Genomic DNA, 576716 nt, shown 5'->3' with positions numbered 1-576716 from the left:
ACATGACAAAATGCAAACAGTACAAAGGAAAAACCATTCTTTTTAGAAAAAAAAAAAAGAGAAGCACAGCTCTATCAACCATACTTAGAGCTTAGATCTGAAGGACTTAGGAAGAGACACTGCATGAAAGCATCCATCAGCCACAAAGGTGGCAAGTGGGGAATGGTAAGGCCCTGCACATGCTCTGTGCTGCAGCTTAAGAAAACCACCGTGCCCCTCTGCTGTTTAACCTGCCCCACGTTTCTGTAAGAGACTGGTAACATTATTATCCAGACATCATTAGATGAAGACAGACATTTACAAAGTCATAACCTTAGCTCTGTTCTCATGGTTCCCTCTTTGGCCAGGATTTTGTCTTTATGTTCTCTGGGGACAGCAGGCTTACTCCTGTGCCAAAAGGCAGCACTCTTTCAGATCCCTGCAAGGGGGGTGGTTGGTGCTGATAGATCCTGCTGTGAAAGCAGGTGTAGCCACACAGAGCAGCTGTAAAGTCAAGATGCACCATCCTGCCTGGAGGAGATGTAACCAGGCAGAAGGCAAGGCTGCCTGTGTACAAGGGGAGCTCTATCACCATACCAGCACCTCTGAGAGCAGAGGGAGTTTGAGTTTTTAATGACAGAGATTTTGCCTGTTGTCACCCAGTTTTGGATCCATCAAGAGAATGGTTAAGCTAACAGAGAGATGAAGTTGGTAATTGATTACTTGGTAATCACTATTGTTTATGACCCTAGAAAGGCAGAAAATGGGACAGGCATGACAGACATTTTCATGGAAGAAGGAGGTGGGACAGACAATAAGTAAGTCAGGATAAGAAAAGCACCTGTGACACATTTTTCTATTCCAACAGTCAGCAACCACCTTCCTGTACCTGACAGTCTCAGAAACAGAGAGAAGGGCCCAATTAAGCTCATGTAGCTATAGGCCCCTGCATTTCAGATCAGATTAGATCTTTTGGGTTAAGACTGACCCATCCAATCTCAGCCCTTACTTGTGAAGAAAGAAGAACAGAGATCAGTGTAGCGCTCTCAAGATCTGATCCAGCACTGTGAGTGTGATTATGCCACCTGTGCAGGGGGTCCCTTCCTTTGGAGCTGATGTGCATATGTGTTTGCTCCCTCTCAGGCATATACACCTTGCTCAACAGAACAAAAATTAAAAACTCAGACCGAGTTTTTATGGAATGGAATGGAATGGAATGGAATGGAATGGAATGGAATGGAATGGAATGGAATGGAATGGAATGGAATGGAATGGAATGGAATGGAATGGAATGGAATGGAATATCCCTTTACCCAGTAGAATAGAAATACAAAATCCCTTCTACCCAGTGGTTTCAAATTCCTCGACAGCCCTGAATTTGCCCTTGTTCTGTGGATAAACTATCCATGGTGAATGGTTTCTTACTATTGTCTTCACTAAAAAAGATAGCAAACTGACACTTGCAGTTAATGCTTTAGTGCTGAAAGGGGAGGATTTTCTTTTAAAGCACCAAAGCAGAACAGGTACCTAGAGAGTGCTGTTTGCCTCATACACACATATCTACCAACACCTCAGTGTGTAAAGGCTTGCTCACCTCACATCCAGAGCAGAATTGAGCATACCCTGGAGCTGTTTTGACCTAGATGATCAGTTCTAAAAGCCTGTCAAAAAGGACTCAGGTTGTAGGATGTCCTGCATGAACTAAATTCAAAGTAATTTTGTGCTCAGTTTAACCTATTAATTTCAATGAAGGTTTAATCTACCTTTAAATAGCAGGTGGGACCCCATAACTCAGATGTGGGCAGCCAAAGGGCAAAAGAAGGCTCCTGGATGCTGGCAGTGTTCCTGTGGTGTTGCCAGCAGCTACAGATCTTCCATCATTTGTTTTCCTCACAAAATGAAGCTGTTAACTGCAGAACCAAGCTGGGACCAAAGTAATTTTACCAAAAGAAGCAATACAAGAAAGAACACCTTAAGAATCCAAGTAGGATCAGAATCCAGAGAGGAAAGGTGTGAAGGCATTGGGATCTGTGTTAACATTATCTCAGGGTGTTCCTGCCCAGATGATGGACACCCATATCATCACTTCTTATCCCTCATCATCACAAAAGTTTCAAGCTGCTTTAAGCATTTTGCCTTTTCTTCTTCACTCTTGATGCCTTGTCATTCTCCTCCATGTTGCCACTATGAAATGAATCTTGGTTCTTAGGGACAAATGTATTGCCAGCCTGGGAGGCAGATTCTGGATGTTGGGGGCCCATGTTACAAAATTCAGTATTTAGTAATGAGTAGTGTGAACATAGCATTCATAAGACAGGTGGAAAAAGAGCCAAAGTTGCCTGAAGGGCTGGCTAGTTATTCATTCTCCATCAGGCCAAAACAGAGTTTAGAGGAAGCAGCATAAGAAACAGGACAGTTGTGCATCTTCCAGCTTTTGGCTTTCAACAGATTGGCTACTTCTTCAACCTGATATTTTAGTTACTACAGACTGAACAGAAGAACTGGTCCTAGCACAAAAGTCCCTAATTGCCCTCATACCCCCAACAAGCACTTTGCCTCCATCAGTTCCAAAGAGGTTAGCACAGGCTGTGGGAGAAAAAAAAAAAAAGAAAAGGAAGGCTGGGTGAGAAAGAAAGGTGAATGGATAGCTGAGGAGGAAGGCTGGATGGGTGAGGAGGAAGGCTGGTGCTGGTGAAGGCTCTGAAGAGGCCACTGCCATGACAATGAGCTTTGTCCCCTCACCAGATGAACTGCAATGGCTTCTGATGAATGTCCTGGAAGAGTCAGGGAAGGCCAGGCCAGGAGATCAGGCAGCAGGGACACCGACTTGACCCCACTGCCCAGCCCAGCAACCCAGTGCAACCCTGCTAGCACCCAGGCATGCCCTCCTGCCCTGCTGTCCCCTGGGTCTCCCACTGCTCCCAAAAGCCAGAGGAGTGTCCTCTAGCTTGGCTCTTTTTCTGCTATTGTTGGAGGAATAGGGAATGGGAAGTGAATCATATTTGGAAGAAGACAAGTATAAAAGACTAAAATAATCACCTTTTTACTTTAGTTGAGTGCATTATGTCTTGGACTGGTGTGTATAACAGATTTTGCCAGCGGAACAAAACCAGGCCAAACTGCACAGCGTACAGGAAAAATGAGCACTGCCACAGGCTTTTCTTATATGGGAAACTTGCACGGGAAAGGATATGGTGTAGATATTTTGATGTATACACCCAGGTCAATACTAATCTAAATAATTTCATACTTTTCACATTTTTCTTCCATCCAACGTGCAGAGTTTCTTGTAAGTTCTCCCTTTAAATGCCGGTCAGGAGTGTATCCCGTCCTGTGGTGCCCATCGCTTCGTACTTTTAAATCCCCAACATTGTTTTTTCCTGCCATCTTGTGGCAGCAGGAAAAATCACGGCGTTTTCCTAGCAGCAGCGCGGCCCGCTGGCCTAAAACAAGGGTTGTTAGTAAAACGGTCTAATCTATAGATTAGTTGGCATAATTGCAGAAAACTACAGCCCCTCTTGCATATGTAAAAGCTTGACTAATTCTTCCAGCTCTATTAATTGATCTTGTAGTGGGAGTTCTTTGGTTATCCCAGAGCAAAATGCCTGTTTTTCAGACCTTGTGTTTTCTGCCTTCTATAAAGAGCAAAAGGAGAGTTGCATAACAGCTGAGTCTTTATGATGTTATGATGACTTCATCAAATGAACCCTAAATATTTTGAAAAGGTTCCTTTTTGCCAGTGTTGCCATCTTTGTTTCGTATCAAACCATAGGAAGATCTTATCTGATAGGCATGTGAAGCTTTTCCTTTTACTGCAACCACTATTGCTGGCTGGTCTCTCAATGTAAACACCACAAAACCTGTCCAAACATCCTGCATTGTTTGCTTAATTCTAAACCAAAATATTTTCATTATTTTGTTAAAAATGCATATGATTTATATAAGACTGAATCTAGGTTCCTGGGTTTTTTCCCCCTTTCCTGCAACTGTACAAGGGATTTCTGAAAATGAATATTTGTGATCCCAACTCTCCTGCCACAATAGCTCTTCCCCACATATTTGAGGTAAAAATATGAAAATTATATATGATCATTTAAAAAAATTCAAAAAGAAAAAAAGTCAGTATTTTCCCTTAAAATGAGTGTAAAATTCAGAGCCAGTAAGAAAAAACTAGTCACTGCTTACTAAGAAAATTTCCAACCTGCAAAGAGAGTGTAAATAAAAGCTCTTCAAAGCTTTGCTCATTTTCAGAAGCATCCGCAAAAATGACTGCTTGGGATGCCAGGCACTGGAGAAAAAGGATGTTAGTGCTATTTATAGCTCACAGGTGGCTCCCATTGCCATTGTACCTGAGAATGTCGAAGTCCTTAATGCATTCCTGCTCGAAGCAACTTTCTCAAGCAGAGGACAGCCTTCTCAAGGCTGTGCTGGAGGCACAGAGGTTTGCTTTGGGAAAATGGACCATTAAGTTTGCGGTGTGTTCCCAAACTGTCTGCTGTAAATCACCTACAGCAGGCACAACCTGCAGCAAGGACACGCTCCTTCCTTCTACCTGTGCTCAATTCTCCCTCTTGGGAGCCCTGAGGCTGCTGCTTTGCTGGAGGCTCATCTGCCCTCCCTCACCTTACTTACCAGCCTTGCCATCCCTCTACAGTCCACACCAAGTCACAGCATGAGAAACACAATCAGGAAAACAACATAAAAACCAGCAAGACAAAATAAAGAAAATATTCTCCAAAAACTTGCTGGCACGAAACAACCCTTGCTTCTGCCCTGCCTGACCAACTGCAAGGCTCACATAGCCTCAGTCTCAGGAGTGGGGCAGGCAGGCAAACTCCTTCCCAGTGACCCTGGGACTGGGTGTTCCATGGACCAGCAGCATGTCCCCACTGCCCTTGACCCCCAATCCCTCACAGTCTGGAGAGGCAGCTGCACACCCTGCTTTCCCACAGCCCCTAATGAGGCAGTTCCTACTTCACTCTGATTTACCTGGCACCCTGATACCAGGGAGGTACAACAGGAAAACCCCTCAGAGTTTTATTTCTTCAAATTTATGGTAAGAAATTAGGAGCAAATTTCACTCATCAGACACATAATCAAAAGTTTGTAAGAGACAGGAAAGCCCAGTTTTATGTCTTAATAGCTCCTTTTAGTTATTCTCATGTGCTCATCAGAGGTCAATTCCTTTGTGACACACAATCACTCTTCTTAAAAGATGACTTAATCAAAATCAAATAATGATTTTAAAGCCAGCAGTTGAAAAAAAAAAATCTAAAGCAAAAGCATTCCACTCTGCCCCAACAGAGCTGAGAATGTCGCTGGAAAGCTCTGTGATATGCCTGAAAAACTCAAGTGCCAAAATAGATCTTCTACTGTAGAGTTTTGAAGTTTTCTCTTGATTCCATAGCAAAGAATTTGTACAGCTTTGTCAACCTTAGAAAAAGGTGCCGTTTATATGTACCCTTTCAAGAAAGGCAAAGCAAGGAGAGCACTTCACTGCTTATGTTAAAACTGCAGGGAGAGACAGCTCAAAGCTACCCCTGCCAAACGACTAAGGAATATCAAAACCCCTTTCTCATGCCTTCAAATATTCTGAAATCTTGCAAACTTGACAGCATTGTCAATTTTGTATTGACAGCAGCAGTCAGATAAAAATCATTTGAAGAGTAAATCAAGGAGATGAAAAGAACCCCTTTAATCCACAGTCACACAAATCCATACTGCCTGCAGAAGTGTGAGTGCTTTGGAGCCCTTTTTAATAGCAATATATTAACATCCTTGTTTGTCTTTCCTGAAGCTTGCAAGACATTATTTCCCCACATCCCTCTCTCAGTCTGGCCTCTTTGACACCATTTTTGTCAGAACTGCCCATAACTTACCCCCATCGACAGCCTGTGACACCAATGAAGTCTTGGCACGGCACTGGCTGTGACAGCACTCACTGAACTGTTATCAATATCAAGGTCATTTTGTTTTTCTTGCTCTCACTGCAGCTGCAGCTTTTCTGCCCTCAGGGCATGTGCTGTCCAAGAAAGCTTTCTGTCTAAGCTCCTCCACAGCCTCTCTGCTCCATTACTGGTGTTATATAAGATTAGAGTGAAGTTTCTACTATTAGAAGCAGTTAGCTGCATGGTGATTGTGTGCTTCCCTGATTACAGCATACAGCACAGTTATGGCTGCTGGCAGCAGGACTTAAGACTAGACAAATTTAATTCAGGGAGAATCATGAGCGCAGTTGAGATGCATCAAAAGAATCAGTAGTGTTGGGGGGGCTTGAATTCCTAGCTGTAGTACCCCAGACAGGAATGCCCCAGAGGAGAAATAAAGGGGAACGCATCACCCTGGGCTCGACAGATATCCACAGACAGTTGGAAATTGTGCTAGGAGCCTGTGGAGGGCAGCGCTGTCTTGCTGGGGATGGTTCATTCCATAGCTCAGAGATGCCAGCTGCTAAGGTAATACTTCTTTTTTTTTATCTCTTTTGAATCTGAAAGCTGCAGATGTAAAAGCTGGCGTCATGCCACAGCCATGACCTGTCACTGCCAGCAGGACTCCCCATTTTTCCTACCAGTGCCTCCATTTTTAAGCCATCCTTTCCTGCAGCCTTAGCTGCGTGCGTGGGCGAGTGCTTCTTCCTAGGCGGGGTGACTCACATAGGAGGGTTGGGGGAGGCGGGAGGGGGGCAACACAAAGGTTCTCTCCCTTTGGAATGACAAGAGTTTTGGGAAAATATGTGCATATCGATTACATTGCAAAGAAGAGGAAATTCTCTCCAGGAGAGCTTCTGTAAGGTAGCACCCTCTCCCCAAAAACTAGCAAGGCACAGGTGAGGATCACCCCACTGAGCTCAGCAAGCTGTGCCCCTCCCAGGGGGACAGCAGTGGCTGTGTGACCTGGGATGGGGATGCTGGGAGGCCTGGCTGGGGCTCCCTGCCTCACTCCTCTGAGCTGAGATGCTCGGTCTCCACTTCCACCTGCATGCCCGTGGCTGGCCAGGCACCCCCCTGTCTTCCCACTTCACCTGGGACCTGTGTCACCACCAGGAGCTCTCCTGGCTATCCAAACCCTGCCTGAGTGCCCTGTGATCGCTCCCTCTACTGAAATGGCCTTGTGCATTCCTGCCATCCCCAGCTCCTGTGGAGCAGCAGCCCCTCCAGCCCCATGGGCAGCACTGTGCAGGGACAGGAGGGCTCACGAAGGAAGGAGCCTTTAGCTTTCCAGACCAGCTCAGGCTCCTTGCAAGCAGAAGTTGGTACCTTCCAGCTCAGTCTGGAGAAGTGCAGAAGGCCCCATCATAAATGTATGAGGCCGGATGCAAATGGAGATGTCAGGAGGGAGACCAAGTGGTGAAGAGGTGTGAAGACTCAGATTTTCTCCCACCCTGTAAAATACAGTTGCCAGTGTAGGGCGAGGGGCAATCTGAGCTGGGCTGGGCTGAAGGGGAAGCCTTGGAGGAGGCTTGGACAGCTGCTCCTGCTCTTTCCTGACACTGTGGTTAAAGGGTGGGCTGTGTTTTCCAGAGCCCTCGATCTGGCATCTTTCCCAGGTAGTAAATTCTCTTAAAAACTGAACCAAACAGAGCTTTAATTGTACATTCTGCTTTTCTCTTCACTCCAAAATAATGGCAATAGCATTTATACAGTGCTGCATTGAACACGTACCCGCACTGAGGCAGAGAGACCGATTCTGCTTTTCATTCTTCAGGGGCACTGCCTCTGGTGAGGCAGATTAGAGTTTGAACAGTGAGCTGGAGCAATGAACTTCTACTATTCCCTGCTGTTTGACTGTGGGCAAAATAAAAGGCCATAATATATGATGCAGTCAGCCAAGAAAGCAATATTGCTCTGCCATGTGCACAGTCTACACCAAGACAAGTCCAGGATCTCATTTCTAAATTCCCATAGGTACCTCATTTAAACCATCAGCCATAACCTGCTTCTCATTTTCAATACCACTTTGTATTAGAGCTGCAGTGGAACACTGGTGAGAGATTCTAATTCCTGCAAACAAGCCCCTGTAGGCTTGCAAGGAAAACAGAGAGTTCCCCTCTTGGTTGCCTGCTAGGTTCCCATCTGGCTGTTTTAACTTTGCTATTGCTTTTAAATGTGCCTGTTTCTGCACACAAAGCTTTCAGCTCTATATCAAGAGACTCCTGGGTTCTCTTAGTGTCAGATTCTGACCAAAGACCAAGATTGGGTCTTCTTAACAAAAAGGAAGATCCTATTTCACGTTAGAGTATCTAGAAGATTAATTCCACTAACATGATCATTTCCTTGTGAAACATACTTCTTTCCATGTGGAATTTTCCATCAGGAGAAAAAAAGAGCCATAGTGTTAGACACTACCTGAGAGAAAAGAGCAAGGAGTGTAAAAGATGAGTGCAGAGATGCTTGCTAAGAGAAAAGAGAAGAAAAATCAGAGTAGACAGCATTTTCAAATGCATCAAGATGCTGCTTTTTAATTTTTTCCCTTCCACATGAATTATATTCCGACCCCATGCTTTGGAATTTTGAACCATTTAGCTTTTCAGGTTTTTGATACAGGGAATTTAGGATATTTGGCTGTAGGAGCTTTCTGTATCATGTTATTGTTGGGTAGTGTTTGTGCCATTGTAGTAACCACAGGCCCTGCTGTGCCTGAGGCTCTCCATAATCTAATGTAAGAATTTGTTACTGAAAGACACCTGTCCCCATCCAGGCTATCAGCACAACCACAGCAGAGCTCTTCCAGCCAGGAAGGTGCTAGCAAAAAGGAAAGAGAAAAGATGACTGGAGTCCAACTAAAGCCCTGTCAGACTCCTCTTGGGACTCCAGACATTCATTCAATCTCTCTACAGCTCAGTTCCATCTTGAGCAGAAAAGGGAACAACCATAGCAAAATGGCAGGAGGCCCTGTTACAGAAGTGAAAACTTGGGCTAGGCAAATAGGTGGCTACTCAGTCTGAGTTCATTTTTAGTTAAATAAAACATGTTTTTCTCAATCAGAAACAAGCCATTTCATCTTGTTTTAATGCTTTAAAATATTTTATGCAATGCAGGAGAATAAATTCAAAAACAAAGTAACTAAATAGGAAAATGAAAATGGATTTTTTTTAAATTACAAAATTAACTATTTCATATCTTCAATATTGAAGTATTTGTGGTTTTACCCCCAAAACTTTGCTGAGTTTTTTTTCCATTGGAATCTGCAAATGCAACACAAATCTGTTAAATGTTGTAGCCAATTCAAGCCAATTCACTGGGGGTTTGTGTGGGTTCTTTTCTCTTTTCTTTTCTTTTCTTTTCTTTTCTTTTCTTTTCTTTTCTTTTCTTTTCTTTTCTTTTTTCTTTTCTTTTCTTTTCCTTTTCCTTTTCTTGTCAGAGATATTCAATAGAAAATGGCAATTGTTTCCACCATAGAGAAAAAAAGGGAAAAATCCCAACCATAACAAACCAAAAAGCTTTGCAGACTGTAGTATTCAAGTTGCTGGACAATAGTGGGGTGATACAAAGCTCCACTAGGTTGTTGTAGACAAGATTCTGGCATGAGTGGTTCCCTCAGGAGCTGCACCCAGCTGCATGCAAACAGCAAGAAGTCACCCACAGCCCCTCCTGGGTGCTCCCTGCAGCCAGGCAATGTCATCCATGGACACCGCCAGCCTGGACCTCCAGGGCAACTCCTGGACCACTGGGGAAACCCAGGCTCCACAGCCCAGACAGGGATCCAAGCTGGCCCTGGCCATTTGGGGTGTACCCCAGTGTTCCAGGTGTTTGAGAAATGATGCAGAATGACAAGACAATTTTAAAGCTTGTATGCTACCTTGTATTTTGTGGATTGCCATAAAAATCTCTGTCCAGCCTCAGAAGTCTCCCATAGGCTGTTTTTTTTTTTTTGTTTCTGTTGCTTTATTTTTAAGCAGAAAAAAAATAGAGAAAGAAGGAAAGGAAAGGAAAGGAAAGGAAAGGAAAGGAAAGGAAAGGAAAGGAAAGGAAAGGAAAGGAAAGGAAAGGAAAGGAAAGGAAAGGAAAGGAAAGGAAAGGAAAGGAAAGGAAAGGAAAGGAAAGGAAAGGAAAGGAAAGGAAAGGAAAGGAAAGGAAAGGAAAGGAAAGGAAAGGAAAGGAAAGGAAAGGAAAGGAAAGGAAAGGAAAGGAAAGGAAAGGAAAGGAAAGGAAAGGAAAGGAAAGGAAAGGAACTAATGAATGAAATGACTACAGTTTAAAAGAAAGTAATCCTATCCAACTTGCATGGTCTAGATCTCTGCAGAAAATGTTAGTAACCTTGTAAGACAGAAATTTTTCCCTCAGGTACAGGGATTCCTACCCTCCTGCTGCCACTGACTGCTTCCAACTAGAGTAGCTTCTGGGAGCCATCCAGAGGGAGAAGCTTAGAGAAATCTAAGCAGTGGCAGCACTTTCGCTACCTCTGCAGTATCTTAAAGTAAAATAAGATACTACTGGGAGGAAACTTTCACCAAAGTCCCTGGCCTTTGATTAAAAAATTCATATTGCTTTCCGCATTAGTCAAATCATCTGCTATAGCTCTTTCCAAGCCTACCCTGATGGCCCTGCAGAGCAATCCAATTTCAAGGCCAGTGCAGCACAGGCAGGAGCAGTGTTCTTGGGAGGAGCCATTCTTGTGTTGACACAAGGAGCTCACTGGTCTGACATTAGGCATGTGAATAAAACAATGTTGGCACACTTTTTGGAAAGAGGGCTGCTCTGTGAAAGGGAGCTCTGTTGCCAAGTGTTTCCCTGGTTGCAAAGGCCAGAGTCACCTGTGAAGTGTCACTGGCACCAAAATTACTCAGTTCTGGGTGAACTTCCTTAAAGTCAGGTCTTGAACAATAGGCCACACAATCTAATTCTCTTTGCTCATCATCTCCCTTACTGTAATTATCTGAGAGGCTACAATAGAAGTTTGGTATCTATCTGCTCCACAATTTCAGTCTTTAAGCATTTGCAGCAACTCAGAGTCAGCCACACGCCTCGAAAATGAGCCTGTGGTCTTATGAATCTCCTGATGCAGAAGCTGTATTATCTTATTCTTGATTTTCTTTTACTGCTTCAGCTTAACGTTCTGTGTCAGTGAAAGTACAAACAGGTCATCATGAAGATGCTGGCAGTAGCTCTTGAGCACAGTGCATGACTTTCACAAGGCAGTAAAAGTTGTAGGGCAATGCACAGTATCTGTTTCTGTGCTATTCTTCATGTTAATCTGGGCTAGGATTACACAACATACTCCTTTACCAAAGCTCTTGATCTTATATTACCTGACCTGAAAAATTCATAGGCTTTTATCTCTATATTTCTCTCTACTTCCCTGCAGTTCTTTTCCTCCATCATTAAAGCAAAACCAGTCTTTTTTTCCCCTGTGTCTCCACCATTTTTATTGTGCTTTTCATATCTTGCTTATTAAGTAGTTACCTTAGGGAGACCTCTTTCTTATTGGAACATACAAAAAGCTATAACTGCACTTAACATTTGTGGGGAGGAGGAGGGAGGAAGGGGCAAAAGAAGCAAATTTAGACTGAGGTCACAGAAATGTATGTGTATGTTCAGTAATATGCCTCACATCAACTCCACTTCTTTTTCTGCAAGCAAAAATATATTCTCCCTTGTTTTCTGCTTATTCCCCAAATCAGCTTACACTGTTAAAAATAACATATGTGGACAAAATTGTTGTTTTAGGAGCAACATCCATATGGCTGCTGCTGCTGTGGGGTAGGGGACAGACCAGATGACTTCTGAAGGTCCCATCTGCACTTGTGTTCTAAAATTGCTGAGAAAATAAACCCAAACTTCAGATTTAGGAATTCAGGCATTAGAGTGAAAGCTGATGCCATATCAGAATAAAGAACATTTACCCTACTTTGGGAAGAGTTCCAGTGTGCCTTCCACACTGATTATGACTCTAGTAAGAACAAGCAACCAAACAAAGCTCATTAATATTTTCAGGGGGCAAGAACAGTAACTCAGGATAATGAGATCCAGGCAGGAGAGATGTTCCTGAAGTCTCAGACAAGGGACTGCTTGGAAGTCTTGCTCTTGACTGAGCTTTGCTTCCAGCTGAACCATCTGCCCTGGGCTTGTTGGGTCTAAGCCAGCAAACAGCATTGCAAAAGGGCTGCCCATATTCCATGGCATGATTTGTGAGGGTTCACAGGTCTGTGATCTCACAGACTTGTGAGGGAGCCCCAGATGGGATTCTCAACAGGACAACAATGCCAGAACTTTTAGCTCTACAATTTCAAAACCACTCTTTTTCTCACATCCCGGGTAAGTACCCTGCCCCTCAGACAAAAGAAATGGCCCCTCTCTGGAGGGAAGTAGCTATCACATTATTTATACAAAGTGGAACAGCTCCCAGAGGAGAGATTGACACAAGCACAAGAATACCAGTACAGCTAAGCGCCCAGGGATATTCAACTGAAAGAGAACAAGCTAGTTTAAATCCTCTCTATTTCTCTTTCTATATATACAGACACACATATATATATGTTTATATACGCACGTGAAAAACCTTTCCTATGTACACAAGTATGTATACAGGTAGCTGTGTTTAAACACATCACTATAAATGAAATAAAACTGTATGTACACAGTGTTTATATGTGAGTACATATACACCATACAGATGGCTCTCACATACACATCCTAAGACTTTCACCTTGGCCCTAGAAGCTTTGTAAGTATAAGTCAGTTTAATCATGCATTCAGAAACTTCTGGTTTTAACTAATCAGAATTAAGCATACACAAATACCCTAGTAGCTCTTCAACAAAAAGAGAAATTATACCTCTGCCTACAGGAGTCATCCAGTCTGCATTCAGGTGGTGCAGATGTTCTTTACCAATAGCGTTGCTTAACAAGAAATTAAATCACATTATCTTACAGTGCTTTCTCAGGGGAGAAATTACATGCCTGTAGAGTCCTACCCCTGAGTCAGTCCTGCTCTCTGGATGCTTTTAGCAACACCTGGAGGCCCTGCTGCACAGACTAGTTCTAATAATGTAATCCTATTTGAAGGGTAATGAACAGGTCTTCTTTCTAGGGAATTGTATTTCTGTACAAAAATTTCCTTTCAATTCATTTCAGAAAAGCTGTCTCTGATACAGCCTGAGTGCATGCAAGGGAGCAGCAAGATGCCTCACACCCGAAACTCTTCATCTCTGACTAGCAGCACTTCCTATGAAGCACCAGCACTATCAGATCTCCAGCAGCTGCTGTGGCTCAGAGGAGGCTCTGATAATCATGTGGACCAAGTCTGGCCAAATATCTACCTGGGAGATGCGTAAGAACATATGGTCCTATTGTTAAGATGTTATCAGTGCCTGGGAGGAGGAGGAAAGGGTGTGGTACACTGGGGAGCAGCTTTTGGGTCTTCAGGAATGTTTTTGTGATACAGGCCTCCAAAACTGATGATGTAAAGAGCTTGGATGTCAAGAAATACATGTAATGCAAAATGGCGACTTACTCATAGTGTGTCTGACTTGGCTTTTTATATTCTTTGAGCCACCATGGATTTCACAGGGTAAAAATTATTTGTATTCTAGACTAAAGTCCTCAAAGAACCTATGTCAAACTGATGTCAATTCTGAGATATATTATGTGGCCTGGAAACTGCTCTAAGGCAGCAGACAAGAGGCCAGTAGCCCTGACACTCGAATAGGGGTAGCAAGATTAAGACTCAGAAGGAGGAAGACCCAAATGAATTGTCTAATAGTGATCTTGACATTCCAAATCCAACAAGGTATTACTATATCTGTGCGAGTTCTCACTCTTGAGACCAGGCACACTATCAACAAGAGATTAGCTCTAAAAGGTCCTAAACAAATATTTAAGGAAAATCTCAACCACTTCATACAGTAAGCCATGTTCCCAGAGATTAACGGCTGGGAGGCATTTGCTTAACTGACAGTATCCTACTGGCAGAAGTGTGTGCTCCCGCTGCTCTCCACACCTCCATATCACATTTTTCATGCACAAAGCACTATGTGCTTCTTGAAATTTGCTCCTCTGTAAGCAGGATGCAGTTCCTGCATCCTTCCATAGTGGGAGCATGCACTAACTTTAAACCATGCTATTTTTGCAGAATGTTAGGAGCATTGCCAATGTGCCCTTCATGTCTTTCAACAGGTGGGCTGCTAGGAGCAAAACTACACTTCAAAGCCTCAACATTACTCATATCCTTAATGCAGCAGATGGACCATATAGCATCAACACAGGAGCCAAATATTACACAGATCTGCAAATAGAGTACTATGGAGTAGAAGCATTTGATGATCCTTCCTTCGATTTAAGTACCTTCTTCTATGACGCTGCCAATTTCATAGGCAAGGCCTTAAACTCACCAGGAGGTAAGAGAGAAGCAAAAATAAGCTTTGGGTGGAAATTTCAACACAAGCCAAATGACTTTTCATTGCAGTAACAGGCACCAACAGAGCTCAGAATCAGCATATGGTTCAAGGCAGCACATGCAGAACCACTGAATAGAGGATGGAGAAGGGTGCCTATACCATGTGCTGCAGAGAAGGTGACTGTGCCAGGCCCCCAGGAATTGCAGAAGACTGGCTGCCCCCAGCCCAGCATGGTGGAAAGAAGGGCAAGCTCTGGGACCAGAGTGTAAAGGGAAGGACAGAGGTTATGGCACTGCAGATGCTGCCCTGTGGGACCATCCTGTAGGAATCAGCAGGATGTGTGTGCTTCCACATGTCCCTCTAAGCCCTCACACACTAACAGGGGCTCCAGATGGGGATCCTGCCCTTCAGGCTGCTCCTGCTCCCTGTGGGAGAAGTGGCACTTCAGTGCTGGCTCGAATGCTTCACACACTCAAGTACTTCACAGAATTGGAGCTTTATTCAGCCTGTCTATTAAGCTAGAGAAGCAGCAGAAGTTAATGAACTGAGTCAAAAACTACGAGCCTGACCTGCAGCCTGCTGAATTTTTGTCAGCAGAGTTTGGATTATGGCCTAGTTATCATAATTTCCATTTGTTCCAGAGTTTGCTCTGACTCTGACTGGCTGCAGAATCTGCTGCTTTCACTGGAGTGCTTTATTAAATCCTCAGTTATAGCTCACACTGGGCTGCTGAGATACAGTAAATTACAACTCCATTTTTACAGGCAGACTATCCCACAGAGTTTGTGGGACTTGCCAGTGATCACAGTCAGGGCTGGGCCAAATTCTTCTGCCAAAACTTGGGGTTTTTTCCACAGAAAATTATACTGACAAGTTTAGTCACAGGAAGCTTCTCCTTCCATAGAAAATTTCAACTATTTCAATCTTAGGCCTAAATTAGATGCAGGAGGTCAGTATGAAATGCCACCATGCCTGAGAGGTGATCTTCCTGAAAGCATGAAGATCCACTAATTGTCACCATGGCTTTCTTAACTTGCTTCTACTATTTTTTTCCTCCTCCCTTTGTCTTTCCCACTATAGAAATGCTAAAGCACACTCACCTTGCTGTGCCTTTTTGTTTGTGCAGGTAAGGTGTTCGTTCATTGTGCCATGGGAGTGAGCCGCTCAGCAACTTTAGTGCTTGCCTTTTTAATGATCCATGAAAACATGACACTTGTGGATGCTCTGAAGACAGTGAGTGCTCACAGAAACATCTGCCCAAATTCGGGGTTCCTCAGCCAGCTCCGGGACTTGGACATTAAATTGAATGAAGAGAGGAAAGGAACCAGAGCATCTGCTACCAAAGGCCTGTAAGAGAGTATTGCTGAAAGAAAGAGGACAAAATCTTGTTTGAGTTGCCTGTATCTCTTACAGATGAACTGCATTTATAAATTTAGGACACAAGTTTATGAGACACCAGGATGCATGTTATTAATAAAAGTAGATTTTGCTTAATCTTTCCATTTTGCAAAGCTTTCATAGATTTATATTTATGGTTAGTTGTATACTCTATCCTTCACTCTCCACCTTAAAACACTGCTGTCTGCAAGTTTGAAAGGGAAAAAAAAAAAGAAAGAAAAAAAAGAGAGAGATCGGGTTCCACTTCAGAAATAGCTGTGTTTCAGCAACTAGTGAAGCTCATATCACTTTATGAAGTGTTAGGCTATTTGAGGTGAAAGATGCCATATTATTTATGACAGTAATGCTTAGAAGTTTTCTTATGAACCCACCCCCCACCCCTTCATTCCCTGTATCTCAGAGGGTTTGTATTTTGAGACTTGAATCTGGTACTGGTTAGTTCTTGGTTTTACAATTGGTGGAGCTCCTGAGTTGGGGCAAGAGGCTGTTTAAAGGCAGAGCAGCTGGGAAGCAACATAAGCCACTCTAAGAATTTATTCCAGGTATCTCTACAGGCTTTTCATTTTGGCTGTTCATCAGAGCTTTCTTCCTCCATGAAAAAACATTTCCTTGAGAGGGCATTCAAATATTGTTCATCTTCCATAGTAAAAATCATCCAAGAAGTGCTGCTAGAAAATGCTTCTAAAGAAGGTGGGTTCCCAGCTAAGGCTGGTGCAGGAAAATATTTGACCAAGTTCAATGTATCCCAATTTTTTCTGGCAGTTCAAAATTACACAAAAATTGGGATTTTCTTTCTCAAAAATAAAAGGTTATTAACTTTGCAACATCATATTCTGTGGCATTTGCTTTTGTGAGGTGGACTGAAGTGAAAACTGAAGACACACAGGAATGGCAAGGGAGGTGTTGACAGGCATCAGGCTTTCATCTTTGTGTCTCTGGGCCACCATAAGAGCACTCAATAGCTACTGTCATCTGATGGATCAGTGCTGCCTGGAAACTATGTGAAGCACATCTGGCTTTTGGTTCCCAGCGGACGAGCATTTGCAGCACAAAGCCAGCTCCAAAGCCAGCTGGGGATGGCCGTTTGTATTCCTAGTACCAAACTCAGGAATGCAGAGGCATGAATACTCCCCACTATGTGAGCTGGCTACTCAAAAAACAGCACAGCAACAAGGGAAAACATTCCTTGCAGTCTCCAGTATTGTCTATAAGGTTAATTTCTGCCTTTGGGACAGGCAACTCAGCACCTTTAATAATGCTCTTAGGTGGTACCTACATCTGCTCTGTGGGCCAGACTATAGGAGTCTGAGCACAAAGCAGAATATTTGGCACTGAGGACCTGACCATCATACCAAGGATGTCTCAGGGAGTTTTACTTTGGACTAACCCTAGAGACTGGACACCCCTGAGCAGCAGTAGAGCAGTACCAGAACACTTGTTTGCTTTAGTTCCCTGCATAAGGAAACCCCCTCCTGAGCTCCAGGGCTGCTCTGCAAATACAACCAAACTTCAGCAGGTAGGAATAACCAAATTAAAAGTATGCTTCAAACCCAAATCAAAATTTAATATGCATGTTTCCATTAACAGCTGAATCTAACAAAATTATTAAAACTTTCAGAATGAGTCAGGTAAAAAACCCCAGTGAATTTGTCTACAGAGAAGCCCCAAGCCTCAAGCACAACCACATTTTCTTACCCTTCCACCTCTAGGAAGCAGGAACGACGCCAACCAGCCATTTTCGGGCTGGAGCAAAGGGCAGAGCTGAGGAGTCGGTAGGGGTACTAGAACGCGCGCACATTAATGCACTTCACAGGATACAAACTTACCGCGCTTTTAAAACACTGATTAACACAGCTGGAAATCTGCGGCTTACACTGATGGTAAAAATACTGTAAATACAGCGAAGTAACAGAATACAACTTCTCAGGCCGCGATGTCCCGCGCGCGGTTTTTCTCCCAAAGGCGCATCCCACTCCATCCCGCATCCCAGCCCGGGCGCTGCCCTCCGCCCGCGGCTCCGGCTGCCGCCGCCAGGTGGCGCGGTCGGCCCGGCGCGGGCGGCGCCCCCGGCCGGTCGGGAGAGTCCCGGGATAGCGCCGGGAGGGTCCCTGGAGGGAGCCAGCGGGGCCGCGCCGAGAGGCGGCCGCTGCCAGCCGGCCCCGAGCCCGCCTTGGCCGCTGTGTTCCGAACTCGAGTCAAACCCCGGGAGAAACCGAGGCAGACGATGGGGGGGGGGGCTGTGCTCGAGAACGCTCTCGCCCCGTCTCGCCGCGGCCGGTCCCCACCGCCTGGCAGGTCTGGGCACAGCGGGGACGGACCTGGCTGCCCTCCGCACGGGCTAAGGCCAGCCATGCCCTCACGGCTCCCAGCTGGGCTGAGCCACAGCTCCCCGCAGGAGCAGCCGTGGCACCCGCGGCTGGCGGGGCAGCACTCAGCCCCCGTGTCCCGGCCCCCCCCTCAGCCCCCGTGTCCCGGCCCCCCCCTCAGCCCCCGTGTCCCGGCCCCCCTCAGGCTCCCTGTCCCCGCACCGCGGGCGCCCCCGGGCGGTCGCGGCCGCTGGCACCGTCTGGGTCCCGGCTCCTGCCCAGCTCACCCCCCGCGGCCGCCTCACCCCGGCTGCCGCTGCTGCAGGTCCAAACAGGGTAGGGGAGTACGGGTTGTGACTAACAGAATTAAAAATAGGCTTTGAAAAAACTGGACACCCGGAGAGGCTAGAAATTTGTTGTGCAGTTGGCACGTTAGGAGGAAAGTGAGTGGCATTATTCAAACAAAGGTAATCCAAGACACCGCAGCGCGGGAGCTTCGACTACCAGGCAAGTACCTTTAAGCCTTGTTTACAGAGCAGCCCCCAGTGAGGTCAGCACCTGCACCGAGCAGTGTCACCCCCGCACAGCCAGCTCCGCCAGCAGCGAGCCCCCGGCAGGGCCCGGCCAGAGCAGCGGCTGCGCCCTTCTGCTCAGGAACTCCCCTATTTGTGAAATTCGGGTTTGCTTTCCAGCTGGACTTACAGGCTGAGCATCTCTCGCTGTAAAAGATGCTTTAAAAAACAAACCCATTTTATTTAAATACCAATCTGGCTTGTATTTAAATTTCTTACAGATCTATCTTTAAGGTAATAGCCATGAAACACTGGATGTGGGTTTCCTTCCTCTCAGCTGATGTTCACAAGTCGATCCTAGGAAGGGAGAGACTGTCCAGCCACTTATACTGGAGAAAATGTGAAACAGACTATGAAAAAAAAATGCTGTGCAGTTCAAAAACAAAACCTGGTAGAAACAAAATCAAAGAGTAAAAAGTTGGATAGGAGGGGGATGGGGAGAGGAGGTTTTTGTTTGTTTGGGGTTTTTTTGAGTTTTTTTTTTTTGTTGTTTTTTTGTTTGTTTTTTTTTTTTTTTTTTTTTAGTACTAACTCTATAGTTTGGGGCATTTATGATTACTTATAACTAGGTTAGAATTTTCAGACAGAATTTGAATTTTTAATACCAGCAGTCTTCCTCAGAACATTTTTATCAAGGAAATATGCTTGTATGGCTGTGGAATCCATCGTGATGATAGGAGCAAAAGAGTACAGAAGGAGAAGACTGGGTTAAATTAATTCCTGCTAAATACCTACCAGCAGACTTGCTATCTGTATGGGGAGCTGGAGACAGAATTGTACCAGGGTAAAAAGGATAGTGTGTCTATTTATAGTGCTGCCTTCAACACCATAGGAATTCAAAGGAATACTCCAACTCAGCACACAGTCTTCTCATCATCTTCTTCTGTCAAGATTAAATGGGGCCTGAGATAATTTCCCCTACAAATCCTTTCTAGGAAGGATCTGTTCATTTGTGCAACAAGGAACTACCATGGTACAAATCACTCCAGAGGCTAAGTCCTCTTCACCCAGCCAAATGTCACCACTTTCCTTCTGGTAGTCTGAGGAAGAGAAAGAGACCTTTGCAAGCCTCAGCACTTAAGTAGGAAGGACCAAGAAACGTTTCACCTGCCATGGATTCTTGTTCCCCATACTGTCCCCTGCCCTTCTTACACCAGGTGCTCTGGGACACTTACAAGAAAAGCCTTTTGTTTGCAAGTGTAGCTCCCGCATAACCCCAGTGCCAGGCAGCAAAGAGAGGAATAGGAACATGGTACTGGCACACAGTCGTGGTCATTCGTGGTGTCACTTGAGACAAGGCCCCTTACCCTGCGTGCCCCTCCTGCCACTACAAAACCATCAATCACTGGGAAGGAGTGGGCTCCAATAGGTATGTGGGACACCAATTTCTATCAGTAGAAATTATCTCTAATGTTGAGAGTACAAATGAAAGCACCTTTAGAAAGGGTATTAGCAAAAACCTGACTGTCACTCTAAAAGAAAGGTACACTTCTGGAGGTCCTTAGCTCCACTCTTAGCATCATGGTACCTCAGATTTTTCTTTCTCATCTTCCACCTTCCAGTTCCTTTTTAATATGAACTGCTTTTTCATTCTTCTTAAAGCACTACCTATTCTGTCTCAATGCTCCTCTTTTGTAATTTGTTATCAAGCTGTCTGCTAGGTGGGGAGCAGAAGGTACAGGGCTTGGTGCTGCCTTTGAGGTACAGGTAATTATTATGTGCATCTGTTATTGTGGTTGCTGCCTCAACAGGTGGAAAACATGCTGTTCTCTGATAGATTTGCAGCACTCCATGCTCCTGCCTTGTCTTTTCTCTAAAGCCAGTCGTGTGGTGTTACTGAAATAATAAACACAGCCTCACTGCTGCCACAAAAACCCCTGGTAAATATATTTTTATGGGAATGAAGAATTAAAGGATTTGAACACTTACTCACTGAAAGCAAAATATGAGCAGTAAGGTTGGGTAAAGATTCAAAGGCTGGTTTGCTTCCTTTCCCTGGGGCACATCAAGGCTGTACTGTTTGCACTTTAGAGATGGATAGTGGGGAATTACTTAACCCAAAATGATGGAAACAATTCAGACTATAATAATATAGAATGAGAGTTTCTCATATTACATCTATTCCCCATACTGCTGGCTGTACTCTGCCTTCAGATTCACGTGCACAACTCTCATTGGAATTTGGAGGAGCTATATTTGAAGCCAAAATGCATTTCATTGTCTTTCTGAAGTCTCTCTGCAGCTTAGTGGCTAAATTCTGAGCTCAAGAACTGGGAACAAAGCTTGTCTAAACATTTCCCAGTGTCTGTCTCTGTGAGATTCCCATCTGTTGTTTTTTTTGTTTTTTTTTTTTAATTTCATCTTCCTACTTTCCTAAAAGTACAAAGCAGAAACACACATTTCCTCTGCCCTGTAGTGTAGGAGCCACCTATTTTCCCAGCAGGTTCCAGGTTCTCTCAACAACATACAGTGGATCCGAGTTTGTCTAAAAATGCTACAAGCCCTTTGTGGAGAAGAAAGGGAGGAGACCAGAAATGTGGGCCAAGTTTCTGAGTGTTGTGAAAACTCCCTACCCCACAAAGGGACTCCATTTCCTGTTTCCTCTCTCCCAAAAATGTCACCTGGGTTTGGGTTTCATTAAGAGAAATATACATTGCTCAAGTCCAGGCTCTAAGCCTTTGGTCTGTGCCTCCTGCTGACACTGCACAGACTACAAGAGCCATGAAAGCTGAGTCTGACTTTGGGGCTTCACATTTGCAGCGGCAGAGCAAATTAAATGGAGAGCATGTTAAGTCAGTTGGGAGATTGTTGTTGACCAACAAATCTTCATTAAGTTCCAGCACCAAGCTGTGCTGCACCTCTAATGAACCTGATCATCGTTTCTCATATGTTTCAACTATTTCACCACCAGGTTTGAGAAAAATTCAGACTTGCGTGAGGTTTAATGAGAAATAAACCTAATATTAATCCATCTTGCTCCATATGTGTACCCTGTTTGGAGCTGTTGGTGCATCTTTCAAATAGGCCAAGTTTCACTCTCTTCCCCACCTGTTACTTACTGCCTTGGTTTATGCTAGTTTTTTATTTACTGCCAGTGACTCATGGAAACCTTGTTCACCACTTTATGATGACTTTCTCAATCAGTGGTTTGCATCACCAGATGTTTCAGCTCAAGAGCTGCCAGCATGAACCCCAAGAGTTCATATGACTTGCACCTCCCAAAAGCTAAGCGTATGCCCAGAATAACAAGCTTTAGGATTAGAGCAAAGTCCTGTTCTGATGTTTGTGACTGAAAGGAGGCTTCCACAGCTGGGGCCTCTGAGAGCCTTCCCTGCAGACCATTGGAGAAATATGGCTTCTTAGGTATAACTCATATGCCAAGTTACTCTGCTGTATGGGCTTTAAAGTTTAGGACAGAGAGGTTTAAGGGAAAAGAACAAAGTAAACATGAGGAAGTACTCAGCGGTACCAAGAATAACAGCCTGAGCAGAGCAGGCTCTGCTCCAGACTGTCTTTGCCATGAGGAAAGAAACAATTATTGGCTCTCTTAAGGATAACATAAGAAGCAAAATGTACATGCAAATACAGCATAAATGGGGAAGTTAGCCTTCACTATTATTCTTGACAGATACCATTTATGGTGGTCAAACTATGTGTTGGCCATGGAGCTTGACCATACCCCAGACCATGTTGCCCTCAGAGTCAGATAACACTCAAAAAATTTAGATGGCCCTCAGCCTTTCCCATATAGGAAAGAAAGCATTGATTATTTGGGTTTATGCAGTAGCACCCCAACACTCAAACTTACGGGTTTCCAGTACTTGGGCCTGCAGCCTCCCCTTCACAAAGGTTCCTGTTGTGCCCCAGGTTGCACTGAAGAATGCAACAACAGCTGCCTTCTAAAGGGATTTGATTGATATTTTCTATTTTTTTAAAAATTTTTACTTTTTCATTATTAGAAGTTACCTGTTTTCTACGCTATAGAAGAAAATATGTTCTGTTTTTGTAGTGGGTGATCTATGACATTTGGGGGCACATATTTTTAACTACTAGTTTCTTTTAGAAAAATGATGAGCGTTAACCTGGAGAACAAATGACCAGAAATATCACACATAATCCCAAGAGGTAACACAATTGCTGGGAAATTCTAGACCTCAAATCAGCTCTGATACAGAATATGATGAATTCCTGTTTTTTCCCCCTCCACAGACCTAGTAGCAAGATTTCACAATGAGAAGAAAGCAATTTGCTTAGCCGACTTAGGATTTCATGTCCTTCCCTTGCATCTTTTAGACTACACACATATCAGCAAGCAAGCCTCAGCTGTGTTCAGTCTCACTCTGACCTCTGTGCTAACTTGATTTACTGGTTTTAGTTCTCAAATAGTGTATTACGTTATAACTCAAAGGATCTGATTAGAACTAGCTGGTATTTTAATGATTTATGAGGGGCATCTGGGACTGCATGGGTAGTGTACACATTGTATCACTGCTGTAGGAGTAATCTCTATTGATCATACCAGCGTGCTCCAAGACAAGAGTGTGTCAAATTCCTATAAGCCTGAGTCCACAAACTTGATCTGACAGGTGGCCAAGCTTGCACTGGGACTGACCATAGTTCTCATGGTGGGAATAAAACAAACCAGCTGGATTGCTTCTAGCCATTGCATTATGAGAGGATTTCCATTCCTTTCTGTTGTTCTGCTTCTATCTTGCAGTGCTTAAGAAAGTGTTTATCCTTCCCAGTTTTGTAGCCAGAAACCTGGGCCACAGGAACTTGCAGTCAGCTCTGTCTGTGGTTTATCCTTCTGCCAGAAGACACTGGTGTGAAATACAGGCTACTGGAACTAACCTTCCAGAGAGAGGTCTTGCCATGGCTATCAAATTCCTAGCAAGTCTCAGATCAGAGAGGCTGGGGTGTGAGAAAGATAAAGGAACAATTAGACAGGACAGCTGGTTTAAAGTCACTGTCACTGCATTTAATAAGAGATCATACTATTATTTTTTAAATAACTGTAAAAAATGGACTTTGCAAGCACAGAAAGAAGAGTAACAGGATCACAGAGATAAAAGGGGTTCTTGTCCTTGGTTTGATTTTATGTGTTCTGAATTTTCTCTTGAGCACTGAAACCAAGATCTGCCAAAGCATTCCTAAAATCCTTATCCCCAAGAGCATGGAAGTCCAACCTTGATGGTTACTCACCTCCTATTTTAAGCTGCCTTTTGCTCGTTAGTGGTGAGTAAAAGCTTTTGACCCACATTAAACCCAAGAGCAACTCTTCACTCAGGTCCAGCTATCACGACCAGTGTTTGGCAGCACTCTGCCCCGGGGCTGCCTCCCAGCTCATATTTGTGGAGAGATGTAGGAAAATCATCGAGCTTAACTTTACTATCTCTACGTATTGCAGTGGGAACAGCACTGTTCCCCACAGGATCACTGTAATAATATGTATGAAAGGCATTCCAGTGCCCGAGAAACACCAGAGAATCTTGGCTGTCTACCTCCTGCTGTTTCCCATTTTATTTCCTAGAGGTTACTCAACCCTCCTGCTATGCCAGTGTAGGGGATAAGTGTCTGCTGTCTCCTCTAAGATGGGTAGCATTGAGCTGGCTTTGTGGTGCTGGTAGAGACCACATGACAAGAACAAAGAGCAGTGAAACTTCTAATGCCCTCAAACAGAAGAGACACAAGGAAAAAAACCCAAAGAACAACAATATATTGTTTTTACGATAGAAGAACATACCAGAGCTAGTCACAGGGGAGAAGGGCTTTGCATTGTGCCATCCTTTTGGTTAGATCCTTGGGGCACAAACCATTCATTTGTAATGGGATTCTTTGAATTCTGAAGCCTGATGTTTTCAGTTCTGGGCTGGAGGATACTGCTGTATTAGTTATTGTTAACAGCAGCCTCATTCACCTTCAGATGTGGGTTGCTAACTCTCTTGGGCCCAGGATGCTGACCTAAGGGACTGCATTCCAACTGGAGTTTTGTGCAAGGCACAGCACAGGAAATCCTTGGCCTCTAAACCTTGCCAAAGCAAGAAATAAACATGACTTCAGTTCATTTAGAAGGTGACCTGGAAAAATTAGATGAGGCTAGATTAAGAATATGCAACATGGAGTAAATCTGAAGAATAAAACCATGGCTGAGAGACTGGAAACAACACGCAAGTGACACTTTGTCATTCCTTGAGCAAGCTCAATGCAGCACACCCAGCAACCCACCTGGCTTTCTTATGTTGTGTTCAGTTGGACACAGTTGATTGTGCTGTCCAAATCAACACCCCTTATATAGCAGACTGTATATAAAAGAGTGTAGGACTTGGGATGTGTGGTAGTCGCAGTTTCAGCTCAAACAGCCATGGAGATGAGCAGAGAATGTGCTTGTGCTACAGCATGAACAGGCTCTGTCTTCTCCCAGTGTGAGGCTGAAGTGCATCACAAAGGTGAGCCTCCAGGCCACCAAGTCTTGTCAGAGAACAGTCTCAGCACATTTCAGGCCATCTGTGAATAAATCCAAGCTTGTACCTCTCCCCAGGGTCATGCTGTACTAACATCATCCAGTAATCAGAGCAACACACGCTCCCTGCAACTGCAGGCTGCAAATATTGCTACAAGCCATGAAAAAGCAACTAGGATTTGTGTTGTTCAAGGAGGGTGAGGGCTTTGGAGTAGTTGTACCAAAAAACCAGTGTCAGCCAGACAGCCCAGCTGGTTCTGACTGGCAGCTCCAAGAGAAAAATCAAAGTGGCGCATGTTGCTCCTGATTTAGAGCAACCTGCCTCAACTTGCCAGCCTGTCTTTCAGAAATGTTTCATCCTTCAACTTTTCAGTAAGCTTCTGAGGGTGCTTCTAGTAGGAAAAAACAGAGCTCACCAATTCAGAGAATACCAGTTTTCACCCCAAACGTGTTATTGCTGGAGGCAAGTGAGATGCAGTGATGGAACAATTCTTGAGCCCAGAAGAGCCAGCCTTAACACAGAACAACTAAATTTTAGGTAAGCTTGTCTTCAAGTGCAAGCATAGTGATATCAAGAGTGTTTCATAGGATATCTGAGAACTGCTTAGTGCTATAATGTTATAGATAGGGATTTTTGTTTTCTCAAGAAGTACTGAAAAATGTCAGTACTGAATGGAGGAAGGAGTTAGACTGTCAGAACTGACAGTGAAGTCTGATGGCTGGAGTCCATTGCAGGAGAGGACACCAGCAATAACACTTGATGTAGGAGTAGTAGCCTGGCCGGGAGCTAGAGAGACTGTCAAATGCGGGCATGTGCTGCAGTCATAAATAGCACAGAGATGTGGTAGATGCATTTTGGACCAGCTACTGTCTTTGGGTCATGTGAAGTGTGTCTGCTGGTCTACCAGATCAGGTTGGGTTAATGCATGTGAGGATGCACTTGGCAGCTGAGAATAGATGTACCAATGGGTTCCAGAGGGCTTAGTTTTGCAGCTGAACTGTGCTTACAGCCAAAAGCCACATCTTTGCTGGGCCTAGGGCTGGAAGGGAACAGACTTTGCTTTACTTGCTTGCCAAGGGCGAAGTTCAGGTCCTTAGAGCTCTATAGTGCTCTTGCTCCAGCTGATGACCTCATGAACACCTAGTGCTGGGAGGAACACAGCTCCCTGTACAACCTTAAACTCTCTGTTTCCCTGCATATGCAATGACATAATTGCCGCCTAAGGGCCCAAACTCTAGTCTTGGCAAGTAAAAGCCTTTTGGGTCACCTTACATTGGGGTTCTTACTCTCAATGCGTATTTATGTAATGATTGCTGGATGACTGTAATTAAATGACTGTAATAAATTCTTAATAGCTGATGCTATAACAAGCAGTTACACAAAAAATATGTATTGTAACATGCAGATTGTTAACAGTGTCTGGGCTTGTGTAATGCTCAGCTTTAAATAGTTACAATGGACACTATTAAAAGGGCACATAAAATTTGTAACTAGCAAATAAAAAGTCCAATTCAGAAATAAAAATTACCCAAGCTTCAGTGGTGAAGAAGCCACAGAAGAGCTTAGGGTCGATAAACTACCTCTTATCTCTGCAGTCCTTGTGGTGGTGCTACCTATCAGCCATGGTTTCTGTAAAACATACTCCATGTACATTCCTCTGCCTGGCACAGATTCTGTCCATGCCTTTGTCCTGACTAATACACATGGTTAGGATCCCAGTTATATTGCAAATATGTGACTAGGTACAGCAACCCATGTTTCTGCGTTTTGTGAGGAAAGGATGGGTCAGGGAAAATTAATTTTGCTGCTCATATTTTTCACTTATCCACTCGAAGCTGCTGTGTGGGCAATAACTCTACAGAGTTGGTTTCCCATTGCTGAAGAATAAAATAAACATACATTCAAAACCCAGAGGAGTCAGCAAAATCAGCAGGTGGCCAGGTTTTGCACACTTGGTACAACATTGCTGCACATCAAAGGATGGCTGAGTCTGTCTAGCCACTGTAAGGAACTGCACACATGGTTGGTAAATACAAATGTACTAACCAGCTGATGACAAGAGAATATTTTATACTACGGTCGCAGAAGAAAACTCCCAGGCCACCCTGCCTTGGAGCCTGCATGCTAATGTGCATCCTGAAACAGTCAAGACCATTAGGTTTGAGAACTGCAGCCCGGCCCACAGACTTGCTATGAAAAAATTAGACATTTTTGAGGCTTCTGAGGCCTGGAAAGCCATAACATCAGTGGAAACTGTGGTAAATTCTGCATATTTTAGAACCAGGGTGGGTTGATTAATTTCTTCCTTACATTTGAGTAGTACTTTGTATCAAAAATTTAGCTGCTGATTTCCCTGGATGGCACACAGAGAAAACTTCACTTGGACAGCAGGGAAACATCACAGATCCTCTGAAGTTAGGACAGAAAATGTTCACCAATGCAATACTGAGAGGAAAAAAATACCAAATGTTTTTGCCTTGTGCTGCTCAAAGCTGTCCACTACAGAGAATTAGTCTGTTACTCAACATAGGCCTTGTGTGATCTGTGGAGAGCAAGTCCACCTAATGGATTTTGCCAAGTCCCACCAAGTGGGTGCCTTGCCCTAAATGCATAGTTGGGTTACACTTGTGGATCTGGAAGCCTCCACTAAATTTGGAAGTGCTGTTCAGATTACATCCTCCAGCTGCTGAAGAGATTTTCTTACAAACAGTTGGCTGCTCAAATGCCTTGTGCCTCCCCAGACACTGCCTCTGTCTCAGCTTTCAAGTCCAGCCAGCTCTACCTCAGTCATTGCTGTGTTTGATTCATACCATCTATATCTCGTAGTGCTCCTAGCAATTGATAAATTATGACTCCAGTGAGACTATTGGGTTAAACGCTAAGGAAGAAAGAATGATGACAGTAATACTTGTCATTTGTGTGGCAATGCAGCAACACAAAACTCTAAAACATATGTTATCTTGGAGCAACCTTTCCAGAGGATAGGTTTTCTGAGAAATGTTTATGGCTTTTGAATACATGATAGGCATGAACTTGACACGACCTACTTGGCCAAGCCCTGAGCTTCAGCATAGTCTTTTACCACCACAAATCAGTCTATTCGAAGTATAGCCAGACTGATATCTTCACTGGGATGGCAAGGTTATAGCACATAGCAGCTTGAGAAAACACAGGATGGAGGCTACTTTGTTCTCAGGATTTAAAGACTCGGACATATCTTTACTAACGCCACAAGAAAATGGCTAAGTTCTACACATAAAGAAAAGTCAACACAGCTCCTGGGATGATTAAAATATTTGGCACTTGGTTGAAATGAGTATATTGACATCCCTCTACCATACGCAGATCCCTCCTTGTTCTTGGCATTGGAAAATGCAAGTTAAAGCAGAGGTTGTAAAGGCTTTCTACTAAATATCCAAGACACTAGATTTGTTTTTTCCTCCTGACTTATCCCTGCAAGATTTTCTGCTGCTTCATCTCAGCCTTCATACCATCCTCTCAACTTGATCTCATATCAATGTTATATCAAATTGCCAAATTACACTGACTTGTCATTTTGTTGTTTAATTAAATATTGTGGAATTGGAGAAATTGGTTAAAAGGTGGCATATGCTTCTAAGGACTGAGACACCTGTAAAGGAACTTAAAAGTCACTCTGCATCATCAGAATGACCTGCTTGCAACAGTCCTCTGACTGCAATCCTCCTGCTAATTGTAATTAAGGAAATTATATTGCACAGTACAAATACAATTACAGTTGCAGAACCAGCCAATTAAAAACTAATATAAATATAATGGCAAAATTTCTCCTATGTGATTGAATAAGTACCCTAATACAACTCCAGTAGAGCAAAGATCAGGAATGTTTCATATCATCATTCAGAAACCAGCATTTTAAAATTATATTGCTCATTCATACAACACACATCTCAGAAACAGATCCACTACAAAAAGTCAGTAGAGAGGAATTGAGCTGAGAATCATTAAAAACATATATTTTAAATGGACAGCTATCACATTATTATATATAATTATTTTCCTTTCACACTAACTTTTTTTAATCTATCCATGTTCCTTATAAAACACTATGCAAAATTTTCATCATAGCATTGTTTTCCTTAAATATGTGCATTTCAGTAATGACACTTGCATGTATAAATTTAGTGAGACTGATGCCAGAACCGAGTAGTCATTTATTCAGAAAAAAACCAAAAAAACTTGTTTTTCTGTCTGTAAGTTTTCTATGAAAAGCTATTCTTTTTTTCAGTGCATTCATTATTCAACTTATTAGTTGAATAATCCTACTGAGGCTTGTCTGCTTTTGAATCATTTGCAGCCTGTTTAGTTGCAGTTATTTCACATTTGAAATTTGAACTCTACTCCTTCATTTTTGTTGGATGTAGAGTTTACACAAACTGATGCTATTCTCCAGTTTAAAAAAATGTGACCAGAATGAAGATGAAATAAGTTTTGTACACACCACCAGCAGTTCACATCTGTGTTTCAACAGGAGTAAATTCCTTATCTATAATACAATATCCATACAAGCACAAGCTGAAAGGCATCTTAGGATAATTCTGAAGAAGCAGTCACATCTTATAAAGACTGTTAATCCATAGCTTTAAATATCCACGTACCTCCCAGCCTATGCAGTTATTTTCCCTTCTAGAAACAATTCTAACAAAACAAAACAATCTTTGATGGAGCACTTTTCCTTAGGTGCACTATATGTCACAGTTACCTGCCCAGCTCCTGGGCTTAGGAAAGCAAGGCTACCAGCAGCCTTCAGTCCTCTGAGGTGATAGGAAAATCAAAGTATTTATACAGTGGAAAGGGCAAGAGAAAAGGGTAACAGGCAGCAGTGAGTAAGAAAAAACCAAAACAGTTTAAAGCAACTTTACAGGGAGTGAGAAGTGCCCTAGAGTGGTCATTAGCCACACTGCGAGGAATTAGGGTACATCAGAAAAGGGAAATATTTGCTGCAGATATTATGAGGTGGGAAGGATTGGAGGAGGTTGTTATTCTTGAAAGCACTTAATGAACTGGCAGATGGCCCTGTGGTCAGGGCACAGGAAATCCAAGTCCCATTTCTGCTGCAGACCTCCTATGTGGGATCAGAGGAGTGTCCAAGATCAGCAGGAGCCAGGCAGATCTGGCACAGGGGACACTGGGGTGGCCAGTGTCAAAGCAGCGATCAAAATCAATGGGAAATGCCTGTTCCAGTAGGGAATTCCTCCATGGCTCCTCTTGCATAAAGCTATCCAAAATGGGCAAGAACATCTGCTTTTGTTTTCACAGTAAAAGCTGACACTGGAGGAGACATGCACATTTGGGAGTGGAGCACATTCCAAAGTGGAGCTCTTTGTAATGCTTTTGTAACAATACAAAACCATTCTGGGTACATCACTTGGTGAAAATTTGCTGTATCCAAGAGGCCAGAGCTGCCATGGAGGTGGCAGGAGAGAAGGTGTACAAAGGGCTCCTCTTGGCAACTGGGTGGCAAGGCAGATCACCCCACATGCATGGCAGAAGGGTGACTTGTAGAGACCATTCTGTGGCCTGACACTTCCCTCCTTCTTTTCTATTTATATTTCAGGGAATTAATTGCTCCATTTGTCCTTCAGCTAAGAAATGTATTAATATGAAGGTGCAATGAGCTCTCAGGGCAGGCTAGCCTTCAGATCCCTCTTGCTCTGTCTTTGTGCATGCAAAATAAGGTTACACCAAAATATGAACTTAGGGCTAGAGAAAATACCTGTGTGGGAAACGAGGAGAACATGTCACCACAGTTGGTGTTTGAAAAGAGATGGTCAATGAAGGTGCTTGAACTTATATACAACCTATTTGTTCACAATAGATATATTCAACAGAAAGATGGGAGATTTCAGGTTTGCTGTCCTGGACTGTTCTACCCCAAACCACCCCTCAAGTCATTTCTGTAAAAGACATGGTTCAAGCAGTGCCCGAGCAAGACATTGACTCACTGACTACCATTTCACCCACGTCCTAGACAGATGCTTCTGTTTTAAGGCTCATGAGTTGACAGACTTCCTACTATCTCTGCAATGCAGATGTTTGGCTCATTTTTTGAACATACAAAAATTAAAATTTTAATATTTTCTTAGAACAGAATTTTGGGAAAAATGTAATTTCTATTCCTCTCTTTAAAAATCCTCCCAGCAGTTCAAATCTACAGCTAACACTGTAGAGGAACCACTATTTCAAAAGAAATGTACCATACAGAAACAGTAATTCCAGAGATAAAGTGATGCCTAAAATAAGTGTTTATCCTTGTAACTGAAGTACTTGCTTCAAGATTAGAAATGGGATGGTTCTTGGAGGGAACAGAGAGGAGAGGAATGCAAATTAAAAGAACTTACTAAAAAAAATAGTCAATACTCATATAAATGACAGCTGGAATCACTGTAACTCATTCAGTATTTTTCTAACATGAACATTTGTCAAGAGGAAAACCAGTATGGCCAGTATATACCATTGGAAAGAACCAAACCTTTCTTACAGAGTTTTCTCCATTGAAGTTGACAATTAATAGCTAACCAGTGTTGAAGATTTTGCATGACTGCTTCTACTCAGTCCAGATCAGTGTGTTGAGCAAATTAGAAGACAAATCAGAATTAAGTGTGTATAAGGAAACCCTAGTTACCTGGTTAAAGGAAAACCTCAGCATACTGTGTGAATACTTTGTTTCTACACCCTTTGAGGAAATATATTGACACAATACTTTTTCCATGGCATTACCTCTTTTCATGTGAAAGCAGAAGTCTTGTGCTGGCATATCAAGGGCTGAGCTTTTTCACTGTGCTAATAATTGTATCTAGAATTCCAGACAGTAGTGCAAACTTCCCAATTCCTATGAAGAAAATGATCTTTAAAAACATAATGAAGTTTTAATCAACTTTTCAGCAAGGTGAGAGGAAGAAAGGGGGCCATCAGAAATACCTCTGGCTGGTGGTGAATGTCTGCTCTCCTCTTTCAGGATGGCCTGGGACTCCTTGTGCAGCCAGGACTTGCGGCGGCCTAGGATAAGAAGTGCCTCAAGCTGGATGCCCGGCAGTGGGAGCAGCACTGGGACACCATCCCTGGAGGAGCTGCGGCGCCTGCTCTGCACACGCGCACACCCCACAGGGCATGTGGATGAAGTCTGGCCAAACCTTTATGTGGGAGACCTGTAAGAGACAGGAAGGGCTGAAGGTTATTGCAACTCTTCCCCCAAATCTTCCACTCTATTTAAAAACAGAGAGCTAGGCACTAATTTGGGGACATCTCACAAAAGATCTAAAGCGTTGAACAAGACTGAACTGTGCATATGATGCTGTAGCATAGAGAAAAAGCATCCTAACTGACTAAAAAGAATATCCCCAACCTCCTGGTTTCTCCTCCTGCATTAGTGCAGAAGTCACACACTGCAAGAGCCCACTGGAGCTGTGGCATTGCTACTTCAGGCAGTCATGCCAGAGCTGGGTAAAACATGATCAAGCTCATTTGCCAGATGGCATCAGTCCTCTGAACTGATGAATACTCAGCAGAGGTGACTTGGTGAGAGTCCTTGAAATCAGAAAACCCTTAGCTTGTGCAGAAATATGTCCACCACCACCTTTCATCAGTTGAGAACCATCTAAACATATGTTTGGGAAAAAAACTGAGGGAGATCTAAGAGCTAGTTTCTTAACAAATCACTTCTGTCTCAAAGTATTTTGATGGACACTTTGAACCCAATCAACCTGTCAAAAAAATAGCCACTATCACTTCCTGCAGTTGTAACAAACTCACCACCAGCAGCAGGTTCTTCCCTGCATTGCAATGCAGCAGGCGAATACAATTCCCCATCTTTTTCCAGGTACGTCGCTCGTGACAAGGCGCAGCTGAGCCGCATGGGCATCTCCCATGTTGTGAATGCCGCTGCCGGGAGATTCCGCATCAACACTGGGCCCGAGTTCTACAACGACTTGCCTGTGGATTACTATGGAGTAGAAGCAGAGGACAACCCAAATTTTGATCTCAGCGTTCACTTCTATCCAGTTGCTCAGTACATCAGAGCAGCACTGAATTCCCCAAGAGGTAACTAGATCATCTGTGCATGTTGCATATCTTCTGCATAGTAGACAAGCAGGGCAAGTTATCAAATATTTGACATAAACCAGCTCACCTGCATGTGGATAAGAATGCAGAAACCCAAACCAAGTGGCATCCTACCTACCTCCTGAACTCCTCGAGGTAGTGCTCCTGTTTCACTGAAACAGGGAACGATGCGCTAAGCATGCTTTAAAGGGGTTCTCCCTGTGCCTAGTGTTATTCATCAGTAAAAGACAAAATAGCAAGTGTCCTTTATTACCTACAGGGACACACTGACCTGGCAAGAGGCACATTATTTGATCTTTTCAAATTAGTGATGGGATTTAAAATAAAAGACAAGGGCAAGTATCATATTTGAGTAAGAATATTCAACTATAATGCTACAACCCGTGCAAGTACTACAAACACAGAATAGGGAAGAACTTGCTAGAAAGCAACTCTGTAGAAGGGAGACAAAGCAACACCACCAGCCAGGAATAATGTTATGCTGTTGCTAGAAAAAGTATAACTTTCAAATAGGAAGACAACCCACAATATCCTCAGATTCACTAAATACATGCCAGGTACAACACCAGACGCTTGGGGCCAATGGTAGATGATTACAACTAAGGGCAAGCCTTCACAAAAGCAAGGCATCACTGTACCACAAAACTGCACAGATACTTCTCGAAAGCATGTGATTTAATAAGAGAACAGTTGTACACTCAGCAAACCATTTTGCTTGCATCATGGTGAGCTTTAATTGCAATCAGTGTCCTCAACTACTAACTAGCCATCTTAATTGTATGCACTAGTAGATCTGATCCACAACATACCAGCCAGGAAGGGGAGGCACAGTAACTAACTGCAAACAGTGTAGCTTCATGCTAGGTACGCTGAGAGTTTCCTGCTCTTTGGAGGGGTTCTTCTGTTACAAAATATTTGCCTTTGGGCAACTTAGGGCTGCATTTGGGGAATTTGGATTTTTACCCATTTTTATTACAGCACATGCTATTTGCAATTGAAGTCATTATTGGCAATGCTCCAGAGAAAGGTAAGATCCAAAATCTATTCGTGTGTGTAAAAGCAAAGTTCCAAATCACTTGACAAGAGACAGAAAACAGCAGATGAATTGTAGAAGCCACAACAGCAAACAAAATTAGTGCTTTGCAAAATGCATGGCAAAATACTAAGTTATGAATGCAGAACAAGTTACTGCTCAAGGCATACTTATCCCTACCCCCATGCTTTTAAATACTGCTTTACTGAAGTCCATATGGAAGTAGAGTTCTGGGAATGGAGACAAGGTGAAATTTAATCATACGCTGTCCAGCTGTTGCTGACATTCATCATTTTGAGGAAAGTGCAACAGTTTAGAAAAAATATAAACAAGATGTTCTGGAAGCATAATTTCCTGAGGTACAGAAATTTAGCAGCTAAATACCCGTGACCTGTGCAGGGATGAGACAGGGAGGGGAATGTTATATCATTTAGAAGAAAAAAAGAGAAGTGTTTATTATAAGCAGTGAAATTGAACAACAACAAAAAAAATACACCAGGTGACAAGAGGCCTGTCCATATTAAATACAGAACGTAATGAGGTACTACTGTTTGGTTGAGAAGTCATTTAAGACTACTGCTTAACTATTACAAGCAAATTCTACACTTTTTTTTTTCTTTAATGGAAACATATTATCCTTTTTACCCAAGAGGACAAGTCAAAGTTAAGACTATATGAGACAAACATATATAAAACTAGGAATCAAGTACTCATTAGAATTGTTATTTCCATCATGCTTGAAAAAAAAAACAAACAATCTGATGCTTTACACCACAAGTCCAGGCAACAGCATTCCAGATTTCTACCTTAGCTGAACAGAATATTATCTTTGGTGATGTAAAGAGTTTGATTTTAATGCAGTTTCTTGAAACTCACGTGCCAGAGTGTGAGCAAAAGGAAGCAGAAGGGTGTGCACTTAGGAGCTGTTCCTGTCACAGTGGTCAATGGCTGCATCACATCCTGACTTCCTTTTTCATCTTTGCTGCAGAAATTAGAAAATACATGCACTACTATTGCAGCCATGCTGCATTAGCATTATTTTATCATCCCTACTTCCTTGACTACCTTTCCTTCAGCACAGCCTGGCAGTTTCTTTGTCCATATAACAGAGTTGTTTGGGAAGGCTCAGACAAGAGTGAGCAGATGCACAATCTGTCCCCTTCCCTACAAGGGAAAACATGGAGTTGGGAAAGTACTGGCCTTCTCCCTCATGCTCAAACTCAAAGGACAACACCTTGAATATCAGTCTTGACCCTCTGCATGGCCACCTGTGCAATTTGCATTTCTCTGGAGTGCAGCTAAACCTAAAGTAAATCAGCAGGGTTTTGTGAAGTCTAACAGGAGGAAGAGGCAAAGAGAACTTGATGAAAGCATGCCATGAAAACCATTAAACTAACACTGCTGACAGAAAGATTCCCAAATAGAGAGCTTTGCATTTTATTGAACTCCGAGCATGTTTAAAACAGGCAGGTTAAAATCACCCATTAAAATCTTGAAATGGCAGACTCTCTCACAGTCATTTCCCTTCCTCCACTTCAGTGGAGCAAGTGAAAAGCTAAGCTCCCTCTTCTGTCACCTTTGTGTTGGTGAGAGTTATGAAAGCTGCTTAACTTTGGAGAAAAGGGTCCTCTTGCTTGACTCCACTGTAGGTGCATTACATACATCAGTCTGACCTCCCACTCTGCAGCAGATGACAGCCCTTACCTGCTCTGACTTGCCACTATTTAAAGCTCTTCGTAGGCTTCTTGCTATTTTCAGCTGTGACAAAACAGATACTGGATTAATCAAGAAATAGGCAGTGGATTCTGCACCTGGCTAAAACCTAACAGGAGATGAGAAAATCTTGGAACCCTAGGGCACATTAGCCCAGCTGAGCTCTCCTGCTGAGCAGAATACTTCTGCTGGATCCAATGGAATGAGGGCAGCTGGGACAGTGACTGTGGGTGACAGATCTGGAGCCTCATTTTAAGCCAAATTGAATCCATCCTGCCAGAAAACAAGGGCTAGTTTAGGACATTTTGCTCATTTAATGATGATTAGCAAAAGGACAATAAGTTATTATGTGTTTTAATGACTCATCTTGTTCAACAACATTGAATTTCCCAACTTGAATTTGGCAACAAAGTTGAATGTGCAAACTTTATCCCTAGTGCAAACCCTTTGATGTTAGTAGAGTTACAGCAGGCATGAGCTGGATAGAATATCCATAATCCGTTGTTAAAAACCAAGTGTTATTGTTCTGCACAAATTCCAGACAGATGACAGTTATTGTCAGCCTCTGCAAAAAGTAGCTCGAGATGTGTGGTGCAAAATTTCAAATAAGGATTGCAAGATTTAATAATGCCAGAAGCTAAATGCCCCTACTCCTTCTCAGTTAATCCCATTATTCCTAAGGGATCCTATTTCATGCTCAGAGAGAAGGTTTCAACATGGTCCTCTAATGTGGGACCAGTCCAGCTTCTCTTTGCACTGTATGTTAAACCAAATGGGGGTGGGGAAGGCAGAGTTGGAAGATGGCAGCTCACGGCACGCGTTCTGTGGTGCAGGAGATGGGGTTATAACCTCCTTGCCTGCCCCATGACAGGGGAGCACACAACTGCCCCTGTGAACGCTGCTCTCTGTGGCTGTGCTCCAGCAGCCACCCAGGAATCTGAGCCTGAGTGCTGGGACATCTCTGCTGCATCCCGCGAGGGGCTGATGGAATGGCTGGAATCGCCCACCGCAGGCAGCCCACGGAGCAGACGTGCTTCAGGCACTGGTCACATGCAGGATGGCACCAGAGTGTCACTTCACCCATTTGCAGCCACTGCTAAGAGACGAGGGTCTGACCCTGTAAACAGAACCAAATAGCAACACAGCTTTTGTTTCCTTACTCAAGTTTAACATTCAATTTGTTTACTAAAAATAATCACACAGTAAATTCAAATCTACTTTCATTAGAGCAATTTTACATTTATTAAATCATTTCACATGACTGATTTATCTGCAACAAACAAGTCATTTTATTGTCAGTGTACCAGCATTTATCATAGCCTTTGTTTTACTATGCAGAGAGGTTAACACCGTAGGAATAGATATTGCACTTGTAAAAGAGATAATATACCTACATCCTCATGGGAACAAGTGATTAGAGAACCATGCAGATTAGGACCAAGGTCAATACTTGGGGCTTGTCCAGGTTTTTGCTGAGACACCTTCTAAAGCTCTTTGCTGATACAGGAGGACTCTTCTGAAGTACAGATAAGCCAGAGAAACAGGGAAGAAAATGCAGTGTATTCTTTCTGGACATAGTTTTCTCTCAGACACGGATGCAAAACAATAGAGAGCCAGCCTGCTCAAGCAGGAGCTTGGCATTTATTCTGCTTTCTGTGCCTCCAACAAAAACAGAACAGGCAATATTTAACAGCATCATTTATGCCTGTGCTCAGCTTGGTCTTCAGTTAAAGACTGCTGGTGGGGCAGAGCATTTTCAAAGGCAGAAGTCTTCATATAGGTGGGGTGGGGGTAGGAAAATGATCAAACTGTTTTACTAGAAAACTAGATTCAGAACATCAAGCCTCCTGTCCCCAGTCTAGTTTATGCACAAATTTAGATTCAATTTCAAAATATACAGTGTAACAAAATCTAATCAAACATCAAGGCCATTTCTTTCTAGTTTTTTCTTGTTCGCTTTTCTCCCTTATGATGCAGTTCAAACCATAAATTCTTTAGTTGTAGAGTGCTGGTATCAGACAAATAAACAAACAAACAAACAAACAACAACAAAAAAAAGAGTGGTTCTGATTCCAAGAAAAGTTTTCAGAACATTTTGTTCCTTGGCTTCTGTTATTTGGGGTGCACGTTTGGGTGAATGTCTGGATTTCCCATTCCTGTCGCCACATTGTCGTTCAAACTCCTGCAAACTACTAAAGCAAAGATTTTTTCAAAAATCTTTTGGCCTAGCCCTATTTGCAGTACTTTTCAAAGTGAAATTGTACTCCTGATTCCTTTATGCTCCTCTGAAAATCTCAGATCAGGGTTATTTGGATCCCAAGTGCCTCCTCTGGGGAAAATAATACAGCGTACATACCCTACAAGGTTGGTGGGAAGGCTAACGGAAGTGCAGAACATTGAAAAAGAAGTCTGATGGAAATTCAAATTAGCATTATCTTTTAGCAAGAGTTCAAAACATTTCTCCATATGCCCATAAAAAGCAGGACTTCACTTCCAAGAATTTTCATGAAGTTAATGGAATTGACAGATAGATGTAATTGAGCTTGAATAAGGGCATCAATAGCTCAGTAAATTCTGTGAAATTGTATCTGAATGAGAAAACAGAAATTCTGCAAAAGTGGCCTTACATTGGAAAACCTCTTCCTTCCCCCAAAGGTTTTGATGTGTGACCTAAGTCTGCTGTCACCAGAGCTGTTTTTGCCACTTCCTTGGAGACTATATTTGTCCCTTTATTTCTGCTGAAGACATGTCTATCTTTAGGGCTGCGCTCGGATTTCTCATGCCGGGATAATGAGAGGTGGCTGTGTCACATACATTGTGGAATTCAACACTTCTCTCAACCTGCTGGCCAGAGCAGGTTTTCACAACACATGCTTACCCTCTCAGAGCATGTGGCTATGCCATCATCATTAGTCAGAACTAGAATGGTTGCTAAATAAATACTTTGTCATAAACAAAATGGGATTTAAGATTAAAAGCTGTGCACAAAGTACCCAGAATTAACACCTGGGGGGGATGGGGGCAATCAGCCTGAGGTTTTTGTCTGGATCTAGACTCATCATCCAACAAGGATACTTTTGTCTTGCTCCCTAGTAATAGAGATGTTAAGATGCTGTAAGCACGAACAAAACAATGAACTTGCCCTGAAAAGCTGTCTGTTCTTTCTACCCCTCTTTACATTTTGCAGAGAAGCAGCATCTGAGATAGTCTATTCCATCTCCAATGAAAAAAAGCAATATGGGATTGTTGTCACTGATTTTTCATCTTTTCTGGATATAAATTGTACTGCACTAAATTGCATATTGTCCAGCTATACAGTGAATGAACAAGAGACCACATATGTGACAGTCTTAAAAAAAAACCTGAAAAAAAGGTAGAAAGTACTTTGTTTCAAACTTGTGAAGAGTTCCAGTGAAGAACTGTGCAGAAATTTCCATGCTAAAATGACATTTTCTTCAGCTGCCTTAATTGGAGGCTGTCCATTAAGTGGTCAGAAATTCATATCTGCTTCTAATCACTCGTTACTCTAATAATGCTGAGTTGCTGGGCCACAGTCTCTGTGAGAAAAATAGATCTGACTGCAGCAAAGGATGAGAGAGCTTGAAAATGCTCAGGCATGGTCATAAATGAGTAGAACAGTTATATAACAATTAAGTTTCACACTCAAATAAAATTTTCTCATTGATCTTACAATTTTTGTGAAAGTTGAAGCATTTTACAGTATTTACAACATGCAAAGTTTCAGGTTCCAGAATGAGCTCTTTGTTTACATCTAGAGGGAAAGGACCACAAACCTGAACCCTTCCATCTGAGAGCAAAATTTTCTTTTAATTAAAAAACTTCCTTCAATTTCAAATAAGACTACTTGAAAAAATATTCATCTCCTTCCAATAGGTCAAAATCACACATTGGAAACCTAGGAGGCAGTTGTAATACAGAATTTAGCTTCTTAGGCTGCTTTCATTCATGATCACAGCAGGAAAACTAAAAGCAGAACAGAGGGAAGGAGGGAGTTACCCTGCTGGATCCCTGAAGGTGTTCCCCGAGGCTCACTTACAGCAACAGGGGAAGGATTCATTATGCTACTCTTAATGAACTTCTAACAAAGATGCACACCTTGCATTGAAATCTCTGGAAAACTAAAAGCATTTAATAAATTGTCTTCCTACTGGTTACATAATAAACCAAGGAGAAAGAGAGGCATTAAAGAAGGACAATGATTAGTATGGGGTAGGCTATAGAGATAAAAATGTCTAAGTGACCCAGTGCAAATGCCATATACAAAGAGCTGTTCTTAATGATAATGCCCATTTTCTTAACACACTTCCAAAAAAAGCCTGGGCAGCAGTCAGCACCCTCAGAAAGCATTACTGCCCTAAGCAAAGAAAAAAAAAAGAGCTTGTGGAAAACCAGGAGTGTTGCTGTGACAGCAGTGAGCAATCCTGAGCATTGGACTTCTGAAATCCCAAGTTTCTAAGCCCTCTGGTAGTAAGTAACCTGCCAAGGCTGCTTCCCACAGTACGGCCTTCAAGCACGACCTCTTGGAACTTTGCCAGCAAATAAATCACTCCCAAAATCACACATGAGCAAGCATGGACACAACGGATGGCAGGCTGGGCATGGGGGATAAGGGCTAAAGCTGGCAGCTAACCTCAATCCAAGTGACCATGGATCCTGGAACACAATTATGAATTTTCTGTCCCCAGTCAGTAAAAACTCCACGTTCCCCAACCAGGGGAACCGCACCAGGGCTGCTCTGCAGGGCTGTACACACCTGCTTGCCCATCCCCAGTACCAGCTTCTATCTCTGCTCCAACACAATAAACCCCATCATGAGGCCTGCTGGCATAACTGCAAATCTCTCTCCTTTTTCCAGGCAAAGTACTGGTTCACTGTGCAATGGGAATCAGTCGGTCTGCAACTCTTGTCCTGGCTTTCTTAATGATCTGTGAGGGGCTGTCCCTCACCGCTGCCATACAGACTGTGCGCTTCCACAGAGGGATCTGCCCCAACTCCGGCTTCCTCCAGCAGCTTCGGGAGTTGGACCTCCAGTTAGGAAGGGGCACGGGCAGAGGAGCAGAGGCCTGCTAGTGCCAAGAAGCTCTGTCTCCTGGCACCAGCCCAAGAGATGCTGCCCTCACTGAAGAGTGCAAGGGTGCTGTCAGGACTGCTCTGTAGCTGCATGGAGAAACTCTGGGGAAAGACTGAGCATGAGCAAACTGTTAGGAACAGTTAGGCATGTATTTTTTGCATAAGCCCACTAATTGGAAAGAAAATGAAATAAAGGATTCAAACTGGCACTTTTGCTCACCTGGGCCTGTTTATTTAAGCACCTGTTGGGCAGGGCATAGGGAGCAGTTGGGTTTTCATGTAGAACTAAAAGGCAGCACAGTCAACTTGAAAAAAATATTTTTTACTTGCTTATAATTGCATTTATTTGGCAAGAGGGAAAATGACTAAACTAGTAAAATAAAAAGAAAGCATAAAGCTTTGAAGCAAATCTTTAAAATTTCACGTCCAGCTGGCTTAGGGTGAGACTGCAGGTTTTGCAAGCTGATGTGGTCCTTTCGTCTGCCGTGGTGACACAAGTCAGGATTCAATTCAGACCATAGACTCCCTATGTTACAAGTCATGGAGGCTCTTGTTGGACCTTCACAAGTCCTTTTTGCTTCAAATCTATGGCAAATACTCGGAACTTAAGTACCATGAAATCCTCAGGAGCCAACTCTGGAGCTCTCAAGCTGCACCCTGGGGCCCAGTTGTTGACAGAGTCTCTGCTGGTCAGAGAGAGGAAGGTGTCCCATTGCACACATGGATCAAGGAGCACACCTAGGGCACACTGCCTGCTGGCACACTGCAGGGCAGTGCAGTGCCAGACAGAAATGTCCTCCTCTTAGCTTGCAACCCAACATTTGAAATCACATTCCCCAAATTTCCCTGTTTTAATGGTAAGTCAGAACCTAGTGTTGTCATGTCAGAGCAAAAATGAGCAATGCCTCTAAGAAATCCAAAGCAGCAGCTCTGCATTTCAATTACTCTTTTACGCCCAATTGGCCACATTTAATCTTGTGAAGAACTTGAAGCAGATATTTGCTTCAGTGCAATTACAGCCACATACAGAACATTGGCAAATGCAAACAATATAGAATTTCCACTTGACGGCAGATTAATTTGGTGTGATGTTTTCCCTCGAGAAGTCTTAAAGGCTCTCAGTTCTGAAAGTACCCTGCAGTTTGTATTTATAGCACTATGGATGTTGAATAGAAAGAGGGAAGCATAAACTTCTTCTGAACTGAAGTTTCTTTCACCTCCATACATTAAAAATACTAACTGAGCATAGCACACCTTTGCTGCATTTCTCATAATGCAATATGGAAACATTATTTCCCTGCAGAGTCTATAGAGGAATTCAGGTGGTGTTTCTACTTTCATAAACATATTAAGTAAAGCATAGCAATGCTACAGACTAATTTCCTCTCAGGGAACAGAGGCACAGGTCTTCCCTCCAGAAAAGGTCCCATCCTTTGAGACTGGAGTGAGCAGTCAGAAGCGAGGCCATAGCTAATGATGGAAAAAAATCAGTGAGGTTATAGTTTTCACAGGCCTCTTATTGCCTGCCACAGCAAGGAGATTAGATTTCAGTAAGCATGGTGACTGAACCACTCCTGGCACTTGGGTCTCTTCCACCTTGGTCTGTCTGGGGATTCTTTTTTATTGCAGACCATGCTGAAGCTGTTTTGTGAGTGTTATTTTTAGTTGCCTTACGAACCACTCCCTTCAAGCCTCTGTAACTCAGCCCATGCCAATCCCTGTATTAAAGCATGTATGAAACACAACAGTCCAAAATCTCCATGCATTGAGCCCATCAGGACAGGTCATAATTTCCAGTGAGTTGCACATCTGGAAACATATGTGGTTGCAGGGAAGAACTTAAAGGGAACAACTTGTGAGACTGACTGAGCCTAAAGTTACCCCAGCTGAGGCCTGTTGGTCATTGCGTGACTACTTTAGCTAGCCAGGGCAGACCATAGATTTCCCTGCCATCCATGACTTGGAGCTGGGATCAATACATCTGTGTGGAACTGCAGCATGCCAGCTAAGCTAGGGCACTGGTAGAGCAGGCCTTCTGGCTCTTGTTGCCATTTACAGGTGTACAGTAGAAACTTCCTCTTCAACATGGGTTAAAACCCAACTAAATAAAAACAAGAGGTCAAAAACATGCAAAAAGGCCCAAAGAGAACAATCCAATCCCCAGGCCAAAAAAAAAAATCCTTTTCTGAGAAGTTCCTATTTTGAGTGCTTTGCATTGCTGTGAAGTACAGAGAGTGAGAGGTAGGGCCCCCATCTCCTTCCAGGTTCCCTACCCTTCAGGAGACATTATTGCTAAACCCACCATTAGCTCCCCTCTCTGTGAAGGCTGCAGCACCATGGAGTGGCCTGGCAGGGGCACAGGGGCAGGCTCCATATTGATGACACTTAAGTCCTAACCTCTGACCCACATGTCCTACACACTGAGGCTTATTGCCTCTGTGATTAGTTAAACAAAAACCTCTTAAAATTGCAGCTGAAATCAAGGCAGAATGAAAACAATATTGAGGGTGGTTCCAGATATATCTTGTGGTATGATTTCAAGATCCAGAGCTGTAAACCACCAGCTCAGCCAGAGAAATGAGGAGTAACTTCCTTCCCCCACAGCCACCCTTGCTAACACGAGGTGTTTAGTCAAGGCTGTAACTGTCCATTTCAGCACTGCCAAGGCAGCTGAAAGGAGCCCCATGCAGCCCTGCAGGTTTGGTGCCTCTGTGGCACTTGCCCTGTGCCCTGGTTAAATATTTCCTGCCCAAGCCATATCAGTTGAGGCCACAAGTAGGGTGGAAGCAATTGGAACAGCAGAGATGTTAATGGGCAGAGCAACAGTGACACCACTATGATTTCCAAGAGCACTCTTACCTGGTGCAGAGTAAATGTTCAGGTTTATTTATGAACACCTGTTCATTCTATCCTTATGAAGGAGAAACCTTGACCACTGTGATGGAGCTGGTATACCTCCCTCACAAAAACCCTGCCAGGAAGGATGGGTGCCTTGGCCCCTTTTCCAGACAAGACACGTGAAGTTTGCCTGAGCTGCAGCAGGATGTTTGGGGAAAAGCACAAGAAGTTTGCTCTCCAACCTCCAGAACTGGCACAAAAACATGAGAGGAGTTTTTTCACATGAGATATCTTGCCTTCACTAGCTTTTTCTCTCAGACTTTCAGTAGTGATACAGAGAATATTGCCATGGGCACGTCTGCACTGTGTTATTTATCCTTTGGATTTGCGCTCAGGGTTTTATTTGTAAAAGGAAAATGAGACCATAAATCTGCCGTGCAAGGAGCCAAGGGAAGAGAGGACAGAAATTTTCAGTAAGTTGCATGCAAAGGGATGGTGCCAAGGACAGGTTTCCCATGGAAAGAAATACCAGCCAAGATACTGTCCAGGTACTCACTGTGTGTAGTGACAACAGCTGAGAGTGTCAGCCTTTTTCTCGCAGGTGCATTGATTCATTCCTCCTTACACAGGTAGCTTTGGAGTTGCTGCAGCAAGGATGCTGCTCTCCCTATGGGAGCATCTTCATCCATAGCTTTTGCTTCCAGCACACACAGGACCACTCTTTGGATACAGCACCCTAGGTAACCCTCATGCCTGTAAACAAGGGTGAAGGGAAGCAGTCTCGGGTAGAGCCCGGTTCTTCATTATGCTGCCCTGTTCCAAGTTAGCCCATGGCTCCGATTTTGCTTTAACCTTGGCACTGGCCAAGCCCAAGCAGCATTCTCCTGCATAGCCCTGATGCCTAGATCAGATCTGCCCAGCTCCTGCCAGCCCCACCAGAATTGCAAACCACTGTCAGGACCACTTGCCAGACTTGATCCTCCTCCCATTGTTTTCCGTCCTGTATTTTTCTGATAACAAGGCTATGAGTTAGTGTGGAAAGGGGCTTCAAATCAGCTTGTGCTTTGCAAATTTACTTCACAGTCTAAGGTTCAAATAGTATGTGCAGCTCCTGAAGCCAAGTCAAACAGGAATCTAGGGCCTATGGGACTTTCAACATTTAAGTTTTCTTTAGGTTACAATTATTTTGCTTAGAAACTAGACCCTTGATCTGTTGCAGGAGGCTGCAGTTTAATAAAGTCAAACAGTTTGCTCTTTGCAATGTACTATTTGCAGTAAAAGTATCATGAAGTTACACTGCTCCCCCTCACCACTGCCTCCTGGAACCTTGACTGTTTATATACAGAAAGCACTCTCAGGAAGCACTCCTAAAAATACCCAGCAATGTTAGCTGAGGATCTGGCTCTGCGTCTCCTCCGCCTGCTTCTGCCTCCATAACATCCTTCCATCATCTTGATGTTCAACAACCCCAGATGTTCAAGCAAACTTTTCCCTGCTTCATTCTCTAAAAAATTGTCCTTTTTCTTCCTCCTATCAGTAGCTATTTTCCACCCTGCCACAGACCAGCTTCTGTGATATTGCCATATCATGTCTTATCTAGTGTTTCCTCATTTAATTACGAAAGTAAAGTTCATGACAGCTTCCCCAAATCTTTGAGCTCTGCCCATGTTTCAGACAAAAAGGTAGCAGCAAGTAAGGGTGATAATAGTATCCAAAAAAGAGCAACATCTTTTACTTTACTTTGTAAAAGTGCATCTGAATACTGTAAAACAAGATGCAGTATTCTCCAGAGATTAACTTTTGAAACCACTCTCAGGGAAGTTAACTCTGAAGACAAAGGCAATTTCCAAATGGAAACACTATTGCAAATAAAAAGATTTTCACAAGAGTGCAAATAAAAAATCTGCACAAGCAAGTCCAGTCAGCTGATAAAAATATCAAATTCAAAAGGAAGACTGGGATTCAGCTCACACTTCTAATCTGGCTGTTGCTCAAGGTGTGGGCAGAGCCTCCCCTCACAAAAAATGTTACTTATCAAGGAATAGGGTCCCTCAATTGCTGCAGACTGGTCCTTCTTGTTGCCAGTCATATTCATGACCACGAAGATCTTCCAGCACAGATCAAGTTCATTGCTGCACAAAGGATCTTGGATGCTTCTGTCTGTCCACACATCAGCCATTGAGTTGAATGTTTCTGTTCTGTAGGTGTTCAGCAGGCAGACACTAAAAATGAAAGCTCAACAATTCTGCTGTTGTAGTAGGTAAGATCTAGTGTGGTTATTCCCAGGGTAAAAGTCTTCTGGCAGTTGCTGTTCTACAAACCCCTTTTTATGAAACAAAGTATCTAATCCCTCCCAATCCAATAACAATTATAATTCATCAATTCATCTAATATTAAATATAAAAAATGAAATATTCACAAGCATTTACAACCAAAATGATCCATCAAAGCCCTTAATATTGCTTTTGGAAGACCAACAGCTCTTCAACAAAAATTCCCAAGAAGCACAGAACTGTAAGAAGTGAGACACTGAAAATTTTTGCATCAACATAATTTTGGTTGCTTACAATGAATAAATAAATAAATGAGTTCTTTACAAAAACCCCACCCACCACTGGAAAACCATCAGCCAGTGAAGCGTAAGCAAGGAATTATTTGCTCAGCTCTGGCAACAGTTGGCTGTTACTAGAGTTATTCTGACACATTGTTTTCAAGAACATCTGTTTCCACTCCGACTCCTTTAACTTTCAGATGTGAAAAACAAAAGCTCATTTTCAAGCCATGTCTCCCATCTTCAGTTGGCAACAGTTGCATGATTATGAAGTTATTGTTGTGTTGGATGATCTGTTTGTCAGTTTATATTTTCCTATCATATCTATTTTTAGCTATTCATCAGTATTACTTGGAGCCTCTCCTATAAATCTTAAACATTTATAGCACATCTCGACAATTCATCAAATGGAGCCACCCTCCAAGGAAAGGAAACCCAAACCACTTCCCCTGCTCAGCTGAATGAGATTCAGATCCTTGTCTTTTAAACTTGAAACTCAACATTTTCCCATCTGCTCTTTATACACAACAGCCCTTTTGCTCTGCATCAGTGTTTTATTCTCCATTCATAACTTTTTACTTCCCTCCAGAGGTTTCCTGATGCTTTTAGTCTGCTGGACTCATAGAAGACTTGGATTTTGGAGGTTTTCTCCCCCCACAATCCATTGAAGGGGAAAAATAATCATTCAGCAATGAATGGCCACTTTTCATTGCTCATTCACAAGAGAGACTCAGCAGGATCCCAGGGCTGGACTCAAAGACAATTTTCTTAGCTGTTCTCACTAGCAGGAAAAACATTTTATCAGAGACTATTCAAACTAAGAATATTTGGAAAATTAAATTTACTTTTTGTTCTATTCACTGACTTGCATTTCCAATCTTCTATGTGTGTATGTGTAACTATCAAAAAACTGCACAGTCTCTGGGGCTGTGGCCATGCTTGGAGGTACCAGTACATGTGACTTGCCTAGGTCTCCCATGCAGAGAACATTTTTAAGGGGTTCAATCTATAATGGCCAACAAGAAGATGATTTAAAGAAATAATAACCAGAAGATGTTCCCTAGCCAAGGGTTTCGCAGAAGGAAAAATTTACACTGGTGAAGACCCAGCCTCTTCAGCCAGGCAGCACTTGGCTGCAGGGAGAGGCTGCACCCCAGCTCCTGGATCCCGAGACCAAATACTGTCACAGGCCAGGGGAGACTGCTCTCCTCCTCATCAGTTGTCCCAAGGAAGTCCCAGCCTTGCACACTCTGCACAGGTGAAGGCTAAGCAACACATTTCTCAGATGCAACTGCTAATTCTCTGCATGTAATTAGCTGATACCTGACTAGAATACATAACTGATTAAAAATCAGTGACCAACTTTTTAATTTCCTACATATTTGAATTAATCAAAGGAGACATAATATAACAAGAAATGAAAACTGTACCAAGGAAAACAGTTCTGGCATGCATGTTAGTCTCAGAGTGCTTTCAATTTAAACAGCTCATCTGATCAGGCAGAATAGCAGGATGTGGCTCTTCAGGGAGGTAGGGAGTGCTTGGGAGAAGTCAGTAACACAAAGGAGTTTTTCGATTTTTTCAACCAAAATTGTTTTCTAGCAATTCACACCATTCTTCAGTTCACCTGATGTCTTCTCCTACTGTCTTTTTTTTGAAGAAAAGAAAATTAGTTTATACTCCATTATAGCTCCATGTGGTTACATTATGATTTTACCATCACTATGAACCTCCAGCAAGTCTTCCAGTTTCTAATCTAGCCTGCTTCACACCAGACATATGTCAACTTCACAACATTTCTGCTATCCCACTTCCTTTTGGGTCAGATGTCAAGTACCAATGTCATAGCAGAATGATTGGCCAGCCATCCAAAAGCATTTTAACAGACAAATACTAAGACATTTTTCTCAGCCTGATCATCCAGTCATCCCAATGCTCAGAAATGCCTGCCTGCCAATAAAGCTACTGGTCTGCTGAAAACTAAAGAAATTAATTGTGGGCTGCTTGGGAAAAAATCCTAAAAAAATCTACATATTCTAGTAGGTTTCCCATGCAATGTATCACAGGAGCACTTCTGGAGCTCTGTGATTATACCGGCAGAACATTGCACCACAGAATATCAACTTACAATGCAGAACTTACATTCTGAAAAGAAAAAGCAAACGGTACAGGCACAGTGATTCAGAGATGAGAGATTACAGCAGCAAACCCAAGGAAGTCAAAGAAAGCACCACCATATCAGCATCCCCTCCCCACTCAAACCACTCTTCCCATGAAAAGAAATACGCAAAATCCTTCAAAATTCTTTCAAATTAAAACAACAAGATTAAACTGAAGACTGACACAAACTACAAGGTTCAAGTCCTATCAAATCCTGTCCAGATTTCCCTTAGCACTAGACATTTACAGGTCTGGGTTCTTAAAAATTTATTATGGTAATAGCAGTCTTGGATCCAGAATCACAGCTGGACTCAGACACATGCAAATGACCCCTGTATCTACCTAAGCAAGAACTGCATTTCTGCCAGCCCCAGATGTTTAGAACTCTTGTATCACACACATATACACCCTTTCCTATTGTGAGAATGTCTTTTTAAAGCATGGGATTTTATTATTTGTCTTAAAGTTCCTTGTTTTCATTATTTTCTTGACAAGGGCAATAAACTTAGATTCCTCCTCCTCTTCCCTGTCAAGGAAAGCTGAGATTCTCTGGTAGATTTAAGAATATGTACCATGTCACAAGACATGGAAAAAAAGCAGTACAAGAGTAGAGTCCTGGCACACTGTGTCCTAGGACTAAAGCAGCTGGGAGCATATGCTGTTTCATTGACTCAGCTATGCCTTTTAATGAGCAGTGCCAGGGAAGGATGTATATATACATATATATTACAGCATCATCAACATCCATGATGTTGGGACATTTAAGAAATATTTTCATTTACCAGCGCCTTCAGTATCTACTCTGTCAGCTCTGGGAAGGAGCTCTTCTGGGAGCTGTTGGTCACACTAAGTTCCCTACTCAAACCAAGATGATTCCCACCAGAAAGTGGAAATTTGACCAGGCCCTATGTTATCACATACAAACTGATGGAACAAATCTGTGTTTCAGTTTGGAGGGGATTGTTTTCTAACAGAGCCATAACCAATCAATTTTTTTTTAAACATATGGAAAGACTGTACAATAATACGATTTATTCAAGGCTTTAGTCTTCCAAAGGCAGATTTAGCTACATTAGCCCATAAGATGCATGAATTGCCCAATTTTGGAGCTATCCTTTAGCAGTGTTGTTTATATACACTTGCATGAGTGTTCAGCTGCAAAAGCAGAGAGAAAGTTTCATGCCATTAAAAAAGAAAGGTTTAAGATGAACCACTGCATAGTTCAAAGGAACTCATCTGTAACAATAAAAACATGGCTATTTGGTTTAGTAACTAATGGTTTAAATATTCCATAGCATCAGGAAACATAACTCAGAAACAGAAAACACTTGCAGTCACAGTTTGCACACTAGCAGGCTGCAAGAGCTTGGCCCCCAACACCACTGAGACCACGAGCTCGCAGCAGGGGCAGGCATCCAGTGTGTGCTGAGCCACCCCTCTGTGCCTGCCTCCAGAGCCTCCCCAGGGGCTCCTGCTCACCCCCATGACCCTCAGCACAGAAATGACAGTTACACAAATGCAGCAGGGGCAAGAGAGACAGGAGAAGGGGGCAGGGCATCGTGGGGACCAAGGGAGGACAGAACCCCTGAGTCACTCCCATGAGTTGCAGCTCATCTTTTCCAATGCCCTGAACCCCTACCACAGCACAGAGATGCTTTGCCCGGGTTGTTTCTTACAAACATTAATACAGACTTGATGTTTTCACTGTCCTGTCATGGCTGCCCAAAGGATTTAGAGTTCAGGCTGAAGACTTTTAGTAATTTCTGCCACAGCAGCATAGCAGGGCTCTGGAGACACTGATGGTATTTATAGCAGCCTGAAAATTGTACCTCTTCTCACCAGCTGAACCAGTTCCCTGAGCTGACTGCTACAGCTAATTGAGAGAAGACTGTCATGTACCATCATCTAAATTTACTGCTGGTCCTCACGATGGGGTTGTGCTGACTGCATTGTGACAGCAGTGTCTAAAGGGAGGTCATCTTCATTTCTACATTTTTCTCTCTAGGAACACGAGTTTATTCTGTATCTGCACTGGTGGGTTTCTATTTATAGGCTTGAACCCTGTGATGTAATCTTCCTTTTTGTTTCCAAGGTAACAATATTTGATGTATTCTACTTACAAGATTTTCTTCCTTTAGGTTTTCCCCCTGCTACCAGCTCTCTTCCTCTCTCTTTAAAGAGACAAGTCAATAGGTAAAACCTGTATTTATCTCTGGCATGCCATGTAGTTCTTTTCTCTAAAACCAGGCTTATTCATAGCACTGAACATTTCAAGACATTTCAAAAATATGCTTTACAATAATTTTATGTACTGTTTGTACGTATTGCTCTTCTGATAGCAAATGAGCTATAATTGCATTAGGCAGCAACTCCAGTTGATAGCTCAGATTTTTCAAAAAACTAAGGTCTGCATCTCAGCCCCAAGTCCTCTTCTCCTGCAAAGATTGTTATTTTTTTTTTTTTTATCATCTCACTGGCCATCCAGCAGTTTTCCCACAGTTTCATTCTTTAAGTAAGTGTTCCTGATGGCCAGTCCTGTCCCCTGGCACTGCCTTCCTGGCAGCAAAGCACCTCCTGACACTCCTTTCCATACTCCTTTCTGCCACTGGGCTGTGTTCTCAGGTCTGTGGTGGCTTGGAGGTCATTTTCATTCACATGAAAATTCTCTGCATTAATGCTGGTGTAAAATTATTGGTTGTCACTTGACTGTCTGTAAGTCAGGCAAATGCAGAGGACTGAATCCATAATTTAGAGTGAAATCAGCATTTGTAACAGCTGGAATGTGTTGAATGGATATTTGCACAAGTGCAGGTGCTTTGGTGTCTTACTGGAAAAGTAGTGGGTGGAGCTAATAGCTTCAAATAGTCTCAAAATTTTCAGCGTGTGTTTATGGGTTGAAAAACGTAGGAGAGACTGGCTGTTTTAACAAGACACTATTTTAACACTGCAGAAAAATTAAGAGGAGCAATGCTCATAAATGTGGTTGATTAATTCTGACTGGGAAAACTACTCTCATTTTTCTCATTTTTATTACTACTGCCTTGTGCCTCCATGATCTAAAAACAATAAATGAGCTGGACCGGTGATATTCTGCTCAAGGGACAACAAAGTAACACACAAGATTTTTTTAAGGCCTACCCACTTCAGAACATTGAAGAGCTGTTAAAATTCCAACCTAAAGAAGATGATATGGACCAAGAACACTCAATAAGAATTTGTGTGGTGAAGGGGAGAAAAGGTGTTAAAGCACGATAGATATAAAGTCAACAAACCAAAGAAATTTTATGCTGTCAAGGAAATTATCAAAGTAAGCACAGAAATTATTTGTAGTCAGCATCTTGCATTTTGGGTCATTTATAGACTAATATCCACCACTTCCTGTATCAGTTCCAAAGAAGGCCAGGCTCTGTTTGAAGGTATGTGATCTTGATTCAGAGGCAGCAAGTCCTTCCACAACATCTCTGACTCAGCCACAGAAAAGGATGTGCAATGGGAAGACTTGCATGATCTAGACCTCTGCCAATATCCCTGGATTCTTTTCAAAAATTCATCACAGTCTTTCCTCAAATCCCAAAAATACAGATTTCCCACACTCTGCAAGCCTACTGGAAACTGTTCCAGCAAAGCTTTCATAGTTTTTTCCCCGAAGACCATGGTTGTTATCAAGCTTCCATATCTCCTAATCTGGCCATGATGCACTAACTTGTCAATGCTCCCTCCTTCCTAATGGTTACTCAGACTCAAGAACCTCGGTAAAAATCACATTTGACAGGCATGGGAAAAGTAGCAAGCTTCAGGTGTTCGTCACTAGGTTTTGTTAGTTTATTTCTGAAATAGAACATTTCTGGTAGCTGAAATGCAGAGCACATTTCATGGTCTGGCCATGCGTTACTTTAGAGATTGTGGCTCTTTAAAAAAGGAGCTTTATGAAGTTTGTTTGCTTCTCAAAGGCAATCTTTGGCACTGGACAGGTCCAGTTGGGTCTCAGTAAATCAAAAGCTTATTTGATGTCAGTGAAACTAAGATGCAACTGCTGTTTTGCTCCAGGTTGTCAGAAAGCTTTTCAATAATCACTTTCAGTCAGAATAGATGCTCAATTGTTCTTTCCTGCTGCAAGGGGGAAAAAGCAGCAGCTTGCTCTTCCTCAATAATTCCCTCATATTTCATTTTTAATCTCTTAAGCAAATTACAAGTGAAGACCTTTGATGTATGCGCCAAACTCATTCATTTCTCAGTACTTGCTGGACTAGAGAGGATCTCCTGTTCTTATGCATGTGGATGATAATAACAACTTCAAAGCCCCCAGGCATGTGTTAGCTCTCCCCAATTTCCTTTCTAAGTATGCATTTTGTGGGCCAACACCAGTTAAGAACCATAAGCAGCTGTACTTGAATGCCATCTATTAAGGCAGCCTTGCTATCTCTGTCATAATGTAACAACCCTGTTTCTGCTTTGCAGATCTACTCAGTCTGGATTCTGCATTTTTTCCTGAAATGAAGTACCTAATTTCCAGCATTTATGGTGTTCTCAGCTTAAAATAGTCTGGAACCTGATCAAACTCAGAGCAAAAAGTCATTAAAAGACACTTGCCCTGAGGTGGTTTGGAGCATTCCTGGTGGATTATGAGGCATTGCTTTGCTGTTGTGGGGTTTTATGACATGAAGTGCAGCTGATTACTTCTAGAGGGACAGTAGGTCATAGCCATATGATACCACAGGACCAGATGTTCCAAGTACAGCAGAACAGCTGCACCTGAGCAGTGGCTGGGTCAACTTCCCCCACATTTGCTAAGGAAGAATGAAAAGGGGACATATTTCAAATGAGTTAGTGTTATAGTTGTCATTATTATTTAGTCTGTCCAACTCATTATCAGAACACTTGAAGGCAAAGATCACAGAAGAGTTAAAGAGAATATAATGTAGTCACATAAATAAGAAAAACCACAATCAGAGACAATTTACATTGGAAGAAAAGAAATAGTTTTGGAAAAGATTTAAAACTTCAGGCTTTCAGCCAAGCTTTATCTAAGGAGGTGGAGTGGGAAGAGTAAACAGATTTTCTCTAGGACAGAAAGTTTATCACATAAGTGGGGAGCACAGATTTAATGTAGTTTCCTTTAACGGGTTTGTTACTGACCACAGTGGAACATACACCAGACCAGTGGCACCAGCACGACAACCCTGGTGTCTTCCCATTTGCCCTGCCAGCAAGTCAGAAGCCTGTACCAAGTGGACAGCAAACATCAGTGCAATTTCTGTCTCCCAGATCTATTTAAATCTAGATTTGGCGCTCCATATACCATAAGATTACTCTGACCTGAAACCTGCTCTCAGCATGTCTGGACAATTTTTCTGATCAGTTACATACCAAGTACCTACAATTTTTGTTCATTTTTTTTAAGTGTGCTATGCTTAGGAAATAGGTTGGACCACACATTTCTGGAACTTCTGCAACAATATGTTATTAGTGATACAGACAAGTAAAAGAAAAAAGAGTTTCTTATCCCCACAAATAGCAAGAAGAGAAACAGACTGTGGCAGTTTCCCAATTCTCTTGTCAAGAGAATTAGGTGCAATTCTGTGTGTATTACTGTGGTAAATGAGGGACAAAATCCCCTTGATTTTTGGCAATGCCATTTTCTTCAGAGGTCAGTTTAAACACTGACCAATTGGAGATGTCCCATTTTCAGGCCTGAGGAGCACATCAGGCCCTGCACAGCACAGAATGAGGCACTCACTGGCTACTCTCTCTGCAGAGGATTCCTCTGGTAGGTGCTCTCCTTGCAGGGCTTCCTCTTAAAACTGACTGAGCAACAAAGGAGTCAGCAGTTTGGGGCCCCAGGTTCTCCCTCTTCCCAGCATTCTTTAGTAAGGGGAGGTTACAAGAAAGACTTCATCCTTATTTTCTACATTACTATGCCTTGGGATCTATACTCCATTTCAACACAAATCTCCCAGAACTTTTTTTTTTTTTTTTTTTTTTTTTTTTTGCTAACAGTGAGAGAAAAAGCAGAACAGTGAACAAAATGCCTTTCAGAGCCCTGGCCCCAACCTCACCCCACAAACTCAGGGAGCCTTTTTCAGGACTGGGGTCTTTCCTTCCTAATCCCCAGGGAACTTACTTTGTCTCTGTCTCACATACTCTCTTACAAACACAGCCACTCTACTGGGCTATTAGCCCTGTCACAGACATAGCAAGAGATGCACTGGTCAGTAAATTTGACTCCTATCAGGTTAAATCCAAATTACCCTCTAGACAATACTGCCTAAGAAGCTCATAAAACAGTGTGTCAGCTTGTTATACGACTTGGACAAACAACATCAACCTTTATCTACAAGAACGTCTGCGTATTAAGTAAAAAAAACCCCACAAAACATAAAAAAGTAACATACCACAAGTCCATAACTTCTGATGGACCTTTCAGTTCCTCCTATTTTCAGACTTTTAGAAAAGCTCCTTAATGTGTCAACTTAAAACATTCAGCCGCTGAAGTCCTTGCTCTGTGAAGCAAAGCTGCCCCTTTGATTTGATTTGCAGAATGGCCTCACAAGTCAACATAATTCTGATTCCCCTGCTGATAGCAGCAACACAGCTGACGTCTGGCTGAAATGAAGTAATGAACACAACAGACAGCGCTTATTAAAGAATCAAATAAAACTCTGAATACATCAATCAAAAATAAGCATACAACCAATATTTTCTGGCAATCTGTAGCTGGGAGATGAAGAGGGAAGCACAAACCCAGGCTCAAACAGTAGGTTCTTAGGGCAGCAATTGTCATTTTTGTTTTATGGGTCTGCAGTGCCTGTCTCAGCAGAGCCCCAGCCCTGATGGGGGCCGCTAAGCAATACTTCAGTATGAAGAGAAATAAAACTAGTAACACCCAGAGATACTCCTGCACGCAAGGTTTTGTCAGACAAGTTTTATGTAGTGCTGTATAAACACCAGTTGACTTCAGCAAGAATCAAGGGCATGCATTTTGTGAGGAGGGTGCAGTCATTTAAAACATTTCTCTCTATCTGCAGTAATCAAAACAAGTTATAGCCAGGCTACAACTATATGTCTAGTTTGAAGACTGCTTGTCTGTGTGAGACAGAACCATCTGGATTTACTTTACAGTTAACTTTAAAATATATATATAAGGTTTCTTAACTTTTGCCAAACAACTGGAAACATAATGGTTTCTGCATGCTGTTAGCATCTCAGTACAGCTGCAAATGTCCATTAGGACAATCTTATATAATTATATACTTATTCTTCCCATGAAATTGTTAAAAACCCAGCTTTTCCAAATAAGAACGCATTTTGTGGCAAAGAGGAAATCTTCCAGTTCACCAGGTTGGAATGGGGGAGGGAAGTCTTGTAAAGCAGAACTTTACTCAAAGCTTTTTCTTTAAACCAACATAAAAATTTCAAGCCTTAGTGTGTCAGATTTTTCCAGCTCTAGTGTGCTCTGGCCAGAAATCTACAATTGCTTTCCCTTTTCCTTTCCTTTGTGGAAGAAGCTCATTCCTTCTAAGATTTTTCTAGGGGGGAAAAAGAAAACCAAAACAGCTTCCCCCCCTTCCAACTCTTCCCTCTGGATGTGACTTCAGTTCTCATTCTTCCCACAGTTCCGTACTCTTGTTCAACAGAAAGTGTCTAGTACCCAGTGCCACTGTGTGACTGCCCTTGGGAGATGATCCCTTACAGCAGGAATCTGCACATGGAACATGAGCAGGCTGGATGCAGGCAAGGCTCCAGGAACGAGGCGTGATCTGTGTGTTCAAAGCACCATCATCAGTTTGGCCAAGATTTTCAGAAATTACTAGTAACACAGCACACATCAGCTTTTAGGAGTCCGAGGTAACAATTCAACTTTCCAGAAGGCAGGTGTTACCTCTTCCAAAATGAGAGCCTTCCTGCTGTGCTTTCTATGTGCCCAGGTTCAAAGCACTCCAAGTCATTGGCCACTCTCAAACCATCTCAGCAGCTAGGATTTTTTACTTAACAAAAAACAAAACTAATGGAAACACAGACAAATAGTCCCAAAAATTGGACACAATCCTGTGTAATGTGCTCTGGGGTGCCTCTGCCTGAGCAGGGAGGTTGGACCAGATGGCCCACTCTGGTTCTTCCAATCTTACCTATTCTGTAAGGTGAGTGACCTTCTGCACATATTCTACAGAGAAAAGAGAATGAGGGCTCATATTGTTTAGACAGCCATTCAGACAGAAAAATACTTATTTTTCAGATGCCTGCCTGAAAATGGCAATACCACAAGATGTTGTAATGCTATGAATCTCATCAGAATTACAACCTTGGTCAGAGACAATCAGCAGACCACCGCCCATCCTTGGGGCACACAGACCTCACACAGCAGCCTCCTCTCACCAGCACTGCTGCTCTACTGGATCATCTTACCCATATTACCCATACTGGGTCACCTGCAGGGATAAAAGATAAAGCAACTGATGCTAGTTTCTGTTATATGGGGTCTGTGTCTCCTCCTCCACAAAGTTTCTCTGTTATCAGTATAGAATTAATTTGCACAACAATCTTACAAGATGTCTTAGAAGGCACAGCAGGTTTCTAGCATCCAAGCTCTTTCTCATTTTAAGAGTGACTGTCTGAATAACTGGCAGGGAGGAGCTTGGCTGCTCTGTAATGCAGAAACTTGGCTAGAGTGATGCTGTTAGCATGAAACAGCAGCAGATCCAATGCCCAGGACTTGAACTGAAATTCTTTGTTATTACTTTACATCTGTACTGCAGTATTAGCCACAGGCCATGGCCAAGTCTGGCCCTGGTCCTTTTGGGATGAACTTTTATCTTTTAAACAGACAGGGGATGACAAAGGTGATTTAAAGGATTTAATGCAACATTAAAAATAACTGACATAGTCAGGAATTTGTGTCCCACTGAAAATTAATGGCAGCTACTGTAGGACTTGGGTACTTTATTGAAAAATGGTCAGACAACCTGAATCTTTGGTAGGGCACAGGCATTTGCAGTCACAGAAGACGGTTTCTATTCTTGCAAGAAATGTAACAAGTTCCACAAGAGGTTTCCATCAACAGCTGGCTGCTTTTTGCAGGCACTGGTGTGACAGTAGAGAGCACTGTGAGGCAGAAAGATAGGCAAGCAGTGCGTGCAGGTCTGCTCAGAGAGGTCATTCCCAGAACGATCAACTCAACAGAAAAAAAGGGTTCAGAGACCAAAGGGATACTTCCAGTATCACACACTTGCCCTGACTGGTCTCTTTGCCTCTTTTTCCCACTCTCAGGCAGAAGACAAAAGATGTGAAGAATTTCTCTTAAGAAATATCAATACTTAGATGACAGCTGCAGCTTAGGTCATCACAAACCAACAGCACCAAAATCTCCTACTAATGCTGTGGTGTGAGTTGCAGCTCTAAGGCAGGCTTGCTGCAGAACGAATACCCAGGCAGAGGATGTGTACCAGAGCTGCTCGTGTGTGATCCCCAAGCCCTTCATCCCTGTGGCCATGGAGGTCACCACTCACAGCAGCGAAGTACTGGAGTGAAAGAGGCGTGGCTGTGACACCAGGGAGCCCAGCTTTGGTTTTGATGAACCTGGCTGTGACTTAACAGAGAAAGTTTTAGGCTTTCTTCAGCAGGAAGCCATGGAGCTCATTAGGGAAGTAGAGAATTTTTCAAAGGTTGGAGGTTGCACCTCTTCCTCTTTTTGGCAAGCTGTGCTCATGTCACCATATCTGAGCAGGGCTGAGCACCATGTTGCACTCTCAGCAAAGAAAGGCATTTCATAAGTTAGATGAGTACTGAAAGTGTTGGCACTGGAGAAAACCAAAACAAGAAGCAGGGGAAGATGGTTTTCTGGTGGTGCACGTGCAAGAGAAAAGGATCTTGTCAGAATGCCACCTCTCCCGTTGCCCATAGTGCCAGTGCCAAGTCACTTGTGCACAGCATGACAGAAAACAGCAGTGCAATGCTCCTCACCCACATGCAGCAGTAAACATAGCATCGGCCTTGACAAGGGGACAACATCAAAGATGATGCTTGCTTTATTATAGTCAACATGTAGGCATCATGTTATCTTAGTCATACCAAGACTAGATAACTAAACTGCCAGGTTTAATGTTTCAGGTCACATCAGGGAATAGTTTTACCAACAGATGTAAAGATCGTCATTTGGAGTGGGTAGCACTCAAGGTCAGAGTCAGCAAAACCTCCTCTAAAAATAGACTAGTTGCAAAGTTAGTAAGGTTTCTTTTGTCGTTCTGCTGCACTTCACAGGACCCAGTTACCTACAGCAACCACCTAAGCTTACAGGTAAGGCTAAGCTATAAACATTTTCTTCTGTACTTTTGCTCCTTTTTCCTGCCTTTTCTAACCTGGTTTAGTAAAGCAGGGAGAAGAGTGAGAACTGGAAAACTTGCTGAGGTAGCTATTAATTTCATTAGCTTGTTGCAGAGAAAAAAAAAAAAAGTATTACAGACTGAAAAAGGTTTTGAAAGTACAATGTATAATTTGAGAAAACCAAATTTGTTGTGTTACAGAAATCATTTTATAAAATAGGAAATTAGGTGCCAAAACTGTAATTATCCTGGAGATAATTTAAATGTAAAAGTTAGGGAATTAGACTGCAATTTTTAGACTTGTAACATCTGTCCCAGAATATTTTGCCTATTCTTCAATAATTGTTCCACCCTCCAGTCAAATCTAGCTTTTCCAATTGAATTAAAATTCTCTCAAATGATGCTGTGTTTTAAATTTCTTTGGGCACTCTAATAATATTTAATAAAATCTCAGCTTAATCTGTTTTCAGTTAACCAGTCCAGTCAACAATAAAGAATGAGGGCAAAAATAAGTTTTTAAAAAGACATATGTGGCTTAGAAATTCGTTGAAATAACTGGTTAATTTTGAATATTCACAGCAGGAGGGTCTGGGAAATAATTGCACAGAGGCTACAATTATTCTGGTTCTAAGCTGTTTATAAAGATGACTGCAATAGATGAACTATTTTATAGTCCGTGAATGCTTTAACCATAAGAATGCAGGGTTAAAATAAAGTAAGTACTACTGAAGTAAATTAATTTTGGTGAAGACTTGGACAGGAATAGGGAACAGAGGACTGTATTTTTTGCTTAAGTATCCCGCAAATCCAGTTTTGGAATTTGGTACATTCTTTTAGGGGTCTTTTAGAAAAATATATTTCGAAAGACATCTCCATCACAAGAAGTATTTGTAAAAAAAATAACCTTTTTGGCCTAGTGTTAGGGGGGAAAAAGCCCAACTAAGCAAAACAAGACACAACCCACCCAAGGAACCTTTGAAGCAGCACAGCTCATTGCAGTGCACTGGAGTACAAGTGTGAGGTTACAGGGGAAGCACACAGCTCTTCATGGCTGCTGCCAGCCTTCCAAATCTGAGCAAAACAGCAAGGGGAGGGGGAGGGGTATATCTGGGAGCACCATTTTAGATTAATTTCATTAAATCATCTGACAGAGCAAGCTTTTGTCACTGCAGTTGACCAGCTCTTAGCTCAACTGATGTACTTTGAGTTACAAAAAGTTTAGAAACCAAAGAGCTGTTTATCCTCCTCCCAAGTGCAAACACTGTGCTCCAGACATGTGCACTGGCTTCTGCAAGAACTTTTCAGTTTATAAAACAGCCCTCTGCTTAGTCATACTCAAAAAGGGCAAGCACTTTTTCACCCTGAAGGGAGGTATGTGTCTGGCATGTGGGCTGGAAATGGAAGAACAGAACATTTCTTAAAAATTCAAAGACTTGCTGAGTAGATCCTCCCTCACTATTTCTGAAGGTTCTCAGTCATTAGATCTGATTTTTGTCTCCCTTCAGCACTGAGAAAGTGCTTACTTGAAGACTGGTTACTAAACTAGATTCAAGTTTTCTGCACAGTTTTTCAAAGTACAGAACTGGTATTTTCCATCCTTACCTTTTCTTGAGTCCTTCCCTCTTGTACACACTTGTTACAAACCTTGCTTCTCTGTGAAGCTCTTATCTAAGGTGGTTATTAAACTGACAGAAGGAAGTAAATAAAAACAAAACCATTAGTTTTGCAGTAATTTGTAAGGCAAGAAGGTCTCAGGTTTTACTCCCTGGAAGACAGAAGTCCAACAACCTCAGTTGTGTTGAATTCTCCTGATAAATAAAAACATTCAAGTAAGTCTGCCCTCTATCCAAGATCAGAAAAGAAAATGGGAGTAATTTCTTAGCAACAAGCTCTTCATGCACAAAAATTATTTCTTAATAGAAATGCAGGGTTTTTTTTTTTCTCTTTTTTGTTCTTTTGCTGGATTTAGTGTTCATGGCAGTAGATTAACTACTTTAGTCCCCAGTTTTGAGGGTCAAACCACCAATTAATTTCAAGGGAACAGTCTTTATCTCTACTGCACTAAAATGGGTATAAGGTCCAGCAGATGTGTCATTACTTTTATAGACACCTCAAGAAACGCTCAGTGCTGATAGATGGCTATCTTTCCTTCCCCTGGCATCTTGGAAAAAAGTTTACAATGTTATCACAGTTCCACTCTTTTTCAGAGCTGACAACAGGTAGGAAGCAAAATCTGAAAGCATCAGAACAGGAATAAGATTTAAATCTGCCTCCACATTTACAAACAGTTTCTATATTTAGGTGTTTGCCAAATGCTAAATACTTTCACTTTGAGCTAAACTGGGTAAATTTGTGACTGCCTGGTATTTTCAGGGAGAAGTAGCTTTTGGCCAGCTCTGAGTACAAAACCAAGGCTTGTGCACATGTGCACACCAAATTAAATTTAATAAAGCTAGCATCAAAAGCACCACTAGCAGAAGTGATCGGTGTTATAGGAGCTGGGAGAACTTCCAAGAGCAGGACACATGGGTGGCAAAGAATTTAAAACTATTCCACTGTATAAATATGGACTGAAGTGGGCATTGAGGCAAGGAAGCCCTGTGCCCAGTATGACAGGACAACAAATACTTTTACAGAAAAGAGCAAGGAAAATTGTCTTCTCTCCATTTTGCTTCCCACTTGTTACTTGGTTAGCCTCTCTCATTGCATATTTATACCACTGCCACTGGGCTCTGACTTTACTGAAGATCTGAAGCTTCAGGCACACAAATACAGCTACAAGTTGGCAGACAGAGTACATATGGTGGGGACAACAGCAGTGATGAAGGAACCCCCGGTGCCAGGGAGGAGTGCAGAAAAGGAAAGGATATATGGGCCTTTGCACAGGACAAAGGCAAATGCAGTCCTTGTCTGTGCATGCCTGATGTTTTTCTTTTTAAGTCTCTACGGCTGACTTGGATCTTAACTCCCAGGCATAAATCTTGCCAAATTGTTTGGCATCTTTATACACACCACTAGGGCTTGCACTGCACATTGAGCCAAAAATATTAAGAAACACAATATTTTGTTATGTAGCTAATGACTTATAGCTTTCAGTCTCAAAGTACTCAAAAACTTCCACTACATGTGGAAAACTACCATTAGAAATGTACACAGCACCACTGAGGCTCTGATATTCACCTCTAGAAAAAAAAGCTCAGTTTTCTCCCCCATCTGTGGGATTCCAAACTGTAGAGCTCATGACTGACATTTCCAAAATCATTAACTCACCCTTACAAATTTTGTGGTAGGATTAGACATCCCTTCAATTGAACAGATTTAAAAATGGGCCACTCCACTCTGTGACTTTACAGGGTCTTACTGGAAATTTTGGGTTAATTTGAGTAGTTCAAGGGATGCCAAACATGGTGCAAAAGACAAATCTTTCACTGCCACATTAGTGCTTCAGCCACAAGACTGTGTTCATGCTCTGAATTAAACAGCAGATAAGAAAGAAAAATCTGCCAGTCTTTTTTTTTTTTCCCTTGCACTTTCTTTCTTCCTTCTTCGCTTTGTTAAAAATAAAATTAAAAAAAAACAACCTAAAGAGCTGTATAAGAAATTACATCTGGCAGCTGTAGAGTAGATAGTGAACATAAAGAAGAGATTCCTTTGCTGTGCCTAATGCATGCTGCTTATCCAAATTAGCCACACAATTGCTTCTATCAATGCAAAACTAGTTTAATGTTTTTTTTTTCTAGTGCACAGCACTTGAGAATGACTTAAAATGCAGTATAATTTGCCACAGTGTATGTCCTGAAGTGGCTCACTAATGAAAAGAGGATTAACTCTCCATTATTCTGAATTACCATTTTGTGAAATCACTAACAATATTTTCATTTATATACATATAACCCAAGGGGGACAAATATTCCAGTCATCCAAGCGATTAACAAATAAAATTTATTAGATAACATGCACTTTGGTCTTATTTATGAAGAGAAAGATTAGGGTATAAAAATGCAGATGACTGGATTTTTATCATCCTTGTTCAGATAATACCCTTAAGCCCACGACAGCAGAACTGGGGAGCACCAGCAGTTCAGTGCTGTGTGCACACACTGGATCGAGCAGCAGAACCCGTGGGGTGCTGGGCTCAGCAGGTAGAATCTCACAGGCTTGAGCACCTGTGAGCCCCACTGAGGTGTGCCCCACACCCAGGTCTGACCAGCCCCCACAGCTGGCACAGTCAGGGAACACGAAGGTCTCACCAGCTCACACAGCCTGGCCTTGGCACAGGCTGGTAGAACGAGTGGGAAGCTGTGCTTTAGGCACAGGGAAGGGGTGGGATGAGCTGCAGACTGCCTGGCCTCACTGGGACAGAACTCTTGGCCCCAGATACAGGGCTCTGTTCCTCACTATGTCCTGAACCTGGGCTCAAACCTTCCTTCGGGGGAGAACCCTCTGGGACAAGGGCAGTTCCACAGCCAGCTGACTTCTCATCCCTCCCCCATGAAATAAAAAGGCTGTCCTGGAGCAGCATTTCCAGGAGCAGGCAGAGTGCAGAGTTCTTTACACAAAGGACATAAGGATGGTCCCTACTCTAGAGGACTTGGACATGACCCTGGGATTAGCTCAGTTGGTCAGAGCAAGGTGCTGATAATGCCAGTCTTGCATTCTCCATGTGGGGCATTCATTTACCACGATCCTTGTGGGAACCTTCCACCTCAGACTATCCTGTAATCTAAGGTTGTGTGTCCCCAACACAGTGCAGTGCCATGAAGTGACTGCTGAGCTGGTACAGCACTGGTACATCATTCAGCCTGCACTAACTCACTTATAGTGCACATGAAACACCACAAGGAGTGGGAGTCTACTCCAACAAGCCTGTGCAGAGGTAACCCTGCAATCTGGCTGCCGTCTTGACTGCACTGGGTGAACGCTCTGCAAGAGATGGTCTCCTCTCCACACAAGTCTGCCAGAGAAATCTGAGCTTTCCCTGCCTGGGCTTGTGCTAAACATTCAGCCCATATACCCACAACAGCATTAAGAACTGTTAAGAACTCAAAAAAAAAAAAAAAAATCCCATCTCCTTTGAATGTTTTATTCCAAAGGGGCTGGCATAGGGAAAAGTCATCCTGATGCTCTGTTTGGTGTATGTAGAACAACTAATATGAGGTGAGGTTAGACATCTTTGATTCCAGGAAAGATGCAAGCCCTTCCTCCCCCAACCAAAAGCATAATGGCAATTATTTCCAGAGTTGAAGTAGCAAACCAGTCCTTTTGCCCCCTTTTCCCTCCTCCTGCTAGTTAAACTCTGTTACTTCGTATATAGTCAAGAGTCAAATCTGAAATACATGTTTTATTAGAAGAATTTCAGCTGATGCTTTCCTGTGCTCTAATTCAATTTAAAAATCCCTGCAGCAGATAACATTGGCAAGGCATAAAAGAACACAGCGTACTTGAAAGTTCAGGGAGCATATGGCTTCCTGGGACAGACAGAAACAAGGATTTCTCAGCAGTGGTCGAGCTTTCAGAGTGTTAACCAAGCTTCAAACTGCGCCGGTGTTCCAGTACCACAAACCAGCATTTGCAGATGTAATTGCCCTGTTCTGAGGTGTAACAAATCAATCCTCTGTGGCCACCAACTGTGATTACTGATTACATTGCTTTCTCTTCTTCCTTTCCTCTCCTCCATCCCATGTAATGGAGTGAATAAAAGTAGTCAGTCCTTCAGCATCAAGGCAACAGGCTCTCAGTTAAGATAACTCCTTACTAGACAAACAGCAGTTCTTATCAATTTCTAGATAACAGCCTAATCACTCCCAAAGTCAGATGTCTTAGATTTGTATCTCTGACAGACAAACATTATCTGTCTACACTGCTGAGTCTGCATGTAGAATTAGCATAATTTGGCATGGGAAGGAAAAAGGCTCTCCCAGGGCATGGCTACTGGGGCAGAGAGATGGGACTTGGTACTACACATAGGCACGCAAGACAAGCCCAAGATAAATTTGTTACAAGCTGGAATTCTCAGAACCCTTTAAAAATCTCAAGAGAGGACTGCTTAGCTAAACATCATCATCATGTTTAATGGCTGAAAGATAGATCCCCTTGCCAGTGAAAGCAAGCCAGTTTTTGAACAAAGGTGTATACTTGCCAAACAAAAAGTGACTCCACAATCTTACACAGCTTTAGAGTAGGAAAACAGGAATCATTTGACTTTTTCAAGCTTTATAGAAAAACAGAACATGACAGGCACAAAAGAGCCCAAAGTGAGCAAACAAGCCCCATGGGTACATGGGATGTTAGTGAAAAATGGACATCCTGCTTTCAGGATAGCTCTACAATAGCTGCATGAAGGCATTAGCCAGACTTTTGGAATTAAAAGGACACAAACATTCAGCAACCAACCCAAAAAAAAAAAAAAAAACAAAACCAAAATTGGAGCAACTATGGGATTCATTGCCTGCAAGAAAAATGGATTTTTGGTAGGCTCTACTTGCACATTTCGTAAGACCAAGCCCAACACTACATCTTGTTAAAAGTCTCTTACAGAACCACAAGGTTCAATTTCTCCCTTTAAGGGAATAAGAGACATGAGCAACTGCTACCCTGAGACACCAGAGAGTCCAGCAGGAGAAATAAAAGCAGAGCCCACAGGGAGATGCAGCAGACAGGGAAATCTGCAGCTGGCAACACTGAAGAAAGAAGAGTCGAAGAGAGTACAACAGTACATGCAACATTCACCTGAATAGACACATTTACTCTCCCCACATTGCTGAAAATCACAAAGGACAAGCCTTTAGGAGGATCTTAGTTAATGACAAAAAAAAACCCAACAACTTAAATTTGTACTCAGTTCCCCTAGGTACTTTAGATCCCTAGGCTGTTAGACCTACCAAATTCTTGCCCAACAAGAAACAAATTCCTGGCAGAGACTGAACTTCAATAACAGCAAACCTTTGAGTTTTGTTTCCTTTGCTGGTGAGCTCATCCCACAACATATTCCTCACCTTACTCTGGGGAGGCAGAAATCTGGGTGCAAGTCTATGTTTGCCACAGAACATGTTCATCTGTCTCAAGCAATGCTCAATCACACCTGGTCAGTGCTGCTCTCACAATCCCACAGCTGAAGCAGGAGTCACTTGCTTTGTGTTTCCTTGGGTTAATGGTCTGTTTTGATTGCATTCCAGTTTCTTGCACATCCTGAGAGTGCTACTCCATGGACAAGATGTCATCAGGAAGCTGGAATGCTGGGAAGAAAAATGCATATACAACAGTCAAAGTAGATCCTGATGAGGACTATTGTACCCCAGGAGCATTTGAACTGGAGAGGCTCTTGTGGAAGGGATGCCCAAAGTACACTCACGTCAATGAAGTCTGGCCCAGCCTCTACATAGGAGACGAGTAAGTGAACACAGTACCCCCTTCATGGCAGATAAGGACACTTTGTACATCTCCTCTACACAGGGGATGACCAAGCTCTTCTTAACACAGCTCAGTGACAGAGCAAAGTGTTTGAAACCCATGACAGATGTCAGGGTTCCACAGAGCAGTCAGTGCCTGGGGTGGTGGCCCTGACTGTTACTGCTGCTTCAGAAAAGCGCCAAGTGCAGCCGGGCTGCTGTTAAAGACAGAGCGACAGCACTGGTTGTGGAACCAGTGTAGGCTGCAGAGGTTAAAGCTCTATTTCTATGATCTTTTTTTAAATGGTTCATTTCAAGGAGCAATTTGTTATTTATCTCTGAGTGAAAGTCGTTCCACAGTTACAGAGCATGGCTTGGATGTGTTTGCCACACCTTAGATTGGCTTAGGCCTAAAATGTAATTCTTGAGAAGTGACTGAAGAGACAGCTCACCCTGGACTTGTATTTCTGCATTTCCAAGCCTGTGCTTGTGTACATAGAACACTCTGCATTTCCAAATTGCTCAAGAGATTAAAGCAAAGAGAACCCTGAGGAAAGCAAATCTGCAGAGATATGTCTCACTGATCAGACCAAGTGTGATCTGGAAAAAAACCAAACCCACAAAACAGACTTAATTCTGCTGAGCACAGGACTAAACTAGAAACAGCCTATTCCAAGAAGCAGAGAAGATTGCTGCAGCAGGAGACATGCCACCAAAAAATCCCCCAGCCCAAGCCCTGAGCAGAGCAAGAGAGCTTTTCTTACCCCTTTGGCATTATTGGTCCAATTCCCATTTTCCTCTACACCCTGCACTAACGTGACATTTATTTTTACATCAGCACTGAAAGACACAAGTAGGAGCCCCAGTGGCTCCAAAGTTCTCAATAATTTTTTAAAAGGTCCTAAAATTCATCTGTTGCCAGCTTATAAAATAGGAAAGATATACAGCTTTGAAAGTTACAAGACTCCTAATATCATCCACCAATTACTTCTGTGGCACCAGAGGCAACAGAAAGACACAAGAGCTCTGGTCCTGAACCAAGCCAGGACTCCCACTTTTAGAGACGGGGTGGGGGGGAGAGAGAGTGTATGTGTGGTATGGGATAAAAAACATGAAGCCATGGGAACAGCCTGCCCAAATGATTCAGGAACAAAAGAAAAGGGGGTTGAATTTTTCTCTCCACATCCTGCCCTGCCCCTTCTGCTAGATATTTCTAACTCAAGATTCACCATAAAAAACAGCCTCTTCTGGCATTTATTTCCTACTTCCTTGTTTAAAATCACCAGCAGAATTATTTGGAATGAAGCTGTTAGAATAATTTTCCTCTAATGTCTGTGATGATGCTATAGCTGTGCCTGCTGAGCAAAGGGATGTAACCATAAGTCAGTCAGTCTCTCAGCAGCCTCGGACAGTAGTCATTGACTCTTTCCTGTGATCTTCCTGTAGCAGTGGCTTCTTACACTTTGCAATTTAGTAGAAGTTGGAAGGCATGACTCTGAATACACCACACACCTGGCACTTCATACAAACTAACCAGAGGAACAGAAACACAAGCTTCTTGAGAGGCACACAGAGCTACACCCCATCACGCTGGGCAGTGTGGTTCTGCTGGGGGCTGGTCTTAAGTCAGGAGGAAAACCAGTGGTGCTTCAAGAGAAAACAAGTCCCCTACCATGACAAGAGACAAAAATGAGAAAACCAATGGAGAAGGAAAAACAAGTGAGGAGCAGGTGGGGGGAACAGAAATAAAACTTCATCAGAAAATGGGACTCCCTAAAAGAGAACTACTACTGTCAGCCAGGCAAGGGCAAACTTGACACGGCAGAAAATCTGAGAGGAGAACTGGTCTGCAGGCAAGATACAGGCTTTCAGTACCCTAACTAAAATTTGCTTTGAAATAGGCAAAATCCACAGACCTTTATATTCTTCCTAGAGCCACTTCCATATCTTACCCTGACCAACAGCTTACTCCCTTAGTATAGCAAGGTTTTGTACTGTTTTAAGATCTTGCTTTAGAACTGGTGGCCAAAGAGATGCCACAAGCCATGAACAGATGTTGGGTGAATTTGCATCTCAGCCATGCTAAATTAAGGTAGATCTTGAAAGAATTTGGTGGAATTCATCAACAAAATCAAATGAACACACACGTGCAGAGTTTATCGTCAGAGCCTCCACATCTGTGCTTCATTCCTGCCTCCTGCATTTACAAGGCTAACAGGACTTGTCACTGCTTATGGAAATGCTAATTAATTACCCTGACTACAGTTACCACATCTTCCTTCTAATGCAATACAGGCTTATCAAGAAGCCCTGTGAGGCCACTCCATCCTTTTGTTAGGAGGCTTCACTGCAGATGTTGCCCAGAGGCAATGAAATCTCTATGAGCCTGTCAGACCCAGAATAATCAAAGCCTCAAAATATAACATGCTGTGTTCAGCTCCAATTGAAATTTTCCTCCAGCAAGTTCCAAGGGCTTTTAAAGACCAGATACTGGAATTTGTATGACACAGCCCAGTGATAGGAATAAATCACTCTTGGCTAAGATTTTGATTAAATTGCTACCAGGATTATTATTTGCATGTATCCTCATATTTAGAAGTCTTCTAAAGGGATGGAAAGCAGCCTTGTCTTTCTCCTTTTTTTTTTTCCACTGGCCACCTGGTTGCTCACACAGTCAATTTTACTGGCAAATCCCAAACCTGTTTGGTTCACTGGGATTACATGGAAAATCTCTGCCAGCTACTCCTCTTGTAGTTTCTTCTTACAGCTCTTCAGTGATGGCCTTACTACCTGAGATGATGTTTAGGCTTCCACTTTTAGCTGAAGACTAAGGTCTCCCAATTTGTTTTCTTAAACATTCACTAGATCTCCTTAGGATTTAAGGCCTGATCACAATTTCAGGTCTTCCCATGTTCTCAAACTATTCCCAGAAAAAAAAAAAAAAAAAAAGAAGTCTTCTGAAATGTAATTCTTTACAAGTATGTAAAATGGTTTTCTGGGTATGCAGCTGAACTGAGATTGTAATTCACAAAAGCTATGGTCTGTGTCTGTGCTGTGGTATGGCTCATGGTCTTCAGAACTAACACAGGTAAGGAAGACAAGTAACATAAAACCCACAATTTGGAGTGCATGATAATTAAAACAAATAGCTAAACACTAAATATATGCATAACTAAAACTAATTTCTTCCTCCTCTTACCTTTGTGCAGAGAAGCAATACAGTATGTTTTTTTCCCCAAATGACTAAGTAAAAAAACAATTTACACTAACCTAGAAGAAAACAGATGGGACTCAGGCCAGAAAACAGCTTCCTCCCACCTTTTAGCATTACAAATCCCTACCATCTACACCAGTATTAATAATATAAAAATAGAAGCAAATGTAGATTTAGATTAAAACAACACTCTTGAGGACATAGTTTTAACTTGGGTAGAATGAGAACCTGCCAATTGTAACAGCAGTTTAGCAACCCAGAAAATCAGATCTTTAACACTGGACAGTAAGCCTTAATGCTGCAATGGTTTCTAAGACAAGTGGAACTTCTCCAAAGAACATCTGTCTATCAGTGATTTCTAACATTTGACAAGTAATTGAAGTCAAGACCAGGACTTGACTTCACTGACCAAAGCACATGTGCTTAGTGCTTTTGCTGTATAGAAAGCAGAGTGCTATTTCCTCTGTCTAGGTTGTGTCACAAACACTACATCCACCATTTCAGGCTAAAAGAAAATGAACTACTAAATCTTTTCTATTCCATATTCTGACAATCCTGTTCACTATTTTCAGTGGTACCTAAAAATTCTTATAATTCACACTTAACAGGAGGTACCCAGAGAAACAGAACAACACCTCAGAAGGAAAAGGGGATACAATGCTCCACTTCTCTAGACTCCTTCAGTGCTGAAATTACCGAGGAAAATTGGGTCAGTATTATTGGAAATTCTGAACATCTCTCCTCAGGAGGGAGAACAGCCAGATTTTCTTAAGAAAGTGTCAATATTGCCTATATTCAGCAAGCTTCTTTCTGACACTGACCATCTGGTAAATTATCATCCTGCATTGAGCTTTCCTTCAGCGCTTAAGTAAATGGAAAAGTTTGAGAGAGACGATTCCCCTCCTAGTAACATGTTGCCTCAGATTTCCTGGTGTGTTGTCAATCTGGGTCATGTCAATCTTTGGCTTGAACAGTCTATGCTGAAACATGTTTGCATTGCACAACCTTTGCATGAAGTTTAAGAGACTTGGCTCTACCTAAAGTTGATAAGCACACCACTCATGGTTGAGCAGTACCAGCTGTAAGGTGCTGACTTACCTGGGAAGGGAGTTGCTCTGCCCACATGCTCTTGAGATATTTTGGAGTAGTACATCCCTTCCTTTAAGTGTACTTATGTTTTCCTCACGAGCCATCATATCTTCCCTTTGTTAGCTGCTTTTGATATACTTAATACTGTGTGTGAAGGTGCAGGCTGCAATGCCTGCAAATTCCTTTCCCCTCTCTTTCAATTCCATTGATTTGGGTAACTTTCTAACAAAAGCAGCTGGGACTACAGCTTCTTATGACAGCATTTTTGAAGAGAGGGGATTTGGTAAGCTGGAGACAGCAACCTGAAAGAAAGCATTCTTTTTCATTTTAAAACTACTAATGCTGTTTCTTCCAGACAAATGCAGAGTTTGCTGCTGAGTTGCTATTTATCTTATGAAACTTAGCCTTAAAACTGGCAGCAAGCATGGTTAAAGTCTCAGACAAGCCCTCTATTTGCCCTTGTACAATCCAACAGGTAAACAGTCTTTTGGGAACCATCTGAAAATGGATGACACCTTTGTCTGGGTCAGCTTCCCCTTTTGGTGAGTCTATTAGTATCAATATATCCATATGTGAAAGTCATTTTTATCTCCGGTTTTCACCACTGAGGTGGCATTCCCACATCAAAGTACTCCCCCTTGCCTCAGAACTTTAAAAACATGTTTATGAGTCCATCTGCCCTACATTAAATGCAGGGTCAGATTCAGCAAAGCAGTGAGCTTTTGCTTAATATAGAGAAAAGGACTTTTGGGTATACTTAACTTTTAGCATAAGTTTATGTGCTCTGAACTGAAGAGTTGATGAGCTTTTACATGGGACTAATCAGCCCAGGTCATCTCTTACTAAACTGAATTACACTGAAATTTTCACCGTTATCTCCCAGTGCCACACTTCACCTTCCTTGCATAGGAACGCATTCAAGGCAGACACTGGAGACTACAGCTGCACCATGGAAAAGGAAATCAAGTTCTAATAGCACAGATGGTGGAGATATACAAAATGAAAACAATTGCAAGAGTAGCCAAATGCTTGCAGCTTCACCTACACTGGCATTTGTAGCAAATTCCTCTTTACAATGGCTACTTAAAATTCAACAATAATCACAAAAATGGAAGTAATAATCACAATTTGAGAGGAAACAGCAGCACCCAAAGAAGGGAAAAGAAGAATCTTGTTAGCTTGACTATTACACTCTGGTGGTGAGCCAACTGCAAGGGAAAAAAACCTATGCCTTTTCTAATCAAAAGTGAATTATAGAGAGAGTCATAAATTCTCCAGAAAAAGGTAATGATTCATATACCCCTGAACAATCCTATGCTATTAGTAACCTCAACCAATCAGATATTCATGCCTGATTTATTTCTCTCTTTGCTCTACAATTCTGATACCTCAGGCATCGTAAAAATGGCAAGGAAGGCCAAGAGCATTCCCTTCTCCTTGGGGTGTAATCAGACATATCATGCATGATGAAACAGCCAACGCCACAGGCTCTGGTTACAGTGTACTGAGGGATGCTTTCACAACAGCACTGACACTGCACACTCAGCTGAGGGTGGAAAGCAAACCCGTCCTTCTCCCAAAGCCAGAGCTCACTGCTGGCTATGGGCAGACAAGCACGCATGCTGAGGGGCACAGTAACATTTCCATTTGCAGTCACACACAAGTCACACAAGTCCCCCATGTGAGACCTTACCAGGCTGTTTCTTGCTCTGTTAACTGGCAACCAAGCTACTGCAAGCCCAGTGTGACCCCAAGTTTAATTGCCTACACTATGACAGTGTCAGTCTCAGCACAGGCCATCTCTGCCTGGCAACGTTTATGATCAAAGTACAAAGTATTGGCTGACAGGAGGTAAAAAGCAAGCAAACCTGAGCCAGCATGACAAGTGGTGGTCCAGCTGGGCTCTTGACCTCGATTTTGAGGAAAGATTTTACACGGGAAAAAAAAAAAAGAGAAATTTTTTTCAAAGAACTGTAGCAAAATCTCTTCTGAAAATATAATTATCAAGTGTAAGACTGGGAGGGATAGAGAAAAAGACAAAAGAGCTAAAGTACTTTCTAATCACCATATTAGGTTTGAAACCAAGCAATCTCTCGTGAAAAAGACTAAGTGTCACTTCAGCTTTCTTCAAAAGATGCAGATTCTAAAGCCCAAGGCAAGCACCTCTTGCAGTCCAGTGAACCCTATTTTCTATTACACAACAACTGTTTCTTCATATCTGCACAAAACTTTATATATTAGAAACCTTAGGAAAAGCTTTCCATAGATAAAAGTGTCCAGGGTATCTGCTGTAATAAAAGTGCCTGGCATCCTCTTGACAGACTGTGCGCACTAGCTCGGCCTGAAGATGCAAAAGTCACGTAGCCACAGGACCTGTACTGACCCTGCTCCACTTAGGGCAAGTATTTTAGGTCTTGCTTCCACGAACAGGTTCTACAACACCCACACACAGTTTGAGTGATAGCTATTCCAGTGCAAATGTGGAGAACATAACAGATTTGAGTGCTCGGCACTGAGCATTCATTTTCTGGAAGTTTTTCAGATTAGCAATGTCAGTAGAAAAAAGAAAATATGTATCTGTATTATAAAGACAACAATTCCATTGGGTAAGGTTCCATTCAGTCCAAAGGGTACTGCCAAATCAGTTTGCATATCAAGCACAATTAAGAAAGCATGTAACATTTTAAAGTTAGCCTACCCCAAGCATTAAGGAAAACAGAGCGTAAATTCATTGGTATACTTGTAATTTGCTGGTAAAAAAAAAAAAAAGTTATTTCACAGATGATGATTTAGTTACATCTGAGCATTTATAATGAATTTTTGCAACACCATTCAAGGTTGATACATTGCTGCTTCTGACTCCATTTCCAGCCCAAGTCAGGAACCAAAGGGAGCAAACAGTAATAATGTACATATTCCCAACCTCCGACAGGTCAAAGGCAAAACAACAGCTAATGCATTTGCCATGCAAAATAATTTAACTGATTAAATGAAATTCCGTCCTGTGCCTCAAATTCACAGAATGCAGCTACAGGCAAGACTGGGAGATGGAAGGGGAAGTTCACAGAAGCTTGGCCCAGCTGAGTTAACTGCTTAGGCAAGTTACTGAAAGACAGTATCCCTTCTTTCTGAATACCTTCTGGAAAACTGAGGCTACCCAATACAGCAAAATCAGATCCTAGGAAATAGAACAAGACTGTATGACTGTCATAAAAATACATTCCTTGCACCCATTGTGTCAAAAGGCAGTCTCCAATCAAGGAAACAGGAAAATTTGATTTCATATAAAAACAAGTGTCAAATGTTCATGACTGTAACCTATTGCTTGACATTGTTCTTCCTCAGAACAACTTCATAATTTAGTTCTAATGCTGTTTATTAGCCTGAGAAGTGCTTGCAGAAGCTAAAGTGGGATAGTACCTACAGTCCATCAAAACCTTTGGTTTTCTGCTATCCTGGTACTCTGCAGTCCTACTTCCTACTCAGCACGTAGATCTCCACTGGCAAGGGTTCTCCTTATGCACGGGTCTCTCAGTCCCTCAGTCTCACATGGTTTGTAGAACACATACTTTGGGCCAAGTCTGAAGAATGAAAACCAACACTTTCTCTATTCCAGCACCGGGCAGGTAAAAAAAAAAACCAGGCTTAATTTGAAAGCAGGAACTGTAACTCACCTCAAGGACATCAAAATGAAGAGCAGCAGTTATTCACTGCACCCTTACACTTCAGCCAGGACATTTAACCTGTTTTAAGTACTCTCCATCCTTTCTGTATAGAACTGAAGTGTCTCTGCTGGCAATGCATACATACAGAGCATTCACAGCTAAAAAGAATCCTAAGGCACAAGCCTCCTTAAGGGAGGGAGAAGAAGGAAAGTCTTCCTCAGTCAATCACTGCTATAGGAATAAAAAGGGAAGGAGTAAGCATTATTTAACATGCGGTGAAGGTGGTAACTTGGAGCATTAGTAGCATGATGCTGCTGCTTCTTTGTCCTCCAGAGTCTACTGAACTTATTTAGATAGGTATCACCACACTAAGAAGTTTTTATTTACTTTTTACATGATCATACAGGGGATGTGTGACATTATTTCATGGCAAAAATACCAGTACTGTCAAGACAACATTCCTGACCAGAAAGGAATTTCTGCAGGGCATGATCATGGGCTTAATTTAAGTAAGAGCAAGCATAGGTAAAACCTTCAGTATCCATATCCTAGTTAAATGTTCTAATTATTAGGTTGTTGACTGCTCAGAGGGGGTTTTGACTTAGAGGCTGGGAAGGCAGTCAACTTCAAGCTATTGTGGGCTGTCACTAAAATTATGAAACACAGCAGGTAGCTCACCACAGTGGCCTGTGTGACAGCAGCTACATTTACACACAGAACTGTTCAGGAAACGTTCATGGAGAGAAGTAAAAAAGCTTTTTCCAAACAAACGTACATCATGCAGTAGTTATATGAAAACATATTAACAGAAAAAAGGCTATGCCATTTTTTTCTATTTGTAAAAAGCTTTGTAGTTTTCCTAGGCACTAATGAAACTTGACAGCTTTTTCAGAACAAAACTTTCCCAAACTGTAAGTTTTCTGTAATGGAAGAAATGAAGTTTTTACATGCCTGGCCACGAGCTCTGCTTTTTTTAAGGAATTTCATACTAAACCAAGCACCTACAGTGGGTATTGAACATACAAATCTAACTTTTCCTCTCTTCTCTGAGTTCCCTTCTCCAGGGGAAGTGAGGACAAGAACAAATGTGAACATTTGGCTAAATATATGACTTCCAGCTTCCTCTGAAGGCTAATATCCAATTTCCTTATCTGGTTATTTTTGCTTTAGACCTCTGGTTTGACCAAACAAGACAGTAAAATGGAGTTGTGATAGGGAGTTATAGTCACACAAGGGCAGGATTTTAAAATTTTATTTATTTTTTATAGAAATGGAGAAAAACTCAGTAACTTCTTTTGGGGAACAAGAGCTTCTTTTTGAATCTCAGATGATTTTACTACACATATATTACTGACTCCTATTACATCTGCAATATCATTTGATGGGACAGAAGGGGAAAACGGCATTCATGGGTCCTATTTCAATTTCTGCCACTGATTTCCTCTTCTGACTTGAGATAATTCCTTCTATTTCTTTCTGTATCTCAAGTTTCTTCCTGGACAAGATGGATTGAAGCCAGTATTTCCTATGTACAAAGATAACAGGAAAATAAATTCATACTAAACATGCTCTAAGGACCTGGGGGAGATAATTAGGAACACCAAAAAGAATGACAATATCTTAAGATCCTTAAAGTGGTAAATGATGCATTGTTAAAGCATTATCAGTTTTATTATCATTTAGAACATACCAAGTTAGAGGTTTTTTAAACTCTTTTTCTAGTCTTGAAGAAGCTTCTTGACTTACATGACAGTTTTTGTTTTACCAGAAAAACTGCACTGGATCGCTACAGTCTGGAGAAGGAGGGATTCACCCACATCCTCAACGCGGCCCACGGGCAGCGCAACGTGGACACGGGACCAGAATATTACAGCAGCATGAGTGTGGAGTACCATGGGGTGGAAGCAGATGATCTCCCCACTTTTGACCTCAGCCAGTTCTTCTATTCAGCTTCCAAATTCATTGATAGTGCACTTCAGGATGAAAGAAGTAAGGAAGGTGCTGAAAATGGTTCAAACCAGTATAGTATTTACCATTTATTTATCTAATTAAAAACATAATTCCACTGTTTCCTTCTTGTAGGAATGAAACAAGGCAAATATAGTTTAGACAATAAAACTAGTAGTAGGGAACCAGTTTAATAAAAGGCAGTGATATAATCAGGGCCCTTCTCACTAATACCCCCTCCCCCCCCAAGAGACCCTTATTTTTGTCAAAGTTCAAGCATCACAGCTTGTATCAAGGGGTCCTGTCTGACAGATTTTTTTGTTGTTGTTTTGACTCCTTCAAAAACCTGTCAAAGACAATTGGACATCACATAGGTGACATTAATACGCTGTGTTTTCCTCCTCTTTCTAATTAGTCCCTATCAAGACAGGTCAAATGACTATTAGTTGCACAGTGGTGGGAGTAGAACATGAATGATCTCAGACATTCCATGCTGTCATTCCACAGCTTCATGCTTTGCACCATTAGATTCTCTCTTAAAAATACAGAACCCACTCTTCGTACCTGACCATCAGATCTACCCCAACTTACAACGTTTATCTCTGCCATCTTCCAAGCAGCAGGGAACTGATACAGCTTTGACAGCAGTAATCTACAAACATTTCAAAGTGTTTGTAATTTCTCAGCTTGATTACTGCAATTCATTATTTGCCGAGCTCCAGCAGTGTTCTATCAGAAAGCTTTACACTGATGTGAAGTGCTTACAGTCTAGGCCTCACACTGACTTTCAATATTACTCCTACTCCTTCCCCCTATATACTTTTAAAAAAAAAAAATCTCAGCAGGATATTTTACCAGAAACCAGTTGAGAAACTTAGAACTTTCCTGCTGACCTACAGAGTCCTTAATATCAGAGGGTCAGATATCAAGTTTCTGGCCTTGTGTCAGCTTCTCTTGGCTGTCTAGTTCAGCTGCAGGTACTTACTACCTGACTCGCTTCCAATAGCCAGCCAGGTCCTTACAATTTTACCTTTCAATAAGTACATTCCATGCAACAGTCCCTTCCCTTGCTCAGGAGAAAACCTTGAAAGCAGATCAGTTCTAAAAATCAAAGTCCTAATAGCAGGAGAAACTGCTTCAGGAGATTACTTGCTTATGAAGAAAGATACCCAGCATTTCACACAAGTGTGTCTGAAGCACTGCCTTTGGAAAGGAGAGGATAACTAACACATACCTGTGTCTAGCCATGGCTGCAGGCCAGAGGTCAGTGTCAGACTGGAGTAGCTAGAATAAGAAATGCAGACTTCCTCATTCCCACCACCCTCCTGTGCCCGTAAGACTTTAGTCTGCTGTACTGAGGTAAAGAAACAAGCACAAGGGAAGCAGAAGGGCAAGAAAAAAAGCCTTGCTTCCCAACAAATACTGTAGGAGAGAAGGATGACATGGGGGGGGAAGGGAGAGATATTAACCTTTTTGTTTCAAAACCACATCAAAAGTCCAGGAAGTCCTGAGACAGTAGTAAGCACCAGCCCAGCACTGGAACACCACAAAACCAAACTGAAGAGTGACTGGGTGAACAAACAAACAAACAAATTTGCACTCACGTAGATACTACAAATTGCGGTGATTTATGTAGCTGTAGTAATTTCTGCCACATTCTCATGGCTGTTAAGCAAGTCTGCTAGGATCTTTTCCTGATGAAGACCAATAAAATAACTACTGTAATACTCAAAGAGAAAAAGAGCAAGCTCTTAATATTCTCTTAACATTTCCCTCATTCTCATGAGGGAAAACTAAAATGTATATATGTATACCTCTTATCCCAGCCACAGATATGCATAAAGACACTATGCATGGCCCAGCAAGACAAAGAGGTTTAAAGCATGACAATAACTTTCCAATACATATTTACAGAATAGAATGACTCCAGAAGCTAGACTAAAGTGTGGACTGATGTCTCATATGGAAGAAAAGACTAGAGGTACCTAGTGCTGTCCTCCAACAACACAAATGTATTATTTGTGAGTGCGTATTTAGTGCAGAGAGGTGTTCTGCATTTCAAGTGCCAAATGAACAGGCTATTTTATGTGCACCTTCATGACTGACAACACCCAGACTCCTAAACAGGATGTTGTATGAAGAAACCAAGCATCTATCTCCAGTGGTAATGACATGGGACTTCAGTGTGTGGTGCTAAATACTTCTGATCTGTAACACCTTTGCATTGCTTAGCTGCTTTGTATCAGATGTAAGCAAATGCAGAAGGAAAGGGGGGAAGGTAAAAAGCTTCAGCCTGTGTGACCAGAATGTATGTGGTAATGAATTTACTGTGGTTGTTTCACATTCTGGCTGTATCAGGGGTATGACCTTCAGTCAAATGATCAAATTAATTGAACAGATGTCTTCAGATAATGATTTTTGCTGGGAAGATGCTCAATAGTCAATACTGTCGAAACAAGTTGTCCTTCTAATGAAGAAGGCCCTCTCTGAAACAAACCAGAAAGCTTGGCAATTTGCATGCTGTCAAAAGAGTCCTAATTCTGACTTAACATTCAAAGTCTTCATGATGGTGAAGAAATTCCCTGATAAGAACAGTATATGCAGGGCTTAAGCATGGGCTGATGGACAGAATAACAGTTATAAGAGTAAGACTTAAAGGCAAACTCTACTGGGTCACAATTATGCATGCTCTCATTCTGCTGCGCATAAAGCTTTCCCAAAACATGCAATTCAGACCATAGAACAGCTTAAAATTTTTATCAGTGAGGCCTGTAAAACATGAAAGGAAGACATTATTTTAAGAAGTTTTTAGATTCCCTGCTAAGCTACAGATTTAATACTCACTCCCTTGGAATTTTGGTTCCTCAGAATGTAGAACAGAGGGGAATAGCATTTTCACTTCATGTTAAAACGTCAGGGGAAAATTCACTAAAGACAGTGATTTTAAAAGAAAAAGTGGGAAGAAACATATGAGACAGAAAAAAATGACCTGAGGGTTTTGACCGAAGACACCTCAACATTCATGGCTCCAACTAACTCTGTAAAAGGAGTGCTGCATATAGACAAATTTTCAAGAAACACAAACCCAAGTCAAGCGAATGAAGTATTTCAGAGACCTGTCACCACTCATCAGACCTGTCTCTGTGCACTGATACTGCATATTCTGGCACGCCTTGAAGATGTAAGTGGTCAGAATCCAAGACTTCAAGTGCAAACTCCATTCTGGGGAATGAGTCTTATTAGAATGGAAGAGACTACAAAATAGTACAGAAGGGACGTGGCTCTGCAGAAAAGCATCAGTGTTCTGCTGTAACAGGCACTTGGTTCTTGACTATTCACACACAGCAAAGGACAGACTTCCTTTTCTGCAAACCAGTAGACATTTCAGAAGACTGTACAGCCATATTTTGCTTTTGTTAACACAATATGAAACTGTACTTCCTCCTAGATCTCCTGCATTTGCCACCCACACAAAGCAAAGCATTCCTTATCCCATCGTATTTTTATCACCTCAACAGCAACAGATTTACAAGGTGGGAAACTCTAAAGAGAAGCACTGAAGGGCTAAACAAATGAGTGTTTTCATCCACTTCAAATATTTGCAGTAATAATAGAATGGATTATCGTTTTCCAGGAGAGGAAGAGGCACTTTTAGTTATCAGAAGGACTGGAATTTTGCCAAGATGCCTCAAAGACTATCTGCTGGGATTAGGATACAGGCTGTAACCATTAATCCTTTAGTGTTGGCAGTTCTTGATGCATCCATTACACAGCAATGGTACTTGTGCCAAGGCATCCTCTTGTGCCTGGAAGCAAAGGAGTTAATCAGCAGGAGTCATGGCTTTGCACCCAGCACTTCTCACTAGGCATAACTGACAGAGATAAACTATTATTGGCCCTGATAGCACAGTTTTTATTTTTTTCTCCTGTGGCAATTCTGCTTAGCAGGGTGTCAGAGAGTGTTCTCCAAATCTACTTCCTTCAGCAGTTCAACCTTTTGCAAGACCCCCTCGAGAGCTTTAAATCATTTTTGGAAGTCTTTTGAAGTGTTTCAAAATCTGCCAATCAGACCTGAACCCACTTACTGTTCTCTTCTTCCACCTCCCCCAGATACTGCTAACACGGAAGGCTCCACTTTGACTTACAGCCTTGTTACTATCCAGAGCCAAGGACTTCCTGCCTCTGGAAGCCCCAAGTTAAGCCAGGCAGTGTCACAGAGTTAAACTGTGGCATGTTTACAGGGAGATGAAAACTCTTGGCAAAGACTGCACTCACAGGTTACGAGACAGGCTCCTACTGCAAGGAGATGATCATATTAGAACACTCATGATGGTGGTGGTGAAGCACTACTTGCATTCAACACAACGGGGTGCTAGCCAGAAATTTCTACAGAAGCTTTCTATAGTGTAAGAGGTGGTTTCTTTCCACCCCTTGGTTATATACCTGTGGCCTTTCTTATCCTGTGCCCTCAAAAATGGGCATAAAGTGATACAGTCTAGATCTCAAAGGACATTACTGTCAGAATGAAAAAAAAACCAAAATAAAATTTGGTGACTTTCTGTGTCTAGTTAATAGAACTGAGAAAGGCACCCCCCATGCATTCCATTTATTCCCATGGAAGGACACTCTGAGAGCACAACAAACCCTCCCACACCCTTGTGCTTTGGTCATTATTCCCAAACACAGAGTTACATACACACTGTTTGTGAGGCATGTAAAACAAGGCTGAAGCAGGGCTTGCTATGATACTTAATGCAGCCCCCAGGCCTTCTCTGCAAGCTTTGTTCACAAATACAAAGAAATTTGGTGTAGGATTAAATGGATCATCCCCACTGTGGATGATATTCAGTTGTAAGATTTACAGCCTCAGTTTTCCCTCATGTGAAAAGAGAGGCTTATTGAGTGCTGGTAGGGGTATTCAAAACACCAAATAGAGCAAGGGCATTACAGAAACCATCACTGTCCAAAGGCAAGGATCACTCCGTGTCACCTCTGATGTGTCCCTCTGTTTCCACAGGCAAGGTGCTGGTTCACTGTGCCATGGGCCGCAGCCGCTCAGCCACGCTGGTCTTGGCTTACCTGATGATTTACAAGAACATGACAGTGGTGGATGCCATTGAGCAAGTGTCAAAGCACCGCTGCATCATGCCAAACCGGGGCTTCCTGAAGCAGCTGAGAGAACTGGACATAGCACTGGCACTGCAGAGGAGGAACAGCAAGAACAGCCTAGCACCTGCTGAGCAGAACAGCACCACCATCTAGCACGTCCTGGCATGGCTGTGCTACTGGAAAAGAAACTCCTAACAGGAGGGGAGGAGAAGGCGTAGTTAATTATACAGTCACAAGGAATTATTTGCTAGGAAAGAAGAGCAAAGTCATTTCAAATATAATGTCAAGAGGAGAAAGGAGGGAAACCAAATTTAAAACTCATCATCTTACAAAGTTCCACCCTTAGGAGAATTCTGTGTTACACCAGAAGATTAGGTTTTCTCTCTGCAAAAAACTCACAAACATTTACAACATAAAAGCAAGCACAACTTAAAACTGTCTCATAGTTGAGTAGCCCCAGAATCCTGATTCTAACTCAAGCCCACAGCCTTTAAAGGAGTTGCAGACAGGCACTCCTGAAGAAATCTTGCAGGAAAAACACTGAATTCTCTAGTCCAGTGTCCTGAAGAGTTTCACAGCCTTTTTGTGCTGTTTCCTGGCAATTCTATGTCTTTTTTCAGTGATAATCCAGGACAACACAGCAGTTAGAGAGCCTCTAAATGAGGATCAACTACACCAGGACAAATAGAAACAAAGCAACACCCTTGTGGAGATCAGATGCATGAGCAGCTACAAGGGACAATTCAAGGAGATACATGCACATAACATTTTAGGACTTCCAGTTCTAATTGCTTAACTTGTCCTAAATCCTTCAACTGCCTCAGTCACATCCTTTACATTGTTATGATGAAGTTCTACGCTGAACTTCTAGAGATCCAACAGCCCCCTAACTTGTAGTGGATTATAACCAGTTCTAATGAGATTTTAGAAGAGGCAAGGGGCACTAATGAAGTCTTAAAAAAAATGCCTCTCAGTAACCTAACAGCCGAAGAAAGCTGCAGCAGTGCTTCCAGACACTGTTCATATCTATCACTTCTAAATGTTTATCTCAGCTTTAGCCATCTTTATAGGTCATGGTGAGCCCACATAAGTTACATTTGCTAATAACTGCATCTGCTGACAGAAGTGCTGCTAATACACTAATGGGGACACCATACAGATTTTCTGCCTTAACATATTCCATTTACCCTGTTCAATATAAATTATCACCAACTGTATTTTGAAACAATGAATTTTGCCTGCATTTGATATTCTTAAAATGAGGATGATCCCAATTAAGCCACATTTACCTGTGCTGCATCTGCAAAAGGTGAGGTCCTCACCCTCCCTATCAGAATTTTACCTAATATATCAGATAGGAGGTATTTGCTCAGTGCTGAGAGGAATGCCTTGGCCATCAAGCACACAGGAGAGTTCTCTTGGTCTTTACCAGCTGACAAGGGACTTTGCAACTTTGGTACAGTATGAACTGTGTAAGTCTGGATACTCAAAAAAAAAATACAGGGCAGAAATGTGCCATTGAGAAGTGCAAGGATATGCTACTAACTGAAGTTGAGCACAACTTTATATATTTTTGCAGATATTAACAGTGCTTCACAGGCTTGGCATCTCTAGCGTGAAGGCTGTTCTATTCCTTCACTTCCTTTTGGGGCTCAAAACCCAGTAAATCTTTCATCTCCAAACATTAACTGTAGCCAAGGCTGCAAATTACCACAAGCAATGCTTTTGATTTATCATTTGAAATTGTCTGCATAATAAACACCTTATCTTTAAATTCTTAGAAAAGCAGACCACATTTAACGTAACTAAACTACTGCTAAAACTGAGTACACATTAGACATCACAACGTGAACAGTATTCATGATAGAGATATACAAACTCTGGGACTTCAAGCAAATTAAGTGTCCCTATACCTGTATTAGGAGGGGGAAAAAAACCCACTGAAAAAACCCCCCAGAAATAATAGGGAACTCAAAGGAAGTAACTGGACATTACAAAAATAAATAAGCACTTACAATGTGGGTTTAGAGTAAAAATATTTTTGGTAGGGTCCCTCAACTCTTTTCACCTACTTCCACAGACCTTCAAATTCACCTTTCCACACTACCTTATTGTCTACTGCAGTTTAATTCTCACAGACACAGAAGAGCTCTCCCAGCCTCATGTCAGAGAAACCTGCCTTGCATGGCCCTGCTTTTCCCTGCTTTTACACTGGCAGAGAAAGCTGAATGTTTCTTAGCATTTGCTTTACAAACAGGAATTCTGTATCAAACGATAAACTAAAAGATAAATATCTGTAAGGATTTCCCTTTGTCAAGCTACAAGTTGTCTTCTTTCTTGTATCCTGCATGAGAGCTTGATGACTGCTGTAACTGAAAGAGGATTTGTCATTTATTTACATGATTTTACATTGATTTACATACATAATTGATCACCCTCAGCACTACAGAAAATTGCCAGGGCCATTCTTTCTATTTACCATGCTTTTATAAATGGAGTTTGTTTCCATCAACCACCCTTCCAGATGGACAAATTAAACGGCTATAAAACAGAGACAAAGACAGTGATCTAACAGAAGATTAGTACCTTTAGCAGTTCTTCATCTCTGCTCATGTCAGAGATTCTTATAGTATTATTAAAGATTGGTTCCATTTTTCCCACTGCTAGAGGATCAGGCAGCCTGAGCAGAACAACACTTACCATTCCCGTCTTTGCTAAAGGGCTGAGTGCACCTTCCACAAGTACTGGCATTTGGCAGCTTCCAGATGAAATATGTCCTGCTCCAAAGACAAGTATTTTTCCTAGAACCAGGTCTTGCCTGAAGGACTCTGCTGGCATAGCTGTACCAGTTAAGCAGTTCTGAAGTAAACATACTTTTAATTTGCTTCCCAGCTTTTAAACAGAAAAGCAGAAGTTCTGGAACACATGACTTCCACGAAGCAAAGCAACTCTTGCAAGCTGCTAATCAGCTGATTCACAAGTGTCAGCAGCACAGACTCCAGCTACAAGCCAGGTCTGCAGGAAACACACTGAACAAGGCAAGTGGATTTCCTTCTTGCCAACCACCTGTGGCATGAAACATTCTGTAAGAGTGCATGGCCAAGGAAACCTCCTGCCTTTCACAAGAATCATTTATTGCAATTCAGTAAAGAATTTTTTGAAGACAGTAAAAGCAAGAGCTCATTCCCCACTGGGATGGTGCTAGAGCACACAGTCAAAACTGACACTGCAAGGTGCCTAAGAGAGAACAAGTACAACTGTCAAGGAAAAGACAACCTTCTTATTTGTCAGGAATCTTAGTGCTGCAGTGCAATTCACAGCTCAACAGTTGTTACGGGAAAAGATGTAGGATAGTCCCTTGTCCTCTTGAAAGGAATTAAATTCTGAAATAACAAAATTATATTGGAAATTTGTCTGTTGTGCACACACTCTGCATCATTTCCCAACCAACTCTTAACCCATATATTGCCAATACAGATTCCAGCAATATGCTGGAGTCAGGATGCTCTGTTTCAGGTTAGCAAATACTTGAAATGGTAAGAAGGTTTGACTTGCCTGTATGTTACAGGCCTCAAAACTCAAAACTAAACAGCAGCAGATAAAGACCCAGGTACCTTTTACACTCACTGTAAAAACACAGCAATGAAAAAATCACAAAATATAAAGCTAAACACACCTGAAGGCTGCACAGAACTGTGTTGAGTTCCACTTTCCTTTTCCTAAGCATAAAAAAGGTGAAGGTGAAAACAAAGTTTAAGTACTGTGAATACTCTCTGCCTGCAATCAACAAATTTGACAATATAAGGTATGAACCAAGATCTTTGTTGTATTGTGGTCTCCTTATTAGGTGTTCTGAACCCCTAAAACACAAGTTACTCCAGCTTACCATTTGACCAGCAATTTTAGCTCTCATTTAGATTCACTATTTTAGATTCACTGCTGCCCCACTGTATCAAAACTGAACAGGTCGTGCACATGAATCTGTAGTATCAGTTTCTTGATTTGGCACCACCACACAGTAATGGTTTTATTTAAAGAAATACACATTTCTTTGACTTTTAGATATATGAAATATTACCTTTAAAGCTGTTTTATATACCGGAATGGGGACAGTTTTCAATCAAGATGGCCACTCCTTTCACCTTAGCTAGCAACCCTACTTCAGTGACAGTGGGCAACATCCACACTCGAAGCATTCTGAAAAATTATTACAAAGACTTTTATCAGTGTAGGGTCACACACCCCACTTTGAATTATTCCACTCATGAGATCCACATATAGACAGCCTTCTTGTCTTTGACAGATCTTCTGCTGCTAGATGAGAAGTGCTCATCTCTGTGTATGTTTCTGTGCGTCCACATACATACATATCCACAGAACCCATAGATTCAATGCAGAATTTGCATCATCCTGTCACCCAGCAACAACAACAAAGGAAGTGATTACAATTCTATCATTAAAATACAGTTCAAACACCACATCTGTTACTATCATATATCCTTTTATATATATATTCACACTTTCTGTAGGAAAAAAGTTTCGTACATTAAATATTGACAATCTTGCAAGCTATTAAATACATATTTATTCAATATTTTATTAAGATTATTAAAAAAATAATCTTAGGTATTCTTTATTTTCACAAGGTGTATGCAATTATGATGAAAAACCTACACTTAAGCTCAAAATAGCCTAATCCAAACCCCACCAACTTTAATGGGCTTTAGATCAAGCCTGAGAGAGCACCACACCAAACACTGTTTCAGGAGGTAATTCCCATGCAACATCAAACTATGACAAGACACAAGAGGCTAAAAATGGCTCATCATAATTTATTTTATGTTAAAATGTACAGCTTGGGGGGGGGGGGGGTGTAGTTTTTCGCAGTTTTTATTTTTGTTGCTTGGGTGGGTCTTTTGTGGGTATTTTTTTAAGTGACTGACTAAAAAGATAACAGATAAATACAAGAGTGTCACTGGGTCCTATTTTTACATGTATCAAGCCTCTTCTCTTCGGCCCTTTCAGTCACTCTGTACAGGTACAAAGGCTACAAAAAAGGAAGCAATATAAACAGACACAAATAACTTTTGCCTTTTTACATGCGATCTGTAAGCTTAGTTTGAGCTATTCACACGCTACTGCTCTATTTTTTCCCTTAAAAAATAACTCCAATATTTTATAAAGATAGAAAAATCTACAGATGGAATGAAAATGTAAAGTTAGAGGCATTTCCATAAAATAGCAACTTTACACCAAATTCACTACTTTTTTTTAAATCCTGCCAAGTATTTGGACATATACGAAAATGTTTCAAAACTTGACAAATAAACACTGAGATGTTTCAATCAACAAAAAAATGTATGTTTTTATAAAACAGAAAGCTGCCTTTTTTCCTACCCAGCCCCAAAGAAACTGGTCACAAAAATGGAAAAGAGTCTCAACTTTACACTAAACATACAGCAATAAAACCCTTTGAACTAACCAAAATGTGAATAGCGTTTGCAGCTTTTTTTATTATTTTTACAAGTTTTATAATTAACAAAAATATAGTTCTGGTTTTTTTACCCCTCAAACTAGGGTAACCTAATCAAGGCAAAAAAATTAAGAAATGGCTTACTGTTAAGCACAACACTTGTACAGTACTACAAAATGCACTGTCACTAACAAAGACATTAGCGGCATGCAGAAGTGTCACCTTCAGAAACAAAATAATACAATAAAAGAACTGCTAAAAGGCATTTACATGTGGGGAAAGGAGAGAGAAAAAGCTCATGATCCAGTACTGTGTGATAGTTTTGGAGTCTATTTATCCACATATTTAATGGGAGCAGGCACATAAAATGGCTCTGAACCATCAGCTGCTGTGTAATTGCAGTTCATAGAAAGAGTTCTTCCTTTCCAGAGAACTTCAAGCTCAATGAAATAAACAAAAAATGGAAAACCACCTAATTCCCCCCAAAGAGAAGTTAAACCTCACAATGTTGAAAAAATAAACAGAAAACCCCAAAACAGAACAAAACAAAACAAAAAAACAAACAAACAAAAAACCCAACAAAGCAAGAAATAAAGAAAAACTTGTATAAGGCTTTCTGCTGCATACAGCTTTTAAATGGTGCCAACAAATGTTTTTGCATTCACACCAATTGCTGGTTTTGAAATCGTACTCTCCAAAGGTATTTGTGCAGATCAATCCCATACGCCAGTTTGGTAGCGTGTCTCTCCCAGGGGCCTACCTTCTCATGTAGGATCCATTGAGAGACTGTTTGGACATGCCTGTGTTCATGTAGCCATGGTGGCCCGGAGGAGTGTACATCATGTTACTGTGGGGTGCTGTCTGCATTGGCTGCTGTGCATATGGCTGAGTTCCCATCATTCCCATCTGCATCTGCATAGGGTACTGGGGGGTTTGATTCATATACCCATGATTACTGTGATAGCCACTATTCATCATTGGCTGGGACATACTGTAACCATTCATAGCATTAAGGGTGTTCATATTCATGTTCACTGAATTGACATTATAAGCAGGGGCTGGCATCAAATTTACGCTCATGTTCATGCCACGCTGCATTGTTAAGGTCCGTGCAGGCCCTTGCATGGCCACAGTCTGTGAAGCTCGCCCATAAATTTGTGGCTGATGGGCTGCAGCAGCAGGTGGCAGAGGCGTGGATTTGGTTCTTACAGACACGTGACCTTTGCTGGCCATCTGAGTCTGCAGCCTTTGGGTGTGAGATATTCCAATATTCGATGAAGTCATATTACGCTGCAAAAGGGGAGGTGGCAAGTTCATGGGAGGAGGAGTAAGGTTAGGGGGAGGGGTCATGGTAGCCTGTGCTTGGGGTCCTCCAGGAACAGCATGTGGAGACTGAGAAAGCTGAACGAGCCCTGTGTTACTTAAGGGGGCAGACAAAGAGGCACTGTTTGCATAGGAAGTTACAGCAGCTGAATGGCTGTAAGGCAAAGAATGATCCATAAGCGTATTAGTTAACTGTTGCAGTTTAGCAAGGCTGAAGGTGGCAGATGGCTGTGAGTAATGCCCTGCTCCAAATTCACCCTGCCCCATTCTTTCATATAATCCGATGTTGGCATTGCTAGTCTCGGGGATTTCAGTCAACTGCATAGGTGGTGTGAAATTAGCAGCCATGCTGCACTGTGATAACTGTTGGTTGCTGCTTGGAGGCCTTTCAACCACACAGCCTTGGGGAGATTTCACATTACAAGTGGGAGGAGAATTGATGTTTGCTTGTTGCATCATACTGCAGCTTCCATTAATGTTAGACATCTGCTGGGTGACTGCACAGCTACTCTGTGTTAGGTTGCTAGATGTAAGGCTGCTGTATGAGCAACTGTTTTGAGAAGAGTTGTTTCCACAGATACTACTACCCATTGTAGAATCATAACTGCTTGGGTTTTCATAGTTCTCTGTTGTGCTCTCAATACTTCCTAAGTCACTAAACCCACTATCCACAACTTGCTGCGAATGATCAGAAACGGAGGGAACATCCATCATTGGGCTGGTCTCCATGTTCTGTAGAGACGGCACAGAAATGGCACTTTGATCTGGGCTGATCTGAGCATAGCTGTTCTCTAAAGGAGTGACATTTGGACTATTAACAGAGCGAACTGACTGGCTGGGATGAGAGTGCACAGATGAAACTGGGCTGCTGTGGTCAGACTGCTGACAGTCATCCAGTGTGGTCATCTGGGGACTTTGGTCATTGTGGGCATAGTTCTGCAAACTTCTACAGGCCTCTTGAGTCTCTGCACAGTCCTGAAATGTATCTTCATGTTCACTTGTTTCTTGGGTTAGAGACTGTACTGCCTGAACTGTCTCTGAGTCAATCTCCATGGTCTCAGTACTCTCTCCCTTGAAATCGGAATGTAAATCTTCACCAGCTTTTTGGTCCTGGTTGCTGTCTGCATGATCATCATCAGATTCAGGCACGGGGTCTGAATCTGCAGCAAGTTCTTTCTGGTCACTTTCACACTCATCGGCTGCAAGGTCAACCCCACAATCCATTAACTCCTCCTGATCTGAATTACCAGTCTGAACATTTACGTCTAAAAAAGATTGCTGAGTTTCCAGCATTTCTTTGAAAGCTTCACCAGGCAATTCCTCTTTCTCCACTTCTGTTGAACCCATGTGACTATCATCTTCATCATCTGCATCATGATCCTCATTGTGAGAAGGTTCTTCATCCTCCTCCTCCTCTTCCTCCTGATCATCCAAATGCACTGACTCCTCTTTGTGCACAAAAATTTCTTCTGCTTTGTCTTTTTCTTCATCCTTTGAATTGATTTCATCTTGTTCTATGTTCCTTTCTTCTTCCCCAGCTTTCACAGTATTGTTTTCTTGTTTTTCAAAGGTTTCACTGGGTGGATGCAGAGGTTCAGGTTCTACTTCTTTCACCTCATCATCTGGTGGTGGTAATGCTTCAACAGGTTCTTTAATAGCTTCCTCCGTAACAGCAGGAACTGAACAGGGCTTGTCTTCAGCTACTTCCTTTTGTTCTTCCACCATCACCTGATAGTCAGGCTCCATGGGAGTCTCAGGTGGAGTGTATAAATTAAGCTTAAAGCCAGGTTTTCTTTCTTTGCTTTGCCTCCATTTAGATGGACCACGTTTAACTCCTTTGGGCCAACCCTGCTTACTCTTTAAAGGTTCAAGATTGTCTTTAGTGCTTTCTTCCAACACAGCTACATCCTCTGTATTATCTTTGGGAGGTAATAGAGACAAAAAAAGAAAAAAGTCTTAGCTTGCAGACTAATCAGTATTTTCCAATATAAACCTGAAAATAATTTATAAACTCAAAATGTATTAAGTATGAAACAAGAGTTATAAACAGGTCTCAAAACACAGTAGAACAATGTAATATCTGCAGCTCAAAGACACTACACAGATGTGTTATCGTTTGGTGGCCTTTTAACAGACGCTATCAGAACCACCATTTACACATTAGAAGAATCCCAGTGATTTAAAATGATAAGACATGTAAACTAAAGCAAATACTGTCCAAATATTTGATTTTCTACCTTTGGTTTTAGAATAGATGTATGCCTCCACTTTATATAGACATTGATCTAACACACATTCATCTTTTTTGACAGTAATGACGTGAAAGTCTGGAGTTCCCTCTGTTACCATTCTGGAGGACAAGCCATAACAAATACATAATCATGCTTTAATACCAATACTGAAAAAAGGTGGCTCATTGTAGTACTTTCTCATGGGCAACATGTCATGACATGGCTCACAAGAGATGATAGAAGGCAAAAGATAATTAAAATTACATACAGAGTGCATCAGAACACTAAACTAATACACTGACTACAAAAAAAGGACCCAAACACATTAATCTCTTCCATTTCTCCCCAGATATCACTTACATAAACCCCAGAAAAAAAAGGAGAACCATCAAAATAAAACATGCTGCACTTGGGAATGTAATGGCTTCAGTGATATTTCTATATTGTGGTGATGTGGTCCATGGGCAAATGCAAAACATCAGTCTAGTTAAAACAGGTCAAACCTGACCACTGGGACATAGCTGGAATATGCTACTATCACTTTAAATAATTTCTTTTGGAAAGCTGGAAAAAAGTGATCATGTTCTAATCTACCCCATAACACAAGAGCTGTTGGAAACAGAAATCAGCCCATGATCTCTCAATTGAGGATCACAAGGATGAAACTTCCAATGCAATTACAAGAACACTGAAGTAGTACTTACCAGCTTCTTACAGAAAATACACAGACCTGAGAGTCTAGTCATTTCATTCTGTAATTAAAACTCATATGCATAATTTGAGGGCCAGGAGGTCAAGGGAAGAGTGTACTTTTAGAGTAGCTCATTAGTAGTTTCACTGTCCATTCATTAACTTTTCTGACAGGAAATATCCTTGAAATCAAACTGGAAAAGCAGCTTTGAAAGGACACAGTTAAAACTCTCTCATGGGGAAAACAACCAAGATCCTGGTGCTGAGCATATATTATGCCACAGAAGCACCAAACATTTCACTGAATTGCCAACCATGCTGAATAGAAAAATATTTGTGTAAATCAAGTCTTACTTTTTGCTTGTATCCTTTACCACTGATACAAAAACTATATTGGAAAATATTCCAGTGATGCCCTATGCACTGTTGAGTACAAAATGCCCCATGTCCCTAGGCTGTAGGGACATAGAAGTTGTTTTTGACAATATGACAAGAACTTCAATCCCTCAGACTGGAGAATATTGTTTCCTGAACACAAAAAGCAAATTATTATAATAACAGCTAAATAAGTTTCATTTAAAATTTCCAGATTTATGACAAAAATAAACACTTCTTTCGAAGGTAACCCAACAATTTTTTTTTGGTGAAGATATAAAAACATTTCAAGTTTACCTGTACAATTTTCATCACTCCTGTAACAATGAATATCTTTCTCCTCCTTGTTCTGCTCTTCCTCCTGTTTCTGCTGCCCAGTTTGATACTCAAAAGCTTGTCTAATCACGGGCTTCAAGTCATCATCTTCTCCATCCATCTCACAGGTGGGTTCCAGCTGTGGCATGGGACGCTCTTCATCTGAGTTATCAAATGGCTCATTCAACACCTCTGTTGTTTCAGAAATTGTCTCTGTTGTAACACTGCTATTTATCCTTCTGCGTTTACGGCCCCTTTTCTTTTTCAGTATGAAAGGTCTCTGAAAAATAATTCCACAAATCAAATTCTTCCTACACTCCCATTCATTAATTGATTCTAGACATAAAATTTTGTAGAGCGAGTTTACAGCAACCCATTAACTCATTCAAAAAAACACCTTATGTGGCATCAAATTCAAATGTAGACAATCTAAAAGTAAAATGTCTAAACTGTTAAAATAGGTATGTATACATTATACAAACCTTTCTGTAAGTGAAAATGAAGACTAGAATTTTCTTTATATTGTAGTGGCCTTCACCTTCTTCTGTCAAATAATATTCATAGCACTATTACATAAATTGTACTCACACATTTTTCCTCTGCAGATTTATAATTCCCCAACAACATTCACAATTATCCAAGCTTATTCTTCTACATTTTGGGTTTCTGCTATTTTTAGAAATAAGTATGTACACAGAAAAATAGATAATATCAAAGAAGTGCACCTCAAGAATCCTATAGTTGGCTGCTCTAGAAAAATCTGGTTAAGATTTTTTTTTTCTATTATTATACATTCTCAGAGATTTATGGTTCCTTTAAAGTAAGATCACTTAAAGTATAATCAAAGGGACAATCCGATTTCCTAGATGATTCCAAAACACCAAGGCTAAAGTGAGTGCTTTAAAATTTTGGGATTCTTAAGTTCACTAATTTAAGCAACTCAAAGAGTTGATTTTTCAAAGAAATTAAGAATTATGCAAACATTGCAGTAACCAGAATTTAACATTCAAATTAGAAGAATATGGGTAAAAAAAAACCCTTTTGTTTTAACGACATTTCCTTTGAAAAACAGTATTCCCCTTTTAGGAGTTCCTATATTGAAAAAAAAAAAAAGAAAAAAGAAAACAAAACCAACCAACCAAACAAACAAAAGAAAGACAACCCCTACAAAAGCTGGACTCCATTTTAATTAAAAAAAAAAAAAAAAAAAAAAGAAAAAAACCATTAAGACATTGAACCAATACCAATGCCAAACAGCAGAGGGCAATCTCTAGTTTAAAAAATTAACAGAAAAATCTGATTTTTTTTTTGTCACTAGTATTTTACAGTTCTGTGAAAAATCCAAAAGACAAAAAATTGGATGGAGTGCAGAAAAGGGAAGAGAAGAGTAGTTAAGTGTCCAAATAACATAAAGGCTTAAAACAGTCTAAGAAACGCCTGCAAAAAAGCAGGTTGTTATTGTGATGATAACAATTTGATTGAAATCAGAGACAAATGACTTGGAACACAGCACTGAAGTAACACACCTTTCTTTTTATGGCCAGCGACTGGGGCTTCGTCAGCCGGGGAGGCGAACTCCGTTGATTCTCATCCCCTCCATCCTCCTCACTGCTTTCTTTAGATTGTTCTGTGGATTGCCCTCGCTCCCCCACCACTGCCACACTTTCTGGAGATCTCAAATATTTATTTTTAGATTGTACTTTTGCAGGTGATTGCCTACTATTAGTTCTTGTGGAGAATATTTCTTGCTCTTCCTTCTCCCAGCAGCTAGCTTGTTCCATAAGACGCTCAGCCTGAAGGGTTGAGGTTAAAATAACAGGTCACTGAAACAGCATTTACTTAGCCATACCCTTTACATTCAGCTAAATAGTTAAAATAAGACAACCCTGATTAGCACTTCTGGCTAACCTAGCAACAACATTTCAGCTGAATCATCTAGTTGCTCCTTTACAACAGTTAACAGATAACAAACCAAAGAAGATTGCATTTCATGGGATATTTAGCACTATTAATGATGCAGCGAATTGATTTAAGTCCTTTAGCACTACATTACATGCCCACTGACTGGATCACTTTGAGCAAGTTGAGAACACAAAGAATCGATTGACAGTGCAGCCCCTGAGCTCTGCACCAAATTTGATCTGATTACATGCTCTTTGACTACCTCAGGAGTGATAAATACAGCTCCATGACAAGTGATTCACATTTTAAGTTTTCATATGCATCCTCCAAAAATTCTGCATTACAATAGCAGTATGTAGTGGTCAAAGCTAAATTTGCTCTATTTAAGATAGTCAGTGTTGAATATTCAGAGTTATGAAAGCCAAAGCAAGAGAAATTCAGAAGACATCTGATATTACCTCCTTTTCAGCTTCCCTCTCTTCTTCAGAAACTGCAGCATTAGATACCAACAAAGGAGTCCATCTCAAGCTTTCAGGATCTACTTCATTGATACGTGGATTCGCTTTCAGTTTCTCCATATGACTTGAAATCAGCTTTTCCCTTCTAATAATTACAAATCTACAATCAAATAAACAGTAATTTAATTTAGAAAGTGATCACCTAGAATAGCCTTTCTATAGTTGTCATCCTTTGACAAAACAACCTGTGAAAAAAGATGGGTAAATGAAAGGATCCATCAAACTAAAAATACCAGCTGACACACAGTGACAACATCCTTACACTACTGACTGTTTACTGAGAGGAAGTGAGGAAAAATAGTTTATGAAGTGAAAGCTCAATATTAACCATCACTAGAGCAACAGAGAAGAAAGTAAAGGTTTTTTAGTTAACTACTTCAAACCTAATTCAAGAGGTTTTGTGTTGGCACTTGAATCACTGCCAGAGCAATTCCTAAAGTTAGTATTACACACAAACATAGAAAGAAAACACTGTGGATCATCAAGTCAAGAGTGAGAAAGTCCTAACGTTACAGCTGACGACGTAAGTTAACAGGACAAGAAAGCAAGTCAGAAGCACAGGTTTTCTAACGAAGCATACAAATGTACTTTAGTCCTATGCTAATGAAGTACAAAACAACTTTCCAATTACTATGAAGTGGCATACCAAAAGCAGGTAAAGACTAATGAAATTGTACAATATGCTAATATATTAGCACTTATCCCATCAAACTCCCCTGTTACAAAGAACTATACAATTCTAAACAGCAAGGATTAACAAGAATTTCAAGTGCTGTAAAAATCAGATTGGTGAAGCATCAACAGCCTCTCACTAGCAAACAAAGTTTTAAAAAAAAAAAAAAAATCAGATCCAGAACCCTTTTCCCAGAATTGTGACAAACTTATACCCACCTAGAACATGAAGAGAGAAGATACTCACAAAACAGGAACTCACCTTCTCAGTGCACAGATTTTCAACACTGGCCATAACATTAAACAGAAACTTGCATTACAAGTACCTTGAGCAGGAACACTTCATGTAGAGCTGCTCTCCCATGGCTTATGTGAACTCAGCAATGCTTGAAAGAGGTGGTGTGGAAAGAGAGCCTGCCACCCACAAACACAATTTTTTCTCTCACTGGTATTCAAGGCAGTGAGAATATCAAAAAATATTTGCACAGCCAGAGCTGGGAACACTTGGGGAAGATTATACTGAATGAAACAAAATTCTTAACTGAAAATGTTCTGAGCTGGCCACATACTTCTAATAACCATTAACATGAAAGAGCATCCAAAAATTCCCCAGGAAAGTTCTTTATGTAATACCCATGTGAACTAACTTCTACAGTAAGATGGTTATCACTCATTTTAAGGTCAAACTTTTACACAGACATTTTTCATATCAACGGTTTTGTCAGTAGAGAATGTTTTGTCTCAGTATTAAAAATAATTTTTTACAAGATTCACTGACCTGTCTTCTCTTTTATCTATCATACTGTGTTGCTGCAGGGTTGTGGCAATATCATGTGGACACATTCCAGTAGCTCGGCTCATTCCTTTGATGCTGATTTGCTTTTCGTGGTGGCAGTTCAGGTATTCCAATATGACACTTTTCCAATAAGCCAAGTAGGAGAGACGACCCAGATCAGACAATGGCTTTTCAGGGGATCCTGCTTGACCCTCTTTTCTAGAAAGTAAATAACCTAGAATAAAAATAAACAGGATGCCTTATGGAGATAACAAAAGCAAGGAATTTTAAGCAGCCTGTAAGAAAGTTGGAATTAATACAAAGATCATCAGTGTGACTGATTGAACTACTGGAATGTCTGTTAACTAAAGAAATTCTCTCTATAAAAGAGATCAGTCTTCATCATTACAGTGACATAGGAAAGATCACATTCTTGTGAGTGACTCAGATGTTATGAGAATCAAACATTAACCAAAAACTCTTCTCTAATTGTAAGGCAAGGATGAGAAGAAAAAGCCAAGATGTTATGGAACAGGCCCCATCATACACGTTCTCCTTTAGAGCTGCTCTCTTGCTCTCTGCTCTCTTGAGAAACGTTTACACCCGCGTTACATCACTGAAGCCAGGAACTTTCAGAAGACTCTCAAGAGGAAGTATCATGGGTAATATCAGTTAAGTCATTTTTCTTCAAGAAACCCCAGGTGGCCTAAGTTTTTGATTAAACAGCTAGAAGTTGTATTTTGGAGGTAACATAATTCACAAGATGAATTACTCAGAGAATTAGTTAAGAGAAATAATTAAAAAATCATCTCCCTTAATTCACATTTAAGAACATACACATAATTCCTGCTTGCAGTCTTCAAGACAGTAACTGATCCACTATTACATAATACACCACCTTCATTTTATACTCTATGTATGGTGCAAGTCCCTTTTGACTCTTCAGCTTTAAGTGAATTTTACAATTTAGAGTAGAACACACCTGCTTGGAGATACCAGAAGATGCCACCTGTAAAACTAATTCCGTATAGAGAAAAAAAAATAACGCAATTAGTAACAGATATCCTTTCACGGCATCATCTCTCCATATTCTACATTGTGCCTTTCCAAAAACTGCCAACACACAGGCCTTTAACAACCAGGCTTACGAAACTCTTCCTCTACCACAAGCATAGACATTATGTTTATGGAATTACATTATTCAAAGTAATTTGGAATCCAAAAAAATACACAGTTCTTGCGCCTTCCAATATTCTTAAAAGTATTTTTTTCCCCTCAAATTTTTCACTTTTATTCTTCAAAGGCTGATATAAAACATATCTAGTACAGCCATGTCATATTTGATAAACAAATCCTACTAACCTCTTCACAAAGTTTCTCCTAACCAAATTAACTATAAATTAAAAGTATATTATTAACATCCAGGTTTAAGAGAAGCAGCGGCTGTTTCCTTATTTTGCTGTATAGTCTACCATACACAAACCACACATACAGGTATTTTTCTTAAATAAAAACATGAAATACATACAAATATATGTCTATTTACTCTGCCTGAAACATTGGTCCTCCCTTTCTTGGACACAATATCAAAGGTCCACAACAGAATTTAGAAAAAACATACACAAATATGCATCATAGTCTAATCTCCAGTTTACCTAAAGAAATTCATGTAGAAAAGGAGACATCCTAGCATTTCAAGTGATCACAGCATAGATACTGAAATAGGCAGTGTGCCTTTCATTTCTCTTAGCATGATTTGTGATAAAATGCCAGAGCTTCAGGAATACCATCCCACATCTGCCTGTTCCTACAGAGCTACATCAAGTCTGCCTACATCTGCACGATACCACTGGAAACTCAGCAAGTAAATTTAGTTTGTTTTACCGAAGAAACACTACTATAAAAATTAAGAAAATGAAGGTATTTTAGCATTTAAAGTTGCAGCATATTAAACTTTTTTTATAACTAGATGATACATTTTAGTACATCCTGGCAGTACATGCAACTACTGTTGACAGGAAACATCAAATTCCACATTCAACACCACAGTGCATCCTGAATAGTTTGAAGGTAAAGAATTGTTGCTTTAATCCCAATTGCACAAAAGCAGATCTATAGTGTACAGCCTATTCTACCTAATTTTAAACAAAGAATCACTTGTATCAAGAAAATTCTGGATAACTTTGTGTACAACATACAACCCTAAGTTTTATACTAAGATGTCACTGTCCCTAAAAAAACATGGAAAACTGAGGTAGGTAAAGAACCAGTGATAGAAGCCTCAACATAGGAAAAAAGAGGGAGAATAACCTAGATTTTAAAAATAAATCCATGAAGAGAACTTGAGTTGCTTGAAATAACTTTACAGTTTACCCTACCAACTTCACATTCAAGAAGTCTTTGGCAGTAATAGAAAGTGTTTGTAGGACATTTGCAAGACCTACATTCATTAGTTTCATTCTAGCATTTCACTACACTTTAAAGTCTGATAAAAATTCTTCCTCTACTTTCATTTTCTTCTTAGATAAGGGGGCCGCACCTATAATTACTTGGTAAATATATTATGAAACTGAATTAAAAAAAACCCAAAACATTATCCAAACAAGAGTTTTGAAATATTACTTAGCCAACCACAAGTACCTTTAGAGTTTTACTAAACTGGCTCACTGTATCTTTGCTGTGTCTGGGGATTTAGAGACTAGTTTTTAGTGGTCATTTTCACTCTAGGTTGAAGCAGTGAAACATGACCTGTGTGGCAGCAACATCTGTCAGTATTCTTCCCCTGCCTTTCTAAAATATGACCTACTCTTTTCCAAGATACTCACATTCCAGAGGACCAGATGTAACAGTCTTGGTTACACGTACCAAGCACTGAATAGAAAGTCTCTCAACAAATTCTGTGATTTGAATAACACCTGTTAAATTAAATTAAGTTTACCAAAGTGACGCCAAGTAACTGATCTAAGTTGCAGGTAAATAAAATCACTGATCTCGGTAGCTCACGTATCTATCCAGAAGCGTTTGAAGTGAGCACAATATATGCCCCTGTTAGACACCTACAGCCTCACTGTGTCTACCTAGTCTTAATAATGAATTGCCTCCAAGTGGCAACCTGAAAGAACTTTCTTAAAGGCATAGTCCTTGATATCAGGTTATGAACAATAGTGACACTCACAGGACAAAATAGAGCTCACCCACCCCCAAGAGTAAATAAGCCAGACTGTATGCTACACAAAAAAATTAAAACAACAACAAAATGTAAGACTTAATCAAGAAAAAAGAGTCATCTATCTTAATCTTCTGGCATATGAGTGATAGTATCACAAAATTCAACAACCAAAATATTAGTAAAGATTTTTATTTCTTGCCTTATCTCTACCCTCCACAGCAAAGCAATGTGTCAAATGAGATTTACAGCCTTGGATTTCTGTCACAGAAACCTCCCCAAAATCACTAAGGTTACATCTTACCCAAGATTTGAAACAATTGGAAAAAATGCAATCTGAGAGAGGGAAAGTTCGTATAACGTACATAAATTTTATGCCTTCAACACAAATTAAGGAGATAATTAGGCATTAAAACATACATTTAAACAAACTGACTTGTAATTATCTAGTAATTTCAATCCACAGCATTCCTAGTAACACCCCTGAAATAGCTACCAAATCCATAACACACTTATGTGAAAACAGTAGCTTTAATACATCTGTGCCAGTCTCCAGAAACTTTCAGTTAGTTAGCTACTTAATTTTTTTTAATGCTTGGTTTTGTATCTTCAAACAAGTTAAATAGCATGGGATCAGTGGTCCAAGCTTGATAGCAGGACAGTGGCCAACAGAGAAAAACCAAGGGACAAACTGAAACTGGCAACCATCACCTGGAACACATGCCAACAGAATTAGTCTGGCTTCATCCAAACAATTGGAACCAACCAGATGAGCTTAATGTCCACACTTTTTTGGCATTTTTTAAAGAGCTTGGTAAGATCTTCTAGGAGAAATTTATTGTCATGTCTGCTGTGAGGTGAACAGACTTGCATCTCACCAGCTCTCTCCTGAAAATCTTCTAAAAATCAGGATCAGATCAGCCCCCTTTCACTCCTATGGCATGAAAGCAGTTTTATGCATACTTCAAGTTACAAACTGCCAAGAGCGGCTATTTCATTAAGTCTTACATCTCCAAATGCCCACGACGCATCCTTCTTTCCCTATCACACACACTCCTGATCATCACTACCTCAGCTTTAGAGTTGCAATTCACTTGCAATTCAGCTTGAGACAGCGGAATTGAATTTTTTTGTGTTGAAGGAATACACTTGCTCTTATGCTTTTAACATGGTAGCAAATGCAGGCTAGCCTTCAAAGGTGTAAAATGATAGAGATGTAGACTGCACAGAGGCAAGTGAAATACAAAGCAGCAGCAAAGACATTAAACAACTAGTACACTGGGAAAGATCAAAAGAACAAACTAAAACTGACAGAAGGAACTCAAATTAAGTTGGATGATTTTTTAAAGACTCCTGCAATCTGAGTGCTCTCAACACATGCTTTAGGTTCTATAGCAATGAACAAATCAATTTACCATTTCATTTCAGAATAGTTAAGGTTGGAAGGGACCACTAGAGCTCATCTTGGCAACCTCCCTGCTCAGGCAGGGTCCCCCCTAGAGCACATTGCTCAGGATTGCATCCTGACAGCTTCTGAACATCTCCAGGACAGCAGACTCCACCACCTCTCCAGGCAACCTTTTCCAGTGGTCAGCCCCCCTCACACACATAATTTCTGATGAATTGTCAAAGAACAGACATCTAGACTGAGAAGTTCAGTTTCCTTGAGTGCAATTAACACTGACCACAATCAAAGCCATCAGGCTTTCAATAAGATAAGGAATTAATCTTGATGCAAGCAAACCAAAAAACCCAACTTGTGAACTGGATGCAGATGTTTGACTTGCACTTGTTTGTGTTCACACAGGACTGCAGGGTCACACCGTGGCTCGGTTACACACAGCAACAGCCAAACCATGGTATGCATATTGCACAGGAGTGAATGAAGACTCTGTGGTTTCCTATTCACCTGAGAAGCCAGAGATCTCAGCCAATATGAAAGTTTGAACAAGCATTATTGATGCAACTATATTTACTATTTCTACTTTAAAACCACCTGGAACAGGCCTAGAGAAGCTGTATTTTATTATTAAATACAAAGATTACTTTGTTTAGCTTAAGAGCAAACAACAGTCAGTCAGTCAGTTAGAATACATACTTAGGAAAATAAATAATTGTAGCTGAGTAGCCCCTAAGAAGGTGAAATGGAGGGTTATAGTTGGCTTGTGAGTATATCACTCATCCTTTTATGAATGGATCACAGCATTTCTTGCTTTCCCCAACAGGCAATACAGTTGTACATTTTACTCAAAATGCCACATAGCCAGAATACAATCCATCTAGAGCATCCTGAGTCAGCCTCAAAGCAATATTCTCCAGAAGATGCCACTAGCTGAAACTTCAGTACCATCGCCTGTGTTCTGTGAACTGTGTGCTCCCCAAAGGGAGTATGTGACATAGCAACCTCACCACAAACAACAGTGACATATGCCATGGACATTGTGCTGATCTAACACAATTCCTCCATTCCTTGAGCTTCATTGCTTACAGACAGGCAGGTTCTTTGACAACAGTGCCACAAAGAGAGGCACTTGACTCTTTTGAGGGCATCATGTACGATGTTCAACTATTGTTTTGAAACATCAGTACATTGCATTGCAATGCAGCACATTGTCATCAGCAGAAAAGAAAGAGCAAAAATGTACCTGAATGGAAAACAGAGTACTGAATCTCATTCTATGCCTGGACAAGCACTGAGAAATTTCAGCTCCTTTCTCCTATTTTACTAGCAACAAATCCATGTATTTGCTTTTCACTTATGGAGGCTAAAACCCAGAACAAACAGTCTTCAAAGGGGATCACACGGGTAAGGATTAATGAGCCCTACTTTTTAGCTAGAACAGATTTTTTTGTCTGTTACAAAAACTCTGGAAATAATATTTTACACTGAAAATTTAAAAAGTATTTTATCTGAGAGTCTGTGATCAAAGAAACAGTTTTATGTGTCTTATGTATCAATCACATCATGCACTGGAGACAAACATAGTACTGATCTTATTTAAGAAGTCATGTTCAGTATCACTTTCTAGGAAATTCATCATATCAATCTCTCTGAAAAAGAAAGTTACAAATACTAGTAAAGAAAGTCTGTTATATTCTTGAAATTGAGACAGAGCTCACTTTAGAAAAGAAAACAGCAAAAAGACAGCTATCTTTAATGTGTCCTACCAGAGTATCCCAGCCCTTATCTTGGATTAGCCTAGTTCTTCTAAAGAATAGAATTTCCCACTCAAATTTTCTAATTCAAACTTGTGTCTTCACTTTTCTTAAAGTATCTACAGATTAGACTGGCATTCACCTTAAAGAAAAACTGCAACCAAACAGTCTTTCTTTCAAAAACAGAACTATACCAATGGTAGCTCAACACAGGAAAATGAGAGCTTTGCTTCTTTGCAAAAACTGATTACAGAGAAGTGTTTACATCTTGTTTCATACATCCACATTCACAGAATTATCAGACTTTACACACTCAGCTCTTCGATAGGAGCAACTCTTACAGGAGAAGAACCACACAGAAAATACAATATAGCAAAGGTCCCTGGGCCAGAATAACTCCTGAACCTTACACCCTTGCCAGTGGCTATTAACTGACTACTAGCCTCTGAACAGGAGAGGACTCAGTCTTAAAAGCACAAGAAGAAGCTGTCTCAATGAAACCCTGCTGAACATAATAAAGATTTTCTTTTTGCTATCATCTTCCATATGTCCTAGTAAAACTACATGAGCATCATCATTACACCTTTAAAGAGAAAAATTTCCCTTTTTCTGTATCAGGAATCTTTACTTCATTTATATGAAAGAAATCGAGCCTCCACCTCCTAAAGTACAAAGGATCAACATTTAAGAGAATTGTCATTGCAAAACTCTTAATTTATTGCTTATGTATCAAAATACCCACAAAACAAAGACTTTATTATCATATCTGAATAATCTTCCCATAATTTTTAAACCCAGAAAATCAGACTGTATGCTTGTAATACGTAATGGCAGAGAATCAGGGTGAGCAACACATCATATGAAAAAGCAAATTTGAGTCTGTAATCTAGCTTCCAATATAGAGTTTCTTTTGCCACTGTAATTTGTCTCACAGCAAAACAAAAGAACAAACTTAAATGGTTCCAAACTTGCTCAAGCCTAGCCTGCATAGAAAGGCCATCTTCAAATCAGGTTTCAACTCACAAACAGGAAGGAATAGCTTACAAAGAGTGTCAGGTTGTCAGTCATAACACAGCTACTGAGCTGCTACAACATACAGCAAGCCATAGTAAAGTGCAGTGTCAGCAGCTTCCCTTTGCCTACAAGGCATCATGGGCATGTGCTGGGCTACAGCAGCAAGCTGTAAATGGCTGAACTGAATCAAGGACAGCACAGAAAGAGACACAGTGTGCCTTTCTAAAGGACAGCCTTGCACTCCAGACATGCACTAAGGCCAGTACAACCAAATTCATTGGAACAGCTACATAGAATTGCAGTCAATACATAACTCCATTTCATCTTCCTGGACCTGTTCAGCTATACTAACAATAGGAAAACAACACTGATCCTATAAATAGGCTTGAGGAAAGCTGTCAGTGTTAAGTACCACATTATCAAGTCCACTTCAAAATGCACCTATGCAACACAATGCCTAAATGACAGCACTTTACTTCCAAACTTCCTGAAGCTTACTTCCACAGTTCTCCTATCATGAGGCAATGTAATGCCAACAACCAAGTTTCAGAAGATAGTACATACGGAAATACCTGTGACAGAATTTATACACACCTATGTTACATGACTTACACCAAGTCATATGCTCCATAGCTCTATAATGTTTGTGATACACAACCATTTATTTCACTCATTCATCTTCCTTGAGTTTCTTGAAGATGCATGAAACATTTGTCATCCTTCAGTTACTGAGGATGTTCCCAATTGCCCTGACTTCTCAAAGACAATGGGGAGAGGTGTTGGAGTCATGTCAGCCAGTTCCCTAGGGTGAATCTCACCATTTAACCTGAAACTCCATCTTTCTCTAGCAAAGATGGTGTCTCTGCTGCTTAATTCTGTCACACCTGAGAACAGGTCCTCCCAAGAAAGTCTCAGATCCTTTCTGAGATCCACACCAAGCCCCTTTATTGTCACACCATGCTTATTCCATTCATCAGCAGGGCCATGTTCTGCTTACTCTTTGTCTAACATTGTTACAAATGTCTAACATTTTGTTACTTTCCACCTCCCTCAGCTTCAACTCCAACCAAGCTTAAGCTTAATATTGTGGCACATGTAAGCATTACCAGTGCCTTTTGTAGACTGGTTTTGCTAAAGACAGTAACTCTCCCTGCAGCCTAGAAGGCTGTCATGCCTGCTATTGTCATGAACATTAGAATAAATAATTTTTGCACTCTAAGGAAACTGTCTCCAGAGATCAACATATCCTTTGCTCTTCATAGCAAACTTCTTGGAGGACACCACGTAACAGTTCTTTAAACAAGATAAAATTCTGGACCTTAGTCTCATAGTTACCCTCCTAATTTCTCTAAGGATCTGAAATCCTACCATCTCCCAGCCACTACAGCCTGGGCTACGAAATGCAAAGCATTTTCCCTAGGAGATCGTTTCAAAATCTGTGTCTCAATAGTGCCCCAAGTATCCTGCTGTCCTTGCAGAACAGTTTCAAATAACCCTTGGGGAAAAAAGGCCTTTCACTAGCAAGTATCACCCAGCTGCTTGGAAGGTTCATCCTCTTGCCTTTTTTTTGATCTGGCTGTGTGTTAACAAATGCCCAGCACAACATTAATGGCTGCTGCCCTGTCCTCTGATTCTGAAGCATACAGGCTTGACAGACCTATGACCCATTCCACAGCAGAGAATCATGCTTCCAAGTAATTCCTTTGTGTAGAGCACAACCTCCTCTCCTTGGCTTCCCGGCCGGTCCCTGCAGAGACCGTGACACATCTGTTGCAGCAGTTCAGTCTTATGAGCTACCCACTGCACCTCTGTAACCCCAAGGACAGCTCAAGTCTTCTAACTCCACCTTTTTGTCTACAGGATGTGAGAAACTGGAAAAATGGGATCTCAAATGTAAGGTAAGAGGGCCCCCTTCAATCACATTATCTCTTGAAAATCCCATTCTCCACCAAGCCCAAGACCAGGATGGCTATTTATTCCCTGAGAAGAGCTGTCCAAATTGATTTCTGAGTGCTAGTGTGATCATTCCAACTGATGACTGTGACACATCACCCTCTTAGTTACATTAACTCTTAACATCTCTCTGACCTTCAGGACAACTGATTCTTGGCCAACTGTTCCATTAATTGTAAGGTTTGCATGTGTTAGTCATTGGTGCTATCCACCTATTTGTTATAAAGCTCAATCACCTTCTGAACTCAGGATCCATGAATATGCTTGCCCCTTCTATGCTACACGCCAAAATGCTCAAAATGCATTAAGAAACGTGTTGTATTTCTCTTTAACCACTATCCCACATCTCTAAAATGCAGTATCTCATTCCATTTTCTGCTATTTAGTCTAAATATTGCTTAGTACAAGAAACTAATACCAATATTCTACTGTATTTTACACTGTGTTGAGTTTACAGCAAGGGACATTGCATTTACATCTTTTTCTACTGCTACAAAAAAGTGAAAAAAGGCACTTAAAACAAGTATCGATCTCTCTATGAAATGTTAAGATAGACAATTTTAATAAACTTCACCAAGAAGTAATCATATACTCCTATTAGGAAGGATTCATGTTTGGAGCACACTTTCCATGAATTTATATCCAGACAAAAGCTGGGAAGGGTTCAAGACATCTGTGCTTTTATGTTACTATTCTAGATTCATTTCTGCTAACTTTAAACACTATTTTTCTATCAGACAGTATTATATCTAGCATGAATATGCCCTGTAAATGAATTAGAGCAACAATACCTGTAATTAAGAATTCAGATCATTTTGGTTAATGTCATCATGTTGTTAAGCAGTCAAGTCTACTGACGTGGCCTAGCTGCCAGTGAAGTTAGACCAAAAACATCACCCCTTTGGCAAGAGCTGCTGAAGAGCAACAAAGGGGTAGGAACCATGTACTAATGTCATGCAAATGGAGTCATATAGGAGCAGGTTTGTTGGATCAAAAGAGTTTTTAGTCTACTGATCTTTCCACAATTTTAGACTGAATGTAGCTTTCACAGCAGAAGTCTTCTAAGAACTACATCCACCCTAAATCTGCAAAATAAAGTAACACCATGTAACTGAGTAACACCAGCATTTTGGACCTCAGATCCATCTAATTTATAAGGATAACATTTAGGCATGCACTGCGTAACTTAAACCTGTGAATCTCAGGCTCACATTTATGTACGCACATCACGATCACACATCCCAGCATTTACATACAATTTCACACCACCAAAGGGAACTCAACACCACTGAACTAACTCTTCTACAGAAAACATAATCAAGGCACTTAAGAAAAGCTTCGAGATACGCAATCGAGAGATGCCAATACACAGCTGAAACCCATAAGCATATAGGAATGTCACAGCAAAATTCAACTACTGGTGGGAGCAGGAAACAGCTTAAAAATCTGCTTCTCAGAGACCCCTACTCTCAAATCAGAGCTGTGAGGAAGGTCCTATGCAATAGCTTGTACTCAGAATGCAACCCTTACATAATCAGCACTATCCAACTCCTTTTTATATTTTGTTAATATTTGTGTCAAAAAAAAACACATACTCATGAGACTATCCAGCACAAAAGAAGCAACCAGTGAGCTGTTACCCTTGTATGTTTGGAGTTCTTCTCCGTCTCTTTCAAGACCATCCTCCACAGATTAATTACCAGACTCAGGCAGATAGAATCATGCACTTTTCCATTAAAGTTTGTTTTGTTTGAAACAAAACCAAGTAAAATAAGTCCTTTAGTATGGAAGGGAAGAACTTATGAGTTTTCATACAATGTCCTGTATCAAGCCAAAGATCTGAAAGAACAGCAAGTACTAGCAACAGTTTTAATAATATACCAGTGTCTAAAGTGAAGATTTACCTCAAACCAACATTTCAAGCTATCCTAAGAGCTAATGTTTTTTATTGTACAAAACATCACTCTTTTTTTTTTTGGTATTATATGAACAAGTTGAGAAGACACAGGTTCAAAAGGGTAGTGAGAAATATCAAACCAGCTGAGTATTCAGACAGGACAACTCAATAGAGATAGGTCAGCTCAATGCTGCAAGTTCAGAGGTATGACCGTGAGTGGAAGGCAGAAATGGGTAAGGTGAAAGTGTGAGCTTATTAAGACTTAGAATTCCTAAAACTGTAAATCATGTTACCATTTCTTCCATAACTATTCTCTGTGCTTCTGAACTGTTTTTATCTATGTCAGTGGGAGGAAGGTCAAAAATAGAGGACCTTAAATAGGTGTTAGTACCCTCTTTGAAAGCACTTTTGAAACAGCTTCAAAGGACCCCAATCCCAAGATCCACACAAACACTATTTAAAAAAAAAAAAGACTAGCTGTAACTTGAGATGCTCAGATCAGTGAACAACCTGCTACATTCTCTTTTCTTTGTCAGAGTAAAGAAAAGCTTCCTTCATGATGAACAGAGTAAGCCAAAGATTCTCTCATTATTGTTACAAGAAATAATGCCAGCTCTCATTCCTCTCCACATCCTCAAGTAAACCCAACACAGGAGGCCCAAAACCTTTAACTCCTTTATAAAAAGCTTCGAAGAAGAGGTTAGGGCTAAACAAATGCCCTTCATGAATAAAAGGAAAGGTAAAGATGACTGCATTACAGTCAGACCTACAAAAGGCACCCTTTCAGTGAATTAATTCGCTAACACTTATTTTACCTGTGCCAGTTGCCAGTAAACCCGTTGAGTGGAGGTTCTGCGTATGAAGTGGACTACTTATAAGCAGAGTGAAAGCATAAGCAAGAGAAAGAGAACTGAAGTACCCTTAAAAGCAAGACTTGTATGTGCAGAGGGCATCAGTCTTGAATACCAATTGGATGAATAAATTTGTCAGTAGGTTAAGTGGCTTAGAAGATCCTTAACAACTCTGCATTGTTCTTGGTTTTACAAGCAGCATTTTGAGTTATTTAAATTTACATTTTAAAAACTATTCAATAAATTACACTGAGAAATGAATTGTTTATACAACTGTAACTGCTGAATGAAATCCCTTCAGGAACTGCCTTTACTTTTTGGTGTTTAATGCTGGCAGCACTTGAATACTGGGGTTGTAAATACATCTCCATGCTCATTAGACATTATCTGCTTGCCTTCTTACAGGCTCTAGGTACCTCTACAAAACCAAACTGACCAGACAGGAAGATGGACCTAGGAGGCTTTGCCTAACATAAAGAGTACACCGAATATCCTCAGAATCTTTACAGGGCACTGAGGCCAACCAGCACCGACAGATGGCATCCATACCATTAAGCTCTGCCTCAGCTGGAGCGTTAACCTGGCTGTTAACATAATCCCTCCCAGATTTATGGCTCGGGAAGATTGTTATCACACTTGGAAAGTGACAGATGCCCCGGACCAAAACTGTATCAGGGATGGTTTTAACAGTTTTAGAGCAGATAAAGTTCCAGAGCCCAAGAGCTTTTCCTATTATTATTTTATTCATACCTACAAAAGACAGTCTAGCAGTACTCAACAACATGAACCAAAGTGAAACGGGGAGTTGAATACTGAGAAACCAAAAGGCACATCTAAGAAATCACTGCAAGTACTGAGTTTGCTCAGGTCATTACACACATACTCCATAAGATACAAAAAATGCAAGCTGTATTTGTGTGATGGGAGCAGCAAAACGTCACTGCTGTTCATTCGCTCTGCTGAAGCATGCTGTAGAGAACAGGGAATTAACCAAGTAAGATTTAGAAGATAAAAAACACCCCAACAGATGAGGAAGGTTATTATTAAATTTGATAGTATTACCTGGTTAGTCAGCACATGCAGAAATTGCCTAAGAAACTGCACATGATCTACCAAGCATCAAACACAAATGTACCTATTACAGCACACTTCAAAAAGCCCAGGATAAAGTAACCTGCTAAACATCTACTGTGATTCAAACCAGCAGCACACAGGGGAAAAATAAAGAAGGTAGAACTGAGTGATAAAAATGCTGGTGCTGTAAACAAGACATCTGTTAAGGAAGCCACAAGGCTCTTCTCTCTGTGCCTTAACAACAGTGTGACAGGCCTTTGCCTTCTACTGACTGCCCGGGCCATGTGCTTGGAGCTCTCACTGCTGAAGACCAGAGCAAGGATGCCATGGAGTACCTCAGCCTTCTTCATGTCCTGGGTAACCAGGTCCCCCATTTCCTTCCAGACAGGGCTCACATTGTCCCTATTCTTCCTCCAATCACCAACGCATCTGTAGAATTTCTTGTTGCCCTCGATGTCACCAGGCAGATTTAACTTTATCAGGGCTTTGGTTTTCCTAACCTGAGCCCTTCCAACTCAGACAAGAGCTGTTTTCCTCCCAGGGTACCTTACCCTCTGTAAAAATTTTAATCATTCAAGATACATTATTTAATTAAAATCTGTTTTCCACCACCAGTCTTAGACAGATGGCTTTCCATGTTCACTAATGCCCTATAAATATAGCTTTGTCCAACAAATACTTACTATCATTGTTACCATGTTTAACTTTGTCTTTTCACTGTTTTCAATGCAATCTGGAATAAAGACACTCTTCAGTTGAAACAGCCATAGCTTCTGTATCTGAAGTGACATGTCTGCTTTCTTTTGCAATTCTGATAAATGTACAGTGTCTTAAAGCTATACAAAAGTGATGCCAAGAAATCCCAAGAGGCTGATTTTCTTGGAATAATCTTAAGTCAACTAAGCTTGATTCAAAATCCATCTTCATTCCCCCCTCATCTCTATCTCAGCCTGACAGAATGCTCCTTATTAGTTATTTAGGAGAGGCCAAACTCAAGCCTTGGGGTCAGCAACATAATCAATCATCAAGGAAAGAACAGAAAATAAGCAGCAGCAGTCAGGCTCCCTCACATACTTACAGCTACCACAGACACTTTAAATTCATTACTAAAGGAAAAAGAAAAGAAAAAGCAGGTAACCTTTTCTCATTCTGACACAGTGCATCTGTAAACACCACCACAAAACAATGAGGAGACTGTACTGGTGTACACAAGTCAGTCAAGAGTAGAAAACCCCACAGCACAGAAGGATTCAGCATGTGCCACCCCATTTAACAAATGAAACAGGGCTGTTTTACACAGATACTTAAATCTTCTTAGGTGTCAGTTTGAGAACAGTTTTCCAATAAAGCCTGTTAAAAAACCCAAACTGTTCCCCTCCACCCTTGGTCTCGCATTTTCACCTTCCACTGTTTGCCACAGCCCCAGCAGTAACAAAACAGTACTTTCAGGAATGCAATGTGAGAAAGGAAATGCTGAAATGCTCTTGGTTAAAGTAAATTTTATCTTAAAAAACACCCCATCATCCCATTTCATCCCCACCTCAATTCTGTTTACAGACCAAAGCAAACCATGACTGTGAACAACTCTTTAAAAAAGTGTCTTTATTCCTAGATTTTATTCCTGTTATATTTCAATATTTGTTAGGGCAAACTGTAAAACACGTTAACAGCAGATTTTGGAAAAGAACAGCACAAGAGGTGCTTACTGAATGTGTTCATAATTCCAAAGACAACCTAATTTCCCAAATGCTATTTCTACTTCATATTAAATTTTGATTAAAGTACTTAGACATTAAAAAAAAAAATCCATATGATTTTCTTTAAAGCAGGTTTTCCCACAATATCACTTTCTCGTCAACAAATTATTTCTCCTAAAGAGACCAAGACTATCACTGTTACATAAACACATATCACACAAGTAGATCCAACCACTTGCAGCCTCCTGCAGCTCAGGCCTAGCTCCAAACTGCAGGCAGGTATCAGACACTGGTTCCCAGCACTTCCACAAGTGTACCAGAACCTAAATGCCACATGTGAACACACTTTCTCGGATCTTTCCTAACACATTTGCTTCATTATATCATCCACCTTTACATTTCTTTTAAAACTGTTTTTTTTTCTAGAAGTCAATTAATGAATTATTAAAAGAACTTAAGTTTTCTCAGTTCAGCTATGTCTTGCTTCTATCTGAATAGTCTGAAATCAGTTACCCCCTCTTTATCATCTACTTTAAGAGAAGTCTACAGAGGTACTTACCACCAAGTAAGGCTACACAAAGCAAATAAACTCTGTGAATTCATCATAATGAAGAAGAAGAAGAATACAATTTCACTACTGCTCTCTTTTGCCCTCGCAGCACTTCTCTGTTAATAGTTTGCCATTGTTTCCATTTTCAAGTATGCTTTAAAGAAATAACACTTCCGTACTGTAATGGCTTTTGCTCATTTACCTCATTCTAGCTTCCTACCAAAAAATGAAAACACTTCAATCAAGAAAGCCTTTCACCTTTTCTGAGGCTCTTCTTTTACTGATACACTACTTCTCCAGAGGCTCTGTAAAAACCCAAGGCAGCATTTTTATTCTATTCCACCACTTATTATCAACGCATTTATTGTATTTTAAAAGTTATTCACCTTCCAAACAGGGCTGCCATTTTCCCAAATGCTAGTATCTTAGCAGCAATATGTTGCCCTAAATGAGAAGCCACATGTTAGTCAATTAATAGTTTCCAGTTTTGCTCAATTAGATTTTTTTTGGCTGGCTGCACAAACATGGTGCTTCACAAAAAAAAAAAATAAAAAAATCACTGCTTTTCAGGTTTCCACAAAGGAGTAGCCAAATTCACTGTTAAAGCAGAAAGCCTGGAAACACTACAGCGAGAACCACAGATAAGTGAGTTAGAAAATAGATCTTTTGGCACAGCAACATTTTCAAACCTTCTTGATACATTAAAGCACCACAAAGCCACTTTGGAAGATGAAACTAGAAGAAGAGATCATTGTCCAAACTTCAACCAGCCATGGAAAGCTCAACCCTGACTCCTCCTGAAAATACTGCAAAACCCTGAGGCATAGTAATGCATACAAGTCAGAAAACTAAGCCCAAAATTGTCTAAAAGGAATTGTTACTTTCAATCAAAAATAACCTTTTGTCTGTATCACAAGACAGAACTTTTCAAGTACAGGAGCCACAAGGAAGTTGGAAAAAACGAGTTGATCTTAGAAGAGTAAATGCAGTTTGAATTGAGCGTATTAAAAAATAAGGTTTTTGAACTGTATGCTCATCTTGAAGCTTAGCAGAAACCCAAATTCTTTCCTTTGACAGAAACATTGATTTTTACAGGCTAGACCAGCTCTTTAACAAACTTGATGGAAGAACAAAATTGCACTACCCACCAGAAGAAAAATCTCATCCTTTTCAGTCTCCTTAAACTGTGCCTGAGGACTAACCTGGGTTTCATGGAATACAGTATTTTTCAGCTTGTTTCAAAAGTACCTCAAAACTGCTGGCCTTAAGAAATAAACACACTGTCACCACTCTCATCAGTACAGGTTTGTGCTACCTATTGATACTTGTGGCACAGAAAGCTTCTCTGCCTACAGCAGTTCTCTGGGCTCAATACACAATGCTTAGCACTTCTGCATCACTGGGCACTAAGCAGTGAACATCTTCCATATTTCCATAGAGAGATGCAGATCTTCTGAAACAAGTGCAAACTGGAAGGGATTCAAGCATGCACTTTACAAAGCTATGCATTCTTGTTTTTTTTGGCCTATTCAGTGCCCCACCACCATCCCGCACTTCTATTCAGTGCCCCATCACCATCCCTCACTTCTCAAGCAAAGTGCATACAGGATGATGTGTAACAAACACTTCTGAGGACATCTGTACTTACTCCCCACACACTTTCAGCTCAGAATATTTCACTGATTGAGCTTTTGTGCTCAAAAGCCCCTAAATGGTTCTATGTGAACATGAGATTGTAGCTATTTGCAGTCAAAAGGACAGGATTAGAACTGAGAGCAAAGAAACAAGCTTTAGTTCCAGATCTTCCGGCCAGTTCTTCAAAGCTGTAAACACAAATAAACACTATTAAGAAGCAATGTAGGCTAATGAATGTTGCCACAAACTGACCAAAAGAGTGGATCTCTCTCTGTTACCAATTTAAAAATATCACTAATGGTACTGTCCTCCTTCATCAACGGCTCTGATACTTACTCATGAAAAGCATTTAGGAGGAAAGAAACAACTTTTCATTAACAGTTTTCCCTTACTTGTAGAGCAAGTTCCTGCAATCCTTCGGAAACCTGCCCTCCCTGGTGCTATGCCTTAGCTGTTGCACAAGTGCTGTTACTGCTGTTGCCCTGCTGCTTCTGCAAATCAGGACTTGAGGATTTACTCACCTGTTTGAATGGAACAAGAAACAAAAACCAGCACTTGACCAAGAAACAGATACCAGATTTGGGGAAATGAGCAAATATGGACATTGAACAGAGCCTATTTTCCCACACCATAATAAAAATTCTCAGGTAATAGAAATTCTATTTCTTTCTTCCACTGTCAGATTTGAATCACCTTTTCCCTATTATGGTTTTCTCACAAAAAATCTGAGCTACGCATCCTAAATCCTAAAAGAAAATCAGTCAAGTTAAGGAAAAAGAAAATCCAGCCTTTTCAAGTTGCATGCAAGAAGCAATAGGAAAGTTAAAAAAGTTAGCACTGACTTTCCCACAGAGACAAATGAACCAAAAACCCCCAAAACCCCACAAAACAAAGAATGCATTTAGCCCAAACAGAATCCCGGCATCCTTAGAACATGTTTCATCTCTTGAGCAAGAAAAATAATTTTGCAATCAACAGATAAACCAAATAAAAACAAGGAATTCTGAAGGGGAGGAAGAAACTGCTACAATCAGCTGGACCAGAAACAGCCTCAAGATAAATAACAAAAGGCTACCAAGGATTTTGCTCCTCAGCATTAAGCCCAGTTGTTACTGTAATGCAAATGAACTGTCAACATCCTAGCCAGCACAGTTGGAAAGGTTTATCCCAACAGTCACATGCATTTCTTCTCTTCCAGCTGCTGGCTGGGCCTCCAGCATGGAATCTGCAATCCAGTACAAAGAAACGCGAGACACTGACAAGATGAGCTTTGGGAAGAAATATGAATCAAGAGGACTTTAAACTTCCAGAAAACAAATACAAAATACTGCTGTATTTCATTCTAGTAATAATGAACTCTGTGTTAGATACGCCAAATAAAGAAATAATATGTTCTGACACTGCAGTCTAGTGAATAGAAATAGAAAACATATGAAGATACCAGGCTTTCAAGAGCTCAAATCAGGAAAGCAAAGAAAAATGTCTTGTCTAGAGAAGCTGCTCAAGTTTATATAAGAAATGGGTTTGCACAGAGAGAAGCAACAACACTGCAGCTTCAGTGCTAGCACTGTCCATACCACAGCAGCAGTACAGGCTGAGCTGACAGGGCTTCCAAAGGCTCACCCAAACACAGGCACACGTAATCCTTGGGACAGGAATGGTAGCTGTGTATCACCACAAAAGGACTTGAAATGAAACAATCCCACAATGGGCTCTTAGGCAATAAAGCCTGCTTTCTGGGTGTTTCTGGAGCAACTTCAGCTGGAGTCTACTTGTCCAAAAACTGCATTTACAGCAAATGCAAAAGATGGATGCAGAAGTCAATTATTCTCCCTCAGATAAAACCCTGTAATCACAATCCAGTAAATCCCACAGAATACAAGAACAACAAGGAAATTAAAACAAAAACAGCCCAAACCCAAAAAGTTTGGCAGGAGCTTTCAGTCCTGTAAAACACAGGAAAGTATAAACATAGCAAGTAAATTAAGACCCTTATTCATTTTCAGGAAATGCTTTTAAAGTTAGCAATACTCCAAGTGAAAATTAGGTTCCCTATCCCTATGTGAAAAATCAACCAACTGTTATAAAACAGCATTTAATAAAGCATACTTAGTGTAAACAAAGTGCAGACTTCATGCAAACCATTTTGTCTTGAGTATAACATGCTTCAAGAAAATAAAACAGGTTAAATGGATTGTGTTAGAGTGAATTAAGCAAAATGAAGCAGAATCAAGTCTTCAATTTTACAAGTCAATAATTTAACCATGTAATAAAATATTTCTAACAAAACATTTTTCAATTTCTAAACACCCCAACAAGTTTCTGTCACAGTCAAAAACTCTAACTTCTCCACAATGAAAAAAAAAAATTCTTACCAAGCTTTAAAAACAGATACAAGCATTTTTTTATTTTAACAACATTTCTATTTAAATTATGAATGACATACAGAAAACTAGAAATGAAATTACTGCTGAAGGCAGAGTAGTGAACTCGGGCATTTTACAGCACACCTGCTTCTCACATGAGACAACCTCCTCTTTTAAAAACCCCTTTAGGTGAGATTATAGATTCCTGAAGAAAAGGACTAATAGACCTTTATATTGGTGTCTACAGGGAAAAAAATACTGCTATTACCAGTTTGGATATGAAATACAGGTACGTTGGAAAGGTAGTTAGGAAAATGCTGAAGTGAAAAAAAAAAAATAAAAAATCAGTGACCAGAAGAAAAAGATCTATTTTTCTTCAGCAAAATGAAAGAATTTATTTTCCCTTGCTAGTTACAGCATGACCATATAAGACTCATCTGTGAAGATTAAATTAGTTCAAGACAAAAGAATCCATCACTATCTGAACAAACAAATGCATTTCACTTACCAAAAAAAGAAGCAAATTTTTACCACAAACTACATTTTCAGCAGACTGCTGACAAAGCAGAAGTCGTGTAGTGGCTTAAAGGCTGAGTTCTTTCCAGCCTATCAAGTGTCTAGATATATAGAAAATACTGTGAGCAGTCAACTGCTTGCACACAGTTCTTAAAATCTTCCCTTCTGTGGTTTGCAACTATCATTTCCTGAAAATTACTTGCTCAGTTACATTTTTATTATTATAGTCTAAACACTGTTCTGGTTACTGTTATAAAAAAAAGACAAGTACCAGTGACTGCTTCACAGATTTAAAAATAGAGCAGTTTACAAGCATTACCCACATAAGAAATGAAGACTTAACATTCAGAGCATAAAATTTATCTTGCTATGACTTTATGAGAACATGACAGTCTAGATAATGTCAGTGGCAAAGAATGCTTTAAACTATGATAAACTTGGTCTGTTCAAGTTTAGAATAATAACGGGGTGGCGGGAGGGGGGGACTGGTTTATATCGTATCTTCTCATACCATTTAGAGCAATTTATACTCAGGAGACCACAAGAGAACAGAAAGAGTAAAGCACAAAGATGATGGGAGTTAGTCACAAGGCAGAAACACATCAAATTCCAAGAAAAACAATAAACAATTAATTTAGATGGGTTTTTCCTGTACAAAGACTGATTCTGGGGTCACTAATTCAGATGAAGCTATGCCCCATTTCACAGTATTCAGCCTCCCTCCTGAAAAAGATACAAATATAATGTAGGAAAACTAGCCTTGAAAGTTTCCCCTTCCTTTCTACATCTAGGGAGAAACAGCCACAAGCAGTTCCCTCACTACCTTTCAGGTAGTTTGCACCTTACTCACAGTACAGAGCCAGACTTTCTCAGTCTGTTGGCAAATGAAACAGTCTAATTCCCAGTAAATTAAGGGAACCTCTGACCAGAAAACAACGGGAAAGCACTGTGGAAAAGTACTGAAGGACTGCCTGTGTGCTCATGAAGAGGTCAGTCTGGTAGTCACAGCAAAAGCTAAAGGTGTCTCTGGTCTGTGCCCAGTTTGTACAGCTGCAGCACATACCTGTGATCTGAACATGTCTGCAAAGAGGGAAGGTCTAAGAATAGCACCAGATAAGATCCAAGCAAGTTATGACATAAAACCTAATAATTCAGACATTTCCATGTGCTTCCAGATTTTTCCAGAAGGGCAAGAAGGCCAGAACACTGTTGATTTTCCCAGATTGAGAAGCACAAGGCACAGTAGTAGAGCACCACATCCAGAGGGACACAGCATACTCATACCCAAACCTTCTGTGGACTCCACAGGTTTCATGGCTGTGCCACCAGTTTTGCATTTATAACCATTGCAAACTCAACCAGAATAACATTTGTTGAGAATGCTTTTGAGAGAGAGACACCACAGAGTAACAAACAAAGGAAAAGCCTGGAAACACTAGTGCCCACCTAAGAGTTTCTCATCTCCTTTTGCAAAAAAAAAAAAAAAAAAAAGAAAAAGGATTCTAATCCTAAAACAAGGCAAATTTCCACCTAGGTAAGCTTGAAGTTCTCTCCACAAATCCAGAAATATGTGATACTTCTCATAGCCTTGGCTAGAAGGTTGCAAAAGGCACACAGTGGAACAGCTGCTCTGTTCCACTCCAGTGACAGCTACATTTCAGAGGTGGATTAAGTGGTCCAGAACCATTTTTACCTAATTCACAGGGGTACAGTGAAGGCTGTTTATTAAGCCATGCAATGATGGGACATACTGAGTATTCTTTATACACTCTAGCACAGTCATGCTGGGTACAACACTGCAAGACACAGAACTTGAAAACTCTACAGTTACAAATGATTGTCTTTGTCCTGCTGTTATACTGCAATGCATTATTATTTGCATTTTAATGTTCTTGCATACACCTTCAGGGCAGGAATCCTATTATCTGAACTATCTCTACCATCATGTAATTCTACAGTGCTTTATAAAACGTAATAGTGAAAAGCAACCACATACAATATACAATAACTCCTTATTATCCTCCCTCTAAATTACAGTAGAAAGATGGATTCAGTAGTAATGAGGACACTCAACTGGGAAGTTTCCTTAGATAATTTTGATTGGAGTACCATTGTACATTAAAGATTTGGGGAATAACAAATCTATACTGAAGTAAGTGTGCCTGAAGCTTTCTAAGAGGTCAGACAGCTCAGCAAAATAAAGCAGCATGTACAGCCACTAACACCTATACCCTTTCTGGTAACAATTTTCACTACGAAAGTGATGAACACAAACCAGAATACTTTTCTTCCATGGGGCAATTCTTCAGTTAAAGCATTCTTTTTTTGGCTAAAAGAAGATACAAGTTAGAAATTAAAGTGGAGAGAATGCCTCAGACTAACACCTTCTTAGCTACAATCACAAATAATTGCTGCCTCTTATACTAATGAGCAAAGCAAAATGGAAAGTAATTTAGACAATTCATTCAGGGTAATAGCTTTGTGAGCTAATATTACTGCCAAGAGATCCATTCTCAATTTCCTTGAGTACAATAACAGCAGCACTAAGTTTTTCACTTCAGGGTGCTTTTCTATCCTACGTAAATATAAACAGAAATCCCATTATCTATTGATAAAAATAACGAAGTGAGTTAAATAAAGTTTCATATGTTACACTTGCATATTACAGCCATCAGCTCCTTGGATCACAAGTGTAAATAAAACATTTCACTTACTGAAATCAATGAGAAACCTTCCAAATCCTTGCCTTTGGTATTGGGGCATGATCATTATGCAGGAGACATTGTACTTCTGCTGGCAAAGCTTTTCCTGTGGGAAGGAGAAACAGATCAAGTATGTCAAAGCACTGCTGAAGTGGGCAATTGCCTGCACCTGCTACTATCCTTGTAAAATATCCCAATAAGGTGAACAGATGCATGGGTTCAGTACCAAAGTCAAAGAATTCCATGTTAATGTCTAATTTTAAGAAAGAAGTATCAAACATACCCTTCAGAATATATTTTTTAATTAGTTAACCACTTGGCATCTAAAAAATTGAATACATTATTGGAACACCATAATAAAGTTTAAATGCGGTAAAGGAGAAAGACAGTAAGAGGAAAATATTTACATGCTTCAGTGACCATTCTCTCAAGGATATGAAAGTGGAATTCAATATCCATACACATGGTCAAATTGCATTTTCTATAATTGCTTCACTAAGTGCCTGCAGATTTTCACCCTTGTTTTGTCTTCTCTCTGAATATGTGGTCTGGGTGCCGGGGAGGAACCCCACATGTGCTGAACTAGCAAGTTATACTTGAACCATATTAAGTTTTTCCAAGCTAGATGCTTATCACCAGAGCACAAATCAAGGAAGAATGCTCAGAAACAAAAGCTTTCAGACAGAATGAACTCTCATACAGGCAATGGAGAGAAATACTACACTGATTGCTTAAGACAACAGAAGCTAAGATTAGGAAGCTGTTCTAACAATAGAAGTTTATAGGTGCTTTCCAGCTTATTGATAACAAGCAAGAGCTTTGCTACCTTTAAAAGATTGCACCCTATCAGCAATAGGCAGTTTTGAGGGAGACTGAAGCAACCAGAAATATCCAGGTCAGTGTAAGTGACAATGAGCTGTAGTAAGCACACGTACAGTTTAAGACACCAGCTATCATTTCAGCCTCCACACTAGATGACACTAGACCAGTGATGACATGACAGGACCACATGCCACTATACTCATCCTCAAATACTCCATCACATACCCAAGCCCTATTTCACAGAGTTTCTTAGTTTCTACTGCATAGTTAAATATTCTCATTGTACATGCTTCCCAAGATGACTGCTAGTAAGAAATACACATCCAAGAGCGCGCGCACACACACACACACACGTGTTCTTGAGAAAAAAAAGACTGATGACATTTGAGAGTAAGATTTTTCCCAAAGTTTTGGTGGTGATAATATTGATCACATTGTGATCAACACAGACTGGCCAAAAGCAACTGGGGTGAAGTGGAAGAGGGAAATGTATCCAAACATATCCATGTTGTTTGAGGGAAGGTGTGCTAACGACATCCTTCACTCTGCCACCTCAGTAAAGGTAGGACATGGAGACACATGTGGCAGCAAGGATACAAGTGTTACTGATGTGTTAGAAACCATGGAAACACCTCAGAATGGCCACACAGGAATTAAAGCTGCTCCCCCAAAAAAGGCAGCAGGACTGAATCATCCAATTCAAGTGCACCTGCACCAATGCACACAGCATGGTCAACAAACGGGAGTAAATGCAAGCCATTGTGCAGCAGGAAAACTAGGACATAGCTGCCACCATGGAGCCATGGTGGGATCACACACAGCTGGAGTGCTGAATGGACTGGATGGCTATAAACCCTTCAGCATGGATAGGTGAGGAGGAAGAGGCAGTGGGGTAGCTTTGCATGTTAAAGCCTGTCTTAAGCTTAACCACAGTGATGAAAGAGTTGAGTGTTTCTGAGCAAGAATCAGAAGAAAGGGCAACAGGGCAGATATCCAGGTGGGAGTCTGTTATAGACCACTCAACCATGATGAAGAGGCAGATGAATTATTCTGTAAGCAGCTGGGGTTAGTCTCATGATCCCTAGCCCTTGCTCTTGAGGGGGACTCCAATTTACCAGATGTCTGATGGAAATACAGCAGAGCAGAGAGAAAGTAGACTAGGAGGTTCCTGGAGTGTGTGGAATATAACTTCCTGATACAGCTGGTGAGTGAGCCAAGAAGGGAAGGTACACAGCTGGACCCGCTGCTTGTAAACAGAAGACTGGGGGGTGATGTGATGACTGGAGGTCATCTTGGGCACAGGGATCATGAAATGATAGCTTCTGTTTCTTGCAGAAATAACGAGGAGGGGTCAGCAGAACTGCTACCTTGGATACCCCACAGGGCAGACTTTGGCCTCTTTAGAATGCTGGTTGACAAAGTCCCTTAGGGCGCAGTTCTGCAAGGCAAAGGAGTCCACAAAGGCTAGACATGCTTAAAGAATGAAATTCAAAAGATACAGGAGCAGGCCATCCCCATGTGCTTCCAGATGAGCATGCATAGACAACCTGACTAGTTGAACAGAGAGCTCTGTCTCAAACTCGGGGAAAATTAGTCTATCATCCTTGGAAGAAAAGGCAGGCAACAGGAGAACTTCAAGGCTGTCATGAGTTTTTGCAGGGACAGTATTAAAAGGGCCAAAGCACAACTAGAATGCAAACTGGCCACTGGCATACAAGACAAGAAGAAATGGTTGCTAGTCTATACCACCTGCATAATAACTGGGGATTTTTGTCCTTTTCCAGAGGAGTGGATGGCAAGCAATGCAGGACAGTGCTGCTGGTCCTTACTGGAGGGATGTCCTCCATTGACTTCCACTATCTCAGGCTTGGGGTGGAAGAAAAATGTGAGAGGAGCAGTAGGCCACCTCTGAGCATTTTGTATGTAATCACCCTCCTTTATACACTGTTGTTATTAGTACTGGTGCTGTTACTGTTCATTTTCTTATCTCATTGCTATTTCCACAAAATTGTTATCACAACCCCTAACCTTCATTTTGCCCCTCTCTATCATCAGAGGGAGTGGGGAGAGGGGAGTGGCCGCATGGGGCTGAAATTCCAGCTGGGCTTAAACCACAACAGTGAGAAAATGGTTGAGTAACTTCACACCTTCTTGGACTCAGTCTTTAACAGTAAGAACAACTGTACTTAGGGTACCCAACCCCTTGAGCAGAAAGACAAACATGGAGCAGGATGAAGTCCCTGTGATCCACAAGAAAATGCTTAGTGACCTGTCATGCCATTTAAAACATCTACAAGTCCATGGAGTCCAAGGGAACTGTTGGAGGAGCTCACTGAGCCACTCTCCACCATTTACCAGCAGTCCTGGTTAACCATAAAGGTCCCAGTTGACTGGAGATTAGCAGCTGTAAAACAAAAAAAGGAAGTGGCAGAAAGTGGATTTGGGGAACTACAGGTCTATCAGCCTGACCTCTTGTGCCAGGGGAAGGTGACAGAACAGAACATTTTGAATGTCATCAAATGGCACATGTAGGACAACCAGGGAATCAGGTCCAGCCACCTTGGTTTTATGAAAGGCAGGTGCTGCCTGAATAACTTGATCTCCCATGACAAGGTGACCCACTTGGAGGATGAGAGAAAGGCTGTGTATATGTTCTACTTGGGCTTTTCTCTTATTTCCAGTAAGTAGTGACAGGTCGAGAGGAAATGGCCTCAAGTTGCACCAAGGGAGGTTGAGACTGGATGCTAGGAAAACCTCCTTCACTGAGAGGGTTATGAAGTATTGGAACAGCCTGCTCATGGAAGTGGGAGAATCACCATCTCTGGAAATGTTCAAAATACTTGTAAATGTGGCACCTGGGAACACAGTTTAGTAGCAACTATGGCAATGAACAAAAAAACCAAGTGACTCACCTTAAGCTGCAACACCTTAAATAAATTGAGAAAGTACTTGTCTAAACACAAGTTGACATGTTTGTCACAAGAAGTTCTGACTGACAGTAAAGATAGTGTAAGCTGTGCCTACATGGCTCACCTGAATTCTAGCAAGGCCCATCTCTCAGAAGGATCTGGCCAGACATCCAAGAAATTACTGTATAATATCCAGGGACTCTGACTCTGGCTTTTGGGCTTCTCCTAACAACTACATTTTCCCACAAATCACTTATTCAAGGAAGAAAATATATAGTCAATAGGAGGTAGTAATACTAGGATCAGGAAGTAGTGGATTTCTGAGTAACTGTACCTATTCAACACATCCCTTTAGGGGCAAATTACGAACAATAATGGAAGCTTTCCCTGTTGCAGGCATATCTAACTATATTTCACCATTTTTCTTGGTCATCTTTGTCATGATAGTCCACTTAAGTATTATTTTTGTCAACAGCAGCCATCTATTACTTGAAAAATCAGCCACAACTGAGACATCCACTCTAAACAAGACAACCACCATGAAGTTAGGCAATGCATTCTTACTTGGGAACAGCAAGTAACTGCATTAGATCAGACTGCACACAAGAGAGCAACATCACTGCCCATTTACATCTAAATAGCCAGCTGCAACTGCCAGCAGTCAAGCCAGGAAAACACATCAACATTCCAAGTACCTGCAACTTGTAAAAGTCAGACTTGGCATACTAATGCAAAAATGTTGGGGAAGGAAAAATATTTAAATATTCAACTGAAACCACAAACAAATTCTGGAAACAAAACAAATGAAGAAAGAAATCCCCAAACAAGAAAAAACCTACCCCATTCATGTGGCTGAACAAATTCTCAATTTGCATCAGTCAGAGGCAAGAAAGTACAATGTATTTGAGACAATGCACATAATAGTCAAGATTTACAGAGAGGCTTTCAAGCTTATGGGTTTTTTTTCCCAACTTCTGATTTTTTTTTGCAGAAGTATTAAGGAGAGCAGGACATTACAAACATTAAATACACCCACTTTTAAAATTTTTACCTTAGAGAAATATCCAACTAAATGGCAGCCTTTCTCATCATTTTTTGTAAGGACATAGAAGAGGAATGGTTCAACATCATAGTACAAGGTTTTGTGGTCCAGAAAGAGCTTAGCTAACAAACAAAGATTCTGACAATAAATTTTGCTCACATTTCCATCAACCTAGAAAAGCAAGACAGATGCAGTTATTTCCATGACACCAACAAGTTAGGACAAAACAACTTACTGAATCAATCATATTCTAGAAGGAAACATGAACAGTATGGCGTTACAAGAAACAAACAAACCAACAAACCACATCAAGATTCTGAAGAGAAATGCCCCAGTTCTTTCTTAAATAATAAATCTCGAGCAGGTGCTAATTACTTCGCATTTTTAAGTAACCTCTGAGTATTTGGATTTATTAAACAAAGTGATTTCACCTTTTAATTGTTGAAGACAGACTTACCTCTTCTACTTTATTCCTGGAATGAAAATTAATAGAGTGTCAGATAAAATGCACTAGTTTTAAACTGCCTTAAATTGTGGTTTGCTAGAAGGCAGTGGAGTACAACAACTTTCAAAGAAACGCCAAACAAAGGAGTGTATTATATTGAACCCTTAAGATGTAATGCCAATAAATGAGTGGCAAATTACATATCAATCACATCAATGGTTTGGATAAATTAGACAAGACAAAATTTCCATGCCAGGCTAAAACCCTATTGAGCAAGAGAGGTAAATTTCCTGGCTAAATACTACAATTAGTCTAGGTATATTATGAGTGCAAAGAGTCAAGCTGTGATTCAGACAGCTACAGAAAAGCCAGACACAACTGCAGATTTCCTAGATCAATTAGGTACTTCCTGAAAGGCTCAGTCAAAGGCAACACATTTTTTAAATAATCTTAATAGAAAGTTTTGCTTGTACTGATTTTTTTTTATAACAACAGTAATTCTATTTCATTCAGACAGAGACAAATGATAGGAACTGTGAAGAAAAAGAAGCCATCTTCTACTTTGTTTTGAGTAAGAATCCTAGTTATAAATCTAAGCAAAACCAATCCTCCTTTTAGATATATTTAGGGATTTTAAGGGAACATCAGTAGTATAGCTGCATTAAGTGGTTTTTTAAGAAAAAACATGGAATTAATAGCTACTGCTCCTAAAGGCATCAGGATAAACTTGCATACAGCTCCTAAGAGCCTATCAAATTCATCAAGCTCTCTTACAGCACGCTCCATTGTCCAGCAGCTTTTCATTACTTTTCACACTCCTTAGCAAGTGTGCAAATTAAATGTGAATATTAAGTAAGCAGAAATCACCACTGGGTAAGCCATAAGCCTGAAAACACAAATTATGTGAGCTGTCTTTTTCAGTAAGAACATTTGTACAGAAATGTAAAACCCTTCTTAATTTTCAGGCAAACGCAGCTTGTTCATCAGTTTTAAATGTGAGAAGTGGGGAAAAAAGAGAGACAGCAAGCTCTAAAGGAAGCATCTGTCAAAAATTGCTTGGCTATGGCATAGTAGCAAGATATATCAAAGTCTGCTGTTGAATCTGTCAAAGTCATGCTCTGGACAGAGGTACATAAATCACAAAATGCCAAACTTATTTCCACTTCTCTCAAAAATATAAAGCATGCAGGAAACCACAAACTCTACATTCTGCGTAAAAGAAAATGTTTGCACATAATTCCTGAAAGGATCTATGAAGAAGGACATCAACTAATGACTAAGTTTCTACAGCAGTCAGTGACAACTGATATTAACCTTTGAAATAAAAAGGCCCAAACCAACTACATTTATTTCAGAAGGCTTAACACAAGTGCTTACTGAAGCACCCAAAATAAACAAAGGGAATAAAAGCAGTGGACAAGGAGTTGGGACATGGCTTTCACAATATTTTCTTTTCCATGTGTTTTTTGCAGCAATCCCCCACCTCCCCATCCCCTCTCTGTATTTCACTTTTCTTAAGAATTTTTCATTTACATGCTAGCAGTAGTTAATAAAAATAAATGAGAAAGCACAATTTGCCAATTGTATGCTCCACAGTTCTTAACACCCGCTAACGGAGAAAATCAAGTTATTTAAAACATACTAGGGCAATTTAATTGTTGATAGGAAAAGAGGTAAGTCTATTTACAACAAGTCTTTTGCTGGCAGATCTTCAATATTTATAAAAACTGCTCAAGTCAGGAAGGAAGCAATCTTGATGCAAATAATTATGTTTTTAATAGCACAAACACAGCCGCACACAAGATCTTGTTCTAACTTAAAAAAGGACTTCAAAACAGAATCTACCATTGTTTGAACAGGTAATGGGAATGACCAAGCACAAAAGACACTAATACAATTTGAACTTATACAAGTTTGAAGAAGAATCTGACACCTGCTATAAAGAGAAATTAGCAATACATGCATATCAATAACACTGTTGAGAAAAGAAGCCCTAGGAACTTGACCAGTCTTTTCTGTTATTACTACCTGTAAGAATGCTTGAGAAACTGGAATGTTAAAATTAAGGCATAGTTTTAATAACTGCAGGTATGCTATTAGAAACACAACTCTCTTGTCCAGCATATCCATGAAACCTCACATGTAAAAGAAGTCATCTCCCTAAAGAATAATGTAGATTAATAAATTCAAAGTTGAGATTGTGGGATTTCTTAAATTTCAGGGCAGGTTTCTCAAACAGCCAAAATTAAGGCAAAAGCACTCAAGAGCAATATTTGTGATTTTAGAACACACAGTGAAGCTGCTTTACTTGCTTTTACTTTGGCAGCACGTGCATTATGATTAGCCTTCTCCCTACACCCAAGACACTCAAGCAGTCAGAAATGAATGGGTGTCATGGGGTACTTTTGCTGAGAAGGGAAAGGCAAACCAACCCAAGATAAGAACTGCAAAGGAAGTCCTAAGATCCATGCTAGTCAAGTATATTAAAGAGCTAGGCTAAGGCAAGGAAGTACAAGTAAAGTACAAATCATGAAAGAACATGGCAGAGTAGAACAGAACTGGGAAGATGGATTTGTTTTTGCAGTATAAGCAGAATCTCAAGTTTTGCAGTACAAAAACAAATCTCCAATAAAGTATTTAAGCATGTTAAAGTTTTCACTAGTTCTACAGCTGGTCTGTAACATCTGCAGACTGGTTATTTTCCAAAAGTTTATACTTTTGATACACCTACCTCAAATACTGAGAGATCATTTCTTCTGTAGATTTCATTGGCTGGAGGATGAAACCAGCCACATTTCTCTGAATGCCTTAACAAAATGTTTTTACTTTTCATGTATTTAAGACAGAATTCACACAGGTAAAGCTTTGGTAATCTGTAGGAAAATTAAGAAGATATTTTACACAAAAAGTTTGTTACACTCCGTAAACAAAGTTATCACAAATGAAAATCCCTTTGCATTCAAATATAAGGTACCATACATAAATGCTACTAAAGCATAACTAAATAAGAAAATACAACATTACAGTGAAAGATTAAACGTTCACACACTAGTCATCAGAAAAGGAAAATAAAGTATCAATCAGCTCCAATCAATCAATCACTCACTCAGTCATAGTGAACCTAATTCAACAGAGTTGTGCTGTGGTCAGTTTGTGGCCTGGCCTCCGGCAGACCTCAGTTACTTCCCCCTTCCCACACTCCACCTTAGCTTTTGCTGTGGTTTCCATCAAAGTAAGTACACTGGAGTAATACTTCAAATTTCATATTTATTGCTCCTAATAAATATAAAGGAAGCACAAAGCAGGTTACAGGGATCTCGTTCCCTTTAATTTTCATTATTTTGCATCTGGGGAAGGCTCAGAGATGATTTTCATACCCACTGTCTTCCAAACACTTGGGCAAGACAGCAAACTCTACTAGGAGTTACCTGAGCTACCACTTTACTACAGAAGCCAACCCAGAGTTACTACAGGCAAAACATCTCCACAGCACAGGCAACAGAGACAAGTGCACTTCCCTGGGGAGGCTCCAGTTCAGACTACATACAAGTAATCCACATGCCCTGTGTTCTACATGCCACCATAAACCACTGCCTTGGGTAATTTTTACAGCTACTTACCTTCATTCTTAAATTACTGAAGCAGTGGAAGACTGCTCTAGAAATTAATTAGCCTGCAAAGTTTTAGAGCATAGGACAGTCTTTATCTGCTCTGAAGTTACTAGCACATCCTGGGATTATAGCCACAGTTTGTATTATTCCAGTACCCTAAGGAAGTTCATCAATATAAAAAGTAGTTTGAACTGTTTGTTTAATTATGTAATCCCATTGCACTCAGCTGAGAGCCACAGTGCCGCCTACAGAGTCATCCCACTCTGGCCTCATACTAATAATTAGCCATCATTATGCTTCTATCTGGGATTAATTTTTAATTGATGGAATAGGTAACTCTTCCACAATATGATATAAATTAAGGGGATAAAAAGCAAAACTGAAATAAAAAATTAACACTACAAAAGCAGCGCTAATAATAGGAAATGCCAATGCCCTCCACAAAATGGAAATGCCCTCCACACTTCTTTAGCCCTTGATTTATATATGATGGATACATGACATGTCCCTCACTTCCACCCCAAAAACAAAAGGCAGTTTAGAGTGACACTACACAACAGCATTTTGAAACAGATCACATTGCATGCTATAGTAGTAGAGCTCGATAAACATACAGTTCTGAATATCTTCCAGTGAGCCATAATGACAATGGATTAATGAAACAGTTATTCTCAGCACACACAAAACTGAGCACAGATCTGCTGAGCACTTGTACCAGTCCATGCTCTCTCCCAAGGTGCACCCTTGCAAAGATGGCCAGAAATGAGATGCTGTTGCCACAACTTGCCCACTCTGACTTTATTTATTTAGCATGACATCTCCCCTGATCCTTAGGAAAAAAGTTAACAAATGTTGGACCACAACCAAGACTAATCTGCCTAAAGGGCCGTAAGTCAGACATATCTCATGGCAATGGTGTAAGAAATAAAACAACAAACTAAAATCCCCCATAGATAAAACCAAGCAAATAAATGAAAACAAAACCACACCAATATACACTGCATGTTGACATTTATACAGGACTAGGAAAAAGACTTTTTATTGAAACTTTGATTTAGAGCTAGCTAAAAAGAATGACAAATCCTTGTTCTCAGTTATAATTACAAAAGCCTATTTACTTTTAAAGGCTTTAAATTATAAACAATTAGAAAAGAGTAAAAAGTAAGCTGTAATGTTCACATCAGAAAAAAATGCCAACCACGCATGGCAATCTTGACAACTTGCTACCTTGCATATTCCTGTGGGTAAGGTGAAGAGTACCAGGTCTGGATCTCATATTTTCCAAACTCAATCACTGAAGGGTATCGCCCACTTGTTTCACCAGTGTTTTTACACCCAATTTTCTGTCAGGTGCAAAAAAAAAAAAAAAAAAAAAAGAAAAAAAAAGAAAAAAAAAATAAAAAAAAAGTATTAGTTATAGAAAAGCACAAGAAACTTTAGCTTTATATAACCAATTTCACCCACTGAAAGCACAAGAAACCTGAAGTACCCAAATCAGCTGCTTAAGCTCTTTAAACCCTGACAGAGGACAGAATTTGCAAACACAGAATACAAACAGCAAGAGCCCAGCCAGAAAAGAAGCTCAACAGCCACAAATTCTATTCTCCCACAGCACCTAGTGTGATGATGTCCCTATATCTCTGATGCAAACTCAAAGCTGTCCTCCTGTCAAAGCAATGAGAGAAGAGGTATCAGTACAACCCTTCAAGAGTAACTGAAATTTACCTCAAAGTCAATAAGATGCTATCACATGGATTTCAGCTATAATACTGCATTTAGCTGATTAGAAAATGACTGCTAAGCTCTAAAAGGCTGGCAAAACATAAAAGAGTAAGAAAGGTGGGGAAAACCAAGCAATTTCAATGTCAACTTTCGAAACCTGACCACCTAACATTTTTAGGGATTGCATATGGAAGATGAAGAAAGCAAGTAGTGGGACCTATTTCCACGAGGAAACAGAAGTACAAGCTAATAATGAAACAGAATCTTTAAACTCGATTTCAATTTGTTGGTTAACACACTCTGAATGAAGACTGTCAAAAAGTCACTCTGTAATGTTAGTTCTTGTACACTAAACCTGAAAAAAACCTAAGCGACTTCCTAGCTGAAAAAAGTACAACACAGCCATTTATGATGCCATTTTAAGAAAGCAGCAACTGAAACATTACATTCACCCATCTTCTGACCCAGGTTCTCAAAGACACTGGTTGCTCATTTCAGGGACACAGACAAGTAAAAGTCTGATTCAGCTCAAATATTACCACTGCTAGATAAAATATACAGTATTTAAATTCAAAGTGTGGCAATTAATCAGGTATAATGAACTTATGGACTCACTAAACCCTGGTTTCTACCAAGCAGTATTTTCTGGGACCAACTTAGCTTTTCAGAATATCTGCTTTATTTGCAGAGGAAAATCATTAGGCACATCCTTACCAGCCAATATCCTCTCAGTCCTGACCAGGATGCCAGCTACTTTTAAACTCTATGCTTGATCCTGTAGTCCTGTGTCCAAAATGCTCAAGTATATCTTGCAAAATCTACCTCAAATGTAATTTATTATCTGATCCATTCCAGCACGAGGCCTTGTCTCCTATCTGTAAATACAGTGTCTCCCAAATAAAATTCACAGCAAGCATGATGTATTAGATTAAAAGGAATACATCAGAAATTAAGATGAAGAGACTGAAAATTAACTCATGTTTTATTAATAACTATATTTTGTGCAACATGATTCTTACCTCCAGGGAAAGTTCTCGGGCCTGCTTAAACACTTCCAAATCCTCCTGTGTAACAGTGTCCTTGGTTCCCAACAGAAATACATCCGCGTTTTCTTGTTTGATGCTTAGTTTGATTTCAGTATCTGTTATTTAAAACCAGCAAAAAGTTTATTCACAGACATGAAGGTTACACGTGCTTAGCAAAGTGATACTACTAAACAGGATTGCAACTATGGCTGTTATGAACTCCCCATTTTAAGCAAATTTAGGATTGCTATGTAACAGAAGTGATCCCTTCACCCCCTTTCTTGTTTTGTAGCTTGCTGCTGCATGAGCTATTTTTTCGTACTTGCTTATCTGTCTGTATAAGCCCTTACAGTCCAGTTCTACTAAATTAGTTTGAATCTCATGAAATGGAGCATATTTTATTGCTAGAACTATGCCACCTGATAAATTCCACTATACTCCGGAAGGTGAAAATGAACATAAGAGCAAAAAGTTGCCCTTAAAACTTGAAGATTAGTGCTAAGCTAAGTCTGTATTCAAACATTTTAAATTAAAAACATTTTTTCTTAAATAAAAGTAATAAAAAGGTAGTTCACAGCAGTACAGATCAAGTGTTGTGGAGACTGGAGTATGATGGAACTGTTCATGAAAAAGCAATGGAGCAGAGGGAAATGAATTGAAATGCCCACCGTTATAAGCACTGACAGCACACAATCATGATGACAGCACCACTGCCACAGGAACGGCAGGGGAAGAACAAGGAAGTAGCATGGACAAGTGGCTACTCATGCGGTACTACACAGCCATAAGCAACATGAAGGCATTTGGGGCTCCTAGTGTCACTACAGATGCAAAAAATAAAAAAAGTGGTGTGGTATTAGTCAGGGGAAAAAAAAAAAAACAAAAAAAAACCAACAAAACCAAAAATGTTTTGGAGATTTAGTCAGCATTAGATTAAAAGTCAAAGTTTTCTTGTTTTTGTATGAAAGTGAAGTAAGAACAAGAGAAATAGCTAAGACCTATGTGATAAAAACTTTGGTTTTGGACGGGAACACAGGTTTGGTTGGCGCTTCGACCTTTGCTTACCATCATCCTGATCAGGTTTAATCCTTCCGTCTGTCAAGCTCCCCTTCCCTGGTGAGGGGGTCCCCATCTGAGGGGTCATTTTATACTTTAATCTGCCTAGAATCCTGTGCTTTTTAAAGAAAGCTGTTCTCTTGAAGTGAGCAATTGCTTTAAAAGCATGTCCTCTAGACACACCCCATCCAGAGGCACAGGCATGAGACATAAACCTATTCCTAACCTCCTTCTTTCCATAGAAATGACCATTAGATATTGATGTGGAAGATAACTCTGGTTTACTACACAAATGCTTGTGGGGTGCATAGCTTGGGTGACCCTTTTTCCGAGACTGTTCCTGAATGGTATAGATATGAGAGAGTCCATCAAAGAGTCCCTTTAGCTGACTACTACTAGGTATACTTGACTGACTGGAAGAATTTGGGGCACAGTTAGAAGTCAAAGTGCTGAACTTTTGAGAGCTGGGGCTCTGACCAGAGATGGGGATTGGGGGTAGAAGTGAAGAAGGTGGAGGTTTTAGCTTTTGTGTGGTACCTGTAGCCAACACAAGAGAAGTGCATGACTGTTTCTGAGAGACCTTTTTCCTTGGACGATAGTGCTTTGAAAAGTCTATTATTTCACCTCGTGATCTGCGACCATCAGGTGATGGTGTAAAGAACTTAGTAAGGCCATCAATGAGACCTTTGGTTTTCTTGTTAACTTTAAGTGTAGAGGCAGATATGTAGGTGGAGGTGGTGGTGATTTTGGTGGTGGCACCAGGCCGAGTGGGGTCTGTAACAGGCAATCTGCTGCTTGAATCCTTCACAGATGCAGCATGACCAGATGAAGGTGTGGTACAGACTTTAGTCTTTTGACCCCTACCAGGTGACCCCCTTCCTGTGAATGCATTCACGGATCCTTCATCACTGGTTACAGACCTATGCAAAAATTTGAAAAATAAAAATCAGTGTTCAAAATCTTAACTCTCAAATATCACTATAGTTTATACAAGTTACCTAGGCCACTGTACTTAAAAATCTTTAAAGATATATATGCTTCAGAAATACATTTCACACTATGACATAACACCCATCTTTTTAAACTCTTCTCCTTTTTGTTCCCTCTGCCCTCTTATATTTAAAAGGTAGTCCACAAGTATATTTAAGTGCAGGCATAACAAGATCTCCCAAGTATACAGCCTTCTCACATACTCCTAGGCACAGCCAAAGTGTGCTTCTTTAGAAAAATATCATTACACTGTGTTTGTACAACAACTGCTCAATCACCACAGAGTTTATTGTACACACAGAGGAGATGGATGTTTTCATTGTTAATATGATATCAAAACAGCTAACTTCACACTACATTTGCTTGAACTGTAGAGAAAGCCTATTAATCCTTTAAAGCAATACAGTCAATCTTCAAGAAGCTGCTATTTTTCCCACACTCTTGCTGAATTACATAAAATGCGGCAGTAAAAGTTACCACCAAAGATCTAAAAGCCACATGAGGTAGTTTATTAAGTGCCTTACAAAAAACCCCAAAGAAATAGACTCTTTAGAAATTCTAAAGATAGCAAAGGAAAGGAAAGAGCAAGACTACAACCAAGGTGCATTTGCAGAAAAGCCATGAACTACTTAGGCCTAACATGGAAGGTATTAGGAAAAAAACAGAGTGGTGAATCTTATTTAAATACTAGGAAGGAAAAGGGCATACTGAAAGCCAACATTCGTGAGAGCAGAATTACAGGCTTAACTAGTTGCTAATAACTGATGAGAGGTACTACACTGCAGAGCAGTATGTTCTAGCACACAGAAACAGAACTTTCAAAAGTATCTGCAGTAAAAGACATAGCTATCAGGACACACAGTCAAATTACAAAGCCAAAAAAAACTACACAGTTGTATCTCATGCTTATTTTTCATTCCCTTTTCCATCCTGCTCTTTGAAGTTAGCTTATTTACTTTGCAGAAGAAAGTCGTCTTCCACAGATTTTCTGCCCTCTTAATTGAGAGACTGAAGTGATTAATTGCAACAGGTTACTTCTAATTAGGGATTCAACAGCCTAGGGCTACCATCTGGTTTACTGACCTCCAAGGGTCCCCCAGTTTAAGAACTAGCCCCTTGTCCACCCACACATCTTTAAATTTGGTTAGTTCCTAAGAGGCAACAAAACAAAAAACTTGCAAGTCTTTTGAATCCTTTGGCATCATACACACAAGACTGTCACAAGACCTATTCTCAGCACCAGATGTGGCCATCACCAGCAGTGCCAGAGGCCAGTATACACCTGGTTTCAGTTAATCTTACACAGTCATTTGCCTGTGAAGGCCTTCCTATAGATGGTCAACAGGCAAAAAACTATTCCAGTACTACTGGACAGATTTTCTTTGTACTATACAAGGACTAAATGGCATTGGCTAACCTTCCTGTATTTTGTATGACCACCCACTTTTTGTGTTTGACAATATTGTCTTCCATCACTCTTAAATAGGATTTCATGCAGATTTTATTCTATCTCCAACCACTATTTTTTCATAAAAAGATTACTTTGTTTTTATGCATGAGACACTGAAGTAATAGAAATGTGCTGGCAGTATTGCAAATATTTATTTTACAAAGAGCTTCCCAAGCACTCCTGTAACATGCTCATGCAGCTCACGTATTACAAAGAAAACCTTCCTGAAAATATTAATAATGTTCATAAAATACCAAAGACTTCTGCATCCTTTAACATCATGTTCACTTTAAAAAGTTACAGCTCAGAATCTCAATAGCAAAACATACCAGGAAAACCCTCATAACACTTCCAACCTTTCTATTACATGTATGAGGAAGGAGGAGAAGCAGAATTAGTGTCAGGGAGGGACACTGCTGCTAAATCCATCCTGTGGGAACCCAAACCAGAGGCATGTCTGTAGACAAGTAAGGTGGCAGGACTGTATTAGAACCAGTCCTGGTTCTGGTCAGGGCAGGGTTAATTTTTGAAGTAGCTAGGGGGAACATGCCCAGGACCCAGAGGTTATTCTGTACCACGTCATGGGCAGGGAAAGGGACTCTTCCAGGGAGAAGGGGCTCTTTCCTGCCAGGTAAGTGGGGAGCAGCTGGGTAACACCATTCCAAATAATCACGTCAATTGTTTTGCCTATCTTGTACACTTTGTTATTGGTACTGTAGCTGTTACTCTTTGCTTTCTCATCACACTGCTGTTTCCAGTAAATTGTTCTTATCTCAACCTGGATCTTTACTTTTTTGTGTCTTCAGTTCTCCTCTCCAGCCACTGGCAAGGGGAGGGGGAAGCAAGCAAGCAGCCTGTGGTTTGGAGAGTCTCAGCAGCAGCACTAAGCTGGGGAGTACCACTCCTAAGCCACCACAGTCCTAACCTCCAGCTAAAGGTTTATGTGTTTTCAAAGGGTAAAACCAGAGGTACAACTAAATCCCAACGCATAGCTAGAGATCTAGGGAATATTTTTATTATGCACACACAATGATATACAGAAATCTCAATGACCTTCAAATTTCTAAGCTATTTATTCAGAAGGAGACTGGAGAAGTACAATGTTTCACCCAGTCTAACCGTATGGTCTCGTCAGCCAATACAACTACATCTTTTACTCTAATGTAGTGTCACACTTTATTTCCGGTCCTGAACTACTTTCCTAGAGCAACATAAATTGAATTTTAAGACAAAAACCAAAAAGGCAAGATGAAAAGATCCTGGCAGACAGAAAGGCAAAAGAGAATATAGCAAGATGCACAGCATCATGTACATCAACTTGACTAGTGCACTATACGGTAAGTACTTTTCCTTCTATTTTCACATATGGGCTCCACTGGCTTCAAAAATCCTTGTTTTGCAAAACAAAAGGTTTTACAGAAGCTCCTGTGCAACTCTGAATAATTCAAGATGGGTTATTAGACTGTAGAGAAGACTGTCACAATGTACAGAACGAGTAGTTGGTAGAGTCAAAAAGCTTTTCAATTGCTTACTTGACATAGCCGAACAGTTAAACAATATTTAGATGGGGGGAAAAAAGGTGTCTGTGGGTAGGAACATGTGATGGAGGGCAAGATACTACTGTAGGTGACACAGAATCTGTTCCTGTTTAACACTCAGTGTAATGTCAACTCTGTATTTGAACGCTACTTAAACAATCCTCTAACCAAGACTTACAATGTCCAACTACAGTGTTTCGTGGGAGGACAGATGCTAAGAAAAATTACAGCACACTCTTATTTTAGATAAACACACTCCTGGAGAAGCAAGAGGAATTGCAATCTCTTTTCCTAGTAACCAGTGGCGGCTTAACAGCAGAATTCAAGTAATAATTTTTTACAGAGGAGCACTGAAACCAGAACTTCCCTATTACTTGTATCATTTGCTTTTGAAACAGGTTTTGTGAGCTGATATTAACTAATAAAGTATTTTTTATACAGTTTTCAAACAGCTCTTTGAGCAGAACAGTCTCCAGAAGCTGTATATAACTGGCTTGATATTATCCTCTTTGTATTCTGTAGGTACTTAAATTATTTAAAGTTACACTTAGAAGACAGCTCTGGCATAAGTTATTATGAAGTTTATTTGCATCTGCTATAGGTATAATTTTTGATAAAAACTTATAGGATCTGAAAAATTAAGTTACATTAATTTTTTTATCACCTTCTGACATGACACCAAAAGCACCTACTACTAATTTAGAAGTTATTGAACACTGGGCTGAAAGGCACGTACTAAATCACTCATTTTTTATTTTTACAATATTGAAGTAGAGTTAAAAACTGCTTAGATATGCATCAAATTTTTATCTGACTACATTCTCAGAAATATCTAAAGAAATAAAAACAGGAGAAACTTACAACATTCGTTGCTTTAATTTATTTTTCGGTCGTCCAATAGGTTTTGCATATCGTCTCCTTATTTGCGCAGCTTTCTCGTGAAGCAGCTTTCTCCCTTTCTTCTTTGGTCTACAGACCTGGCAAATCCACATCCCTATATAAAGGAAAATTAGTTTAGTTGTACATAACTTATCTAATCTGTACTGCAGGTGCATACCAAGATACATACCAAGTATACACAAGGTTAGCAAATTATCTCGTGAATGGAACAGAGGGAAGGGAAAGTGGACCAGAAAAGTCATCCACCTCTATCTAGCCATACCCTGAAAGTTTTAAAAGCAAAGTGCTCATGAAAGTGGGAAAAAAGAGGCAACAAGGATTACAGAAAAGATCATGAGAAATTAGGTTCCTAGAAGAATTTCTGTTCTAGCTTGTCCCTCCCTATACTGCCTAGATCTTTCTCCAGACACAATTAAGACAGGGTAAAACATCTACATGTGTGTTACAAAGCCACTAGGGTAGAGCATGCTAAAGAATATACTATACCACATATTTGTTTTAATATACAACTTGAATTTAGCATCCTTTGTACATTACACAGCCATGTCTAAACCTTTATTGTAGATAAGGATGGGGACTGGGAGGGGAAGAATTGAAGAAAGTCTTTAATGTAACTTTAAGATTAAATATGGAAAGCCATAAAGATGTAAGAGCAAAAGTGAGAGGTAGCATAGGTCAAATCTAGAAATTAGAGAAACTGAAGACACATGCATTTTGTTTCGTTTGCCCGTTTTTCCAATTACTTCTACAAAAGGCAGGAAGAGTCTCTTCCACATATTCCAAGGACTTCTTCATCAGTGTATATACTCCAAGCATTTCAACAGCCTTTCTAAAATTTCACCTTCAATAAACTGGGCAACGAGAACTACACAGCGAGTTCATCTTCTCAGCTAAATGCAGACCTTTATTCTCTTCCTAAGGAGAAAACCCCTCATATAACAACAAATAAAATTGCCTTTGATATGAATGAAATCGTACTATTCATCATTGAAAAGAAAAACTAAAACAGCATTCTTGAGAGGTTTTGGTCACTTAATACAAGACTGAAAAAGAAAGCCTTTTCATGGAAAGGATTTTTAAGATCACCTTTTGGCATTCGGGACAGTGGCGGGTCACAGCACTCCATGTGGAACCCTCTATCACAGGAGTCGCAAAAAAGCATGTTATCCTGGGGGGAGGGAGGGCAGGGATGAGGGGTTGGAGAAAAGGAAAAAGGAAGAAAAGACTTAATACAGTGTTGCTTCAAGTTGTACATCAATTATTTGCATTTGGACATGTGCTAATTATAAAGCTTCCATAAACAAAGAAGAGCCAAATAACACTGAACAAGTCGAACTTACTGCATTTTTGCCTTGGATCCTACACGCACTGCACGTCTTGCATTCAATACACTGCCACCTCAAGGCCTTCACATTTGTTGTCAACTCAGGACAGAATTTCAAACATGACGGATGTCCTAAAAAACACCAAAATGTTACTGAGAGCTTGAGATCCAAGATTGGGTAGATTGATTTTGAAGTTCAGCAGGATGTAGCCAGCACGACCAGAACCCTGCAAGCACCAGCTGCTTTCAGAATTTTGCAACACATTATTTAACTCATCTACTTCATACAAATACACAGAGTAATTGTCATGCAGACAGGCAGAAAATTGACTTCTACTGTAACTGACACCAGTGAATCATCTATGTAAGCACCTAAAACTCAACATTTCATTTTCACTAGATTATTTCCATAGCATATTAAACTGTCACTGCTTCTGAAAAAAGTATATTTATAAACTTGATCACACTCCCTTTCCCAGCAGTGCAAAATAAACAGAGGAAACCTTTAGATGAAACTGCATTAGTTATTTTACTAACTATATTAAATATCTACCAGAGAAACTGAATAGCTAAACTATATGTGTTTTTTTTAAATTTCAAAATTATTACTTAATTATACACAAAGAACAATTTCAGAGTAATAAAAAGGGGAAAAATTAATCTGGAAATTTACATAAAGAAAACAATAGAAGGTTTAAAATGGAGGGAGTGGGTGTGGAGTAGTTGAACTACCACTCTCACAAAACACAAATTCCTCGGCAGGACTATCCTCTTTTCACAGTAGCCTTGAAGGCCTACATGACTTATTCCAATTAACAGAAGACACCAGACAACTGAACACATCCAACACCTTAGGCAATACTGGCAGTGATTTTTTTCATGTCTTCAACAACCTCGGAATGTACCCTTAATGCAGAAAAGATAAAGGCACTACTATATAGGAAGGGATAAGCATTCCCAGGGAAACACTTTATGATAGTGTTATGTTCAGAGATTATCTACCAAGAACATAAACACAGAAGTTGTCACAGGCATAAGAATCCCTGATGCCATGCTGCATTTATAGATGGCTGCAGTGATGTGGCATGCATCAAAGGTGCTTTCTTCTCACTGTCAGAGTTGGGAAGAGTGCTTTCTTCTAGGTAATGGTGTAGTCACAGTGATTCAGACTTTCTCCAATGACTGTTTCTCAGTCCAGGACTGAGCTAAAACACCATAAATAAAAATAAAATCTAATCCATGAGCATTCGCTATTTTTGTCTTCTAAGGGACTGAGGCATGAATGGAAAAGACTGATGGAATGCAAAAGCCACATAAATAAGGGACAATTTCAGATTTTACTTCCTTTTATTCTATTTGTCCAAGGCTCAAACCACTTCCTTGTTAAATTTTGAAAGACAATTTGAATTGTGCATTTTCTTAAAATGTAGGGATATAATCTATTAGTAAGGAGCAATCAATAATAAATTCAAAGAATAGTTTCAGAAAGATATTGAAAAAGCATAACCATTTGATTCTTAGCACACAGTTTAAGATATACCAACATTCTTTGTGCTTCAAATTGCATATGCACTTTCAAGAGCATGACAAATATACTACAACTGCCGAGATGAGTTCAGTGAGATACTGTTCCCTTCAATGAAACCCCCTGGAGAGGCTGATATTAGTAATCAATATCACATAAAGACTTATTTATCAACTATGACATAGCAACTCGATTAACACATTAAAGCATAGTCATAAATCAATCACTTCCATGTAAGTATATTTAATTCCAGTTATCTACCCTGCACACAAGTGATTTATTTCAAGGAGCAAATAAGTTGCAGCTAAAATTGTTGATTTTAATTTTAAGTAAATAACTGCAATGTAGAAACATATGAAACATCCATTCTCACTGGTTGGTAACTACTGGTTGAACAAATGAAGCATAACTATGTTACTTTATATCTCTTATCTACCAGTGGAATATTTCTCATTCAAGCAATTACACAGCTTAATATGTTTCTTTAAGCACTACATTTTATTATTAGACAAAAATTCAAGAAAAATATTCCACTGGTATTAAACATGAAGATTCTGTCTGCAATTGCAAATCCTTGAGCCACAAGTAACTAGAACTGGAAGGGTGCAAATGGGAACCACCACCATGTATTTGCCATGTTTTTTCACTAGGTATGCAGAGGCAGAGACAGCCCAGAAACTTTTGGATTTCAAAATACCATATGGTATTGTTCTTTAATAGCTGATAATACTTAAATTATTCATTGCAGACACAAATTAACAGTGCAAATCTAACAATAAAACGTATAGGGTGATGCCTACCAGACATTAAATGGTAATCCATCTTCAATTTTAAAAGGAACTCTGTTTAACTACAATCATAGCAGTTACACAGATTTTGTAGTTTAACAAATTTCCATAGTCAGTTGAAGTTGCTGTGCCCTTCACTGATTTTACAGCTCTTTTTTTTTAAAAATTTGAGAGTTGAAGGAAAACATGTTTTAGTCTTCCAAATTTGCAGTATTTCAGCTCCAACTAATCTAAACTGAAATTAAAAACATACCATCTTCTCCATATCCAGAAGCTGATAAAACTTCAAGATGTTTCCAACACTAGTTTGAAGTGTTTAAACTGGTAATTTCTTCTGGTTCCACCATGTTGACTTTCTTTTAAAACTCAACAGCATCAATATTTTTATGTCTCAAACAAGTTAACCAGATTACTGGAAATTTAGACCTCTGCAACCTCAAAAATTTCACCAGGAATACATACAGGCCTATTTTAAAATGTAACACTTCAAAATTAATTCATCTGTGTTAGAAATGGTTAAATTTTGTGATACACTGACATGGCAGAAATAGGTGAGATCAGGAAGCCAAAAGTGAGGGTCTCATTCCTTTGTGATTGAACGCAATTTCTTTAACCTGCCCACTTTTGTGTCTTCCTCACAAAGCTGAGCCTTTTTTACTCACTAAAGGATTTGAGGAAAAAGCTAGTCTTTTAAAAGAACAAGCATTAGATCAGCGACTACAATTAAACACAGTGCTAAATTAGTTATGCTAGTATCTTCAGATATTTTTTTACTTTACCACAAATACTGGGAACTACTGTATAAGATAATTCACAAAAAAAAAAAAAAGAAAATAAAAAAAAACACAAAAAAACCCCCAACCAAACAAAAACCCCTTCAACTTGTATCTGATAATGTTTCAGGTAGAAAGTGTTATTATTCCTTAGGGAGACTAGCTATGAGCAGAGATGGCCAGTGGCACCTGTCTTGGGGATATACCAGTTTTTTCTACCAGCAGGTTTCTCAGCAGTTCCTTTTATCCAACTAGTCTAATATCCTTATATAGACAGCAATAGCTAAGACAATTTCATTATTCCATTATTACCCCAGCATACCTTAAATCTCATCTAGAAACCAATCTCTGCCCAGTTCTTTCCAAACATTTTCTGTCCCTATTCCTCTTGACCTGAGTCCAGAGTCTCTGTTGCTCTGCTCTCCAGCCTCCCCTACCCATCTTTGATGAGTAACCCACCCAGCCTCCTCAGGATAGCATCCAATTTGAAAGGAGTGTACCCATAGGTATTCTACTTTTTGCTATTTCCTGCCTTTTAAAAGTATTTATTGTAATTCTCCAGTCACTCATCTTTTTCCCCCCTCATTCTACAACTTCAATCCTTCATGAAAATCTGTCAGCAGCGGCTCTTTAACTGCTTCTGCACATCTTGTTTGGAAAAATAGAAGCAGAGTTTGATTCTTGTTCTCAAGTGTATTGATTTTTCAAAATCAGGAGATAGGGAAAAAGCAGGAGAGTGGTAAAAAAAACAAAACACCAACACAAAAGCCAACCAAAACCAAGAGGAACTATGTCTGCTTTTGTAATGGGATTTGTTTTCTCACATCTGACATCCCTCATCTTACTTCCTGAGAAAATCCTCTGTGCCAACTGACAAAGCAGTGCATTTCATTTCTACTACCCAAATACTTTTCCCTCCTAAATAGCACAAAAATGTGCAGCCATCCAGCTTGTGTCTGCTTTCAGGATACAGAAGCACTACCTGAAAAGACAAAAGCGACTTGACACAAAAACAAAAAGGGAAAACAGACATACCAGTAGTGGGCACTGCAATTTAATCTCTGATCAACTGAACAATTTGCTTGCTGTGCACAACATGCAATTTCTTTTCTATTTGTTAGACAGCAAGACCAGCTTTGAGATACACTGCAATGTGCAAAATTACAAATCCAATTACAATAAAACTCCACTTGAGTGAAGTTTTGTTATTTATAAATTGCAGTGAAATTGGTTTTTATTTTAGTTAGGCATCAGTAGCTAAAGTTTAACCACCCAGCAAACTGATTGGCAGTCTCAACATTTCATTCCTTATATCTAATACATCTGAGGAACTAATTAAAGATAATTTAGTCTTAATGAGGCAGAGAGAATGTATCGGTGTTAATTCAAATAGAAGCAGATCCATGAAAGTCAAGACTTCCAGTTCTAAAGTGTCTTAAGACCCACTGGGGAATTACTGCACAACAGAGGAGTAGCTGATACCTAAGCTCACCTGTTTAAGTAAACACTGTGCACCAGAATCCAACCAAGTATTAATTTTGCAAATATCAGAAAACAGATTTGAAAACAGAGGAGACCTGTAAACCACTAAAGGAAGACAATTTAAAATTTATGAGGTTTGCTGTTGCATACTGGGTTGAAGAAGTTATTTTCTTATTTCAGAATGTTATAATTGGCTAAAATATTCTAAAAAATACACTGGCTAAAATGCAAAGCAACTATCAGGGTGACAGATTGAGAAGCAGACAATCAATAACATATCCTGATTAACTGAAAACATGTTTTTTATCCATACTTTTTTGTTTTTACTCAAGTACTGATGTAGTCTGTCCTGGGTACTGCCACAGCTGCTGTCAGCATAACTACAAAATGATGATACTCATGGACTCCACATTCACAGAATCACAGAATATCCAGAGCTGGAAGGGACCTGCAAGGATCATTAAGTTCAACTCCTGGCCCTTCACAAGGCATTCCCAAGAGTCACAACTCAGTGCCTTGAGAGCATTGTCCAAACACCTTTTGAGCTTTGTCAGCCTTGGTGCAGTGAGCAGTGCCCTGGGGAGCCTGTTCTAGTGCATAACTGGGGACAGCTAGTCCCAGTTCTAGCGGGGAGGGAGGTTGTTCCAGCACACAGCCACACTCTGGATGAAGAAGCTTCTTCTCAACCTCCCCTGACACAAGTTCAGGCTGCTCCCTCGTGCCCCACACTGAGTCACCACAAAGAAGAGAAGCACCTGCAGTAGGAACAGCCACAGAGCCTGCAAGAGCTGCTACAACACACAGAGGTAAGGTACATGCAATCAGTAGTGTCATTATCTGGTGCCATATCAGACTGCCCACCTGATATGGTATGTTACCTGAAATAGTATTCAAATTCCCTCTTCAGTAACACAATTTTATTAAAAAATGAACTGATGTACAGCAAGATATACAGCAGCAAAAACTGCTACATAGTCTTTATTACTGTGATTATTATATTCCTCAGCTTCTGAAATGTTGCAAATCTGTGCAAGCAAAATTCTTGATCATTTGATGTCACAATGCAAAAACGAGTTTGCAGAGCCAACATATATCCCAAACAATAAGTGAATTCTTCTACTGTAAAAGTGCATTTTCTCTCTCTTAATTTACACAGCAGATCTATACTTAGACATAAAGATGAATTTGTACTTCTCACTTGTAATTATCCTAATTGTACATATGACAAAATTCTATTTTAAGACATGACAAACAAACAAAAACCAAACCAGCAAACAAAACCAAGAAAAACAACAACAACAACCACCACCACCACCTCTTCCACCCTCCTGGGTTCAGTTCCCAGTTTATGTTTGTTCAAAGACAGGATAAGGTTCACAAGTTTAAAACATTTTTAGAAGACATATTAAACCAAACATTTCTACTATTTGTAAATTCAGCCAACTTACCACTGCTGCCACAATCTGCACAAGACAAGAGCTCTTCTGGTTTTTTTTCACGATTTGATTCTTTTGTTCCCAAGCAAAAGCTACATATCGGGATGGGATCAGCCCGTGGCTAGATTTAAAAATAAACAGACAGTTAGTTAAGAAAAAAAATCCCCAAACTAAAACACACCTGCCGCCATGGCTTTTACTTGCTATTTTGTTGTACCACGTATTAATTGCAAAGTCAAGTGTCCACTTTACTAACTTTGTTACAAAGTTTTTACCTTAACTTATTTCATAGACTTTACATTGGGCCAGAATAACCCACCCTGTGTATTAATCCATGTAACTGTCTCTAATACAAGAGTAGTGTTAACAAAAACAAGGAAAAATTAGAACTTGGGACACTATCCTTGCACAAGCAACTGCAACTCCAGAATACAATCACTTGCTCTTCACATTTAACAGCGCTCAAAGATCAAGACGCAAACTACTCTTTATTACAGATGAATATAGTTCCTTTACACCAGAAAACAAACTTAGTAAAAATTCTCAAATTCAAGACATATTTTATTACTTGCAAATCCAATACAATTCATAACCCCCTCTGAAACTACTATTTTAGGGTAAAAGCACGGGCTTTTACCGATCAGGAGTTATCAATTGCAGTCTGATGAGTCCCATCAGCTTTGATACACATCCATAATAAAAAACATGCAAACCTTTCAATGTCTGGAAGCAATACACAGAACTCTTCAGAGAATTGCTTCAGAATTGGATACAATTTTACCACCTATCTTCCTTATCAATTACATGGCAAACTATCAGAGAATAAGTATTATATAGTTTCTGCACTGCATTTTAGAGCTTTAATGAAAACACTAACATGCAACATCCAAAATATGAATGTCTGAATGACTACATGGAACTATCTGTAAACAGGTCTGTAACAAATAAAATTATATGCAACTACTTCTCCCAAATGGGATAGATAGCTAGACAGACAGATAGTCAAACAATAGAGTCCCTTCTAGCAGAGAGTATCACCGTAACTCAGATTAAAATGGTTCCTTTTGTAAATTCACCATTTCCAGATTCAGGTAGGCAATGCTGTTTAACATATCAAAGCAATCATGTATTTGCTTTACCTTCATTTTCCATTTCCTCTTTATGCTACAATACTTGGAAGCTATCTTCACTTGACCTATAAACCTGTATTCCATTACAGATCCGGGAAGTGGGGAATCCTTGTTTTTAAGGGTATTCTTGTAGAAAAAAATTAGTCCATGGTGATGTGCCTTTAAATCTCAACACAGCAGAACACAAATATTGAAACTACTATTATTAAGCTTTAAGTTATTAAGCTTTATGAACATTTTAAGTCAAGCAGCAGGAAGAATACTGACACCAGGAAGGTAAGTTTGTCCTAGCCATAGAGGGGGAGCACACATAAACACAGTTCCATATAAACATATCCTGAGGCATCCTAGTTTTTCTGAAAACTTAGTCCTCAGAAGGTCTGCTCACTGTTCAACTCTTCCAAAGTCAATTACTGAAATACTGACATACTTGTATACCCCAAAGAACATACATAAAAGATAAACAGAGCTGAACTTCTTGCAAGTATGGAGATGTGTGTTCTCTTCCATCATCTACAAAAGGGAACTCCTGTAACCTTCTTACAAGCAATAGGAACAAACATCATCTGCAGTCTTTTGTCTTACTAAGGTGTCCATTATGAATTATATGGTTAGCTGAAATATGAAATTGCTACTTGGATAAAAATAACCGTTTAAGTTATAAAACAGACAGCTTTCAGAAATGGTCGTGCTTCCAAAAAAATAAAAAGCATTATTGGTGTTGTAGGTTTTAGAAGGATGACATTGAATCAGATCAGTAGTTCTATAGGTGGGAAGGGTTATACCAATTACTTGCAGGACTTTTCACTTGTTAAAAACATAAATATACATATATATAAGTATATATAAACAAGAACAAATAGAATTATTTAGTTACTATTCTTGCCAGTCAAATAGAATTCAACAGATCTTTCCCATCATTTTGATTTTATCAGATATGTCACTGAAGCAAAATTATACTAACAAAAAACCCAAAATATATAAACTAGGCTAATAATCAGCAGTAGAAAAGGGGTCCAGAGGTATTCAAACACATTTTGCAGCATTTTGTGGCCATTTCTTAATTGCTACTTACAGTTTAATACAGATAACTTAAAAAGACAGATTATGCTTTTAGTGGAATCCAGTAAAAATATCTTCTTGGCAACCATACCATTCTCCTTCCCTTCAATGTAACAGTGCTTTACCCATTTCAAAAAGGCTTGTGCTGATAAATAATTTACTAAGCTTCACACATCATTCAAATCCAGGTCCACAATCTCATCTATCTTCCCAAGACTTCTTTTTTTTGCTCTAGGAAAAGACATGGCCATTAGCCAACATTCATTTACTTCCCTATTTCAAACATGCCCCCGCCCTCCCCCCCCCCCCCCCCCTTTTTTTTTCCTGAAGGTAAAATAAAGGACAAAGGTTGTTGGCAGTTCAGGGCTACAAAGACTGATGTTCCCATACCAAAACAAATGACAAAGAGCTTGCAAATCCTATCACTTCATATACAAGTTTCCAAGAAACTTACAGGCTCTAGCATATTCTTGGAAGCCATTTACATTCAAAACTGTACCACAGGCTCTGTTCTCTCAACTACTGAAAGAATACACACACACACATACACACACACTCGTGTCAGCACAGTAAACAAGACATCAGCCCAATTTGCTTTAGCTTGCACAGTCGAAGCAAACCTGAATTCACATTGATAGTATTAGTTCTGGCTCACAACCATCTCAATTATCATAAACTAAGGGATTTGGGGGGTTAAGTTTGGGGGTCTGGTGCATTTTCTTAGCTATTTATTAAGAGCAGCAGAATGTGGTCCAAACAGCAAAGCACCTCCCTCCTACCTTAATCAAAGGGAGCTCTAAGAGAAATTAATCTATTTTTCTGATCAGTAGTTTATCTTCTAAAATATAGCAACCGCATATCTTTTGAAAAACAATGATTAGTCTTCAGGAAGGCTAATGCCATTTCATCTCCTACAGGAAGCAGTTCTATTCAAGTCTGTTATTCAACACTGCAGTATTTTGAACCAGATGAAGGATGAACCAGCAATACTTTTTGTCTTAATATTTTATATTAATATTTGTGTTACAAAAGCTTTAGGAGTATGGCGTCTGCTCTGCCACACAAGGGAGGTCTGAATAACTCTTACCCAGACAAATACTATTACTTCAACAGAACTAATAAGCTGAGAAGAATTTTTCATCCCTTTAATTTTGCAAACAAGGCAAATGACAACTTGCAAAACAATTTAGTTTGCTAAGTTACTAGAAACTGAACATTCAAATTTAAAAGACTGCCTTGTTCTAATAACTGTATTCCCAATTGCAGTAAGAGCAAATTACAGAAAATTCATCCCTTATGCCAAAATACATTCAGAAATTGAAGTTTCACAAAGAGCAGTCAAGAACATGGATTTAAAAAAAAAAAAAAAGATGTACCATGGTGTAAAGAGACACCATGGAGCAACAGCAGACCACCAACTCAGCACCTGTAAACAGACTGGGATTTTATTTTACTTTCCAAGTAGAAATTGAACTGCACTTGTTTAAGCATCACACATTCAACTGCCATAGTCAATCAATCCCTTAAAACATCATACATAGAACAACTGTATTCCATCAATCCTCTAAATAGTGTTAAAATCACAGATGAGATTGTATCACCAAAAACCACCAAAATCCAACTTCACAACACCTATAATTTCAAAATTATTCTAAACAATACTTGATTGTGATTATTCTAACACTTGAAACAGTTTTCACTAAAATATATGAATGTGTGTACACTAAATTTTGTTCATGGCTTCATTACTTCAGTCACTAAAGAACACAAGAATAAAAATATGTTTAATACAAGTTTGTGCTACAGATAAAGATTAAAAATAAAAAATATTGGTTTAATGCCTTCAGTAAGTGTTCTGTAATTGATCCAATTGAAAAAACCACCCCAAAGTCACCAAAAAAACCACAAAGCATTTTAACTATTTGACATAGTTTACACATTGTGAAACATTAAGGACCCACTATCCTTACTGCTCACAGTCTTCACATATTCTGCATTCTGACTGGTCCACAAAAAATAAAGATTCATAAAATGGTTTAGATCAGAAAGGACAAAAATCTCATTCCAACTGCCCTGCCATGGGCAAGGACACCTTTCATATCATCATTAATTTAGAAATAACAACATAGTGTTGGCATTAGTTAAACTAGTGCAGTGTCCATGTTTAAGGAAAGACTTAGAAGCCATTTATGCAACCAGTAAATTATTTTGTTTATTTTAATGACTCACAGCTATCTATTCTGTGAAACTAACAGGCTTTGCCCTCAGTAAAAATTCAGCTGGACTTCTGTTACCTTATGCCAGAACTTGTCTCAGAACTACAGCCCAAAGTAACAATTATTTTCCTTTTTAGTTTCTGTGCTTGGGGAATTTATATGCTTATTTGATTGTATTTATAGTTACCATGAAATTTTTAAAGCATGTAGCACGTTCTAACATCCCACCCCGTAAGAAGTCACATTAGGTCCTGAAAAGTTTTATTTTACTTTATTTCTGAGTAAGTAAAGTTACCCAAAACTATAAATCTCATTCAAAGCAAGAAGATTCCTATTCGCATTGCTATAGCACTCTGAGGTTTTATACAGATTGTCTGAAAACTGTTAGGCATTAGCTGTTTATACACAATTACAGTCTTAAGTGCTATACACATATTAAAAGAAATTAAAAGTTTAACACACACTCCCAAGATATTCAACAAGTAAACCCAAAAACCTCAACTACTTGCTGGAAAACACATCCTTATGCATGATACCCAAACATTAGATCTGTTTTCCTCTGAACAGAAACAGCATCTAAGTAATTGCAGGGTTACCAGGACAGAGGGGTACTGAAAAAGTGAAGCTGCCATGACCTTCAATACAGATGCACTGTCCCAGTCCAAGCCTATTTACAGAAGGACAAAAGCAGCAAGCTGGCTTTCTCAGAATACCTACATTTTCACAAAATACTTTTGAGGGCTCTCTGCACTCCTTTTACTATTCTTCGTTTTTATCATGGTTTGAAAAAAAAGAAGTCTTTGAACAATAAATACTGCCAGAAGCATTGCTAAATACTGTTTTTAAAATATTAATATTGAAAAGCAAAAGCTTCATCAGAAACAGGTACTGATTTCTGTCTCAGCTACCGAAGCAGCCACTCTTGGTCCCAGGCAAGATAAGGTTCTGTGAGTACTTTCAGCTGCAATCCCTTTTCTGCATCTATTCCATTTGTGGAAAAAAAACAATTTACTTTCCATATCTGAAAGAACAAAATGATTGTTTCAGGAACAGTAAGTTAAAATAAACTCCAAACTATAAAGCCAACTTACTAACTATCCAGTAGCTCCCATGTTAGTCCTACAGGCCCACAAAGCATGGCAAACAGTACACACTAACTCAAATCATGGCAAATACATCCTGACAGGCAGAAGTGTGGAAACATTACACCTGCTACCAACCTTAATGTAGCAGCTATGCATTCAAAGAGCACAAAGCAAAGGCTAGTACAAGGGCAGCTCCAAACAGAGAGAACTGACCAGGCTGTGAACTTTCTTTATTACACTTTTAAATCAACTACTGCATAAATGGTGTGTATTGAGAAAGACTAGAGTCTGAAACTTCTCCTCTCCCCTTGCCTCCAAGATTATCATAACTGCCAGAATGCAGGTTCGTGTGTGCTTTTTTTTTTTTTTTTTTTTGCTATAGAACTCACTTCCTTACTACACAGTGGCTCTGTGCCTCTCTGCTTGCATTGCCCTCCTGTCCTTTGAAAAGGTATCTCTCTAATGGCATTGTGATATACAAGGTAACCATCAGAGATACCTAGAATTATGCCAAAAGAGTAAATTTAAAACCCTTCACATCCTCCTGGATTCACACACCCCAAAGCCATCTAACTGCAAGAATAATACTAAATTAGCTTAGACTTAATTAGCTGCACAGAAGCCAACCTGCATTCATGATTCATTTGTAGTTTATATCCACTTAAAATGTTAAAAATGCCACTTTCTGGTGAAAAACCACCACCCAAAGCAAGCACAGAGAAAGGTGCAAAGCAGCAGCTCAAAAATACAGGTAATACAGCTGCAGCTGTATTAATACAGCTCTGGAGCCTCAGCTTCATTTTTAATAGAATGAACACGAAGCCTCTACACTTACAGAAGAGAGGCTTTCCAACTATAGCCTGAATTCAAAAGACACACAGAATTACCAAAGTCCATCTAAAAACAGCCCTTGGATGTGTGTATGCCCTGCTACTGTTTCTGTCAACAATCTCTGATACTTTACTTATTTAAACTGTATCCCTTCAAATCCCTGATTGATCTTGCCTTAATTTCTACAGGCCAGGCTTTAACCCCAGCTGGCAACTAAGATCCACACAGCTGCTCTACTCATTACCCCCACATGGGGACAGGGGACAGAATCAGAAGAGTAAAAGTGGAACACTCATGGGCTAAGATAAAGACAGTTTAATAGCCAAAGCAAAGCCACATAGATAGCCAAAGCACACCAGTGCCCATGGCAGGCGTTCAGCCATCACCAGGAGAGCAGGGCCCCTTGGCATGGCACAGTTACAAACACCATCCCCCTGTGTTGGTGTACCCCACTGCCACCTTCTTGCTCCCACTTGAGACACTGTGAATAACATTTGATGGTATGGAACATCCCTTTGGTCAGCTGGGACCAGCTGCCCTGCCTAGGTAACTTCCAGGATTCTTGAGCACCTCCAGCTTCCTCACTGGCAGGAATGTGTGAGAAGCAGAAGATGCCTTGACTCTGTGTAAGCCCAGCTCAGAAATAACCAGAAGTATCCCTTTGTCAACACCATTTCCAGCACAAACCCAAGATATCATCTTATAATAGCTACTATAAATAAAATAAAACTCTGCCCTAGTCAATAACAGCACACTGTGGTAGCACTACAGAAGAAAGCAAGCTTTTCCCTCCTGAATGGGAATGGATTTGTTCTTTAATTTGTAGGTTTCCTGCTTTGGTCCTGCACCTGGGACTAAACAACTGAAAAATGTATTCACCTTTCCACTGTAATAGTAAGAAGGTTTTTAAACAATAATAAGTTCCGTAGCCAAGACTTATTAATGTAACTGGGTTATGAAGAAGGTAATCTTCAAATTCCCTCTTATGCATTCTCCAATCTGAGATCAGAGTCCAGCTACAGAACCTGCCACTACAAGGTACTTCTGCTTACCAGGTTATCAACAGCTCAAGCTGTAAATACATCCTATATACACTGCAATTTTCTGTTTGCATCTTCCTAATATTCTGATGACTGTTACCTACATTGTGTAAACATAACCTTTGGCCAAGCAGTCTTCAGCCCTCCTGAAAGTCTACCTTCAATGGTCTTGAAGTGAAAAGACTAAGGGAAAAATGTTATTTTAACACTTTTCAGCTATGTTATTAATATCTGTGGCAATATAGCTCCTTCAGGAATACACATCTAAGTTGTCTCTATCAAACAGATGAAACTGAACAAACCACGCAACATTGGAACTGCATGTAGGCAATTCCACATTCAACTACAATTGGGTTTGACCCCTTCTTTCACCTTCTGCAAGGTACCCTTGGGAAATTAATTCGAAACACATTTCTAAATTAGACTTTATATAACGATAACTCAGTTCCATTTTCTTGACACATAAGACATAGATAACTTCTGTCTTCAGACTCATCTGAAAAGATATTGAAATAATACTTAGAATTTAAGGAGTTCCAACATTGTTTAATTCCTAACTTTATCCCTTCTGCTCCCTTACTTGTCTACTATAAGAACAGTAACTGATTCAAAACCTAAACATCTTAATGTCCGGTTTCTGGCTAAAAGACTTCTGTTTTTTATGCCTGTGTTTGTTAAATTACACTCTTCAGTCTGGCACACAAAGCAACCTCAAGCATACCAACAACAGGCTTGCTTTTTTTCATTCCCTCTCCAAGCTGTCCATTGACTTCCACAAGCAAAGTGAAATCACTACTGCAGATCATTCATAAGCTGTGTTACTCTTCACCTACCTACCACTAGTCAAAGAAGGCCACATCTTCCAAGTGACACCTATTCGATACCTAGAACTATTTGCCATGCACTCTTTATAATAAAAATTATGTCCTTCAGGTCTCACCTTCAAGCACACTTCTAGATATTCATTCAGATGTAAAGTGCATTAAAGTGCTAGCTTTCGACAATCCTGCTCATCATGTGCTAATTTCCACAATGTCTTCTTTATCTCAGTTTCTTCATACGATTAGGAGACTTCCAAACATGGTATCTACTGGGGTTTGCCACATGTATATACAGCTGTTCAAATGCGATTGCATTTTCCAACTCCAAATTTTATCTTTTACTGCACTGCAACTAGAATGAAGCAGGTAATGCATGTAAGCACAAGGTAAGCAGCGGTGCAATTCAAAGATCACGATCCCATGAGCACATCAACTTGTGCATTCTTTGGGGAAACGTATTGTTTTTACAGAGATTAAATCAACTCCAGTATGAAAAGCACATGCTTCATTGCTATGATATTATGTTTACTCAGATGTTTGTATATATGCATATTTTTTATCCATAACTTATTACCGAAGTCATCCTACATAAATGTGTATAATGTTTGCAGCGTGGCACAGGATAATTATTAGTTGTCTTGATGCTAATTGCTCAGGGAAAATGTTTAATTGCATATTAAATTGATCATATGCATATTTTATCTAGTTTACTCTTTGGGGCAAATTTACTGTCAGCACAATCTAGATTTGAATAGCAGTATACTAAATACAGAAACGGCTTTTTGAAACTGGGCTAGTGTTTGAAATGCAATTCTAAATAAAACAAGCAAAGCCCAGTTCTGCTCCAAGAGGAAATAGGTGAATTTCTGCACAGTCAAGATATACCCTGCATAGTTGCCTCATATAAGGTAAAATATTAGGGAAGGGAAAAATATTAGGACCAAAGCAAAATGATTAAGGCCACAAATTCCAGAACCTGATACAGGATTACAAGAGAATTATTTCTTTAGATTTCTTCCACTGATATGATTGGGAAATAAAAGCTTTAAATAGAGAACACATACATTTTGGTTTTGTTGTATATATTTTGGGTTTTTAAATAAAAAAGTATTTCATTTTAACTCATGCATATAACTTGGCATCCTTTCCCCTCAATTACAGAGCAAATGCAGTATAAATTACATCACTGTACACAGCCACTTCTCTTACCAAGGCCCAAGTAGTAGGAAAATGGCATGGTTAAGCTCATATTCTTACAGGCAACAAGCAGCAGCAAGCAGCTTGGCCATTGACCATTTGGTTTTTAGTCACTAGTTTCTATCTAGTAAAAAACATCAGTACTAAGATACTTCTCTTAACAGGTGAACTACAGAGTATTACAGGCAATTAAAACCTACTTATTTATCTATTTATTCTTTTAAAAATGCAGTAATCCTGGTCTCCTTTCTGAAGCAAGAAGATGTGGACAAACAGTTGATTAAATGCTAACAACTTTATTTTTTTTTTCCTCTGACAGGAACTGAACTTTATTCTTGAGAGAAGAAAAGCAGTTTATTCAACAGCCAAGACACTGAAATCACTTGCAGGCATTTACCTTTACAAGCCATTGCCCAAGACACAAAGCCATTGAAAATCTGCCAGCTCTGTAAAGTACATGCAGTGCATTTTATACAAGACTTGGGAGAGCAGGAGATTTTTCCTTGATCATGTGCTAAAATCCATGGCAGAGGATAATAACAGTGAACAGGCACAGTAGCCCTGTACCCCAAGGAGTTACCTAAGAGGCTGGCACTTCCAACACATGACAGATTGCTTTGTCAGTCTCTGCTTCTTTATATGTATAGATCATGTTCAATAGCGACATACTATCAAGAAATCACAACCTCCCCAAATCAAATAGCTATTTCATAATTAAAAACCCAGAACACTGTAGGTCATTTTCCAAATAGAGTAAAATAATCTCTCTTAGAATATAATAAAACACTGCTAACTAGCCATGTGATGCAAACCAGAGCTCGAACAGCTCAGAACAAAGCCAGTAAACATTTCACAGAAGACCAGTTTTTCTTAGAAAGGCTTTCAAGTAGGCCTATTATATAAAATTAAATGAAAGTCTCTTGAAGGAAAGAGGCTTAAAATTTGCCTTAACTATTACATTTAAGCTGGGGGACTGAAGGGGAGGAGGATGAATTAAAAAAAAATATTGCAGCAACTTGTATTGTGTGGCTTGTAGAAACAAATCCTGTGAGGCTCTCAAGCATTGGTTTCAATTTATCTTCTACACTATTTCCAAGTATTAAAGTCTATGAAGCCCATGAGGCTATTCTTTGTCCTACCAGTAATGTTAAATTGCCATGCTACTCAAGGAAAACACACGAATTCTAGCATCAGCACTTGTACAGAAGGACAGGAGAAAGGTCATAAAGTTCATCCAGTGAGCAGCTTGTTGACTGTAGTTCAGTGAGGGATTTTTAAATAGTACTTCAAAGGCACAGTCTGTTTCAAAAACAGCAATAGGACTGCTGATAGCCTACAGAAGGTGATAAGCAATTTCAAGAAAAAGGCAAAACCAAAGGAAAGAATTAATTAAGAAATCGTCACTTAGCAAATCCATCTAACAGTACCCTTGGACCATACCCAAGTTTGAAATTCAAGTCTTCTAGAATCAACCTCCTTTCAACTCTGACAGGAAGCAGTTCCTGTTTGCCTCTATCCAGTAAAAGAATGAACCAAGGAAATAACCTGTACCTACAGCATCATCCACAGTTCAGGGCCCTGGCCACTAAAGTACAACTCTCACTAGTAATACCCAAACTCCTTCCACTGCAAATTTTCTTGTGTAGTGGAACTGCAAAAAACACTTTGATCTAATTCCAAATGAGTGCAGAGCATAGCTGGGACAAGACACAATTATATACTCATTAAAACACTACAGGAATCCACTTCATGACATATTTTTCTGCGTAAAGATGTTTCCCTTGCCTCTTCCTTCACACACAGGAGAAAATACAGTATCTTAACAGAAATGGACAAGCAGCATCACAAGAGCTGCCCTGTATAACTCACTGAAAAGTCTTCAGGACTGGATTAGCCTCTAAGACCAAGAGACAAATAAACAACTCGCTTTTATATTTCCCTTTTTCAGTTTGCGCATGCACTATTCATCTGTTTTAGCACCAAGAGATAAATACAACAAAAATCTGATCATTGCAATGAAGCCTGCAATTCTGATCCCTACAGAGTACTGATTTCAGGCTCCCATAGAGGCCAGTATGAGAAAAGTACCTCCCCCCTTAACTACTCTGAAGTACCAACTAGATAGAGATCCTGAGATACAACCAGAAGATTGACAATACCACTGCTTCTTAACAGTTATAATAAAATTACTATTTACAGCTCGTCTGTTTGTGCCTTAACTTTCCAATATTTAAAATACTCACAACTAAGCATTTACACTTACAGTGTAAGAAAGAATGTCATCAACTTAGTGAAAACAAAAAATTATATATGGTGGTTTTTAACTGCAAAGCTGGTTTAAATGAGCAATTACATTTAGGATGGGCACAGTATCTACACCAAATTTCCAAAAAGCAAGGATTTGTAAAACAACACGTCAGTGATGCAAATCAGAAGTTTTATTAAAGAGGAAAGAAAAAGTTATGGAAACTACTTGTCTAAAACACGATCACTTTGATAACAGGCTATTAAGACCTCACTATAGTCCAGCCCACAGAAGATGCCTTTTCTCTCTCTCTACTTTGATGCTTACAATAAAACCTAGAGGTCTTCATTACTAGCAAGAAGTCTTAATAAATTAACAACTGAAAGGTTCAGTATTTAAACCTTTGATTTTTCAGATTATGAACTAACTCCACTGGGATACCTTTTTTTTTTTTTGGTGGAGGGGAAGCAAAGACAGAGCCCTGCAGCATAAATAATAGATAAAGCTCCCTCCAAACTTCAAATTCTGGTTGAGATCTTGACTCCACTGCCATGAGAGCTGTGCCATTCATATCCATACAGCTCAGAAATAACACATCATTATCCCATTTTTTAAGTTCTGGCAAATTTTTCTTTGAGTATGCCATTTAAAGGGCGCTCAGCTTTAAGCAAACAACTATAAATTTTAATTTGGGAAAAAAGGAATACCTGCAGCCCAAGCTCGTTTCCTTAAAAAAAAATAATAAAAATACGATGTTCACATTAAGTGACCAATAAAAAAGACATACATTTCATGTTCTAAATGTAAACAGGTCATGTATAGAACAGTTAATACAAAGCACGCTGAAGTTCCTTGATCTAACCAGAACACCTACTCCTGCCAAATAAATAAAAAATATGATCTAGTTATTCCACACACACTAAAATACTTTCATGATAGGCTAATTAATCATGAACGTAACTTTTCAGACATTACATAATTTCACAGACTTGCTTGTAGCTCCTGCCAACAAAAACAACAGTTTGAATGAGAAATAAATCTACACTTGAAGAGAGATGACAGTGACAAAACATGACGAGAGTAGGAAAAAGAGGGGAAGAAGGAAGGGGAAAGCATTAATATCGCACAACCTCCCTGTATACCTTTATTACTCAAAACACAGCAAAGCTTAAAAACCAAAATACATGAACCAAGTAACTGAAACTACCTTTTCACGCTAATCTTTCTTACTTCTTGAAAGTTACAGCATATTTCTGGAAATTATGTTTCATAGAACTTGAGAAGCAAACCTAAATCACACAACTTATTCTGTGGCACTTGTTTGGGATCAAGAATTTCCTCATAACAGCCGTGGGTTTATTTCTTGTTTGGGAGACATCTAGTAGCACTCAGACCAAGCACAGATCACTTTCATATTGCAGAACAGACTCAGATCTACATTTTCAACTTGCCAATAAATTAATACTTGATTAATTAGACTATGTAATAAAGAAAGTGAGATATAAAGAAAGGCAAAAATCAATTTTCCTTGGTAACGTACTTTTAATCTCTCTTGTAGGCCTCTCTGATAACAAATTCAAACCCCAAATGGCCAAGGCACTCTAAATGATACAGTACGACTATGCAGGCAGACAGATGTGTTGATTTAAGAAATCAGGAATTTCTACTGTTAGGAAAAAGGCTCTCAAAAGATCCCTTCAAATCCTGTATCAGTAACAGCCCACACAATCTGTAGATTTATATGCCTTTTAATTGCATCACAGCAATTCAATGAATTAGTATTCATATGAGAACAATTATACTCCAGTTATTTACTGGAGTAAAGTTTGTTGTTCAAAGAGTGCTGAAAAAGACTGATGAGAGCTAACAACTTGGTTACCGATCATGCCCCTTGCCACACTAAAAGCAAGGTGAAGAACATCTCTGTATCATAAACCACCAGCAGACAAAACAGCAGCTGTAAGCAAAAGTTACTGTTAATATTGTGATTCTGTGTTTCCTAAAATCATCTCTCTCCCAAAAGCTCAGGAGAAAGAAGTAGCCCTGTAACATCCCCAAAACATCAACTTCAATTATATCTTCAATGCACTGACACCTTTCTCCTTCACACTAACTACAGATAATACCCACAGGTAAATAATGAACTAAAGTATTTTCTACTTTTTTTTGCATCTTATTTTCTTACAGAGGAAGGACATTACAAGAATAATTCTACAAATTGAGACCTATGTTTCCTGGGAGAAAAGATGTTCCCCTGCCCGTAATCACAGTTAATCATGCAATACAGTCACTACTCCAGCACTGCTTTCCAGGAAAAATCAACATTTCAGTATACTCATGTGAACTTACAGAATTATAGAATGGTTTAGATTAGAAGGGACCTTAAAGACCGTCTAGTGCCAAGCCCCTATCACCAGGGTGTGTGTGTGTATGTGCACGTGTGTGTGTATTTCACTGGACCACTTTGCTCAAAGCCCCATCCAACCTGGTCTTGAAAACTCACACTGATAGGACATCCCCAGCTTCTGAGCAACCTGTTCCAATTCTTCACTACCCTCACAGTAAAGAATTTCTTCCCAGTACCTAATCTACACCTACTCTAACCATCTCAGTTGAACCTGCTCATAACTCATTCAATTCAAAATCATTATCCCTAGTCCTATCACTACACATACTTGTAAAAAGTCCTTCCTGTAGGCCCTTTCAGATACTGGAAGGTGCTATACATTCTCCCCAGAGCCTTCTCTTCTGCAGGTGCAACAAGCTCAACTCTCTCATCCTGTATTTATAGGAGAGATGCTCCAGCCTGCTGAGCATCTTCATGGTCTGCTTATCAGCACAGTCTAGAGGATCTGCACAGCTTGGAGAGGAAAGGTGGAATGAAAGTATAATGGAATATTGAAGTCATCAGCCGAGGGAAAAAGTATTCCCCATACAAACCCATACACACTCCTGGAAACCAGTATCTCTTAAGATGAATGACTCTTTGCCAAAACACCTCTGGTAAATCTTCTCTGGATACACCATAAAAGGAAACAAATTCAGTGTAAAAACATAAATTGATGTCAAGTCAGACAACAGGGAAACGCAGCAAATCAATATCAGAGTCCTGAACGCTGACAAGGACAGAGGTTCAATGATCTCTGGGCAGCCTCTTAATTTTCTCAAGAGCAAACCCTTGTATCAACCATCACAAGCACATTCTCTAAAAGCTTAAAATCTCTGAAGCCAAACAGAAGTCACAACCTACCAGCAGACAAGTCACAATGGTACCACCTGACAAAGTTGCATAAGATGTCAGAGCCATGTTGCAACTTTTGTTTATACAGGGACATAAATCTCTTACTGCACTAGTTACATCCACTTGAAATTTATTTCCACTACAATTCTGAACAACGTACTGGGGTGTTTTTACAGTTTTTTAAGCCACATTTAATTGAAAGTATCTACATAAAGCTACAAACAGCTGCTAGAATAATAATTCAATGAAGAGCTTCAGTTTCTGGTTTGGAGCTGTAATTTTCCTCCTTTCACACTGTCTTTGGATAGCTGATTAAAGCATTTTTGAAAAAAAACCTCAAAATTTATGGACTGTTCTGTGCTCTTCCCACAACACTTAAATACCACTGAGGAGATCACAGCACTTGGCAGCTCTGGCCCTACCCTCCAGAACTGAAGCTGAATATGTAGCTGGGTTCAGTTCTGCACAGAGTCACTGTGTCACGGTCAGCATAGACACATCTCCCAGATGATACGAGGAAAAAAAAGGAGAGAAGCTTACAGCACACTCGTCATTGAAAGGTGTCAGCTCAGACAAAGTAACATCTTAAACTAATACTAATTCATTCTCATCAGTGGCTACATCAAGAGCTTTTCAGCTTAAAATCTAAATTTACAGAGACAAGGAATCTTCTTCCCACCCCAAACTCCCAAGTACACCGAAGATAAAAATGAGAGGACTGTGCAGCAATTGTTGAAGTGAAGAGTTTGTGGGACACCTGCAATATAAAGCCATTTAAAAGTGATTGTCAGTCTTCCTTCCATGATCTGATTTAGCAGAGTTAAGCAATATGCACTCACTTGATCTGCTCAGAAATTACATCAAGTATCATCTCTCTGAAAGAACTTCACTATTTGCCCTAGATATCAGGTTAGTATGGTAAAGTAATTCTAGAGTAATTCTACTGCTAAGACAACACACCCACCAGTTAATATACTATTCACTTTTAGACTATACCACCTTGCTTCACCCCCCAAAAAAATCAACAACTTTTCAAACTGACCCTTCTACTCATTCAGTTTTATGAGGAAGAATTTAAGGAGATGCCTTCATATTTTTTCAGTTTGACAAGTGACCACCTGGCAACCAAACCCTTTAACTTATTTTTAATGCCTATTGGATATGCTTAAAAATTGCATAGACTGTGTAGTACAAAGAAAAAACAATAAATATTTGGTCATGTGATTGAGGGCCAAGGAAGACACCAGAAATACCAAATTTCTATTTTGACCATAGCAGGGAAAAAGGGAATTCTCCAGTGTCCTGAAAATATGGTCCCAGGCCCAAAAACCATCCAGCATTTGTCTCCTACAGCAACAAATCCCTGTATACCTAGTTTATGTGGACAAAAGTACTCAAGTTCATCTTATGCTATTTGAGCAAATTAAGTAACTAATGCTAGCAAGAACATTTCTGCATACCAATAAATGTGTACAAGTATAAAGCCCATTAAACATGTTTTTGAAAACACATTTGTCCTTGAAAATATCTTTTTAAAACAGTATGCAGCTCTAATGTACACGTCCCCATTGCATGAAAGGACCTTCTGAAAATACTGGGTTATAAAAAAGGGTTTGTCTGTACATTTACATTACTGTCTATGTGCAATTTATGTTGAAAGTTAAAGTGCATCTCTACTTCATTCTAAATACTCCACCCATCTCCCCTTAAGGAAGGAAAACCATAAGAAAGAATTTAAAGAACTGAAGCCCTTTGCGTAGTTTTCTGCCTTCTGAACAGCTTTTAAGCCTAATTCCCAGTAGTTCTTCAGTTGTAGCTCTGCAAAAGGAACAGCATGGCAGAGCTGCAAACTCTTACCACTGCCATCTAAGCACCAGCAATCTAACCACAAATCAAAAGTTACAATATTTAATGATGCTAGAAATAAAGCAGCTGAATAACTTCTGTGAATGTCCAGGCTTAACTTATACCCAAATTGATCTAACGTAATGGTCCCTGAAACTCCTCAACTACATACAACAAATTGTGCTGGAGCAACAAAATATTACAACTTGAGCAAAAGAACAGGTTTCTATCCAAATTAGCATGGAGTCAGGAGAAAGGGAAAATGTGTATTTCACACAGGTGCATACACTTGAATTCTGCGTGCAAGGCAAAGGAGGCAACTGCTGTAACCAGGTTCTGTTGCAATACCATCACAGTTTTGATACTGAGGACAACTACAGCCAAGCACTTAAACTGATTTGCCACTTCTAGTTTCTCAATTAAGTACATAATCATCTGATCACAAGATTCATAAAGCAAGACTGAAGGGTAAACATAAGATCATTCATGCTTTAGTAGCAAATTTAAGGGTAATGGCAGGGGGGCAGGAGAAGTTTTCTGTCAACATTAACCTTCCTGAAAGGCTATTACATCTCACAGCTAAGATAAAAGAGCAGTAAAGAAATACACCAAGAGGAAACAGTGAAATAGTGTTTTGCAGAATGAGAGTAATACTGAAACCAATACTGAAACCACTTTTTCCTCCATAAGCTTAGTATCATCATCTCTAATTGATGACCTGCCCAAAGTAAGTTATAATGCTGAAAATACAAGACTGCAATGTTCTTGTAGGGCAAAGTCTGGACTTGTTATATTCTGAAGCAACCCCTATTCCCAAATCAACAACAGTCTACAGACAAGGAGGATGAATTTTGGTATTTCTTAAAATCTGACCTTCAGACTGCTCTGCCAACATGATTTCTCAAGCTAAGTTACACTTCCTGCACATATCTGAAGAAGGCTCTGTGGACCAAACCCAACAAATAAATTGAGATCTCAACACATGATCTTTGCATGATGTCTTCCCTGAAGTATGTGCCACTGTATCTTCACAGAGTAGAAAATAAGTACACACTGCAAGAAAAACAGTGCACCCCTTAACCCTAGTACCACAACCCGAAAAACTGATGAGACATAGTGTCAAGGATTCGAGAGCTCAGTGTTGCAAACACAACCTTTTGAGATGCTGTCACCCCTTAAATCTAAGTCATACTGGATCCCAGGTTGAGCAGGCACCAGAACACTCGTAGCCAGGAACACAGAGGTGCTCCACTACTGATGCCAAACCACTGACTAAGCAATACACAGTGGCATTTAGAATAATGACTGGGGAAGAGGACCCTTCCACCTATATTCAAGATGCCTTCCTCATTCCTTAAGGAAGCTGCATAAGAAGAACCATAGCAAAGTAAAATATTTGAATGTAAAAGTCAAAGCAGACTCAAATCCCAGAAAATGTTAACACCAACAGTGCCATCTGATTCATTCATGTTAGCCTGATAGCATCTTCTAATTACAAGTGTTCGGAGATTCAGCTCAAAGCTAATATTCCACCCCAAAATCACCCAAGAGTCCTCATTTCAGGAAGGAAAAGGAAAAGTGAAGAAATAAGTTAGCTTCCCAACGAAAAAGTATCACAATACAAATAAGCTTTGGATGTAACAAGAGGTTGAGATGGGACTTTAACATTAAACTTAAACACTGACTTTGGCTCCAAAACCTAAGTATGCTATTTCAGAACAGCTCAGTGCCAAACATAACCACCCATCACACACCAAAACAGTGCAAGAGCAATGCTCCAACCCTCCACCAGTGAAAATACCAGCATTACTTCTAGTGCCCAGATTAGAGAGCAGTAGTGAACCGGGATGTGGGAAATCAGAGAGGAGACTTCTGTCATTTTACAGCTGTTTACATCTCGTTTCCATTTATTAGCTGTATTTAATTTACTGTAGATCTAAATAATAAAACATCTATTTTTTTAGTGTCATTAGCCTATTATTAGTTACACAAGAAAACCAGTATTGGATTCCCCCCATGCCACCTCCCCCCAGCAATACTCCACTTGATACTCATTCATCTCCAGGATTATCATATAACTACCAGTTTAAAGCTGGATCAATGTTTTTTCACTTCACTGAACAATCTAATCAATAGCAACAAGGACATTCTGCTGTCAAAAGCAAGCTGCTGCTCGTGCTGCTAGTCCCCCCTGGGCTTGGTGTTACAGAACTATGTTAGATAGTTCCTAGCACGCAGCACTCAATGTGACACTGATCACTCTGCAGGCACAGAGCGAGGTATTGATACCAAATATACAGCTAAATCAACACAGCTAATTGCTGGCACCTTTAGAAAATAAAGCTGTAGTCATGACAAACAGGTCGTAAAATTATTTGCACCTCCTACTGAGGAAGCTAACCTATTCTGATTTCTGGTTTAATCACCTATGTATGCATTGATTTTTTAGGAAGGCAAAATAAATGGAGAACCTTGCAACAAAACAGTTCAAAGGCATTTCTCTAATCAGTACTACATATGCAAATTTTTAAAATTTTCATCCCAACCTCTGGGAAGCATACCACACTTATTACAAGTCTACAACTTCTGGTGAGCCTGCACATCAAAAATATCACTGTACACTTCTTATGCAAGAATAGTGTTTTGTATTTACATTACACAAGCTCTAAGAGGATGGGAGCAGTTGTATATACAAGAGATTCCAGTTTAATCTCTTACAAATACATGTCAAACAGTGCAACCAAAGCAAAACCCACTCACTGGACTGTCTATTTTGTATTCAGTCTGTCTGTAGCAACAGCAACAAAATCCCACACAAAAATACAAGGGTAAAAGTCCTTAAATTTGACTCCATGATCACCTTATTAAATAAAAATTAAGCAATTCCTAGCTGTATTTAATCTTTCATTAAGGTACACAAACAGGAAAAATACAGAGTTTGTAACCAGTTTTGTGTAATGGGAACAAGATGGGAGAGAAGAGGTCAGAAAAGCCAGAAACATCACACCAAAGAAATGAAAGCATTTTTCCTCATTACATCTGGCTATATTGGCAAGCTAATTGCACAGAACATGCAGATCTTTGCTTTGAAACAAGATGGTGAAATCTGCTTCTGCTGCTATAAAAGCAGAAAAAAAACACTCAAGATTTCTCTCGATGAAACATCCCTTAAACCCATGAGATTTTGAAAGTACTTAGTTTCACACTAAGAAACATTAGCTTAACCTAGCATCTTGGACATTTATTAATAGTTCATTCCCCAGCACAACACATCCAGTGAAATCGGCTTCTGACTGGATTATCTATCTTTACTACCTCCTCAGCTCAAAATTCTCAAAATATATCCCTCATGCTTACACTTAGAATCCCAAAATTCTTCCTCCTTGCTGTTTACCCTGGATCTTCATCTTACAGAAGGAACATGTGCCACATATAATCCAGTATCATACATTACTTCTTTATCTGACTACTACTGCTTCAACCATTATGTGAAATATCAAACACGAAGATGAAGACAGAGCTGTCCTCCCTCCTCTTTCAGCAGTAATGCTTCCCAAGACATCTACTTGCTACTCTCAATTTCCATAAAACCTACCTGTCATTTTTGCTTGAGTAGAACTTAACTGTGTGATCTGGCCATTAAGTTCAACTTTACTGAGGGAAGATGGGCAAAGTACATCTGACTGACACTGACTGTAGCTGCAAATTAACTGCAATTTTTTTTTTTTTTTTTAATGTAGGGAAGTGGAAAGTAAATCAGCAAGCAGATACCCTTAACAAACATACCAAATGTACTATTTTCCCCCTCAGTGAAATTGCCACTCCCATACCACTACTACTGCTGTATATTGGACCAGACTCAGCTTAAGCACCTCTACCCATTCAGCAGTGTGTATCCAAGATGGATGTATTTCAGAATAAACTAGCACTGCTAAAAGCAGCATAGAAACTAGATACTTTCCATCCATACAAAACCTGTCAATCTGCCACAACACTGAAGTTGCCTTTTTTTTTTTCTCCTCCTGCTTCGGGTAAAAATGGGGTGGTAGTTCAATCACATCCAAATCAAATAAGCCTGAGTTGAAGTCTCTGTCCTATCAGCAAAATTAGTTGCTACCTCTTGGGTCTAAGAAGCAGCAACATCTGTCCCCATGACTCAAGGAGCAATTAACAGACAGTTACCTGCAAGGTCCCAGCTCCTACCAAGAAAATGAGACAACAGAAAAAACCTGACAGCTTGCTATGGTATCACTGCAATAGGACTGGGAAATGTATTTTTAGCACCTACACTAAGTACAGCACTTTGAGTTTCCTCAAGTGTGTTTATCAGGTGGCTTTGGATACATTCTAAGAAATCAAACCAGGAATAACTATGTTAAAGGGCATTACCTTCACCTAGGTCCTTTGCCACAGGGAATCAATAGGCTGACTGTTGCAACTTGCAAGATCATCCAAGTACCCTGATTAAGCCTAAAATGGACACCTGTTCTTAAAGAACTGGACTGAGACTCCCTGTCATTTACATAAGCCTGCAAGCAGCCAAGATAACCTCCCACAGGAAAGGGCCTGAACCACATTTCCAAGAGTCCTCTGGAGGTGAAAGGCACATCAGTGTTCCAGTGTAAAACCGTGCAACAATAAAGTGCCAAAATGCTGCTAGCTAACTTTTCAACAGCCAAGCAGAATCTGTAGAAGATCCACAAAAGCACAGAATGAAGCTGAGGTCTTGCCAGAGAATCCTAATACTAACACACTGCTGACAGCCACTGTCACTGATGTCTGTACTTGAGCTACAGTTTTAGTAGAAACACAAGCTTCAGAAGAAACAGACTACTGCACAAAACAGTGATGACAGATCAGAGAAGCAAACTCAACATTCCTTGAGCTTGACAAACCATGATCAAGCTCTCAAACTATAGAAACAATTAAAATCCCTAAAGATAAGGTGTCAATAAAATGAGTAACTCCTAGGTGAAAGAACACTTATTTCAGATTTTGTTTACATTTCTACACCCACATAAGTCAAAGACCAGCAACAACTACCTTCAGCAAGGTTTAAGACTCTGAGTAGTTATTTCCTTTTAATACCCTCGGAAAAAAAAAGAAAAAAAAATACTGAAGACGTGACTGTGTGCTGGATCCACTCTGGGGCATCCGTCAGTACTACTGTAATTCTTTATAATTCTTTCAAGCTTACCCTGATCCGCTGCTTGATTCTAGAACAGAAGTGTTGAATGCATGCATCCATACGTATCATGTTTATCAACTGCATCCTAGGAATATGAAGAAAGCTGTAATATAATAACCTACACCAATAGAAATTCTATTACATTAAAGCTATAATTACCTTACTGAATTTGAGAATTACACTTTGATATAGAGAGAGGAAAATGGATTTTAATGAATTATTGTTTTGTTTGGCATAGTGAGGCACATTTGTTACAGCATGTGGAAGCTTTCTTGTAAGCAGATCCAGTCCTTGTTTAATATGCACTTTGAAGCTATACTAATACTCTTTAGCAACAAACAGACAGTATTTTACAACACTGTAGCTGTAAGTGTTGCTACATTTCAGAGTAAATTTCAAACTAATTCTGATTTTAGTATTGTCATTTAAAATACATAGTTTCTGGGATTACTAAAACACCAACTCATCCTTGGTAAACCAGACAGTCAAATCATCAAATCTGATGGCAAATTTTAACAGCAGTGCAGTTCTGCCCAGTCAATCTTTAGGAAACCTAACAATTTCATTAAGTCTTTGAACATACACATAGAATTAGGGAGATATGGATCCTGATGTGATATTTTTCTCTCATTTCATTCCCAGCTTTGTGATTATATTTAATGAATAAGAACTGCTCCTCTGTCTCAATACTACACAGCCTACTTCATTTGGACCCCAGATACCATGCTGACACCTACGTTGATGCTCACAGTTTACCATCTTTGTTCTACTCCATTGCCACATCCTTCCACAGAATTTTAGCTGATACAGTGACACTTTTTCACATTGAAGCCTTTGTTTCCTCCCCACCTCTCCCTGGCCCATTGTTTTTGAAAACTGTACCAAAAAAATACTGTTGCAAGCCAAGCAGGGGAAGAGGGAAAACAAAAAAATCCACACAAACACCAACAAAAACCAAATGAAAACTTTAAAAAGCATTCCATTTGCCTTAAACTGATGCAAACTTCACTGAGTCCAAACCAATATACACCACTCCAGAAGCAGAGCTTCCTAACCCTAAGAAAAGTTCTGGCAAGAGATGAGCTTATAGTGCAATTGCCAGAAACCTGTAACAAAAGAATGCTGAAGACATTCAAATAAAGCAGGTATTTTCTTGAATTCATTTCTGAACTATAATCTAGGACTAGCAACTCTCATACAAAACTTCTTTTGCTCTTTAATTTTTATTACTTCAGCTGATAAACATCTTTTTAAGAGCAGATACCAAGTTTTTCCACTGCAATAAAAAGCAATCCTGGCCAAGAAAAGATTTGCCCATTAGCTGCACTATCTCCACAAAGACAGCAGCCTTATTAAATTACAACTGTTTGAACAAGGTCAAGCACTCAGGGTTTAATTCAAAGTGTTTCCAGGTATAATGTTGTCAGGTCAACTTAAACAAGCCAACAGAGGCTTTGAGCTTGATTAAATATTAAAACAGAATCTTTCACATCTGTTTTTACCCAAGGATGAAATTACTGTACATCACTTCAACCAGCTCATTAATACACTAAGCACATATCTTGCCTCAAAAGGTTACAGGAATATCAATGCTTTCAGTGTGCCCGCAGTGAAACCTACACAACTCAGCTAGAAGTGAGGTTACTGCATACTTTAGCAGGATGTCAATAATTTTTATATATGTGAGAGGTAATCAGTTAGTCATAGATACATTTTAAATTAAAAGTTGGGAGCCTCCAGTGTAGCTAAATCAGTTGCCTTTGATCTGAACCTTTTAAATGCTCATCTTCTTTTCTTTGATAGATAACTTGATAACAGACACAAAACAGAAAATTTGATCCAACAGTAATTATTTTTTTTCAAATTGGAGGGCTGTCATGCCCAACTAGAAATCTGCTTGCTTTAAGAAAAGTGCACAGCACAATTTTTAATTGAAATATAAAAAGGTCTATCAGGATCATCTATTTCAACACCTATCATTTCTAATAATACTTTGATGGCATGTTTGGTTATGGGAGAAGAGAATGTACTTGAGGATACAAGTTCTTTGACAATGATAAACACACAGTATTAACTACTCCACATGGCATCTGCAGCCCTTTAAAACACAACAAAAAAAAAATAGATACTCCCCTAGCATTATCTTTGTACGAGACAGGGGACATTAGTCAAATCATGTTTCCTGACTGCAATCCATAAAAAGCAGAGACAAATGAAAGTCATCTATTTAGAGCAACAGATGTACAAGACAGGACTCGGTAGGGAAGCTGTGGGAAGTGTTTCATATCTAGACCAGGCTTAACCCAGGTAGAAAATGGTCTCTGAATTTGTATATGCTGAAACTGAACTTCAACATCGTTGTAAAATAAAATTAAAAAAAAACATAGCAAATGTGACACAAAACATTCAAATTTACTACAGTCTTAATAGCATGCTCTTAGGGCAGAGCAGGAGGAAAACTGCTTGAATATATAAGGGCTTACCTAATGAACAGGAGAAACCCTAACACCTCTGAAAGCCCCAGCATCTCCTTGATAAGTCAGAACTATATATTTTAAGCACTGCTAATAAGGCATGAGATAATTTGCTTAAGACAAAATAAAATTCCAATACAACACAGCCTTCTACCACCCACTAATTTACACTTGAACAATATAATCAACTAGACCAAACTACGCTTAATGCAGTCAATAAATTCTGTTTTGGCTGTTGACACAAAAATCTACTGGGAATTAAACACTTGAGGAAATTAATCATTATAACACTCTGGTTCAATGCACATCTGTATTGAAATAATTTGGTCTTTAATTCACTTTATTTGTAGTTGGGTTTAAAGCAGTAAATTTGATAGAAGCAGGCCTCATTAAACTGATCTAGTTCAAACTGCTTTTCGTTAAGCTTGGTGTGTTTGAACAAAGTCAAAAAAGACTCATTTCCTTTAAAACAATTGTGCCTTATAAAGCAACCCAAACCAACCAAGACCATTAATACATAATATAATAAAGGCATTTGCATTTGATCTGAGCAAAAGCCAACACTAATGATCTGTTTGCTTTCCATACATTTTCTTGAGGCACAGACACTCCTTTCTCACTGCCCACAGAACCTCACAAGGACAAATAGCTGGAAGACCACCAAAATAAAGCACCTAGAAGCTCAGGCTATTCTGACAACCTCACAGCTTCCTGCTTTAAGAGTTATGTTTAATACTTTTAACACAGATGTAGTTTAGCATTGTGGCTCCCAGATGTATTAGCTTGGAAATCAGCAGCAGTAATAGGTGGCTGGTACAAAGATAACTTGGGAGACAACACATCCATGCGCTGAGGAAACCTGTGCCGAGTTACCTGACTGCACAAATGTGTCAGATCCAGCTAAGAGAATTATACCAACACTCTTCTCTACATGAATTCAAATCCAGCAACTCTGCAAAAGGTAGCAGCAATCACAGCTCCATATGTAGCTGCTAAGACACTCTGAGCAGTTCAGCAGCCTGAGCATATCTCCAGCTTAAAGTCTTCACCCCAATCTCTTTCAGGACAGAGCTTGGTGTCACTGCATATTACCACAGGAGCCCTAATGTCAGCATATCTCACTACAGGAACATCTGGCAAGACAGGGACACTTACACCAAAAATATGCTCAAAAGACGTGTGAAGAAACTCAAGAGCATAATGTTAATCATTTCCACACATTTAGCTCTCTATTCTGTTCCAGTGACATGACAAAGAGCACATTCTATGCCAAGGGACTGCTTACTCTCAGGTAGGCACATAAGCAAAATCCTAGATGGCATGAATAAGCTAATCTCTCCAGAGATTTTTATTTTCTTGAACAATAGTATCATCGTACACACACATATTTCAGATAGAACAGAGCATTTTTGTGATTTCATGCAGTGAACTTTTCCAATTAAATTTTGACCTTCTCAAGATAGCACTGGGCCCTGTCCCATCCCCCTGCTATCACCACATGTATAGCTTATGCCTCTGGGTCCACTCCATCAGCAACAGAAACATGTACCTGTGTAATTTTAGCCTTACTATGCCATACAGTATAATACCTATGCTACAACTGAGTTTTAAGTAGCAGTCACATGTTAAACTGGGGTGGGAATGAAGAAGGTGATAATCTAGCCTGAAATAAAAAAAAAAAGTATTCCTAGCAATTAAAAAAAGACACAAAACCTCCCACTCAACCTGAGCCCTTATGAAAGTTCTCCAATTCTTCAAAACAAAGAAGTACCACCTTCCAAGGCTATTTAGTTACACTACTTTCTAGTCAATCCCAGTTATTACTACAGTAGTAAACCAAAAGAAAGAGAGGACATAAACGGTTTGCACTCCTCATAGCCTTTAATTTTCTATAAGGCTTAGTCTGATATACTTGTGGTGGTTCCAGGATCTGAATTGGTATTTAAGTACCTAGAAATCCTTCCCACCTCCAAAACCAAACATCAAAGTGTTATTCAAGTGATGTTCAGGTGACTACCACTTATTCCATGAACAAGCACTGAACAAGCATAGATAGTAGTGCAAAGATCACTTCTTAAGTTCCTACAACTAAAAGAAGAACCCACAACAACCAGAATGGCTCTACTACTGAGTTTCTCCCATTCCTCATATAAACTGGTAATGAAATTACCCCATGGGTGAGGAACACACTAAGACTGCATTTTGCTAGTGATTTCAGAAGGCTCTGGTTTACTGCAGTTGGACATGGTGCCACGACATTTGTTACAGCACCCCACACCTTCCGGCCCAAGTACCTGAAGCTGGCTGCAGCTAGTAGCAAGTTACTCAACTAACTTGAAAAGACAACTCGAAACCTCAACACTGCTAAGTGGCTGACAGTATCTGCAGAAAGGAAGCTGCTCTCAGTAACAAACATTATCATTACAAAGTTTACAGCAGACAGTATTTTCTTCTTTCACCTTTCTTTAATTTCCTGTAGTCTTCTAGATTTCTCTTCTATGCTTACTCAACCTTGCACCTCATTTTTCTATTTTTTAAATCAAAATCTTTCAGTCTTCAAAAAACAATGAGGCTGGTAAATCATTGTATAAATGAGGGTAGTGCAAATAAACCATATTGTGTATATATATATATATCTGTGAATGAATACATTTAAAAGTTACGTACCTTAAGGCATGTAAAAAAAAAAAATCACTTCTGAGAAAAAAAGAAAATTCTCTTCCCTGGAAGCTGTTTAAAACTGTTATTTGCATCAGTTCCTGAATTGCTACTGCTAAGCGTCATTAGAATGTAAAATCAAACTCTACAGTTTTCTCCTCTTGAGATTTACAGTTAAATGATAAGAAAAATACTTCCTGGTTAAATTGTACAGATAATGCAATACAGCTTTTATCAAACCAATAAATATGTTATAATACTCAAGTCTTTGGTCCTAAGAGACTTCCTTCTTCAGGTGCTGGCAGTCTATAAATTAGCTCATTTGTAGCACAGAAAAGCTCCATAATTAGTACCTAGTTTATCATTAAAACCTTGCATTCACTGTATGATGTCACAGACTACTGAGTCTGGCTCTCATTTACACACTCAATTATTTTCTGGCATCCCAGTGCAGTTGCTCCCATTATTTCCTATATAATTGACCAACTTCAACAGCTGCAATTCTTCTCTTGTAAATACAGAACATATTGTAGATGACAGGATCACAGTTATCACTTTTTAAAAAAATTCCACATAACATACAGTTTAAATTTGACAAAGCTTCAGATGCTTTGCCCTGCAGCCAGCAAAAGTTTGATTTAAAAAGCACCGTACAGTAATTAAATTTAAACCACAGAATTACTTAAAGTACCACACTCACTGACGGGTAGAGCTTTTATTGCAATAGATTAGACTCATTACTTAAGAGTCTGAAAAGCAGTTGAAGATCATTTACCTCTCATACTAGAAATTAATACACTTACTTTTGATTACAGCTGTGAATGAGACAGAGATAGCAGCTCTGCAGATCCAGGCATGCCAGATACTCCCCTGGACCAATGGAGGGCAGGAAGTGTGCCAGCTGACTCAAATCTTACTAGTGACCAACACACTAGATCCTCCAAAATCCTTCTGGCCAAACCCGGAATGCATGCTCTTAGAACTTCTTCTACCCAAACAGCTTGAAATGGCAACTCCATGTAATGCAGACACGTAAGATAAAGGATAACTCAGTAAAGTACCTAATTTCACATAGCCATGAGAAACCCTGAGATGACTTCTGCAAAATCATTATATCCAAGAACAAGAAGATCTGAGAAAATACCTTACTTAGCATAAAAACATCTCCAAGTCTGAAAGCCAACAAATCTTTTCTTACTGGCCCTCAAATGTATCAAGAATGGTCTTAATGCCCATTAACGAATCTAATGATTCATTAATCAAAGGAGAACACAACAATAGAAAAGACAGGACTCAACAGCCTGCAACTGTACTGTGCAGGAGTGTTGAGCCCTACAGATCAAAGGACAAAGAGAAAAAAGCAAATTTTTGGAAACCTAGCATGTTGTGCTGCTGTACATACACATGGAAGACAACTTCCACAGGAAGGCAGTATTTTTCCCCCCTTTCCATCTATCCTTAATTCTATATCATAAAAACAGAACTCCTTTTATGTTTTTTTCACACCTTTCTTGTAATGTAATGGACAATACCTGATAATTACATTATACACCTTAGTACTGTGGATTTAGGGTTTTATTAATACCATTTGCACATCAGGTATATTCACGATGGCTTGGAATTTCAGACAATTTCAAGTGGTTTTCTTTCTATTACTAGGAATAACAAAAAATCCAACCTCAAAACACAAGAAAAAGCAACAAAGCATCTTCCTGTTAGCAGAAAAAATTCAGCCTTTCAGCTGTTGCACTTCTAATGTGTCACTTGGAAACCATGACAGCCAGGACAGAAAAACCTGTTGGCACTCAGGCCATTTCCCTCCAGATTGAATGTATTTCATCAAGAATAACACACTAGCCAAATGTCTCCAGGTGCTTCACAGGTAGATGCCCACCAGTACTGATGACATTTGGAAAGCTGTCTTGGGCATCTGCTGCTGTGGCTGCACTATCTGAAGCATTTTCTCCAATGGAGACATATGCTCCATGGGGAAAGGGAAAAGAGAGAAATAGGGAAGATTCCAACACAAAACCTGTACACTATTTAAGTCTTGATTCGACATTCCTGTTTTACATCATTAGATACTTCAGGTTTTCAACCCACAAAAGAACACAGATAATTTAGGATACTATGAATCTTGCACATGAAAATCTATACTGACCAAATTCAGGAAAACAAAATCAAGGCAAACACCTCAACCCCTTTCTACAGGATGGCTGCAATACACAACAGCATAGCAGTACAACTGAGCTACACAGCACATCATTTCCTTTAAGCCAAATACTTTTTCACTTCAACTGTTTTATCATTTATCAGTGTACCAATGATGACATATTTGCATTAATCTGCTACAAATACAAAAGCAAACCTGCAGCAAAGCCTTACAGTGAAAGAACAATACTTTTATGATATGGAATTACAAGTTATAGCTGTAACTAACGAGGAAGAAAGTGACCTCCACGGTGTAATGTTGGACAAAAAGTAGGAAGTTTGTAGCACTTCATTAAAAAATATTTGAATATTTGTGTTCAAAGACAAAAATACAAACAAAACAACCTCAAGAGAAATGTATGCTTTAGACATGGATGGGGCAGCTAGTGAGGCTAGTCTTTGGAGCCCTGTAATCAGTGACCACAAAATTAATTCCAACTTAGTTATGAACATACATTAGCTAAGTTCACATATTGATAAAGCTGAGGATAACAGTGCGGTCTTCTATATAGCAAAGTTACTTTTCAACTTGTTTTATCATGGAGGAGAGTCTTGTTAAATCACATACATTTTAGACACTAAACAGAAGAAAATTACAGTACTACAGAAGTGCTTCTGCAGCATGAGGCTACTCAATTCCAAATAATGTGCTATTAACAAAATACCATCATTCTTTACTTGTTTGCAGAACAGCTCTTGCCTGTAATCTAGGTAAGATCCTTTCCATCTTCAAACAGAGCATCTGCATCATACCTTTCAAGACAGAATCTTCTCCCAAGTCAGAATAATTAAGCATTAAATTAAGCTCTTGAGAAACTGCCTTCACTGCATTCACTTGGTCTTTTGATTTTACTCTAATGGATTATCTATTTAATTTAGTCAGAATTTAATCCAGTGTTACAAGTCATGACCAAAGAAAGATTATTTTAATCCAGCTATAAAAGCTTGAGCTCTTGAGCTAACACCCTAGATAGACCTATTCTCAAGTTTCACCTGTGCTACTATACTAGTAATGCAGATCCTGAAGCACAAACCATGGCAAGGGACTGATGAACCCTGATTTTAGACTTTGGAAACAAACAGCACGTTAAACCTGCATTTTCTACTCAATTTTACATGAAGTCAAAACATATATACGTGTAGTAAGGGCCTCAAACCAGCTGTGTTTTTAAGATGCGTGAACTGATGGTGGAATGCAGATAGGTGGGTAGGAAAAGGTAGAGCCAGAGAAACAGATGAAAAAGAAAGCATTTTTTTACTCCTTCGGCAGATGAACAGTCCAACGCTTCCCATACATGGGTCTAATTTCCCAAATTATTGTAGGCTAAATAAAAAAATATTAAACTACGCAGAAGAACCTAACAGAGATTATTACATGATGGGAAACAGCATAAACTATACTGCGTCCTATACCACAATAGCAAAATCAAATCATAGTTGGCTTTTTCCTTCCCCTAATTATGAGCAGTCAAACCACAAAACCTATGTTAAGATCTTATTCAGTTAAGGTTCCCTCATAGGAAAAGCTCAGAAACAGCTGTACAAAGAATCACTGCTCCACTCAAGTCTCTGAAGCAGTCACAGGTTTAGAAGATTGAAATCTGTCCATTTTGACACAACATTTGGGCCTCTTCCATCACTTGAGATATTTGTATCAGTGACTTCCTAATTAGCACTCTTGAGAAGCACTCAAAGAAAAACAAAAGCAACAAAAATCCCACAGTATACTGTTTTTACTGATACTGGTATCATCTAGGAAGTACAGTCTGAATACAAACTGGTAATTTGGAAGAACTAACCCAGGGAATGTAGCTAAATTGTATGTCATGTGAACACGTTTTATACAGACTATACGTTACTGCTTCTTACTTTCATAACAGGACACTTGTCAGTACCCTCCATGGAACCTGCTAAGGAAGTACTGACTACAGCTTTTCACTCAAGCTGTACACTGATGAAGCTAAATAACCAACATCATTCACAAAAACTCCTTCAGTGTACTTCTGCTAAATAGGCATAAAATACATTTTTTAAAAATTACTTTTGAAAAACCAAAAAAAACCCCCTCTGCGTTTTGCTATTGTTTTCACTAAGTGAGTTATCTGTTCTAGATTATACTACTCTTGGACAAGCCTGCAAACACACACCTAAGAAACAAAAAAACAAGTACAGAGCATAAATACCAAACTCCTCTTCTGTGGTACTAACCACAGCAGGAATAAGATGGCTTAAGCTGTATCAAATAGAGTTGTGATGGAATTTAATAGATCTAAGAAAAAAACTTCGTAGACTAATTATTTACTGGTTTGTGAACCCAAATGCATTAAAATTTCAACTGAAATATAAACATTACTTTCTTGTAGAACTACATTAAAAACCCTTAGGAAAAGTGGTGTTTTTACTTGTATATAAAAGTCAGCATATCAACAGAGTATAGGAGAACAAATATAACTTCACAGAGCTCTTAACAAGCAAGAGCTGCTGTCTTAGTTTTAAAGGCAGCTTTAAGTCATGCTTCCCTGTTGCTGTTTTGTTTGTATCAAAACACTTGTCATTGTACCTCTGCTAATATCAACCCCAATTAAGAATTTAATTACTCCCTTACTGGCTTTATAGTCTAACAGCTCATTTCCAATGAAGAGTGATATATGGTAACATGCAATATTCCCTGTGGTACCTCCTCCCAGTGAAACTCCTTCCAAGAAACCTGTTTAAATTAAAAATTACAAACTCAAGGGGCTTTTGTCCAACTGCAGCATTTTGCAATATTTTACTGAAAAGCTATCCAAAAGCAAGCACCCTTTATCGCAGGCCTTAAAAAGATCAGAGGTGGAGGGGATGCTAGATCACATAACTGAGTAATTTTCCAAGCTGCTACAAGCGTGCCCAAAGCTTATCTGTGCCATTTTGGGCAGATTGTAACAGCAGCAAGGAACAGCAGTGCTGTAACCCAGGCTGTGTCAGAAGGTGCCATTTCCAACTCTGATACTGGAAGCTGCACTTCTGAAGCCATCATGCAACCTGCCTTATCTTCATCCTTATCTCCAGTGAGACCACAGTCCCTCACAAGTGAGAGATACCACTGCAGGAGCTATTACATCTTGATCTGCTTTGCCTGAAGAAAGAATTAATACCAGTTTACCTCAGTCATACAATATATTCTAGGGAAGGTTGCTAAGAGATGAAACACTTAATTTTCATATATATAATTATATATATATATATGTATATATATATACATATTTATATACATATTATATATATAATATATATATTATGTAATAGTTTTAACATGAGGCAATCTTAGAGATGCTAAGCAGACCATTCGTCAAAGCTATGACAATATCTCAGATTTTTATATAATTAACTTTCAAAACACAAACCAGGTCACAAAAGAAAACTGTATGATAAAAGCAGAGGTAGAGAGGAATTATTTGAAATGTACTAGAGTTAGATGTCAACATTTCAGTAAACTAAAAGGCAAAGGAAGAAAAAGCCATAAAAATTCCACTAGGCACAAGAGAACAGCAATTTCTTCAGTTAGAGAAGCTATTTTGAACGTTTATGATGGAATGCATTTCACTAAGTGCTTTAGCACTGACTTCAGAAATGGAAATCAATTTGCTTATTAGGGCAAAAATATATTGGGGGTAATGAAACAAATACGAAGTTGCTTCCTTTTTACATCATCTCCAAGATGTACCATTTGACTGTGGTATTTCTACAGCAGAAAAAACACTTCAGCTTCTTGGTTTATGAATATCATATCCCATTATGTTACAGCTTTATGTCACAAAATTCATTTAACAAAGATTAATTTCTAAATCCTATACCCCAAATACTGATTTTAAAACAGCTTTTTCAATATAATCCTGGCATTAAAATAGAATTTCTAGTTTTTGAACAATATAGTTTCTACATAAACATCCCAACAACATTTCCTGAAACTGCATGGAAGATGTTAAACTGTTTATTGGTAGAAGTCAAGTCATTGTAAGACGAGGGCTGAAAGGAAACTTAAGAATCCTGTAAAACATTATATACTTGATAAAATAAATGAACCCTAAAGCTTTCAGGAATGAAGTCAAAGTTACACTTAGGGCAGGGAAGATGAACCTAAACTGGATCTGAAAAACATTTTTCTGTAACATTCATTAGAGACCAACCCTTAAACACAGGGTCTATATAGCAAGGTAGACAAACACACCCCTTTATATCTAGCTGATGGAACAATACCTTATCCAATTTATATTTTACCCACTGAATTTCTGAAGCAATTGAAATATTCTCAGAACAACTTCATTTCGGATCCTTACAAAACAGAATTTTCTTGGACAAAGCTATACTGATCTGAAGACCTTAACTGGTTTATGAAAAAAAGTGTGTAAACACTAAGAATCCAGAAATGTCTTCTGCAAGCCAAATACTTTAAGCTTGGTCGGGGGGATGCCACAATTCCTTCCCCAAGCCCTTTCCAAAATCATTCTAGAAACTAAATAATTTAAATCTTCAAAAGAGTCCTTAATAAAATTCTGTGTACTAATTTGTTTTCTAAAGGATGGGGAAAACAAGTCCACACAGCTTCAACACAACAGCAAAGTATGACCTTTAAATATACTCCCCATAGATCATATGTACACTAGAAAACGTAATCCAACATAAATGTAGTTATGAACTTGCTTAAACTGTATTTGAGGCAAGTCTAATCAGGCAGAAACAAGAGTCTCCCCTTGGCACCACTTGAAGTAAAGTGGTTCAAAAGTTGGCCTTCAAGGTTTCAAAAAGATCAATAAGCATGTGGTGACAACAAAGTTGAAAAATTCAGTTTAGTTAAAATGCTGAACACAGTTACCAATCCAGTAAGATTGGTAACACTTTAAGGGTAGTATGAAATAAATTCTTACAGCAGTCCAATGCTCACTACCTGGAACAGGACTAAACACCCTTTAGCATAATCTTTGCATTCACTAAACCCAGATTCAACAGTAGAGCAGCTGCTCAGTGCCTGCTCTGCAGAATTCAATGAACGACAAAAGGTTACCTTAATTGAATGAGATAATCAGCACACATTTACCCTCTACCAAGAGTTTTCCAACCATCTGCAAGGCGGCCGAGCTGACTGCCTGTAGAACAACTGGTAGCATGCTGACATGTCCTCACATCACTCATGTCAATGAACATTTGTCTCTTAGCAACAGCTAAAAGAAGCTGAACTTCCAGAAATATTTTAGATGCATCACGAGCCAACAATTTCTTCATAAGTGATTTTGATTGCTGCTGATCTCCAAACAGATGTCTATACTCTAATTGGTAAAATATATTAAATACATAGCTTAAATAAGAAAATGTCAAGTTGCCATGCCCTAAGAAAGCAATAACAATGGGAGTCATTCTAGCTGTGCACATAAAAGACAAAATCTAACCTTATTTAAAGCTGCTGGTCTCACAGTATCAGCAAAAGTGAAGTAAACATGCATGCATTGTGGGGAAAGGAAGGAATTTGCTATTAAAACTTGCTGTCAGAAACCTAAAGCTAAAACAAGTCCACCAAAACAAAGATAAATATTTTTTACAGGAAAAGCAAAATAAAGAGATTCAATGCTAATACCACTTAGCTACTAAAATTATGTTATGATTCTCTTCCCTGCTACATGGGAGCAAATACAAAATTGTAAGACATTAATCTTTACAAGTAAACTCCATACAAAACCTCTGATAAAATTAGAAATACACTTGTTTTAGCAAGACTCATTTGCATTAGCAAAACACCAAGCAAATTAAAATTTTAGCACCAGAAAGATCAGGAAATGGAAAAAGCTTATTCTCAGATATATTACAAGCTCTTCTCCCGAAAACAAGTCACACAGAGGTCTTTTCAATATACATCCAAAGACAATACTGAGAAAGAAACAATGTAAATCATTCAGATTCTGGTTCATGTTAGCAGAGAAGAAAGCAAAACTGCTTATTATATCACTAACATCTTCCAGAAGACATAAAACAAAATCTGTCAATCCTAGGCTTAATACAGCCACACTTATTTACTTGAATTCACAGTCAGAATTGAGGTATTATACTGAATTCAGAGCAGTATAGGAAACTGAGAACACAGAGGAAGATTCCTGAGGTAGTTTATTATTCCAAATAAAAAAGACCCCTACCACCCATCTCATGCTCAGATCAGAAGACTCTTGCAACTCTCCACCGAAAGACTGAAAACATGCCTGCAAGAAGAGCCTTCTAAACACCGTGCACAGACTCGTAAAGCAAAAACTGCCCCTTGTCACAAAGACTCCAAATGGCAAAGCACAGAACTTATTGAACACAAGTCCCAACAATTTCCTTAAGTGTATGGCAGACAAGCATGTGAAGTGACTCAACAAGAGCAAGTCTTTGAATAAGGCACAGAGAAAGTCACTGGCTTCCAGGAGAGAATGAGCTCCAGTACTTTTGAATGTAGCTAAAACATACAGGTACAAGCACAGTTACAGACCATCCTGCAGGCACTTAGCACGTGCTGCTACCTTGAGAATTCACCCTGCATGCAGCTTGAGTCATCTCTTGACTAATTTATCTATAAATTTCAGACCCTCAGAAAACATCTGTAACACCCAAAAGCCTGCTTTGCTAGATCAGTGGAATGCATGAGAAACGTATAAAAATAAATACACTGGGTTTACTAAACAGTTTTTCAATATTAAAGTAGATTAATATTTGCAAAATAGCATTAGTAAGGTTTTTGTGACATCCAGTTGATGAAGAGGAAAGAGAAGAGAGCTAGACAGTTCAAGGCAGAGCAAAAATATTCAGATCAGAAAATACCATGCTTATGTACAACCCCATTGTTTATTACACTAACTTCCATGTTAATATTTATAAACTGATTGATAACCAAATACTTATTTGCAGGAGTCAATGCACTGTCCTCTTCCTCTACCATTAACAGATTCCTGTTAAACCAACTCCTACAGCATGCATACTAGTATTCAGAAATCAAGAGAGAAAATGGAAAATAGGAAATGAAAGCTGAGTATCTTTACATTTGGACTAGAAGGGAGTGATACAGAAGCCTTCATAAGCATAGAACTTGTTAACTAGCTACTATTAAGTTCAGTGATCATAACAGAGCTTACTTTGGTCTTAATCTTTTCAGGCTCAAAAAAGGAATTTTTCATCAGCCATTTAACTGTCTGTTTGTATAATGTCTTTTCTAACTACTGCTCATTATCCACTAATGCTAAGCATTTAAAAAAATTCCATGCTACTTGTAGGTTAGGTATTAGTCACATTTTTACCAATCAGGTTGCTCAGGACATTACCTAGTCCAGCTCTGAGGATGGAGATTCCGTAGCCACTCTGAGGCCCTCCCTGTTCCATGTCTCTCCACCCTCATTTTAAAGGATTTTCTCCTTCATCTATCTGCAATTTCCCTTGATGCAACTTATACCAGTTACCTCTCATTATTTTGCCATCTGAAAAAATAGCAGTCTCCATCTTCACTATAATCACCCAATATGTAGTTTTGAAAGAGGTGCTTTAACACAACAGTCCCACACATCCACGGCAATTTTATCTTGCCTGTATTCCTTTCAGCTGCCCCATGTAAGTAGTTCCTGCTGCCTAGGGAAGTGTTGGAATCACTATCCCTGAAAGCATTCACGAACCATGCAGATCCAGCCCTTAGGAACGTCGTTTAATAGTGAACATGGCAGTGCTAGGTTAACAGCTGGACTCACCGATCTTTGAGTGATCTTTTCCACCCTAAATAATTCTGTGATTCTACTTATTCATCAGTTAAGAACTGCCTGTACTCTGTGTCTGAAACCCAGGTGCCACTGACATTTGTTTTGTATTGAGCCAAATGCAAACACTGCTAGTTAGTGTTGCTACGGATACATGGACGTTACATAAAAATTAGCCCTTAAAAGTACAGTCACTCATCTGCATCATTTGGAAAAAAAACAGATGTGAAATTAAAGCCAACTTCAAAATACCACCAGTGATGAAATTAACTCCTGGAGAGCATGTGGAAAACGTGTGGCAAATTCACCACAGCTTGAGCTGACTCCACTTCCATTCCAAGATGAGGAAACATCAGCCATGCCTACCAGACACCTCTGCTGAGATCATACACGGCTTTTTTCCTGTGCCAGAGTCCTGCTTGTAATTAAAGCCAGAAGTCTCAAGCCTACACCACCTAGAACTGCATTAATTGGTAACTGCTGGCCTGTACCACCACAACCATGAGGAGAGAAAAATGGGACTCCGCCCCTCTAGACCCAAAAAACCCAACAAAGCAGAAATTCCTGCACTTATGTAGCTAGCACTTCAGTGACAAGGCACAAGAGCAGACAATTTACAAGTCGCAGCTTCCCTCACCACATGGGATTTTTCCTTACATAACATCTTATCCACAGCACAACCTGAAGTCACAATAACCCACACAAATCTGGAATCTAAGCGCAGCTGCCCTGGAGTTGCCTGTAACAGGTCACACCCATTCATTTAAAGCAGGCTGGCTGTGCCTGCAAATTCAGAACTTGAAACTCTTCACAAAGTACTGAGGGAAAAAAAAAAAACAACAAACCCACAGAAAATTCCATGTGACACCAGTAATAATAATCCTCAATGAAGGATACAAGCAGATGGAGAAAAACAATAAACACAAGTAATTTTGCAAATGAAGGAAATCACACTAGTTTAAAAGTTGATTTGTCACTTATCAGGTAACCACAAAGGACAGCAGTGATCTGTCAGCTAAGTGGTGCCTGATCTGACATGCCATCATCTTCAAAATTTACAGCCATTATCTGAGCCCTAATGCTGTTGTTCCAGTACACAACAGCACTCCATTCACTTGCTTCCATAAAGCCCTAGTGGTCTGCCTGAAATAGGCCCTCAAATCATGGGTCTGTCCTTACACCCAGGCAAGTATAGTCCTGAACACAGAGAACCGAGCCATGAACAGGACCATAAATGGATTCAAAGTTGTAAAGAAAACTCCGGAGTTTTTACCAGTTGAGTCTTTTCTTAATGCTAGCTTGAAATTCTTTTAAAAGTGAGTCTCCTACCATTTCCAGCTACCAAATTGGAAAACTGCAGTCAATTAGCAGTTAATCTATACCTATTATCTTTCTTGACAAAAAACTAACATGTCAAAAATAGCAGACAACTTAAACTGCAAGTTATCAAGATTTTTCATCACATTTTTCCAAATAAAGTCCCTGCAACAATAAGAAACAATATGGAACTGGTATCACATTTCAACTGACACAGAAAAAACACCCAAGAGTCAAGACCATTGCTATTATTGAACACTGACGAGCAAAAACACTTTGAACAGATGATAAAACAGAACTGAGAAAATATGCTAGGTAGCTCTCCTAATATCTAAGGCAGCCTTCTGGTATTTCTGTTTTAGAAGAAATCTTGATGAAGCAGATATCTGTGCATTAACTAGTTGAAGAAAAATTAGTCTGTGAGGAAAAACGCAAAGAGTAAAACCTCTAACCATAGTTTAGAAATCCAGTGTCGCTCCCAGTTAAGACAGAGGAGTTCACAGAAAATAGCATAGATGAATAAACACCAAGAGAACTGCTGGAACTACATAGGATTTCTTTAACTCACTGCTGTCAGTTTCAATAAAGGACTCATCACAGAACACCACACCAATTAATTTTGAAGGGAAACAACCAAAAGAATCAAATTTTAGCAAGTCTTAGGATTAAAGAGCTTGCAGCATAAGGTTTGGAATCACTCCTTGCAGTAAACAAGAACCATGTGCACATCATGCAGAACTATGCTCAGAATATCTAGCTTGGGGGAAAAAAAGGATGAGTAGGGTCTTCCCGCACAGATCCATAGGCTACTGAAAATATGGCCTTATTTGCAGAAACTAATTCACATCAGAAACTGAAAACTAACCTCTACCCCGCCTTACGAAGGAATAGGCCAATCTAACTCAGGAAAAAAGTATTCAACTTATTTCCCACCATACAATTCAAGAAAACTTTTACAAATGCACTTCTTGAGTTGGTCCAAATGTGCTGAATTGTTAAACACAAAAAACTAAGCCTCCAAAGCCAGATATATCCATCTTTGCAATGATAAGAGCTGCTTCTCCACTATATGGGACGGTGAAAATTTTCCACTTCAATTTCTGGTAAGCTCCAGTAACTCAGGTGTTAATAGGATCAATTTCTAAGTGTTGTCTTGGCTTATGCACAGAGTTGGTACTTGTAGCATTTCAGAAGCTACAGGGACAGAAAAAAAAAAAAAAACAACAAACAAAAACCCCCCCCAAAAAACAAAAGCCACCACACAAACAAAACAAAACCCCCAAAAATAAAACAAACAACAACAAAACCCACAAAAAAAATAATCAAAACCCAAAACCTAAACACCCCCAAACACAAGAGCAGCAGAACCTAGCAATCATCCCAGAGATTCCAAGACCAGATCTACATACAGTTAGGGTGTAGGCCACCCTTCCAAGAAATAAAGATAACTTGTGAATTGAAATAATGAGAAGCACAAACATGAGACTTCGTGTTTGCCAAGTAATGCCAACATTCCTCAGTACTTTGTCACCATGAAGATGTAATGAGGAGAGAAATAAAGGCTGCATCTGAAAACAACAGTACGTTATAAACTGACAAAGTTCAAACCTAGATTTGTCTTTGATTTCCCTGTGTACAGGCTCTTCAATTATAGCACTGCAGACACTCTACATACAAACTTCCCCATCACTGTATTTTGGTGCTGAGACTCACCCCCAGAAGCCCAGACACCACATAAAGGCAGCTCCCAAAGTTCAGCATCATGAATATCCCCTTATGTGTAAATTGGCAAGACACATTCTGTGCATTCCTTTCTGCTTCCCTTTTCTGTTTCTACACAGTGGAAAGTCTAGAGGAGAGAGGCAACAAGAAATCTCAACCAACGCTGTCTTGCTGCCTACCCACAGGAAGGCAGGAAGCTTAAAAACTGAGCAAGGAGGAGCCTGAATGCCAAAAAAGCAATTCGCTATAGATTGGCCCTTTGCCTGAAAGACAGAAGGAGGAACACCCAGTGTCTGCACTGGCACAAGCTACATACCAGAAAACTGAAATTCAACCCATGCCAAGTTACATTTTGAAAAGCTAAATGTACGTAGGCCAGTGAAAACAAAATTAGATAGGAGTTCAGGGTAAGAAAAATTAATAAAACAAGCTTGATTTTGCATGAAAGTTAGCTTAGAAAGACAAACTGAAAGCGAAAGAGGGATTAATAAATTTTTTCATGCCAAGAATCAGATGAAAACCACAGTTGCTGAGCTGTTCAAGAGAGCATTGAGGAGAAGCAATATCAAGCCCATCTCCATTTGAATGACTTTAAGGTTTAAGTACTAATTATTCTGAACATAGCAAAGATGAAACTGCTGAGATACACTATGCATTCCCACTGCCCTCTGGTAGTCTTACAATGGCCACTTCACCCTTAAAAGTTGGATTTATCCTTTTAAATTATGTCTAAAAAAAAGCAAATAAAGAGCTGCCAGCAGCCTACAATATATCTGTTTCTTTGAGTTTATAGTCACCCAGCACTTGTGCTCAGGAGATGGCTAACTCCCAAGACTTACTAGGTTTCATGCAGCTCCCAAACTGCAGAACCTTCCTAGTGCTTGTCCAAGTCACAAGGAAAAGAGAGAAAACATCAGCAATATTGCCATTCTACAACTGACACCATAAAAGATAAATTAAACAACCTTCTTAAAACTAACCATAAGTTTTAAATACCACTTTGCTGCATTTCCAGAAGCGCATTTTAATGCTTCAAAAGTTTATTGAAAAGCTAAGTATCACTCAATTTTCTTCTCTTCACACCCTTCCCTTCTATGTAACCAGTTTTTACACTGCATTTTCTGGTTAACATATTCATACAGCCCTTTTCAGAAAATGCTTGGTGAGAAAAGGTGTGAAGCAAAAGGGAGGGTAACTATGCAAGATGCTCTTGAGCATAAGGAAGAGCACATAAGAGCAGTTAAATTGTTTAAATATGCACTGCAACGTAGTGAAGTGCACGAGATCAAACTGCTGCACAACAAAATGAATTATTTTTCTGCTATTGTGTGTGCATGGGATTTTTTTTTGCTTTTTTGTTTCTTTATTTAAGGAAGATTTTTTTCTGGGGACTTTTTTTCAGGACATAAAACAGACACTAAGTCTTCATCCTGAAAGATACCACGGCTTTCAGTTTTCCTTCACTCCTAAGGCAGCTCCACCTCTGGCTAGATACTGTCCTTCACATACCCACTTAACACTAAACCAGGCATCTTTTGAAGTGCATTCATTCAAGTTACCTGTCCAGACACATCAAGTGAGCATTTACCTCAATGTAACCTGCAAAATACTTCAGGTAACTGAGGTCCTTTATATAACATACACTACTCATTACACTTACAATAATACCACCCAGACACCATATAGATGCCAAAAGCTACTGACGTTCCAACAAGATCTGTCTTTCCATGAACCTTGTACTTTTGTCTCTCTCTTCATTCAGAGATGGGAAAGCAACCCTCCACACACACTAGGGAATGGAAATAGATTGAGTGGTGGAAGAGTTAAACAGCTGCGCTGCATGCTTTCTCTTTTGGCAACTCAAGAGTTGATACAACTTTGCCCAAATCCAGAAGAGTCGGGATAACATTTCAAACACCATTTTTATAGAAATCCTTTCTTCCAGGCCTATGGGTAACAGGAAGAAACATGGCCATTGTATTGCTGTAACTAACTGCACCTATTTCTAAATCTAATTAAACAAGAGAACTATATCTAGTTGAATTGGATCACCCAGTTAATAGGGATGAGAAAAGCAGCTCTGTATCCTCACCACTAAGACAAATGTTTAGCACTTCCAGCTCCCTGCTCCAAGTATTTCATAGAATGCAAACCACTCGACACTCCTGTCACATAGTCAAGGCTCCAAGTCTGCACAGTAAATTCACTGACACTGCATTTCACCAGTATTTATCTTCTCAGTGCACTACAAACTCAGATGCTTTGGGTGGGTGATTGAAGCAAGCAAACAAAAACAGAAATCCCCAAATCAAACAACCAGAAAAACCCCAAACAAGCCAACAACAGCCCACACACAAAGCAATCAGCTCGCCCCCCACAGGCCATACTGTATCTCTTCTGATCACCTTTCACTCACTCAGGAAGAAAGGTTCAGAGTCTGCATTTGGTACTCTGAATGTAAATGTTCAGAGTAACAAAAACACCTTTAAAGCACTTATAATGGATCAAATCTTCTGTCTCATCCTAATGAGATGTTAATTATGCATTAAAGAAAGAAAAAGTATCAAAATTACTCAAACTTCCACAGTCATCAAAATAGATTTACATGCATGCCTACATTTGTCCTGTTCCTCCAGAAATGTCAACAAAAGACATACTAGAACATCACCTCTAGTATTTGAAAATAAAAAATACAAAACAAACCAAATACAAAATTAGCCACCCCAACAAAATTAATCTCTTACTTGTGCTAGCTACAGAAAGAGCCAAAGAAACTTTAAAATACACCAATTTCACCAAATCTCACTCATTAGCCATTCCCAAGAGATGCCAGTTGGACACATTGATTGTATTAATTTCAATAAATTATCTTGACATGCCCCATACTGTCACTTAAATGCTTCCAATAAAGATAGCCTAACAGTTTTCCTGCAGTGTCATCCATCTTATACACAAATTTAACATCAATTTCAAATGAAGATGCAGTCCTCTCAGGAACAATTTATGTACACTTACTTTCAGAACCTTTCCTGAAGTATTGAAAGCCACACATAGTGAAGAACAGTAAAAATCCCTTATTTAAAACAAGTCTCTATATATTTGCTCAGTAACCTCAGTAACTTCACATAACTAAGTGGTAAACTACACTAACATGGAACTACTGATTCACCAACTTCACATCAAAACTATTTTTGTCAGGAAAAACCGTATGCCAGTTTTTAAACACGCAAGTCACACTGCTAATTTTGAGGCACCCAAATGAAAGCTCATTTCTTGCCAAAGCACTTGCTAGAGAACAGATTTGTTTGGCTAACTTCTAGAAGACAGATTTATCCTTATACCAGTATTTTAGTATGGCAGTAATGGCTTTTTCAGCACCATGACCCAACTAACATTCCTTGCAAAGGCTGCCAGTCCCAGTAGGTAGACTAACATGGGAGACTTTTGTTCTTACAAAATTCAAGTTGCTTGGATTGCTCAGTACTCCAGCCCTCAAATTTTTCGTGTCATTACAGTATTAGAATTACAGTAGAAACTCAAAGTACTTAAACAGACCGCTTTATCACTACAAGTAATTAAATGTTTATAGTGTATGACTACAGCAGTAATTGCACAGTATGCAGCACTTTTGAATTTCCATTCTGATTACAGAGCATGAAGCTCCATGTGTCCCTCAAATACCTGAGAAGTCCAATTTGACAGAAAGAGATTTCCATATATAAATACAATCATATTTAACAGACATTTAGAGAAGCTCACAAAAATAAAGCTACAGCTACTCACCTCTGACAGTTCCCCAAACAACTGCTCCTGAAGACCCCACTAAAAAACTCCAACACAAGCGTTTTCTACTCTTCACCCTCCAGCATCTCACCATCAAAGGAAAAAGACCACTGAAAACCATCACACAGCTCCTAGGAGACACTGGTGGCACCTCCACAACAGTAAGGCTGTCTGGACTATTCCATGTCTAAAACAACTGCCATCAAACTGGACCAGCCAGAAGAGTAAAACAAAAACAAAAAATAAAAACAAACTAAGAACCTCAAACCATGAACTTACAAATATTTTAAGTAAACCTATTCCACTATGACAGGCAACTTTCTTTCTCCCAAGTACACTGAAAATTCCAAACACACTTCACCATACCAAATGGGAAATTATCAAAGAATGCCTGCAGACATGTCTTTGACACTATCCTTTCATAAACAAAAAACTAACTGATAGCCCTTTCTCCCTCAAGGCTGAAACCCTGTGAACAATTACTTTAAAACAACACTCAAATAATAGCAAAAATAAACACAACAAAAGGGAGCACAACAAAAGTATAACAGAGGATCCTGCAGTTTAGCTCAAATTGTCACTAACACCTTCACTTCTGTTCCTAGAATATTTACATTAATTCTGGTTTCTATTAACTGACATTTTAAAGCTCACTATCTACATATAATTTAAAAATAATAATGCTCATTGTCAAACATCACAAGTCCTACCAAGGGCATCTCAGGCTGTCAAGCTACAAGAAAATCAGTACATCCTGGCAGAAAATAAGGACAAAAGGCCACAATCAAATCACACTGCAGATTTCAGCTACACCAGTCTGTTAGGCAAGACAGTCTCGGATCTCACACCTACAACAGAGCATACAGCTGTACTCTTCCCTGCTGCTCTGTTCATCTACTGAAAATCCACAAAGCAAACTACCCAGTGCAGAACGGCAGGACATGGGGAGCCAAGTAAAACTCATTTACCAGAACTGATTCTGCATAAATCTTGGACATGCATCCCCACTCAAATACTTTTAAATGGACAAATAAAGCACGAGAAGAATCATTACTTTTGTATTAGGTAAATAAACAAAGGATAACAAGAATAGTCTTTCATTACTACATTAGCTCTCATTTTTCAGACTTACCTGGTCTTTTTCATGGGGTAATAGGCTGACAGGTGGAAGGGAAGCTGGGAAGGTGCTGGAGTATTTTGGAGCTCCTTTGCTTTCCAAACTGCCATAATTCACTCTATACTGAGGACCATCCTTCAGTAACCTGCCATTGTTCACAGCCCGTTTGGCCCCCAGCCGCAACCTCTGCTGAAAGGCAGGATTGTTGAAAATACTTGCTAGGTCATTTTGACTTCTCAAATACTTCTCTATGTTTTTCAGGGAGGAGCCGTTAGGTTCTTGAAGCCCTTCAATTGCTCGCCTCAAGAGTTTATTCCAATCCACATTACGAAGCTCATTACAAGCTCCTCTAGATCCCTTAACAGATTTAGGAATAGTGCCGGGTTTAACACACGAAAACCGTCCAGGATTATCTGGGTCCTTGTAGGATGCAAGACCTTTGTTAGTGACTTTAAGAATAGAACCATCTTGAACACTAAGTTCCAACTGTTCTGAAACAGTCTTCTTATCTAATCCATGGGAAGCACAAACAGCGTGACATATTCTCTCTTCAGAAGGCCTTTGCTTTTGCTTTTTAACTTTTTGTATAGCTTCCAGAATCCACTCAGTATAAAGAGGGTTGGCAAGTTTTACCATGGTTGACCAGTAATTGTTTCCAGCCAAGAGTTACCCATAGAGGTTCCTCCTTATCCTTTTAGCAGATCTTTCAGAGGTTGTTCACACCTCAAACACAAATGGAAGAATTCCACACGCTGCTTGGACACATGTCAAGAATATCCAACCTGAGGAGTCAGAAAAAGCAAATACCTGCTGACTGAAACTTTCCAAATATGTTACTGTTACCGAAACGTAGAAGGGTTCATTGGTGATGGCACGGGTAAGTCCTTAAAAGAAAGTTTGTTGCAACCTTTAAAAAGAAAAGAAAAAAAAAAAAAAAGAGGCAAGGAGAGAACACAGTTAATGCTGAAGCATTAAAAATTAAAAACACATTCAGACATGCACTCAGTATAGATGTTGCAGTACAGAAAAATCTTCGCGATATTATATGAAACATTTGTCAGTTCCCACCCCACACCGAACAAGTCACCATAAAAGCCTTCTGCTTTTCATAACAGTCAGTGGATTTAGTTTTCCTAAATTCCGCCACCCCAACACTTAACCTACTACTGACCTGTTGGACAATTTCCATTCAGTCAGGGATCTGAAAACACTCTCTAAAACAAACTGCCTACAAATCATTTCTGCATGGATTATACATGCAACAGAAAACCCAAACCCCAACCAATGAAAGATAAATTATTAACCACTGCCAATTCTTACAGTATCCTGTCTCTAAAGTCCTGCCAAATGTTGATTACACAACTCGGAAACCAAAACCAAAAATATCTGAACCAAATTACAAGTATTACATCCTTCATTAATATTTAGGTTCCCTACAAAACCAAAAGGCATCACAAAAGCATTTCTCATTTTAAGGCATGCAGCACAGAGGAATTTTTGATACAAACCTTTAGGAACGGAAATGAAAACAAAATAACAGGAGGCATTTTCACATAAATAGGCTGTCAGAACAAAGACGCATAAAGAGGTCACATTTAAAAATATTTTATTGACTCAGTTGAACAGTTTTGGTTTTTTTTTTTTTTTACTTATTATGGAATACATCACTCCAATAGAAAATTCAGTGGCTACAAAAACTCATTTAAGAAACCTGAAAGAACATCTTAATGAGAAGTTTACACAATCTGGAAACATAGATGAAAAAAATAAAACAATTTAAAAGTCTCACAAATTAAACTTACATGGGAGTTGCATAATGAATAAGCAAATATATTTGAAGTACTATTTTTTCTGCCATGAAGTGTGAGAACTTTTGAAGGCATTAACAGAATTGCATAATTACTTCAAATCAAAGGAAAAACAAAAAACAGAAGAGGAAAAAAAAAAATCATTCTCGATATATGGGTTATCTAGTAAAGTAGAAGATTCATCAGTTTCATGGCAAAAGTTGAAAATTAGTTAATATGCAAGTACATTTATAAAGCTAGGGCAAGCAGCCTACAAATAACAAAATCATCTATGATTACACAAGTCCTGGATCTCATTTTTTATTCATTTATTCTAACCATCCTGCACGTAAATCATGTTTAAAAACTTGAGTAAATTATAACTAGGAAAAAACCCTGACCTGATACAGTAATTGAAATTATTTTCAACTTGTTAAAAAGATTCCTCTGCAAATATGAAGACATAGAGCGTAACAACACATACTTTTAGTCCTTCTTCTACCCCTTAAAAATGTCATGTTTCACACATTATAATACTTACACAACCAGATCAGTAACAAAAGAGCAGCTGGTAACTGGTGAGTATAAAATTTTTCCATACCCAAATAGTCAATATTAATAAATTCATTTTTTAAATCTGTCCTTCTTAAATCTGATCAAAGCATAAACAACTTCAGATTTAAAAATACTAAAATTCAAGAGACTGCCAGACTGGAAAAGACTCATTCCTGATGCAAACGCAGGGCCTGAATGCTTAACTGGCTCACATACTGAACCCTATTGATCTACGTGGATTGGATCCTCTTTCTGGCTTCCAGACCGTACCCATGGAAGCTGTTTGATAACAGTTCTGTGCATTTCAAGTATCTGTAAGCAAACAATAACTTGTTCTGTACACAGACCTTTTTTATTTACTCCAGCTAGCAAAAGCCATTCTTTCCCTGACAGAATTGTTTATACTCACTGTTTTCAGATAATTCCAAAATAACACTGTAGCTACAAAATGCAGACAAATATAGGGAAGGAAAGAGTTTCCATGGTATTATAAATCCTACAAATTCTCTCACAAATCTGTCACTGAAAATACAATAACACACCAAAGCAGAACCCTATATATAGTGGAGGCTCACTCACATTCAGATTATTTCTTACACTCTTCCTATAGACTTGGAAGTACAAAGCCCCAGTTTCCTAGAAAGCTACTTTTATTTAGTTAGGCTGTTTCACTGCAAATCTTCATTAAGATAGTCACGACTTAATTAAATGCTGAACACTGCATTTGCTGAGTCAGACATACTTGTCTCAGTTTTACATCTACTGCAGTACTGTTATATTAAATTTCATACAAGCAACCACATCACTTCCATTAAATTCCAGAACACACAGTACAGGGTCTGTTCCAAGCTCCTGGACACCTATGAACATTTCAGTACAAATGCTATGACATGTGGGTTACAGGAATTTTTATTGGCCAATGACTGTGGCAAAAGGTTAGCATAAACCTATATCTTCGTATAGAGTCTACTGCTTGGTGCAGGAATTTCACAGCCATATACATTCAGAACTACATTTTTATTTATTTACTTAAAACTCCCTACGTGTAATATAACCCCCTGCATGCTAGCACCTACTAAATCAACACCAGCAGAGTGGATCAGCAGGAACAGAGTTTCCAATGCACCGGACAGGATATTTCAAGAGGAAAAATCAAGACATCTTAAATACACACCTCCCAACATTACCCAAATTCATTCTGCCTTCGTGAACCATGCCAAGTGCATCCAACCCAAGTTTTTAATTGTTTTGTCACAACTTAGAGCCTCTCTTACTCTGGCACTTGGAGCGCACGTGAACTTGAAGTGCAGCCCCTGACCTCCATGACTGCTATGACAAGTTCTACCACACGCTAGAGTCAGAATCACTTATTACTAATAAACATCTTCCCCAGCAAAACAACTTGGGTGAGTGATCCTGGAGCCACACACTGAGGAGATCTTTTCAAAATCAAAACAGATTGATGCAAGACTGGCAATACAGAAATATACACATTTACACACAAAATGACTAGATAAAGACAAAACAAATTGTTTTAGAAACAATGTTTCAAGACTCAGCATAAAAGGATACTCACAAATATAGAGCTACATTCAGGTTTCTAAGTTTAGAATGCAATTATACCAAATGTACAAATAGGAGGTCATACCTAATTTAATACAAAAAGGTGTGATGATTAGCCAAGCAGCTTTTGAGGCAATACCATTTTAAAGAAGTGATTAGAAATTAGTCTACTTAGGCATTCATGTCTATTTATTAATCTTCCCCCCCCTTACAACTAACTAGCTTTTAATCAAGCCCACAGCAGCACTCATTCAATCACAAGATAGATTTTTCCATACTGTTAAATGCACAGGACAACTTCCAAGTTTTATAGCAACAGCCACAAAGTTCTATGTAATTGGTCATATTTCAGCTTCTGTGCTGTATGGTATCACATAGTGAAAATAAAAGCATTTGACAATGGCTGACTGTATTATATTACTGACCAAGTCTGTCAACAAGTCTGCCACTGAAGAGCAGCAGAACAGAAGCACCCATTACCTCTAAAACATGAAAAACCATCTCTAGTCAAGGCTTGTCCCTTCACTAGGTCATAAATTATCACACGAAAACAAAGAAGTTGCAAAATTTCAGCTTGGGATTTAGAATGAATGCAAATATGCCCTTCATAAGGCACACACCTATTGCACAGCTGATTATAATTAAAGACGGCAGTGACTGAACACTTCAACCTCAGGTGTCATCAGTAATCCTATAATCCTCTAATAAGGTGGTTTTTAGAGTTAACTAGTACCTGGAATTGCTTCCAGGTGATCCAGATTGTGAAAACAAGCTGTGCAGTCCAAAAAAAGCAACAAAAAAAAAGCTACAGTTCTCTCCAGAACCAAAACTAAGTTACTACACAAATATCACAACATACAATCTAAAGGTTTGTTTTGTGGGCTTTTTTTTATTAATAGAAAGTTTGATTTGGCTTCCGTAAATGTAAATGCAGTTAAACTTTTAAAAACTGAGGTTAACACAGCTATAAAAAACAAAAACGAAAAGAAAGAGGGGAGAAGAGGACGCAGCTCGAGGACATGACAGCAACTTGTGCAACCTGCCGGTGACCTGTGAAGCACAATCTCATTCTGCTCCCTCCTACCTGCTCTGCACACACTCAGGAGAAGCAGCAGGCCAGCTCTCTGCTGCAGCATCAGGGTCAGATAAGGATTGCAGCAGAGGAGGAAGAAGAGAAGACTGCCATTGCATTCCATTTTTACCATTTTTCTTTGCTCCAAGCTGTTATGTAGAATTCTGTAGCTAATCAACTAATTACACCCCCATCTCAATTAATGATGCAAAACAGAAAAGACAGTTGTTTTGCTATTGCAAAATACACAGCCCTACAAAGGGACGGGGAGAAAGCAGATCCTGGTAAGGACTCCCATCATGCATATCCCTCTTAAAATTACTCAGGTCATGAAGGCAGCTATTGTATTATTCTTTACACGACACACGGTTTCCAATAATAACAAGAAAGAGCAACGACACATTTACATGCTTTAAAAAGGCAGATGGGTAGACACTACAGAACTTCAAAACGACACTAAAGACTTGGGGGGGTGTGGAGAGAAGAGTGGCACATGTGAACCGAACTGATGGAAGTGTTTGCGCTCTGAGATACCCCGCAAGCTTCTCTGAGATCATATGCTTAAAATCATTTCACAACATGACAGCAGCAAGCCGTCAGAGGAAACAGCATCAGCACAACATGACACCAGCAAAATCACCCAAATTCACCTTTCCCACCTTCTCCTACGGAAGTTCTGAGCACTTTAAATTACAGTGCTAGAGAACAGCAAGAAATATGGGAAGGTAATGTTCACTGCCAAGAGTTAACCTGGAAAAAGGGTTCCACTGAAAACATTTCTTCTTGGGATACTGGTTTTCAGGAGCAGGGGTGGGTATCCGTCAGCTCTTGCCAGAGGGGGTTATTTTCAATGCTCAGTGACACAGTACGAGAGGCGAGGTCCGGGCAAAGAACACACAATGTGAACATCACTTCCAAAACGTGGCACTGCCAGGCTGGACTAGTCCCCTCCCCAACTTACTTAAGGTTCTTGCAGCATTATCCCAGCCGCGGAGATGTGCAACGCCTAGAGCCTGGGGCCAAAGCATTGTTGGATTTGACAGGGGCCGAGCCGGGGCTGGCTCCGCGCCCTGCCCGCCCCGCTCCGGGATTTGCCATTGCCGAGGCAGGAACCCCCATCCCGCGGGCTGCGCGCCCAGGGGCACGGCGACCCGCGGGCAGGGCAGCCCCGGGGCCGGGGCCGTGAGCGCACCCGCAGCGCGGGGCGCCGGGCGGGGCCGGCGGCCGCGCGTCCCCCGCGGGAGGCAGGTGAGACCCCCCCCCCCGGTACCACTCACCTCCGCGGGGGGAGGAGCCTCCTCCGGGCGCCGCAGCGGCTCCCCCTGCTGCCGGCTCTTCCGCCGCTCCCGCCGCCGGGCCGCGCCGGGCCGCCTGCCCCGCTCCGCGCTGCCCGCGGACGCCGCGACCGCCCCGCTGCCGCCGCGCGCGGCTCGGCGCACCTACGCCGCCATTTTGTCTCGCCCTGTTGTACTTAACGTGAATCCGACATGACACTGATTACAGCCCAATGGAGGCTCATTAAAACCTTACCTACCCCGCGCCCCGCCCACCTCTGCCCGCCATTGGCCCGCGCCGCGCACGCCGCTGCGCGCTCACGGGCCGGGGGTCGCTGTCCGTCACCGGCCCACACCGGCCCCGGCCCGCCCGGCAACCGCTCCGGCGCTCCGATTGGCGGGCGGCGCCCGTCAATCAAGCGGCGCGCCCCTTCCCCTGTGCGTTCAGCAACGCCCACCCGCGGGAGAGGGCGGGGCCGGCGGCTCGCACTGGCCGCCGCCGCCGCCAGACACTCGCGCGCCCCGCCCACCCGCCCGCCTCGCCGCTCGGTCTGGGGCGCTCGCGATTGGCCGTCCGCCGCGAGCGGGGGCGGGACTTCTCTCAATCCCGCCCTCCCGTTGGCTGCCGCTGCCGCCCGTCCGGCACCCCCCGGCCTCCCCACCCCCCGCCGCCGCCCCACCCGCTCCCTCCCGAAGTTTGTTCGGGAGAGCGAGCGCTGCCGAGACACCGGCGGCGGCCGCCTGAACCAGCTCGGCAGGGCGGGCGGGCGCGCGACACACACTAATGAGCAGCCTTAAATACTGAGTGTCACGCGCGTGCCTCAGAGCCTGGCACTGGCCCGGGCGGGCGAGATGGAACAGCATGCTCCCAGCATTACCCTCCCAAGGTGCCTGGCACTGGCAGCCGCTTATCGCGCACACACACACCCCGCACCGCCGAGGGAGGGAGGGAGGGAGGGAGAGACGGAGGAGGGGGTGGGAACGGGGACGACGACAATGACTCCCAGCTCCGCAGCCACATGCGGGTCCCTGCAAGTTTCGCCATGCGAAGCACAGGGACTTCTCTGTCACCCCGTCTGCGAAGGAACAATTGCCGCCTCAGAAAGACAGGGTGGGAACATGCAACACAAAAACCTCAGCCATCCCCTGCTTCCCTCCGCCGCTCCATTCCCCCTCTCCCCACCCCATCCAACCCAGCCATCACCTCCTGCTGCTGCTCCCCCTCCCCTGCAAAACGCAGAGCGTTGCAATGCATTTACCCAGCGCAAGTGTCTGCAAACACGTGCATCAGCGCCGATGCTAAAGGAAAAAAAGTACCCAGCCTAGTGACAAGCCCCCTGCGCTGGAAGAGGGGAGGGAAAGGGGGTTATTATGGCAAATTGCAGCCTGTCACCCAGTGCCAAACAAACCCCATCGCATGCTCCCTATCATCCCCCGCATAAACTCCTGGGAATCTAACCTCCGATGCAGGTTCCCCCCTTTGCTTGCAATGACCTCCTTTCTCTGCCCGTGTGTGTTTCTGCAGCAGCGGTTCCTGCGGAATGTGCTGCCCCTGAAACGCGATCGCGGCTCCTCTCTCTCTCTCGCTCTCTCTCCCCGCTCTGTCTCTCGCTCGCCCGCTCGCTCTCTCTCCTGGCTGCAAGCAGAGCCAGGAACACAACAACAACACAGCCTCCCCCCACCCCCTTCCCCAAACACATACACACTGAAGAGACCCAGCCAGGAGAGCCAGACGAGCCGGGGAGGGGGTGGAGGGAATCCCCAGCCAGCGGATTGATTGCACCAGTTACCTTCCCTAAGCCCCTCCGCGAGAGGGGAAAAAAGAAGATGAATACAGAGAGAATACCTTGTCTCCCCTCCTCCTCCTCCGCGGGGCTCCTCTTCTCACTCCAAAATACTAAAAGGTGGACGGGCAGGTCGGACACACGCGTTTGGATCTCGGCGGGGGAGGGGAGCCACGCGAGCAATTATCATTAATTTAGAAATTAAAACAGAAACCCACCCCAGACCTCCAGCCTCCCCGGTGCGGGCGGACGCAGATTGCGAGGACTGGTGCTAAGACACAGGACCTGATAACAGCTAATTGAAAGGTTAATCTACATAGGCTGTGACAGAAGAGGTCCCTCCCCACTTTTTTATCTGCTGTTGGCAAGTGGGAAATTGAGCTCCCCCCACCTTCTCTCCCTCAAAAAAGAAAAAAAAAAAAAAAAGAGAAAAAAAAGGGGGTGAAAGGCGATAAAGTTTGGGGGGCGGCGCGTCCCCTGGGCGGGAAGGCGGCTGCGGGAAGTGGCCACCGGCGCCTCCCGGGGGCCCTGGCCCGCCCTCGGGGGTCGCGCTGGGCTTTCCGTCCTGCTCGGGATCTGAGCTGTCCCGGTGGGAGCCGGCGGCCCCGCGGGCAGCCTGCGGGCTAGAACGCTCCCCGGGGCCGGGGGAGGAGGGCTGTGCTTCCTGGGCCCACCAGAAACTAGCCCGAGGGATGGAAGCAGCGTGAACAAATCACAGATGTCCTCCCGTTGCGTCTGTACATGTAACAAGATGTTAGGAGGAATGTGTTTTAAAGGACAAGGTGATAACGCGCACGGGCTTAAAGCTCGGTTTTCTCCACGCTGTCTTGACCGGTGCTGCCAAAGGCCTCTCGCCATGCCAAAGTTTTCAGTAATGACAGAATATGCCGAGTTGGAAGGGACCCACCAGAACCATCGAGTCCTACTCCTGGGTTTTAATACTACTTGTGATGGTTTTCTCACCTACAGCCAGCAAACAGCACTTTTCACCCAAGCATGGCATGGCAAAATACCATGGGATACATCCCATAGGATACCACCCAAGGGAGGGAAAGGCAGTCTACTTACTTGAGCATCTACTCAAGCAGGCACAATAGACATTCCCCATCTTCCCCAGCTTGAAACATGACTGCTCCAGAGGTCTCCTCAACATCCTCTTTTCCACATATTGTGGATGACATGTTGTGTTGTCTGTCTGCAAAGTTTTCTAAAAATATCTGGTCCTGAAGATTAAAATGTAAAATTATAAAAAAATCTCCAAAAAATCTCCTTAAGAGTGGGTGGAAAATGACCTCCTACTATAAATTGTGAAGGTCTTCCCTGCATGATGTACTGCATGTAAACTAGTAAGGAAACAAAGTTTCAATAATAATAATAAGCATTAAGGTTTAGTGCAACTTCTTTCAGAGTCAGTTGCTGGAGATACTCTGTAAGGAAGCTCTTTGGTGATGTTACAGAGCACTGTAAAATTGTATGACCTACTTACAGAAAGCTACCGGGTGAAAATAATATTCCAGCATGTATCTATCACACCATAACCATTGACTGAGGTTTTAGTCTTTTAACTGCCAGATGCAGCCTTTTAAACATAAAGAGGGAAATTGAAATGTGTAGTGACCTAATACTTGTTGGAGAATCCGTCAAGGTTCATGTATTATGCAGGACCTGGCTGTGATTTAAAATAGTTTTTAAATTATTGGAAATGTTATAAATCATTTCAGCACAATTTGTAGCACAGCGTCACATTTGCAACACTATTCTCACTATTCTGAATGTTGTGTCAACATTTCCATCAGAAACTTTTTTTTTCCTCCTTTCTGGGAAATTTACAACTTGGTTAGTGGTAAAAACATAAAAATAATTTCTTGAAACTGAAACTTGGCGTGGCCACATCCCAGTTCAGGAAACAAAACACTGGAGAAAACTTGATAATCTGTTTGGCCATTTTGAAATTAAGAGTGTGTCATGAAGGCATAAGTAATAGCACAGAGAAAAATCATAAAAGTCTCTGGTTTAAATAATTCCATTCTTTCTTCTCAATTTAACTCAAATAATTTAAATGACTCAATTTAACCAAAAAAAATAAGTTTTATAGGATGATATGTCATTGGATGTTGTGTTCAAGTTTTTAACATATTCAAGAACCTTTTTTTTTTTGTAGAGAGGCTCCTATGGATCTTGACATTTACAGGTGTACCTGATATTATGTAAACTGTGACATTAAGCACATGAACCTCTTTATACATGAATCATCATCCAGCAAACTCAGATCCACTATCACTGTAAATTATACTATTTTCCAAAATTATAACTTCAAAAGAGCTACATCATGGCAATTTAGTGCAGTTCAGTTTGAGATAGTGCATGTTACACAGAGAAAGCCAAGTACCTGGAATGCTTTGGATCTAACTGAGAATGTCTAATATGTTGTGTGTATTCTGTTCTGTCATCTAGATAAGAAATGTTTTTGGTTTGTGGTATGAAAATGTCCTCAAGCCTATATTAAAAATACCTATGGAAAAGTAATAAGCCCATCAAGGTAGTTAGTGCCAGCAATAAAATTTACACCTTAGTATGTCTTTTATGAGCAGACTTTGTGGGATTTCTCTCCCATAACTCCTACAAACTGATGAAGCACAACTAATTCCTCCAAGGAGTAACAGGTGTCTAAACACTCATACATTGAATACACCCATTCCACCAGCTAAAAACATGTCCTTAATATTCCAAAGAGTATCTAAAATCAAAATAACTTTCCCATGTATTCTTATAGCAAGAACTACTTTGGCCCATTTCACTTTATTTAAAATACAATAAAAGCGAAGATAGTAATAGAATAATCTTATTTAAAGGATTTTCCCCCCATACATTCCCCCCATGGAAAAATATATATGATTGCACATCTACATTGTAGAGTATGTAGTAAGCACATGCTTCTCCTCAAAAGTCCTTAGAATTATTCTAAAAATGCACTAACACAACTGGCTTTGGATCACAAGTGAGAGAAACCAAGAAGTTAAGGGCTCTGCATGGTCTGAGTTAAATTCAGTTCTCAAAAATCAAAATCTGAAAATTGATGTATGTATGGCTGTGGTGTAAGACAGGCCGGAGACTGCTGCTTAAATGAAGCCCAGACATGTGCAGAACAAATTCATCAGTGTACAAAAAAAAGCCCCACCAAATGAAAGTTTGAATACTTGCTTGAAATCAGTAAAAAAGTTCTTGTGCATGAAATTACTGCCACATTAAGAATTTCCCTGTGAGGGCTTTAATCACTGATGCAGTTCCATTAGAACTAGTGGGGCTGTTACATATTTAGAAACAATTATGTAGTTGTCCATGTTGGTATGGTGACAGATCCTTATTTATCTTTGGAGCTGCTGGAGGGTAAAATCTTGGCCCTCATCAAAGTCTGGCAAAACATCCTATGACTTCAAGCCAGGATATTCCTTCTATTATTATCACACATAACCACATACTTGACTACAGTCACCTGGAAATTGCATCCCCTGGCATATACTGTTGAAAGAAGTGACCCTGGAGAGAAAAGTCATCCTAAGAGTGCAGCAAGTTTCGTCCCAGCCTCTACACTCATCCCAAGCATGTTCCTGCCCATGAGCTGAATGCATAAATTCTTTACCTCCTCTGCTAAGCTCACCTGCCAGCAGCTTCTCTGCAACCCTAACTTCAACCTCATATTCCTTCTGGACTAAAACAGCATTTTCTTATTTTATTTTCTACTTGTGATAATTTTCCCCCAGCCTTTTATATTTTAATTTAATCTAAAACATTAATCCATGAAATTAAGTCTACTTCTCTGACCACAAGCAGAATTCTTCTTGGTTTATGTATGAGGATATGCATTGCTGCACACAGCAGAGCATCACAGCCCAACTTAGGCACTGTAGATCATCATAATATATACACTCATATATTTATATACACACAAAGTGAGTTACCTGTGGGCATATTTTCTGATCATTTGCTGTCTCATCTATTACATTTAATAAAATTGAATAATAGAGTAAGATAGTCTCCTGTTGCAATATTACTGATTCGGGTGCTTTTTAATTCCTGAAACTAGCAGATTATAAGGTAAATGCTATTGCAGTTTCAGCTCAGGAGTTGTAATTGGCATAATACCGTAATTTGGAAATAAGTGTTTGTGGTAGATCAGCTGTCATCCCACAGGGATGACACAGGGATGTTTATAATAAATCCCACATGTTCCTTTCTACTCTGGCAAATATACCACACTGCTATATCAAAGTACCTTACAATCCTTAATGAATTAGTTCCTGTAAGACCTTTGTTAGGTGAGTATTATTTTTCTTGTTCTCCAACCAGAGATATACAAAGCGTAAAGCAAAGTGGTTAGAAGAGGATGCTGGCCTCAAGAAAAATCTGGGCACCTGAGTATTAAGGGCTCTACTCCAGCCACAAGAGATGGAGTTTCAGAGGTCTTGTGCTAGTCATGGAGAAGAAACAGTTGGCCTGTAAATGCACATTTGAGACCTTGGCAGGAACATGTCTTTTTTCTCCATCAACTATGCTACATGTTAAAGAAGCAATGGGATGAATAGAATTTGGGAGTGCAAAGGAAAAAGCTAAAAGCAAAGAATGATAAAAACAGGTGGCTCTCATGAGAATGATGGTGCCTTTCATGTACCCAGTATCTCACAGTACTTGATGTGGAGGTTCTATTTATGCATGATAAAGGATTAGTAAGTGATTAATACATGTTTTAATAAATGGCAATCAGTTGTTTTGGGTCCAATGGGTCAGTGGGGTTTTTTACAACAATAGCTCATCATCGTCTTAAACACCCTTCCAATGTATTTAACCTCTATATGCTTTACATTGAAACACCTGCTAATCTTGTGTTAAACCTCACAAATGGAATCTTAATATAAAGTGTGACTCAAAACAAATTTGCTGGAGAAAAAAGGATTAGCACCTAGGCTCCACAGTAAATTGTTAGTTATAGCTGTACTGGATTTAAGTTTCTCCTTTTGCCATGTAAAAGGCACTGATGTGACAGGAAGCATTTTGCTGCTGAGTGCAAGAGTGGTGTTTTCAAGGCTAATCCCAAGAGGAGGGCTGGAATATTGCTGGACTGTACCAACCAGCATCACTGAACTTGATGCAGCCTTGTGTTTTTATACACATTTATGGTAATACTTTGTGAGGGCAGCTGACGAGATAAAGGACTAAATTGAAAATTAATAAAGATCAGTCTGCTCAGATGCAGTGAAAACTGCCATAATCAGGAGCTACTCGGGTCCTCCTTGCTACTGTCCTGCTGTTTTTAGTTAGTCTGGTGAGAGGGGAGGATGCTGATGTTTGCAGGGGCCATTTTAACACCTCAGCTTGTCTTCGTGAGCTTTAAAGTAATTAACTCTCCAATCATTACCGGTTGACTTTGTCGACAGGTTTAGGTTTCCCTCCCGCTGTTCCCTTTGGGGATATTGGGTTGTCACTTTATGAGAGGGGGGATTCATTTTAAGGTTCACACGAATCCCTTTCACAGTTTCCCAACAGCTCATTGTGCTCTCCATACTGCTGGAATACTCTCTTGGTCTCTGTTTTAATGAACATGACTTATAAAACTTTTTTGCAGATCCAACTGGCCAAGCAAGGGGGAGGGAGAAGGGGGGAAGCTTCTCCAAAAAGGCAGGTAGCACACTTGCTAAACCGTTCAGATGATCAGTACTTAGAAGTCAATAAAAAAACTGCAAAGGCAGTTTTGTTAAATAAAGTTACTTTGAGCTGTGAAAGGATTCTGACAGTCCTAAATGTAACTGAACGAATCCTCACAACTTCCAGCTGTGATATGGGTGTACTATATTATAGTTCAGTTTTAGCCAGGGGAAAATTTCCAGATCTGTAGTTGTTGCAATTTTTTATTGATCAAAGATTGCCAAGAAACGTGGAGAGAAAAAGGTAGGAGAAAGCTTGACCATATTCTTGTTAATCCTATTCTCATCCAGTTTCCACTATATATTTTTAAAAATCCTATTAATAAGATGAAGAAATAGTAATGACCAGAGAGGCTGCTACCAGCCACATAATTTGGAGACTTTTGATGATACCCAACTCCTGGTGTACAACAGCACCAGAGCTCTAAGACATGTGACTGATAGGCACAACAACCACTTTTCAAACTCAGTGGACAGCGAAACCCCTCACCTACTGCAAAGCTGGATGGACTACTTACTTCCCCTTTGAACTTCTACTCAGCATCTCCTGGCACACCAACATTCTCACTAAGGGTGGGAGTTTGGGAAATAATCCACGTGGCAAACCAGCTCTGAAATTGCTGAGCCCAGGATTAGAAAAACCTTAGGTCTGCTCTGCAATGCTTGGAAATTGAGCAACATCCACTCTAGTCTTTTCTTTTTGCAGCTTGAATCAAGAGGAGTTTGACTGGTGTCAAGGACCACACCGCTATCTCCAGCTAGATTTTTAGTGGTGTCTGTATGCTGTTTTCTTTACTTTCTTTGTTGGCAGCTTTAGTTGTGAGGTTCCTTTGCTAAATAAAGCTCTGAGTGCACCAACAATTTATTTCAGTCACTTCCCATAGCTGCTGGTACTGCAGCAACTCAAGCTCAGTTAGCTAGACTAGAAGGCCTGTCAGAGTCAGGTGGCAATACACCACATCATTTCAAATACCCTTTCAGGAACCTTTAGATCTGCTCAGTGCTCCTTTAAAAATCACCACTTGCTTGCTTGTGTTAGGGCTCCCAACCTGACTAGCTCTGGTTGTTAAATTATTGTCATGCACAAAAGGATTTTGTATTAAATGTCCTTTGGGAAGGAAAATCTGAGTGAAAAGGGATTTGGAGGGCAGGAGAGACTTGTTTTTCTGTGTCAGGTAATATGAAAATGTGAAGTGGAAGCTAGGAAGAGCTGAGGTAATAACATACCAGTGTAGGAAACATGAAGTGTCTTCTTCATATGCATAGAACTACACAAACTGTCCTCTCAGGGGTACACAGGAGAGGTAGCTGATGATTTATCAAGGTGCCAGTTGCATTGTCCAGCATCATGAAGCCCTTTGTTTATTTAATTAAAAAAGTAAAATTAAAAAAAAAAGGGAAGTTCTACTTCTCAGCTGATGGCAGGACCTGGGCAAGTGGTGAGTTTGTTTCCTTAGTGCTGGCCAGATCCCCTCTGTTACCCTGATATTATTTCCCTTTGTTATTCGATATCCCACAGTGCCAGCTAAGTCAGGAGTTGTCACACTCCTCACTGGTGCAGCGGGATACAGAAAAGCTGGGGGTGGGGAGGAAGACTGGAATGGTTAGGAGGTGCAAGGGAAAAGGCCTTTTTTTTTGTGAAAACAGTAGCACCAGCTGCATCCTGCAAGTCGCTAAATTAGCCAGTCAGTTGTTTTCTTTTAATTTTTGTGTGAATTCAAGAATAGGTTGTGGATGTCTTGGCAACTCATGAATGAGGTTCTTTATGAAAGAATTCACCTTGCAGAGGGGCTGCTGTCAGATGCACAAGCCTCTTTCCATTAATTAAGCTGCAGAACATCCCCTCTTTTTTTTTCCCCCATCCCTCTCAACGCCTGGATAATCAGGCCCTGTGTCTTTCCATAACATCCACCACTGCCTCTCTCACTCCTCACAGCATTTCACCCACTCTGTTAATTCTGGGCTGCCAGATTTTTTATTTTTTATTTTTTTAACACAGCTTATTGCTGCTAAGTGAGATATCATGGTGCCTGAGCTAATAACTAAGATGAATATTCTGCTCCACTGCAACTAGTACCATTCTCTATGCATTATCTTCAGCTGAAGGGTGGCCTAAGAGCAAAGTTGGATATTTTCAAAAGCTCAGCTGGGAATTAATCAACTCTTATTGTTTTTTGACAGGAGCTGCATGCTTAACTTGCATCCAGTGACTCATCCCCTGGATTGTCACCCACACACAAACAGCCCCACAGAAGGTGCAAAGAACTTTTCAGACATGCTAGAAATGACCTGCCATTAAAAGTGTAGAAGTTAAATTGTATCGGGTTAGGAAGTGATTACAGATGTAATTATGCCTGAACAGACAGTCTGGGGAGAGAAGGGGGTGCCAGGAACCTCAATCGACTCTCAGCTTTGCTGTGGTCTGAACAAGATGTGTGACTGCAACTGAATAATCTTGAAGTTTTTAGTGAGGGTGTTTAGATACTCATGTGGATACATTTATGAATTTACACACCTGCTTAAGGGAATGATCCCAAATCTTATAAAAAATGAAGAGCTGACTACCATACCTTAAGTGTTTGCATGTTTGGGCTTAATTTTGTATGGCTGATTCAAAATCCCAGCCATTAGGAATAGAAAAATATGTGTATGGTATTAATGACAGGCTGTTATAAATGATCTGCTCATTTTCCTTCACTTCCAAGTAATGCTGAGCATTAATTTCCTGCAAATGAAGCAATCTGAAGTAGAGCACACCAAATAATTAATCTTTGGAAACTCTGGACTAAATTAAAATAATTTGAAGTTAAATAAAGAGCTCATCTGTGCCCCAGTGCTCTTTCTGGGAAGCAAGGGGTACATAAAAAAATCAAAAAGAAAGCAAATGCTGAGTTACCTAGCAGAAAAAGAATCTACAAATACATGTAATAAATTTCCACATTACATCATAAAACTAACTTTCTCACAAATGCTATCATTGCAAATGCCAAGATGCATAGGAGACCTTTCAATTAATAGTAAAAGTGAATAAGCAAGTGGGAAATTATTTGCATTGGACATATGCATTTTCTATTTTGGGGCTTGCTGGCCTGTTTGGATCTTTTAAAGGATATTACCAAATTATCTATTATACTAGAGGTCTCCTTATACTGAGAATTTGGTGTGGTAGAATTTTAAATACCGTTAAAATGGTAAACTAGAAATTCTCTTTATTAATTCAGGCAGCATATTAAAGAATAAGCACTCATGACAAACTTTATGCTTTTATTAGCAAAAGATGACTTTTTAATTCAATGCTGTAATTTGGTTAAAGTTAAAACATAAGTAGAGTTGAAGAGTTATCTGTAAATTGAGAATATTCAGGAATATAAGAAAAATAATTCCATCTTTACTAGATTCAGGAAAAAATGAATGTCTATATTTCAGAAAGGACAGTAAATAAGCCTACTAGTCCTTTGTTTCAGAGTTTCACTGGTCTTATTTTTTTTCAGTCTTTCCTTGGCTGCAAATCTACAGCTATCCCAAACTATTAGAGACAAATAGTCTAATGGGAAATAATATGGGTGAAGAGATGAAACAGAATAGTGGGCAGCGGGATCTATCAAGTTTTAAAGGCACAGCATTGTTTCTAGACATGCTGAAAGCTCCTTGCTACAGCTTTCTTGTTTGTAAAATAGGAAAGATATTAGCCTGCCTCTTGGCAAAGCTCAGAAATGCTCCTGTCTGTATAAATGCTGAGAATTATTAGAGAGATGTTCAGCTTGGGAGTGGGGTTCTGAATATAGTGATGAACCCACTCCATCTCAATTGCTGCATATGAGCTTCTTTCTTATAACAATTAACCTCTTAGAAAAGAATTAACACTGAGTTTACATGTTGACTCTATAGACATTGGATAATTGCTTTTAAAAAAATCATCTATAAGTCCAGGAAATTACATTTCTCCTTTTGCTTCTAAAATTACAAACTTCTGACTTCCCAGCTGGTAACGCAAGCAATCAAAATCAGGTCTCTTGAGTGCAGTTGCATGACACACATGAACAACAATCTCATTTCATAAAGAATTAACCCACAGCCAGCTACGTTAACTGGCTCCAATTCATGCCACAAAGCCTGCCTGATCCAAGCACTGTAGTTCCTGCTTTACACAGGCAGAAATGTACTGCTGAAATAACAGCAAACCTTTTTGGAGTCCTACCCTAACCAAGCTCCCTGGCAGAGGGAAAGAGTTTGGAATCAAACACCAAACTGAAACCCAGAAGCTTTGGCTTCGTTTTCTGTCTTTGTTACAGGCAGGCTGCCTATCAGGAAGGCAGTCACTTAACCTCCCTGAGTTTCATCTTCTATCATACAGAGACAGTAATACCTCCTTTGTCTGTCTTTTTGATCTAGAGTATAAAGAAAGTGACATTATCTCTCCCCCCCCCCCAATCTCAGCTAAGACATCTAGGCACTACTGTGATTCTAATCAGTAACAGCATTAACTACTGTTTAAACAGAAGGACCTACTTCAGTTTGAAATTTCCTTGATTTTATCTAGTTAAAAATCTGTTCATAATTTCTCTGATTTTTCCTTCCTTTTTGAGAGAAGGTAGGAAGAAATAAGTGACTTGGTTTGGGTTGATGATTTAGTTCTGTAAGTGCTCCAAGTATAGGGTCATAGAGAAGAATCAGGTAGATCCAAATGAGGAAAGCTTGGTAAATTTAATTTCTTTCATCAGGACCTCTCCCTAAAATATGTTCTTCAGAGCTTAAAGATGATATGCAAATGAAAGTCCAGAACAAATATGTAACTCAGTTGTGACCTTTTCTCAGTGAGCTACCTTAAAGTGACATGGGTGGAGGTTCCCTCAATACATTCCCAACTTTTCATAGAATACACACCTTTCTGGTATTTTTTTCTCGATGCTCAGTCTAAATCTTTCTCTAATGTGTTTCAAGCCATTGCAATCTTAATGATAGTCCTAAATCAGTTCTTCTTAGTGTTTACTGCAAATGGTTATTTGGGTAAGCAATTGCCAAATTCCTCACCAGTAACCAATTAAGCAACCTGTAGCCACTTTCCTTTCAGTTTTGAAACAGTTTTTAACTGAAAGATTTGTACAAACTATACCACATTCAGTAGTGCCAAAGACTGCCATTCAGAGGGTTTTATGCTACACTATCCTGTCTAGAGAAAGGTTGTACCTACATCCAGAAGACTGACTTTGCAGGCACATGTACATGTTTGTGTTTGAAACTTCTAGACTGACAACCCTTCAAATCCAGTTGCCTTCTCTTGGGACAAAAACATGAATTTTATTTCTTTGATTTGAGAGCTGACACCACTGCGATCTCCATTATGAGTCTAACAATATTAAAGTGTGTTGTTATTTACAGGCAGGACTGACTGCTTGAGTTGAATGACTACATGTTGACCTTGGGGGAGCTGCTATAGGGTTTGTGTTTGTTTGGTTTTTAAATTCATCTTTTCCAGGTCGTGGGGAAAGAAGCCTTTACACATTGCAAAATACATGTGGATTTTAGCAAGTTGATTTCAGGAGCATCTTATATTTTTCAACACTGCTTTATGAACTGATGAGGCTTAGTAGAGCATTTTTTTTTAAGATCAAAAGACGTGACAGTTCACAAAGTATGCAGTGAAGAAATAAAATCATTCCCCACACACACACACCAAGAAGCACCACTGCCTACCAGAATCCCCCTGATAAAGGTTTCTTTAGCACAGGTCCAGCAAATTTGCACATACTCCATACTATGCACAGACTTCAAGACAGACAGGTGTCTGCCAGTGACAAAAGTCTGTCTTCTCTTCTGAAGAATTGCAGTGGAGCAGAGCAGTTGTTGCTAGTTCAGCAAAAAGAGAGGCTGTGTGTGATGTGCAGCTCAACGGAGGGGCATGGGAAGGACTCAGAAAGAGCTGGAGCTGGCAGGTTCCTCAGGCCTCCAACCTGTGCTCCTGCTGCTGCCCAGCCTGGTGCCCTGGTGCACTGCTGGGAACAGCAACCTGGCACAGTTCTAGGTACAAGGGCAGCCCTTCGGCTGGGTATAAGAAGGCAGGATTATTATTTCCTATGGCTAGACAGAGTTAAGCCTCCCTAGAGACAAATATGAGCACTTGTGACACAGACAGATGAGTTACATCCATTCATGGAAAGAAAAACAATCTTATGATCATGCAACTGAATTGTTTCTAATTAATTAATGATCTATATTTCATACTGCTGAAGCAGAATCTGAGGCACACTAGAAAAGATCCTTCATGTGGACCATCCTAGTGGTGACAAGGGTGTTGAGACACAGATTCCCTTATTAACAAGCTTTTTTCAGCTTTTGAACATCCCTCAGTTTCATTCTCTTGTTGCTGAGCGCACACAATGAGAGGTTGGTATCGCAACAGGGACCAGCAAGGGTCACTGCTCCCTGCACCCCAAGAGCCAAAGGGTATCCCAGGGCTGCAGCAAGGGAGCAGGGAAGGGCAGAGCCCAATATTTTAACCAAAAGTCAAACTCACCAGGCAAGTCTGTGGTGATGAGGCAGGTCCAAGGTCAGGTCTGGCAGGATCTGTGTTGGGTCCAGTGATCCTTGGCAGGGCCATGGTGATGAGGCAGGACCAAAGTCAAGGCCAAGCTGCAGAGCTGGGTGGAAAAACAGATCCTATGGGCAGGCACAGTTCTGGCTGCAGCTGAGCTCCAGAGTCCAGGGCTGAGCTGGAATGGAGCCCTGGGGACGGGCTGGGGTGGTGGGGATGCTCCAGCTGAGACTGCTCAGGGCTGTTAGTGCTCTCCCAGACAGATGCACTACATCTTCAAGTCTTGTTGGTAACTAAATGTCATGAGGAGTGCCATATATTGGCCTGCCAGATGGAGCAGGACTTTAATGTAACACAACTAATAATCTGATCCTACAAACCCATGTATATGTCATTGAGATCTTATTACAGCCTGGGTAAGAGGATGCTGGGTGTTTGCACTGATGAGGCTATTTCAGTATGATAAGCTGCACTAAGTGGGCTCAGTTTTGCATCAGTGGAGTGTATTTGCATATTGCACTGCCAGGGAAAAGAAAACCTTACATTTTGCAAGAGTTCGCCACGCACAAAAATGCCACCGCAAATATCTGAGTATGTGAGCAGCTCCCATGAAGGCAGTACTCCATGGAAGGTGCTAGCACGAGTGAATTAAAGGGTATGTGACATTTCCAAGATTTGGGATGCTCAGTGGAAAACTCATCTATATACTTTCAGGACTTTTTACAATATCCATTGCGTTTTGATTTATAACATTTCACATGGAAAAAGACTGGCAAATATTTTTGGCTATAAGAATTCAAATAGTCTTTTGAAAGAATCATTATTACAACCAGCCTGAACTCCAGCCAAATATTCTTGTTCTCTTTCACTTCAGCCCTTGATATATGCTTTTCTGCAGAAAGGAAGCCTGGAAGAAATTTTTTTTCCCTACCAGCTGCTGATTTCCAAGTTTGGTGTTTATTCATTTGTTGTTGGGTTTCAATTTTTTTCCTAATTTTATAAGTTTTAAATAGACAGAAAATGGCAAAATATATCTAATATTTTCATTTCTATGTTGTATTTTGCATTTTTCTCTTAAAATTCTCCTGTAATTCTAATGCAATCTCATTCCTAAATTAATACAATTATTTTAAGCCAGGACCTTGAATAGCTGGCACTACGTGTAAAAATCTAAGAAGACAACTTTTGTATTAGAAGCCAAATGAACTTCATATCTCTATAAAATTGCAGCGACATGCTCATACATGCAGATGCACACATATTTTTGCTGCAATGATACATGGTTTATATATAGGCTACTAAAATAATGTAAACAATCTAAACAAAGCAGATTACCAGCAAAACGTGCAGTAACAAGTTTAAGATCCCAGTTGTATTCTCTACGTAAGTTGAGAAGAGTCACAACATGAATAATTTCTCTCTGCTCCTACAACATTTGTGTTCAACACTTTATCTACAAAAGTGATTTGGGGGATGGGGGAGAGATCCTAAGGCTCCAAGATTGTTTCTCCAGCCACATCTGGGCTGGGTCTTGTTTGGCTGTGGTGTACGAGCACCTTCTGCCAAGGCTGAACGAGACTCCCACATCCCTTCAAAGAGCAGCTCTGACAGAGACACCAGTGGGGGAGAGTGCCCTGGAGTTTAAGCAGAACCTCTGATACAAACCAAGAGCCCAGTTGAAGCATTCATCCCTCCCTGGGCCATCCTGGGAATGGAGCAGACAGAAGGGACCCTCAGCTCAGTGCAGGCTGGCAGGACTCTGCCAGTGCAGAACAAAGTGATACCTCCAGGCACCTCGGGGGGAAGGAATTAATAAAAAACAACCTCACCCATGAGATGAGAGTGCCACAGTAACGAAAATGAAAGTGATTGTAAACTGTGTTAATGCATGGATAATTCTAGCAAATAGCACAGAAAGGACACAAAACATTGCTTGGTAAGTGGTGTAGGAAAAGCCTGTCAGCTATAGGTGTCAAACATACCCTTTGTAGTTTCACTGAGGTATTTTGCAGCAAAACAATCAAGACAAATATGCAGATCCCAATTATGGGGCAAGAATCTTCTTGCATTGTGGTGCTAGGAGTTCCCTGCCAAATTGTTATGCAACATTCAGGTTTTTTATACTGTGCTGGGACTGTCTGAGAGATCAGATCCCAAGTAAGACCCCAGTCCAGCTGTCACATGTGTTTGTGTAGCCTTGAGGGCACAGGGGCTGCATGGGTGAAGTGGAATCACTTTCCCCACTTAAACTGTGCACATCCAGAAAGCGCTTGGTGTTTAGTTTGGGTTGGTTTTCTTTTTTCTTTGTTGTCCTATTTTTAGTTTTTATTTTTGTTTGGCTGTAACAATGTGGTTCATTTCTGGCTGATCAGCTTCCATGCTTTACTATTGATGACTCTGCGGCTGGACTCCTCAGGTGGTTATCCATCTCACATTGTGCCCAAACACAGGGTCCTCTCTATCCCATATCCATCAGAAGGTTCACAAGCAGGTGCTGAGTAGCCTTGTGATTTTGTCAGACCCCAAAGGTTTGGAAAAATCATTTGGCAGACCACCAGGCAATAAGCAGCAGTTACATCTGGCAAGCTGAAATCCAAAAGGGGAAATTATGGGATTCAAAGCCATCAGGGACCATTCCACACCACATAGCAACTTTCTGACTTATTCCATGCTTCAGCAAGGGCAAACAGAGAGACAAGGGCCCTATGGGAGGGCCCTGAGAGCCCTGAGTCCCCTCCTGGCTGTTGGGCTGTCCAGGCTCAGGGCCAGCTTGGAGCTTGCAAAGCTGAGAGCTGCCCCCCTCCTTTGCTGGCCTTGGACACAGCCAGGGCTGATACCCCTTCCTGTGGGACCTGCTTCTAAGCTAAGCCCCTTCCATCAGGCCCCATCCGAGCTAAAGCTCCTGCCGTGTTGCAGCCATGCCTGTCCCTGCCTTTGGACCATTGCTCTGGACCTAGACCCTGACCTGGGGCTGACTTCCAGCCTGGTCTCAGACCTGCCTTTTCACCAGGAACCTGCCTGGTGTTCACAGGGCAGTGCCTGATCCTTGCTCCCTGCACTGGGCTTGCCTTACTTGGCTCACCTGGGGGGCTGTGGGACAGGTGAGACTCCTGCCCTGCTGGCTGTGCTGGTGTGCTCAGCTTCCAGCTCACCTTTCCTTGCAGAGGGCCAGATCCTGCTGCTTCCTGACAGGCTCTTCCTCTCAAAATCTCCACAGCTTTTAAAGACTGATGATCTCAGCAAAAATGTTAACCCATTTTCCTTTACTGAAGAGCAGAAATGGTGGATTTATGCAGGAATCAAACCTACCAGTAATGATACTGAAACGTGGAAGGAGAAAATGAATAGTCTTACATTGTTTCCACTCTCCCAGGGATAAGAACACTGATCTGGACACATGGGGAACTCTTTTTCTTAGATCTCCAGCCTTCCTATACACTAAATATAGAGTTGTCCTGGAAATAATGCCATGAATTGACAAGCAAAAGAAAATAACTTGTGTGAGCAGTGGCACTTAGAACTCTCTGAGTCCAGTGGGTCTTTCAGTTTTGTGCCCTTCAGCCTGACATTGCTACCTGTTTCACACAGGTGCCAAGAGGAGCATCACTGCAACAGCAAGTGGCATGAAACTGAAAAAAAATGTCAAAAAATTGCTCTTTGAATTGTAAGTAAGACAGAGGGGGTCTGCGGAAGCTGTGGTCAGCTGTGGTCCCATCAGGATCTTCTTTTCTTCTTCCCCTTCTTTCCTCTCATGCCTTCCTCCCTCTGCCCCTGCTGATTTTTTGCTGGAGACTCAGCCCCATTCCTGGAAGAAATCTATTTGTGCTTACTGCTAAACTCTGCAGCAGCTGCTCAGACCTTTTCCTACCACTGTGTTGTGATGCAGTCATGATTTTACCAGAAAAGTGGTGTTCGCCTGCCATGAACCCGAAAGAGTTCAACACTGATTAGGAAGGAAGGCTGGCTGGCAGGCAGGCAGCATGACTGACTAAGCCTGGTTTCCTTAGGAACCCAGACTGAAAAAGTGAGAAAGTAAGAGCATGTGTGTTCTGGTAGGCAGTGAATAATCCATTAAAACTCTTAATTAAAAATTTAAACATGTGTCTGCTAATTACATCACCCTTCTCCTGCCCTCAAAAAGCAGCAAATGAGCATGGCTGCACACCTGCCTGTGTGTTTATTTCCTTAGGATGCTGCTCACTTGCTCAGCAACACAAATACAAGCTCAGGTAGCAGCTGCCATTGCAAAAACATTCTGGGGAAAAGTGATGACAAATATTTTCTTTTTGTTAATGAATGGCCAAACTGTTCACAGAAATCCTGCTCACTGTTGCTACATGTCCTGAATTTGTTGTTGATTTTCACATATCAATCCTGATGCTATGAGTTCTCGTATCAGGCAGGGCTATTTAATGCCAGCAATACACACTTGGCTGAACAGCTACCTGAAGACCTGTGAAAAGAGATAGAGATGGGGTAAATGTTTTAAAAAGCAGGCTGCAAGGATATGGAAATGAACATGGGCATTGTCTGTAAACTCCAAACCTGCAGAGAATGGTCTGCCAAGGCTCTGGACCCTCTGGAGATTGTCAGTCCTGCAAGAATAGTGTGATGCTCCACATTTGAAGCACACATGAGGTGAGAAGCCCTAGCATGGTAAAGGGACAGCTCAGATTAAGAGTTATCCACACAAATGGGCACCCCTAGCAAATGAAACCTGCTTCCCCCTCTGTTAGCCACCCTGCACTGAATTTCCTCTGGTGTATGTAGCCTCTTCAGCTGCTCTGAGTTGGCTGGGTTGCAGCCACTTGACATCAGGCCACAGTCTCTGATTTGGGAAGGCTGTTTTATTCACTGCCTAGAGGAGTAGGATCATGTTCAACATTGCTGTTGTTATTTATTACAGTCATGAATTTGGCAGGAATTAGCCAGATTCTGGCAGGTAGCGTATGTCTTTGTGTATCAGCATGACTGTGCTGTGCTATAGTGGGGACACTGGGTGAAAAATCAATTCCCTGGTTTTGGGTGCCAGTCCAAACAGGCAGAGGCCAGAGCATGAGGGCATGTGTGTCCACTGGCATACGTATGGACACTCTCACCAGATGCTCACCCAATATGCTCTCCTTGAGACCTGCCTTCATACCATGGTCCTGCTGTGGCACAGACTGCTGAACTCTTAGGAAAGGGTCCAGCTGGGATGTGGGTTTGTTTCCTTGGGGTACTGTGAACCTTACTGGTACTTCTCAAGGTCTTCTTTGACTTGACCTAAAAAGGACTCAACAGACATCAAGAAACTCTGAACTCCTGCATCCTGACACTGCATCACTGACAAAGCACTGCCTCAAGACTGAATGACCTTATGAGGTTATCTTTAAAGTGATATTTTAATGCATTCACTGACTGTTTAAAAGCTTCACAGATGATGTCTGGGGATGACGTACTGGAGAAGGCTTCATTTTCCTCAGGGGTACGGACAAGGAGGTGGCTGCTCCACTGCAGAGTTTACCATGTTGAGCTCACATTCATCCAAGATGGCTGGAGTCAGGCAACTCAATTTAGGGGCTACCAGAATCACTGAATGATTTTTCACTGAAGTGAAGAATCTGTTATTTCAGGGTAAAGATATTAACTGGCCCTTCCTTTTTGAAAAACGGGGGGTTGTTAAAATCTGAGGCATATGTAGAGTTTAGGATGCCATAGGGCAAATCTAGGAGCATATGAAGTCCCCAAGCAAGGCCGTAAGTGAATCGGCTCTAGTCAGAAATTTTGGGGCTGGCAGGATTGGGCTCTCATCACAAGGGAGGGAGCCCAGAGGTGCAATTCAAAATAAAGGCCTGTGTTTACAGGGTGTCAGCTCCCAGTCCCAGGCTGAAATTCCCTGAAAACTCATCTCTGCTCCTTTTGCCTTTCCCAGCTTGACAGGAGTGTGATGTGAGTATCTGTGGGGTTTGCTGGGTGCAACCCTGCTGGACAGCACTGCCCTGCTCCCGGGGGTCAGGCTAGGGGAGCTGGGGTGAGGGAGAGCTCAGCAAGCCAGGGATTTGACACAGGCTCATCCTCTGCTAAAAATGCCCTCAGGTCACTGTGCTGGGCAATGCTCACTCTGCTGACCAGGCTGAGCTTTCTACATTGCTTTTGCCCAGCTGGAAGCCGGTGGTGGCAGAGCCCTTGAGGACAGCCTGAGGCACTTGACTTGTTTGTCCTCTCCAGCCCAGACTGGACAGAGCGGAGCAGTGTGGTGGGGGGAGCCAAGGCACAGGGACTGGGTTTCTGCAGGTGAGCATCACCACCCTGTGTGCTGCAGTGGAGGAGAAGCACCCAAAGCTTACACCAAAACCTCTTCTGGGAGTGGGAGGATGTGCCCACAGCTGTGCTCCCCAGACAAAGCTCAATTACGTTCCCTTTGTGTAAAGAATGAGTGTGTTAAATCCAAAAACAGTAACAACCAGAAACTAATTTCATTGAGTAGCAAGATCATCCACCACTTGGGAGCATCCAGAACTATTTACAAAATGTTTTCATACTTCAACAAGGAAGAGGCTGCATATTTCTGACTGTGGAGCAGAAGGCAATCCTATAATAATGCCTCATCTTTACCAATCATTCCAAATTATTCACATGAAATATCCTGCTTTCTCTTTTGGACTGTAATGAAGCTCCTGTTGAACCAATTATTCACTAGCTATTCATGTATTGTCAAAAAGGAAATCACAGAAGCTTTGTCATTAGGAATAAGATTTGATTGGCAAGGCACATGGCTTTGGGGTGGGTTTGCTTATTCCACCTTTTTGCTCTCAAGCCATAGCTTTCAGCTGGCAATTTCCACTGCTATAATCTGAAGGAAAGTGATAAAATGCATCAGACTGCAGTACTCAAATGAGAAAACACTCCAGATTAGTAGGAATATAATTATGTTTTCCATGACATTGATTTTTTATTTTCTAACTGATAAAAGTAAACAACTAAGGGGAGGGGGGGGGAGTGCCAAAAACCAACATTTAGACTTTAGTGGGATAATTAACTCGGCAATTAAGCATATTTTGTATGCAGCATTTGTCCTCCAGAGCACACAGCATATGTGACGTTTGTCCTTCATTCAAATTCTTGCTTCTTGCAATCTTTTTATTTCAGGAGTGGCAGCCAGTGGGAGTCCTGCACGAAGGCCCCTTCCATAACACTTTCCTTTTAAAGTTGAGTATTCACAGCTAGGATTTGGAAGGAAAGGGGCAGCCAAACAAAATTGTGAAATGAGCAGAATTGAGAGGCAAGAGGTTTGTGCAACAGGCATTTGTATCTGTTTTCTTTTTGCCAGTGATGTTTGGAGGGGAAGTAAACCAAGCCCCTTGTGATGCTTTCTGCCTTGTGTGCTTCCCACCAGCAGCATAAACCTGCTGTGACTGGGGCTGCAAAGGCAAATGCCCTGTGCTCTGCCCCCACTTGATATAACAGCATTGGGATGGGCAGGTTACATACATGGAAAATTAAAGAGCAAGAATTAAAGCAAATTAAATCAAAGAGGCCAGTCCTAGGGCTCCCTGTTGGTGTAACAGAGTTGATTTCTGACTACTGTGTGAGATATAGGAAGACACATAAGCAACATTGGATTGTTAGAAATCTCACTGGCCTTTTTAGCACAGGATAGTTCTTCTGTCCTCAGTTCACCAAAGAGTGAGTGTCTTCAGGGAAGCTGATTTCCTCAGATTTTCTCTCCTGATACAGAGGAGATATCCTCCCCACTGCCCCATCTTTATCTCTTTTAGAAAAATGAGGCCATTAGGAAAACAGGATAAATAAAACGTACTCCTTGTGACTCTGTAGGTAGGATGAAGAGGGACAAGAAAACACTGTGTCAGGCAGAGGTGAGCAGATCTGCCATGCTCAGGACAACACAGTACTTCTGCATGTCAACAAAAACTGCAAAGCTGTAGCTGATACTGTGCAAGTTAATACCCAAGCACACTACAATTATCTTTTCTCTTTGAGACAACAATATGTGAGGCTTTCTTCAGGGTAGAACTCTGAGCCTCAGGGAAACTCAAATAACTTCCTACTCTGTGAGACTCCCATGGCCCAATTTAAGCTGTGCTGCTGCTGCAGGGTAGAAGGGCTAACTTCTGAGCTCGCATAAATTTCTATAGTAAACACACTATGACAAGTCATTCCAAATTAATTTCTTCCTTTCCCAAGCTGAATTTGCTGGGTTATGTGCTAAAATCTCGTTTCTTGCTTTGTCCTGAAATGTTGTGGTGCATAATAAACATCAAGTCTCAAAAGGCTGTCTTACTGCTAATTTCAGGCAATGAAATGTATTACATATGTATTCCTGTTACATGCAAAACACCCTGTATCTGGAGCACAGCCTTCCCCAAATCCAGAATGTTCATCTGGCGAAATCTGTCACCATTTACAGAACGCAAAAGTTGCACTGACAAATGCTCTTTACTATCAGACATAAAATGTGTTTGTTATTGTACTGACCTTGGGAGACAAATAGGGAAGCTTTGTCCTTACCCTGCAAGACAGCCACAGCAGCTGACTATGCTTTAGGACGGGCCAGACTAAAATAGGTCTGTCCATGTGAGAGGCTGATAGAAGAACCCTGGAAATTCTGTAAGCTGAGTGCCATTAATAGACCCCAAAATTAGTAATATCTCTGAAAATGAATCCCCAAGTTAGATCAATGATTTAATTTATAATTCACTGATCCACATATATTACAAGCTAATTTTTGAAAAAAGCTACTGTGATTGGTAACTGCCTCACCCCTTAAAAAACCCCAAACCTACTCTTTTTTACCCTTTTTATAAAGCTAACTGGGGCAGGAGGATTGCTGAACTCTGCCTCTTCCTCTGGAGGGCTACTGTGTAGCCAGGGCAGCATGACCTTCTAATCACTTACATTTGGTAATTACCACCACAGAAGAACAGCCAGCAAATATAGAGGGGATGAGGGAATGTAACTATTCCCAGGGACCCAAAAAATAGGTATGGTCCAAGTAGAGAAATTTTTAAGTACAGTGAAGTGTTACTTCTAGCATGGATAAGAAAAATAATAGGTAGAGTGAGAGGTGATTTTCAAGCGGAACCTTTCTTGAAATATTCTCTCATATACTGTTATTATTCCACTGTAATGCTTCTTTTAGGGCAATATTTTACACCAATGTTACCATCTCCATGGCACCACAGACAGGGAGGCTTTCTAAGCACGCAATTTCTCTCACACTCAGTTTAGGAGCTCTTCCATTTCTTTATGCATTTACACTGCACCACTGACTGGAGATATTTGATCCAGAATAATGATAATGCTTTGCTTTCCTTCATTCCAGCCCTAACTCAACCTCCTTTACACTCGGGAGTGCCAGGGCCTTGGGAGGCAGAAAGCCCAGCCAAAACTTGCCTGCGAGTACCTGGCAAAGTGAGGACCTGGAGACAGATGCACTCGATCCTTCTCTCACTTGAGAGGCAGCTCAGGTCGACATGACTCTAAACTTTGGAGATGATCTGCCTGCTAAGCTACAGCACATTTATGATTTGAGGGTTTCAAGTTTGACTTGGCTTCATTTTTTAACTTTTGCATTTGGCAGCTGACGGCTATTAACTGTCACACTCCAATAACCAGGGGGTACTTAGAACAGCATTAAGTATTTGCACTGTGCAGCAAAGCTATACTTCATCTCAGCACACATGAATCCTGTGCTCTTTTCACACTGGAAGAAAACCCACCTTATTGCTATTCAAATCTATCCGTCTCTCTTCCCATGCTGCCATTAAACATGCAAGGCTCGTCAGTGTCACTGACACAAAAAAACCCTCATGCTTTATGCCAACACCAGTGACACCTGAAAAAAAAAAAAAACAGACACAAAAGAATTACTGTCTTTAAGCATTTTGTTTATTTGGTCTTCATTTTCTAATAAGGTCACTTATTCCATGTCTTCATCAAAGTATTCCTCCTGCCCTGCAAGGCTGCATGTTTTCTTTCACAGGAGCAACTTATAGATAGTTCTGTATGAAAAGTGGGTTTTGGTAACTGAGGTTTGTCCATTTTGTATGTCCCTGGTTAAATCATGAAGCTTTGTTTTGAAGACAATTTTTTCCCCTCCTCATCTAAACTGCCATTTTGAGTCTAATCTTTTAGGAAATATCCTACATAGGCACTCCTTGTGGTCTGCTTTTAAAAAAGCAAAATTTATTTTGGCCTCTGCAGGAAACATTTAAAGCACATAATGAATAATGTTTGACACAGGAGTCAGTTAGCAGTCGTTTTAGATTAATAACACTGCCCAGAAAAAAACCTTGCAGGGGATTAGACCTAGGGAAAGATGCTTAGGCAATAACCTCTGAGCCAGCTGGTTGCTGAACTATTCACAATAGACATAACTATCTCTGAAGGTCTTAAGTGTGAGAATTATCTCTGGGAAGAGAACAATGACTTAGTGAGATATAAAACAATAGCCTCATGCTCTAACACAAGCAGTTAGCACTGCATATGTTCTCTTCTCAGTTAATCTGCAAGACTTTTAGACAGTAGCAGTTGGTGCCCAAATTAAGACTTCCTTTCACTTTGATCTTATGTAAAAACTAATGAATTGTATAATCTCCAACACCTCTGATATCCTGCTGGTTAAAGGGAAACTCTCCCTACCTTTCCCATGCCTGTCTCAATTCGCTAAATGGGAGCTATATTTAACAGCAGGCCAATCACATGATCACTGAAAAGGAACAGCACAAGGATCTGTAATCCTAATGCTCTGGAGCTGTGATTGCTATAAATCCTTTGCAGAATGATTTCCTTTAAATCCCAAACATGTCATCACACTTTTAATTAACATTTCTTTATGAAAACTGTGGATAAGACCCTTTAAATTAAAGATTGTTCTCAGACTTGTCATCTTTAAACAGTGTGCATTTCTATTGTCATTTTCATGTAGCATATTTCATTTCACTTTCATATAAGTAAAGCTTTTCCCCCTTTCTCCTCCTTTCCCTCTATCTTAACCCTCACAAAAGTAGTAACAGCTAGCCCTATGTCTTAGGTTGCAATACAGGCTGTAACCAAAAGTATGTATTCTATCAGCATCTGTTGAAAACAGGTGGGGCAGTGATCTTTATCTCTGTAGGAGATATTCTCTGCTAATGGGCCATCTGTTAAATCCAGGTGGGGCACTCATCTTCATCTTTTTCATGACCCTTCTTCCTCCAGGAAGATATCTTCTGTTAATGGGCTATTGAGTTCCACTGCATGACTGATAAAATTACATCATCCCATTGGGAGATGCTCCAGGCAGGGGGAGGAGCCAGCATTTCCTACCTAGATAAAAACTGAGATTTGGAACACCAAGGGAGCCTTTTTCCACAGGATTCCAGAGGAAAGCTGGACCTTTCCACATCATCACTGGACCTTCAGAGGAAAACTGCAGTCTTCTACAGGAGCATTGCTTTAACGGAACCACATCTGTCACTGCAGGAGGACTGCAGCCACCATTTAATGGGACTGCTCCCAACACCCTGGTATCAGGTTGGATTCTGACTCTGCCAGTGTTTTGGTTTTTTTCTTTGTTATACTGTATTTCTATTTTAAATTTCCTGGTAAAGAACTCTTATTCATATTCCCACATCTTTGCCTGAGAGCCCCTTAATTTCACAATTATAATGACTTGGAGGAAGAGCGTTTACATTCTCCATTTCAAAGAGAGGCCCCTGCCTTTCTTAGCAGACACCTGTCTTTCAAACCAAGACACCCTACTTTTCAAGGGTAAACAAATAGCTCTACATTAGCTCACACACAAAAAAGAGTATTCAAATAGTCAAAAATCCAGCAATGAGCACAGGCAGAGATGTGGCTGATACTGCCCTACTTGAATTATTATTACCACTTTCACTTCTCAAGTTTACCATCTAATTGAGCTTATCATCTTTACAGACAGAAAGAGATTGAGAGAGGAAAGAGATTTGCCCAAAGTTACACAGTGGACCACCTGCAGAAACAGAAGCACAACTTTTATTTCCTGATTCCCAGCTCATCATTCTGTTCAGCTATTTAGCACGTGGCTTTCGGCATACTGGGCCTGTTTCCTTGCCTCTGAATCTGAGCAGCATTTCTACACACTTGGCATTAAAACAATCCTAAAATGCTCAAAGCTGGGCGCAGGAGATGCAGTTTTATTTCCAGCAAAGCCAAAGTTTTGTACAACTGAGGGATGCTTTCACTGTTGGCTATTGGGAAATAGATTTCCAATATTTGTTTTCCTGATAGTAACCCAGGTAAAAACGCTGTGTTTGAATAATAGCTCAAGTTCAGTGACAGAGTCACTTCAGTCATCCCATCTGGGATTTGAGACAGTGGCATTTAACACTGGCAGACAACTCTTTCAATGATGTTTTACAGAAAGCCCAGTTTTCTAACACACCTCTATGTGGAATAACCTGGAAGACAGAGGAAGATTTTGTGAGAGAGAATATTAAGGGTGGCAACGTTATCCATTGTATAGATAAACCTCCACTTCAGCATTAAGGAGGAGGAAAGGAATACAGAGCCTGCAAAAAATCCAGAATGAAATTGTCAGGCAATCTGACAGCACAATCTGAAACTATTTAGCATGATTTAGCAATATGTTTCTAAGTATCTATATAGCATCCAAAAATATCCATTGACAGATATTGGAGAAATAATGAATGGCTAAATAGAGCAGGTCAGACCCTGATGCCCTTCTATGAATTGGGTAGTAGTTTATTCCTTAGCTGCTCCCACTGGCTTCAAATTATGCTTTGTAGGTCATACTCAAAGCCAGATGTCAGGAGCCCAAGCTCATTGAACAGATCAGTGGAAAAGCTCAGAACAGAACCTCTGACTTGACTCTTGCATCCTGAACTGAAAATAAGGACTAGAGGAAGGCAGGCAAGAAGGCAGGAGAAAGAGTCTCCACAATGTTATGACAACTTGCCTTTACATATCCTACAAGTGTCTCATAGTTTAATTGGTAAGATAAACAATGTTTACATACTTATATTCATTTTAAATGACCCATAATTATTAGGCAAGGACATTGGTAAAGTTGTTTCAAAAGGAATGGAAAGTGTCATGGGTGTAGAGCAAGAGGAACAGCAAATTTAACCACCAAACCACTGGGGTTTTCCTTACTGATGGCAAATTCGTGTAGTAAGAGTGGTGTGGCATATGTGACCATGTACTATAAGCAGGGACTGCAACACATCCATCTTCAGCCTGTCACTTTTTCTTGATTAAAACACATCACATGGATACATCAAGTGAAGAAAGTAGAAATTAACTATGAGATGTAAAAAATCACATTCTTCTGATCAACACATAAAGCCTGAAGACCATGCACATTGCAGGCTCTTAGTTTGGTTTGCCACTCAATTTTCATTCCAACATATTAATTTTTCTTCCTCTCACCTATGCTAGAATGTGGGAAATGTACAGCCTAAAGCTCTTTTGAGAGTAGCACTATGATGAAAGCAGAGCAGTCTTACTTGCCCAGAGCTGTTCAGGAGCAGGTTGGCAGAGAGACAAGGTCTGTACATGAAGCCCTTCTCAGGTAGCCTTTCTCAGGTGTGAGCCACGGGCCGTGCAGAACGGGGGACTCACTGTGCAGTGCCCAAGTCACTGGTGGATGCACTTGCAGGAATCCCACACCAGGTGATCTCTAAGATGAGAGAGCCTGTTGTCCAGTGTGTCAGACTGGACAGCAGACCAAACAAGGGAATTGGGATCTCAGCCTTGATTCCTCCCCACGCTCTTTCCAATAGACAAACTGCAATAACAGCATCCGATTTCTGTGTGTCCTTTGCTCCATCATGGGCAGTGAAGTGGGAACCCTGTGCTGACTTAACATTCTTTGGTGAACCCTAGCCTTTAATTTTTCATCTTTTCTGTGGTACAAACACCAATTTGATGACCCCTCTCTTCCTTACTGCTGAGATCACCCTTGAATACCCACCTGGATACTGAAAGTCACGTACAAAACATTGAGATTTAGCAGGTACTGTGGGTTAAGCACACATGTCTTCTTCCCTTTCCAGTAGGATGCACAGAAGAAAGACAGACATATGCCAAAACAAAACCAGGAGTTACTGTATGACAATTTTTTATTTATCAGTATCAAATTACATAGCAAATAATGAACGCAGTGTCAGATCATCTTCTTGAATACTGTAAATACAAACAAAATCCACCATATTGCTTAATTATTCAAAGTAAATTAAAAGTTTAAAAATGTGCGTTTCAGAGATTCCATTTGGCATATCCTGTCAATATATCCTGCATAAATATTTCTGTACCTCATTTTCATTATGTGTACCTTAATGCAGCCTCTCGAAAACACACATGGAAGAGATAGGACCTATCTGTATGTTTATTTTCATCACCAACTCATGCATCTGCCCTGAAATCACTGAAAGTACCTATCTGCTAGCTCACCTGTCAGATAAAAGTGACTGTACCTATAGACCTAGAGATGTACTGACAGATAAAAGCGGCCAGACCCAAAGCTACTGCCATCAGTGCAAGATGGCTGAATGCAAAGATATCACAGCTGTGGACCAGGTCTTGAAATTACTGACAAAACAGTGATGTTCTCTCATGGAAGCTGGACTAGCTGATAGCCAGATTTTGTACACTGCAATATGTATGGGAATTCCTGGGACATTTACACCACTCTTTACATAGGTCTGACTCCACTAGATAGATAGAACAACTCCCTGCTTATAAGGTTAAGTTATGAATAAAATCAGGTCTGCCGATTTCATGTAAGTTGAACAGCATTTGGCCACAGCTGGATACAAACTAGATAATTCAACAGAATTACTTTAATGGCGTTAATCAGCTGTGTCACTTAAATGGGACTTCCTTGGAAACTGTGTAAATAGAACAGTTTTTCCTGATGGATGAGACAATAAGCTTCACTTAGCACTGTTCCCAAAAGTTAAGACTACTGAGACGTGGTAGATGTATGAAATGGAAAACACCATAGAAATATATATTTTGTTTAGAATACAATGAACAGAAGTACAGAAGCGTTGATGCAGGTACTGGAAAGGTAAGGAAAAGGAAGGAGGAAGAATTTAGGCAGCAATCCCATGGCAACACAGAAGTTACTCTTGATCCCTCCAATTCACCACTATCAGTGGAAGTCAGGCTTCTCTGGAAAGGTGCAACCTGAACGCTTGATAATGACGCTGGCTGCGTAATGTCCAGCCCGGATGCACTCAGTCACTGGCCGATCATAGACGAGCTGGGACAGAAAGCCTATGGGACAGAGTGGGAGAGAAAGAGAAGGAAGAAAATGGTCAGATTAGTTTTCTGAGTGTATGTGACTGTGTCTGAGTTTGTTACAGAGCAAAGCACTGAAATCCTGGCCTGCCTGCACGTACCCCTGCAGCCTGGGCAGTTTAAATTGAGAATTGCACCTGAGTGACCTGCGGGGCTGGAGTGGTGCTGCTGCTATTTCTTTGTGAAGTCTCCATTTGGTAGCTTCCAGCAAATTAAAGATTATCAAGACTGATCATTATTAGTATCCTCAAAATTATTTTAACAGAATTCCTGTTCTCTCCTTTATAGAGATAACTCTTGATTCCTCAAAGAACATTTTTAAAACAAAGAGGCAATTTTCCCCGCTGAAGAGAGTTCCTTCTGTTCTCACTGGCTACAGCTACAACACAATTGTGTGCAAGCTTTTCTCCAAAAAAGAAAGGCATGTAATAGAGAAACATTATATTCAGAGTTACAGGTGCTCACAGTGCAAGGAAAGTGAGAAATTTTTACCTGATGAGGAAAGTTAGATGGCATCTGTTGCCTTTGATAATGGGATATTTAATCTAGATCTTCAGCAACAGTGAGTACCCCATAGCACATGCAGTACCCCCCTGAACAGCAAACTGTGCAGAGAACCAGGCACTGCTCAGAATTGGGGCATGCAGCTGCCACAGCCCGGCACGCATGGCTTGGACACCCAGCAATCACCAGGAGCTGAGTGCTTTGAAAACCTGAGCACCTCCTAAATGAACAGAGCTAGGAAGTCCTAAAAAGGTCCTTGGAGAAGTTTAGTGCAAGCAGCACCAGACATTTTATGGATCTAGTCCCTCATTTCTGAAGCATTTTGTCTTGGCTGAAGCTATTGTGATCAAAAGCATGACAGAACAGAACTTATGGCAGAAGTGAAATTTGTATTTTAAATTTGGAGGAGGTTTTCAAGATGTGAGAAGTAAACCTAGTATCTTATAATTTAAAACCCTACTCTGTCATTTTAGAGGTAATATTTTATTCACTTTTATCCTGTTTTTAATATGTTTCAGACGTATCTCTCTTCCTCATCCAATCACAGAAGGAAAGTGTGACTTGCTCAAGAAAATCAGAATTCTAGCAAGCTGAAAGATGTTCTTTTTAAAGATTTCATCCACCATTTCAAGTTTCTGTCATGCTCAGGCTTTGGGCCTTGGCAGTACAAATGTAGTCTTGAAATCATGTCTCTGCTAAGTACTGTGTAAAACTCCTAAGTACCAACTTCTGACATACTACAAATTTTATTCAAAGCTGATATGTTTTGCTAGCTTGCTTCCATATTCACTTTCTCTGCGCATCTGGGTTACTATTGGGAAAAAGTTCCACATTGTATTGTGATGCTGTCATTTAACCTGTGCTCCGTTTCCAAGTATTTCCTTTTTTGGTACACTACAGCATAATTTTATAAGATAATGAAGATATTTTATCATATACATGATGTCTGCTCTTTGGAAATTAAGTATCATGTAAAACAAGAAAAATAAGGTTAGATTAATGAAGTATAATACTGGTGAGCAAAAGACCTGTTTTCATCAATTACCAAGATCTATCTTGGCCTCTCGGTCATGACTGACAGTGAAAAGAAGCCTAATTGATATACAGTTTTCTCTAAACTGCACCATACTGGAGAAGAGTTTGAAACTACAGTATCTATAAATCAAACACTTTTCATTGGAATAGGGAGGCCATAGAGAGTAGGCAGATTAGTTAAAAAATGAGAAAACTCATATATTTCTGACATCAATGCTTTTCTAGGGGATTACATATAGGCTGGCATTTCACAGATATTGACTGACACTAGCTGGGAAAAAAATGACTCCTTCACGAACAAAAGATAAGTCCATAAGCACAAATGAAGAAGACAGGAGTCATCAGTATACAAAGAAAAGAATCTGAAACAGGAAGAAATTGTGCTGTGAGTGCTATCACTGATGGCAGTCAGGGATGACAGACAACACAACTGTGGCAGAATGGTCCAGCTGCAATAGTTGGGTAACAGTTGAGAAATTCAAACAGCATGCCTGGCAGAAATCAGATAGTTTCTGAATAACGAGATGAAAATGGTCTGCTCTCCATTAAATTAACATGCATTCTTAGGAGAAACTTTCTTGGATACATGGAGGGTGTCAATCATTAAATTTAAACTGCCTGGGAGGCAGAAGCTTGCCAGTGTGCTTCTGGGTGGTTAAAACTTGAGAGAAAGTTGTAACCATATGTAAAGTGAGGCTGTTCAGACAGTCCATTTCTGACTCAGTAAGTATGAAGATGCACTGGGCAGGTCTCCAAAGGCAAACATGGGGCTAGTTGAATTCAGAGGGAGGTTTATACAAGAAAGAACAACTATCGTCTACATTTATGATCAAGGCATCAAATACACACTAAGATGAGAAAATCCACAGAGCAAAGGACCATAAAACATGAATTACTTTTCAATATCAACTAGATTGACACTGTCATCACCTCCCAGGCTCATTGTAGTTTCAAGTTAGTATGAGTCTTTTGTCTTCAGTGAAGCTACTTCTTATTTATTCTGATCTAAGTGAAAGCAGAGCCAGGTGAAAAAACATCTTGTTCTAATTGGGGATAGAAATGAGAGATCTCTGTGATTTAAGAGTGTTGCAGAAATGACATTACGTACAGCTGTCATATATGAGATACGTAGAAACTGCAGTGGGGAGTTTGCCCTCAAACCATTCTCTTGTCTGCTGAGTTTCTCTTAAAAGGTATGTGTTTCATAGATGAAATGGAAATAGCAGTATCTGACACAATATCGCATCGAATGACAATACAAACACACATATCACAAACAGAACTACATCACACAGTAAGACTAGGCAGTTGGCAAAGCAGACCCCAAGGGAACACCAGAAAGCAGTGTTATTTGAGCACAGAAGCAAAGAGCTCTATCAGGTTGGCTGCCTTAGCTGCAGAATGTTCTTTTTAGTTAATGCGGTAAAAAGCAACATGGTCAGAATATAATTCAGAGTTTGCCTCCCCCAGTGCAATGGTGATGCAAACCCCGTGAGTCATACTCTCAAGGCATGGATTCAGATCTGAGTTCCAGCTGAAGAAGTTACTCCCCCATCTGTTTTTCACCATGCTGCTTTGCTGCTGGTATAACCTGATACCCTGTCAAAACGAGCCAGATCAATTTAAACAGTAGCTGTTGAGCAGGGGATCTTTGCTAACCCAGCTGATTGAAACTGAAGTGGGTTAGTAAGCACTCAAACAGCCCGACCAGCGAGCGGGGCGGTGGAGGGGAGATGAGAAGCAGTTGAAGGCTGTAATCTTTTAAGGTGCCATGATTGGAAATGCAAGAAGATAAGTGAACATGGCTTCAGACTTACTTCACACTCCTCCTACAAGTTCAGAGACCAAAAGGGCAGGATTGAACTCTGATCCTGTATCACAGGTCTGGGATCACAGACCTAGATATCCCAGCACATACTAAAAGTAGCTCAGCATCTCCTTCATTTCTGTGTGGTCTGAACTGGTCCCTGGCTATCACTGGAACGGAGTGCAAAAAGCAGCAGTAAATTTTGGCTACACCACACAGCCTCACTTCAAGTATTTTACCAAAACAGCTTCAGACAATATTGTTAACTATGTTCAAACTGCAGTTGTTCTGCAGTAGCATTTCTGCACTGCTGAAGCTGTGGATGGTGTTGCAAGCATTGTGCACCACTCATCACACTAGAACACAAAGGCAAGAGCCAAACTCGAGGCTTCCCCATCTGCCTCCTGCCCTGTTATCTTATCCAACATGCTAACTGTTTATAGAGTAAGGCAAAAGGCAGTTGCAGGATGTCTAGCAAGCCATCTTGATGTAATGACCCACCTTGGTAAGCTTTCAGAGTAGACTAGAATGCCTTTTGTCCTTCACAGGCATGGATAGCAACCACCATGGCCAAGTAACCACCCTGCACCTAACAATGATGACAACTTCTTTGGAACTGGGTCCAATTCATCCCACTGATCTTACAAGAAAAAAACCACAACTTTGCTTCAAAAGTTACTTTAAACCTTGGAGTGCTAAAAAATGTATTTACATTCTCAGATGACAGAAGAAATTATAACACACCAATAGCTATTTTTGTCCCTTAAATATTTCTTTTCTGCTCAGTAGAAAAAAAGGGGCTCTGGAATCACTTTGCTCTGAAAAGTGTGCCTGAAATAATTGAGAGTTAATCTTTACTATCTCCAGTTTCCTTACTACATATTCTCAAAGACAACATTTGCAATTGTTAGGTCAGCAAACAGAATGAGGGATGGAAAAGTGAAGTTGCTTTGTTCCTTTTCGTGCTCCCCACCAAATGGAATGTCCTGTAAGCCAAGTGCCAGAAGTAGGGCTTGAGCCCCAGAGCCAGACCCAAACTGAGGCCCTCGCTGAGACCAGCTCAAATATCTTTGGGAATCTCAGTACAAGTTTGAAAAGACACAGCAATACGGACCACTGACTGACAAAAAAAGGTGTTGTCTTGACTTTGTTACTCCTTAGAGGGGAGTAGCACTTAAAATTCATTAAAGGAGAACCAAGTTGATTTTCTAGCAGAACAGGTATTTCAGAGGCAATTTCACTGAAATCAGTGATTTCTTTGAAAGTGTTATTTCCAGATTATTAGTGGTAATTCTGAATGAACACTTAGCACTAGTGCAGTAGGGCAGGAATGTGGGAGTCTGATAGTGGAGATTTAAAACAGTTCTGGTCTGCTCCAGTAATGGTTTAACAACACTTAAAAACAGCTCATATTGAAGCCAAATGTTTCATTTCAAATTGTACACTTGACAATTAATTTTAATGACTGTTAATTACTAATGCTGGCTGAAAATCCATTTATAGCCTCCGACACCCAGCTACCCCACTACTCATCTTTCAGCAGTTTCTTTCGCACTTTCAACCTTTATAAAATGCCTAAGGCAAAATTATTAATTCTTTTTAATGCAAGAGAGAAAAACTGAAAAAAAATCCAGTTATCAAATGCATCAATTATAAATAACTACAAGCTGAACCTGCGTCAGAGCCCCTCAAAATCTTTTTGCTATGGGATGTTCCCAGACAATTCTGCTTCCAGATGAACCCTGAAGCATATAACCTATGCTAGCCAGGCCATTCACTATCAAAATTGTCCCAGCCACAAAAAGGATCATGACCAGTTTAGCTGACTCCTCTTTTTTGCATTTAAAATTTCTACAGCCTAATTGGTGAACTGCACTTTTAAAAATGGTGTTATTCCACCGTGGGGACAGCTGCAAGCACCTTTTCACACTCTTGTTCACATACAGAATTTATCACAGTTGCTGGGACACTCATCTATTTTTATGTGATCCCACTAGATTTCCAGGCCAGGAGTGTGGGAAGATGCAGTTTTCAAGAAATATTACCCAACCCATGAAAAGCCTTGTAGCTGATATGACTGGGGCTTTTTTTTTTTTTTTTTGAGGTCTTTTAGCACTGTTGGAGTGGGGTGATGCTGTAGCACATGCCTGGTCAGCAGTAACCAGGTGATTGGCAATGCTGCTGCCAAGAGCCAACCAGCCACCCTAGATTTTGTAAAAGATGTTGGCATCAGTTGATTCTGCAATGTAGTCACTGAACGACCGTACGTCAACATGCTGAGGTTTCTCCTTTTTTAATTTTGTGGCAGATGGTGGATATTACAGCCAAGAACTGTGGTAAGCCAGAGGCCCTGCCCATTGCTATCAAACCAAATGTTGGCTATTCTAAATGGAAACGTTTTTGATTAAGGGTGGGATTTGGCTTCTGTTTTCATGTCATTTGGCACTGTGGTCTGACACATCAGACTTAAAGTATATAAGACAAATTAAATGTAAGCATCTTCATACACTCTATATTGAGTATATTTCAACCTTCAAGCACTTTAGCACTTTCTCTCTCAAAATTTACTGTAAAAATGATTCCATACATGCATATATATGTTATTAAATACAAATGTATATGCATAGAAACATGTGTCTTTTTCTCTCCTTTAAAATGAAATGGCTCTGTGCTTATACAGAACTGTAGTGCCAGGCTAATTACAACTGAGAGAAAAAAGGTTACCAACCCTTCCATAAAAATGGTCATTTAAGATGTATATCTAACAAGTGGCAACCTTGAAATCTCTCACTGGAAAGAACATTAGAAAATCCGTCCTGACTATACCACTGGAGGAAAGTTTTAATAAAAACTAATTAAACTACAAAAATCTCAAGTGGTTAACTGATTTTAGGGGCTAAATTTCTGGCAATTCTAATTATCCTCTTGTGGCTTCACTTAAAGTTTCACAACCATGACAGATGACAATGAAAAACTGCAGTTAAATTCATCCTCCCTGACACCGTGCTAAGCACTAGCTTCTCCCTCTCCAAGTAAAATCAATACCATGTTTGAGTAAACACGTTTACAGCTTTATTAGGATGTCTTGCTTGTTCTGTAACAGCGACTTGAAGCTGTGGTAGCAAATCGACTCAACTCAGTTAAACCTAGAGAGCTGAGTAAGAGGCTCATCGATAAGGTTGTTATATAAATAAACTGCAGGAGACCAGAAAGCTGGAACAAACAGCTTGGTAAATGTCAATATTTTTACTTCCAGAAAATGACAAAACCATGAGATCACGACTAAAATGTTTCAGAAGTCTGTATTTACTTTATTTAAAAAACGGTCACGTGCTAAAAGCATTTCACTGCCTGTGTACAAGAAACTTATTCTTTTATAATCAGCAGCATGAATACTAAACTGAGCATGTTTTAAGAAATGTAGTGATATTGGTATTGCTATGCCTATCCCTCTTGTTTTCTTCTTATTTATGGACACATTTTCAGTGCATTGAATTTCTGTAAGGATCACTCAAATGGGTGTACATCTTCCTCAGTCTGAGGTTATATAGTCATTTATGGACTCATGCAAATAATACAACTTTGCATTTACTAGACAGCTATGAATAAGTGAAAGGCGTGTTTTCAGTTTAGCAGCCTTTTCCTGGAATGGAGAGGAGGTGTTGAATACACAAAACAAAAAAAAGAACGCAGTCTCTAAAGCTTTAAAGCATTACATGTGGAAAATGTTAATGAAAGATTTCTGCAGAAATGTGACAATAACAAAGAAGAAATAAAACTTCATTACATCCCTGTTATTCCATTAGGAATCACTCAAAGCTGAATAATTTCATTGCACTGCACCTCATTGCCACTGTTTGGCTCTACTGGGCCATCTCACTGCAGCTCAGAGAACAAGGTGTCAGCATAGCTCCCAGGGCCTGCATGTGCTCAGGCCCACCTGAGACTCCCTCTAAGGAAAAGCAGCAGTCTCCTTCCTTTGATGCTTGCATGCAATTAGGAATGGTGTATGCAGCTGTGTGGTGGCTTGCTCCTGAAGGCTGTGCTATGGATTGAGAAAACAGACCCTGAGGTGAAGCCTTCTTAGACTGATGTGAGTTTTCCTATCACTGCCCTGTGCCTTGACTGCACACTGTTCACCTGCTGAGAGGGGACAGCCCAACGCTGGAGCTTTCTTGTATTTTGTTATAAATATAAGCAGTATTTTTTCCTTTGACATCCTTCCACATTAATCATCCTTAGCAGACTCCATTTATAACCTGTTGCGTATCACTTCTGTTAAATTCCCCAGCACATCTTACTGTCTAAGAAAAGAACCATTTCAGTCTATAATATACTCTAAGAAAGATGTGATAGAGAAAAATGATCACAAAGTTATAACTTCTCATGGTTTGGTCCTATTTTTCATTTTTAAGTCCACATAACGAGTGTTGGGAAATTTCCTTTAGGATCAGAGTCTGGTTGCCTTAAGCTTGTCTTTGGCAGCCTACAGGGGAAACGTGATTAAAAAACCCCCTCCAAGCTTACAAGGAGTATCCCAGGCACTGTATGTGCCAAACCAGAAACAGGTATTTTCACTGGAAGTATCTTCTCTATTTGAAAAAAAAGAAAATAGTTTTCAAGCTGATACTTCTTTTTGTATTTCCTAAAAGCATTTCCTGGAAGTGTTCTTCAAAATCTGAAATTCTACTTGGCAATTTTTGAGACAGAAGAGTGAAATAAGCTTTCTTTTGTTAGTACCTGTGGAAAGTTTCTGAGCCTCAAATCTGTTGTATTGACACTAAATGCTGCCAATTACTACACATACTGCGTGGAATAAGAGGAAGAGAATTGCACTAATTTACTACTGATATAATGAAGTTCTAAGGATAATAAAATGGAATCACACATCCTATCCTCAACTCAGTTTTTAACATACAATCAAGTGTGAAAAAGGTTGCACGAATGTAACTTTATAGCCAAGATTCATATGCACAAAAGTTAGGAGATTTGAAGTTGCATTTGCAGAACGACCATTTCTCAGGAGAGTTTTATTTGCAGGTGTGCTTCCACACAGCCAAGCCAGCAGTATGTAAAGGGACTCAAAAAGCAACACCCAGTGCAGTGGGAATATGGGAACTAGGCAGCCTGTGAATTTCCTGGCTTTTGTGGGCTGAAATAGCCTACCCTAGCATTATATTCATAATGCTCCTATTTTAATACAGTGACACTTAATAGCTTTTGCCTCTTTAAAGATCTGTTACAGTTCTGGATTGATAGCACAAATTTACTGATCACCAAAACCAGTAACATCCCCTACTACCATTGCTTTTAACTGGGACCACGTTTTTTCTTTTAATTCCTTTTTACTGCAATTTTGCCATCTTCACACTTCAAGTATGAGCCCATTGCAGTGTGGGGGAAGTGAAGAAATTCTGGGAGACTTTACCATTCTGTTACATAACAGAGGAGCTGTGAGAGAGGACCCAGCTTGTGAACACCACGGCCAGAGAAGTGTCCCTGTGGCCACTGTGTCCATGTCCTTAACACCTACCAAAGCATGTTAGATGTCAAACAAACAATATATTTCAGTGTATTTTTGTATTTCATTGTGTGGTGTTTTATCTCCTGCGAATACAGCATCAGCTTAATCTGACACATTGTTTCTTAAGGGACTATATCCTGCCCTGATTCCCAGGGGAATGTTCTTGATGATCCAATCTGACGAGTGCCTCTGTCTCTACTCAGAATACATTAAAATAACACAAAAATATTGCCAACAGTCTGCAAGCAAGGTAATAGTAACTCATTAAAGTAATTTGTAACCTTCCACATTAACATTTTCTTTATCATTACATGATTTTCTAACACATGACACATTAACATAAAATGAAATGTTATGAGGGTAGGCATAGTAGGCATGACAAAGTATTTTAAACGGTGATGATTTGCTTTGAGGCGTTAAGTCAATTTGTAATTGTCCCATAGCTATTACAGCAAAAATTGGAACTTTGTAATTGGTTTTGAAAATCTATTTTTAACACAGTAGGTTTGTTTTTTAAAGTGTACACAATCTATTTGACGTTTATTTTTCACAAAACCTGTCCAGAATGTCACTGAATTTATGGTGAGCTAAATTAGGCCTTATAAAACCAATTTTGCAAAATATTAATCCTCTTGCTGCGTACTGAGGCTCCCTTAAAACTGACGGTGTTAATGACAGCAAGAGAGACACAGAGGCTAAAGGAATCAGCTCCTGCTTCAGCCTAATTAGAAACTTCTGAGGGTTTTTTAATTCCATACACTGATCCTTTTAAGTGGATCTTTTGCTTCTACATGTTATCTAAGAAATGACACCAAGTATACTATGCTTTGCCTTACTTTTATTCTACAATGTCTTTTTCTGGATTGCCTTTAAACGGAATAGGTAAAAAATGTGAATTGCTATATTTACATTAATGTATTATAAGAATATTATCATACATGTGTAATGAAATTAGGAGGAACAGTTAGAGACCAAGAGAAGAGTAGCAATTAAAACAACGAAAACAGTATAATCACAAATGTATTTAGACAATACATGCAAACAGGTTTATGTATAATGTCAGCACAGAAGAGGGTATTCTTTCCAAAGAAATAATTTGGAATAGAAATTGGTAAACAAAGAAGTAGGGAATTAAAAAGAAACCAGAAATAGTCCACGTTTTTTTTCTGAGTGATATCTACTTTTATGGTTCTGTTTAAGTAGCTGCAATTCAAACTGTGGCAAATTTTGAAAATGAGCCAATACTAATGTTGAAATTACTAGCAACTGGCTACACCATTGATCAGAATAATGATATGCCTCTAGTTGAGACTGAGAAAAAAATCAACTAGGAACATATAATCTGGTATCATATAAACTTTCTAGTTTGTAGAAGGTCAGTCACAAAGATAACGTGGTCATCTAATAGCCTGAGTTTATGTGGGATGTTTATCTGACAGAGTTCCCAATGCCATCAGAACACAGGGGTGGTAAGTCATGGACGTGCTGACAGGTTATCCCCTAGCAAGCAAGGACTGATGCCCTCTCTGCAGCTCAGCTATTATACTCCTGTATGCTGTTTATAAACCAGGAGTAGTAAAGATGGGAAAAATGGGTTGTCAGTCAAAGTGCTGATGACACTAAGTATTTTTATTTCAAAGCTTCCTATCTCATCCACCATGATCTCAGTAACAACAGGATTGCTCAGAGGCAATTAGCCACCAATATCATACAAGTGAAAACTAAGGGAGTGCTGCTTTCTGTTATAACACTTATCTTTACTTCAAAGAAAAGCCAGAACAATTCAAAGCAGTATCCCCTCTCTCTTTGCTGATAAATTTTATAGCAAAAATCAGCCATTAGAAGTTACATGCACACACATATTTAATTGATATTGCCAAAAAAAAATCCCGTGCTTGCAGCTGGCAAGTGGCTCTGCATCTCAGAGCTCTGGTGTTATCAGAAGGGAGTACTTCACAGCAGTAACATTTTATCCACTGTATTACTCTCTATCAAATATGATTAAAAAATGATGACAACTTAAACAAGTAGAAAAACCTTATAAAAATTAAAGACTGCTATAAGTGGATGAAGTAGCTTCTGATATCACATTCCTGCTGTTTAGTAAAGAACTGTTCCCAGCTCCTTGTACTCCTATTTCAACAAATCTAGAAAGTTCTAGGGGCAGTGAACACTGGAGGGAGAGCAGCCCTTACAGCACAGATTTATACAGAGAGGAGAATACAACAAATAAGAGAAATATTCATTTTTAGTATAAACAAATTCTTCCCCAGTCTTCAAGAGCCCTAGAAATCCATTAAGTAACTTTCTTTTTAATATAGTCACAAGCTTACTCACAATTTAGTGCTCTGAAAAAACATTGAAATCTGTCTGCTGAAGGCATTATCAGATTTTTTGCATGTTTAGCACTCCTGGAATAGCCATATAGGAACTATTCATGAGAACTCATTTCATTTCTCACAGGTGCACGTGCCTCTGTCCCCACAATGCTTGCACAAGAAATACATAAGGGACTTATTAGACAGAGTCATGAGTACAGTCCCTCTTTGCCCTGGAACAGATTTATTGCAAGAAGATGGAATCCCCACTCTTTGAGCTTCTTTTTTTAATTTGGTCAGCTCCTACTCTGGAGCCACCAACATCACCCTCCGAAGATTCTGAGTCTGGATTTCCAGAGAAGCAGGAACTGGCACCTATAATACCTATAGGATTAAAATTCACAGGACCATAACACAATTTAGGTGAGAAGGGACATCTTTAGGTCACTTGCTCCAGCCCTGACTTAAGGCAGGGTCAACTCAGATGACGTCAAATCCTATCAAGATTATTTTCGTATTTTAGAAATCACTGGATTCCCTCCATAAATGACAGATGCTACATAACAACAGCATAAGAATTATTATACTGGTTTCAATTATGTTTCCATTTTTATCAATATTATATTTGTTCAAAACCACCAGCTTCAGCCAAGGTACTCCAAAGCTATCCTAGTGTGTTCAAAAAACAGAACCAGACCTTTTTATCAAAGAAGTTTCTGAATCAAACACTTAATAGTAGAGGAATAATAATGACCAATTATTCTGTGCTCTAAGTATTATTTGTAAATCTGTGTTTTTATTTCTTGTACTGTAGTTTTACATATACACATACATGTATATGTACATGCATAATATATTCAAAGAATGCTTCGCATTGAAGATAGTATTTCAATATTTCAATAATGTAGAAGTATATCAAATATTACTTAGTTCTGGAATCAAAGCTGGATGTCACTCTATCAAAAATCATTTGCATTTACCTCACGAACAGAGGCTGAAATTTGAACAATGCGAGAACCTTTAGGCAAACTCCTACAAGTCCAAGGTCTTTATCTAATTTGTAGAGACGTTTAGATTAAGATGGCAAAATAATGCTTGGAATTAACCTCTCTATTAAAGATGAGGAAATGGCTTTATTGAAACAGTTTGGCTCAAATGGAATCAGAAAGAGGGAAGTATCTTCAGTAAGCCCTGTGGTCCCTAAAGAGGAGATAAGGATGTCATGAGGCCCACAAGGACAAGGACACAAGGACACATGAAAGAGGATGTGCTGCTCTCCTGGTCTCTACCAGAGTAGTTGTCTGATAGCTGACACAGGAGTTGGCCATCTCATAAGGCTCATGCTGGGCTTCACAAGAAAGAGGGAGAGAGAGAAGTGCTTATTCTGTAAGAACGTGCACCAGAAAATTGTGACTGTAGCTTTCAAACTCTAGCTAGCAGCTTTATGAGACTCCTCAGCACACGAAAGCTGTCAATGCCATTTTTAAATTGACAGGTGGTTTGAGCCATTGACCTCCCCTTTGATACTGACAGAGGCAAATTGATATCAGCTCCTATCTGGCACAGTACAATGCTTAATGATGAGCTCCTTCTACCTTGGGATTTCTTTTCCTTGAGAATGGTATAACATCTTTATAGCATGGCGATAAGCAACACCCGCTTGCTGCAATCATTCTGTCACTGCCTTATCATGCTACTTGAAAATGATTTGTGGTTCCATTTCATACTCTAGTACTTTTCATGTAGTGTATGACTAAATCATAGCAGATTATTAAGTCAATATATTTATATTGATGGAACCTGAAGAAACATCGATTTTACACCTTCTCCTATTCATTTGTTATGAACTCTGTACTCAGGTCCAGGGACTAGACAGATTCTAGGGGGGAGATTTTGCAGAAACAATGGCAGCAACTATGAGAACAGATGCTTATTGTTTTCATTAGTTACGGTGGCAGTGACAAAGGGGAGTTCAAACAGAAGGCAGGCCTACTCTGGCTAAAGAGCAGGATGGCATAAAGGAAAGCACACGATGGTAAAACTACCCATATTTCAACTATTTATTGCCATTAAGAACACTTTTGTTATCATTACTGCAATGGTTCAAAATGGGGCTGACTAGTAATTAATAAATGTTAATTTAATGAGCACTAGAATGCTCCCCTAACTCTACAAACTAAGGCTGTAATTAAGGGGACTCCTGCTACATAAGCCATGTCAGCAAAGCTCAAGCAATTTGTCAACATCATAAGAATCTGGAGGTAGAATTGCAACTTTAATTTATGGGTATTTCAGGAATTTATAACCAAGTATCTGTGGTACTCTTGAAAACCACAGGAGGTGCTGACATGCTACAAAGTAAACCATTATTGCTTAAACTTGTAAAAGGTAGCAATGTTGCTGGTAAGCAATAAAAGCAGAACTGTGTTATTGTTGTTTAGAGAAGTGCTTTTAGCATAAAGATACCTGCAGCAATTTTAAAACCCGGTTTCTTTTTCATGTACTTCACCAGCCTGAGTGGCAGATGACTTGATGCCTGCAGTAAGAGGCAAGAAATTCAGAGATATTCCTGGTGCCAACTTAATAAAACCACATTTCAACTGAAGAATGTGGTTTATTTCTTGCTGCTAGCTGTTGGGGTGAGCTAGTTCTCCTTGCAGGCTGGCGGCTTCATGTTCAGAGATGCTGAACTCCTGAATCAACTCACAGAGTTACAAGTGCCCAGAAACTTTGTGTCTTTAAACTTTTTCTTGACTTTAAGGTCTCAAGAGCTTCACTAGTTAGATTGGCTCTACTAAAATAACCCCATGGTTTTACTTTTTCCAACTTTTATATGGAGAAACATATGAGGGCTGATTTGCCAAGTTGGCATAAATATTGAGAAAGAGTTTCCCTACAATCTCTGTTATACCTCTGCAAGAGAATGCCTCTGTGAAAGGCCTTCCAAAATATGATAGAGTCTAACAAACTGGACCTCCTAATGCAAAACAAATCTTGTTTAATCGGGTTAGTCCTCATTATATCCCACGTTCTCCTCTCAGCCAAGACACCTGCTCCTGAAACACCACTGTTCAGTCATGTTAATGCACTGGTTCCAGAGAAGTATGGGAAACATTGCCATGGGAGTCTTGTTCTCTGCTGTTTGAATAAAAGAACTAGGTTTCCCAGAGAGGACATTGTAACACCGTGTGAATTTTTTAGTTAAGGGATTAATTTTGAAACATTTTACTAGAAGGACCCTAAAATCAAAACATTACATATACTGTTGCCTAGGTAGTAACAACTCATAAAAACCTCATTCAAAGAAAAGAAGCAGAAAAGCACTGAAGAGAATATAACTTTCCTGTTGTAAAAATTCTCAGGACAGTAACATTGCAGCTGGCTCAGTGCTTGACCCAATGCTGGAAGATATGTATGTTGAGCAGCATTACCTACACTACTGTGCAGGGCTTGCTGCTAAGGAGATGTTCAAGAACTTCTGCTCCAAACACACACTTTGAAAACACATGAAAAGTGTGGCACAGATAAAATACAGACACCTCCCCCAAATGAAACACAGACCAAATCAAAGCCTATCCAGTCTAGTATCCTATTTCCTACATATGGGAAGGAAAATTAAATGTCTCCTTGAAGAAGGAGACCACAGCACACATAAGACTAGAATCAGCTGTGTATCTAGACTGTTATAAGCCCCAGTTCACCCATCTGGACTAAACTCAGGAAAATCTATTCTCTGAGGAGGATAAATGATCAATTTATTATTTATGGAGTGACAGAGGAGAACTGAGACATCCCAGAAGCCAATGGAAGAACTATGTATATTCCAAAGCTCATGCTGCTTTGAGTCACAGGAGAGAGAAGCATGGCGCAACAAGAGGCTGAGCTCACACACCAACACTCAGGTAAGTGTCTGACTACAAGGACAGCTCAGACAGATTTTCCATGGCTGAGCTGACTTCCATTAGAGAGGGAAAAGAAATCAGCTGTGGTCCCTTCTCTGATAGTGAGGGAGAACAGTGCAATGCACTGGACTGCACTGCACTTGTGCCCCAATGAAAAAGCATCTGATGCCTCAGCACTATCTGTGGGGCAACTGAGGATAATATACGTCCATAAGCAGTGCTACAGGACTTTTGTTAGGATTATCCCAAATACACAGGATCTTGCTGTATCTTAACAGTTAGAATGATAAGGGAGACTTAATATTTTAGAATATCCCTTCACCCTCTCTCCCACAGCTGAGCATTGTTCACATCATTTTTCCCCTTAGAGAAAGGAATCTCACAAGTGATCCAAGATCAGCCTGACAGGATGTGCCCCAGCTCCTTACACTGCTGGTGGAAGCCAGTAGTTTGGAATAGAGACTGATCTGGTTTATATGAGCCTTTCCATTCAGGATATTCTGATTAAAGTCAATGTTTTAGCCCTTCTACAGAAAACTGGTGGCCATGGCAGTACCAGGGAAAAGGATGTAATTTAAAGAGGAAGGGTTTTGAGAGATCTGTTTTTAAATTTGATCTATTATATTATGAAACAGTTCTTAAAGCCCTGATTATTTACTTGCAATATTCTTCCTGCAGCTAACCTAGGAAAGAACAAAATTAGGATTATTAAAACAAAAGTCCTGACTTCAAGAGGCCTAAAACTGAAGAATAGAAAATAAATACAACCTGAGATAAACATGGCAAGACTTATTCTCTTTTCTTTCCTCCCCTCACAAGAACAGCAGCTTTCTGGCACAGCTAATGCACAGAGCAAACATATACAAGGACAAGCACTTGAAGATGATCTTATTTATGTTATAGTCACTGTTACCTACTGGTTCAAATTTAGTCTTGTTTGTGATTTAGGAACAATAGAGAGTGACAAGCATGTTCTAAAAGGTGTATGAATAATGCAATCTAATGTGTTTCCCTCTACTTCTGTTCTTTTTGATTCATGAAAGCACTGAAGTAATGAGTAAAACATTCCCATTCCCAGAAAGATTTAAGTATATACTGAACATTTATCTTTGGTTTAAATGCTGTATTAAGTAAGGATGGAATTACTCACATGGTTAAGATTAAGCTTATGTTGAATATTTCCTTGAAGTGAGGTTGAGTATTTTCTTGAAGTGGGACACAATTCTGAAGCTTTAATTTTGTAACACATTGCTTGTTATCCCCTTCATAGCTACAAGACTGTGCCCTGCAATTCTATTTATAAAGTCTCTTTTGTAATATTTCCAGTAAATTAGTGACTAATGGAGCCCCTTACAGATACTACAGACTGGATATTAGAGCCTTCAGGATGCAACAGTGCATCACAGAACTACATGGATGAAGGTTACAATGAATGACAGAAATCTTGGATAACACTGAGTTTTGGCTTATATTGAATAATTTTTTTAAACAGGCATAGACATAACATCCTCTTTTTTCCTTAGAGCTTGCGCCAAAAAAAAAAATAGTAGGTTTGCAAATGGATATTAAGCAATGCCAGATATTTTTTGGGGTTTTTTTTAATAGCAAATTAACCCTTTGTGTTCTTTTCTGATGTCCAAATAATTGTATTGGAAGCAGATGTTCCACCAAAATTTACATGATCACAGACATTATGCTCACTTATTAACATACTGTTTAATATTCACTACAACCTGTTTTAAAGAACAACAATGTGTTAACATTTAAGCCAGGAGGGATTTCTGTACACTATATAGTACTTGATGCAGCTTGTTTATGCAACAGTCTGACAGATACAATTAATCTCATGAAAACGACCAGAATACAGCATAATGGCATATTATTTTTGAAGTTATAGAACACAGTTTCTCTTTCGAAGTCAGAACTTAATTAAATCATATAACTTCAGGATGCAGAGAAAAGCTGAAAAGAATGAAGCCTGTTCTGAAGGACAAGTTGAATGAAAAAAACAGTAGATGTTATAAAGAGAGAATAATAAAATAATCTCCAAACAACAGAAAGAAGTAAGAAATACCTCCAACAAATGCATCTCCAGCTCCATTGGTATCCACAATTTCACTCTGATCACTCACCAACACAGGGAAAGTAGTCACTTCATTTTCTGTAGAGAAAGGGAAGAATAAAACATGAGCTACTCAGGAATCTGACTTTGAAATGCACAACAAACAGGGAAAATCAAAACAGTTCAAAACTGCGACCTTTAGCATGACAATTTGGGTAAAAATAGATTGGGTTTGTAATTCTGTCTGTATTTACTTCATAGGGATATGGGAACACATTCAAACAAGCCATAAGTTGTGGGCATTTTCATTATTTATGTCCAGCTTCATTTATTTTCTCTTCCTCCTAATACTAAGGACAAGAGAAAAAGACTAAGGAAAAGAGTAAGAGGAAAAAAAAGTAAATCAGACAGAACAACATAAAACACCTGGGCACATGGATAAAACAGAAAATTCATCCCACCAAAAACAGTGCTTTCTGCTAGTGGCAGGAAGGTGAGACAGCCTCCAGAAGGGCAAGTACAAGCCTCCAAAAGATGAACAGAAACTGCTGCATTGTTAAAAGCAAAATAGATGTGAATTAACTGAAATAAAGCTGTGAAATAAAAAGCAAAAACAAGCGTAAATCAAAGTACTTTGAAATTATACCTTAAAAAAAAAAATCCATATATGTAAGAAGCCTTGCAACTTGCCATCTGACTAGATTTGGTTTCCAGATTTCAATGACTTCACTCTCTTCCTCAGTATTTATTTAAAAAACCCCAACTATTTCCTTCAGCTCCCTGCCCTCTACTGGCACTCATTAAATGTATTGCAATAGGTGGATACTCAGCATCTTCACCTCCAATTCACTGCCACACCACAGTTCAGCATAATTACACCACTTAGGTATGATAACTTTAGAGTTCCAGGGTTATAAATTTAATATATGCCACTAATTAATCAGCTATGGCTTTCCAGGTGGTAATGTCATAATGACGTGATAAAAATATAATTACCACCTTGTCACAATACCTTGTTAAAGTGTAAATTACCCCTGTAACAGAGCCAATGGAAGTTCTGCCTCTGGTAGTCAGTATGCATTAAACTGTCTCAGAGCAAACAGATTGTCCTTTGGCAGACAGCAGGAATTACAAAAAAGGGGAGGGGGAAGAAAATCCTGTCAACCAGTGAAAAGAAAAACCATCAGAGCTGTTTTCTTTTAATTTTTGGTAAAAATAGAAATAAAATGGAAAACAGAGCTTCCAGTAGCTGAAACCTGGAGATGAGTAGTTTCTTCACTGTCCAGCAACAGAGCAGATCATAAAAACCACTCTTACACTGACATACACAGTAGCAAACAAGGAAACCTAGTTTGGAAGGCATATAAAGAATTCACAGCCTCAAATCAGGCAAGTCTGTGTATGCTGCAGAGGTACCAGAAGGATCCTGGTTTCTGTGAAATGCAGTGTATCAGCTCTACTGCTCTTCACCATCTGCTACTAAGTGAACCAGGCAGATATAATGATGCTGCCTCCAGAGGGAACTGTTGGCTGGCCCACCAGGAGGGGAGGGGAGCATTAGCAACAACCATCCATGAGAGGCAAAGGAAAAAGGGTAATGAAAAACATAAGATGAATATTCCAATTAAAGAACAGGTTTCAGTCAGTTCTCAGTGCATCCTACTCTCTACCCTGTTAAGAAAGCTATTTAGAAACGTGCTTCAATGCTGTGTTGTGCTCTTAAGATAAGTCTTCAAGAGCAATGTTTTTTAGTAATTTTAACAGGATTCATTTGAATTGGAAATCATGAAAGAGAGGTCTTACATTAAACTCTGCCAGACAAGCAGAGTGTATTCATCCATTTCACAAGAAGGTATATTGATTTGCTCTAGATAATACTAAAACAATGAACAATGTGCTAAGTCTGTTGAAGACACATTGTAATAAACTAACCTGCTTCTTCCCAAGTGTGCATGGGCACACACAGATGTTCCACATTAAATGCACAGCAGACAATTGGATACGCATACAAATGTCTGTGTTTGGGCACAGAGAGTGAATAACGCACGCTGTATTTTGAAAGCTGTAAATGGGGTGTGGCATCAAGTAAGATTGTATTCAAGCACAAATAAAAGTTCTCATCATCATCTTTTTCCTTTCTTTTCCTCTGTCTTGACTCCCTCCCTCAGCTCCCTCTAGTATGTGCAGGCAAGTATTGCACTAGAAGCTCCTATTCTATTCTTTCTGTAGTAGATACAATTGTAAGTAACTGAATTAGTCTAAAACCCTGAATATATTAGGGAAGTCTTCCAGTGTACAATTTTTTTGAATTTTTTTTTCTGGTCACAGTTTTCCATGTCGACCTGGGTAACACATCTCTCTGTAACTTCCTTATATATTTTCAAGCAGAGCAATAATCTCATATTTTGAAGTGCTGAAGTTTGAGAAGGAGCACGGCTTTGGAGCACATACTAAATTACAAAATATTACCATCTGCACACATCCAATATGCTGGATGTTGACAAATTATTTTTCATTAACCTTAGGAGAACTTATAGCATAGTAGATTCAATCAAACTACATCTGAAAATAACATATATTGGAAGATCAACAAAAGAATACTAAGGTTTGGTTTTGTTTTTTTTTCTTTCCTTTCTTTTACTATATATGAAGTGAGTTAGAATTAAAGCTGCCATTAAATGACATTGCTATGTCTGTGTAATAGCACCGAAAGAGCTGATTTCTCTTACTGATCTGTGTTTTGTAGCAACTAAACACAACAAGATGAATCACGATGAAGCAGAAGTCTCCATTCTGAGTATCCTTGTTTTTGTGAATTTAATGTTGCTTTAATTCATTTTTGGTCCATTTTGCTATAAAACTCCCAAATCCATCATAGTGAACATTGAGACACCTTGGCTAAGTGCACTGGTCATCAGTGGCCTTGCTTTTCAAAGTCAGTTCTCATTTCATTTATCATTCTGAGAGCTTATGAAAGAACGAATAATTACATAAGTGTTTTGAAGTCCAAGCACACTGCTCTGGGCATAAAATCCAGTGTTCTATTTTTATGTAACAAACATCTTCTGTGATACAAGATAATCCACTTGCATATCATTTCCTGGAAGCCCAGAATTGTGAATGCAAATTGCAACAAGGTGACTACAATTAGGAAAATTTTCAAAAATAATCATTAATGAAATCTAAAATGTTGGGGCTCTGATTCAACTTTCAGTGACTTTACATTTGTCAGGAACTCAACTCTTTCAAAATGACATAGAAATAATCAAACAGAGACATTAATGTGACTTCATAGGCTGAAGACAAGGTAAGTTCACAGGTAAGTCAGAAGGATACAGCTTGTTGGTTACTGTAGTTATTATTAATCTCTCACATTACATATATAAAGTGGTGAAATCTCTGTTTATTTTCCTAGGCAAAAATACATGATAGCATATCTGGCTTAACATATTATTGTAGGTAAAACAGTGTAGAGTGATAATAACTGGAGAGCAATAGTAACTGAAAAAACCCAGTGCTCTTTCCATTCTAACACTCTTAAGCTCCCAAAAGAATACAAGCCTATTTCACAATGTTAGCAGAAACAATTGAACTCTGATGATAGGTGCAAATACTACAGGTCTGTCTCCAAACCAAATTAGAATCACAGACTACATGTCTACTCTTAGTACAGTAATAAACACCAGCAAGCAATCATTACATCCAATTAGGCTGAGTACTTTCCTTAACTGGGTCATTTACCAGTCTCTCTTGCTCTTAAAAGTAGATTAAATGTGTAAACTTACATTTAATTACCTGTAACAGAACTCTTACGGGCAACATGTTGGAGTGTCCTTAATTTTGTTTTAAAATAAAATGAAAGGACGAAGGTAGACCTAAAATATATACCAAAAAGGTCCAGCTATTTCCTCAAATAATCCTTTGATCCATGGGTTGGTAGTGGTAGTACAGATGCTTACAAGATGGAGTCACATTCATGTTTCTTTCGTGAGCTTTAACTTGTAAAATAAAGGAACAACTGTGCAACAGAATTCTGTCCTGTCTTCTCCCCACCTCCACCCTCTCTAACTTTCTTTAGATCAGGGGCCAAAAAAAAAAAAAAAAAAGATAAAAAGAAAAGAAAAAAAATGAGACAGGAAGAACATAACGTAGAAACCTGAACTCAAAACCTATAAATGTCTCTGGGCAGCTGCAAGGTAAGAAGTAATGAGAAAAGTATTTGAAACCAGGCCATGTTACTCAGGATGATTTTTAGCTCTCACCTGTCTCCAGAAGGTAAACCACAAAGGGCTACAGGCTCTAAGTCTCTGTATCTTCTTCAGCACATCAGTACATCTTTAAAAACCCTCAGCATAGCCAAACTTTCTCCTGTTTTGTTCACCAGTAAAATTATGCTGCTGCTCTCCTTCACAGAATGATAGGACACTGGGCAGTGCACATCAAAGAGATACTGCAGCTCCCCCACCCCATCAACACAGCACTGGCCAAAGCTATAAGGCAACGTGGGGCAGGGCACTGAACCCCAGCTAGGAATCCTCCAGACTTGCAGTGTTTTGTACTTCAAACCTGGCAGAGCTGATACAGCCTGTCACTTGTAAGCAAATGGAACGAGATCCCACATTTTCAGGCTGGGACTTTCAGAGGCCAGTTCTGGATGGACACTCTTGGTGCTCCTGGCACTTTGTGGGTGCATGTTAAGCTGGCCTCATTTTGCACCCCAACACCTCCTCCCTGCACCATCTATGTCTGTGCACCGTGGGCCTGGTGCTGTAGTTATGCAGGGCTTGTCACAAAAAGAAGGAATCTCTTTGTGCCATTCAACTGAGTTACAGCATGACAAGCAAGGTTCAAGTCAGCCACATGCTTTGGGATCTTTCTGTCAAGTATTTTAATAGTACAAAACAAATGATGCTGTATTATAATGAATTCTGTATGTACCCAAGAAATCTTTATAACTAGTAATGTAGAAGTTATTTATCCTTTATTACTATAATAAACAAATTACTCTAAACAAGTTATAGAGCAGTTGTCATTTATAATGCTTTATTATGTCTGTGGAATGGTACAAGAAATAGAAATATTAATTGATTTCCATAATAAAAACCCCAATTAATGTGTCTCTTTAGCAATGGAGCTAAAATTCTCTTTGCAGCTTGCTAAGCAGAAGTGTTGATCAGGATGCAAAGTGCTGTCCCTCAGAGACAGCTAGTTCATTTTCAGTAGAAACAGAGAAAGAATATGATGCCAAAGACTTTGAATCTCCTGTGGCTCTAGTCATAGTCCCATAGACACCCGTAGGGGAAATGACAGTGTGCAGACCCCATTTTCCTCTTTCTTAGGAGGTAAATGAGACTTGTCTTCCCCTTATAGCTCTCATCAGACATACAAATTGTACCATTATCTGGTCAAGAGCATTTTGATTCAGAAGTCGTATTTGTAGCCTCTCACTGAAGTGTGATTCATAGGATTAGAGTTAATAGGGGAAAGAAGGTTCATCTGAATCAACTTGTACACTCATACACATCAACTATTAGCAATGATGTAAAATTAAACACTATTTTTGCACACAGCGTGGATCCTCTGAACCTACACCTGATTTTGTCTGCAATCCTGTTAATTCAACAGCAGTCATTTGAAATAACTCTTGATTTACACCAGCACAAGACTGGACTCAGAACTCTGCGTATAGTTACAACAGTTGTAAGAAAGGTAACAGCATTTATGTATGGCTCACAAACATTTTCTATTGGCAAAACGTAGTTTTTTTACTTTATCGAAGGCGTGGGACACACTTACATGTCATTATTTTCTACATCATCACTGCCAGTGCCAAGAGATAAATCTCTACTTTATTTCTCATATAAAATAATTTTTAGCACTAGTAAACAGAACACTTCGCTTAAAAGATGGAGAAGCAAGAGGTCAACAGAAAATACTCGTTATGCTTCAGTTTGTTGCTAATAAAACATTTTTAAAATACATATATGTGCATATATATATATATATGGAAAAACTGCCCTAAAGAACAAGTTGCTGAATTTTTCTGGCATGTGTCACAATGTTTAAGGTTTAGAATGGCAATGAACTCTGTTGAAAAAGCCTTACAAGCACACAAGAGTATTGCCATTTGCCCGCCAGGCACTGATTTCAGAGGCAGCTGAAACGGCGCCCACTGAACTGCCAGGAATGCACTGCTCCAGCTCGGCATGGCTGCTGGAGACATAAGGTAGTGCTCAGAGCTCAAGCCTCCCCTCTGACTTCTGCCTGGGCTCACACAGGGGTTGAGAACTCAGGAAAGGGCTGTGAAGTCACAGACATCAGAATCAAGAAAAGGTTCTGCAGGTATCTCAGTGATACAACACAGTGAATGTCTGGAAGTACTGTGAAGAGCTCAGGAGAAATCAGTCCTGAAGACAGGAGAGATGGATTACAATAAACAAAGCCCATAAACTGTATGATCCTGGTCTCTATGAAGAACAAGCTCTACCACAGTGAGCTGAGCCACACCAGTGAGCACAGAGTGACACAAAACCACATCTGGCCTTGGATATTGACAAATTTAAGTATCTCGCCCTGCACTACATGTATTGCTTTGGGCGCTGTACATATTTTTGATCCTCACATGTAAAAAGCCAAGCCACACCCTTCCACCATTATTTTTTGAGCTGTGTATGGAAATTAGAAATACAAAAAAATTATTTCTATTTGCAAATAGGTAGCCAAGACCTGTAAATACACACAGATGATGAGAGCTGGAATGCCAATGGCCATTGCAAGGAATACATCACAAAGGTGTGTCTGGGCTGCAGCGACACGTTTGGCTCACACATGCTCCTCAGCATGGCTGTGGGGACTGTGTGAAAAGGAAACATCTCTCAGCTCAGAACCCAGACCGTGTGTGCATTCACTTACTGCTTGCACTGACCAACACACCAACAGCAAACATGTATGCTTGTGCTCCACTTCATGGTATCCACAGATGTATTTTAAACCACTGCACAGCTGGGCCACCTAAACACTGTCCTATGGGACAATCTTCTGACAAGTATCAACCTATAAATCATGTCAATGCCATTCCTACTCAAAAGCTTATCAGGGCATTGGCTCAAAACAAAACAAAACAAAACAAAAAAGAGAGAAAAAAACACATTATAATTTGATTTTGAGTAGGACAAAAGCTGTATTCTGCCTCACATTAAGCATATTGCCCTAGCGGGGTAAACACACCTGTCAAAACTTGCAAGCTTTCTTAGCTATACCTCGGTTTCAGAGTGGTGAACACAGAAATCACATCATTTAAATAAATGCCATGTTACATGACAGCTTTTTTTATGCTACATGATAATCTGAGAAGCATGGGTTGTCAGTGGAGGCAGAAATGGGCCCAAGGCACTTCTATTTCACTTGAGCATCAGTAAGACTGAAAAGAGAAGGAGTGAGCATTAGGTCAGTACAGAGCAGCTCTGAAGGAGATTTTTCTTCTTGGGAGAATTTATATTTAGTTTCATAAATAAAATCAGTCCATTGGAATGAGAGAGACAGCCTTCCCTAGATATATTACTGAAAATAAGTTAATGTATATATCTGCTTCTCCTTGAAAAAAAAAATTTCTTTAATAGCTGAACATTAATGAAGTAGCTATACCACAGAAATTCTGCAGCACTGCCTTTAAAAATTCAAATTACATGTAGAAATTTCAATTTTTCATCCTTTTATCTCAGAGCTCAGCTCTAGAATTTTACAATATATTTCCTTCTCATTCTGAATTTGTAAGCTAACATTTCCTTTAATTAAGATCTCCCAAGACTAATTATTTATTTTTGAAGAATAAAACATGCTTATTGAATGAATTTTATCAGTGTTTAGCAGATTTTAAAACTATTTAGATGTCACCACAGTGGAGGCCAAAATTTTTTCTAATGTCACTGAGAAAATACCCTACTCATAAAATGCCAGTTGAAAGAGAGAAACTCTGCTGTTTTTAATGGAATTCTTTAAGGGTTATACCAGACTAAGATAAAAATCTGGCCCAAAATGAAGGAGCTTATTTTCCACCTACATTAGTTGCAGATAATTTCTTAGATAATTAAATAGCCCAAACTATCATCTCTGTGGTATCACGTTATCAGTTTAAAAATATTACCTAACCACTGACATGAGCTGGATGGTAAATGTACCACCTTTTAAAAATAACATCACCCACATTTTGATGTAAATTATGCACCCCTGAATTTTTTCAGTTATTGACTACACAGTGGATTAAATTCCTTTTCACACACTTACTGTAACAGCAGCTTTGACAAAGAGTTTGTGGCAAGAGCTCTTGGATCATATATTTGTGTATGAAGGCTTTTAAAGCATGGCAGTCCCATATGTGCACCCATAAAGGTAACCCAACAGGCTTCACAGGGCATGCACTGTCATTCAATGTAAACCCCAATGCTATAAAGTCAGGCTGCTTGACAAAACCAAAACAAGTAACCTAGTAGAAAAATCAGAAATTTCCAGCCTCTCTCTTTGCAGAACATTGTCAGACTCCTATCACTGCCTGGTTACTTTTCCTTAAAGTATTATTTCTGTAGTATTAATTTGCTGAATAATTCAAACTTAAGTAATTCCAAAATAATACCCCAAATGAAACACTTATCTTTTTAGAATCAATAAAACAGTTTAAGAGTAATCAAATTTCAGTTGGTGCATATAGGTCATGATCTCTGTAATATGTATTATTCTTGTATTGCCAAGATGACCACCAAGATATGTTTTAGAAGAAATAAAAATCCTGCTCTGAAGAGTTTCCAATCTGAAAAGCAAGGTTGCTAAGCAAGTAAATAGATGTGCAGAAGCAGAAAATGGACTCTCTGCTGATACAATTAAGTTATAAAAAGTTATGAAGAGTGGCAAGAAATAGATACTACTTTAAAAACTTCAAAGATATGCAGAAAAAAAATTCTGGTTAGCCTAGAGAGTGAGGTCATTTGAACTGCAGCTCAAAAAATGTGGAAAAAAGTGGAAAATGCTTGTTACTTGTTCCTTTTAGAAGCATTTCAGTAGAAAACATACTTAACGGCTATTTAGACAGTTTCACTGCTTCTTTTGCCATCTTTTCTTGAAGGAAATAAAACCAGGTTTAAAAGAGAAAGACATTAACATTTTTTAAGAAAAACTTTCATTTTTCTGGGGTAACAAAATAAATGCCTGTAACTCTCGACTTGCCAAATTCATCCTTTCACCAAGCTTCTACTCATCTTCGTCTAATCACTCTTCCCCTTTCCCCACATCCTTTGCCATCACCTGTTGATTCTTGCTGATTAAAGCAATGACTGAGGTGTCTACTGCTGACCAGGAGGCAAATTGTAGCCAGTGATCCTAGCACAATTTGGCTTTTTATGCTAACACAAACTTAGACGGCTTCATTCTTCTTCCACATAAATACAAATCTGATCTGGTCACTGCTACTCAGCGGCAACAGTTGGGAGCAGGCGGTGCCAGGAAGGAACAAAGCTGCTTGTGAGCAGACTGATGCTTGGAGCAGGATTTTCTGCTGAATGCTCTTGTCAAACTCAACCTTTGAGCCTGTATTGATTTATTCATCCAGTCTCTAATTTTCTTTCTGTTTTAATTCTTACATACCTGTGCGTTTGCACATTCAGGATAAAACAGGAAGAGTGGCGCTCTCCTCCTGTAGCTCTGAGCTTTCCAGGCAGGCCTCTGGCTCCCAGTTAACCCAGGGAGTCCAGCAGTGCCCTGCTCCAGGGACAGGAGGGCTGTCCCTTCCCACCACGCATTTGATCCTAACCTATTCCTACAGTTTGGCTTGGCCTTGAAAAGCCAAACCTCCTTTCTCTTTGTTACCACCTTCTAACATACTTTAATTTTTGTATACATTTCCCTCAGCTATTCGAGATCACAGCTTCACATACTCTCATTGTCTACAGCAGGGCAGTGCCTCCTCCAGAAGCCAACACACAACACATCTAGTACAGACATCTAATATGCTTTACTTTGTCCCTCTAAACATGTTTTGACTGCACACACACAAGACCATTTTATGTTTTCTGTATGTTACTTTTCACAACAAAACAACTCTGCCCTGATTTTTGAAATGTTAAGCTATCTAGACAAGCAGGAGATCAAAAATAATTCTTAGGTTCTTTTTTCATATTTGGTTTTAGCCAAGTATAAAAATGTCAGCGCAAAAAGCAGATACTTATATTTCATGAGGTGCCACAAATTAAAAGAAAACTGCATTTTTAACATTCTACTAACTAAAGTGCTTTACTGCTCGCAAAAGGATTTTCATATTTTTGTAGCAATTTACAGCAGACAATAGGTATTGCAATCTAATCCACTGCAATTGTGTAATTTTTGACCAAAGTGCTGTTGATAAATAATGCAAGTATTACGTTATTAAATTTTTTACAATTAGGTGACTAAGAAAGCTGTTTATTGCTTTCCGTTATACCCTCTGTTAATAAGATCGTTGTTGCAGATGTTCATGTGTGCTGCATTGATGTTTAATGGTGCATGATGCTCTAGGTGGTTCCCATAACCTTGCTTTGTCTACTATGAGCTGACTCAATTGATATGATAATAGAGAAAAGAGGTCTGAAACAAGCTGGGCTGTACTGGCACAATTTGCATAACCTTTAAATTTGCCATCACTTGATAGCCAACTGCTCCTAAAAATTCTTATTCAGTTGTCAGCGACAACAATGTACTGTACAAACAGCGTTCTGCAATTGGACAGGTGCGGAGGGAAGAGAGGGCATGCACAGCTTACTGCACTGTTATATTCTATCAAGAAATGTACTTATTATCAAATTTATAAAGCCAACAATTTGCAGTAGAGTTCTGCAGTTCCATTTTTGATCAATTGCTATTAGACACAACGCATGGCCTGGCATCTTTTCAGGTTCACAGTACAATATCACAGTGTCACATTACAAGGGACATAAATATTTGGTTCTATAGACTCCTGTCTGATTTAGTTTTGACTGCTAATCACTGGGGCAGGCAGAAGAATCAGGACGGACTAGGAGGGCAGTGGGGGGACACAGGCTAGTGAACTACAGCAAACAAAATCAGCGTATGCAGCCTCCCAAACTTTAAATCTGGTCTCAGACCACTCTGTGCATTCTTTTTGAACAAACATTACTATTATATCATTCAGCAGGTATAGCCAAAACATAACAATATAAAACTAGTCCATGTTTACCCTATTCACAAAATCTGCTGTCTGTATATACTCTATGCCAGGTCTGCTTACTTTACTTTACTTACTTTACTGTCTTTATTATTCACAACAAAGAAAACAGTTATGGAGAAAATAAGACAGAGTCTACTTTCATTCAAATGAGATCAACTACATAAACATTATTTTTGGCATCCAGAGGTTTGTACCTTAACTGCCACTTCACAATCTATAATAGGCCAGGTCATCGGTATCAGACTGACATGCAGAGCCTACTTTCCACATAGGGCATTTAAATAATTTTCACTTTGCATTATCTCTAAAACCTACTGTGGAAATCACTGAGCCAAACTGATCATAAAATCTCACAATTCCACTTTTAGACAATTAACCATTTCAAAGCACTCCAATTAACCTCCCACATGCCCTCAATGTTCAATCTAGACATTTTGTCATCTTACACAAAATAAAGTCTAAGTCCCTGAAGTCAGGCAAAGCAGGACCCATTCAAATCTCCCCTTTGTCTGCTTTTTCCACTTGCCAGGATCTCTGCTCTGTCCCTCCTGGAGTAAAGGATTTGTCTTCCATTCAGCCAGTTATTTCCCACAACTTTCACTGTCTGAAATTGGATGCTACAGCAGAGAAACTTCTAATCAAAGGGTCAGTTCCTTCAGTTAATTTTCATCCAGGGACACCATACTAACCCACATTTTGCTCTCCTTCCATTCTGTGCAATTATTCTATGGAGACTATTTGAGCAGGTGAAGATTAGAGGCTTGAAAACATAAGTTCCACCATTTTTATGGCAAAAGTATGACATGGATAGCTACAATTTAAACTTTTCTACAATGTTCAGTCAACTGTAATCACAAGAAGGGAAATAAAATCTCTAAATTAAAGATGATGGGCTACGAGAGTCTGTAGGGCACCTTCTGAGTACATATTCTGCTGTCCAAACTCCTCTGTGATGATTTGTTATGAAGTGAACTGCTGCCTAGCAAAAAACAGGCTAACACTGCCAAAATAATGGAAAAAAGTATCTCCTACAGAGGATAAACTGCCTAGGTGCCAGTGGTCAAAGGGTGCAATTCCTTGTGCCCCTCACTTCTACCACACAACAAAGAGGACACCTCCAGGCAAAATGTGCTATCAAATCTTTCAGCTTACACGAAGTTTGCTTTCTCTATAACCTCTAGGTAGACTACACAAACTGAATCACAGATTCCAGGCAAAGTACAACACACAAAAAGACATATGGATCAGTATAACCCATTAATATTCATGAATGTTTTAAGTTCTCTATGACCATAATCAATAGCCAATGAAGTTAATGAGATCTTTCCATTGATTTCAAAAGACGCAGGGTTGAGCCTCAGAGACAACAACATCACATTCTCTCAAGCACTCCAGCTGATCACATATACTTTGATAATTTGTCTCTTCCCATCCAGAATTTCAGGAATAAACAAGAGATGCTATCATATTCCAAACTGGTTTTGTGGAATGAGCAATATACCATTATAAAGGTCCATAAGGAGCATATAGTATCTTTAGTTGAAGAGCAGTCAAGGCCACAGTAGTTACCCATGTTGTTAATGCCAGTATGAGATCCATAAATGAGACAACTTATTTATTTAAAGAAACATGAAAAGGCCTGAATGTATCATCCCCAAAAAAGGTTGAGATTTTGTTTTGTTTTAATTTTGGGCCCTGGAAAGCAGTGATTCTCTTATGTCTTCTAACATATGTTATCCCATCCAATAGATTTAATCATTGATAAGTAGAGTTTTTAGTTCAAATTGGCCATGACCTTGGGCAGTGTGACATTATTTGAAAACCATCAATGGTCTGAAACTAAAGGGAAAGCTCATTAATAAAAGCAAAACCATACAAAGGTACAAAGGCAAAACAAAAAACCCAACAACCCCAAAACAACAAAAAAAGGAAGTTTTATTAAAACTATTGATCCTGACCTAGGGCACTACAGACATTGATCTTCCCACATCTCCACAGGAAAAAAAAAAGTTAAGCCAACAAATTATTGATCTATTATGAAACCTGCTGAACAAGCCATATATTTAATTTCTTACAATGAAAAAAATAATCACACCAAATTAGGATACAGAGAAAATCTATTTCTCAAAAATTATTGGTAAAAAAATACTATTGGATTCATTTAATAAAACAGACATCCAGTTAGTATGATTCAACCCTAAATGTTGGGAGGTGAGAAGTGTACGCACTGTAAACCTTTACAGCAGAGGTTTCAGATTTCAACTCATTAAAGCATATGTTTTTAAGGAGAAATGGCTAGTGTCCAACACTGAATATTGCAGGAACATCAAATGAATGCACAGAAAAGGACAATGATGAACTTCAATCTCAAAGCATAAATTTAATTAAAAACATCTAGGATTGTTATTTTCTATGAAATGGAATGCTATAGACTTGGATTTTCTTCAGTTTTTTTAAAAACTCAGGAAGATATATTTAGACTGACATAACATTGCAGATGTAGAAACAGTTGTCAAAAAACTGAAGTCACCAGAATTCCCTGTTTGGCGTACATAGAGATGGGTAGATAGGTAGGTAGGTGTCATTATCAGAAACAGGGATAACCTTGACAAAGCTGCATCAATTACATGCAAATGTGAAAAGCACAATTTAAATTTGGAAGTCTGTTCCACTTCCAGTGCTTCCCAATTACTGATTCTGCTGTTTCACCATCCTTTTAGTTGAGTTCTATAATAAAATCAGTGGTTTTCATCATAAGAGATAATAGAGTTTGTTTCCCTTCTGTGGCTCTGCCCCCATATTCTTTGCTCTTTGCTCTGCAGACATCATTCTACAGCATTATCAGCCAATGTTGAAGCTACTTGTATTCCAACTTTGGAACTAGAGTCTTTGTTGCTAGATGGAAATTCAAAACAAAGCACCATGTTTTATGCCTTGAAGTGAGGCTCCACAGCAGCTTCAGCCAATTTGCAAATATGGAGCCTCATCCTTGTCTCCTCCCAAGGCAAATGCTGCACGCTCTCCTCCCACGCTGGCACCAGCCTAGCTCTGGACACTGCGAGGGGCTGATGAACTGCCCCAGGTGGGTGAAGTGCTGGCAGGCTGGGAGGAGAAGTAGGGGATGGGAGCGTGTGTCCTAGGAGGAGCCATCAACTTCTGATTTTACTCTCAGTTTAAAACTGCCATGGACCCAAGTCTCAGAACCTTGTGCTCTGAGGACAGAGCCATTCCAGCCATAGAATGTGTAAGGCGAACCCTCATTTCTGCCACGCCTGCTCAGAAAAGTAGGGGCCTGCTTTGGTAACCACAAGGCTCAACTACTAACTACCATTCTCTCCTCTCAAGATTTGTGGTAGGCAGTTCTGTTGCTTCATGGTTTGAGCCAAGAGAATAATAATGTCAGTGATGTGACATTTTCTGAACAAATACCTCACAACTCACTCGGGTTGCGAGTAAAATGATATCAGATTTTAAGTATAACAGCCATTACAGTAGACACCAGCGATTTATTATAAATTAATTCTGTGTAGGTGCTCTGAGGAATAATATCAAAGGGAAGGCCTAATTTCTTTAAAAAAAAAAAAAGAGGCTCTGCAGTTTTGCAGTTCGGAAGTATTTTCTTTCCACAAAAAGAATGCTTATTTGGAATTGAGTGACACCTGAATCAGTATCTTACTGTAAATTCATTCAATTTTGCTATCCAGAGTCAAGCAAGAAAGGCCTCAAGTGACTTGGGAGGTGGCCTTACCAAAATGCCCCTGCCTAAGTCCAGTTTCAGTGCTAACATAAGTGGCAGCCAGAAAAGCAACTAAACTGTTAAGAACTGTTAAGAGAGGAATATGAAACATAGAAAACAACAAAATTAAGCCACTTTGTAAATTCCTCAGGAACCTGCAAGGTGAACATTCTGGTCCCCCATTCACAAAGGCTAAGCAGACCTGCAAAAAGGTGCAGTGAAGGGCAGCTCGGGGTGTCAGAATTATGGATCAAAACCAGACCAAATAAACAGAATACAAAAAAGAGTATGGAAAAATGACTAGTGCAGGGAGATAAGCAAGAGTTCTTCAAAATCAAAAGTAAGAAGACTTTGCACATGGAATGATTATGGACTGGCCATGCAATACAAGCAGTTGGAGGCAGCCAGGAACACTTGTGTCTGAATCCAAACAAAGAAGGGGATGTATTTCTTTACATAACATAGATTCTGTGGCACTCATTAACACAAAGACAACATCACTAGTGCACAAACCCCCAAGTACCATTTTGCTGGAGTGCAACATGGAGCTATTACTCCAGATTTTCCCTGGTTTTATCCTCTTTTCCAAGTTCCCACTGCTGTACACTTGCAAACACCATGATAGAGACAGACATTTGGTCTGCCTCAGTCATGCTTCTACTCTTTCATTCTGTATTGACACTCCAATATAACATCATTTCTATGGCCTAAGCAGTGGATTTGTCTATTAATTATTATGTCTCCAAGAATCCTTTTTAGAATTACAGTATAAAAACTGAATTCCAAAATCTCTGTATCTGAAAAACAAATACAGAAATTCTTCCTGGAAGAGTGAATACAGGCTAGTTCTAAGGAATGAAGTAGGGGCCCATATTTATTGTCCTTTAATTAACATGCATTTCTTCACAGCCTAAATGGGTATTTTTTCCTCAGAATTGTAGAATGTACACTCATTGTAGCACCTGAAAGTGGAGATAGGTTTACTATTCCTTACTACTAGTGATTTTACTTGAAAAATAGATTTCCCATCTTCACTCTCAATTTCTGGGCTAAATTGGTGTATTGACACAGTAGACTAGAGAAGACATCCTTTTCTTAAATCAATATGAAATTACTGAAGCACACATATGTGCCTATTTACATACGTGTATACACATTCTTTGATGTGCAACAGGTGGTACACTATTGAGTCAAGATACCTGTATCCAGGAATTTAGGTTTTAATAATGTGTTTCACCTGTCTAATAAAATGCTCAGTCTCTCGCTCCCATGCAGCATAAAAGCATGAGTGGTGTCTCAGCTACAAAAAGGTATTACCAGCTTTGCTATTCATTAATCCCTATCAACAAATGTTAATTATTAATGGAGATGTTGTGGTTTCCTAAGTCCCAAATAAATTATTATTTTGGGCTTTCTGGCTCACTTGTTAATGCATTAGGGGACTAAAATGCCCTTTTTTTATAAATCCACTTGTGTTTTTGAAATTTTCCTTTCTATTTGTGAATATAAACAGATAGGGAAGAGTGAAAGTGATCAATTGTGTAAAAAAGAGAGCACACGGTAATAAAACTCAGCTACTGTTTCCCTGGGTCCAAGTCAATACTCTGGTTTGTATAAATGCATAGGAAGCTTAGTTGACAAAAAAAAAAAGGGCTAGTCAAGGTTTTCTTGTCTGGAAGGCCAAGCATGAATGCTCTAACCAAGGAAAAAAAAAACCAACATATTTTCTTAGAGAAGAACACATTATACTCAGTAATTTAGAGAAGAGGAGCTGCAAACAGACCCACCATAAAATGTCAGCAGTGTCAATAGTATTAAATCTATATTTTATAGATAAGCTTACAGGGTAACATTTTGGTCTGTGATTGCAGCACAACCTGACAAAGAAAACCTACTGACCTCTGTTTAGAGTGAGCTATATGCTTGAACATCAGCCCTCTTTATTCCCCTCAAAAAAGCATACCCCAGGATATTACCCAGGATATTACAATCTAAGAATGGCTCTAAAAATCTCTCATTTTCACAACTATGATAAAACTTCCTAAAGAAAGGGTTTTTAAAAATCTCCTAAAATATTTAAGGATCTAACATGTACTTACAATGTAAAATGAGTTTCATGCTTCACAAAACATACTATGAATTCTCATCCTTTTAATTTAGATCAGCTTTTAGCTCTATTCAAACATAGAAACTTTTAATTTATGAGCATATCTGCATATACTACCACAAGAACAGTTGTACTGGGTGACACCAACACCCATACAGCTTAGTCTTCTGTTTCAGACAACATGTAGAGGCAAATGCCTACTATTCTTCAATATCAAGAGCTTGGTAGGCAGGCTCCAAAATTTGGTAACATTGCAATTTTGTTGTGACATATTAACTTGGCTACACTGCATTGACCTTAATTTATGGACACATCAAACAACAATGATAACACATAGAAGTCTACAAAACTACTGCTGTGTGTACTATGTGGGAGGTGCACATGAAGTTTTAAGATGAACCTCTCTCTTTTTACTGTATTTGCCAGGACTGCTAATAGATTCCCTGAAATATCTCAAGTAATGTGTCCCAAAAATGAAGATTTAAGTGGTTAGTAAGCCTGACCTGAGCTGGTTTTAATGCTTGAATCCATAGGAAAATCCATTTTTACTGCCATAGTCTAGCAAATGAGGTTATTACAAACATGCCCTTAACCAGAGGTGGTCCTGGAAACATAAAGGGGAAAAAAAAGAATGGAAAATTCTATGTTCACCCCTGAATATGCCAGATTTCATCATTCATAACTTGAAAAATGCTGAAGTGGTTTTCTTTACATTTGGATTGTTTTTCTTTCCTCTATTAAAGCTATAAAACAAGCCAAGTTTAAAGTTTGTAGCTTTAGCTGTTTTTGAATTATGCAAATATTTCAATATAAAAGCATTTTCCACTGCTGAACTGATTTTGCTCAGACTTTCTGGAGATTTCCCTTTGGGCCAAGACCAGTCATAAAATGTATCTGACTAGAAGTAATTTGTTCAAAACTGTTACGAGTAACTCTGTAAATGGGATAGCTCTCACAGCATTTGATTCTGACAAACATTAGAGTGCACTTCTAGATAGGACATACATGCTCCTGCCAGAACTTGTGATTTTTGGTGTATTTCTTAAAAGCTCCAGCTGCTGATATCAGGAGACTGTACGTGTTCATTAACTTCCCCTGCTCTCTCTGCTTAGGTATTTCTTGTGGTTACAGAAGAAAGTCTTGAAATCTGAAACGTATCCTACCTATAAGCTTAGTCAAACCTCAAAATCCAGTTAATTCCAGAACCTCAGGCCTGCTAAGAGGGGTATCATGGAGCAAGGCTGTGGCAGTGGGATCCGAGTCCTGATAGCCAAGTAATTCCCAGGACATCTGAGGAGCATCCACACAAGAAATTAACCCAATACTGTTCCTCAAATAAACTCTTTTTGAGCAAGTCCATACATCGCACTTTTAGTTACCAGTCCCTTTCCCTAAGCATAATCCTCTGAGCTGAAAGGTTTTGTCACAGGCATCTCTCACAGGCTGGTTCTTCCAAGAGAGTTTTATCAAAATTCAGCCATGTTGGGTATGATAGAGAAAATAACAGTCTTTTTGACCATCCTCATTCTTAAGGTCACTGACGAAGGTCCAACACCTCCAAGTTTTTCAGTAAAAAGATAAAATTCAACATCACCAACAAATGCACTTCTGGCTGCCCAGAGGTTGCAGATATTCCCAGAGCTAGAAATGTTCAAGGTCAGGCTGGAAAGCCTTTGAGCAATTTGCTCTAGTTGAAGATGTTCTTTCTCATTGTGGGGGGTAGGACTAGGTGACTTTTAAAGGTTCTTTCCAACCCAAACCATTCTACAATTCTATGACATGGAGAGGAAAACCTCACACCACAATCATTTGCTTGTGCTCAGTGGAGTCTTATTAGAAGGTGACACTTAATTCAGTCAACACTTCATCTGCCACAGCTGCCGTATGCCAATCCTAAACACTCCTTTCCTTCCCTCTAAAACACACTGATCACACTCAGCTTGAATTTGATCTTGCCTCTTCCTTGCAATGACAGAGAACAGGGAGGAAGGGGAGAGAAAAGGGGCCTTGGGGCTGGAATACTGACGGAGCAGATACGAACAGACAGCGGAAAGACCCAATGCACTCCACGATAAAGACAGAGAGATTTTTCCTCTGAAAACACAAATAATTCCGACAGCCAAAGAAAGTGGACTGACAAATGGGAATGGCTTACACTGAGACTGCTGATGCAGTTTTTGCTGCTTACTGTTTCCATGATCTGCTCCAGCTGCCCGGACCTCTAAGCTGTCTGTCAATCCATACCTGACTGCCTACAGCTTGTGGCCTGTTTGAGCTAATCCACCAGTATTTTTGGTTGACATTAAAATAACGTTGTACAAATTGCAGCAATTCATAAGATGACTAAAAATCTTTGCAGTATGGCTAGGCCAGAATTTTGGATGAAGATGTTTCTTCAGCTGTCTCTGTCTAAGCTCTCTCTCTCATTTGCAAGAACAATATTCTCCAATCTGTTTGGTCAACCTTTTCTTTTGGTAATAAGCTGTGCCTTTCTGCCCTATGCTCTGCTCCTAAAATACCTGTTGCTACTTCCATTCTCTAAATGTCCAGCAATCAAGAACTGTTGCCACAATCCTCTCCACATGTAATGACCAGTTGGCTTTATGTATCTGGCCTTCTTCATAACACACTCACACACCCCTACCCTGCCCCAGAAAGTCCGTGTCAAATTTTCAGCATGTATCATTCTGTGCCCCTTCATGAACGGCCTGGCAAACTGCAACAATCCTTTTTATCCATCTTATTTCCTCTCCTTCCAGCCAGAACTGTATCCAAGTATATCCCCTCATTATTTTCATAACCTGGTCCTCATTCAACCTACACATAACTCTTCAAAGATGCGCACCCTCCTCTCACAACCCAACTCCACAGCTGCCTTGGCTTGGATCATCCTTAACAGAGCCTTTGACAGAGCAGAGCTCTGTCACAGATGTCCTCCCAGCCTCCATGCTGCCTGTCTCGTTTTGCCATGCATGGGGGCAGAGGGAATGGGAAGGAGGATGGGGTGGCCATGTGGCTGTGACTCTGCACAGGGGGCAGCCTGATCCAAGCCGCACACGGTTGGCCTTCCCGGTTGCCAGGGCACTGCTGCCTCATATCCCCCTTGCCACTGGCCAGGACCTTCGGGTCCCTTTCCCCAGCACTCCTCTCCAGCCTCTCCTTTCCCAGTCTGCAGGCACCAGGGCTGCCCCATCCCAGGTGCAGAAGCCAGCACTTGCCCTTGTTAAACTTTGTATAGTTGGTGATTGCCCATTTCTCTAATTTGTCAAGGTCTCTCCGCAATCTGTCGAGGTCTCTACATAAATATGTTGTTCAACATAATAAACATGTTGATCTTATTATTGTTAACCTGGACAAAATACAAAGCAGAAGGTATGAAAAAGCATACCCAAATCCATAGCTGACTTTGCAAACACTACTTTAACCTAGGCACAAGCTCTCTGAGACTACCGTTCCCTGAGAAAGGCAAGATAAACAAGTACACACAGCCTGCTTTTTCAAAAACTGTACTCCCGTGCATTAGAAAAAAGAAAATAATTTTATACTGGTAACTTCAAAATGTAGCAATTCTTTTAAAGATAATTTAGAAACATTTATACATTCCACTGCAGGTTTTAAATCTAGACCTAGTTAGTTCTGAAATAAGTGTGTTAGCAGCACTGTGCCATTCTGTGGTATCATCATATGCTAAATTAAGGGACACATTTTCCTTCTTTCATTATTATTTTAATGTGAGGAGGTGGGAAAAAGATGGTCCACACCAAAGGAAAAGGGGGAAAACAATAACAAATTCTTATCTCTTTCGAGAATTGCCCCACAGGCCAAATATTTTTATGTTCTTAATCATTATTAAATGACTTAACATGACACACAGAGCCTGGCGAATGATTGCATCCTGACACAAGAACGAATTACAAATGAAATGAAAGATCAAGCTGTATTAGAGGACTGCCTCTGGGAAATGAAAATCTTTAATTCTCTTTTATTATTGACATTTATTTGGCTGCCATGAATAACAACATAGCAAAGAGATTCAGCTATGCTTGTGCACTGAATAGCTTATCCCACGGCTCAAAACTGCCTTAACATTTATCACGTTTGCTTTTGTAGCTGACACCATTGCATACAGTCTCTATCCATCTCACATTTATCATGCATATAAAGTGCATTCTCTAATTTAAGTTCATTTCATAGGGAACAAGCAGCTAAGATTAGCAAGTGTCAGTCCTCAAATAAGCTCCTGGTTGTAAAAATATCAAAGAAGGGATTAATGGATTTGTTAACAACTCCAGTTTGAAGAATAAAAAAAGTACTCAGTGAAAATTAAATAAGAGCACAGGAGGGTTACATATAAGATTTAGGTTTACTACATTATTACTAGCTCATGTATAAAAACATTTTTATGCTGCTATTTTTCAGTCAACTGTACAATACTCAAGTGGAGTGCCTCCACATGGGCCATTCACATTAGGCAGTAACTTTCTGAAAGGAACGCTTCCATCATCGTTCACTGAGATACACATATCCAACTCTCAGTGACTGGTTTCTATTTCCTTTAAAACAGTTTCTAGCTAACAAAGTAGGTGGAAGGAGCAAACCATTGAAGAAACAATTCCAACTGCTGCTAGGAATGGTCTTTATAGCAGTGACATACCTGCCTAGTTCCCAGCCCTGAAGCCACAGTCTGAAGCCAATTCTGATTTTGAGGCAAATATTCTATGAGTAAGCACCAGTCCCTCAGGTGCAAAGCTTGCTCTACTTCACTTGATTTCCAAAGGAGGAATTCAGCTCAGCCTAATAACTTACCTTGTGAAGAAATGAACTACTAAAATGGCTTGCCACAGCACATGTTTTTAATAGCTTTATTTAGTCTAGAAGCATAGGTGGACAGGACTAAAGAGACTGTCAAAAGGTAGGCAGTCATGTTTATAATGCTTAAATCTGTGCATCATACATCATCAATTTTGACAGCAGAAACTACTTGTATCCCTTCTAGAACACCTTTTTCCCAGGTACTCTTTTGAGAATTGAAGAGCAGACGGCTGAGAAAAGCTAAAGTGAGACTTTCTGCTCAAAGCAAAAAAAGCCTGGAAATCCACTTAGTACTGGATTTCACTTCCTCCTCTTTGCAAATGTTTCAATATACTACACTGTTGCACAGCTGTTCTCAGCAGGCACAGTGTATTCTTGTTTGCAGCAAAGATGGCTACACAGATAAAATCTCAAGACATAAAAATCTGAATAAAACCAACTGGATCAATATTTTAAATCTATATTGTAAAAATAGGCATTCTTGTGAAATAATAGCTTCTTAAATTCAGACTCTTGAAACAATTAAAAGCATAAAAGATGAGAAATATGGAGTAACATCAAAAGGCAAATGCTCTGACTACCATTTAAAAATTGTAGAACCACAACTTGTAATTGATTAGCTGGAATATTTACTGTGAGCAACAAGGGAGATTTGAAGAACATACCTGTAGCCAGTATAGTGTCATCTTTGCCTTGGGTGAAGACTACAATTCGCTGCCTTTTAGAGTTCACCTTCGGCAGGGCTTGCGTCTTCCGGGCTATCTCTTTAATGTCTTCAGTCTATTAGGGAAGGGAAAGAAAATTCTTGTTACAGCATACTGGAGTGGTGGGAACTTTATTAGCAGATCGAAGATTTATTTTCTTACAGCTGGGTATAAAATAGACTTTACTGTCAGTACAGGAAGATTTTTAAAAGGAGGAATACTTCATTCTCCAAAGGGTTTATGTAGTACTATGAGACCATTGTTTTCAATCTTGATAATGATAGTTCAGCTATCCAACCACTGCAAAACTGCAAAGCTAACAAAGGAATTACAGAGCATTTCTTAATGAGCAATTAGTGGGTTTCTTTGCTGCTGACTGGATTCTAATCATACCTATCATAAAATTACAAATAAAATTGGTAAGAGAGTACTTTGGATAAACTATGAGCCTGATTTTCATCCAATTTAACCAGGTTTTATACTATGGTATTACCTCTGACTTCAGCATGCTTACAAATACTTTCTTCAACTTCCCTACAGTGAACTGGTCCCACCAAGCAAACTGTACACTGTACCCCTGAGAAGGTGTAAGTTCCCACTAGCTGGTTGCATACTTGAGATGCAGGGAAGCAAAGGGCAAAAGGTATATTCAGTGGGACACAGAACATGATTTTCCAATTTTCTAAAGAAAAGCTCACTTGCAAAAGTTTTAGAAATCTTTGCTTTAAAAGGATGTTGTACTTCACTGTGCATATAGCTAGGAACAGGGAACCTGGCAGACAGACTGAACCAAACTTCTCATTCACCAACAAGTCTGGAACATTTAAATTAATGCAGTAAACTCTAACACCACCACTTGTCATTAGAATATTGTAATTTCTATTCTCACAGTTGCCCTACGATCTGAAACAAAAGGATTTCAATTTCTAATTGACCTAGCTTTCAACCTAATCTATAATAGGTATTCCTGTTATTTGTATTAGCATCAAACCCTTTTATAATGCTATAGGGGAAACTTTTGTTCTCAGATTTATCTCAAGTCAGTAAGTTCTACAAATTAACTTTAGTGTACGTAATCTATTTCTTGCCATAATTATATATATATTTGTCTTTCATTTTTCTAACATTATGAAAGGAGTATAGATGGCTGTAATTATTCCCTATGCTATTTACTGTATCCCACTTTGTTCACATCTGTGTTAAATAACACAGTTTCCCCCCCCCCGTTTCCTCTTTGTACAAGGCACTGTATTGAAATATAGTAGCCTTGAATATATGAAAACGTAAGAATACTTTCTGCATTGCTTTTTGTACTGTTTGTTATGAATTCAAACTCGCTTTTTAACACTATTACTACTACAGACAGAGAATAATCCTGGGTTATGTATTTACTAGCACACCTTTATGTGAAAATACCTACCACTTCTGCAACATTTTCAGCCTCCCTCTTTCTTCCCTAACTCAGGTAGTCTGTGAATCCATTGATTGATACACATTTGGCAAACATGAAAATATTTTCCCTTTATTTATCGGTCTCTTCACCTCTTTTAAAAACTCTCTCATACTTTTCATTTTCATATATGATACTCTCACTTGTTTTATTTCTTCCCTCCTCCTGCTTAGACAGCTAATAAAGCTGTTAGAAGGCAATGTCTACTACCAGAGAAGAGAAGAACTGAGAACAGTAACAGGGGCCATCTTACCATTAATTCTCAGAAGGCAAAAAGTCTCTTAAAGATGCCAGAGGGGGAAAAAAAAAGAGATTGTTGCTCTTCCGGTTTGAAATGTTTTTTAAAGAGGTTTATGAACAGCAGGTATCAGCTAGTGGCACACGCTGCTGAGTACAGGATGGATGGAGAAAGCAGCCCTTCAGGCTGGTGATACATAGGCTTACCAAAGCACTGCCATGCCAAGGGTAACCTCAATTCTGAACTGCTTCAGGCCTTGGTAATTAAGAGATCCACAAATGAGAAATTGCAATAAAGCATCATGAAGATCAAAGGAAACAGGGGAGAGGTGTTTAGTTCTTGCTAAGTAGGAAGTGGCTGCTAGTGACTTTATTAGGCACATTTTCAGTGGAGCAAAGCAGGCATAGAAATCAAAGAGCTTGAATATATTTGTACAATGTATTTACAGGCACGATAAATTTTAAAAGGAAAATGATGAAGTTATAATAGGAGAAAATGGCATGATCAAGAGATGATTTCTTCAGCTTAAGGAAGAATAAAGATTAATTTAGATGAAGAAAAGGACCCCGAAGAAAGAGATTAGTGAAGAGCGATGGTAAAGATGAAATAATGTAGACAGGCAAAAAAAGCATATATGTTTTCAGGAAGAACTAAATATATAATAAGCATGTAACAGTAGAAGGGAAGTATTTAGGGCAAAAAGGTAATTTTTTTTTAAAAAAGCAGAAAATTCAAGACAGAGAGGTTTGGACACTTCTGTCTGACTGTGCAGACTTTAGAAATAACTGAATAGTGTTTTCTGTGCAAATTAACTCTACCATTTTTAGCCAAAATTACTTCCCATACTATTTTTTTTTCAAAGGAAGGGAATAAAACAGAGCTTCAACAGGAATGATAAGGAGGCTTTAACTTTTGCACAGTTTTCTTTTTTTTTTTTTTTACGGTACAACCGTGACATTTTACAATATGTGAACATTTACAGCTGAAGACTGAAGAGGTACTAATGGCCCTTATTTCATTGTCAGGCAAACATCATCAAATTTGCCATCTCTGATATCTCTTCAGAATACACAGCAAAAATGTATAATCTTTGTTTAGCAGTGATATTTACCTGCCCATTTACTGAGTCTTTCTTACACACGTCCTGTGCCTACAGACAGGGCTGAATGATGAGACTGTACTGGTTTGTGGTCCTAGAGCCTCCATACACACCCTGAACTCACAGGACACTCCAACATACCCACTTATATACTTGAACTGATTTAACAAAGCTGACATACAAATCTCACCAAAGTAAGATTTGCCTGTTGACGCTGCACCTGCAAAACCTCACATGTGGCATTCATTGCAGCAAGTAAGTGGGATCTATGCATGTGAAGAAAGCATATCAGCTATCCCAGGATCAAAGGCATGTGGCAAACTGCATCCAGCTAGAACTGCTATCAAGGCTTGTCTTCTGATTTCTACCTCTGAACAGATACCCAGTGGCTGGGACTGCCACAGCCCTGACCCAAACAAACATAAATCCTTTGAAAACAGTGGACTTGTGCAGTGTAGCTCATTAACTTGAAGACCTAAGGCTGGTCCAGGGTAACAAAACTCTCTAATATGGTTCCCCAATGAATATGGACTTGAGGAGACTTCTAACAAGAAAAGCTATTCTGCATGGCAGCTGCTACTAACCCCACGTATATTTAATGTCCCATTCATTTCAGTTTACTTGGGCTGACAGACAGAGCCCTAAATTATATGTTTAAGTAGCATTTTGTTTTCCTAATTTCTACATAGAAAGAACAGGAAGTTACCTTTTTGTGAAAGAAAAACCTCATAAACCTTTGTTATTTGAAAATCATTAGAAATGTAATTAAAATACACAGTATGTATATATAGACACTGTATGTGTGTGTGTGTATACATATATATATATATATATATATATATATATATATATAGTTTTAAAATGCCATAGAACATTAAATTCACCAAAAAACCCCAGCCCCACAGTGATGCTCAGGAAGAGATAACATCAGAAGTAATATTCTATTTTTGATTATTACAGGTAAGTGTTGGTCAGGGGATAAAGTGAAGGAAATAATGGGCTTCAAATATTGTGATTGATTTTACAAAAATACTTTGTATTTCAGCAAAGTACAATGGAAAACTACCTGTGGTGCAGCATAAACTGAAATTCCTTTGAATGGAATTTCCCTTGCAAAGATAAAAACAGATTTGTGTCATGGAGGTGTTGTCTCTCACCTATAATAATATTTCATTTCTTCAGGAAAGGTGTGTATTTTACTGAAGTTCTCCTAATTGTAACTTTTTTTGCAAAAACTGTTTCAGATACACTGAACTCATTCCATGTGTAAAAGACGAATTTAGTACACAAAACTGTTGGAATTACTGTGAGGTAGAACAAAAACCCACAAACAAGCAAACAACTAAAGAAAAGTAGCTAGTCACCAACTATGCTAAAAGATTTCTGATTAAAAAATAAAAGTCTTTCCAGGTGGCAGTTCGAATGCAGCCACCAACAACTTTTAGTCACTTCTAAAAAAACATCCTCTTGGTTTTTGACCTGGTCAATCTAGTCCTTTTCTTTAATGTGCCATGCTTTACTAGTTTTCTATTCTCTTTATAAAAATCAAGCTTTTGAGAGTTGCTGGAAATTTTTCTTGGTTTTAACTGAAAGGCTAATAGAAAGTCTTTGAGTTTTTCATAAGATGCTTTATTATCAGTGTGGTTTTTTTTTTTTTTTGCCTCCACAGCACAATAGGAAAACCAAACTGTGGACACTTATCAAGTTTTACTCCTCTCTGTCATCAAACTTGACGTGTGAGTCGTTGCCAAGCAAGGGAGTAATAAGAGATAAGATCATAATCATTGTGCACTTTACTGATATGCTGTAATCAAATGTGGCAGATTTAGGATGTTCAGGAGGAACTGTGCTAAAATCTCTAAGCAAGCACTAATGGAAAGGTTAATATGATGGTAGTTAGCAGACACCAGCAAAGGCAGTTTGTCACTAGAGCTGAATTTAAACCAGTCACATTCAAAGTCTTTAGCTCAAGGGGGCAATAAAAATATAGAATGGGTAGACTTAATACACTACTTCCTTTCTTTTTATTGTCTAGCTACCAGAGGGTACCAATAATTTCTTATGCTTCATATTTTGGAGGCATCTGTGAAATTCATTCATTAGCATAAACTCAAAGTGTATTTTTATGCCTAACAATACGGATTATACAAATGAAAATTGACAGTGATAAAAAGTCTTGATTTCTACAAAGCAGCCACGTGAATTTGGGAAACATAAAATGAAATGGGACAGCCCACAGTTTTAATAGCTAAAACAGTGATGGCATTGATGTACCTGCTGGTGTATGGTTCTAAAGAAATCTAAATTGAAGAACAAAAGCTGTCAGTCTTTCCCTCTTTTTTTATATGCAGCCAACCACACACAGAAGTGGCACATTCTGTAAGTGCTGTGGTTTGAATTGCGCGGCTTCTATTATTTATGCAAAATGGGTGTTGAGCAGTCAAACTCCTCTCTATTCTTCTACACTGCAAACAAATCAATTAAGGTGGGTTTTATTCCAGGGGAAAAAAAAAAAAAACAACGTGTAAAAGGATTTATGTGTGTTCAGTTCTGCAATTTAGATTTCAGTAAGATCACTTTCTATCTGCAAAATTAGCACAAGCCTTGTCACATTAATTATAGTATTTAAAACCTGCCTGTTTGAATTGGTTAGAGACCAATAGCTGATGGCTCTCCAGATTAAGCTATCTGCACGTAGCCAATGGGAGGTACTAGTCAAAAAAATACCTAGAGAAGATGAAATCAAAAGCTCTGAATATCACTGTAAAATCAACAGTATTTACTTCAAGAAAGTAGAGGATCAGACATTTTTAGAGCTCAGATGAAAAACACCGACTCGAATATGTTTTGAAACACAATTTCCACACTACCTTTTCTAAAAAGCAGCTGTTTGTAGAAGCACGGTTTACATTAATCAATACCTAACAATTTTATACACAACCTTTCTAAAATTCATTTACATAATGATAATCCGCATATGGCAGGGTTTAAGTTATTTAACGGTGTTATATTTCACTATTTAGTCTTGCTTCACCACTGCTTTAGCAGTGAATCCTTCTGGAGTGTAATGCAGCTAATGAGGGAGCTTTTTAACTGAACAAACTGACAGGTCCCATATCTGCAGAGGCAGCTTGAAACCGTGCCCAACCTCTCGGCTTCCCAAGAGGCTTTTCAAAATTCAATAAATAACATCTGTAGGCGATGTTGGGTGCAGACCTAGCAGAGTGCGTCATAACACTGAGCTGGCAGAACAAAGAAACCATGACGACTGCCAAGTTTCCATGGCAACCGCTGCGAGGCTTGGAGAGTATAATAGCACATCAATCATTGTCCAAAAGAACTTCATTATCAGCAAGAAAAAAACCTTTAGGATCTGTTTAGTGTGCAATTGTGGGTTAACTCACCTCAAAGCCTTGCTCTCTAGCAAAAGCAGCAGCTTCCTGAAATAATAAAAAAAAGAACAGTTAATTATAAAGTGCTAGATAATGAAGAAATAACACATTTTGAAACTCATTCAGCCAGTTTTCCTTTTACACGATTATCTCAATATAGCCACATACAGTTGTTCAATTCTGATAGTCGCACCAAAAGCTTCCCTCTCTTCCCTCAAGCCCAAGAACAGTACAGTGTCAACACATTTCACAAGTTCAAATAAAGAAGGTACACTGTTTTTTTTCCAAGACAGGAAAGTTACTTCTGCAGATAGGAACTGAACTAGGAAACATCCCTCAGACATATTTTTAATTGAAATTGTATCATAACTCCCTTTATGTAAGGCACTTCATGGGATACATGCTATCAAGCCATTTAAAAAAAATCATTTGTCATCTACAGTGCATTAAAAAAACAGGATCACTCTAAATGTGTTCAGACCTTTGTGGTAGAATCATATGAACATTTAAAAATACTCTGATTTCTTAATCACTGCTTTAAGCAATTTAACTATTTTTAGTTAACATTTCCTGAAAGAACAGAGGAAACATCATGGTATCAGAATGTCCTCATGCCTTATTTATATTAACTGGTGCAATTAAAAATCTGTTTCGAAATAAAAGCAAGGGGATGGAAGACAGTAGAAATGTTTTTCCCTTACTCACTATCTTAACATTGGAAATATTGCAGAAAGCCCTTGAAGTCTTTATGTTTTAACTTGCATTCTTCCAGATTATCCTTGCCAAGTGATATTAATAGAGGGATAATCTTAAGCCAAAATGGTGAGTTGATCTAAACAGAAATAACTACTCTACCAAACCAATCCAGTGTGCCTACAAGAGGTTTTAGTGCTTCAGAAAACACATAGTTGTGGACCTATATGATCTGTCAATTTGGGGGCAATAGAAGAATTTGAAGTGGGTACAATTGATTATAACAACAGTAAGTTGAGGTTAATAAAATGTGATAAGCTGAAAAGCACAACTCCTCAGGCTGCTTCACTGCAGAAACATAAGGCTGACCGGGTTACCCTTAGCTGATGTTGACAGAAAAACTGAATCATGGTCCTGACAATTGGGTGCGGGCAAGGTTAGCCACTTTGACAATTTACTTACAATTGAATCCTTTCTTGTACATCACACAGTCAATGACATTTGCTAGCCTGGCTGTCAAGAAGGAGTGTAGGGTTCAAAGATATCATGCAGTGTTTTCCTAAACCAGCATGTGATTAACAAAGCCTATGCTCGTATGAAAAAAGGAGCCTTGCAAGCTTCCACTCTGAAGTGATGCACTTACAATGAACTGCAACACAATCAAGAAAGCCTCAAATGGGACTGTGACACAGAAAAAAAAAAATAAAATCAGTGAAATAAGGGAGTGATGAAGGGGAAGAGAATAAGAAAATTGACTAAAATATTATGTCATGTAGCCAAATAATTTCCTTAACCTCAGGTTTTTGGTCATGCAATTGAAATCGGAAGTTACACTGATCTGTCATAAGGGATTTCTTTAAAATCCCAATACAGCAGGACATTAACATCTGTGTTAAACTATTGTCTGGCCAGGAAATTGGACACTGGTACATGAAATAAAAACTGTTCCAGTGAAGTGGTGCTTTCCTGTGTGGGAGACTGAGAGAATTCATCTTAATTTTCTGTACCGGGGCATCCATGCATAGCACATGTGTTTTGGAAGATGTGGTCCTTCCACAAGAAAGGATAAATAATTGCACAGTTGTTAAAAAGTATCTTGTCTTCAGATTCTCCTCTAAGAGCCTCATCTTTTAGCCTGGTCTGCTGCCCAGCTACATGAATAATGGCAGCCAGCATAAAATCATAGATTTTCCTGCAGTTGACCTGTAATCCAAGGGTGCCTGAACATGCCAAAGAACAACAGCAATCTTAATTTTCTTCTCTCCTATCAAGTGAACCTCAGAATGACTCCTGAACAGCTTATTTCAGTAAGGATTGTGCCTACAGTCCCCTAAAAACCAGCCTCTCTCAGAATGAGATCCCTTTAAGAATTAAGGCCTTTCCAGTAAAAATAATTAATAAAGCTCAAAACACACATTTACAGTTTGGTGTTTGCGAAACGCTGAGAAATGTGAGGCAGGCTGTGATTGCCAGGGACAGTTCAAAGTAAATTAACCAGATAAAAGCGATGAGAACCTTTTAGTATCTATTCACAATAACAGTGAGAACAGGAAACAAGCAGAACCCATCTGTGCAGCCCTAGGGCACCTCATACTGAGCTCCATGTCTCTAATAAAGTAGTCAGGTTAAAGTCTAAGTGGATGTAACATGTGGAGACTGCTTGGGTTACAGCGGCCAGCCGGGGCGTTCCCTGATGCAGGTGATAATCAGTATGATAATCACTGTATTTACAGGCTTTCCATTTTATATCTGACATTGAAAAGCACGAAGAAGGAGGGATTAAGGAAATAAACAACCTACACAGAAGCTTTACTGCTCTCCAGAGAATGCAGCATTTTCATTCATGCGTGACATGCGACAACAGCAGAGCAAAACAGCGACGGAACAGAATTTTCTTAGGAGGCTTCATTTCACATCAGGAGTTCTTTCAGTTTTGATAAACTTTACACATTATTCATTCATTACTCTAGCTCAGCATTTTCAGAGCTGTTTTCTGTTACTGCCTACAAAACATTTCATAAAACCCTCTCTCCACCTTATCACTGTTTCACACTAAATGTATTAAAAACTCACACTCCTTTTTCTATATAATTTTTTTACTGTGACAGAAAATTTATTGTTGCATCACCTAAAGTAGAAATGAGATTTGTTTTTAGTTGTGAAATGTCATTTGGCTCATGCAGTTTGAGGGAAAAAAAATCCTAAGTACACTCATGCCGACAACACCTGCGTGCAATGTTACTTAATGGGAGTAGCAGGGTGTCACCGAAGTTAACACACCCCCTCTCTTAGCACAATAGTGAGCAGTTTACACAGGAAAGCGAGATTAATTAAGGAGATAACAGTAAAAAAGACAACTTCCGTTAGTGCTGGCCTTGCTGTTATGTTAGATTTGCTTGCTAGCTGAAAACTATTTCCATTCTTCCATGTATTTTACTGCTGGTGGAGTCCCAGCTGAAAACTATTTCCATTCTTGCATGTATTTTACTGCTGTCTGAGCCCCAGCATTCACTGAAAGGAACTGTTTATAATCTACACACAGGCTAATTTGAACGGGACTTGTTAAAATCCTGAGCCCTTTTATCAGCAGCAGTACAAATTATTTGTTTAAAAGTAAACAGAAACATACCCTCCAAACACAGAATCCACCAGCCCCTGCAATCCTAGGAGTAACATATAACCCTATGTTAGCCCCCTGTGTTAGAATACTTTTATGATTACAGAGTTAAGATGGCTCAGCTTCAATAATTGCATGTTCAGTTTGCCATGAGACACAGAAGGCACACCATATATTGAATATTCTTGACACAGCCAAATTTTTTTTGTTGGTGCCAAGGTTTTATGATTACTTGACCAAATTACAGCCAGAATGGTAACAACATGCATAATGGGTTAAAATTAATTCATGTGGACCAACATAAAACTCACACAATTGCAATGAACAGCATTTGAAACCATGCATTGCCAAAATTAGCTGATAAAGGCTGTTTCAAAAACACCAGCAACATTACTATCTATAATATGCATTTTAACCTTTGCATGGAAGAAAAAGGACCACTGAAAACTAAATTTGCATTTAATTGCCAAAATGAACGTTATCTCATAAAGAAATGATAAAACAGCAGGACAGCAATGATACCCTTGCACACTGAATGCATTTCCTGTAATTGCACAAAAAAGCAAATGCAGGGGACACTGAAGATAATCCCTCCCCTGCTATCCTTCTTGCTAGGGAAAACGTCTCACAGAATAACCTCAACTCACATTTTACAGTACCACCCCCTGGATTTGATTTACTGCTTTTAATTGGGAGATCACTGACAGGTTTTGAGGGAGTCCCCACTTCATTAACTGTAAACTTCCCGAGTTGCCCAAAATATACCCTACTGACATTTTCAGGAATACCATCCTCCTTTCTGTGCACAGCAGGTCTGTGACGCAGAGGGTTCAGCCCGGCCCATGAATCAATGCAATCTCAAGCCTGCACACACACAGAGCATGTCTAACTGCACAGGAAGGTCCTTGCAGCTCCATGCACAGCAGAGTGCAGAACAGCAAAAAGAAATAAAAAAGTAAACTTGTGTGGACTCAGTGAGAAATAATAAATGACCATGGACCACATATTTTGTGTCTGCATTTGATGGGACAATTCCTACTGGTAACAACCATGTTTGATGGCAATTTGAATAGTACTTCCAACACTGTACCTCCCTTAAAAAGCCTTTCTAGACTGCTAGAATCTTCTAAAAATTACTCTTATACATTTTCTTCCTTTCCTACATTTCAGAAGCATGGATTGTTAGTTTTCTTCTATTTCCACTGTTTCCTTGAACGCACTGAATGCTATGATTATCTCACTCAGGTAATCCTCGTTTTCTTCTGTCTAATCATTTACTAACCAACATTCATCTCACCTCTGAGTTCATCCCCGATCCTGGTGTAAATTTGTGTTCTTTGTATCCTCCCTTGCTTTTCTACAGATTGTACTGTTTGTGGCAACAAAGTTACTTTCCCAAATCTCTAACATTAAAATCCTGTTATCTAAAAGGAATGGGTGACAACTGAAATAAACAAATAAAGATATAGGGAAGATTTTTGTAGAAGCGATGCCCACTGATATCTACAACTTCATTTGGTAGAAAATTCAAATAATCAAAGCTAGTTTGGATTGATAATCTCTTAGAGGTAGATGTTGAAGATTCATATTTCTGAAACAGACATTTTTATTCATAATTTCCTAAAGGACAGCATACCTGTAAAACAAGAATCAAAACCAAACAAAAACAAAACAAAACAATCATGTATTCTTTGTCTCTCAGCACTATAGAGACATGAGTCTTTATTGCAATATAATTACTAAGACTTGTAGTTTATCTTTCCTTAAGAAGGCACGTTTGTCCTTCTACCTGTCTGTCCCTTCTATCTTCTTTCCCTGTCCCTATCAAGGAGCTTTCTTATACAACTCTGTGTTTTCAGAGCTACACTCTTGTTTTATATATGTCATAGGTACGGAGAACCTCTGATTTCAGTCGCACCTGTTGTGCCCTGTAAATCTGAATATGAGCCAAGAAACAGATACTCTCTTTTATTTTAATCTCCCTTCTTGTTCTCTTGGAAGATAAGTAATGAAGAATGAATTATCAAGATCACCATGTTCTCTCATTTTGGTATTTCCTTCCTAAAAAACTTGTCACAGAGCAGGAGATAAGCTGGTTTTTAAGAAAGAGACCTAGTGAGCTGTGCCATGTCATGTTTTCTACTCTTCCAGCTTCAGGCCAGTTTATACTAAATATGACCCTGGAAATGGGGCTTAAGGCACAGAGAGGACAATGGATTTTCAACTGTTGCCTTTGAATTACAACAAAGATGTCGTAAGTACATCCACTAGCTTCACAGCAGAGCTGGTGGAGTGTTCTATCAAATCCAGGTATTTATTGAAGCCCATGAATGTGCAGCAATATGATCTGTCTTTATACCACTTTTTCCTGTATATGATTCACAAAACCATACTAAGATAAATCTGATTTTATTCCCTGTACCAGTTTTAGGAAAATAATAGAATCATATATACACACAGAGAGGTATCACAGCAAATCCACAGCTCTCAACATGGTGAATTAACAGCATACAGGACCTATAAGTACTTTTATGTGATGCAAATAGGGGTGATGTCAAAGCTGTGGTAATGACAATCATGACCTCCCTAAGGAATTAGAGGTAGATTCTGCTAAAGACTGCAGATCAGTTGAAAACACGATTTCAACAAATGGCTGCTATTATTCTGCTACTTAAAATGAATGGATGAAAAGTCTACAGGACACAGTTCCAGCTGGATCACTAACCTTTAGTGCCAACAGTACATTTATTGCAGTCAGTGGTAAGACACACGTGTACATCTTCAATCAGTGTTAAATAGCTATCAGTGCTTACTCAAAACACTCTAGATACTCCTATCCAGTGTTATGTCATTGTAGTCTGATTTAGACAGGCATTACTTTAAGGTCAACTATTACTACATTTCACTGTGTAAAGGCAATACAGGCTCATATGCCTTTATTAAAAAAGGCCATTTATAAAGGCATTAAGGGCTCAAAGGTAAATGTACTTTCATGCTTTTCCTTTTTTTTTCTTTTCCTCAGATACAGTTGCTTTAATATGGGTCATACAAGAGTTTGAGAACAGAGGACGAAAGAACCACACAGTACATTTTCTAAAACAAATGGTGAAATCCTGCTACAGCTGAGTGAGTTTGTGCTACACTTGGGGATGTGTTACACAGATGTAATGCTTCAATATTATTTTGTTTGACAACATAGAGGACTAATCCTTGATTCAGTCAGTAGCGTAAACCTGTTCATGTTTTAGAGAAGATCAGTAGAAGTGGTCAGAGAATGGACAGACCCTGCACAAAGCTTGAGAATCAACACTGAGAACCAGCAAGTATCTGCCCCTTGCTGGTTATTACTGAAAAAAACCACAGCTGGTATCAATTGGATGGGCAGATTATCATAAAGGAAATCTGAGGGTTTTTTATCCCACTTTCCTTTTCTTATAAGCAGTACTAGACCCCAATTTTCTTTTTTCATAAAGGATAGATAATGAGAATTCATGTAATAGCCTAAAATATTATTTCAGCTTGCTCCAGAAATACTAAAGACACTGGTAAATAAATGTACACTGCCTTCACCCAGTAGCTGAAAATATAAAATAATAAGAATCAATTCAAGTGAATAATCAGAATAAGTATAAATACCATATGGGGTTAAAGTTGTAGTGTTCTGAGGGGGTTCTGGCAGAGTACCAGAGGGTTTTGTCTGAAAAAGCTTAGTGTGAAAAGAATTGAGAAAGAAACATATTTCCTGTCCTGCTTGAGTTCACCCTAGAGTGTCTGTATCACGTAAAATTCATTAATATTCAAGCTATTTATTCTCCTATTCAGGTTACTACCAGAACTATAGCTCCTGCCAGAATCTTCTGTGGAAAGAATCACCGTGAGTCAGAGCTTAATGCCATTACAGGGCCTGCAACGGCTGCAGCAGGGATGTGCCTCTGAGCCATTTTGAAATGTTATGATGGATAAAGTGCTATTACTTACATCTCTATCATATATCCTTAAGAACTGAACTGCTCTGACTCTGTATGTGTCTCTCTCCTCACATATTACAAACATCAAATTAGTGATCTAATCTTTATAGCATTTCTTGATACAAATATGTCTGTTTCTACCTTAAAAATAAATGCATCATCATCAGAAGTTAGAAGAAAAAAAGACACCCCTTCCTTAAATACCATTGAATCAGAACATAATAAAATTGAAAACAAAAATATTAATAGCAAGAAGATAAGAGTTTTATTTGTATACAAAAATAGATGATGTGTGGGGTCTTTTGAAATCTTTGATACTGTTCACTGAATGCTCCCAGTGCTAACATTCTGGCTGGAGGGTGACAAACAGAAATAAAAGATTGCATCATTTTCAATGAGGCCTTCTATGATTGTAACCACTCAAACTAGCCTGAAATCAGACAAGACATTTTCATCTAGCAATTTCAGATGAAGAGAATAATCAGATACTCTGCTAAAAGTGCTAGGATTGAGCAGGATTGTCTCTAGTTCTGGTAAAAGGTTAATGTATTTTTAGCAGTGAAATTGAGTTGTTTTATATACTTTGTTTAGTGTGATGTCATGCACAGCCATTTAGAGTTATAACTGAGGCTGTGGCATTGGGAACTCTGTAAAAAGCAATCATTGTGTCACAGTTTCCATGTGCTGGGCTTGCTCTGCCTGTTAACTCGAGCAAAAAAAGTGAAGTTGCTCACTGCAATCTTCACCAGTAACAATAACTTTTTAATTGATCTTCAAATTACATATTTTACCCTTTCAATGAATTTCAAACCCAGCTGACTTTAGGATTCTTACTGTAGTTTCTTGTGCTGATTAATGCAAATTCAGTGATGCGTTTATCTGCGTTCAAGATATGAATACTCAAGATGAATTTTATTTTCTGAAATTTTCAGTTTTAGCTAAGTGTAGCTACTTTATGGAAGGAAAAACCTAGTTCTCAGTCTGTACCAGCAGTGCTCTCTCTCAACACAGTCATCACATGGAAAAACAACATTTCAATCTGACCACAGTTAGATCACTGTGGTCCTGAGTGAAGAACACAAGCTCTAATTCCAGATGTGACTAAGGCACTATTTATCATCTTGGACAAGCTGCTAATTTCTTGGATCAATTTTTAAAAAATCCATAGAAGTTAGATTTTAACTGCTTCTGACCATTAAGTGTTTATGGATGCAGGAGTTTGGTAAAGTTTATTTTTCTATTAGAAGCCAAGTTCTCCTCAACTTGGGACAGGCTCAAATAGATCAGAGATCAAAAGAATAGTCAAATAATGAAATTAAAGGGATATGATTCCAACACATTTTAAAGTGGTATTACAAAAGACATGCAGTGGTTGAGCTGGGAGGGGCCTCTGCACATCATCCACAGAGTCCAACCCCACTCTTCAAGCAGGGTCAGCGAAAGCAGGCTGCCCAGGAAGCACTGAGTTTTGAATATTTCTAAGGATGGAGTCTCTGCAGCCTTTCTGGAAAATCTGTTCCAGCACTTGACCACCATCACAGTACAGCTTTTTTCTTATGCTTTAATGAAATTTCCCATAGTTGAATGTGTGCCTGTTGCCTCTTGCTGTGTCACTGCCCGCCGCTATAAGGGGCTGCCTCCATTTTATTTACTGCCTCTCGTTAGTGTGCACTCATTAGATCTCCCTGAGCCTCCTCTCCTTGAGGCTCCCACTCTCCACTCTTCATACAGCAGATGCTCCAACCCTCAATCACCTCTGTGGCCCTCTGGTGGCATCACACCGGTAAGTCTATGTCCTTCTCATGTTGGGAGCCCAGAAGTGGACCCACCACTGCAGATAAATCCCATCAGGGCTGAGAGAGGGGAGGGACCCTTCCCCCCCACCTGCTGCCAATGCTCTTCCTAACACAGCCCGCGATGCCGTGCTCTTCCTTCCCTGGTGTGCAAGCACATCGTTGCCTCATATCCTTCTTTTCCATTGAAATTCTGAGGTCCTCTTTTGTAAAGCTGCTTTCTACCCAGCTATTCCCTGCCTGTCCTGGGACCAACATTCCCCCCCAGGTAAGAGGACCTCCTATTTCCATTTGCTGAACTTCATGAGATTCCCATCATGCAGTTTCTTGCCTCTGTCAAGGTCCTTGAAATTTGATATTATACTGTGATTTTTCTTGAAGAAGTGGGGTTCAGAATTCCTATGACAATGAAGCCACAAGCATACTGAGCATACCATTTTACTTTTAAGACACCACACTTATGAAAAAAGGAAAAAGAAGAAAACAGTAAAAAGAGGTGAAAAAGGTGTACAAATATGCATTAATTCCTATAGGAAAAAAAATTGAAATTAGATATTGTAATTATGGAAAATTACATCCTTGCATCGAAGATCAGAAATCTTTCAACTAATACATTACGACATAATTATGACAACAACTTATTTGTCCAAAGTGCATTACAAAAGTTTAGCAGTGCATTACTCCGTGGATACCTGTACACAGATCCCTTTCTCTCAATGAGATCACTTGCCCCAAGATGCATTGGATATGCAGCAGTAATACTGCTACGCTGAATTCACAGTGGTTTTGCCTGTTGGGTGTTTGCTTTCCATGTTAAACCAACTTTATGTACACACACATATATACATACACAACTTTCACAAATGCATATATAGATCATATATAGACAAAACAAATGCGATCTCCCTCTCTAAAATCCCCTATGTTTCAGTTTTCCATATGCACCCATTTTCTACGCCCTTCCTTGTTAAAACAGTGGTTTTCACAAGCAATTTTATTCACTAGACCTTCAGCTAGGGAAAAACAAGGTGCCTGCAATGGAATCCCAGCCAGTAAAACATAACAATTTATTGGAACCTTCAAGTTTTCTGACATTTGAAGGTTATGAAGACTTACAGCTATAATAAGATATAATGGTTATAGCACCGTTCATGTTAAATAGTATTGATAGATCTTTTTTGTTACTATTATTTTACTTTGTTAATATAGTTGCAATAACTTATTATCTGTTCCTCCTTCAGGATTATCATTTGATATATTCACTAGTTATAAAATACTAAATTATAAATACTTCTTTTTTTCAGTATAATGACTGAAGTTGTACTGCATTTTGCTATGTTCATAAACTCACACAGATAAATTTTAAAGCCAAACTGTAAAATAAAATTTGGACTCAGTCCACACAGAAGAGAAATGAAAGATTTGGTCAACATTTGAATAAAAGAAAATTCTGAGTTTCAACTGTGCTCTTTTTACAAGAGCAGTTCTCTAAACCTCTGTTAAGCAAGGACACTCTCCTAGTGGCACCAGTTGTATATTGTAAAGGATCATAACAATCTATCATAGTTTTCAATCAATAAAGTTTTATAAACTTGGTACAGAATGATACAAAAAATTACCATTTCTGATTCTGCCATATGTGCATCCTCCATATACTTCCAGACTCAAGGGAATTTTTTCTTTAGGCTATACTTCAGAACAGTTACCATTTAACCTCTAAATCTATGACTTTAAAATGCTACGTTTATTTTAGGATTTGTCTCACAACTATTTTTTAATTACTGAGATAACAGATTGACATTAAATTTTAGTATGCATTTATCTATTTGTTAACCATTAGTATATGCTTAGTATATGTAAACAAATGAACCTGAAATTGCACCAGATACCTTTCTTACTTTACACATGACAAGTGGAACACTACAAATTATTCTGAAGTTGAAATTTGTAGTCATAGTAATAGTAATTCAGTTTTGGACAGGTTATTTTTAGCTAAGTACTTGATCAAGCCCTTCACTGCAGATTTCTCACACCTCTGAGTGTTTCAAAGTATAAATAATCTTTTTTCTTTCCCTCTGCCTCTAGCATTACATTTGTGTTTAAATATAACAGAAGTTATTTCAATCTATTTAGTTTGACTCACACTTTCCAACACAAAGAATTCCTGTGATTTTTTCCAAGATGCTGTGTCTCTTCCATTTTATGCAAAATTTCAAAAGAGTTGTAGGGTCAGCTCAGTGCTGTTCTTTTGTTCAGATGCATTCTGATTTGGGTTCTAGAAACTTCCTACTTTCTCTTACATTGGTAATACATTTTTTGGCCAAATACCAGATAACAAGTGAATGGGAACATTCTAAAGCAGTAGTGCTATACTCTCAGAGCAGAAGTTGTGGCAATAACAGCACACCAGATGCTGCATTGGAGTTGTTTTTTTTTTTTTTTTTTTTTTAAAAGACAGTTATTTATAGATTTAGGGAAATGAAGAAAAATAGAGGCTGGAGCCTCTAAAAATGGCACAAATTTGTAGAATCTCCTTGGTTTGGGGTTAATTTTTTTTTTTCTGTAGAGCTACAAGGAATGTAGTGCTCACATAATATACTAAAAATTAATTATGTTGTAAACAAGTCAGAACAGATATTCAGCATTAGCAAACATGCATACAACTTCCTAATTCTTTACCTCTTGCCATATTTTTATATCATGCATGCTCCTTTTTCAGTCCAGTTAATCAACTCTTCTGAACTGTGCTTAAAGAAGGCACGTATGATATCTACTATGCCATGTTTTGAAAATCACCATGTGAAAATCACCATCTAAAAGGCGTTTTGATCTTAGGTTCAGGCCATGAAAACGAACAGTTTATTTGGATACTGGATGGCTTACATGGCAAGCAGTGAACAGTTTGCAGAGGATACTGTGCTAAAAGCGTCACTTTAAAAAATAATATTGAAGCAGTTCTTTACAAACATGGCACTTGTCCAAAGCACATATGGAACATAAATATAACTGTAAAATTTTATGCACCAGATTTGACCAAGGTCTTGAGTGCTAATTTATATTTTCTCCATTTTGCTGGAAGACTAGCTGCATTTGATAAAGCTACTTCATAAGGACTCTGTTCTCCTAACATTTACACATCACACATCTGGACTTGGAAAAGGATTCTGAGTAAAAGAGCCAACTAATGCAGATCTTGTTTATGTTATGTGCAATTACTCTTGTGTCATGAATCTCCCTGGGATATCAGAATGTGCTGAAGACACCCAAACAATACGTACTTCTAATAAAAGTGCAAAAACCCGAGTGTTTCTGTCCCTATCAATGATCTTGGTACACACAGTCATGGAAGAAAATTAATGGTATTTGTATTTTCTAACAATATTGCATTTCATTTTTATTAATGATTTGTATGCAATTAGAGCTGCCCTCAGCATCTGAAGATCTCCATTTGGATTGTTTTTCTCTCACAACTCACTCACTGCAGCCAAGGGAACTAAGTGATGGCAGTTGCAACACTCAATTCAGTTACATAAACACATCTTCCTTGCCAGATTCCCCTGCGGTGCTCCCATTTCGTGAAGTCAGTCTGTAGCAGTTAGTAATGTACTGTACCAGCAAGTTTCTTTTCATGTCACAAAATATTAGGTCCTCTGCTCCTGGCAGCAGAGCAGCATGTGTGTGAGCATCACACAAATGGAATCCACCCCACACCAGGTGGCTGCACCAGCAAGGGAACAGAGAGGAAATACAATACTTGACTAGCTACAGAACAAGAACTGGATGTCAGATTTTAGCAGGGGAAAGACAACCTTCACCCAGAAAATAAGGCAGATTTATTCCTAAGCCTGTTGCGGTGTCAACAATGATGAGTGTATGTTATACCTTCAACCATACACAAGATGCATGTGCTTTGGTCTGTACTGAGTGTATTTGCCAGTAATAAATAATGCTCCGGCCACCCTGTCCCTGTAGATGTAAACAGAGCTACACTTTTTAACATCACAGCTGGAACAAACACACCTCTGACTATGAAAGCAGTATGTGGTAAAAGAGGTGACACAGACAGAGTGACCTGATCCATCACACAGCCTGTCAGCTGCAGGGATGAGGGGCCCTCTGGACAAAGCTCCCCCCACACCTGCCCAATAGCGTGAAGTCCATTGATCTGCCAGGTCTTACCTTCCCCATGGGTAGGTCACTGCTGAAGGCTAGCTGGGACATTAGACATAGTGGCTGTATGTCTCTGCAAGGATCAGGCACAATACAAGTCTCTGGGCATGTTTATAGCAGGCAGTGGAGCATCACAGAGGTCTCAGAACTGCCTGAGCTACCAGGCTGAGCTGGTAATTCATGCAGAGTCATACAGCTGAAGGTACTCTGGAAGCACCAGCAAATTGAATTGTCTAGTTTTGCAGGTTGCCTGTCCTGGGTCAGTTCAAATGTCAGGGTTGAAGAGTACAGTTATGCATTTCAAGGATTAGTTGTAAATTCCACTTGCTGTCTAGATAAATATAAAAACAATGAAGGTTTTTTGTTTTTGTTTTTTTTTTGGTTTTTTTTTTTCTGAGAAAGAAACATAGGAGAAGAGAAAGAATCCAAATAAAAACTGAAGTACCCGGAATTACTTATTAATGGTTAAGAACTACAACACAACCAAAGAGGCTTTTTTGATCCTTTTATACAGCTCTCAGTCAACACTGAAGCTATGTGAGAAGGTTTCCTTCCTTCTTTCTAATTTAAGACTTAATTTTCCTTTGGGGCCCTCTGCTCAGATTAAAGAACCTAAACAACAGCACTGTTATGTAAAGCTGGAATCTGAACCACCTGGTCTACATGTCCAGTTCAAGGACGTAGGGAGGTTGGATCAAACTTCCTAGCTAAAATGATTTCCTTACTCTTCTCTACAACTCCTACAGATGAATGTAATACCTAACAGCACCATGTCCACATCCCTACCCAGCAAAGTGAATTTCTTTGTGAGAATTCTGACACTACATAATGCAAGGAAGATAAGATCAACCATTACATGAATGTAGATCAATTTTACTTTCACATTTTCACACAGATTTGCTAAAGGCTGGCTCCAAGTGTTGACATGTTTGCTCAGTAATTCATGTGCCATACTTCTCTTCAGTTAAACAAGAAACACTCCTGTTCCAGCATAAGACTGTCCACAAGTGGACACAATACAACTCTGAGTCAAAACTGTTGTGATTAAAATGATGTGCCCTCTCAATTCAGATTAATGTTTCAGTGCAGACAAGTCTTTATTAAAGGAGAATTAAAGACTGAAATGGTGGATTAAGTCTGCAGTCCTGCAAACTGCTTTTCTTCAAGTATCCATCCTCCTAATTGTTACATATATTCAGGTTAACTCACAGTGCCTACACATGGGAAAATCTAGCTATAAAAAGTCTACGTGTGTGGTAAGAGTTTTCACTTTTTACTTGCCCACAAGTCATATTGAGGTAACCCACCACTGCCCCAGTGGTTAATGCTGACTTGGGAAATCTAGTACCTGGCTTCTCAATTCTACTGGTTAATGAGCTGCACGCCAAAGTATAGAAGTTACCACCTACACTCTTTATAAATTTGCCACTTCTAAAGAAAAAGAAGCAGCAGGTAAAAATCACACCACTTTCTGTGATGCTATTTTATATAATACTAACAAACTGCAAGTAGCCAAAGAATAGTTTTATTTATGAGCTAACACTTAAAATCAGAGAAAGTGTCTTCCTGAATACCACATTATTTTCTTGAAATATTGCAGGTAAGTACCAGTATTCCACAGACAGAAGACTACAGGTTATGTATATACTAGTGGAGTCTCTTTTGATAGGAGCCAGTGAAGCTTTTCTTGCAGCTTAGTGGCAAAAGGATTTACAGTACTAGGGATGCTAATAACTCAAGATCCATTTGCAACATAAAATGTTCTGTAAATAATATGATAATATAAAAAAATGTTCTATAAAAAATGTTCTGTTGCTGTTTGTTTAGAAAAGTGTGTGACTCTCAACTTCTACTTTCAATACTTGTGCAGGAAATAATCACAGTTCAGGTGTAATTTGCGTATTCTGAATTTCAGAACTAGCAAAGAAGTCTGGTGACATGGTCATTGCTATGGTAACTATACTTTTGTAGTGAACATTGAAGTAAGTAGGTACATAAAACATGTATAAGTTGTCACTATATAAGTTACTGTTGCCCTGGGGCTGCAATAATTTCCTTCCTTTAAAATCGTTAAATCTAGCCATAAATACTTGGTATCTCTCAATGTCCTATTATTTCAATAAGATGACAAGGCTCCTCGTACATAATATAGTGCAAACACACAAGCACATCAATTTATCAAAATAGGAACTTTCTGAAGAAGTAATTTATTGGCCTGTAAGTAGCAAAGTATGAACAGGCTTCTGGCCTGAATAAAGAAAACCACTTCCAGGTTTGCACTCAGGCAAGACTGAGCTGTTGCAGGCTTAAAATGCTAAGGCAATTTCTCCATCACTGGGAAATACAGAGCCATTTCCAGGAAGAGAGCTCCACTGGATCTTCTCAAGTCTTCCCCTTATTCTTTATTTCCTTCTCTCCTCAATAATCCACCAATAGCTGAGATGTGGAATTAAATGACGAGCTGGACCCTGCCTCCTTCAGCAGAAAAAGGTTCTGGTCCCCGCTTTGTGTTCTGCTCTTCAACATAAAGAATGTTTGACCTAAGGAGGTCCTTCTTTTGTCCGAGCAGAGCAATATAACACCATTGTTATGTCTTTCCTACATGAACTTGTTTTGGAGCAGTGAAGCCCAAGCTTAACACGTAGCTTAACACAAGCCTCTCACACATAGTGACAATGAACTGATACTCAGAGAAAGGAAGCACAGCTGTCTTCCAGTTGAGAGCAGGACTGACTCTGCTGAGCAAGGGACTGGTCTACCCATGGCTGAGAATGAAGGCAGGCACTGATAGGTCAAGTGGATCCCTTGGGATCATTTCCTTGGCTTACATTATGTGCATGGCTGGGAAGTCTTATGCTTCAGAAACAAAGGGAATAGTGTTTGATGACAGCTGCATTTTATCATCATATCGAATGGATTAGGATGGCCATGGAGACTGGAAGGCCAAGCCAGCTATCAGTGATGAGGGAAGTACAGCTGAATAAGTCTTTTACAGAACATACACCCATGTATGCCCAGTGACTGGACAAACATCAACAGACATCCTTTCAAACTACGGAATCCCACTGCTGCAAGAAAAAAAGAGAAAAGGTGCTAATTTTATGCATGATGAGAAAGCATCCACTTTATGTATCATTGATGTTCTGGTCATCTCTCCAATGCCAATATTAAGTCCTTTTTTTCCACTTAAAGCAGATATTTGACCTCTGTTTGCTATGATATATACTGTATCAAAACCTCATATGCTTTGAATAAATTTCTGAGTGTACAAGAACTTTATTTATGAATCCTTAGACAACTAGGTCCTTTTCCACAGATACTCACTGGCTGTATCCCAAAGGGATTATTACCAAATGTCACAAGTAATCATCATTAAAAATTTGACATTCGAGCTATATTCAAAGATAGAAATTTGTACACAAACTATTAACAATTACTTTACCTAATTATATCTAGAGGGACTACAGCAGTGCAGGGAGCTCTAACATGGGATCACTGAACTGGTAGCTATCTATCAGTCCTTGCTTCATGATATCAAAGACTAACAATTTATCTGTGGGAAAGAAGCTCAAGTATTGCTTTTTGGTTTCTTACTTTTAGACAGACTGTCTCTAATTTACTACATCCCTAATCAAAAAAGTCATGTGGCCAAACCCTCTTTTCTTTAAAATATCCCCCATGCCTCTGCTGCCTTAGCTACACTGTACAGAGGGAATCTGAGACAGAAGCTACAAGTCTAGAAATGGACAGTAGGGAGCAAGATCTCCATATTCCTCCAGTAGTAAATTCCTAGATCAACTCAGACTGTAATGCACAACTTCACACTAACATAACTGCAAATCACCCCCTCACAGGCTTCATTCACCAGTGGGGCTCTCACTTCACTGTGCTACAGAAGGTACACAAGCACAGGTTAACAGGCTGGGGCACTGTGGCTGTTTGCTCTGTTACATTTGGAAATCTGTTCTTACAAGTTGACTCAAATAAAAAACAATTTAAGCTTGGTACCATTTGAGAAGAACAGAATTTTTGCACTGCTGTGTAATCCTTAGTCTTCTGTTTGGAGTCTATGTATGATACTTTTAAAAAGTTATTATGATAATGGTAACAACAACAACAACAACACTATTAATAAATAATAATAATAGTAGTAGTCCAGGATGAAAATCTACATCAAGTCAATATCCAGTAAAGATCAGGGTAACTGATAACTTCAGTATTAAGACCTACAAGTGTGCTGTAAGAATTTTGCAATTCACAGCTTGAATATAAACTCAGAAAACCCAGAGTTAGGCTGATACTGAAAAAAATTAAGATAAAGGATATTACATTAAGACAATATAGATAATATCTTGACTACATTAAGATAAAAGACAAGCAAGTTACTCATACATTAAGTCCTGCTTGTATTGATACTATGAATGAAAACATACACAAGAAAAATCCAATGTTCTGAAAACATGTTTGCCCGCTAATTTACTTCTCCAAAGACTAAAATATTTAGTAGTAACAATAGTTATTCTGCAGTTTTACTAGAGGATACCCTATCATTAGTATTCTCAACAGTAGGACTGAGACACCTCCCCAACACACGGCTCCTTCATGGTGCTCCTGTGCTGACAGCAGACCAAGTTAACAAAGAGCCACCTACTTCTTACAAATCTTGCATCACACAGTCCCTGCCATCACATTAAAAACTAATGGGGAAATGCAGGGAAGCCCAATCTCCTTTCCATTTTCTCCCCTGCATAAGAGTTAGGCATAATTCAGTTAATGTATTCTTAGCCCACAAGCTTTCACTCTATTCTGCTAGAATTCAACAGTTGTTTTAAAACATGAGGACTACTACTAAAAGTTGCTGGAAGTATTCATGCAAAAAGCTGAAAAGATTGACAGTGATTTTTTTTACTTATATAGCAAAGACTAATTTGTATTTTACGCTGTTTCAGCACTCTTTAACTGTTTTCTTCAAAATCACTGGCTCAGTGGCACCATATGGAGCATGTTGAACTTAAGGTACCAAGAATGTGTCCAAGATATATCTCACTCCAGTGTGTTAAAACATTCCACCCTGCAGCTGTCATTATAGGAATATAATTCATACCCTGAAGTTTAAAGAAAAACAGTGTAGCTTACTATGCTTACAAAAATACAAGATTCTTTTGGTTCCAAGTAACAGTCAGTAAATGGAAAACAGTTAATCTTAAATACTGCTGTCTTAAATATTTGAAATTTTAACTGATCATGAGCTGCTTTAATTCTGCATGATATTTTAGACTGAAAGCAAACAAAAAATAATGGAAAAGATTTAGAATTCCTAAAAAAAACCATCGTGAAGGGACTTGTATAGCCAACCTTAGCACAGACCATCATTACTTTCTTTCTTTTCCATTCACTGCATTTATTTTAAAAATTGATAAATGAGATTACGGAGCAAAAAACCTTAGCTACATTTTGTAATGGCACTGAACAAGTGTACATCAGTGTTATAATTTTTACCTCTCCCTGGCCATAACTTCTCTAGTTTCTTCTTTGTTATCCCTGTTTAAAATGTAAGTTTCTTAGGACAAGACATGTTTTGCACAGTGTGTAGAACTGCAAACATCAGCTATAAAGTTAATTGCGGCAATAATAAGGGTAGGAGACAAGCAAGAAAAAAAGAGCACATGATGGTCTCTTAGAAAAGCTGTCTTGGGATGGACACATGATTCAAATACTCAGCTCACAAGACAGTAATGCAAGATGCCTTAGAAAAGGATCCACAAACTCCCCTTTTTACGTGCCAACCCATCGTGTAGTCTGTCTATTATATGCTACAGATGAAAACTATTTTGGAGAATTAAAAAATCTTACTGACACAATTTCTCACAGGCCTTACTCTGTAAAGCCAGGAAGTTGTATGAGGCTCAAGGGAAAATGTCTCAGAAATCTTCTAAGGTTATCTCATGATAGGTTACTGATAAATGGCAAACTCCAGTGTAAGGCTTCATACCCTGGAGGCCTCCATGGGCAGGAAGCAAGTTGTGTGTGCTGTGCCAGCCCTGGACAACGCTGCCAGTCTCCCATTTACAGTCATCAAGGACCAAGGGCACTGATGCACTCCTGAACACTGCATGCCTTGTGGCTCTAGCCAGCGGAACAGGAAGGAGACATTTCATATTTGCAGAGAGCTTACTGGGAACACGGAAAAGGTTTTTGCAGGTTAGTTCATTCCAGCAAGACGGGAAGCTGGGGTGGTTTGGAGCACAGAAGCTGCCTCTTGGGACGTGGCAGTCACTCAATCAGTAACAAGCACTACCAAAGACCTCGGCATGCTTTCCTCATAGCTGAGACGGGCAACATGAGATCCACACAACTGTTGCAAAATGTGGAACTGAAATAGGAAAACACTGCGAAGTTATACAAAATTTGCACTCCAGGCTGTGGCTGGGTATGATGTGCTTGAATCCAGAAAAATGAAATGCAAGAAATATACAAGAAAAAAAGAAGCAGTTAAGGAAATATTATGAAAAGGTAAGCATTATAACTTACTTCAATGTCAATTTAAATTAGTAACAGGATTTGGGAAGCTTAGCATAGGCAAAATTAGTTACATTTCAAATAGTTTTCAGGATGAATTAGATGCATTTCAGATCTCCTTTTGTGAATTATATTTACAGGAAGAATATTTTTTCTTGCTTGTAATCCTGAGCAAGGATTTACTGCAGAACATCTTATTAACAAAAACAAACAAACAAACAAAACAAAACAAAAAACAGTAGCACTGAAAACATTTTCAAATCTAATTTTAAAAAATTAATTTGAAACATTTATATATATAAGTTACCCAGTTATCTGCATCAACCTAACACTCAAAATCATTACAATACCATTGAATGTACAAGATTTAAAATAGAAAAATAAGAGGGTTGGCTTTGTGTTTCACTACATGAGACACAATTCTAGATGTTGTTATTTTGAACAGCATCCACAAGACAATGTCTCTATAGCTTACTCCTGAATTAGGCATTTTCCTAGTCTAATAACATTGCTCAATATTACCTGCTCTCTTTCCACTAAATCTATGCAAATGTCCTCCAAAGTGGGCAACTTCTGTTAATTTATGTTGCAATATTTTACACAGTGCATTTTTCAAATTCAAGTAACAATAAAGAGAAACTTGTTTAAGAATAGCAGAGATGAAGCATGGTTAAAAAGTGATAATTGACATTTAAGTTCCTAAAAATACCAACTCCAATGAAAGAGGTACAAAACAAGTCCATGTGGCCTGAATAAAGACTGCTACAACGAAGACCATCCCCTAAAATACTTGATATCTTTACCTTAAATGAAAAGATAACTTTGGGACAGGTTACGTTGTCACTTCCTTGCAGACTTAAAAATTATCCCAAGAACACCGCTGAGGATGATGAAAACAACCTTAACACTTTGATCTTGATTTTAGCTTGTTCTACCTCAAATATATACACGCACCACTCACCCTGGGAAACAGAGTTCTCATCTGAAAGATTAAAGAAACTCATCTGCAAGTAAAGTTAATATGGACTCCTGAAACACAGGGTTTCCATGGGATCTAAATAATGGGTCCAACCTCCCACCATTCTACACTCTGGAATGCTGCTAAGTGTGTCCTCCCACCCCCAGCTATACAACTGGCAGCATAAGACTCCTTACTTCTGCAATTCTTTTCATGAGTTTAGATTCTAGAAGAAAGGAATTTGGTTCCAGATGATGAGTGTTCTTTTTTGAGCAGTGAGATTCACTAGTTTGACTCATTATTGTAATTCACATATACCAAGATGCAGCTCCATCCAAATCTGGCATTTACTTTGATGTTCAAATCAAATGCATAGTGTTTGGCAACTGTATATGCAGAATTTAAATTGACTGATCCATTTATCTGAAACTGGTATGTGTCCAAGATCACTCACAGATGAAACTCTCCTGCTCTAGTAGAAATTCCAAGAGGAAAAAGACATGTTAATCATAGCTGCTCCAAAATAACACATACAGCAAATATTGTGTGTTAAGACCATCTGACTGCCCATCCACATTTCAAAAGAAGTTAAGAAAAACAAGGTAAACTGATGGTAAAGGATATCTGTAATTCCATAAATTTCAGATATTTTTACAGTTTCAGGGAGGTCCTCTATGCAGAGCAATCAAGACTGCCCCAACAACACATTTTATGTTTACCACTTAATTTCTCATGAAAATTCTAGTTATTTTTTTGTTTTAAATAGTGTTGCACAACCTGGAGAGGTTGAAAGCCTGATAGACAAGATGAACATGCCCTGGTCTCTCAGAGGAATTCTGGAGCAAAAATAGGCTTTATTAAAAGAGATCCTAAAGATAACCTAATTCTGTGAGCTCTCTTACTTGCCAGGGATCAAAAATACTGTCCATAGCTTGGCCTCTCAGATTTTCAAAAACAGAATCTTTCAGAAGGGCAGTCATAGAGAAAGAGAAATGAAACATGCTGTTGACTGGTGCCTGCAGACTGGCTTAGACTTACAGGACAATAATAATGAAGTGAAGAAGCAGAATTTCTCAAGTTCTCAATAGAAATAGTGAGTTTCCCTTGAACTGAGATCCATGAGTTTTCAGCATCAGAAAAATTTAAAATAAAATTCCAAACTCCAGAAATTCTTGGGACATCTTCAAACATCTTATCCAACTAGCAAGGCTATAGCTTGACAACAGCAAAGCAGCTTGAAAAGTATCACAAAGGAGAGGTTAGCTGGGGATCCTAAGGGTCTTCCACTGCAGTGTGTACCACCTTGCCATTGCCTTCAAGTGAGTTTCTCCAGTGCTACAGGATTTTGCTTATGGAAAGCACAGCCCAGCTGGGGCCGAGCTGCAGCCTTGCTCAGTTGGTGGGACCAGCAGCAGATGCTGATGGCTTCTTCCTTTGCAAGGGTGGAGAGGAAGTCCTTCTCCTTAGCTGTGAAGAAAGAAACATTCTACTTCTGAAATTACAGCTTTCAAATGACATAAATTGAAGATGATGAACACAACTGTTCACAGAATTTCAAGTTCAGAGTAGAGGGTTCCCCTCTACACTGCTAGAAACATAACCAACAAACAGGTTCATGTATTTCAAAAGTTCTCCTGTCGCAGTCATTAGGTTGCTACAGCTGTGTCCTGTAAAGGGAAGCTCCTGCACCTGGAAACCACTCCAGCATGGAAAGCAAACTGACTCGTGGATGCTTCCTTCCCTGATGTGATTGCATACACTGCTGGTTTTGACACAGAATATGAGGAGTCAAAGGAAGGCCTGAGGACTTAATGACCAACATTTTGACAATGTTACCTATCACATATGGATTATCAGTAGTTTTACTAAAGCACAGGTTTAATGGACCATTTCTCTGGAGAACTACAAAAAAAAAAAATCAAACGTAATGACTAGGAGGGATAAGTTCTGTTAACTTAGAACAAAAAACTTATAGAGCAAAGCAATTTCTCCACATAGCTTCCCTGGGAGGTCAGTACTTAAACAAATGGTATTGCAAGTCAGAATATGACCATTAAACCTGAAAATATAGCTTAAGGACATACTTTGATGTGGCTGCAAAATTCTCACCCAAAGGCTGTCATAAATGGGGTGGCTTAAGTTTATAAATAAGGCAAGGTTTAAGAGATCAATTAATGCCTTTGGGACAACCATGGATGCTTTTATCTATCTTTCAAATATTTTAGGTATGTTGCAATATATATTTTTCTACTTGTTTTATGAGCATATTTCCTGCTTTTAGGAAAACTGAAAAGAAATTTAAATTAGCAAAATATTTTTGTAGCCCTTATATATATTTATGCCCCATTACATATGCTTAATAATATAGTGCACAATTAGCTTTCAGTTCAATGTTATTGCCTCAACTCTAAATTATAATTTAAAAATTAAATACAGATTTTAATCAGTAATAATTTAGCATAAGTCTGTTCTAAATACCCTCAATGTGTATGTCAGTGCATGAAGCAAAAATCTCTTTGCACTGATTTACTTATACATAGCAACTTTTCAATAGTCTTAAGGACACATCAGTGGGTTACATTTATTCTTATAAAATCTACAGAAGGAATCCTGGTAACAGAAGATTATATAGCTAATTGGAAAGAAGAGAGGGTTCAAATGCCTAATTTTGCTCTTCCTTGTTGAAGCAAGCCAGAAAAATGAAACTAGCTAATAGATTTATAATGAGATGTGAAACTCTCTTGAGGGAATAAAAATATTGTATGAGCTATATAAACAGAGCGAAGGAAGGTGTTGACAGAGAAAGATAACATGAGAGAAAGAACAAGGCTGAAACTGCAGTATTGAAAAAATAGTGCTATGCAATAGTACAGAAAAATAGGTTAACATAATAAAGATATTTCCAATTCTATTCCAAAACCCCCAAACCACGTTTTCAAGATTCTGAATATCAGCATGGACCTAGTACTGTCTCCTTAACTATCCTTCCCTTTTCTTCCCTTTCAAGAACCCTTTGTTCAGACTCAAATTTCTAAGCACAGGAAGCATCAATAGATACTCTTTAGGTAAAAAACTGTCTCTTTTATATAAACCCCTCTGTCAAAGAACATTTACAGCTAATATACAACTTATCCATGCATAATAACATTTAAGTCAGTCAATGACTGTTTCTTTGCTGTATTGCCTGGGAGACCCTAACAGCATTGGCTGCATATATCTGGTGAAACACAGAGGTTATCAGGCTTTCTCTTTCAGAGTCCTTTTTGTACCACCATGCATTACCCTCTCATCTAATCAGATCTAGTGATTGTGCTGTCTGAGAAAGGTGGACCTGCTCAGTGATTAACAGCAGTCTGGCCCACAGAACCCACCCTTGCTCTGGATGTAAAACTGCTAAATCTGAGTAAAGGGGGCAGATGACATCATGTGATAAGGGCAGGTGAGAGAGGTCTGCATCAGCTCACACTTAGATACTATCCATGGGGATAGCATGGCACTGAAGCCTTACAATCCACTGCAAGGACTATCTGTAACAGGGGGGAGAATCTCCAGCACATGCTGGCATAAGAGGCTTTAGCATAACCTAACAATACTCTGAATCAGAAACTGGCTACATCTGCCCCAAACAGGGCTTGAAATGTGGAGGCACTGAATAACCTTAGCTGGATTGGAAAACAAAGCTTTATTGTAACATATTTTTCACCTACATTGTTATCTGCAAATATCTCAGTGAAATTGCAAAGTTCTGAATTTACACTGATTTAATGAAGTCTTCGTGAATATTTCAGCCTCTATTATTGTTTGTATCAACTGTGCAACTCAATTTTATTCATACTCTTATTTTTGCAGTTCTTAAATCATATATTAGATATCATATATTATACATCTTTGCCCTAGTGATCTGAGTATTAAAAGGCATATATAGTTTACCTTTAAAAGGCTTTCAAGACATATGTTAATATTATACTGAAAACTGAAAGCCAGGTTCTGCAGGTCTTTTCCTTCAGACAGGTGAGTTTTTTACAAAATGTATTCAGCAGCTGAACACATTTCAGGACACTTAACTGAAGAAAGAAGTTAGCATTCTATTTTGCTTGTTCCTGGCTCTGCTCTTGCTGCATGACCTTGGGTAAATAACCTTTCAATTGTCCACCTGTAAAACAGTCAAGACTGTACACACCCATGTTATTGGTTTATTCTGAACTTTAATGTTTATGAAGTGCTATGAGATACTCTGGGAAGTGCTACAAAGTGAAAAGGGTTATCAATCATTGTCAGTAAAACACAAGCTGCTGAAATACAGTGGAATCTGCCTTCTTCTCTCAAAGGACATGTTCTGTCTTGTGCTGCACGTTCTCCAGTATTCACAGTCTTAAAAGTGTCTCAACACTGCATAGCATAAGGAAGGATAAATATCCCTAAGCATTCTGAGAGACTACCAGAAAATATTTTTAGTTTTAAGAAGTGAAGTCTGTTGGAAAGTATATGCATTGCTTCTAAATACCTGCTTGTTTCTCATAACAGGAAACAAGAAAGACATTTTTCAAGATAGGGCTCCTAAATTGCTTAAATAGCTAGACATTAGCTGAAAGCAGCAGTAAATATAAATTTAAATACTTGGCTCTCAATTTTCCTTTCATTCATGATGTACTAGGTAAACTATACTGAAATAATTACTTGCTTATTACTCATGAATTTCAGTGGAGCAGCTGAGACAATATAGATAAATAAGATGATTAATTGAGACAGAATGAATCACAACAGAATATGTTGTTGTAAAAGGTATGGTTAGCTCCACAGTGATTCATATCATTTCAGATAACAGGGCTTTTATCAAAAACGGCTGCAAGGTTGGGAAATGATTTAAAAGCATTTTATCTTAGAGAGCCACTGCAGTTCACATGGGAGGGGAAAAAAAGGAGGAAAAAAAAGAGGAGAGAGGGAGCAGCAGATTCAGTGTCTGCAGCTGAAATAGCCTTGGGCTGTTTCAGCATCCTTCCCACAGCACATCTTTACAACATGCCACTGACATTATCAACCTCCCTTGTGCTAGAGACCCTCTCATTTTTCAGATGGCCACAATTTATTAGATATTCCACTACTGAGAAAGTTAATTCTATGAATTAAGGAGCAATACTGCAACACCATAGCTGTCCTATAATTGAAAACAACACCTACTGCAGGAAACAGGCATCAAAATTCTACAAAAACATCAAAGAAAAACAGTATTTCTTTTTCTTCCATTCAGAATTACAATTTTTAATTCCCAGGCTCCCTCCAAAGACTTTGCAGAAACCTTAAATGTAGGATTTATAAAAAGAAATACAATCTGTTTACTGCAGTTTAGAAAAGCAAACACCAGCATAGCTGACCTTAAAAACCTCTACCTGTTAAAATAGAAGGGAAGATGAGATGTCCCCTTACAAAAATTTTCCCCATGTGTATTTAATAAACTGGGTCAGAATATCTGACTACAATTTTTAACTGAACCACGGACTCCCTGTAGGGAAATGTGCAAACCTCAGTCTCTCACCCAGCCTAGGAACTGAAGATAATTACCCTCACCTGTGGGGCAAGTGTCTGAGAACTGACAGCACAATAAAAAAGAAAATACCTGTATATAAACTGAAATGCAAAACTCTAACACCCAACTTAATGTCATTTAAGATGATTAATGTTTCTGAAAATTTAATTCCAAGTAAACAGAGATGTAGAAGGTAAAGGCTGAACTCTTAAGGATGATAGCTTGCCAACAACCAGTGACTGAAAATACCCTCAATATAGACCATGTCCAGTAAGATAAAAAGAAATTTTCTTGAGGGCCCTTTACATAATATACATGCAAGTTAGCTGTACTAAAATTAACATCTTCAGGATACTCAGTTTCAAATGCCACCTATTATTTGCCTTCCAATAATAATTTCCAACAGTCAAAAGTAATTATAAATGCTTACTTGAAAATACTTCAAACAGAAACATCAACTTAGTGATATTTATGGCATGACCAGCCATCCTCTGCTATGTTCCTTACTTCTTAGTCCCATCTGATACTGAAGAACAGACTGAAATGTTGGTCTCCCTTTCATTATTTATTGAAAGTCAAACTGTATTTCCCTTCTTCCACACACCAAATTACATCTGCTACCTAATTTTCTCCTGATTCCTATTTCTTAATTGTTTCCTCAAAATCAGACAACTCACCAGCATGAAAGGACACTCATGGCTGTGGAAAGCTGTCTGCTAGGTCTAGAAACAGTAGGATATGCAGTGTGTACTTTCAAATCAATTCAGTTATGCCATTATGAGTGCACACTAGTTTGAAGAGAATCACCATGAGGCTCATTTATCTTACAAAGGTGATTATGTCTCATTTGAGATTCTTCTGGGCTGTGGGCAGATTCCTACGCCTGCAGGTATCAATCTGATCCCAGGTATTAATGCAGCAGAGGAAATTTGCAGGTGGAACTGAAGGTTGTTCTCAGTGTCGTATCTTAATGTAATATATCAAATTATGTGGAGTGAGAGTTTGCAGCAAAGGAAGAGACAAATTTGCTTGGAAACTGACATTTAGGTGTAAATCCTACTGTGCTGAACACAGTTTACGCCAGAAAACTTACCAGTATTTCCATTCCCTCCCTCAGTTAAAATAAGGACAAAACCACAGACTGCCTACAAGTTCAAAATGAGGAGCATGATAAACTCACCAAAAGCCCACCAAACCCTCTCAGTTTTATCTTTACTGCTTCTCATTGCCATTGAAGAGAATTTTCCATGTCATTGAAGAGACTTGCCTTTATAAGGGCTTACAAAGGATATTAAAGGTTGTTGTCCAAACCACCTACATTTCTGGGGATCTTTCTGTTAGTATTTGAAAATATTTTAAATAAAGGAGGCACAATGTACCATTCCAGTATAATTGTGAGGAGGAAGTGATGACGAGAGCCATTTGACATCATATTTCATTCAAAGGCATTCATATCTTTAAAGCTCAGGAATTCTGACTCTAGAACCACCACCACTAAAGCTATTGTCTTTGCTTCTTACAGTGTACAAGTCTTGTACATATGACCTGCTTTCTTTTCAGCATATTTGCTGTCACACCAGCAGCAATTTCTCACTGGGCTCACAGATGCTCTGTTTTTGCAAAACTTCAGCTTATAATCCTGTAATTAATTTGTTCAGAGACTGGGTGTTTAGAAGTAACAGCTCTTTACACTAGAGAGGAAGAGGATCAATTTTTAAAGAACAATTCTTATCTTAGTTTTATGATTTTGTGCTTCAAAAAAATTCACCATTTCTCTTCTACATAACCTCCTCAACCTCTGCTGATCACTGTACACTGACCACCAAAAGTTACATCATTGGCTTATTGCTTTTACTGTAAAGCACTAGATGAAAACCTCAATATGTCTATATCTCCAACAGTTTCTAAATTCTGGAATTTTTCACTGATGCCCTGCCTACACATAGCAAGGGAACCCAGAAGATCTTTACCACATCACGATCAACAAATATTCCTTTGAGCAATGAACTGGTGCCAGATGTGAAGATCAATCATGTGAAAGCCTTGCAGTGTGCCTTAAATCCTGAAGAAACTGCTATCCAGGTGCACATCCAAGAATATACAGACCCCAAGGTAGTTCCTTCCCTGAGGCGATGCCATTGTAACTCACATCTTTTGAGAGACTGGAAATTGAATTCAGATTTCTGTGCCCATTACTGACTTTGATGGGTCAAGTATTTCATGTACATCAACATTTAGCCCTAACCAGGAAAATGGAAAGTGATATATACAAATTCAGTCTCCTTTACTTGCCTAGCATAATTGCTGTGTAGGAAACTTTCTGCAACTCCGTGTAAAGATGTCACTTTCAGAGCTTTCACTCTTTTGACCATTCTGTTACTGAAAGTTACTCTGAGTTGTAAAATATTCTAAGGTGAGCTTTTACAGCTGAATTAAGCAGCAACTTGTGACAAAGCAGTTTTCATCAGGAGATAATTGACCTTATTTGAGAGTTAAGCATCCTGAGGCAAAGTAGAGTGTGCTTAATCCTGGCAGGTTAATTATCCAGTGATTATGGTAGCTTGGAAGGTATTACTGCTAAAAACCATTTGCAAAATGACACTATTAAAAAAAACCCCTTAATTTAATAAAAATTAAAAGCAATGACAATAATCAAGTTCTTCAGTCATGTATTGCTAGATAATGACTGCAGAATGGCCCTACTTGGTTAGATGCAATGACCATATAATTATTCCTTTTCTGAATGTTCTGTACTAAATTTGTTATATGAAGTACTGTTAATAAATTTAAAAAAAAAGAAAAAAAAACAAGACAAGATGTTTAGGTAGGTTATAAATGAGATTTAAATAAATTATTAAAACAACAGTGGTCACAGTGGTCAGTGCTGAAATTGATACATATACTGAGCTTTTACCACAACATTCAGTGTCTAAACTGCAGTTAAGGGTACACTGGCATTTACAATCAAAACTAGAATATTTATTCTGAGAGGTTTATAACTTGCCCATTTTAATTACCATCTGGCTGAAACTTGTAATAACCAATCTCTATTCAGATGTAAATTTTTAAGTAGAAGATGTAATTTAAAATCACTTTGCCAATTGTTTTTAGTTTAGGAATGGCAGCAATTTGGAGTTTTGCTGTACTTGGATGTTTCTGTATTACTCAAAAAATAAACAGCTCAGTGGTTAACAATAGAATTTTATTTGACTATAATGTGAAGATAAATACAGGGAAGAATAAAATTGTGTCTACGAGAATTGTCTGTACTAATGAAGTAACAACAAAACAACGTAGTATGCTTGTTTATTTGTTAACTTATGCTCTTACGCTGATGGAAAATGTAAAAGAAAAAAAAAAACATCGACAAAAATTTGTTGTTGGCTGGCTGAAGTGGTTTGTGGCCCATCAAGATATACACAAACACAAAAAAAAAATCCTGACTGTCCTTCTAGCTGAAATTCACATGGGAAGAATGAAAAAGCACCAAAACCAAGGGCGGAAGCTACCAAAAGGCAGAACATGTGAGACTGAGTTTGAGTTCTGCAACCACTCTTTATCAAAAACCATATGCAGAGAGCAGAAATACCGACAATGAGAAGACACAGAAGCTACTCAAAGCTAGAAGTCATCATCCCAAAAGCATGGTTTCAAGTCACACAGAAAGGCAAGACAATAAACCTCTGCAAACAGCATTTCAACAACTCCAGAGCAGCAATAGCCAGCAGGACACTGACACTAAAAAATGACCAGGGTTTCATGATTAGTGTAAGTAACAGAGAGGCTGGTACTCTGAAGTATTATATATATTGTACCACCACATTTAAGGATGATTGCTTAAGTTTAAATAGTTATCTTTTATCCTGAAAGACACCAAAATTCAGAAATTATATAGAGAAAATGCAGGGAATCTTTCAACTTTAACAAACACAACAGTACTACACAGTATTTTTGACAGCAGGTGAATAATACCATAACAAACTGAAATGAAAGAAGAAATTAACTTAGTCTGGATAAAATTTCTGAAATTGGAATGTTACCTGTATCACGGGGCTATTGCTTGTAAAATACACAAATACACAGAAAGTAACAACCTATGAAAAATAGCATCTAATGAGCCACTATGATCTGAATTATCCTAATAGATCAATGGAGCAACATTCATATACAAGAGCCTCAAATTTTAATCCCAGAAGTTTCTATGAAACTCTTCTACTCTAAAATTATATAGACTTGGTATTACTTAATCCGTGAAATCTGACAGGATTCTGTGTCAAGATTATGCTGTTATTAAATAAAAATACTCAATACAATCTTTGTGAGGACTGTATCAAGAAAGATGTACAAAGGTAACAACTGGAAATAGCAAGAACATGTCTGGAAAATACTTTTTATGTATATTTAGCATTAGTCAACAGGGTTTCCCTTAGCCCACTGCATTTAAAAACATTGCAATTTTCTTTGTTTTAAAAATAAGTATTTTAAATTCTTTTTAAAGTCCTATATTTATAACAATGCTAGCCCCTATGAGGACATGTGGACAACAGTTTAAAAACTGACTTCTGTTAGTGCAAGTCCCTGTGTCACAATCAGGAATAACCACTGACAGGAGTAAGATGCTTTTCCAGAATTTTCCTGTACTTGTGTAGTTATCTTGAGTGACAAACCCATATTTCATTTAGGTGCGTCACATATTTCAAGGCTTTTTTTAACCTTTTCCTGCTGAGAAAACTAATAAATATTTAAGAACATTTTCTAAAGTGAACAAAAATCAAAAATGATGAGGGAAATCTGAATTAATTTGGTCTATTAACATGGACTTCCAAGCAGAATTTCATGCAATCTGTTTGCCAACTTACACAGCAAAGACAAGCCCTCCTTTGATGGGCTGCCACTCCACCTACCATAAAATCAATGAGAACCTTTTAAACCAACTCTCTGTTTCTTAGTTTTCTCCTCCCACTTCTCCCCAAAGAGTCGTCTTCATCACAGAAAAAGCTATTAATAGCAGCATTATGGGTAAGGAATCAAGTTACAAGTAGCTTTTCATATGTTTTCTCCCAGCAGAGTTAAATTCAGGGTGAGGACATTATGCACATGGACAGTTATTACACAGCATCAGCACATTGGCCATTTCCTGCTAGAATGAGCAAGTTGTAATTCTCTAACAGGACAAGTGACATCTTTGGCATCTACTGAAATATCCCAGTCCAGTGACCATAGATTTAACTTTCTAGTAACACCTTACATGGTCAGATTCCCTCTATAAAAAAGGAGCACCATGAATCACAGAATCATCAAGGTTGGAAAAGACCTTCAAGAACATCAAGTCTGACATCTGACTGACCATCACCCCATCAACTAGTTCTGCAGCACTAAGTGCCACATCCAGTCTTTTCTCGAACACCTCCAGGGATGGGGACTCCAACACTACCCTGGGCAGTTCATTCCAATGTTTGACAACCCTTACAGTGAAGAAATTCTTCCTGGTATCCAACCTGAACCTCCTCTGGCCCAGTTTGAGGCTATGTCCTGGGGAAGCAGGCTCTGAGACACAAACACTTAAGTGCAAGAGGTACAAATACTTCCATTGCTCTCTGAAGACTCACCGTTTCATTTCCAAAAAGAACATCCACGTAAGGCATGACTTTCATCATTGGCTCTTTGTAGAACTGGCTTATAAATGGTGCAGAAAGATTCAAGCTGAAGATCTTGTTGTTGGCAGAAGCCTGAGCAGCCACTTTTAATACTGCTTCTGGTGACACTGTCAGGAAGAATCCCTGCAAACATCAAAACAAATCCATGTATGTTACTAATTTTATATTAGGTACCACATGAAGCATGCTATTTCTGTAAAGTCTCTCCCAACCCACATTTGTCATACACGTGCACAGATAAAAACTTCTGGGAAATCATGCCTTTCCATTAAGGTATTAAAGAGGTGACAAAGAATCCGTATATGCCTAGAATCACAGCCTTTCAAAAGGAAATTTAACTCCTTACCTCTGCATTCCACAGACTACACTTTCCCATGGCAGCTAAGACTAATGTTCATATCTTAAAATGTGATGTATTATAATACAACATGTACCTTTACAGTACCAGAGTCAATCAGACTGTGCTGCTTAATTCCAAAGTCCAGTCTGATGGCTCTATACACAGCTAGGAGACTAATGAAATCCCTTACCTTAAACATTAGTACCTTGTTTACAATGAAAATGCTCACTTTGTAGCACCTGTTACTGTTTTGCAGAAAGAAACCTAGGGGTTTTCATGTTTCCACATAGGTATTTTAGTTGCCCCCTTCTTCCAAAAGTACTTTTCTTTGCTCAGAACATCAACATTTAAGTAGTACCGACTTCCACAAATCACTACTTGTCTACTAAATTGTGAAGGTTGATTTAAACCCTCTGAAGAACAAAGCTGATATTTTGAATTTAGCATTGCAGATGGTTAGCCCAACCATGCATATTCCAGGAGCCATGTAGATCCCCTACAGTTTCATTAATCTATTAATTAAACAAAGGCTTAGACTTTGTACTAATTAAACACATTTTGCATGTTTTGTTTTTATAATTCTAAAACTTATTTTACTAACTGTTCTCTAAACTCATTGAACAATAGCAATTTTCAAGCATGAGCAGCATGTATTAAATTTAAGGCCAGAGATAATGTCTAAGGTACAGTGAGAAACAACTTTGAGGAGGAACTGACAAATAAAACACCATCTCAGTTCTATCTATAACATCACCACCATGACACTCCAAAAGATGTAATAGTGACACAGTCTTATCTTCCAATTTTCATCCATATGATTATGCCTCTGAATCACTGAATAGCTGCATTTTCATACTGCATACTTCAGTTATCAGATTATTTTAGACATTCTAATCACTAGAAAAAATAATATAAGTCTCCAGATTAAAGACTACCTTGAATGTATATGTATTTATTTCTCCTTACTACACAATCTCTAGTCTAAAAAATACATGATTGATTTCAAAATCTGGGCATGATTTGCTAGCTGACAGTCAAAGTCCAAAGGGCACAAGAATCCTATGCATGTTGTGGAGCTAGTCAGTACCTCGAAGGACTGGAAGCCTGTAAACATCCAAGTTTCTTTGCTAATTTTACATTCCAAAGAATTAAAATGAACAGTTTATATAACTTCTCATCTCCATAGCAATCTCTACCATCTTTTAGTTTTTTATTTAATGAACAGAGAGATGGATTTAAAAAAAAAAAAAACCTGTTCTAAACACAAAATAAAAATCTTTCAAGGGTGATGTGTTGCCAGCTCTGGATAGATGACAGATTGTTCTGCAGTGGTCTACGTAAATAGTAACCTGGTCAAATAATTAGGCTTCTTACCAATTTTAGGCTGAAAACTTCATCTGAAGTAAAATACATCTGATTGTAATTTAAGGCACAGAACACTATCCCCACGAGATCTAACTCAGGCCTGCATCCAACTCCCTTTTCCTTGGAAAAGGCAACATAAAAGTGCTGAGATACAGATAGGAGAGTTTGCTTTTTAGATCCTGCAAAGTAAAGGCCAGGAAATCTCAAAGGCTACAGCTCTGTCTTCTGGGTTTCTTAAAAATCACTTCTGCCATTTAATTGCATTCTTCCATGGTTTTGTTTATATTTTTATTTAAATAACTGTTTGACATTAAAACATCTAGAAATTAAGAGTTCTGTGTATGACAACTATTTCCCAAGTACAACTTTTCTTGCAAAACAAAACTGCAGCAGTACAATCCACACAATGGAATTAACAAAGTAGAAAATAAAATTTGAACAGATATGGATTTAAAGAAGCTTAATCCAGCCCCCCTCTTCATTGTGTATTTAAATTTATTTTGTCTCTACTTTTAGTAGAATTCCATGCTGCCATGACCAGTCTATGACCAGTGTAGTTACAATAACGCAGCTTCCTAAGCTTAAATTACAGCCAGAGAATCCACTGGCCACCCTACTGCAGCATGCTACAATTGTGTACAGGGATGAACTCCTCTAAAAACCCCAGGTTTTCTTATATCTCACTTGGATTCAGAGCAAAGTTGCTCTCTGACTTCCTTAGAAACTCAGCCTGCAGGCTCTTGCAGCTGCCACTGCTTTTGGTCCAGAGAGATGTATACAAAGGAATGCCTAAGCCAAGTGTTCTTACCTAGTCTAACAATTAACTGTCAGCCAACATTAGCTTTGAGTGGAAGAATAAGTACATCCTGTATTACTAGTATGAAAGACTTTGCATTTCACCAATAGGAAGTTCTATTCCCACTCACAAAAGAAGGCTAAGAGGCTCCTCAGAAGGTATTCTATACTCTATACTCTATACTTCTATATTCTACACACCTTAGACTACTACAGAGAGTTTGGGGGTCTTATTTACCCTCAAAACCCAAAGGTACTCAAAACAACCATGAGGAAAATACCTCTAATCAGAAGACGAGACAGTTAACAAGCAAATTCCAACAGCTTGGGAAGTGTACATTGTAGAGAAAAATGAAAATACTGTGTATGTATCTGTCTTTGTGAAGGAGGGGATGTTGATGGACAACCAGTTCAGTATGAGCCAGCAATGTGCCCAGGTGGCCAAGAAGGCCAAAGGCATCTTGGACTGTAGCAAGAACAGTGTGGCCAACAAGAGCAGCCTGGCAGTCCCTCTGTACTGGGCACTGGTGAGGCCACGCCTCAAGTACTGCCTTCAGTTCTGAGCCCCACACTTCAGAAAGGGCATTGAGTGCTGGAGCATGTCCAGAGAAAGGTAACAAGACTCGAGAAAGATCTACAAAACTTGTCTTACAGGAATGGGTGAGGAACCTGGGATTGCTTTGTCTCAAGAGGAGGCCCAGGGGGAACCTCACTGGTCTCTACAACTGCCTGAAGGGAGCTTGCAGTGAAGTGGGGACTGGTGTCTTCTACTCTGCCTACAGAGAGGACAAGAGGAAATGGCCTAGAGCTGAGACAGGGGAGACTCAGATTAGATATTAAAACTGCTTTTTTTCATTGTTAGGATGGTCAGGCATTGGAATAGGTTGCCCAGGGATGTGGTGAAGTCACTACCCCAGGAGGTATCTACAACTCATCAGGATCTGCTGCTGGGTGATGTGGTTCAGTGGTTACAGTGGTAACCCTGGGTGGATGGTTGGACTTGATGATCTCAAACGTCTCTTCCAACCTTGATGATTCTATGATAGAAGGACATGTGACAGCTGGGCAGTGCAGTTACAGAAAGGCTAAGGCAGGAATACTGTACACTAAGAAAACCTATAAAACATCACAGGCTATCAGATATATTAGCAGCACAGAGCATTCCTTTGGCGTGTGCTGAGTATACCAGATGCTACTGCTTCATGATGTGCTACTATTTTCTGCTGCTCAAAATGTAATGAGTGTCTTCTCTGTGCCAGGAGGAAGGTACCATTATACCACAAGCCAGAGAGCAAGGCTGAACCAAACTACACACCAGCAAAATAGGATGGTATGCTGAATTATGTATATGCATGTTTGTATGCACAAAGCAATATCATTCTCAGGCACTGTAAGCAGTCCTTTTATTTAAATACAGTCCTTTGGTGGGGAAATACCTCCATTTTCCTTGTGGGATAAAAATAAACAAAAAGGAAGAAAGAAATAAGAAAAATCCATTCGTGTATCGCAGACACATGGCTGTGGGAGATGCAGTCACTTGTTTGTAAATTTTAAAATTCATTAAGATGTATACAACAGCAGAGTACAAAGTAACAGAGAATATCATATTAATGTCACTTCTACAATATTCAAGAATTCTTTGATGCACCTTATAAAATATGCCAGGGTACTGTGAATATTGGATAGTCTTTCATATTCATGTCTTTTTTTTTGTAGACACTAGCATTACCAGAAGGATTTGGTGAGTTTACACACCAGTAATTTGTCTTGTAAGCCACCTCTCTCATTTTTATCACACACACAGACCCAAAAGCTTTCTTCTGACCTACACTAAGCTCTTACAGCACCAGCTGTAGCAGATGTGAAGTCAGCAAATTAAGGGTGTCAAAAGTGTCAGCAGCACAGAAACAAAGTGTTGAGGAGGTGACCTCATGAAATCAGAACAACTCTGGCTTTGGTGAATGCAATTCTGTAAAAGGTGTTCTGTCCAAGCTGAGAAACCTTGCCTCACACTGATTTTGTGCTCACAAATTTGTCTGGATTACATAAGTGGAATGTTTGCACAATCAGGATCAAGATTTTTTTTTTCCTGAATATTTCCAAATAAATGCAGGGCAAGATGATAACAAACAGTCTTGCAATTTGGTATTTATTACTGTTTAATAGTCAAGAAGCAATATTGCCTCAAAAACATACAGAGATAAAAATTAGGATTGCTTTCAAGACTACTACCTGCTAAAATGCATTTCTTTCTTTCTTTCTAGCTCTTCCACATTCTTTGCCACTCCCATTTGCAGAGTGGGTTACATGAAGACTACTTTATCATATGAATGACAGGATTTTGAACCATGGTATTCTGAGCTGATTTGGGAATGCCATTCGGTAACAATGTAAGATCAGTAAATCTTAAGTGTGAATTAAAATATTTAACTTTCAGGAAAACAGATACAACAGTCTGCTGCCATTTAAGACAAATTATATTCTGCCAACAGGAAAGGAGCACATCATTTAATCCAAAATTATTTTATAACAAGCGTTTACATAAAAATGCAATCATGATGACATCACACTCTCATCCATCTAAAGGGTGGAATTTTTCAGCCACACAGAAAGCTTGACAGTTACGTAGTGACAGTCCTGATAAATACCACGATTCAGTAAAGCCCTACAGAAATCATCTAACTTCAAGTGTGCTGGCAGTTCCAGTGAAAGAATGAGAGTGCTGAGGCGCCAAAAAAACTTGCTCCGTTACATGACAGATAGAACCAAGTCAGAGCTTCTGGACCTGGTTAAGCTTCCTGCATTCTGCACACCAAGAGAGTTTGAAGCCACACACTTGGGCAGAAGAGGCATCCCTCAGCTCTGCTCTGCCATCAGTCTCATCTGCTGCAGTCTGACAGAAGTACCAGGGCTTGGAAAGAGTGAGGCTGAACACATGGCAGTTCCTGAGCTGGAGAATGAACCACTGGGTAACTGCTCCAGATGGAAGAACTTACACAAGGCTTCCAGGTGCTCTTACAACCAGAAGAGTCTGAAAGACTTTTGTGTTCCTGCCTCTGAACTGCCTGAGCACAGATGGGGTGCAGTCCATGTCCCACCCACTGTGAGACACTGCAATGAAATCATCTTCCCTCAGAACAGGAACCAGAAGGAATCTTCTCAAAGAGCAAAAAAGCTCTTTATGTGTCTTATTGGGTTTAAAAGAGCAGGGAGCAACTTAAAAACTAGCTTTAACATTGAAACATCTGAGCACATTACTTGGAATGTGCAAGACTGTCAATTTAGCAGATGTATTGACCCCTTACCTCTCAAACCTCTCAGTTTTGAGCATTTATACTTGCAACCTGTTTCTGTTTGAAATTATTGCTAAATTATTTTCCTTACTGAGCTACCACAGAATAGTCATGATGATACAGATATTAAAATACTCAGAGTATGGGGAAAAAAAACCCTCCAGAAATAATTAACAAACCCCTACAAATTAAATAATCAACATGACCTTTACTAATAAAGGTGCTTGTGGCTTTAAAGTAGTGTTTTACTTTCTCTAGGAAGGACAAAAAGCTCTTTACAACAATCCACTAGGGAAACGTTCTGTCTGCAAATTAGTGAAATACATGAACATTATTTTAATCTATGTACCTCTTCTTCCTGTAAAAGGTAATTTAGGAATTTACAAAGTACCTAGACAGTATCAATTGCATTTCTGAACTATATTTTATCTCAGTCATCAGCAAGCAGTTATTTAGTGAAACAAAACCTGCTGCTTTTTGTCCAGTTCCTACTGGAGACAGTTGTTTTAAATCAGGAAGCAAGGACAGCAAGAATGCAACAATTTCTGTGAGTAATTGTTTTGGCTTGTTCCTGTATGCCTTGTTTATTTTTTAGGAAAGTATTGCTTTATAACTGGAAAATGACTAAGCCATAAACTATTGTTTTATCATTCTGAGTGGCCAGTGTTTCTGTTTTCAATAAAAGCCAAGTTTCAAACAGTTTTCAGGAACATAGGAAAAAACCTAACTGTCAGTAAATGTGCTTATATTGACTGTGACATTTTCCTCTATGATGGTGCCAACATGTCAGAGGGAGAGGATTGCTTTCAGACTTGAACAGCTTCTTTGTTGCTGAAGTGAACTCTCATTGTTGCCATATTTATATCTATCAGTAGCAGAAAACTTTCAATATCTGGCATTACATGCTAAAGAAAACAATTATTTTATGCATATATTACCAATGTAATTTTAATCAATTTGGAAATATTTTTCAATTCTGATTACTATTGTTTAAACCTAGCACTCTCCAGGAGTTGTTCTAAGTCATGTTAAGGACAAAATAGTTGTGTGACTTTACTCAGGAGATGTGTACTCACAGTGTGGATGAGAACTTTAACAGTGAGGTGTAACACATGGGCCAGAGAGCAGTAATACACCTACTTCTGGTGTAGAGAAATGTTATCCCAAATAAAGAAATTCTCCTATTTCCCTGAAAAGTACAAAGTTAAGATCTTAATTCATCTTGCCAAAATGAGCTTAAGAATTTGGTTTGGCAATGCTTCCTTAAGTTGGCCCCTCTGTGGAAAAACAAAAACACCTCTCAAATATGCTCTCTGAAATTCAGTGTATAGTTTTACATGAGTTTACTAAGCTCAGCAAGTGAGATGTATACATTTAATTATACTGAATTTTTAACATAATTTTGGAGGAAGTACTAAACATCATCTGGGAGATAGGAGCCCAGAGATTTCATTACTTTGATTAATAATTCAACCTCTTTTGCCTCTGTTTATCCACTTGCAAAATAGTTATAATGATAAATACACCTCCATTGGCAGAACCAGTGGGAGGTTTAATTACTTAACATTACTGAAATGACTGAAATTTTGCGTTGAAAGGTATTATAGAGTATAGGGTATTACCATCAATAAAATATAAGCAAATCAAGCCAGCTATGATAAAGAGCAAGCCACTTCATTTCTCCTAGTATCCCAGAACCACTTTACCGTACCCTTTCCCTCCTCTTTTTTTTCATTGAAAACCAATTTAATCCTTACCGAGAAAGCCATGCATCTTAAGAAATTGTTAAACTGCTGATTAAAGAGAGAAACCATTTATTTCCCATTTCATCCTTTTAAAATAACTCTTTATTAGATTTGTCTAACTCGTCTATTAATATGAGGATAATGTTGTGTTTAGACCAAAAAGTAGACTCGGACGTGATTTTTATTGCTTAATTTAAAAATATCCAGAAGTCTAAAAATTTGCAGCAATATTATTGATGATGTTTGGAGCAATGAGATTACTGGTTTTCAATCTTACTTGCCAAAATTTTAAGCACAATCCCAGGATCCTTGTCCTGGCAAATAAGCACTACAAGAAGCATAGAATAAGGTATGGCTAATTTAGGCCCTCAATGATAGTGCAACTTTTGCTTTTTTTGTATATGGTTAGTTCCATTAATATAATGTGGCATCTCATAAATTATGTAAACATCAACCATATGTTGAATTCATTCAAGTTTGGTGTGTACATAATATTTACAGTATATTAGCAAATTGAGACAATCTATGTAACTACAAATGCATAGAGAATTTCTAATTCTCTAGGCAGTTAATCCTCAGTTCGAAAGCTCTCTAAGTAAATACTTTAAACAAGCCCATTTCTTGCTTATTAAAATAGCCTTGAACAAGAAGAGAACAAATAGGAGTATTTGCTTAATTAAATGTGCTTATATCAGCACAATGGTCTGTTTTATGGATACAGGTTAAACACTCAGAGTGGAACAATGACTGATATTAGTAGGTAATCACCACTGACTGACTGGGTGTTAAAAGGAAAACAGAAGTCTCACCAAGCTCTTGCTCTATACTAGTATATACTCCTGTACCTGTGGCCTCAGTGTCATGACCCTCAGGTGATGCAGATGTGATGAATAGTCACATAACATAAACGAACATAAGAATGAGTCCAGTGCCCTGGACAATAAGTCCATCTTACGGATTTCCCTGTCAACAATGTAGTTGAAGCATGGTTTAAAATGTTGCACTTAAATTCAGGTTTGAAAGCAGATATAAGGCATAATGAAATACAGGTATCTTTCTCCCTAAGCACTCTAATATTGAAACACTTCAGCAGAAACCTTTCTTCCCTCCCCCAGCTACCTTTGAGATCTTGCAATTTATAAGAACATAGCAGCATGGGGATTAAATATTAATCAAAGTCATTACCATCATCGTTAGAACATATTTCAAGAGCCCCAAAGAAAGAGCATATTATTTCACTAAAAAAAGATCATATCATCAGAAATATGTAGCATAGTAGGTATGAAGAGGAAAAAAGAAATAATCAAGTGGTAAGTCAAAAGAATCCTGAAGCTTATAGCACTATTCAAATGCTAACTCATCCTTTAACTTAGTCTGTTTAAACAAGGCAGACTCACCATGGGCAAAATTGAGTTCTATACAGAACCACAGACGCCCACAGTATATTTTAAAAATGTAACTTTGCTGAAGGAAAAAACCCACCCACGCAAATAAAATAAAATTTAAAAAGAGGGATCCAAAATCCATGATTATATTAGTAAAATTCTAGAGCAGCTCCAAAGCTTCAGTGGAGATCTGAATTCATATGGTCTGCGACAGAGCTTTCCAAAGCACAGCCAGGGTACCTGAAAACAACACTGCTCACAGGATGATTTATTCTTTGCATTAAAGAAAGGACCAGTTTTATAAAATGGTAGGACTTCCATTATTTTCAAATTAAGGTGTAAATGATTAATAAAACGAATACCCCTCCCAGTCCTCAAGGTATTTCCTAGCTGATTTTAAAGGTCCTACATATTCTTACAATTACTTTCTTGTTTAAACACCACTATTGCATAGAATTAAGAGCATAGTGCAACAAACTCAGAAGAGCGAAAATCCTAATTGCCATAATAATAAAGGATGTACTTCTCTCAATTCCTGGCTTACCAAGTTATGAGCAAGTGCATTAAATATTTCTTTCAAGTATCACTCTTCTCACAACTCTATCCTCCAAACCACAATTCCAACAAAATGTCTTTCACAGCAAATAAAACATTTACTATGAACATGCAATTAGGTCCTAATCGCTTGGATTAATTACCACATCAGGGTTTACAATAAAACATTTATTGCTCACACTTCCACACATTAAAATTAATTATTTAAAAGAACATTAATGTTATTGCTTGGCCTTTTAATTTTCATTATAGAAAGACCCTTACGTGGCTTTGTTTCTGAACACAAATAAATGAGGGTCAGGATCTCTGCTAATTCTAATAATTATTAATATAGTTGAAATGTGGACAGTTGTTAATGTCCAAACAGAGATATCTTCACTAATATTAATTTGGGTAATAATAACTGCTTGTAGAATGCTTTGAATACAATGAGTTAGGTAAGTGTTTTGCATTAATTGTTATAATCTGAAAAAGTACTTCCTTCAAATTCCAAGGGCGAGGGGGAAATACCCCTAATTATTAGCTTATTAGAGCCAAATAACACTTACATTAAGTTTCTGTTTCTAATGAACTTATGAGCTCATACCTCAGAAACCCACTTTTAAAAGCAGGACCACTACTGCAACCAGGGAAAGTAGTGTAGGTCTTTTACATCCAGATCTTATAACCTCAGGGGAAACTTTCCTGCTAAGACATTATTTTCTGTAAAGACATTAGTTTTTGTAATGCCATATTATTGGGGGAGTAAGAGACTTTAGTAGGTGCTTCACTTTGCACTGCTATTCAAGATGCTTGAATACCCTAAGTACACCCTATATAATACCCTAATTTATAGTTCCGAATCAATTTACAGATTAAAAACAACGGTGCAGAATACAACTAGCAATTAAGAAATCACTGCTAACTAGTAATTAAGTGACTTCTTCGGACTCATTTAAGTCTCCAAAACTTTTACTTTGTGGAAACCAAGGTTACATTCAAGGAGATACTTCCAATATGGCAATTCTAGTTTTATAAGTCAGACTTAAACCCCTGAACCAGTCTCTTCTATTTGTCAGTACCTAAATTAGTTTGCATGGTTTAATTCAATTTTTGAAATGTCAAAGTGTATAGAGAAAAAGAAGAGATTTATATGAGTTCATGTTCTTAAAAATGGCATTTAAAATTATATAAATCAAAGTGATTTTGAAACTCGGACAAGTCTCGCAGTCTTCGAAGAAATTTCACATGGAAAAAAACATTTCATGACAGGGATCAAACATGAGAACATCCTTGGAAGTATTCAAAATGAGTGAACATAAAGCAACTGTAAACTTCAAATTTGCTCTAGCAAACCTCTAAGGGTCCAATGCAATGTGAATTAGTGCAAAACACTGCGATATACTAGATCTGTGCGTATTTGAAACGTATGGACAAAATTATGTGGACAAATCATACAGCCTCTGATGTCCTATCAGCTTCTAAAAAAGCACTTCAAAGCACAGCATCCCAGGTGGTACTCTAACAATCAGAAATAAGCCATTTTACTCTGAAATAAACACCACAAAATGTATACACTTTGCAAACAAACCACATAGATGCATTAGAACACCTTAGAGTTTGAGATCCTTCTGCAGCCCTTCCTCTTCACATGAAGCATCTCTGAATTCCAAATTATGAAGTCAATGTCATTTTAATAATGCCTACAACCCTATATGTAGACAGTCCTTTGAAAAGGAATAAGCTCTGTTACAGAATATTAATCAGAATATCAATTATGAAAAAATGTTCCCCGTTCTTTTTTACCCTTTACTTGTATCTTTGCCCATTCAATTTGTATCCCTGAAAAGAGAGAGAATAAGAAAAATAGACAGTAAAGCTATCATAATGTATTTAACAGTGTTAACTTGTGTGTTAATTTATACACTATAACCATGATTTCTGGATTACACTATCACTGAATAACATTGATATATTTGAGGCACATAGCAAAGACAAACTAAAAGCACTCCTTTTAAAACCAGCATTTGAGCTCAAGTTTCAGTGCTTTTATAGGAAAATGAAGTTGGAATCTCTCAAAATCACCTACTTAGTTTAGAGAGTTTAAATCCATTCCTTATGCTAGATAAACAGAATTTCTACTTTTTAAACAAGAACACTTTGAATCTGTATTACAGAATAACCTCATTTTAGGGAATGAAAATTGTTAGCCCATGTCAAAGTAAAATGCAGCATGCATTCTTAAAACATGGAAAGTGTCTGTCTCAAGTTTTTGATTTATTTTTATGCATCTGTATTAATGACATGCCTTCATTTACAGAAAAGTCAGATGGTTTTGTCCTTACTGGAGCTTGTTTTCTCTTCAAAACAGCTAACTATGGAAACCAAGGGGTCCCTTTTTTACTCCTGTCCCTACAATGCCTCCTCATCAACATCTATGGTCCAACCCAGTCATGAGTCTAGCAGAGAGGTAGGTATCAAACACTTCTGTAAATAATAAGGAACAGAAGTAATGATGGTACCTTGAAACCAGAGCTCAGCAGTCATGGATAAATTCTTCAATTTGCTGATGTTTAGAGCTCTAATTTTCTTCAGTAAAGGCAATCAAGACACAAATCAGTTATTTTCACAAAACTCTGCCCAGGAAAGCAGTATCTATATGATACTATTTAAAATATCTTCTGAAGAACAAAATTAAACCTAAGAAGTTTCCTTCTGAAACATGCTCAGAACTGGTACAAATCACAGAAAAACTTAATAACACTCATGTTTATCCATAGCAATAATCACAGATAATCAAAGGGTTAAGTAGTTGGCAATGACATGAACAACAGAAAAAATTATTTGACAAGAATCCACCCTCATTCCAATCTCTACCAAATCAATTGTAATTATAAATTTTCACCAAAGATGTCAGATTCTTATGTTAATCTCTGCACAATCTGACATGTCATTCTTCAACTTGTATAGATGTGAACAGTTATCATTTTGTTTGTATGTCACCACAGACAACATAATCAATAGTTTTCATATCTTTCTGTTCATACTTTTTGTTAAAATGAATTTTATGAGTGCTGCTTACTTTTGTTCCACTATGAAACTTGTTACTGCTTGAATAGAGAGTACTTAATCTCAACAATAAACATTATAATGTATGATGGAGCAGTCAAGGGGAAAAAAAAAAAAGTTCCAGCATTTTTTTTTCAGTCCCCATTTTAACATAGTCTGTCCTTATCAAATTAATATCTAACAACAGTGACACGAAAGCAACACAATGGATGGCTTTGTTCACTTTATATGTACTAATCCAAAGCATAAACTGCCTTTCACTCCTTTTCCTTTTATGCTCTGTAATTCTGTAGTAAGGAAATCTTATTTCATCAAACTCGAAGCAAAAAAAAATTATATCTGGAAATAACTGGTTCATAAAATATTACATGTCAGCATCACTGATTTAAAGAAGATCCACAACAGACAGATTGCTTGTTTATTGTTTCCATACACAAAGAGGAATGCTGGAGAGCTTTTCTTTCTGACCTGTCACTCAGGTGAAAGAACCATGCAGGCACATTCAGCTCCTCGTGCTCTACAGCACAGCTCCCTCACCTCTGAGCTCAGTCAGCACAGCTGCTCCGTACCAGCAACAGACAACAGCTGCACATCCTTACTGTGCTGACACATTTACCTATTCTTCATGGATGCTACTTTAAAAAGGGTAATTTTTAAATCAGTCACCAGAGGCACAAACTGAAATGCAAAGAGGGCAATAAATTTCGTGCTGGCATGGACTTTACTTCAGCTTTTACAAATGAACACCACTGCACCAGTGGTGACACTGGTCCTGATTTTTGTGTTTGCTGAACCTGAGTTCAGACTAAACTGACTTTCTTGATACTCAGTCAGATGGGAAGTTTCCCTTCCAGGCATCAAAACAGACCAAACTGCTCCAATGGCAAGAACTTCTTTTGGATATAATGACCTAGCTAAGGTTTGAGGCTCTAGCTTCACCAAATGTGTACTTTAAACACTTGATACCCAACAAAGAGCGTTCAGATCTTCTGCTGCCAGCACTCAACTAATTTTATCCAGTGTGAACTAGAAAGAGCTGGCTTCATCCACACCTTACCAGCTTAAAACTGACATACATAAATCACAGAATATGCTAATAAGAGGTTTAGCCAGAGGTAATTACTGCTAGAAACTGCAGGGCTGGCCTTTTCTAGAAGCAGAGAAATTACAAGAGGCCCCCTTGAACAAGAGCCTCAGGCCTGTGAAGCTTATGCACTTAACTTTGTAAATCCAACAGGACTCAAGTCTAAGTCTAATGCACATCCATAACCTTGGAGTAATAATACTTCAGGCTGCTGAAACAGCAGACTTCAGAAAATGGTTTGCAGCACAGCAGTACCTCTGTACATGTGTAATAAACAATCTCTTAAGTGTCTTCTGACCCTATTTGCTCCTGACAAACTGCATTCATATGCACAAGAGTTGCAGAAGTCTTCCCCTGAACTTGCTTTTCTAGCAATTTGCTCTCCACAACAATTGCTTACATCTCACACACCCTGCCATATCCCAGGCCACTCTAATGTTGAAACAAAGGAACTTTAGATTATTCATTACTATTAATAGTCCTTGGAAAATATTCAACAATTTCAAGACTCTGGTAACATTTTAGAATTCAGATATTTAACACCACTGATGATTACCAATTTTCCACAATTACTACCGTAATCATTCTATGAGGATTCTATCCTGAGAAGAGGACACAGATGACCAAGAGATGTTTGAAACTTCTATAAAACATCTTCTGGATGTCTGGCATTTTGACAGAGTAATACTTTGTCTGCTTTTCTGACTGCCTCCTACAAATTGTGCTTGGATATTTTTCTTATGGCAATAGAGTCTGTTGCGAGGAGACGTGCACCTTGGTTTTACTACAGTGAATTATGCATCTATTCAGAGATTATGCTCTCCCCAATGAACACCCAAGCCTGCTAAAAAAGTCTGCCAACATACTGTGAAGATCTGGGAAATGGCACACCCTCACAAATGCCAGATGTAATTCTGCCCACAAGAAAAGTCAGATGTATTCCTCCAATAAATTCCTACTTCTTTGTCTGCCTCTTGGTTGATATATGATACTACTGCAGATGTATCCAATTTTATTAAAATTTGTCCCATCAGCTCTACTCTAAAAGGAGATTTTCAGATTTACCCTGAGTTTGTGCACATTTGTTACAAGTTGCTTTTAAGATGAAACCCAAGTGTTAAGCTTTATTCCATTTAGTTCAGCAAGGTCCATATCTGGTCAGGCAGTCTTCTGTGTTTGTGGGTGTATTTTTCTTAGAGTGCTTGGATACTTGAGCTCCCACCCCAGTAAATGTTTCAGGTAGCCATGAAACTGGAATTATTCTGTTGAGTTTGGCTAAATTTGAAACTCCTCATAAATAGTGGAGTTCAAGCTACAATACATCCCATGGGACTACATGCAAACCGCAAAGATCTCACCACAGTAAGCTCCTCAAATCCAAGCAGAAGCTTTGCTAAAGAACTAAACTAGAGAATAACAGTTGTTAGTGTTTAAAACTTAATATTGAAAGCTGTTCTTTAATGAGTGGCTAATAAAGTACTTCACTATGGAGATACTGGTAAACCTATAATTACAGATATCACTCAATTCCCCCATTCCAAAGACATCCCTGATGTTAATAAGTACACTGGAAATTCGCACAGCTGAAAGCCAAAACAGTTGTGTCTGTGGTCTTTGCTCAATTTGACACTAACAAAATTGTGGACTACTCTGAAAACCTTATGTCCAAAAAAATCTCCAAGTACTTTTCTGTATCCACTAGAAAGTTATATAAAATGGCGATTCAAAGTAATTTTGAAAAGGCTTTTTGAGTGAATATTTACTATAATTTAAGCGTGATAATTTACCAGTAGTCATATACACTGGAGAAAAACTGCATTTGATACATATTCAAGATCTTCCTAAGAGGGAACACTGAGGAGGCCAGGTCAAAACTTTTTGAATTGGGAAGTATTAATACTTGATATTGAGCTAATATTGTAAAATCTTGCACTGAATTACCCATACATTTAAAGACTGATGAAATAACTCCATATAAATAAATTCTCCTCCTTCCTCCACCCCCTCAAAATACAGATATACAAATATGCTGCTTGTTCTGCACTGTTTCATATATAGAAACTAAGCTTTTAATTCAACTTGCCTTTCTGTAGTATTACTATGCTTTAGAAAAGCTTGTGTTTTGTTTCTAAAAATGACATTTTTGGCATTATGCCCACATTACTTAAGATTCTGAAGATACTGTCCACAGTCATCCTCCCACTTCCAGTCATTCATTTTGCAATCAGTGTTTGCAGAGGCTGATGATCTAGAAAGTCCCTTGTGATGTTTTTACTCCACTTCCTCTCTTCTCCACTGAGGGAAGTAAATTCTAGTCTACTCTATTCACATTTAAAGGGAGCACAGAGTGTAAAAGTTAGTGATGCCCACGGGAAGATACTTTTCTGTTTGGGACAAAAAAGAGATTAATATTGTGTGAGAAACAGGGAGATAAATCTTAACCTAAGTGTGCAAATAATTTGGGGTTATCATTTTTGCCACTGTGGTGTCACAACTGGCCTTGTGATAGATGAGTCTTAGTCTGTGTATGAAATTAATATACACTAAAAACTTTATTAATGGAAGTATTAATTACTCCAAGATGATATCACACTTTGAATCTAAATCGAATACTGCTCAAGAGCACACTGAGGATAACTAAGTATTGTTAATGAGCACCTTTCTCAAATGAGGAAAATACAATAAAGATTCTGTACATTTCAGTTCTTGCAGAAAACTATCTAAAAGCTTATTGGGGCTTCCTGTAGAAACAGAAAACCTCTAAAAGGGGCCTTCAAAGTTGGCAAAATCAGTAAATTTAATCTGTCCACTTTCTTCTGACCTTTAAACCTGACCTGAAAAAAGTGTTCAGCAACATAAATTTGATCTCTAAAGGCTGCTGCAGATCTCATTTTCTGCTGTTTTTCCATCAGGCATTTATGGGACTTGCTGGTGTTACAGGGGACTAGTAAAATGTCGAAGTAATCCTGCAGTTCCTGTGTATGAATTCAGCTTTTCCCTGTGAAATGACAACATTTTTTTTTGTCTGCCAGGGTTTTTTCAGATACTGGAGTATAAGACTAATACCATAGGTGTGACGTTATTTTTTTTTTCCATTTGGTAACATTAACCAGATCTAGCAGTTCAAGTGTTGAAACAAAAGAATTCTTTCCTGAGCCAATAAGGTGGCTTGGTGCACATCTGCACTAATTGAAATCACAGCATGGTTTTTCAGGACAGGAATTGTATCCAAAGCATACAGAGGATTTGAAGATCTTGGTTGTGTGTTTGTACATTCTCACAAGTGCAGAGGAAACCAGCTGCTTCCATTTATGAACTGTGCTGATACATGTGCCTCAACATACCAGTGACATAATGTGCAACTTAGCAAACTAAAGATTGGCCAACTGTTTTAACAAGGAAAAGGAAAGGACAGGTATAGAAGGCAAGAGAATAGAAAAGAATTCATAATAAAGGCATCTAATTTTCAAGTAGCACATTCTATAATTTATGCTGTAATTCTCAATGATTAGAGCTGGAGGATAAAAATAACTGGTTATTGCATCATCCTGCCCTTTCTCCACCGATAATGGCCCTTGACTTCCAAGTTCCCTTCTTCCATCTTTTTGACTATTGCACTGTTTTTCCATAATACAGCCACCAACTTCCAACCCAAATTCACTTTCCACTCACATTATGTTATATAAAATTTTGATTTACATTCTTCTTTCTGAAGTGTTCTTTCTCTCTTGACTTTGCTAACATTTCCCTTTCAGATGCTCTTAACTAACAACTCCTTCAGTGCCTTTTTTAAAGATCCCCTTCTACAGTACTGAACATGGTTCTACAGGGGGGTTTAACATATCTTTACACCACTTCTGCCTACAGCCTGTTTTGAGGTAATCATTACCAAACACATTTCAGCTGACAGTGAAAGGACCTTTTTTTCTTCTCCTTTCTCAGAGAAAGTCCTGCCTTATTCTGTCCTAGCTGAGATCCCTAATTTCAAACCACATTCTCAATGCAAGTCTTTTTTTAATCTTGTCATTTGAATTCTTCTAATAGTTTCTCCATAAAATTTCCTTTACTTATCAGTCACACAGCTTAAATTGAGCAGGCACCACCTTATTCCAACTTTTTAAAGAAGGAATACAAATAATTTTCCATTCATCACCTTCCTGAATCAAGTATTCAGGATTTGACTTCTCTTCCAGGCTTTGATACCCATCTTAAACCAGATTATCTGTGAGCATGCACTCACTTCACTTTTGAAACAATTAGCTACTTGCTTTTATGCCATTCTGTTCCATAAGCAGGTGGACAGTTTCCCATAAGCTCTCCTTTTCCAACTCCACTATAAAACTTTTAGCACTGGAGATTCTGGAATACTCAGACCAACATCATTGCTATGTTCTTATTTTTATATGCTGTCCCTACAGCACACTCTGCAACAGGAAATATTTCTTTGTAGCATCCCAGCAGGGCTTGGATCTGTCATTGGGCTCCAAGGCACTACAACAATAGGATGAAAAAAGAGTAAGTTTGTGTGAAAGTTTATAGAGAATGTTCCTGAGAAAGAGAGGAAAAGTTCACAGTTTTGACTGAGTTTTACTCCATGCAACTCATGTAATACTGACCACAGTCACTACAGTTGCAGCATATGGACTAAGACAACTGAAGTAATGGAGGGGAAGATAGCTGCAATTCTTTTCTTAAACAGCAAAAGTAAAATCACTTATTATTGACTTAGTCTTGGAAACTCATAAAAGCATTTCTATTCAATAATTAGATACTGCACAGCAGAGGGAGTTATACCAAAGACAGTTAGGATCCTGACATTATTACAACAAAAGTAAAATTTAGATCAATCAATGAATTTCAGTGTCAACAGAAGAAAATTATGACTGTGATCACATACAGTCATAAGCATTCCTTTGGAAAAAAAAAAATCATATAATTAAAGGTGCTAGTTTCCACATCAAATTCCACTTTGGATGTGGTTAAATTCCAGCTTGGTTAAGTATTTCCTGTCTATTTAATTTCATTCTGTAGATCCAGCTGCACATAGTTATTCCACACTTCCTGTTCTAAACTATCACACAGTGAGTTATTGAGCTTCATTCTTCTTGATTCTTTATATGATGTATCAATTACATCATCTAGAAAGTGTTTTGAGACTCTCTGAGAAGTCACCAGAGATGTCAGGTTATATCCCTAACAAACAACATGTAGTTCAAACTTTCAAAAACCCCAACTTTTAAAAGGTAGTATAAGTAAAATAAGAATTGTTAGATTATGGCAAATTATGCAGAGTGGCCATAAATAAAAGCCAAATAAAAATTAATTCCAGACTGAGTTTTCAGAAAAGTTACCTCAATTTCATCATAAAGATGCTGCAGTTTCTACAATAGTATTAGGGGGGAGGAAAGAACAAGGAGATTTAGAAGTAATTATACAATACGAAAAGACTGACAAATGTATTGTTCTGTATTTACTCCCTTTTGCTTTTTTGCATTATATATGAAATAGGTGACAAAACATAAGTATGCCCTGTCAATCACTCAGTAATACCCTAGCACTCTCACCAGCTCACAAAGGACCAGAGAAGCTGAGTCCTCAGATAACACTTGGTCTAAAAGCCTTAAAAGCATTTAAAAATACTGATCAATATATAAAACTGCACCATATATAATCCCCAAAGGGAATCAGTTCACTTTCCTGTTACAGTCAGAAATAGAAATAGCAGCCCTTGGCTGTCCAGCTTTCACAGACTTGGTAAACCTGGGCTTAACAAGTAGGTTGCTGCTATTCAGTTTTTAATTTAGGATTCAGTCAGATAATCCAGTATCAGTTGTTCATACTAATCTTCTATTTCCTCCAGAAGTCAGGACAACTAAGGCCTCTCAAACTGAACTCTGAAACCAGGATCTGTTGACAAGCAAAATGGCACAAGCCATCCTTTAAAATCTTGTATGATTATATGTGTGGGAAGGAAAAAGAAACAGTGCTCTAGCCATGGACAGGTGGCACTCAAACTCATGACCAGAATTACTGGTGATTCCAAGCATTCTCCACAGGCACCTCAAACATGCAGCACTCGCTCAGTCACAGGCACCAAGTCTCTTCATGCAACAAGAAAAACATTTTGGAGGACATGAACATATTGTCAGCATGGATAAGCAAAGCAATAATACATCTGAATGAATTAAGAGTAAAACATTCATCCATCCACATGGGAGCTGTCCCATAACTTTCATCAGTTCCAGCCTGAATAACCAAGAGGATATTTTATCTGAAGATGGCCCTAATTCCCATCACTTTTAAACTTAATTTCTGATTTTGCATCTGGAATGTGCTTCAGGAATTTGGGCCAGCATGTTGGGAAGTGACGTCCATTTCTGCACTGAAGCTTCACTACCCAAGCCTCTGTGACCAGATGGACTCACAGGAGCTCACTTACCCGTGATGCAACTTCAGCAAACAAAATCCTCTCTTGGCTGTACCACAGTGATGAGTACAGTGTGGAACTCACACTAATCCATTGCTTCAGTCTTTCCCTTCCTAAAGACTCACAGAGGTTCCACATTAAAGTCCTCAGGGTAGAAGACATCACCTTAGACATCACCTCTAATCACACAATCTGCTGATGGACACATGGTTCTTGTGGGGAAGCACAAAGGGCATGGATGTAACTTCAGCAGAATGCAGCCTCCTGATGCTGACTCTTCATTAAAAGGAATAAATTAGTTAAGACAGGCACCTGGACATCTATGCAAGAATTCTGCACAAACATTTTCTATAAATAAAGACTAGTTGGTAGCTACCTTTCCCCCTTGTAACCAACACACAGGAACACAGAACTTATTCTGGTTACAGACTACAATACTTACATAAGGTCTATCTACACATCACTGCCATTTCCTCAAGAAACCTAGTTATAACACCACTTCTCTATGACATTCTAACAAACAGATTTCATCATTCAAATAGTCTGAACCAAATTAATTTCTTGAAGAAAGTCTGCTCACTGTGTCTCAAAACATAGACAAACATAAAGAACAACATATGCTGCCTATGATACCACAAGGCATCAAAGGATTTGGATGTGGTAACAATACTGGTGGAAAAACCATTTCCTACCAATAGCAGGGACAGCGTGTTAGTAAGACTAATTAGTAAGACACATTAGAAAGACAAAGACTTGCTATGATTCCTTCAGCACATTTCAGACTAATGACCCACAATAGCAAAAGACCTATTGGTTTTACAATGCAGATCAATGCTTATATGCAGTGAACAGCTTTTCTTGATTCTGTTATACAAATTACAAGTTGCGCTGGAGAAATGGTAACAGCACACTAAGTAAATGTAATTTCTCTTTTGTTTACACTTCTGTAAATCACAGTACCAGAATACCAATAAAGTTTCTCCACTCAAGTGAGGAAAAACGAAAGAACTTAATACCATGAAAAGTTTCCAACGTGGAAATACATGTCAATTAATCCACAAAAGTAAAAAAAAACCCTGGGCACATAGAGACACAACCTGGGAGACATAAGCTAAGCTATTTTCACATTCAACCTCAAATCAATTTTACTGCAACATACACATAATGTTTCACATCAGGATAAATTATAATAAAATTTACTTTATTCTTTCTAAACGTATTTGCTGATGCAGGGAAACATGACCAAACAATGAGTCTCCATTTAGCAGTGGAAACACAGAAATTATATTTGATTTTTTATTAAAATAACATGTGAAAGATGTATTACAGATTGAACTTCCTTTGGGAAACTTTAGCTGCCCTGGGAGACAATACAGCTTATAATATTTCTTTTACTAAGAATATCCATAATAGTTTTGGAAAGGTCTTAAAATAAAATCTAAAATATGCATGAAATATATGTTTTTCATGAGTTCTTTTTTCCCTGTCTTTTCCTTATGAGCTCTAAACTGCCAATTTTAATGTTTTAATATTTAATTCAATTCACTTAGTCTTTTCACCCTTTGCCTTGTAGGACTTAGGAGAGAAAGGTTGAAAAGCTAAAGAAAGGGGGAATTTATCTAATTAAATGGAAATCTTTTAATGATGTTATGAAACCACTCAGAGCAATGTTTTAGATTTGCTCCTGCTGTTGTTTGAAGCTGTGGTGTTAAAAATGCCCTGGTTAGAGTTACAGACTGTTCTAAAAAACTGTGAGGAATTTATGTAGGATTTAAAACAGACACATGCTTTTAAAGTTGAGAACCTTCAAATACTACAGCTAATCCACACAATAATTCAACAACCAACCATGCTCAAATTCCTAACAGATACCATATGCAACCTGTAATAAAAACTGCATCAAGGTATTTCAAGCAATAGGATAATTTCATTTTCCACTTAAGAGTCCTATTTACTTTTAATTAACAAACTCTTATAAAGTGCATGAAAATTATTATATAAACCATTTTGCATACAATGCTTATACTGAAAAGGCTCCTGAAGATATTTTACTTTCTGAAGAGATTGGGTTATTAAGGAGATTAATTATGAGAAAATGACCAATCATTTATTTAAATACACTTGACAAACATATACCACAACAGTGCCTTTTCTTTTTTTATAACTACGACAAAAAGAAAGGACAAAGTGACCCATCTGGTTCAGAAGCAGCAAAGGTGTAAGTCAAAAAGCAATAAGGAAAGCAACCTCCAGAGTTCAATGTCATGTATCCGGCAATGGAAAATGGTGCTTTGACAATACAGGAACACACTGTAAGGATCCACTGAATTTAATGATTTAGCCTTTACATTTTTCTACCTTCTTTTTCATTCTAATATCCCCTCTTTCAACATCCTCCTCTCGTCCCTGAGGATTACACATCTTCTGGAATTGGACTTTCTCACAGGACTAACTATGGTAATAAAGCTGAACCCAAATTCCTGTAGTACTTAAAAAAATGTACTTCATACAAATAACAGGATGTAATTCCTCTTTTGACTGTCTCTTTAGTTAAGCAATATATTTAGTTGGCTAAATAATTAGGCCATTGCTAAATGTGAAGATTTTTCAAATGTGAATCTAATTAGACTAAGTAAAGAAGGTATTTCATGGGAAATTATTTTTTGCCTTCGAGGAGATGATTCTACACTCAGTGAAATTGTGTCGTCTTATTAACACTCAGCTTGTCTGGTACAGGTCATGAATGATTTACTCCTGTACTCTGTTCCAAATTACAGATTCAGTAGTTCTTGAATACCAGCAATCTCTACCAAAATTCTCAGGATTTCTATTAAAATGCTATATTTCACGGAAGCAAAAATTTGACAGTGTGAATGTATTTTGAAAAACCAGTAAAAAATTCTATTATGTCGAATGAAATATTTCTTTAAATAAATGAATTAATTGTTCATTACTAAGATGGGAACTTGGCATTCTTAATTGAGGAGGTTCAACTTCAGACCAGTGAAGTCCATAACTGCTGACAGCCACAAGCTACCAGAATACCAGAAGACAGACAGAATTTCCACACCCCCCCCCCCCCTCTCCCCCCGCATTTCCTAAACACTTAAAGAATATCTGACCACTATCAGATACAGAATATTTGGCTAGATGGATTTTAGCCCTGGTCTGCTCTGATGGAATTTGTTTTGCAGATATGAGCAATTGGAAAGATTTTAATGTATCCTTGGGCATAGAAGCCTTTTACTCTATGAAAAGATTATAATTCAACACAGCACAGCTATTTAATAAACACAGCATGTATTAAACAAAGTATTTAAACTCTTCCATAAAACACCAAGAGCTCAGTGGTAATTCCTAAAGATGGCATAAATAACAATATGACTATACAACTCCAGAGAGAAAAAAATCTTACACTGTCCACCTGAGGTAATGAAAGTATTTTGCAGCAACATAGATTTCCACTCATTAGAGCATAGGAAAAAAGGAAACAAAATGAATAAATATGACAAAAAAATTATTTGTCGTGAAACAATTACTTACATTTAAATTCACTCTGTAACTAATTAAGTGGCCTAAATTTTGGGTGCTCCCCACTTCTCCTTCTGACTGGCCACACTGAACATTCACAAAGCTTTTTTTGCACTGTAGAGTATAATTTCCTCTGTATTAACACTTCGACAAACTTCAGCAACTTACTAGTGTTCACTGAGTGGAAGCATGATCACTCCATCTTCCAAAGTCTGGTGTTCACATCTCTTAAAGAAATTATTTGGAAGATAATGCTGTACTTCAGCTGTGACTTCCCTTAATGAACTACTTTTCAGAGTCCAAACCTGAATTAAACAATTCTTACTTTTACAAATTAAACATTTCAGCTAAAGTATTTCTCAATTATTGCTAAATTCTAGGTTTGAAAGCTGTGGTTTTATGCATCTATAAGCTACTCAATAAAATGGTGCTTTGTCTTTTTTTGTTCCTGAGGTTGTTTTATGAACAGATGAAGGAAAAATGATCATAAAATGAAGTAATTTCTAAAAGCAAAATTATTGACTTCAACTGAAATGCTTTCCTAAGATTTTTAATTGCCCTAAATTTGTGAAAAACTACCCAGGAGATCAACAAATTCATATCAATGAACTGCATTATACTATTGAGAGAACCCTTGGCCTCAAGCCAGGGAGAACAAATAGAAACGGCCATTTTCACTTGGCTGCAAATTATCAAAAAGCTAAGAGAAAGCTATGCAGTTAAAGTGACATGTTTGTATGGTGGGAAAAAGATCAAATATTGATCGTCCAAGCTGAGGTAATTAGAGCAGTTGTCAAGGAGATGTGATGCATGTCGTTAGCCCTACAGAAATGCATCTTTGTTTTATATTGAGTGAATTAGCTGTTCAGCAGTTGGCAGCAATTTTTTCTTTTCTTTCTTTAAAAGGCCATACACCATTCAGTAGCAACATATTCCCGCAATTCAAATTTTTAAAAAATAAACATACACAAATACACGTTAAAAGCATCTTCTAAATACTGGAAGCTTTTCTACCTAGACTTCTATGGCTATTTTGTCAAATGGACGTGTAAAACATGCATCTTCCCATGCTTACACCAGTGTAAAACCTCCAGCTGCAAATGGAGAGAAAGACACGTGGCGTGGAACTGAAGCGCCTGCTGTTTTATTAGAACCTTTCCACCTCACCCTAGGCAGCAAGTCCTTGCAGATTAATGTCAGTCCACTGAGGACTGGAAGCTCACAGCACTATGGACACCACAGAGACCCATCTGCTGGTGCTGGTGGCACTCATGCATTTCACTCAGCAGTGAAATGGTGCCCCTCGGCCAGCAGCGAGCCCGCGGTGCCGAGATCTCCACGTGCCTCCCCTCTCCTCCAGCAGCCAGAGCCCAGCACAGCCCAGGCTGGCAGCAACACCTTCTGCCATGGCCCTGGCTTTGTCAGAGCTCAGCTCTGGGACACTTGTGCCAGGGAAGGTCAGAACAGAACGTGGCACCTTCTAGAAACGCGCAGCTCTGCAGGGTTACCAGACTCCCCACAAAGACATGGTCTAAACCAGCAGCTGCAGCTCTGCAAACTGGATTTATACGCTTCAGCCATCAAATCTGAATCTATCAACAAGGGAGATCATTATGGACAGGACACGTAGCCTTTGTGGCAACTGCATGTGTCAGGTCTAATCTCTTCAGACAAAGAAGTGTTGTTTCTGGTAGACATTTACTAAATATCTTCACCTACTGGACTAGTGGCAAAATACCCTCAATCCAATTCCCCCAAAAATATCCCCAAATGACAAAAGGTGAGATGTACAAAATCTCAATTCACAACTGCAAAATACCCCCAGGATGACACTAACTGGGAACTTAATTTGCTATCTCAAGGATTTCCCTTCAGTGTCACACAACTATTAAAGTGGTTTTGTGCTTCCAGCTGTACGACTGTTCTCAGTTGTGTATGGTTTTGCAAAACTTCCCACTTGGGTCAAAATTTGTCAATGCTGGATGGCTTCTTTAAGCTAAAATAATAATCTTTCCAGGAAATGTTAAGCAGAGGACTTGAAAGGAAGGCATGAAGTAGCTCTGACTTGAATTCAATTCTCCATAGGATGACAAACATGTGAGGACTATGCTTTATCTTAATGCACTGCTAAAATATCTTTTAAATAGTAAAGAGTGAAGGATATGAACTTGATCAAATCCAGCAACTTATTTTTCCAAAGACCAAGTCACCTCTCTGTTCTATCTTGCAGATATTCCTCTCAAGAAAATCTGGTCTGGAAACCATCTGAATAGAGAGTACAGCAAACAGCCCCCTTCCAGTAGAATACTGAACTAAGCCTCAAAGTCTTATTACCTTACCATGATGATCCCAGAGTTTTATTTTTTAAATACTTATAACCATTTTAAAGCTTCAATAATAACAGATTTTCATACTGTTTTCAAGAATTCAAAAAATTTTTATAAAGAGAAAACAAAACACAGCTGCTCAATCCACCAATAAAAAACCTTCAGCATATTAATATACAAAATGAAATAACCCGTCTTTACTGCTTTGCCATGTCTTTAGTTTATTCCAAGTAATTCAATAAAAATAACTAGCTTTAACAGAAGCAGACCAGGTACTGGAGCTGATATTTTTTCATAAGCCTCTGTTGTTTTGAAGCAGAGCTGTACAGAATGGACCAACCTTTTGCTTCCTTTTCGTCATTTACTCTTCCCTACACAGAATCAGATTCCTGGAATACCTATTTGCTGGAAACAGAACACATTTTCACCACTTAGTTCAAATACTATCCTTCTTATAAAAGACAAACTGAAGTAAAATCTTGAGCCAAGTAGAATATTTCATTGGTCTGGATGCCATGGGGCTCCATAACATGGCAACGCTTTATAAAGACCTATTTAAAAAAGCGCAATCAGATGCAAGTCTGAGAAACTGGCAGCCAGGGGACTGCATATTGTTAAGGAAGCTTCCCTATCTGACCATCCAGGAGCCACTCTGGGAGTCACATCCACACTGTCCCTGCTGGCACCGAAGGCCCTTCACAGCAGGAGCTCCAAAGGGACTCCCTGTTCATCCCACACACAGACGCAGACAAGGTTTCCTCACCACCTCGATTCCCAGGCTTCCCACAGCAGAGGCTCAGATGACCAAAGCCTTCCAATGGTTTAATCTCAGTGCAATAACTAAATAACACAATAACAATTTGAGCTGGTTCCTCCAAGAAGGGACCCTGGACAAAAGAACGTTGGGTTTTTATACCCTCACAGACCACACGTGGGAAGCTCCTGCTGTGTCCCTGAGTGACCGTCCCTGGTTTGGACACAGTTCCCTGAGCCTTTCATTATGCAAAGTGTTGGCAGCTCATGACCTCTTGACTGGGCTCCCACCCAGAGCTCAACCTGCAGCTCCCACTACAGCTGCACCCCGAGCTACTGCCTTGAATGTGCTCCTTAACAATATCCTCCCTGATAAATACTTAAGTATATTGCATTCCCATCATAGCCAAACTCAGAATAGAGTATTTTTATTTTTTTCTATCATTAGAATTTAGTTGAAAACATGATGATACCTAAGTAAAAGCTATCCCTCAGATGGTGAAAAATTGCCCAGAAGAAAAAGTTCTTGTTTTACTTGTTACAGAATTTTATTTCCTTATTGCTTATAGAAGGAAAACATATTTCTTATTTGTCATTAGAGTAACAACTTCCCTAGTTCATCCTAATGGAGCCCCAAATTTGATAGACCATGAAAACCAATAGATAAGCAGCCCAAAAGGCCAAACGAACTACTAACCCAATAATCACTGAGCACAGCTCTGATATTCCGTTTTCTTATACCACTTGGTCAATACTTGTCACACGTAACAGCACAATGATTCAGAGTGGCCTTGTCCTTCTAAGACATTTTCACACATACTGCATAGTGTAAGGTGACACTTATTCTTAAAGAGACACTAACATTGTCCATAGGGGTAAAAGAAACATGCCACTAAGAATATTTTATAGATACTGCCAGCTAAATGTTGAAAAATGCTGAATTTTTAATGTAACCAACTGCATATTTACTATCTTGATCAATAATTAAGGTATACTTGTCAGAATACATAAACAAGAAACGTGATTTCAAATACCTTCATTTATTGTTTGTTTACTCGCTTCATTCAAAACCTGATCATATTTACTCATCACTGAAGCTAAGAGTTTCAACAGCACAGTAAATACCACACATTGTGTTGAGCATAATGAGACCTCTAGATCTGCACAGTAATTCTGTTTCAGTACCAGTGCTGAAATTTGGATCCTTCTTACAACATTTTTTGGCCAACCAAAATGTTGTTTCAGAAACAATCAGCTCTTTTATTTACTACAGGTACAACAAGGCAGTTGACCTCTGAGCAGGAACAAGGGAAGGGCAGAATTTTCCTCTTCTTGTCCTGCTCACAACAGTAGACCTTTAATCTTATGTGCTGAAAACTGCATCAAGCTCACAAATCTCTCAAAAAAGAAAGCCCAGAAATGGGCTCTATCTCCATCTGCTTAACAGCAAGGACAGACAGTTCAACAGCTACAGAAAAGAAATCATAAGGTGGCATGCACTGCCCTTTAGTGGTTGTAGAAATCCTCACCCATAAAGTACACAACAGTTAGATTATCACTAAGAGGAGCATACCTTACTGTGCTTTTCTGAAAAAAATCACAATATGTGCTCCCCAAACTCACATTTCTCAACAGCATGAAAACCACTAGTCTCACTTCAATGCAACAAATACTTCAACAGGAAAGGATTTCAGGGGATATATCTAAATGTGCCATTTCTGACTCATCCAATTACAGAGCAGGATAAGAAAGGAATAGGCTTGGCAAAACAGGAAAAGAGAAGAGCTGAAATTAAAGAGGAGAAATATATTTATTCATCCTTGTAACACTGGACACTCTCAAAGGCCTTTAAAAAAATACTGGCATGTAAGATATTAACTACTTCTGAAACTACTCTTGATGACCATCAGTATTATGAGGCACCCAAGGAGCTTTGAGTACTTAAACTTCTCTTAAACTTCTCTTTCAACATACTGAAATATTTCTTTAGGTAACTTCACATTTCTTTCCCACTCATGCCTTCAGATGGCCAGTGATAATTGCTATTTGACTTCAACAGAGTATGTAATGCTTCTGTATTCTTCCACAGTTATTTTTTGTACCACCCACAGTTCCAAGATTGCAGGAAACAGAAGCATGAACTCTGAAAGACCTGATCTACTCTGACTGTCTACAGGTCAATGGTTGTCACAATTTCCTCTGGTTACTGTAAAAGAGTGAAAGGTTTAATGGAAGTTTAAAGCTCATTGGAGGGAAACACTACCACATGTAGGCTAGTAAAGTGGGAAATGAATTTAGTTTAATTTTAAGGTCTTCTATGGCCTAGCTGGCCAGTCATGACTGTCATGTAAGTTTTATGTTCCATGTGTGAACAATATTACAAAAGTGTATTGAAAAGTTCTAACATAAGGGATATATTTATCATGCATAGCAAATATTCAGTTCTGAAAATGAGGGCTTTTATATTAGTTATGCAAGGAATTAGTCTTGAAGACTACTGAATTTTTGTCTGAAGACTTTCATTAACCTTGCACATGATAAATGAGTGAATACCATCCTGTACTTTCCTCAAAGCTACAGTGAAATAATGTTTACTGTGAAAATCCCATGTGCACATTCAGAATTACAGAAGCTAGCCTGTTGGCCCTGAAAATACCAAATTTGAAGTATGTAGATAGAGAACATGAAACTGCTGCATCTTCCTGATGATTCTTATATTTAAATACTGATCACTTAGTCGCAATACATTTATTCTGCCTTTATCAACATAAAACTACTCAGCAATTCACAGAATACCACAAAGTAGAATGAAGAAAACACAGAAGTGTATCACATGCAAATCTTGCTTGGGAAAAAAGAAGGCTGGAGAAGGAACTCTTGTGTCAGAGTATAAATTACAACTACACGGTAAATATTTGTTCATTATATTATTAAGATGACATACAATTAAAAATATTCACCTTTCAAAAAAATCATGTTATTTCTTATTCTTCAAATAGGAGCAGATCAGTCTTGGCAAAAACATTTAATACTCACCCTGTAACCACGAAGACCACGGCACAGGTCCATAGTCCCTGTTAGGCTATTGTCACCTGATTGCTTTTGCTTTTTCTACAGATTTCCCCATAGTGCTACTACATGGATATTTTACAGTTTTGAGTATGGAGTTACCTTCTACGGTAATTACTATGGATTTGGTAGAAAAGGTATGCACTGAGAATCCAGTGGCAGTTATGCTAGATGTTCATTTAATCATATGTCCTGCCAGGAAAAGACCAAGTAATACGAAAGCCTTCAAACTAGTCTTGAACCCCATGTGATTGAACACTAGAAAATGTTTTATTATGTTAAATTAATGTTCTAAATCTACATTGTTCCAGTGCCTTTCTTTCCTAGGTATCTAATATATGTTAAGCAAAAATGAAAGGCAGTTTTATAGTACTTTCCCAAAGAAAGAAGATGCATTTTCTGTTTAAAAAGGAAAAAAATATATACTTCTACAAAGCTTGGATTTTCTACAGCTCTCTCTTGTGCATGAAAAAACTTTTAGATTTTGCACAGAATGGATTTTTAACAGTATAGTTTGTTCAAAGATGGAATGGAAGTTTGGTATTTTTTTTCTCTTTGAACATCTTCAAAACTTAAATGAGTAGAAGCAGCACAGTGAAAAGTAAGGCATTCTTCTTCATGCAATAATGTGCTATTGACCAGCAGATAAAGTAAGAAGATAATACAGTATAGCTAATTATTCTTTAAAACATGCACCTTAAAAATCATTATTACTTAAAGCAATTATTTTTACTTTAAAAATGCATCCATTCAGTTATTTTCATTATTTTCACAGAGGTAGCATAGTGAGGCTGGACTCATCCTGTTTAAAATCTGCAAAACCTGGCATCCACTCTGTTGTACTGGATAAAACACTTGTGAAACAGAGACAGCCAGTTGGGAGTGCTAGACAGAAGGTCTTTGGCAGAACTTAGTTAATGAATCCAGGCCATGACATCCAATGGAGCACTTGGAGCACCTGAAGAATAGCAAGGAGTTAAATTCTATAAACTTTAAGTTATTATGGGCTGCTTTCCAAAAAGCGTGACTTGCAATACTTGAGCATGCAAGCCAGATTTCATTTCTGGCTCCATCTCACAATGCTGTAATAGTTTAATTCAGTTGAACTAGAGATTCTCTTTTACTATTATAAACAAGAGCTAGAACAATATAAGTTTTTCATTAACTGCAGCAAAATTAATTAGCAATTGATGAGAGAAAGGAAAATCAATAGTGTACTGCAGCAATTCTGCATTTATGTTGGCTTCTTGCAAATTCTGCTGGTTGCTGAAAACCCCCCAATGATAGAAGATGCATTTAAAAAAATAATATATTATGTATTACAATGTTTGTTATTTTCTTTATCTAAAATATGTGTTAAGTTTACTGTATGAGTGATCAGGAAACAAAGTTTTCCTTAACTTTCTCTATGAGTATTTTGCAGGCTAAAAGCACCAAATCTAACATTCGTTAGCGTAAACGTATCGTGAGATAAAAACTAAATGCTGTTTCTCATGTCTGAAAAATTGTTTTAAAAATTACAATCAGATTTCTATTATAATAAGGAAAAATTTGAAGTTATATTCAAAACAAATTGCAAACTATATCTAAAGTAGATACCATGCTGGTATCTTCAGGAAAAACAAAGCTTGAGACTCTGAGGGATCCCAGTTAGGACAGAAAGACAGACATCTCTGTGTGCACCTGTATGGAATAGATCTGTCCTCTTGCTCATATGGCCAAAAGCTCCTGATGGTTACATCTCTCATACAGTCATCACCTCTTAGAAGCACTGCCCAATGAACTGGTCTTGGGACAGCGCAGCAGAACTTAGATTTTTTAATAATGTCACATATAATTGGATGCTCACGTAACATTTTATTGGAAGATGCCCCTAATCTCTTCAGAAATACAATTCAGAGTTTCCTTTCTGAGCACATCACAATGAAAAAAGGGAGGGATGGGACCCATGGGTGTATCATATATGTAACTACTAGTGAATACAAATGGAAAGTTTGGCTGATGAAGTTATCCCTGGGGCAAATTGTCAACAACAAGGCAAATCATACTAATACTTTGCACTTATAACAGAAGCTGAGAAGGTTTCACAGGTGTTATTGAATTAAACCAAACAGCAAGTTTCCAAGCCAAGGTTCTGCAAAAAATTCTAATGGTACAACCAGGAAGCAAGGTCTTTTTCATGGCTATAGACTCAGTATTTCATCTCAAAGACAAAGTTTCTCTCATTCCCTTCTTTCTCCTAATAATTCTGGAGAGAACACTTACATTTTATAATTAAGAGAAGACTCATACAAATTACTTGCTTCCAACTTTGTCAACTTCTTCATCTTTCTCACAATCTGCCACCAAACATTCACTCATATTGAAAGGATCAACACCACACCAGTGCTGCTTTGTAAGAACTTTGTAAAAGCACTGAGAATGGCAGTGAAACAACTCACTTTTTTGTAAAAATAAATCATAAACTTTATTATTTACTATTACAAAGTGATGGACATTCAAAGAGCAAACACCTCTAATTTAATTTTTTTGAGCTCTCAAATATCCTAATGAGCTTGTGCAAAACCCACTGCTTTGTTTTCATAAAATAACCCCTAAGGACATCCTAATAAGCCAAGCATTTTATGATGAGGTAAGAGGTAGAGCACAAATAAGCGTGGGTGAAACACCTTCCTCCTGCTTTTTCAGTCACATGCCATTTTCTCCTATCTATTACACAAAGTAAGCCCTGAGATATTAAATGAAAATGACTGAAGAGCATGTATTGCAGAAAATCTGTTGAACAAGAATGAAACTGATTGCCATTCTTAGAAAACTGAATAGGCAAAAAATATAGAAATTACCTGATTTTTTTCTCTCTCCTTTACAAAAAAAAAAAAAAAAAAAAAAAAAAAAACAAAAAAAAAAAAAAACCAAAAAAAAAAAAAACCACCAAAAAACCAGTGGGCACTCAAGTCATCTGCCTCTAAAGGATGAAGATTTAATTCATAGTTCTAATAAACTGCAGTTTTTTCAGCTGCATTTTAGTAGTTTAAGCAACAAAACCAGTTCCTTATGTGTAGAACAAAACCAGCCTGATTTTGCTGAAGTTAAATGAGACTTAGTCCAACTTTCAAAGAGACACAAAAGCAGACCATAAGGCACATTTTGTATAATCACTTCTAATACAAAGAGAAAATGCACATAGCTTTTATCTATTCTCTTAAGGAACTGTACATAGATGGACAACATTTTTCCAAATACACAAGAGAATCACTTTTTCTTATTCATTTACCAACATCCTAGATTGCAAAAACATTATACTTGCAAACTTAGGAGCAAACAGTATTATCTGTCTTTGCTAAAAATGGGCTGCTGCTTTTGAATTTGTTTTGCATTATGTGTCTTAACCTGAAAATATACAGGAAGAATTAGTGCCCAGAATTTCCTCGTGTAAATACATAAACAAGGTGAGGAATCTTCCCCATTCCTCAGCCTCAAGTTTCATTCAGTCTCAGACAGAGTGAAAGAAGGTTACAATGACATAGCTAACAATTCATTTAAATAAATTTAACAGTTATTACTCTGCAATCATCACTTATTTACAAGCATGTAAATGTGTGCTTTAGTTATGTAATTAATCACAACCCAAAAATACAGTATATAATACTGTAATTAAGTATAGATTTATTAATGACACATCACACTTGTAACTAATTAATACACACAGTTAATCACTAAGTATCCTGCTAAGTGCTTATTAGGGTGTTTCTACCCGTGGACGTCTGATTCTTTTTTGTCAATTGCCTGATATCTTCACATTTCAAAACAGCAAGGAACATAAAGAAAGGCAAGACCTCTGAACAAATTATTTTGTAAGATGAATATTACTTCAGAATTCATTGTGCTAGTGATTTACAATTAGAAATGACCCAACAGCTTCTATCTTGGAATGCTTACAATCTAATAATTTAAAATCTCAAAAGCAAAAAGCTCTGCTCTATCCAGATACCTTCTATTTTTGTTAGAATATACATATTTTTTCTTTTAATATATATTTGCATACGAAAGTAGTTCTTTTTCGTTGACAAAGCCTTTTATGGATTGAGGAAATTTTCTCTACACCAGAAATGTGCACTAACTCATGAAACCCAAAGCTTGCAAGTCATCTACACTTGACATATATAGAATTTAGGGTAGATGTGCATCCTGTGCAGATGGGCTGCTGTTTCTTATTAATAATGTTTTATTATTTATTCATGTTGTGGTAATGTTCAAAGTCTCTTATCTAGATTGCAACTTCATTATAGTACAGGTGATCTATATATAAAGGCTGACTCAATTCCTACCCTAAAATTCTAACTTCAGAAAAACTGCAAGTGAACAAGATACAAAGTAAAAGCAAAGTAATTAAGAGCACAGACAAACTTCCTACTAGTTACCTACTGATTTTATAACCCCCATAAATTCCCTATTGCCTTCCCATTTCCTCCTCTGTCACTGCAAATAATGTAACAATCACGTCTCTTCTCTCAAGTTCATGTTTTAGCTACATGAAAAAAGAAACAAAAAAAACCCCAAAAACCTGCACTGAATCAGAACTGCTCAATTTACATAGTATAGCACTCCTCCCAGGGATAGCTGTACACATCTCCCACAGATATTTAGCAGCTCCTGATGCCTCCTCCTGTTCAAGGAGGAGCGATGCTATTGCAGTGTATGCCATGATTGGTCATCTCACACTCTGCAGTTTGGCCAGTTGCTGTTCCTTGTGTCTTCTGAACACAGTCCTACCCCAACAACATTCCTCTGCCTAAAAGTTATTTAGGGATTATACCTCTTTCATATATACTCTTTTTTTTATTTGGAATGTTTTCTAAGTGTCAGCTTCACCACCATGAGTATTTTTGGTGTGATTTCATATTTTAAGCTGAAGACATACCCTCTGTAATCCTTGCTTGCCCATCTTCCCCCATCACCTTGCTCCTCCATCCCTGTCTGCAAGTCCCCTCTTTCTGCCTTCATTAGTCAGTAACTTGTCAGCATTTATAAAACAGTATAAGTGTCTCGAAACAGGAAATGAAGCTCAAGGATTGGGAGCACAAAGGTATCCAAACATATATTAATTAGTATTTCCATTGGCTCTGAAACCTGCACACGTGACAGGGCTTGGTTTAAATGTGTTTTCCTGTAATAGTAGTGAAAGTAACAAAGATCCTCATGACCTAATCTCACTGGTTAGGGAAATCTTCACTAATATCTTAAAATATCAGACAGAGAATATAAAATTTATAACCAATGAATCACATATCCTTTATCAAATGTAGAAGACTGGATTCTAAAATACTAAGATTTTTTTACTTACTAAGTGAATAATTCTGTAAGCTTTTCAAAAACTTCCATTAAATCAGTGATAAGTTTTTAGCAGAAAGCTGGATGAAAAGCAGCTGCTTAGTATGTTTAGGTGTAGCTGCTCAGGCATATTTAGGTGGCTTTTTTGGTTTTAAATTACTTTTACATTAATATGATACTTATCCTATATTTTTTAATATTTTATCATGAAGGGAACTTCTACTACTGCAATTACTGGGATAAATCTTGGTGGCAAATATGTGTAATTTATATGACAGTAGCTACATGATAGATGTCCAGAACGTCTAAGATCAAAACACTGCATCAGTCAAGAGCACATGCATGTCATTATCTTAAGAGAAACAGTATGCTCCATTTCTACTTCTGAAGAAATGATTCAAATTTCAATCCAACAATCTGAAATTTTACTTGAAAACAATGAAGCTGCTTTCTCACTATGAGAGAAAACAGACATCATGAATATCTAGCAAGCATTAATTTCTAGTGTTTGGTTTATTGGTGTTTTAAGGTTTTTTGGTTTTTTGTTTCAAAAACAAACTTCCCCAAAAACACCAACAACCTCATGATGAGCAACAGCTAAGAGATGACTAAAATGATCATGTTCAAACTGCCCAGAGAAGTTTATCTTGACCTGAGACCTTGCAGAATTAAATACATATACACTTATCTCCCATGCAGAAAACAGGACATAAATACATTGTGAGCAGTGCAACACAATCATTCATACAGTAATAAAGGCACTGTAAACAAAACATATTAAAACTTTCTAGCAGAAACCAGTAAATGTGTGAAGCACAAGAGAGTTTTTTTGTTTTGGAGGAAGGAACACATGCTGTGGGACTGGCACACTGATCTCTCTCACCGGCCACAGAGCCCCTGGCCAACCTCAATGTAAGACAGCATCAGATGAGTAACAGGCACTCATCAAGCCTCTTTGTCATGCCCTTATGATTTTAAATCCCTGAGCTGAGACAGGACAATAAATGAAATAGAGTTAGAACTATACGGTTGCTGGTCAAAGACACTGCTAAAAATGGCAAGTCCGGTGAGCAGCGATAGCTTCATATATACAGACAATTCTAGCAGTGAAACATGCTTTAAAACATGCCTTACAATTTCAGGGATGCTGTTTCACTTTCAACTGTTACAGGTATCTTTCAAAACCACATGTGCAAACACAAGCCACAGGCAGATGCTCACCTGGGAACTTTTGAAAAGGAATTCAGAGTACCCCAAACATTTTTTATTTCAGTAACAACTGAGGTGCAACAAAAGAAGAATGCAAGTAACAATACTAGTGGAGGTGGAGGGGCAGGCACTGATCTTTTTTCCCTGGTGACCAGTGGCAGGACCTGAGGGAATGGCCTGAAGCTGTGTCAGGGGAGGTTTAGGTTCAATATTAGTAAAAGGTTCTTCACATAGAGAGTGTTCAGGCACTGGAATGGCTCCCCAGACAAGTGGTCACAGCACCAAGGCTGCCAAAGTTCAGAGTGCACTGTTTGGATAATGCTCTCAGGCACATGGTGTGACTCTTGGGGTTTCCTGTGCAGGGCCAGGAGTTGGACTTTGATCATTCCTGTAGGGTCCCTTCCAACTCAGGATATTCTATGATTACAGTTTTTGCACATCTCACTCAAAGCGGAACAATCTGCTGCCATTACAGTGAAGCATCTGAAATTAATTTTGGATTTTAGCTTCCTTGTGCTGAAGATTTTTCTAATCACTGATTTTTGGCATGAGCTGATAGGCAACATATACTATTTGAATTGGTGTTATTAATTTTATTTGCTCTGCAAAAATAAATATTTTACTCCAAAGGAAGCTCTGCTGGATGAAATAATGGGGCTTACATAAAGGGTAGTCTGCAGCTCTCCATTTTTTCTTATGTAAGCTGTTGTATTTTCCCACATAGCTGTGCATCAGGTGTTCATATCCATATTATTCTACACAAAACCCAAAATTCTACATGTTAGCAAACTTAGTACTTCTACTGAAACCAGAAGCAGTATAGAAACAAGGAGTGGTAGCACAGTTGCTCCTATGAGCTCTATACCCAAGAAAAGTCTCTCTGCACAATAACAATTTATTACAAATTTTAAATGTTTCAGAACATTCTGGAAAACAAGCCAAAACTTTCAATACTGAGTACAGCTATAGTTTGACAAAGATCCATCCAGTTCCATGCCCTACCTCTACTAATGGCCATGAGTCCACATACATAGGGAAAAGAGAGAACAAGGCATGCTGCATTTTTCACTTCCCCCATGTAGTCTTTCAGCCTCCAGCTGTTCTCAGCTTAAAAAATTTCCTAAGCTGTCTTTTCTTGTATATGGCAATACTCCATGGATCCGTCTTTCAAGAACTCATCAAGTACACGAACATTTTGCATCTTTAGCCAAAGCTGTACCACATCTACTACCTGTATTTATTTTGAAACTACTAGCTTGACTAAGTAGCACTTTATTCTTATCACCTTATAAGAAGTGAGTGAACAGTTGATTCTTATGTGTCCTCTTACACCATGACAGATTCTTTTCAGTTGCTATAGTTTCCTCCCTTCAACTGTTACTTTCCAAGAAAGTGTCCTACGTTCCTTCTCATACGGGAACTATTCTTTACCTTTGTTTATTGCCTTTCTCTGAACTCCTTCCAGTTCTTTTACAGCTTTTTAGAACTGACAGAACAGAGCTAGCAGCATTATCCAAGGTGTGGATTTCTTTGATGACTTAATGATATTTTGTATTCTGCAGCTTTTTCTCCGGTCCTTGCTTTATGGTTCCTAATTTTTGGGTTGGATTTTGTTTAGTCTGCTTTTGTTTTGCAGTCCTGTTGGCTAGCTGAGAACCATGCATTCCTTCCTAATGTAGACACAGTTGCATATCCCTCACCCACAGGTTTGTTGAGCCCTTCTAACAGCACAAATCGGATTTCCCTTTGCAGAAGGCATACTGACTTCTCCCAAGAGAATTTTATTTAGCCAGGCATTCATTAACGTTATTTTATTATAGTCTCTACTAAATTTTCCTGGTAAAATCTCCATCTAACCTGCATGTAAATCCCCAGAAACTTCAGGGATTGTTTGAACAACAGGATTATCTTTAATAATCTAAACTAAAATGTTTTAACTCCTTGCTAGGGAAAATATTAATACAGAGATTCCTTTGTGTATGATTAAAATCCTTAGACAATGTGTTCTAAATGACATACTCCTTTTTTTGAAGGAAAGGAAATAACAGATATATTTTTATCTTGACCTCAGATAAAGTGGTAATAGATACAGCTGTCAACCAAACCAACAGAAAATATTTTTATATCTATGCGTGTTTTCAGTTTCAACTCTCTGTCCCCCAAAATTAGTTCTAAAAATTTTTATTTTCAAAGTAGTGATATGACTGATAAAAATATTTGCTACAGAGTCATACATGCTTCTTCTATATTAACATACAGGAAGGGAACAATTCGCGTCTACATTTCAGCTACTACACTACCTATCAAACTTGCATTTTCTGGTAGAAGAATGAAATAAAATTGTATAATCTCTGATTGCCACAAAGCTGCAGCCAAAAGTAATTTGTATTTATTAAACAGAAAGATACTGGGAAAGTCAGAAACAAACTTATCTGCCCAGGATAACATTTATCAGTTATCAATACTAAGGAACTAAGGAAACTAAGGAAAAAAAAATAAAACACCTAAAGGCTTATTTAACAACAGCTCTGACAAATCAATTCAGTAGTTACCAAAGGTCTTCTCCAAAAGCTACTCCCTGCCTCACAAAAGGTATTTTTTGCTTCTCAAATGTTGTTGCTGGCTGTTTCATGCTGCTCATGATTGCCCATGGTGAGATGAAGGCTGATGAAGCCAGGTTTGGCTGGGGGGCTGCTGTGCACAGCAGTGACCCAGCTGGACTAGATCCTTGTAGCAACCTAAGCAGCTAAGCAACCCACGCCATGTGTCTAACTGCATGGGATCTTCTGTAACTCCAATGGTTACCACAGGACTTTTAATTCCATTAAGCACTCAATGGAGGCTCTTGCAATCTAATTTTACATGTGTTTTGGGTTAGCCACATTTTCAATTGCCCAGGTTACCCCCACCTCCTCATTACTCCTCATTACATTATTATAATTGAGACTTGACTAATTGAAACCATAGGTGCAGTTTTAAAGCAAGACATAATTTTCCTGTAATAATGCACAACTCCCCCTTCCTTCCTTCCTTCCTTCCTTCCTTCCTTCCTTCCTTCCTTCCTTCCTTCCTTCCTTCCTCCAGTGGAACCATGGGAAATTCAGAGACAATGCTTTTCAGTAAAAATCTTTTCAAGATTGATCATATGCAAATGGTCTACTGATGAATTGAGGAATGATCGCTTTCTTACCCTTCACCTCTCCGTTCCTCAAAATATCAAAAGACAGAAATTTGATGAATAGACTAAAGACATAATGCCATCTCAGGAAGGCATCATACAGGAGACACAATGGAAAAAGGACCTCTACCTTTGCATCTCACATAATTTTTGACTTTCCCAGGGGGTGGATGAGAGCATTTCGACATATGCCAGAGCAGCGCTAATTGCTGCTCTAACGCGTGGTGGTTGCCTTCTTTCAACAGCTGTTCTTCAGCACAGAACACAGAGTTGAAAGTGCTCCATCCTTTCAGGCCCAGATGCTCCCATCCCCTCCCCCCAGCAGACTTCCAGTCTGCAGTTTGGGAAAGCCGTGGGGAAAAGTGGCTCAAGGGGCTTGTTACATTGCCTTTGAAGCTGAAGATGTACTGCAGAATGAATGCATCACTACAGACCTGCCCTAACAGATAATGCATGAACAAAAGCAATTCCAATTTTGTATAGAATTTGTTTAAAAACAACAAAACAGGCAAAACCAAGTAATATTAATTTTAATATAATTATGCCAAATAGCAAAATTAGAATAAGCATATTTCTTTGAAATCTTTCAAATTTAACTTTCTGTGTATATAACAGTCTTTATTCCATTACTACAACACCATCTACTCAAATCTAAATAAAAAGATACTTTGAAGACTAAGTAGCACATTAATACCTTGGAAGTCCAAAATAATAAATTACAAGCATAATGGTATTAGAAATGGGGGTCAATAAATGCACTTTACACAAACATTTCTTTCATTGTTAAAAATGTAAATGTGATGTAGCCAGACCACAATTACTTGCACAATTTTACTATCAGCAGTGCTAGGGCAAGTAACTCCTAACCTCTACCTTCCCCAACTGCTCTTCAATATCCTTAAACCATGGCCAGTTTTATGGGAGAAATGTTTGTGGGGTTGCTCAGTGACTGGCTAAAATCCCAACATTTATTTTCTGTTTCTTTCACTCAGCTCAGTTCCCTGCTTCACCTCAGAGTGCAGCCCAACAGATAATATTAGTACAGAAGTGAAAACACAAATTAAGGGCAGGGAGAATATGCCTGGGATACACTATAGTCTCCATGAGCAAGGTACAGAAATTTCCTAAATTCTTTTAGATATGGATATAGGAAAACACTGCTTTCTTGTTGTTCTTAAAGATTAAGACTATATTGTCCGCCACGGAAATGCAGCAAGCACTTTTAAAAATAATGAATATGGACATGGCTATACAAACATACTATGCCATGTAGCTTTTTTTTTTTTCCCCTAATGACCAAATTAATTGATACAGAATCCACAGCTTAATGCCTGAAGGTGTAAGACAGTGCTGGTGGACATGGACATTTTTCTGAAACAAACCACATGACTGGCATTTGGTGGTAGACACCAAGAAGGGAAGCAAGAGCAGACTGCACTGCTATCCCCCCTCAGCTAGGAGGCTTTCAAGGCCTGTTGATCCTCAGGACAATCCTGGTGCCCTCCCTCTACTCTGCTCCTTCACACCAGCCACAGGCTCATGTTTTGCCATCCCTGAAAATTACTCACACTCAGAATCATGCTTCCTTCTGCTTCTTAACGCTGTTTCCTTCAAGTCTGAAGTCACTCTCGGGGAATCCTGCAACCTTGAGTATTTACAGCTTAATTAGTCCACGCAACTCAGTTTTTCTCTATGTTTGCAGAGCCCTGTTTTAGCTGCCATCCCATCCTGGGGCGTGCTCATCCCTGCTGGCTGCACAAATTTAGGTTCCTGCCTTGCCGCGCAAACCAAAGGCAACACTTCCGAAATAATCAGTGAGGAAAAAAATGCATCATCACCTTCTAGTCCTCAGGCACTCCAATATCAGAACCTACTCATTACACACAAAGTAAAAATTACTATTATATTAACACTCACAAGACCAGCGAATACACTTCATCCATAGTCCTAAAGTGACAGCAAACAAATATGGAGATGAATGCTAATTTGGGAAGATGACACCTAAAATGCAGACACTGCAATTGGAGGGGGGAAGAACTGCACTCTAAGATTTCTTATAGCTCCCATAGTCAGAAACAGATTTGCACGTGTAGTTTGTACAGTTACACGTTCAGGATACAGTCAAGGTTTCAAGATGGCACTAGGTTTTCATGGACAAGTTTAAGTATTAACTTCAAACTATTTCTTTATAAGATAAATACTAAAAAGTTCTTAAACACTGGAAAAGGTAGACTTACAAAAAAGGACTATAGTATAAGTTGTTGCACATTTCTAGTTAAATACTGAATGCTTTAAGCACTGTAAGAAACATAAGGGTAACATCATTTTAGTCACTAAAACTAAAAAATACTCATTATGAGTATTATCTATATACTCAGTATATGAGAGCTATTATGTAGTGTATTTTGAAACATCCTTAAAATGAGGCAGATCAAATTAATTGTACTCAGAGGCATCACTGAAACCATAAAGCAAACAGCAGCTCCAGCCAGAGCTCTGAAACTATGTTATAATTCTGAAATTATCACTATCATGTACTTAGGACACACTTGCTCACTACATTATTATTTTACAACTAGTTCCCCCAGGTACTGATAGCTTTCCAGATAAATTAACTTATAATATGTTATGGGACATTGTTATTTCGGGTCAACATTTTCAATATGAACTCATTGTCTACATGAAGCACAGAAATATTATAATCCATTAATATCTCTTTCAACAAAAAGAATGAAATCTTCCCCTGGTTATGCTGATAAACACTTTGGTGTCAAAACTAAGCCTCTTTATCATGATAACCTAAAGTAATGGTCTGCTGCTCCAGGCACTTTACTTTACAGATGAAAAATCAGTTCTGCTTTCATGGAATTAGATTAATGCCGTAACAGGAAATACTTCTGGGGCTGAACTTGCTTCATGCCTTCAAAGCTGGCTGTAAATTTAAAATACTTCCTGAACTCAAAAGATAAGACAGGAGAGAAGAAAAACACTGAAGTGTCTCTCTTTCCGAAGAAAAATATTGCTTCCTGAAAAAGCTGTCGAAAGCTACTTGCTAAGGGCATCATGCCCCAGAAGGACAGGGTGAGTCTGGTTTAGCTGAACATGAGGATACTGGCTATACATCAGACACTTGCCATAAATCTGTTCCTTCCATAATCCTCTATGATAAACTTTTCTTTTTTTAGTCATCTTACTTGGCAAAAGCTGGAGTAATAACTTTCTCAGCTTCTCACAAATACAAAACAGCTTGCTATTTTATGTACAGTATTTTTCAAGGATTACGGTTTTGCAAACTGAAAAATGCTGACCCCAAGCCTTAAAATTGCATTTCAATGGTGAAAATGGACAACAAGCAAATTCAGTAACATCTTTATACACAAACAGCCTTACAGTAAGAGATGTAAGGCACTCCTCTTAAGAGGAATTCTACATTTATAAGAACAGAACCCAAAGTCTGATACAAAATATTAATATAAAGGCAGACTTTGGGGAATTATGTGTTAACTTTGTCAGGACAGGGAAGGCTTTCTTTAGCTCCCTCTCCCATCAGAGAGTATATCCTAAGAAGTACAGTACACATTTGATGTGGTATGCGTTTAAATGCATGTAATATTGCATCATAAAAAACTAAGGATCAAATATCTTAGTGAATTTTACAGTCAAGTACTGATTAACAGTTACCATTTACATACTCAGAACCTTGAGTCAGAAAATCTGAGGAAAATAATATATGTGATTTCCATCCATTCTAGATCAACAGTTGTGCTTACTTGGGCCAACATTTTTATGGATCATGTAATCAGTTTTACCCTTTATGTTTGTTGCACTCAGTACATTCCAGCAGCTGGAATAACACTCCACTTACTGTCTTGGCTCCCTGTTCACACTACACCTCTGTAACATTACTGGTCCAAAGATGCATAGGTTTTAATGTTTATTCCTGTGCTAAGGCACCCTTCATTGATCATGAAGCAAAATTATTAGTTTGAAAAAATAAACAAAAAAGGAAGTTTATTGACAAGCTCAAATCTAAAACCAGCACAAAAGGTAGAGCTACCTTCTTGTAATGATTCATGTTCAGGCTTCCATGCCAGGTGTTGAGAACTGCATGCTATTTTTGAATGCCAACTTCACCTCCAGGTTCAAACAGGTAAATAAGGAGCCCACCCACAAATCACCCCCAGCTTTCAAAGGTCCTATCAGATCCACAAGATGGATAGCCTGCAGCTCCCTACTCATCTCTAAGCATCAATTTAATCAGTAGGAAAAACTACAGAGGTTTGCTGAAGATGAGTGGGAGGTGAGAGAATGCTGTGAAAAGGGCACATAAGTAATGCAACCAACTGAATTTTATGACAGAACTGTGTAAAGCATGCATTTACACATTTTTGAGAGATCAGCTTGAAGCTGAAACACACACACAGCTGTTCAAATGTTCAGAGACACTGTAGCAAACCAGATGCTTTTCTTTGTAGATTATAACTGAGCTTTTCACAAATTAGAACTAGATACCTTATTCTGCTAGTATTTTCTGTAATACAAGACTGGATGCTGAAAAAAGCCAGAACTACAGCAGGACCCAACATATAGACAATTCCATCTTTGACCTTACAGTCGGTTAAAAAGTCCAGGAAACAGAAAGAAAAAACCCTCAAAATAGATCAAAAATCTGTTTTAAGATCCCCCCATTATGAACTGCAGCCTGAATACATATTATTACTCCCATACGCAAAATCCATTAATAATACCCAATTCTCAGAGATTTTTTTTTTTTTAAGGCTTTCAATATTTCTACAAGTGTTCTTTTGAAGTGCCCAAGATGAAGTACTTTCTCCTGAACACACCTTATCCTATGGCAGACACATGCTGCAATTCAGGGACAAACAAGCTTAGTACCAGGGAAACGCGGGATTTAAGACTAGCCTTTCTCGAGTAAAATAGTACTTTTATAAACCACATCTAAGTAGTACTGAAACTATCCCGAAAGAAACTGCAGGTGCATTGCACCACTTAATGCAACAATAGGACTACCTGATTCTAGGATAAAGCAAACTCACTAAACAACACATCACTGGCATTTAACTCCTTTGAAAGCTGCACTGGTTGATGAAGATTGTTAAGGAGCCAGAACTAGATCTTAGTCTTCTATGTGTTTTTCCTGTCAATGTTTTATTCCTAAGACATATGGAAACCACAGGATTCAAAGGGAAAACATAATATCACACCTGCATATTTATCTTAGGTAGCCTTATGGAGCAGAATATGATCTTTCCACTAATTTCTAAAGAAATATTTAATGCTGATGCATTATTAAAGAATAAGAGCAGCTCCTTCACAAGAAAGTTAAATTAAATTAACAGCGGTTTCATCTATGAAGTGGCAAATGTATGAAAAAGCCACAATTGAAAGAAAAGGCAGGATATTACAGTGACAACAGAAACATACAAAAAAAGAAATCAATAATAAAAAATATAAACAAATTGGTAAACACATTTTCTTCAGTGATTTATTTTTTCTTCATGGGTTGTGTTTGGCTTTCTTTTAGAGATGGATTTGTTTTGTTTTATGGAAGACTTGCTGAATCTGAGACCTTGCATTTTCTACAAATAAATACAAGAGTTTGATGTCAGGATTGCTCACATGCAGGGTTCCTACAACAGGCAGGTATTGTGCTCTGTGACACTGGTATGGGACACCAGCACTCCAGAAGTGCCAAGTTCCAACAGAAATCTCTACAAAGCTATAGATAATATTGCACTCCATCTCTCCTTCCACAACACTTCCTTGCATTCACAGACATCTGTTACTTTTCTCTTTCTTTCCATAGCATTGACATTCCACTTACTATTATGGGCTGCAGACCACACATGAAAATACTGAGGCTATACAGGCCATAGGTCACTTGAAAGAAGAACCATTTGAATCTACTATATGGAAAAATATGAATTAAGGACATCCATTTCAGTAACCTATTCATTTGTTTTTCTGGAGTTAAAAGCATCATTATGAAAGGATTAAGCTCCTCTGTGAAATGGATATGCCATCTAGAAACTTCAGTGTAAGACTTTAGCCTTATCTATTATTCACATGCGAAGGAAATTTTTATAAATTAACATCACTCCTATCAGAATGTTATATTTGCATGCGTTTAACAAAGTGCTGCCTTCTTGCACCTACATTCACTAGAAACAGAGCAAACATTTCAGTCTTTTCATAAAAAAAAGCCACAGAAATACTGCTATCCTAAACCTCGAACCCTCAATTTAATAAAAAGGAGGCTTTTCAAGCCTAAGTAGAGGCTGTATCTTTTACTCTTTGAATCTTTCCCTGTGAAGTTTATTACTTCAATTATTGTAATACATCAAGTCTAGAGTAAGACAAGATCCATAAGCAGAACATGTGATCACGATGGGCACCAGCTGTAACACTCATTCATCTACTGGTGTCTGTATTTGTTATAAAAGGGGTGGAAGACTTCACTTGAGTGAGCTCAAACAATCCTTTTCTGTCCCACATGGATACCACATCAATATCCACTTTTGTGAGAGACTAGTCTCCCAGAAAATATTTGTTTTAACAGAAAAGAACTGGAATACTCAATTTGTTTGGTATATTTAAGAAAATACTCTCCAGATTTTCCCCTGAGAACATATACTTGGTATTTATGAGCACACTTGTACTACAAACACTGGAAAAAAACAATTCTTGAGGTGGCAACAATGTTACTGCTAACCATTAGCCCTTCTTTCTGGATGGATTTCTTTATTTTTTTTAATATCTCAGAGCTTGACTCTGAGTGTGAACATTATCTTTTGGAGCGTTGTGCTGCAGGGGTCAGGAAAGAAGACTGTCAAGCTGGATGCATTTTGCCACAGCAGAAATGTTTATAATACAATAATATTCAACCTAGAACAACTCAGCTCCTGCTATGTAACTTCTCTGAATGTGGACGCTGACAAGCTCCATGACAAGACTTCTAATTCTCTCCCACATATAATTATGTGCCTCAAAAGGACTGAGTAGCTTTAACATCACTGCTCAGGAGACATAAGGGATAGTGTCTGTGATGATCCCCAGGCAGCTCTGTCCCACACCAGGTACAGTAATGCCAGGGCACAGCAGCTCAAGTGCTACTCTGCACACTGTGTGTCCACCCTCGCTCAAGGTAAGTAACCTAAAGTGAGCCACCTTGAGCTGAGGAAAGCTGACCTAGCAGTGTAAATGTACACAGTGTCCTTGGACAGTAACACAGGGCTCTTCTAGGGAGCACTCAGTCTGACTGCAAACATTGGACATTAACATTCATTCCCCACCAGGCTGTGTGTGCAAAGGTCACACTGACAAATGTATATTTGTAACTCAAGAACAGACATAAAAAAAAAGGTGTGAATGAGTTTTTGAGGGCAAAACAAATTAGCAGATCTGTACGGAAAAAAAAAAATTAGAACAGGCTCTCGCGGCAGATAGAGCAAAACACTGGCAAGGTTTTACTGAGGTCCCACTAAGTCCATATCCAAAGAAAAAGAAATTAAATGCGCAGAAATACAGCCCATTCACACTTCACAGAAGCCACACTCAGACTAAGAAATGAGCAACCCTGCAAAAAAGCATGCTACAAAGCATCACTGAATGGCTACATCCTCTTCGTCTTCCCACTCATTTTCTTTTGAAAGTATTTGCTGGTTACTTTGTTATCTTTATCTAAAAATCAAACCTTAGAAATCATAAGTAATGTGTACAAACAACCTGAATGAGTAAGAATATTTGGTGCTAAGAAAATACGAAATTATCTTTTAGCCTCATTTTGAGCAAAGCTATGGGCAATTGCTAGGGTTAGGTGTAGGAGGGTGGCAGTGTGATAAAATTCTTTTCAGGCTACAACTGATTCTTTGCAAATGACTGTTCTGGCATTAAGCCATGTGTAGCAGCCCACATTTTATAACTACCAAGTTTGTTTTTGGGGCAATTGTTTGGTGTTTTCTTTGTTGTTTGTTTGTTTTACCCTACTGCTACTGGATATGTAATAGTCTTCGGCTTTTAAAAAAGTCAGTGCTTCTGGGAGATAGCCACATATGCAACATTTTGTGAGTTGTCTAAACAACGTAAAACAAAATGACTTCAAAAAAACCCCTTTGCATAGCAATGCAAAACAATGTAAGGAAGATTGATATTCTTTTTTTACATATGGGATTTTCAACTTCCTGAAAGCTGAACTATCAGAAAGCACTTACAAGCAAACTGATTGCTGATCAGAGAGTCTTTCAGTTTGCCCTCTTCTTCACCTTCAGCACCTAACCAGACATATTGACTCAGGCCTTAAGGCAAGGACCATTCTCACATGCTAGTAATTGATTCATTCATTTTGTCTTTACCCTCCCAAAAGCTACATGAATGATTTTTTTTTCTTCTATCTTTTCGTCCCCAATTCTACATAACTAGAGTATTTAAGAAAGGAAAAAAACTAATCAGATACACCCTCAAAGTTTACGTTTTTAAGAAAAACTCATTGCTGAGCAATTGCAAAAAGAACAAAATTCAGGAAATAATTCGGAATAAATTACAGTCATACATCCTCAGCTGAAATACAGTGTTCAGCTCTTGGGAGCCAGAGCCAGGACTCTGCGATTGCAGGCAGACCTGGTGTATGAAAACAGAGTAAGGTAACCACAACTAAAATTTAGAGCCAGAATGCCACAATCATATGGCATCATATAATTAAGAGATACTATGTTTTATACAAGACTGAAAAAAATGGAAGGATAATTAAAACAATTAAAGAAATACAAATCTACATACACTTGCTGTATTAGGCCTTATCCACATTGAAAAAATATATATACAGTAAGCTAGACCAAAACAGAATTATAGTCATTAAGGTTGAAAAAGACCTCCAAGATCATCAAGCCTCATGTCCAACACAGTTTGTACTCCATGATAACTCACAGCAAGACTACACTTGGAGCTTATCCATGTTTTTAAAATGAAAGTACATCTTGCCACTCCCTCAATGTACACTCGACACTACTCACATTAACAGCAGTGACTGCCACGCCGCTGTTGCCTGGCTTCTGCAGGCAAGCCTTAGGATTCCACAGCCTTTGCACACATCAGCCTATTCCACTGCAGAAGTTAGAAATGTTTCCTCACAACCTGCCCACATAACAAGATCCATATGGGGTCACTCTCCTTTCACATAACTGCTTACTCCACGTCAACCACCTCTTACAAAATCATTCTTTCAAGAAGTCACAGCCAGCTTTGAGCTTCAGGAAGGACACAGAGAACAATTGCTCAGTGTCTCTGATTACATGGGGACTAAAGGACATCCAATAAAATTACTATGTGGCAAGTTCAAAATTTAAAAACTCTACTTCATCCACACACTACTCAAGTGTATGACTTGTTACTCCAGGAGGCCACAAATGGAGAAGTTCAAGTAAATATATATAACAGTTTTTTTGTAGAAAACTGATAAACCTCAAGAACTCTTGAGCAACATGCCACTGCCTTTAGCTGAGGAAGACCCTGAGCTGCAGATTACTGAAAGCTGAGAGGGTATTTTGTGCATATTTCCCTACAGGACAGCTATGATCTCCTACTCTTCCCTTAACATGCCCTGTACTCTGTCAGCTCACTCAAGGATTGTAGATGTTTCTCTTGTTTTGTTCCACGGTTTTATTTCTCATTTATATTTCTATTTTATTCTGCTGAAGAAAATATTTTAAAGAAAATGAACAGTAACTAAACCCCAGTTTTATGTATGCTTGATTATCTAACGAGAAGGATATAAAAGGACGGAAAAGAGTTTATGTAATAAACAGCATTGATTTAAAGCAACCAGAAGGGCTGAGGCTAATTCTTGTTTTGGAACTTAAAAGGAAAATCAATGACAGTAACTTTGTCCAAACCATACCTGAACATTTGTATTAAACTATGTCCCTGTAAGTTTAGAGAGCACCTTAGACTATCAAGATCAATCAGTGCACAAAGTACTCCTGAACAAAGCATTGCTCAAAGTAGCACAACTCCCATTTAGCTAAATCCAATTGTCAATAGTCCTGCTACATCCCAGCTGCAGCAGCCACCTCTGAAAGCAGCCTTATCCAACTGCTTTCAAGCCAGTCATAAACAGCTACAACTGCATGAAATATCAGCTTTGAAAGTGATAATAAATGTTGTGCATTTCATAGCAAGTTAAGTAGTTTTCATTATTTCTGTCACGTACACCACTTCATGGGAGAATTCACTTAAATCCACAGGAATTTCCCTAACTAAAACCATTTTGACAAAGCAGCAACTTGAAAGTGTGCTTAATTTTGCATCTGACTTGTTACTATCTGAAAATTTATTTTCTGAAATGAAATTATTTTTCCTTCCTTTTTTAGGATTAGCTTGCTGGAGTCAGATGAAAAGTTATATTTTTATTAAACTCACTAACATTTATATTAAAAATTCAAATATCCATTATGAACATATGACAGTGTTGAATAAAATTTTAATAAAATTTTAATTAGCAATTATGCAGCATAGTCAACATAATGCATCAAATATTTGGGTGATCTTGCTAGCACATAATCTCATATAAAAGAGATATGAGATGTATATAACAAAAGTATGAGCAAAACTGGAGAAAAATTACACTTGATTTACAGCTACACTTGAGCCACCAAGCACAGGCACTCTCATTGGCACAAGGCACATCAACCACTGCTGGTCTGGGGCTCCTACCACCAGCAATCACTGAACTTTAACCACAGATGTCTGCAGAAAATGATTTGTTTGGTTTATCGTGCTTAACCAATGTTACCCTCTCAGGAAAACCATACTGTAAACCCAATGAGGTATCCCACATCCTAACAAAGTATCTTCAATAAGTTGAATAAAAACATGAGTAGCATTACCTATGGTACTCTAAACTCTCTTATAACATGCTTTTTGCTCCTTCTCATTTAATTTCCTTCTATACTGTGAAAAAAGTCACACCTCCTATGTATGACAACTGCTGCAGACTGTACCATTACAGCTCTTTAGATGATTTATGGTGTCCATGACTCAGTTTTAAAGGCCCATGTGACTTTGGGCTACTGAATCCTGCAGCTCATCAGCAGGAGGGATTCCAAGAATGACAAGATGAATTTCTGTATTTTACATCAAATTACAGCAAGCAACAGAAATCTTCCACATGACACCAGCAAATTAAGCTATAAAATAAATGACAAAGTATAGAGAACATTATCAATCTTGAAGGAGATTTTAAAAAAAAGAATCTCTGGAGACTAAACCAACCATCCTGGCAGTGTAAGCCCTCTGCTTCTATACACTTAAAATCCAGGATTTTGTTGCAAAATGGCAGCAATCTTTTAAATGTGGCAAGTTAGAGGGAGTAAAGATGACAAAAGAATGAAATCCAATTTTTCTGGCCCATTATTACCAAAACAGCAGAGTATTAGGGGGTTGAAGGATCTGTGGTATTCCATTATTTGAAACATTAGGCCAAACAAGGCTATACAAAGACAAAGGCAGATCAAACATATGTGTGTCCTTTTACAATTAATTTTAGACAAAAAAACACTTTATATCAGACATTACAAGCTAAAAGCTTTTGAAAAACAAACAAACTATAAAGTTCAATATAAAAACCACTGTACTGAGAAATTTTGGGAAAGCTGTTTTCTCATCAGAGGTTTTGGTAATGAAAAAATTTTATGGCAATTACAAAGCCAAATGAGTCATTAATAATAATCCTTAACATCTGGGAAGAACTGGGTAGTTTATTATAATATATTCTCAAACGTTTGTGGCAATAAACATTACACAGAAGATGAACTCACAGTATTTCACAGGATTTCTAAATGCTTTTCATTGTTTTTAAACAAGAGATTTTAATTTGGGAACCTCTTTTATGCCTGCTCTAAAACTTCTAATGCATTTGTCGTATCAGGCAAATATTAACTCCTCCTAATTTGCACATGGCTTATTTTTGAACTACCATCCATTCCAGGCAGTCATCATTTTGGAGTATTGCTAGGCAAACTTATCAGTGAAGGCAAACAGAACTCCAAGCAAATAATACTCATGTAGAATTTACAGCTAACATACTGTATGCATTTCATCAAAATTCCATATTTAGCTACAGCTTTTCAATTTGAAAAGACTAGAAACACATACTACATTTGGCCCAAAGTCTGTACAGGATTTTTGTATAAGATTTTGCCTAATTCATAATGCAATTTTTCAGTGTATTGAGGTCATAGTAAGTATTTAATCTTATTTAATCTAAAATAATTAATGCACATAAGCAAAACATACACACAAAGTAACTGATAATTCTTTTTATTAGCTGTGGGCTACTGCTGCCCTTCTGGTACAGATGAGTCACTCTGCAACACTAATATTTTGCCAGTGGCCATATCAACAAACCCAAGTTATTATCCTGATCTCTGTTTTCTTTCTCTACTAAAACCAGAAATTGATTTCCACTAGACATTTTAAATTGGCAAAACCAAAACCACAACCACACAATACTATTCTTTTTTTCCGGGGGCTTTTTTTCTTGTTTTAAGAGTCTTCCAGCTTCCTGTTAGTAGAAGCAGCTTTCAGGAATTCCATGTAAAGATACATATTTTCTATTAATTTTAAACCTAGCCTATTGTTAAACTGAAAACCTACCTGAATTGTAACAAGAGGACAATACCAGAAAACTGATGCAGTATTAAATAGTGTCTATTTACAATAAAATGTCAGTGACTACTTTTAGCATTATAACATATACAGTACTAACAAGATTGAAAAGACAAGATGATGACTGATCTTAGATTTTTAGAAATAAAAACCCTCTTACTGTAACAATACTGCCTAATTATTGTTAGGAAGAGGGGGAAAAAATTACTTTCAAAATTCAAACTGATTCATTGGTTGCATATGCACAAATATATTTACGAGTAAAAAAAAGAGCATGTCAAGGTTTGCTCCATTCTAACCTGATCTGGCTGAAATAAGGGGAATGAGAAGGAATGTGGAAATACTCTTTCTTCCTAGCAAATGTCACTCAGCACCAAAATATCCTGCATCCTGTCCAAAGGTCTAAACTATTCCTCTATATGAGGAAACAAGGAGGCAAGGATGACTCTGACAACAGCTCAAATATATATTGACTGATTCAATTATAGCTTTTTAGGTATTATGACCATCTATAGCCTACAGCTAAGAAAATGGAATTCACCTCCTGGGTAACATGCTGGGTGTTGTCTTCTACATGTAAAAGTCTAAATTCATCCTGGAATTTTCTACTTACTTAGATGTTATTACATTGTACCATCAGAATTAAAACATTTGCCTTCAGGGCAGATGTTAATTGTTGAGTGGCTTTCTAATTGGTAACACAAGTTTAAAACAATTACAGCTTAACAAAATCTATTTTCAAATCTAAAACCAATAGCTTGAACAGTGTAAAAAACAAATGAAGCGCTCCACCATGGTTCACTAATATGTAAGCTGTATTCTACTATATCAACATTATCACAATAATTCTGAAAGTAAGACATTAAAGCACATATATTCTTTTTACGCAAAAGTCAAAGACACTACCTTATAACATGCCCAGGAGAATTTCTTCCCCAACACCTAAAGATTTATACTTTTCTTCTTAACCTCTGACGCTTTTGTCTTACTTTTCATTATTGTTTCCATTTCAGTTCTCACACTAGGTCAAGAAGCAAGAATGAGAGGTGCAAGCCATGAATCTTTTGAACTTAAAAGCTGCAATAGTAAATTATCAGTTCAAAGTCCTTCCTAGTCCTGTATGGCATCCCAACAGCAGCCACACATGGATGTCTAGACAAGACTAAAACAAGAGAAGCACATACAATACTCTTCCAGCTGCCAACTGTTTTCAGCAGAGATTTCCTACACAGATCTGCAGTTGCAGGAGGACTGGAGTACTCTTCTGACACTCTTTCTTGTCAGGTCAGTGGTGACAAGACTGCCAGTGATATGAAAATCAGCAGACACTATCAGATTGCCCATTACTCAGTAAAAAAGTCTCCACAATGCTATCAATCCCAGGTTACTCGGTTAATTTCTAGATATAATTCTAAAGTGGTTTTGCTGCTGTGCCCCTCTCCTCCAATCTATGATGTCACTTTATCAACAGAGCAGCCAATAATCCCATGTTTTTAAATCAAAATTGAAATTAACTTTCTTACAGATGAGGTCAATCCAACCTAGTGCTGTAAAAAACCCCAACAAAACATTTGTTAAGCCTGCAATTCTACATTCTAGAAAATAAGGTATTTGGTTGGGGAGCATGACTTAAGTTTAATATAAAAGTGATATGGTAGAGTGACTGAATGAAGCAGAGAATATGCCTCCAAGTACGGGGGTCTGAATACCTTTTTTCTGATATCTATCTACTAAATCATAATATCGGATGTTTTCTGTTGTTACTTTTACCACTGTACAACACTTGGCACCAACTCTGCAACTGAGCAGATTACTATGACATTTTTACTCAAAGGAAAAGGAAGATGACACATGCTTTCAATTTTACTGACATAATTTTATCATCATATTAATAAAACTAAATACTTACTAAATTCATATTTTGAAGGTCTGTAGGCTTTGTAATCGAAAGAAATTCAATGTTTTCAAGATAATTAGAATCTGATTATTTCACTTAATGCATTTACCAGTCTAATGTTCAAACTTTTTACTCTGGTGCAATACATATACAATATTCCATAGTCCAAAAAAATTTTAACATTTTCTGCTCCTCATCCATGAACTACATTTTCTACTTCTGCTGTTACTGTGAAGTGCATTAAAGGCAGGTCACATGATTTCCCTCATGTCAACAAATGATGGCTCAATTAGGCAGATAAGAATCTACAGTCCTCAGCAGAAACTCTCTCCAGCCCATTCTCAGCAGTACAAAGAAGCACTTAGGGACAGCACTGGTTCTGGGGAATGAATACTTGCTATCCTTTATATACATGTTCATTGAAAATTTCTTTCTTCAGCAAAAAATGAGATCCTTCATATTGTTAAAAATTTTCAGTCACTTCTGGTTTGTAATTTTTTTTCTACATTCAGTTGCAGTTCATGATTAAAATAAATAAAATAACAAGGAATTTAAATTTCAGTACATTGCTCTATTAATTCCTAATTGGAATTTTTCCTTTGGAAAAAAGGCAATCTTAATAAGTAAAAAACTAAGAAGTATTTTGCTTTGACTACAGTCCTCAAAGGATAGGGGAAATTCATATTTAAGGAACAAAGTTCATTCTTACCTTACTTTGCTGTGATCAATAACAGTATGCACAGCTATAAATGCCAGCATTATCCAGGGTGCCCTCAGTAGATGACAAGGATGTCTCTGCTTCATTCCAATTACTTACACAATCTTCCATATCTACTACCTGCCACTGCTTTGCTGAATTTCTTTATTTTAACCCTACTGTGAAGAAAAATCTGTGAAAAATACTGTGGTCTCCCTCCCATGTCAGGTTTCGCAGAGAGCAAGACAGAGTATTCAGTACCACCCTCTTTCTTCCATTTCTTACATTTCCCTCATTCTTTCAGATTTTATAACTCTTTATAATGCTTAGCCTTTACTTTTCACAAAACACCTCAATGTTGTTCAGCACCAATTATACTCCATATGGTCTTAAAAAGACATGTTCAGAGGCATATGCTGAGGCATATTTCATGATAAATACTGTTAACTGCTGTTTCCCACCATTTTCAAATTTGCAGGAAAGTATTGTTATATTGCATCTGGCAATATCATAGTTGGCAAAAACTATTAGGAGCAGTGGCATTCTGCAAAACAACTTCCCTAACTTCAGCATGAGAAGTAGTAACAGGACACATCTCATCTATACATCTTCAAGGGTGAGAATCGTTAGCCATGTGCTAACCATGGGAAATCTTGTGACTTAGCTTTGCAATACTTATGGGCCATGAGGTCTGAGTATTCATGGTGAATACTACGGCCAGGTGTTTATTAAATTATTTTGTTCAAGCAGCTACATTATTTAGCAACATGAAAAAACCACATTATCCTTAACCAACATAGTCCTGCCAATAGAAACATGGTGCAAGTATGACTGGGAAGGTGAGAACACTTCTGCTGGAGCAGCAGCTGTTACAAAGTGCCTCCATATTAGGGTGCATATGCCAGAAAGAAGTGTAAATTCCCAGGATGGTTTTCCACAGCAGCTGCATCAGCAAAATCCTTCTATTATGGAAAAAACTCTAAGGGCCCTTATCTTTAGTTTAAGTCAAACCTTTGCAAGGATTAGTACTGGTGTTTTTATCTTGTTCATATTGCTAAAATGATGTTTTATCCATCAAGCAGTACCTGCTACCATGACGGTCTGCATATTCCTTAGACAAAACTACTGTCTCACATCCATTTCTCCAAATCAAAAAATTCTTCAAAAATAGCACTTATTACTCATTCAGAGAATGTAGTATTTCCCTGAGCATTCTATCCTTAATTAAAGGAAAAAGAATAGAAAAAAGGAGGGTCTTCTTTCTTTTGACCAAACCAGACAGTCTGAAGCACATTTACCAAGGTGACCCTGTGCACTGCTGACTGAACAGTAGCCTGACAACCAGGAGGATTAAAGCCACACCACAAAAACTTCTCAGCAGCTCCTTTCAAATGAACTTCCAGAGCCTGCCTGATCAGTCAACTCCTGTTTTAAATAAACTTGATAAGAAACAAAGCTGGCAGGACTCGGCCCTTCCGCCTCCTAAAAGGCCAAGGAATTTATCGCAAAGTTGTAAAAAGCCCAATCTGCAAGGCATACTTAATATGTTAACACTGAAAATCCATGAAGAAGGATTTTTGCAAGATAGTTTTTCTTACTCTAAGTACATAATTACTAAGCACTGGGTAGCACAAAAATTTTCTTGACAGACTTTTAGGATATTGACTAGCTATGCTGTAAAAATATTTTTACTTTCTAAAACAGTAATTGCTTCTTGCAGAATCAAAAAGTAGCCTGCAGGTTCCTGTCCTGTTATTTCAAAGCATCTATAGTCTACAGTGAAGATCAATGCTTTAAGTTCTGGGATAAGAAGCAGCTTATTTGAATCCCCTTGCATTAGGTGCATGCATGTTTCAACATTCTATAATTTCACTGCAAGTTACTGGCTTCGAAATATCATGTCCGAATGTTATCACTTCAATGCTTCAAGCAAATCGCTCATCATAACCATGTAAAGAAAAAAAAAAAAGTTTTGTATTTAAACAACTGCAATGTCCTTATTAAACAAGTAAACAATAAATGAAACTGAAATTTTCACTTCAGAACAAGTAGTGGGCTATCATAAATAGCTTAGCTCTAAAGCTATGCATAGTCTTTGCTATTAAAAAAATAAACTTTCTTCACGTAAAACAGAGCACAGTTGCTGCAGAATTTGTGTGTGTTTTTAATGTAAAAGTTGATAACATAGACAAAATATGTATTTCAGGGTTATATAGACTATGACATTTCCTCACGTTAATGAGATCAAGTCCTTTAGAAGAAAAGGAGGAACCTCACATTTCAACCAACTGTACACAGAGTGGTGACTATGAATTTATGATAAAAAAACCCACAGATTTCATGCTTTGGTCTTTAGAACAGTCTTAAATTAATTATTTTTAAAATATCATCAGAAAAGTACTGAAACAAAAACTAATACAAGCTAGAACGAATATTTTTTCAGAGCTTCTAATGCTCTTGATTTGATGGTGCTTTAGTTTTGAGATTTTGCTCTAAGAAAGTTGATGTGTTAACAGACAAAATTCTTATGCTCTCCTAAGGAGAGTATCGAATAAAACCTGACATGCAAGAGAAGCTACAGCAAAAATTTCCCTTCCAACTGACTCACCTCACCACTTAAGATTATGAAGTCTTCCCTTTTTAATTTACATTTAAATAAGTGTTTTAAGTCTGCCCAGACTTTACCTATGACTCGAGAGTCAGTGTCCCCTAAAGGCAGAGGCACCTGGGAGCAGAGGTCTCTGCAGCGAGCTGTGGGTGGCACAGCAGGTACCTGTCCCTTGTGAACCAGTTCTCAGCACTCCCCAGCCTGCTACAAAGCCTGATTCAGTCTTTGCAGACAAGTACCTTACAACCAAGAGACTGATTTAGTATTTCAAGAGATTTACATATTCTAATAATGAAATAAAAGCATGCCCTTTCCCTTCTTCTCCCCCTTCCCCCCCTTTAAAAAGCAATATACTTTTAAAAGGGTAATGCAATCACAACCATTATGTCAATGAAAATTACACGCTGGGTTTATCTCTGTAGGTATCTGTCAAATACAAAGCATGCACAACATCTTTGGAGTAATAATGATGTTTTATCATTTTAATTACAAACACTTTGAAAAAAAATCCCTGAAGTGTACCAATTGGGGTGGTCTGAATTAACAGTAGCTTGATAGCCCAAGGGTAGCAAAAATAGATTGAGCTACCAAATTTCATAGTAGTTATAGCAGCTGTCTTCTTGCCTCAGGGAACCTGGGTATTTAACAAAGCAGACAGCTTGGCATTGGCATCTGATTAGTAATCTGGGTTTTGTTGGACAGAATATGCAGTTCCATTGTTCACTGTTTGGTTCGGAATTCGGAGAGCTATGGCATCATTTAGTTTTCACAGTTAGCTTCTGTGTATTCACTTGCAGGTATTGTAAAAGGTTATTTCCTCACTTATCACTTGCTCCAAGTAGGGAATATTGTCTTGAAACGAGCAATGAAACATGACAGGATTTAAATGTCAGGGTCAGCTGCCTTGCCATTTCTGTGCCAAAATTTTGTTGAAGCAACTGTGTAAGTTTTTCTAATTGGGCAGAAAAGTGAATAATGTGAAATCCTGTTCTCCCTTTATCACAGAATTATTTGGAATTTAATATAATTGTAAAACATCATTCATTCTAGCCTAACTTTATAAGGGAAAATTTCTCTTCACAAAAAGAAGACTCAGAGGTAAAATCCAACTATTGGGGCTTCTGGGAGAGGGGGATTAATTTTTATTTTTCTAATCCCACAGTAGCCTGACAGTTTGGATAACTACTGGGGTAAGAGAATCTCTAGTTCAAACCTAATCTGCTTGATTGTAAAAAATCTCAGTTAACCTGCTTTATCTAAAAAGGTTTGATCTAGGGACATAACCTTAGCACATACAACAATATTACTCCAAGGTTTGTGTTTGAACTTCAGACAGCCAAAAAGACCCCCCACGTGGCTCCTCTCTCTTTCATTCTTTAAGTATACATCACAAATTATTGGGGCTTGTTGGCAGAGTTCAAATCACTGAACTCATTGCAAATAGTCTACTTCAGCTAGAAGTACATTCTTTTACTCTATCAAATCCATCTGAGGTAATAAGACTTGATGTTTTATTCAACAGAGCTGAGGAAAATTGTTGCACAATAGGTTAATTCAAAATGGCAGCATAGAAAATGCATCTGTCAGTGGGGATCAAATTACAGGGCAAGCTCCTCTCAATGCTTAGAAAAACAAGTCTGCAGTTCTACAGATTATGTGCATGTGTGTGTTTAAAGGGGTGGGAAAGGAGCTAAATATCTGAGCTAACCTCCAATTAAAGTCAATCATAAAAACAGCCAATTTAATGAGTACGGAGTTCTTTGGGTAATTATAACACCAACCACTTTTTTTCTCCCTCTCTTTTAAATCTGTAATTCTGCCTTCTTTTTATTGCTTGCTTTGTCATTAATCGCCTCAGGAACTTGATTTCCTAGCAACAGACTCTGCCACCAAACATTTGGCTCCTTTTCAACATTTTCTTTGTGAAAAATGGCACTGCTATTGCCGCCTGGCTGTTGCAGCTAGACTGGCTGTGTAAGTGTTCTAATAAGGCATTCTTCTAAAAATCACATGATAAAAGGAGTGATGACTGAACTTCACTAATTACTGTGCTGAAGAAACATATCTGCAATTTAAAGGCTACTGGGGTAGGAGGAGAAGGACTGAAAAGGAAATATGTATGTTCCTCATCTTAAAAAAACAACATAGAAGTGAACATTTAGAACTAAATATTTTTACAATGTTAGATTCCTGTTAATTTTATCCTACAGAAACAGAAGGTACAACCTTTGTTAACAGCTGATGACATATTTTTTTCTGCATAAGTACAGAGCATTCAATTTGAAGAATGGCATCTTGAAGACCAAATTTCACAACAAAAAATAAGAAAAAGTTCCTAATTCACTTTTTCACGTAAGTTACTTGAGAAAACACTAACAAAACAGTTTATACATGACAAGTTATACCTGAAATGGTAGCATAATACACTCCACTTCCTAAATATATCACAGGATGACACAGCTTGCGGCTGGTGCCAGTTTAGGCAAAGCTTTTTTTGCATTTTAATCAAAGAAATAAAGCTGTGCATTTCTGTGTTTATGAGAGAGAGAAAGGCTTTTTCCCCCATATTTGTTTTGGAAGCCAGTAAATGGCAGATTTGCCTCCTGGTTAGATAGAGTCTATCATCTCTGCACAACAAATGCATCCCACTTCTGTTATGACTTCCATAAACACACAGTGCCTCAAGTTGGTACGTTTCAGTAAGGGGATGCTATCCCAGGCCATCAAAAAAGGCCACAACTAACTGTTGCTAGCTACACCTTCTTCTTTATGGCTGAAATATTCAGTATGATGTTTTCCTGGCCATAAAACCTATTCATCTGTGTGAGAAATAATTCTGCATGTCAAACGGTATAACATATTGCTGCCAGAGCACTACAGCAAAAATTATCAATGGGAAACTCTTGTGAAGTTATTCAAACAAGTGTCCTTTTTCAGGGGTATTTTGCTTCCTGCCAGTATCTTGTTTCTGATGATGCACACACAGACCTAGCACATCTCAAAGGAAAAAGCCTATCACAATCCATTGTAAGTTATCATACTCATCACAGTAGTAAATTACAATAAAAATGCATTCCCTGAATACACCTCTAAAAGGAAGAGACAGCACAAAAGAAATTTCATTTATACTTATATTGTTATAATAATCAGCATTTTTTTTCTCAAGCAGAATAGCCAAACTCCATGTAAAATACTGTAGAATGTTATTTAAGCTTTGCTACTCATTGCTGGCATCAAGCTTATGTTTTGACATGCTCATGTTGAAACCAGATAATTCCTCCATCAAGCCCACTACACTTCCACAGTAACTCTCTGCTTAGACAAGCACTTAGGCATGAAAAGAAAATAAATATAAAAATACCACAGTTTTTGTTGAAACAGACCAAGGTGGTTGGAGTTTTAAATTTCTTTTTCAGCAGATAGGTGTGTTGCATTGATTTCATTATGATTTGCTATAATAAATTATATTTTCTCCTGGAAACTCAGCCTAGGCCCAGAATTCCTTGTCTTCATCAGAACCGTCATTATCATCAAAAAAAAACTACATTTGATATTAACTTTGAAAGAACTAAAATGCTGAAGGTGGTGAATATAATTCAACTGTGGGCTAACAAATCTAAGCAGCATTAGAAAATTTTATACTCAATGTGCTTCAAGGGAAGGGCATCATCACTGAGAAACTTCAAATATTTGCTATGCAGAAGTAGGAGAAGAAAATAGTTTAAACATTTACAGATTATGAAATAACAACAGCCAAATAACAAAGATTTTGCAATCATTAAACAAATGCAGGTATTGGACTGAGGGACAAACTGAGTAGAACTAAATAAAAGGCTGAAATAAGGATGGCTAACTGGAACAGGAGAAAACACATACCTGGCAAGCCACCACACTTGTAAACAATCACAGGGAGAAAGTTAAAATTCAGCTGTCTGTATGAGCAAGCTGTATGTATCAATTGATACACTTAAGATTTCACAAGGTTAAGTCTGGCTTTTAATCAAGGAAAGCATTTTCTCCTTTTCCATTTTCTTCTCGTTATGGAAGAACAAATGCAAAATTTCTTACTTACATAAAGTAACACAGCATTACCCACTGGAGTTAATTGACTAAAATTCTCCTCAATTTTTTTCTGTTCTTCTAAGTAACTTTTATCAACAGATTTTATTTTTTTTAAAACCAAAACCACTGACAATAAAAATATCTTGGCATTTCAGACCTTAGCAAAATATGAAAATGAACAGCTATAAACTGCAAGTTTCATTAGTAATGTCAAAATGTTTGCATGCAACATTAAAGAAACTGAACACCAGCAACTCCCACAGATGCCTCTTAAAATAAGACAAGGTGCACCAATATGGAGTTTTATCGCCCAAGTTTGTAAGATGCGACTCTGACACTTTCCAAATGATTTTCAAAATGCAAGTCCTGACAGCAAGCACAACTCACAGAACAGAAAAAAAGAAACAAAAAAACCTATTTGCCTGCTTCTCCCCCGAATTTTTGATTAGTTTCACGTTGTGTCCCATTCGCAGTTCCAGAGACTGAATGACAATGTTTAGTACTATCATGACTCTCAACTTATTCTGAAATAAGGGAAATATCTGAGGAAGAGACATCTTCTAGCCTCAGTAGGAACCAAATAAAATCCCTCACAGTGAATTCTAATCAGACACCAGCAGCACAGCTAGCTGATCCACAGTGAAATGAATATGACAGACTAGAAGATATTATGTCAATGGTATAAATTAACACAAGTATAAGAATTATATCTGGAGAAGGGAAAGAAATTGCACAGAGTTTGACAGTACATGTAGCCTATCTTAAATGATAAAAATAGAGTAATTTTAAAGGATTAAAATACATCTTTCAAGTTTACCATCTTTGAGAAATCTGGGGCAGCCTCTGTATTTTGCTTCTATCTGTGATTTACTGGGTCCTATTCTCTGTTAGTCTCTCTCTAATTTGTCTGCTGGATCTGATTACCAGATGGCTAAAATAAATGTATTGTGTTCATTCACGGTAACAGAAGTTGTCTTTAAGGGTTCTGTCACGGCTTCACTATCTTTTCCTTTGTACCTACTCCTCCCTCTGTGAATTAATTAGATTTCAGAGCTAAGTTTCACGTGAGGGTCATTCTGCTGAAAGCTGCATTGAAAAGCATATTATCTATTCTATGAAGCACATACAGATGACCACAGGATACCAGAGACCTGTCCTAAAGTAACAACTGGCCAGTTCTGCCAAGAAAATAGATTGTTTGATAATCTCAGGACATGGATTTCCAGAATAAGTATCTGCCACTGACATAGACTCTAATGCAATCCAAGAAATAGGTGACAGTCGGATAGAAAGAAGGAAATGAAAAGCAACATGTGCACAGCGCAAAGTCAAGGAAGGTAACAAGGCTAAAGTGAAGACAGACAACAGCAGACAAATTAATGACTCAGAGTCATTAATACCCTCTACCTCAGGAGTGGTAATTTCTCACTACATGGTTTTGTTTAATCTGGTAAATCACTACAAACCCACAAGTAAAGAAGCAAAATGAAAGAAAAGGACATGAGCACACTGCAGCATGAGGAGCCATGAAGCATTCTACACTGTCTCCCCTCCTTCAGTAAAGTTACATATGCAATCTGTAATCTAAAGTGATAATAATGTTCTAGAAATCTGAGTTGAGCCCATCCTTGAGTGCTTTTGCTGTACATGTGAACATGGCTCGTCACTCAAAACATCTCCGGCAATCGTATACTTCCCTAATTTGAATTTCATTTTCTAAATATATAATACCATTTATTAGCACTTCGATGTTATTTATTTATTTATCCATTATCACATGCACATCTTGGGGTTTATTTTCAGTTAATACAATAATTCTCTGTCTCCTAGTCAAAGTTTGGGTGTTGTAGAACTGGCATCTGAGAAGAACAGCTTTTAATATATACAAAAATCAGTGTAGTGAATCACCTAGTCAAAATGTAAGCAATCAGACTTGCTGAACACAGAAGAGTGACTTTAGAACTAAAGGAAGAGGAAGGCTTTATCTTAAAAAAATATATAAACCTGTTTAGCACCTTGTGTAATATTTTGCAGTTTTCCTGAAGCATCTCCACTAAGTTTAATTTTTCCAAATTGTACATTGGAAGCTTCATTGGTAATTATACACAAACATGGGAAAATTTAAAAAAAAAGCCCACAACCCCGAACTTGGTGCAGTTAAACTTTTGGGACTATTTGTCATTCTTCTTTATTTAAACTATACTCTTAGCCTTTCAAAAATTTTCAGCCAATACCAGTAATTCCAAAGCATGGCATTTGGAAAATAAAGAGCTTGGAACATGAGAAAAAAGCAGGAATAAAAAATTAGTAAGACAATACACTTAGATGTATTTTAACCACAGCACAAACATATGGTCATAACAGCAGGATTTTTTTCTTTATACACTGAGAAGGCTGTAAGTATTTTTTGACAGTTATAAAGGGGCAGTCTTGGACATACACAAGGATCAATAACAACCATGTAAAGCCTACAGCAGTGCACACTAACTGGCTCTAGGAGACATTAACACTACCTAAAAGAAGTAACTGTATTTTCAATGAACTTGTTCCTCCTGGATAATCAATTTTTTACACTTCTTGCCAGATGCTCCCACATAGCTCAGGTAGCAGAATGGAAACGGCTGCCATACAGAATCCATATATTACATGCATGTTATGAGGTTTTAATCTGTCATAGATGTTCTATGTTTGCTAACTTTCATCAGTCATATCAACTTGAGAGCAAGATGAAAACAAGTTCACCACTGCTATTTAGGCAAGACATAACCTACACAAATACGTTTATCCAGCTTGATTCATTCTGGAGGGTAAAAAAAAAAGAATGCTAATTGTAAATCTACTAAGGCCCCATTCCCAAACCCCCCTTTATTCCACAAGCAAGATTTAATCATTAAAATCAGTTTGCCCCACCACCCACATTTAAGAGATTTGTCAAAATCACTGTTTCTGAAATATTGAGTTATAAGGTGCCACAGTAATTACTACGGAATAAATAGCAATTAAGATTGTTCACACAAATAAGCTCAAACTGTTTTCAGTGAATAATTATGCTAATAGTGTTTTTCTACATAATTTGTGCATCCTTCACAACAATTTACTAGAAAATGTGAAATGTAAATTTGATGCATTACCACAAAAGCTCTGAAAATATGTTTAGTACTTATGATTTTTCCCATCAATTTAAGTGAACATATAACTAAAACATACCTCTGCATTTGTACATCTAATTTTGAAGAAATCAAACTATGCTGAAATTGAAGCGGTCATTTTCTTTCCCTGTCTTCCTATAAAATCATTCAAAACCACATGTAACACACATACTCATTAGTTAAACTTCAGGATACTAGAAGACAAACTTTAGCAATTTGAGAGGCTGAACTTACTGCTATATAATAAACTTTGGCCTTTTCCACCAACTTCCAGTTCTTCTCCAAATCAAGATGTTTTTCCTTCTTGTAGCAGTTAGCAGCAGCGAGGTTAGCTACAAGAGACCTGAAAGTGATTAAAGAACAAGTATTAGACCCTCTGTAAACACCAGTACTGCAAACTTCTCACAATGAATAGAATTTCACAAAAATCCTAAAGAACATAAAAGCAATTAACGAAGAACAATGCAGGGCATATATGCTTTATTTTACCATTTCTTAGCAAGTAAATACTGTATTTAAATAATAGCTTAAACATAATTTAAATCTTATATTAAATAATGTATTTTAAATTCAGCTACATAGTTTAGGTAACCTATCACCTTTATATTGTTCAGGTGCCTTTGTTTGCTTTGAATCAAGCTCGGTTCCCTTCTGTGATCAACTCCCTCCATATGGCTCAGCACCTGCAGATTTTCAGTAAAACTCCTCTAGTATCTAACACCTAAAGAAAAGTAGTTACTCCAGTTTATCTTCTGAAAACTATTTTCCCTCACTAGAAGCAAAAGGTTGATGGATATGTAAGTCTTGCCAATATAATTTTCCAATGAATAGTTATATTATTTTAAAAAGGGCTTGTTTGAGGTTTTTTTCCCTCCATTAGGTTCATATTTTCCTTTAGCAAATAAAAAAGGGCCAGGTTGCTACTTTTAGATGATGAACTGTTAAAAAAACTTTGGTGTAGCTGTGGATTACTGGAACACTAAGAAAAACTCATTTGTACTTCCTTTTTTCCTAACGAGTTATAACACAAGCTGTGGGACACAACTTCCATTACCAAGAACAAAAATACTTGTATCACGTTGCCTCTGTTAAATTCTATTTTAAATAGTCTTCTTCACCCACTCCATTCAGCCTTATGACATACACAAAACTTACAGATGTACTTTTAAGAAAAGACCTCTACCTCTCCATGCCCATGACCAAATTCTTCTATGCAATTGTATTATGAGAACACTTAATAACATGCAATATTTAGAGAAGGGACATTGGGAAACAGATCATTTCCATGCTAGCATATAGAGCTTTAAATATAATTTTCAAAATTTAATAGTCAACGGATGGCCTTTTAACATTAGCACATCACTATTTTGTGATATTTAAGTGTGTTAGCTAGATAATTAATGTGTAATTACAGATACAACATTTGGCTATTGAAAACTTTGGCCTTTTCAAGGTGTATGCAGTTGATGCTGTATGCATCATTCTCTTCCATGCAAGTGCTACTACAATCCAGAGACAGCAGTGGGAGCAAACTGCTCATCTGCTTGCACCAAGGTGTGCTTCTGCCTCCAGGCTCATGACCATGTTCAGGTGTTAGGAGGTAATTAAAGGGGACATTCTTTACTCAATAAAAAACAAACAGAAGAGCAAAAGAAAACTCTTATGAACAGTGCAAGCAACTCTCCTAGTAAACTTCCTCAAGTACTCATCACTGACAATCCTTGTCAGTTAAACAGAGCACATACATAAAACGACAAGGAAGTTAGACTAACTTTATCTGAATATATCAGAATTACAGTTCTGTGTCATTTCACCCCATGAGCAGACTTGGGGCTTAGCTCTTTAATTCTAAAATCTCAATGCAATGAAAACTACTGTACATTTGGAAAAGAGAAAAAAAGAGAAAAGCTTACGAACAAATACACCAAACCTCTGTAGCATTACAAGTAACACGGCAACAAGTTTCATTCTTTGTGAATATTATCATTTCAATGCCAAGAAACCCACTGGAGAACCAAGTGAATCCAGGAAAGACATGTGCATAACTGTGGTAATTCTCTGTAAATCAAACTTTAAAAACAAATTAAATCTTTCAGTTTTGGCAAACCCTAAATATCCATCAAGGACATGGCTTGGAAAAAAAAAATCTTGTCTGTCTATGTATGCTGCTAAGTGAAAAGCAATTATGTTCCAGAAAACTGAGCAAAAACTTTCTATATGTTTCCTTTCACTTACCACATGCCCCTGAAACTGTAAACCTAGCTCTGTGTGGCTACAACCAACTGTAGAGATGCTCTGCACATATGGGTAATAAAAGATTGCTACACTGACGGCAAATCATCAAACTTTTGCAAATTAAAACTGTAAGTCTGACAGCACTAAGTTCAACATGTGGGGCACAGACTAGGTAGATGTTTTTTCAATGAAATACAGTAATTGGAGACAGCCAGAGTGCTTCAATTGAAACAGCTTCATGGAGACACTGCGCATGTGCTTATTTCTAAGGAGAATGCACAAATGGAAGTCATAGACTATTACAGAGCATAGGTATTACTTTAGAGTTTAATCATGTGCTAGGATTTTCTTGAAAAGCTCTGAGAAAACAAAGCATACTAGTATTGCTAAACTAGAGAATTCAGGGTGGCAATCACACATCAGCTCAGAAACCTTTCCTGCACAAAGCTAGACACAGCAGCAGAAGCAAGAAACATATCAGGGCATCTGGAACATAAATATACACAGCCACTTCCTAGGAAAACCAGGAGTGCTACTAGCCAGCTCCTCCAAAACAGACAAGAGAGCTGAAGAAGGAAGTTAGCACATATCTGAGCTGGGACAAGAGATTAATCAATAAATAGTGTTATCAACTGGGGCAAACTTGAAGTGATTTTTACCAATATAGAAAATGCTAAAAACCAAAGCACAATCAGAGGGTAATTAAAGATTGAAAACAAACTTGCTCTCACAGGATGGAGAATTGCACAATAAAGTCTTTAGCAGCAACCATCAGCCATTTTTTTCTTCTCCCAAGGAGCATGAACTCCCTGCCTCTCTCAGGCATCGATTGAGATGAAGCCACTGTCTAGTACTTGAGCAAATATTTGACATTAAGAAAAAAGAGTGGTTTATGTTAGCAAACCAAAAATACTGCTTAAGTCAAAGAAATATTTGCAGACATTCTTATGAACAAATTTACCTAAACTTTTAAATTCCATTGAGATGCATATGTTTTTCTTGAATTCATACTGTATGCCTACTGACAGTCTTGACTTCAGTTTCCCATCATGTTATCTAGAAAATGGTGATTACGACAGGACGTATACATACGAACTAAATGACTCAAGAGGGAGAGAATCACAGGGCAAAAACATCTTTATCGCTTTTCTTCTCTTTGAAGAACTGAATATGGATCTTAAAGATGAAGGGGGAAAGTCTGTAGACATAATTAGTGTCAAAACTCCAGATGAAGATGAATGAACTTCCTTCCCCCACAGAGCATGCACATTCATTCGTGAGAGTAAGACATTATGTACAACATTAAATTAGGAGGGACAGGTTGATAAGCTGGAGGACAGGGCTGTCTGTCATTCAGTGCATCTTCAACAGCCTGAAGAATTGGGCTGGCAGAGAACTTGAAGGTAAATGCAAAGTCATGCAATTATACACAACATTATAGGCTGAAAGTTGACAGGATACTACACAGCTTTCCAGAGAAGGACCTGGAGATGCTGGTGAACCAGGCTTGGAACATGAGTCAGCAGCACACAACACAGAGCAGGCCCATCACATTCAGGTGTATACAAGCAAACATGCAGCCAGGAGGACAAAGGAAGTTGCATATCCAGAACAGAGGAAAACCTCTTCTGTCTCCACACCTTATCTGAAGCCCTGTGTCCTGCTTTGAGTATTCCATCACAACAAACTGAAAGAGCAGTGAGTCCAGCAATGGGCCATCAATATTATTAGGAGGCTGGAACATTTAAATTCAGAAAGGCTTTGGGCGAGCCTTAAGAACAGGTACCTAAGGAGAGAGCTTCCTGCTTTCTTCAAATATCTAATGAAAGTTTACAGAGAAGATGGAGCCAGACTCCTCTTGAACACACGAAATAACAGACACAAGCTGGAAGAAGGAATAGTTCAACTGGGTACCATCAAAACAGTTTCTCCCATGAAAAGCAATCAAAAGTTTCAACAGTTGGCCCAGAGAGCTTGTGCAACCTCAATTCCTTGTGATATTCAAAACCCAGTTGGACATGGCCATGAAAAACCTGACCTACCTTTAAAGCTACCTTCTGGTCCTGCCTTCTGGAGGGGTTTGTCTCAGATGTCTTCTCTAATTAAAATTGTTCTAGAGTTCTACATGCTACATGGAAAACACTTCCTCCTCTGACTCACTTCAATTAATGTTGCTGTCTACTACCTTTTCTAATTCTAGCCAAAACGTTCATCAACTTCTCTGGAAGTGTGGTGTGGGACTTCATTAATTATGGGACTGCTATCTCACCTTAATAGATACTACTAACTCCTTATACTGCTTTGAAAGAAAAAAAGCAGGTCCTCAGGACCAACGGCATTGAAAACCACAGAGGGAAACCAAAAAGGGTAATGACAGATATTTTTATCTTACTCTGATCCAAAAAGAAAATATTCTTCAGGGTTACTGACACCATTTTCATTACTGATTCAGTATGTAATATCAGCAAATGTAAATGCTGTCAGAAATCAGAGAGGGCTGATGTGTGCTGGCATCTTCTCAAAATTAAGGTTAAGGTGATCAGCTGGTTTTGAAACCCCTAAAAATTGTCAGAAGATAATCAGCAAAGAAGTAGAACAAAAGTTCAAGAGCTCTGAGTAGAGGGTGAAAGAAGAAAGCAAAGGGCCACGGTCAAGGAAAACAAGTAGAAAAAAGCAGCAAATGAAAAAATGAAAGACAAATTCAGAAGAAATGCTTAAAAAGTAGACATACAGAATTAGAAGCACCAGAAGAATTTCTCAATAAGTGCAATAGCACTTATTAACCAGCTGTTGTTTCCCACTTATTTTCTCTCTCCAGAGCAAGAGGAAGCTATCAAATTCAGAAAGAAGTAGTACATCATTATCTCCCCCTCTCTGGCCATAATACATAATATGCTATTCTCTAACAGTATATTAATATTGCCCAGCCCCAAACTATGGCCCAGGCAGCCCTGTGTTGTCTCAAACCAGTGCTAAAGCTTCATCATTCAAATCACAATTTTTCAAGGCTGGATCCTCCAAGCAAATTAGGCTACACTCACTATGCCAACTGCATCTTTATCTTCAGAAAATATCAAAGGCCCCTGACCTGTTATCACTAGTGATGCAGGCAGCACAGGTTCCTGTTGGCTCTTCACTCTGCTCATAATAGTGGGCATCCACATGAGCTTCCTCAGCCTTCTTCTTCAAGATCTCTCCAAATTTATCTTTGCCAATGCAGCCGAAGAAAGTTGCAGCTTTGTGAGGTCTCTGAATCATCCACTGCAGATTGGCAGGAAAAAAAAAGAAATGCAAAGTTAACATATCTGGTAAATTTTTTTTTGCCATTTTTTCTCTCCACTCACCCTATTTAACTCTGTGCCTACATTTTGACTTACAGAACACTTGTATGCCTGAAGTAAAAAACATCTTATACAACAAAGGAGAGAAGTGCAGCAAAGAAAACAAAATTTACCCTTAATGATCCCACTGAACCTGTAACATCTGATGCAAACCTAAATACATCTAGCTCATTATAAATAAAGTAGATTAATATGTTTTTACAAGGTATACAAAAAAGTTCCCTTGCTCAAAGGAGTTGCCTCTATACATATATTTAATCAAGCAACAGATGGTTTCTTCAAAGAAAAATTGTAGAAAATACAAAACAAAAAGGAAAAAAAAATAGTCCACAAAACCCCCCAAACAAACAAAACAGATATAGCACATAAGAAAAACAAGACATTTGAGAAATGTAAGCAACATTATGCAACATTCATAATATATATACTTTTTATATATATATAAATATATATATATATAACCATTTGTATCTACCATTTAATTGCATGCAAAAAGGAAATGCTCCCTCTTTACATTGTTGAACCACATGAAAGTATCTTCTCTCCAATCTTACTAAGAGCAGTTGTGCCACTTGAATTGTAAAGAGTAGATGCACTATGTTGCTACGGTGCCAGATTATTCCATAAAGCTCCCCTTTTATTAATAAAAATATGTATCATTCAGCTGTAAATGTAACTCCACTTTCTGCTAAGTTAAAAATAGCAATTATCAGCAATGTGAAATCAAGAGTGAATCAAAAAAAAACAAATGTGAAGAAACAATCATAGGCCCTACTCTGCTGGTGGTGAGTCAGCCAACTGAAGTCATTATAATTCTCTCTAATTACAGTCAGAAAGCTTATCCACTCAATCTATAGTATGAATTAAAGGCTACAGCAATTTTCTGCTATACTAAAACCCTACTTATAATTGTTTCCTAATCAAGATTTAAATAAATGATAATGTCTCCATTACAAAGCAGCATTAATGGTAGCTGTGGGTTGGAGAAAGGTCAAGTAACTAAGTTGCAAATACATACTTAGTCACATCTTTATTACTACTAGCTCCAGAGGGAAGTGCTAGAGAGAAAAAAAAGTAAATCTTCAGTCATGTAAAGTCTTTATTATTAAGACACGGTGGACAAAAGTTACAAGGTCTCTTTCTTTCAGCAATTTTGAATAACATTTAGGGAGAAAAAAGATTTTTATCATCAGATGGTGGCAGCATTAAATCTCTCATTCATGAAATGCATACGCTCTGCTTATTCATTCCATACCACTCTAATATAAATTAAGGAAACCCCTAATAAGATAAGTAATACATTTCATAAAAGGATACCAATTATATCCTTGTATTTGACACACCTTTGCACATACATAATACACATTTGCACAGTGTTCATTTAGGATGTCTCAGGAACAGTAATCCTTTATATTTGGAGGTATGATTAAGTGGAATAGATTATTTAAAAATATGAAAACTGCTGTGACCAACTGTAAGCAAACATGATACAAATTTCCACATGGGTACGTGTTGCAGCGTGTTTCTTGTTAATGGTATGTTCTGTTATTGCCCAAGCTAATGGTTTAGTCCAAAATTATACTCTCCCACCCACCTTGTCAATCTATCCTTAACTATCTGTCAATCCTGCTTTGCGCCAGGCCCCTGCTTGGTATTTCTCTTCAGAAATCCCCTGTAATTCCATGTCTCATTAGTCCATGTCACCCAGTTTTCCCCCCCACCTCTCTCGCCGGACAATGCCTTTGTAAACCCTACCCTTTATCTCTCCTCAGAATTTCTCCAGTTTGCTAAGAATTTGTATCTTCCCCTTGAATCTCCCCCATATAGAAGTTGTTGCACTTTTGCCATTTTTGTCTTTTGCCCCCAGATTCCACAAAGTAATAAATCCTTTTTATCCCATGCAAAAGAGCTCCCCTTCCTCCTTGCCTCTTTGGAACAATCTGGCAATCTGACAGCCAAAAGGCCATGGAGCCATAGCTCCAGCCACATCTAAGGGCTCCTGTTCCTGGGCTGGAACTCGCTCTAGGCAGGGGATGGTAGTGGCAGAGTGAGTGCAGCTCTGGCCAATGCATCAGGTAACAAGAGAAGTACCTGAAGCATTGTGTCCCATGCTTCACTGTCACAAATAACAAGAATTAATAGAGATCACTATGAACAAGATTTATCAAAGAATCAAAAAACATAAGACTTCAAACCATACCTTAGGCTTACATTTTATTAAATGCTGCTATTTTATATATAAGCCTGACAACATTTATAGCAGTAGTAACTAGTATTTCACACAGATCTCTGAAAAAAGAATTCCCATTCAAGTATCACAAGTTTTGCCTATTGGCACCAGCTCAGTTCGAATTCTGATGTGATACATGCCACATATAAGATGTCACAATCCAGATTTTAAATTTAAGTCAAGTTATACTTGAGAATCAAAAGTCACGATTCAGATTTTCCTGAGCTGAATCTCCGTATGGGGGCAGACTACTTCTTACATTGGCAGTTCTACTCACATACATGATTATTTAAAGTACGGGTATTATATAATGAGAGGATATTCCACTGCATAGGTATTGTTTTCATTTGAGTATATGAGTTAAGCAACACTGAGGAAGACTGGAAAGCAGTTCAGCAGTGTTTCTGCAAAGATCCTCTCATAACACATGTCCAGCTACCAACACTCCTTTGAATGATCTGCTCATACACCCACAATAATGGTGGTGAGGTGCTGTCAGCTGCAGAACTCCTCCAAGATGATTCTCTTCTCAGCTAAAAGGCTACATATTAGTAAGGGTAAAAGCAGACATCACATTACAAACTTGGTGAAACTGAATGACAGCAGTATCTCTGTGGTACACCACTGAAGCTGCACCTCATGGAATGAACTGCAGCAGGAATCTTTTGTATACATGTGAAAAAAACAAGAGAGACTCTTCAAGGCAGACATTTGAGGATTTCTTTTTTAATTTCACCCAGAACTGGATTTTAAGTATGAATAACCTGATTAAAAAAAAAATAGGCTTTTCTGGGCTACTTCACACGTTGTTGTTAGTGACTCTGGCTAGAACACTCTAAATGGAAATGGGAGTCAGACATCACAAGATGTTTATCATTGTGAAGCAGCCATGCAGCATTACAGCCAGTACCATATGCAGGCCAATTACAAACTGCACACGTTAATGCCAGGTATATGGTTCTAGAAACTGAAAATTAGTTTTATAGATTTATGTGAAATACAAGATTTAATTGAATGAAAAAGACTCTAGACAGAAACAGAAAATGACCCAGCTCAGCGGGAATCAGCATAATGAGTTAATTATCCAGGGTTTGGCTAGGCAGAGAGGCAGCTACTAACAAACTGTATTGACAGTCTGGTCAGGAGAGGTTGGCACCTGGCCACGCCATGCATCCTCACCAGCACCCAAGGGAATTTGAGGCTGCTAATGGCCCAAAGACAGAAGTGTCAAAAGTAGGAATTTATCAGGAAAGAACAAGACAGCCTCAGGAGTGGGATACCACAGAGGAAGCTCAAGGAGTGGTTTATGAAATCTAATGTGTTTCTCTGCTCTAAAGTTTTCTTCTGTCAATACAGCTTGGACATCAGGTACACACAAGGACAGGCCCTGACCTTTTCAGTTAGCATAAACACCTGTGACAGAGAAAGGAGCACATGAAATACAACACCTTTCAGACGTCCTCTTGAGTTAAACAGACTGCATTTTCCCCCCTTTTTTCTTATATAAACTCTGATAAACGCAAAGAAAAGTTTAATTTTAATTTTTAAAAAATATTTATGCCTTGCCTATAGCATCAATCTGTCTTAAAATGCAGCTGATTTCAAATATCTCTGCAGACACAATTTCTTACGATCAAATACTGAGGCCAGCACTTGCAAAAGAAGTCAGCACCCTGGCTGCTCCAAGACACACCAGAGAGTGACAAAATACTTCTCTCCTTATTTTCATGAGGTTAACACGTGAAATCCCTTGGGTTCACAGTAGCAGGACTATCTGTTCATGTGGTTTTTGATGATCAGAGTTGAAGAGGATGAACTCTCTGGTAAGCTTCAGCTATCAGAGAAATGTAAGAACCTTTGTGTTCCAGGGAGTGGGTGGTAATTGCAGGGAACAGCACCATCTTTTCTTGCAAGATGTTGAGATGCCAAGAAAAATTGGTAACAAGAAGAGCTTCTGAAGAGTTGTGACGTTGTGAGACTGCCTGGAGTGAACTATGTCCTACTCTTTCACATCCTCAATATGTGGTACACCTATTTCCCACTTTTGTCTGATTTGAAAACGGCTTTTGGAAACAACCCTTCTTTTTTCTGAGTTACAGAAGCACTCCTAGAAGCACTTCTAACACTAGAAGTGACTTGACTTTGATTGCATGTCAGTGCTGTCTTTTGAGAACCAATACCACCCCCCCCCAAAAAAAGGCCCCTTCATACTGTACGAAAGAAAATCTGCGGCCCTATACAATTAGAGGAAGGGAAAGTTCTTAATTCTCAATTTTCCAGGCTTAGACTATTTTTCTTGAGAATGCTATGCATCTGCTACAGGAGCTGAGTCCAGTATCCCCTATCACAACACTTGATGATCTGCATTCTTTGCTGTTCCTGCAAAGTTCACTGTAGAGGAGGACCCCACTAATGTCCTTCACTGTCTTTAGTTGCAAAGACACTTTCCTGGCAAAAGGAGAGTTTTCTTCTGCTGGGTCTTAGTACACATTACCATAAGACTTAAAAAAGAAACATCCTACAGATGAATCTTATAGCAGCTTTATAGCCTTCTGTCTATAACAAAGAACCTTCAGAAATTACTTCATTTTGCTCTCACTCTCCATTTTGCTGTAAGTGCCACCATTAACTGGACAACACTGATAACTGGAACAAGGAGGCTGATGAAGACACTCACAACCACATTGTTCTCTGTCTGAACTCCTGAATTAATTTTTAAGTGGCAGCCAGTAGTGCATTTCCACATCTGTCAGTCATCTTAAACTAGCAACGCCAAAGCATCTAAAGCTTTGCTTAGACTGATGTACCTTCTGCACATCGGAGTTTTCAGCTGTGGACTTGAATCCTAAATGCCTAGGAACTGACAACACAACAGGAAGCATTATGCCCCTTCACAGTGAAGGATCTTCAAAACTCATTAACACTGAATACAGACATCTGAAGTGCATCTGAAGTATGTTATTTGAAGTTGGACTCTTCTCTGCATGACCTGTCAAATCTGATCTTATTTTAAATTGCAGTTCACAGAGGAGAGGACTCCAAGGACCTAAAATTAGCTAAGTTTAACATGCCTGCTGAAATCTGAACTAAACAATATGAGCAACTACTCATGAAGTGTTCTTTTTAGTAAATGAAAACAGGAATAGACTATCCCTTATTTTTATATTCTAAATTTTAGAATGAGTCCATACACTTTTCAAAAGGTTTTATCTGTTGTACTCTACACTAATTGTGTTCTTATCATGTCCAACCACTAATATATCTATTTACAGTCCATCAAATCCCAGTCCATTAAAACCCCTTTGAAATAGATTTAGGAATATTTTAGATGCTAAAGGAAATTAAATCACAACTCATCTTAGATGGCCATATACAATGAGAAAACATGGGATCAAAAACAAAATAATGCATCTTAACAACTCAAAAGCCCCTTTATATACAAAACAATCTTCAAGAAAGTTCCCAAGCGAGCTCACTTATTTCTTGTGTATGATATGATACACCTAGGGCTCAAAAGGAATGCAATAGTCTGCTATCATTACACATACGTCATTAAAAATCCCACCATGGTGGGGTAACCCCAGCCAGCAGTTAAGCCTCCACTCAGAAACTCTCTCAGTTGTCCCTCTCTGAGAGATAAAAGAGAGAATGAGAAGCACAACAGTAAAAATAAAAAACAGAAAACAACAAACGAAAGGCTCAAGAAAAAATGATACAAAGACATTCATTCATACCTTCCATCACCAGATTGATGCTCAGGCACTGTCTAAGCCCATGGCTATCCAGAAAAACACCCCGTCCCTTCCAGCTTTATTGCTGGCCATATTCTATGTGGCTTGGATTATCTCCTTGGTCAGCTGTCCTGACTGTGTCCCTTCAAAACCTCTTTCACTCTACACAGTCTACTTGCTTGGGGCAGCAGAGTGAGAATAAACAGAGAAGGCCTTGATGCTGTACAAACACTGTTCAGCAATAGCTAAAACACTGCTGTGTTAAATAACACTTCTAGTGACAAACCTAACCCAAAGAACCATATGGGCTGCTATGAAAAATTAACTTCATCCCAAGCAGACCCAGTACACCTAACTCCAGAAGCACTTTTATGAGACAACAGCAGCAGGACCCTGGAAAACAGATCAGTTACTACAGTTTGATCCAATACCTTTGCAATATTTTTCCTTTCTCTTATTTTCATTGATGGATTTTTAAACATTGCGACAGGCATTATCACATAATGGCCATATAAGAAAGAAAAACAGAAAAAGGAAAAAAATAAGCTTATCTTTACAAAAGTAGGCCTGTGAAAAGGAGTCCCATGTCCCGTACAGTAATTCTTCCACCGTTAGCTGAAGCTGCCAAATCTTGCATGAGGAAGAGATACTGTTAAAATGCATGACAATACCCTCAAGCAACTCACAGTCAAATGAGATAAAAGTGATACTATTTTTTAAAGGAAAAGGCTATTTAAAGCCTTGCACTGAGATTGGTATCTAAATCTTTTCAACATTTGGCTCACCATGTGCGATACAAATCCCTGCACGGGAACTTCTATTAGTTTTAACATGGTGCCACAAATGCCTTTTGCTACAGCTTTTCAAATTAAGATGCCTATCAAAATATTAATCATCCAGGAGCAGTACTTCATTCACTTCTACATTTAAAAACAAATTTAACAAACTGACTCTTAAAAAGAATTCTATAATCCAAATAACTATTTTCAGTTCTGCTATTCTTCTGTATTCCATTTCTTATTTATCATTGCTCTTCATCTGCTTGTTCACTGTTTTATTTTTAGTCTAGCTTGTAAGCTTCTTGCTGTACAAGGAAATACAAGCATATTTCCTGTAATTAAACATACAGTAGCCATATTCCAAAGTTTCAATGTCACCAAAAGCAAGTGCTCTTTTCTACTGCACCTTTCAAATAACAATTCCAGTGTACCTCACTCCCTCACGCTCATATGCTGTATTTATCATGTTACAGTTCTGCCTCAAATACCCAAAGTGCTGCAGCCTCTCTTCTGAAGGTCAATTTATGTTATCTGAGACCAAAGCCAGAATGTCTCCTGCAAGGACTTACAAGGCACACAACTGAGACACAGCTGGCCTTGTGTCCTTTTCCCATTTGAAGGGCAGAACCCAAGACATCAACCTCACCGTCTGATCTAATGTGTCACTCCCTGTCCTCAAACATTGTGCATCCCCTTCCCAAAACCAGGTAAAAGATGATAGACCTACAGAACAGGGCTGGTTGCACCAGTTCTTCATCACTTGTGATTCTTGTCACAGATGACAGCTACTTGAAGGGTATCACAACAGAAAGAATTCCATATTTACTTGTACTCTTCTGCAGCTGTTGCAGTGTATACAGCTATTTATCTGAAAATTCTCCAATACTGCAAAGCTGTGCATGAAGTAAGGATTAAGAGCATCTTTATCAGTAAAAGAAATCAAAAGATACCAACATCCTGCTTGAAGACTGGGTGTGAAATAAAGAAAAGTGGCAAACAAAGTATGACATAAAGTCTTGCTCCTCTCTGGTCACAAGCAGTGGTGTTCAGATGTGAATAGAAGGATACGAAAAACATGAAAATGGAACATCATATTCAGGCATAATAGGACAGACTCACTGGGCAAATGTAAGGTACTGTTAACAATGCCTCAGCCTACTCTACTTGTAAAGAATTAGCACTTCAAACAGATATAAAAAACTGATAATTTTAAAATACCTTAAAATTTTCCAGAGTAAAACAATGCATATATATTTAAGTAGCACTCTCTAAGTGAAGCTTATGCTGTTGCAAATTGACATTTTTAGGATATTTCATGTAGGATTTTGCATATCTGTAACAGTAAAACAAAACTTCCTTTTCAAAACCCATGCATATGTCAGCCACACTCCCCTGCTAAATGATGTGCAGTCTCAATGAATACACCCACACTCAGAAAAGGACAGCAAAAAATCCACAAATGGAGAGACTTCTTTCGTTGTCTGGCAGCACAGAATTCACCAAGCACAAAGTATAAACAGCTGCCTATCAGCTTCTATCAGCAACAGTATCAAAAACAGATGGCAAAGGTCAAGTCAAAGTTTATTGACAATGATGAACTTGGACAACCTCTATTAAATTACTTCTTCCTTTAAGGTGCATGTGATCAAAGCAGCAGAGAGATTTTTACTCAGTCACATAACAAGCTATTTGTTGAGATTGAAACATCTGGTCAATATCTTCTAACACTGCAATTTCATGCACAGTTAGCAATAGGGTACATTTCTTTTCTTCTTCTTACAGGGTCCATAAGGGTGGCACATATGGCTGATCATTTCATTCAAAAAGATTTCAATTCCAGGCATTACATACAATTGTCTCTATGCTTTATAGTATTTTAAGTCTACCTACCATCGTTTTCTATCATCACTGCTGTCTGCTCTACTCTTTGCTATAAAAGCCCACAAATATGACAGAGCACTTAAAGCTTAACAGCTTTTGACTACTGGAGTTAGAAAGCAGTTAAGGCAAGGGAGTTTTTAAAGTGGCAGGTCTTCATCTAGCTTTTGTCAAGAATTCCCAGTGCATTAAACTATTTACCAAAGCTCTCGTAACACAGATTATATTTTTTGTTGCAATAGCAAACCTTTCATTTTTAAGGCATCCCAGAGCAATTCAAAATCACCCTTTTTACTAATTTATAAATTACTATACATTTTACAAACATAACACACATCATATTTCAAGCAAATGTATGCTAATTGTAAAAATCTGACAAAACATAAATCCTGTTTTTCAATCTGAAATAGGAAAAAGACACAAAATACTATCTACCCCAAACACTAAAAAACGCTTGCCTTTAAAATCATGCATCTATGTTGCCACAGCAACAAGTACTGGATAATGTAAAATGTTCTTCACTCTTCCATTTCTAAATCCCAATCTTTTTGGTCAAAAAATGAAGGAGAGCTAGTTGCAAGCCTGCTTACACAAAGTACATTTCAAAAATTTGTAGCTACTACTAAAAAAACCTTCATTTTTATTTAGTTAATGTTTGATTTGCACACCTTGTTCCCACTATAACTGACTACAAGTAGTATCTGAACCTTAGAAGCTTACCTAGCAGTTGTAGGAAGACACTGATTCCAAAACTCCTTACCATAATGATGCATCGTGCCCAGATGTTGCACCAAAGGCACAATGGAGGTGTGGGCTGGGAAGTAAGAAGGTAAATAATCTCCATGAGGGGAAAATGTACAAAATGCTTCAACAGAGATAGCCCTCAGAGATGTCATTGAAGATGCCTCAAGAGTGTGTTGACTTTTGGTATGATGGCATCTCTTCAGGAGATCTATTCTGAAGGAATGGGATATGTAACCTTGATCTAACAACAACAACAATCAGGATAGTCCACTAGAAATGGATGGGTTTAATGTGAACATCAAGATATGGCTCATAGGAAACAGAGCATCTTGTCAGGTTGCAAACATGAGCCTATATAAGAGCCCGTCACCCCATACCACAAAGAGACAATCCAGTCAGGAAAGCAACTAATTACAGCCCTTAGCACTAACTGCATTGGTGTAGAAATTAAGTAGTCAGCCAGATTCTAGCTTCCTTTTTGTATAGAAGTTCAAAATATGAAAGGTTTCAGGAGCTCCAAACAAATTCAGAACTGATGGGATTAGCTCTACTGAATTGCAATATTTTTTCAAGGAAACAGAAAACCATCACACCCAGTAGCAAAGAGTGCAAATTCAGCCTCATCTTTATTGTATATATCCAGTAAGGCTTATAGCATTGTGATGGAACATTCTTTGTAAGCTGATACGGAGTTTTATTCTTCCACTATTAATAAACAAGCTTCTCCAAAAGAGAATAGGAGGAAAGTTTTAAGTTTTAAAAAAGGATTAAAATATGGTGTCTTCCCTCTAACTGTAAGGCTTTCCCTTACTGGACTAGGAACTTGCTGAATGACCAAGTCAAAACATTGGAAAGGTGTTATTTGAGTCCATCCTTTTAGGACTTAGTATTTCAGGATTGTCATCTCCTAATTATTGTACCACATACTTCACCCACAGTTCCACATGGAAATGCCCCCCACCCCCTCCAAGGTTCAATATTCTAAAGGAATCATCCCTTTTCTAAGAAAGAAAAATGTGAATCAGCTGAAAAACTTCTGCCTCAGGAGAGGCAAATCCCAGCAAAGCCTCTGGATTCCTCATGTGTGATCTGCAAACACATTAAACTTAGAAATGCTCTGTTCTCCACCAAATCTGTGACTGGAACAGACCAAGCTGAGATTCTAGAGGAATACTGGGTCCACAGTGGGCATGTGAACTCTCCTCCAATGCTTTGGAGGAGAACTCATACGTGCTCTCACAAAATAATAAAACTGCCATAGTATTCCCAATAGGAAGTACTCCCTCCCAATTAGAATGTTTTATTATTGTAGCAAATCCATTCAGTTCACTGCTACGTGTGCAAACATAAGTGTCTTTAACAGCTCAGAAAAGAAACTTTGGATGAATACACTTTCACATTTCTAAATTACCTTTAAGCTTTTTTTATTTTGGTATCAGCTACATATAAAATCAAGACAGAAGATAAGCTGCACAACTCCTTTCTTATTGTTTCTTGCTATACTAAGGTGGGGAAGACTGCACAAATGGCTCCAGGAGGAAAGGCATGGAAATTTTGTAGCCCAGTGCAGAAAACTTCTTCAAGCCCTTCTCTCAGATGCTTCTCACAGTCACTTAGGGGAGAGATGGTATGTGGCACCTCCACTGCAGTTTATGTCAGCCACTCACATAAACAGATGGGGCTTTAATCTAGTCACTGATAACTGAATGGAAAAAAACTTACTTTTACTATTTCTTAAGCATATAAATCACAAGAATATCCTTTTGCAAGTTTTGTCCATGATGTCTTTACATTTGCTGTGGTGGTACAAGCAACACCTTTACCAAATTAATTTAAGAGTATTTCTATTTGCTACAAACTGAAAGATATCCCATTCTGATTCCAAAGATAGACTTACAAAATAGCAAAACAGAATTACTTATTAAAGCTTTTGACTTCTTTAAATGGATGTATTTCTTCCCTCATGGTAATTTTTATATTTAATTGTAACAGACCTAATTAAAAAAAATATTTTAACTCAACGTATTACAGAATTCACATATAATTATTGGCAGTTGAAAGCCACACTTGACACTACCTGGATTTCTTTGCACATAGCTCAAACACTCCAGTAAGTAGAAATAATTTTCACAGAACAGATAATTTACTTGCCAACTCCTGTATACTTCTGAAAAAGAACTGCAAATTGCTCTTAATTTTTTTTTTTTCCTGAATTCAATCACAGCTAAGGCACTTGACACTTGACTCCCACGATCAGCTCTGCCTCAGCACTGAACTCCAAGATCTAATCTGGCAGGAGTGGAAGGCAAAGGAAAGCTCACATTTACTAGAATGCTGGTTTGGATTTAAAAGAGAGTTAACTTTTTGGCCATTGGCTTAAAAAAAAAAACAACACAGGATAGTACCTGATGAACTCACCTTATCTTTTGCACAACAGGAAATATTTACATCTAAAAATCAAAATCCACCAGAAAGAAGAAATACATACACCAAACACTGAGAAGATGCTTTGCTAGCAACTGTACATTCCTTATCCGGTTAATATTCTTTGAGTCAGATGTATTCTGAAGTTAACAAAATCCTTTTCCAATTTCTTCTGACAATCTGGAAAGCCCTGGCCCACTTGGAATCTCAATTAGTCCAGTTTTTACATAGATGTCTTATGATAATACTGGCAACTGATCCTTTAACTATAGGCAAAAACAGCATCTCTGAAAACATGTTTGTTTCCATCTCCCAAACTCACAAATTTTTTTTTTTGGGGGGGGGGGGGGGGGGGAGTGAGGGGGTGATCTGCATTTTGGAATGCATGCTATTGATGTACTATAACGGTGAAATGTGGATTCAGAACTTAATTTTAAAAGGCAAGAGTTGGAAGGGCTGTCACACAAGAAACAACAAACCCAAACCAAAAACCAAGAAAATCCCTCCTTCAAAAAATAGAATCAGAAATATTTCCAGAAGGTACTGTTTTCGAAAACATACTCCAGGACTGGAGTAGCTTCTACTAGTATCACAGGCAATAACTGTTATAAAAGAAAAGAAAGTGAAAAATCTTGGGCCCAAAATTTGGTGTGACATGCTTCAGGCCAGCACATGTCATAGAGGACAGCCCGATGCTATTGAATGAGATAGAAATCCTCAGCTGATGAATTGGGAATACAAGAAATTTGGTAAATCTGATTTTATAATAAATCTGCCATAAAATATTTCCATCTGAGCACATATAATAGTCTGTTTACTTTATACAGAAATATTTTTATGTATGCTTTATAGAAGAAGATAACAGTCTAAGCAATAATGTCATTCAGCAAACTATTGTTTTCTGTTCAGGGCCATTGCTGCTTTCAGCAGCACCAGGCAAGCCAAGAGCCCCACATCCCCTAATCCTGCTTGCAATGGCTGCAGGACATGCTAGTTGTGACCCCTCAACATCCAACCTCATAGAAAGCTTTGACTTCATGTGAAAACCTAACTCTTATATGTATTATTTCATTTGGATCTATAATTTATTTTCACTACTCTGGTATTTTGTATTATTTTCTGTACAGAACAAAATATATTATAATGAAAGTTTCAAGTATGATTGCATTTAACTTCACATCCATGGAAAACTAAAATCAAGGTATTTTGGACTTTTTTATAAGGATCTTGAGACACTTGCCTTCTCAGAAAGACAAAAATTGCAACATCATTTTAAGTATCCCTTCTGGAGGTTTTTTTTAAATCTTATCATTATTGTTAGCTACTATATTAATAGCAATTACATCATTAAATGATTTCCCATGGATAACAACTTGTAATTCCATTTATTTATTCTCTTCTTTATTTATACTCTTCTCACAGTAGATTATAAGGCTGTCAAAATGATAACCTGACATAAAATGCAAATTTGCTTTTTCTTAAACATAGCATGCAAGATTTGGAAATATTTCTTAAAACAGAAGCACTGAACTAGCTGCAGGCACAGAATGCATGCTTCAAGCAGCCTATGCACAGAAAAATGCTAATGCATTAGAAGACATGACTCAACAGCAGCAACAACAAGAAAATCTATCTAAACTTCATTAAGAGGAGAATCTGTAAATAAATCAACTGAAAGATAAGAACAAATATCAATATTGAAATATATCAGCTGTAACAAACACAACACTCCTTCCTTTATGCAAAAGCAAAGAAATTATTATACAAAAGGTTAACTTATTAATCCCTATTTTTAATTTTCCAGAACAAATCTTTCAGATACTTTTAACCTAAAGGCCTATTTTCTGCTCATACTTATTTTGATGGTTTTTGATTGATATCAATGGGATTATACCAGTATGGATTTAAAGAGAATTTGGTCTTATTATCTTAATTCCATTGGTAAATTGTTTGTTGTTTTACATAGTGTACTACTATTCAAAATTTAGTTCTCAGGATGGAAATACATTGCTCTATTAGTTGGCTGTGAGGACATGAATTAGTAACCATAAAGCAATTTGAGACCAAACAGACCAGACCAATGCCAGATGCTGGTATGAAAGTTCTCCCTGTACATATGATTCCAAAGGCAGCCTCACCACTTTTTATTTCTACGAAAACACAAGTACACATTTCTTTTTACCAGTTGAGGTACAGAAACTTTCATTAAATCAAAGCAATTTATTATAAAAAAGAACCAGCTGAAATTAAGTTAGGCCATCCAGATATTAACAAAAATTATTTCTGCAGATCCCTTACTTTAACAACATTCATCCCTTTAGTAACATGACATAACCCACACTCTGAAAAATGCCATATTAATAAAAACAATTGAGGGTTAAAACAACAATGTGATTACTCTTATTTTGAGACAGCCTAGAAGGACTGGACAAATTGCAACTGAAAGCTAAAAGCCCGTGAGTGGCCAATAGCAGCAGTGGCCAGGTGTATAAACAGCAGATACCCAGGTTTATAAAGAGCATTCCTATACTCACAGTTTATTTTAACACATATCAGTGCACAGCAGTGCCCTGTGGATAGATGATATGAGATGACCAGGATGGGCTCCCTCTCTAGGGCCTCACTCTCCAGGCAGAGGGAATGGATTGTGCACTGTTACCTCATCACATCATCTGACAAGGGACTAGTTACTATTACCACCACTGCTTCTACTTCTACAATTATTATTTACCCTTTCTTTTGCCATTTTTAATTTTACTATTATTTTCCAGGAAAACAAATTCAGCTGTCACAAAAGGACAGGCAAATTTTTATAAGACCAAAATCAGTTATGTACTGGTTTTCACACTAAATGAAATTTCAGAGGAGCATGACCACCACTACCAACTCCTCAGAGGGCCTGATAACTATTTACACTGAAATTTAGCCTAAGTCAAAAATTTCTAGTGATGAAATGGAACATGGTAATGAAAAGTCTTCATTTTTCAGACCTTTCCAGTTGTCCCCTGGAAATGCACATCCACTAGATTTTTGCTATAAAAATAAATTAGAGAGAGCAGACAAGAAATTCCTCATTTTATTTCTACGGACCACTTAACAAGCCTTGATTTAACAGAATCACTTGATTCTACTATGGACAAACACAAGGCAAATACTAAACAATATCCTCCTTCAAAGGATAAATTCGAAATTAACCCAAATTCAGGTAGTTCAAGTTGGTATTTTCAATAGCTGCTCCTATTCTACCACCACTCCCAAAACAATAGAAAGATACAAAAGGAACAATTAGTTTATATCTAATCTTCGGTGAAAGTCTGTGTGTCATGCCTGGTATGTCTAAATCCAGAGTTATTATTTCTTAGGTTGCTTCTTCAAACAGCAGAAATAATTGCCAAAGTGAGGATTCCTCCTGGATTTAGTGATACTGAGAGCTCAGCCTTTAGAGCAGTATTTTTAATGTCTTGCCTCTCAACAACTCAGCTCCAGCCCCAGCACAGCGTCTTCTAGAACTTTTTACGTGAGCCAAAATAAACACTTGATTTTTCCAAATTTTATCTGTTAAAATCCCAGTCTAATCCAGTATTTTAACATTTTGGAAAGGTTAGAATGACAAATACAGGAAAGCAATGCTGCTGCAGTCATTCCTGTAATTAAATGAATTATAGCATTAATCATGTCAACTTTTTCTGTCTTTCTTTCCTCTGCCAAAAGCCAAAAGTAGAATTCTTAAGTCAAGAAATGGTATCCGATTTCCTTGCTAATCCATTATCCATTTTAACAATTGCTCAAGCCAGAACAAAGATAGCAATGTTAAAAAATGAGAGCTAGAGACACAATGAATCTTGGACTGTTTCAGAATGAGGTTTTAAAAAGACAACTCTAATAGATGTAGGCTGCACATTCAGAAGATACCAATGTAGGGAGCTGTAAAAATCCTTTTTACCCTGAACTTATCAGAGATCACACACATCTAGACAACTCCCAGTGTTGCAACAAGCTAACCTTCCACTTCCCCTCCTCACAATAACAAAACCAAACCAACCAAATAAAAACCAAAACAAACCTCAACGCTGATACAGAAGTCTGAGCTTACTGCACAAATGTTCCTCAAAAAAACAAAACAAACACAGAAATCCTCTTAAATTGTTACTAGTCTGTCCACATCAGGCCAGTTTGCACATACCATGTTTAGGATTAGCAAATTGCATTCCTGTACACTGAGGAAGAAGTGAAAATGAGAAAAGACATTTCAGGCAGAATTCTACAGCACATCAATGAATTGTGACAACTGGCAGTGTGCAGTGATAGATCCCACATAGAGAGCCTTAGTAACTTCTATCAAGTATGTACAAATTAGCTGATTTATGGAATTCAGACTAACACTGCACATGAAATTTCACAAAGAAAAATCCTGAGTTTTGCTAAGATGAAAAACTACTTTTAAATAAAGAAGCAGTTATAACTACAGCACATATGGCCGAGCATTATACAGTCAGTCAATATTTTGTCACTTTAACAGCATAAATACATCTCAGGATGTACCTTCTTTAATGTAACACACAGCTATTGCACAATCACCTCATTGTAGCAGGGAATTACTTTTTACTCACAAGCATGTCACCAGAAGACCACGCTGACTTAACTGATTTCCCCTGTAAAAAATCTACTTTTCTGTCTAGGAGAGTACACCACCTCAAATCTTCCTACCATAGCTACCTGCAAAACAACTGCAAATTGTTCTACCTTGAGCCTATTATTACAAGACAGGGTTTCCTTGAACTGCACTAATGAAACAAATGTACCTGGAAGAGAACCAAGCTATTGTTACTATTACATGGATAAAATTTGTTCAGTCAACCACAATAAATTGTTCCCAGGTATGCATATAAAACTGGTCTGCTTTTATCAAGACACATAAAATCTTCAGCATCCTCCTAGATGGTTAAATTAAAGATGAGCATTGGGAAGCCATTATAAAGCAATTTTCCATCCTTATGTTGTGTACCAAACGCCAGTGAAAGTCTAAAATTTGGTTCAGAAAAGATGGTAGATAATGAAGTACTTAAACATTCATTATACTGTTTCATGTCAAAAGGAAGAGATTTTGCATATTCAAAGCTGACTAAAATAGTCACCCAAACGAACCAATAAATACTCTACATACAAATAGTATTATATGTGCTATTAATTGTGTTCTGAAGACAATGCCTACCACAAGGAACAGTAAAGACAGAATTGCACCTCGTATTTGGAAAACAAAATTACTTCAAGTTGACCATCCAGAAGAATTTTTTCACTGAAAGGGTTATTAAGCATTGGAATGGGCTGCCCAGAGAGGTAGAAGAATCACCATCCCTGAAGGCATTCAAGAAACAACAGGGCCATTAGAGCTAGGGTTTAGTTGTTGTGGTGGTGTTAAAGGCTGGACTCAGTCTGGAGGTCTTTTCCAACCGTAATGACTCTCTGATTCTAAATATGCAGTCTGAGATCTGGCTCACTCAGTGAACCCTTCTACACAAACACTAACAAAAGCTATGATTTGTCTTCTACACAAATTGCAGGGTGTTACTACCTAATGAGAAAAGAAAAAAATTTCAAGCCAGTCTATCTATGAATTCATATTTTGTTTCAGATCATGCTGCACTCATGAAGGCATTCATATTTATTTTCTGATATTATTTGAAGTAACAGATGCATGGCAGAGAGAACATGTTACAGAATTTCCAGAACAGCCAAAATAACTGGAAAAGTTTGTGTTTGATAGTGGGGCTTAATATATAGATAAACAAGAAAACAAGAACTCCAACTACCCATAACTATCTGACTCTCAACATAAAGAGAAAAACCAAGCACAACACCATTAGCACCAAATGGAGCACCAGGAGGGGTTTGAATACATACCCCTGTGGTTCTCTTAATTAAAGACCCAAACTATTTCTGTGAGTAATTCTTCATGAGTTACTATAAGCATGTTGGATGTCAAAATGGCTAGCAGAAACAAGTCTGATTTTTTTTATAACCAACGTTCCAAAAAAGTCTCATTTCAACTTATTTAATTTCACAAAGTAAATATGCTCCTTTTACATCTCATAGAACAAGTAGCCAGTACTTTTGTCATGCTACACATTCACCATCCTTGTACAGCAAATATCCAAATTTAACTGATCTTCTAATAGTTCTGCCTTGGCAAATCAAGAGGTTTCAGCACAGTACAAAGTAAACTAGTCTATCACACTAATAGTTTTGGCTTTTTCCCCCCCTTTGACTCTAATGATCACATTTCAGTAACCAACGAACCAAACACAGCTTAATTAATTCCTTTACTGCATTAGGAAGTTGTTCTTCTCTTGACATTCTGGCATAGCTCCCATTAATGTTAATGGAAGTTATGCATGTTCATCACAGTGACAGCAAACTCTTTCCAATACACAGTATAGAGTCTGCAGGCAAGTGAGAAGATGCTTTGATAATAAACTGCACTTCCCAACTCTAAGACAGAAAAGCTCTATGCTTCTGACCCGGAGCTGTTGATTCACAGCAGAGAACAGCTCCAAGTGGGGATAGTTGTTGTAACTACTTCTGTTTCTTTATTCTGAATAGCTTAACACTTTCATTTGAGAGCCATACAGAGAAATGCTGAAGAGCAATACTTTTGTCTTTAAGCTATTTAGATATAATAGTTTAAGGCATTAGAGAGCATCCAAAGGAAGGCAATGAAGATGGTGAAGAGCCTTGAGGTGAAGCCATGTGAGGAGGGGCTGAGCTCACTGGGTCTGTTCACCTGGACAAGGAGACTGAGGGGAGACCTCACTGCAGGTACAGCTTCATGTGAGGGGCAGAGGAGGGGCAGGCACTGATCTCTGCTCTGGGGTGACAGGGACAGGACTGAGGGGATGGCCTGAAGTTGTCAGCAGAGGTTTAGGTTGCATATGAGAAAAGATACTCTTCACCCAGAGTGTGGCTGAGTGCTGGAATAGGGTAGTGGTCACAGCACCAGCCTGACAGAGCACAAAAAGTGTTTGGACAGTGCTTTCAGACACATGGTGTGACTCTCAGGGGGGTCCTGTGCAGGGCCAGAGATGGACTTTGATGATCCTCGTGGGTTCCTTTCAATTTAGGATATTCTGTGAACTTTGAACACAGTCACAAAACACAACTTGTAACTTTGAAAAATAGGAAAAAGTCATATAAAGGAACAAAAAGACAATATATTCATGTGGGTGGATTTGCAGCTCTGAGAAACAAACCTCAAGTGCAACCACACAAACAGAGTAAGATCTTGAGGAAGAAGTACAAGTGTAACTGGCAGGGAAGAAGCCACAGTAGGTTACCATACGAAGAGAAGTCTGAGTAGATTTAGCTGTCATAATGTTCTAGACACAAAATTAATTAGATTTAAGATTTTGACACTGAATTTAATTTGGCTAATGGAAGCTTACCTGCAACTATACTTTTTTTTTTAACTGCAATTTGTGCTGTCATTTTATCCATTTATTATTTCTTTAATCTGAAATACTGAAGAGAGTAAAACAAAATTATATATCAGGTGAAAAACTGTGTTTAGATTAAAGTTTTCAGAATAAATGGTACTTAATAGATTTTAAAATACTTCATAAAAACTGTGATACCCATGCTCAATTTTACAGCTACAGTCCGTATAATCTAAACTGAAGTTATTTTTAACTCTGAATAGAGGACTGGATTGTTTCAGCCACAAAAGAAAAGTTACTTTGAAAGACTGCCAGAAATACTTCCATTGCTGATATGTAGCTGACACATTAACCTGCTAAATGTTTGTGGAAGTACTCATGACTAAGCAAGGAATATCAAAGACAGTGAATAAAAGAACTAACAGCTGCCAGCACTTGGCATTCCATTCTGCTATCATAGCTCATACAACTGGCAAAGGAAGTTACACCCACTTTATAATAATAATACTACATTTGGCAAAGACTTCTAGATGGAAGTATTCCAGCACTCACTTTTACAAAAGGTGTTGCATGATTCATTAGAAAGTTCAAAATAAAATATACTAATACTGTAACTGCAGTACTGCAGAGAATTATAAAATGAACGCATCCAGATCAGCAGTCTGCTAAGATATATAATCAGTATTATTTTCACACAAACACACACATATTTTACTGTCACCTGATTTTGATCTTGTTGAAAGCATTCAGTTTAAATATATTTTAATGGCCAAATAACTTGGTGTTGTATATTACTGAAGAATGGCTTTTTTTTTGATATTATCATATCATGAGAATCCAATTTTAAATAATCCATTCTACATTAGTAATGATAGGGAAAATTAAAATTTCAGTCGACTATCTATGAAAAAAAATGTGAAAAATTGATACATAAAAGCTACTTACAGCTTTCAAACCACCCCCCCCTCCCCAAAGATCCCAAGTAGCACAAAAAGCAAATTGGATTTTATACCTTACTTTTATTATTGGTCTAATAAGTATTCAGTGTAAAATGAACCCTGTGATGATCAATATTCATAACTTATGTTAATTTTGCCCAATACGCTAACCATGATCATATAATTTCCTATGTCTTCAATATTTAATATATTTCAAGTACTGATTGTAAATAATAAAGTGATATTTAGAAAAAATTACTAATTTCCAAATATATTGTTGGAAACGTGTCAATTACAGTATTATTATTATTATGATGACGGAAGTATCATAATAAATCAGAAAAAATGATACAAATATTGACCTTAAATCAACTGGGGTTACAAAAAAATTTAATTTGTCAGCCACAAGTAGTTTAACAGATTAGGCCAATATAAATACAATTCATATAAAATGTACACTCTCAAGTAATACAAGGAGTTTGTTTTCAGCAGGTGAATGTAAAAACTATTGTTCACATAAAGGTAATTTAAAAATTAAAGTTTTGAATTAAAAAATCATTAGTTTTAAAATCTGAAAATACTAGTTAAACAAGTTGTCACAAAGTTCACAAAATAATGCTTCCTTAAATCCTTCTTTGTGGAACTAATAATACGAATGAACATTCAGAAATACTGTCTTCAGTGTCTTTATCTGACTTAAGATATAAATAGAATCACAGTATCATAAGTATTTATGCAAATGAGTAAAACAATTCTCAGGGGAAAAAAAATATTTGTTTCATGTACTTATTTTTCAATACCCTCCCATTAGTAAGCAAAAGTCTAGGGATATCTCATCTGCAAAAGCACGATCATCCCCATGTGCTTAATTAGCCCTTGATTGGGACGAGATGGGAGAGTAAAAATGAGCTACATGTATTTATTCTACTTAAGCATTTGTACCATGCATGATTACTAATGTAAAAATGGATCGAATGATAATTCATATTCAAACACAAGGCGCCACAGGAAATGGGAGACAGCTTTACCCCTTGCTGAACACACCTAAGGAAATGAGACAATCCCTCTTTCCATTAAGAGGAATGGGCCGAGCGCCTCTTGAATAAGGCAAAAGCACCGTGAGGTTACAAAGGACTGAGTCTGATGTCCCTGGAAGACTCTGCAAGGCACAGTAAGGCTGACGCTGCTGTTCAGGGCAGAAGCTGGCTAAGCACAAGCAGATGGCCAGGCCCGTGCGCTGCAGGGAGGGATTGGCAGCAGCTCCCCACCACTCACCCTACCCCACTCCCACCTCTGCTGCACGCTCCAACGCGCCCTTCTCACGCCAGCTCCAGCAAGGACTTCCAGGGCTTCTCCCAGAAAAGCAGCAGCCACTCCATGGGAATGTATTTACACAATATTTGTCCATTATACTGTGCCCAACAGCTGCTCACGTTTTGCTTTCCTGCTAGTTTTCACCCACATACCCGCATTTCACATACCTTGTTTTCTGCCCGAGTTCCAACACCACAGCACAATATTTTGAACATTTTGAGCAGGGAGGCACAAAATTTCAAGTGGCGGCTTTGCAACGAGCATTCTAAAATAAAAGCCACGTTTCTGTACCCTCACCAACTTATTGACCGCCATCCCAAACCCTGAAAAATCAAGAGTACTTCCTGAGAAAATTTAACTCTTAACAATAATTTTAAAAATAGAAAACTGTCTTAAGTAAAGATTTTACACCACACACTACCAATATTACTACTATCTGTGCACTTAGGAAAGCTTTGGAAATGTTTATTCCAAGACAGATAATAACATTGATTGCAAGACAAAAATTATGTTGCAAAAACTTGAAAAATAGCAGAGTTCTACTAAGGAAAACTATCAATCTGCCATTTAATTAAAACTACTACAAATTTACATGGTTGATGAGGCAAGAATATGAAAAATATGCACAAAAAATCAATACAACTACGGGAAACATGATCAAGTACCTCAAGTATCATTTCCCACAGAAAACGCCTGCTTCAGATACTTACAGCTTTTTGCCCACAGGTATTAATTGGCATGTAAAAAATTATAAGATACAGTAGATTGACTACTGATACAATAGACTGACTACTGAAACATCATGTACTGCCAATATAGGGAGCAAGAAATAGCTCACACACTTAATGAAAGGCAAAACATGACATGGATAAATGATGAAGTGCAATGTGACTTAAACATCATGCAAGACTACAGGCATTCTTCTTGAACAGCTGAGTGAAACATATGGAAGCAAAAGTGAGAAAAAATGCATGGACTTCCTAAGGGTACATCATGTCAGACAAATATGACATTTGTCTTTCATATTTAATATATCTGGGCTTGACTCAAGTATTTGATTTAATGCTGTAGAGGGAAGTATTAATGAAGCTGCAGAAATAGAAACTGGTAGTACACAAATCTCAGGAAGTAATAGGCAGTGGTGCCTGGCAAAGGGTTATCCTGAAATAAGGATCATGAAGCTTCAAGCAAGATAATGCTACAGCTCCTCCAGGATCAGCTCTAGGACAGATCTTACAAAACACTAATGAAAGACACCCCAGAACAGTGCAAATGAGATTTGCTCACAAAGAAACTCAGTAAAGAAGAAAACAAAAAAAAAACAACCAACCAACCAAACAAACAAACAAAAACTTACAGAAAAACAAAATTACTTTGAGACCTATTGAACTGTGAAAATAAAAATGGTATGAAATATTTTCACATGAAATGCAAGGTCACATGCTAAATGCACAGTAAGTATATAGTTTGTTTTTTTTTTTTTGAGAAAGTTCTGGACATAATAATTGACCACAACCTTAGACAACCTGAGATGTCTTAAAAGACACTATTTCTGAAATTAGAACAAGCAAAGTAACAAAAAAAGAAAAACAACAGGAGGCATTTCCAATACAGAGAGTGAAGCATCAAGTCTGTTGTAAGCATCCCTGTCAGGACCACAACTAGAACCAGTCTGGTCACTGTTTTCAGAACAGTAAGATAAGAATGAAGAAGGTATAAATGGATCCTAAAATACTCTAGAACAAAGAAGGTATAAATGGATACTAAAACACTCTAGCTTTGTGTAGCTTAATAAAAAAAAGGATGACAAAGATTTTATTCTTCAGATGATACATCTTTCTACAGTGAGATTAGTAGGTCAGTCAGTGAATGAAGGGAGCACAAAGGGTGTTGTTTATCTTGACTTCAGCAAGGTTTTTGACAACTTGGCTCATAACATTCTCAAATGATGAAATATGGCCTCTGTAAATGGACTGTGAAGTGACCTGAAAACCATCTGAGCTTCTGGGCTGAAGGTACACTGAAAGTACCTTAGGTTTTACATTTTTACCTTAGAAACTTTTAATTAACACAGACCTTGAGAAGAAGTGAAAATTAGAAAGGAAGAAACCAAAACCCAGCAGCTTCCAACTCCCAGCCATCCCCCACCCCACAAATACCCAAAGTTCAAATTTTTATAAGGAGTTTTTAAATGCCTGCATTGAGAATTATTTTTGCTATTAAAGATAAAACCCTGAACAAATATACACCAACTAAGAGATGCTAAATTTCAAATGCAAACCTGAAAAAATGGAAACATTTCAAACAGATTATGTCACCTCTCCCTGACTTCTGGGTCTCATAATCACTGTATGCAAGAAGCCTATCTTTTCTTGAATCCATCACTCCAAATCATCTTCAGTGCCCCACCAACTACACAGTACCACAGCTTCTGAGCAATTGATTTCATGGCAGCAAGCAAGTAAACATATTTCAGAATAAACACTCCAATTCTACATAAATTGAGGGGTTTACATTGTTGATTTTTAACAGATTAGCAAGTTATGCATTTAGTGCAGTAAGGAAGTATAAAACAATTTATGGCATGGAGTAATAATAATTAGTCATTATCAAATGTTTTGCATACACAAGAAAATAAATAACTGCAGATTTCATTTTAAAACTGTCTTCTACTGAAGCACATTCAGATACAGCAGTTTGTGGACTTAGTCAACCTTCTCATTTGGCAGTTTTCAACTGTTATCACTAAATTTCCTCCCTTGCAAACAGCAGCTGTCCACAAAATTGCATTGTAATGATTTTGAAATGGCAGAATTTTCTTACATATTTGACCTATGGTGGCATTCAACATATATTCTTTATTGGCTTTTAAAAGTCAATGTACTTCAAACAGTGTAAATGGACTATTGCAAAGTTAAGTAAAAATATGAAGGTACTACTTTACACTAATACCCTTCTGGTAAGCTTTTACTAGCCCCTGATCTTACATAATGAAAACACAACACAAAATAATCCCCTTCCCATTTCACCACTCTTCCCTAAAATATAAGCAACCAAGCAATTTCTGAAATGGCCATTGCAACAATGACATATTGTTTCTAGATTTACAACTTTGACAACAAACATTTCAAAATGTGCTGAGGTATCTACCATAACATTTTCCCAAGGAGAATACACAGATACTTTAGTTACAGATGATGTATTTTTTTCCTAAATCAGAGAAGTAATTCTGCCAAATACTTCATTTGGTAACATCCTGCATGGAAATATGTCAGAAGAGTAAATGCATAATAGCTAAAAGCAAAAGCACCCTGCAAGTCATGGGAAAAAAAAAAAAAATCTATATTGGGGAAAAAGGAGTTATAGTTAACTATTAAGAAGCCATGGGACAACTATATTTCACTCGAAATGGTAGCATTAGAGATGTCATTTTTGACAACAAACATATAGAAACTGTCAGTTACTCTGTCTAGCAATCTTTCATCTCCATAAAAATTCTCTGCAGCCACATTTTCAATCCTAAAAGAAGGAAGCAACTTAACTTTTAAAAATGTTTCATTTTACTAGAAATAGCTTCTGGCAGGATTTCTTCAGTGTGAATCCACACCCATAGAAATTTTCTACATGCCTAAATAACTGAAGTTTGGAACTGAATGTAGTGGCTGCCATGTTCAACAGTATCAGGTAACTCCTACATTTATTGACAGTGATTGGAGATAAAATACTGAATGCCAACACTGAAAGCAAGGTGCTCACTCAGCAGCTCTGAGTGTTTCTGTGTGACCGCTTAACCAGAAGAGAACATGGAATCTTTCATGAGAAGCTCCTGTTCTCATGCACAGTATAACCAATTATATTCTCTGACACAGCTGGGACTGGCTGTATCTGTCTCCCATTAGCCAGCAGGACAAGGATTCAAAAAAAAAACTGGCATCAGAAAATTCACTATTCATTTAAATAGTCATGGTTCTTCTAGCTTTACTGTCAAGAGAGTAGGGGCATAGGGGCATGCAGAATCATTTCACACTCGAAATACATCTACAATTCCAAATCAAATTTCAGACATTTACTCAGTTGTACAGACACCTAAATGGCTCAGAAGACAGTAGCCAAAACTGAAGATGGGAAGAAGAGATAGGTAGCAGAAATGCCCTTGTACACTTGTGTGGAGGCTAAAAGACCCACCAAACAAAAAGCCCCAGTTATGTAAGAATGGTGCTTCAGGCAGAGTCTGCAAAGACCACGAAAAAATGCAAAGGGAAGCCAGGAAATGGCAGCCATCAGGCTCTGCCTGTTAGCCAGCGCCCTGGAAATGTGCATGTCCATGACTCCTCAGGCCTTTTCCATACACACATCGTAAGTAAATCCAGGAAACATGTGCAGTATGAAGATTTCTGGGGTATGCCACCTAGTCTTATTATTTTAAATTATAAAAAAAATACTTAAAATTATTATTAAAAACTCCAATTTAAGTGGACAGTATTCTTTGTAAAAGTCAAAACCACTCAAAAAAAGTGGCCAAGTGAATTTGGCTTCTATCTATGGTGAATTTAAATTTCTGTTTTACTTAGTCCAAGAACTGAAATCAGCAAGTCTAATAAGACTGTATTTGAATAATTTTCTGTGACATCAGGTAACCATAAGCAGAATTAATACTGTAAAAATAATTTCTGTTTTAATAATCTTCAGAGCTACCTCCTGTTCTGGGCAAATGCACAGTGGTAAAACCCCTAAAAGTTTCTCTTTTAGTAGCACTGTGGGCTTCCTCTTCTTCACATTATAATATTGGGTGCAAAGTTAAGAGAGACACATGATCTTACACTCTCTTCCGTTCCTCTTCTACTGTAACTATATGAATAAGACCCTTTTTATCAGTCATTCTCTGCATTTCCAATGTTTAAGACAAAAGAACACTAAAAACAAAATGAAGACATCATCCCTCTGATCTGGAATATGGCCCTCTTAGAAGAAAATAAGATTCTTGCATGCATAAACAGATATCCCTACTGTGTTTTTTCCTAAATTGGCACATGAAAACCATGGGTCTAGTAAAAATAGAAGAAATAAGATTTACCCTAACCCGTATGCAATGTTCTTAAATAATACGTAATTTTACTACTTTTGAAAATGTTAGTTAAGAAGCAGAATTGATAAAAAGAAAGTAAAAACTACACACCACTGTGGTAGTTTTTCACTGAACTACCAATAACACACACTGAGAAAGATTGGTGTTGAAAAATTACTGCCTGCTAAAATGGATTTAGTACAAACCAGAATGCATAGTATAAAAGAAAATTGATCACTACGTACAGAGTGCTATAAATGAACACAGGGCTTTACAGATAAACATTAACAGGGTTCCTTCCCCTTAAGAGCATATAATTGAACTCAAATGGGATACTCTGAATGACAATTAAGGATTGTGAAAATGAGCAGAGACATTGTTATTGCAAAGATGGATACAGAAAGAAACAACAGAGACTTGCATACTCCCCGCTTGATTTCCTGCAAAAGCCGTAATTTGCACTCTGCTATTGTTCTGATGGCTGTAAGGATTTGTCCAAAGGAAAGATTGCATACCTGTAATTTAAAGGGTAGCAACTGACTATTAGAATGATCAGGTTTGCTATTTCTTTTATTAATACAGAACACTAACAGAAAATACAAGAATTCTATAATCGATGGAGTTCACTGCCTGAAGTATGGCAATACTTTTCATCCCAGAACAAATGAATATAGCTACAGTATGCATTTTGTTTACCTTCTGGTTGTGGTGGAACAGAATGAAAGCTGTTTGACACAACCAAGAAGATCAATATAGATGAGAAGACAAATGACCACCAGCTGTGTAGAGTATATCACAAATGCAATACACAAAACCCAGAAGAGAACAATCAGAAATAAATGACGTGAAATAGGAAATCGTCTGTCAAAAGACAATTTTAGTCCAGTTCTCTTGAGGGTCCTGAGGCAGTTAACAGATTAATTCACAGAATGAAACTACATGTGAACATTTCAAAGTAAATAGGATAGCTGGGGATATTCCTGTCACTGGCAACAATGTAGAATTAAAAAGAATCAAGCACCAGGTGAGGTCACAGGCACTCTAAAAGACAAGTGAAGAAGATTTTGATGCAAATACTACAGTTGAGAAAAATCAAGGAGATATTTCTTATAATTTTAGTAACAAAGCTATTCTCTATTCCAGAATCCATTCCAAATGTACTAGAACATGAAGAACTGAGAAGATGATCTCACAGTTTCTAATAAATCACATAAAAAGGGATAAATTCAAAGTTTTCTTCAAAAGTTAGATACTAGACTGGGAAGAAAACTTTGAGGGAGCAGATGACCTGCTTGTTAATACATATGATCACCACTAAATACCCCAAGACAGGAGAGAAGAAAGGTAAAGCATAGGTAAATGTAGAACCATCAAACCAACAAAGCAGGCCTGAGCACTGAAGCAGTCAAGTTGTTTGAGAAGTACTGGAATAAAAGCTGCTTTGGGGGTTGTTTGGGGTTCATTGCTTTGTTTGGGTTTTTTTTGACAAACAGGGAGAAAACTTGAAATAAGTAGGCAAGAAGAGAAATACTGATTCCAGGTTGTCTGATCTCACCACAGAATTTCAACCACAACCTGAAATACTCCTTCAATATAGAACTGCAGTGTACTACTTAAAAAAAAAAAATTGAAGCAGGTATGACCAACTCCTTCAGATAAAATGCAATGGCAAGCTGGTAGAAATTTGTGGATTAAAAACCAGTTAATACACAACAGTGATGAAAGCAATGCTGGCATTTGCTATGTTTTTGTTTATATTTGTTTCTTTTTGGAAAGAAAATTTGAAATATGAGCAAGTGAGCAAGTTTTCAATGAGTTTTACACAGAAAAAATAACGAGAACACAATACTTCTGCTAGAAGCAAATCACTGAGACAAAGAAGTGCATTTAAATTAACCACTGAGAACAATATACATATTTAGAGGGATGGGTACTGAAATTTCAATTACTTATGCTACTTAAACATGTAATAAAAGCAGGCTAAACATTTCTGCTTCATTCATAGAATCTGTTTTACAGCATGCTACATAAAGTGAATCTAAATCCATCTCTTAATTGTAGCAGATGCAAAATTAGTGAAAGCTTATCCTTTAGTTATTACAGGACTGCACTCATGTCCATAAATACTGGTTTCAAGTGACAGCTGTATTATGCAAAATCCTCACTTATAAGAATCCTGATAGAAGCCTCACTGCTTTTATTGGGTAATAAAACCCAAGTCACTCCAGTGGAACCATTAGAAGAAAATTTTTAATATGTCATTAACACTGCCTCATAAACTAAATTGTTGATTTGAAAAGGGTACGAGGTAAACAGCCCACATTTCCTGCTGGACAATTTACACCTAAGAATGCTGTAGTATAGTACTTTTACTTTTTATAAGACAACTTTGCTCCTGTTCTTATGCCACACACACTGTATTGGAGGGACTTCTCAGGAAATTTAATTTCTCGAAGTAATGTAACACCCAGCATTGGATAAGTGCTGAATTTCCCTGTAGTAGCTGTATTACTGATGGTAATACTCCATAGGGCTACACTGTTTCCATTTCTACAGTGTGTTTTCCATCTGAAGCTTAACATGATGATGTTGTAATAGTATTTTCTGTAAGCATACTTGCTAGTACACATTGTATCGCTACCTTATACAGGTTTATAATACCTATAGGTTTAAAAATACACTTGTTTCCCCCACTAAGTATAATAATTTTACTCTTGTTTTACTCTTTCCCAACAGTTTTACAAGTCATCTATAAAACTCATACAATTTAGTGAGAAATAAATTTTCTTGAATTTTTTTATGCTTTTTATAAAAACAGAGTAAAGTCTCAATAGCTTGCAAGGCCTAATTAAAATGCACTTGAAAATATGGTATTTCCAACATTTCTTACAAGCACCCAGACACAAACAGGACAACCTGCCTGCTCCATGCATGCCCATACACACAAAAAAGGCTAGAAGCTCCATTTGGACTTGCGAATTTTGAAGTTCCTCCGTTACTTTATAAATTGTTTACTGAATATAAGAGTCCACTCAATGCAGTGAGTTTGAGAAATAGCTTATAACATTCATGTACTTGTTTAGTGCTGCTTCTGAATCTCTGTTCCTGCTAACACACAGGTCCTGGTTTGTGCTGAGGCTATTTGAGTGCACTGTGTCCCAGATGGGAGAGGCTTCACCACTTCAAATCATCTTCCCAGCTGGATACCACTGACTTTCCACCTTCCTCATTTAAAAAAGTATACTGCACACCCATTTAATGCACACTGGTAAATGTGGTTTAAATCTGCAAGTCTTCTTCTATTTGTCAGTATTAATATTGACTTTAATATATGGGAAAAAATCCTATGAATAACTATGACTTCTGAAAACAAGCATAAAATCAAAATAGCTTTATAGTGATGGAGAAGCTATTCCATTCAACATATGTATTTTAATTTTTATATTCCAGATCCTACCATTTTGCAATTCTTACCACTAATATAGCTGATTATGGTAACTTAAAATATTTTTCCATCTTGCAATTAAGAAACTATTAAATACTAGGATATGTTAATAGCTCTGTCTCATTACCACATTAGAAATCATTATTGTCACCACACAGTATAATGTAATGCTGGATTAATATAGTGGAAAATTGCTAATCATATAATAACATTTCAATGTTTTTATTGCATTAGCAAAACTGATTAAGAATAAAGTACAAATAATAAATAAGACAATTTTACAAGCAAGGAGAAAATTACAAGCAAAATGACAGCCCTGAGAATGCTGCCATACCCAATAATATAAATATCAATTATGTTATGCTTCTGGCTAGAATTTAAAATACTTCAGAGTTGCTGATACGCAGCACTTTTGGAAATTAAATCTATTCTTCTATGTCTTAAATAAAACTATAAACTGTTACGGCCTTTTCTAATTGCAATGGAATTTGCAACCAAATGGGAATTATTTTAAAGGTTGGAAACCATCTACAATTTTAACTCCTGTTAAATTGTAGATATTTTTAAGCACTACATTACCACAATAAAGTTAGCAGATAATTTCAAGTTTTGGCTTAGAAATAACCGTGTAATTTTAATAATTCCCTGTACCATATTTAGATACTACACTTTTCACTTCACATGCATGAAATGGAAAATGCCAACAGGATCCCATTTTTGTTAACATCCAAGCAGTTTTTTCCCAAGAACTTTCAAGCAACCACAAACACTACTTTTCATTTAAAACATCCTTTTTGAAGCATGCAAGTTCCAAAAAGAATGATGAAATATGAGATTACAACACAAAAGTCCTTCCTCTTTATCAGGCTTCATCTTGAATACTCTTTCAAACTATGAAAGACTTATTATAAATGGATTCATTAGTTATTTAAATATCCTGAACAGTGCATATTGCTTCAAAAGCAGTTAACAGCATATATTCAGATGCTTCTGTAATTTCTTTTGAAATAAAGAATGCAAAACAATTGTAACACAACTTCTACTAATTCTAGCAAGTCTACTGTAATGCAGCTCACAGACTTGTGAAGTGAATTTCAACTTATTATTTGAATAAAGTATCATTTATCCAACTTAATCTATACATAGCCTTAACATTTAATGATAATAAGAGACTTTAGACTTTCTTCATTTCAGAAAAGATGTTTTGAAAGCACTAAAAAGAAGAAAATGTTGTAAAGTGTTTCATTTTCTACCTCTCAGACAATAATACTAACCTAATGTAAGTGACATTTTTATATCCCCTTGCTTCCAGCCTCTCTGCTAGCTTCATAGGAAACTCCAATACTAACTAATGTTGTTTCCACCAATGGTACACTTCACCATGTACCCTCAGTCTCTGAGTCCAGACAGTTTTTGGCACTCAATTACTGTTAGAAGTTAACTCAAGCTCCATGGAATGCCAATAGCCACTGCAGATTGTTCCTGCTGTTAAACACTCTCCCTTCTCACTTGGTTTTAAATTAGAGAGGAAAGTGGATCATGAATCCAGTAGATTGGGAATTTCATTTGATTGTGCAGAAGGATATCTTTGGCAAGACTTTTGTTGAGACTGCTCATGATGAAAATGCATCTCCTCATCAGGGAGACAGACCTGAGCACATCCAAGTGTTTTGCTGCAGATCATCTAATTAGGGTGTTGAGAAACGGCAAAGGACATTGTGAATAAGGGTTTCCTGTATTCCCAAGACTGCCATGACTACTTCAGTATTCCTTGGACTGATTACTGTTTGTCATAGAATGGCTTAGGCTGGAAGGGATCTTTAAAGGTCATCTAGTCCAACCCCCTTCCAAGGCCCAGACACATCTTGAAGTAGGTCAGGTTGCCCACAGCCCCATCCAGCTTGACCTTAAATGTTTCCAGGGACGGAGCACCCACCACCCAGAGTTTCATTCTGCCATTCTAAAAATTTTCTTCCTTCTCTCTAGTCTAAATCTATCATCTTTTAGTTTAAGCACATTGTTCCTTGCCCTATCACTACAAGGCCTACTAAAAAGTTTGTGCCCCTCTTTCTCATAAACCTCTTATAAGTACTGAAAGGACACAATAATGTCTCCATGGTGCCTTCTCTTCCCCAGACAGCACAAACTCAACTGTCTCAGTCTTTGCTCACAGGAGAGGTGTTCCTCCCTCTGATCATCTCCATGGCCTGCCTCTGAACGCAGCACCCCAGGTGGGGTCCCACAAGAGCAGAGGGGCACAATCACCTCCCTCTACCTGATGGCCACACTGCTTTTGATGGAGCTCAGGGTGCTGTTGGCTTTCTGGGCTGCAAGTGCACATTGTTCGCTCATGCCCAACATTTCCTTAGACTTCTATCAATTTCTTTCTTACCCTATCAGATCTGGCTCAATCTGGTAAAGGCTCTTAAAAATCTGGCTCTTGAAAATCTTTTGGTGTTTTATAGGAAGGAAAGAGGATTTGCTGACAAAGGCATAGCTGAGAGTGTGAAGCATCACAAAACACTTCATTTTCTGACAAAAGAAAAAAAAACAAAAAACTTCTCTATATTTTTGTTTCTTAAACTCACAGGGTTACTGGTCTTCCTCTAGTAAACACCAGCACCGGGTATTTCCAAAGAGTGAATATGTTCATGATTCCTACATCCACTTGGGAAATACTACGTTTTATACTGCTAGGAAACCCTGAGAAATGCAGAGGGAGGAGTAATGGGATTACAGTTCTCTGTAGAATTAAACCCTGTATGTATCAATTTCTAAGTTCCCAACTTTGAAGATTCATTCTTGCAATGCCCAAAATAAAAATACTGAAATACAGATAAACCTACCTAAATGTCAAAAAAGGACATTTGAAGTAAAACTAACTCTAAAATTAATCACTATCATTTGCTAGATGATATTTTAAATTTTATGTTCCAGTTCATTTTCCAAATGAGGTATTTGAATACTCATCTCTCCTTCAATTCAGTTTCATCATCATGCTGGTTCAAGATTTCTTTAAGAATAAAACCCCAAAGCCCCAGACCTGAAAAAACTTACCCTGACATTAATGATATTAAGTTACATTACACCAGCGGAAGTGTAGTATCTGCAGACTAGGATTAATTCCCTCATGAAAGACTGGAGTAATGCAATTGAATCCCTGTCTTATCAAGAGGGCTCATATTTTGGCATGGGTTTTTTACAGTTTATTCATTTTTATCTGAAGTACAATCTCAAATCAGCGTTCCTCTGAAGAATGAGGTGATACTTCCTCAAATTCACAGGAACAAGGAAAGACTTGATAACAGGTACATAGCAAGTAATTTATTCTTGCAAAACAGATTTGTAAACCAATCATTTTCTATTTATTCAGAAAAAACAAGTACTTAAACTATTGATAAAAAACATTTTTTGTGTCCTGAAAAAAAAGTTTTATTTGTCTGTGGAAATTTAAGAGTGTCTACAGATTCTGCCTTGCTATAATTCAAAAGCATTGCTTCAAAACCAGTTTACCCATATAATCACCAATATATCACTATTTTAGAATTAGAGGTTTAATAGATCCCTAAATTATCTTGACATATAGAAGATGGGATTTTCAACTTACACGAAGAGAATATTATACCATAAAAAGCCCAACACCCAAACAAGTTGGAACAGGCATTAAACGTCTGAGTTTACCAACAGAAGCAAAGGTATCCTAGCAGGATTCCTCACCTTTACTGCATGACGTCTAGGTAATGCACAACATGCCACAAAGATCATCATCAGAGATATGAAATTGTTACAACACCCAGACACACACACTGCACTGAGGACAGCAAGTTGGTACACAGGGAAAAGCTGTTACTTGTGCTCACAGGGTATTTTATTTCCTATTAAACATCAACACTCTTGAAAGTGAAGAAAACAACATAGATGATCAAAAACATCCATTTGTCATGTTTCATTATCCAAAAATCCTAAAGACATGAGGATATGCAAGTTAAGCTGCTACTATGATTAAATAATTCTGCTGTAGTACTACAAATAATGTCAGTAAGGAGAAAGCTGAGCCCAGGAACATTTTTGAGAAATTTTACACTATTGCAGACCAATCCCAATTGTAAATATTTTTATTTCTAAGTTGTTATGGGAAGTGTTTGAAATAGAGGTTATTTCCACAAAGCTTTTCTCTTCTAGTACTTCCCCTCCCACAATCACTTTCATGAGAAATTGAGGGGTGCATATGCAACTCAATATACTGAGAGACAGGTACAGAATGAGACTCTAAAAGGTCAAAGAGAAAGTAGGTGAAATAAAACTGCCTGACAGCATTCTACCAAGCAATGCTCCACCTCCCCAGCAATAAATACTTTCACCTTCTAGCCCAACCAGGAAGCTAAATATTTCTAAAGATACAACAACAAAACCAAAAAAAACCCCAAACCCAAAAGTCTTTATTTTCCCTGTAGCTGCCTTTCAGTCTTGTCTGGGCACTTTACTGTGTTTATCTTGCTTTTTTCTTGCATTTGTAGTTATTTTACCCCATATAAAGCATTAAATAAAAATGGCTGTTATCATAAATAGCTAGTGAATACGTACCTGGATTTCAGCAACCACTGAAAGCTTACCAGTGGTTCAGAAGATCTGAGGTCACAAATTTCCCTTGCAAGAAAATTTCTTGGGCCTGATCAACAGAAAAAAACTCCAGGCCATAATCCAAAATCATACAAAATTCTGATAAAATATATTGCTTTACACTAAATTGCCTTATTTGGCCTCTGTTAGGATACATTCATTAGAGTTCATTCCTATAAATTACTTCCTTCTGTGTCTAAATCTGATTATTTATTTCCAGTTGTAATTTCTAACAGCTTCCCTGTTTCTGTGGAGGACAGCCATCATGGGAGAGGTAGAGCAGTGAACTTTGATATTTAGCAGCATGCTCTGTAGCCAGGTTCAGTATGTAATGGTGTGCAAAACTGCAGCATAGAACTGAAAATTTCAGCTGAACCTTAAGTTGCCATGTTCTGCACCAGAAAGCATTATTTCAAGCTTTAGGTCTTTTTCCAGGTATACGACTGCTAGCTGGAGTAACAAGCATGAAAGTCTCAAATGAAAGATCTGTAGCTGCACACAGTAGCAGCACAGACTTGCAGACAATAAAAAAGCAAATTTTAAAAGCTCTGTCCTAGACTGAAGTTCTTAAGCTGTACATAATTTTTAACGAAGTGTGACATACAACTAACTTCTAGCAAAGGTTTCATCTTTCCATTAGTTCTACACTAAGTTCAGTCCAAGTATATTGATTTTCATTTATGCTCAGATTCTTCAGAAGCCTTTGACGCTCCCTGCACTGACTTAAAGGAAATATACAATTATTTTATGTCTGCATACTGGCAATATTCGATAACCTCCTGGGGTTTCATGCGAATTCAAACTACCACAGAGCAGAAAACAGAAGTCTGAAAGACTCCATACAAGACAGCTCACACAACAAAGATGTCACTTCCACAATATGGAATTACCAAACTTACTGCTACTGACAGTAGCAACAGCATTTGCATCCCTGAGCTGTGAGACAAACAAATAATGAACATGACTGTGGAAGTTGTTTCTATCTCTTCTTTCATTACTCCTCTGATTACAACCCTAATATTAGCTCAGTTAAAATGAATGCTTACCCACATCCAAAGCCAAACTGATGAAAGGGCCAAGTGGAATACCTCCACAATAATGGCACAAGATGGACATATTTTGGAATTATCCTTCAATCTGCTTCTAAAACAAATTCCTCAGAAGTGAAAAGCTATCATTCAATGAGAAAGATACAGAGCAACAAGTGTTTTTCTTTTTAATCATCCCTTATATCTAAATTGTATTATATACTTGTATATACTACGTATATTAAAAAAACCACCAACCAAAAAAAAACCACCAAAAAAAAAAAAAACAAAAGAACAACACTCTCCTTGAAAGAGATGCAAAAAAGCTACACTTCAAACATAATTCTATAGTACACACTGGATACCATGTCTGGCCACAACATTCCCAAATATACTCCAAAACCAAAGCAAAAAAGGAACAGTTTGGAACTGTTCATAACCCTTTCCATGAGGACAGTGGAGACTGCTGCTTGTTGTCAGAATAAGCAGCACCTGACAAATTCTGTATTGATGAAATACCAAGTACTATTCAAAGAGCCATTAGCTCTTCCCTAAGCAGATCACCAAAAATACAAAGAAAACTTTCTAGCAATGACATCTTGCCACTGCAGTCTGGGTCCTAGTGCTGTAAAAGCACAGGTATTTCTACTTTCCTGACAATAACCTGGAGTGGCTCCCTTGGAAAAAGGGAAGCTCCCTTCTTGAGATCAGAACAAGAGAAGACTACAGACTCCTAAGTGGTACGGCGAGTTTGTATTAGAGAACAAATCCAAAGCAAACACTTGCAGAGATCTCAGGGTGAAGAGGAAATTGCATAGAATTTGTCTAGTGTCAGAAGCCATTCCAAGCTCCTAGATTACAAAGCAAAACCATCAAAAAGCCCTAAAAGGAACAGAACAGGGTGGGATTGATTTTTAAACTTTTAGCTGCCTCACCCATATTATTTTAAATTACAGCTTTAGCACTGGGAATATTTGGTGTTGTTCACATGCTCACAACAAAAAAGGCATGGAAAGAGATCATGGAAAGTGGAAGAGGTCACTTCTTATTAAGCCAGACACTTATAAAAGAGGACTTTGTTGTCAGTGGTCAGAGAGTAGTTCAGACCATGAGTTAGGAAAAAAAAAATTATGTCTTGTTTGTATCTTTGATGGAACAGATTTATATTTTAATAGGTAAAAGCCTGCTTTCAGCTGTCTAAAAGCATCTTAAAAACTAGACACTTTTCATACTGCTAATTAAATAAGAAAAATCTGACAGGAACACAGGTCAGATGATGGTCAAATTCCTCCCCTGCTTCTAAACCTTCTAGAAAAAAAAAAAAAGAAAGAATAACTTAAACTCATCTTGATATGACTAACAAAACCGTTTATCCATATGTCTAAAAGAATGGATAGGAAAAATTACAAGATTAGAAAAATTGCAAAAATAAAGGAAAAACAGAGAACCTAAAATGCTAATTCATTCTATCATGTGGCAACTAAAAATCATCTCCCACATGTTACTGCTTGCTTGACTTGGAACACCCTCTACTACTATACCTAAACAAAGGTAATAAAGCATGCCATGCCATTCTCCATTTTGTTAGGGAAGCTGCTTTAGAATTTCATTATTAATCTTTAAATTGATTCTAAAATTTAACTTGGCCAGAATATTTAACAAAAGCAAACCCCCGGATGTCAAACTTGTGCTGCCTCACTAATTGCTCCATACAGATTTTTTTTTTATTTACAAGAAAAATATTAGGCTATTGACATAGGGGTCTCTTGAAAATGTAGCTTCTGATGACCAGGTCACAATCACCTATTCTTATAAATATCTTAAATTCTCACTATCTTAAAATCTTTGAACTGTATATAAGAGTTAAATTAAATACCATAAAAATATTTCACAGACAGAAGCCTGGGGTTTTTTTCCTATTTGCATATATATTCTGAATCTGTGTGTACAGCTCAGATTTTAAAACAGAAACCTGCTTTATTTTTAGCAGGGCAGCTTTGAGTCATCTAGTCTAAAATTCTAACACAGTTAGATTGTCACAGAAAATCACACTTAGTCTACTTCACAGCAGCATTCCCAGCATAAAGCTAAAATTTACATTATGTATGTAAATTTAAAAACTGTCATCGCTACAGTTTTTTAAATCATGTTAGTTCTTCTGAAAAAATTATGTGTGTCATACCTAAAGCCATTATCCAACCATACCAGAAATAGTGTAGCAGAAAGAGAAAATTTTCCTTTGATTCCTGCCAACTTGCTCTTATTTGTGACCCATCAGTCTCGGCTCATTCTAGACCTCTGGATCCTAGAATATGTTTAGTGGAAAACAAGGCATTTCTTACAAAATAAGTGCAAAGAATTTAAAATTAGATATATATTCACCAATAACGATGGCAAAATTTGATAAGGTGCCAGTTTAGAGGGCCATGGACCAGACTATAATAAAAAAATCCAAAAACGTTATTTTGACCTTTAAAATGTTATTATATTTATAATTATTATTTAAAGGTTATTATAACCTAACTAAATAGGGAGACAAATACTTATTTGAGACTCATTATTTGAGAATAACTTATTTGGTAGAAAAACAAGACTTTTAATGTATTGTAAAGCATATAATTGTTTAAAAATGTAATTAATCATACAATAACTAAGTGTTAGATATAATTATAGCATAGGTATATTTCTACAGTGTTAATTTCTTTGCATTCTGTACATTTCCATTCAATAAAGTCTTGAAAGTAACAGCTGAAAAAACTTCACAGTGACTTAAATAGGCAATCCCTAAAGACTTAATCATGTGTTACCATCTTATGTCATAATAAGATGGGAGTAGAGCAGATTGTTAAGTAGTAGTAGTTAGCAACTTTTCACAGTGATTTTAAAAGGTAATGCACGTCACCATGTTATCAAGGTAGCTGCATTTCACACATGATAACCATAACTAAAATTAATTTGGGGATTAATTACTGTAATTAGACTAATGCTGAATCTTGGACTAACTCATTCATAATAAAGATATTATACCTAATATCCCTAGGTATATTCATAAACTGAGGATGCAATAATCTGAGATCAAATTCCCATACAGACATAGCTGGACACCAGTGAATGATCCAGATTAATTTCTGTAATGTGCATCCCCTATGGAAGAAGAGCTGATTTCCTGGGTTCTCAGCAAGGTGACCAGCTCTGACTTAAGAGAAGGAACAGATTTCCATAGGAGAGTTTAGTGGTGCTTAACCAGCAGCCTACCAATCTCTTTCCCAGGAACCTTTGCCCCCACTGCAGGAACAATTCACTGGCTCATGACGTATCTACTGAGCTACCTCAGGGGACAGCCTGGCAAATTCAAATAAACCAGCACCTGTGTTCTCTCAGTATTCCAGCCTGCAGGCTGTAGCAATTCAGCAGCTGTTACAGAACAAGCTGACCCATTTTGAGATCATACATGAGAACTGCTGAGGCGACACAAAAGTTAGCTCTTTTCATCCATCACACCTACTATAGTCTCCATTTGTACACAATGTATTTTAAAAACCTGAACAATGAATACTAACAATGTTAAACATTAATGTCAACAAGTTTCCTTTTTCATTTAATAATAATCTACTGCAAACTATGGAAGTAATCTACAGTAATGCAAAATTTATTCCATGGAAGATGCACGAAAAAGGCAGCTAATCTTAAAGAGTTCCAGTGAGCTCTCAAAAGCTGTCTTTAAAAACCAAAATCCATTTATTTTATTTACAAACTAAGAATATGAGATCACTGATTTCAGGCAGTATTTTTAGAAGACAAGCCAACCAACTTAACTGATCCTACAGCTCACTTACACCACTACAGTGACAGTAAAATAAAGATGTATTCTTAGCGTTTACAAATAAGTGTCAACACACTAATGCTACCATTGGCAGAACAAGAGTAAATAATTTTCTTGAATTAGTTTATTTGTCAGACTGCAATATCATGAAAAATCTCAGTATAATTGGGTGTAGTCATTTCACTTCAGCAGGATCTCTCAACTTCACTCTGCTTATACAGACGGGTATGTAATATAAAGTATATCTTCTGTAAGTAAATACCATTCAAGTCCACAAAGTCTGCATCTAACTTCTAAAGATGCCTTAGTAAATCAGAGTAGTCTTCTCATAAAAAAAAACCTGAAAAAATAGAACTGTGTAGAAGCAAAGAAGTTAAATACTTCAGATGTTGTTCAGTTAGTCCTGACAGTCCTGTGAGAATGGAGGAAGAGTGAAAGATAGATCCTTAGGAGCAGGATCTCACATAGCAAGGAAAAGGATGCAGAATGTACCTTTTACACATAAAGGACTCCTCCTCACTCACAAGTGAAAAAAAAAAACTCAGTTAAAAGCAGAACACAAGCACAGCACTTGAAGTGAATAACTGCCAGATTTCAGTACTTTATGGGTACAATATAACAATAAACTAAGTGGAGCTGCTGCATATGTTTTTGTGCTTTAACAAATTCAGATTATACAAGAGCCATATTTTTCCCCTTCAGGTCTTGTGACCATTTTAAATGGAATCCCAGCGACATGAGGTAAATATTCTGGTACATTTTCTACTACAGTTGAGATGATAACAGGCCTAATCTATCCAAATACTATTTTGCAGCAAGAAAAGTAAAACTGTGAAACTCAATGTATATCAATGAGATAAAATTTTACAAAAGTTCTTTTTTTTTTTTTTAAGACTAGGCATATATACCAATAAGAAGATAACCTACAGACTTACTCTTATGGGTCAGGGTGTAAGTGGAGTAGTCCTAGGATTAGACTACCCTATTGGGAATTCATTGCATTATCCCATATCTTTTCTTTGAACAAAGTAGTACATAATGCTAGTCACTCCAAAAGCCACTGAATCACAGTCTGCTGATGTGATTGACAATTTGCCCCTTTGAAATCATACTCACCATCCTAAAAAAAAAAAAAAGCATTAGTGTACCTCCCAACAAATCAGTCCTTACCTCTGTGCACAGTTAAAAAGTTTAAGTAAATTCCTGTATTAAATTTCTATTCTGATAAACCACTATTACTTCAATCATATCCATAAGGAAGAAAAAGGTGTATTAATTTATTACAGGCCTACAATGTAAGTTACCAGTAATCAAAAGCAGAAAATCAGACATACATCCTCTTGGACTGAGCAGAAATCGCTGAAGGAGAGAAAAGAATGGTTTTAGGCAACAAACTTACGGATACATCTAAAAAATGTGTAAGGAACTTAGACCAATACATTTAAACTTTCTGAGGGAAGCAAGAGATCTCCAGGAATAGTATATTATAAAACCTGCATGGAGTCCTTAGTTAACAGCAAGATTGTCAGTGTTTGTGTTAAGGGAGGAAAAAAGTGTACTTCCAACAGGAAGCATTCCAGAGACGTGCAAGAAGCCTCTGTAACTTGGCATTTCAGATTTCCAGGGCAATTAACTCCCCACTGTATCACATCACTTAACATTAATTAATTGCTAAAGATGTAGTTATGTAACTTATTGAGCTGCTAAGGATAAAACAGCTCCCGAGCTCCCAAGGCTTGAGTGGCACACCAAATTAATATCAGTTAAGCACAGAGATTTACTCTCTCTTCTGAGATTGCCAAATCAAGCACTCATTCTCCTTCCAGTGTCAACTAATGGGAGCAAGTCAAACAAATGTTAGTTAAGCCATTAGCCCACTGCTGCATGGAAAGTTTTTTGGGGCAAAAGGTTCTGAGAAAGTCCCACTGTCATTCTGTGTACAAAAACGTTGGAGGGTTTACTCCATGGTACCTTTGGAACCAGGTCCCCTTTTCGTGGCTTACTGATACATCCAGATTTTTGCTTCTTCAGGGGAAATCCCAGCCTGCACTAATTACTGCATTAGCTAGAAACAGCTTAGTTTTCAGGATAAGCATAAATCAGGGAATATGCTAATTAATATCACTCATATATAGCATGTCTTAAAAGTTAAAGGTGGCACTGGCTCAGGGAAAAACAGAATCAGAAACCAATGGTTTTTGAGCCCCCTCATTCAAATGGACAATAGCTTAGAGACAGAGTCTAAATTCCTTTGTTGCTTTGGAAAAACCTGACAAAGTTATTACAACTTCAAAACATGATGTTAACATAGCTAAAGAGGCATATAAGCTGAGTCCAGCAGCAGGCAGCTGAACTGCACAACCAGAAAGAAGCAACTGCCACCATTTATATAGTGCCTTCTGATTCCATGTGGGTGACTGATGTTTGATGAGACCAGAATATGGAAACAGCTTCTAATCATTTAAATAAGTCACACTTTTGGATGGATGAACAGAGGCTGTATATGTCTGCTGAAGCTCACTCAAACACAATGAAGAAGAGAGAGTTTCAAGGTTCTATCTGAATGGATTTAGCAGGAATGTGATGGTACAACTCCATTTCTGTTTTTCTAAAATGTGTCACATCCAAAATCACTTTAAAGATGGTCTTCCTCCAATGCTATTGATGTTGCTGGCCAGGAGCAAGATCTGATAAAACAAGTGAATATGGTTCTGGTACATCAGACAGACAAGTCCATGGGACCAGCAGTGAACCACTCAATTCCACACCAAAGTGAAGCACATAAGGACACTTGTCTTGCAATGTTAACAGTTACCATCTGTCTCATTAAAAAGTCTGTTGTCAAACTGACAATGGTGTAACTGAACCATCTCATATTTGAGAGGACAGATTTAGGGACCTGGCATTGTAGAACCTGAAAAACTGCCACAGGTTCTTTGGACCTTCATTTTCTGACCATCCTGATATTTGTTGAAATTACATTCCCAGGTCTATAAATATACACAGAGTTGTACACAGCTATGCCCAGTGTACAGAAAAAAGTCTCACTATCAGCAGCCTCAAAAGGTCAGTGTTCCAATGCACTGCTGCATCTTTCATTATCTGATCCATAACCACATAAACAATGGATGGGCTCCCTTCATAAGCACAAGGAAAACTTGACAAGGTCCCAGCTTTGTAATCTGGGGGGAAATTTGCTTACCTTTTTGCAGAATTTGTCATTAGGATGAAAAAGTTTTGTTGCTTTTTTTGAACTGTCCATGTAGCTCTGAATAAAGCTTTGGAAATCATCTTAGCTACAGCTGAGTAAAAGTTCTGGCAATTTTCTGTAAGGCATTCCAAAAAAATCTAGGCAGCTCTCAAATGTTAATTTCTCTGACATCTGTACTGATCAGTTGAGGCATTACACCAGTTTCCCAAGTTGCATGTTTTAATTCTGATGAGGAAAGGCTGTCTGCTCTGTAACAAGCAGGGACACATCCCTGTGATGTTCGACAGAGACTGATTTTAAAACACACATGAATGACAGAATGCACTTGAGAGAAGAAGTAGCTCAGGAAACTGATGTCACTGTCTGCTGTGACATGATCAACAGGACATCATCTCTGGCACAGTGGGAATAGCCACTGCTTATTTGCAGAGACACAAACTTAAGTGATTGTTTTTGTTAGCTCTGAGGCATGTTTTGCTACTCCTTCAGCAAGTACTCCTCTCATTGATTAGGACTTGTCACACTGAGGACAGGTGTTAGAGAAATCCACTTAACTGGCTAGTAGCATTTACATTTTCGTAAGGTATAAATATGAAAAATAGCTGTAAATCCAAGTTTGCCTAGTTTAACTTCTTTTACATGGAACAGGTTTGAGAAGCAGGTATGTGCACTTGCAGGACAGAAGGCCACACTGAGAATGCTATCCCAGGACCTAGCATAGAAAGAAGCTCACACCTCAGGATTTTTTTCTGAAGGGAGGGTAGGGCTATTACCTCTAAGTTTGTTAAACCATACCAACAGAAGATGGTTTAGAGACTTTTTTTTTGGTACATTTTCTTAAAAGCTGGATCAAACCACTGAAAATATTGGAAACACATGTTTGATGGGAGCACGAAGCCCATATGAGCAGAGCTGCTTAAGGAATGAAAACGAAGCTGCATAAGTAAAGTCAAGTGTATGGCCAAAACTAACTCTGAGGAATTTAACATTCTGGTCCAAATGGTTCAGAAAACACAAAACCTACCTCTCTGAGCAAAATTTAAAAAGAAAAACAAAAAACCAAAAAAACCCTATTTTCTTTTGGTCAACAGAAAGATACAGAGCTAAATGTTCTTTGCTTCACTAAGTAGGAGGAAAAAGTTGTTTAGGGCACTCGCTTGCACTTTCTTGGAGTGATAGTCCAGAAACAGGTTTTGGAGCGAGCTATTCATCGTGTAACTGTTTTTAAGCACACAATTAAGCAGCACATTTCTAGTCAATGGCATGATTGATTTCATTAAAAAATGACAGTTCCTGCTAAGCTGCAACAACATGAAAAAATTGAGAGCATGCTTGGGGGTGATCCCTCTGATAGCCTTTCCAGTATCTCCATGACATGTTCAACACATTTTGAAGCCTGCTCCTGGGCCAGGTCTTGCTTCCTGCTATGCCTCAGTTTAATCTACTGCAGAGAAATAATCCAGAAATTGTCACAAGTGAGGAAAAGATTACAGTCAATAGTTATATGCTCATTTATACAGAAAGATAGGAGAGTGAGGAGGAAATCACTGAAGCACTGGTGCATCGCTCCGTTATGGATCTTGTAGATAACATTCAGTAAATACTGTTTAGCCAAGGGTACTTCTTAGCAAATAGAGATAAACATTTTTAAAGCATGGAATCAGTTGCAATGAAGCTACTTAGATGTTTACAAGATTACAGCTCATATTGCTAATAAAACGCAGTTCTGTGCCTGCAAGTATTCTTCACAGATAAATTTTTAATCTTTCATGTTATTTTTGGATTAAGCATGAGGTGATCCAATAGACAGACATATTTAAAATAAATCCACAGTTTGGCTAATTACTCACATTACGAGAAGTAAAAATTTAAAATACTTCTAAGCCTTTAGAGCATATTGCTTTTTATAAACAAGCATGAATTTGTTCATTCTTCAAAGCTAAATTCTCAGACTTAGGAGTTCATTACAATGCTAAAATGCACAATCCCTTCAGATTAACAGAACAAATTAATCATAATGGAAGAATGAAAATTTGGATTAATTTACAAGTGCCTGAAATAGAGGCTGATATTCAAAAAAGTAACATACTTCCCTGACGTGAATTCAAAAGTTAAACATAATTTAGCATATTATTCTCGCTCATTTAAAAGTCATTCCAATCAACAATTTATTAATAGTAAATAAAGACATTCTAGTTTAAAGCCAAACTTCCTTGAAGTATCTAATGACAGGATGTAGGCTTTTCCCAAAAATGTTGCACAGCTCATAAATGGAAAAATTACAATTATATGGCAAGATGCAATGCAGAAGAAAAAAGGGAATTATGATTATTTCTTCAAGTGTGATTATACAAACATTGCTGTGAATTCCCAAGAGTATCTATATGAAAGCTTCCCAAAAATTCTATTTTCCATTTTCCCTTTACCTGCCAGTCCTACCACAACTGAAGCTGAAATGTGTCAAGCTACATGTTTCCAAGCTCACATTGCATCAGCAGTAAGAAAACTTGTGTAATGAGAATTTCACAATTCGAACAAGTATGAATAAACAATAGAATGCAGGACTCTCTAGCTGCTAAGTTAGATCCACAGCAATACTAGAATTGCTAGAATAAAAGTAGGATATTAAGAACAGGACAAAAACCGAGAGCACCCATTCTGAGGATAAAGACTGTGGCATTCTTTGCAAGAACTTCCAGAAAAACAAGAATGAAAATGTTCTGTTTGTTGTCAAGGTAGTGCAGTTTGAACTACAAGTTATAAAATTCTATCAAGTTAAACTTGAAATCCAGCACTTCTATTAGAAAGACAAAACTTCAAAGACTATTTATTGAAGTTCTAACCTCAGCACTCCAAAATCAAAAGAATTGCTGATAAAAATCATGCAAATACTACCTGGTCAGCAACACTTGCCCTCTTCTGCACGTGTAAGCTATTTCCTTTTCATACTTTAAAGTCATGAGCCCTATTAAAAGACTCAATTTTTTCCCCTTTCCAAATCAATGTCTGTTGCTAGATGGGCACAAACTTAACTAAAATTACACAAGGAAGCTGAGTAGTAGTAAAACACTGTCTCTACAAATCTGAATTTAGTTTGTTGGCAGAACCCTAAAGCAATACATTATTTATGAACTGCATGCAGTTACACGTATGGATATTTTACAGATTTAATATAATGGATCCAATCATTCGGAGAGATCGCAAGAACTCAGATTAAAGCAAGATGTCACATATCATATTAGCTATAAAGCCAAAATTTAATGAGACAAGTAAAGGTCAGAGAAGCACACTGCAGCTTCAACTTGATACCCCTACACTCCTTGTTAAGCATCACAACTTCAAACATACAGAAAAACTAGAAGTTAGTATAAAAGGATAATTCTAATGCCAAGCAAACAGCAAAGTTAAACTTTGGTTTCTATTCCAGAAACTAAAGGATTGCAATTCATTCTCCTCTCTAGTCCTCATTTTCCAAAATATTATCAAGCAGTTTTTAGTGGCTGATGCCTGATCAATTGAAACATCATCAACTAAGTCATCAATATGTCTTATTGGCAGGTCAAGAAAAAAAATCAACCCAACAACTGTGTCTAATAGTAATACAGAACCTTTAGGAGCACATCACCTGCATTTTTACTGATTATCTGGATTCCATCTGTTTTCTGTATTGTACTGCAGTCAGGAAAGCCCTTTTTTATTCCTTTTACCCTCTTCCCATTCTTTACATTGGTGTCTCTATTTTTCCAGTGAGTACTAAAGTCTCAATCAAAAAGATACTTCAGTAAGACTTTTCTTTAAGACCTTATAAGTACTCAATCTGTCGTAGTTATTTTGCAGGTGAACAAATTTACATGCAAGAAGATTAGAGTTGACAAAGAAAGCAGATTGGTAAGAAACAAGAATAGGGCAGTGAGGGAAGGTAGAAGCAGAGCAACACTGGGATTTTTATACTGTCTTTCTCTTTCCATACTACTTATTAACTTTTTTCTCAGTTTTGTCATTTCTCTCACATTGTCTCCACTTTCTTCACTTCTTTCTGTCACCATTACTCGCCTAATATGAATTAGTATTTCTGAAGCATAATTTGCTGTTAATTTAATCTCATTAAGGAATGACCAAACCGTTGTCTCATTTATCTTTTCCATTTTTATGCCTGCTACTGTCATTTCTGGAATATATCAATCACTTTTCCCCCTGCCCCCTTTCATATCATGAGTCAAGCCATGATAATAATGATTCCCCAACTCTTTCCAGGATCAGTTGAAACAACATTTAATATTCCAGAAAACCTGACCATGAAGAGCTTTAGTACTGCCCTTCAATACTTTTACATTGTTCTTGGTACTCCCTTTCACCATTTCCAGGTATTTTTAAGAAACATTCTTGTACTTATAGAAGTGCTTATATAACACACTTTTCAAGAGTGTGATATTTCTGAGTTTCTGCCCCTTTGTCATTTCTCTTCCATCCTCTCAATGTTTATCCAACAGTCTTCTGTATTTCTTCTGCAACAGAAGAATTTTTCCTTTGCTCTTTCCTCTCCTTTTACAGAGTTTTCCCTCCATTGTACATTGGAAGCATTTCTACCCAAAAACCAACCAGACCAAAATCTTTTCTATTGTTCCTCATATGTCCAAACCTTTCACTTTTTCTGACCCTGCTGAGATACCCTGCCCACATAAAGTCTGCTTTGGGTACTTGACAGGGCCAACCTTCAGCTTTCTGATTTTCATTATACTCTCCAGCTATTGTTCAGTGCTGCAGAGTGCCACACAGAGTCCTGCTCTCATGCAAGACAACATTGAAAAAACATCAAGATTCCCTTTCGTACCTTACCAGTCAAATTCCTCTTTCACAGCTGCACTTCACATCTTCCCTTTCCTTTTTCCATGCTAGAAAAAGCCATAAAAACTAACTCTGCTCTTCACAGTTTAACTGCAATTCTGGCTAATTCTTTGTAAACTTCTAAAATCTTCACTTTCTTTTTAGCTGATGCTGCTTTAAATTTTAGTTCCAAGTCCCATGATTAAAGCATCATTTTCTTCCCAGTTTTCTTTGTAATTCAGAACTTCTTCCTATTGCTTCTTTCTGTATCATCTCAAATTCTTCACACATGAAAAATACAATATTTCTATGACTTTTTTTTTTCTTTTTTCATAAAGAAATTACCTTACCCTGCTCAGAAACAGAGAGCATTTCTTGACTAGATGACACCAACTTTGCAGGTACAAAGGAAATATCCAAAATATATGAGCACGTGTAACAGATGATGATGTGCTCCTCCACCATGAGCAGATGATCACCAGATGATCACCAAACACCATAGAAGCAAGCATCTGACAGGTTCATTTTCCCTTTTAAAACATCTTCTATACTCTAAAGTTTTCCCACCCACTGCCTTTGGGTATTTTTGTTTCACCATAATGTTACTTTTCTGACCCAAAGGGGGTCTACCTATCTGAAACAAACAATTCTATAACCTTGAGCTGCTTCCTAAGTTCATCCTCTTTTTTAATCCGATCTTTTTTTTAGTTGTGCTTTTCCTATTACACGTCTTAGGAATACACACTTCCCACTCAAAACAAAACAAACAACAACCACCAACCAAATAAACAAAAAAAGTTGCCAGACTTCAGGGCCCATTTTTTCATTTCCAACCATTCTACTCAGTTGCATTTCACTGCAGTCAGGCTTCCAAGGATGCCTTTCTTAACATGTCATTATTCCTCACCAACATTTAAACAGCTGGAGCAAACTCTTTTAGGTTTTATCTCTCATTTTATAGCACACTTTTCCAAGCTTTTCCCATAATGTTGAGAAATTAATAAGAACTGTACTCTTAGGATTTCTTCCCTGCTTCTCACAGAGAATCCACATTCACTCTGAGTGTGGCTACCTCAGCACTCTGAACTTATTATTTGTCCTTTATTTCTCAGTCATGAGATAAACTTCCTGAAACAGTGTTTACTACTCCCATTACTTTCAACAAATTAATATATATATATATATATTTAAGTTGGCTGTCTTCAAGGTTACTTACACACTCATTCTCTCCAATAAGCTGATGAATACTGCAGCAAAAACTCTTCCAGAATTTCTAATTTACTTATTGGTTTACATTTCAACTAGTTCTTTTCTATCCTTGCATTTTTTTTTTCTTCTGCTAAAGCTTACAGAATAACAGCTTCTTTCAAGATTTCCAGAATTCATCTTTTCTTCTCTCTCACCCATCTCTCTTTTTCAGATCTTTTAGTGATGTTATGTTATTCATGCACAACTGTTTAAGTTTCAATCATGTTTGAAACAGAAACTAGGAGATGACAAACCTTCTGGAGACAAATACAATTCCAGATGGCAACTGGAGCTGAATGAGGCTCCCAGCTTTGAGCCAAGATAAAGGAAAAGTTCACTGACAAAACCTGATCAGTGTAAGAAAGGCACACTGATATAAAAATACCTACATTTCACTGAATTAAATTTCATCTATTTCCTTGACTCTATATGGATTCTGTGTACTTTATAATTACTGAACTATACTTGAACTGATAGATTAATGACAGTTATAGAATTAAACATAGTTTACTAATAAATTAGCCAATGCCACAGAGGTCACTCCGGAGCTCTTTGAACACTTCAAAGTTTAGAAACACTGAGTTTATCAGAGTTACCAGAAACAAAAAATTGGCTTGACCCCATGGCTAAAAAAGAAGTTCAGAAAATTGACTATAGTTTAAAAACATAACCATTTCAGAATGACAACATTATATACATTAACACATATGCAACTTTTTTTAAATCCAAAATGTTTTTCAAGACATTAGGGGTTTCAGAAAATTAAAACTTTAGTAAAGAAGCAACAACTATTTTGTAGAAAGGAGCAGTAATTATGACAGTAATTTTTTTCCTTTTATTGGGGGGTGCAACCTTTATTATTTTTTTTTCCAAATGTACATTTAATGCTATCTAGCAGTCAGTTTAAATTATATAGGGAGCCTTAAATTTAATATGCCAGGATCATGAACAAGAAGGTCCTAAGTATCACTTGTGTACTTTTAACTAGAATTTTTACATCTCTCAAAATATGAAATATGCACACAGGTAGATGCTTGAAAGCGGTGTGATGGAAAGTATACTTCAGTTATAGAAAATCTAATATACCTGAAACCAAATTCATCATTACTGTTGTTCACCATACCCATAGCCAGAGACATTCCATTGTATAAAAGAAAGTTTTATGTCTTTTATGGACAAACTTTGAAGTTCTTACAGGATAAATGTGGTTAGAATCATGGAACAATGCAGGCTAGACAGGACCTCTGCAGTTCTCCATTCCAACGCACCAGTCAAAGCAGAGATAGCCTCCAATTTAGATGTGCCTGACCAAAGGATTCATCCTGGTACATTATCAAAATCTCCAAGCACAGAGACTCAACAACTTCAGTGTTTAACCACTGTCATCATGACTCTTCTCAGTGTAAGATTCCTAACTGCAGTTAGTGACTTTGCCCTCAGCTCTTCTCCTTCCAGCACACATCTCTGACAAAAGCTTTTCACTCCTGGTAAACTGGAGCTGGAGCTGTAACCTTAGCAGAACACTTGTGAAAAGACTAAAAAGCACAACCACAAAACAAGTCTCATACAACACTATCAGTATAGGCTGAGCCACAGAATCACAAGCAGCTGCTCTGCAGTGCTCATTACAAAACAGACAACACAGAGCAGATTCCAACACAGCACCTGAAATTATCAGTAACTCATTGCTAAGGAGAAACAAACCTGGGCCACTTTAACGGAATTTTGAGTGGAACCACCAGCATGATATTCTACTTTGAACTTTTTCACAAGTTCTTCGAATCTGTTAAGAAAAAGTAGAGAAAAAAAAGTTAAACTGTGCAATTTTTTTTTTTCCAAAACAAGTCACAAAGATTAGAAGTAGATGACATCACATTACTTGGAAACAAGATATCCACATACATTGACTGCTACGCATAATGCAAGCTGGAAACATTCCTTCAGAGTTTGTCCAAATCACAATGCAAAGCATGCCATCAAATTGAATTCTTCACCTAAAAGTTACGAGTGGAGTAAACAGTCGGAGGGAAAAAAATTATCTGGAGCATAAGCTCAACTGCAATGAACTGTGAAACTGGTAAAATACATGCTTGAAGAAAGATGACATAAATGAAGATATTCAGATACTTATTCCATCTAATTAAATTTTACATTCTGTTTCTAGCTTAAGAGAGAAGATTGAAGAGATCTGGTGCCTAGTTCAAAACTAACTTAACCCAAACAATAGTGTTATATTTTAAGATTTCATATGAAATAGTATATTTTGACAGGTGAAGAACGTTGATAAACAAATCTAGCCGTATGTGAGAACACTTGGTAACAGAAAAGGTGTCTCCAGGTAAACTTTCAAACCCTTCAAGCCATACTACTATGAAAATATAGAATTCTCTGTCAATATTCAGTAGTATATTACTAGAATACTAGAACAAATATTTTAATTTTTAACAGTAGTATCTACCCTTGTATTTCAGATCACACTTTCTGGTTAAGCCCTGGTGACTGTAAGGCACTGTTTGCTGTCTAGGATATGTTACAGCTCTGATCAGAGGATAAACCATTCAGGAACAATCTCCTCTCTGGCCACAGGCTCTAGAAAAGGGAACTGGAACGAGGGACTTATGGAGAATGCAGTGTGGCTATGCACAAACACTGCATCATGCCTTTAAATCCCAAGCATACTTCAAAATGAAAGGATTAAACAGCAGGATTAGCAACGTAAGGACATGTTAGACTCAGAAGGACTTCTGCAGGCAAGTCAAGGTGTTCACTGCAAACTTTGCAGGTCTGAGGTTGGAAATATCTCCATTCCCCCAATTAATAGCACGTATTTGCCTTTAATGCCTATTAATCTTACCTTCAACAAGCGACGCATGCCCAGTTCAATGTATTCCAATATATTTTATTGTGCTTGCCTTTAGCATCTTTTTAAGGAGTGACACATCATTTCAATCACACTGCCAGTGGAATGCTATCTACCAACCCTACCCTTTCCTCCTCACAACCCCAATCTTCTTACATGACTTGAACAACAGCTTTGGGGATAGATTTGTCAAATAATGACTTGTTTGGTTAAAAAGGTTTTTATTTTCAATACCATCTTATTAATTAGAGCATTTTTCTTTCTACAGTACTTTTCAGTTAAAGTGTTTGAGTAATGAGCTACTTACCCCTAGCAAACTACCAATGGGCAGACAATTAGAAAGAATCAAGAACTAAATTACTACATATGCTTTTCACAGTTATCCACACTACTAATTATCCACCAGTTCTAAGTCAAGAAATTGAAACCTTAAATGATAGCAAGTAGTTGAAAGTGGGGAAAAAAAAAAACCAAAACCAAATAGGTCTCTTAACAATTGGTTTTCAAGCAAAGACAAACCATCGTGAACCAATTAAGTATTCTGGCAATTTTTTTTTTTAATTTAATTGACATTTTGCCTTTTCACTCAATTTGAGTATGTACTGTGCAAATTACACAGTTATTTTTTGTATTCTTGTGTATCTATAAGCATGCAAGTTGATATTTTAATTCTTTTACCTAAATGAACTTCCAAATGTTTCCATGTCCACATTATTTGATGGCATGTTAAACCTTGTAGACACAGTATACGTCAGTTGAGCACCCATGTAAGCAGCTCTAGGTCTAGGTAAGTATGTGTTTAAATAATTATTTTGTAGTTCAAATGAAGAGTAAAATAGGCACTATCTGAATTTGGAGGGAAAAAAATTGAAATTGTCATAAAATGCCATCTGTATTTTAAAATTCAATTTCAAGGTAACAGCTATGTAATCTAATAAATAATCTGAAGAAATTACTTTACAATTACTTAATACAATAAGACAAATGATAGTTGTGCTACTTCAGATTGAACATAAAAACATGTAGCTCCCTTTCTTCAAGTTAAGCTGGTGAATTTAACATCTCTAAATATCTGTTATATAAAACATAATTAATTCATACAGCTGCAAGAAAAGTAAATTTTGCTGGTCATTTTCCATGACACATCAGAAGGACAACATAAATTCTGTTGGTTTAATCCACAAGAGCCTGAATTGCATCAAGAATGACCTCAAAATTCAGAATGCTCAGTTTTTTATGAAGATGAAAAGTCAGATGGACATTTTTCCAAATGTCAGCAGATGGCACAGGCAGCGTGGGAACACAGCCTTTGTCACTGTGTGCTGCCTGCCTCACCTGCAAAGAGAAGACTCAGTCCAGCATGCCTCAGAAACACGGCGCTTGCTTTTAGAAAACCTTCCTCTGAAGGAAGGAAGTTCAACTGTAGAAACTGCTCCAAGGCTCAGGAATGCTGAACAGAGCTGCTGTATGTGCTTCACAACTAAGCTCTTAGCACACTTAGGATAAGTCAAGAAAATTAGAACCTTATGAGCACAATGGAATATTATATGTTTGCTTCATGTTCTGTAGTTGCTGTTTTTTCTGAGTATTTCTAAGGCTGTTCTGTATCTGAGAACTGTGACCCTTTTCCTGACCTTGCAACATACCATTATCTTAAATAACAGAACAATAAATCCCACAATCGGCACCATATAAAGGGGCCCCTATTTTTAGTACCATGAATTTGTCCACCACATTAAAGCATATTTTAACAAAAATAAGTCTGCATTTGCAGCAGCATATGTTTTCAGCTGTGATACTGCTGATCACCTCAAAAGGGTATGTTAATGTTTTGCTCAGTTACAGTAAAAGCAGTAACACTTCTGTCAGTTGCTTTTTTCCCCTTCTTCAAAAGAGAATGTACTCCTAATTGGACTTAATAGTTAAAGGTGAGGCTGTTTGCTAGCCTCACCTTTGACAGAATTAATGGCTATTAAAAAAATTATAAGGTGGTAGTAGAAGAAGCTATTACACAAAGAACACAAACAAGAATGAGAATATAATCTGCCTTTTTTCTTAACAAAATACAGCTCCTTACTTTAGAGGAGGTGGAGGCTGATCTTCAGAAGGCACAGACTCTTCTTACATATGCCATACCATTACCTCAAACTGGAGACAGCTGTTAGAATTTCCCCCCAGTAAATATCACTGCTGACAATTTCACCACCCTGTTTGTCTCTCAGACCCCAGCATCACTAGCCACTTTGTCTGTGAGCTCTTACTAAACTATGTGAAAACCTTACACTATTCCTTCTCACAGCACCCCTTAAAAAGCATGATTTACTGTACTATAGAGAAAAATGCACTCGCTGTAATATCTAATCCCTTCAGACACCTGCAAAGAAGATCTGTGTCAGCTGCTCCTCTGACCAGCCCCTGCCTCTCACCCCAGCTCTCTCCCAGCCCCTTCTCAGCCCATGCAAGCAGAAGTCACTTCTCTACATTCTCGAGGCCCTGCAAGGTGTTATGCACTGAACATACCATCCTTCATTCAGTACTTGCAGATTTACAACAGCCTCCAGGCACAAAGCTGTCAACAAAAATAGCTTTTCTCTCACTAACTCATGATGATATCCAATGTCCAGTTACTAGAATTTTCTGACTATTAGCAAAACTACTTTAAATCTTCCTTCAAACTATCTTTCACCATAATGTCATAAAAAAGTCATCAGCAAGGCTGTGTGATTTCCCGAGGCTACTCTCCAGCCTAATAACTGGCAATCCTCTTGTGGATCAATACCCATCTCTCGTAACTTGCTTTACACACAAATTCTGAGGGTTTTGGAGCTGGGACTGTCTTCTTGTTACACAGCAACAGATACACTCATGTTCCACCACGGTTCCAAAATCAGACTGACAACAAAAATAAGCACATAAAACATTCCCAACAACCAAAAGCAAGCAACACAAGGCAGTGGAGCTACACTATGGAAAACTAAAGCAATTCAAGTAATGCTGTTACATTTTATGACATAATTTATATTAAACTATAAAAAACCCTTTTTGAAGAGTAAAATGGCCACGGAATACCAGTCTTACATTGAGAGTGCATCAGAAAAGAACATTCCTGACGCATATGTCAGAAGCTACTAATCTGCAAGAAATAGATAAAAGTAATCTCTTGTTTTTCAGCAGGATATGTTGCCCTGGATATCTTTTGATATATCTGCTTATTACCTAAGATGTACTCAATAGCACACATCAGCAGGAGCTACACATAAAAAAATCACCTGCCAAAAAACAGCTAGAGAGAAAAGTAATTTTTTGCCCTTTTGAATGACAAATAACCAGATAATGACACCTAAGACAAAATTCAGGTTATTTTGTATAACAATAATAAAAGTATTTTCACTGGATTGTACACTTTGTTTGGTGTTATAAAAATCTTCAAAACCACTAAGATGGAAAGCTCTTAAATAATCAATAAAAGGTTGCAAGCTGCACATAAGTCTGTAACTCCTTTTCTTTAAAGGTATGTTGGGGCTGGGGATGCAGCCATTGCTGATACCTCTAAGACAGGGAGGTAGACAAAGATTTGGTATGTTTTTAAGGTATTGGATGAAATTTAATTAGATTTTAATTAAAAATCATAATTAATGGTGATTCTGACACCTTTGCCAGATATTTATTTTTACTGGCAAGAAGCAGTCATATTAAGACATGGCAATAGCTTTAAATGTTCAGCTGTGAGGAGAACCAGACAAATACGCTGACAGTTAGATGTTTGATCCTTTTAATTGCATTTTTTTTAATCTACTTAAATCTTCAAATTAAGCAACCTGTGTCCAATTGCCTATGAAATCACTCCATAAATTAAAGAAGAAAGTATGTAAGAGAGTGAGAATTGTATTTTACAACTTGTGTTAGTAACACTAAAAGCTCAGTAAAACTACAAGAACACCACCAAATATTAGTTCAATTTTTAAGGAAATCCTCAAGGAATAAACCAACACAAACAACAAAACAATGCCAAACCTGCATCCTGATTGTTTTGCAGGGCATGGCAGAAGTAGTTATGTGTACATCTGGACCAGCCTGTCATCTGTCACATTCTCAGTTTCATCACAGCCTGAGCCAGTGCCAGAACAATGCAGGCAGCCACACCGCCAGGCAGATGGGGCACATGTTGTTGAAAGACAACCTTCCCTGGTCAGTGTTAGCAGGCAAGCTGAAGCCTTCATAATTTCATCCTAAGAAAAATCTAATTTACATTTAAGGAAAAGGTCTAGTCTTGTCTTAAACATGATAATTAAATCAGAGAGTATTATTTTTAAACAGAAGTAGAAAGGAGAATATTTTAGAACTAATTCTGTGGGTAAAAAGAAAAACAACTCATATATTTTAACTTTAAATATTTCTCTACCTTAATTGTACCACTCTCTGTTCAAAGTTCAAACCCTAAAAAGGATAGTTTCATATATGAACAATTTCATCCCTACTCTTTGAGATGTAAGGAATTAAGATTGAGATGCAGGTATAATTGGTTGCTCTTAAAATTGAACCTGAAAGAGCAAAAATCCCCTTTTGAAATGAAGTACAATCATAGAGGTACATGAGAAAACTTCATAACAGCTGCTTGGCAATGACTGACTTTATGCAGAGCTAGTTCTCCTTATTAGTTTGGCACAGAATTAAAGAGCTTGGGAATGGGTAGGGGAGTAAAGGGAAGAACGAAGCATGCTAAAAAGGAAGTATTGCAGACAGGTTAGCACCACAGACATACAACACAACAGAAAGCTAAATTTGTTAGGAATAGGACTGCCACAATTGAATAGAGCAGATCATCATATTTTTCTCCTTTATTTACTAAAGTTCACAGAACGGTGACTCTTCATGGAAGCATTTACTGCTGCAAACTAGAATTTCATATGAAGTATTTTCCTAATCACCTCATCCAAACAAACACCAAATGAAAAAAGCCAGTAATTCCAACCAGGTTAGGATTATGAGTACCAAATGTTAATATATGAAAGAAGAAAAAAATGCATAGGCAAATTGCAAGATTCATAGCTTTGAAATATTTTACCACAAATGTTAGTGAGACTGAAAAAAAATGCACTTAAATGTCAGTTTGATAAAAGCCAAAAGAACATTTTCCACATGTGTTTGCATTTAGGCATATTGAAACAAGATGGAAGAAGTAACAGTCATTCAAATGTAAGGTTAAAACATCAGCTCTTAAGATAATGATTTAAAGAAATTTCTCTAAGTATTTTTTTTCCCCAGCAGAGGCAAAATTATGCAAGTGTTCTTGAAAAGCCCTCCTTTATTCCAGATTATCTGGATATCTTCCTCCACATTTTCTCAAAAATATGTATGATTACACTCAGAAGTATCAGCCACAAGGCAAGTTTTCCTGTTGGAATTCTACAATGGTGTAGGAAAATGAAAACAAACAAGCAAACAAATCCCACAACCCCCACCCTATACGACTAGATTATTAAAAGATCACATTTCTGACTCTGTTTGTAAACACTACAAATACATACACTATAGATACACAGAGCCCCTTTTCAAACCTTAAAATCTGCGTATAATATATAATTTCTTTAACATCCCTCCCTCTATTAAGTTCCTTTTCAAGATATTTTAAGGAGTTTCATATGAGGACACTAATCAAGAGCACTATTAATAAAGAAATTCTGTCAGTTCAGCAATTCACTACAGTTGCATGCTTTCCTTCCACTGCCTTTTTGAAGGAAGACCTTCCAAAACTACAGCCAAGACTCAAACATTTTGTGGATACACCTAGGGATTTTCACCATAGTATTTGCTGCAAAACACCTTAGGCAGAAACAGCTCTCTGCCCTTATGCATAGCCAATAAGGTTCAAAAGGCATTGCAGGCAGGGAAAAAACAAAGTAGCATTTACCTTCTTCATCCTTGCATGCACCAAAGTCTGTTCTGGAGCACTGAGGAGCAAGGTCATTTCCTTTGTTATTTCTCAGCAGCATTACATTTACACTTGCTCCTGATGTTCCCAGTATACATCTGGCAGCTTGTGTACAAGAATACTGCTTCCAAAGAAACTGTCATTTTCTGTTTGGGTCTCAGAAGTAGCATGGGAAGAATATGTGCTTTATGAGATCTAACAGTACATTTTTCGTGTCCAAAATTACTTGCTAACTAAACAGTGAAAGGGCAAGTTGTTTATCATATTACAAAGTAGTAAACTTAATCCTTTTATCATCAGTATCTTTGATCTACAATAAAAATGCAGGAACAAAAGTAAACACTAACTGGTTTTGAAAGTAAGAATAGATTTACAAAATTGAAAGCAAATCAGAGATCATAATCGTAATTATGCAACAAATATAAGAGACTGCAATAGATGCTTCCCACTTGGCACAGTGAAGACCAGGTGTTAACTGTCAATAAATCTTTAGTGAATGCTAATTGAAACTGCTGTTTCACAAGCATCAACTTACTCCAGCTCACATCAAAGTGAAAACTTGTTTAACTGAATAAAGTATTTGCCACAAATATTTTAATATTAAAAGTATTTAGTCATCAAGACCTCTTAGACTGTATCTTTGTTACAATTTTGATTATCTAAAGCAGTGCAAATCATATTAAACTCTAATGAACTGACCAAAAAAAACCCAACAAAAATCCATAGACACACATGGCAGACAGAAATGTTTTACCATAGAAATTTCAGTTTGTACTTTGATCTGTAAATGCATAAAAATTGTAAAATATGTGTTAGGTACAAAGTTTGGGTTCTGATTTAGAGACTACAAGATATTAGAAAGTTTTGCAGAGCTGTTCCAAAACCAAATTATAAACTAATTGTTTCCATGCATCACTCAGATCAAGAAATATTTAATCTAAGTAACATTCTCTATTAACACGAAATCCAACATAATGGTGACAGTTGTTAACCACAACCTAAGCCAATTTTTTCACATTACAATAATATAAATGGCTCACGTCAATGCAACTACACTGCTAAAACATCTCTTTTTCTTTAACCCTTTTGCTATTTTCAATTCTTTAAATTACTAGCCAGTTGGCACATTTAAACCAGGAAGACATTGAAAGAGATCAGGAGATATAAGAAGACCAAGAAGACAGTATGCATCCAGTCTAAGCTCCCATTAACACGCAGTGAACTGTTATCATTTTCCTCATGGACAAATAATGAGTGCAGAAAACCCTGAGCACAACCATCAGTAAATACCAAGAGATATTTCCTGTTTAGTTCTCTTCATCCTCCCTGTTTCTCAGTACAGCTCTGTCTCCAATACACATTAAGACAGTCACCTACGGATAGCTGGAAAAAGCTTCCATGCTACTGCAGTTTAATTGACTGATACTTACACAAACTTACCTATAGGTTTTGATCCTAACACTCCTGTCCACAGTGTAGATACTTGCCAAACTTCTAAAATGTCAAATAATTTATCTTGGCTAGCCCAGTCCAAGCCTTGTGGGTTAATTAAGAGCAGCACACACTGGTAATAACAGAATCACTATACTGGATTAGTTTAAAGCATTCTGTAGACTGACCACAGCAATATGAGAAGATGAGTTAAAACAATACACCCTGAAGGGTCAAAACCTGCTAATAATGCAAAAATTTTTTATCTCAATAAGGTAAAAGAAAGTATTCTTTTTTTCCATATTCCATTAATAAATCAAGAGGAAACCCAAACAGCTAAATAACCAATGGACAGTGAAAACAATTAGCTATAAAGGAAACATTATTTTGCCACAAAAGAGAAAGGACTCTTTAGATGTGTAATCTGCTTTATAAGAGAAAGATGTGTAAACAAAATAAGGCAACTGTACATATGGTAAATGGCATTAGAAATACCAAAGATGACAAAAGACTTGATACTTGAGCTATTCTTTAAAACATTCCCTTATAGAATAGGGCTTGGGACTCTTTTTTTATCCTGATATTCAATAGTTTGCCCTAAACGTTTGGCTTTTTTTAAACAAATTAATCACCTGCACTACCGAAGTCTGAAATTTCAGTAACACAAAAACAAAGCAACCAGATCAACAGCTTTGACTAGTTATTCTTACATTAAGTTTTTCACTTGAGTGTTGATATTTTTATCTCCGAAACAAAGCCTCCCATGCTATATCAACACAAAACCTTCAAACCTTTGGGCAAGAAGCTGAAGGAGAGACTACAAATTGCACACAGGAAATTAAAAAAAAAAATGAAATACAATCTTCAGTAGGGAGAAAAGCCAAGATGCTAGTTAATCCTTAAGAATAATACAACATTATAATGAATTTGGAGTTCTCTCAAAGACACAAGTACTTTTTATAGTGCTCCTCTACTCAGGAATCTTTTCAGGAGATTCCTCTAGAACTAGGTAACACATTCAAATTTTAGAAAGTCTATGATGTTCTGAATTAGGAAGAGACTGTATTTTCCTCTCTATCTCTGAAAGGTGACTGTTTTCAATTAACCTTCTTCCTCAAAAATGTTTCACTATTATACCATTACCAGGCTCTTCATAAGTCTTCCAGTTTTTGAGATTTTCACATACATGATAATACAATAATAATAATAACAGTGAGTGCACGTGTATTCTTGCTGGGAGATTAGTCTCCATTTCAGCACATTTTCTAGCTGAAGTTTTAGTTACTTGACAGAGTATCTCCTGCAGAGATTAGCCTATTATTATTTGCTACAGACCCTCTCTGAAAGCAAGCCCATTTTCTCCAGATGACTCATTAACAAGCACGACAGAATGAAGTGTTCCAGCCTGAAATGCCAACAGCTAAAAATAACTCATCCCACAGCCTATGACAACTCAGTCCATCTCTTCACTCCATAGGCACAATCTCAGAGGGTCACCTTTTGGGGGGGCGGGGGGGAGAAATTAGCATATGCAATGAACTGGGCAGAGCAGGGGAATGCACAGGGGCACCAACCTAACAGAACAAAGAAAAAAAAATCCAAAGTTACAGCAAAGCTACAAGGGGACAGTATAATTTCAAAAATCAATACTCCAAACAGCACAAAAAGGCTAATTTCACATCAGAACAATTAATGGACTGAAAGGAAAAACACAAATAATTGACACCAATAAGACAACCCTGAGTTTTCCTCTGAAAAAAGTAATTTTGACTTTCCCTGTCTGCATGCACCCTGCCACTACACCACTAATACAACATGTTTGGTGACACCCTGTGTTACTCTTCATATACTTATTAAGAAGGTTATGGTCAGCTGTTAGGTTGCACAGAATCCCACCAGTTCTTTTACTGAACAGTATTCCTAAAAGACAGCATTTTGTCATAGGAGATGTGCATTAAAGAATTTTCTTCCACTCCCAAGAAGGCTACAATGAAGAAGGAAGGAACTTGCCTTCTTACCCTTAGGCCTGCAAAAAAAGTAATCTCTCTTTATGAAGTACAGAAATACATTATGCACCGTGAAATCATAGGCTAGCTTATGTTAGAAGAAGCCTTTAAAGGTCAACTAGTTCAAGCCCCCTGCAATAAGTAGGGACATCTTTGCCCAGATCAGGCTGCTCAGAGCCCCATCCAACTTCACCTTGAGTGCCTTGGAGGATGTGGCCCTTTCTCCTGACCCCTTCCAACAGGTGTGGGTCTTTGCTGTGCTGATGACTCCAGAACTGGATGTAGCACTCCAGGTGAGGTCTCACAAGGGCAGAATCCCCTCCCCTAACCTGCTGGCCAAGCTGCATTTGAGGCAGCCCAGGATGCTGTTGGCTTCCTGGGCTGTGTGCCCTCCATAGCTGGCTCATGTTCAGCCTTCCATCTGCTCATGACCCCAAGCCATCCTTGGCAGGGCTGCTCTCAGCCCTTTCACGCCCACCCCAGCCTGGATTGATAGCAAGGGCTGCCCTCATCCAGGTGCAGGACTCTGCTTGCATTTGGCCTTGTTGAAGCTCATTAGGCTCACATGGACCCACTTCTTGACACAGAAAATCCCACCTGAGTACTCAGCAGCCACACACCAGTGAAGGTGAATTTCTTTGTCAGGAAAGCCACTGAAACAAAACACGTGTGTATAACTACCTGGTAATTAACTGTCTCACAGTTACCACTAATTTGATAATAACATTTTCTTCACAAACCAATTCTTTAAGAAAAGATTGGAAAAAATGGAGTTTAATGGAGAAAAGAAATGTCTAGAAACAATACGGACAGCTGAACAATGACTCCTTAACACAAATACTTCCTAATGCTTGCTGTAGTTCACAATCTTTCCCTCCAGTCTCAAATACTAGTAATTAATCCTTTGAACTGACTGGATGTGACCATAACTACGTTGTTACATAAAATCAAGCAGAGGAAGGTGAGCTACTTCAGCTGTTGGTCACCATTGCACACTGCTTGATTACTGAGAATATTTGGGTGTATCACACTGATGTTGGTGTGGCTGAACTGCTTGCAAAACCACATTTGTACTTATGCCCAAGGCTGGCCAGTGTTTGCCACGCTACAGGAATAGTACCCAATTCAAGCAAGCTCAAATGTAGTTTTTGGTGGCCTTGTGAGATGATCCACAGGGAGCATTATTGAGTAGAGAGCTTAAAGATAGCGTCACTACCTCCAGATTGTGGGCAACTCCCCTGTAACCTTGAATATGCCACTCTGTTCATGCACCAAGTCAAACTTTTTCTAGCAGTGACTTAGTTGTGACATAGGAAGAATGTCTCCAATTGTGCAAGACTATTTCCCTCTCCAATTTTTATTCATTAATTATGCAAAAATAGTAAAAGTATAAAAGCCTCCCTACAAATGCTTTCTGACATGAGAGAATACAAAAACAGGACGCTGAAAAAGCAAACATATTTATCTTCTCTCTAGGTAAGAATGACTGAAGGTTTTCTGCAGCAGAGCCATTATTTGTATCAAGACCATATACAAATCAGTAGCAATGGAAACATATCAAAAAACAAGTTGAACAAATGTAACTTACATTTTCTCACTTTGAAGTAAGAAATTCAAACAAAATTTCAACCAAGGTGAATTAAGACCAACAATTAAACCAATTTTATATATTCCATTTAAATCCTTCAAAATGTAGGCTTTTAAAAATATGTTCTTAACAGGTTATAATAAAAGTCACAGTCAAATAATAAATTTAAAATCAGAGTCTTCAGTTTTAATAAGTAGTTTGGTATCATGGTGAACTCCAATTTGTTTGCTTTTCCTGGTGAGTAGGAACAAAGCGGCTTTGAATCACAAACAATGCCCTGCAGTCAGTAAAACTCATGAGGTATTAATTTACAGTTTCATCTGTGATCAGTTAAACTGAATGTGAAATCTTAAACATCTTTTAAAAAACACCACAAATAGCTCAATAAGATATTTTTGCAACACTGCTTTAACAAAAACCATACATTATTAACTATTATTGTCAAAAGAGAGCCAAATGAAAGTTGTATTTAAAGCCTGCATTCCAGTAGCGACACAATAGTGAAAGATGCTACCCTTCAGTAATATCTAAGAAGCTGATACAGAGGTAACCAATACAGTCTTCAAAAATCACTTTATGGACTTTTAACTCATACAATAATAATAGAAGCAAAAGTAGTATTAAAAATTAAACAAACCCCACCAATTATCAGAAAGAAGTATGTGTGTGCACATACATAAAACCCATTGTACATATGTGTGCATGTATTTCAATCACAAGCCAAACACTTGGAGAAAAAAAAGAATCATGTGAAAATTATAGAAGTTACACAGAAGACCAGAAATCAATCTTCAAGGAGATTCTCCAATTCTGCTGTACAGAATTTTCACTCTCTTTTCATTCATATGCACATACCCCATCTTCCACAGTGTATGATGCTTTATGCACAAGGACATCTTGTCATTTCAGAATCACCTTCTGTTCCACATTGTACTCTGAACAGTACTACATAAAATAGTGTATGATCATATTGTCAAAGACCACTGGCATGGAGATACCTGCTTGCTATCAAGACTAAAGAATTTAAGGCAATCATACTGCTGACAGCTACTGTCACCTTAGTGGAGAAGGCAATAACAGCCTGTATACATGTGGATGGTCAGTTTTACCATAGAACAAACCAAATTACTTCAAAGCACTTTCAGAGATAATAAGGAGGCACATCCACACTGAAAATACTCCAAAAAGTAAACCCTTATGTGTCATATACAATCATCACGTTGTTACAGGAACTGATATTAACTATGCATTTGTTAAATTAACTTGTAGAAAGAACAAGTCCATCCACAAAATGAAAATATATCGCCAGACAAAGATACACCCTGAAGACATGAAGTATTTAACATTCAGATAAATTTCCAAGACCTTCTCTTACCCCCTTTTTCAGTTTTAAATGCAACAACAGAGAAATCAGACTTTGCTGGCAAAGATTATTAAGCTAAATCAAGTCCGTGCAAACTGAAGAGCTCTAAAAGGATGACCTAAAAATCTGGAAAAAATGAACTGAAGCTGCTGTTCATCTGAACACATGATTACTTTAATATGCTTTAAACTTTTAGGACAAGAAAATGCAGCAGCAATGACAATCAAGGCATCACATACTTCAAGTCAAGATTTTAGAAGACAAATAACTCTATTTTCCCAAGCCCTTAATGCAAACCATCCAGATTTAAGAATTTAATGTATGCATGTTATCAGTAGAAATCTTGAATGTGGACAAACCAAGAGCTTATACAGGAAAAGAAAGTAAGTCCTGGTCATGACTTTTTTTGTTCCTGAACAGGCAGAATCACAAAAAAAGGTATTTTTTCAAATCACTTTCTTTGCAAACATGCATTTATCCATAACAGCAGGCCTGAGGATAGTGACCATTATCCATGTGTTCTCTGATTCTTGGTGTTGAGTAATAGTTTCCAAAATATTTTTCCCAACCTAATTGTCTTCCTGCTTTTATCTCCAGCAAAGATACACGAGAACTTAACATACTGTCCTCTGAGCAAGAAAATATAACTTCATTTATTATTCAATTTAATTCCTACCTAGTATTTTATTAAATACCTGTTCAACTCACTATTTCTTAAAGTCACAGAGGCTTTTTAAGTGATCTCATCTGCAGACCTTGTTTTGTTAGCTGGGCTGCCTCTTCTATTTGGAAGAATTTTCTATCTGGCTGGTTAATGTCTTTATTTGGGAACCCTCTTGGAAACCATATTAGTTCTGTGTGGCTTTTTACTGTTCAAGGTAACTGCACCCTGCAACTCAAACTTTTAGAGAATCTCCAGATGGCAGATTTCAGTCATTCTTAGGCCCTGCACAAGGAGAGGGAAAAGAGAGCACACAGATGGCTCCTTGCACACATGTATGCCTCACCGGTAAGAGCAGCAGATAGGTCAAACTCCTATCAAGAGTTATATATGGATAAAGCCTTTAAAAGTCTGAGCAGAATTTACACATTTAATTTGTAACTAATCATTTCAATAACATTAGAAGTGAGGCAACTGCCTATATTAGATAATTAGGTATAACATTCAGAACAAGCACCATGAGCTGCTTAAATCTATTATATTATCAGTGGTTTCAGCTTGTAACAATAATCTGTTCACAAAGAACTAGTTTCAGTTATACTTCCCTCAGGAAAAAATTAAATCTTCTGTAACACATTATTGATAAGAAAGTATTTATGTACACTATTTGGCCTAGTGACTTCCTGTGTTTCCCCTACTTGAATGTACCAATTTTTTGGTTAATACAGTAAATCTGTTGTATTAAATCTGAACCTGATTAATGATGCACTGTATCAAGCTAAGTAGAATTCAATTAGTGTATAATTGATTAGTGTGTAATTGGAGCAGAGCTCTAGATTTACCAACATTAATTAGAACAGCTTATTACAGATAATTTATGTTATCATAATATAAAACAGAAAATAGAAGTACTTGGTTTATCAAGAAAGCTTAACTTAAGATCAGGTGGACATCCTCAGATTAGAGAGCATACAAAGTAATGCCTGCAGAGCTCTTCAAGGCACGTAAATCATAACAAGCTAAGTCTTTTAAGGAAAGTTAAATTGCTGATTAACCTTTTACCCTGGATTTCCTAAGCAATTAGACTGTTCATACTAATTTACTATAATAGACCATTCTAACAGAAGAAGGTACATCTACAAAGCTGCTACAATTAAACATCAAATCCTTTCAGTCAGTACACAATATTGCCCGACTGAGAAGAGAAGGATGATTACTACTCTCAAAAATGAAAAACAAACCAAAATCCACCCAAAAAGACCCCAAAACAAAACAAAAAACCCCAAAAAACAAAAAAAAAAAAAACCCAAACCTTTAAGGTTAAAGTATACAAAGCACATGCATTTATTAAAGCAGTAGAGGGAAATAAGCAGCAGCAACTCAGCTACTAGACTCATCCATACTTGCTTAAAACTCCTTTGGATGGTAACTCCAGTCTAAACAGAAGTACTGCACATTCCCCTGAGTACACTGCCACAGTAATTATGTTCATTATCTTGCATGCTAACAACAAAGATATAATAATCTACCAGTGAATAATTCATACATTGTCAGGTCCCTCTATGATATTCACTACTAACGGCACCACTCACAATGCAAGTTAGAATGCAATTTTTTAAAATATGCATTTACTATATAAACAAAATCTTGAAGTGATTTTTACCTTCTTGGCCATGACCTTCATTTTTTCGCACTCCTGCTCTCAAATTCCGTACTGGTCTCTCCAAAATATTTTTATAAGTTAACAAGTAATCTAATTACACACATTATTTACTCACACAGTTTAGCACCAATGCTGCTCTCTGCATATACAAGGTATTAAGACTATAGCAAAACACAACAGGAATAACCAAAATTGATCATAATATTCTGATTTAGTTTTTGCACACTTTGGAAAATCAATTGGCACTAAACAAACACAAAATCAGTTTTCTCTCGAAGATAATAATGAATTAGCCCACGTCAAACATAACTTTGGCAAAATCAAACACCAAAAATGATGAAACTGATATGAAGTTAATTCAAAGCATATGTATCACCAGTACCCTTCAGCACCAAGAAAATATTTAGCAGAAAGAGCTGGTTCTCAGGCTCCCCTTGCACATATCCATGACCTTTAACAGAGGATGCCAGGTATGCCAGCCCTAGGAAACCTCTGGCTTCAGCAAGGCACAGCACTAACTACGGCACGAGCCCCCTGTGACAAAGGGCACCTTCACAAACCTGTGCCTGGCTGTATGCTTGGCAGCGTTAACAATCTAAGATGAGTAAGAGAAAGCTCAGTACAAAGACATTGAAATTCATTTGTACAAAAAAACCATTTAAAATTTAAGAGCACCCTGTGGATCAGAGGTCACAACTTAGAGGAATGAATGAACAAATAAACAAATGAATGCACTTCTTGCCATTAATTAAGTAATCCAAGGTAACAGAATGAAATTTTTCTATAACATAACAGTATTCGCCAATGTCACCCTCACTTGGTAATCTGCTATTCAAGTTGCTTGAAGACTGTTATACTCCAAGTTTGTGCAATTTCACTTTGTTTGATTCAAAACACAGTGTACATTTCCACATGGACTAACTGTATTTGCTGGCTCCACAAACTATCCACAGGATTGATAGTTTACCCAAAATATTATCACTCATTGTAATGGTTTAGAAACAAAAACAGCTCAAATTTTACTTTCACACACCTCCTCCAACTGTTGCTTCTCAGGGTAATTTCACTATCTGACACCTTCTCAAACTTTCCAGTATACTTCCTAATTTTCCTAATCAGCATCTTCTGAATCTAATATGCTAGCATATCATTCTTACTTATTACAGAGGAGAAGCCTATTATTTTCAAGGTTTTACTGAACAGACATAACCAAATCTTCCCAACCAAATCTTCAAAGCATATTAAAAAAGGAAAGGAAAGAAATGCAATTGTTAAATGTGTGATGGTATGTGGAAACACATTTTAACAACAACTCTAGAAATATTCAGGTACATTTGATTGTTAATAGGTTACAATGAAATTATTCCCTGAACAAACTGTGATAGCCCTCTTATATCTTTCCCAGCACTACTGTCACTCCATTATCTACTTTATTATACAAGTACTCATGCTCCAGTTGGTCTCTAAATAAATCATCCTCATGTAAGTAAGAGAAACTAGTTCCATTCTTAAATTATGAAATTTAGATCAATTTTCTGGCACTTTAAATCAATGTAACTAATGGTCCAATTTCAAATCAATTTGATGCATGTAATTTACAATAAGCATGCACATCCTTCCTCTGAAAGGCTAACAAATGAATTTTACAACGACCACACCATGACTATGATAGGAATTCAAACAAGTTAAGAATGCTCAGCTATAAAGTTTAAGAAAAAAAAAAAAATAAACAAAGCAACAAGAAGACACAAGCCTCTACCTCCAAACCTTTGAAACTTAGCACATGGGCAGCACATAAAAGGTCAAAGTGCTGCTCTTCACCACAGTGATCCAAATGTACTGTCTGCACTATCCAGCCTCTCTCATCCACACAAGTAGGTCATTTTTTTCATGCCTGGCCTATTGGCGATTTGAGACACTCTGGTACTTTTCCCAGAAGTTTAAGAATAGAAAACTGATGGCTCTCTCTCTCTGTCTCACTCAACAGTGATACAATAACAATATTCACCAGAAATTCCAGTTCACGGATAACTCAAGATCTGGTAGACATCAAAAAAACCTAAAACTATGACAGGCTGAGGAACAGACAACAAAAAAATTTGAATCCTGTACAATAGAGAATCAGGCCTCTGTGTAGATGCTCAAGTCTAACCTCAAAACCAAAGTCACAAAAGCAATCCCAAAGAAACAGCTTAGTAGTCTATCAGTTCAAGAAAACTGAAGATGATTTAACAGGCTTCAGAGCAAATAACAAGAAAATGAAAAGAAAAAGTAAACCTTAGAGAGGACAGTAGATGCATCATCTATCAAATTCCTCCTCCCTTCTGTCAAAACTCAAACCACTTTCTTTCATTTATGTATGTCAAGAGTCAGAGGGTGGCAACTCCCAAACAATGCTGCTTATTTCATTCACTACCTGGGTGGTACAGAAGCACAACTATTCCATGTCTTTCTTTTGCTACTCCCAACAATTTCTCTAAATTCTACTGCTATTTAATATCTGTGAATGCAATTGATTTTTCAAGCAGCTATTACTCTGACATCTTAGTATTGCAAATGAAATTAAAAATAGAAATGATACCAGAAAATCCTGAAGTGATGGTAAAGTCCCAATTACAACAGTTTGTGCTAAGCCTAAATGTAGAACATAAATTGAACTGCAAAAAGAGGAACAGCCAACTATTACAACTCCAAATTCAGTTCCTGAAGAGCAAGTTTTTTATAAAATCTTAACTTCATGAAAACACCCCTAAGCTAACAAACAATCATTATTAACAGAGGGTACACACATTCCAGTCCAGTCCTGATTTCTGTCTTTTCTTTAAAACCAACATTGGTTGCTATCCTTTTCCAAGAACAGTGTGAACTCTTCACCATGTCTTCACTTACTTGTTCTTCAAATACGATAAAAGCTTCAAATGCATTAACAGCTATGAGCTCAGCAGCAGCCCCACATTTGAAAGGTTTAACAACGCCAACATAAGCATGCAGATAGCTTGTGGATAGTACTGCACTGCTCCAAAAAGTCCAAGATCTAAAGCTCATTTCAAGCTCCTATACGTGGAGCCATGATAGAGCCAGACAATCAGCTGGCTTTAGAAGTTAGCCACACACTGTACGAGTGTTTCAGGGCAGCTGTCAGAGTAGCTCTTGCCTGCTCCCAGAGCCTGAGCTCACAGCAGCTGAAGCAGATAAGGCATGTTCCTGGAACATTCTTTTTTGTTTTCTCAAAAACAGTTCAGTTTATGTGCTCACAGAACACTCTACAAGTGAAATAGGGGAGACAGATGAAAACTTCAATTCAGAAGAAGAGGAAATCCAAACTAGATGCCAATATCAAGGCACCTCCAGAACACATTAGTTCAATCTGTCCAGACATCACCCAGACTAGCTAAATGTCTTTTCCTCAAAGGCTAATTCCCTGTTGTGTTTTTAGGATTACACATAACATCCATCTTCCCAATTGGTATTCCTGCATGTAATTCCAGTGTGTCATCTTAACTAAGCATCCTTCATTTATGTAATAATACTGACTTATATAACCTACAGTCTACTTAAACAAACAACAGCGGTACTTCAAGTCTGATTTCCAGAGCTGTCATAACCTACAGGTAGCATTATACATCAGACAATCATGGTACTTCCCCTCATCTCCCAAAACCAGCCATAATCTCACCTTTCTACTGCAAAGTACACAGAGGAGGTAAGGTTATAGCAGAGTGTCTGACCCAAGGTAGGGTACTTGGAGCAAATGACCTCCACTCTATCAGCACCAGAAAGGATTAGGCTAACACTGTTTTGCATCCTTGAAGACCAAGCCTATACTCCAAAACCATATTTGCATGATGAAGGAGCAGGAAGAAAAAGCAAGTCCAAATGAAGTCTTCTTTCTGCTAAGAGAAATGAAAACATCAAGCACAATTAGGAAAGCAGTAAACATACACATCTTGGCTAACAGAAATTTGCATATTAAGGTATAGTACGCTAATTTTAGATTGTTTAGATACATATGGAACACTTGCAAACAATTCTTAAAGATAAACAATAGTCGAAGTCTGCACTTAATTCAATCAAATGCTCTTCATTAGGATCAATGTTCATCCAATTCAACAAAGTTGTTTTAAATAATGCCAAGTACCCAGAGACAAATCATGACATAATATGAGCAATTTCCCTGCTCTGTTCCCTCTCATTGCATCTTTGGGTGTTCAATGCAAAATTTAACACCTGCATATGTCTTTCCTACCCCAGTTTATTAAGGACTTCACAAGGAAAAATAATTCATTTCATTACTTGTCAAGATACTGCTTTCAGGATTTCCATTCCTTTATCCAACCAGCTCACCAATTTCATCGTGCTTCATCTTAAATCAGTTTGCATGCCTTAAACTTCCAGATTGGTTTGATCTTGGTTAGCTTCCCTTTTATATTAAAAACCACTCTCCAACAGTCTGCATTTTCTCCCTATCAAGGCTGTTGTCAAGTCTGGGACAACATCCCTAACGCTGAAGTTTTTATGGCAGAGGAGGCAAGCTGCTCCTGGGAGAACGCCAAGATTTCCACCCTCCTCTTTTACTTGTGCATGTGTCTCCACACAGTGAAAGACAGCTCCCCCAGACAGGACCAGTCACAGCAGAACTGAAGCAGGACAGCTACAGCAATTCCATCTTACTGAAAGAATGGAACAACAAGGTAACAAATTAAAGCCAGCTTACAGATTTAACACAACTGGTATACGGATAACAGATGAAGAAGAAACCAGGATATATTAAAAAAAAAAAAAAATCAGAGGAGCAGTATAAAAGGCAGTTTTCACCCTCCTTAAAATGCATGCATTAAGGATTCTTACTCTTGCAAGACAGAGCATTTGAACAGTATCACAAGATGCAAGAGGTGACACAGGGCATTAAGGTGTAACTCTGAGTTCTAACTGCTTTTATATAAGAGATTGGAAAAAAATTATAGTTGGTATAGAAAAGTTGGAACAAATGATAACTGGAAAAAAAGCTGGAGAAGGGACTTCTAATAATCAGTGAAGATATATGAATTTACACTACAAAGTTACTGGACCCAAAAAAAATGAAGCCTGGACAGACAGTATCTTTTAAAAATTGTCTTTATTTATCAAATGAAGCTGGATGCTCTCAAATAATGTCTCTTTTACAAAATCTATCACAACTACTGTACATTATAAATTTTAATAAAAACATACGTTACTACTACATCTCTATGTTGAACACCCTATCTATATTCACAATCACACTGACTAAAACATGAGTTTGTGATGTGTTACTTCATTACACTCAGAAAATGCATCTCTAGTAATAAGAATTTAAGTGAGGCAGACCTATGACCCACTGAACATGAGAACTCCATGTGGGAATGTACCTAGGATTTCACATTCCTTCCAACAAAGGATCATTCTGCTTCACTATTTTATACAGAAGCTGGCCAGCACAGCAGCAGTCACATAATAGAACATAATGACTCTTCCACAAGCAAACCAAATAATCAAGAAAAAAAAACCCTGAAAAACTGAGGTGTATCTGGAATCACATACCTAGCTACAATGATTCAGAAATTTTATTCCATTTTATTGAGACTTTTGGCCTGGTCATTTTTGAGCCTATACTAAAACAAGAATTTGGAAAAACCTAGAGAGATTAAAAATGTCCTTTTTTTCCCCCCACTGCTAAGTAACATTATTTTATAGCAACCTACAAAAAAATGTGATATAAAGCATTCTTGCAGGTATTTGATCTTGCAGATGATCTCAGTTTGTCCCAGGAAGAAGGACACAATGAAGAATGAAATGGTACTTTTCCCACTTTTTCTTTCAGAAACACATAATCTTCAAGTATTCAAAAGATAAAGAAACAAAAATACATCACACTAAAAGAAGTCATCCAGTTTACAGGGCTGCGCATATGGAATAAGATTATTATTCAAGATATTCAGTTTTAAGGCCCGTTTCAATGCTAAGCAATTTTTAAAAACTGGAAATTCAAAAAGAACCAAAACAGGATCTAGCTGCCCATTTGCTTGTATCAAGTGGGAACAGCTACAAATTCTATTAAACTATTTAAACATAACGAAGGGGATTTTCAACTAGAGTTATATCTCTTCTCAACCCTCAGTGCAAGAGGAATGGGTCCATTATTCATAATCCTTTCAGATAATGTCCTGGTCATACTTAAGATAATGCTTTGCATCTCTTTTCAACTTCTACCAGCTATACCTCTCTGCTTCAAGTAAGTACAACCTTCATCCCAGCAGACACTCCAAGTAGAAGATCAACACCACTGTCATAAAAAACTTTCACATGAAGCTCCAAAGTATGTTGGTCAACTCCCTGCAAACTCCTGCATTTCAGCTTCCAGCAGGCATACCCTCTATCTTCTCTTTCACCCCTCCAGGCCTCAGGAATCTCCATTTATACCAAATAGTACTGCAGCAGGTCCCTAAGCCTCTATTTTTTTCCCAGACTTCTCTCAGAAAGTCAACACTTCAAGCCAGCTCCTCACAGCTTAATTCCATCCTGCCTTATCCCAACCATGTTCTTGATCAGAGCTCTAGGAAGAGAATTACCTTCTCTTTGAGAATTTAAGATGCATAGCATTACCTCATATAACTAGACACTTACTGTTACCTCAAAAGTTTAAGTTGCCATTGACTACATCTGTGCTAGATAAGGCTAACATCTTCAACAGCAAGTAAAGTTGACACAGTAAAAGAGTTGATGGGTTGAGAAAGACAGGAGAAAAATTAACATAAATCATATGCAATAATTGCACCAGAAAAAGAAGAATGAAATCTATGTCTGTTAAAACAGACTTCGGGACAGGTTGTCTGACAACAAAAAGAAATTTTTAAAAAAGGGGAAAAAAAGAAGCTAGCTACTATCATGTTATAGAATTCAAGTTATAAAATGAAAATTAGAACTCCAGGACGGATGTAGCATTAAACAAACTAAGGTCTTTCAGATGCAGATGGAGCAAGCCTACAGCTTCTGATTTTGAACATATCCAAAATGTAGCCTCTTAATGCTCTTTACCTGCTGTAGGTAAAACTGCTTCTAATAAAGAAGCCTGGTTTCTTAACAATGCATATTCTGTATTTGCTATACCAACATTCTTACTTCTCTGTCATGTTCTTGAAGTACCTTCTCCTCATTCTTCTCCCCACCTCCTCCAGCCCAGCTGTTTGGCTGGTGAAAAGGGAGGACCCTCTGATTTGTGGTTCCCTGCATTATGGTTGACTGGGCAGTGCCCATAGGCTGTTCCAGTCTATCAGGCATGATCCTGCTGCTAAGAATAGTCTGTGTTCCACCCCACTTTCCCTACATTCAACTGTCTTCTTTATCAAGCCCCTAACTTGCTTGAGACTTTCAGTAACTTCTTATCCTACACATTTTCTCTTCCCTGTCAAACACAGTTCTGATACTGCCCACTGAGCTCAAGAGTTATTGAAGACAGACACGGAATAGCTCAATTGGTAAAAGAGGCAGGCTATAAATACACAAGCAGGTGTCTTGCCAAATCTCTATTTCTTCTGAAGTCAGGACTGACAACAGCAATAGTTTTCTTAGGTTCTAAGCACTTTCTTTCTTCCCCTTCCTCTCCTCTCCCAGACCTCTTTAAAAAATTTACTCCAATTGCTCCAGACAGATCGAAATATGTGAATGAAAATGGAAGGGAAAGAGAGCAAGCATAAAAAAACCCATTTTTAAGCAATCTTATATGAAAAATTGGAGTATGTTTTCAATTGTTCATAGCATATTCAAGCATGAATTTCAAAAATTTCTAAAGCCCATTTTAACACTCAGATCTCCAGCTTATCAAACTGCAATCTTTAAAAGAAAGCACACCTTTTCAAGTAGTTATTTACTTCTTGAAATGCAAATTTGTAAGAAAAATTCATTTTCTCCACCCTCAAAAAAATGAAGGGCTTTCAAAAGCTGATTTACCTTCTCATTTATACAAGGTAATGCAGTATATTTGCATAAAACAGTCAAAAGTTTTTTTTTTTTTGTAATGTAATAGGTAGCTAACTATGTAACCCCTGCCGTTTTAAAAGACAGTCCCCTCGTTAGGAAACCGTTCAAAGTGACAATTTCAGTAACTCAGCATCTCTTTCTGGATAATTAGATGTATTATGAATATGCAGATTTCACACAGCTGATTGGCTCAAACGTATCCCATTCCTCAAGAACATCACCTTCCCTACAAACAACTGTATTAGCAAAGGCAGGCTGTCATCCAAACTTGTATTAAACATTCATCTGAAAAGCTCAAATACAGATCACACCAGACAGAATTACCTTTGCCCAGCCTTCAGGAAGGTACAGGTTTTACTACTGGTACTGTGACCTCTATACATAGGACCTTCCCGCAGCAGATCTTCACAAAATCTTTCAGGGGGACACGGGTGGAGATTTCATGCCATCCATATTATCACACAAAGAGAGTTAAATAGCATAACAATAGCACCATCCAGTGGCAGTATCTTCCTTTGAGATATTCATCACTCATAATACTTAGGGTGAAGCCACTGGAGCAACTGCAAAACAGGTCAGTAGAGTACTTTCTCTTCTAATCACAGTTTTTTGAGCAGTCAGCATCCCGAGAATACAGGGGTCTTGGTAGGAAATGCTGTACTAGCAAATACAAGCGCACATACAAATAACTGGGAGAAAAATACTTAACAAAGTAACAAATATAACACTGCAACTTGCAAATATTGCGTCATCTATAATTCAAGTTTATTCCAATACTGAAACCTTCTAATATATTCACTGGAAGTTGAAAATACTTTTACCTGAGCTAGGCTGCTTCTTACTTATTGTTTTTTAGGCAAAAATTATTCAGTGTCTTCTCAGTATATACTTCAAAATGCAAGACTCAAATGAAAAAAAACAACCCTGGTCGTTTCCACTAAAAATATACTTGAACAACTGCACCTTGTATACTTTACACCTGCTTGTTCCTCCCTCTAGTTTTGTAAATTCATATTAATTTAAAATTTTTCCCTTCTATTCACTCGTTTGATGTCCTATTTTCTCAGAAAAACAAGTATTTTATCTTTTCAGTACCAGAATGGTAATCTTTACTCATGGTAAGCACCTGTGGCAGAGCCAAAAGAACTTCCATAAAACAATAAAGGGGAGAAAAGGCTGTTGTACAGCAATTGACAACTGCAATAACCAGAGTAACAGAAATAAAGTAAGTCCTGGTTTAAAAGATATGTGCATGGTGTTTTTCTCAGAGTAGACAGCAAATAAACAGTCACAAAATTTAAGAGTTCAATGTTCAATAATCCTTGATACAGGCACATCCTTCCAGCTTAAGAAGAATTCCCATAAAATATATCAATCATTAACACGTATTTGGACAACTATGGTGGAATGATTTTCTCTTCATTGTGAAGTGGGATATTTACACTGCAAAGTTTTAACGAAGCTGCTGTTTGTTTCTAAATGTTCTCATAGCTGCTGCTGGAATTCCAATCCAAATTTTTTTTCTTACAATTCAGGAAATCTGCGCAGGACTGTGTCAACAGATGTGAATTGGTAGACTTATTCACTAAAGCATACAGACTGATATATCACTGTTACTGAGTACTAGAAATGCTAGCTCAAGAGATTGCCTACTTTTAGAAAAGTTCTTTTAAGTTAATTCAGAGGTTTGCCACCAAATCTGCAAGATAACTTGTCACTACAGCTTAAAATCACAGTGTTAACTGCTGGAGTTGCATAGCCTGTTTAAATACTCAATTTCAACTTAAAGCACCCAAAAGATTTTTGCGCTAACACTGAATTTCCCAAAATATTTTTTCCCATAAAGCAGAAGACTGTGATTCTGCCTTCCTATCTCTGATAGTCCAATAACGGACCTGCACACATCCCACTGAACTAAATCAAGGACAAGCAAGATAGGAGAATGCATGTGTATTCAGGATTTTTGAGACAGATAATATAAATAAGCAGGTGAAATTAAGTAATGCCATTATATCGCCACTGTCTGTAGCTCTCTTGTTACTCCCCTCACAGCCAGAACCAGTGACATCAGTTAGAGAGACAGGATCAAGCCAGGACTGACATAGTGGGTGCAGGGTGGTTCAGATGCTTAACTGGCACAGGGAGTTCATGTCCATCACCTCCCACACACCCCTGCACTCGCCTGTATAATGTCTGTGTGTTTCAGCTGCTCAGCAGAGACACTGGCATCTGCAGCTGCAACTGCACCAGCTGACTCGTGGGACCAGAAGGTACCACTGAATCCCTTGCAGCAGCTGCACTCCATCTGTGATCACTGGTTTGGGGACGGAAGCTGCAGTGTGTGTCAGCTGCTGTTTCCACTTCTTGTAAACAAGGTCACCTGACCATACAGCCACAAGAGCATCAGGACAGGAGCCCCCCTCCAGAAGAAGCAGATGGCTCCATCGCTCAGGCACACAGCTTCTCTATGTGCAGCAAGTTTCCCACGCAATTTAGAGCCAGCTACATCCCCTGTTTGCTTTGGCCACAAATCCATAAAATTACAATCTTATCTGGTACAAAGCTTCAATAATAAATCAATTTAGATGTTTGAGAGACAATTACACAATACAATGATTATTGAACTATGTAAGTATGTAGATCAGATGATATTTCCTGGCAAGTCTTGAATGTTACTCATGAGCAGCAGGAAAGCAAAACAAACTTAACTCCTTGCAAATGCAGAACTGCACATCCATACTGGACACATACACTTAAGACTGCTAAGCAGGGGCCTCCAGATGTTCTGATTAAATCAGATGGTCAACTTTAGGTGACCTCTTCCATCACACTACTAAAATGGCTTAAGTTTCAGTATTTCCCTCACACTACAGGCTACTCTTTGTGCTCTGTGTTTTTTCCTGTAGGGGTGCATGGCTGAATATAACCCTACCTTAGCAAAAATACATGAACACATTCTCTTTGCACACAGCATTGTCCTACACTGCCCTGGCTCCCCGGCTTAGAACCATTTTACCCCCATCACAATTCCTATGCATTCTGTAATCCATCTAACTCCCTCTTCACTCTTATGGGCAATAGTTCTCTGTTCCATCTAGCAAGCAAACTCTTCAGTGAGAATGAAGCAGCACACCATTAGGAATTGTGTAGTAAGATTGCACTCTTCACATGATATCTTACTATTTCCAAAGAGGAGGCCAGACAAATATCTGCCAGGAATGACAAAGATGCATTTCTAGCTGGACTGGGGGATTGAAACTAAATGCTCTCTCGAGATCTCTTTCTACAGTTCTATGAAAGGAAATGCAATTAATGGGCAGCTACTAAATTATTTTCACACAAGCCATTTAATCTGCTCTGATAGATGACCACCTTTAAAATAGCAGATTTCACTATTCTGAGCACTAATTGGCACTCTTGGGGCTAAGCTTAACTCAGAAAAGACTGAATGGGCAATAGAGACTTATCTATTCTCTCAGTTGCTGACAAATGATACAGCTTATTTTATGTTTTATTAGTGGTGCTTACATCTCTAAATGAGGATACTTTTAGAGCCAAATTAGCTGAGAGAGTGATACTGCATTAACTGTTTTGGAAATGGAATATCTGATGTGATTTTGACATTTTGATAATATGGTAACAAGCAGGACATCAGTGGAAATTCTCTGGAAAGTCAGTTCTAAAGAGTTTCACTAAAAAAAAGACTTTAAATGAGAAAACTGAAGTCCCTACATAGGAAAAATTTATATCGTGTTATTCATTGCACCAAAATGTCAGAAGAACAGGACTATGCTAAAATAAAGCTCATTACCTGATTATTTAGGAAAAATGCTGGCATTATATTCTAAGTCTCTCATGGAATTATGAAAAAACAATACACAATAAGTACACATACTTTATTAATTTAAAAAGAGCAGGCAAACACAAGTGCCACCAAGAAATAAGTTGTATTCTTAAAATCCTAAGAGTTCACAAAAGCCTGAAGCTCTTCAAAAATCAAATTAAATGTGTCTACATTTGAAAATTCAGTTTAAGTGTATCATCTGTTACAGTATTTTTTTTCAGTAAAATGAAAAAATATTGGAAGTTTAAATTCTCCATTTGCTCTCAGGATTATAAAAAAAAAATTACTAATAACTAAAAAATGAGTATTTTTATTCTCTTTGGCGTTGGCCCACTTTCAGCTAATCATGTTAAAAACCACAAGAAAGCCAAAACCGAGTTTAGAGAAGAGATGATTACGCTCTTATTCTGGGTTTTGCAATTTCACCTAACCAGTTAACATAGCAATCTGAACATGAAAGATGTTTGTGGTTCACATTACAAAAATCCCCATACAAACCCCCACCTTGCTCAGGTGTATTTCATCTCAAGCTCAAACTGCATGCACATGAAATACACATTTCTTTCCTCCACTGCTTTTAAAGAGCCTCGATGGAAGTGGTAAGCCCTCTCACCTCAAGCTTAGAAGTGTTTAAGCAAAAAGATAACAGTGCACTGTCAAGTCCTTTCAAGTACTTGAAAGCTTTAGACGTTTTACGCCTTTTACAACAGGTTTCAAAGAGCTGCCACCAAGGTGGCTGCTGCTCAAAGCACCCTCTGGGCTGGCGGCACACCCGGCACTGACCGCACCCTTTCCCAGGGCTTTTAAACAGCGCCTCCACTTCAATAGCTTTGATGTTATGTCATTAAAATCAGAACAAAATCGAATTACAACAGGATCTGCCAAGAGAACATTATCTGAAGGTTCTCCTTCACACACACTATACTTAAGGCAAGAAAATTAATGTAATTCCATAAAATGGTTGGGTGGGTATTAGCTTTTATTCTGATTCAGGTGCTATGTCTCGAGGACTGAGAGCAAAAGACACGTAAGAAATACCGTAAGAGAATGGATTTAAAATCCCATGTCACTGTGTTTCAAAATATGCAGTTCTTGCAGTTTAACTTGCAGCTTGAAGTTAAACAATTGCTCTGACAGCTAAAAACCATCCCACAGCAATCTTTAATACATTCTTTTTTCTCATTCATATCTTCTAGGCTATTAAAAGGTCCAAATAATAATTTCTAAGTTTTAGGAAAATCTCAAGTTTTGTACTACATTACATAACACAAAAATTAATACTCTCAAGACAGATCTTGTCCAGTTCTAAAGTGTGCAACAAAGATGCAGAAACCTTAGCTACCTTAGCTAAAAAGCAGCACTCCCAGGAGATCTCACATGTTCTACAGCACAAGACTATATTCTATTCTAAGAGTGCACTCCATTCTCTGTTGGGAATAAACCACTGCAGTGACAGAAATATGCAGCTGGGGAGGGGGGGGGGGGGGGGGGAAGGGGAATCGTTCTGCTTATCCAAAACTCAGTCTTCAAACAGGTCTGTTGTTGCACACTGTCCTGTCATTACTGCATTAGCACCACACTTCATCAATGCCAGGAGTCAGTGCAGTTGAAATATTAACATAACTTTTTAACGAGTTGTAAAAATAAGAAAAGTGCCAAGAAAAGTCATGAGGGAAGTCTCCTTCTGGACAATCATGTCTCACTGACTGCCAAACTGCATTTCTTGGAAATGAACGCCAGGAGGACAGGAGGGTGCAGCCATCCAGTGCTGTGAAGCCTTTGCTACAAACTCTGGGTGAGAGGCAAGCTGAAGAGATTTATAGGAGTTCAGATTACTTGAACCTTCTGAGTCTGAGACTTCAGCTCAGGCCTGTGCGTGCTCTGCTCAATCTGTGCAGGAGGGTGAGCTCATGAACAGGCAGCAAAAGGAAAAACATGATTTCCTTGCTTTAAAGCATGTATGTCTAGTAGACACTGAGGAAGAGTAATCAGAATCAGGAATATGATCAGCAATATTATCAGGAAGACAAAGAGAGTAACCTGGCCTCATTAGCTCACTATACAAAAGAACCAAATAGGTGGTCCATGTCAGTCCACCTACTCCTGCACAAATTGTCAAAATTAAAAATCATTATGAGAGATCAATTTAACTCAATAAGCAATGAAAATTGAGCTGGAATTACCATTTAGAATATTACAAAACATATTTCCCTTGAGGGATCTTATATCTCATCTGTACCACCTATGATATGGCTGTGGTAATCATAGCAGATGACACAAGAAAACCTCTACTGAGGGTAAGAGAAGAAAAAATAACATACAAGAATTGGTGAATCTGACTGTAGGAAATTAAAAGCAAATAAAGTTTCAATCCTTTAGCAGCTGTTTTTACACCTCGTATGTCACATACATAAAATATTTTGGATTCTCCATTGGCTTTAATATCTACCCTTCTCTTTCCCCTCCAGCACTCCTCCTTCCCACTGCTATGGAAGTGTTGTATAACACAACAGCCTCAAATAAGCATCTCAGGCTACAAAACCAAGCTCCCCAGAGGAACATAAGCCTTGCTCTTAACTGCCAGCCATAGCTATTATCAGAAGTTTTCTTTTATTTTGCATCAAATAAGCACTATGCCATATAAGAATGAATTGACACTGATTTCCATGAGCTGTTTAACAATAGAGACTATTCTAATAGAGCCTTTAAAGCCACATAGCCAAGTTGGGCTTCAATATACTACATAAACAAAAGAATATGAACAGAAGCAGGAGCTCAATTAAAACACTACTAATACACAAGCACAGTTCAAAAATCATGCAACCTGCTTACCACTCTGTACAAGTATTGTGTAGATTACTCATTTAACATCTCCAAAGGCAGGATGCAAAATGAAATTATGCACTAGAACTAACTTAACTTTTTATTTTCAATTTAAGCATATGTAAAGACTGCTCCATGAAAGAAGTTAAAAGTATTTCTGCTATAACTTAGAACCTTAACTTTCAGAAACTTTTTGCAGGACTGCCTGTTACTGAGAATTCATGAGCTGATTTCTATACTACTAATTTGCATTGGTGCTGTAATTTTAAATAATTGTATGAAGGGTGGACATGCAGAAAATTGAAGGAAAAAATACAGAGAGAAGAAATCTTCAATAGAAATGCCATAGCTAACCATAAATCACTCTTTTTGTACATCTGACTCAAGCTTTTATGTGTGTGTGTGTGTATATCACAGAGAAGTGATAAAACAATTCAAGAGAAATCAAACTGCAATTTAAAGTAGTTTCTACAGAGGGAGCCAACAACTCAAGGAACTGGATTAAGAACATATTCCAGATGAGCACTGAGCTCTTCCTAACCTCAAGTTCATTCCTTACATTTTACAAGTTTCTCAAATACCCACAGCACAGCGTCCAGATACGTACTCTACAGAATTCTAAATACTTAATGGAAGTTTAATTAAAGAAGTTAATGCTTAATTACATGTCATGGAACAGTCAAGACTCAATATAAGCAGAATTTTATATGCTTTGGGAGAAAGTGGCAACTAAAGAGACTAGTCATTCTAAATTACTATTTATTCATTAAAAAGAGAAGTTTAAGAATTTTCCTCCGCAAAAATTCTAAAAAATTTTGATTTTGTAAAAACGAGTATGAGTGGCACAGTAGAGATTTTTATTGAAGTTTTCAGACAAAACTCTACACCACTATACAAGCCAATAAGATACTTTAAAAAAACCCACAACAAACAAACAAACAAAAATCCCAACAAAACAGAGGAAGAAATCTAAAATAAAGTCATGTAAAGATGGAAGCTGGCAAGTTTTTTCTTGGCATCTTGTATTAACATCCCATTAAAAGCCCAGCTTTTCTGGGCACCTTGTATTAACTGCCACAACAGTTTTCCACATTAATTCATTGCCAAATCATATTTCATAATATATATATTAATCCACTGAAATGCAATTACAAGTGAGGTATATTATATCAAGTAACTCAACAGCTGTGACAGATTCATGCATCACCTCATCCATACAAATCCCCTACATTGTCAGCATATGCTGAGAAGCCAACAAAAGACTTAAAGCTTCATATTTGATATTTTACTCCCTCTTCCCCCTGCTTCCACAAACTATTTTCTACCTACTTTTTTAGCTTTAGGGGGAAAGAGGATGGATAAAAACCAAAGGTATTTTAGAGAAACTTGAGCCCAACAGGACAAACCCTAAAGCCAACACACAGGGGAAGGATTTCTGCGCGTGTTAGAGAAGACAAACCGCCCCCTCTAGTGGCACAGAACACTCGGCTGTTCCCAAAATCTGCATCCCTTAGGTGACCCACAGCTCATGTCTCTCTCCCTGCAAGCTGAACTATCAATGACACACGGTTGCACCCCGGTTGTACTTGGGGTCGAGTGCCTTCGCTTCTGTATTGAATCACTGTGACAGACAGTGACTAACACGGGGTAGCCTGCTTGCCCCCAAATACAAGGAAAATGCTCTTCAACATTCCTGCGACATGGTTCTAATCCCTATGACATGCTCTAGCTCTCTAACATACCCAGACTACTTCTAAATCCCTACTGTACATTTCTCTACTCTTTCCCAAGCATCAGAGGCCCCCTGCAATCCCCAAACATCTCTTTTATGACTCCAACATTGACTCTTCCACTTAAATGTCTGTATTACCTAAGCAAAACCAGAAAATATGCACACACCACCTCCTGCCAGATGTTACAGGTACATCAAAACTCCATCAGTCACCCCAACAGCTGTCCTCAAATTTAAGAGTCCCTCTCCCCCTTGTTCAGTTTCACTATGAAAAATAGCAAGTATGCAGGTAAGACTGAAATCCCTCTCAGCTAAACAAATCTCTCTCAGCTAACTTGCAGCAGAGCAACACATCTGCTCTCTCCCTTCTGACCAACACATCAAAAACTCACTGAAGAGAAAGAAATCTGATATTAATCTTCCTCCTCACTTCATGGTCTTGATATCTGGAAAAAGAAAGCTTACAAAATCAGAAACCCAATGCAGATGCCACATTTCTTACTCTCTCTTTCAACTAACTTTCAGAAGTGCCCCATCACAGCCAGAACTGCTTAAACAAAACAGTTTATAAAAACTGTTCAACCAGCAGTCAGTCAAAGCTGCACTAAAACAAGTGTTCTGAAGCATTGCTTAGTCTCAGTGGTACTAGTGAATTCCAAACAATGTTTATAAAACTCACAATGACTATATTTTAGTTGCCTGTATTCATAGAAGCTAGTCAAGCTGCAACAGCCCCTAGTTTAATAAAATAAAGTATTAGTAAGAAAACCCAACTTCTCTGTCAACACTTACTCTACACAGTGAAGATGGACTCTGTATTAAAGTATTCCTACTAAAATATCAAGACAACTCAGATCACAACCCATTGCTTGCTGCACCTAGACTGAATGTATTCTCCTAAAAAAACCTTTGATGTGGAACCATAATAAAAAAAAAAAAAACAGCCTAGGCAACAGCATACACAAGTCTTGGCTAATACAACCTTCAGTTAAAGCCATTCAGTCCAATTCTGAGAATTAAAAATAGAAACAATTCTTGTAAAAGGACCATATGAAGGGTCAAAAGAAGTATTTCTATTTGTCTCAGAGTTTTGTATTTTTTTTGTTGTTCTCCGCAGGAGAAAAAATATATGTAACATTAAGGCCTCACCAACCTTAGTACATCTGAGTTTCCCTAGCAGCCCTGCAGGACTCAGAGTTGAGGGGGATTAGGGAAGGTGGGAAACACCTGCAGGACATCCCTTGAGCCACAAATGCATACTTCCCTTGTAAAACACCAGTGCTAACTGAAGACAGCACATTCCCCCACCATTGTTATTCCCACTGCAGAACAGCAGACTTGCCACTGAAAACAAGTGTGTTGCTCAACTGACTCCCTACAACGTGGGCATGGCTTGACTTGACCACCAGTGCTGATGGCTCTAACTAATTGCTAATTTTACACAGAAACAGGATGAGCTGTGGGACAGAAGCCTCCCACCCTTCATGAGGTACATTCAGAAGATGACTGGGGCAGGGAAGGAGTAGATATTTCCAGCTAAATTCTGAAAAGAACGCATATATGCACAAACTTAACAGCTTTAACGATAATACATTCCCGTTAGATAAAAGAAGCATACACAAAATGAAAAGGCAAATTTAGAAGGCAGCTACAGCTGAAGTGAATTGAAAGCAGGAAAAAAAAAAAGGTGATCTTTCATACTTTAGTGCTTAAAATAGAAGTTAAGCATGATGCCATGCCTGTAAACCAACGCCAGTCTTAGTGGCTGTACTTATCTCTCTAGATAACAAACTCCAGGACTAAAGGATCAAGCCAAGTCAGGGTAGCAGACTCAGTTACTTTTGGAGACAAGGAATTCATTACTGAACAAAATTTACATTTTTATGAACAACAGCTATGCAGAAGTATCTCTGAGAAACTGAAGGACATCTGACAGTCAGATAAATCACCGTGATGATGGGTTTTAGATGAAGAATGACAAAATAAGTCTTCTTTGCTGCTAGGGAAGACAATATAAAAGCTGCTGACAATTCTAAGACTGAGAGATATATTTTTTTTTAAAGTAGGAGGATTTTGGCACTGAACAGTAATATGCAGAAACTAACTTTGTATTGGATTTAAAACATTACAACAGGGTCAGGAGAATACCTTAATTATAAGGGCACTGTACCTAAGAATAAGTTAATAACCACATCAGCAACATTTACCCTAGAGGTAAGTTGTCTTGCATGTTTCCTAGAACTGGCATTTCTTTTAAATATGAAAGTCTAGTTAAACATCAGAAAAGGCTAATTAGGCATCTAACAACTCATCCATAAGTTAAATCAGAGAATTTAGCTTGAAGGATTGAAAGTGCTCCAAAGTTCAACAATTTGTTGTGTTCACATGGTCCAAGGAGAAGAGTACACAGCATTAGAAAAGTTCCAAAGGTCTCTCCTGAAAACAACGTGACACTGACCTACGGGAGTTTTTCCCTGGTCAAGTATCCAGTGACATTCAAGATGACAAGATGAGTGGCAAAAGCATGTTCCACCTCCTTCATTATACCGAACAACACATAAATCATCTCAGGAGCTACTGCAGTGTGTACAACAAAACACCAGAGAAGGGTTTCTGTTGCAGCTGATCCATGTAAATCTTGAGTTTTACTGAATTTTCCACATTAAACAAAATTTAATAAAGAACTACTACAATAAAATTAGTTCAACCCTCCATTTAAGAAGTGACTATGCTGTAAACATATCAATAACAAACATGCAATTAACTAATAGGCAATATACCTGAAATAAAAAGCTGGAAGATGACTTAACTACTTCAAACTATCTCACATCAAAAGGTTCAGTTTAATCAGTATCTATTGAACAAATAAAACTTGTGTACACAGTACAACTTGTACTGTCCAAAATACAGACCTGCATGTGAATTTACCTTGTGTTTAACCCTTGTGCATGCCAAAACTTTTAACACTCCTAGCTCATAGCTTCCAAAATGGGTTAGTGGGTTAATCATAGCTGTGCTGTCCGTAAGTTTTCTATCATTAGAGAGTTTGCTCTGCATAAAACCAAACTTATCTACTCATTAAAGGCAAGGGCTGCTGCCTGTCTTTTGCCTGGAGCTCAAATAGCTTTAATGGCACAGGTACATTGCCATGATGTAGTAACTTAAATTAAATGTCTTTTTCCATCCTCTGAAAGAACATGGGACATTTGGTTTGTAATTCAATCACTAAGGCTTTTGGGAAAAAAATCTTTTCCACAGGAATTAAATCCTTGTTACCAGAATACATTTCTACTGCTTGAAAACTGTGACCTTACTAAAAACATCCAAACTTCTAACATGAGAAAACTTGACAGCTACAGATGTGAATGCATCTGAAACAGGTACATTATCTTATGTGAGGATAAACTGCCTAAGTCTTCTGGGTATATAATGAAGTAATGCAAATAACACTAATGTATTAATGTAAACAGACAGTTATGTGCAAGAGCATAAAGTTTAAAACAGTAAGGGAAAAAAAGGGGTGTTCTTTTTATATCTAAATATGCAGATGAACCAAATGGACTAAATTCCCCACCATCTCCACCCTGAAAACAAGAAATGTGAAAGCAATCCTACAAATCTGCATCTAATTTAGAAATTAACATAGGCATTTAGGATGAACATTTAAATGGGGCACTTAAAATGCATCAGTACCAATTGCAGTTAATAAAATAACTTTGAAAATAAATTAATGAAAAAAAAAAAGATTTTTAAATCTCTTTTTGCAACAGTGTTCAGACAAACTTTGCAATTTACAGCAGACAATACTAAAGAGCAAAAGTTAACATTTTTGCTTCAGGTATTTAACAATAAGACATGTATATACATTAAAAAGCATATAGGTAACATGCATGTATATCACCACAAAAAAAAACTTACAGTTCCTTGTGCTTCTCCTCTGCCAAAATTTGGTCATTTGGCTTCAGCCCATACCTTGGGGAAAAAAGATAAAGAAAAACCACAAAGGAGTTACTCACGTGAGAATATGGCCACAAAATGCAGTTTTATAATTTCAGATTATTAAACTATGCATTTGTCGATTCAGATACCTCAGGTGTTGCAAAGACAGTCACAAAAGATTCTAAAAATCTTATTACGTGTTCATCAAAGTAAACTTCACACAAAATTTTGCTTTATATCAAGGTTACAAACTCTACTGGATACTTCGGCTGACTATCTACCAAAAATCACTACACTTCATATCATGAACCATACATCAATCTTATAATTTGAATCTGAGAAAACAAGAAAGGGAGGATTACAGACAACAGAAACACTAAATGTGGCTGTAGTGTTTCTCCCGGTACCAAATAAAACTCTTAAAATAAATACCAAAATAATTCTGTAGAAAAAAATACACTTTAACAAAGGGCTATTATTTAGGAAAACTTCTGTAGTCCACACAAGAGCTTCTGATAAAAGTGAGCACCTGAGAGGAAGAACTCTCTTTGCTAGCTTAACCTAATAGTTGATTTGCCAGAATAGGTTGCCAACACTGCCTGAGGAGAGGGAAACAAGAATGCAGTCTCTGCCAGGGCACCTACTGCCAGCCATGCTACAGCCTGTACTGTCACTCACTGTGGAAAACCTTTAAGGAGTGACCTCACTTTTGTTCTGCCTCAGAGCAAAATCTTCTGTCATCTCAAAATAAATTGCTACAGTATTCCCTGGGTTTTGTTTTTTTTTTTTCTCTTGGATTTGGTGGGTTTTTTGGTTGATTGGTTTGTAAGACAGTCACTCATAATATAAGCAGCTAGAAGGCAAGTGTCCATTGTACAACTGTGCAAACAGCTATCTGCTCACACTGCAGGAGCTTCCCACTGTCTCTTTGTCCTCTATTTTTTGTTCCTTGCTCTAGACAACTGCCATAAGTTAATCATAAGAACCATAATTAATCCTCCTGAGCAAAGACTGTGGTCACTGACAACTACACTCAAGCTATCTTGCAAAATGATTTTTGTTTATAACAAATAGGCAAAATATCCTTCCTCAATTCCTTACTGCACTTTCTGATGAAACTGAAGTTTCACTCCCTGAAACTTGTATTTTCAGCAACCATTTAAAATGCAAGTACTGATGCTGGACACATTCTCAAGCTCACTAGTGCTCGCTGCATTCAGACATACAAGACACTGACTGATTGATTTTTATTGTTTGCAAGCATAGAGACTGCCCCAGGTTGTTTGCTACAGTATCATGCTGAATTGAATCTCATTTATCCAGTTTGCTGCTAAATCCTTGGTGTAGACACTCCTAATCAGGATACAGTGAGGTTCATCCATGTTCTCCTTCCAAGTGCAGGGCTCATGTTTGACTGAGTAAGAGTAAGCAGGGTTTACTGCACAGAATCAGGTCACTTGTTTTAATTGCCCAATTACTTCATACTTTACCATCCCATCAGTCTTTATGACACCAATTTTTACTGTTACAATTTTACATTTATTTCCGACTTAATGTTTTTTGTAATCAACAGTATCAGGCTCCTTTTCTTATATGGAAAAGGGTCTAGCCCAATGCCAGTATGTTCATAATGCTGCTACACCTCCCCAGTATCTTCATTTATCATGTCTTAGTAAGCATGTCACTGATAGCAAACACTCCTGTATCAGAGAAAATTCAAAGTGTTACCAGAAAATTCTAAAAGGAACATCTTTCAGAAGTGAAAGGACACTACCCCTTCTTAAGAAACTTGCAATCTGACTTAAAATAAAATCAGGCCTTTGTCCAAAAGATTTATTTGTCATAGACAGATACTCTAATGCAATCCATTTTGCAAATGGAGATAATTTTGCTCATTAACAAATATACCCACAGAAAGTCACAGACATTCTTCACTAAAAATTAAGCTGCGTGCTTTTCCTCTTCCAGTAGTCAGACTCCTTCAGCTTAATACAATTTTCTCTGTTGAGAAATAAAATCTGAGTTTTTCAAATCTTCCAGCATCCTTGTTACTAAACTTTTTTTTAACCACAATTTTACCCATCCCCTACCCCCGGTTATTTAGAGGGGGGAAAACCCTAACAAATAAAACCTGTCACTACTTACTCAGCCTGATAAGTCAGCTACTACAGAAATCATGTAACATAAGGAGAATGCTGTTCAACAGATGTGTTATTTTGGGCTATGTTACTGACATACCACAGAGGGGCTGGGAGGGACACAGTTGCTACCCCTAAGGTTTGCAGAATGGTTTCTTTGGTGAACCTCAGCTTACAAAATATTTTTCACCACCACCACCATCTTCTTCTACTATGAAAACAGTTTTTAAAAAAATATTTTTCCTTGATCCCTAAAGACATTGCTTTGATAGCAAGTTGACAAAGAAATCTTCTCAAAAAGGGATATGCTTGTAGAGTTCAAATTTCTATCAGTAATTTATGCATTAAGATGCATATTGTATTTCATACACAGCTGCTGAACTACTGAATAAATTTAAATGTGCAACTAGCACAGACAGCAGCTTACATAATATTTTCCCAACATGTACTTCATAGGCAAGATTGATAACACCAGTTGGGTCTTCCTAACTGATGAAGGTTAGATTTGTCAGAATTTCTCTAAAAACATTTAGGAGCTAACAATACTAAGTGCAAAACTGAAGCTAAAGATAAGCAGTCAAAAAATTTCAAATAAGGACATCTAAACCCTCTAAGCAACCACAACAACAGATTGTGTATGTATTATAGATTTAATTGTCTGATATTAAACTAGTGAGTAGAAGAGAAGCATATATGCTATGGAAGTAAACAAAGGAGTGATCACAATTTCTTTTTTTTTTCTGCTCTGAAGTTTGAAGTTCAACACATTCTAGAACACAAAATTATTATTCTTCTCAACAATCCAGTTGCAAACTGTGATAGTTTCAAAATGTTATTAGTCTCTTCAGCACTGCTTGAGGTCCTACTTAAAAAAGGGGGCTTCAGAGTAAAAACATGCAAAAGGGCCTACAGCCTGACCGTAGGTGAGTGTCAAAATACCCTGCAGTCCTTTCAAAAATGATATATTTAAGCTCTTTGATTTGTTCTTCACAAACATTTAATCTGTTGAAGTGTAGCCAGTGTTCCAGACACCCTCTCCAGAACGGCAGCTGTCCCTGAAGCTGGGCAGCAAAGGGGTGGACTCAGCAATTAGCACAGCACACCCTGCCCCTGAGCATCACAGCTGATGGCTTCTGACAGCCCCACACCTCGCTGCACCCGGGGCAAAACCTCCAGGTTTGAGAGCAGCTTCTTCCCCAAACTCAGCTCCTTACCAAGTTTCTTCAGCCATAACGGCTTGGTTTAACCTCTAGATGTCATTGTACCACGGTCACTCCTACACACTCTATTCTAACCAGCTTTAGTGTCCTAGCTCCAGATAGGTGCTAACAGAAATTAGAATTCTGTCATCCATCTCTAATGACAGTTCAAATTGTAAGTTTCACAGTGCCGTATATTAACTTTTCCAGTGTAAAGGTAATTCTTTTAGGCAGTATTCTTTCTGACCTTACAAAAAGACATGTTCACACATTTAACTTACAGGACAAATAAGCAATCTCACGCACCTGGCTTGTGTTTCATCAAGAAACATAGGCACAACTAATTAAAAATTCACAACTATAGAAAACTCAAATATTTTTCCTCTCCAGAAGCCTGGAAATGAAGTAGCAGACCCAGACTAAAACATTATTGCAGGCATTCTGAGGACATGGTAGTGGGAAATCGGATGATGTTGAGGAAATGTGCTCTCCGTATACCTAAATATACTCAATGAAAAAAAATGCCAAAGCCATTTGCAAGAGATGCATTCCAACAGCTACAAGCACGACTCTGACCAATACATTCCATTTGGTTACAGTGCTAAAAAAAGGTCCTGTATTCCTTGTTTCTTCATGTACATGACTTGCCTAGCAGTCACCTGCAAGTTTATCACCTCAATTTCAATTTCTGCAGCCATGTATCATTTTTATAATATGCCTGTTGTTCATTTTTTCAGCATACTAGAACTTTGAAGTTCAACTTCTGCAATGCACTTTAAAGATCACTCTGAATAGTAATCCTACAACTCCAGGATTTTTTTTCCCCAGCTCCTAACACAAGACAGAATGAAAATTCATGTAGTTGGACAGTAACGAGCATTTTTACAGTAATATTTTTAATGTAACAAACAGCCATAAGGCACAGTTCCCTTCAGGCAACATTCAATTTCACAAAGCCTTAACCAAATTAAAAAGAAAACACAGCCTGCACTAAATATGCATTGCTGAAAAACTCCAAACATATCAAGTTCAGATCTACTCTATCAAAAATTTCCTGAAAAGATGATAAAATACACCTATCCAAAAACCCAAAATTCAACTGGTGATGAGCAAACAGGTTTAAAAGATGGCCATAGATCGTCATAGCTTGAAAATTAAGACACCTTTCAAAATTTCTGACTTGAATCCATCAATCTAAGCAAAACCTTCTGTAGAAACAATAAGTAATAATTGCACAGATATTAAAATGACAATCAGCACACACATATATGTGCTGCTTGGGCCAGAAGAGCCAAGATGAAATGCAGACCACCCTCAAGGATGCATGAGAAACTGCATATGTATGACAGTAATATTCTGGTCACTGTTTTCAAGAATAATTGTGAAGAACAAGTCGCTAGAGATAAAAGTATTTTTCTGCATTAACCATCAATGTGAGTAGTCAGCAAAAATACTCCTATATTTAAACTATTTCCATTATAAGAAGCTGGGACAGTAGAGCATCCCAGGAAGCCCTAAATATATATCTGCAGAGACATTCCTCTGCTTTGGTTGATGTACAAATAAATACAAACTTCTTGCCTCAGTACATGGCTCTGACTAACCTTGCTCACCTTTAAATGCACTTGGGCTTTGCTACTCCATAAGCTTATTGTATTTGACATGCTTTGCTGCACTTACTGCTTTAAGTATTCCCCAGATTGATGAAAAATTCAATACATGAAAGGGCAGATTTCCAATGTGTTCTTTGAACTTTGCAGAGAAGTCATCAAAAAAGGAACAGAGTGTGATTTCTCCATCAGACACCTAACACCCATTGGTTGCATTAACTGGACAAGACAAGTAGATTTTATTTATACTAGGTTATGGTTCATCAATAAAAGAAGAAACCATTTAAGACAGAGCTCTGCAGAAGCCTTTCTTCATAAATTTTCAAATAAGTCATTAAGGAATCTTAAGGATTTCCCTATAGTCTTATTGTATTTCAGATTAATCTAAAGAAGATTGCATAAGAATGATTCAGCAATTGTGTTACTTCAACTTCCAAGTGATGTTAAGGCTACCTTCACTAGTCTTAAAAAAAAAAAAAAAGGTAAATACAGTCCTTTTTCTTTTATTTTTTCTTAATTATTAATCTTGTCAAAACTAGAACAGGCATTTTTGGGACACTGTGTTCACATGTCCTTTTTCAGAGTATATTGACTGATTTCTATGCAATTCTCACACCCCACGAGATCATCCAGCTCAGAAGCACAGCCATGTGTGAACCTGCTACAACAGAGCATCCTCATGAGCTTTTACAGGCCAATGCACACAGCAAGCCCAACTCACAAAATATTTCTAATGCATCAGATTTATGGGGGATGGTACAGAAGGTCAGCCTATTTCTCAAGTTCCATCTGCAATTTATCAGACAGAATAAATAATGCTGCCATAAGTGATAACTCCATTTCTTCTGACTTGATCTACACAGAGACCAAAAATCAGTAAGGAAACTGCTTTTCCTACAGTAGTAAAATAGCACTTAAAGTATTTCTGCATTTTTGACAATGCTACAGCTGCTTAGAAATTTCAATTAAATCTAATGTTGCCTTACTCTTCCCATCAGCCCAAAAATTTTTCCCATGCACACAAATACAGCCACATACATGGCTTGGATCATTACTCTGAGCTTGCTAAACTAGATTCTAGGGTTGTGAATTTTCTAAATCCAGACAAAAACAAAAGAATCAACAACCCAGACCACATTCGGTATTTAAGTTTAGCAGGCCAACCTGGACCAGATGAAATCAGCTAAACCAAATTAAAGTTTTATGTAACTGGCAGATACAAGGACCTTAGTCCAAATATTTAAGATGTTTTTTGCCTCCATTAAAAAAAAAAAACAACAAACTCAAACAGTAAAGGCCTTTGATTCATGTTCTCAAATTCTCCCTGTCTTGACTGACTTGCACTGTTTTCACTCCACCCATTTAATAAGTTTTTTTTCCCTGTAGATTCCATTAGTCTCCCAGTTTCACCATCTGAAATGCACGACACTCTCCACTCCCTCAAAGTCTCTCCCCCTCTTTAGCCCCTCTCCTATTTTTTAACAGGGCAGTTGGTCCTCCCTATCCTTTCACATTCCTTCTTGGCCTCACGCAGACAGCAAAACAGAGACCTTTTCTACACTAATTTCTGAGTTTAGTGACAGCTCATCATTATTCACTGTTACTTAAGGATGATCTTGTAACAGGTTAGACCATTTTAGAAAAATTCCTTACTGAACAGATACTGCTATATTGACAAATATACAAGTCCAGATTGCTATCCCTGAAAAACTGAAAGAGTGAAGACAAACCGTATTAGAGCAATACAACACCAAAGAAAGCCTTCTTCCAGAAAAAAAATTAGTTCTGCACTTATACCAAAAAAGAAGAAACTGTTTAAAACACCTTTTAGACATTCCTTTGGAAAAATACTAGAACTGTGAGAGAATGCATAAATCAGATTGACTTCAAGGCGAATCAGACCCAACACTGTGCCACACATCCATGAGTGAGCTGTGTTAAAGTACAAAATCTACTGATGAAATCCACAGATGACAGCAGACTGGCACGGGTTTGTCATGACAACAGAACATTCTAGCAGATACCAAGACTTCAACTAACACATGTGAAGCCAAATAGGTAAATTAAAAGCATACAAATATGGGTGGGGGTAAAGGCATCCCACAGAGTAGTGACTTGGAGAGAGGACAAATGAGGTGTTATGAACTGCAATTAATTCAACCTGAGCTTCCAACTAACAGCAAGCATTTAAGACACCAATGAGCTACTATTATACAGAAATAAGAATGAGCAAACAAACAAAACAAAAATTAGCAAAAAAGACCCCAGAGTGAGCAGTCAGTCTCACAAATTATTCCATTTCCTTCCATTTTCAAACAGCAAAATTTGTAGCTAAAGTATTCAGTTTCAGAAGAAGAAATGTAGGTAGGAGTAAAGCACACACTAGTGGTAGTGGGAAGGGTACTTGAAAAAATAGCAACAAAAGGTAAAGATACTTCTATCTTAACCTTCTACAGAATGCAGAAAAATTACTTCAGAGAAAATAAATTACTTCATATTTAATAGCAAATAAATTACTTCATAGTTATCAATGACAAAGCATCAAGTTTGTTTTGGGAAAGGGCATGCACATGGACTGGCAGAGAATTATACTGCTTAACTAAACAAAAGCATCTGCTTAGGGGAAAAATAAACTGCAATTCAAACCAGAGGTACTGGGCATTTCACTTTAAAAATTCCAGACTAAACCTTGCTGTAGGAATAGGTATGTCAGAGCTGAGAGAATGAAGGACCATCTTTGACAACATATGGAGCAAATTTCTAGTGTTTTCCTTTTTACTCAGTTCCTGTCCACTAGTATGACTGGAGTCTTATTTGGCTGCATCACTCTTTATACAAACCTCTCTTTTTCAGAAAAAGAAGTTGGAATTTCTGAGTGAAAAGGATTCAAAATATAATAGCAGATTTTTTTAACACACTAGTTATTATAAAAGATGGATTATGGATTTAAATGTCAACACTGAATTAGCTTAAAATTACACTACTGAAACCTCAAAGAAAAAAGAAATACAGTTACTCATGTTCATAAATTAAAAACATTTTGTTTCCCCATTTAATGCATGGGTATGATCACTACTTGAAACATAGAAATGACTAGGTACAGTTTTTCTGATTTTTTTTTTTCCATCCTTGATCAATATTTTCCTAGTTGCTCTGAATTATTCAGTGTAGTAAGGTAAGGTGCCCCACTGATAATATGGTTGGAAACAGGACTTTAATCAGCTATTAATATTGTAAGACAGATTTAAAGGGCTTTTGAAATTGAAGTCAAAACAATAATAGGTTTAAATGATTAAAAGGGATTAAGAAAGCCAGGAAAGTTCAAAGCCTGTTAATCACCAGACTGTGAAAAACTATGATCATTTAATAGGGTCAGCCCTATCACTCTGGACTTAAGCATATAGAAGTGGCCTTGTCAAAACAGTTTCCTTAACTACAAACTAGGGAGCTAAAAATTTAAGACAGCTAAACACTTGCTGTATACAGATATAGAAAAATGTTTTTCACACATAATTTTTTTTAATATCTGACTGCAAGTACCATTTTAAAAGCTGTACACACTCTGTACATTTTTTTAATGGGTACTCTGAATTCTAGATTCATAGATTTGGTTGATCTTTAGTAACTTTATCAAGGGATAAAATATTAATTCAATTTGCGCAGAACTACAAATACTCTCTTTACAGACTGAACTGTTAACATACTCCACTACTATTATTCCATTGAGCCTAGAATATTTAAGCCACTTCTTTAGCTTTCCTAGTTCTTTTTGCATTGTTCCTGTTCTGAAATGACCATCCAACATTTACATACCTACTTTCTTCAACCAGAAATAAAGACTCATTTGCAGTTTAATTAATCTTGATTACAAATGCAAACCAGTTTCCACAGTCATATGTTAAAGTTTTGTTTGCATAAAACTTACTGAAAAGCACCAACTAAAGTAATATGTACATAATTTAAACTGAAGGGTTCCTTTTCTTTTCCTGGTTACCCACAGTTATTTGCTAATATCACTTTAAAATTTATTGTTTAGACCAAGTTCTACAACAGATTCTGACACCACTAGTACTGAAAAATCCCCAAATACTTCCCGTGCCCCATGAGGAGCTCTGCTTTGAGAATTTTATATATATACACACACACATATATGTAATTCAGAGAAGGCATAGTAGTGTGGTTGGTCATGTGACCCTCAGATAGATCTTTTTCTTCTAAAATTGATGATTCTTTCTAAACAAAGAGTTCCTGTTTGTCATACATTAATAGCACTGCCAGCTACTCAATTTACTCAAATTATGCCTGAAAACAAATTCTTCATTGCCTTTTCAGAGAACACAGGCTTTTAAAAAGCCATCAGGATGAACTTCAGTAGGCTCTACATCTACAATAAAACGCAGGTTAATACTCTGGACACACTGACAAAGGCACACTGCTTTTTACACTGATGCAAGCATAAAACCATGCTGGGCTCCATTAACACAAAATACATTTCATAACTGAATTACAATTCTGTCCCTGTACTAGATCTGTTCTATCTCCAAAAAGAACAAATGAAAATAGAATCTCTAAAATACAATTATTTTAGTGTCTCTAGTACAAAGAAATAAATGCCACATCAATAAAAACCAATTAAGACAGAGCAAAAGACATTTATTCATCAGTGAAGACCTCACAAACCACTGTTAATCCAGAATATTACCTTCTAGCAACAAAATCCTCCAAAAGGAAGGAACTGAACATTCTGAGGCTGTATTGTATCTTGACTGATAATAAATATTTAACTGTCTTCAAAATGCTAAGAATTGACCTTGTCATCATTCATAGAGAGACACAGAAAAAGACTGGTCTATCATATTTAATTAAATCCACATTGTTCCCATTTAGAAATTACAAGGAAACTAACAGCAAGTCCTACAGATCAGTTAAAACCTCTCTTATTTCTTAAAAAAATACAGTTTAAAATGTATTCCATTTTCCTGTTAGACAACTTATCTATGTGTTTCTGCTTTTGACAGGCTGAAGTACTAATTTCATGTCATTACTGCAGCCTAGATGAGTCTCAGTGCTGTCTAAATGCTACACCTCTCTCATCACCTGTCTCTGTACCCCAGGGCTTAATACAGGATGTCCAGCTCACAGAAACTTAGTTAATTGTCAGGAAATTCATCTATCTTAATTTGCCTTCTCTACAAATTCTTTTTAATACTGCTTAGAGCAAACAGAAAGCTACAAATGTTACAGCTACTGTGAAAATTTCAGCGATGCTCAAAGAACATACACAAGCCATCGAAGTCATCAGCTTTCTGAGAAAAAGTAGCACATGGAAAATGGCAGAGAAGGCTCTTTTACTGCACTGAAAAAATTTATTTCATCCTGAAAAATGAATGAGCAATACAAAGATGGAGATTTAGGGAAGTGTGCTTGAGAGATTAAGTCCTTGCTCAGCTGCCACTGGGGCATACGGAGAACTGCAATTGCTGCTAATGGGAAGAACTGTTCCTCCCTTTTGCCTCAAGTCATTGCCACTGCTTAGTACATATTAATTCTTCACCCACAGTGGTACCTGCAACATCAAGACCAGACATGCAAGGGTCTGGCAGAGGAAAAAGACACTGACTGAGGTATTTGGACAGTTCCTGTCACTTTAGGCCCAGATGAGAGTTTTGTCTCAGGACTGGTTGTAGAATTACACACAGAACTTGACATGTCTTGAGGATTATGTTTAGAACTTAGGCTGCTGTTTAACACTGCCCCATATAACATAAGAACCACATTCCAAAACAGCTTCAGTGAAACACACTGCAAGATAATCTGGCAAAATGGGAGTTACTTCAACTGGATTTGGGAAAGGGTCTTCAAATCTCTTTTCTATACAATAACTATACAAAATAAATTGTCAGGAGACACGTGACATTCTGGAACACTTTGTCTCTTTTGCTGGGAAACCAGGGAAATATTAATGGCAGAAATCAGAAGATTTACAGTTGCAACTGCAGTTCTTGTCTTGACACAGAACAGATAAGGCATGCTAGCCTGAAGCCATGTAGGACATTTGGCTTAACTTAATATTCACAGGTGAGACTGCATGCAGCCTTTACTTGGAGTGGTCTGGAAGTGAATTTGGGCTTAGTTTCGTCCCTAATGGAGGAAGCTGACTGTACACTTCCAGACTACAGTGACAGCCTAATGTTACAGTAATCTTTACTGCCTACTTTCCTACCAGTGGGAAGTTTCTGTTATTTAAAAAGAATAAAACCCAGCCCCAAGACTGAAGAAATAAATAGCTTCATTAATACAAGAACTGAAAAAATGTTCATGTTTGTAGTTCTGTGACTTCATGCTAATGTTCACCTGTTACAGCTTGTCATGTTTGACAGTCATATGCTCCCCTTCACACTTTGTCCCGTGCACCTCAGATTCTTACATTGAAACTTAATCATTTGTGCTATCACAAAACAAGGGAAGAAATAAAAGAAAAACAAATTACTGGAACAATCTGCTAAAGCAATCACCAACAATTGTTTAGCCACTGTTCCCTAGTATTTATGTGCCATAAGCCCACAAGTTTCAAACAGAGCTAAAAATAAAAATAATTTGTATGCTAACATACTGAAGAAAGGAATCAAGGGTTTGTAAAATGAAGATAATCTGTCCCCAGCTCTGCATTTCATCTGAATTTAAAAGGGAACTGCAGGCTTCATAACATCCTGAAGTCTACAACACAACCAGATCTCCAGTAACTTGGAATACTGATGATTCTGCCCTGACAAAAATAACGTAAAACACCACTCAAACAGCTAGTTTACCCTACTACAGCTCTTGGCTAAGGGAAAACAAGAACACCAGTAATTAAGATGAAGACAGGCTGCCTCCACCCTTTCCCTGTGGCTACAGCAGGGACCACAAAGCCAACACTCCAAAAAGGAACAGGACAAGAAGCAAAGCACACAGCAGGTTTGGGCATGGTTCTGTGCTGAAGAAGAGAGGCACAGGATCAGGGATCTTCAGTGACACAAGCACCTCACACCTTGGGTTACAGTTACCCGAAACACTGATGTGGTATCTGCAATTTCTCAGGAATATCCTGATCAAACAGCAAGTTACTAAACAGAAATATTAACAATTAGTATTTAACTTGAAAAGGAAGGACAAAGTCTCTCTCCTCTGATTAATGTAACTTGGGAAGAAAAACGGTCAAAATTGCATATTGCCTGATCTGAATGAAGCAAAACAAACCAAGTAGTAATGAGCACTATAATTTATTAAATATCTAAATATTTTTTTTGAAACTGAAGTTTCTATAAAGATAAAGACATTCCAACCGCCTCAAAAAATGCTAGCACTAAAAACTAGAGTAAAAATCCTGAGACTATGTCAAATAGTTGCTAATTTTTGACTGGGCTTTTCTATTCTTCAAGTCACAAGTGATCAACCAGTTTCACTTTATTACTGCAGCAGGAAAAACCCCTCTAATCTATACTATGCTATTGAAAATTTTGGGTTGGACAAGCAGGATGGGAATGGAAAACAATATTAAAATCACATCTTAGTAATCTGCAATTAGAAAGCATGCCTGAAACCATATCCAGAACATGAATCACAATTTTTGCTCACTATATCCTAAATAAAAATCGATCTTGTAATCGTGCAATCTGGAACCTCTAATATGCAAAGTTTCTCAGTACAAACAGCAAGTAACACTTTCAAAGAGAAAGTTTTACCATTGAGTTTAGAATGGATTCCAGTTCTCTACTGACAAGACCCAGCTTTTCCATCAAAGATATTTTATGCAAGGGTCTATTAATTTAATATTATTGCCTAATTAAAACCAGAGACATTTTCTTAATTCATAGACGTCTGACACTTAAAAGTTCTTTGTTTGCATTGAAGAAGTAAATGGAACCCATTATTTCATCATTTGCCTTGTAATGCAAGTCACCAAGTTTTGTTAAACAAATTTTCACTTGTAAGCGAAGGGAAAACACAGATAAGATCTGTGTGTGTATCTGTCACAGGCTTAAGGTTATTGTGATGAATACAATTAGTCCATTAACTAGACATGTTCTACTGACATGCATAAAATCTGCAAGTCTTCTGAAGAATGGGAAAAATAAAAGAATAATTCATGATTTACAATGTATTACTAAACAAGTATTTAAGAAAGTGAAAACACACAATAAAGAGAAGAGTGGAATATTTCCCCATTCACGAACATCTTACATCCTATTTTACAGGCAAATATGCAGTTACAAGCTCCTGCACAAGCCCTATATACCCTGAAAACATCACAGCTCTTTATGCAACACTGCCACTCCTTAAGCAGATTTTTCAAACAGCCTCTTCTAAATGGAGCATAACTAAAATCTTTCACTCATTTAAACTACATATTTTACTAAATGCACTAGGAGAAAGTATTAGGACTGTAGAAAGCTTTAATTATATTGTCAGGAATATTGCCAAATTTATAGACCTATTAGTATGAAGAGGATTTTCTTAAGACAGCTACCATTACTATAAGTCTTTGCAAGCAAAAACTGGACTTTTTAAAATTTAGCAGCAGCCAGATCATGGAATTGGGCTCAACAGCTTCAACAATGTTCTATGTTCAGACTTTGAGATTAATTAAATGAACTTCTACAGATACAACTAAGAACACAAGGCAATAATACAGCACTCAGCTGTTCATTTTCTCTGCCAGATGACCCAATGCAACAGATACATTCAGGATTAATCTTCCACAAGAATTGCCAAAACAATGGAACATCATACACCAAATTATCTTCTGCAGGGGGAGGGGCAAATTTTCAGGGTGAGGTTTTAAACTTTTTACTATGTATTTTGCACACCTTCATCACTGTACAGACAGTACACATTCAATCCAAAACACACAGCACTAGAAAGAAAATTAACCCTGTCTCAGCCAAAACCAGGACAAAAGGTAACACCATTCCCAGCTCAAAGTACTACATAACCCCAGTAACCTCTCCCCAAGAACTGATGAAGCACAGAATCTAAGTTAACATTAATGAAATTGAAAAAGTTGCAAGTCTGAAGGGGGTCCTCACTTAAGTCTAGCAGCAAAGTCTAGGTTTGCAGCCTGTGCATTCTTGGATAATGTAACCTCCTAGTACAGAATCACCACATGTCCTCCTCATTTTGCAATCTCACCCCAGCATTTGTTTTTGGGGAAGGGTTTATTTTGCATTGAAGCAAAGTTTGGTGAACAAAGAACCACCTCTGATTGTCTAAATGCTATTTAGACCCTTGGCCACTTCATGAGAGTTAACTGCATGAATGGTTTTGATTTGGTTTTTTTTTTTTTTTTTGCTATGAGAAGTTACAAAGGCTTCTGTTAGACAGGAGCAAAGGTAACAAACTGGAAATGTTGAGAATAACACAAGCCACAGTTTATACAGACGAACCCAACTTTAACACCAGTAAGCAGAAGTTTTTTGTTATTGTCAGCTGAAGCTGCCTTGCAAATTTTTTCTTAATTTCTAATCCAAGTTGCCACAAGAGTGGAAAAAAAAAGATCAAATATGTACATCTTCATTTTTGTCATGGCAAACACTAAAAGAGCTTCACACAAGAATGTTTCATTTACTAGAAGTTAATGCTGTTCTATTACAAAAGTTTGTGCTCAACTACTCCATCACCTTCTGCCAGTAGTTTGCAGTGAGGAAAGGTAAAGGATGCTCACGATCTTGGAATCTCCAGGAATGACCCAGCCACTTCCACTGGTACAATTAAGTTGACAGCACACTACAGGAGATCCTTATCCATACTTGTGAAATTGTGGATCACAATGACAACACTTCTTCCTTCACTGAGACACTATCTTTTCATATAGCAATCATTATCACCACTCCAAAGACCCCATTCATTCTTCCTTTCCTGTTTCTTCAAACCTGTTTTTTTCCAGTGAAGAATAAAAATAATATAGACCCATTTTTTGATTTAAAGATAGTTTGTACTTAGACCAGAGAATGCAGGGAAGAGACCTAAGGAGCAGATGGTAGACAGCAGGACCGTTATAAAAGTCCCAATCTTTTCTGAGCATCCTCAGTGAACTTGTGCAAAGATTGCCACAGACTCTAATTTTAAAGGGGGGGGGGGGGGGGGGGGGGGGAGACCTAAAGAGAAAAATACTTGTCTGCTTGGACAACCAACAAGTAATCACATAGAAACTTGTACTCCTGGACCATGATGGTGATAGTGAGCCTGCAGGTTATAACCATAATGGAATTTGGCAGCCCAAGTGATAAACATACCTCAACTTATGAGATCATGGCTCTGGTCAAAAGCCCAGCAATTAAGAGTGAAATACAGCAATATGATTCTTAAAACTTGTTGTGATAAATAGAACATATATCCTAATTTTCCCCTATATCTCCACTCCTTTTTAAGAGCGCAGGCTGAAAGATATTTACATGCTTATACAGGTGCTGGCAATTATAGATATTTTCCTTGCCTTTCGATACAAAGTTTCACATATTGAGAAGTTTCAGGACTGGCACAATGGTTCTGTCAATGTTGATTTGTCAAAATCTATTCTCTTTCCCTCCTCAGCTCATGCAGCTATAGACCCAGCAAGAGAAGATTAATCCACACCATTAACACACATTTCTCAACCACTGAATTGCACTTGAGGTGACAAGTAATGCCTACATCTCTACACCCTAAAAATTACCTATAACTAGTAAGCTAAATTCTGTGTCAAAAACTGAATATTTGTAAAACAGAGTGCTCTAAGGAGAGCAATGAAACACATGCTATCTCCTAACTTTTAACAGTAGGATACTGGAGTATTTACAGGAGCCAGCAGTACAGAGTTTAGTGTCTTAAAATGTCATTGGCAAGTTAAGCAGAATTTCTTCGCCCATTTCAGCAGAGTTTAATATATGTAGTGTAGATTAAGTTATTTTTAAATGCCTGTCGCAGTTAGAAGGTAAAAGAATCATTTCTGTTAAATGTCATGGGTGGAAGTGAATACACCAAAAGCTTTAATGAATACCTGTTAGCAAAATTATTTTCACAGATTAGCATAGCTATAGTTAGCAGTTCACCCACAATGCATTAATTCTTCTTCTATTCCTTCCCCTCTCACCCCTAAGAAGCTGCTCTTTGAGCAAGTATCCACATCTTCATAAATTAAACAAAAATACTCTTAGGTAATGGAGATTATGCAAACGAAAAGGAGACAAAAAAAACAAAACAAAACAAAACCACATTTCTGATTTTTTTTCATACAGATACTAAAAAAAAACCAAGAACATATGGTGGACTATATTTATTCCAAGACTTCTTTCCAGCTCTGTAAACAGAAACTAAAGTGGTTTGTGGTATCACCAGTTTTCAACAGCGCCATCAACACTGCTAACAGTTTTTCAGATTATCTGCCTGAAGAGAGGCAAGAAATGGGACCCAAGAATCACAACTGAACAGAGTCTAAAGCTTCTCTGGCTCAGGTAATGCCAGACAGCTGAAGTGCTCTGAAAAGCTCAGATGGGCATAGTGATGTTCTGTTGTGATAAAAAATTAAAACTGCCTCTCCTAGGAAAGGCCTAAAGTCTAGGAAAGGCTTAAAGCCCTCCAAAACTTGTCGGGAGAGCAAAATACTTTGGAGATCAGATTAAACCAAAATCCACTTTGAAAACAAAGTGTCAGGGTTGTGCTAACAACCCACGCCAAAAATACCCACCCAGCCCTCCAACACTGCTCGTTTCCTCAAACCACTATTACACAGCAGCAAACTGTTTAGAATCTGCAAGGGGTAGGATTGCATTATGTGTTTGTTTTCAGGTTTATTTATAACATGCATTGTAGACCAATTAAATATTGTTAAAAATACCACTTTCTATAATTCCTTATGCTGTTTCAATTTGCACTTTCTTAACAGAAGTTGCCAAAAAAAAAAGCTGTTTACAGGACTCATTTTAATGCACTCATTTCACTGACAATATATATTGATTAAACTTGCAACATCAAGTCCTTTATTCTGAACAGATGCATTTATTCTTAAAACTGAATGTATGAGAAATAGATAAAATAATAGAAACACAGTCAAAGTTAAAAGTATAAAATTCTTATGAGCTGTTTACCTAAATTTTTCTTATTTTCCTAAGCTACCTTCTCAAGTCAGAGCCCTGCTGGCCTGACGGCCCCATTAAACATTCCCATCCAGTAGAAGAGGTGAGAAACAGACTCAAGGTTGCCAAGATGCCAAAAGCTGACACTACATGGCTAGAGATGGATGCATGCCTTTTTTTGACAAGAAAAGAGAGACTACAACGATCAACAAATTCTCTTTCAAATGCTTCACAGTCTTGAAATGTCTATGTTCTTGCACCTCCCTGCAGCATTTGAATAGATAACTTTATTCTAGTAGTTGTTCTACAGCTACATTTTCTATTCTCTCTCCCTTCAGAATCTGAGGAAGCAAGGGATCCGATTCCCATTTCAGGAAGTGTTGCAAAAGGCAGTTGGACCTGGAGTAGAAACACTGTTGTCTCTTTGTTGAATGGACTTCTCTGCATACACTGACAAACAGGGAGAGGGATATCAAATCAGGTGTGGGAGAAGGTAAACAAGCTCCTCAGGTTTGAGGTTATTACCAGAGCTATCCCACTATCAGCAGGCTCCCTGTGAAACTGCTGGGGGAAAACTGCTTATGGCTTGCAATAATGCAATACCCCTCAAACACATGTTGGCAGTAAAGAAATGCTCACAGAGCATATGCTGCTCCGGGAGATAATTTAATTTGTCTGTCAGGATTCAAATTTGAGTACATAAGGCTTCTACATTTTAAATTAAATTAAATTCTGCACAGCACATCACATCCAGTGAAAAGCACAATGCACTCCTGAAAGATTTCAGTGCTGCAGTAGAGATCCCTTCACCTCTATTATGTCAGCAATTTATGAGAATTAGCTGGGGAATATGGTTGGGTTGGGAGAAGGGCATTACTTATTTTTAGAGGCTGGCTTTCAAGTTATTTCAGTGGAAACATGAGGCAGAGAATTATAACAGAACAATTTACTTTTTTGACTATTCAAGATATAGACCTGATTTCTAAAGTTCCAGGGTTTGAATTTGACACAGTCCATTACATTTTTGTCTTTTGTTTACAGCTTACAACATGGAGACTTTCACTTAAACAAACCTTTAGATAAAATTTGAATGATGAAATATTGATGACAAATTCTTGCTATTAAAAGCATAATATTTGTGGCTGACAATATATACTCAAAAACAAAAAACTCTGCACCTGTTCTTTACTTGGTGATGTGAAATTTAGTTCTGATGCAATATTCCCATGAACAAAGTAAAGAACAGTTAGAGAAAAAATATTAAAACTCTAAAAATTAAAGAAAAAATTGCAAGCACTCTGAAAGATCAACTTACAACGCACAGAAAAAGTGGCAACAATAAAAAACAGAGCTCAAGCAGAAAGATTTAAAAGAGCAACTGTATTTTACACCTCTGGAAAAGACAGATCTCTAAGCTGATTCAAGAATGAGTAAGCTTAACGCCAATTAAGCAATCCAGCAATATGGTTGTATGGCTGGTAGTGTAACAAGTAGGCTTAAGCAAGATAACAGACAACCTGATAAGAAGCAGTCCTGTTCCTGACTGATAAACTGGAATATTTTTTAAAAAAGGTATATGTGCACAACTTTTCTTGGTTTGTTACAGAAATGGCCCACAGACATCACTGGAGAAGAGTAACAGTAAATCAAAAGTAGCACAAGGAGATTCATACAAGAGCTACCTACATCTTACTAAAACTGATGACCCCTTCTAATTAAAGACTAACAAAGAGAGCATGAGGAGACTAGAATAAATTGATAAAAATCCATATGAAAACACTGAAGGTTTTCATACATAGCACCACCAGAGTTTCACAAACCAAGAACAGTTAAATGATAGATACCATGCTGGCTACTTCCAGCACAAGGCCAGAATCCCAGAGATCAGCATAAACACAGAATTACACAGGCAGGTAGCCCTCCATTTATTTATTTACAGGCATCATTCTGGAAACAAAAGTGACATTAAAAAAAATATATCAATGCTTACTTGTCAAGGAAGTCCTTGTCCACAACTGCACAGATATCAAGCAGAGGATTTCCCATTCCAAACAGGACATTTTCACTGTAAGAGAATCAATTATTTCAAGTTAGCTCTGCACTGGTTTATTCTTCCTAGTATATGTAAAGACATTTTTTTATCAGAAAGGAAAACAAAAAAAATACACGTTTTGCCCAACACAGTAAACACACAGTGACCTGGCATATACAGAGAGTCAAATTTGAGTACCATCCTACAGTGGTCTTTGATCAATATCCAGACTGCAATAATAAACGTATTATTCTGCTAATATATTGTTGAATTAATATTATTATCCTGTTAATGTTCTGCTAAACTGTCACTTACTCAGATAAACAACTTAAGCTGCACGCCACATTCCAGGGTTTTAAAGGACGACACTCAAGTGGTAATACCAAATTTTAGACAGGGGCAGCATCACACCAGGATAATAAGAATTTCACGGAACCCACTCAGTTGTTGGGTACAAACAAATAATTAACAATTTAAGTATGTTCTAATAAACGGAAGCAAAGAGACTACGAATTCTGCATTGACAGCAATTTTAAACAGGGCAGCTGTCTACTGGTAGGCTGGATGTACTTCTAAAGCAATGTAACATTCATTGCCATGACTTCTTTCACTTAGAAATAATATATCCAAAATACTGTAAACAGTATTTTTGAGAATGGTAGCTTTAATTTTTTTTTTTTAGATTAATTCAGAAACCAGGTGTTACATTTTCCTGAATAGCATGTACTTGGGTGATAATGCAGTAGTACCAAAGGATTAGATATGTGGCCTAGTGTCAAGCAGGAGTGAATGCAGCTGTTCTCTAAAACTACATCCAAATCCATCACATTCCTTGCCAAACTAACACCTACTGTCTCCACCAGCAAGGCACACCCATACTCCAGCTGCCAAAGGTAGCTTCAGTATGAGCAGCTATACGGGGTTGATGTGGCCAGGTTTTGATAACCAGGGGACTACAGGGGTGGCTTCTGTGAGAAGCTGCCAGAAGCTTCCACCATGTCCAGCAGAGCCAATCCCTGGTAGCTACAAGATGGATATGCTACTGGCCAAGGTTGGGCTAATTAGAAATGATTGCTACACCTTGGTGATAACAGATTTAAAAAGAAGGGATGGGGGAAAGTTATTGTGCAGATATAATATGGCCAAAGAAGAGCAGGGTGAGAACATCTGAGAGGAACAGTTCTGCAGACACCATGGGCAGAGGAGAAGGAGGGCCAGAAGGTGCTCCAGGCACCTGAGCTGAGGTTCCCCTGCAGCCCATGGTGAAGATCATGGTGGAGCAGGATGCGTCCCTGCAGCCCATGGAGGTCCACAGGGACACAGAGAATCCCCTGTCTGGATGCCTGAGAGGAGGCTGGGACCCCACAGGAAGCCCATGCTGGAGCAGCCACCTCGCAGGGACCTGCAGATCCATGGAGAGAGGAGCCCACGCTGGAGCAGGTTTCCTGGTAGGACCTGTGATCCTGTGAAGGACCCATGCTGGAGCAGCCTGACCTTGACAGACTGCACTCAGTGGAACAGTGACCTCTGTTGCACTGTGGAAACCTTGATACTGAGACACAGCAAACCACACTTTAAGGATCCTAGTTTTTGTAGCTTTAAGGACGGTCCTTTAGAGCCCATTTCACTGTAAATAAAATGTGGAAGATGCTGCTTCAGAAAAGATGGAGCCAAAAATCTAGCTCACGACTGGGATAGTTAACATCTGCTTAGTAAAAACCTGTAAGACTGACTAAATACTTCTGTCAGTGTGACAAATAGCACAGCGTTAGAAATTACATAACCATAAGTTACACCTGGCTAGAAGACAAGAAGTGCAAGACAGATGATAGTTCAGAAGACATAAGGATAAAGGGGACTGCAGTTGAAGTCACAAGACAGAACATTCTCTCCATTGTAAAACCTAAATATTGTATAAGTAGCACTGTAGGACAATGAATGAAGTCAGAACTTTTCAAGTGTTGAATGCAGATCTGTCCCAAGCTGTATGTTCCTGCACTTAATGCTTACCTGATTCTCACATGCTGTGAAATTCTATACATCAATAGATTTATAACTACACTTAAAGGAAAAAAAAACAAACATGCCATGGATAACTTCTGCATAAGACAAGAGCCAGCACTTTAATGGTCAGTATGCCAGAAAACAACAGCTGTATTTAAAAAAAACAATCTGAAATACAGCTGACATGCAGAGGCCACTGCCTATGAAGAAGTTACCATGTTCAATGGAAAAGCAAAATAGAAGCTGCCAAAAAACATTCAAAGAGCTGTGGGCTACAGAACCCGCAGGTCAATGTGTTCAAAGCAGCACAAGAGCAACTTTGTGCAGAAGCTGTATGAAGCCAATAACATGCATACAAACTCCTCACATGTCAGCAGCAGCAGGAACTAGAACTTTCGGTGCCATTTAATCCAGGCAGCTCTTTAGATCACATGTAAGTCCTGCTCATTCCCAAGCCTTCCTTCTCCCACAATATTTTATAATCATCTCTATTCAGGTATTCCAGAGGCTGTATGTAGGGCATAATCTGGAGTCAAGTTTTAAAAGCCAAGGTAGCTATCATGAGACTAGTAAATTCAGAAACATTCCACCGAAACTTCTAGGCAAACTCTCCCCAGATTCAGTATGGCTGTTTCTCACAACTTAATGTAGGACAGCAGAACTTCACAGTGTTTTAAACACATAAAACTTTGAGTAGATTAAAATTGATTTCTGTGAAGAAATCAAGTGAAGTGTTATAAACTGTTTACCTATTTTTGCAAATAATCTAAACACATAAGATAACATATTAATCTCCAGCTCCGTGTCTTCAAATAATATGTATTTCTAAATTTTTGATTCTTTCACCTAGGTGTTGGAATCACCTTAGTCCCAAGATACTAGAACTTCCATGCATAAAAATATATATTAACATTCCACTGGAAAAAAAGAAAAAAAAAGAAAAAAACAAAAACAAAAATCCATACACTCCATTTATACTGGGGATTGGAGTTGTCTTTCCTTAGCTGTCACTGTATTTGACAAAAATACCTTTACGGGCAAAACAGGAAAAGTCTAAACAATTTCTAGGTCACAAATTTTAAAAAGTCAACAAGCAGATATTTAAGAGGTTGGATTCCATCTCAGAGGTCTTTTCCAATGTAGCTGATTCTGTGATTCCCCACTGTGACCAGCATTTTCTAATACAAGCTTTGTGAACCAATCTGGAAGGTCTTACTGTTAAAGAGGAAGACTTGATTGTGTAAATTGTTAGCACATTCAACCTGACTAACCCAACACTGGCTACATTTAGTGAAATGCAAATCACCCTTCCCTTCTTGAGGAGCTGCGTAGTTTCTGCATTGTTACATTATTGCACTTCTCATAGCACTACGTGAGGTACAGCAACTACTTGGCTTCAGTTTAGCAAAAATTTAAAAAATAATTATTTTAAATCTCATATACTCTGTAAAGCCACATGAGCCTCTGTAAAAGCATAAAATAAACCAAATATTTACGACTCTGGAGAATGTTATATTTATGAGTCTCTAGAGCAAAAAACTGAGATATTAAACTGTTATATTCTCACCAAGTTGAAGACTTTTAACAGTAGATTTGAACCTTTTAGGCCTTATGTTTGCAATTTAGTCACACTGGACATCTGCAGTGATTAAAATTTCAGTGATTATTTCCAACCAACTAAGGATAAAACATAGTGAGGAAGCAGTAATAACTTCCTGAAATCTGAGATTTCACCATACCTGGGTTATTTGGGAACACATCCTTGTCACAGACACAGAACACATTTCTGTAGTCCCCAGCCTCCTTGATTCTCCCCAGTCCCTTCTCTTTCACTAGAGTACTGGTACCATTCAAAAAGGATGTTCTTGTTTAACCCAACAAACCTACTGCAAAAGAATATCTGGAGGTCTTCAAGAAGCAGGTGACAACTCCTTCACCTGCACAAATTAAGGGCATATATTATTGACTGTACAGTCAGCATCTATGTGTGTTTATGCATACAGACACACAAAGAGTACATATATATGAACAAGATATATATTCTTCAAACTCTAATCTACAAATAAGATGTCCATACAAATCTAAAAGTTGTTGGGACACGAAATACATCATCCCTTTAGCAGGCAAAAAAAAATAAAAGTACAGTAACGACAGGAAGCTTTGATGTACATCACATTTACATTCATAATTATTAACAAGCAGCAATATATTTTATGACTTTGGCTTTTAACTTAGGACTACATGAAGTGTGAGTTGCAATTACAAGCTCAAGCAATGCAACTCATTAAGTTATAAATAAATCCTCACCTGTTGATTAGGCATTTTGTTCAGACATTACCAATATGACAAATTTTACACAAATGGTCAGTGTTTCTACATCTTACTCTTATCACAAGTGACAGAAGTAATAAAATTAAACCAAACAGGATACAAACAAAACACACCCAAACAAATAAAAAAGAACCCACAACATCAGTACTGAGCTACCCTTGAACCTTATTTAAGAAGCCAACAAAACTTACTGCAACTGAATGATCTGGAAAGCTGCGTCCAATCTCATGCTCTACTGCTGCAGGCATTCTTTAAAATATGGTCCTGATTCAAGTTGGCTGCTGAACATTAGCAGTACTATATCCAACTATCACACAATACTGTTATCATCCCATGCTGCTGCGCACTTCCGTGGAAGAGCAACATCAAAATATCAGTGAAAGCTTATTATTAGTTACTGGCACGGAGACAGAGGAATATTTTGGGCCTTTGGATACTGGCAAGTTAGAAAGCCCTAAACATGACTGAGACATTTGGGTGTGCAATTGCATGGCAGCACGCTGTGTGCCTAGTCTTCCTCTTACAAATTTAAGATACGGTCTTGTAAGACCTAAAGTATTAGTATTTCTAAAGGGTTTCATTACACCCTTTAAAGTAAGGCAAAACGAGGCATGTTTTAAGCCTGCTCTCAACATATTCATTTCAATTTAAAACCCCATATAACACAAGATTTGAACTCACCAAAAGTTATTTCTAAGTGTAGTTAAAGAAAAACAGCAATAGTACCAGATTTATAGCACCTGACTAGCTATGAGCTCTCAACTAAGAGCATCCTTCTCTCATCCCACATACCCACGTAACATCATTACAAGTAGGATACTTACTAATCATAACTGTAACTCATCTAACACAAAACTACCTCAGAACTATTATTCCATCCTTCCAGAGTTCAGACAATTTTCTTGCATCACTGGTCAGCAAATCACTTTAGCATATAGACCTTAAACATACAAGGTGACCTGCAGGACTGCTCACATGCTTTCCTGACACAGGACTTAAGTAAAGACAATATTTGGCTAAGCTATTTACATACTGATTTAGAGGAACATCTTCAATGAAGATTTCATTTATTATGAAACTTTTGTAGTCTTCTAAAGTGACGCACTCACAGGTTCCAACTTTGAAAACAAGCCTAAAAGCTTTGGCCTTATGTAAGCAAGGCTGCCGCAGAAAAAACTGTTCCACCACTATCCAGCTCCTCACACAGCTGCGCTAACTCCACAAGCTCCAACAGTGAAATACTACTGCAATTTCAAAGTTACCGTCTCGGTCGGAAATGTAAATGAAACCTGATACACGGAGTTTGGAGGGTGGAGAGAGGAGATGGGAGAATTGCCTTGAATTACCAAATTGAACTTGGAGTTTGTCATTTTAGGCATTTCTTTAGCAGCCGAAGACCCGATCAAAGGTTACTGGTTTACCTCACAATACAATCCTATCTTAAGATGAAGCGTCTGGGTGAGAAAAACGATTCACAGTAACTCCTTTCACTGAATTTTAAGTTACAGGTTTGTCATTCTCCAGGCTTCGCTGACAGACTGATACCACCACAGTTGCAACAGCCTGCCAAGAACCTAGCCTGCTACTGAAGACCCTGCTTCTCGTTATTGGGGATTCTTTCAAAATCAGGTTCCAGTCACGGCAAGCTACAGCGAGGGTTTATAAGGTTTCAAGGCGGCTGCCCGAGCCCCTGGGCACTCGTCCTCCCACGCCCACGGGCGGCACCCCGCGGCGGGCGGCGGCCGCCCACGCCCAGGCGCTACCTGTGACAGCGGCACCGCCGCCGAGCGACGCCGCACGCAGCCCCCGGCCACCGCCCCGCGGATCACCTGCGGGCCCGGCCCGGCGCTGCGCTGCTCGGGGCTCTCGCTCCCGATGCCGCCGGGCACCGGCATCGCCCGACGCCGTCAGAAGCCCCGGCCGGGCGCGCCCACCTGCCCGCCAGAAGCCAACGCGACGCCCCGGGAGCGCTGCCCCCGCCGGGCTGAGGGACAGGCAGGGCACAGGCACGGCTCTCCCTCCTTCCTCGCCTCAGGGGAGCGGGCGTGCAGCCGCCAAACCAACTCACGGCAGAAGGAGAGGGATGGGACGAAACCGCCTCGCCCCGCACCCTGATTACACAGCGGAGAGAAGAGCCCGGCTGCGGCGGAGCATCGCGCCGGGCGCCCCCGCCCCGCCAGCGGGAGTGCATCAGCGCCCGCCGCCCCTTCCCACGGGACCCAGGGCTGTGCTGCGGGCACCGCGCGGGGGCTCGGCATTACCTGAGAGTGGCCATGGCTCCACGGCCGCCCGCGGCGGAGCCCCCCCCCCCCCCGGCAGCGGCACCGGCACTGTCGCCTCTCCGCCCGGCCCCCGCGCCTCAGCCGCGACTGAGCGCCGGGCAGCGCTCGGCCGGCCCACCGCGCGCCCCGCCCCGCCCGCTCGCGCGTCTCGCCATTGGCCGGGCGGCCGGCGGGGGTGGGCCCGGGCCCTGCGCGGCGGCCGCGGGTCGCGAGGAGCCGCGAGGAGCCGCGGGGCGCCGGCGACGGGCCCCGAGCCCCGGTTCGGCAGCGCTCGGTACCGAGCGGCGCCGCCCGCCGGGCACCCCCGGGCTCTTCGGCCGCCATCTTTGGTGCGGGCGGAGAGCGCGCGCCTCCCACACATCTCCTGCCGCTGCTGTCCCCTCCGCGAGCCCCGGCGGCGAGTGTGGGAGACGGTGACAACTGACCAAAAAAAAAAAAGTTTAGTGGCGGTAGCGCAGAGGTGCGGGGCTCGAGCCGCACCGCCCACAGTAAAGATGGCCTGCGGAACCCCCGGCAGCGCTGTCCCTCGGTGTCACGGGGCCGTGGGAGCCGAGGGGAACCCCCGCCCCAGGTCAGTCCTGGCCGCTCCGGGATGGCTCCCGCCCCAACATACGATCGCTACACCCTCGACACGAACGCGTTTTCATTCTTTTTCTTGAGCTGTGCGTCGGGTCAGACGCGAGGCCGCCCCGAGTGCCCCCCTGAGGAGCTCGCCTTCCCGGCCGGTCGCGGGGCCGGGCTGCCGGACCCCCGGGCACACCGCCTCACGCCGGGCTGCCGGGCCCCCGGGCACAGCGCCTCACGCCGGGCTGCCGGAGCGCCTGGCAGCCACCTGTGGAACGCAGCTCTCCGGATGCCCAGCCGGCCAGAGGGCGCGACAGGAGACACGGGGAGAAAAGGGCAGCCCGACATTGCTTACCCCCGTTTCTTACTCGCCTGACACTGGCAGAACTGCTCTATCAGAAAGGGAAAGCCGCGCTAAAGCCAGGTTTCTATCGTCACTCCTCATTTGGCTGTCAAAGTTACTGCCACACTGTGCAGATTTGGCACTTAGTTTGTTAACTTACTAGCACCAGAAACACTGATTCATGAAACTGAAGTCAATAGGTTGTTTTTGCCAAAAGTGAATCCCACACTGTCAAGTACTGCTGTGTCACCTCTAACTAAATATTTAAACTTCAGAACTTCATAATCCTGTAGTTATTAGTCCAAGTTTCCCTTCCTTTCCATCCACAAAATGCAAATACTGTACTCAGAAAAATTTAAGCCAAACTTTCCATCTATTTCTGATTTTGGGGTCACTCAGAGGAGACGATGCCAAAATACGACACTGATGAAGGTCAAGGACCTGCACTGTCACATGAAAATAACAGGAACATTTATATTCAGTACCTGATGCAGAACAAATCTCCTAGATTCTCTAAATCAGACACTCAAAAATAATCACCACTTATTGAACTCACCACAAAATTCTCATTATTGAAGTGCATCAGGGGTCCTGAAAAGTCAAATAAGAGTGGGAAACACATCCATCTGCTTACTGTTACTGCAACACAAGATGGAAGAGGTCCTCAAATCCTGAGGGGGGATTTTGAACTCCACTTAAGTGCAAATACATAGATACATAATGGCTGTATTCTCTGATTCATGTTGAACAATTTATTATGTCTAGTTTAACAGTTTCAGTGCTTAATAGCCAAACCTCTGTTTTGTAACCTAGAAGGTGGGGAAAGAAGATCCCATCACCAGCAAATATAATAACAGCTACATAACCTGCTATTGTATATAACTGTAGAATGCAGCTGTCTTCTTGGTTCTATCACAGTATTCAAAATAATAAAAACATTCTTTAAAAAAAATCAGTTGTAGATTTCTCATAAATAATTACCTGATTTTAATAAGAACATAAAGATATGCAAAGAAAAATAGATGTACTCCAACATGAACTACATTTACAGTAATTTGCAACATACAACTGCATATTCTGAATAGTAAGCTACAGAGTAAGAGGACAAATGAGGTACCATCAAATGTTTCTGAATTTCACCACTTAAGCATATTTTCTCTAAAAAATAAAGTCTCTTCATGGAATAGCATGTGTGACACCTCAACATCAGTCAACAGCACTTCATAAGGTTCCAGCTATTCCCCAAATCATCTCGCTTGAGCTATCACATACTCACAGGTTCCACTGCTACTGACATCTCTGAGACACCACCTACCCCTACTACCACTTATCGCTGGGCTTTTAGTCATTTGTCAGGGAAGTGCTAGACATCCAGACCTAACCCTAACCTAGGTAGGTGAAGAAACAGCAACCGGAGTAACCCTGGAAAAATGGTCTGTTCTGACTTAGGGTCATTCAGAGATGAACTTGTGCCCCAAGTTCAACTTGCAGTCCCATCACGTATGTGCTGGGCAGTCAGCCTGAGTTTGCTCAGCCTTCCTGACTCCTGACCTTCCAAACTCCCTCTGCTTGCATGGGGCAGCTGACCTTGCCTCTGAATGTGATTTGGCCTCAGAAATCCCTGAGAGAAACATGGAATTCACAGCTTTTGCATCTAAAAATACATAATGCCTGACAGAGTCTAGCCACAATTTCTTGACTGTTTTTGTTACTGTACAAGAGATAAACCTTCATGACCATGTACTCTTCCTATATATGATAAACAACTTCCTCAGGTGATTTCACTAAAATGTCTCTTTTCATGTACACTATGAATTCAAAGTAAACCCACCCCAACCTGATAAGCTAACAGGCAGACATATGAGAACATTTAAAACTGTACTTTACTGAAGTAATTCATGAAACTCTACACATTATGTATTTGTAACTTGCATGTCCAAGAGAGGCCTTAGTCTTGGAATAACGTGTTACGTTTTACACCACAAACATTTGGTATAAATCTTACAGTTTACAATATATAAACAAAAAGTTCCCTATTAACTCCTGTATTTTCTTTCAATTTCTTCAAAGTACAAAAGTGGGGTTGATCTCAGATAAGCTACTAATCTCTTTGCAAGAGGGAAGGGTGACCCTTTATGCAATAGCCCCAGCAGACATTATAAAATGTGACTAGTGAGCAGCAAGTGCAAAAATTCTCTTTCAATAACAGCATTTTGCAGAGCTTGCAGATATCCTCTATTTTAACAGTTGTTTTGGAAACTTTTCTGAGTTTCCCTAAGAGAGAATTGAATATCTTGCAACATAAAATAAGATGCATTTTAGCTCGTATGGGTTCTATTTGCAAAGTATTTAAAATCCTTTATTATTTTAAAAATTCTATATAATATCATCCCATTTCTTTTCATGTAGCTTCACAGAGTGTTCAGCTGTAAAACCGAAAGAAACTCTATACGTCTGCTAACTCTTCAGCATATTGCAGACACCTATACGTCCTTCTATTTTATTCTAATCAAACAGCATAGCCCTTGAGACAGTTACAACTGCTTTGTACCACTGAACATGCAAAGAAAAAAGCCCCACAACAACCTTTCACTGTAAACAAAATCCCAAGGTAGCATAAAGCCAGCAAGTAGCTTTATCTTACCACATCCTTCAAACGCAGAACAGCTTTACTGTGGCCAAAGAATCATTATGGAAATTATTACAGTTCCAAATGGAAAAAAAATAGCTTTCCCTTCCCTGAAATCTGAGTAATACCCAAAGACTTATTCACACAAAATGTGTTGATATTATATAAACAATAACATTTTGTGCTATTATGTATTATATGAATAATACATTCTTAAGAATCAATTTACGTAAATACAAAATGAACAGCCTTGAAAAAAACACCGTGTTCATATTGTATCTGCAAATTCAATTTACTTTTTTCAAGAAGATAAAGTTTTCCAATACAGTGTCAGCAAATAATAACTAATGACCTTTAGATAGCAACCCATTCCCTGCTTCTGAAACTGGTTTTGTGAAATATTTGTGTACCATGCCTGTGCAAGCAACCACGAAAATTCAATATCACAACCTTGAATCACAAGTCAGAATTTTGCTTCCAATATTTCCACATGAAATAGATCTTAGCAGCCATAGAGTAAGCCAAGCTCTTGTTCTACAGAATTTCACATTGCTGCACTAACACCATAATCAGCTAATTCTAACTTCATTCAAGTCTCCTTCCTGGGAATCTTCCTTGTCTGTTTATAAGCAATATTAGTAGATCCAACGAGGTGAGTAACCCCACACAAAGTGTTCCTTTAGCTGAAAAAGAAGGAACTCAAATTGCAGGAAAACTCACAATTTCACGATTTAAGATGGAATAAGCCAATTTACACTGGCTCCTCTCTCCCAGGTAATCCATCTTGCAAGCAGCCTCAGGGACAGGGCTAGTCCCAGTGATTGAAGGGAGGCATCCCAGCAAGGCAGAGCTGCACCTTCCTGCAGGGTATTATGTCTGAACTACTGCTGTGGGTGTGACTCACAGGCCACCACAGGCCAGGTGGGCTGCAGGTAACATCAGTAAGGAGAGAAAGAGAGCCTGTGGTCCAGAGAACAAAAGAGACTTCCCACAACTTCTGCTTTCCTCAGGTTACACACTCCCTACCATAAAGCAAGGAATGACTTCAATTAAAAGGACGAAACACCATAGCAAACTTCTCCAAAACAAGAACACAAAACTGTGGAAACATGATGCATGCTGTGTAAAATCCCAGAGGATTACATCAAAGGCCAGGTGAAGACACTTGTCACCGGTAATTTGAGAGTTACACATTTGAACAATAGAAACCAGTGCCTGCACTGTTAGAGCACAGTAATTTATATGCTGCAGGACATTCCGGTTTTGGATATATTTCTGTCAACACAGCTTGGAAGGGAAGGTAACTGCTGTTACATCCTAAATAAAACAAAATTAGCAAGGTCTGCTGCTAGTGTCCTCAAGAGTATTTGTTTGTCTGATTTCTAAAGGGGACTAAATATTCATCTGAAGAAAACGTCTATTGCTTTACTTCTGGGAGTACCAACATGAAAAGTGTTACCTGTATGTGCACATATAAGAAACGGGAAAGTAAGAAAACTATAAGCCATTAATTCAAAAACTGAAATTAATACAAATGAGGAGCTAGGTGAAATTTAGGGGGGGGGAAAAAAGAGATAAAAAAGAAAGAAAAATTACTTAGTAAATTCTAACTGAAAGCTTTGTCACAGCTAACTTAAAATATTTAGAATCTTCTTTCATTTATAAAGAGCTAATGAAGAAATAAGCTAAGTCATCTTATTAAGAAAATTAAAAATGAGTTAAATTAGCGACTTTTTTTTACAGCCGTTAGTATCAAGCTTTCTAGAATCTAGTGGAGCAGTAATGACAAAGGACTGCTTTTGATAACAATTATGCACAGAGTATTGGATAATTTATTCTTAAAATAAAGGGATGTCAGCAGTAACAGAAGAGGAGGAATACTGTACTTTGTACTTCTAGTATGAACTATTTGCCCAACTCAATGCTTACATTGTCTTAATGTAGATAAACTGATTTGTTCAAACAACTAGCCACGTCATGACTATTCAATCAATACAGCAGCTGCAGAACAGCCAGAAGGTCATAGTGCAGCACAGGGGACTTGACAAGTTTGTGTGCAGAGGGAAAAATGAACATGCATATTTCTATACAGACACGTACAAAGAAGCTCAAACATATCTACAGAAAATGTCCAAATTCTTTCATAAGGGAACCAGGCTGTTAACAGAATCAGCTTGCAGTTTTCACACCTTCCCTAACCAAACCAAATATAACTGGACACAAATCCTTAGTAATTCTCCCCTAAAGTAACACCTCATGATGTTTCTAGTAAGTTGATGCTGCCACTCGGTGACAAGCCATTTGCAGTTTTGCAAGCCCATTTTCTGTTCAAACAGTGCAGTTTACACACATACAATGATATTCTACTTCACACAGCAGAGATGCAGTCCCAGCCCGAAACAAGGCAGCACACATTAATGGCCTTGCCTAAAGCCCACTGGTTTGTAGTGGGGATTTGCACCCGTCAATAAAGACAATGCAAAAGCTGCCGCCCAGCAGATGAATGTCAGCACAACACATTGTTGAGCTGGGAATGCCAGTTTGGGTCTCGGGCTTTGTGTGCTGCTCACTGGGTGGCAAAAGCCGGCAGTCCTATACTGCTTTCAAATTAGTATAGCTTCCTGAACCCAGTCAGCTTTGCCTACCTCGTGAGGGAGCGCTATTTGCTTTCCTTTGTCTGAGATGATCAAAAGGGTCTAAATATGTATCAATGAAACCTCAAAGAAGCCACTTTGAGAGAGAAAATTATGACAAAAAAAAAAAAAAAAACAGGGAAAGGAAACATTGGCATTGCAGAATTAAATTTTTTACATCATTTTTTATAATAAAATAGTTTTCCTGGTAGTCACAGGAAAGGTTGAGGCTGATATCATAGGGAAGGATAAAGATGGTACAACCATCCTTGTTGAATCCATTAGACATGGTCTTCTGAAGAGACTGGAGGGCCTCAGATCTACATGTTGAGAACAAGGAATTGTTCTCTACAATCTCCTCAAATTCTTGATGTAACAAGTATGATGTTATTGACCCCAAACATTTTCAAGTGATTTTTCACTGCTTTTCTAATCTATAGATGAACTATTTTCAAGCATATCTAGCAGAGCTTTGCATTAACAGCTGAACCTCATTACAAATACAGCCAAGTGGCGGAACCTCGACCAGTCTGGTACCTTCCTTTGTGGCTTTTAAATACCACAACAGCACCCAGCCAAACACGTTCTTGCCACTGTGTTCAAATGAGCGTTGAGGTCTGCCAAATCTAGTCCAACCAAGTGCCTCATGAGTTCAACCTGTGGCACACAGCACGCTTTAACTTTATTTGATCGCCAGTTAATTATGGCATTTCTCCTCTTATGAAACAGAGCTGGAGCCTATTTACACTTCATCTTGAAATAACTTGCAACAGAATTAGCATATGCAAGTTCTAACAACATTCCTCATATTTTACCTATCATACCTTACAAATGTAGTATTTGCAGTTTAGTCAGTCGTTACCAGAGCATGTCACCACTGCCCTTCATTCCACTGCAAACAACCTTTAAATTTTTAACTCAGTACGCCAATAATATCCTCAAATTTTAAATTTTTCTCATGTTTCATCTTGAAATGCTGTGGTTTTTTTCTAATAAATTCTATAAACAGAAATATTGCAGCTGCCAGTTTCTTGCCTCATCTAGCTTTATGGACCATGGAGATAACTGTTGCTTTTTGACTACAACCTTATCTTGCTGCCTGCCATTTATTTGCTTTCAGAGCTCAGTTACATCTCTCCTCTTCTACTATCTGCAACTGAGTTTGTCAACCATTATTAAACTTGAAAAGTCACTTGGTGGCCAAAGAAGCAAGTACCCTGACTTTGACAAATTTAATAGGATTAGCTCTTTCAATAAGGACACCAGTACCGAAAAAGACTGTTCTCATCTCGGTATTGAAGTACATCCCATTTATGCTATATTTCAGCTAGTTATTAGTTATCGCCAAGATAATTTTGGACCTTTCAAGCCTTATGTCATTAATTCTCTTCATACACTGGAACACTTGGAAAGAAGTCAGCTATGTTACAATTATATTCATATCTGAATAATCCTGAGAAAACAAACCTGAAATTGCACCAAAAAATCCTGTTCTACAGCCCTCAGTACTCAGAATTCTCATTTTAACTGTGAAGCATCCTCCATTGAGAAACCTTACATTTTTCTGCTATGACATTTAAAAATAAATTACTTATGTCTGTGCAGGCCATCATTCAGATAGGATTCAGTCAGTGCTATTGTATTGTGATTACAGAATTCAGGAAGTATAGGAAATCGCACAGATTATTTCAATAGGAAAATATTTTTAAAGATTCACGTGTCTTGAAGAATATATAACTGCTAACGCGGATTTTCAGTTTCCTGTCCAACGGGGACAGAGACTCTCGCACGGGTATTAATCGCGGCATTTTTCAGAAGCTGTTTTCAGAGAGGAGGCAGACAGAATGACAACCCCAGCTGCGCTCTAGTACGGGGGCCATCGCTGCGGGCAGCGCTCCGTTTCACCGCGCCCCATGCAGATGCTCAGCAGCTCATTCGCACTGACCGACCCGACCCCAGGGCACAAGCGAGGCCCCCGCGCCGCCCACCCGCCCCTGCCCCGGCTGCGGAGAGCCCGGTGCGGCGGCGCCCCCAGGCACCCGCCGGGCCCGGGCAGCGGAACCGCAGCAGGAGCCGGGGCAGCGCGGCGGGACGGCCCCGCCGCCGCCTCCACGTGCACCCGGTGCCGCGGCAGGGCCGCCCGCAACCCCCGCGCAGCTCGGCCGAGCACAGCCCGGCGCGGCGGGACCCTGCCCGCGGATTCTGACCGCCCCGCGGAGACGGCACGTGTCTCGCCCTCCGCCGGGGGCAGCACCACCGACCCTCCGGCACCCGCAGGGGTTGCCGGCCAAGCAGAGCCCGTCCCGGCGCCCGTTACCTCAGCTGCTTCTGCTCCAGCTTGAGCTTCTTGGCTTGCGGCTCCCCCGCTGCCATCTTCGCGCTGGGCGGCGTGCGGCGCGCTCCGCTCCCCTCGGCCCGCCCGCCGGCCCCGGCCCGCCCCGCCGACCGCGCCGGCACCGCCACCGCCGCCGGGGGGCGGGGGCGCCGGGAAGAACGTACGGCCGCGCCAGGCGCCTGACGAGGCGGGGAGCGGAGCCCGCGCCGCCCGCCGTCCCTGCCCAGCCGCGCGCTGCCGCGGCGCCGGCCCGGGTGGGTTTAGCGCCCGGCTCCCGCCGGCTGCCGAAGCCGAGCGGTGCCGACCGGCGGTGAGGGGCGGCTGCGGCAGCGGGGCCGGCGGGCTCGGGGAGGGAGGGGGCCGTGCTCGGGCGCTCGGCGCAGGCAGCGCCCCGGCCGCCCGCGCCTCCGCCGGGGGGCGGCCCCGCGCTGCCTCCGGGCCTCGCCGCCATCTTGGCCGCTGCCCCGGGAGCGGGCCGGGCCGGGCCGGGCCGGGGGAGGTACGTGGGGCGCGGGGGGCCCGGGCCGTGAGGGAGTGGGGCGGTGCTGTCCTTGCTCGGAGGACGGGATCCCTCCTGTGCGGGAGCCGCCCGTGCCCGCTCCCGGCCGCGCTTGTTGGCCGGGGCCGGGCTGGGGCGACATCCCCGGCAGCTGCGGTACCGGGAGGCTGCTCCGCAAATCCAAGATTTTCCGTTTAGCCCGCCCCCGTTTCCGTTGTTCGGTGCTCATTTAAATACAAAATCGTTGCCGTGTTTGAATACCGCGAGGCCCCCCCCTCGCCGTTGTTCTGGGCTCTGACGGAGGTGCGGAGCCGCCCGGCGGACAGTGAGCAGGGTCGGGTCAGAGCCCCGTGCCGAGGGATGTGCGCCGCTCCCGCTCCAGGATGAGGCGCAGGGATGGGGGCGTTGTGCGGCGGGAGCTCCTTTACCGAGGGTGCCAGGGCCTGCGGGAGGACCGATGCGGGAGCCGCCGCTCGCGGCAGAGCCCGCAGCAAGGCCCGGCCGGGAGGGGCAGGGCGGGCGGGGGAGCGGCCCCGGCTCACCTAGGTCGGTGTTCAGCAGTATTGCTGTAGCCGTGGTCTTCCTACTCGAGCTGTACTCGCTTTATTAGCAAGGGGCCCCGTGAGTTCGGATCTGCGTAATATGCGCTGAGAATAAACCCGTTATCATCCACCGCTATACGCTGCACATCCCTCCTGCCTTGTTCAGTACCCAGCGGCGACTGACTGGAGGTTGTCGCTTCTTTTCTTTTGTTTCAGTTCAAATCTGCTTTGAATTAGTAATGCACTTACCATCTTTTCAGTATGATGAATGGTTCGTACCCATTAACTATTAATCAGACTGGAGTAATAGTGTCACCATTCGACGTAGCTCTTTTATAACCAACCAGGCAAAAAATCATACTTGGATGTTTAAAATTTGTGTTCATAACAGGTGGACTGCAGTGTGGGAGAGGAAAAGGTATTTTGCAAGAGAAGCAAAACCAACTTCAATTACTCATGCCAGAGGCAAAATGATGGAAACAATGTTTTACAAAGGAACTGACTATGGCAATCATGAGAATGATTCTGCTGTGGCAGTTCCCCGCATGTTTGAATCATACATAGCTTCTCCTTTTTTTATTAAAGACAAAAAAAAAAAAAAAAGGAAGGAATAAGAAGAGGAAATATCTGAATGATATTTCTCTGTAAAAAATGTCTCGGGTTTTATATGTGTTATGTTAGGTGCTCACTCAAAAACACAAGCAAACTTTGTTATTTTGGGGGGAAGAAAGGGGACAAACAGATTCTTTACTGCCTTTGTGCACATATCTGAAAATTCCTTGCAAATGGCAAATCAAACTTGAGGAATACTCCATGCCCTCTCATATTTGATTTTGCTGGTTTTATTCAGAAATTAAATTCTCTGTTGTGCAAGACAGCTATGCACCAGCTAAGTCCCAGTTATTCTCCCATAAAAATATCTCCTTACATGAAGAATCTTTCATAAAAGTCTTGTTATGAGGATTCAGAAAAGAGAAATTGAAGCTCTTGAGGTAGAGAAGTCTGCACAGTAGGAGATGAGTGGTAGCTGTACTTTGTGGCTGTAATAATGGCAAGAAGCCAAATTAAAATTTGTTTAAAATGTTAAGTTCCTTCCTCTTATATCCCTTTAACTTTTCCCCAACTTACAGCTTCACATACAACTTTTTAAAAACAGATACAAAGAAGTTAAATATTTTTATGCTTATTTAATGTATGAAAGGCATCTTTTTAACACTGTTATACCCAGAAGAGTCTCACCATTCCTGAATTCTGGTGATGTACTTTTGCTACTGTTTTTTAAAACTTAGGAACTTTGTTTCAAGACCTTTACCCTCAAAGTGCTGCAGCTTCTTAGAATAAGAGTATTGATGAGACTCATTCATACAGGATAAAAGAATTAGAGTGCTGCTTTGGTCTGTCTTCTTGGAGGAGAAGGAAGGTACAAGTAGTTATTATGTGCCTTCTTTCTGCCCTCTGTGTTTGGACTGGTTGGGGCAGAATGCACGTTAGGAAGGGCTGTCATGCACTGCAGAGCTCCACTGGTGCTTGGTGGCTCTGATGGAGTGTTTCAGTAGTGCATGGCTCTTTGGCACTGTGCTTGTCCTTTTGGGAACCTTGAGTGCCTCTTCAAAGAGAGCATGTGAAAAAGAGTAGTATAAAGCTGGTAGCACTGTTGCTTTGGCCTGTCAGATTTACTCGAGGAGTGAACTGGGAGAGCTGCTGAGCTGGGGCTTTGATTATCTGTGATTGAATCCTGCTGTCTTGTCCATTCAGAGTTCTTCATGATTTGGCTGGAAGATGAGCCCAGTATTATCAGTATTTTCCTGAAAATACTATGGACAGTAAATATGTGACATGATACTTGCTTTATCTGTGTCCATTTGGCCCTATCTGTCTATTCAGTACTGCTTTCAGAGAGTGAATTTCTTAAGTCATCCCTTAGGAGTCCTAAAGCTACTGATTCAGATGTAAGTTGCATTCATAATGTTCCATCTCCATGTAAAAGTGTAGTTTTAGCAATGAATTTTTAATTGTTTTGGTGTGGGTTTTTTTCTAAGAAACTCTTGCTTTTCCAGCTTTTACATCAAAGCTTTCTATTCTTGCAGGTCCCAAAGGGAACTGCAGTTATTCAGGATCTAATGTTTTTCGATTATTCAGAATCTAATATTGTTCTGTTGACAAGAGATGGAAATCTCTTACCAGCAGTTAGAAGATTTATACTGGAACTAAATTGAACAGAGGCATCATGCAAGTGTATTATTGCAAAGCTCATCAGACAGTAGATGAAATGCTGCACAGATTATCATGCAGGCTGTAATTGCTACTGGTAAAACCACAGAGGAAGTTGCAAATTTTGTTATGGATACCAAACACTGGTTTAAGACAACTTCAGAGTATTCTCAAAGGACTACTTCTTTTTAAAAACCATTTTGGACAGTTACAAGCAGTGTTTTAAATGAGAGCAAAGATAAATAAATATATGCTGAACATCTGGGAAGCAAAGCATTTAGTCTTTAATAGGGATGATCTTGCTGATAAAATATGTCTGAGTAGTTGTACAGACACAAGTACTTCATGGTGTTCAGTAGATAAAAAGTTTTGCTTGACTAACAGAGGGGGACAACAAGCAGTTCTTAAAAACGTTGCAAAAATGTTTTTACTTGGATATGCAGATACCTAAGCTGTGAGCATCTTTATATGTAAAAAGATTCGTGACATTTGAGCAGCATCATTAAGACACACAAACAATAATGGGAGCATAAAAAATGTGTGAAATTATAGAACATTCATGTTTTAGTAAACCTGAGACTTCCAGATTTATCAACTTGAATCACAGCTAATAATGATGTGTCAGATTGGTCCTGCCAATTATGCAATATTTCAGAGCTGCCATGTTGGCTCTCTTGAACGTGTTGTTCAGGACGTGTTGTTCAGGTGTTTAATGGGACTTCACTTTATTAGGTTTGCTGGTTTGAAAGCCAGTGAATGGGGTTGGGGAGGTCAGGAACACATTTGTGGCACATTTTGAATTTATGGGAAAAAGCTAAAGTAGTGACTAGCTGATTGTGACAAAAATACTAGCTTTACAATAGAAATAGAACTGCCTATTCTAGCTTATTTCTCCAGATTACTGTAAGCACTTGATTACTTTCCATTCACTTGTCACTAGAAGTTCATTTCCACAAATACATAACAGAGACTCAGACAGTCTGCCCCACTAATCCTTCCACCCTTCAGAGCAGCTATGCCAAATTCAGGGAACATGGAAGCTGTGGAATACTTTCCTAGTGATGGTCCTATTTGGAGCTGTTTTCAGTAATTAGTACTAGCTCTAAAGGGCATTGCAGAGGTCAATGATAAATTCCTCACTTCATGATTTCAGAGCTTTGAATGTAACTCAGCTCAGTGTTACAGAAAAGCAGCTGTTGACAGTATTTCTGCTTTAATTACATTTTAGAGTACTTAATTGTAGCTAAAGACAAGCATATGCAATCAGTCTTTTTTCCCGTGCTCGCAGCCTCTCTCTCTTGCCAGTGAGCTCCACTTTTGTCTTGTGCGCCTGCTGTGACTTTAGTCCAGATGTTTCCGTGCCAAGAATTTGAAAATCAGTAACATTGCAAATCCAGATTTAGTCAAAAGAAACGTTTGAGAACTGGAAACAGCTCATTGAAGACATCTTAGTTAAAATATGGGAATTTTTTTCGGTGTGGACTTAAGATTCTGGTAGGATAGAAATAGCTGAGAAGAATCATATGGAGTTTTGCATGTCAGTGGAAGGATGGGAAGTCTGTGAGAAGAAGCTGCAAAACTGCACGGCTGCTTGTTGCTGCAGAGCCTGTAAAGTGCCTTGCAGTCAGGCAGTAACATGAAATGCTACTGAAAATGAGCTTGAACTGTTTGCTTTGGCCTGGCTGCAGATAATGATCCATGGACACCTTCAGTCTGCTCTTAGGTAGGCCTAAGAGTAGAGAGATGGGAGGCACATCCTTTAGAATAGTCCTAGAAATACCTTCAGTACCTTACATAGAGTGGTTTTGTGCTAACGTCTCAAAGGGGGGTCTGCATACACTGCTACACCCAGAAGAGTCTCACCATTCCTGAATTCTGGTGATGTACTTTTGCTACTGTTTTTTAAGACTTAGGAACTTTGTTTCAAGACCTTTACCCTCAAAGTGCTGCAGCTCTTAACACACTTTGCTGTTGGCCTGCTGGTGTGAGGAATTTTAATGTTAGTGATTGAGTTCTTATGTTGAGTATTTGTCAATCCTTTTTGCATTTCAAGTTTTATGTTCTGATGAGACAAGAAAGTTGGGTACTGAGAAATTAATTCATGTCTGAAATGAAATCTGGCACTCAAAAATAGAGTAACAGGGAAATCTTATGTATTTGGAGCAATGTGAGTAATTTTTGTTAAATAATAGTTTATATATCTTGTATTGATATTTTTGTAGTGTTACCAGTTCTAAGATATTCAACGTGAAATCTGTCTTGAGTCAGCTGGTGCCAATTGCTTGACAGTGTCTGGGATAAATTGAATTACTTAGTCTTGTGTATAACAGACTGCTGTCCCCACTGCTGTAAGAGTGTCTTTATTCTAGTCAGCACTGGGAAGTGTACCAGCTGAGCTGCCCCTTGACTGACAGGGCAGCCTTGTGCCTCTGGGGCTGCCTGCTCTGCACTTAGGCTGCAAGGACGGAGCTTCAGTTTTCCAGAGCGCTTCAAATGATCAGCCAATTAGTGTACTGCTAAAACTTTTGAAGGAAGAAAGGAGTATGTGAGAGGATTTGAAGGGAAGTCTTACACTAGAAGCAGAACGTGTGCCATGAGAAATCCTGTAATCCCTATCTTCCTACTTAGGAGACAGGGTAGGCAGCCAGGTGGGATCCTGGTCCCCTGGATCAGTTTGCTACTCTGGTTCACCACGAGGCCACACAAACACTCCTATGAACACAGCTGCTACCAAGGCAGCTTGGGGCAGATGAGTAGAGAAGGGCAGTGGCCAAGTGCTACCTGCCCTTCTGGCTGTCATGCCCTCCCTTGATTGCATATCAAGTCATGGTCTAATACCCTAAGTGGAACTTAGGGCAAAAAAGGGGGCCCTGCTGTTACAGTCATTTGGTGCAACAGGAGCTCGCTGTGACTGTGTGGTCTGCTGCACAGCTGCGCTTGTTCAAAGAATATTGTGACAAATGCAGCCATTTCTGATCTGCAGAGGAATAGAATCTGGTTGAACATTAACAGAAGCACAACTGCTGGGTCTTACAAACACTGTCACACGTGTCTGATACTCTGTCAGCTTATCAGTGGAAGCTGCCTGCTGTCCAACATAGCTCCTCCAGAGCAGGCTGTGGATCAGCTGCTCTGCAACTGGAGTGTTACCAGTCCTGCTTGTTCTGGACTCTTAGATGCAGCTTTGTGTGCATTTAATAGGAAATTGGTCTGATACTTGTTAACAGATATGCTATTGTATCGTTTTAAAAATGTACAGAGGTCTATTCTAGGCTTTATAGCTGAGCACCTTCATATGTGTGGGCAGCCGAGGTGTTGAACAATACTGACATTCAGTGGTTGATTATACTTGCCACCGTTGTGTGACTATCCAGGAGATTTTCAAAGGCTTTAATGTTCAACACTGGCTAAATTCAGGACATGTTTACTTGAACTGGATTAAAGCAATTGTGTCAAGGCTCTTTTATAAAAATGCTGTGCTCACAGTATTAAAATTGTCTGGTGTTTTTTACAAACTAAATTAGATATTAATTTGGTCCAGGAGAGAAACGTGCAATAACGCTTTGTAGCTTTGTTTCCTTACCCCCTTTTAAGCAAATTTGCAATCACGGTTTCTAAAAGAACTTCCCTTTGCATTCCATATTGGCTTAGATGAGTATTTTTGTCCACCTTTGGACTATTGGTCTTTTTTTTTGTCAGCTACCAAAGACAGCATGCTCTTGGCAGGAGGTATCTGAGACCTGGAATGGCCCCAGTGAAGATGAGCACATTGCTGTCATGCATGTGAAGAAGCAGCTGGAGTTTAAAATTTAAAAAGCTGGACCTTTTCAAATTCTGAACTCCAGCTGCTCCTGCTGGATGTGGACTCTCTTCCCACATCTGCTGACTTAGGTGGAGGGAAATAGCATGCTGACAACCTTCCTGAGCTGTCCTTTTTCACTGTCTTTGGTGAGCTTTGGAAGACATGTTTGTTTTGTCAGAATCTGGAGGGTCAGACCATTTTTCATTGTTACAAGTGTATTGGTAGATGAGTTAGTACTCTAGGTAGTTTAGATTCAGACACAGGCTCACTCTGGGTGGAGCAAAGTGCTTATACCAGTATTTTGGAATGAGATTTAGTCTTACAGTGTTTGGATTTGTTAAAATCTCTGTGGGACTGGGCCATGCACATCTAGATGCTTCCATGCTATCTTTACATTAGTGTGCCAGAGTTAACAGAGAAGGAGCAAATTTTATCTGCATTTTAGGACAAGATGCTGGCCAAACATGGTAAAATTAATGTAAACTATGATAGGTTTTTGGTAGGTGTGTTTGGCTTCTCTTGGACATGCAGAGTGGATGATGGTCTTCCTGCTTCAAGGTGTCGACTCCTGGTTATTGTCTGGTCTCTTTCCAGTCATGTTTGAATTTCTCCAAAGACTAACTTTCAATTCTGGGTCTCCATTGCTATCATCTGCCCATTTCCACCACATGCCCTGTGCCAGCTCTAGCATTCTCTGGCAGTGTAATAACTTGCATTAGGAAGCTGCTCTGACCAGCAGCTCCTTTTGCTGGGTCAGTTTCTGGCTGGACCATTTTCCTAATGTAGATAATTGCAGAGCCACAGACCTACTCAAATCAATACCTGAGAGGCAAAAGGGAAGAACAGCCAGTGCCAGGGGCAGCTTCTTCAACCACAGATGAATTTATGCTTGACATTGAGTACCAGGTTAACTTTACCTAGAGAAGCTGCTGTTGGTTTGTTTTCTGAGCCAAAGTTTCAACTGGAATTTATTTTTGTAAGGGGATCATTATGCTGCAGGTCAGCCAAAGCATTGTATCTGTTTCATGTTAAGGCTGAAGAGATAAACTGAAGTCTGCAAACATTTGTCTCCTCTGTAGATGCAGAGATAATAGTCTATTCATTTTACCAAGTACTTAGTTCACTTACTATCCCATTGAAAGTTGAGAAATAGACTTGGATTTATTAGTTTTAATAGGCACATAAGCTTCTTGCCCCATGAATAAAATGAAGAATCAGTGGCTGAGGCATGTTATTTGGAAATGTTTAAAGAGATAAGAAAAAAGTTACATTCCTTACCTGCAGTTCATACTCCCCTTTTAAGAAAGTGAGTTTTTAAGTGAAAAATATTTTATGCAAACATATTTCATGCATGCCAAGCACATTTGAGGCAATCTTATTCATTAAATCAGATTTAAATGGCTAGTTTTGTGTACTTTTAATGAATTCCAACCCTTTACCCAAGTGCAGCTTGGCATAGATCATAGGACTAATCTGCCAGCAAGTAAAAAGCACTTTTCTAGTTCAAGAGCTGAAGGCTGACAAGCTAAAGAGCTGTATCTTTAAGACAGAGCAATTCTAAGTTATGTGGGCAACTGCCAGGTCAACTGCACTGCCATAGGAAACTTTTTGTGCGAGTAACTCTTTCACGTCGGCAAACACATTTGAGTGGGTGCCAGCTCATGGGAGTCAGCTTTTCTTGAAGAAATAAATTGCAAATTCCAGATAGGGATGAAAGTGGAAAATGAGGGTGCTTTCGTCGTGCTTGCATTATGATATACATTAGCAACTTAATCCAATGGCAAATACTTTTGGTGGAATGTTCTTCTAAATAAAGAAAATGGAATTCAAAGAAAAGCAACAAAATAGAAATTCACAGTGCGTGTTAATAAAGAATAACCATCACAAGAAAGGTATCTGGAATGAGAAATGTCAATCCACATATCCTTTTGTTTATTTTCCTTCTTTTAATGTGTTTCCAACAGAAAATGATCCACAGCCTGTTTCTTATAAACTGTTCTGGTGATATCTTCTTGGAAAAGCACTGGAAGAGCGTTGTGAGCCAATCTGTGTGCGATTATTTCTTTGAAGCTCAGGAGAAAGCAATCGATGTTGAGAATGTGCCTCCTGTCATCTCCACTCCACATCACTACCTCATCAGCATCTATCGGGATAAAATCTTCTTTGTGTCTGTCATACAGACAGAAGTGCCACCACTCTTCGTAATTGAATTTCTGCACCGAGTAGCAGATACTTTCCAGGTCTGTCACCATCCAATGATTTCAAAATACAGTGTCTGGAGGGGGCCTATGTGGAACTCAAAGAGGGACTCTTTGTCAGGAACTATAGTGATAGGATGAGAAGTACAAACTGAAAGGCAGGAAATTTAAGCTAGATATTAGGGGAAGATTCTATTGTGTGAGGCTAGTAAAATAGTAACTAGAACAGGTTGCCCAGAGAGGTCGTGGATGCCCTAACTGTAGTCAGGGCCAGGTTGGATGGGGCTTTGTGCAGCCTGATCTAGTGAGAGTTGTCCATGTCCATGGGGGTGGGGGGGAGGGGTTGGGACCATCCCTTAGCATTCTGTGATTCAATGATTCTAAAATAACTTGGGAGGGGATTTTTTGTATAAACTTACTTTAGAGAAAGGTTGTAAACCCTTCTGTTAGTGACTTTTCTGTCTGCAATTTTTAAGTCAAGCACAGGTTTAGAGTACAAAGGAAAAAGAGGTTTATTTTGTGTAGTCACAAGCACCAGAACCCAAATCCCACTTTGTAAATGCTGGGGTTTTTTTCTGTAAGCTTTTGTACTGTTCATGTTTTGTAGATGGGAAGAAAGAGCATGTAGTCGGGCAGCATGCACTCTGTAGTGAGGAAGAGGCTGCAGGGAAGTCACTTCACCAATTTCACAGATACTGTATGTGAAGGAAATGCTGTGAAGATTGAGCATTGCCAAAAGATAGTATCTTAATCTTATGAAGAGTCTTGTAACTGAAGATGTGTTCATGTTCATAAGTCAATAGTAGTACATCACATTACATTATTTCACTGTCCATGCTTGTATTTATTTTCAGTTAGGTGATAAATATAACATTAACAATATGATGCCATCAGACTATAGAAATAGTCAGTTTAGGCACTAAAATGCCTTCATATATTGGAGGGCTTCTGTAAGAAAAAAACCAAACAATCTTCCTTTTGCAAAGCATTCTAACAGGAATAACAATCCTCTCTCCTGTAATCTCTGAATTTGTTTAGGATTACTTTGGTGAATGTTCTGAGACGGCAATTAAGGACAATGTAGTAATTGTGTATGAACTTCTAGAAGAAATGCTAGACAATGGCTTTCCACTGGCAACAGAATCTAACATACTGAAGGAGCTGATTAAGCCTCCCACAATTTTGCGCTCGGTTGTCAACTCCATCACAGGTATGAAAACATGTAATTTTAGCAATGATGGCTGTTTCAAAAATAAGCCCCATCATTCCTTGTAGCTAAAAAATAATATATTGATGTGAATCTGTAAGGTGAGGGCACTGTCCTACCACTTCTTATCAATATGAGTTGAATAAAAACAACTCCCTCCTTATATGCAGTTTATGCCTGGCCCCTTTGCTGTCCTCAGAGTCACTGCCTGGTTCAGCCACAGCTGCTGAAGTCCCTCAGAAACAGCAGCTCCTAACACAGTCAGGACATACTGGAGACAGGTGCTTTGGGATTGGTACAGAGCTCACCCCAAGCTTTGAATAACTATGGGGCACTGGAGAATGTTAAGAATTTTGTAAGAAATCATTATAGGAAGGTATATAATAGATATCTAATAAATCCTTGACAGGTGGGAACAGATAGCATGAAGGGAAGCAAGTAGCCTGTGCTCATCCTCTGCCCTGCCCCCACCACCGAGCAGCACATGGATTCATATGGATTTGATTTTGCAGCTGATTTCAGGCTGTTGTACATGGGTCTGTCTTGCAGTGATGAAGCCAAATGTCTGTCAGCTGAGCTGGTGGAATCTGCTTGTCTGGCAAGTGGGTGCAAGGGAGGTGAGCCATGAGGTGTCACTTGGGGGCAGAGAGACGCGGGATAGTTGCTTGTACATTGTGTTAGAGACGGGGAGTAGTTAGGCTGCAGGGCCACACACATAATACTCAGAGGAGCTGGACTTTAAGGTAGTAGATATGGTTTAGTCTTTGAGTATAAATCTCATCAGTTTTAATTTCTGTTTTTTGTGGAGTTTAGATTTTTTAAATGTGGGCTGGGATGCTAGTATTTACACTTATGAAAAATATGATACAAGTGGACTAGATGGACGTCTCTAAGGAGAATTAAGACTCCTGAAACCAGGAGTTGCAGCATCAAATCCTCTTGTTTTATTTAAAGCCTTATTAAAATTCCCTAGGAGCCTAAAGCGCCTGCCCAAGGCAGCCTGCATCTTGTCACTGTCAACAGCTCAGCACTGAGCAGGTGGAAACAGAAGCCTGAGAGGTTTCCTAACTACCTGGCCTGGCAGCACTGCTGCACCCTGCAAGGCTGCTGAGGGACAGACACAGCAACTGCTGCTCTTCAGAGATGCAGTGGGAGTGAAGAAATGGTTGTAACTCCTCCCCCCTGTGTTTTAGCACATACAGGGGCGGACTTCAGGAAGGGTTTTTTTGGTTTGTTTTTTTTTTTTAGTAACTACTTCTACTAGCTCAAAAGAATGAAAACTTCTGTTTTCTGCCTGCCAGGCTAGGGCCTGCCCAAGCAGGTTTTGTAGAAATAATACCTGCTGGCCACCAGCTTCTCAGTGAAGCTGTTTCACATGTCAGGACACTACCATGTTCATTGTGCTAAAGGGCACAAGTCAGCATGAGCTTTGGCCCTGTCCCAAGACCTACTTCTGGCAGAGGGAGTTGTTTCCACTGTGGTGGGATTCTGGCATCAGTCACCTAAGCCTCAGAAGTGGTAAGAACTTTTTTTTTTCCTTTTTGAAGTATCAATTTACTTTATAATTAGGTAGCTCAGTAAGCCTTCCTCTCATGTTGGATGATATTGAGAACCAGGAGCCAAGGGTGAGAGCAAGGCAGGCAGGGACAGTGGCATCATTGGTTGGGAGCCCAGAAGTTGAAGCAAGAGGCTGGGGACAGGATCAGATGGTAACAGGTCATCTACAGCTCAGTGATTGCCAATAACATCCATCAGAATGGGACAGGTCAAGCCAGAAAGTCCAGTCTGGGCCAGAGCCTGGATGGATCTGACACATGGTCAGGTGTAGACATGGCTGTCACGTTGGTGCAGGGTAGCTCGGATGGGTACCAAGGGTGAGACCCTTGGCCTAACACCAGCTCCAAGCAAAGATCGTAGGAGCCCTCCCTAAGGCTTCTTACACTTCCTTCTTGCTAATGACTCTTACCTGTTAATCAGCCCTGAAGTAATCCAGCTAAAACTCTTAGGAGAAGGGGGAAGCAGGCTTAAGGCCCTCACAGGGAGCTGGCATGTCTTGAATTAGTGATTAAATCTTCCACAAGATCTAGCCCCACATCTACTCCCACTCAAACCTCCTGTGGATTGAGCACTGTATTTTCCTGTGCAGGATGTAGTCTGAAAGCTGTCAAGTCTGGACACGTGGCTCCAGTGTCTTCACGTCACCCCACGAATAACACTGTAGGGGTCCAGGCTCTAGCCTGCAGTTCTTGGGGGCAAGCCTTGTCTTGATTTTTAATTTTGGTGCTTGAAACATTACTTCTATAATGAATTACTGATTGAGTTTGTTTTCATTTTTAAGGCAGTAGCAATGTGGGAGACACACTTCCCACTGGACAGTTATCCAACATTCCTTGGCGCAGAGCAGGAGTAAAATACACAAACAACGAAGCCTATTTTGATGTCATTGAAGAAATCGATGCAATTATAGACAAATCAGGTAAGATGCCTTGCAAACTAATATTTGTTTCTCGAGTGTGTTTACATGCAGCTAACAATGTTTTAGAGAGAATACAGTCCAATCTTCTTATTTTTTTTGCATATGTTTTATATACATGCATTTATATCTTGGTTAGAAATATTAAATTTATAATTATGAGCTTAAATGTATTTCTTCAGTTCATCTTAAAACAGCAACATGCTCTGGGCTGCTTCAAGAACATCCACAAGAAGTACGTTTTCTGTTTGTACATTGATTATAACAGATACAAATGGGGAAAAAAAGATAGTTGAAATGTGATGAGAAAATTATTTCTGTCCCATTGTTCTTCCAACAATGTAGTCCTTGAAGTCCCTCAAGTGAGCAAGACAAAATCCTTCATTAGCTTTCTTGATAGCAAGATAAACTTGGTGCAAAATAGTTGGACAGTATTGTTCTTCTTATATTTAAACTGGAGCCATATCTTATGAAGCATAATAATACGCCTTTCTTTTCTGTGAATGAAATTTATAATTTTCAAATACAGAAGTCTTTATTCTGAGATTTAACTTTGAGGAGGAACCTGATAACTTGCATGCCAAGAGAAAGGAAAAAAACTATGCAAAAAGAAAACTGCAAAGCTGTGGGCAGCTGGTGTTTTGTTCAATATTGGGGCCAGCAGTTAGCAAGGGTGAAGACTGCAGGACACCTTTCATGGTGGCATGGGGTAGGGAGCAAACCTCTGATTATTCATTCAGTGCTGCTGTTGTAGCAGTGTCAGTGTTGGTTCGGTTCTATACACAACTTCAGCAAATGCTTTAGCCACTGTTCAAGTGGATAGTCCTCGACAGCTATTGTGCAGCTCTTACTCTCCCTGTCTTGAAGATAAAAGAAGGTGGCCCTTACTGGGCCCTTATAAAACATGTTGATGGCTGTTACTGTCCTAGCTCTTAGGATTCCCAGGAGTAGTGTGAGATCTTAGTCTGAGAAGGTACAGTCAAGACCATGGTGAATTTCTGTGTGCATTTCAGGCCAAATCAGTGTGCACTGTTACATTTCCTACCCAGGGTCTGCCGCAGTAGTCATAGCTACTCTTTTCTGCTCTGGTCCCCTGGGGACTAGCAATGCAAGAACCCTTCTTTATAGCTTTCACTAGGACTAAGGTAGATGAGGTTGTTCCCCTAGAATAGGGAAGTTATCTTGTTTCATAGGGATATGGTTGACTGCTTTAACCTGAAACAGGATCTCTTCTTTTCAAACCAAGTATAAAGCCACCATTTCTCCTTTCCCCTGCCAAGATAAGCTGGTTTCTGCCTATCTTCTAAAATTACGTTTGCATGTGGAGCTAATTAATTGGTGCAGAGTCCTGCTTATTCCTTTCTTTACTTAGAGGGTATTTCAGGAAATTAGCATTTCCTAGGTAAAATGCTTGGTACTTTTGCTTGGAGGTTTGTTTTTTTTTGCTATAGATTTCTTTAACATCAAGATGAGTATTTACTTCCATTGTTAAGCAACGTTTACTTGTGAAAGCCAAAGTTAGCTGGAGGTTTTGTAGCACCAACTTACCGCATTTTGACATTGTAGTTTGATGTGCTTCAGCTTCCCTGCACCACTACACAGCTTGATAGTTTTCTGGAGATCAGGGACAGGGATGAAAGAAAGATTCAGAGCTGGTGTGTTACGAAATTTTTATTTGCCTATTGCTGGCAACCAGTTCAAGCACATCCAGTACAAGTCCTGTGTAACAGCTGGCACAAGTATAATTAACCAATTTGGGACAGGCTGTTTGCTCTGGCTCATGTATTTTAGCAGGCTAGCCAGGACACAGGTAACTGGAATGACCTTTCCTAGCTGGGCTTGGCATGTTGTTGGGTGTTGTGCAAATGTCGTCTGTGCCCTCTAGCTGCACTTCACCACATCTGTTAGGCCTTTCATAATGATGTTAAGTCAAGTGTCTTGTTTTTCCCTGCAGGTTCCACAGTCTTTGCAGAAATCCAAGGTGTTATTGATTCATGTATTAAGCTCTCAGGAATGCCAGATCTTTCCCTGTCTTTCATGGTAAATTCAGCCTATATTTGGGAATTTTAATTGCTTAGGATTTATTTTTCTTAGTGATTAAACAACTTTAGGATCACTATCACTATTTCACGTGTTACACATATGAAAAGTAACAAGTTTTGCATTATATCGTTGAAGCTGCATTGTTCAGTAGTTGGAATGGCTTTTGTCTGTACATAAAAATACCCTCACAGGAGCTCCCGTACCGGGTCAGATCAGAAATCCATCTAGCTCAGTAACACATCTCTGATAATGGCTGCTCAGAGTCCAAGAAATAGGAATTGGGTAGAGTTCAGTAGCTGGCTCAAACTGCTGGAACTTGATGAGATGTCACTTACCATTTTGGCACTCCTTCCAGAACCCGCGGCTGCTGGATGATGTCAGCTTCCATCCGTGTATTCGGTTCAAACGCTGGGAGTCTGAGAGAGTCCTTTCGTTTATTCCTCCCGATGGCAATTTCCGGCTCATCTCCTACCGCGTCAGTTCCCAGAAGTACGTTTCCATTCAGGCACGCTGCTTCTCCAGCTGCACCACCTGCTGCTCTCCACCTGAGTAACTGCACATTCCTCCTTCTTAGGGGGCATTTGCATTGCTCTGAAATGTGCGCGCTCAGCTTTGTCTCATCAGTTGCTCTGTCCCTACTAAAAGAAGAAAACCATTTTTCAGTGACCTGTGGATACTCAGCAGTAGTTTTTCAGTGGAGTAAATCACACATGACAGCAATATAGGGCTATTCAGTCCTAGTAACTGTTGTTGGTGCTAGAATGAAGGATTCTAAGCTTCATGAAGAGAGTAAAGCAAAACAAGTCCAAACTGACTAGTGGCTCTTCTGAGATTTGGTTCAGTGAGATTACCTTAAAAAAAAAACAAAAAAAAACCCAAAAAAAACCAAAAAAAACACAGGCAAACAAAGAAAAACCCAGAAAAAGCCCCCCAAAAAACAGATAAAGAAAGAACAGGACAAGGTATTTGGAAGAAAATCAAGTAAATATTTCTTTCCTATGATTTTCTGCTGATAAAATCATTTCAGCAATGATACTGAAGAGCAGAGTATCACTTCACTTATTGCTTCTCAAACAAACCAGTTCTAACTTGAATACCTCCCAGAAACACAAGAACCGTTCATGAGAAAGTGCTTTAATTTCTCAAGCAGAGAAGGAGCCAGGATGCATTCAGCTACTTTCTTCTCTTTTCAGCTTGGTGGCAATTCCTGTATATGTGAAGCACATGATCAGTTTTAAAGAAAATACTTCTTCAGGAAGATTTGATGTTACCATTGGACCAAAACAGAATATGGGGAAAACAGTAGAAGGAGTTGTCATGACAGTTCACATGCCAAAGGCTGTACTTAACATGAACCTCACTGCTACACAAGGCAGCTATACATTTGACCCAGTTACTAAAGTAAGTCTTGAATTTTTATTTACTTAAAGATGGCATTACTATAAGTCACCCATATTGCTGACTACTGGAACAGTGTTCCACACTTGGCAGAAAACTCTGTTCAGCATACATTCATGAATTAAAAATTTACCTTTAAAATTTGCTTTTTCAAACTTGGATACATACCAGCTCTGAGGTCTGACTTCGTTAGTATCCTTTTCCTTCCCTTCCTCTCTTTTCACAGTGATCTTTAACCCATTAATGTATTTCTTTAGTGGATGCAGCAGCATTTTGCAGACAGTTTCAGCCATTATATATTTTGCAATATATGTTGTAAAAACTTATTTTTCTGAAGAAAATACACTTGAAAATGGGTAGACAGAAAAACTGGGAACAGGAGATGAAAAAAAAAATTCTTCCAAAAGATCTGCCTAAAGACACACAGGAAAATAAAGCATCTGGAAAAACATGTCTTTGGCTCCTGGTTCCTTGCCTCTGAGTTGGTGTTTGAGACCTAAATTTCATAAAGCACCTGAAATATTTTAGTACCCAGGAGCCATTCTGCTGATAAGCAGTTTGAGACAAACCATTCTGCTGCCTCTAATACCCTGCTCTGAGCTTTCTGCTGCCCTTGGAATATCTTAGTCAGCAATTCATTAGAATTGTTAGGGAAAGCTCTCCAAGTAGCACTTTGTTTCAAAAACAACAGACCTTGATAATTTTAAAAGAAAAGCACCGAGAAAAAAAAAGTGTGCTTTCTTCTCTCCAGAAATAAATTTTACTGTGTTTTTAATCAAGAGCTGGGATAACTAGGTGGATTGAAACTGCAAAAAATTTTAAAAGCATAAAAAATAGAGGTTTTTCCGTATTTGTGAGTTTATTATAAGAACAAACAAACTACCTCTTATGGGTGAGTAAAGAGCCTGCTTGGTTCCACATTTACCCAATGAGTGTAAGAAACTGGCAAACAGGTGAGCCTTGAGAAAGTTAATCTGGCTTAGACACCTCCTTTGGTCCAGTGCCTTGCTCCTACCTTCCTTGTTCTTGTGTTTATGTTTCTATGGTCTTTGTGCTGGTTACTGTCTTGGCTTCATGGGTCCAGCTGACCCAAACAGACATCAGGGTCAGTTATCCTTACCAAAGGGAACAAGATGTTCTCAGTGCACAGACCCGCACTGACAGGGTGGGAAAAAAAGACCCCATACCTGCAGGAGCCCTCTCCCAGCCACTGAGGTAATTCTCAGGGCCCCCAGGCTACTGTCTGTACCCAGCCTGCAAACCAAAAGCTGGACATGAACTTCACCTTGTGAGGTTGGCTCCCTAGAATATTACTGCTGCTATTCTCTCCTTCCTGACAAGGTGCTAACGTGGGATGTGGGCAAAATTACCCCTCAAAAGCTACCAAACCTGAAGGGCATGGTGAACCTGCAGTCTGGGGCCCCCAAGCCAGAGGAGAACCCAAGTTTAAACATCCAGTTTAAAATACAACAGCTTGCAATTTCAGGTGAGTGGGGATGTATTATATGAAATTGGTGCTGGCAGAATAAGTTGATGTAGGAAAGGATGTGGGAAACTGTTACTCATTTAATTGAGGGTGCAGATCTGAAGTCGGTTTGGTCCAAAATGATAAAGTCTGATTTACCCAAACCTGACAGTTACCCTTGCTGGAAGATTACTTTGCTGGGAATTGTGAATTCCCAGTTGTTTTGCTCAAGGAAAGACTGTGAGAAGTATACAGAAGAATGGATTTTTCTTTGTTGATTGGTACATTAAATATGCAAATGTATCCTTTTAGTGAAGATTGGTAGATGATGATTTAATGTGCTGCTTCTGACTTGCTTTAGCCTTGTACCAGTAAAGCTCTTTCAAGTGGTCATAAAAATGCGTTAATTTTGAAGAATGCCCTTCTTATTCTTTCCTTCTGGAGCTGGTTAGTTTTTCATGTTAGAAACAATCTGCAAGTAAAAGCAGAATGAAGTCTATAGAGTAAGTGGAATAGTAAATTTAAAGCAGACAAGGCCTCAAGCTGTAGACACTTAAATCATGTGAGTTGTCCCTGTGTAAAATGCTTTGCCAAGCAAGCTTTGCAGGATTAAGGCTCTAAGAGTGCAAGAACTCACATTCAGAGAGTAGGAGGAGGAAGATGACTGAAGGCAATTGATGAGAGTTGGTGGTAGTATCTTTCTGGATAGATAACAGGCTGTGGTCTTTTTGGCCCCTAGACTATTTGAAGTAAATAGCAGTTCCTGTGTAAGAACAGAATCTTGCAGTTTACTCTTAAACTAGCTTAAATCCAGCAAGATGGAGCTGCTCCAGTGGCTGGACACCAAAGATAACAGACCTATGGAGAAAGCATGGAACAACCTGAAGCTGTAGGTAATTAATAGTTACTGGCCTTCCTCAAGGAATAGCAGAGAATTGCTGGTTCTTGCAATTATGACTTGGAGTGAAAAGAATTCTGAAACTTGTCCTTTGCTTCATCTCCATGGCTGGAAGCAGTGCAGTGTACAGGAGCTGTGGAAGATAGACTTGGTTGTTCCATAGTTCATCTCTTGGAAGGAGGATGTTGGCTTATGGAGTAGAAGAGAAACAAGGTGCTGCCCTGCCAAGACAGCTATGATTAGGTGACAAGAATGTTCTCATCTGCCACTTCAAACCAGATGAGCTTGTGAAAGAAAGGAAAATGAGCTTCCTAACCAATCCTAATGTGCTTCAAGACAGCTGGATTTCCAATCAGACCGCTGTGATTCCTAGCATTCTGCTTTTAACTTTGTACTTGTCTTTGTCTTTTTTCAGGACTGAAAGTGAATCGCCTAGACATGTATGGAGAAAAATACAAGCCTTTTAAAGGTGTCAAATATATTACAAAAGCAGGAAAATTCCAAGTCAGGACGTGAGAAGATGCTAAGAGGAAATTCCCCTTAAAAAAACTTGACTGCTTAGTGACTTATGTTGGTTAGGTGCCAATTAATTAATTAATAGACACTGATTAGTTTGGAATCAAAGCATTTGTGCACAGCAGCTATTAAAATGAAAGCATAGCTTAGTTCTTCTTAATATGGCTTTAAAATAAGGTACTTTTTTTTCTACTATACTTTCATTCTTTTTTACTGAATTGTTGTGCTGGTGAATAGTTTGATATGGGAAACCCACAAAATGTTGCAAACACTACACTGCCAGTCAGATACCAAAGCCCTGAGGTCAAGCACATTCTGAAGGCCAGACAGGCATTCCACAAAGCAGCACGTAATCCCTTCAGGAATAGAGAGCAGCAGTGAGAGGGGCAAGGGTCCCCCCAGGGCCTGGGACATTGCAAGTGTCACTCCTGAAAAAGCTTCTGATGAAGTAAAAAATAATTTGTGTTGTTTACAAGAAATCGCCTTTCTTAAGAAGCATTTGCCTTAATCAGCTTTCATTTCTGCCATCTGCAGATGAGCTGATAAAAATAACATCCTGCATTAAATCTGGGAGGTGAGTGTTGCTTCCGTAATCCACTTTCTTTCCATCCAATCTCATCACCCCCATCATTTTTTTAAGAATACAGTTGCAGAGAGTAAGATCTATTTTTTATGTGAAGCCTTTGCTTTGATTTAGATGGTCTACTTGTTTGAAGTGGATGCCACCAGATCTGTGCAGTGTGTACCTTCCAGCATAGCTTTTTAGATAGCACAATAGAAGTGTCAAGTGTATTTAATGGTTGTGTGCTTTAATGTTCTGAAATAAAGGGAACTCTTATGACATGTTCATGCCCTTGTAAACTATCCATGATGCTCTTAAGCAGGAGGTATCTGATACACTATTAAACAATGACTATTTGCTACATCTTTACTGAACTTGATCACTGTGCAGCTGCTTAGTTTTAAAAGGCTGTTAGGTGCACAACAGGTAATGTCCCTTTCATATTTTTAGTCAGAGCAAAGCTGAACTTCTTGTTATATACCAACAAAAACATCCCTCTAAACCAATACATATTCCAGAGTAGCTATCAGGTTACAAACCATGCATGTGGTCAATATTAATTAAGGGTGGGATACTGGAGACCCTATGTTTCTCTAACCTGTTTGGTTTACAAATCAATGAGTTGGTACTAGCTTTGCTTCAGATGAAGAACAGGAGCCAAAGTTACTTAGTAGTCAAAATTTCAAAGACTGGGACAAAAAATGATCCAGTCTGGAAAGAGGAGGGGAAATCCATCTGAACCCTGGCAGCAAGTCAGTAGGGAAAGAAATGAGCACAGAGTCTCATTTGTAACTTTGATAATATAATTAGGGTGAACTTGGCCATGAACAACTATTTTGAAATTCTAAAATTACAGTAAATAAACAGCACTATGAAGAACCAGCATCTAATAAGATCTTTGATATGTGTAGAAACAACCCTGGTTATTAAAAGCTACCAACTTTCTAGTCTGCCTTTTTCAATTGATCCATCGATTCAACACTCATCCTACAGTTCCGCTCTGTGTTTCGGCAAATGGCATTCTTCAGTTCCTGTACTTGTAGAAGAAATCTTGTCTTCAGAGGGAACTGGTAACATCCCAAGCAAGTGTCAGAGCTCCAGTCCCAACCCTAGCGCTGCCTCCCACATGTGACTGAACAACCCTGCCTGCTGCAGGACCTGGGCCACCAGGGGGGCTTGCACAAAAGCTCTTGTCAGGGGACAGCCCCAGCTCATCACTCCAAGTCACTGTCAGCAGGAACTGCACTCACCAGCAGGAAACCAGTCTGGGCACAGACATGTGTTTGGTCAAGGAAATGGTTGCAGGTGTGAGTCCAGGACCTTTTCTTGTACATGTGCTGGTTCCTTCTCTATCTTCAAACACAAAGCTCAACTGCAGAAGGGGGCCTGTGTTCCTGTTCTGTTTGGAAAAAAAAAAAGTACCAGCACCTCTCTGAAGAGTAGAGTTTAGTATATCATTACCAAGGAATTACATTGCCAAGTTTTGATCTTCCCTTCTTCTCATGTACAGCTCTGGGAGTGCTGACAAAGGTGGTTTTTTTTGGTCAGGGTCTCATCTTTCAGATACAGAGATAACTGTGAACAGTACAGAACTCTGAACTTCACCAATTGTTACTAAATACTCTGGCACTATAGGGCTGTGTTTGGTCCTACAGTACCAATAAATATTGGTTCCACCAGGTCAAAATACTGTCTGCTGGTAGAAATTTTTAGCAAGAAAATAATGTTAGTAAGCTGTTCTTAACAGTGATGGAGTGAAGGAAATACAACAGTGGTTTCATAGTAATTACCCTTGCGTTCAATTTAAGAGGTAAAATTCACATTAACAAGATGCTGGTCAGAGTACCAATTCTTCCCTTACAGAACCAGGCCAACCCCATTCCAAGTTTTCAGAACACAGCAGATCACTGTCAGGCCTCATGAAAATCTCTTGTTCTCCCCCACTGAACACAGCTTCCAGTAAATTCTTTAATTACTAGTTTGACAGGCCCAAAAGACAAAAAAACCTTTTGTTTAATCTCCCATTTGAGAAACTTTGCATTTTCTTTCTGCTCAGAACACATAGAAACAATTGTTCTTTTGCTTTAGCTTTTTGCTGCTCTTGTTACAGCATCATGCACTGCTGTTATCATTAACACTCAGAAGCTGATATTTGTACAAATGCATTTTTATTGTTTTAACAGAACCAAAGAAAAGTTGAGAACATTAGACTATACAATACATTTTGGTTTATAAACAAAGTTTTATAGTGGTAAAACATTGCTAAGTGACATTCATGGTCTTGTTCAAAGTTTTGCTGCACTTCAGACAAATAGTGTTCAAAAATGCAGTAATTGCATAAGGTGGACAAGTATCTCGGCTTCTACAAACAGCTCGAGAACTTAGAGCAAACATTCTGGAAGAATATCAAAGGCAACCATGATTCATAACTCTCCTGCAAACATTCCTCAATAAACAAAAGGTGATCTTTGGCATAAACAATTATGTATTAAAGGCATTAGTAATATTGCATTAATATCATTCAAGCAACCTAAACAGTGATGCTAAAATAATAATAATTAAAAAAAAAAAATCTCAGAGAAGCCTGGATGGTGGGAGCAGGATGAGGGGGTGCAAGGAGCATTGAAAAGCAATACAGGAAGACTATTTAGAAAATCCCTTTGAAATAATCCCTACATATTCAGTGTTATGTACTATTAAATAGAAATTACTACATTAAAAGTATGTTAAAGATCTGATAGAAACCAACCAAATGCATCCAGGTTAAGGCTCTGGCACCCCTTCCTTCCTCTTCCTGTTGAAGGTAACTGCAAGAAGAGAATACTAAGGAAAGATCCTAAGTACCAAATATTTAATAATACCCAGACACAAGGAACAAATTCAAGACAAACACACGCCTTCTCTTGCTGAGGTTAGTTTGAGACAGTTGTATTATCAACAGTTTTAACTTCCCTTTTTAGGTAACAGTGCAATGAAGGGGGTGGAGGGGAGAAGGTCCAAGCATAGGATAACTGTAGCAGGCAGGTAGAGGACAGCTGACTGTGCTGTGTCTCTTCCTTTGAGCTATTAAGACTGAGAAGTTTTTTCCCCAAGGACCCTTCTATTCAAGCTGGTTTGATCATGCAACACTTCTCAGCAAATTAGGAGGGTATTACGAGGTCAGTGCTGATTTGGGCAAACGTCTGCAAGTATTCCTTACAAATGTAGAAACTCATTCTCAAGACTTCCTTTCTATGGGGCAATTAAAGGAACATATATGAATATATATATATATTAAGGCATATTCAATTATGGAAGGATAAAACATCACAAGTCTATTTTAGTAATAAAGGGAAGGAGTGTGGGGGTTTTATTGTTATTTTGTTTGGGATTTTTTTAAAGACACAGAACACTTTGTTCAATTCATTTGAAGAAAAGATTTTTTAGACTCCAAACTCCACAAGCAGTAAAAATAATGAGGTATGTGCAGCATTAGGAGCCACCATTTGCTGGTAGCCACCAGCTTACCTAAAGAGGGTTTCATGTCCCTGCAGAGCTCAGGTTTCAAAAAGCTTATGCATTGTTGGAAAGAAGAGCAGTGAGGCTAAAGGTATTATTAAACTGAGTATCTTTTAATTTTCACCTCGAGCAGCTGGAATATTAGATGGAGGGAAGAGGGAAATAAGAATAATTGCAGGTGCTCATTTGGTTTTCAAAAGGAAAGAGCCAGCCTGTGGCATTTTCTGGTTCTGGACATGCATCTAAATTAAGAGAACCAGGATTTTTCAGCTCAATATATTGCTGAATTGAGCAAGGAAAGAGTTCCATGATTTAATGTCTCAGCCATAAGGCTCAAGCTGTCAACAGTGTGCCACTAATATCTGCAAAACTTTTCGGTACAGTACGAGAGTTGTGGAATGCCTACCTACAGGGTGATAGGAGGGGGGACAGAGACAGCTCCAGTTTCTGTTAAAGTACTGTTGCCAGGCAAGAATCAAAAGCAAAAAAAAAATAGCATTTCAGACATGGAGTTTTAATCCTCAGTTTACAACTCTTCTGCTGCCCCACTTTCCCTCTTTTAATTAAAAACCTCACACCTTCCATCATTTCTGCATGGTTTTAGAATAGCCAGATAAAATCCTGTTGAGAAGTTGGAAGATTTTGTATCCATGATTGTCCCTAAAAAACTGCCAAGTAACCAAGTGTCCTAAACTCTCATGACAAGCTTAAAGTGAGGTCCATGTTTTATATCATCACACGGAAACTACTGGAATATACAGTGCATATATGAAATGTGTTTCTGGGAGTACAGAATTCACGAACAGAATCTTGAAAAGGAAAAAAATATTAAATTATAACAACTGTCTACTGTGGCAGCAAATTGGAGGTGTTGGATATCAAATGTGCTCCAAAGACATTTGAAATGCATTATAATTCATACCCTTAGAATGGGGCATTAGCATAAGCTAATCTTAAGTTCATGTATACAGCACCTTTTGCTGTTAATATATCTTCTGTTTCCAAAAAAAGGCATTTTAAGTTACAGAAAACAATACTAACGTGGCAAGTATTTACTGATACCATGGGGTCTTTCTGACCCAGCGAAGAGTGAATCCAGCATCTGTTCTGATCTTAATGGATGCTGCTTCAGCTTCTCTCACAGTCTCCTTCACAGACTGCATGAGGTTCTGGGCATTATGAACCAACATCTCGGTTGCCTGTCAAGAAAAAAGGATTTCCAGTGTATCAGTAAATACCATGATTTGGACAGTAGCACGTAAAGTCTTTGCTCATAAAGACTCCCAGTACAAATACATTAAGCCTGCTACCTGAAACTGTGAAAATAGAAGTAACTGTCTCTGGGAACCAGCAAGTGCTATCCTGACTCAAAACAAAACTTTCCCGTTCCTTACTGTGTATTTGTGCAAAATCTGAATACAACCTTAACGTCACTAAGCAGAGTAACCTCTTTCAGAAGCCAAAGCTGCGGGATTTCTCCTGAAAAGATGCATTTGGAAGGTAACAGAGCTGCAGGGACGAGGTCATGGTGGGAAATAAACGTTTCCCCTGGAATCCACCCGAGGGCGCCCCTGCCCCTCCCAGGTCCAGTCTGCCGCGGCTGCGGCGGAGAATCCTTCCCTCGGCTTTTTACTGGGCAAAGCAGGAGATTACAAGTGTTCATCACAGAAGTGAAACCCGAGTAGCTTTTTGGCTTGTTCCTCTATTAAACGGCAGTGTTTGAGCCAGAAACCAAGGTGTTGTACTAAACTGATTTTCTCTAAACAGCTCAGGTGAGCTTCAACATCAGAACACATCTGATAGAACAGGTTGGATATTTGTCCCCATAGAAGTGATCAACAGCTCCATGCTACCATCACAGTCTTTGCACCTCTTACCTGTTCCGACTCTTCATCACTGATATTAGTTCTGCCCAACATGGTAGCTTTGACAGTGGAGAGAATTTTCAGCTGTGTACTGATGGTTGGGATTCGCTCACAGACCTAAGTAACAGGGATAAAAACCACTTCATATTATAAATTGAACCAATACTTTATGCATCCATTTTTTTCAGATAAGTTTTTATTTTCTTATACTATTAGAAAATTAATATGCATAGAGGTGATCCTAAAACCTTTAAAACTATCTGATAAATATTGGTAGGGTATTTTAATCTTATTTTACTTGCTTTGGAAATACCTGGGATGGAACCAACATTTTTCCATTTTTCCTGATACTCCTAAAACATCGGTTTGGTAGGAATAGCGTGATACATATACATATATATCTTTGGCTGAGATTGAAAAAACTCAGAATTGTTGCATTTCTGGTACTATTCTTTGATGCAAAGGAATGAGTGAATGAAATACAAAACGATGCAGACTTTAGACAGATCAGTATTTGTAGTATAGTATTTTTCCAAAAGTTCTTTCAACCTCAAATTCTAACTTTACAGAATATGTATTCACATAAAGATATGCAGGAGAATAGTTTGCAAGGATAGTGTAGAAGGCAATCTTTCCCAATGAACTGTACTGATTGCTAAGAAGTGGGGACTTGGCAGGCCTTGCCTGCCCAATGGGGATGGGTATTATAAAAGAGTGGGTCAGGTAGTCGAGAGCAAGTTGCAGCTGGAGCTGAGGAACCAGGGTTTGCTGCAGTTTGGGATGGAGGCTGCTGGCTGTGCTGTGAGGAGGAAGGGAAGGGACACGTGGTCATGCACGGGACAGACAAGGTAAGAAGATGATGCGTGAGTGACAGGTTTAGGTGGCCGGGTAAGGGACAGCTTGGGGTTAGCCAGTCATGAAGAAGGAAACTTGCAGAGAGGAGAGGAGTCAATGCTGTGTGGAGCTGCCTGTAAGTAAAGGAGTCAGTACTGTGTGAAGCAGCTAATGAGGAAAGGAGCCAATGCTGTGTGCAGCTGCCTGTGAGGAAAGGAGTCAGAGCTGCCTGAGAGAAGGCATGAAAAGTTTTTAATACAAGACTGATAATGGTGTCACTCCAATCTATCTCGACATAATTACTACATATATATATATATATATATATATATATTCCCATGGGACCTAAAAACACAGACCTCCACAAAGCTTTCCAAGCCAAGGGAAGATACCCACGACTTACTGGCACAAGTCCTGCGCTCACCCCGACAGAGAGGCACAGCAAAAGCAGCGCGTGAGGGAGGCATTGCCAGTTCCCTCGTTACCTGCAGGAGGTTTGTTCTGATGCGCTTGTCCGTGCACTGCTTGGCCACCTCCTTGGCGAGCCGGGTGACCTCGTCGGACGCCTTGGCGATGTCCTTGGCGCACTGGATGAGGGCGCGCTTGTTGCCGCTGCCGCCCCTGACCAGGCGCGACATCTCTGCCATGAGCAGCGCCATGCGCTTCGCCGCCGCGATGATGTCGTTGCCCTGCACGGAAGGACACGGTCACTGCTCCGGCCGGCACGGGCCGCCCAGCGGCACTGCGCCGTGGGCTACCAGCACTCACACAAGCTAAGGAGGGAAGAAGAGGTTTCTTCAAGGAACAGGGAAGATCTGCACTAACTACAGTGTTTATGACTTTTTTTTTTTTTTTTAAAACACTCAGGAAAAAGAAGCTCACTTCAAAACTGAAAAAGACGTTGTAAAGTGTTAGTTTGTCCATGGAATGAGTTACTGCTCTGATGACTAGATTTTAGGATAAAGCATGTTATTAGCCTTTGAAATTCCAGATTTCCCCCAAAAAAGACTTATTTTAAAGTTAAAGCAAAAAAAAAAAAAATGCTAAACAACCTGTTAAACCACTTGTAGTCACAACAGTTGAGCATGAAATTTTCAGTGGCATCTGAAACTGAAGTTGTTAAATCACCAGCTGTGCTGCTAATAATGCTGAAGGATAAATGGAAGAGAATCTGACACAAAACTTTCGTCACCGGTAATGTGGAAGTGAGAGACAACTTTTGCTCCTTTAAATGTTATTCCTTGAAAATATATATTTTTTGATACAATCTCTCCCTTTAAAATAAAGCCTTCAGAAGAGAAGAGCACAGATTATCAAAAGATAATTTAGTGATATTTCTTATATTAAAATCAAGATTTCTTGTACATCAAAATTAACAGTCACAGAAATACATCTGAGAAATATTTAATATGTAAATTCATTGTGACCAAGGCAAACCATTTCTTATACACTGTTCCAAAGAGAAACCTAGTGCAAGGGAAAGCAGACCTAGCTGATTGATTGTTAGTAGTCTGTCAGTACATTTAGTGTATTTCTCTTATTCCCCTTCACAGAAAGTTGTTAGTCAAAAGAACTATTTGGTGCTTTGAAGCATTCCTGTTAAGTGGATGAAATAGTAGCAGAGTGAGTTTAAGTATTAGCACACGCTTTCCCTGGAATAATCCCACAGATAATGACCAATGAAGTTCAGAGCAAAAAATTACACAGTGAGAACCCAGCTGAGCCAAGGTATCCTCTGGCCTATGCACACACTTCTGTGACTCACTACGAGCAAGTTCTAGATGATATCCCAAGCATTTTACAGATACAGTGACCCAAACAGCTGAACTACTTGTTACTGTGACCTATTAGCTAAACAGTTTGCTATTATAACCTGTTAGGATATAAATGACATAACACAAAGCTTTTCCATGTTTTCACGTAGAAGGATCAGTGTTTAACAAGTTATCCAAGCACCAGAATCTGAAAAGGACAAGAACATTTTTAAAGCCCTTTTTATTAAATGGTTTAGTATAACTATCTAGGTAAGTATACACACACTTATACATATGCACACTCCCCTAACATTTGTTTGTTATGGGACACCAACCTTTTTTTTGCAGCATGCTATGGAAAGTGCCCAGTCTTGCAAACGTTTGTGCTTAGACAGAAGACAGGCTACTCGTGAATGTCTGAACTTTGTTAGATTTCCACAGGTTTCATTTAGACAGGACCTCAATTCAGCAGCTAAGAGCATTCAGTGCAGCTTCTTCAGAAAAGAATTCTCTCAAGAGCAGCATTTGCAATACAGCCCAGTGCAAGCCAGCAGTCAGGCAGTCTCTTCCATAAACACTGCCATATAAAGCATTCCTTGTTGGAAGGGATGTTAATTGACGGCATCAATTGAGGCCAAGCACAACAGACACCTTAAATGACTTCTTGAATTCTGTATACTTTTCTGTATCCGGAAGTCATTAGGAAACCATTAACCATGGCTTCCCAGGTAGCCCATGTGAATAGAAAAAGGAACCGAAGGGGAGGAAGACAATCCCTATTTACAATTTGAAAACTGCCATAACAAAGAAGACCAGGCAGATGCAAAGGGAGAGGAAGTCTTTGAATATTAATAAGTGACCCCAATCAAGCTTCAATCCGGCACTGACAAACAGATCTAGCAAACTCGTGAAGCCACTCTCAGTCCTTAAAATGAAGTGCAGACACTTATTCATTCAGGATGGCGGGGCCCAGCAGGGATCAAGAGTGGTGCAAATGTGTCAGCGTTCCAAGTGGCCGGATGCACTGGATGCACGCGGATCAGTCCCCGGGGACTCGGGAGTACCTTACTAGACCACTTGGTTGCTTCCCGATGTAGAGACTGAGCAGCAGCCAGAATGGGCTGGTTAACGGGCTGATTGGTTGGCATTAACAGCAGCTCAGGCTCGTAATCATCTTCAGTGTCATAGGGGAGAGTGAATTCAACATCTGCATCATCCTCCTCATCTACATCTACACCAGCCTCAGCCGCTTCGTTAATCACAGTCACATCAGGCTTTGCAGGTGGCAGCAAGGGTGGAGAAACGGGACAGTTAGTACAGGAAGCAGAACTGGGTAGAAGAGCACAAACTGAGCAGTTTTAGTGATCAAAACATCCTCTTGGCCTCTCAGGATCTGACAAGGCAGCTCTAGGATCAGGTCAAGGGGAGGATGGGAAGGAATACAAGATTAGCAGAATGAAGCTAACAGTTCACCTGTGAACCCAAGTTACCAAAAATAGTAAAAAGTTTCAGTTCAAATATGCAGCAACATTTTCCATCTGAGCATTCAGCTTCTGCAGACAGAGGCTGACCCACAGAACAGCATTTTCCTGACGGGAACAATGAAATGAATGGCTTTTCTGTCTCAATGGAAGCCTTCTGACTGCACAGGAGCAGGCACAGCAGCTGATGACTGTAGTACTTGTGCAGATACAAAGCTTTGTATGGAAGCCCATTCATATGTGTGATAAGAGCAGATAGCAGCAGAAAAGCCACTGACACTGCTGGCTGTAGAGGGAAAAAAACAAAAAAAAAAAAAAAAAAAGAGAGATGGGATGGAAGACACTGTAAAAGTGAGTACTGAGGTACTGAACAGAACATGTAAAAGAGCAACAGAGGGTTGGAAAAAAGAGGCTATGTTGAATGCCATGAATACTGTGAATATTACAGTTCTTAAAGACTGAAAATTAATGAATTAAAAAGAGGATTATTAAGCATATGATACTGTTTTGCCACGATATGTTGTATCCATTACCTTAAAAAAAGAGGGGTAGGGGTTCAAGCAAATAAATTATATTAGAGAAGTTCTCAAGGAAGAGACAAGAGGTCTAACAATATAGACATTAATAAGACAGCAATATTTCAATACAAAAATAGTCTACAAATTAACTGTTTTTCTTCAACTAAAGCCAAGCGTGATGAAAGTAAAGGTACCCTTACCAAAAACTGCATTTGCAACTGTGTTTTCCTAAGATATGGACTTTTATAGAAGAAAAAAAAAATCTTTGTCAAGAAAAAAAATCTGTCAACAGCATACAGGAATTTTGGAAGTTCTAACACCTGTAAGGGCAAATCAACCTTCAAAGGCAGCTTTTATTTAAGTCTCAATCTAATGAAAAGTATCCAAATATCCCTCATTTTCTGATTTATACAAATGAGTGGGAAGCCAGAGAAACTAAAGCAATAGACATTGTTCAGCTTGTGTACCATGAGAAAAATGGAATACAGAAAAGCCCAGAAGCCACTCAATGAAGAGCAGCTTTTGTAAAGAAGGTGAAAAAACAGCTTTGCATTCTTAGAAGAATTAACTATGTTATCAACATTTTTTTAAAGACTAAGTACTTGTTCACCCATCCCTCCCACTTTACTACAGGCAAAGTACTAATAAACCAAAGTGAGCAACAAAAAGGCAAAAGACAGTGGACACACAGTCTGTTGAGACTTCATATAAGCAAGAACTCATAGTTGTTTTTCCAAGTCTAGCCCATATTCCTCAGTAGCACTGCCCATCAATCCCTCATCCAGCCATTGAGGTGAGTTTAGAGACTACAGAAGTGTTTTTAAAACTTCTTCCCCCCAAACAGACTGTGAGAATAACTGAGCTCCTATTGCTAATATGATACTGCTAAAAAAATACTAGGAGGACAATTGCCAGGCTTACTTACTGGTTTTGTTAGCCTCAAATTAAAGAAACAGCAATGAATACAGAGTTTTATAACCTAAAGTCACTGAACTTTGAAGTCTTTCATGATCAGCAAGCAGTTTTAAGGTCTGCTGTTTGGCTTTGCACTATTTAATTCACAATGCATATACTATACATATACATATTTTATTACCTACTCTGTATTGTTAAGTTACTAGTTCTGGAATTCCAACATCAAAACACCTTTAGGAAACCAAGATTAAGGCTTTTAGCATTGAAATTACCTTCTGAGATCACTAATACATTCCAGTAATGTCCTTTTAGAAATACAAAAATGTGTTTGGTATATCCAGAAGTATGGGGAAAATAGAGCTTTGGATTTTGGATAAGAGACGCCCAAACAGATTTGCAGAAACTTCTTTTATATTTTATCTGTGCTTGCAAAACAGGATGTTCCTTTAGCACAAAGCACTAAAGTTGATTCTGTAAGCCATTCAAGTTTATCTCCTTACTCACCGCCTAATTTAATGCGGAGAAAGGGTGAGATTATAAAAGCCAAATTCTGACCCTTACATTTAGCTAAATCTCTGAAGTTCTTACTCAGCACTCAGCTTCTGCCAGAGGAAAAATGCAGCTCTTGGGGGAATGAGGGAGTAAAGAGAAAAGCAAAACAAAGTGATATTAGCATTTATGAGACTGACAAATTCACACTTTGTCATAGCACTGAAATGGGAAGGAAATTCAGGATTTCTGCCTTAAAACCAAACATGACTCACTCCAATAAAAGAATGAGACCAGGCCACCTACACGTGGCCATTTTTCCCATCATAAATGCATCAGATTAACTGCAAAGTACCTTGCAGCTTCTTCCAGAATTAAGACAAACCAGGTCAGGATTCCTGCAGCTGGGATTTGCAACACCCATATGGACTTTTCCATACAGACTTTTCCAAGTCACTTAAATACAGTGATCAGTTTGTCAGCCTGCACAAGCGTAAGTATTAGTGACTGTCTAGGCAACACCAGCACCAAGGATCACAAACACCTTAGCATACAGAGCATATTTGTGTTCCCTACATTAACAAAGCAGTCTAGCAATTCTAAGTACTGTTGACTCTAGTTCACTCTGATCTTGAAAAGGTTTGTAATTCCTCCTACAGCAGTGTTTTTACTACTTAGTCTGTGAAAGACACTGTCATAAGACAAAACACACTGATCTCGAAAATAAAATTAAAAGAGAATCCTATTAGCACAAAACACTTATAACAATTTCTTACCTTGCTCGACCATTTCCGGGCTTCATCATGCAACTGTCTAGCAGCCATCATCATGGGCTGATTGATTGCTTCTCCTGCCTTTTGCTCTGGGAACTCTTCATCCTTTTCTTCAGGTGGTGGTGGTCTGGGTGGGGGAACCTCACCCTCTGGCAGCGGTGGTTTTGGAGGAGCGAGCTCATCAGTCAGCTAAGGAAGGCAAACATCTTATTGAGTGCAATAAAAGAGAGCAAAGATTGAGTAAACAACAGCGTCATGGCAAGACATGACTGTATGACCTCAGTTTTTCAAGTGCTTCACGTTAAAGAAAATACCATGCTTTCATTTTCCCCTTTAAATGCTGGATTGGTATTTTTTAGACTTGAGGCTACTTTGTATGCATGGCTGGCCAGACAATACCTTTTATTTCTAAGGAATAATAATAATATACTTAAGCAGTTTCAGTGTAATCTACACATCAATGACAACTGCGTATTTTGTTACAAACTACCTCCACTTACATGAAGGTGCTCAAGGTCAGGAGGAGGAGGAGGAAAATCAGGTTCCTGAGGCTGGAAGGCTTCTCTGACTTTGGCCACAGCTCCTAGAATTTTGTATCCAGAATCCAAGAAACTCTTCTGCAAACCTGAACAAAAATTCCATTACAGTTTAATAACAATTTAGTAAAACTTGGTAATATTTAGAACACTACCCCAAAAATTACTTCTATAATGTACTGTGCCAAGTACACTAACATGTGTGTTTAAAAACTACTAAATGGTTTACAGCAGACTTGCATGCTTGAAATGTTAGTGTCATATGCAACATGCATACAATAAAGCCTTGGCTGAGTAATAATCACTACCAATAGCCCAAGTAATTCTCTGAACAACTTTTAGAATAAAAAAAAACTACTGAATACTTTCTTATATAAAGTAGTATTACTTAAAACTAGTAACAAAAGCCTCTAATTAAGAACATGAAATCACATATCATACTAGAAGGCTGAATTCTTTTCTCTTGAATATGCCAAAGGCCTTTAATTGCATTTTAGAATAGCAGGATGCAGCAGTTAATGGTGTGAACTTGGTTTCATCATTCTGAGAAGTAAGTGTACACCATATTTACGGAAAAGGAGATACACAGCTGCACAAGAAAAAAATGAGCACTACTTCACATCATCTCCACTCAATAAAAAGCACATTTTAAATTAGCTGACTGAATCCTTACCAGGATCAGAAATGTTGCCTGCCACAGCTTTAGCATCCATTACCATGGGTGATATAGTTTTGCTCAGCTCATCAGAGGCTGCTTTAACAGCCTCCCGAAATTTAGGGTCTTCTGAATTTTCCACCTCCCGTTTTGCAACCAGCAGGATGCGGTTTGCTCGTCTGGCAATGCTGGTGGCACCAGCTACCAGCATCTGAGGTTGCATGTTGGCCATTGCAACTTTACATTTATCCAGGTCCTTTTTAATGGCCTCTTCTGATGCATCCAACAGAGATTTAGTATCAATGGCTTCATCCACCAACCCTACAATAAAAGTTAAATACATTAATATTCTAGTTTCATCTGTGGAAGTGGATATTCGGTGTTCCAGAGATTGTTCAAAACCAGAAAAGTATTTTAAAACTGGGGTGTGGGGAAAAGCAGAAGAGGACATGGAAATCTGACCAAAGTAGTGCTGCAGTTTAGCTTCTGATTCTGTTCAGAATCTGTGACAGTTTTCAAATTCTGCGACAGTTACTGTGGTGAAACTTGTTAATGACACCCCAAGCTCTTTCTCCTCCACCATGGAATGTTTCAGTCAAGAACTGCCTTACACAGTATATGCAGCAGAGACTCTTGCTTCACACTAAAATTCTTTAAGCATATTCAGTACTTTTTGTACTCTCTCGTTCATTCCAAAGAAAATATCCCACTGCATGTGCTTTTCATATAGTGGTGATTCATAACGACAAGGCAGTGAGATTTAAAATACCCAGGATTTAATTACTGGGATGAAGGAGGAGATAGTACACAGTCAGCTGCTCAGCAGGTCAGTGCAAAGGATCTGCACTTGGGAAAGACTGAAACATTTCAGTGCCTCAGCAAGATCAGGAGCTTTGTATTCTTCTCTGTTTATCGAGCTGTTACAATATTTTGAAAATGTTTTCTTTCCTTCAGTTAATTATCTGTCTTATTTCAACATGCCAAGATTATATAGAAGAAAACCTCAAGTTGTCATAGTGACATATTGCTAGAATAGCAACTGCAATAGAAAATGATAGTATTCTGATTTTCCCAAAAAAGAACTAAAGCAGGATTTGCTTTTCTACAGCTCAGTATTAACAGATAAGAAGCCAGCTACTATGTATATCCTGTAACATGTACATATTCCTGGAGTCAGAGAACACATTCCCACTTATCTTAATTTATTTTTAATCAGTCATCATTCTTTGCATGTTTCATCAATCTAAACAGAATGGAGAAAAAGCTATACAAGCTAGTTAGCCACAGGTAGGATCTTCAACAAAAATTCCTACTTTACCTGTCATTTTTTCTACATTATCAATCCACTGGTTTTTCATGGTCTCAAAATGTTCATAAGCAGCTTGATTTCCAGGGTTTCTCAGGAGGATGCGAGCTGCTGATACTACCTGCCAACAGAAGACATTTTTAATTATCAGTACACATCAACATTATGCACATTCTTGAAAATGCATTTGTTTTTTTAGGACTGGGTGTGTAGCTTCACATTTGAAAACATAGTTCTTTAATTGTAGTGCAACATCTAGCTCCTTGAAGATCTACTATGCTTCTGAAATTAGCAGGCATAAATATGTCTTTCTGGAACTTCAGGAACATACTAATTTATCTTATAGACAATTCTTGAAAGCACTAAAGTACAATACTTATTACACTACCAATATTTAGATATAAGATTGTTTGGGGAAAAAAAAAAAGCAGTTTTTCCACTTACATATTTTACTAAGCCTCAAAATAAATTTGTTTCAAGTATCAGTCACAGACACTTCTGTGCAAGAGCTGAAGAATAAAACATATAATTTTGTTCTACTTAGTATCATGTATAGACATATTTGCCATTCCCCTTCTAAGAGTGTCAGTACTATGTTCCTTGTTGGCATTAGCAACTTTCTCTGAGAACAGAAGCATAAGGAAAATTGGCCAGAAGAAGAAAAATCCCAACCCTTTAAACCCAGCAAGCACCTGTGGGGTGAGTTCCCTTGCTGATTTCACTGTTGCCTGAATGCCCTCCACAGTAGTTTTATTGGCAGTTCCAACTGCAGCTGCTTTTTCTGCTGTAGCTCCCAGTCTAGCAGCATGGTTTTCAAAGTTTGCTGCTCTTTCATCAAACACCTAGTTGTCAGAAGAGAAAAAAAAAATTAAGGAGTCCTAACCTCTTTAACAGAATACACAATTTCTTTGAAGGGCCAGAGAAACCTTTGTAACATCCCCACTTAACTCATCTTGAGAGGATGCAAAAGGACACAAAAGCTTTGAAGACATTTGTCTTTTTTAATCTTTACTAACTCAATGGGACAACTAGGGAGATGTATATACACTTTACAGCTTCAAGGTATGAAGTTCACTACTTCCTGATGACTACCTCTGCGAGAAGTACTCTATTAAAACTATTTTAGCTCAGAGATTCATCTTCAAACCCATAATATGAAAGTAACTATATTTGAGAGATAAATAAGGGGAATTGCACTAAAAATTCATATGGGAAAAAAATTCCCTCTTTGCACAGTGCTTTCATATTCAAGAAACAGAATACTTGGACAAAAAGCTATCCTGTAATAAAGCTGAATTCTCCAAGGCCTTGGGAATTATTTTGATCATGTAGCCAAAGGCCAAAATAGCCAAGCAGAACCACCAGACACATTTTAGGTACTTCATGTGCAGCCAGTGGCTTTCAAGTACAGCAAACAATATCTAGCAAGAGAACAGGTTTAGTCTATTGATTAATTCTGGCATGAATTTGACTATTGTAATCAGCTTATGTGATGCTGAGATTAAAGAATCAACCAACTAGTGTGTTAGAGATTTTTGCACAGGAATTTTGTGGCCCACTGCCAGCAATGTAGTACCGACAACATAGGGAGACATTTGTGCCATTTCCCGAAGTCAGGGACAGCACTATTTCCAGGGTTATACAGTTCAGTCTCCAGGATTCTGGAGAGGTTTGCATAGTAATCATTACGTTGCCAGAATTAATAAGCATGTAACACAAAAAAATACCAATTCATTTTTCAGAACACTGATTTCGTTTTCAAAATACCAAGTCAGGTAAAATTAAACAATAACTCAAGCTTTATATGATAAGAAAAGACCACCTGGGTATACTTGCCTCATCTCTATTGGGAGCATCAGAGGGAGCAGTGGCTGCTACTGCTAACAACTTAATAGGAGTTGTGGTGTCACTAAAAACATCAGAAACTTCCTGGGTCATTGCTTCTTGCATCCGTGATTTAAGATCCTTTAAAAAAGTGCAAAATTATTAGCATATGCAAGATGGATATAAAGTTGTAGGGGTTCAAATTCTATAAAACCTTCTGATAAAAAAAAAAGCCTGTTCCAATGGCAGACATTAAGATAAAATTACTTTAAAAGTATGCCCAATTAATCACCTTTTACATCATTTGAAATATACCAAGTTTACATACCACTCCTTGAAGCAGCATTAGAAGCTATGATCAGCATCACTGGAGACCTTGCTCCTCAAATTCACAATGCTAGCATAATAGTTTCCTTTAGGAGAGACTTAGATTTTCCTTCTAAACTGTTCATCTGAAACTGACCCTTAGGGCACGATAACAAGGCCTTTCTAGAAGGTTTGTTTTAAACACCTCCGTGAAACCAGCAGGTCGGGAGCTGTGTTTTTGTTTTCGCGGATGCCTCCCACACTCAAGGCTTGCTCAGAGGAGTGAAGTCCTTACCTTCAGTGAGTCCTGGAGCTGAGCAGCAACGGCCCGGGCCTGGGGGGATTCGCCCTCCCCTCGAGCGGCCAGCTCAGCCAGCTGGGCAGAGAGCTGGTCCACGCGGTCACACTTGGCCAGCAGGTCCTGCCGGTACGGGCCCATCATGACGTTGGCCAAACGCCGGCCTTCGGCGACCAGCCCTCGGATGGCAGCCTGGCCTGCAGGGACAGGGCAGCGGGCATTAACACTGCTGCAAACACCCCGTGGGACAGCGAGGCACCACCCAGCACTGCTCGCACACCGCACGCGTGGGAGTTCCCGGCGTTTTAAAAACGCTCGTCTGGGTGCTAGAAAAGATCTTGTGCAGTTCATCACTGAACGATTACGGATCGAAACCACAGAGGAGTTCAACTGTCTCCAATTTCTTTCTGTTTAATTCAGCAGCTCTAGCTAGAGATACATCTTTTTAAACTAGAGTGGCCTGATAACAATTAACCATGGCAGCTGTCAGGCATTTCTAAGTAACTAATCCATTGATCCCAATGGAAAGCGCTTGCAAATTTCAAATACTGCAATTCATCTCCACATCAACAGAAGATGAGCAGCAAGAGGGGAAGACAAGACAAGCACGTAACTTTTAAAGCCCAAAGCCCTCTCCCAGAATTCCAGAAGCCATAAGAAAGAAGTGTCAAGTAGTCTGGATTGGAAGGGACAGTGGGGATAGGCAACACCTTACAAAGCCTCCAGTGTGTTGAAAGCTTTTCTGTAAAAAAAATTATTTTTAGCATGGGTAATTTCCTTCATTCACTTCCAGATGCTTCCTGCTCATTCACAGAAATGTAATTCTCTGCCCTTTCAATAATACAATAGCAGTATTCTTTTAAAAGAACTCATGTATTAAGTACATCAAAGACCTACTGAAGAATATTTTTAAGATAATGCTAACCCACAAGTAATCCAAGTTTGTGATCAAGCTTAAAATTACTTAGGAGGTTGTCACAGTGCCAGACTATCCAACAATCACCCAGCACTGCTACTATCTTTTATATTCTTAATTTCCTTTTCTTACGAGTATCCTGCCAAGTGCCAGCAAGTCCTGAACCACAGTTACATGCTCATTGAGAGCATACTGGGATTATAAGATCCTCTTTTTCTTTAATTATTACCATTCTCTTCAGGCAACCCAGAAACCATACAAGAAGTGATACTTTTAGGTCAGGTTCACGAGTGTTCTTCTCTTCTCTGAAGGACATAATCACTCAATTTGCTGGAGTGGGTATAAACTCAAATTTGAGATACAATATTTGCATCAAGAGAAAAGCAAGGAGCAATCTTGTCTTCTCTCCAGCACATGTTCTTCCAATCTTTAGGAAAAAACACAAAGATAATCATGGGCCAGCTTAATTCCGTAATTGCAGTCAGGACTTAGCTCCAAATTTCAAGTCTCTGCACCAGTGAAGACTCAATGCATCCTCAGCATCTCAGGAGCAATAGTTTACAACACAAAAATTAGTGACAGGTTGATTGTAAAGCTGGGGGGGGGGGAAATCAGAAACACTTACCTACTCCCCGATCAGCAACTGTAGGATTGTCTATCCACCTTTGAGCTTGTTCTATCTTGCCCTCCAAATGGACAGCTGCTTTAACTGGCCTTGTATTTGCTACAGCCCTGTTTGTTTTGGACTGTAAATTCTGAAGTGACGTAGCTATTTGCTTAGCCAATGCACGGGCCTCGGGAGAGTCACCTTTCCCACTAAGGATTAAAAAAAAAAAAAAAAAAAAAAAAGCACAGTCATATAAAGATCATTTACAGATTATCTCAAATTCAGCAGGAAGACCCAACAAAAGGTACTTGATATTTTTAAACAAGGTTAAATTTGACACTTGGGTTGAGACTGTGAGGAGCAATTCTCTGCTATGGTACTTGGACATTCATATGCTCAGCAGAGCACCGAGGTGGGGGCAGGCATAGTACTGTCACTGCCAATACTGGTATAAGAATTGATTTCCCATTTCCATGGCTGTTTTATGAGCAACTGCAATCATGCCATACAGATTACAAGCAGAAGAGTAAGCAGCCCCAGACCAAAGGCTATATATAAACTTGACAAAAGGTAGCACATTAAGAACTACAGCAGCTAAAGCTCAATAAAAACTTGATTAAAGCATCTAACTAACAAAGCAAGAAAAATATTTATTGCTATATTGCATCCAGACTTAGGTGAAGATTAGTTTGCACAATAACTGCTTCCCCTCTTTCATTCTCAAGCAGCCTCTTTGCAAAACAGAGAAATGTAATTTCTAAAAGTCGTATCTTCTGTATAGTTTGCAGTTACAGCTTAGAACACTGACAGCGATGGAAGTGGTAGATATTCTACCTTCATATTTAGTCAACTGCTTAGCAAAAACCAGTGATGACATCCATCTACATAAACTTACATTTCCCATCACCTTGTTGTTTTGACAGTAAAAACAAGCTCACTTTTGGCTTCAGTTTCGTTCTCAAATATTCCATAAGCAGTGGAAAGAAAATACTTCTATGTAATACATCTCTGGTTACCTTTTTTAAGGAAGCTGGTGCAAGCTAGGCTTTGAGATAGAAATCACTAGGCTGAACAACTAACAAGGATTTATTTTAATCGTTAATATCCTGATCTTGCTCAACATTGTGAAATGCACATGAAAGTCACTCAAATAAATTAATGGTGATGAAACAAATACTTACTGTCGTCGGAGATCTGAAAGCTTGGCAGTCAAAGCAGAGATTTCCCCCAAGGAACGAAGGATATCATCTCTTTCTTTAGGCTCTTCACATAGTTCTGCAACTTTCCTTGCTTCATTCATAATTCCCCGAATATGCTCTTCTCCTTCACTGCCCCCGTTAGGATCTGCAAGCCAATTCTTCATAGAAAGAAGTTGTGTACAAGTGAAGACAAAAAGTAATGTTTATTCTATACATGCTTTTATAGAGAAAGAAGTAGCAATACAACTTTCAAAACTTTATTTAACAGAAAATACTTCTTAAAGAGTATTTTTTCTGGTTTTTAGGTACCATGAAATTATTCTATTGCCTCAGAGATTTTCTGTTGCAAAAAAAAAAAAAAAAAAAAAGTCAAACTAGATAAAATCTATCTAAAGATTTTACTTTCTCTCTCCCATCAACATTTGCCAACAATATTTTAGAACCAAAACTGAATCACTGCCTTTAGAAACTGATGATGTGACTTGGAGGAAAAAATTAAAACAGATGCTCTTGAGTCCAGGGTGGTACTTTCACAGAGCTCTTCCTAAAAAGTCCCATTACCACTTCATTTGATACATATGTAATATTAATGTATCTTTATATATTGATAATAGACACATATACACATTTCAGTAAAGTGTATACACACAAGGTCCATTATTTGAGGACCATCATAATCATCACTGGATAAGAGACTGACCTTTGAGGGATATTAAGAGTAACAAAAATAAAGGATCAACTGAAAGAAAATGTAGTTTCATTAACATGATTTCTCTTGTGTCATTAATAGGAAGTTCTAAATCCTGAACTCTACTCCTAAAATAGAGCCCAAAGAAAGGGCTCTGGTTTTATCCACAAATAAGTCTGCTCAATCTGAAACTCTTCTATTATTTTCTTTAAAAAAATTAGTTTATATGCAAATTCAAGGTGTTCTGTCATTTTAATTTAATAACCTTGAAATTTTTAGTAATGCCAAATAAGTTATCAAAAAGGATCAACTGCCCATATGCTGTAAATTACTGAATCCAACATTTTTCTTTGTTACAGCAAGTATCCCCTCTTATGTTCTTCCTATGAAGTAACCATGTTTAGTTTGGAAACAACTGCAGTAGTTCAATATACCAGCTCTATCAGCAGCAATGTAATCACATTCTGAAGTATCTGTTAATCAGTAGTGGTACCTGTGCAGCATCAATCTTCTTAGCAATGGCCTGCTTGGAGTTGGTCATGGCCTCCAGCTTGCGGGCTGCATTCTCCACTTTGGCAGTGAGCAAGTCCAGGCCCTGGGACACCTGCTGGGCTTTCTGCATAGCCATGGGTGTAGCACCCTGTCCTCTGCCCGAGACAAAAAGAGCACCACAGATTCAGCTCAGGACTACAAAAGCTACTTTCTAGCATTTCAAAACCTGTTTATGAGTATTCCCAGCAACTATTACATGAGATATAGTATTTAATCAGATTTTGTTTCCTCCTTAAGGAAAGAGAAAACAACCGAGGAACAGAAGAGATAATTAAGAGTGTATTTTCCCTATTCCAGAATGCGACATTCAGCATCCTCAGAAGAATAAACATTTTTTAAGTGTCAGAAGGTAAAGCCATTTGAGGCTACAGTTCCAGTACCCAGGACAAGGCCTCTACTCTCCTGATTTACAGACTGTTGCAGAGAGTCAGAATCTGCAGGAGTTAAAGTCTTGCCACATCTAAGTGAGGATACAAAGTAAAAAAAATAATATGAAAATAAAAAAAAATTAAATTAAAATAAAATATCTTAGCTGCCTCAATCACGTGACACACAAAGTTCAGCAAAATTTGCCAACAAAGGATAAGCAACAACCACCACATGTGATCTAACATCCCAGAAAACACCTAAAAAGTAGAATATCCATGTATCTTTAATTTGGGTATACCCTCTTTGGAGAGCAGACTTAACAGGAGAGTTTAAAATTTCCTTTCTGCCTAATTTGGAGGAAGTTTATGAGTTAGACAACAAGCAAATTCACAATTATCTACTTGAGCAATTCTGATCATCCTATTATATAATTAACATTTCTCTTATTAAAAAAATATTATTCTTATCAGAAAAGAAGACATTGCAAGTAAAACAGGGAAAATACAGTTCTGGCCTGCTTTTCTATAGGTATGGAAGAGACAACTGCAGAGAAAGCATTTTACTAGCACTTGGGAAGCGTCCGTGCCAAGTGAGAGCTTTACCTAGCCCGGAGGTCAGCCAGCTGATCAGTCATCTGCCCCAGGGTTTTGCACGTGCCCAGGATCTCTCTGCGCTCTTTGCCTGCACACAGCTCTCCTGCTTTGCCAGCTTCATCAAGGATCTGCCTTATGGCCTGCTCACCAGCATCCCCTGAGACACAGCATCAGTCAGTACAACAAACAAGACATTCCTTGGCATGTACAAGAACACTGCTATATGACATCACGTCATGTGAGCTGCATGAGGTTCAGGCATTAAAGTACATTAATCAAAAACAGAGATACACACCAAAAAACAACAATTCACATCCAGCTTTTACAACTGTATTAGTTTGGCTTTGATTTCATACCAAGTCCATCTGATAAGGTCTTTCAACATCCAAATGAACAAGCCTCTATCGAGTTTGATTTACTTTTATTTGCATACAAAGGTGAACCAACTCCTTATATAAGTAAAGATGACTGCAACTAAGTGTCTATATGGCAGATTGTCTTGACATAAAATTTTTAGTTTGAAAAAGAAAAACACAAAGAGATTATGTTAGGGAAATCTCAAGTCATAAAAATTTAAAATACAAAAGGAGGTATTTTAAATATTAGCCATGGCTGCAGTTAAGTACTGTTCAATTCATAAGTTTTTGGGTTTACTGCTAGAATGCAAATTAAGAACATGTATGTTTCATAGAACACATACCTTTTAGACCACTGAGAAGCAGCAAAGCTTCTAGGCCATTAGACACAACCTGCTCAATTCCCAGTATGCAAAGAAAGGAGTAAATACAGGCTCTTTCAGAATGATCCACTACGTAAGGGCTAGTAATGGTTAAAGACCATGTTGTCTTAAACAACAGAAACAGTAAGACCTTCAAAAATTAAAATACTTTATGCTGTTGCTTGTGTTTAAGTATTACCTGGAGGTGCATTTGGATCTCTCAGCCAACCTTTCGCCTGATTCATCTTGGAATCTATTAAGGCTAAAGCTCTCTTCATGGCTTCAGTGTCCTTTACAAAAGAGACCAGCAAAATTATTCTCAAAAAAAAAAAAAAAAAAAAAAAAAAAAAAATCAAAGTCCAAGTACTCAATACAACCAAAGCTGACAAAGGTTCTATAAAGCAGAGTCTACTTATAAAAACACATTCATATAAGCAGCTCAAAACCCATTTTCAAACTAGCAAGTCATAACTGCTTCTCTCCAGTTAGAACAGACATTTTCATTTCACTCAAAATGAAACAATTATGCATGCAATTTTAGTGGTTTTTCTATTTCTTTATTTCCTAGTGCTTTAATTACTAAAGTAGGAGCTCTAGTAAGCACACATCTTGGAGTTAGTTCCATTTTACATCAGGGCAAATAGAGTTGTGATGTAATTGGAGTAACCATATCTGGAAATTGGCCAGTCAATTTTACTACTTACTTCAGTGTAAGAGGCTGCACATTTGCATTTCTCACCTGCTCTGCTGCTTAAAGTCAAACAGTAACTGTTTACAGAAAAATAACACTACCAGCTAATCTCTGAAAGTCTCAGATAAACACAGGTATTTACATGTGATTAAAACTCTGAACTCCTCTGCCAGAAGCGTGAAAGAAGCTGTTTCTTTCACTGTTATGCCACTACTATCCAACACCTCTGGCTGCAGGGGAAACAACCTCCCAGTTCCGATTTCTCTGCAGTCTGTACATTGTTCATGTACCATCCCTCCACTAGAGGCCACAAGTTTTCCATCTTACTTAAATGGAAGGACAGCAAAAACAGTAACAAATACCTGAGTAAGAAGTTGTGGAAAAGCCAAAATAGCGTTTTACAACACATATAATGGAAATTATTTGAAATGCATTTAAGACCCCATGATTGGCACAGAGATGACAAAAATAAGCCTGGTTCTCACATAGCATCTGAATCAGATTGCCCATGTCCATCCAATGCTTTTGAAGAGGAGCCTACTACCATCAGTATCTTGCCATAGCATGTGCTATCCTGACAATACTAAAATGCCACATTTTCATGGATTTGTTCATTATGCATGCTTAGTTTTAAAGATACAACACTGAATATTCTGGCATTTTTCTACAGGCATGTTGGTCTGTCAGCAATTCATAAGGTGCTATAATACAATTCAGCAATCAACTTTCTAAAACATCATGTGATTCAGCTGAATATTTTTAAAGGCTCTGGGAACACAGCCCGAGAGAGAGCACCAAAAGCAGAACTATTTTCACCTGGATGACTGGGTTTCAAATCTAGAAACTGGCTCTCAAACAGGTCCCAACAAAGTTTGGAAAGAACTTCCAAAAGGCAGGATATGCAGCTAGGGGTGGGAGACAGGCACATTATTTCAAAAGTCATCTTCTCTATGGCTCAAAAATTGTGCATTCAGTCTATGATAAAAGACAAGCAAATATTCATTGAGTTTTCAAATGTATATATAAATCTTACTACCTATGAAGATAGGTGTTACTAGTTTTTGTTGTTTATATTGAGCTGAAGCTACTTTAGTTTGAAATGAATGGTCTAGGTCAGGGCTGTCTACCCAGAAGTAATTTGAAACAAGGAACTAACTGAATTTTTTAAAAGGCAACAGATGTTTCTTATTGTGCCAAAGAGACCATAGGAGTGGGCAGAGAAAAGGAGTATTGGGAAAACAGTCTTTACCCTCCCTTTTTACTCTCACAGGCTTTTGTGTTGTCTCAGCTGCCTGCAGAGCTGCAGTTTCAGCAGAATTATATAGAAGCCTCTAAATCTAAAGTCTAGTATCCGAGGACAAAATCATGGGTGCTCCAGCTTTTGCACTCATGATTTTGTAATTGCCAGCACTGCCTCAGCAGGATCCATCTGCCCTGTCATATGAAGTTACATGACTGGATTGCTCTGCAGGGTGAGTCTTGCTATCCTGTGTTCCTCTGCACTCCTGTAGGCAAAATACTGTCCCCTTTTCCTGTTTAAAAAAATCTGCTCAAATCCTAGCATAGCAGTTGAAGTGTTTCAAGACAACTGCTCTTAAAGTACCAATTTCCCATCTACACAGCCCAAGGGATCCCTCTCAGCTCTAGCCTGATAAGTAGCTTTCATTGCCGTGAGCTGAGTAATGCAATAGAAAACTAGAATGCATCCTTAACTAGGTTTGTTGGTACAGCACCTTTGTGTCTGGTGTCAGATACTTGGCAAGCAACAAAGGTGCAGCCATACTGAAAGGTCTGGACTTACCAACCAATTCAGGCTATCAAGAAAGAAAAAGGAAGACAAAAGCAGAAACACTCAATCTAAAAAAATACAGCAACTTTCGCAAGGTCCCACTGCTTCAAAGTGTCTTGATAGTCCTGATTTCTGTAACTGTTTAAATACCTTAAAATACCTTTAAATACCTCAACAGCTAAATATGTTTAAAATTTAACTCTGGGATTTGCCAACAGAATCAGTTGCAAGCATCATTTTTTGAAAATCCTACTGCTCTTCTGCAAAAAACATTTACACAGTCTTATCAGCAAAAAATTATTTTTTCCCTCCTCTCCCTGCCCACAGTTCTCCGGTTGCCAAAAGGAATTTCATTTTAAAAATCAGCACTATTACATTTTCAGAAGAGAGAAACAATCTCAGTGAATCAAGTTAAACAACTAGGGCAACACTGAAGGGAAAAGAGCAAGATGGATTCTTTCCAAACCAATTCCTAAAGCAAATGTTATTTAAGACACTTCTATGTATCATTTCTGCCACTACCAAGAATTTTGAGCTTATTCAGGGGAGCAAGTAGTATTGGTTCTGCTATGCAAAAGAGCAAAATAAATCCTACACAACTCCTTGCTGGATGTAAAACACAACCTCTGATTCAATAAAGGGGTCTAGTCTAAGGATATCTGCATTTCATGACCAAAGAAGGCAATGCTGGAGGAAATAGGCAAAGCCAGTGCTCTGGCAAGAAAGATTGCTTAGTCACACCATTCAGGTTCAATCCTGCAAGACATTAGATATTTCTCAGCTTCTTGCAACTGTTAACTCTCTCTGATTCCACAGAAAAGGAAGATGTTTGAATTGAGTATTACTTCAAACTTATTCAAAAATAAACACTAATAATATACAAGAGAAAATTTAATTCCTCCGTAAAACAAAGAAAAAAAAAAATCAAGAAAAAAAGTTCAAAGCTATGAATAAAAAATAAATACAATTCTTTTCCCCAGGATTTTGTCCAAGAATAGTATTTAAATTCTAAAGCACCATACAATTTTTAAAATCCAGTGTCAGCAGAGATTATTGCAATCCAGTAATAGCAATGTGCGGAGTCTAGAAAGACCAAAGTTTACTGACAGCTACAACTCCTACAAAACCTACAACTTTGGCTCCATACCTTGCTCATTCTCCACTATCTCTAGACAGACTGTGATAACTCAAGGTATACATAACTCAAGTTAGAATAATAAACATAAAATCAAGTCCAACATCAGCAATACTGTGTACTACACAGATAAAAATTCAAGGCTGGGCACCCCCACATACTTTTCTTTATTCCAAAATGCACGGGGAAAATCCTCCCTTTGACCACCAGGCACAAAATGCATGCAAACCTCAACTACAACTAAATAGCTCCTTCGTCTCCCTCCCAGCAAAATATTAAGTCAATTGTTAGATATGTGTGCAAATAGAGGATAAGGTCTGTAATAGGTGGCCATTAGCAAACTAATTTCTGCTTCTTCATCCCACTGCATTTTTCAATTCAAATGGTTGGTCATCACTGTTTGATTAATGCCCAGTGCTACAGTTCCAAATCATCAGCATATCTTAATTCAAGAACAAAATACAGTTAACAAGTTCTCAGTTCAGAATAGAATGATACTTAGATTATACTAATCCACACAACATATTTATGCATTAAGCATAACTACCAATATTTTCTATTAGGAACTACTGCTAATATACCAACTGTTTTCTTAATTAAATCCTTAATTAATCTGCCTCACCAGCAATATAACAATTTGCTAAGCCTAAACTGTCAACTCTTTGCAATAGACTTTTTCTTTACCACAAAAATTTCTAAATTTGCTGCATGAAACTATTAATATTTCATTAACTACAGGAAAGCATAAATCCAAAAAACAGAACTGAATTGAAAAAGTACTCATGCAAGACTGCAGTTTTAAGCCTACACCTAAAGAACATGAACCATCTAAACTGAAGGAACGCTATGGGTAAAACACTATGGAATAGACAAAATTCCTGACTTAATAAAGCTTTCTGGCCATGCAGAAAGATCATTCCTGCATGACTAGACCCTTTATTTGTCACTACAGTCACTCATAAATTAACATAAAAGCATTCAGCAAGAATGTGCTGTAAAATCTTTCCCTAACTCCAATCAGATTCAGAAAGTCTTAATGCAGATCAGCTTGCAATTACCATTCTCAGTGACAGCCAATGCTACATACAGCTAGACAGAGCTATTATGATCTTGTTTAAAACAGTGCCTATATCCATAAGTATAAAGTGTCACAGCTGGCTCACAGAGAAGTTGCACAGCACACGGTCTGCACACAGCAAAAAATCCCACAGACATGCTTTTTTTGGGTTTAGTACAAGGTAGAGGTGGAGGGTGTGGAAGAAAGCTTACCTTCTAAAGGTGAGAAAAGGGTAAGAAACAGGACAACAAAAACAAAGATGCATACAGTAGTTATAATAAGGAAGTGATAGTGATAAAGTAACTCAAGAGGCAAACTAAGGGTCATGTACCAAACAACACAGGCCAAAGTGATTTTATGTCTTGGTTACATCAGTGTTAGATTTCCTGCTAGACTTTGTTCACTAACTAGTTTGTCTTCAGGTCTCAGTAAGATTTTATGACATTTATGCTCATTTGTTGCTCACAGCATTAACACTTTAAAAAATACCTTCAGCAATTCACTTCCAAGTACTCAAAAGAACTTGGCAGGAATTTCAGTTATGCAGCTGCATTGATTTGTAAGCCCACAACACTTCACAACAGATTCTGTCTGTCAGATCTGCTTTACAGTCTTGTAGAGACTTCAGTAGCTTCAGCATCACTTCAGAGCAGCACTTGTCTCCAGGTAAGTGGTGGCAGTCACTCACACAGCTGAACACTGAGTTGGAAGGAACCAATCCTGACCATAAGCCAGCTTCACATGCATCAGACTTACCCAGAAAGCCTCTTCAATCTAACAGATTTCCTTGAGACAAGACAAACACCTGAAATTTACTCTCATATCAGAATAAAAATGGGGCAGGGACAAAATGGGCAAGTGTTCAAGGAGATATCCCCCAAAAGTGACCAAAATGTCTCAATTCCAAGACTTTTGCACAAGGAATATGACAGTAGCCTATCTTTTCCAGCAGGATCTAGAAGGAAAATCTCCATCTCACTTATGAATGCCTAGCTACGAGACCAGTTGAATGTATGGAATAACTTTTATACCTAATTTTCCCATGTCAAAAATCATTATGTATGGTAGTTCTACATAGGGAAAATATCCTTATGACTGGAGTGCACTATATTCCAGGACTTCCTAATGATGCTGAAACCAAAGCATGAATAAATCTGTCCTCTGTTTGACCACTGAGTTGCACTAAATCACTGAACTACCTTCAAATGCCACACTAATTTAAATTTGCTCATTGAAAGCTCATTTTGAAAGATACATCAATATATTTATCTCTGAAGATATTTGACCTTGAAGAGATTGTATGATGAAATTACATAGTGTTACAAAATTGATGCACACATACATATTTCAGTGGTCTCAAAAGCACAAGTTTAGAAGGGTAAAACACAGTAGACAAAAACTAGGCTTCTACACAAATGTAGATATGAAAATACCTTGCTTGCCCAGGCATCTTCATCCCACGATGTGAGTTGCAATACACGAATTATTTCATTTATCTCAGCACTCATTTTCTCTACTGTGAAATTGCGATTTTTCAAGGCCTCTTCTATACCCTGGCTTTTAGAATTTTTTGTGGTTACAAAAATCTTCATAGCTGCAAAAATACCAGAGATTAGAAAAAGGTATATGCAAGACAAATCAGTGGTTAAGTTAGCCTTCTACTCTCTTTATATGGAACGTTTTCTTTTGCATGGACCATTTTATCTCCAAGAGACTGTAGTTTTAATACAAGAAGCACAGTTGCTTGCAATTGATTACAGATGTCAAGGTTATTTTTAATAAACATAAGACATTGGAACTCCAGTTCAAAACAGTAATTCTGAATGGCATTACAAAACAAAGCAAAAAATACCTGAAATAAGTACAGGCAATAGCTCCTTCACTGTATTCATGGAGTTGACCAGCATAACCCTATGTTCCTGATGAGTTAATTCCTGTTGTCTCTCATCAATCATTTTGGCCATCTTTGTCATTCCTAGAGATTAAAGTAATTGAACATTAAAACACTTGATATTTCTAAACAAGAATAAGGCATAATGATTGATGAAAACTAGATTGAAGTTTAAAGCTTTTGTGTTAGCAGCTGTTACTTTAAACACATTCCAGATACTTCAGAGAAATCACCTATTCAAAATCTAGCCCCTCTATAAAGTGGAAAGGACTACTCAAAATTCTTTATTTAAGATACTATCAATGAAATAGGAGAATACTTGAAATTACTTTTTTAGGATATCAAGTCACTTAATAAACACTGGAAGCTGATTTAAGGTGGGGGGAGGATTTAATCTTTTCTGTTAAGATTTGATCAATGCCTTAAGCAAAGGACAGAAAAAGGAAATATCAGGATTTTGTTTGCTTGGAGTTTCTACCAGAGGTCAAGAACTCTATTTATTTACACTACGTATTTTCTAGAAATATTTCAGTACCCTAGAAGCCTGAAAAGAACTACGTTTTTTCTAGAGCAGATTTTCAACAGCTAAGACTTGTGAGGTTTACCACACAGTGCATGTGGAAATTTCAGACACAGCTTCAAAAAAACTTAAGATTATTTAAATTGCTGCTGTTGTGGTCCTACTCTTTCTCCTCCAGGGTATAAAACTGGAAGGAAGCTGTATATTCTTTGGCTGAATTACCTTTCTGCTGGTTAGCATCTCAGACATTTCAACAGTGCTTTTATGACATCACTCTAGAGTAGCAGGATCCTGACAGCACAGAGCCAAGCTGTGCAGAACCACACTTCCTTTTGAATGACAAAAACATTAACAGGTAATCACGCTCCCCTCTCTACTTCCAGCATAAAACCTATAGGCACTTCCTTGACTTTAAGTGTACCTGGTCATATTCCTATTATTTACATAGCACTCACATGAAAGGTTAAGTTCAGGTGCCCATTAATACAGCTACAAGGAACAAGGACTCTGGGCATAACGTTTTGTGGGCATGGGCTGCACATGTTGAGCAGCAGCCAGCTCAGGCAAAGACAGAGCTTCTACAGCATTCCAGAAGCACAAGGCTCACTATTTATTCAGAATACCATGAGTTTAGAGAAGATCATTTGCAATAAAGGTAATAAGCATACATCTCACTCTAAGAAACTAAGACACTTACCCAAGACCTCTGTCATACATAAGTAACAGCAAATTATGTCTGTGAGGTTAAGTGAAAAGACCCAAATGCTAGTAACTGAGCCCAACAGTGCCAACCAAAGTTAGGGAGAACTTCCATTTTAAAGACATGTAAGACAATAACCACAGAGAAACTAGAAGTATATATATCAAGTCAAAGAAAGTTTCAGAGAAAGAAAAGACAGGCTTTTTGTTTTATCTTTTCCTCTTCAAAATGAGGCAAAAATTATTTAATTGAAGGCAATTTCTGATGGGAAATAAAAAGTTTAGAGAACACTATACCTCCATATGGAAGTTCAAAGTTTTTCCACATCTAGACACAAGGTCAAGTACAGACATGTTAAACAAAAACAGGATAATCTACAAACATGCTCTGTGCCATGACAGCTCTTAGTCATTTCATTTATCACCTAGCTACATTACACATGTATTTAAAATATAAAGTACTAACTAGATTCCTGTTGGTTTTATATAAGCATTCTTTAGTTCAGTGTCATTTTAATTTCACATCTTCCTACACCATCACATCATCTCAATTTTACAGAATGCTTTTGTTAAATACCTCAGTGATGTCATGCTGAAGCTAAAGTATTTGAAATAGTAGATGACAAATTAATGTTAAGTTTCCTCTAGAGCAATAAAGAGATAGACCCAGCAACTCCTCACTTATCAATCACTTCCACCACTGAAAGTGTGAGGCAGCACAGTGAAGTAACAAGTAATGAAGGAGCATCAAAGAGCACACATAGAATTTCCATAACAGGTGGGCTTTTCTACTATACTTCAAGACAGCTGTTTCTGCAACCTCATTAAGATGTTAATGTATGACATGTAGATTATTCTGTTCCAAGAAATTCCTACTGGCCCTATCTCAGCCAGTGCAGACATTTTATCAGCTTAATGGATTTCATATCTGTAAGTGCTTAGTTACACAGCTTTCTCATTTTTTTTTTTTGTTTTATCCTTACTAATGCATGCTTACTTCCTTCCGAGTATAGGAAAAGTATATCATCCATGTGCACATATCATTTACCAACATCTTCTGCATTCTTAAGACACTGTGAAACAGAAACAGTCATTCCTTCCAACAGAAACTTCCAAAGCAACTGCTTTATCATTGTCCCAGTGTTCAAAACTTGGGTGAGGAAGGTGCTGGAAAGTGATGGAAAAGACTATACTCTAGTATATTTATGGAAGACTGGAGGAAATCAAACCTGGCCCTAAATTCTTCGTGTAAGTCACCAGATCCTCCATTGTCTCCACCACTTCTGCCACAGTCAGATATTCCAATATTCCTTTGCAGACACGGATGATTTTACGGACCTAAGAGAGAAACACTGCATTATTTCTTAGGTAAAGCTGAGTAACACCTGAATTGGAAATGCAAACCTGTTATTAGAACAGTCTAGTTATAGCATTTGCTAATATGACAAATGGGTAATCATAAAGGTCTGAGATCCTGAATAAGTTACCCAAAGTGCCATTAGTCAAGTGCTGTAGTGGCAAGCCAATATTTAATCAGCTTTCCACTACTCAGAAATGCAAAATCCTACTTCCAATGTTTTCACTTTGTATGATAAATGAAGGATAGGATTGAGAAAATAGGTTAGAAAGAACTTTATGTATGCTGTCACACTTGAAGGTTTTCATTGCAATTTCATCAATAAAATATTTAACTTAAATCACAAAGCAAAACTACATAGAAAGCAAGACTTCAAGCTTTCAGAGGAAGTATCATTCACCATACAGCTTCACACATGGATAAAGCATTACCCGGCATTCCAGCAGGGAAGACAGATCCAACATCTTAAACTTTCCAGAAACATCCGTGAAGGCTGTACTTCATTTACCTCTGGACCTCTGCCTCAGCTTAACTTTTTTCAGTTCACATTTGATTCCAAAATAGTTCTCAGCCAGTAAATCTTCTAACCTCTGAACCACATTACTTCTGACATCACTACATACAGTTCTTATGGAAGAACAAGTTAATTAACATTTAATTTGTATCAACCACATACAGTGTTCAGCACCTAAAAAAGATCAAAGCATCCTCTGAAACTCGTTTCAGTTTGTCCCAATGTTACTTTATGCTGAAACATAGGGCAGACACATGCCAACTTCAGTACTTGGGAAAAGTCAGTCATTCCTGACTAATGGCTTTCTTCTCATTAACAAGGAGCTGTCAGGTGAGTCCCACAAAGCATTAACTTCACAAAAGTCAATTCATTTCCTAAACTCTAGAAAGAGAAGTTAAAAGCTATTAGCTTCCTTGAAAGTCCTGTAACATTTCTATTAAAAACCATTTCAGAGGAACATGCTAACAGTGCCATGAGCTGTTTAAATGAGACAAGGATACCATGTTAGACTACTCAGAACAGCAAGAGCTGCAACAGACTTCCATAGGTTAATAAATTGTTGCAGAATTAGGATTGATATCAGCATTTCTAACAGCATGAGCTTTATTTCTTCATTTTAACATGATCATTCTTATTCAGAAATGAGCAAGACTCCACATCCCCATAAAGAAAATCAAAACTATGATTTGTAACCAAAAAAAAATTCTAACATGAGACATTTACATTTCCTTGCAATTACGGTTTTTTTTCTACATATGAGGATGAACAAACAGCACTTCTGAGTCAGTTTCTGGCTTGTGCAGAAGCCAAAATGTAGCAACTGTTATATTTATCAGAATACATCTTCTGCCTGACTAGCCAGACAGTCCAAATTTATATTACCTCCCACACCCCAAGGCTAATTAAATTGCCAGAGCTAATGAGCCAGACATGCTATAAAGTGGCCTAGGGCTTTTCAATGAAGGGATACAGAAAATAAAAGGATCAGTAATGGGTAAGGTGAAGGGTATACAGAAAAGCATCAGGAAGATATCAGATAGTTGACAAGATCTGGCCTTTTTGAGCAATAATGACAGGCAACATCTAAACATTATGTCATGCAAAAATGCTCCTAACAAAACAGAGCAACAAGCCTTAAGCGCCTTCTAACAGAAAGGAATGCAAAATATGCTTCCAATCAAGCTAAAACACTCAAAACCTCATTAATCTATTTAATAGTTTGGTCTAGCTAATTTAGTTAAGGGGACATTTTAGTTAATACTGTTATGCAGGCACTTATGTCAGTCATGCTGGGGTTCCTACCTCAGCTTCATCGAATGTCAGGAGCAAGTCTGATGTTCCAGAAAGGATTCCTCTTGATCCATCAATGAGATAGTCACGAGCTGGTACTGAGTAAGGATCTGCTTGCAGCATCTGGGCTGCCCGAACGAGTTTGGTGCAGGCGTTCTCCACCCTGTGGAAAGCCAGCAGACAACATTTGCTGATCAGCTTCTGTCTGTATGACAACAGCTGGATTTATTTTTAACTTGACCATTTGAAGCATCGCGAGCCAACTGATCACTTTACACCTTTATAGCCTAAAAGGCAAGAGTATTTCTTGTATTTTTTTCTAATAGTCACCAGCAACCATACAACCCAGTTTTTCAGATGTCACAGAGTCTTCCCATGCAGGGAATGTTTGAAGTACCTCTTACAGAGCATACAGTACAGTGTCATTAAGGAGAGCTCCCAACCCAGCAAAATACCTTACGTTCTTCATGGCAAGGGCAGGGAACAAAACAATTATTCTCTTATGGTTTCACAATCAAAGTAACTGTTAACTTTTATCAGCCTTGTATAGGCATTGTTATTCAAGTAACAATCACTATTAATAAATATTAAATGACACCTACACATTAGGACAAAATAACATAGTTTTAAGAAAGACACTGTGGGCTGCTCATCAAAGCTGTAGTCCAGGTCTTCAGAATGTTAACACCCATAGGAAAAGCATTTTAAATAACCACAGAATGTAGTGGTAAGGTACAATGTTCAAATGCAGCTTGAAATCCCAGACTTAAAAGCAGAAAGATATTTTTTACAAGATATTACAGTATGTAGCTACAGTAACACAAAAGGTATTTACAGTAATAAAATTATGAGCTCTGAAATTATGTTCCATCAAACCATTTAACATAACAATTTTAAAATATCAAAAATTGAAGGACTGAAAATGTTTTGATTTTGTTCTCTTGTAATTACATTGGGATACCTTTGGAAAATACAAAATTCAGACTTCCCTTTCATGGTAGCTATGCTACACATGAATGTAGTCACTGACTACACTGACTGCAGTTTCCTCTGTTGTCTCCCATTTCATTTAAGTGTAGTGTAATACCTAAAGCTCTGTGCATGTGAATGCCATGTGCTCATTCAATAACATGAGATTCCAACAAAACAAAAACTGCTGTAATAGAACACTTTTATTAGAGAAGTGCCACCTCTTATGACCACTTTGGCACGCTTGTCACATAGCCCATTTTCTACTGACCACTTGGGTACACTCTTTTATCATACTTTTATTGAAGTAGTTTTGGAAAGCTAGACTTAACCCATTCCCCACTCCCCACCATGTTCTTTGCTAACATAAATATTAGAACTTAATGGTTACATCTAAATTCAACTAGTCGAAATAAGACACCCATTACAGGAAAACACACTTTTGTCCAGAAAATAAAATTTTCAGCTAATAGCTCCCTAGAGTAGATCAAATTGGACCAGCTGCCTTATTATAACCTGCTGTTTTTGGGAGACATCTGCTCAGAGTATCAGATGGCAGGGACTTCTAACCAAGCAAGAAAATGAAGAAAGACTTCAAGGCACAAAGTGGAAATGGTCTGCTCATTACTATGCAATGCACTTAGTTGTGTTATCTGACTTCACTAAATTAGATTTCTGTGCTTGCTTCTCACATTTATTCTTTTCAACTCTGCCAAGAAAGGGATTAAACAAATCACCTATTCAGCAGCTCAGAGCTATAGGCACAGAAATACTTAATTTGCTACAGTTAAATTTCATGGTTATCTGCTTAACACTAATAATTATCTCAAGGCTGGCTTTTTCATTTGAGAAAAGAATTAACATAAATGTGTATTATACTAGAAGTCACTATAATTAATGAAAATATTGTTTCTAAATATTCAAAGTTTTCTTTTACAGTTTCAGGGCTGAACCTCTTAAAGGTAAACATGAATTTCAATAGTATAATGCCTATTTTGTGTAAATTTCCCAATGCACTTAAAATACTTCAGGAGTGTAACCTGTGTACAAGAAAAGCACAGTGGTATTTGAAAATCAGACACATTTCATCCCCTGCAAAGCACACATGCTAGGAAGAAAAAGATTAGGAAGGAAAGGTATTCATTTACTTCCATTAAAAAACCCAATCAACCAAAACAACACAAACAACCAAAGCCCCTGAAAATGCAATGAATCACTTGTTCTACCACAAGAAACAAACATGTTCAGAAGTTTCAAACAGAAGTTCATTGCTATGGTGAAGTTGTTAATCTCTGTTTTATATTGCAACATAAAAAAAAACCAACAACATATCTTAAAAAAAAAATCTATTTTTGAGAAAAGATTTACAATAAGGCTATCTTAACACCAGCCAAATTCTTTGTGGGGAAGACATTGGATATGATATTTCTAACCATACTACTTTGGGTAGTCAACCAACTTCATCACTGTTAAATGTGTTCCTTACAAAACAGGAGGGAAAAAAAGCAGCTTATGCTAAGCTATCATTTTAGTTTTTAGGTGTTAGGATTGACCTCTGTTTTTCCCCGAGTTCATTTTCCATTTTAACCAGTACAGTTTCAATTACTTGCAGTTCTAGAAACATAAGGTAAAAAGCCAACATTTTACTTTAATCTGCTAATACAGGTACCAGCTATGCAGCTACTACAGCTTGGCTACCAAAATAATGTTACCATAGAATAGCATTATTGCTTGATTTGTTAAATGAGCTTGTGCATGCAAATTAAACAAATTTTTATTCTCAGTGTAAGCAAATAGTATAACCCTATTCTTTGCCTAGAGACTGCAGTTCTTCACTTCCTTACAAGAGAAGCTTAACAAGTAACAGGAACACATTGCAAAACATCTGATGTAAATTATATGCATTACTTATACTCCCTGGTGATTAGAACGATTAAGATAAGGAACTCAGCATTTTTTAACTCTAAGCCAACAGTTCCAATGTGGTTTATGCCAGTAGCAAGTGAAGGGGTGCATGATAACTTGCTGGCTGCTGAAGAGTTATTTTGTTGCACAATCATACTCCTACTGAAAAACTTTACAGATTACCATAATATATATTTATTATGAACCCTCGATGCTGACATCAAGTCTTTCAAAAGAATAAGCAAATCTCTCATTCCTCCAAGACTGGTGATCCTTTAGAATGGAGAAAAGAAACAGGGAATGCAGTACTAGCACATGTGTACTGCTTCTTACCCATCATCCATGCGCCAGTACAAATTCTCAAAAATTCTCCCTCAAAAAGGAATGCCAACTCCTGAACTACTGCTTTAGAAATAAAGACTCCTTCTCAGGAAAACAAAGCCCAAAAAAGACACTCATCTGTTTTAATTCTGGAATCTAAATTCTGTCCTTTAGAGCAGTAAAAGATAGGGCTCCCTTCATAGCTCACCTGTGACTATTACATGACCCCACAACTGAGCTACCAAAGACAATACACTCCCCATGCTAACAAGAAACTGTTAACATGTACTAATTCATTTTGATATAAAATCCAGATTAACAAAAACTCACAAATGAAACACATTATCATTCTAAAACCCATTGAACCATCCTAACTTATCCTTACTGCATCTAGGATAGCAAGCACTCTGTGAAGTGGGCATCATTACCCTGACAGACAGCTTTGGTTCCCATTTTACATTTTATCACAGCTCATGCAGTCATGAATTGCTGCAGAAAAAGTTCTTGCACCCAGCATAAAGTGGTACCACTCAGCAGTGCTTGTCTCACATTTCTACAGAAATTTAATTATTGAAGTCTCGCACACTTTGCTACATTTTGATCAAAGGTTGAATACAGTACAGCAATTTAAAAACTCTTTTCCTTAATCCCTTACTTGTCTAGGTGAACAAGAAGCTGGAAATTCACTAAAAACTCCACACATCCTAGAAAATGAGCACAATCAAAATTACACATTTGCATACAATTCATCAAGAAACAAGAGAAAAGCTTTGATCTCCTTTCATGAAATAAACACTCCCCTCAAAAAAGTGAACCCCTACAGCCACACCAGATCACGGACCAGGAACACAGCATGATAAATACTACAGTGGATTGTATCAAAGGCCCATTTAGCTCAGTATCCTGTCTCCAATAGTAGCTGTAAGTAAAAGCCTAAGGAAGGTTAAGAACAGGATAAGCAATTATCATACTTCCTCTAGGCACTCTCCCATCCTTCAACTATTTTCAGTTCTTGGGACTTCCTGCAGTTTGCCTATTTGATGACCCACAATGGATCCCTCTAAGTACTTAGCTATTAACCTCCAAACCCACATAGAGTTTTAACAGTACACAACTAGCTGTACATAGAATCTCTCCCTACTGTTGTATTACAAACTGCTAGCCTAAAGCAATTCCTCCATCAAGTTCTGCACAGGAGAAACACAAGTTCTCACCTTCTCTATGCAACTCATACTTTCTTCAACACTGTCAGGGCTTCAATCCCCACTGTCACTTCTACCAGGCTGAAGAGTTCCAGTCTACTCAGCTTTGCCTTATACAGAAGTAATTCTATGCCTTTGTTCTCCAAGCCCTTTTATGAGTTTTTTTCCAGTCCTGCTACAAACTTCCAAAAATTGTGTGACTACCAGTACATGTGATATTCAAGCTGTGGAACAAAAATATATCGTGACATTTAGACTCCTCATTCTTTGATAATAAACCTAATGTTTTATTTACTTTTTGTCTATTATGAATGGGTAAGGATGCTCTCACTAATGTACAACAGCTCTAAGACCTTGCTCACTATTGGTAAGGGTTAGTTCAATCATCCTGTCTGCCATTAAACCTGCTGCTCTCCCAAGCATGCATAATTTCAGATATTTAAAAATAATTTACTCCACACTTAACATCAAGTCACCTTAATTAATAAGGTACTGTAATTTCCCAGAGTCATCCATTAACACCTCTGCACTGCTTAAGACTTGGGGTCATCACTAAGTATTTTTGCCTCACAAGTCAGCCTGGTCTCCAGAACACTTATTAACATGGTAAAAAGCACAATCCCAACTGAGAGCTCCACAGTCCTACTGATTTCCTCCTGCCATTATCAGGTTAATCAATCTTTTCATCCACTTTCAATTTTCTCTTTTTCACACAAAAATTTTTGCAGTTACCCTGCAGCTGCTTCACCTTCTTAAAAAAAACCTCTAGACCCTGCCAAGTTTGGAAATCAGTGCATACTGTATTACCTGGACTACCTTTTCCCCTGTTTGTGATATTTCTAAGAACACCACAAAATTTGTAAGGCAGAATTTCCCTCTGCAGAAACACTGTCTATTTACCCACAGAACACTATATATAGGTGAGCTGTCTCTGTTCTTGAATACAGAATTTCTAATCATTTATTCCAAAAGTACATCAGACCTACACATCTCCTGTTCCTCAGATTTCCCTAGAAAGTTTCTCAGACTTTCTCAAGTTTCTCAAAGTTACTTTGATTGACATACTGGTAGTCTCAAGTGACAGACTGCTTCACTAGTAGTTCAGCTATTCCATTCTTGAACTCATATGTTAATATCACCTGGTCCTAAGCATTATTTTAATTATTCATTTTGTCAACCTACAGTGCAATAAATTAAATCCTTATTCACTGCCTACCATAAATGTTCATGTTTTCATGAACATGTTCGTGTTGATTTACGTGGCCTGAATTAAGTCACTGCTCTTCAAATGTCTTAGATTTCTGGGCAGTTATGCTGTCAGCTGCCTGTACTGACAAACTGACCCTTTCCCATCAGCCAAATAAATAGAAAAATATTGAGACACCACATTGTCTCTGACACTTTAGGCAAACCTACAGGAGCACAGATAATTACCATTATTATCCTATTATTATTTTCTGGTATTATTTTTAAAGGAAGAAATACCATATATACGTGCTCATATATACAGAACGTAACAAGAAAAATTCCTGCTGCCAAAGAGGTTGTTCCTGACACTGGAACATGTTTCCTGTATGCACAATACAAGATTTACAATAAAATTAGTTTACTTGATAAATGCTGGTGGCATATCCCTTTTCAAGATCTGGTCTTCTGTTGTCTGCACAGTCTCTTTTCCAACCTGCAAGAGAAAAAAGACATACTTAAGAATCAAAATTTAAATATCAAGGCCAGATAAAAGCAAATAGTTAAATAACAAAATGCTTTGTACTAATGACAGCTCCTTTCATCAGGTTCTCATTGCTGTGTCTGCTTTTGAGACCACTATACACTGTGCTTAACTTAATGCTTTTGAAATCATACCTTCTTCCCTATCAACATCTCTACTAAATTAAATGGGTTCACACCAACAGACACTTCTCCCTCTTCCTAGTCTTCATAGAAACAATACTGTTTTTTCCTGCACTTAGTCATAAAAACAGTCTCTTAAGATTTCCCTCTGTCCTAATCTCTACAAGTCAGAAATCAAATTCAAAGCTAAAAAGAAATTACCCTTCTTTTTCCAGCAACTTATTCTATTAGAAAAATGTAGTTAACTACTGAGAATACACCCTACATCCACACCACCCTTTAGACAAAGAATAATTATGCAGGACCCAATAAAGAAAGAGAGTAAGAGCTGGAGTTTTCTATATACTAGCTCTTGTGTTATACAATAGAAGTCTTTATAATTGGTAGCTGACTCTCTGAACTGTGAGATCACCAACTTGACAAACTATTTCCAGCTCCTTTGTTCGCTGTATTTTCCAGCTGAATAAGCTATTCAGGAAGGCATCACAAAGCAGAAGGTCTTTAAACCAGACACCACTTATGTTAAGAGCTGCCAGACCTGCTCAAGCTAGACAAGATAGCCCTGAAAATCCCTGATCAGCTGGTGCTTAAAGATTCACTGGGTTTAGACAGAAGATGTAGTGTGTCAGTATGCAGAGCACTTGCCAATTCTAATGCTGTACAGCCTTCCAGAACCTCTATTTCCTTGCAAATTTTTGCTGCTTGCCAAAAACTGTGTCCTGGCCTGCTCCTTTTCAGAGGAACTTCACAGAAGTACATTGGCCTAAGTATTTTACTTGCTTCAAATAAACTCAGCCTAACCTACCAAATCTTTTTTTATGTATTAGTACTACACTCAGAATTCATCACACAGATACTTAAAAGTAATCAAAAAGCAAAAAAAAAGTTAAAGATCTTGAATTTTATGGTAGGTTTCTGTCCCTTGTGTTCACAGTAGGTTCACCAAGTCATGCACTGTCCTAGTGCAGTGTTGCTTCATGGCAATGCCTCAGGAGTGTGATTCTAAATGTATCTCATGACCCACCAGACAGTATGCCTGCTTTATTCTAATTATTTCCAATGCACTCAAGAAACACATTCTTTATGTCTCACAAGTTGGCACGGATATGAGTATGATCAAAATAACACCAAAAATTAATTCCCAGTAACTCTGGATTATACATCATTAAAGAGTCTTACCAGGTGAAAATGAAGAGCAATACTTTATTTACAAGAACCATGCCTTCAATGTTTATTTTCCTGCAGCTGTACCAACCTGCATGTAGTTCAATATATTGAAAAAAGTATAACTTAAAAGAATGCAAAAACAAAAATAAGCTTACAATGTGGGGGGCACTTCAAGTTGAAGGTCACTGTAGCCATTGGTATTTTATATTGGCCAAGTGTATTAGACCATACAAAAAGCATTTCATCACTCAATCTAGAAAGGAAAGGTATCTTCTATAAAGGGATAGATCAGCAGTCAAAGAAGGAGTATCAACTACTTTTAGGCAGATATATCTACTTTATATGTCTATAGATGCACATAGATATGTAGACTTATTTTACTATAGCCAGCAAAGTAGCTGTAGTTATTTTTAGTCTTCAAATGGAAGTAACATACAGGATAAGCATCCACTCCTCCTCTGTTGTTTGGGGGTTTTCTGTAGAGACTTTTAACCTCAAAAAACTGTCCTAAATCCTAATGATATTTCTCTTCCAGGCCCATCCACATACTCAGCACTGAAGGGATACAAGATTTCAAGCAGCTTCGATGATGCCTCCATTAAAAAGGTCCACTACCTTTCTAGTAAAAAGGACTTTCAACTTTGCTTTAAGCACCAACACAGAATGCACTCCTGAATCTGTTTAAATATAAAGCTTTGTTTGTATAGGTGTTATTTAACTTTCCCAGTTATTGCTCTTGCAGTTGTAGCCAAGGTATAGAAATAGAGAAATGGCATATAGGAAACAAATGTATTCTACGTAACATTTAACAGGAAAAGTCTCAAAACATGAAGACACAGTCATGTGTAAAAATATATACCCTCAAAGTTTAGTGGGTTTGCACTTCTAGTTTGTGGTTAGGCATTTATGTTGCTTTGTTTCCTACTTAGTTGTCACAAGATCCTGTTTCTTCAGATTAAACTCGAAAGGGCCTAAGCAAGTTTTATACACACTGCAGTGCAATACACAGTAACAACTACCCTCTCCACAATCCAATACCAAGAAAACCAGGAGTTTTTTTCTTTTTTTGGCCTTGAAGATGTAGTATCTACACATTCCTTATTTCAGATAGGTAGCCTGTCCAGCTTCATGCTAATATAAAACCACCATCTGAGAAACAATCATTTCTAGTTACACACGTAGAAAAAATGTCAGGATTCCTACATGGGTTTTAGATATTCTTAACCTCCTAAGATTATCTTTCCTTAACTTATTGGGAAGTGACAGTGATATAGAAGCTTCTGCTATTATACAGTATTGGAGTGGCACTTACTCATGGTTCCAAAGAAACTGCCCTAACACACTAGAATAACCGTAATTTCAACACTGCACATTACAGAGTAATGAGAGTTCTCAAGCAAATCTTACCAAGACAGTTTCCTAATTACAACTTCTACCCATCCATATTAATTTCCAAACTCTGGAGATTAGAGACAAATCAGTAGAATAAAGAATGAGCAACCTTGCTTCTTGCTCCCTGCTCAAAAAAGCATGGAACAAGCGGCAGACAAGTCAAGAAATGTAAAGGAAATGGGGGACAAAATTCAGAGGGCACATACAGCTGCTGAAAAACTTTCTAGGAATGTAGCTACAAAGCAGGAGGAAGAGATGGCAATTTCCTACTGCATTTAGCTTTTAACCTCATTTGTAAGTCTCCTGCAAGTCCTATTTGCCACTGATTAGTAAAAAAGCCAGTATGCTTGAAGCTTTCTGATGTGGAGAATTTTCCTCACAGAAGAAAAGGAAAAGGTTTTCATCAGGCCAAGTTTCTTCCTTATAAGCAGTTTTTCAGCTTTGTTATGTCTGCTTCTACTGCAGGAAAAATAAGACAAGGTCCCTTGCCCTTCTTAGCCTGCTAGATATAACAAAAAACAGCTGTTCAGTGAAGAAGAGAAATAATTTCGTCTTCTGCAATTCTGTAAGTTTGTTTAAACAGACAAGCCCTCAGTTATATCTAGCCCTTTTTACATCTTCAGATTGAAAGTAAAAATTGCACATATCATATCAAATAGAACACACAATTAAGATGGGAGTCCAAATTTTATTGTTTAAGGGTAATTTTACTTTATTTTTTAAACAAAGATTCTTCTGATTCCCTCTGTTGACAATACCAGTTTGACAATTAGCCAAGTGCTAGAAGGGACATTTTTGTCACAGCTTCTATGATTTCCCCTGTTAAAAGGGAAGATGACCTTAGAAGAACGAGTTCTTGCAATGTTCCACAAGCTTAATTTAAAACATCTGTCATTTTAGCAAGGAACCTAAAAATATTCCATCATCATCATCCAGTGAACACACAACAGCTCTGGTTGTTATCACCACATCTCCCTGAAGAAATAAGCTACAGTATGAGTTTTGCTTGACAAACCCAAGTGCCACACAAAGTGATCTAGGTCCATATGCTGTAAAAGCAACTTCACCAGAGGACAACTCAATAAAAATCCACTCCCTGCTTTATGCATTCTTCTATGTCTTACAAACTTTCATGAAGGACTGTGACATGATAGTAGGAGCATTAAATCTCAAATCAAAAATGTCTTATTCACCAGTTCAGTCCTATCAAGTTCCCTGCAACTTCTTTGCCAATTTCTTAGATGCTTGTCCTGAAAAAATAAAATTAAGTATTTGCTTTAATTCTGCAGTGACAACAGTCTATATTGCACAGCCACATCTAGAATCCATCTCTAAATGGAATTACCAGTACTTTTCACACACCCTACATTTTAAAAAATTAAAACTGACCTAGATCTAGGAACAAAGAATCAAGTTGAGCTAGAAGCAAGCCTAAGTTACACCAAATTTATGCTAACTCCTTGCTGGCATACATGACATTTATTTCAGTCTGGACTGAAAAAAAAAACGCCATGTGGGCAGAGAGAACTAAATCTTCATGAAATAATTTTTAATTCAGGTTCCATACTGAGGGGTCTTACTCGCACATGACAACATAAGAAAAGTGATGACTGAGATTCATGATAGCCATTTGTGAATCCTATACCTTTCAGAATACACTCCTTGGACAAGGCTTGCCCACTGAAGGCCTAGAAAGGAGGCTCTTTATCCCACACTGATTCAGAGACCAGTTTGTCTCGGTGGCTTCAGAAGTGGCAAGGGCTCAGTAAATACTTTACAGTTGTTCAGTTTTCCTCTTATGAAACCAGTCATCAGATCTCAGTTACATGGAAAGTGTTTGGAAGAAGCTCTGGCAGGAAAGAGAAGCAAAACAGGACTTGGCTGTTTACCTTTGTTCTTGTCCATCACACTGTTTTGATTGCAACCCACACTGTCTTTACTTACACTGTCAAGGGGATCCAGTTGTTGGTATTCGAGTCTATTTTGTTCAGCTCATTTACATTTCAGGTGTTGGAGCAAATGTTTATCATGCCCTAACCCTGGGCTGCCATAATCCATGTGATAAATCTGTCAAAACAGGATTATGTACATCCTGGCATAGCAGCGTAGCATCAAACTTTCAGATGCAAGTCAAACAGCTTTGGGGTACAAAATAAAATTACTTTGTCTCATCTGAACTTACAAGTCACTTAGAAATTGTCATATACATCCAGCTTCCACTTAAGACAGGACTTCTGCAAACTCTGAACAGAAAAGTCAAGCAATGTTGAAGTCTACTTAGAAAAACCAAAGGGAACAGGTTTACAAATCACTCCTCACAATCTCACAGTTTTCTTTTTATACAACTAAAAAAAGTGAGTCTTAAGCTACAACTTGTTTTAAAAGCAAACCTTTGTTTTTCCTTCAAAAGCTGTCAGAAGCCTTTAACAAAGCAAGTTTCCAATTTCTTCATCATTCCACTCATCTTTCTTTGAATTATAAATTGGATTGATATGTCACTTGCTATTAGTCAGTTTACCAATGGTTTAGAAAGCTTTAGCGTTTTCTACTTCTCTGTAGGGGAATAGGCCAATGCAATTAGAGAAGGAAAAAAGTCCAAAGAAACTTGCAGCTAAATTCTCCTCGTGACTCCTGCTTGAAACCAGGCATGACACTAAAGAGACTGCTGAATCAGAGCCTATCCACTTGTCCTTTCAGCCACCATGGAAGCTGTGTCCTGACTCCTGGTTTTCTCATGATTGCCCTGGAGACTGCATTCCAGCCATAACAGTGTACAACTCCAAAGTCATCTGGGAAACAAATTAGAACACACCAGCCACCTGGTCCCCAACAGCAGCAAACTGACCCTACCTGTCCGCATTGACAATTAAGAAAAATTTAACTGGCTTAAGGCTAAGGAAATCCTGCTGTTCACATAAAATACAGAACTATGAAACAAGAACCACATGGAAAATAGAAAGCAACATCACTTGGATACCAAAATGCTTCTTCATGCTGCTAGTACCTACTAACTCTGTTACCAGTACAGAGCTAAGGCCTGGATGGTTTGGCTAATGACACGATTAACTTAACAGAAGTTAAGTAAACACATTATGTGGTATTTTTCACAGAACTATTATAATTTGGAAATTATTTCTTTTATCAAAATAAGTCTTTTTCCAAACCAGTACTTCAAGTAAAAATTACTACAGGACATTATAACTCTACTTCAGTCAAATAACAATTCATATAAGTCATCTGTGACCCTTAGGCATTTACAAAACTCACCAGGAAAAATAAGATATAGCAACTGTAATCTACAAATGAGATTGATAGCTGCAAACAGCTACCTTTACAAGAAAGTCTAAAGACAGCACCACATACCAAACAGCATGCAGACTCCAAAACCTCCCCCAGCTCATTTCCATGTACTCAGAGTTTCAAGAGTTTCAGAGCACTTCTTAACATAAATCCTGCTGCAGGTATACATACATATTAGCACTGTACTGAAATATGACTTTTTTGGAGCTAAGTTCTCATTATTCAGATGCTTGTCTGAATAACAAGAAACCAAACACCATGATTCTGCTGGTAGATTTCCACCATCGTGGACAATATTCTAATATTTGCACGTTGCAGAAGATTTTGGTGGATGAGGATCTCTGTCCTGCCCCAGTAACTGAGATGTATCCTGTCCTCACAGCATTCCAAGTGTTGAGTCAAGTAGAAGCATCCAGAAAGCTTACAAATCTTGAGGCTTTTTGGCTCTGCTGACAAGAGAGTAACAGCGAGAAGTGTCACCATAGGAAGTGTGCAGATCATATCAAACAGAAGGCAGATTTGGTTCCAGATACAACAGGGCTGCCTACAAGAACCTGTAATTCTGATACAGATAAAGATTGTACTGCAGCATCTCTAAACCAACCCAACTTATAGCTGAGCGTACCCAGTCTGTTTTTTCCCTCATCAGATGGATAAAATAACTTGCTTGTTACACAGATCACAACATAAATTAGTATTCCACTTATCCACATGTTGGCACAGATATTCAAGAAGCTGAGAAAAAAAGAAAAGACAAAATGTGTTCTCAATTACTTCTTGAGTAACTTTCATATAAAACAGTAGTACAGTTTCTCTCTACTGTTCTGCATCTAAAACTTACTGCTGTAGTAACTGACTATATCAGCTACGAAAGAAAAAAACCACTCATCTAGAATTCCTTTACTAATAAAGAAGTATTTTTCACTATGTTTTTAATATATTGAAAATATCTTCATGTGCTGACTAATATATGACTGCAGCAACAGAAACTCACAGCATTAGATCTTCTGGCATAAGCTCTGCCACAGCAAACGTATCTTGACCAGCAAGATACATGCTACACAGTGTTTTATAGCAATTATCCACCTTTTGTAGCATATTGGACAAGTTGTTTTCATAAGTCCCACTTTACTTGATTAACAGATAATTCTACTATGCACTAAGTGCATAGTGTAAATCATTGCTCACATGTTAAATGCAATCTTTTAATTAGCTACGACAGTATCTAGTTACATTAAAGAGAACTTAACTAGATATGGTAAGCTGTTTTCCAAGGGACAGCACTGATTTACAGCACCATTGAAAATGTGTGTCAGAAACTTGGTATCATGTGATTATTTTTCAGCTTGATTTTGCTTTCAGTGCTCAAGATCACTTATACCAGCTCTGCAAGGAATTCAGCATGTAGAAGATACCACTTATCTGCAGTCACCACAAAGAATCTGCAAAGTATTAAAAAGCAGAAAGAGCTGATAGAGAATACTAAAAATCAAATAAAGTAGTGTCTGATGCAGCCTTAATTCCAAGTTAGAGACTCATTCAGCTACTAAAATTAATTTTAAAATCTTAAGCTCACTGTATCTTCATATAACAAACCACTATCACAACAAAAGCCTTAAAACCAACCAATTTCACTAGCATTTGCTATTTCTTTGACTCATACTGAAAAACAATCTATTTTAAAGAGACTAAGGGTTGATGGTTTTTGTTGTAAAAGCTTATAAAATATGGCATAGAAGCAAACCTTACCAGTGTAGTCAAAGTCTTCTACTAAGGGATGACACAACCAATAGGAGTAGTGTAATCCAATTCCTAGTTGTCACTGATTCTGTTGAGAATTTTTAACATTTAATTCGCTCTACAGACCTAATTCCTCTCTCATCCATTCATCTAAAGCAGAATTTACTCTTAGCAACTTTTACGGTTAGCATACAGCTGTTAAAACCTATTTTCCACCATTTCTCTACATCCACCCAATTAAAACATAACAAAAGCATTATTCCTACCCTTGCAGTCCCTACAGGAAAGCCTAGCTCACATAATACTGAAATCTGTAGCAATTCTTTATATCAATGGATTTGTTTGGCCCTGTTATTGCAGGCAGTGGATTCTGCACATGCCTGACAAGATGGACAGGCTTTATCAGTAGTGGCTTCACATTAGAGCTATACTCAATTCTCTCTTGAAACCATGAGGGAAAATTAGGCAATATAACCAAGAAACTTGAAGGTTACAGTCCAGTGCCACATAAATACATAACTAAAGAAACAATTTTAGCCTAAGTTCCCATGATCAGCAAAGTTGGTCAAAGCCTAGGTTCATCTCTTGGATATAAAAGGACCAAATCTGGTCATGTAGAGAAGTAAAGCCTCTATCTTGTCTTAAAAACAAATATTTAAATTTGACATTTAATCAAAAAGAGACATGAGAAAGCTCAACTTCTTTACAACAACAGCTTTTTTTTTCTTCTTCACTGCAATTTGTTAGCATTTTAGAACTCCATTGTGCCAGGCACTCTACAAACACACAATATCATCCATTTCACATACAACAGTGTCACATTAACAAGAAGGTTGACAAATCAACTCCACAACAGGAAAAATATATTAAAGGGCCACCCATTTCTAACTGTTAAAATCCTCTTACAAGCTTAACAGACGTTAATGAAAAAGTCTTGAAATCTTGTTGAAATAAATATATTAGAGATTAACTTTTAGTACTAGCTATGATAACATAGGAAAAGAAACATCAGTACTTCTGCAAATCGAACTAAAACCAACTCCCATAACAGGAAGCTACACTTGTTCCCAACATTTTGTCCTATTTGAGGAAAGTGTTCAAAATGTAATAGCAACAGAACAGAAGAGAACAACTTTTCTGAACAATCATTATGCTATGTTAAATAGAAATAAAAGGGTTTGGACCATCTAGCAAGCTAACAGGAAAATCTATCTGGAGAAAGGAATTACATTCAGTTGTGAAAGCAAATGCTAGAGCCATCAAGTTTACAAATGCCTTCAGTTTATTACGTCCATTGCCATACAGTAACCAGGTCAGCTTTAAATATTTTGGTGATGCTTTTAAGTAAAAAGCCACATGCAGAGAAGTTTGCAGTTCTGGACTAAAAAAAGTGCAAGTCAGCTATGTAAAAATCTGCAGCAGATTGTTTTTTTACTGTTAGTGACTACTTCAGGGTCGCAAAACTCCACTACTCTGAGTGATTGGAGAACAGGCCAGATATTCCAACTATAACCCCCAGCCCCCCTCCAAATTGCCAGAGCAAAGTTGTTATGCAAGAAATTTACTTGGACTTGACAAATAAAACACTTTCTATTCCATGGCTTTGAACTACAATCATCAAGCTGGGAAGAGGAGGAAAAAAAAAAATACTAAATAGAAAGATGCATTCCTGTCTTCCTGCTGCATGGGCACAGGGCTGGGCTCCACTGGTCTGACAGCTCAAGTGCCAGTGGAATCTAGTCTGAGAGCCAAAGAATACAGGTTTTGCCAGCATGAACTGAAAAGAAATTAAAGAAATGCCATGCTATTAAGTTCTTTTACTGAGAAAAAATTGAAGTCTAGGTGAAACCTACCTAAAATTTACTGAGGTTCCCACTCACCATGCTTTGATTTTTTCGAGAAAAAGGAAGTATTTTATAGGTGTGGCAGACTCGAAGAGCACTTCACTTGCTACAGTTAAGCAAGTGGTTTGACAATTACTAGCCTTTCACAATTCATTTTTTTGTCATTGTAACAGGGCAAGCTAAATAAAAGTGACCTTTTTGCTACTACTGTAGTTCAAGAGGAAACCCCATTTATCTATCTGTTATTCAGCACAACTATTGTCCTGCAAAAGCTGCAAAGACAGCTAGGCTCATGGAAGTGATTTTTACTGTAGTCCAAACATTACTCAGTTTAATTTGTTAGCTCACCTAAAAACTTGGTTATGCAGTAATTTGAAAAAGTGGAAGCAGAGCCCACTCAACACTTGGAAGAAAACTTCTTATCAAGTGTAAAAACAGAAGCTTTTGAAGACTTAGCTGAAGGGCAAATAGACCCCTGTATACACATCAGAGATTGAAATGTGAAGCACCTTGTGTAATTACAAAAATTACAAAATTACCAAAACCCCATGATTTTGATAGCAAACAGGCACACCAAAACAAGTTAAAACTTCCAGTAACTTCCATCTGGGTGCTTGATGCAGCAATCTTTTTGTAGTGATAATGCTTCAGATAAACATTCAGCACATCACACACTTCAGCATTAAAAACCTCCCCTAAGCAAGTACATGAATGTCTGTTAGCAACTTACAAGGTTTCCAGAGTTTAAATAGGAAGGTTGAATATGCCAGGTTGCATACAATTAACACATTGATTTTTTCCACTCAGGTATGTATTACTATATCCCATTTTGCACTGAAGAGCTTAACCATTCATTGCCTATGAACAGTCAAGTATCATTTCTAAGTCCATTTGTTCTAACTGGAAACTTGTGGCTACCAGGAAAAATATCCACTCAAGAATGCTCACAGCTCACAACACATCTGTATCTCACATGTACTGACTACCAGTCTAGTTGAAGTCAGTCTCTGCTCCTTCTGGCAAGTATTTGTACAGGTGAACAAAGCAAAACCTGTGTTAAGGGAAGTTTTATTAATGCTTCCTTCATCTAAAACAGTTGCAATATGCAGCCTCTTCCAAATCCAGGGAAAGTTTGGAAGACAGGAGAAGAAGCAACTTAGCTGAAGTAAGTTCTAGATGACAGCTTTTAACAGCTCCCTGCTTGACAGAAGAGTCAGACTTCTGAAACTAAAGAGCTGATAGCTGGCAAATGGCTGAAAGACAAGAATGGGCAGGGAAGTTGATAGGCACTTCCCTGGCTCAGCCTTTAACAAGTTTCCCATTTTGATGCACCCATTCAAAAAGAAAGGCTGAGAACACTCACTAGTTTGCCACCACACAATGAACTAAGGTGACCAGAATGCCTCTCATCAGTTCAGAGGTGAAGAACTCACTACTATTCTACTACTACTATTCTCATACTGCTACTAGAGCACTTCTGTGAATATACTCATTTATGAAACTAATGACCATAGCCGTTTTCTTGCATGCTTTTCAGCATTTAAGGAAGGGCAGGCTTGTGTCTAGTTCATGCTAAGGTTCAGCTACTAAAATGAAGTTCAAATTGAATACCATTATATTTTACTATTCCTACAAATGCAAGTTAAACATTGAGCAATGAGATCAGAACAGCTGCAACATACCCAAACATTTTAAGCTGCATACACAAAGATATCTGAATATGAAGCTTGTGAAGTTTACCAAAGCAGTACTTTCTCAGCTCTGTTATTCATAATTTTATCTATGCACCCTATGTACCTGAGGACAAAGATTAAGCATGATACTTGCTGAAATTAAACCTTCTTCAGCCATCACAAAAAAAAAATGGTTTAATATGAAAGCTGCTTGCCTGTACTTTTCACAAACTGAGTTCCAATTATCTTTCATTGGCAGATACAGACTGAGGAACCAAAGGCAGGAGGTGCTCTGCTCTTAGGGAAGAATTGACTGGGAATGCCAATGACAGATGAAGTGACAATTAGATGGTAGAATTACAAATCCTGGAAGGAAAAGAACTAGACAAATCAGAGCCTGAGCTTCAGAACCAGCTTTAGCTTCTTCAGGGACCTAACTGAAGAAATTACATAGAATACAGTCCTAGAAAGAAATTCTGGAGAGCTGGCTGATTTTCAAAGATCACCTACTCCAAGCTGGAAGACAAGGAAAAGTGGCAGGAGGCCTGCCTGAACAAGCAGTGTTCCTGCTAGAAGGAACAGTGACATCACCTGAGCATGCAAGGATAGGGTCCATCCCAAAGTGTATCTAGAGTTGAACCTAGTGAGGGGCATGAAAGACAACAAAAAATGCTTGCGTAAATACAGCAGCAAAATAAAGACTAGGTAAAATGTGAGCCTACTGTGGGACAGGTGTGGGTGTCTGACCACACCACAAAAAATCATGTACTCAAAGACTTCTTTACCTCTGTCTTTCCTGAGAATATCTGTCTTCAGCAATCCCAGGTCCCCAAGACACCCTGAGAGCCTGGCACAAGGAAAATTTGCATTTGCTGAAAGAAACTCGAGTTACATTTGTTCTTCTGTGGGTGTAACCATGGATGTAAACTGCAATGCAACATTATTACAATAGGTCTCTTCATAAGTATCCAACACCAACAGAAACAGCTTGTTTCTTTTCTCCATTCTTTACTGAAGAAAACCAAAATGAATCATCAGTTTCCTACCCTACCCATGAAGTCAGAATACTGGGAAACTGTTCAAACATGTTTCTTCAGCGAAAGTAAATGCTTGATATCATCATCAACTAAGAGTCAATGAGATAACAGTTTCAGAAACTCTGCACAGGCTTTGATAATGAAGAGGTTTTTGGTTTTCAGCTTTTGTCTCCCTTCAGTAGCCACTACTGTTATCGTTGTTCATTATTTATGTTGTAAATTGCTCTCCTGAAGCATCAGAATAATACTGACTTCTGAATAAGAGATATGTTATAAAGTGAGTTGTTCAATGTATTTTGACACAAATCTTTGGTTCCAGTCTCAGGATTTGGGCAAGTAAAAGTCATACCTCAGTACACTCTATAGGAAAGTAAGCAAAGGAAAGGTTTGCCCCCTCTATTGACTCTAAGTCTCTATTGATTCTCTAAGTCTCTCACATCCTTATATATGCACTAGGGCCTGATTTACTCCAAAGACAAACTAGATCTACTTCCAAGTGTTGCACACATAGGGCCACTCCCCCATTCCCCAGTTCAGTTTTGAGCCACTGGGACACTAGGCTTGTGTTTGGAAGAGATATTTATTGGTGAAATATCTGTAACTGAAAAGAAGATCCAGCCTTCATTTGCTGTATCCACAAAGTATCTTCTGAAATTAAGGTAGCTGCAATATTCATTCATCTGGTCTATTTCCATGGCTCAACACAAGTTGTTACTCTAGACTCCAATTACAGGACAACATTTAAAGTTAATGCTCTCTCACCTCTCACCATAAAAATTAAGGAAGAAAGTATACAATTAAACATTACACTTAATGTAGCAGATAAAATTTAACAGTTATACAGTTACATTATTGTTCAAATTCAATAACAATACTCCTATGGCTGTGTTTAAAGATAAATGTCAGGAAGCCTATCAATTTGCACAAATTAAGAACTGTGGCTGCAGAGACGTTCTGTATCAAGAACTGCTTCTCAGCATTTGACTGAGCAAGTGATGGAACATAATTTGTACCACAAAAGAAAGAAATATTACATTGCAGTATTTCTTAAGGTCTAGTTTGCCAGTCTGACTTGCTTGTCAGTGTGAGTAGCATCAAGCCAGTAAGACTTCATAAGACAATGCAGTCAGAAACAGGAGCTTAGGAGAAAAAAGTCTTCAACAGAGAAACAGGGATAAAAAGCTAGTCTTCACTGAATGCAAAGCCACCAAAATTAAGCAGTACTCAAGACAAGAACAGACTAGGATTGGCCTACTCGCTCCTTTGAAAAACCAATTGGCATCATTTCCAGTAACTAGAATTGAGACCACATCCGCTAACACATTTTCAAACCACTGCTTGGATCCATCCCCCATCCAGTCCTCTCAGATTTGTTTCATCCAAATTGCAACTATATTGGGAAGGGGAAAACACTTCCAAATTGCTCTGTGTTCTGAAGGTACACATACACATTTCTGAACCATATTTTGCTCAGTTAATTTTTTATTAACCTCTAAAAGGAATTCCACATCTACAAGCCAATATCACTATGTGGAGAAAAATATCTTCTTGTTTCAAAGTCCAAAGCAAAATTACAGCACTCTCTAAAGTTACAAAACACCAGGAAGAATAAATTGCTAAAAACACTGGTCCTTAACACAGGTTTAACTCCTCCCACACTGGTATGATTGACTTGTGCAGAAAAAAAAGCATTTAGTAAGTTTTTCAAAGTAGGAGCGGTATTCACCAGGTTCTTGGCATATGGAACTTTTTAGTCCAACTGCCACTTAAAGACTATGTCCAAAAAAAAAAAAAAAAAAAAAAAGCAAGCTGCATATGAGGAGACATTCACCACCTCTATGTATATTTAAAGGAAGAGAAAACAAAGCATTCCTTTTAAAGCTGATGGAGGAGACTGGAATAAATGAAATATCCAAACACAGTGACAGAACAAAGATCTTACTTCATTCAAATCAGATACTAATTAATCACATGTGCAAAGACTATTCCTAACAGATAAAAGCAAGAAAGAAGTTTATGATGTGCTTTTGTTATTTCACAACTGCTTTGTCTGATTAATCACTCTTCTCCCAGCCCCTCCTATACACACACCCTAATGGGGTTTATCCACTTTCTCGGAGCATATGGCCACAGTTCCCACAATATGGCAAATGATTGCTGAAGAAACTGCTGTACACTGAAGAAGAATGTTCTAATTTTTTTAAATTAAATTTTCATTATTTGTAAAACACTAATCAGTTTGCTACTACTCATAGATAACACCTAGAAAGCTGTAGTGAAAAGACATTCATCAGACCTTCAAGCCTATTCTAGAGCTCATGCACTTGTCACTAAGTTTGAGTTCTGTAAAGTTCAGATGATTTGCTCTTTTGACCATTTCTTTCAGCTTCAAAATGTAACAATATAATAAACTGGAAATAGAGAGGCACAGATCTATATATATCCCATGACAAGTTACAAACATCAAGGAAAAATGCAAAAATCACAACCCCCTTGAGAGTCATCTTTTGTGCTGGGCAGAAAATTCTGCAAGGAACAAAGCTTATCTTTTTCCTGTCTTCTCCATCCTTCTCCAAGATATATAAACATATTGCAAGCTAATTATTCCCCTCAAGAAAGAGAAACACTAAGCTGCTCACAACACCTCACTCCACTTCGTAACCTGAGTTACAGGCAAGTCAGTTATGCCAAAAGAAAATTTAGGATGATAAAGCTGTTTTACCATCCACTCTCCTCAACAGTCAGACCATTTCTCCTCACTCAGGTGTTGATCCGTGTATTTAACTTTTGCTGCTGGAATCATGACCAAGATTTCAAGGCAGGCTGCATTCTTCACAAATTCATTTAAACAGGTGATTTCCAAGCTGGTGGTTTGCAGGTGTCAGTAGGCAATTTACAGCCTGTCCAGGGAAGATGGATAGCCTTTCCCAAACAGCTCTGCAACCCCCAGGCAGCTTCTCATCTGTCAGAGGCCCATGGATACACAGACAGAACATGCCTGTGACTTCAGGTGATTGCTGCTTCTTCCTCTGCTAAGATAAGGTACTGCAACTATAGCAGCTGTCCTAAATGCAACACCCCCACAGATAACTTTTTGTTTGGTTTAAACTTTTTGTCTCTGCCAAAGTACTGGTATCAAGTTCCATCTGTTTTAAGAGTTATCTGGGTTGTTTTAGTTGTGCCTAGATGGGGTGGGCTTCAGCTGGTGGTAGTTTAAAAGAGACTGACCTCACAACTTCAGGAAGTCACAAAAACCTTTGACACACAAGACTTTGACCCAGTACTACAGGGCCTTCTTCCCATCCAGTACAATCTCCAGTCAGGCTTACTCTAGACTGGATTTATTTACATTTTAAAATAGAACTTGGCCCAGACCTACTTAAAGGAAATGTCTGATAAACCCTGACTATGAGACAGCAGATTTATAATCTAAGAGACCCTTCCTGATGATTAGCCTGACCTAGTCAGTCACAGTAACTGAGATACAGAAAAGTATCAGTAGTATTTCATAAGCCTCCAAACCTCAGTAGGTAAATAAAGCCATATCACAGCATCCAACAATACCACCTTCTTGAAAAATGTGGTCATCAGCAATTTAATAGAGAGGAAGGCAATTTTTTCCCATTAAAAAATAATATAATAGAAACTGGATGCATATATACACTTATGAAACCAACTCCCATATAAAAGGACAGTGCAGAGGATTGAATGGCAGAAGTTGCATCATCAAATAGACAAGCACTGTTTTTTTAGAGCAGATCTCTGTTCTGAAGGATCTCAATAACTTCATTTGTTACCATTAGTGTGTTAAATGTTCCATTATGAGCAATTCATAGAAGTATCACTTTGCTCAGACAGCCCAACCTATATAAACATGAAGGACATGAAAACAGGCTAAGTCTCAAGCAATTGGTCTGAGGTAAAGAAGGTCAGATCTTTCAGACCATTGACCTGGTTCCACAGTCCAGACTCAGAAAAACCAACACCTCCATGAGCTGCTGAGCCTGCTCCAGTATTTTAGACTGTGTGCTTCCCAAGTCCCCTCTACTACCTTAATTTTCATGCAGAGAACTACAACCCAATCTGTCAAACTCAGCAGCTTCACCCATGGTGCTGTTGGTATTTGGCAGAACAACAGCAACACTGCTCTGAGGCAGCTCTGCCTGAAACAGAGAGAAGTGACCAGAGTGGGCTATGCCTGTACTGACAAAATGCCTGAATTCATACAAGGCAGTATGGAGCTTACAACAGAGTAGAATTTTCTTTCTCTGTTTGGCAATAATATAACATTGGTCTGAACATATATGCTCATAAATTCACTACTGCAAAGTAGCAATTTTCTCCTCCTCCATGAAATAAAACCATATATATAATGTGTGTGACTGGCTTACCATTTCTGCATCATTATCAGCCATCCTTGATAAAAATCCCTGCCTTTAAAATAGGCTAAGTCTGATGAGTTATAAAAAAAAAAAAAAAAAAACCAAAAAAAAACCAAAAAAAAACAAAACAAAACCAAGAAAACCAAACAATTAGGGGAAAAAAAACAAAGCCTGAAGCAACTAGAAAACCACCACAATGGTGTTTCCTCCCTGGGAATTTTGACTAGTTAAAACTCAAAATTTCATTTCACTCTCCTCTGAACTAATGGGACATCTAGCAAGCTCAAAATTACTCCATACCTATTAGGTATCCTTGACTATTACCCACCACCAGCACCTCTTCTGTTGGCTTACACTGTCACATCTTTTAGCTAAAAGAAATACTATGTGCCAACCTTCCATAAGAGGCACATATCCATTATAAATATAAGCCACTGCAAACATGAACACTTTCAGTTAAAAGGAGGACCAATTTAGTATATTCATCATCTTGTGGTATCTGAAGCCTCACCCTCAAATTCCTGGCTCCAGCCAAAGTTGATCTGTGTAAAAAAAGTTTCTGATGCTTACCTCCACATTATATTTTTGCACAGTTAAGAAAACTTTAGTTAATAAGTTTAATCAAAATAGTTCAAAACATTTTGAAAATTATTGTGCAAAAGCTATGCCCCAACAGAATAATTAGATGCAGTGGAAGCAAACTGTCACACATCATGAACAGAATACCAAGTCTTTCCTTGGTACTTCACTACAGGAATGATTAAGATTGATATTTCATAAACTTCAACAATAACTTGGACTATTTCTTCTCCAGGATTACTTTACAATTAGTTTCTGAAAGGATGTATCTCTATGATAGATCTACTTGAGTGTACAAACTTTACATTAAAAAAAAGCCATGCAATTGATGATGGCTACAGGCAAACCTTAAAATATAGCATAACCATTAATGACAGAAAATACAGAAATGCATGCCAAAGTTAGAGGTCTCTAGTCAGGGTATTTAGGAGGAGGACCACCCTTTTGACTAATCTAATAGTCCTAACATAAGACTCTCAAACCTCTGGTCCATCTTGAATAGTGTATTGTGCTAACTCCATCTCAGGAATGTTCAAGTTTTTGGGACATAGGTCCTTCCTTATAGCCATATAGTCATTTCCTAGCCCATTTCCCCTCACAGTACATCTAGGCCTTCCACAAGAATGGATCTGAAAACTTCAAATACTGCTACCAGGGATTACGTACAGACATGACAGTTAAATCAATTAAATGCTGCATTCTCCAAACTGCAGAATCCTTACTGTAACAGGCTGGGCAGATGGAGAGTAGTGCTGCTGTATATAAAAATTTATCACTAAAGAACTTCCTCAGTACTTTTCTTTATGTATGTTGTGATACTCACACCACACTAAGAACCCTGAGCAGACAGCAAGCAACACTGAGCCAGCAGCTGCATTTCTCTCTTGGTTGCACTGATAATTCCATCTTTGCTGTCACCTGGGAAGCCACCACAAGGCTCACAATTCAAAAACCTGCCTGCACAAATTCTCCTGCTCCGGTGAAACGATACAAATCACCTTTACACTTCAGAGTAATGCACTGAAAACAGAGCTCTAGATAGGGAACAACTTTAATTCCGCATTTTTCCTAATGTAGACAAAGCTGTATTTTAACAGATCAGGGCATCTTCCTGGTAACTAACACCTCAGATTACACCACTTCTATTTGCTCTTTGTGAACAGAAAAAATAATTCAACAATCGTTCATTTATCTAACTAGCAGATAAGAAGAGAAAAACAGAGGCTTCCAAAACAGTCCAAAATAAAAGAAGAGCCAACAGAAGGAAACCAATTTTGTTGCTGCATTTCTCTGATAAATGAGACTTTTTCAGAGCAAGTCTCTTTTGAGAGAAAGGTGCTGTGGGGAAAACAGTCACATGACCCAGTGTTACAGGGTTAGCTCAGAAAAGCAAAGCATTACACCAACATCTTCCTTTCAAGGAAAAGTATTTCGTACACACAGACTTCACACCCTTACAGACAAAACACCTATTATCACATCAGTGAATTGTTGCAGAATGACTGTTCTTCATAAAAAGATGAATGCTATAGTCAGCAAGAAGCACAAGTATTCTAGAAAGTCTGTAATATTTACAGTCATGGAGACCAAGGGACCTAGTTAAGTTACACTGTAGTTAACTGCAAAACCTCAAAGTGGCAAGTTATTCTAGCAGCAGCAAGTACTACAAGCCAAAACGTTACTAACACATCACGGACATTAGTCATCTTGACAGCTTCTTATGCCCACAAGCCTCATGATTTCAGAGCACTAAAACGTTGGTTAACAGTGACACAATATTTTAACTTGCATAGCTATTCATTTTAAAGCAAAATTCACTGGCAATGGGTATTTCATGCCAGGAATTAATTCAGAATTTTACAGGATTCAAAATAAGCAAGTAACTTGTGATGCTCAAAAATGAACTCAGTATCTGGAAACAAGCTTAACAATGGTGCAAGGTAAGTATTACCAGGTAATTCTTAATGCAGTAGAAGAGTAGGCAACGTCACACTGCTTTCTATATAAAAGAAAATATTTCTGCCTTACAAGAGATCGTTATTCTTTTGTTGACTATAAAAGTGCTAATACGACTAGAACATTTCAAATGCATTAGTCACTTGCACTTCTCATACTGCAGTATCCATACTGCAAGTACTCAGATCTTAAAGAGACAAGCTATGTATAACTGCTTTCAACAGGTCGAGAGACTCAGGACAAATTTCCACCACCTTTAGCTTCCCACAGGCAAAAAGTAAGTCATACTCGAGGCTACATAACAAGAACAATTTACAGCTCCAGACTTTGCCTGAAGCCACAGGTCTGGCCCGCCTCAACTCCAGCACTGATAAGGAACGGCCAGCCTCCACCAGTTTAAAAATGAAACCCAAATGCCAGGGAGGTTTGGGCTTTGTTATTGGTTGGGTTTGGGATTCTCTGGATAGGCTCACGACAAGTAACTATTTTGCCTTTTATAGTGCATACACTTAAAATAGGAGTTTCCTAGGCAGCAAAAGAACCACACAGCGTATCAGAACCATCTATGAGGCGTTTCGGAGCGGGCATGAACGGCAGCAATTACCACGCGAACTGCACTTTAATGCGATGCCGCTCCTCAGGTGGGCAAAGGCTTCCTGCTCCGAGACGCCGAGCAACTCGCCGTTGAGACAACTCGCCGCTGCCCAGCACGGCTCTCGCGGCTCCTTCGCTGGCCGGAGCGGGAACAGACGAAGGCGGCTTCCAGGCGGGAGCCACAGAGGTCCAGCCAGCCTTCCAACTTAACCCCTTCCCGGGCCCCGGCACCGCGCCCAGCCGGTCCTGGCGGGCGGGGGCCGGGACACCTGTCCGCCACAGCCCGCAGGGAGCGGGCGCCGCCGGACGCCCGAGTTAGCCACGGCGGCCGAAGTCGCTCCCAGGAGAAAGCGCGGAGTAGGCGGGCCGGCCGCCGCTACTCACCCGCACCAGGTTGCTGACAGCGGCCTGCACGGCCGACACGGGGGCGGTGAGGTCCGGGATGGCCTTTCCGTCCACCTCCCCCTCCTCGTGCATGATGACCAGGTGGGAGATCTGCTGGGCCACCGGCTCCAGGATGCTCTCGATGGTGCGCGTGTGAAAGACGGGCATGGCGGCGGCGGGGGGGGGCCGGGGCCCGAACTCTGCACAAACTCCCGGCAAACTCTGTCCCTGCGGGCTGGCGCCCCACAGAAAAAGCCGCGGCCTCCGCGCAAAGAGGAAAAGGAACAAGAATAGGAAACCAAACAACCACTGCGAGCTCCCCTCGCGCCGGAGCGGAGTGCGGTACACAGGGAAGCGGCTGCCGGCTCGGTCTCCTGGAGGCGGGACTCGAACTCGCTGCCCTCCAACCACCCACCGGCAGCGCCCACCCCGCACTGGCGCCGCTCCTCAGCCAAGCGGCGGCTTTTCAAGCGCCACAGTCCGCCCCTCCCGCGGCTCCCGCCCCCGACCGCCTCTCCCAATGGCCGAGCCGGGGCCACCGCTCCCAGTGGCGCAACGCCGCGTCCATCAACATTCCAGAGCCTCCTTCCCCCTCCACCCCCCGCCTTTCCCGCACCATCCGCCTTCCCAGCCAAGCTTGGTTGCGCGGGCGCTGGTTTCCCAGAGCCCAGATGACGTCAGACATTGTGGTGTCCATATAAGGAGACGATTAATGCCAGGGTGCCGGGATAGTGGGGGGCGAGGGCGGTGGGACTCCTGCGCCGCCACGCCCAGCGCAAGTTCGCTCCGTTGGCCGAGGCGGAGCGTGACCGCCTAGCCGGGCGTGTGGGGCTGGGCCCGGCTGGGACGGCGCTGGCCGAGGGGAGGTGGTGCTCCTGGCCGGATCCGCTGTCCCCGGACGCTGCTTGGGGCCCGCCGCTTTGTGCGGGGACTGCGTTCTCCCCACAGCCGGCCCTGTGCGGCTCGCCCTGGGCGCGCCCCCACACGCTTCCGCCCAAGCTGAGGGAAAGTGGCAAGAAGCTGCAGGCGTCGGTTCCCGCCCGCGCTCCGCTCCAGTTGGGGAGGGCTGTCCCTGCTGTCCCGCTCCCCTCAGGAGCTGAGGGGACGCGGCCGGACAACGCTGAGGCGGCGGCGGCCTGAGGGGTGGCACGTACGGGGAGAGTGAACCTCGGCTTGGGTTTTATCGCTCTGACTGGTGGTACCAGCGGGAGCTTGTTTAGGTACACTTGGAGTCCAGAGAGGAGTACCGTGCAGTCAGAGAGGAACTTAAACCACCACTTTGCCGTAGCGGGAGCGTGGCCGCCCCGCCCAGCGCGGCTCAGGGTACGAGCGCTGCCCGCCCTCGGGCGCGGTGTCCTGTGCCACTGGCTGTACCCGTGGTAGTAAAATAAAACGTGAGTAAGGAGTTACGCTCTGCACTTCTTACTTGCTTCGATAAACCAGCACAAGTTCGGATTTGGAAAGTTATTGCTGGGTTGTAGGTGTTTTTATCCTTGTGCTGCTATTTTAAGTTATAAATCAATGTCCCTGTCTGATGAAGTTGCGCTCTGAAGTGTTCCAGGGCAAACAATGTGTTTTCTGTGCAGTGTTTGAACACAGCCACTCCTACTCGCAGACACAGGGACTTATAGAAAGAGCAATTAAATCAGTAAGGCTGGTGTGATCAGGGCTCTCTTTGTGACTTGCACCAGCGTTGTCATGGTTGGAGCTACAGGGACAGCTACAAGTAGGCCTAAAAACCTATGAAAAGCAGATTTTGTGCAGGGCTAAGAAATCTTAGAAACACCTTCAGCTCAGAGGGTTTTTTTTTTATTCTATTTGTTTACTGTTCTCGTTTAGTGTGATGGAAACTGTATTTCTTTGTGTGTATTGGATCTCCCATTGTAGAAATCACTAACTTCAGTGTTGTACAATCCCACTTGGTTTGGAAAGAGATATACCAGTAGGCTCAATAACAGAAAATCAAATTAAGCTATTGGCATGCAAGACATAATTACAGTATCAGTCTTTCAGCAGTAATGAGTGTTTTAAATTACTTTAATTGTGCACTGTAAGAGTAGCTTATGTTGTTTGGTATTGGTTGTACAGCAGGTACCATTTTTCACATATGCATGTCTAGCAGTATCTCCTTCACATACTGTGGATCAGCAATAACGAGAATAGATAAAAGTCCTTCTGGACAGCAGTGTGCAGGATCTGGAAATTGCGAGCAGCATTCAGTCCATGTCTAATAATCTGCTAAATTCTGTTTAATGGAAATATGCAAACTTAATAAACCCCACATATTTAGTCATTTGTGGGACTTGAGCATGAGCAAAGCTCTTTGATTAAAAATAATTGCTTTGTATTTAGGTTTGTGTGTACTGACTTATGGCTGAAATACGCATGTTTATGCACATGACTGTTTATGCACATGAAAAGTGTTATCTGATCATTATAAAAGGCTCATCTGGTGGCTCAAATACGTACAGTTACTACAGGCAGATTACGGTATAAAACAGGTGGAAATTTTTGGTGGCCTCCTATAATTTTTCCTGCCTACAGGACCAAAACCTGGACTTGTATTTGGGAAGTGTTGGTATTAAGAGTTTGCTTTGCTATTTCACTTACATTGGTGCAATTTTTTGCCCATACAAAATTTAAATTTTATTCTTTGCATTATGTGACTATACTGCATGCCTGTCATGAAATTTCCTCCATGCTGTTGATGAGGCTGCCTAATTTTTGAAGCCACATCCAGCAAAATTCCATGGAATTAACAGCAATATATGTTACACAGCTTTTTCTGGTTGTTTAGGTCTTTTTCTTTTAAAGTACTAAATTGACAGAGTTTTCTCTTTCCTTTACAGTATTCACAGCTGATGTCATGAGAATAACAGCTTTGAGGCAGGTAATTTTTCCAAAAAATTCACGTTTCTTACCATGATGTTGTTTCCCCAGGTTCTAGTAGTCCTAGTAGATGGTTAGAAAGTAATGATAATTTGATATTTTCTGTTTATAAAGCCCAGGATGGAAATGTGTGATTTCTTTTGTCCTCTTCCAATATGATAGTGCATATCAAACAAAACAAATAAAGGGACACAAAATCTCCTTTCCACACACTCAAATTGTTAGGGTTATTAAGAAGTAGTATCTATTATTAGTATGACAGTGGTGACCAGCATCTCAAGTAAGTTAATGCACCTAGAATGAAAGGATTAGCTGTTCAGATATTCTTTCTATGCCTTTTAGTATTTCATACAAACTCAGGTGAGTCCAGTTAAATCCATTTCTGCAGAGAGCCTGATGTCAGCAGACTCTTCTGCTTACAGAAATCTCCGTTGTCTTTAGGGGCATAATGTCTCTCTGACCCAAATGATCAAATAAATTCTCCTATTTTCACAAGTCTTTTAAGGAAGCAAAGAAATTCTCTCTTGACTTCACTGAAGTGAGATGCATGAATACAGAAGCAATAGGCTTAGATGGAAAAAGGGAGGACACTGTGTGCTTACAAAAAGCATAGCTGCAATGCAGCCTTTGCCACACTGTCTTTTGGGGAGTCCTGGATCCCATACTCGGGGTACGTGGCACTGCAGCTGCACATGGTGGGAGCAGTGGAACTGAGCTATGTTCAAAGTGCTTCATGAACCTGCAGTTGTCTGCAATTATAAAGTATTTTGCTAGTATTAATACTTTATTGAAGTGAATGTGTCTGACTAGCTCAAAGCACTAGCCACCATTTTATAGTAGTTATTTTCAGTATTAGGTACCACAGCAGAGAAGAATTTGCTTTCTAGGCAAATACACCTGGGTGTGATTAATCACTTTTCTCTGGAATCATCTGATCTTGTTCCTTAACTGCACTACCTTCTAACTTTTCTGAGTAAAAATTAATTAGCTACCTGAGGAAATTTACAGACATGCTGTATTCGTATATTGCATTAACTGGATTGTATAAATGTCCTGATCCTATGAAGATTTAAGCATACGTTGAAATTTGAGGTTTAGGGTCTCTTATTATCAGCTTCTGGAGAATTGGAGACTACAGTTGATCAGTGGACATTCTGCATTTCCTTCTTCTCAAGCATTAACTTTGGGTAACCCAAGGAGTAAGCAACGGATGATCAAATTTTAAGTAAAAAGGTTTTTGTTTTTTTTTTTTTGTTTCTGTGGTAATGTCCACCTTAAACATAAGTTTTAAATTTGTCATGAGTTTGTTGCAGAATGGTATTACTATACTAATATCTCTAGTATGTAGGTGACTGGCACAGCAGGAATAAATTTCACGCCTAATAAATGACAACCTTGGAGAAAGAAAGAGCAGATTACTAAAGTGTTTGACAGTGTAACTTCACCACGATGACCTGTTAACGTGCCTTGCCATTATTTAGATGGCTTTTGCCAGGAAACCAGGTTAGGTTCTGTTTAGTTCTGCATCTTGGCTGGCTGTGCTCTAGGAACTGCAATGACACCAGCAGTTCAGAATTTCTATACACTTACTCATCATCAGTCACTATCTGAGCTAGATGGGAGCAGCCTATTACAACTGGAAAATTTACATCACGGTTGTCATCCAGCTCCTGAATACAAACTTTGTATCATCGTTCCCAGCTGCCCTTCTATAGCTGTGTTCTGTTGCTGTGCAGACATAGCGAGGCTTAGGTCAGCAGAGAAGGCTGCTACCAATTCCCTGTCTCCTGCAAGGGGTTTCTTGCTGGAAGTTCTGCTGGGAAACCAAGAGTGCAAATGTAGTTCATTTCTTTCATCTTCTCAGTTACTCTGTCGACTGCACTGACCCAAAACTTTCCTTTTATCTACACCGCATTCTGAAGTGGTTTGTTGTGGAGCAAGTATCACAACAGTTGTATCAAAAAAAATTCATAGAATGTTT

General features: G+C 38.9%; 7 protein-coding genes across 20 annotated transcripts; 4 read left to right on the top strand and 3 right to left on the bottom strand.

The window, feature by feature from the left end:
* The first annotated feature begins 13080 nt into the window (after positions 1-13080).
* LOC134046095 (dual specificity protein phosphatase 13B-like) lies at positions 13081-16081 on the top strand. Its single transcript, XM_062496337.1, has 3 exons — positions 13081-13247; positions 14093-14313; positions 15440-16081. The coding sequence occupies exons 1-3, from the start codon at positions 13081-13083 to the stop codon at positions 15664-15666; spliced, it is 615 nt and encodes a 204-aa protein (XP_062352321.1). The 3' UTR covers positions 15667-16081.
* Positions 16082-32048: 15967 nt separating this feature from the next.
* Positions 32049-40987, top strand: LOC134046129 (dual specificity protein phosphatase 13B-like). Its single transcript, XM_062496394.1, has 3 exons — positions 32049-32239; positions 32909-33129; positions 40773-40987. The coding sequence occupies exons 1-3, from the start codon at positions 32049-32051 to the stop codon at positions 40985-40987; spliced, it is 627 nt and encodes a 208-aa protein (XP_062352378.1).
* Positions 40988-66056: 25069 nt separating this feature from the next.
* DUSP29 (dual specificity phosphatase 29) lies at positions 66057-81417 on the top strand. Its single transcript, XM_062496261.1, has 3 exons — positions 66057-66241; positions 75977-76197; positions 81173-81417. The coding sequence occupies exons 1-3, from the start codon at positions 66057-66059 to the stop codon at positions 81415-81417; spliced, it is 651 nt and encodes a 216-aa protein (XP_062352245.1).
* A 4384-nt stretch (positions 81418-85801) lies between these two features.
* On the bottom strand, positions 85802-196831 carry KAT6B (lysine acetyltransferase 6B). 9 transcript variants are annotated; one of them, XM_062496781.1, is made up of 17 exons: positions 195976-196831; positions 187894-188785; positions 142966-143074; positions 136966-137081; positions 136712-136793; positions 135587-135719; positions 130757-131667; positions 129686-129807; positions 128172-128287; positions 126065-126206; positions 122898-123059; positions 118128-118221; positions 95542-95773; positions 94032-94191; positions 93198-93464; positions 91654-91951; positions 85802-89979 (listed from the first exon to the last, which is right to left on the bottom strand). In XM_062496781.1, the coding sequence occupies exons 2-17, from the start codon at positions 188512-188514 to the stop codon at positions 87494-87496; spliced, it is 6051 nt and encodes a 2016-aa protein (XP_062352765.1). In that variant the 5' UTR covers positions 188515-188785; positions 195976-196831; the 3' UTR covers positions 85802-87493. The 9 variants fall into 9 exon arrangements, with proteins under 9 accessions (XP_062352765.1, XP_062352766.1, XP_062352764.1 ...); XM_062496782.1 differs by having other exon boundaries at positions 187894-188660; XM_062496780.1 differs by lacking the exon at positions 195976-196831 and having other exon boundaries at positions 187894-189200.
* Positions 196832-223128: 26297 nt separating this feature from the next.
* On the bottom strand, positions 223129-492137 carry ADK (adenosine kinase). Of its 2 annotated transcripts, none has more exons than XM_062496355.1 (11): positions 492082-492137; positions 476937-477011; positions 457887-457940; positions 421775-421853; positions 371086-371258; positions 365997-366105; positions 301186-301356; positions 269347-269382; positions 263117-263231; positions 240600-240686; positions 223129-223411 (listed from the first exon to the last, which is right to left on the bottom strand). In XM_062496355.1, exons 1-11 carry the CDS (start codon positions 492135-492137, stop codon positions 223287-223289), a joined length of 1080 nt encoding a protein of 359 aa, XP_062352339.1. In that variant the 3' UTR covers positions 223129-223286. The 2 variants fall into 2 exon arrangements, with proteins under 2 accessions (XP_062352339.1, XP_062352341.1); XM_062496357.1 differs by lacking the exon at positions 492082-492137 and adding an exon at positions 483575-483664.
* A 118-nt stretch (positions 492138-492255) lies between these two features.
* On the top strand, positions 492256-512276 carry AP3M1 (adaptor related protein complex 3 subunit mu 1). Of its 2 annotated transcripts, none has more exons than XM_062496683.1 (9): positions 492256-492353; positions 501118-501393; positions 502390-502561; positions 504897-505034; positions 506986-507071; positions 507430-507563; positions 508268-508475; positions 509814-509958; positions 511251-512276. In XM_062496683.1, exons 2-9 carry the CDS (start codon positions 501121-501123, stop codon positions 511349-511351), a joined length of 1257 nt encoding a protein of 418 aa, XP_062352667.1. In that variant the 5' UTR covers positions 492256-492353; positions 501118-501120; the 3' UTR covers positions 511352-512276. The 2 variants fall into 2 exon arrangements, with proteins under 2 accessions (XP_062352667.1, XP_062352666.1); XM_062496682.1 differs by lacking the exon at positions 492256-492353 and adding an exon at positions 492475-492598.
* VCL (vinculin) lies at positions 507639-572272 on the bottom strand. 4 transcript variants are annotated; one of them, XM_062496679.1, is made up of 23 exons: positions 571847-572272; positions 551558-551628; positions 545563-545713; positions 543619-543727; positions 541132-541254; positions 540713-540873; positions 534807-534897; positions 533899-534046; positions 532869-533022; positions 531670-531845; positions 530507-530697; positions 528963-529162; positions 528374-528502; positions 527230-527379; positions 526550-526658; positions 525250-525552; positions 524541-524665; positions 524044-524229; positions 520929-521138; positions 518596-518799; positions 517289-517393; positions 516453-516610; positions 507639-507712 (listed from the first exon to the last, which is right to left on the bottom strand). In XM_062496679.1, exons 1-22 carry the CDS (start codon positions 572012-572014, stop codon positions 516464-516466), a joined length of 3411 nt encoding a protein of 1136 aa, XP_062352663.1. In that variant the 5' UTR covers positions 572015-572272; the 3' UTR covers positions 507639-507712; positions 516453-516463. The 4 variants fall into 4 exon arrangements, with proteins under 4 accessions (XP_062352663.1, XP_062352662.1, XP_062352664.1 ...); XM_062496678.1 differs by lacking the exon at positions 507639-507712 and having other exon boundaries at positions 514071-516610; XM_062496680.1 differs by lacking the exons at positions 507639-507712; positions 520929-521138 and having other exon boundaries at positions 514071-516610.
* Positions 572273-576716: the final 4444 nt, after the last annotated feature.

Source organism: Cinclus cinclus, chromosome 7 (assembly GCF_963662255.1).
Source record: "Cinclus cinclus chromosome 7, bCinCin1.1, whole genome shotgun sequence".
Lineage (NCBI taxonomy): Eukaryota > Metazoa > Chordata > Aves > Passeriformes > Cinclidae > Cinclus > Cinclus cinclus.
Note: the sequence above shows the minus strand (reverse complement) of the source record. Positions and strands in the feature narration are given on the sequence as shown.

Bases quoted from the DNA above. Each gene is read 5' to 3' on its own strand.
- KAT6B (XM_062496781.1), bottom strand. From the start codon at position 188,514: ATGGTAAAACTTGCCAACCCTCTTTATACTGAGTGGATTCTGGAAGCT. The intron at 143,075-187,893 runs GTAAGTCTGAAA...TTTTAAATCTAG, and splicing joins TACCCCATGAAAAAGACCAG to CCACGGGCTGATCCCATCCC. The intron at 95,774-118,127 runs GTAAGTGAAATG...TTTTTATTCTAG, and splicing joins AAGGTTTCTCATTGATTTCA to GTTATTTACTTTCTAGAAAA.
- DUSP29 (XM_062496261.1), top strand. From the start codon at position 66,057: ATGGACAAGATGTCATCAGGAAGCTGGAATGCTGGGAAGAAAAATGCA. The intron at 66,242-75,976 runs GTAAGTGAACAC...TTGTTTTACCAG, and splicing joins AGCCTCTACATAGGAGACGA to AAAAACTGCACTGGATCGCT. The intron at 76,198-81,172 runs GTAAGGAAGGTG...CTGTTTCCACAG, and splicing joins TGCACTTCAGGATGAAAGAA to GCAAGGTGCTGGTTCACTGT.
- LOC134046129 (XM_062496394.1), top strand. From the start codon at position 32,049: ATGGCCTGGGACTCCTTGTGCAGCCAGGACTTGCGGCGGCCTAGGATA. The intron at 32,240-32,908 runs GTAAGAGACAGG...ATCTTTTTCCAG, and splicing joins AACCTTTATGTGGGAGACCT to GTACGTCGCTCGTGACAAGG. The intron at 33,130-40,772 runs GTAACTAGATCA...TCCTTTTTCCAG, and splicing joins AGCACTGAATTCCCCAAGAG to GCAAAGTACTGGTTCACTGT.
- VCL (XM_062496679.1), bottom strand. From the start codon at position 572,014: ATGCCCGTCTTTCACACGCGCACCATCGAGAGCATCCTGGAGCCGGTG. The intron at 534,047-534,806 runs GTAATACTTAAA...GCTGTGTCTCAG, and splicing joins AGATCCAAATGCACCTCCAG to GGGATGCTGGTGAGCAGGCC. The intron at 529,163-530,506 runs GTAAGTGTTTCT...CTGTCCCTGCAG, and splicing joins AGTTGCTGATCGGGGAGTAG to GCCAGGCTGCCATCCGAGGG.
- ADK (XM_062496355.1), bottom strand. From the start codon at position 492,137: ATGGCAGCGGGGGAGCCGCAAGCCAAGAAGCTCAAGCTGGAGCAGAAG. The intron at 366,106-371,085 runs GTCAGGGGCCTT...AATCACTTTCAG, and splicing joins TGCATCACTAGTGATAACAG to GTCTCTTGTAGCTAACCTCG. The intron at 269,383-301,185 runs GTGAGTCTTCAG...TTATTATTTCAG, and splicing joins TTCTTTTTGGAAATGAAACG to GAAGCTGCTGCTTTTGCTAG.
- AP3M1 (XM_062496683.1), top strand. From the start codon at position 501,121: ATGATCCACAGCCTGTTTCTTATAAACTGTTCTGGTGATATCTTCTTG. The intron at 501,394-502,389 runs GTCTGTCACCAT...GAATTTGTTTAG, and splicing joins GAGTAGCAGATACTTTCCAG to GATTACTTTGGTGAATGTTC. The intron at 507,564-508,267 runs GTACGTTTCCAT...TTCTCTTTTCAG, and splicing joins TACCGCGTCAGTTCCCAGAA to CTTGGTGGCAATTCCTGTAT.
- LOC134046095 (XM_062496337.1), top strand. From the start codon at position 13,081: ATGCAAGGGAGCAGCAAGATGCCTCACACCCGAAACTCTTCATCTCTG. The intron at 13,248-14,092 runs GTAAGAACATAT...GTCTTTCAACAG, and splicing joins AATATCTACCTGGGAGATGC to GTGGGCTGCTAGGAGCAAAA. The intron at 14,314-15,439 runs GTAAGAGAGAAG...TTGTTTGTGCAG, and splicing joins GGCCTTAAACTCACCAGGAG to GTAAGGTGTTCGTTCATTGT.